Below are 546622 nucleotides of genomic sequence, written 5' to 3' on the forward strand. Positions count from 1 at the left end.
CACACACAAGCTCCCTCTCTCTCAAAATAAAAAGGCCTCCTGGGTGGTTCAGTCAGTTAAGTGTCCAGCTCCAGTCATGATCTCATGGTTTGTGAGATCGATCCCCGCATTGAACTGTGCACGGACAGTAAGGAGCCTGCTTGGAATTCTTTTTCCTCTTCCCCGCACATGCACATACTCTCTCTCAAATAAATTAAAAAAAAAAAAAAAAAAAAGAATGTTTAGCTTTGTGGCTTTTACTGCCAGGAGTGGAGTCTTGCAGTCTTCCATGAGTCAGATATTTTGACTATGATCTGCTGACTTTTAGGTTAAGGGTCAACCTAAAACCAAAATGGCGTTACTTTGGTCACCTTGCCTCCCAAGCCTTCCCTCTTGCCTCCCAGTGACTTGAAGACAGCTCTAGTTTTAGGACACTGGTAACCATGCTTCTCAGAGGACATCATGATACCCTCTTGAGTAATTTTGCCCTTCGGCGACTCCTGGGAACGATACTCCCCTCTAGGAGGGGATCTCTGCGGCGGAGGTATTTGCTGTGGCCTCCTCTCTGGACCGCTGGTGGCAGGAACCGCTTGTATAAATGTGTTTGCACCAGTGCACAGGCTGTTGTCCCAGAGGAGAGACAGAAGTAGCCCCTAAACAGAAATTAGCTAAAAAGTCTTTTAGTTTAATTAAATCACATGGTTTGGCCAACAGGCCCAGAGGTTTTTAGAGAAATAGCGTATTCCACGAGAGAAACAACAGCAACGGAGAAACATTTCTAACTTTGCCTCCAGTAATTTAGCCAGAGTGGGGTTTTTTTTGTTTGTTTGTTTATAACTTGGGCCATGTCTCCCCCGGGGAGGAAGGCCCATCCCAGTGAGGACAGCCAGAAACCCACAGCCCTGCAGTGCTGGGGGCTATATACTATGCACCCCTCTTCCTCTCACTAGCTCCGAGACTCAGGCCATGCCTGGGACCACAATTATTACCCATCTGGAGAGCCTCTGGGTGACTGCCAAAGCCCTTTGATTCAAGCCTTTGGGCTCTGATGGCAGGTTATAGTTCTGCCAAGTTGTGTGACCCTGAGCAATACAGTTAACCTCTCTGAGCCTCAGTCTCCTCACCTGTAAAATGGCAGTAAAAACAGGAATTGGTAATTCCTGTTAGTAAAGCTGAGGTTTGCTTTTAGGCTTTGCACTGACGCCATAATAGCCCCACAGACCCTTATTAACAGTGGGGTAGAATGGGAACCACATATGAAGGCTCTTGCTACCTGAAGAAAAATTTAAGTTATTTGCAGAGTATTCTGAGAAAAACCGAAGTCTGCCTCAGAACCCAGGTTAATTGCTTAGGCATGACTCTTCAGTTTGGCCCCGCAGCCATGTGTGCCCCACTCTGGAGGCAATGTGTGAAGGGCCAGGGTTTCCCCAGGTGCCTGCAATGTGGCTGAGGCACGAGCGACCCCACGTGGACTCAAGTCCCGTGTAGATCAGTATATAAATTATGAGGTTAGGTTGCTTGTTTATGCATGTATAATTAGAAACCGGGTGCAGTAGGTGGAATAATGCCCCCCCCCAACCAAGATGTCCATGTCCTAATCCCTGGAACTTGTGAACTTTGCAGATATAATTAAGAGCTCAAGTCAGGAAGAGGATCCTGGATTATCCAGCTGGGCCCAGTATCCCAGGGATCCTTATGAGAGGGAGGCAGGCAGGTGAGTCAGAGATGTGGCCACAGGTTAGAGAGCCGCTGGGCCACGGAGCCAAGGAACGCCTGCAGCCTCTGGAAGCTGGCAAAGACCAGGAAACCAGGTCTCCCCTGGAGCCTCTGGAAGGAACGCCACGCTGCCTGCTGAGACGGGAGACTCTGACCTCCAGAAACGTAAGAGAACATGTTTGCGTTGTCTTCAGCCGCCCTATTTGTGGCAGGTTGCTCCTGCAGTGACAGGAAACTAATAGACGAGGTCAGTTCAGAAAAAGGAAGGAAGTATGGTCTAGAGCAGTGTTTCAAATTGAGGGTCAGAGCCCATCAATGGCTGTAAAAATCAATTTAGTAGGTCACGACTGGCATTTGAAAAATTGAACCCAGAGAAAATATTTTGCGTGTGTCACGATACCTAGGTTTCAGATATACGTGGGGACGTGTACTAGGTCACAGTATATGTATCGCTGTGGGTCGTGATCAGAAAAAATTCGAGGGGCACCTGGGTGGCTCAGTCGGTTAAGTTTCCGACTCTTAATTTCGGGTTCAGGGCATGATCTCACGGTTCGTGTGTTTGAGCCCCACGTCGGGCTCTGTGCTGACTGTGTGGAACCTGCTAGGGATTGTCTCTCTCCCCCTCTCTCTGTCCTTCCCCCACTTGCACATGTTCTCTCTCTCTCTCAAAAAATAAACTAAAAAAAAAAGTTTGAAAGGCACCACTATAATGTCCGTCCCCTCAGGGTCCCAGGAAGGGTGCTGTAGCCACACCTTTGCTGCACTACGGTGAGAGTCCTGGACCAGGCACCAGCACAAGCAGTCAATAGGCATTAACTACTCATAGCAACCCTGTAGGGTTGGAACTGGTATAGCCACATTGTATTTATTTATTTTTAATGTTTACTTGTTTATTTTGAGAGAGTGTGAGTGGGGGGAGGAGCAGAGAGAATCCCAAGAATCTCTGCTCAAAGCATGGAGTCCAACGTGGGGCTCAGTGTCACAGCCGTGGGATCGTGACGTGAGCCAAAATCGAGAGTTGGACGCTTAACCCACTGAGCCACCCAGGTGCCCCTATGGAACATTGAAAGGTGACAAAGCCAGGCCAGAGAGGGTTGTGACGGCCCACATCGGAACACCGGCAAGCTGGCCAGAGCCCTGGTGGTAACCACTAAGCACGCCCCCCTGCTGGGCTTGGGCCGGGAGTGCAGATGCCTAGTGACCAAGCTCAGGGGCGGGGTCAGGTCACTGAAAGTGACGGGAGGGGACCTTTCCGACTTGTACCTTGTGGGGTTTTGTTGGAGTTTCCAGCTGAACTGATACAAAACCACGTGACTTGGCAGGGGGTGTTCAACAGGTGCTGCCCCCATCGGGGTCCTGGCACGTGGAATGCTAAGCGTGTTCTGGGCCTCTGCGTGGTGGACATCTGTCCTCCTAGGCTGAGAAAGAAGACACAAGGGTTTCTCCGGTTCCTCCTCATGGGGATCGGGTGGCAGTCCTTTGATCTCAGGGACAGAGACCTGTGGTCCCCAATTGGGGGTGGGCACATGCTAAGATTAGGAGCTCAGACTGGGTGCTTCTGGGACAGGTCTTCCTCCCTGGTCTCCCCGCTGCCTGGGCCAGCCCACCACTTCCGGAGTCCAGACGCCTGGAGCTTGGCTGCCCTCTTGTGACCAGGAGGCAGTAAGGAGGTGGAACAGAAAGCCGGAAAGAACCTCGATGACCTGGGGATGACTGCCTTCCTCCAAGCTGCATTTCTTGGAAACCTGAGAAGGAGTGCAGCGTCTTCACCCCAGGGTCCCGGGGGACGGGGCACGCAGTTTCCAGCAAGAAAAAAGCTCTGTGAGGTGTTCCTAGAACTCCGAGTGAAGCCTTCCGCCCCAGGTCCCCCTCGCTCAGGAGAACCTCACTTAAGGCTTGAACAATTTTGATCCCAGAAGGGAGCGGTTTCACATAACTGCTTCCATGGCTTCCCAGTGTGTGGTGTGGTCGGGTCTTCCCACAGTGGCTGCAGGCCTGTGAGGGGGTTGCAGCACTTATCACGATGTCAGCCTCTTCACAGATTCAGAGACTGAGGCACAGCAAGAAGCAGCATTTACCTGAAACTCCATTTTCTAATGCCACTTGTTGGCGTTAACAAGTTAACTTGTTGCAATCATTAACTCCTGCAATTTTGAGACAGCGAATGCACGCGGGAGGGGCAGAGAGGGAGAGAATCCCAAGCAGGCTCCTCACCGTCAGCGCAGAGCCCGAACTCCTGAGCCGTGAGATCACACCCTGAACAAATCCCCGAGCTGGACGTTTAAACGACTGTGCCACCCAGGCGCCCCGGTTTCTGCTCCCACTAAGTTGACAAGCTCAGTTTACACAGGAGGAGAGAGTCCTCAGGTGTTCACATTTGTCAGGATGCTTTCAGCAACCGGTAACAAAGTCTCGATGGAAACCAGCTTAAATAGTAAAATTGATTCCTTGGCTCACCTGTCCGAAACCTCTGGAAGCAGGTTGGGCTCAAGCTGACCAGTCAGAGGCTGACCATCTCTCTGGGATTTTCTCCACCTGAGCTCTACCTATGTCGTCATCTTCCCTTGCGGCTGCTCCACTTTCAGGTTCAGGCTCACGCGGCTCACCCGGAAGGGCCTTCCTTTCCCTCCTCCATACTCCAAAGCTGCGGGCCTTGCTTTGCCCCTGACAGTCTTAGGTCATGAGCTCAGGACAGGGGACAGCCGGAGCCCGACCGGGTTAGAGCACTCAGGCGGGTGACGGAGATGGGGGTCAGCCCCACCTGGGGTCGTTCCCTGGGCATCTAGAAGCCAGGGATGGAACAGATGTTGCCTCGGTGCTCTTAAGCTGCTCTTGTCCCCACAAGAAGGGGGTGCCGCTACAGACCATCTGAAACTTTTTATCTGTGCAGACCGAAGCCATCTCTGGGATTGGCCACAGCCAGACGGGAGGGCTGGTAACAGCCCCTCGGTGTCTCCTCAGAGCCGGGGGCTGCGGGTCCTACAAACCTCTGGAGTTTGCTGAGCTCCACGCGCTCACGGCAGGAAGTGCTCCGTGTTTGGATCCATGGAGTCCTCCCAACGGCCCGGCAGAGGGCAGAGTTCGGTGTACAGGAGCTGGGAGTCCAGTGGAGAGCGGACACCCCTGATGGGGAGAGGGCTGTGGACACAGTGGCCTAAGAGACACGTCCTGCAGGACAAACCGGAGTTGGCCAGGTGGGGACAGGGCGGGAAAAACGTTCTAGGCGGAAAGAACGGCATGCGTTAAAGCCCCCAGACCTCCGGGGACCCGGAAGACCCCGCACCCCATCTGCCGCCCGCCGCCTGCCTGGCACTGGGAGAGAGGGCCCCGAGGGAGGGGCCTGACCGACTGCGAGGGCGCAACAAGGTTTTCACCGGGGTCTCCCGCATCTGCGCAGCCACCGGGCCACATCTGCACCGATGAGGCAGAGGCTAGGGATGGAAAAACCCCTGGGGACCCCTTGGCCCCAAACCCAAATTCAGGTGGCTGCGAGGCCACCAGGTAACTTAGGGGCGAGAGGAGGGCTGCAGCGGACTCCAAGGGCAAGAACTCCGCTGAGGGACCCAGCTGGGCCAGCCACAGTCTCTGCGAGAGGCCGACCCGCACCCCCGCCCGGGGGCGCATTTTGCCGAGAGCGCGGGGAGGGCCTCGCTTCCGACTACACCCGCTTCCGGGCTTGCACTTTTTGCGCCCTGTGGGCATCGGCTCACAGAGGAAGGATGGAGAGGACGCTCTCGCGGCGGTGGGGACGTGCGCTCCCCGCCCAGCTCCCGGCTTCCCGCCCTGCTGCTGCTCGGGCTGTGCGCCTCTCTCCGAGCCTCAGTTTCCCCACGCATAAAGTAGTGAGGGGCGGTCGCGGACGATTTCAGGGCGCCCCGGCTCGGTGCGGCCCCCACCCCGGATGGGTGGGCGGGGCCTGGGATCTCTCGGCCGCCACCCTGGTCGCCGCCCCCGTCCCCGCGGGGCTGAGGCCGGGAGGCCCCGCCCCCCGCCCACGAGGAAGTGGCTGCGGCGCGGCGCGGGGCCCAGAGCCGGTTCGGCGCGTCGACTGCCCAGAGTCCGCGGCCGGGGCGCCCCGAGGTGAGCGGGCTGGGGGCCGTCGGGAGGGGAGAGGGCGCTCGGAGGAGAGGGGACGGGGAGTTGCACGCGGGTGGGGAGGGTTACGGGGCGACCGCAGGTGTGGGGGCGCGGGGAGGGGGCCTCTCCAGGTGTGTGGGGTCGCCTGGAGATGAGGGGACCAGCGGATGGTGTTCTCCTCCGGGTGAGGGAAATGCAGGGCTCCCTGCCCCTGGCGCCCTCGGGGCGGCCCCGGCCCCCCGTTCCTCCTGCTCCCCCTTCCCCCTGCCCCGGCCGCCCCTCCCTGACTCTGCCCCGAGGTCGGTGTCCCCCGTTATTTCGGGCCGCGAGGGCCCCACGCCCAGTCACTTCCCCTCCATCCTCCAGCCTTCCGGGTTGCTCCGGCCGGGAAATGAGCTGGCGCCCCCGCCCACCTTGTCCCTCCCTCCCTCCCCGCCCTCCCCCCCCCGGGCCACCTCCCCGGCCCCCAGCCCGCCCCCGGCCCCTGGGGCCGGGTCCGCGATCCGTACGGGGAGGGGGTCCCGAATGCGGGACCGAGCGGCCCCTCCTTCGCCGGCGGCGGGGAGGGCAGACAGGCCGTCCAGGGCGGTGACTGTAACACTGTGAAGACTGGCAGGAAGCCCCGGAGCCTGCCGAGCACGGGACGGAGCCGGAGGCGCTCCCCGGGGTTCTTCCAGGCTGGCCCCAGACTCCCCGCGCGGCGCAGGCAATGCCGCCCAGTGGTTAAGCGCGCGCATCCCCCGTGAGGCCTCAGGGACCCGGGTGAGGGTGCCAGATTCCTTCCCTGGCCCATGCATGATCTCAGCAAGCCGCCTAACTTCTCTGGGCCGCAACCTTCCCCATCTGTAAAATGGGGGCCTTTCAAGTTGTGAGGCTTACATGGGATAACGTGTAGAAGGCACTTGGCAATGTGCCAGGCATACACAGGGTGAGGATTCTCTTATTTATTGTTGCCACTGCCAGGATAAGGCCTGCCCACACTTATCAGTGTCCAGATGATGCCAACCTCCGAGATTTGGGGTCAGAATCCCAAACTGACGTTGAGGAGCTGTGTGGCTTCGAGCAAATCGTGGCTTTTGTCTGAGTCTGTTTCCTCCTGTACAAAATGAAGGTTTAAAAAAACAAACATCAAAATAACTTCTTAGGCTTGTTTTAGGAAGTAAAAGAGAATGTACGTCAAAGTCTTGGGTAAATACTGGGCACTTAAAGATGCCAGGAAAGTTAGTTTACGTGTGTCTTTGTGCGTAATCCACATAGGTCTTTTCAAATAGTTAAATGGTATCCTAACATGTTAGTGTCACAAGTCGTTCCATATTTGTAGTCTTTGGGTTTTTCCACCCCTTGCACCATTCTAAAGGGGGTTATTATGGACATGTTTGCTTTAAAAAAAAAAAAAAAAAAAAGCCAGTGGCTATTTGCTTAGCACCAAAATGAATTTATGCCAGCGAAGTGTTATTTTTCAGTTCCTGTTCCTGTTCTTTGTTCCTACAGTTGCTGCCCCTCAGAAAGGTTGAACAATTTAGCAACAAATGAGCATTTCTCCACAACCCTGCCCACATTGAGTTTTATGTGTTTTTGGATTTTGTTTCTGTTTGGGTTGTTTCATCAAGATTTATGGTGCCTTTCTATGATTGTTTTCATTTATGCTTCTTGATTTTTGCCTGGTTTGTAAGACTTCAGGAGCAGAGTTGGGGAGGAGAGGCCGGCTGGTCTGTTTGGGGTGGCAAGGGCTGTTCCATACACAACAGGAAGCTGAGTAACTGCTTAGCACGTGTGCAAAATGGCTTGCTCGCGGCTCCCTGGAGCGTCTGAGCTGGGTGGGGACTTCCCTGAGTGCCTGTAGGGCCAAGATCCTGCTCCAAGACAGCTCCTGCCTGGTTTAGCCTCGAATGCGGCTGAACCATTCTCTGGATTCAGAGAAGCTGAAGCAGTAAGAAACCTACTGCCAACGCCTTGTTCAGCCCCAGGCTTTTCTGATACAGAGGTGAAGGAAGTATAAACTGAGAGTATCCATGGAGAGAGTCAGAATTTGACCCCAGCACTGTAGTAAGGAAGGCAGCCTGGCCCAAGGCTTTACCTGCCTTGCTTTGCTTTGGAGAGGAGCTGAGTTCTTCCCACATCCTCAGAGAGGACCTTCTTGATTTCAGGTTTCCAAGCTTTCTTGATTGTTGGCCCTAATCAGGAAAAAAAACCTGAGCACGTACTCCCCGGTAATACTTATAAATTGCATACATATGTCATTGAAATAATGAAGCATATTCATTCCTTATAACCTATCTCCTGAAGAAAAGGATGGGATTCATTCAGTCACATTCAAGAGATATTTATTGAGCACCTACTATGTGCCAGGCACTCTAACTGATGCTGGATACATCGGTGAACAAACACATACCCCGCCCCTATGGAGCTTACGTCCCTACCCCAGTGCGTCTCTGGAACCCCGTGCAGGGAGACCCACACCCTACTTTGGAGACCCAACTCCCCGCTCCCAGTCCTCACCCCTCTTCCCTGTGCTCTCCCACCCCTAGCCCTGGGGGATCTCCGGTCCATTCATACTGCGCATTCACGGTGTGCTGGAAGGACACGGGGGAAGTGCTTTTGGGAACACTGAGATCCTGGTTTCAGGCTGGCAGAGGGGAGCCAGCCGGGGGAGACTCAGGGTCTGGCCCACACTCCCCCAGCTTCTGTTTCTGGGTTAATCAGAGCCAGAGTCCTGCACACGGACCTCTGGGCTCCTTCCTCTCTCTGTCCCCAACAGTTAAATGGGCCCATGGTGCCGGCTCACAGGGCTGCAGTGACAAGTGGGTGGGTGTTCCGGAGACCATGGCCCCAGCCTGCCTTGGTCTCTACCAGGAGCCACTGCTGAAGCACCACCTTGTCCACCCACTTGGGCCAAGTAGCCCTAGTTGCATTTTCCTCAGGGTGGCTGGCTGGGAGTGAGTGCCCCCCTCCCCCAACCCCTGTGGAGGTTTTCCTGGGAGTAATGCAGCCCAAGCTCCCCGCGGCAGGGTGGCCTGGTGTGAAGGCTGCTTCGCTGCTTCTGACCACAGGGAACAATCCAGTGATTCTCCTCTAGGAGGATACAGCCCCCAAGGCCACAGTGGCCAGATACCTACTCCCCCCTCTGGATGGCCACTTCCTCATTTGAAACGTGGGGGTTGGGAGTCATTGCTGAGATCCTGCTGGCTTTAGTTGCTTTGCAGAAGTTACGAAAAAGTGATGAAAAGAAGAAAATGCACCTTCTCTGCCATCCCCTTCCCTACCCTCTACCCCCTTTAAGGTGTTGATTCAGTGTACTACGAGTATTTCTGAATGAATTCATGCTAAAGTGTGATTGGCTGATAGATGTGGTCTGAACCTCCTGCCCCTGCCTGTCCCACTGTGCCTGTAGCCATCTTTATCAGCCCCTTCCTCTCCCACTTGAGAACCTTTGGGTCTCAGGAAACAACGGTCAGGGCTCCCCAGGTCCTCTTGGCTGCGTTATTCACTAGTTATGGAAGCTGCTGTCTCAGCAGACCCAGCCTCTCCATCTTCACAGCCTGGGACTCTGGAGCACCTCGCTAGATGGGCTTTCTACAGCCTGGCCCATGTGTCTAGCCACTCTTAGCAAGACCCTGCAAGGAGTGGAGACCCCCAGCCACACAGTCTGGGACAGCTGGAGCTGGGAAGTTGTGTTCTGCTAATGAGGTGCAGGCTCAAGTCTAGGACCCAGAGACCACCCCCACCCCCCCAGGGCTGTAGCCACAGGGCTTCCTCCTGGGCCACCGGACGGTGGGGGGGGGGGGGGGGGCGGGCTGAAGGGGTAGGGGGTGGTTGGCCTCACCTGGAGTTCCGAGGCCACGAGAGCCCAGCTGGGGTGTGGAAGTGGGCCTCTGCCTGATCTCGGCCCCACTGGTGACTGTGGGAAATGGGGGTGGGCAGATGAGCACAGTATAGTGTTCCGGTAGGCCTGGAGCTCCCACTTCTTAGTCTTGTCATCTGTGGTGTGGACAGCGATGAAGTGCCCCAGCCAAGCTGGATGCCAGAGCTGACCCAGCCCCGAGGCTCCGGAAGTGCCAGGGGAAATCCCCATCAGGCCTGCTGACCCGAGCTGGGGGCCCCCCCAAAGAGCCACTTCCGGGGCCTTTGCCTTCCACAAAGAGGCTTTATAAGGAGAGGCTGGGGAAGTAGCCATGGTGGGAGCATTGTGCTTGTGTGTGTGTGTGTGTGTGTGTGTCTGGACACGTGTGAGCACATGGATGCAGTGTGCGTGTGCGTGTGTGTGTGTGTGTGTGTGTGCAGGGCTGAGCACGCATGAGCGTGTGTGGCTGGAGCGGCTGCAGGTGTGTCCGCTCTCTCCGCAGTGCTGACTGGGGACCCGCCTGGTGCCCCACTCCAGGCATGTCCCTGCCCTGTACATGCCTGTGTGTCTGTGTGATCTGGGCTGCCCCAGAACCTTCCAGAGTTTCCTGCAATAAATGAAAACAGGTGTTGCATCTGGGCTGGGCAAGAGTTGCTGGGGGGTCAGGAAGCCGGGCCCGGCAGGATGCGTGGTGCCACCTCGGGCCAGCTGGTCACTGAGCCCCGGATTTCTCAGCTGGACGGTGGGCTACATGCAGCTCGTCCTTCTCCTGTGCCTGAGCCCGAGCTCAGTGCTGTGCCTTCCAGCAGGGCCTCCTGGCCTGCCACCTGGGTAAGCTCCGCCCGAACAGGTGGCCCATCTTGTGAGGGGCCGGCTGGGTCCCCGCTAGGTTCCTGGTTTTCAGGGCTCAGGCCCAGAGCTGGGGAGAAGCCTTTCTTCAGCCCAGTCCCTGGGACACAAGAGCTGCCGGTCTGGTGGGGGAGGCAGCCAAGTTCCTGGTAACACCAGACACCTGTGTGACTGGGCAGGTAGCTTCTGCTTGTTGGACTTCGGCCTCTACATCTGTTATCTGGGGCTGTGGCATCTGAGCACAAAAGTCGAGAGCGCCTGGGGTCCGGAAGGGATATGAAGTAGGTGAAGGGGACCAACCGTAAAACTCACCTTGCTGAGTGCCGAGTGATTCACAGAATGGTTGGGTCACTATATTTTACACCTGAAACTAACATTGTGTGTTAATTATACTGGTATTAAAAAAAAAAAATACCTGGACTGTTTAGAGCTGGCAAGTAAGGAGCATTCAGGAAATGTTGGGTGGTAGTGTTTAAAAAAAAATTTTTTTTTACTGTTTATTTATTTTGAGAGAGAGCGCATGCAAGCAGGGGAGGGGCAGAGAGAGAATCCCAAGCAGGCTCCATGCTGTCAGTGCAGAGCCTGATGTGGGGCTTGAACCCACGAGCCATGAGATCATGACCTGAGCTGAAATTCAAGAGCTGGACACTTAATCAATTGAGCCGGCCAGGCACCCATTTTTTAATTAAAAAAATTTTTTTAATGTTTATTTATTTTTGAGAGACAGACTGAGAGCGCGAGTAGGTGAGGGGCAGAGAGAGAGGGAGACACAGAATCTGAAGCAGGCTCCAGGCTCCAAACTGCCAGCACAGAGCCCAACACAGGGCTCGAACTCATGGTTGTGAGATCATGACCTGAGCCGAAGTCAGATGCTTAACTGACTGAGGCATCCAGGTGCCCCGTTTTAATTTTTTAAATAAAGAACTTACTCTTCTGGACACTAGTGAGAGTAAACAATCGTGTTCCTCACATACTTACCGAGCACCTATTACGTGCCAAGCAAAACAGGGAAAGAATTGTGAACAAGACAAGTGGAAAATGTCTGTCCCCATCAAGCTCGTTCCGTCCCAGCTGGGACAGAGAACGGGTGAAGGGAGTGAGTCCAGTGTAACGAATGTTCCACGAGGATTCTTTGTGGAGAAAGTTCAGTCTGGAAGAGGGAGTGCTGAGGTAGGGGAAGGTGGTCGCGGTTTCAAATCAGCAGTCAGAGAGGGCCTCGCCAGAAGGTGGTGTTGGGATGCAGACTTAAACAGGGCAGCGATGAGGGCTCCCCACGCAGGCCCCCAGGGATGGAGCTTAGGAGGTGGAGGGAACCGCCAGTGCAAAGGCCTGAGGCCCGGTGTGCCCCAGGATCAGCCGCGGGTCTAGCAGGGGAGACAGACCCCTAGTGGGTGGACCATGGCTGGGTGTTACTACACGGGAGCTGCCATTTTCATGAATACCTGCTATGGCATATCATCTTATTTTACCCTCTTAACACCTCCGGGGGCAGGATTCCTGTTCCCATTTTGCAGATGTGGACATTGAGGTTCAGAGAGGGTGAGCAGGGCTTTGCCAAATGGAACAGGGGTGGGCAGAGCTGTGCGGGAAGGGGTGGGGGCAAAAGGACTGCCTGTGTGTACCCCACCCGGCCGCAGGCTCAGCAGGCTCCTCTGAAGCTCAGCGGCAGGCCTGGGGGGGGGGGGGGAGGGGGGGGAAGGCCCTATCAAGGTGGGAGGTGCCATCAGTGCTGGGCCCAGTTCTGGGGGTGTACCCAGCTGCCCTCTGTACCTGCCTTCATCCCCACAGCCCAGCCACCCACTCCGGGCCGTCCCGCCCCACCCCTCCTCCCCTTGAAAGGATTTCTGGGTGAGAAAGGGCAGACCTGCCTCCACCTCCCCCCCCCCCCCCCCCCCCCATCTCCTGAAAGCCAAGCTCTGGGTGTGGAAGGCCTGCTGTGTGCTGGGCACCACCTGCCTTGTGTCCCCACCCCATCCTTCCGGGGGGGTGGGGGGGCACTCTACCTGTGAGGAAACCCAGGTGCAGGTGGTGAGCACCGACAAGGCACAGGTCAACATACCGTACCCACGGGAAGGAAGTGGCATTGGAAGGCCAGCCCCTGCTGCCTGCCCACGGTGTCGGCTGGGAGCCCGGTCTGGGATCAGACACAGGGCTGACTTGGGGTCCCTTCCTCTCGGGCACAGGAGCTGAGCAGTCATGGCTTACCACAGCTTCCTCGTGGAGCCCATCAGCTGTCATGCCTGGAACAAGGACCGCACCCGTGAGTACCCGCTGCCTGTGGGCTGGCAGAGGAGGGGCGGGAGCCCCCTAGTCTGTGGGCTCTGGGGGCTGGCTGTTCCCCTCCTCATCTCTGGTCCTGAGTGTGTAAAAGGGGATGAATGAGCTCGGGGCGGGGGCGGGGACGGGCAGCAGGCAAGTGGGCACCGCGGGGTGGAGGTGACAGCACAGCCCCTCACCTGCTGCAGGTGCCGCTCGGGCTCCCAGGCTGGGGGTGAGAGGTGAAGACAGCCCGCAGTGGCAGGTAGTGACATGAGCAGTGAAGAAAAACATGCAGGAGGGGAAAGCATGGGAGGCAGAGGCGCTGGTTTAGAAAAGCTGGCCGGGAGGAAGGGACATGTGCACAGAGACACAGAGGAGGCGGGGGAGCCAGCCATGCCGAGGCCCTGAGGTAGGAGAGCCTGGCATCGTCAGGAGCAGCAAGGAGCCCAGGGCTGGAGCTGGGGAGCAGAGGGCAGTAGCAGGGGGAAGGGAGAATTCCCAGAGGTCACGAGACCGCTGTGGGGGTGCCTGGGGGTAGCGGGTACAGGTGAAGGGTGGCTAGTCCCCAGGGAGGGGTCACAAGGTGTTTCAGGGAACCCCCTGCCAAGGCAGTGAAGAGCGAGGTATTGCCCAGATGGCCTGCGAAGGGTGTTCCTGGTAGAAGGGAGTCATGAGGGAATGGGTGGGGGGGGGGGGAACTTGGGCACGCATGCCTCCTCACTCCCCTCCCCTCCCCTCCCGCAGAGATTGCCATCTGCCCCAACAACCACGAGGTACACATCTATGAGAAGAGCGGGGCCAAGTGGGTCAAGGTGCACGAGCTCAAGGAGCACAATGGACAGGTGACAGGTGCGTCAGACCGACTGGGATCACTCTCCTGGAAGGAAGCAGGGGGATGGGGCAGGGCCAGCCAGGGCCATCCTCCCAATCAGTGTGTTAGGTAGGCTAGTTTGGGTTGCAAGCAACACAACTCTGATTCAAACTGGCTTAAGTTAAAAGGGATCATGTTGCCCCTTATTACTGAAAAACTCAGAGAGGTTTCTGGGCTTCAGGAAAGGTTTGATCCAGCAGCTCAGCTCAGAGTCACCAAGGACCCGTTTCTCTTCTGTCTCTTGGCTTTCTGGCATGTTTGGAGATATTTTGGAGAGCTGTAACACTCTCAAGAAGTTCTGGTAGTATCCCTTGGAGCAGCTTTCTTCCAGATTGTGTCCCTTAATCCCCTCCTCCACCAGCGCTGTAGAGCCACCTCTGCTGGAGGACTTCAGCCGCGTTTCCTCCCTGCCCCACAGGCATCGACTGGGCCCCCGAGAGTAACCGGATTGTGACCTGTGGCACAGACCGCAACGCCTATGTGTGGACGCTGAAGGGCCGCACGTGGAAGCCCACGCTGGTCATCCTGCGGATCAACCGGGCTGCTCGTTGTGTGCGCTGGGCCCCCAACGAGAACAAGTTCGCTGTGGGGAGTGGTTCACGTGTCATCTCCATCTGCTATTTTGAGCAGGAAAATGACTGGTGGGTGCCTGGGAGGGTTGGGAGTGGGTTGGGAGGAACCCTGAGGGCTGCAGACTAAAAGGTGGTGGGGCTGGTGTCCCAGGAAGCACTGGATGGTGTGCCAGGTCACTGTTCATGTGACCCTGGCAGAGTAGAGCCTCGTAGGCGAGGGGCACTTCCACAGCCGTCCCGTTGATGGGGGCACAGACCACACCACGACTGCTCGGTGGGCCTTGCGGAAAGTCCTGCATGCATGCTGGCACGGACTCCCCGACAGCCCCCTGGACTGGACATCTGTTGTCCCCACTTTACCAATGAGCAAAGGAAGGCCCTGAGGTGGTCACTTGCCCAGGATGTCCAGCCTGTCATGTTCCAGGGCCGCGTTGTAGTATCTTCCCCTAGGTCCCTGAGGGCAGAGGAGAAGCTGGAGTCTGGGACACCTGAGATCACATTGCACCCTGGCCAGCTGGCTGCTGTGACTCCTCACTGAGCCTGCCCCCCGGGTTGTCATGCAGTTTATTATTATTTTTAACGTTTATTTTTGAGAGAGAGAGGGACACAGCACAAGTCGGGGCGGGGCAGAGAGAGGGAGGCACAGAATCTGAAGCGGGCTCCAGGCTCTGAGCTGTCAGCATGCAGCCCGTTGTAGGGCTCGAACCCATGGGCCTTGAGATCGTGACCTGAGCTGAAGTTGGACGCTTAAGCGACTGAGCCACGCAGGTCCCCTGGGTTGTCATGGGGTTTAAAGGAAACCCGGGATAGAGGGCCCACCCTGGAGGCCACTTGGCACATCACTGGCCTGATCTGGGCCCTGGCAGGCTGGTGGGCTGGCAGCACCCAGGCCCCTCCCTCCTGGGACCTTGTCAGGGGGGTTGGGGGTAGAGGGTCTGTGGAGCCCCATGGGAACGTGGAGTCCCTGGGGCACAGAGGCCATGCGTGCTGAGCTCGCCCGTCCCGACCCCCTTCGATCCATCTGTCCAGGTGGGTGTGCAAGCACATCAAGAAGCCCATCCGCTCCACGGTCCTCAGCCTGGACTGGCACCCCAACAACGTGCTCCTGGCCGCAGGCTCCTGTGACTTCAAGTGCCGGTGAGCGGGCAGGGTCTGGATGTCAGCACAGGAACTAGGAGTGGAGGGTGGAGGGAGCCCTGCACCCCGTGACCCAGACCAGCTCTGCTGGCAGGCAGGCTCACCCGGGGCCTCAGCCCGGCATCTGAGAGGTTTTGCTTTTCGAGAAGGGTCGTCGCTGGGCCCCGTCTCCAGCCCTTGTAGAGTCTTGGCAGGATGCATCCCTTGCTGCCTCTCCGTGTCAGCAAGGAGTCTTTCCTGGGCCCTCCTCTTCGGCTTCGTTAGAGTCCCCCTCCCTCGGTTTCCTTGTCTTCCATCTGGAGGACAACGAGCAGCTTAGACAAACCCATGCCCCGTTATCTCGGGCCTGGAATGGAGCCTCTGGTTGCTCCTGGCGGTTTTTCACTTCTGGGCCCAGCGCCCCCGAGTCTCCCGAGGCCTCTGGCTCCCAGCTCCAGGCAGATGGCCTGGGCGCCTGGGAAACAAGGCTGCAGCAGGCACCGGAGGCCCCTTTGGAGGCCCCCGACACGCACAGAACGTCCTGATGAGGCTCCGTTGGTGGGTGGGGAGCTGGTTTGCTGGCACCTTGACCTGTCAGGCGGACCCCTGTGTTGGCCCTGGGAAAGCAGGGCAGGGAGGAGGGGCATCCACAGGGCTGGCTGTGAAGTGTAGGGGCCAGCGTGATGGGGACCAGGACACCCCCTGGGGACCGTGTCAGCCATGCGTGGTCAGTCCTCAGATGAGGGCCCAAGGGCCCTGGGAGTTACAGGACGCAAAGCCGGGACTCACTCCCTTGCACAGGAGGGCACTGAGGCCAGACTCGTCCAAGCGTGAAGATGTGGGGCGTGAAAAGCTGGCTGTGGTATCCACCAGCCTCTAGCTGGGCACTGACCTCAGCAGGCCACTTTGGGACAGGGAGTCCCTGGTCAGTCCCTCCCGGACCCCCGGTCTCCTGAGTTTTTTTTCTTTTGGTCTCTCCTGGCAGGATCTTCTCAGCCTACATCAAGGAGGTAGAGGAGCGTCCAGCACCCACCCCGTGGGGCTCCAAGATGCCATTTGGGGAGCTCATGTTTGAGTCCAGCAGTAGCTGTGGCTGGGTGCATGGCGTCTGCTTTTCAGCCAGTGGCAGCCGCGTGGCCTGGGTCAGCCACGACAGCACTGTGTGCCTGGCCGATGCCGACAAGAAAATGGCGTGAGTACAGGCCAGGGGAGTGGGGGGCAATGGAGGCACAGAGCAGGTGGGGACGGAGTGGCTGACCTGTCTCTCTCTCTCTCTCTCTCTCTCAGCGTGGCAACTCTGGCCTCTGAAACGCTGCCGCTGCTGGCCCTGACCTTCATCACTGAGAACAGTCTGGTGGCAGCGGTGAGGCAGGGAGGGGAGCGGTGCTAGTTAGAAAAGGTCTCCCAGAGATGGCCAGGCAGCCCTCCACTGCCCACCCCCCACCCCCAACCTTCTTTCCCTCCTTCCTTACTCCCACCCAGCTCTAGCCAGCCGTCAATCTGTGGTCAGAATGGGTCGGTTACACCGCAGTAACAGCACCCCAGTTGCTATGACGTAACACAGTGTGGGCGTTGTGAGGGGCCCTGCTCTGTGCAGGTGGACGCTTTGTCTCCAAAACACTCCCCCCCCCCCCCCCCAACCTTGGAGGAAGAATAAGGAAGTGGAGAATCACGCCCTGGACCCTGAGGTTTCTGCTTACATCTCATGGGCCAGTGGAAATTACAGGGTCACACCTAACTCAGTGGCGGCCACATGGTCCAGCCACACATCCAGAAGCGCACTGCTCCTTCCTTCTGTCCACCTATCCGTCAAGTCCCCTTTCAGCCCTCAGCAAATATACTCCGGTCCCGGGGCGGGGGATTGGGCCTGCTTTGCCTAACATAAGCGCCCAGCTGTGGGGTGTCTCCCAAAGTGGGTGTGACCGCTTGGGCAGAAAGTCCCTAGGTTTCCAGGGGTGTCCCAGACAAGCTTTCTCAACTGTCCATTGGCCTTGTTGGGGGAGAGGCCACCCCTAGATGCTTGCCCCCACCATCCGTCCCTGTCCTGTACCTGGGGTCCGTCCAGCCGGCTGTGTGTCTGAGCTGGCACTGGCTTCCCGCTAGCTCCACCAGAGGCCCCCGCCGCCCAGCCCCTGTCGGTGTCATGTCTTGCCTCCAGCCTTGGATCCCCGTGCTTAGATTGGGGGCACCGTGCCAACCCTCAGCCAGCGCTCCAATGGCACCCTCACGACTGTTGCAGGGCCACGACTGTTTCCCGGTGCTGTTTACCTACGACAGCGCCACGGGGACGCTAAGCTTCGGTGGGCGGCTGGATGTGCCCAAGCAAAGCTCGCAGCGTGGCTTGACGGCCCGCGAGCGCTTCCAGAACCTGGACAAGAAGGCGAGCTCAGAGGGCGGTGCAGCCGCAGGCTCGGGCCTGGACTCGCTGCACAAGAACAGTGTGAGGTGAGGGTGGGGCCGACCTGGACTCTCCTCCCAGCAGGGTCAAGGTGAGGGCCCTGATTTAGGGAGCAGGGCGACCTGTCGGTTGCACAAAACTAGCATCAGGTGGGGACACAGCAGTCAGCGTGCCCCTCGCTTTTAGAACGTGGCTGTGTGGGGACCGTTGTAGAAGCTCTGGGATGGCCAGAGTGTGACCAGCCCCGAGGCTGTGCCTCCTTGAGGAATGAGGGGAGCGAGAGACAGTCCACAGCTCCCAAATCCTGCCAGCCACAGGTGTCCACTCCACAGCAAACCAGAGAGAAGTGTGGCTGCTTAAACCCTCCAGTAGCCACCAGGTCCGGTGTCCTTTTCAGACTAAACTCATGTCCCCTTTCAGGGCTTGTCAGAACTAGCCCTGCATATCTTCCCAGCCCTGCGTTTTGGTTTTTCCCCATCCAGTTACAGTCCTGCCACGCTGCACACTCCCCACACACGTGTGACGCAGGCCCTGCCCAGGCCTTTGCACATCCCGTTCCACTCGCCTAGGCTTCCCTCGGCTCTATGAACACGGCTGCTCCTCCTCAAAGCAGACTCATGAACCCCGTTCTCTGTGACCCCTCACAGCCCACCCCCGGGGCTCTCTGCAAGCCGCTGCCCCAGAAGGGTGGGAGCTCCTGGAGGGCAGGCAGGCTGGAGTCCAGTGTGGCCACAGGCTGGGACCCATCAAGCCCTCGTCTTCTTTGCAGCCAGATCTCAGTGCTCACCGGAGGAAAGGCCAAGTGCTCCCAGTTCTGCACCACGGGCATGGATGGCGGCATGAGCATCTGGGACGTGAAGGTGAGGCCTGTCCCACCGTGCCCCTTCCTCCCCCTCCCCACTGGAGAGCCCCCTTCATTCTTACAGAAGGGCACTCCTTTGGGATGAAGGGTGATGAGGGATACCCTCTCCAGCACCTCCCTTTAGGGCTGGGACAGGGGAGGGTAAGGTCCCTGCGGGTGGGGTGTGGCAGGACCACTGAGAACTAGCCTGTCCTGCTTATCTCCTTCCAGAGCTTGGAATCAGCCTTGAAGGACCTCAAGATCAAATGACCTGTGAGAAATATGTTGCCCTCATCTCAACTGCTGGGGGGAGGGGGTCAGGGAGGCTAAGGGTTGCTTTGCTGAACGTTTCTAGGGTACCAGTTTGGGTCCCCATGGGGACTGCTCCATCCAGAGGGGAGGGACGGGATGGGAAGCTTTTCTTACCTATTGAAGGAACACGTGCCTTTTTCTTAAAGAAATGCTTTCATTTAGTGTGAAAAATGTTCCCAAAGCACGGTGCTGGTCATGAACTGCTTCAAAAACATGGAGGGAATAAAAAAGCAATCACAGACCTGGTCTCTGTGTCTGGGAGAAGTTCATTTTCACAAGGGCTCAGGTAGCTTATTTTTCCTTGTCAGCAAAATTGATCTTTAAACCCAAGGGCCTTCCCCTAAATGGTTCCTTTCCCTGCAGTCCAGCCAGGGGGCTGCCAGAAGCAGGTGTCCGTCCCATCATTCAGTAGCCTGATTCCCAGACCAGCGGTTGCACATTTTAGCTGGTTCTGGGCTTTAACGGGAAAGTATTTCTCTACTCGATGCTGGCAGTTGATTTTTGATACATGCACATGATTTCCTGAGACAGTTTTTCCCCCATTCCTGTTTCAGAGCGCCTATTTAACGTGTGCTTCTTAGTGTCCTATTCATGGTTTTTTCTTAGTCTAGTTGGGTAACATGATTTACATCAACAGATCAGAACTGTGAACTCCCCCTTACATTTGCATAAAAATGGTACCTCAAGATGCCTTCTCTCAAACTGTTCTAGGCCCGTCCCTCAGGAGAGCCGCCTCAGTCGCAAGAGGCCCACAGATCCTTTTTTAAATCACAATGAGATGGGCCACACAACTCCTCTTATTGTCTATGAAATGCAGTGCCAAGGTCCACCCAGCCAGTACCAGCCCTCTGCAAAGTGAGCTTCTGGTCCTGACTCAACTGTTGTCAGGCCCCGGAAGGCTAGGGAGATATTCGCATACCTTTTTCTACAGCTCAGCTCGGGGCTGGAAACATGGCCCCAGGGTATCAGTGTTGTTCTGAGACCCCGAGGAACAGGCCCCCCCCTTACTCTTAGAGAAAGATGAACGGCAAACAGGCTCTTGTTCGGCCACCGAGGCCTCAAGCAGAGGCTTCACAGTGTCAACCGTCTGCCCTCATTACAGACAAGTCTTGGCTTAAAGCTGACAGGCTCGGGGTGCCTGGGTGGCTCAGTTAAGCGTCAGACTCTTCATTTCTGACAGCGTAGAGCGTGCTAGTGATTCTTTTTCTTCCTCTCTCTCTCTGCCCCACCCCTGCTCAAGTGCTCTTTCTCACAAAACAAACACTAAAAAAAAAACCCTGATAAGCTCAGTCATTTGCTTCTACCAAGAAGGAAAAGGCATTATGACACTGTAGGGTAGGACTGGCTCCTCAAAAGGTGGTCAAGGCTCCTGTGGCAGGTGGGAAGTCCCATCAGGGAAGGAGGGGATCTGGACCCTGTTCTGTGATGTGCACATCACCAGTGGACACCAGGACCACTGGCCGGGCTTGCTGGGCCTTCTTCTGTGCTCTGTGCCATGTCCTACTGGATGCTGAGGACAGTGGAGGAGACAAGAAGCTCATAGTCTGGTGGAGGAGGTAGATGATGACAACCCAGTGTTTTTTGTAGGGGGAGAAGGTGGCAGAGAAAGAAAAGGAAGGGTTGGGGCTGAGGGAAGTTTCCAGGCAAGTAATAACATGCAAGGGCTGGGGGCAAGGGTTTGACCCTTCTAGGAGTCAGAGGACTGATAGGGCGCAGGATAGGGATGAGATGGGTGGGTAAGGCTGGGAAGGTCCCCAGAGACCAGCTTCTGGAGGCCCCTCACATCCTGGGGAATCAGGCCACTAGAACTGGGCAGAGATCTGAGGTTGCTGCTGTTGTGTGGGTGTGAGATGATGTGGGAACAGCACAGGCCCTGAGGACCAAGAGGATGCAGGGGAGGAGGGACAGGGAGCAGCTGGGGTGACCTGGGTGAGTGGTGGAGGACACAACTGGGAGAATCCTAACACCCAAGAGTCACTGTGTCCCCACCTTGGGAGGAGGGCTTTGTTATTCCCATTTTAAGAGCATACTGAATGCCAGAGAAAGAAGTTACCTCTTCAAGGTCTCAAGGGCAGGAGGCAGCAGAGCCAGGATCCAAGCTCAGGTTTGACTTCCAAGCCTTGAGGGGCGTCTGCTGAAATGTACTCGATGTGTGTCCAGATCTCTAGCTGAACCAGGAAGGAAATGCCTCAAGCCAGAACTCTTGCCAGCATGTCACCCAGGTATGTAGCTGAGATCTATACAACCTCTCATGGGCCTGCAGCCACCAGGGAAGTCCTCGCCTCCGGTCTCATACCAGGTCCAACAAGACAACAGTCCTGGGCACACCGGGAGCCTTGCTGGCCAAGCACGGCCTCTTCATGCCGGCCCCTCCTGCAAATCAGCTTCCAGCACGTTAGAAGATACTTCCTTACCACCCCACGTGGCTCCAGTTCTGCTGGCTGGTGGCCCCTGGAGGCAACGACCGTGCACTATCTGTGCACCTTGCCAAACAGCCACCACCTTCTTGTACCTTCCTCCATCTTGTCAGAAAACCTCATTTGCATGGGACAGACCGAACCTGAGAACCTGAGATACGGCAGGACCTCCAGGTAGGGGGAGGTCTTCTCGCAGGTCCCAGGGGCAGAGGGATTTTCTGCAGGCCAGGGTGAGCTGTAGACACTGGCGGCTGTGGTGTCCCTGCCGGGGGCTCCTGGGTCTGTTGACCTCTAGCAAGGTCAAGCCCAGGGGGGCATGGTAGGAGTCCCTGGAAGTCAGGGGCCTGATTCTATCTCTGCCCATTAAATCCCTCTTTCTGACCTCAGGCCAAACCCCTGCTTGGCACAAGTTACTGACCTCTCAGGATCGTACACAAAGGACACTGCTGTTCACAAGGCAGAGCGCCCCTCATGAAGGGGTGCAGGAGAAGGGACAGGCACAGTGGCCAATTCTGCAGGCAGCTCATGTGACCACGAAGTCTGTTTCCCTGCTGCCATCTCCACCACCCGGGGTGGTAAAGACAGGATGAGGTGATGCCTGGCAGTCACGTGGGTGCTGGGACACTTCCTTCCAGCACTCAAATCCTGAGACTGTTACCAGCAGGGGCACCTAGAGGGCAGGGCGGGGAGGCGCGGAGCTGCTGTCGGCCTGCTGAGGGCAGCGGACGGCACCCTGGCCACTCCAACTTAAGGTCCGCCATGGTCAGGTAAAGGGAGGGGAGGAGCTGGCTCTGTCCTGAGGTCTCTCCTAGCTCGGAGGCCCAGGGACAAGTCCCCACACAATGCTGGATGCCGCCTGAACCTTGCAGGGCAGACTGGCCTGACAGCAACACCATGCCCTGTTGGGTGAAAAGGGCCCAAGCACGGGGGCCCAAAAATGGATCACAGAACAAACGTTACGATAATGTCAAGTTTAATCTGCCAAATATACAAGTTGGACTTGTGGAGCATGTTCTGCCTGGGTGCTGCACAGTAAACAGAGGTTTCTTGAAATGATCAATGGGCAAGGTTAAGAATGGGCCCTGGCTCTGGCCAGAAGGGTGGGAATGGGGTGGGGAAGAGCGAAGGGGACTGGCTGGGGACAAGCCATGACCCTCAGGGATCCAGGGACACGGGCTCCTGGACGACAGCCCCTCTGAGCGAGCACCCAGGCAACACAGACTGGGGCTGGTTGTTGCAAACTCAGCAGCAGCTGCCCCTCTGCACAACCAGCCCCTACTGTGCAATCTACGGGATAAACGGAAGCTCTTCTTACCCCACCTCCCAGGCTCCCCCAACAAGAGGTCTGAATTCTAAAAACAGCAAAGACATTCCAATGGTTACATATGAAATGCTGTCCCGCATCTTTCTGTCTCAAAGATGGCAGCTGCCCCTTCCCCCAGCACCCTCCCACCATCCCCCCCCCAAACGATTTCTGTGCCAAGATGAAAAGGAGGCCCCAGGCCAGGGTGGGGGCTCCTTGCCGTGAGGGGCTGCTGCAGCGGCGCCAGGGCAGGGCGGGCGAGACGCGGCAGAGGTCCTGGCAGAGCGGCCCAGGTCCCCGGTGCCTCCTCCCACAGGCCGTGCTACTTATTCAGGGACAGCGACTGCACTCGCTTTCCCGACAAGGTCGCGTCGTCTTTTGCTGAGGGCAGGAAGGGAACAGTTGGTGTTAACACAAGACCCCCTCCCTGCGCACACCCCCACGCACCCCAGAAGCACTGCCCTGGAGGGCCGAGGGACCTCAGAACACATTCTGGCAACAGACTCAGCTGGCAGAGGGGGAACAGACCAGGAAGGATTCCCGCAGGAGCCACTGTCCAGACATTCTCGCCAAGTTTGGGTGGCTGCCCCCGACACAGGGCCCCCAACACTCAAGCTACCGGCAAAGAGAAACTTCTTACCCCACCCAGAGGCAGAACCCCGTAATTACAGCCTCTTCTGTGGGGGCCGAAACCTCCAGTCAGCAACACCTGAAGTTCCTCCCCTGCCTGGGCTTTGTGAAGCAAGAGCAGGGAGCTGGGACAGCAGGCTACCTCCAGTGTGGTGACAACCCTGGGGCAACTTATTTCCTGATCTAGGCCTCAGTTTCCCCATGATCTGGTGAGGAGGCAGGACAGCATGCTGGTCCCTAAGGGCTCTTGTGGCCCCACATGAGACCAGGTCCTGAGTCAAATGCTCCTGTAAACCAGACCAACTCCCCACAGCTATCCTGGCCTAGGAAAAGGCTCCACCTCTGACCCCATTGGGAGGGAGGGCATGAGGGAAGAGGGACAGTTGGGCCAGATTTCACCTGGGTCTGGACCGTGAAGTCTGGTCCAGCCCAGCCCTGCCGCACCCTCTCAAGCCCCTCAGATGGACGGTGGTTCTCCGAGGTAGCTTTCCCAGCCACACAAGGCACTGGATAATTCAGTGGAACCTTCCAGCCTTGAAGGTCTGCCCTAGGTACATCCCTGCGGCTTCCCTCAGATGCTGTAGACAGTGCTCTGCTTAGATCCAAACCCTCATCTGACTTCCAGCTGCTGCTGAGCCCTCCCAACACCCCAGAAGGTTGGGGCAGAAATGCCCACCTCCACTGATGAGAAAGTAAGTGCATTTACACACAGGCTGGCCCTCCACCCAACAACCCAACCCCATCCCATTTCACAAGGACACTGAAGCACAGGGTTTAGCAGCTTTCCCAGAAACCGTCAGGCAGTCACACCGGCAGCTCAGGACTTACCTTTCCTCTCCTCTTCTTTCTTCCTGGCAGCCTCTTCCCGCTGTTTCCGAATGATTGCCAGCCGGGCAAGGTCAGCTTTGGCTTGCTCTGTCTTCCCAGCTAAATGCATTTTCATGTAACGCTCTTTTGCTTTCTGCTTCTCGATTTCTTCTCTGTTTGGATAAAATGGTGTCATAAGGGACATCTTCCCCACTATTATCAGCCGAGCTAGATGTGGGAGCCAGAATAAAAGCCAAGTACTTGGGCCCGGAGCCCAAGTGGAAGAGGGTGCCCTTGCTCTGTGTGCCCCCTCCCTGATGGACACTCACCAAACAAACAAAGGGACAGGCCTGGACTTCTCAGCGGGCTGGAGGAAGTTCAAGCAGTGTACCAGCTTCCCCAGACACGTAACATAGGATGGAGGTGAACTCAGCACACAGTGAACAATGTCTGCATTGGCCGGCGGGGGGATGCTGACTAGGGTCTGGTGTCCCCGGTAAGAAAGGGGGAGCAAAACCAGTGGACTGTGTATCAAGAGATGAGCAAGAGGAGGAAGACACTGGGAACCACATTCTACGAGGGGTAGAGAAGGGAGTGGCCACAGATGGGAACCACACCCACCCAATCTCAGGTCCACAGGACATGGCACATTCTCAATTAGAGCAGCTCAGATGTGTAAGAGGCTGCCTTCAAAGCGGTGAGCCCCCACCAAGGAGGGTGTGGGCCTAAGAGCTCTACTCCCACAGGACAAAGGTGTCAGTCACCAACCCACTAGGTAGAGAGGTGATGGTCCTTAGCTCCTCCCTCTCATTAAGTCTTCCCTCTGAGATCCTCCTCCCAGGCCTGAGATTCTGGAGTGAAGCGTGCACTTTCCACTGAGATATTAGATTGTCCCACTTATACCAGAATCCTGGACGAGCCAAGTATTGGAGGAGGGGACAGGGAAGCCCTAACAGGAGCATGGGAAAGGGACTTGGCCTCCCAGAGGCCCTGACAGCACACCGCGCTGGGTGATAAGAAACAAGGCATGGGGCCTGGCCAGAGGGGAGGAGGGCCAGCCACCAAAAGTCAGCTGAGCAGACGTTTCGCCCAGGAGACTGTCAGTAAGACACGTGCAATAGAGAGGAGACTGGAACACCTGTCAGCCCAGCAGATCCTACCCTGGGAGGCAGGTGCAGGGTCAGGAGCCTCTGAGCTAGCAGCAGAGATCCAAACCAGGGTTGGGGGGTGGGGAGGGGGGTTCCCTAGAGGCATCTGGAACAATGAGCAAGACTACCAGAAGCTCTGCAAGGTCCTCTGGGTGAAGGCTCGGGGCCAGGCAGGATGCCGGCCTTCATGGCTTTCACTCTGCAGCCTCAAAGGGTGGGGGTAACAACAGGATCCTCTTCTTACTGGTGAGAAGGAAGCTACTGGAGGAGTAGAATCCTTAGCAGCCTCTCATCACACCCCGAACTTGTGAGCCTTTTCATAAAACCCTCAGCCGTCATGAGGTTAGCACAGGAAGGCGGATTTAAATCTTAGCAGCCCAGGAAGGGAAAAACAAAACAAAACAGGACAGCTTTCCCTAGTGGCCTTCAACCTCTTATAAGGTCCCTGCTGTCAGCTGGTGGCCACTGAAAGTCCAGGCACTACCTGTCAAGGAATGGCCATGTGCAGGGCACTTCAGCACTCAACTGAGACCCTCATATAATCGCAAAGAGAAGGCTGTCTGCAGCTCCGTTTCCACCTGGGACTTAGGGAGCACTGGGGCAGCCAGCAGACCTCTCTGTACTGTGCTCTCTGCACTGTGAACCTCTGGGTTCTCCCAACCCCCACGGCAATGACATCAAAGAATGCAGGCCAAGAATGGTCAGACTGGGCTGGGTAAGGAACTGTCCCCAGAGTGGGGTGCTGTGGAGGAAGAGACTGTACCATAACCCTCCATTTCCTTGGGCATTACTTCAAGTGTGACGCTCAGGTCTAAAACTGTTGTTCTATTTTCCCTGTTGTGTTCCTACTGGTGAAAAATTATTTGTTTAGTGTTTCTGGAAAAGCTTCTATAGAGCCTTTGAGGAATGAGATAAACAAAAAAAACCAGATACCGTAGCTAGAGCCCTCACCCAGTCCCTGGGAACCCCAGGGCCCAGGAGGCAAGGGTAGGGGAACTGGGTGCCTCAGCCACTCCTCCCACCCCGCCATGAAGGTCAGCCCCCTGCCCACGTGCCCAGGTCACAAGGCCCAGTAGCAGAGGTTACCGTTCTCTCCTTGAAAGCTCCTTGGGCCCATCCAGGTCCAGTTGTGTGACCTTTTTGGTTGTCTGTGCCACCCTGTTAGGGTTCTCAATGTCGATGAGCCCTTCCACGCCTTTGCGCTTTTGCTAAGGTAAGACAAGAAGCCGGCTGTTGGAAAAGTCCGTCCAGCAGAGCCCCTGAGGGCCATGCCCACCATCTCCCAACAGCCCCCCTGGGCAGGGACAAACTTCTGCTCCACCCCCAGACAACATGATGCTCGGCCCAAGCCTCACAGTGGGAACAGCACCTTGGGGTGTCTTCACCAGCCCAGGAGGTACAAGGACAGCAAGTGCACGTGACTGGAGCCCAACCTATGCCAAGTCCCAGCAACCGGAGGTTATTGTCTCAGATTCACAGGTGACAGAACAGAGGCACAGGACTGAACAACTTGCCTAAGGCCAACCAGGAAGCAGACCGATGAGCTGAGAACCCAAGCCCAACTCACAAGCTCTCAACACAGAGCACTACGCCCCTACTTCAGGCTCAGCCTCTGGAAGCTCATGTCTGACTGCAACAACCACTGCTGGGTCCCCAGGGCAGGCCACACTAAGGATGTTCTCAGGACCAATTCCAATTCCTACCCATCTCAGCTCATGGGAGGGAAATGTGACATGAGAAGGAGCCATGGGATCGCAGTCTACGGGTTTAGGGAGCCTGCACCTCCCACCTCCCCTGGGAGATGTTCAACAGGAGCACAAGTCCCCAGTATAGCAGGCTGGGCCCAAGTCTCAGGTGCTGTTGACCACAGCTTTTTCTCTTTAAGTGACCAGGGAAACGGGTTCCAAATACCAGCCAATCTGACGCAGAGCTCCAGACGACAACATCCATTTGAGCTACCTGTGAACACGTCCACTTGTATGTTCATGTCACAAGCGAATGTGCCTAAATGGAACTCGAGACTCACCCCTCGCCTACCCTGCTCCTTTGACCATCCTTATGCCATAGCCTCATGCCTCCTTCCCTCAGTCCCTGGACCCACCCTTCAGCAAACCCAAAAACACAGCGTGAACCTGCCCCCTCTCCCCCATTGGCCCAGCCACAATTTCTTGTCTGGTGACCTGCTGCCATTTCCCCGCTTACATCCTCTACAATTTACTCTTTGCAGAGAAGCCACAACCACCTTTTAAAAGCAAATCTGGTCATCACTCTCCGCCACTTCAAGGCCTCCACCAGCTGCCCACTACCCGCAACAGTGAAACTCAAACCCTTCAACTGCCACTCGGGAGATGCCCTGGCCAACCTCTCCTCCCGCATCCCTAGCCACTCTACCCCTTACCCACCTAGGCACATGCCCACCAGCCTCCTGCTGTCCTGTCCGACCCCGGAGCCCCTGCACTTGCCAATCCGGCCACCCTGACGGCTCTGCACGTTGGTTTTTTCACACACCGGGCTCCAGCCTGTTTTTCAGATCTCAGTTTAAAAGTCACCCTCCACACACTGCTTCAAGTACCCATGATCAGTCCATCTTACTCATAATACTTGCTGCTACTTGAAATCATAACATTTGTTCACATCCTCATTGTCTGTACCTTGCTATTAAAACATAACCCCTTAAGATTGAAGACTCTGTCTGCATCCACCATTGGGAATGGTGACCAACAAGCACTTAATAGATGTTTGTTGAATGAATGAGTCCAAGTCCCAGGCCTCCACCAAACTCAGCACCTGGTAATCATCTTCTTCATCTTCACTCTCATCTGAGTCTAGGGATTTCTTCTCCTTTTTGGGGTCCCCCGCAGCCCCATCTCCACCTTCTTCTCCTTGTTCCTCTTCTTCCTGTTTCAGAAATGGACAACCTGCAAAATCAAAAATGCACAAACCCCCTAGACTGTGAACCCTGCTCCCACCACCTCCAGACTGTGGACCCCGAGGAATTAAACCCCCACAAGGCTGGGACCAAGTATGACAGGGGTCCTACTCTGTAACCCCGGCCCCTGGTAGGAGACCTGGGTCAGAGGCAGCCTATATATTTGGCTCCACAGCCTGGAAGCCATTCCCACACTCCAGCCTGGGTGAGAAGTTCATCTCCCAGGGTCAGAAGGACTCGGCTGTGGGGCAGGGAACCTCAGTCCCGCTCAGCCCCCCTCCTGCTTCCCCAGCTGCCACATGCAGCTGCCAAACTGCACTGTTTTCCTGGGCAAGTCCTCCCGTGTTCCACTCCCACGGTGGAAATGGAGGGCCAGTCACTCGAGCCTGCCCCTGCAGATGCCCTGCTGCGCTGACTTCCCGGGACAACGCTCAACATGCCACTTCCCTCCACCTTTCTTGCTTCCCCACCAAAAACATTCCTAACAAAGCCAGTACATCCTTCCCCCTACCACTTGCCCACATACTCTCCAAGGTCCCACTTAGCTGGCAGCTCCTCCATCCAGCCCTCTGCCTCCTCCCCCATTCAAATGCAGCCCCTCCCTTCTAGGGGCTCCCAGGCCCTTCACAGCGGTGTCACCCATCCAGCCTGACTGTGCTCTTTTCGGCCCTTATTCAGGCAAGGATCTAATGGTGTGGTCAGGGATGTGGACATTGACGAGGATAGAAATATTCCACTTCCTGACAGTAGGCTGGAAAAAACACTGCAGGAACAGAGTGGAGGGAACTGCTAAGCTTGGACCAGAGGGGGCAGGGTGAAGAGCATCAGTGAGAATCATAGAGGAGATGACTCTGAGCAAGGTCTGGAGGAACGAAGGGTGCTCTGCCTGCTGGGGGTGAGGGGAGGCAGGGCACTATGTTGTGCTGGGTGTGGCATGGCTACAGCAGACAGATGGGGAGTGCGGGGAGTTTGAGCTATGGATGGGCAGGGCCTGGCAAAATGACAGCTCCCAGAAAGCAGGACACAGGACCAAGAAGAGACACCCACTAAGGCGACCATCGCTAAAAGAACAAAGTTCTAATTGATTCAATCAGAAGATACCTCTCCTCTTCACTGTCGCTGGTTGTTCAGGGACACCCGCCTGCTGCCCGTGCCCCGCCCCCCCCCGCCCCCCCCCCCCCACCTCAGGTGCTGGCTTCTGCCTAGGAATTGGTGGTCCCTGCCTGGCCTCTCTGGATGACAAAGAGGCAGGGCACTGCCCTGGGCCACTGGAGTGGCTGGCACAGGCACGTACTCACCCTGGCCTTCTGCTTCTCAGCCTGGAGCTGCGCGTCGATCTCCTCAGGGCTTGTGTACTGCCGTGCCCGGCCTTTGTGGCCTCCCTTTCTCCCTGCACGAGGATCGGCAGTTTAGGAGGTGGGAGGTAATCAGCTTCCCTGATTGCCCTGAGCCCCAAAGGGCTGCCTCCTGCTTGAGGTGCTGTCATCAGAGGCTGAAGAGACCTCCCCTACCCCTCACCAAGCACCACCCAAACCTATTCTCCTCCCTTCACATATCCAAAGGGACAAAAGAGGCAACATGCGACCACCTGACGCCGCACCAAACTACGTGCTAGACATAGGTTCCTACAGGTAAGACCTGAGAGGAGGATGTGGGAGAGGGCACGCTGCATGTAATAACTGGCTAAATCCCATGGTGCCTTAGAATCCAAACTCAGGTCAAAATGCAGTAAGAACATTTAACACTACAGTCCTTTTTACTTGCAAAAGTTCTGGCACAACCATGGACCCTCTTGAGCCAGGACAATGGACTGACCCCTGCTCTGCTGGTTCTGGAGGATGCTGAGGTAGTTGTGGCCTGAATCTAGCCCCACCTTTGAGCCCATATGTGGAGAATCATGGCTGATCCCATTCTAAAGACAAGACACTAAAGATTGAAACCGAATGATGAAGAGCACGAATGCTGGAGTCGGACCCTCAGGCTCAAATCTCAGCTCTACCACTTACAAGCTTTGGGAGGGTACCTGACCTCTCAGGCTCAGTGTCTTCAGCTGTGTCCCTACCTCCTGGAGTTGTCATGGGAATGAATTTGTTAACACATGTAAAACTGTTGGAACAGTGCCTGAGATCGGATTAAGCACTACAAAAACGTATGCTATGTTTGCTAATTTTCTAATAAGGTATTTTGGCAGGAGATGAAAAACAAAGCCACTGACCACATTAGTGATTCCCTATAAAAGTCAGGGAATATGGGACACCTGGGTGGCTCAGTCGGTTAAGCGTCCAACTCGGTTTCGGCTCAGGTCGTGATCTCATGGGTTGTGGGCTCAAGCCCCACGTTGGGCTCTGTGCTGACATGGCAGAGCCTGCCTGGGATTCTCTCTTTCCCTCTGTCCCTTCCCCTATTGTGCTATTTCAAAATAAATAAACATTAAAAAAAAAAAAAAAAAGGTCAGGGGATGTAATGAAACACTTTTTGTTCACCTGAGCATTATACTATAAGGAAAAAACCCTAAACCTATTGGAAACTTTCTTGCATGCGGAGTAAGAAACATAGCTGGCAAAGTTAAAGTTGAAAATAAAGCTGACTCCCTTCTAACAGTTAAAAGTGTGATTAGCAATTAAAGTTCATCTAAGAGTATCAGTCTGAGCCTCTTGAGCTAGGACAATAGACTGACCCCTGCCCTGCTGGTCCTGGAAGACACTGGGGTGGTTGTGGCCTCAATCCATCCCCACCTCTTCTGGAAGCTTCGGCCCAGCTGATTTCTAGTGAGTCTGAGTGCAGAGAATCTGTAATTAGACAGCCACAGCTTCTCTGGACTCAAGAGACAGTAGCAGAGACACCAACCTCCTCTTACTTCCTAGACAGCAGCTGCAAAGCCATAATTGGGCTGCTACAGATCACACCACCCATTTTTAATGACTACCTGGGTTCCCGGGGGGTGTCTCAGTCTACGCTCATCCAAGTCCTATTGTGAGAGATCAAGCTTGCCAGTTAAAAAAAAAAAACAAAACCCAACAAGCTTTCCAGGCCTCTCAATATTCCAGGCAGTAATAACAACTCAAAACTGGCTACTAAACGCTGTCATTCCGCACACTTGGCTAGGGGATATGGACCTTAGTTCAGACTACAATAACTTTTACCAGCATGCCTTTGAAAATGCTTTACAGTTACTAATGGAAACAAGAGTTCATCCTTTTCTCTTGGTTAATTTTATACTTAAAAAAAAAAAAAAAGTCTTGTTTTCTTTTGCTTTTCAAGCAAATAAACCCAAGCAAAATAGGTAAATCTTATCTGCTCATAAAGCTTTCCACAAGCCAAAGGCCAAGTCATTTAACCAAGAATTCATATTTGGGATTCTGTAACCTCCAACTTTGACTCAAACTATCTATGAAGTAGGACACTTAGAACCAGAATTCTGGAACCAGAAGGGTTCAGATGGCACCCTCATTTTGCACAACAGGAGGCTGTGCAAAATGGAAGACACCTGGCTCTTCCTACCAGGCTAAATCAACAGAGAGGTAGGTTTAAATGGATTCGATTCTGTAAGCCCCAATATCTCTGCAAGTAGAGAGTCAGGAAGTCATTTAGGTTTGAAAAAGCTCCAAGTAGATTTCCTGTGGGCTAAAGCATCTTAACCAACATGACACTTGAGCTACCACTATTAACCGAACATCTGTTCTGGGCCAGAAGTTAGCCAGGCACTTTGGGTGCTCCATTATTTTATGACTTCTATCTCCAGCTCTCCAAGCTAAGGGTTATCAGCCAGGTGTTCCAGATGACAAAAATGGGCAGGAATTAAACAATTTGTTTCAGGCCACAGAGTTGGGCAGTGACACAGCTAGACTTGAAATCAAGAACTACGGACTCTCAGGAGAAAGAGAAAGGACTGTCTACGATGCACTGGGAAGCCACGCATCTTCTACCCTCTTGGCCAAGAAATTGACGAAACCGTATAAATAATGCTTAGCGAGCGCTTGACTGCCTGGAGCTGTGCTGCGCACTCCACGTGGATCACCTGGTGGTGTAAGCCTCACATCACTACTATGAGGTAGGTACAATCAAAAGCCCCTTGCAAATGAGAAAACTGAGACACAGGGAGGTTAAGCGACTGGCTCAGAGACACACATAGAGCCGCTGCCGAATAGGGACATTCAAAGCCAGTCAGCCAGCCTCGAGAGCATCAAGTTAGGTCTCATTAGGCAGGCCTCACTCGCCCGGAGCTCGAGAGGCCCCACGTTTTACGCGCAAGGCAGACGGGCTCGGCACAGGCGCGGGACGCGGTGACTCAGTCCCCGCGAGCCTGGAAGAGGGAGTAAACTCCAGGTCCCTCAGGCCAAGAGAAGCGCGCCCCAGATCAGGCCTTCGGCGTCGGCGAGGAGCCGGAGCCTTGGGTCTCCTCAGACCCCCGAAGGAGTGGCTCGTAGCCACTCCGGTCCTCAGTTTCTCCATCGGAACAATTGGGCGCCGAGGCCCAGGCCTGGCCCTCAGCCGGCGCGGACGTCCTCCCTCGGCGCCGCACTCCGAGACACCCGCGGGCAGAATGAACAGCGGGAGCCGGACTTGGGCAGCCCCTCGAGGCCCGCAGGCCACGCGCGCTTGGCCCTCACCTCCTTTAGGCATCGCGGATCCGGCGGCTGCGGCAGCGGCGGCGGCGCCTCGAACTGACACCGGAACCGGAAATATCTCGGGCTCAACTTCTTCCGTCCGGCCCAGTACCCTCAGCGCGCCGCCGCCGCCGCCGCCGCCGTCTCCTCGAGGACCGGGGACTTCTAGGAGGCCGGAGCACGAAGACTGTCCCGCGAGCCGCCTGAGTCCAGGCTCGCCCGCGCGCTGCCCAGGCAACAGCGCCCCCAGTCCCTCAGCCCCTGGGGAGACGCGTGAGCCTGCCGGTCTCCCCCCGGGAAGTGACGGCAAAAGGCAACAGCGGGCTGGAATTTGTACAGGCGGAGCTGCAGACACCTAAAATGACGCAATCTCAGCGCGAGAAAGGGAGGGGATCCGCGAGGACCTCATCCTGGAGAGATTACCTGGGAAGCGGAAGCCGTCGATAAAGAGGCGGCTGACGGCGACGGTGGTTCAGGTGAGTGCTTTCCCTGTGTTCTCTAGTACCTTGGTGACCGCTAAGGCCAGGAATCGGAGGTTTGCACTGGCCCAGAGGCGGTGGGAGCGGTTGGCTTGGGACGGGTGCGGGGTTCTGGAGCGGGAGGTCAGAGTGAGTTCCCGAGAAGAGTCGGCGCCTGGTTCGTTCTGCCCAGGGAATGGGTTTAGGGGTTCTCTTGCTTCTAGGTTCCCACTCCTCCCACTGTTTTCTCTCCCGAAAATGTTTTCTGTCTAAATGCTGTTTGTTCTTGTAAGCTCGGCCCAGATGTCCTCTCAATGAGCCTTTTGTACAGTCGCGACTGTAATGTTTTTCCTCCCTAGCTCCGAATGCCTTTCCATGCTCTTCTTACGAGCGCTACCACCTCTTATACCACCCGACACCCCTTGATCTAGTTGCTTCCTACCAGTTTTCTATTGTGGGTTGTCCTCTGACCTCCACATGAGCCAGGGCTCTCGAATTTCCCTGGGTCATAGCAAATTGGTGTCCCGTATCTTTGTTCTTCCAGCCGGGCGCGCTTGGGCAGGGTCCAGATTCTGACCATCTCTAGCTTCAGAGCAGGGAAGATACGTCCAAAGACCACTGATTTGGAAGTCAGGAGCCCCCCCCCCCCCCCCCCCCGCCATCCGAATCATACTTTGCCAGTTTTCATCTGTGTGACTCTGACTTTACCTGCAGAAGTTTCATTTCTCATCGGTAAGGTTGTTAGTGGAGGATTAAGGAAAGGAGGCTGGGTGTGTGTGGGGGGGGGGGGGGTGGGTGGGGAGTGGACATTGTAAACTGTCAGGCACCCCACAGAAGGGAGGGACTGATGAGTTTGGGGGATAGGAGTCTGCTATGCTGCACAGTAGGAGGTAATTAACCTGAATTTGCTTTGCCACCTAGAAATGCCTTGTGACTTGAAAAATGTGGTTGTTTAGATTTGGACTGGCTAATTGTGTGGACTTTATATAACTTGCCTCTATGTAATACTTTGTTGGGTTTGAAGATTCTTTGGGGGTGCCTGGATGGCTCAGCTGGTAGAGTATATGGCTCAGGTCATGATCCCAGGGTCATGGGATGGAGCCTGTGTTGGGCTCCGTGCTGAGCTCCTACTTAAGATTCTTTCTCCTTCTCTTCCCTGTTTGTGTGCTCTCTCTCTTAAAAAACAAACAAATGAACAAAAACTCCTTGGCAATCAAGCTAATTCACTGCTCTCGTTTTACAGATAAGACTGAAGACCAGAAAGGGAATGTGACCTCCCCCAAAGTTACAGTAATTGGTAGAGCTGGACAAGAACTTGAGTTTGTAACTGAAGAGATCAGAGATCTTTCTGTTACACTCTTGGGAAGCAGACCCTGAGGTACTGTGACTTGACAGCATCTTTTTCCCTTTTAAACGCTCATTCCCTTGTCTCTCCCAACCATAGTCCTTCCCACACTATGTTGTAATTGCCTTGTCACTTTCTATCTCCTTGCTAGAATGTCACCTTCTCAACTATAGAAATTGTGTCTTACTCTTTGTTCTGTGTTCCCAATATCCAGTACAGGGCCAGGCTCATAGGTGATGTTAATGATAACACCAAAAAGTCTATTAAACACATTTAATGTAGGCATGTTGCATATAACTACAGTTAAATCTTCACAATGGTCCTATAGGTAGATTATATTATCCCCACTTTACAGATGAAGAAACAGAGTAAGGGAAGTGAATGTGCACCAAAATGGTGGCTAGTGAAGGCCTTTGGGGATCTCAGGTTCAGAAACCAATCCATTTAATTTTCCTCCCCCAGATCTTTGCAAATTATCTTGTGGGAAACATGCCTAAAGTCAAAAGAAGCCGGAAAGCTCCCCCAGATGGTTGGGAGTTGATCGAGCCGACACTGGATGAATTAGATCAAAAGATGAGAGAAGGTGAGTGGGGGAGTTCGCGACTGGGTGAGGTGTGTCTAAGGGTCACAGGCTTAGATGACCCCCCAGGGGCCAGGCATAAATGCAAGTATCAGTGGGAAGAGACAGGCAGCGCCACTATGGCCTCCTGACACTGACGTGTTTTGTTTGCTTATTAACTCAGCAATGTTCTATGTCCTGGAAAATAGGATGGCACCAATGAAAAGGTCCTCAAAGCCATTTTGGGGCCAACTAGATATGAAAGCTTTAGAGACTAAAGATCGAATAGCAGACCTATAATTAGTTACTATTTTGGTTAGGTACATATTTAGAATTTTACAAAATATGTTTACTTGGAAAATCCTGTCCTTTTTCATTTTCACATTTTCTGAAACAGTTTTATTATTTTTCTTAATAAAAATATTGGGTCTTTGACACTGGTTTCATCATCACTTTGTTTCTGCATTATACACTAGTTTTTTACAATGTACGTTCCCAAAAAATGTCGATGATCCTGAACTTTGTGAATCGTGTAGTATGGTTTTAGAAAATTTATCCGAAGCCATGAGCCTTATATCTTATATGATCACAGTGTAACTACTTACTGAATTGCTTTTTAAAGCGGTCCTTTCTTTAAAGCTTTTTGGTAACTAACCCTTGTTTATGAGGTCATACCTCCAGCAATAATTATTAAATCATTGTTAAGTCACGTTGCCTTTTTTCCCCAAAACTGATTGTATCAGATAACTTCTGTTAAATACCTAGAACTTCCAGTAATCAAGGTCATTTTTGGCTGAGAGATTTCTTCCCCAAACCAATCTCTATTCAAAATAAAGGAACCTGGAGAGCGCTATAATAGAAAAGATTTTGTGAGTCCTTGAAAATTGTCTCCAAAAGAAATATTCTCTTCCATTTTTGTTTAATCATATAGGCCATCAGCATTTCTTTGCTTACCCATTTTTTGATAAACTCACAGGTGTAAGACCTGTTTCATGTTGTCCTTCCTTCCATTATGAAGAAAACAGTGGATGGCAGGTGGCACCATACTTGGCTTTAGTGTTGGGAACAATAGGAAACTCTGAGGATGTGGCAGACTGGACAGGGGCAGGAGCTGCTATTCACCCGAAGCCCATTTTACCTTGGGATCCAGGCTAAGTTTTGCCAAATTTTCTGGCGGGGGGGGGGGGGGGTTCCCCAAGAGAAGCCAGAAATCCAGCTGTTTTATGTGAACTGGTTTTTTTTTCTCCAGGTTTATTTTGAAAGAGCGAGAATGAGCGGGGGGCAGAGAGAGAATCCCAAGCAGGCTGTGTGTGAGAGCACAGAGCCTGATGCAGGGCTCGATCTCCTAAATCGTGAGATCATGACCTGAGCCAAGACCAAGAGTCAGATGCTTGACCAGCTGAGCCACCCAGGTGCCCCCATGTGAACTCTTCTAATTTAAAACTCAAACTTAAAAAACCAAGATTCCGATTCTTGATTTTGGCTCAGGTCACGCTCCCAGGGTCATGGGATTGAGCCCCACGTTGGGTTCCATGCTATATGGAGCCTGCTTAAGATTCTCTCTCCCCTGCTCACACTTTAGCAACAACAGCAACAAAACCCGCAGGTATTTGTGAAAGGAGCCAAACAAAGCCTGCCTTCAGGCTGGCTGGGGCTGCTGGTTTCTCGTTTGTAGCCTCTAGCACAACTTTTGCCTGTGGTATCTGTGGCCACACTCCTAGACATGGGGGACCCTTGTGTGGCTTTTGGCACAGAGGAGCCCAAAGCCAGTGGCATTACCAGGCCTGTCCTGATCTGAGGGCCACTTACAGGACAACTCACACTTACTGAAGCAGATGGAGAGTTCCCGTTTTCTCTTGTAGTTTGTCCCCAGTGTTTGCTAGCTTGACTCTTGACCCTGCCTGGCTCTTTGTGTGTCTGTTAGGTCATACTCAAGTTTTTGTACAGCTGCTGTGGCCCTGGAGGTCCCCAAAGAGCCTGATTATAGCAACTGAGGGGCAGAGATGGGGGAAACTGTGTGGCAGGGGAGTTTGGTGGGTAACTCAGAAATAAAGGCACTATTTCTGTGGACTATAACCAGGACTTGTAAATAACTGCTTTTATAAGGACTTTAAACTAGTTGAAAATAAGCATAAACACTTGCATAATGAACCCTCAGCTAGATTTTTAAACAATAACATTTTAAAAGAATTGTTGCCAAGGTTTTGAAGTTAACGGGCAGTTGCTTTTGAAGTTTTTGGCATTAGCAAAGTGGCAAAAAGCTACATCTGGTTTGCGCCACGATGCCCCTACCCCCGGCCTTTCTTCCTGCCCTATCCTCCTAGGGGCAGGACTCTGCATCAGCCACCAGAAACGGCGTTCCACTTTGTGTGTGGACCTGTACAAAACAACATCCAAGAATGTGCACGTGGTTTTGGGAAAATGGGTCCAAACGGGACTTTAAAAATGGGAGCGCTGCTATGATTAAAAGACTGAAAAATGACCAAAGCTCAGGGAGGGAGGCTCGGCTTCCAGCTGCAGCCTAGGCAGCAGCGTGCCCTTCCCTCAGTGGCTAATCCGGATGCATGGCTTTCCACACTCTGCCCAGGCGACCACATCTTCTCCAGCCGTGACTCAAAACTAGACTCTATATACCAGCTGCCTATGGAGTGGCCCCATTTGGACATCTCAAACTTAACCATGTCCAGAACTGAACCAGAGCTGCTTCCGTTCTGAGGCCACAACCACGGACCCATCCTGGACTCTTCTCATTCTTTCTTCCTATCCAAGCATCTAAGACATCCAGATTCCTAAGAAGGGTGACAGGATGGAGGGAATGTTGTGAGACAGATCAACAAAGTACAACGTCTGGATGTTGTTTGGACCTTAATTCAAACACATGCGTTGTCAGCAGGTGTTTTTGAGGCAATGAGTGAAAACTGAACTGAGTATGGTTGCTAATAAGGAGGAATGGTTGGTTTTGTTGTGTGGGATATTAGCATTGTGGATCCTTTTTTAAAAGTCTTTAACATGTTAGAGATACATAGATATTTATGAATGTGACATTTGATGGTTTGAGATCACTTTAAAATACTTCAGTCTCCCACCCCCAGAAGTGGGGAGAACCAGATAAAATAAAAATAGAAATGTTTGAAGCTGTGTCATAGGTCTTGGGGGTCCAATATGCTGTTTTGTGTACATTTTAAATTATCCATAGTGCAATGTTAGAAAATCCACAAGTCTAAATTTTGATTCCTTTTAAATTCCACCACATGGTCCAAGCTACTCTCACCTGGATTACTTTGGTAGCTTCCTACTTCTCTCCCTACAGTCTTTTCTACAGAGCAGCCAGAGTGAGGGCTTCAAATTGTTAAGTCAGATCACAGTCTGCTCAGGACCCTCCAGTGGTTCACTTCCCCATCAGAGCAAAACCAAAGTCCTGAGACACCTGGGTGGTTCAGTCGGTTAAACATCCAACTTTAGCTCAGGTCATGATCTTGCAGTTCGTGGGTTCCAGACCCACATCGGGCTCTGTGCTGACAGCTCAGAGCCTGGAGCCTGCTTTGGATTCTGTGTCTCCTTCTCTCTCTCTCTCTCTCTCTCTCTCTCTCTCTCTCTGCTCCTCCCCCACTTGCACTCTGTCTCAGTCTCTCAAAAATAAACAAAGTCCTTGTGTGGCCTTCCAGGTCAAACACTGTCTCACTGCAGCCCCCTCCTTAGTTCCATCCCCTGTCTCTCTCCCTTATCCCCTGCCCACAACTGCCGTTCCTGGATCCCTAAGTAGTCCTGCCTCAGGGCCTTTGCATTGCTGTTTGCCTTATAAGCATGTTTGCCCCTCCCCTTTTTTTATTTAAAACTATTTTTTGATGTTTGTGAGAGAGAGTGAGTGAGCATGAGTGGGGGAGGAGCAGAGAGGGAGACAGAGGATCCAAAGCAGGCTCCACACTATGAGCACAGAGCCTGACATGGGGCTTGAACCCATGAACCATGAGATCAAAACCTGAGCTGAAATCAAGAGTTGGCTGCTTAACTGACTGAGCCACCCAATGTCCCACTCCCTTCCCCCTTTTAAATTGGGATCTAATTGATATAAAACATGCATGTTTTATATCATGCACATGATTTTAAATCATGCACATGCACATGATTTGATACGTGTATATGAAATGATTAACACAATGTGACATCTAGGCCTTACAAACGCACCATACAGTATTATAAACTATAGTCCCCATGCTATGCCTTACATCTCCAGGACCTGTCTTCTAACTGGAAGCTTGTACCTGTGATCCCCTTCACCAATTTTGCCCAGTCCACAGCCCACCCCTTGTTTCTTAAGGTCTGTGATCAGATGTCCCTCTTGTGCCTTCTTTGATCACATGTATAAAGTGGCAGTCCCCCCTCTCCCCACTTGCCATCCCCTCTGTGTTCTCTCTGGCCTCTACCACTTACCACCAGGTGCTGATCTGCTTCCCTCCTCGGAACGGGGCTCCAGACCTGCTCTGTCTGCCCCACTGCCTTGTCTTCAGCACTCGATCAGGGCCTCAGCTGCAGCAGGCACACAGTGCGCACTGCTCAGGCCTCAACACCTGCCTTTTGCTTGGATCACAGAATCCTGTTCGTGGAGCTGAGTTCTACATCCTAAGTCATAGAATGTCCCCAAAGTTGGAGAAATGGAGGCACATTTTTCTTGACCACTCCTCCCCTTTCTCCATTCTCTAAAAACTGAGTCAAGGTGATAAAGATCAACTTGGAGCTGCTAAGAGACAGAATTGCCACTTCAATCATGTTTAAATCATGTGGCTCATTTTTTATCTTTTTTAAAATAACAGCTCTATTGAGACAAAAGTCATATTCTGTAAAACTTGCCCTTTTGAAGTGTTAAGGGTGTTCAGTATATTCAGAGTCAAGCAACCATTACCCCTCCAAAAGAAACCCTGCACCCTTCAGTAGTGCCTCCCCCGCCCCCCAGTCTGAGGCAACCACTAACCTACTTTGTGTCGCTGCAGATAGTCATCCAGTAGGTGGGCTTTGGGGAGGAGGTTTTTTTTCACTTGGCTTCATGTTTTCAGGGTTCATCCGTGTTGTAGTAAGTCCATACTTAATTTCTTTTTACGGCCGAATGATATTCTGTCCTGTGGGTGGGTTATGTTTGGTGTATCCATTCATCAGTTGGTTGAGGCTGGGTTGTTTCTACTTTTGGCTATTGTGAATAATGCCGCCTAAACATTCATAGAGGAGTTTCGTGTGCATGTGTTTTCAGTTCTTTTGGGAATATATCTAGCAAGAGAACTGCTAGGGCACTTGGTAACTGTTTAACTCATGGAGGAAGTGCCAGACTTTTCCAGAGAGGCTAGGCTGCACCATGTTACATTTCTACCAGCAGCATATGATCCAATTTTTCCACATCAACACCTGTTACTGTCACTTTGATGACAGCAAACCTAGAGGGTATGAAGTAGGATTTATTCTTTATCCCTAGTTATTTAAAAAACAAAACAAAACATTGTGACCTGTGATTGAACGCTGCCTGCCACAACAAAACAAACACACCCCTTTTTCTCCCCAGCTGAAACAGAACCTCATGAGGGAAAGAGGAAAGTGGAATCTCTGTGGCCCATCTTCAGGATCCACCACCAGAAAACCCGCTATATTTTTGACCTCTTTTATAAGCGGAAAGCCATAAGCAGAGGTAATTAGCTAAATTCTCTTGGCCTGGACAACTTGAGTGGCTTTCACATTTATTTAATGGTTCTTATTCTTACAGCCTTAGCAAATGTCATTTGTCTTATCACTAAAAAAGGCGGGGAGGGACCACTGTTGGCGAAATAGTCTTTTTAAGGAAGAGTGGTGATGGGTTGGGGCAGCTGTGTTACACCGTGGTCTGATGCCCTTTCCCCATTTTTTGGACAGAACTATATGAATACTGTATTAAAGAAGGCTACGCAGACAAAAACCTGATCGCAAAATGGAAAAAGCAGGGGTATGAGAATTTATGCTGCCTGCGGTGCATTCAGACACGGGACACCAATTTTGGGACGAATTGCATTTGCCGGGTCCCCAAAAGCAAGCTGGAAGTGGTAAGTGAGGTCTCCGCCCCTGTAACATCTGATGATCAAGTCGGAGGTTCCTTTTTCAGTTCAGAAGTGTGTCCTGGGTGACGCCAGGGGATTTTACACTGTTTTGTTGGGCTGGAATGTAGTCCTTATTGCTGGATGGCCTGCTGGCCATTCCCAAGAGAGGGAATCGCTCTCTCAGGGAACCCACACCCGGCAGTTTGGCAGCAATGGCGTGTTAGGTCTGGGGGGGTCAGTCTCAACTCCACCCTTGGGCAAGTTACTGAAGTCGTTCCTCATGTATGACCTGGGGGTGGGAAGGCTGAGTCAGGGAAGCACAGGCCAGTAAGCAGACATTCCTGTCCTTCCCCTCTGGGGCTCACTCTTCGGGTACCCTTTTTTCCAGGCCTCCTTTTCCTCAGAATTACACTGTATTTCTTCTGTCAGAACCTTGTTCTCTGGGGAGTTCTGGAATGATGCTGGGTGTGCAGTAGCTGAGCTTACAGCATCAGCCTCTCTGAACTGGAGCTAGAGAAGGAGGCAGACAGTTACTGTGATGTTAGCCTTAGTGGCCTTTGAGTGCAGCACCCTTGGCTGCTCGTTGTGGGCCAAGCCGGGTGGTCAGACTGGACTGCCTGCCTCCCAGTTGGCCACCTGTCACACAGGTGCCTCATCACAGGGTCCCTCTATGCTGCACACTAGTTACAGTTTACAGAGCTTTGACTCCAGGCACGGGGCTTTAGCTCAGCAGGTAGCTCTGTCTCTCTGAATCATGTGGAAGGCCAAAGGGCAGGGGGCATCGAAGAGGGCTGCCTCCCCAAGGGAAGAATCTGGGTGTGAATTTTCTGGTAGGGGCAGGGAGAGGTGGTGAAGTGGCAGAAGCCTCCCCTCTGAGAGCCCCAGGATTCTGTGGTGGCATTGGGTCTGGGGTGCTGCCCCAGCCCTGCGGCCAGGATAGAGCCTGCTTTAGCTTTAGTTGGGTTTCACCTTCTGATCTTGTTTGCTTAGGTAAGGGTCTTGCTCCTCCAAAACAGGAAAAAGGAAAATCAAGACAAATCACTGCTCTAGGGCCTTCTGTTGGGCAAGCCCCCAGCCAGACATTGGGGCCCACCTGGTCCAGGGGATAGGACTCTTCGGCTGCCATACAGATTCAGGTGTACGTCCTCTTTCCCGGTGCCCCCACTAGAAAGTTCCCCAGCCCAGAGGCCCCTGGCACTGAGCCCCAAGTAGTACACAGACCCAACTTCCAGCGCATTGAAGGGTGTGTCATGCTCACTTCATAGAATAACAAGAATTGCTCACAGGTTTTTTTTTTTTTCCTTTTGTGGTGGGGGCATAAGCATGTACATAGAATTTGCATATATTAAGTGCACAGAAGTGTAGCTTCAGGGTCCACAGTAGCTGTTTCCATCCATCATGGAGGGCTTTCTGAAGAGTGTCCTGCAGACACTCTGAAGAGTGTCACGGTAGATCATGAATGTCCCACCACCTTCTTGGTGGGAGGATTGCCGCACGTGGGCGAAGTGCGGTGTCTCAGCTGTCCTCTGTTGCAGGGCCGGATCATCGAGTGCACGCACTGCGGCTGTCGGGGCTGCTCTGGCTGAGGCCCTCAGGCCCCGACCTCTCTTCACCCTGAACCTTGGACTTCGCAGGTTTCTGCCTGTCCCATCACGCCTTCTCCTGGGAGCAGCTCTTCTCGCAGAGCGGTGCTCCAGGCCCGAGTGGGAGCATGGTCTCTACATGTTAAGGCTTTGGTGTTTATCAGCTGTGATTTGTAGAAATAAAACTTAAACCTTTTGGGCCCTGCATTTGTTCTTTCAGAGAGCCAGCCATCTGTAGAACCCAGTGGGTGAGCACCAGACCCCAGTGACCCGTCACCCTTGGGACTCAATCCTGACTCCACCTTGTAGGTGCTGTGTGACTCTGAGCCAGTTCACTTTCCCCATCGGTGATACGGGGGCAAGGATGACCTGAGAGGGCGTGCCAAGGTCAGCCGGTTTGCTCTTGGACCTGCCGTGGACTCGTCAGGCCCTGGGCCCAGTGTGTCCTCGTACCAATGCCTGCAGAATGCTGCAGCGCTTCCTCTGGGCCCGACCATTCCCTTGCGCTGGAGGCCACTGGAACACGTTTGTGGGTCAGCTATGGAAAGCATCCCGGGGCTCCCATGGAGCCCTGTAAACACCACGCACTCTGTTCCAGCTCTGCCGGAAGTCCCCGGGGCCTCCCTTCACCTGCCTCCAAGGCCTCTGTCCACGTCAGCCTCAGTGGTGGCGTCTTGGTTCCCCTTGGGCTTGGTCCGGAACTTCTGCCACGGGTGGGGGGTTTCCTCTGCTGGCATCACTTTCAGCCACTGCTTGTAATAAGCTCGGAAGCCATCAATCTTCTCCAAGTAGGTGTTTTTCTCTTTGTACTACAAATGGAAACGCATGGGGTTCAGAGGAGCCATTAGTCATTGCAGGCTACCTGTAGCTAATCCCAAGCCATGGCAGCTGGCTCAGGCCTCAGGGAAGCTGTTCTTGCTCCTAGGTGGTTAAAGGGAGAGGGCAGAAGAGTTGTTTGGTCCCTGAGCAGCTTATGTAGAGAGACAAAGCTGCTGTGGGGTAGACCAGACTTCCTCTGCTAACACTCCTTCGAAATACGAGCTGCCGTGCCACACCAGGGACGTCACCCCAGCCCCCCAAGCTAGAATCCCCGGGTGCTAACTCTGCCTCCACAGCCTGAGTGCCTCTCTCCGTTCTCAGCACTGCTGTAGTGGTCTCTGGAGAGGCAGGCAGGAAAGGAGCAAACAGCATGAACCTGGCAGATCCCAAAGGAAAGCCGGCAGAGGAATATCTACAAAAAACCCAAAAAATTTCCAAGTTGAAGACTGTTACCACATGATGACAAACAGTCTGATTTAAAAGATTCAACCATTCTAAATTTGTATGTGTCTCATACAGCCTAAAAGTACATAAAATAAAAACCTGACCATCTCAAATGGAAATACATCACCGTCGTAAGGGAATGCAAATGTGATCTGAATCCAATATGCTTTGGGCCTGTGGTAGTCCGGTGACTTGACTGAACCTGAGAAGACGCCCCGAGGGCCCTACACCACGGAGTAAAGAGACAGATCCACGAACTAGAAGATATTGCAACATGGAGCCAACAAAAGATTAGCATCCAAAATAACATAACTCGGAAGAACCAATGAGAAGACTTAACCAACTGTCCAAATACTCCCTGCTGTGCCCTCTGCCAGGCACGCTCTCTACTGCCATCTCATGAATTCTTACTGGGCCTTCAAAATGGCATTCCAGCATTGCACCTGCACGGCTGTCCTTGACCCCATGCCTTGCTGTGTCCCTGCCGACTCCCTACCCCCTGGGATTGTGCTCCCTCCTCCAGGCCACAGCTGCTCTGGAGCCACTCAACACAGAGTCTGGCTCCGTAGACCTAAAATCTGAGCCCCCTACCCCCACCCTGCCCCCGAGCCTGCTCTCTTCAGAACAACAGGGAAAGAAGTGGCCAGTACAAAGCAGATTCTTTCACTCCTGCTGCTGTCCCATTCACTTGGGCACTGGGCAATGGGCAGGCCCCGGGGAGCCAGCAGAGCCAGGCAGTCTCCAGCTCCAGGGGCTTATGGTTTTGCACAGGTGAAAGTCACGTGCACGTGTAATGACAGGTTGTGAAGCATGGCAAAAAGGAACAGTGCTGTACGTGATGGGAAGGGACAGCAGTAGTGGGACAGCTCTGAAAAAGAGGCATTCAAACTGAGGCCCACAGGATGAAGAGCCAGTTGTGGGAAAAACGGGGAGCCTATCAAGGCAGAGGGAATACAAAAACCCCAAGGCAGGAAAGAGGCCAGTAGGACTGACCGTGAATACAGGGAAGAGTAGCCTAAGATGAAATGAGCCACAGGGATGGAGACTCACGGGCTGTGTTTTGAAGAATTTGGAATTTCTCCTAAGGGAAGCCACTGACAGTTTAAAGCAACGGAATTCCACCGCTGAAAGGCCGGCCCTAGGGGTGAGGGGAGAGGCAGGGGTGGTTAAAGAGAAGACAGGTGAGTTGGAACTTGGTGCACACACCCGATCAAAGCTGGGTGGGTACTGGGCTGCAAACTCCAGTTGGCGGATGACCACCTCATTCACCGGGACTCTGTTCTGCCTCATGTCCTTCAGGATGTCAATGAGATAGGTGTAGTCCAGCCTCTTGAGGGCGGCGTTGATGAGGGTGCTGTAGATGTGGGTGTTGGGGGTCATCTGGGATTTCTGGAACATCACAGACATACAATCAGCAAGGAGATGGCCACTGTTGGGACAAAGCAGCCTACCGTGCGTGTCAGGCTAGGGGGCTTACCTTGCCGTTCAGGCCTGCTCTGCAGACCAGCAACCAGGGCAAGAAGGGCAGAACCCTGTGGCAACGATGGGCTGTCCTTCCTGCTCCAGGAGGAAAGCGTGTGCCCCACATGGCAGGCCCAGCCCACCCAGCTGAGGATCCTACCCTCTCAGCCCTGAAGAACTTGCTCAGAAATCAGTGGACTCGGGCAGTAAACCATGTGCAGACCACCTCTTCGGCTCTTGGCTGTAGGTTTACCGCAACCCCTGCCCCCAAAGTTCTGATAGATCCCTGCTCCGGTCATACCTTCCGTCCCTCCAGAACCGGGCCTAGTCTCTCCCCACAACCTCCCTCAATCTCTCCCACCACAGCCACCTTGAAGACTGTCATACCCTATGCTTTCAATGCCGGCTCCTGCAGCAACTTGACCAGGGTCCACTTTCTCTCACATTGGGCCAATGACCATTATACACTTGAAGCTAGAGCATCCCCATTCCCCACCCCCATGCACACTGTTTATGCTGTCTGGGTGCAGAGGCCTGGGGGTTCAGGAGGGCCCAGGCCCTCTCTTCCCAAGTACCGCCCCACCCTGAATTCTCAGCACCTGGCCTGGCCAGGACCCACTCACCTTCATGTCTGCGAGTAGTCGCAGGCCGTCCCCCGGCCTGTGGCACCCAATGGCCAGGTTGCAGAACGTCTGCAGGTTGGGAAGGATCCCCCTCTTTGCCAGGAGTGGCAGCAGAGCCTGTGGGGACAGACATGGCACTTCTGTAAGCTGTAACCCACCGGGCCCGGCCAGAGCCTTCCCTGGTTGAAGCCCCGGTGGGGTGCTGTAGGCCTCGGGGGCACAGCAATGCTCGGGGGCCTCGCAGCCCCCTCTGCAGCCACGCTAGATGCTGCTCTCAGCCCAGCTCCCCAGAGTTCAGCTGCTCTGCAAGGACTACCCTGCCTTCTCCCCAAACATGAATGGGAACATGAATCCCTTCACATTCCTATCTCTGTTCCACTGTCGGTCATCCATCCTGGCCTTCGGCCTTCAGTGTCTAAGGCGGGAGACAGCGCCAACAACAGCATGGGAAGTAACGGCCGAGGCTGCCCGGGCCAGGGGCTGCGGAAGAAGATGGCCTCACAGCCTGCCTGGCTCAGGGAGGGGTTCTGTCATGTTTACCTTGTCTAGAAGGTGTGCTCTGCACTGAGGGCCTGAAGGCAGAGGCTGTGTCTCTTCACAGGACACAAGAGCCCACAGGAGCCCAGGTCAGTGCTCTGACAAAAGAGACGTGACAAAGACACATGGACAAAATCCCACGAGGACTCCCGTGTCCCCATCTGTGAAATGGGGAAGCCTTGTACCAGCACAGCCTTGTGGTGCAGCCAGTGAAGAGAGGAAAGGATGGGAAGCTTGTAGAACAGCATTTAACACAGAGGGCTAAATCAGTGTGTGTGTGTCAGGGGTTGTGGCTGAAGGGTGGGCACACTTGGGAGCCACCAGCCTCTTAGGCCACGAATCCCATGTGCCCCTCAGCAGTGTGAGGATGTTTGATGTCTGCCTCCACCCACCTGGGAGCTCCTCAACGGGGATGGGGAGAGTGGCTGGCTGGTTCACCGTTCGACTGTCAGCTTTGCCCAAGCCCAGGCTCAGGCCCAGGCCCAGGCCCAGAACAGAGGCCCCAGACAGTCTGGCCACCTACTGCAGGAACGGATGACACACCCTGCAGGGGAGCCAGGTCCTGCAGTCAGAAGGTCAGAGGAGGGAAGGGAAAGGAGGGACCGCAGCCTTGAACCTGGTGCCTGCCTCTGAGCCCCTCACCTTCGCCCCCTCCAGATCTCCAAGCTTGCTCTTCTTCCTCATCAGCGTGTTGAAGAACGTCACATCAGCCTCCACCTGGTGCATGTCCAGGACGGTCAGCAGTGAGGACTCCGCGGGACTCCCGGGCTCCACGACCTCAGCAAGCAGTGTGAGGGTTTTGATGTTGGGTCGGAGCCCGTGCTCTGCCATCTTGCCCAGGAAGCCCTCCAGGCCCCCCATCAAGGCTAGCCGGTCAGCCGGGGTGGTGACAGTCCCAAAGGAGACCACAGCTGGGGAGACTGCTCCCAAGGTCAGGAGGTTGGTCTCCGGCCCCCGGGGAGAAGGCTCTGGGGCCAAAGAAGTGAGGGCCACCATGTGGTCAGGCTCTGTCTTGGTTTCCACCTCGGGCTGGGCCTTGCTGGGGCCTCTGGCTTCCTGAGGCTCCAGAGGGCCCTCAAGCACCTGAGAAGGTTCCAGAAACAGCTGCCTCTCCAGGGCCTCCACGTCCAGCCTGACTGACATGCCGTCGCCCCCCCGGGCCTGGGCTCTCCTCCTTGCCCGAAACCCACCTGCAAGGGGCTGGAGCAAGACTGTCTCCTCCCTGGGCCTCAGGAGCAGTGCCGAGGCCACCTCCGGGTCCCCCAGGCCGCAGTCTCGAGCTGCCCCCAGGAGCAGGTTGTAGCCATGCTGGCTTGGCTGCAGCCCCAGACTCAGCATCTGCCTCCACACCTACCGGGGAGAGACAAGCTTGGCCCTGTGCTCCTTCTCAGAAAAGCCCTCGGCAGAGCCGGCACAGGGAGTCAACAACCATTCGGTAAATGCAAAGGGCACAGGAAGGAGCTGGACAGTATCTAATCCAACGCCAGGTTCTAGACAACTGAGAATCCTGAGAATCTGAGGACTCTCTGGAGGACCCCTGTCCTCCCTCTAGTTTACCCCAAAACTGTTCTCACAATTTCATCTCTCTGTCCTCTCCCAAGGCCCCTGTACTGGGAACAGACTTTGCCCTGGGTCTCTGCCTGCCTTCTCTGTACTCCTCTGGGGAGGGACGATCAGAGAGGCTAGGTTCCGGAAGAGTCTAGAATGACTTAAGAACTGGATTTAGTGGTACTTCCTGGGTGCTCACTGTGTGCCCTGCCCCGTGCAGCTGCAGCCTTCTCACACTTCCTGGAGAGCAGGCACAGTGGAAGGGGACTCAACCAGGAAGAGTGCCTCACAAGCTGGCAGCCCTGTTTCCTCTTGAGATCACTTTTATCCCACAGCACAGTGCCTTGCACACTCAAGTGTGTTTTCCACAGAGGACTGCCCTGATCACGTCTGGGTCAGTCTGACACCGAAACCACGCCATTGCTAAGATGCCATGAGATGCCACACAGGGCTCACTGGTCTCACTGCCTTTGTGGGCTCAAAAGAAGGCCACCTTCAGTGGGATGAGAGCTCATATCCAACTTCCTATCCTTGTCAGGGTAAGTGTGCAGACAAGGTAAGGGCTGGTCAGGCCCAGGTGGGTGCAGCTTGCAAGACATCTGCTGCCCATCAGACAGGGATTTAAGAAGGGCAAGGGTCTCAGCAGGTACCCCCATGGGAAACGCTGACAGAACTGAGGTTTAGTGGGGGCTTGGGCTCTTAAGAGTCAGACGGACGTGGGTTCAAATCCCAGCTCTACTTCGTAGCTCTGGGACCTTAAGCAAGTTTCTTAACCTCTGTGAGCCTCAGTTTCTTTGTCTGTAAAACGGGGCTATTGGTGCCTAGCTTGAGCAGTTTAATAGGTGCAAAACACAAACCAGCTATTAGCTTTACAAACTCCCTCTAACTAGAACAGATCTAGAACAAGGAAAGGGAGGAACAAGATCTTGGCTGATTTTCACTATAAAGCTACTGCTTCCAGGGAGTCTGCAGAGGGAAGGCGAGCTTTTGGTCAGGGCTGTCCCAGGTCACTGGGGCTCACACTGCATGTGGATCAGTCACCTGGGGATCTTGTTGAAATGCTGATCTAGATGCAGTAGGCCCAGGTGGGGCTGAGACCCTACTTCTCTGGCAAACTCCCAGGTGAAGCTAAGCTGCCAGTCTGTGGGCCCTGCCTTAAGTGGGAGGGCTCTAGGTGAGCTCTGGGTCCTCCCCACCTGTAAGAAGCCATGAAAGCAGCTGTGGTACCATTCCTAATACCACCACCCCACTTCATTAGGGGGGGTTCTCTCGGGGGACCTGAGGTGGAATCAGAGCAGTGTGTCTCAACTTCGATGTCCATGAGAATCTCTCAGGATTAAATGCAGACCCCTGGGTCCCACCTGCAGAGATGCTAAGTGGGGGCCTGAGGGGGGTGGGCTGAACAAGCACTCTGGGTAAGTGTGCTATGGGCATTCAGAGACCGTGAGCATAGCCAATCTGAGCTAGCTGCACAGAAGGCCACTCGGTAGAGTGGGAGAGGACTGGCTATGCCCTCACTTGGGGGTCACCCATGCCGCGTCTGAGGGCCTCCTCTCCCTGCCATCTGTAAAACGGTGGGAAGCCATGTGCTTTGCAGAGGCCAAAATGCCACAAATATAAAAACACCCAGCACAGGGCCGTCACAGCCGCTCAAATGCACGCATCATCATCTGCACCTGACACAGGTGCACAGCGGGAGAGGTAGGAAGGCAGAGCTGGGAGGGACAGACCTGCAGGGCATATCGAAAACCCGTCTTCTTGTCCTGGATGCAGCCCATGAGCAGCAAGCTAAAGGTCCTCTCGGTGACTGCATGCCCTTTCTGGACAATTTCCTGGGGGAGGGAACAGAGGTTACACTGAGAACCTGTGGCAGAGCCCAGTGCTGGGCCCGACGGGGCTGACTCAGGGCAGACACTCCGAGCGCACCCCAGGCTGTGCATCCTGAAGAGGTGGGACCTGAATCTGGCTCTAGAGTGGCTCAGAACAAGCTCCTGAGCACAGCCATCCAGCTGCTGCCTGCACTCCGTCCTCCTCTCCTTCTAGGCTGCTCTTCCTGGCCAACGCAATCACTTTTGTGCAGCTCCTTGGCAAAGACCATCCCTGCAGCCACTTCTAGCCCCTGTGCTTGAGGCACTGGAACTGCACAGAACTGGCTTTAGGTCCCAGCTTCGCCATAGGCCAGCTGTGAGCGTGGGAAAGGCATTAAGCTCCCTGGCCTCAGCTTCCTCATCTGTAGAGTGGGGTCACAGGTAGGACGTGCCTTAGAGGACTTTTGGAACAACCCTACCAAAAGGTGCGGGGCCTGCACATGGTACGCGCTCATGGTGCTGGCCTCTCCCGGGCCTGTCGGGGTTGGCCAGACTTCTTGAAATTTCTTCCACCACTCAGCACCTCAGAGTCTCCTTAAGCCTGTCTTCCTCTGTCCCTCTTGTGAGCATGGGTGTTCCCACCCTTCCGGTCTGCTGCCGCTCTCCCGTCTCCCCCTCAGTCACCAACTCTTCCATCTCAGTGAGCTTCTAGTTTATGCTCCCTCTTCCTGGACAATCACTGCTCTTTCTGAACTGGGCCTTCTCCCCCATCAGCCAGAGTGACCTGCATAAAATACCAATGCCATCTCTGGACAGGTCAGAGGCCTATCAGCCACACCGCCCTCTTCTGGAAGCTTCAGGCACCAGCCTCTCACACAGCACCCTTTAGAGGGATTTGTCACTCAGGGAGGTCTCCAGACTTGAGACCCCATGATCCTGCCTCTCCCACAGGCCAGGCGGGCTCAAGGCAGCCAACCCAGGGACTGGTCAAAGGCTGTCCCGCACCACATGGTACTTAGACACTCCATCGGGTCCTGGCTCCTGCAGTGCGCAGGTGGGACCTCACTGGAGTAGTGAGGAAAAGCGTCGGTCAGCCATGGGAAGAGTGAGACAGAACTTAAAAGTAGAGAGCAGGCCGGCCCTGAGGGAAGACAACGCTGCCAAGGGTGTGTCCAGTTCTCCTGAGGTTTGGTCGTAGGCACCTAGAGCCTTCCCTGCTTCCCATGAGCCTTTGTCTGGGTATTAACTCATGTTTATCTCCCTTCACAACCTGAGAATGCAGAACCACCACCCTGCTCTCGGTCCTCCGTGCTTAAACCTTCACTGTCTCCTTCTCCAGACTGGAGATAAAAACCCTGCAGCTGGGGAATAAAAGAGGCTGCAGGCCAAAGCCCTGAGGCATTCAGGCCCCTGCTCAGCACTCCCATGAGCCCACTCACCTGCTCCCCTCAAACCTGGCACACTGACCTGCCAGACTCCGCCCTCCCAGAAACCAGGATTTTTCTTCCCACTGCTCTCTCTAGGCAGGAGGCCTGCCCTGCTGGGCGTTGACTTGCCCTCAGCGCTATGAAGCCCCGCCCTCCTCTGCCGCACCACCGAGTCCCGCACAGGGAGACACAGCACACAGCGGCACACACAACCTGCCTGCACAGGGGAGGGGCCTCTTTATGTGTCCCACGAGGCCTCTGAGTCGTGAAGCCACGCCTGACCCCTGCACGAGGGACGCAGCCACAACCTCACACCTGCCACGTGAGACTGGCCCCAAGCGGGGGATGAGGAAGGAAGAGGCACCCTCACCTTGAACACATCGAGGCACATCCTGAGGTCTGCGCACATGGCGGCCATCTTCAGCAGTGCATGGTATGTTTTCAAGTTGAGCTGGAAGTTTCTGGCCTGGAGCTGCTGCCGGAGCTTCAGGGCACTCTGCAGAGCAGAGTCCTTCCAGGGGGACTCAGCGCAGACGTTGAACAGGGCCGTATATGTGGCATCTGAGGGCTCCAGGTCCCGTTTTTTCATCTGCATTGATGGGAAGAAACTTGGAAGTGGCTCTGGGGTCAGCTGGACACACAGGTGACAAGCTGCCCTGAGAGGAAGCTAGACAGGACTCTGTTCCTCCATTAAACAGGCCCCCAGCAGGGCCTGTGCTAAGGTGGAGCTGAGCAATATGCCAGGGCCTACTTCTCCAAAACCCTGACTCAGCCAGAGGGACTCTGAAAGCTAACCCTGCACTCCAGATGCACCAAAGTCACCCTCCCCATGGCCATCAGCCCACTCTGGGCCTGAGATGCTTTTAGCAGGATCCTCCAGATGCTCCCACCCACTGGCCGACGAGGTCACATTGACTGTGAAGATCCATGGTGTGGATGTGGTCTGGGGAAAGGTAGGAGGGAACAATCAAACCCCTGCTCCCACATTTCCTAACTGAGTGGTCACGGGCAAGCTAGCTCCTCACTGGAAAAATGGGGGTGATACCATCATCTTGAAAGGCTGTTGCAAGGGCCAGGTAGGAGAGTGGCCCCCACACTAGCAGCACATCTCAGGATCCCCCACCCTGCAGAGTCACACACCCAGGAGTGAGGTTGACGCTGTGCTTATGAAGCCCTCCAGGTGACTGAGCAAGCTCGAGTTTGAGAAGCTCCTGGTAAAGCCAAGTGCTATTTCCCAGACAAAGGCCACCTGACCGAGGGCAGGTGACAAGCTGCTTGCAGAGGAGTGTGAAGAAACTTCTTTTTAGAGTCAGGCCGTTTGGGGCTCAAATCCCAGCTCCAGTGCTCTCAAGCAGGGTAACTCTGGACACAGCACTTTATCTCCCAGGGCCTCCGTTTCCTCCTCTGAAAAATGAGGATGGTGATCCTGACTTTGAGGACGGATGATGCGCGCTCTGTGTGGACTCACATATACAACAGACATGTATGAGGACTTCCTACAAGCCAGGCACTGGCCACCAGTGGTTACCAGGACAGACACAGCTTGTATTCATTGAGCTCACGCTCTAGACAGGAAGAATCATACCAGACAAATAAGTAACCAACAACAGTAGTAACAGCTGCGAAGGACACCCACAGAAAAATGGAAAAGGAAAACCAGTACAGGTGGGGAGACCTGGCAAACACTACTTTCACCAAGTGACCAAGAAGGTAATGTCATTTGTGATAGGTCCCGTGACACGAAGTGAAGAGGGCCCTTCACCTCTGTGATATTCTTTCCCCAAGCCCATAACCCCAACCTCATCACAAGAAAGTACAAATCGATCAAAAAACTAAAAATTGAACTACCCTACGACCCAGCAATTGCACTACTAGGTATTTATCCAAGGGATACAGGTGTGCTGTTTCGAAGGAACACATGCACCCCGATGTTTATAGCAGCACTATCAACAATAGCCAAAGGATGGGAAGAGCCCAAATATCCATTGATGGATGAATGAATAAGATGTGGCATATATATCCAATGGAGTATTATTCGGCAATCAAAGAGAATGAAATCTTGCCATTTGCAACTACATGGATGGAACTGGAGGGTATTATGCTAAGTGAAATTAGTCAGAGAAAGACAAATACCACATGACTTCACTCGTGTGAGGACGTTAAGAGACAAAACAGATGAACATAGGGGAAGGGAAACAAAAGTAATATAAAAACAGGGAGGGGGACAAAACAGAAGAGACTCATAAATATGGAGAACTGAGAGTTACTGGAGGGGTTGTGGGAGGGGGGATGGGCTAAATGGGTAAGGGGCATTAAGGAATCTACTCCTGAAATCATTGTTGCACTATATGCTAACTAATTTGGATGCAAATTTTAAAAAATAAAAAATAAAATTTAAATTAAAAAAAAAAGTACAAATTGAGAGACATTCTATAAAATCCTTGACCAGCACTCCCTAAATCTGTCAATGTCACAAGGGGGGAAAAAAAAAGGAAACTCAAAAAAAATAATAATAATCACAAAATGGAGAAGCCAGTATGAGAACCCAGACTGGATACAGGAATAGAAAGAGGATATCAATGGAAAAAGCGGTGAGATCCAAGTAAAGTCTGGAGTTTGGTTAACAGTAATGTGCCAGTGGTGGTTTCTTAGTTTTGACAAATGTACCTTCACTATGTAAGATGTTAATATGGGGATTAGCTAGGTGAGAAGTATTTGGGAACACATATCTTTGTAGCTTTTTTATAAATCTAAACTTATTCCAAAATAAAAAGTTTATTGGGGAAAAAAAGCAGCAAATTGATAGAGAATAAAAAGAATGAACTGATCTTCTCTGAGGTGACATGTGCCAATTCCCTTAAGGATCCCCCAAGTGTAAGGAAGTGCCCGCTACTGGACTGTTTACCAAGAACCACAATAAACACTCTCTGGCCCCACCTGCTCCTCACTTACCACCTGAATGCTCTTTGCTGGCTAGCTGATCATGTCTTTCTACACCATGGTATTTAATTAGGTTTTTTAGAGGACATGTTACTTTATCATTTGTAACCACAACTCTTCCCCCTTGCTTCCAACCAGGGATGATCAGACCTACAGTAAGAGCATCCCAAATGACCAGCCGAGGGCTGCCAACAAGTCCTGCTGGGAGAAAGGATGCTCCCAGCTTCTGGCTCCAAGAGAGGATGGGGTCTCTTATACTGGAGTCTACTATCCTCTTTGGCAAAGCTCTCTCCTGACTCACAAAAGAAACAGCTTCCTGGCTCTGTGAGTGATAAATACAACACAAGAAGTGGATGAATATAAAGTAAAATCATCTTCCAAGAGAAGTAAAAGCCCTTTTTTTCTGAAAGAAGGGTGTGCATGTGCATAGAGCGTGGAGGGTAAGGAGGAGAAACAAACTGGGGGTGGGTAGCAGTGGAAAAGGAAGAGGTCGGGTGGTGCCTGCCCTGGTCGGAGGACTTACAAATTCATGTAATCTTCCAAGACCACCTCCAATTTACAGATGATGAAACAGAGGCTGGGAAAGTTAAACGGTCTGACCAGGGTAATGCACCAGCAGGTGACATCTCATGATATGCACCCAGCTCCTTTTGACTCTAAAGCCCATGCTCTTTGGAGCATTACCCCTCTGGCCCCGTGCCCCAGCCCCCACTCACATCATTGTAGAGCCTGAAGGCCTTCTTCAGGTATCCGGCTCGCCCACAGCCCCCGATCAGCACCGTGTAGTTGCATTCGAGGGGCTGGAGTCGCTCCTCCTTCAGCATCTGCCTCTCAAACAGCTCCAGGGCCTCTGCCAGCTGGTGGGGGGGGGTGGGGGGAGGGGGTGGGGGGAGGGACATGGGAGGGGGCTCAGGTCAGCCTCAGAGACCCTCAGCAAAAGGGAAGGAGACTGAGACTGAGGGACCCTCCCAGGCGTGCCCGGGAGCCACACATCCGCCCTGGGCCTCTGCCACCAGCTTCTTGGTTCCTGTGCTCTGCAAGGGAGCTTCCTGGTGGCCAGGAAGAAAAGCCCCCTAAACTCCCACCACCTACAAAAGCTCTCAGTCCCCATGCCATGCCTGCCTTCCTTTTGATTTCGGCTCAGGCCGTGATCTCGCAGTAAGTGAGATCGAACCCCACGTCAGGCTCTGTACTGACAGCGCGGAGCCTGCTTGGGATTCTCCCTTTCCCTTTCTCTCTCTGCCCCTCCTTTGCTCACACTCTCTCTCTCTCTCTCAAGATAAATAAACGTTAAGGGGCGCCTGGGTGGCGCAGTCGGTTGAGCGTCCGACTTCAGCCAGGTCACGATCTCGCGGTCCGTGAGTTCGAGCCCCGCGTCGGGCTCTGGGCTGATGGCTCAGAGCCTGGAGCCTGTTTCCGATTCTGTGTCTCCCTCTCTCTCTGCCCCTCCCCCGTTCATGCTCTGTCTCTCTCTGTCCCAAAAATAAATAAAAAACGTTGAAAAAAAAAAAAAAGATAAATAAACGTTAAATAAAAAAGAAAAGAAAGAAAAGTTCAAACGCACACAAAAGTAAAGAGAATAGAACTACAATGATGATGAATGTTCAGCCAATCTTGTTTCACCATACCCTGTTCCCGCCCCTTCCAAACTGAATTTTTTAAAGCAAATTCCAGACATTGCATCATTTCACTCCCCAGATCTTCAACACACACCTCTAAGAGATTTTTAAACATAAATGCAATGTCTTTATCTATACTTAATAAGATGAACATCAATGTCATTGAACACATTGAGAGTCCTGGAAAGAAAAATAACAATCTTCTTTCTGCTTTAATAGGATGGCTCTGTGCTGCAAGCAGATGTGGGAGAAAGAGGTGGTGTGAGCAGCAGGGAGCCCAGTGACAAGGGTTTTGATGGCTGAGGGGCTGAGGTTAAGGCTAGGGGTAGCCCTGAGGGAAGTGTTAGGACTGGAAACATCTTGAACCTGGAGCTGGTGAGAGAAAGAGAAGAGTTGGGGATGGCCTGAAGGCATCTGGCCTGAGAAGCATCGCCATTTAGTGAGATGAAGACAGTGCAGGGAAAACAAGGCTGTGAACAAAACCTTCAGATGAATGTGGGTAAGTGTAAGGGAGATGGTGAGGTAGCTGGATATGCAGATTGGGAAGGATGGGCTGAGGATACCAACATGAGAACTGTAACAAGGAGGGGGACCCTGACAGCAAGGGGGTTGGTGGGTCACCTAGTGCAGCACCCAGGGTGAGTGAGGACAGAGAAGAGCCCTGAGCATCCAAATATTTAGAGATAGGGAAGGTAAGGTGGCCCCTCAAGAATACTGAACTACCAAGAAGTAGACCCAGGAGCAGCAGAATCCAAAGGTTCCCTCACCTTTCCTTCTTTGATCAGGTGTTTGCACTGGAAGAAGTACCAGTAAGGGGTGTTTTTCCGGCCCCGCCATGGCTTTGGCTCCAGGTCCCTCTCCTCATCTTCGTCAACACTCTGTTCCCTGAGCCGTAGGTTATACAACTGGGCTGTCGATTTTTGGAACATTCTCCTTGAGGAATATTTGTTGGAGAGGGTCCCAAAGCTCTCTTCCTCTTCCTCCTGAGTGGCCATGGGGCCAGGCTGGCTCAGGTCAGAGCTGACGCTGCTCCTGTTCTTCTGGTTCCCCTGGCCAAGGGGCAGTTGAGAGGGGGAGCTGCTGCAGGCTTGTGTCAGCCCCGCAGCCCTCAGCCATTTAGGCCCCTCCCTGCCTCCTGCCCATTTGGCTCTGAGAGGGTCAAGGTGCCGAAGGGCATACAGTCCCACTGGGCGAGGGCCGGAGAAGAGCCGGGCGAATCTCACAAGGTCCATCTCTGGCTTTTCCCCTCTAGGGCCTGGCAAGGTCAGAAAAAGAATGAAGTCTAACTGGTCTTGTAGTCACAAAAGGCAGAAAGAGGACACAGAAGTGAGTACAAGCACAAGCTCTGAGATTAGAAAGCCCAGGTTCAGATTTCAGTTTTGCCAAACCATCATCCACGAGTCTCCCAGCACTGGCTGCTCTGGTCTCAGTCTCCTCCCCCGTAAACTGGGGTCAACTACAGCACTGTAGCAATGATCAAATGAGGCTTCGGATACATGGCCTGCAGCATGGTGCTGGCATAGTAAACACCCGACAGACATAAGCTATTGATATTATCAAGCCATGATTTAAGAGATTGGGGACTGAAGTTAGAGCTGAGTTTGAGTCCTGTGGGACTAGGCCCATTACTTGACCTTCCTGTGCCTAGATATCATCAGCTGCAAGATGCAGATAATCCGAGGTGCCTAGGTGGCTCAGTCAGTTAAGCGTCCAACTTTAGCTCAGGTCATGATCTCACGGTTCGTGAGTTCAAACCCGGCATCTGCTCTGTGCTGACAGCTTGGAGCCTGGAGGCTGCTTAGGATTCTCTGTCTCCCTCTCTCTGCCCTCCCCCACTCACACTCTCTCTCTCATAAATAAATAAACATTAAAAAAATAAAAAAAATTTAAAAAGTGAGGATAATCCTACTGACCTCACCACGAGGGTAAAGATTAAATGAGGTATTTTTAGCACATTTCATTTAATAGAAATTTTAGAAATCGTAGCTATTATAATGTATTATTAGGAAAAATTTGTCAGCATTCTGGGCCTCTGCACAGGGAAGTTAATTCAAACGTGTCTTTCCTGCAAAATCTGTGGGTAAATGGACTAGAGGTGTGTTGTCCAATATAGTGGCCACTGGCCACACGTGGCTACTGAACACTTAAAACATGCCTAGTCTGAATGAAGATGTGCTTTAAGTACAAATTACACACCAGATTTCAAAGACTGTGTCCAAAAAAAAAAAGAAGGTAAAATATATACACGATAATCTTTTGACATGACATTTTGAAATAATTTTGGACATACTGGGATAAAGAAAATTAACATGAGTTTCCCAATTTTTAAACTTTATAATAACACGAGTACTTGAAAATTTTAAATCACGTATGTGCTCGCACTGTATTTCTATTGGACAGCTAGACATCCTGGTCTGCATACTTGAAACTCTTTAATAAAGAAAAAACACCAGAATAGCCAGCCTGAAAATATTTTAGGATCTAGTTATATTAGAAGGTCACAGTTGGTAAGACTGCAGAAGTGACTGCAGATTGAACGGATTAGTAACTGAGGCTCAGGAAGGGGAGCAACTGGCTGGGGGGTCCTGCCGCAGTACAGTGGAATATCGAGGTAAGACCGGCCAGCTGCGGAACTGGGCTGACTTCCAACCCAGGTCCGAGTAAGATATTGGACAGACTCTTTTGACCACCACCCTAGTGACATTAGCACAAAGGGCCTCTTCCACGTTGGATGAGGCCTGCAACTCTAACAGAAATATAACGCGAGCACATACATAATTTAAAATTTTCAGGTAGCCATATTAAATAAAGTGCTTATATGCATTAAATGAAACACATAGCACTGCAAGAAAAAAAAAACCCAATAATATCAAAATAGGTATCAAAACGTTTTGAAAACACACTCATGCTACATTAGTTTATATGCTGCTTTTGCAACACACTGAATACCAAGATTCTGTCAACCTGTCAAAGCAGTGATGGGCGTAAATGATAGCTTGTAAATAGTTGCAGATACTCTATGTCCAACCATCATTTACCCTCCTCCCCACTGGAAATCACGACTTAGTTTAGGGCACTGCTAACGTTACTCCGTCTCGGAAGGAAATGCTCATTTCACACAGAGAAAATTAAAGGTGTAATTTTCTTCCTCCCCAAGTTCATTAACCTGCCCAAGCTAATAACCCCTGATTTAGTGACGCGCTGCCGCTGGCCACTCTGGGGGATCCGCCCCTCGGCAGACGCTCCCAGGGGCCCTTTGGCCAGCCCGACCACTCCACACCGGCCTTTAGAGCCTCGGTCGTCTCACTAGATGTCCCCCACTCCGACCCCGGCGGTGACACTCGCGGCCCCTGTCCTGTCCCGGCCCAAGTACTGGGCTCCAGGAAAGGTCAAATGGGCTCCCACTCGAAAAGTCTGGCCCAGAGAACGCAGCCCGGACTTCCAGCCCCGCGTCACCCCCAGTGCGGCCCCGCGTCACCCCGCCGCGTCGCCCCCACTCGCGTGCCCGCCTCACAGCGCCGCGCACCAGGCCCTCCTTCCCGGCCACCTTCCCGTAGGCACGCGTCTCCGCCGACTTCGCGCAGGCTCAGTCCGCTACGCGAACTCCCCACCCGGTGCGCGCGGATGCAAGTTATCCGGTGCAGCGAGGAGAGGCAGGAGATCGGCGGGCAGCTAGTCGGGCCTGGCGGAGCGGCCCGTACTCCGCGCTCTATTGGCCGGGTCTGGACAGGCGAAAGGCCGGCGCGGGCTCCGGGAGCTCCCGGCATCCCTCGGGAGGCGGCGGCGGCGGCGAGGCGAGGCGAGACGAGGCGGAGGACCGTGAGCGGTGGGGCCGGTGGCGGGTAGAAGTGTGAGGGCGGCGAGGGACCTCAGGGGTAGTCGGGCCGGTGTGGCCGCCGCCGCCGCCATGCAGGAAATCATCGCCAGCGTGGACCACATCAAGTTTGACTTGGAGATCGCAGTGGAGCAGCAGCTCGGGGCACAGCCGCTGCCCTTCCCCGGCATGGACAGTGAGCGCGGGGCCGGGGCTGCGGGCAAGGGGCGCGACCGACTCTGCCCCGGGACCCCTCTCCCTCGGTCCCGGGGCCTGCTCCCCATCGGGCCTGGGACTCCTTTCCTCCCCATTCTGGGACCCCCTTCAGGCTCGGGAGTCCCCCTTTCTTGGATCTTTGATCCCCTGGGGCTGTCCCAATACAACCTTCAGGAGGGCAGAACCATGTCTGGCTGTTCAAATAATTCTTCAATGAAAGCGAACGTCCTGGATTGGAAATTACTTCGCTCCCCCGACTAAAGGAAAATAATTAGATATCCACCTTTTTCACTTGCTCCCCACTTTGAGCACCCTCTTCTTGCTTTCATCAGTACTGGGCGGTTGGAGGAGTCTTGCTGGAGGAAGGACCACCTGTCCCTCTTTGTAGGAGATTCCCAATTAGACACTCAAGCTCCATTCTTCTGAGACTTGCCCCCTGGGAGCCTATCCCTCACTTTTTCTCTGGACCCCAACTCTGGGTCATTCATCACAGCTGGGCAGCTGCCTGAGCTCCCTTCCTTCTCCACCTTCAGATGGTAGCTCCTGGCTCCGCCACCCCCCAACTTAGGTGGATGTCTCGCACTTTATTTTTATTTATTTATTTTCTAAAGTAGGCTCCACGCCCAGCACGGAGCCTGATGCCGGGCTTGAACTCACAATCTTGAGATCAAGACCTGAGCTGAGATCAAGACTTGGACACTTAACTGACCGAGCCACCCAAGTGGTGCTCCCATGTCTAGCACTTTTTTTAAAAAACCCAGCAGTTTTCTTGTTTCCTTTCTGGACACACTTGGAATCTGATGTTGTAACATTAAAGCCTAGAGGTCATTGCGTTCAATCCACAGATGGGGCAACTGAGGCCTGGGAGGGGGAAGGGATTTGTGGAAGACCACTTGGTCTACGGCCATTCAGTACCTAGTAAAACCAGGTGAGCTCTCCAGTGTTCTTGACTGGTTCGGTCTGCGGTTCCCTATGTTGTGTTTTATGACTGCCAGAGATCCATGTTCTCCTACCAGTCCGTGGCCTGGAAGAGCCCCCTGTAGCCTCATTCCCCTCAAGTGGCCACACTTCTCATGCACAGTCTTAGCCCTCTGGACCATCCCATGTCCAAACTGGGGGTAATTAACTTCTGTGATCTTATGCCCTAACCTTTCCACAGCCACTTGAAAGCATCTTGCTTATAGGAGGTTCTCAGAATAACTGGTCCCAGCATATGTGTCTCATGTTGCAGGGAATGGCTAAAATGAGCAGCTTTTTTCTGGCTTGGTCTGGCTTTGCATTTTTTTGCCAGAACGTTTCCTGTACCCTTTGTGGTTAAAGGCAAGGAGGGTCCCCTCCCTGTGTTTTCAGCTGTCCCTAGTCACACCTCACTTTGTTTGATGTCTCTGTTTTCCTTTCTGCAGAGTCAGGGGCTGCTGTCTGCGAATTCTTTTTGAAAGCTGCCTGTGGCAAAGGTAAGAAATCACTGGCTCCCCGACATTCCTCCTGAGGTGCTTTCCACCACCCAGCCTTCAAGCAGACTTATAGGCTGTCAGGTCTGGTTTGCTGCAGACTAACAGTGTCCCTAGATGAAATCACTGTGCTTTGGATAGGCTAGGAACACTATGGGGTATTTTGCCTGAAATTTTTTTTTTTTTTTCAACGTTTTTTATTTATTTTTGGGACAGAGAGAGACAGAGCATGAACGGGGGAGGGGCAGAGAGAGAGGGAGACACAGAATCGGGAACAGGCTCCAGGCTCCGAGCCATCAGCCCAGAGCCCGACGCGGGGCTCGAACTCACGGACCGCGAGATCATGACCTGGCTGAAGTCGGACGCTTAACCGGCTGCGCCACCCAGGCGCCCCAATTTTGCCTGAAATTTAAAACACAGGATGGACCCTCACTCTGAGTCTGCCTTCTCACCTCACTTTCCCTGTGGCCACGAGCTGACCTGTGACATGGGCAGAAGGTGTATTGAGGTGTTTAGGCACTTTTTCAAGATTACAGAGTTAGTGAGTGGCTGAGCCAGTGTCTGAACCCAAGCCTTTCTGATTCTACAGTCTGCACAAGCTCACTGTCCTCTGTATCCTCTCATGAAAAACCCCTACAATAGTCTGTCCTGTGGAGCTTTGTTCATACTAACCGGGCTCCAACAGAGGCTGCTGGAGCCAGACCATCCATTGATTCATAAGGAGACAGATTGCAGGTGAGACCTTACATGCCATGTATAGGTCTGGGCATTTTTCTTCCTGTAGGCAAATTTATTTGGAAACTAATTTTTTTTTTAATGTTTATTTATTTTTGAGACAGAGAGAGACAGAGTGTCTGACTTCGGCTCAGGGCGTGATCTCGCAGTCCATGGGTTCAAGCCCCGCGTCGGGCTCTGTGCTGACAGCTCAGAGCCTGGAGCCTGCTTTGGATTCTGTGTCTCCCTCTCTCTCTGCCCCTCCCCCATTCATGCTCTGTCTCTCTCTGTCTCAAAAATAAATAAACATTAAAAAAATTTTTTTTAAAGAAAAAAAGAACAGTTTCCAAAAAATAATAGTAATAAAAATAAATGAAATGATATGAGTTTCCAAAAAAAAAAATAATAATAATGAAATGAAATAAAAATAAATACGAGTTTCCAAGGGCGCAGCTCTGTCCCATCTGGGTGGCTGGTCGCTCAGTTCCTGCCACAGAAGGCCAGTTTGTATACAGAGCATTTCTTTAATTCTGAAGTTGATTTTCTTTCCTAATTCTTGGAGGCTAAGTGGGCATTTATAACTAGAAGTGGAGCCCACTTGGGGTCCAGGCTTCTGCTGGTATCCTCTTTACCTTCTGTTTCTTAGAGCCGTGTTTCCCAAACCCCGATCTTTTTTTTTTTTTTAACTACCCCTACAATTTTTGTTATGTCTGTGTATCACTAAAGCGATCCTTTAATTAACAAATAAGCTTATTTCCCCACCACCCTAAGGCTTATTAAGTTTCCATCTTACTGCAGCCAATTAAGCCGACTGTGCTCTTTTCCCATGGGGCCCGGTGTGGTGTGCCTGCAAACAGCAGCCTCCTTGGTGGTCTATACAGCCTGTTGATTGTATGGGTTGCCCTAAGGGACCTTGGATACAGCTTTTTCTGGTGGACATTGAAGTTTGGCCTCACGCTTTCTCCAGTCTAGGCTCCAGACAGGCATGCAGGGTGCCTTTGGAAAGCCCCAGGGCACAGTGGCCGGGGTCCACATTGGCCAAGTCATCATGTCCATCCGTACCAAGTTGCAGAACAAAGAGCATGTGATTGAGGCCCTACGCAAGGCCAAGTTCAAGTTCCCTGGCCACCAGAAGATACACATTTCCAAGAAGTGGGGCTTTACTAAGTTTAATGCAGACGAATTTGAAGACATGGTGGCAGAAAAGCAGCTCATCCCAGATGGCTATGGGGTCAAATACATCCCTAATCGTGGCCCCTTGGACAAATGGTGGGCTCTGCACTCATGAGAATCTCAGCACTACCCCTCCCTATTTATGCCCACCAATAAATCCTGCTTCCTATCTTAAAAAAAAAAAAAGTTTCCATCTTACAGTAATATCTGTGAAAGCATGGTTTGATGTTTTAGTTAGGTTTTTCCAAAACACATAGAAAATATAGAATTAAAACTTAGACGTGTGCCCATGTACTGCCTTCTGCCAGGGGCAACCACCACCTCCCAGGACATGTTGCTCCCAGATACTGCAGGGAAATGTGGGGTGAAGGCGCCGCCCTCCTCACAGTGCGCTGTCTTTCTCGGCAGGGGGCATGTGCCCATTCCGCCACATCAGTGGCGAGAAGACGGTTGTGTGTAAGCACTGGCTGCGGGGGCTGTGCAAGAAGGGGGACCAGTGCGAGTTCCTGCACGAGTACGACATGACCAAGATGCCTGAGTGCTACTTCTACTCCAAGTTCGGTAAGCAGATGGCCCGGCCCCTCTCTGTACTCGGACATCCAGGCTCAGGAGCTCTGGAGAGGCACCCAGAACGGACACCCAGAGGGGATAAACAGCTGCTCAGGTGCCCATGGTGTCTGCTAACTCCCATCTTTACAGCTTCACATGAGAGCCTCACGCGGTGCCTGCCGACCTCAGCTGGCCCTCTAGTTTCAAGTTCTTTGGAAGATGAGGCAACTGAGGGTCCCATGGTGGGTGCAGCTGGCAGGAGGCCTTGTTTCTGCTCACGTTGACCTTTTCCCTCATATCGGCTGTTGCTTCCAGACTGGCGACTCCTTGCCCCCCAGGTCTGAGCTGGTTCCTTCTGTCTGGGAGTGCGATCCCAGGTATTCCTTTGACTGTCCTAAACAGGGGGCTGTCTTGTGGTGGCCAAGAGCTCCACTCCTCACCTTGAGGTTGCCTTGCTCGCTGTATAGAGAACATGTGCCCTTGGCTGTCCTGAGGACTGCATGGAGAAGCGGGGGCAGAGGGGGCTGCTCAGCAGAGCCCTTATGCTCCCTGATGGAACTAGAATCCACCGCTCTCTGCTGTGGGCGGAGGTTGCCCAGGAAGGAGCCCTGTTGGTCAGGATGAGGATGAGCTCTGGTCCTGGGACCGCTGGCCTTGTGCAGGGGCTCAGCGGGGGGCTGGAAGCCTGCTATACTTTGCGGTGGGCTGGGGGTGCTGGGGAGCACTGGACATGCAGCACGCTTTCAAAGCACTGTCATTAGGAGACATTAATTATTCCAGCAGCCCAACAGGCATGCCCTGCTGGTTTATTATGATAGTTGTGGCTTTTTTTGTAGAGGTAGCATAAGCTATGAAGTCAATGCACAGATAGTCAGAAGTAGGACCCAGGCTTCCCAGCCGCACCCCCCCCGCCCCCCACTGCCACCACCAAACCAGCTCTGGAACCAGCACTGGAAGGGGGGTGTCCCCTTTTCATGGAAGCCATCTCCCATCTGGATCCAAAGGCAGGAGACAGCCCTCCTGGAAGACTCTTAAGAGCACCCCTGAAGGCTGACCTGGGTTCCTTCATTCCTGCCGGGCCTGGCAACCTCCCCACTGCCTCTGATGCTCCCCTGCCTGCCCTTTCCCCACAGAGCTCACCCCGGTGCACATGTACCATGCAGCTTCTGTTACCTGTGACACAAGTGAGGGTCCTCTTTCAGCACTGGAGTGTCGGTAGTAAACAGGAGAGACCCATTTCTCGTCCCGCGGTGCTTTTGTTCTGGTGGCCCAGGGACAGAGGCAGCTGACAGCAGTGAGACAAAGTTAAGATGATATGCATGGGGCACCTGGGTGGCTCAGTCGGTTAAGCATCAGGCTTCAGCTCAGGTCATGATCTCATCGTTAGTGAGTTTGAGCTCCACATCGGGCTCTGTGCTGCCAGCTCAGAGCCTGGAACCTGCTTCACATTCTGTGTCTCCCTCTCTCTCTGCCCCTCCCCTGCTTGCACTCTGTTTCTCTCTGTCTCTCAGCAATAAATAAATATTAAAAAAAAAAAAAAATTAAAAAATAAAAGAAAATGATATGCAAGGGGCGCCTGGTGGCTCAGTCAGTTGAGTGTCCGACTTCAGCTCAGGTCGTGATCTCATGGTCCATGAGTTCGAGCCCTGCATCAGGCTGTGTGTTGATAGCTCTGAGCCTGGAGCCTACTTCTGATTCTGTGTCTCCCTCTCTGCCCCTCCCCCACTCACACTCTGTCTCTCTCACTCTTAAGAATGAATAAACGTTAAAAAAAAAAAGAAAAGAAAATGACATGCAATAAACACTCTAAAGGAAATAAACAGCAATGGGACCACATGAGGACCATATTTTCCTTTAGGCTAAGTGGTCAAGGAAGGTCTTTCTCAGGAGGGGAGACCTGAGCTGGGATCTGAAGGCTAAGAAGGGGCCGGTCACGTGGGGCGGGGGGCAATGTGGCTGGGGGTGGAGGAGCCTGGGGAGGAGTGGGCTAGACCACATAGAGGCTTGCGGGTCTGGAAAGGGATTTGCGTGTTCTCTGGCCACCAGTGATCAGATTGTCCTTCCGTGTGTCACATGGATCGGGGAGGGCAAGTGCGGAGGGGGTGGATCCCATAGTTGGGTGAACGATGCCAGCTGGGCCAGTTGCTCCTAAGAGGAGGTGTCATCATAAAGGCTTTATCACATTCTGCCACAGGACTTCAGCCTTGAGTTCCCAAATCTTCCCTGTTTGTTCTGAAAGGTGGAATCCTCAGACCTTTCGCCTGTCCCGGCTAGTAGATGTGAAGGGCTCATCAGGGTAGAGACCAATTATTTCCTGCTCTCAGTTGGTGCCTTTGCATATTTGGGCCCCTGCCCAGTGTCCAGGATACCCCCTTTGGGTAAGAGAGCCATGAGGTGGGTCTGGGTCTGGCTCTCCCGGAGCTGCCCCAGGTGGACGCACGTCTGGCTTTCCCTGCAGGGGAGTGCAGCAACAAGGAGTGCCCCTTCCTGCACATCGACCCTGAGTCCAAGATCAAGGACTGCCCTTGGTACGACCGTGGCTTCTGCAAGCATGGTAGGTGTCAGGGTGGCTGGGCCCCCAGCAAGACGCTGGTTCTTGCTTCCTGTCCCCACATGACCCTCTACCTGTCCCAGCAAAATCTGGTGTTAGGCATCTGGGGCTAGTGAGGCTTTTTTACACCCTCAGCTCGCCCGAGCCTCCCAAAGCTCCTGTGTGGACTGCACTCTCACCTAGATTTTCGGTAAGGAAACTATCGGTTTAGAGGTTGTGTGCCCTGCCTGCTGTCCCTTTTGAATGGATATGAGACAGAGCCAGCATCTAAAGCCCTGCTCTTGCTCTCTGCACCCCAGGCAGTGGTGTAGGCAGGTTCTGACTGGCACAGGGGCACGAGGCCATCCCTCGAAGAGGGGAGTCTGAGTGACCCAGACGCTTGGCTCCACAGGTCCCCTGTGCAGGCACCGGCACACACGGAGAGTCATCTGTGTGAATTACCTCGTGGGATTCTGCCCAGAGGGGCCCTCCTGTAAATTCATGCAGTGAGTAGCCAGACCCTGTTCCCCTACCCCACTCCTGCCCCAGGCCCTGCTGCCCTCTAGATCTTTCCTGGGTCCAGCTGGGCTTTGATCATTAGGTGGTGTCCCCACAGGACCTGGGGCAGGGGTCACTGCTGCTCCCTGAGCTCAGAGGTGGCTCTGCCTAGCCCAACACTTAACCTTTCCTGGGTCATAGATCTGATGAAAGCTGGGCTGCGTGCATGAGAAAAGCTCATGCCTTGTAAGGCACCTCTGGTTAAGAACCTGAGCCCTAAAGGAAGGAGACTGCAGTTTGGGGGCCTCTGTGGAGTCAGAGCTTGGGATTCCACATATACTACTTTGTATAACTCTCAAGTGTGTGTGAGAGAGGATGACCCCATTTCGCGCGTGGGAACACTGAGGCTCAGAGCTTAGCCACTGGCCTCGGTCACATGGTGGTAGGGTTGGCACTGGTCTGAGGCAGGTCCGTAGCCTCTAAAGCGGGGTTCACCTTGCCCAGCAGGGCTCAGAGCTCCTCTCCTGGGCCTTAGTGCACATCTGTCACTTTGGGTGGTTGTGGAGTCGGACTTCTCCCTGGGGTGGCGCTGGGACCGCAGAGTAGTGTCGTTCCCCTCCACCCCCCACCCTGGGCTGCTTCTGTCCACACCACGGACACCTGCACAGAAGCATGGTATCCTGGTCACTGCCACCCAGTGGGCAGGTGGCAGGTGCTGCAGACTTGGCGCCACTTTCTGGATGAGAGCCAGGAGCCTGCAGGGGGCCCAGGGATTCCTGCTTGCGGGGCAGCCGGGTGTGTTCCTCGGGATTGTGTCTTGTCGGAGGTGGTCTGGCACCTGAGTTAGAAGTGGATGTGGGGGCGGTGGGGGGTGGTCCCATGAACAAAAAGCCCTCCGGAGGCAGCAGCACTTTGTGAAGGTCCCGAAGCTAGATGTGGGCAGAGCTGCCCAGACAAGTCAGTTCTTTTCACCCCTGTCCCCTGAGGCTTCAGGGGCGGAGCTGAGAGCTGGCGCCCTCCCCATGTCTGGGTGAGTTGCTCTGTGCTTGGGCAGAGGCTGCCTGTGATCTCCTGGGAATACCTCCTGGCATGGCCCCTCTCTCATCCCCTCTTCTCCTCTTCTCCTTCTCATCCCCTCTGGCTGCGGGGTGACCAGCCCTCGATTTGAACTGCCGATGGGAACCACCGAGCAGCCCCCACTGCCACAGCAGACGCAGCCTCCGACAAAGGTACTGTGCCCCTGCCCCTCCCTGGCCCCGTAGTGCTGCCGGCCCCCGCACTGCCTGCCCTGGTGCACGGTCCGCCACAGCCCCGGCTGGTGATGTGTGAGAAGGCAGTGAGGAGGTGGGACAGGAGGGGAGTCACCCTGAGTTCCAGCAGAAAATTCAGGGAGCAGAATGGTTTGCATCTCCCTCTAGAGGTGGAGGGCTCTCTGCTATGTCTGCTAGAGCCGAATGCCCACTTGGCTTCTCGCCCCTTCTTGCCTGGCGAGTGCCTCAGTGGCGTCTCACCCCCCACCCCCGCTCCCAGGGGCCAGAGCGGAGGGCAGCGTGAGCGCCGTGGGTCTGCTGCTCTTGCTTCTGGTTCCAGCCCTTCCTGTTTCAAACAGGGAAACAAACTAGAGGGAGGGCCTCGTCTGAGGTCCCGCAGCTGGGCAGGAGCAGCTGGGGAGCAGAACTGAGGCTGACTGGTTCTCCTGCCAGTACCCTTAGCGCTCTGAGTGGAGGTTCCCAGCAGGACAGGCTTGGAACAGAGCTGAAGGACCAGCTGGCTTCACTTTTCTAGACAAGGGGGTCCCACAACCCAGCAATGGGCTGATCCCCTCAAGCATGAGGAGAGGGAGAGATGCCATAGACAAGTGGGAATCTGCAGCAGCACCCCCCGAAACCAAGGACACCCGGGAGTCAAGGGTTGGGGGCCCAGAAGAAGGGCTGGCCAGGTGCACTAAGCAGGGTCTCAACAGGCTGAGTAAACCCGCCTACTGATCTTGAATTCTTACCTATTACCTGGCTGGACTCTGACCCCATTGCCAAAGCCCTGCTCATCCTTCATTGCTACAGGCTGAGCAGCTGGTAGGGGGCATGCCCCCCCCGCCCCTGGCCCCACTGCACTGACCCCCACCCTCAGGAGGCTGTGGGACGACTCAGAACTCCTCGCAAAGCTAGGAACTGGGTGTGGGTACAGCCTTGACAACCTGGGGCTTTCTAGCTCAGTGCTCCTGTATTTGCGGAGGCCGGGCCGGGACCCCTCTTGGTTAGGAGGTGGCCTAGCTATCCGGCCCGAGCCCCGAGCCCCCCATCCCCCTTGCTCACATGACTCCCTAGTGGAGGGCCCTCTCAGCCCCTAGACCGCAGGTCAGCACGTCAGCCTCCAACTGTTTTTCTGTGACTGTTGCTCGCCGTGTAGGCTGCTAAACATCTGGCTGAACCAAGCGTTCATCCTGACCTGAAGCTAGAACCTCAGAAACAAAAGTAAGGCCTGCTCATGCCCTCGCCCTGCTGCCCCAGAGACCTCCTTGTCTCTTTGGTGTTTTGTTTTCTACTTTTATTTTTCGTTTTTGTGTGTCTGCATGGTGTTTTTCGGGCAGCGGCTCCTGCCATCATCACCAGATGTTTCTTTTCTGGCTGCTCTCCTGAGCAGGGCCACCGCGGAAGCCCTTCTTCCTGCTGGTCATGCGGGAGCAGTCCCGCCCTCTTTTTTCCTGTCCCCATTGGTAGTCTGCGTGCACGTGTTTTCCGCAGTAAAACCGTGTTGTGTAACTCTTTCCAGCAAAGTAACAATCCGCCATTACAAAGGTCGTCCTCCTTGATCCAGTTAACGAGTCAGAACTCTTCTCCCAATCAGCAGAGAGCCCCGCAGGTCATCGGGGTCATGCAGAGTCAAAACAGCAGCGCAGGCAACCGGGGACCCCGGCCGCTGGAGCAGGTCACCTGTTACAAGGTGAGTCCTGGGGCTGGGGGATGGGGCAGGGTCTTCACAGTCAGGGGCTGTTCCCTCATTCCCCAGACAGTTAATTTTGAAAATTGAAAACATCTATGTTTTTGCTGACCATAAAAGTGACAATGGGCTACTCTGGTGGGCTAGAGACCATGCTGCTTCCTTCCACGATACACCAGGGCCAACAGAACGATCACACATGCTGTTGAATGCAAGGACAGAGTTTGAAGGAAAGGGAGGGGAATCTTCCAGAGGCCAGTAACAAAATGGAAGCATGGGTTAAGGGAAGGGAGCCCTGAAGCTTCTGGATGTCCTCACATCCCACAAGGGCACATACCCAAATGAGAGAGACAGCTTTACCACCCAGGAAAAAAACAGATTAGAATCCCCCTGAACAGAGTGGGACGCTCAGGGGAAGGGTAAACTTTTAAAAGTCCTGCTAGAAAACTTGTGTTGTTCTTGGCTCTGGATGTAAAGGGGGGAGAAAAGTGCCTTGAGACTTCATAGTCACCAACGGACCCTTCGTGAGTTTGGGGCTGTATGCACACCCTTGGTGAAGGCTATACAGACTTGAATTTTCTAATCGGAAACAGCCCCAAATGTGGGCCCCTGGAATCTGGCTCTATGAGGAATTTATTCTCAGCCCAACCACACAGAATTCCCACAGCTAAAGTTCCGAAGAATGAGTTCATAATCAAAAATCACAAAACCTAGAAGGAAGCAAACCCCACCGAGGGAAGTCAGCAGAAACAACTGATAGTAGAACTAGGCTTACAAAAACTTCAGATTTCAGTATTTTACAAAATACAGAATTAGTACACGCTTTCTGTAAAAACATTTAGAGGACAGAGATGTTTCAGGTACACAGTGTTCTCTCTATTCCCACCTTTCCTAAAACAGCCACTTGACTTAGTGTGCTGTGTTGTCACGATTTTTGGTTTTGGTGTTCCTTCAGGCCCCATGGGGGACCCCACTTAGAGAACGGCTGTGCCAAACTTACATAAGCACAATGAAAGTACGTTTTAATGTACGTAGGGCTCTAGTGTGTATAACTTTCTATAGTCTCTTTTTCTTAATACTATGTTGTGGATTGAACTATGTCAATATATGTGAATGTAATCTGTTTCACTGGCTGTGTAATATAACCGCAATTTACTTTCCCAGTTCTCTGTGGATAGCAGTTTATAGTTTTTGTTACTAAAAACCATGGTGGATCTGACACTTAGACCTCTATGAGCTCTAGTCTGATAGCAGCATCCATACCTACAAGTAGAAGGTCTGAGTCAAGGGGCGTACGCTTAGCTTAAATTGTTCCTAGAACTTTCTCTCAAGAAAGGCTGAGCCACTTCCCACAGCCATCACTCACTCACTCACTGAGCACCTGCCCTGGGCCAGCTCTACTAAGAGAACCAAGACTGTTATTGCTGTTTCCCAGGAGGGGTTTGTGTTCTGCAAGGAGGGGAAGGCAGGTACCCCCAAGCACCCCCAGGTGCTTTAACTAAAGTTAAATGTGCATTTGGGTTCACGGAATGCCTCAGAGATTTGAGCCTGAGCCCTCCCAGGTGAGGAGAGAACAGAACACTTTTGACCAGTCATCCGTCAAGTATGAGGAAACAGAGGCATTGTAGCTGTTCTCTGGACACCCCCCGCCCCACCCTGCCCCAGGACTCTGCAGCGAGTCCTTTGAAGCCAGCTCTCCCAAGTCCTGGAACTTACAAAGGTGTAGCCAGAACCCAACAACCTCTTCTCACATCAGGCCCTTCATAGTTGATATTCAAGACACCTTGTAGGAATCCTGGGTTCTCCAGGGCCAGCTGTGGAAGCTGACAGACATGCCAGGTGCTGTGAGCAGGGTCCCAGTGAGTCCTTCCCTCTGGTGATCTCACCAGAGGGTCAGCCGGCAGCTCCACAGGCCACTCATCCAAAGTCACACATACATATCAGACAGCCTGGGTAAACGCAGGCACTGTGGGGTCAGGGGGATAGAGCAGACGAGAGATCTGGGCATTCCAGGGTGAGGAAGCTGGGGTTGGGAAGGCACTGGGTGCATTAGTGCAGGGTGAGTGCTCCTGTCTCCTGACCCTTGTCCCGTTCTTCTGCCATTCACTACCTTTTAATTCCTTTCTTTTTGGGGAGTGAAAAGAATGAAGAGAAGCTAAGGCAGGGCCTGGAAAATCAGAGCTGGGACAGGTCAGAGTCAGTGCTAGATTTTTCAAGTGATTTTCTGGGTCTGTTCACCCAAGTCTAACCATTGTCCCATCTCTCTGATCCTGTAACCAAAACTTGCCCCGGGAGGGGGGGGGGTAGCTTAAGCAAGGGTGCAAGAGGCAGGCAGGAAAACTGGGTGCAGCCCGCCCTCCGTGTCCATGCCAATGACTCCCCGAGTTGGGGAAGGAGCCTTGTGGCTTCTCTCACCTTGTTGCCTCCCGTCTTCAGACAGTGCCTCAGAAAGGTAAGTGACTGGCTAGCCTTCCAGAGGGGCTTGGTCCCCAGACAGGTGGGGGAGCTCAATTCCCATGGGATTCTCCTCATCCTGCCACCCACGACAGACCTTCCATGGATAGGTCCCATGTTTGACGGGGGCCCAGCCTGCAGAAACCCCCGCTGTGTGCTCTCAGGTCACCCTCTGGCTGTGCAGCCCCCTTCCATCTGCCGAGTTCCTGGAGTTTCTGCAGCTTCTGTGATACCTTTGGAGTTTCTTCGTTGTGTCTGAATGAAAGTCTGGATGACTGAGAATTTTGGAGTCCCCATACCGAACCTGGTATTTGGCAGGTGCTACCTTACCTGAAAATTGCATTTGAAAACGGTGTTGTTTTTTTTGTCTCCTCCCTCCCTCCCTGCTGTTCCCAGTGTGGCGAGAAAGGACACTACGCCAACAGATGCACCAAAGGCCACTTGGCCTTTCTCAGTGGACAGTGACAGCAGCTGGAGCCAGCTCAGAGCAGCCCAAGGGTCCCCACTCTCGGGGACCACCCTGGGCCATCCTTGGGAGCGTGCACTTAACTGTTTAACGCCAGTGTTGGTGCAACTCTGGCTGGAGCAGGCAGGCAAGCATGCCAGGGTTCATCATTATGAGGGGCTACGTCTGACAGTTTCCCTATTGTTTGCTGTAAACTTTTTTAAAAGGGGACAAGTGCTCCAGTTTGGTCAAGTCGGCATCATGTCTGTCTAGGCATCGACACCTGTCTGCAATTCCCTGCACACCGCCCTCTGGGGAGGGGAGGAAGCGGTGGGGAAGGGCTCCTGCCAGTCTGTAGGGAAGGCAGCCCTTCCCCTCGAGACCTCATTAAACACCAGTTCTTGGTGACCCCAGGGGCTGTTGGATCATTTTAAAGCTGGTCATGCCTGCTTCCTCCACATCCTGCTGAATTCAGAAGCTGTGCCTGTCCGTGTGACTTGAATGAGGCGGCCCCTTGGGGCAAACTTAAGTGCACTCCTTCTTTCTACAACTGGGCCCTGCTCCAAGGTGGCAGTGGTTGAGAGGAAGGGCACAGGGCTCTCAAGTGTGAGGGGCTTTTTGTTCTGGGCTCATTTCCTTGGAGCGCCTCCTTATCAGTGGCATGGCTGAAGGTATGCCTTAAGCTGGAGCTGCAGACCACCCAGTAAATCGATGACACAGTCTATCTGTGCACCTACCTCCTGCCCCTGAACCTGGAAATGTGAGACTGTCACCTGCAGCCTGCTGGGCAAGTGGGCCTGTTCAAGTTCAGTTACAAGAACCATTTTTATGAGATCGATTAAAGCTTGTTTTTTAAGCTGCGTCTGGTTACTTCAGGGACCCACACCAAGGAGAGGACTCTTGCTCCTGGCTGCGCTCAATGCCTGGCACAAAGCTTCCATACCAGAGCTTGCTTGTCCCCTTTCAACAAACATGAACCTGCTGGAAGGAAGGGCCTCTGTACTGGCAGCTGGTGAAGTCTGGAAGCTCAGCCTCTGGAACAGCCACATAGTAGGTCTCCTTCATTTCAGATGCTGGATGATACTTGCTTATTCAAATTTGGATCTTCTAGGAGATAATTAGCTGCAGCATCTCACCCCTTAGACTCCATGCCGTATATGTGCTTACCACACACCTCTCAAGAGGCCAGTTCTGGCCCTCATATCACTTTACTGAAGACCTTTTTTTTTTTTTTTTTGAATGTTTATTATTTTTGAGGGGAGTAGAAGGGGGAGACAGGATCTGAAACAAGCTCTGTGCTGACAGCAGAGCGCCTGATGCAGGCCTTGAACTCACAAACTGTGAGGTTATAACCTGAGCTGAAGTCATATGCTTAACCAACTGACCCACCCAGGCACCCCTACTGAAGACCTTTGATGAAGGGTAAGGATGAAGGTGCTGGAAATGGGCAGCTGTGAGCTTCTGTCAGGGCCTGTGTTTTCCCTCGCTCCCCTGAGTCATCCCACTGAACTTCCTACAGGTTCTGTGGCCTGAGAAATGCAGAAAGGTTGGGGAGGGGAAGGCATTCTTAAGAACTCCGGGCACCAGTTCCGTAGATGTAAAACCATCAGCCGACAAGAGGCCAGAAGTATGCAACATTCAAGGCAAAGAGCAGGGAAACCCCTCTGGGCACTTGACAGGCTTAACTAGATGACACCCCCACCTACGGTAAGCTGGGATGAGACCCCAAAGCAGTGGTAGGAAGCCCCCCGTGGATTCAAAGCGCTGGGCATTCCACAAGAACCCCAGCTCTTAGAGGGCAGGGAAATGGCTCAACCAGGGAAGCAGTCTGAGTATCAGTCATCTTTTATTGGACATTAATTCTGAATTAGGATATGAAAGGATTCAAAGGTCACGATCAGGAATGCCGAATGTGCCTCCATACTGGGCCCTCTTCAGTGGTACTTGCGTAGCCGCTCATGTTCTGAAGTTAGAAAGGCAAGGTGGTAAGTTTCAGGTAAGGTATAGTGAGAGCACAAGACGACAGGAGGGCTTGCGGCTAAATTCACATAAAAGCGTCCTGAGAACTTTCGGGAGACAACCCAGAACCTGCCTGCCAGCATCTGGGCAGAATCCACAGACCTGGAGGTACAAAGGCATCTTGAGCTCATCTGCTGCCTGGCCAGCCTCTTCCTTCCCAAAAGGAACACGCACTCAAAAGTCCCCAAGATTCTGGCCTTCAGAGCTAGCATCACCTGGATTTCACAGACTGGCAAGGGGCCAGACACTGTAAGAAACCGCCCATGAAACCCAGTCCGTGGCTGCCATTGGAGCTGTTTGGGCATCTCCCACCACAGGAGATCCTCTCTGGTCTTAGAACCAGGAAAAGCCACCCTCTTCCAGAGCACTGAACAGACCCTGGATTGTGCCACTCAACCTGTTTCTCTCTTCGCGCTGGCTTGCTGGGAAGATGAAGCTCCGCGGAGCCCTGTAGTACCTTAGAGAACGCTTCCCAAGTGTTACTTTTATCCCAGCTTCATGTCACTTTTTCCTGTATTTTCTCTTTGCCACAACTTTCTCACTTAAAATAACATCCTACATTCTATATTCTAACAAGTCCCCCCAATCTTTCAATTGTCAGTACAATGATGTACTTGTAAACCTGACCGCAAACCAATACCACCCTGATGAGAGAAACCCCACTGAAGGGAAGGCAATCTGAGAGACACTCACTGAGTTCCTTGTAACACCGACAATAGTTGAAAAGCACGTAAGCTGCCAGCACCATAGAAATTCCAGCAACGCTCCCTTTCTTCACATTGACATACTTGTTGTAATACCGGTAGTAACCTGCAAACAGGAGAGGAGGGCACTTTTTGCTTTGCTGTGAATGAGGCACACACTGCAAAATGGAGGCTGGCTTAAATTCAGGGATCCAGTCCTGCTGTGGCTCTTGAAGCCACAACCCCCCTAAGTTCACCGGCTGATAAAGGGAAGAGCACAAGTGCCCCATGGGTTTTGCCCCAGGAGCCCAGGACAAGACCCCACTAGGCAGGCCCACCTTGATTCTGCCCCTGTGCTCTCTGGCTCAGCCTGTTAGCCTTTGATCCTACCCCACCCTCACCTCCAGCCCTATGCGATCTTCTTACCCTAATTCTGACCCAAAATCCAACCCCAGTAAGGGCCACTTAGCTGTGGCCAGCTGGGTCAGCCTATCAGGGAAGAAGAAGGCTTTGTGCGATCATCTCTTTCCTAGGTACCCCCACCAGTGAGGAAAGTTTCTGCCCTCTTGGCTCATGGGTTAGTTGACAAAAAAGAATGAAGTGATCCTAGAAGGCCCTAGTTTACAACTGTGAGGGAAGCTGTGAAGGAGCAGTACAGGGAGCTGTGGGCATGAACAGGCCACATTCACTCAGGCTGAGGAGTCAGGGACTGTCGTAAACTAAGTATGGGGAAAAGGCAGAGTATTCTAATCTGGGTTCAGGAAAGGCCTCAGGGCAGAAGGAAACCTGGCACACAAGAGCCAGCTACAGGGTGGCCAGAACTGGAAAGAAAAGTGGAAGGAAGGTTTCCCCACCACACACACACCCAGCAAGCTGGAGACCACACAGGTCCCCGTGGGGTGATGTGGGTGTCTAATTCTTGGAATGAGGACACTGGTTCCACAGGACTGATTCTGATCATGCACAGCCCGGAAGCATAGATGATTTCAAACATTCGTCCTGGAAGTTTGTTGCCTGGCAGAGATACGAGCATTACATTACAGACTGATGGCTACCATGCTTCAAACTCAATTTCCTCTTTAAGGAAAATCTTATGATGTAAAAATGCTCACAGACATATTTAAGACAAAGGCAGTGGTACTGATTCCAAGCAGCAGAAAACATTTTCTTGGCTGAAATCTCTTAGAGCCAGACTCTGATAGGACCAGTCATGGAGATCCAGGGGCTAACCTCTCCATAACTTATCAGGCTGAGCTCAGGGCAAAAAGAGACCTGGGTATTTGCTTTTGTTTACACATGTCCATAGGCTCTGACCTCTTTGAAATGCGCCAGCAATGCCTCTAGGGGTGAAATCTCGCATCAGTATCCAGCCTGGCAGCTCTCCTAGCTTCACATCCATGAGCTTCTTCTCTTTCACTGGTACTAAAAAGGAAGAGTAGAAAGACACACTAAAAAATCTCCAGTGAGACAAACAGCATCCTTCTATGTCACTTATTTCAACCATTCAATAAGATCACTACAGAGAGGTTGCACACAGGTAATATTATGAGTAAATATATTATATACCGTATTCATTTTAAGTCAGAGTCTGTATAAAGCGACAGCTGTATTAATGAACAAAATTCTGAAGAACAGTAACTATGTAAAAACAACCTAAGGACCATGAGGAAGAAAGTAAAGTGGAGGACCAAAAAACTGTTGCAAAACTAATATTTACATGTATCAGCTCACTGAATCTTCACAGCAGGTGGCTGATGCCTTTATTTTATAAGGGGTAGGAGAGACTGGCTCAGAGAAATTGGGTCAATTGGCCAAGGTCACACGGCACGCAGGGAGCGGAGGCAGGGCTCAACCTCAGGTCGTCAAGACAATCTGATTTCTACTTCAAGCAACCGACCTGGGACCACAGATGTCAAATGACTTAATACAAACCACTCCAAATCATCCACTGGGCCCCAGAAAATATTCCAATGAGAGTCTGGGGACAGAGATGAGGAAGGGCTCCTGGTTGAGGCCATACTGTACTCATCTCAGCATAAGAGTAAAATAGGAGGGGGACCAGGGAAGACCACAGTGGGGGAGAACTGGGAATGTTCAGATGCTCATAAGAAGGCAATGGTCCGGGGTGCCTGGGTGGCTCAGTTGGTTAAGAGTCCGACTTCGGCTCAGGTCATGATCTCGTGTTTCATGAGTTTGAGCTCTGCGTCAGGCTCTGTGCTGACAGCTCAGAGCCTGGAGCCTGCCTCTGATTCTGTGTCTCCCTCTCTCTGTCCCTCCCCTGCTTATGCTCTCTCTCTTTCTCAAAGAATAAATAAATATTAAAAATAATTTTTTTTAAATAAGGGAATGGTCTCCCTTTCCATCCTCCCCATAGAGATCAACTGTAAAAAGCTGCTGAGCAGGTATCCTCTTCAGGGTAAGGAGTCAAAGACTACTGTCCTTTCTTAAAGATGACCGACCAGAGAAGGAGCCAGATTAAATCACTCAAAGGTTTCTTCTCCATTTTGGGGATCCAAGGAAAGACTAAAGTTCCTTCAGGAGTCCACTAAGGGGAATCCCACAGATCTCAATATCTCCCAACATTTAACAAGGGCAAGGATTGTTGGGTCATAAACAGAAATACAAGGCTTAATGGCAGCTTCTAACTTGCTATAGGTCATCTGGAGAAGCAGACATTTGGCCCAGATGGACCAGATTGAGTGTTTGTCAATAAGCCACAGGTGACAAGTGGAGGCACAAGCCTATGACTTGCATACATAGCTTTAGAGTCATGGTTTAGACTGCCTGTCCCAAACAAACTGGCCCCAACCTTCCATCTAGACTCATCCAACAAATATGGAGCACCTACTGTATGTCAGGCAGCATGCTATGCACTGTGGGTACAGCACTGACTGCAGACAAGAGCCTTGCTCTCAGGAGCCAACATTCTATCGCCAGACAACCATTTCATCCATTCACCATACTTCAGACCCTTTCTGCTTATTCACCCGAGGGCTTTGGTATGTGCAGTGCTCCCAAGCCACCACATGGCTATCTCAACTTAAACGCTATGTCCTAAAAGGCCTCCTTCCCCCCTCCTTATCTCAAGCACTAGCACTATCCTCCCATATAACCTCCGAGCTCCAGTTTCCTTGTCTATTAAATGGCTATTCCAAGCACTGAATGAGAATCTATGTAAAAGCATTTGGGGTGCCTGGGTTGCTCAGTCAATTAAGCATCTACTTCAGCTCAGGTCATGATCTCACAGTTCGTGAGTTCGAGTCCCACATTGGGTGAGCTCATGCCCCACTTCAGGTGAGTCTTACTTTCTCTCTCTCTGCCCCTTACTTGCACCCTCTCTCTTAAAAAAAAAAAAAAAAAAAAAAAAAAAAAAAAAAAAAACCATTTTGAACAGTACTCAGAACTGTCAACTGTTAATATTATTGTTGGAATGTCATTAAGATCTACACTAGGGGCGCATGGGTGGCTCAGTTGGTTAAGTGACCAACTTGGGCTCAGGTCATGATCTCGCAGTTTGTGAGTTTGAGCCCCATGTCAGGCTCTGAACTGACAGCTCAGAACCTGGAGCCCATTTCAGATTCTGTGTCTACCTCTCTCTGCCCCTCCCCTGCGGACTCTGTCTCTCTTTCCTTCAAAAATAAACATTCCAAAAAAATTAAAAAAAAAAAAAAAAAAGATCTACACTAAGGTGAAACAAACAAAAGACAAAGGTAGAGAAAGAAATGGCATACAAACCAAACTTTAATACATTTTTGGGTTTGTTTTTTTTTTTAATGCTTATTTTTGAGAAATAGGGAGGAGGGGCAGGAGAGATGGGGGACAGAGGATCCAAAGCAGGCTCCGCGCTGACAGCAAAGAGCCTGATGTGGGGCTCAAACCACAAACCGTGAGATCATGACCTGAGCTGAAGTCAGACTGAACCGAATGATCAACTCAGGCACCCCAAACTTTAGTACATTTTAAGCATAAAGAACTTCAGGGATTAATCACACCCTTTAGTTCTGTGCAGAGAACTGATTAGTTTGGCAGTATTTTTGAAATATGAGACAGTCTCAAATGAACCAAATCTCTGCTGGAGAGTTTAGTGTCTATGATGTTAACCCAACAGCAAACAATAATGTCATTCGAGAATAATTACCTTTTTCTGTCACCCTGTCCAAGCTATTCCTAGGTAAGTTTAATAGTATACATCTTACATGCCACATCTGTCTTCACTTGGATCAGGAGGCTTTATTTAGTTCAAGGATAACTATATCACATTTCTTCTTAACATACTCCATACCTTTGCGACAGTCTCAAAGCCTTCTTGCATGCAGTGAGGAATACAAACAAGTCATTCTAAAACCAACTGGCTTTAAATATGAATACATGGTGGGGAGTGCATGAGAAAGGTATAGATGGAACTGGAATGGCAGAATGTTGCTAACTGTTGACACTAGGTAATGAGTATAAAGCATTCATTACATTATTGTTTCCTTTGTATTTGAATTCTTCCATAATAAAGTTTAAAAATGCTTTTAAGGGGTGCCTGGATGGCTCAGCTGGTTGGTTAAGTGTCCAACTCTTGGTTTCGGCTTAGATCATGTTCTCACCGTCATGGGACTGAGCCCCGTGTGGAGTGCTGCACTGAACATGGAGCCTGCTTGGGATTCTCTCCCTTCCTCCCCCTCTGCCCCTCCCCATGGTCTCCCTCAAGAAAAAAAAAAAAATTATTTAAAAATAAAATTATAAAAAATACATTAAAAATATACATGATTTTAATAATAGGACCACGTTGGGGGAGATGTGCAAAAGAAACACTTTTTCCATTAAAGTTTTTTGTTGGGGCACCTGGGTGCCTCAGTCAGTTAAATGTGCAACTTTGGCTCCGGTCATGATTTCTCGGTTGAGTTCGAGCCCCGCGTCGGGCTCTGTGCCGACAGCTCAGAGCCTGGAGCCTGCTTCCGATTCTGTGTCTCCCTCTCTCTCTGCCCCTTCCCCACTCACGTTCTCTCTCTTAAAAATAAATAAACATTAAAAAATTGAAAAAACAAAAAAAAAAGCTTGTTTTTTGGTTTGGTTTTGTTTTTGTTTTTTTGAGAGAGAGTGAGTGCATGCTGGAGAGGGGCAGAGACAGAGGGAGAGAGAATTCCAAGTGTCAGTACAGAGCCCAATAAAAGGCTCAATCTCAGGAACCATGAGATCATGACCTAAGCCAAAACCAAGGGTCAGATATTTAACGGACTGAGCCACCCAGGCCCCCCAAGAAACACCGTATTTTAACGTGAAAACATACTCACATCGTGACCACATTCAGGGGCTGGCATGGTGCCTTGGCACATCACAGGAGAAAAGGCCAACAATTTAAAATTTATTTTTCTATATATTTAGACATATAAAGTGTTTCCTTAACAAAAACTAAACATTTATAAGCATGGGGGCGGGGGGGGATCACATTAGGCTTAAGGAAAGCCAAACACAGCACCATCACAAAACTCCAGGAAATGAACAGATTCATCAGAGATGCATCTATACTTTTTCCAAGAATTTCTCTTAATGGAAGACAAAGACCTCAGTCTTTAGGCAGTCATACTGGAACCCTCCCCCAACACTTCTGCAGTGCCGCACATCCCTCTGCACTCTACCAGTGGTGCAGTGATGAACAGAGTAGACTCAGGGGTCAAGTATTCTGGGTTTAGTGGCTCTTCACTACTGTGTGCCCTTGGACCAGTTACTGCCCTCTGTGCCTCAGTTTCGTCCTTTGTAAGATAAGGTTAAGAATAGCATTCACCATAAGAAACTCTTAAAAACTGAGAACAAACTGAGGGTTGATGGGGGGTGGGAGGGAGGGAAGGGTGGGTGATGGGTATTGAGGAGGGCACCTTCTGGGATGAGCACTGGGTGTTGTATGGAAACCAATTTGACAATAAATTTCATATATTGAAGAAAAAAAAAAAGAATAGCATTCACCTTGGTACTTGGCTCTAGGTACTATGTAAATAGATTTTTTTTAATGTTCATTTATTTTTGAGAGAGAATGAGAGGGGTAGAGAGAAAGAATTCTAAGCAGGCTCTGTCCTGTCAGTGCAGAGCCCAACGCAAGGCTCCAACTGTGAGATCATGACCTGAGCCATAATCAAGGGTCGGATGCTTTAACAGACTGAGCCACCCAGGTGCCCCTAGGTACTAAGTAAATGGAAATTATCTTTCTGCCTATGGGCTATGTGAAGGTGGAAACAACACCACACACAGTTCGTGGTCATGGCAGACTTACAGTGAAGGTTGACAAAGGGGTACATGTTTTTGGGAAGGTAGGTGGCTACCTGGCCTGACTTTATGACTTCAAAGAAGCATACTGTCCACCTACATGAAGAGGCATGAAAATGCTAAGTATCTTCTGAATGCTAAATCCAGCTCCAGGGGTTGGCCAGAGAGTAAAAATTTTAAGCCAGATAGAGCCTCTGTAACACAGTTGCTGGATATTTTGCTTTGTTTTGTTTTGTTTTTATAAACCATTCTTGGGGTGCCTGGGTGACTCAGTCGGTTAAGTGTCCAACTCTTGATTTTGGCTCTGGTCATGATCTCACGGTTCTTGAGTTCGAAACCCACATTGGGTTCTGTGCTGACAGTGCAGAGCCTGCTTGGGATTCTCTCTCTCCCTCACTCTCAAAAAACAAATAAATAAACTAAACACACACACACACACACACACAAGACATCATTCTTAGTCCACAGGCCATACAAAAACAGACCACAGGAAATCTAGCCCATTGGCCACAGTTTGCTGACCCAATTTCATCTATGCTGTTAATTCATATTTTCATCACTTTGTTAATAAACTAGTGGCTTTATGCTCTGGTGACAGATACCATCTAAATGATCATCAGTACTTAGGAGACTTGGGCTTCAATTCCTTCACCTGTCGTATTGTTGGATGGACCAGAAGTGACATGACCCCGTTCAGTGGTCACAGAGTGAAAGCTGAGATGACTAGCACTGGGCCAGGCAGTGTTTCAAGGACCTTACATGTACTAAGTTGTTTAGTCCTTAGTCCACAGTGCTCATCACTCCACTCTACTTAAACAAGATGCCAAGTCTCAATGCTTCCTTTTCACATGTCATCCTGTTTTAAACAACACAACCACTGTTGATATTCTCATGCCTGTTTCTACAGATGGGAAAAACAGCATCATTCTCATCTGATCCCCTCTTCATTTCTCCATGCTGATATTAAGAATATAGAAACTGGGTAAGACACACATGGGTTCATCAACTCTGTTTCAGGCAGGCCACACCACATCTCTGACCATTATTTTCACCTTTAAAATTGGGGCACCTGGGTGGCTCGGTCAGCTGAGCGGGGAATTCTTGATTTCAGCTCAGGTCATGATCGCTGTTTGTGGATGGAGCCCCAAGACCGGCCCTGTGCTGTCAGCACAGATCCTGCTTGGGATTCTCTCTCTCCCTCTCTTTCTTCTCCTCCCCCGTTCACGTGCGCTCTCTAAATAAACATATCTTTAATACAATGGGATCAACCTTCCAGACAGAGACTTACTGACAAGGCTACTGTGAGGATCTAGGGTTAAAAAATGGTTTCCATACAAAAAAAACAAAACAAAACAAAACAAAAAGTGAGTCAGTACGTTGAGTGTAGATTTATACACACGTCGCTGAAAAGCTTGCAGGTCATAAGGCCACACTTGCAATTAAAGCTCAGTTTACCACGAGGCCCCAGACACCTAGGTTTGCATCCTAGCTCAGCCCTCTCACTAGTTGTGACCTTGAACAAGCCACTTCACCTCTCTAAGCCTACTCAACGCACATTCAACATATATGCATGCGTCCAACCTTACGTGGCGTCACGCACCATCCTGGATGTTAGCTCTCCGGGAGCTTAATTTGAGCTTCAGCTTTGGGAAGAAGGGCAGAAGCGCGTAGGATTCAAATGCAAAGCGCCTGGGTGACGGCGGGGACAACTATAGCGATACTTCTGCGAGGGGGTGGGGTGGGAGCCGGAGGTGGTGCATTCCCAAATTTGCAAACGCGTCGCCCGGCTGCCCTCACCCTCCCCGCTGCAGCCGGGAGACATGGGCCCTTGGGCAGGCGGGCGGCGCGGCTGAGTGAGGGAAGAAGGGTCGAATGGGGCAGGACCCTGAGCAAAGGGTCCGGTGCGCCTCCGGTGAGGCCGCAGAGAAGGCCCTGAATGAAGGGCAGGCGGCTCCGCAGCCCCCTCCCCTCCCAGTGCGGCTCTGAGCCCCGGACCCCGGACCCCGGATCCTGCCCTCAATCTTGTAACCTTAACCGGGTACAGGTACTCACCGGGCGACGCCATCTTGGAGTCCTGGGTGTCCGCTGTACCGGGCCGCGCGAGGACTGCTGGGTAGGGAGCACGCGCCCTCGCGGGAGCGTGGAGCAAAGGTTCATGGGAAGCAGGTCGCGGCTGGTGCGGGGCTAGAGCTGCAAGTGCGCCATAGGGGGAAGGGCAAAGTCCCTGGAGGGCAAAGTCCGGGTATTCCGTCGTCGTAGAAAGCGGGGAATGGGGTAGGGAGGTAGGTGGGTGGGGGACGGGGTGGTGGTGGTGGTAGGGCTCAGCCTGGGCTTCCCATCATAGGAGGGAGGAGGCTGGAAGGGAGCCAGAAATGGGAAGTAAGGAGAAAAGAGCGCCCTGGCTTTCTTACTTTGTCGCCTTAAAATTGTTGTGGGAATTTACAGGGGCATATGAAGACCTTTCCTCCCCCAACTGTGTTGGATGGGAGATAAGCTGGGACTCTCACAGAATTCCTAGTTACCAGAAAAGCTGGTGTCCAGGCTTGGGCTCCATGTAGGTTTGATGCAAGCATAGCTTTATGTGTCCCAGCTCTGGGCTGGGCTCTGAAGACAGAAAAAAGCAAGACCTAGGGTTACACATCTCCAGCCCTTCTTTCTGCCACTTCTTTTCCATGCACAATGATGTCTCACCACCATCTTGGTTGTTTTTGTTTTGTTTTGTTTTGTTTTTTTCTGGAAAGGCCACGATAACCATTACTGGTTAAGAAATTCTGACTTGGGCAAGATGCTTCAATTCCCTTAATCTCTCTTCCTTCTCTAAAGTAGGGGTGTACTTGGAGCAGCACTGGCAGGGGAGCTTCCTGCCTTTGTACACATGGGATTGCACAATTTTCCTCCCTATTCAAGAAAGAGCCCAAGTATGAAAAACAGAAGGATTTGTGGAAATATATACATACATACATACATACATACATACATACATACATACATAGGATTTGTGATTATGTGAAAACAATGAGAAATAAAACCTGGGGTCACCACGCACAGATTTCCCCAAGACCCATGATTTCTAACCCTTAGCCATTGATCTTCAGAAGAAAACAGGGACAAGGAAGGGGTGAACCCCAGGATCCTGCTGTCCCTGGAGCATCATGTAAACCTCCTGGACTAGAGGCTCAATGCCAGGATCTGCACCCTGGGCAAGAGGGCTGTAATTAATTATTTTCCTAGGTCCATCAAGAAAATGGACTCCTCAGGGTACCTGGGCTCAGTTAGTTAAGCATTTGACTCTCGATTTCGGCTCAGGTCACGATCTCATGGTTGGTGAGTTTGAGTTCTGCATCGGGCTCTGTGCTGTCCCGTGTGCTCTCTCAAAAATTAAAAAAAAAAAAAAGGGAAAAGAAAATGGACTCCTCCCTGGGGCAGAGATCCATTTTCTTGACATTTGTCTCCTTATAGTTTAATTCATTTGGAATACCTTTTCTTTCCTTCCTCCTCTGAGAACAAAAACAAAAAACAAACAAACAAACAAAAAACCCAGTGCTCTCTGAGGAGCCTTTGAATGGCATGTTCTTGTGTTGCCAGAAAATTTCTCCTTAAGTCCTGACAAGTTCAATAAGTTGTCACCAGCAGTGTGTGGGGGTGTGGGAGTAGGAGTCATCATACCCATTAAAATTTGTTCTAAAAGGATTTGCATTTCTGGGGGTGACATTGGGATTTGGTTTCCAGAGGGGATAGGGCAACTGTTAGACAAAAAGTTGTGGCCATTGCAGTTTTGGTGACCTTGAGAGACGTTTCCTTTCACCACAGATATACCAGGGAGAACCACCCTGTAACAGGGAGCTCCTTACAAGTTAACAAAGGCTATTGTGATAATTGTCTCATTCAACATGGTGCTGGGGGATAGGGTTCATTACCTTCACTTATCAAACAAGATTCCTTCTGATTCTTTTCTTATTGGCAAGTACATCATGGTAGCATCAATCAGTTGTCAGCTTATTTTCCTGCTTCTTCCACTATAAAAATTGAGCTCCTTAAATTAAAGCTTTGTTTCTGAACTCAAAGCGTGGCTGTCTCATTCAAGATGTTCAATAGGTGTTAAATTATTGTGAGATCAGAGAGGAAAATGAGCAAAACAATAAATGAAAAAACCACAGAGACAGCAATCGAAGAAGTCACTATGCTATACATTAGAAGTACAAGGAGCATGTCAGCATGCCATCTCAGTGCACCAAAGGTGAATAAGGCCCCAAGTGCATTTCTAGTATAATAAGAAAAGGGGCTTTAAAAATCACAGAGTGGGAGGGGCTCCTGGATGGCTCAGTCGGTGAGTGTTGGACCTCAGCTCAGGTCATGATCTCGCGGTCTGTAAGTTCGAGCCCCGCGTTGGGCTCTGTGCTGACAGCTCAGAGCCTGGAGCCTGCTTCGGATTCTGTGTCTCTCTCTTTCTGCCCCTCCCCCCGCTCATGCTCTGTCTCTCTCTGTCAAAAATAAATAAACATTAAAAAAAATTTTTTTTTAAATCACAGAGTGGGAGAGAAGCAAAGTTCTAATGGCAAGGAGGCACGAGGGGGTAGCGCAGAGAGGATACACCTGGTGCAAAGTTAGCTACCAGTAGTGAAATGAGAGGAGTTGAAGAGTGAACAAAGAAATCCTGGAGGATCTGGTATATATGCAAGTAAAGAGAAATAGAACAGGAGGATTGCAACAGGGGAGAGAGCAGGTTAAAAGAAACAATAGAACACAGAAAACAATAAATGAGAAGTTAATTTCAAAAGGCACAAAGCTTAGGGAGCCTGGGTGGCTGTCATTAAGCATCTAACTTTGGCTCAGGTCATGATCTCATGATCTCTTGGTGAGTTTGAGCCCTGCTTCAGGTGAAAAACACGAGCCCCGCTTCAGGTGAGCCCCGCTTCTCTCTCTCCTTCTCTGCTCCTTGTGGGATTTTTTTCTGCCCCTTGCTCACTGGCACCCTTTCTCTAAATAATAATAATAATAATAATAATAATAATAATAATAATAGCACAAAGATTAGAAATAAAGTTTATACCATAAATCATGAAGACAAAATGAGAGATGAGGGAAAATAAAAATAAATGAAACTATAAAAGGCGGTTGAGGGGCACCTGGGTGGCTCAGTGGTTAAATGTCCGACTTCGGCTCAGGTCATGATATCGCGGTTTGTGAGTTCAAGGCCCATGTCGGGCTCTGTGCTGACGGCTCAGAGCCTGGAGCCTGCTTCAATTCTGTGTTTCCTCCTCTCTCTGCCCCTCCCATGCTCATGCTCATGCTCTGTCCCTCAAAAATAAATGTTAAAAAAAATAAAAATAAAATAAAAGGCAGTTGAAAAAATTAAAAATGGGTATCAACAAAAATATAGCACATTATGAAGAGAATTCATAATTCACTGCTGTAGAAAACACAAAGAACTGAAAAGCAAGAAAAAATGGTACAAAATGCCAAATTAAATTATGAAGGGATCAATGAAAGGGAAATGGGGAGGAAGGTGTGAATGTGTGTTAAAATGGAGAAATACACAGTCTTAGGAAGATTGCAATATAATAAAAAACAGAAGGGACTGTCTTTGAGTGGTTCTAACAGATAACCACAGACTGGGAAATTTAAACAACAGAAATTCGTTTCTCATAGTTCTGGAGACTGGAAGTTCAAGATCAGGTGCCTGCAGATTCACCTCTTGGTAAGGGCTCTCTTCCTGGTTTGCAGATGGCTGCCTTCTCATTATATCCTCATGTAGCAGAGAGCCTCCTTCTTGTGTGTCTTATAAGGGCGCTAATCCTGTCCAGAGGGCTACACCCTCATGATTTAATTACCTCCCAAAGACCCCTCCTCCTAAATACCATCGCATTGGGGATTAAGGTTTCAACAAATGAATTTTTAGAAGACACAAACATGTAGTCCATAACAGGAATCTAAAGAAGTGATGTAAACAGAATTAAATGGTGATTTTCCTGAAGAATCTGTCCCTGCCACTTTCAGCATGTGGGCAGAGTGGACTTACCTAAGCTAAGTTTGCTGACCACAGCATGCTGGTGATTGGAATTGACAGACTGTCTGGGGCAGGGGTGTGTGTGGTGGTGGTGGGTGGGGGATGACTGTATTTAAGACTACAGGGACCTGGTGAACTAATCTCATTTTATCCTGAAATGTGATTGTCACGTCACCCACAAGGGCCCTGACACTTCCCAGGATGGGCACGAGCCCAAGTGTTTAGCATTCCCTTTCTTTTTCTTTCTCCTCCTTTTGCAGACCCAGAACCTCTGACCACAGTGCTCATTGGGGCTCTGATTTTTATTGTTGTTCAAAGGTTCAACCTACATTTTCATCTCTGGTTTGTGCCACATGCGGTAAGGACTTGTCAGGATTCAGTCTCCTCAAGGTCTGCCCAGCCCCTGCCCACCCGACCCCTCTGTTCTCTGGATTGGGGAGAGGTCTGCATCTTTTTTCAAAAGCTGCAAAAGCCTTGCTATGAGGAATACCTGGCATCTGTTCCTTCTGACGCTCATTTTCACTCATGTGTTCTGCAAACAGATCTTACTGCTGACAACGCTTTCATACAGTCACTTCAATTTCCCTTGTCAGCCAGAGTTTTCCAAGCTGTCTGAGATTGCCCATAACACTGGGGTCATTGTCTCACAATGTCCTTTGTTCTGGTGATGTGCTCTCCAACAGGATTGGAAGTTGGGTATTTCCTTCTGAAGCCAATGGGGCTCAGCCTGGTGTTTCCTTACTTTTTATTTTCTTTCTTTTTAATGTTTTTTTTTTTTTTTATTTTACTTTTTGAGAGACAGAGTTGGGGCGGGGGGGCGGTATGGGGAGGGATACAGAGAGAGAGGGAGACACAGAATCCAAAGCAGGCTCCAGGCTCTGAGCCGTCAGCACAGAGCCGGAGGCTGGTTTGGAACCCACCAACACTGAGATCATGACCTGAGCGGAAGTCGGACAACGTAAGTTCAACCGACCGACTGAGCCACCCAGACGCCCCTTCCTACTTTTTCTTTGGCTTCCTCAAGGGTAGAAGTAGATACGGTGAGAAGTGGGAACCTGAGTCTATGCCTGAGAATCAGGGGAGGAGCAGCGGGTCAGAATGGTCACCTCTGTAGAGTCAGCTTTAAAGGGCTCCAGGAAGGAAGGGACCAGCAGAAGGACAAAAGCTGGAGGGCCTCCACTGGGCGCCAAGACTGTGTCCAGTACAGGTCCTGGCGACCGGGGCTTTTATCCCCACCCCTCCACCAGAAGGGCCGATTTGCCCTTCCGGACTCTCCCGCGCTCCACCGGAATTCTCCATCTTTCCAGGCCTAATACCGGCGCTCCTCCTCCCCACCTCCCCCCCCCCCCCCCCGGAAGGCAATGCGGGCACCATTGCGCCCTGGGGACACTGGAGGGGCCTCTCCATCCTGCCTCCGCCAGCCAGTGCACTGGCCTTCACCTTCCTTGGTCCTGGCGGTTTTCGTGCAGTGTCTCTAGTGGACCCTTCAAGATTTCAAGCCCGAGGAAGCCTGGCTGGCTCAGTCGGAGGAGTGTGCTACTCTTGATCTCCCGGGTCGTGAGTTAGAACCCTACGGTGGGTGTAGATATTACAAACAAATAACCTTTAAAAAATTATTTTTTCAAGACGAGCCAGGTGCGGAGGCGACGTGGGGGCCTCCATCCTCAACAATGGGCGATTGGGGCCCACAGATGACCGTCTGCTCCCTTCTCCGCCCCGCCTCTGGGGAAAGGGAGATCGGTAGGCCGCTACGCCTTGGGAGCGGCCTCTACCTCCTAGACTTCTGGGCGCCAGCGTCTGGGTTGAGAAGGGAAGTCGATGCGCAAAGTGGGAAGGGGGCTCCCAGACAGTCATTTCGATGTGGCGAACACCCGTGTTCAGGGCCGTATCACTCTCCCCCAGGCGGCGGTGGGCAGCTAACTTCTCTCTTACCCTCCCCTTCCCTGCGCCCAGGCCTCCCCGCCTCCCCAGAGCAGAAGCCTGCGCTCCGCAGGTGGAAGCGCGCCCGGGGTCAGGCTCTGGCCTCACCCCCGGCGGCGTCCGGCCCAACCCCCTGCTCCTCCCAGCCTCTCTCCACTCTGGGCGCCTCCAGCCGGAAAGCGTGGGGGCATGGGGAGGGAGGCTAGGTAGAGTCCTGCAGGCGGATCGTGTGGACCCCTTCTTTTTTTTTTTTTTTTTTTGCATCTAAACGGTTTCGTACTCCTTGAACCTTCTCTCCAAAGTTCATTTCAGGTTTTCTTTTTTTTTTTTTTTTTTTTTTTTTAATTTTTTTTTTTCAACGTTTTTTATTTATTTTTGGGACAGAGAGAGACAGAGCATGAACAGGGGAGGGGCAGAGAGAGAGGGAGACACAGAATCGGAAACAGGCTCCAGGCTCCGAGCCATCAGCCCAGAGCCTGACGCGGGGCTCGAACTCACGGACCGCGAGATCGTGACCTGGCTGAAGTCGGACGCTTAACCTACTGCGCCACCCAGGCGCCCCATTTCAGGTTTTCTTTAGGGTGCTTGCGGACCATGGACGGTGTCTGGGGAGTATAACTGAGCCTTAAACGGTGTTCACCTCCAAGTTGGACTGCTGGTCCCAAGCAACCGGAGTCGGGGATGACCCTGACCTTGCGTCTGGTTCTGTAACTCCCACCTTCCCGGGGTGGGCTTTCCTTGATGGGATCTGAACTCCCACCAGTGGCGCAGGGACCCAATGCTGGGCGGGTGGTCCTTGATACTCTGCCGCTAAATTCCCCGGAGGAAATCTCCTTCCCTTTCACTGAGGTGATTGCCTTGAACTCAGTGGGTGCCACGTAGGGTCCCAGGGTCTGATCCGAGATCGCATCTGCGAGGGGAGAGCCCGGGACAGAGCGCTTGGCTTCTGGAGAGGCTCTGGAGCGGCTGGCGCGCGTGAATTGGAGAGCAGGGGCTGGCGAGCGGCGGAGACCGCTGTCGGGGGAGGCTCACCCGCAGGAGGGAGGGAGCGATCGGTGGCACCTGCATCCCCTCCTTTCCCCTCCCCCCATGCCCGCCACCTGGCACGCGTGGGGGATCAGGCACCGCAGACATCCGGAGCCTGGAAGGCCACAGAGAGAGGCCGGAGGGGAGCGCCGTGATGACCCCTCCCTCGGGTGGAGGGCCTAGGGGCACAAGCAATGATTTTCAGGTTATGAACGGGGCGGGGGTGGGGTGCAGTTTATTCCAGAGATAACTTGTATTCCCCATGACAGGATCAGCTGCAAGTGCGTTCCCGTGCAGACACTACTGATACATTTTCAGAACTGAGCGACCATGAAGGAAGACGAACCATGAGGTGAGAACTACGTCTTGACCTCAAAGCTCTGTGCTTTTCGTCGTGGGAAGTCTCAGGATTGTTCCTGACAGTTACACTTAAGAGCTCATTACAGATCATTGGGCCGAATTGGCACTGAGCCGCTATGTGGGAAATTGATGAAAATTTACATCTATAAAAGAGTGGACCATTTCACAATATATACATATATCAAATCATTCTATTGTTTACCTGAAACGAATACAGTGTTATATGTCAATAAAAAATAGTACATGTGCAGCGGGCGCCTAGCCTCTGACTCTTTTTTTTATTTTTTCACATTTATTTCTGAGAGACAGAGAGAGACAGAGCACGAGCAGGGGAGGGGCAGAGAGAGAGGGAGACACAGAATGTGGAGCAGGCTCCAGCTCTGATCTGTCAGCACAGAGCCCGATATGGGGCTCAAACCCACGAGAACCGTGAGATCACGACCTGAGCTGAAGTCAGACGCTTAACCGACTGAGCCACCCAGGAGCCCCTAGCCTCTGACTCTTGATCTCAGCTCAGATCTTGATCTCAGGTTCCCGAGTTCAAGCCCTGCCTTGGCCTCCATGCTGGGTGTGGAGCCTACTTAAAATAAAATAAAGCTTTAAAAAATCAATACATATGCAGGAAAAAAAAAAAAAGAGTGAACTACCTGTTCTGCCATACTACTTGAACAAATACCTCCACTCTATTTTTTCAATGTTTGTTTATTTTTGAGAGAGAGAGAGACAGAGTGTGAGTAGGGGAGGGGCAGAGAGAGAGGGAGACACAGAATCTGAACCAGGCTACAGGCTCTGAGCTGTCAGCACAAAGCCCAACCCAGGGTTCAACACCAGGCTGGACTCCGGGCTCGAACCCATGAAATCATGACTAGAGCTGAAGTCAGCTGCTCAACAGACTGAGCCACCCAGGCGCCCCCAATACCTCCATTCTAAAACAAGGACTCCTTGGGGCACCTGGGTAGCTCAGTTGGTAAAGCCTCTGACTTTTGCTTTCAGCTGAGGTCATGGTCTCAAGATTGGTGAGATAGAGCCCATGGAGCCTCTTGGGATTCTCTCTCTCTCCCTCTCTGCCCCTCTCCTATTCACACACACTCTCTCAAAATAAATGAATAAACTTAAAAAAAATAAAAATAAAACAAGGCCTCCTCTTAGAGACAATCCCCATGGATGTAATGGAGGGGTTTGGAGTTTTCACTCCCAAGAGTGACCCAGGATAAATGACCCATCCAAGTTGTGAGGGGAACTTGTTCACCCTAGACTCTTCTAACTGGGCAATGACGGAAAAGTTGGAACTGTTCTTGCCGCTTCCTTAGATGAATCACTTTGGGCAATTTGCTTATCTTCTGTTTCTCCATTTCCTCTCCAGAGAAGTGGGACTCATAATAACAATGTCTACCACAGGGAGTATGTAAGAAGAGTAACAATATACTTAGAAGGGGCAGGAGGCTTATAGCAAGCATTCTCCTTAAATGTTATATGTTACAATTATCTTAATTCTTTCATTTATCTTTTCACTGAGATCTATTTGATATCCTGCGAGGGCATTTGGTGTTAGAGGTCTTCTTGGGGGAATAGAAATCCACACACCCAGTTTGGAGCTGTGGGAGAATTCCTCATTTCAGACATGGAAATGATCAAGTCCTTGTCCTGGCCGTACTCAGTTTACTGTTGTTACTTCAAATTATTTTTAAAGATTTTATTTTAAAGTAATCTCTACATCCCAGGTGGGGCTTGAACTTACAAGCCCAGTAGAGTCACATGCTCTACTGACAGAGCCACCCAGGCACCCCGACTGTTCTTTTACTTTAAAGTGGACTCTCATTAGGGGCGCCTTAACTGAGTGGCTCAGTTAAGCATTTGACTTCTGCTCAGGTCACAATCTCACGGTTCGTTTGCCCCAGCCCCACGTAGGGCTCTGTGGTGGCAGCTCAGAGCCTGGAGCCTGCTTCAGATTCGGTGTCTCCCTCTCTCTCTGTGCCTCCCCGACTCACACTCTCTCTCTCAAAAATAAACATTAAAAAAGTAATAAAATGGACTCTCATTGAAAGGACATATATCTATAGATGCTTTACATCTCATAAGTCCCTATCTTCAATTTAAAACTGGAATCATTTGCTGTATTTGAAAAATTAAACCCATTTTTGAAACAACAAAAAGATACTTTTCGTCTTGTTGCAAATTTTAGTGACTCGGTCCAAGCTCTGAGAAATGCTGGCAGAGTGAAGTCTGGTTCTTCTGTCGCTGCAGCAAATTCACTGCAGCATGTACAATGGAAGCTTTACTGTGTGTACTCTCTTATAAATGGCATAGGACCTTCTAAATTTCCTCCAGGGGGTCTGGATATGTGGTAAAAAGTAAGGCCCATGTAGAAAGGCAGCCTAGAACCAGAGACCTCAAGTCTTCAGTTTAAAATGTCCCCAACATGGCACAAAAACAGACACTCAGATCAATGGAACAGAATAGAGAATCAGAAATGGACCCACAAACATATGGCAAACTAATCTTTGACAAAGCAGGAAAGAATATCCAGTGGAATAAAGACAGTCTCTTCAACAAGTGGTGCTGGGAAAACTGGACAGCGACATGCAGAAGAATGAACCTGGACCACTTTCTTACACCAGACACAAAAATAAACTCAAAATGGATGAAAGACCTAAATGTAAGACAGGAAGCCATCAAAATCCTCGAGGAGAAAGCAGGCAAAAATTTCTTTGATCTTGGCCACAGCAAATTCTTACTCAATAAGTCACCAGAGGCAAGGGAAACAAAAGCAAAGATGAACTACTGGGACCTCATCAAAATAAAAACCTTCTGCACAGTGAAGGAAACCATCAGCAAAACTAAAAGCAACAGACAGAATGGGAGAAGATACTTGCAAATGACATATCAGATAAAGGGTTAGTATCCTAAATCTATAAAGAACTTATCAAACTTAGCACCCAAAAAAACAAATAATCCAGTGAAGAAATGGGCAAAAGACATGAATAGACACTTCTCCAAAGAAGACATCCAGATGGCCAACTGACACATGAAAAAATGCTCCATGTCACTTATCATCAGGGAAAATACAAATCAAGACCACAATAGGATACACCTTACACCTGTCAGAATGGCTAACATGAACAACTCAGGCAACAACAGATGTTGGTGAGGATGCGGGGAGAGAGTATCTCTTTTGCACTGCTGGTGGGAATGCAAACTGGTGCAGTCACTCTGGAGAACAGTATGGAGGTTCCTCAAAAAATTAAAAATCTACAACTACCCTACGACCCAGCAATTGCACTACTAGGTATTTATCCAAGGGATACAGGTATGCTGTTTCCAAGGGGCACATGCACCCCAGTATTTATAGCAGCACTATAAACAATAGCCAAAGGATGGAAAGAGCCCAAATGTCCATTGATGGATGACTGGATAAAGAAGATGTGATATATATATATATATATATATATATATATATATATATATATATATATGCAATGGAGTATTACTCGGCAATCAAAAAGAATGAAATCTTGCCATTTGCAACTACATGGATGGAACTAGAGGGTATTATGCTAAGCAAAATTAGCCAGAGAAAGACAAAATCATATGACTTCACTCATATGAGGACTTTGAGACACAAAACAGATGAACCTAAGGGAAAGGAAGAAAAAATAATATAAAAACAGGAAGGGGACAAAGCATAAAAGACTCTTAAATATGGAGAACAAACAGAGGGTTACTGGAGGGGTTGCGGGAGGGAGGATGGGCTAAATGGGTAAGGGGCATTAAGGAATCTACTCCTAAAATCATCGTTGCACTATATGCTAACTAACTGGGATGTAAAAAAATAAAAATAAATTAAAAAAATAAAATGTCCCCAACAGAGCTAGTCTGACAGGTTGTCTGTGACCCACGAATGAGGAAGTACCTAAACTACTGTTTGTTCCCAGCTCAAAATCATCATTCTGGTCTGGGCGTCCTAAAACGCAGAAGTGGAAGGTTTCCAGGTACACCGGCAAGGATATGGCGAGATCAGTCTTGGTATTTCACTCAGAGAGCCTTTATGATGCCCAAGTCGGGGACACCCGGCTGTCACATGCCTCCTGCGTCCACAATCTCCCTGATGCCGGCTCCTCTCCATTCACTCAGCGCAATCAATGAACGCTGCGCTGCTACGGAAACGTATTACCCGTGGTCACGCCCCACATCCCAACCGCAAAGCATCACTCTCCCCTCCTCGACCCCTGGGTCTTTTGTGTCAGCAGTGCTCAACCTACTTATTGTAGTGTTCCCCCCGCCCCCGTGTCTAATAAGACTTCTACAATGAATATGTGGGCTTTTTTTTTTTTTTTTTTTTTTTTTAAGCAAAAGAGAAAAAGAAACTTCTAAGTGCCCTCTTTGAGAAACGGAAGTAGTCTCGCTCCTTAGGTGTGACCGGAGCGCAAATCCTCCTGTTGCTCCGCCTGCTGAAGGACTTGGAGAGAAGAGACCCGCGCCCCTGGCTCCGCTCTTGCCTTCCCTGGGAGCTGCGATTGGCATTTCCACAGGCAACGCTCCCTAAAAGCCCTGGGGAGGTGGCTTTCCCGAATCACGAGTATCCTCCCAGCCCTCAGCTCCTCCTTTGCTTCATTTACATTTTGCTTTGAACAGCCCCGTTGTAAAAGGGACAGAGAGCTCATAGCCAGTCCCAAGTCAAAATAAAAGCAGTGTAAAAAAAAAAAAAAAAAAAAAAATACCGGACGCTGCACCTGACAACTGCTGAAATGCATGCTGTCCTAAAGGACAAAAACCCGGGCAGCTTTCACGACCTCGTGGCGCAACGGTAGCGCGTCTGACTCCAGATCAGAAGGTTGCGTGTTCAAATCACGTCGGGGTCACAGCTGTGGCTTTTCTGTTTGGCCACCCGAAACAATACCGAAAGCGTCTGTCTGCTACCTCCCAACCTTGGGCTTTCTCCTTTTCTTTAGTCCAAAGGGACTTGTTGGGAACAACTCAGCAATGGACAGGCACTTAAACTGAAGGGCAAGGATGACCTGGAAGGGAAAACCCCCCACAGGAGCAGACATATAGGTCGTTGTGTCCCTATCCTTATCGGGACTATGCTTCAGAGAAGACATTAAAACAGGGCAGACTTTCCTAATGAATTCACTCTGGTGTAAAAGTAGTTTTGCTGGGTCGCTAGCCAGGCATGGCACAATCTCTCTGGTTGCTTTTGTGTCATTTTGAAGAAGATGTCGGTTTTCCAGTTCTCCCACCCTCCCCCACCCCCCACAAGCTCACACACACATACAGTTTTCATGGTTTGAGCTTCCTGTCGAAAGTCTCTGAACATTGTGGTTAAAGAGAAAATACTGTGAGGTTGGTTCAAAATGTATTATGTTGAGGATGCTGTTCTTGAACTTTCTGAGAGTGGAAATTGCCCTGGCATTTACCACCTTTTAATTCAGGATTCATTAAAAATCGTCCTTCCAGTAGAGATTTGAAACTATCAGGTTTCAGATACAAACCAGTTGCCATGACCTGAGAGCAAGGAGAAACCCAGCAGAACGAGAGATCGAGGTGGACGTATCATGATTAAGCTTTCATTACACCAGCCTCACTTCCCCTTTCAGTTTAAAAGTCTGTCCTTTGCTGAGCTTTAAAAAAATGTTCTAGGTATTTTTTTTCCTCTTTCTTTCTTTGGTAATCTCCAAACCCAACGTGGGTCTTGAACTCAAGACCCTGAGATCAAGAGTCTCTCACTCTACTGAATGAGCCAGGCAGCACTCTAGGTACTGCTTCTAAAGTTGTGAATGCCTGATGAAATCTTGGAATCGACAGCATAGCACTTGCTTTGAAGCTAAAGTGATGTGAACACGCAACCTTCTGAGCCAGTGAGATGCGTTACCGTGGTGCTGGCACCAGATCCTCTTCGTGTATTTAACACCTGGTAATTTCCTCAGTTCTCAGTTGCAGGGGTTAATATTTGCTATCCATGCACCAGAAAGTTTGGGCTTCTCTGGGCTTCTGGTCCTTTCGTTATGGAGATATACAAAGCAAGATGAAAAGGTCCGTAAAGTAGAGGTAAACAGGAGGGGAGGGCGCCTCAGAGAATTCTTGCCTTCACCGTTCAGAAACAGCCTCCGCTCCCTGGAGGTTTGAAGGTACCGCTATCCATCCCCCACAGTGCTGCTGGGCCCGCCTCTTCTGAAGAACTTCAGGTTCTAGCATCCCCTAGAACAAATTTTATTCAGAAGGAATGTGAAGTGAACTGGGGAGAGTTCTTTTGACACAGGAGCGTCCTCAGAAGCGGCAGGCGCTAGGTGAAATTCTACCCACCCAGGGAAAGCGGGTGGGAGCAAATGGAAGGAAATTCACATGAAGGTCAATCATCTTCCTGGGATCTCAGATTGGGAGCATTCTGGGTTCTTAGCTGGAGCCAAGTCCTACTCAGAGGACACAGAAGTGGCGCGGGGACCTGACCTGTCATCCCTGTCCCTCCCTACATTCCCATTCCTGGAAGGGACCTGCAGAACTGACTCCCCAAGTCATATGCCTAAAAACAGTCAACCTTGACCATCCCTCCTTTCCCTAAGTTCAAATGCCTGGACCTGACCTACACCTTCCCCCTCACCCCGCCCCCATCATCCCTTGCCTTCTGTAAAGAGAAACTTAGGCACTGCTGTGGGTGAGTTTCTTTGCTTCTGAAGGTTTCCCCCTCTTTACAGTGACTCAGAGCAGTTTTCCTAATTCATTTCCCAAACATTTGCATAATCATAATAGCATAATCCACACACAAAATGTTCCAGGATATTCAAGCACTGTTGTAGGAGCTGGGGACAGGCCAGAGAACAAAACAGACCAGACTTTCAGGGAAGTACCATTCTCTTTGTATGTCTGACAAGATTTGTACACGTGACAGAAACGACCCAAGAGGGAGGCAAACACCAAGGTGACCACGTGGTGGGGATAGGGACTCTCTTCCAGCTGTTAACACAGAGCGTTCTTGAACTGCACCTTTGAGCAAGACTATGTGGTTGGTTTGTTCTGTTTTAAAAAGAAGGCAATTGCTACCTTTTTCTTTTAAAGAGTAAAATATGTTTACTTGTTTTTTTAATTTATTTTGAGAGAGAGAGAGAGCATGAGTGGGGGAGGGAGCAGAGAGAGGGAGAATCCCTAAGCAGAGAGCCTGACTTGGGCTTGAACCCATGAACTGTGAGATCATGAACTGAGCCAAAATCAAGAGTTGGATGCTTAACTGAGTCACCCAGGTGCCCCAACAACTGAGTACTTAACTATTATTGCACCCTTGTCTCTGAAAGACTAATAGCACCCTACTAAGAAGGCAGAAGAGATATGTTAAATAATGTCACAGAAATCATGGCCTTGGTTGGCACCCAGTTGGGGGAAGAAAACAGTCAGCTGGGGAAAATTTGAACACAACAAACAAAAAGAGTAAATGGGAGAACTGTTGACAAAAATCACCAACCAACTCAAACGTCATGTGGGAGAAGACACTAAGCTCAAACTCAGTCCCCAGGGTACAGTAGGTACAAGCAGGCTCTGTGCTGTCAGTGCAGAGCCCAACAAGGGGCTCTGTCTCGTCAATCATGAGCCAAAATCAAGAGTCGGACACTTAACCGACTGAGTCACCCAGGCGCCCCTTTAATGATATATTCTTTTCTTATACTCACATAAAAAAGGAGAGTAAAATGATGAAGGCATTGCTAGACTCTTCACCTTCAGAATTCTGTTTTTCTGAATCGTTTTCCCACTCAATGTTGTCTGTGCCCATGTTTTCCCATGGTATTTTTCTGGCTACTCTTACCAAGCGTATTGGTAATATGGCATCTCTTAAGTACTCTTAAGTATGCTCCACTGTTGTCTCTGGGATTTTCTTCCATGCTGTTGATATCCATGATGTGGTGACTACTCACCAGTGACACCTGACCAACAATTGTAAGACACTTCTGGATATCAGAGATATGAAAATGTAAAAGAAACCTGCATGTATTAGAATCAGGGGAAACAGTAAAATCTACTTTTTATGAAAAAACTGTGACAACCACTCCTGGATCATTTCTGTGTATATTGTGTGTTCCTTGTCTGTGGTTTTTAGATTCAAGCTGAGAAGTGCCTTCAGTCAGAGTGTATTCACTGTCTTTGTAAGGCTTTATGAACAGTGGTAGTATCATGAGTATCTGCACATCACACTGCAGAAAGATGTCCTGTTAATTTAATCATCTTTATTAAAATTTTGCAGTTAAGCTTTTATTTGTATTTTGTATTTTAAGCTTAAAGGACCTAAAACTGCCTGTTATGATTATGTTGGGGAACATGCTGATGGGAAAATTATTTTCCCTCATTATTTAAAACAAAACAAGATAGGTGTGCCTGGGTGGCTCAGTCGGTTGAATGGGTTGGTCTGACTTTTGACTTTGTCTCAAGTCAGGATCTTACAGTTTGTGGTATTGAACCCCAGTTTGGGCTCCATGCTGACAGCATAGAGCCTTCTTGGGATTCTCTCTCTCCCTGTGTCTCTGCCCCTACCCTGCTCTCTCTCTCAAAATAAATAAACTTAAAAAATAAAACAAAACAAGATAAACAAGCATACATTCATTTGAAAAGTATTGCCCTAAAAGTGCTCAGAAGGCATCTCTGAAGGTATGAGCTAGGTTATGCTATAGAATCAAACAACCTGAAAATTCTCAGTGACAACGAGCAGGGTGTCTTTCCTACTCATGCTGGGTGTCCATGTCTGCACTCCACAACCCAGGCTGATGGAACAGTCTTATATGAGATATTCTAAGTCTCATGGCAGAGGGAAAAGAAATGGCAGACTAGAATCTGACTCTTAAACAGAAAAGGATGGCTCTCTCTCTCAAGGGAAGGTTATTGCAAGTCACAGATCCAAGCCTGAATTCAACTGGGCAGGAAAGTATGGTCCTCTTGCAAGGAGGGGCAGCAAAGATTTTGAACAATAATGTAATAACTCTAGGCGTGGTTAAGATACACCTAAGGAAAGACACCCTTGATGTAATCGGTGCCTCCTTCCACTTCCCAAATGTATATTTTTTAAAATTTTAAACGTTTATTCATTTTTAAGACACAGAGAGAGCAGAGCGTCAGCAGTGGAGGGGCAAAGAGAGAGGGAGACAGAGTCCAAAGCAGGCTCCAGGCTCTGAGCTGTCAGCACAGAGCCCGACGTAGGGCTAGAACTCACTGACCGAGAGATCATGACCTGAGCCAAAGTCGTACACTCAATGGACTGAGCCACCCAGGCGCCCCATTCCCAAATATTTTAGATACTCCATGACTTTGGGATTGAGTACAGGGAAGTTTTATTAGTCAGAATTCTCCTGTGAAACAGGACCCATAGGAAATATATAGATAAAATGTGATTTATGATTAGGGATTGGCTCCTGCAATTGTGGGGCTGAAGTCCCATCTGCAAGCTAGAGATCCAGGAAAGCTGGTAATAGGTTCTAGTCCACGCCTAGAACCAGGGGAGTTAATGGTGTAAATTCCAGTCCAAGTCAGAAGACCCAACAACCAGGGGTGCTAATGTCCAAGGGCAGAAGATGGATGTCTCAGCTCCAGCAGAGAGAGCAAATATGTCCTTCCTCTGTCCTTTTATTCTATTCAGACCCTTGATGGATTGGATGATGCCCACTAGCATTTATGAGAACATCTTTACCAATTCAAATGCATTATAATCTCTTCCAGACACATCCTCACTGACACACCAAGAAATGTTTTACCAACTGTCTTGTCACCCCCTAGTCTTAAAGTAGACGCATAAAATTAACCCAAAGTTGCATTTATTCCTACCTGAAAACCTGTCATTGTTCTGTGAAATAAATGGTGGTGAACTCATTGACTAAGAGAGAGGGCTTGGTCATGAAGTAGAGTTTAGTAAAGCAGTATTTGGAATGGCTGCTCAGAATGGAGTCAGAAGGGGAGACAACCACTTATAAAAGGAGATAGCTATGGATAAACAAAGGGCTGCTAAATTATGCTAGGACCTAGCTGAAGCTGGGATTCATAATCGTGGAATGACATCTTCTCAGCACTCAACTTTGTTGACAAGGATCTGTGCTTGACACTGGGACAGTGATGCACAAAATATGCATCGTCTCTGTCTTCATGGAGCTTACAGTCAAGTAAGGAAGGTATACATTAAAAATGTAGCAGAAAAAAATAAATGTATAATTACACATTGTGGCAAGTCTACAAAGAGAATGAACAAGGTTCTGTGAGAAAATCAATTTGAATTAAGGGGAAGGAGTTCAGGGAAAGCTTCCCTGAAGTGACCTTTGAACTGAAATCTGAAGGATGGTAGAGAGAGATTCTAAATAAAGGGAATGTGTAAAGGACAGCAAAGAATTTGGGATGTGTGAGTTACTAAAAAGCCTATGTAATAGAGGAGTTTCGAGAATGAAAGGAAGATAGTAGCAGGTAATTCGGGATTGGCACAGCCAGATTATACAGGGTTTTATAAATTGTGCTAAGGAGTTTGTCTTATTCCAGAGCAGAGGGAAGTCACTGAAGGGTTCTGAGGAAAGCGACATAAACAGATTTAATTCTCTTCTCTTCTTTTCTTAAATTTAGAGAGAGAGCAGGGGAGAGGCAGAGAGAAGGAGAGACTGAGAATCCCAAACAGGCCCTACACGATCAGCGCGGAGCCTGATGCGGACTGGAACCCATGAACTGCAAGATCATGACCTGAGCTGAAACCGAGTCAGACCCTTAACCAACTGAGCCACCCAGGCGCCCCCCAGATTTAATTCTTTTTATTTTTTTATTTTTTTTTATTTTTGAGACAGAGAGAGAGACAGAGCACGAGCAGGGGAGGGGCAGAAAGAGAGAGGGAGACACGGAATCCAAAGCAGGCTCCAGGCTCCGAGCCGTCAGCACACAGCCTGACACTGGGCTTGAACTCACAAACCGTGAGATCATTACCTAAGCAGAAGTCAGACACTTAACCGACTGAGCCACCCAGGCGCCCCTCCCCAGATTTAATTTTTAAACGTTCATTTTGGCTGTCTTGAATAGAATGGATTGAGAAAGGCACGATTAGATGTGGAGGAACTATTCAGGTGGCTGGTAATTTGGACTGCAAGGACACTTGTGATACAACTGGTTTCTCCTGGTGAAGAACTGGAACTACAGCCTCGAGCCTTTATAAACAGAGAAAAAGAAGTATCTTTCCTCTGGTTGCTCTTTGACTTCCATCCAGTACCAATGTTCATAAACTCCAGGTCGGCACAATCCCCACTTCAAAGCCCAACCTCCCTACTTGCCTTTTTCTCACATCTAACTTTTCCTTGTGAATTCCTTCCTATTCATGTTTATTTTATATCAACCAGGACAATGGCTTCTCACCCCTGCCTGTGGTTTTTACTTATCAGAATACTTTCAACGAAATCACTAGCAGTGAGTTTGCAGACTCGGGGCTTTATTGTAAGAACGAGAAATACTAGGGAAAAAGACTGTGTAACAGGTGTATCCCCACACCACCACCAATTAATAATCCAACACTGAAAATACTTGGAGCTTTTAAACGACAGATTCTCACTGTATTCAGAAAGGAGACCTATCAGATGGGGAAATATCTGCATTTTAAGGTGGACACTGAAGGCCTGCAGTTCTCTCCCCTCGCTCTCCAGAGCCCCCCTCCCTCCCGATGTCCCCCGAGCCCTCTGGGAAGTGGAGTCCTTCCGCCGGGACCCCCGACCTGGCGCGGTCGCCTCCAAGTGCGCAGATGCGACTCCAGACGGAGCCTCAGGCTCGAGCCTTTTGTTCCCCCACAGCTCCGTGTGTCCGGAAAGCGACTCCGTCCTCCCCTCCGTCTTTCCCAGAGCGCAGCCCGGCGGGGACCCGCCTTGTGGCCGGAGCCGAGTGGGCAGCGCGTCCAGGGGTAAGAGAAAGCTGGACCCTGAGGCGCGGGCATCGGCGACCCGCCGGTCCGTGCGCGCGGCTGCAGTGCCTCCCGCAGCAGCCCGGGCCAGGCTCTCAGGTTCCGGCCCGGCGCATAAAGGGCCGGACCCTGCCCTTGTCCTATGCCCGCTCCCCGGTGCTGTGCGTAACCCTCCCGCTTCTCTCCGGCTGGGAGGCAAGCCGGGTCTGAGGCTTTAGTTCTGAGCTAGGAGGCGTCCGGGAAGCGCGGTTGCCCCTAAGCCCTCTGGGAAGTGGAGTCCGGGAGCGTGGAGGGGGCATGGCCGAGCGGGGGACGGTGGGAGCGCGACTGCTCCCGCCGTTTTGGGCCTTAAATCTTGCCACTGCACTAAGAGCCTTAACCTGAACTCCTGGGACAGAAAGAAAAAAAAGTGGGGTCTGTGTCTTACTCATTCCCCAAAGGACGCAGCCTTTGGCTACAAGCCAAGAGTATGCTTCCAAGGGGAAGGATTAAGCCTGCGGTTAAACGGGCACAAACCGCAAGTTCCGTGCCCTTTACAAAGATTGGTCAGGCTCAAGTCCCAAACCACGCATTTCAAGTGCAAGCAGGATACAGTTAATAAATTATTTCTGGTGGGAGTATCAAGATGTGGCAGCCATTCAACAGGATGTGCTGCAGGTGTCTTTTTTGCAAATTCTGTTGAATTTTGTGTCAGCTTGTCCCCTTAGGCTGTACCGACTCGTTTTGTTCTTCCTGGTCATTCAGCCTGGTTTAAAGTTGAGTTTTTCTTCCTTGACATGAGGGAACCCACGTTGTCTGCCAGTTACTGTCTGTCAGTTATTACTGTCAGTTATTACTGAAGTCTTTTGTTTTCGCTCTGACCATGCAAGGGAATCCTGGCCTGTACATTTTCAGGGTCTTTTAAAAAGGTTAGGAATCAGCTGTATACAGGCCCCATCTATCAACTGCCTGTCTCTATGAATAGTAAGGATGAATGAACTGTGGGAGTCCTGCTTGTATAGTTACCTGATGCTATAATCACAGGCTGTTTTATGGCCAGTTGTGTGCTTTAGGGTCTCCTGGGGTGTTTCTGCACAGTCTGGAGCCAGGTGTGAGGCTCACAGTTCACTGCACTCACTGATTCTCTCTTGGTTTTGCCCTGGTTTGGCATATAGTGACTGATATCAGTACTCTAGAGAATGCTCTTCTAGCTGTGGAGACTAATTTAGCCTAAATAATAAAGGTTACAAGCAAAGAAGAATTACTTCTGAGGCCCTAAGACTTAAACATATAGGAATAAGCCTCCTAGGAATAGAGATAGAGAGGAAGATGCTCCAGGGAGCAGGAACCAACTCCAGAGGATGGCAAGCCTAACTTCAAAATCTCTCTCCAGAACTTCAGAGTAGAGTTGAATGATTTTCACAAAGAAGCAGATTATGTATTGTTGGAAAGTCCATGTTTATCTCATCTGAAACAGCGAATAAAGGAGAAATCATAGCAATAACAGGACAAAAAAAGAGAATCTAATCATGGATTATCTGACCATTGAAGCTGAGGAAGAAGGTAAGAATTACAGAAATAAACATGAAGTTTGAAAGTGGGGACAAGTGGAAAAACACCTTTGATGAGAATTAAAAGGTTAGATGCCCCTGCATGAAAGGAAATGGAAGCAGACATGTCCCCAAGTAGAGAAACTCAGTAAGCTACCAGTTTTGGAAATCACTAAGCAGGCTCCTTGTGACACATTCTCCAGTCCCATTTTCCTCTTCCAGCACTCCTGTGCCCATCCACATTCCCTCTGCAGCCATGGAAGAGAGAATATTCCATTTTCCACCCCCTGTTAGGCTATTATAAAAGGTTGATGTATTGTGGGTCTATAAGCTTAGCTTTTTGGGCAAGAGACTTTCACTTTATCGTCTTATTGTACCCTCATCCCACCTTTTTGAGTGAAGTCAAGTGGGCCCTGTGCATACAATTTACCTGGCTTGTGATAACTTTTGTCCTAATGAATTTGGAAGTGGGGAAATAGAGCTTACCTCCTTCATAGCTTTTTCTTCTCCCTCTAGTCCTTCCAGCCATTACTACCGAGGATGCTTCTCTGCCCCAAAAACAGAACACGGAAGAAATGGAACCCACTGTTGAGCTCCTTCCTGTTGAGTTCCAGGCAAGTCTTTGATTTCCTCATATGAAATCTTAGCTTGGAGTTCACAGTGTGTCATTTGCTTTTTTCATCTTGCTTTGGAGGTCCACGGCAATCCCAACTAGAGAACTGAACCAAAGTAATTTTTCTTTGAAGACTTGAAGGTCTGGGGAGAGCTCAGGCTTGAGCACTGATTTTGGTAGTAGTCTGTGTGAACAGTATTTTAAATCACAAAACTAAGGGAATAGAAAAGAGATGAGATTTTATGACTGAGCTCTCCAACACTGTGAGATCAAGGAGATGAAGAGGAACCAGCAAAGGATACTGAGAAGATGTGGCCAGTGTGGCCAGTGAGGTAGGAAGTCAGAAGTTTGGCATCCTGGTAAACAATTGGAGAAAGTGTTTAAAAGGAGCAGGGAGTGATCAGCTTTTAAATGCTGCTGCTAAGTCAAGTAAGATGAGGCCTGAGAATTGACCATTGGATTTAAAAATATGAAGATCACTGGTCACTGCCAAGAACAATGTCATGGAGTTGTAGGAATGAAAGCCTGATTGGAAAGGGTTCAGAAGAGAATAGGAGAGAAGTTGGAAGCAGGGATGACTGACAGCCATTTTGGAGAGTTTTACACTAAAGCAGAGGACAGAAATAGAGTGATAGCGGGAAGCAGTAGCAAGACCAAAGAGGGTTTTTATTTTTTATTTTTTTAAGATGGGAGAAATAACAGGTTGCTTATAGCTTATAACAACTGAGCTCTGGGGAACTCTAACATTTAGAGCCACTTTTCAAACATAGCTTCATTTATTTTAAACAAGAAATCATGTGAGTTAGGAGTGATGTTTATTTCACAGTAAAACTGAGGCTCACAGCGGCTCCTGGCTGGCTCAGTCAGTGGAGCATGCGATTCTTAATCTCAGGGATGTAAGTTTGAGACCCACGTTGAGTGTAGAAATTACTTAAACATAAAATCTTGTGGGGGTGCCTGGGTGGCTCGGTTGGGTGGCCGCTTTTGGCTCAGGTCATGATCTCATGCTTTGTGGGTTCGAACCCCACGTCAGGCTCTGTGCTGACAGCTCAGAGCTTGGAGCTTCCTTTGGATTCTGTGTCTCCCTCTCTCTGCCCCTCCCCTGCTCACACTCTGTCTCAAAAATAAATAAACGTTAAAAAAATTTTTTTTAGGGGCCTCTGGGTGGCTCAGTAGGTTAAGCGTCCAACTTCGGCTCAGATCATGAAATCATGGTTCGTGAATTCGAGCCCTATGTTGGGCTCCGTGCTGACAGCTCAGAGCCTGGAGCCTGATTGGGATTTTGTGTCTCCCTGTCTCTCTGCCCCTCCCCCACTCATGCTCTGTCTCTCAAAAATAAATAAAAAACATAAAAAAATTATTTTTAAATCAGTAAATCCAAAATACATACATACATACATACATACATAAATAAAAAGTAAATTTCAGGTGCCTGGGTGGCCCAGTTGGTTAAGTATCCGACTCTTGATTTTGGCTCAGGTCATGATCTCACAGTTCCTGAGACTGAGCCCTTTGCTGGGCTCTGTGCTGACAGCATGAAGCTTACTTAGGATTCTCTCTCTCCCCCTCTCTCTGCCCCTTCCCCATTCATGTGCATAAGCTCTTTCTCTCAAAATCAGTAAATAAACTTAAAAAACATAAAATCAGTAAATCTACTCATTCAGAACAACTGCAATTACTAAAAGATAACTAGATAAATCTAAAAGTCATGACCCTAGTACAGAGAAGGAAGAACAGCATGACTGTCTGTATACATTCAGGATATCAAGCAGAAGTTCTATAAAATCTCAGAATATTTCAGGAATCAGTATAAATTACATATCTGAGACTTACCCCATCTACAACAACTAAGTGCAATTAGTAATTGACATTTGGTTGTCATTCAGTGGTTAAATTTTTTTTATTTTTATTTATTTATTTTTCTTTTTTGACAGAGAGAGAGACAGAACACGAGCAGGGGAGGGGCAGAGAGAGAGGGAGACACAGAATCCAAAGCAGGTTCCAGGCTCTGAGCTGTCAGCACAAAGCCCGACGCGGGGGCTCAAACCCATGGACCGTGAGATCATGACCTGAGCTAAAGTCCGACGCTCAACTGACTGAGCCACCCAGACAACCCCCAGTGGTTAATTTATATTAGATTTATTTAGTAAAATATGTGAGAGACAGAAAAATATAGGAAAGAGGATAGCTTTGCTATCAAATCACTATGTTGTACACCTGAAACTAATATACTTTATGTCAACTATACTTGAATTTAAAGAAAGAGTATATGGGGTGCCTGGGTGGCTCAGTTGATTGAGCGTCTGACTCTTTTAAAATTTTTTTTTTTTGTTGTTAACGTTTATTTATTTTTGAGACAGAGACAGAGCATGAACGGGGGAGGGTCAGACAGAGAGGGAGACACAGAATCGGAAGCAGGCTCCAGGCTCTGAGCCATCAGCCCAGAGCCAGACGCGGGGCTCGAACTTACGGACCGTGAGATCGTGACCTGAGCTGAAGTCGGACGCTTAACCGACTGAGCCACCCAGGTGCCCCGAGCGTCTGACTCTTGATTTCACCTCAGGTCATGATCCCAGGGTCAGGGGATTGAGCCCCACATCAGGCTCTGCTCTGAGCATGGAGCCTCCCTAAGATTCTTTCCCTCTGCCCCTCTCTCCTACTCATGCTCTTCTTTCTAAAGTAAAGTAAAATAAAATGAAATGAAATGAAATGAAATAAAATATGTTGTTCCGTTAAAAAAAAAAAAAAGAACCAAAAGAGTATAGCTTTGGAGCCAGACTGTCTGGGTCCAGATGTCATATCTGATCCTCACATCTGTAAATACTGTTAATAATAGTACTTATCTCATGAAGTTATCATTACAAGAGGTAGTTCAAAGTGCTCAGCACATAGAAAATATAAGTGTTAGCTGTTATTATTTTCCCTAATACAGACTAATACATAGAAATCTTAGACTGTTCCATTAAAATAAAGGTTTAACCGTCATACTAAAAAATACTGTCTCTTATAGATTGTTCTCCTCCCCAAGTTCTATAAGAATATGCTTGTTCTTGGGGCGCTTGGGTGGCTCAGTCAGTTGAGCGTCTGACTTCGGCTCAGGTCATGCTCTCACGGTCCATGGGTTCAAGCCCCACATTGGGCTCTGTGCTGACAGCTCAGAGCCTGGAGCCTGCTTCCGATTCTGTGTCTCCTTCTCTCTCTACCCTCCCCCACTTGTGCTCTGTCTCTCTCTATCAAAAATAAATAAACATAAAAAAAATTAAAGAATATGCTTGTTCTTCCAGGAATTGGTGACAGTCAAGGATGAGGAAATGGACTTCAGTCATGTGGAGGAAGAAGAGCTGAATTCTGCCCAAAGGTACATGGGCATTGATATGAAAGTGGAGAATTGTGGGAGCCTGGTATTTTGGGGTAAGGAAATTATTTTGTAATGCAAACTGCTTACTGGGACATAAACTTCCTCTATAACTCATGGCATCTAAAATGCCATAGTTTTGCTTAAAATCCAGAAAGCCCTGATCTCCTAGGAGATCCCTGGTCACTCTGGGCTCAGAATTGGGCTTTTTTTTTCTCTTTTGGCAAGTAAAAGTTTACATTTCTGGTATTGAAAAAAGATAGCTTTATTACATTTTATAAATCTTAAAAATTATAGTAACCAAAACAGAGTGGTACTGGTATAGATGTAAATCGATAGAACAGAATAGATAGTCCAGAAATAGACCTGCACATATGTGGTCAATTTTTTTTTTTTGCAATCATTCATTTTATCTTTTTTTTTTTTTTTTAAGGAATAGAATTTAGTGTCTCTTATGTTTTGTCTCCCTTTCTGTTTTTTATCTTAATTTTCACTTCCTTTTCCCTGTGTTCATCTGTTTTGTTTCTTGAATTCCACATGAGTGAAATCATGTATTTGTCTTTCTCTGACTTATTTTACCTAGCATAATATACTCTATTTCCATCCGTGTTGTTGCAAATGGCAAGATTTCATTCTTTTTGGTTGCCAAGTAATATTCCATTGTATATATATACCACATCTTCTTTATCCATTCGTCATTTGATGGACATTTGGGCTCTTCCCATAATTTTGCTATTGTCAATAGTGTCGCTATAAACATTGGGGTGCATGTGCTCCTTCAAATCAGCATTTTTGTATCCTTTGGATAAACACCTAATAGTGTAATTGCTGGGTTATAGGGTGTTCTATTTTTAATTTTTTGAGGAACCTCCAAACTTTTCCAGAGTGGCTGCACCACGAACTGCAAGATTATGACCTGAGCCGAAGTCAGACGCTTAACCAACTGAACTACCCAGGCACCCCATATAGTTGGATTTAAATCTTACATATAGCTACTTGTCTGCTATTTGTTCCATCTATTCCTTATTCATTTTTCTTTCTTTTTTTTTTTTTTTTTTAATTTTTTTTTTCAACGTTTTTTATTTTTATTTTTGGGACAGAGAGAGACAGAGCATGAACAGGGGAGGGGCAGAGAGAGAGGGAGACACAGAATCGGAAACAGGCCCCAGGCTCCGAGCCATCAGCCCAGAGCCTGACGCGGGGCTCGAACTCACGGACCGCGAGATCGTGACCCGGCTGAAGTCGGACGCTTAACCGACTACGCCACCCAGGCGCCCCTCATTTTTCTTTCTTTTTCACTTTTTTGGTTGCATATTTTTTTTTACTCTATTTTATATCCACAATTAGCTTACCATTAAACCTTATTTAAAGTTCTTTTAATGGTTGTCCTAGAGTTCCCAAATGCTTCTTTAATTAATCACAGTTATCTATTTTTAAAATTTATTTATTTTGAGAGAGAGAGAGAGCAGAGGAGGGGCAGAGAGAGAGAGAGAATCCCAGGCAGGCTCTGTGCTGTCAGCGCAGAGCCCAATGCAGGGCTCGAATTCACAAACCATGAGATCATGACCTGAGCCAAAACCAAGAGTTGGACGCTTAACCAACTGAGCCATGCAGGTACCCCAGTCACAGTATATTTTTATTATTTTTTAATTTCTCTTATTTTTTTTAATTTTTAAAATGTTTATTATTTTTGAGAGAGAGAGAGAGACAGAGAGCAAGCAGGGAAGGGGCAGACAGAATCGGAAGCAGGCTCCAGGCTCTGAGCTGTCAGCATAGAGCCCGATACAGGGCTCAAACTCATAGACCACAAGATCATGACCTGAGCTGTAGTCGGCAGCCCAACTGACTGAGCCACCGAGGCACCCCAATCACAGTATATTTTTAAAGAGTAATATACCAGGGGCACCTGGGGGGCTCAGTCGGTTAAGCGTCCCACTTCAATTCAGGTCATGATCTCACAGTTCCTGAGTTTGAGCCCCACACCGAACTCTCTACTGTCAGCACAGAGCCTGCTTCAGATCCTCTGTCTCCCTCTCTTTCTGCACCTCCCCTGCCAAAAATAAGTAAACATTTATTAGAAAGAAAAAGAATATTATACCACATCATGTCTGGTATAAGAACCTTACTTCTGGAGACTTCTAATTCCTCTCTCCCATCTTTTGTATAATTGTTCTCGTGCATTTTACCTTTACATACACTATAAAATCACAATATATTGCTACCATTTTTGTTTGACAGTCAATTATCTCTTAGAGTAATTAAAAATAAGAAAAAAAGTGGGGGTGGACCCTGGGTGGCTCAGTTGGTTAAGCTTCTGACTTCGGCTGAGGTCATGATCTCAAAGTTCATGGGTTTCAGCCCAGTGTCGGCTCTGGGCTAAAAGCTAAGAGCCTAGAGCCTGCTTCAGATTCTATGTTTCTCTCTCTCTCTGCCCCTCCCCTGCTCATGCTCTGTCTCTCTCAAATAAACATAAAAAATTTTTTTAGTAAGAAAAAAATTAATTTTGTATCTATTTTCATTTATGCCATTGTCAACACTATTCACTTTTTATATTGATCAGGGGTTGGCAAACTCTCTCTATAAAGGACCAGATGGTAAACATTCTCTGCTTTGTGGGCCATATACTCTTTGGCAATTAGTTAACTTTGCCATTGTAGCATGAAGGCAGCCATAAACAATATGTAAACAAGTGAGAGTGGCCAGATTTGGTCTGTGGTGGGTCAGTTTGGCCCATTGATACAAGTTTTTGACTTGTATCAATCACCTTCTGCCTATAAGAGCATTTCTTTCTTTCTTTGTTAATCCAAGTTAGTTAACATATAGTGTAATAATGATTTCAGGAATAGAATTTAGTGGCTCATCACTTACATATAATACCCAGTGCTCATCCCAAAAAGTGCCCTCCTTAATGCCTATCACCCATTTAGCCCATCTCCTCACTCACCTCCCCTCCAGCAACCCTCAGTTTATTCTCTGTATTTAAGCATCTCTTATGGTTTGCTTCCCTGTTTTTATCTTATTTTTGCTTCTTTTCCCCTATGTTGATCTGTTGTGTTTCTTAAATTCCACATATGAGTGAAATCATATGATATTTGTCTTTCTCTGACTTATTTCTAGGGGACTGGAGGGAACTATTTAAAAAGTCAAAAGTGTTGTTTCTGGGTGATTATTATAAATGATTTTTTTTGTCTTGTACTTTTTCAAAACTGTCTAATCTCAACCTGTGTTTTCATCTTTCCACCCTTCTCTAGATGTTTTATATTAACATTTATTCTCATCCCACCTGCTTATATCCTCCTTTCTGGTTAGTCTGCTCAGTTTTCCACTCTCTTAAGTACAGCATCCTCATTGTCCTTTTATTGTGCCTTATATTACTCATTCTCCCATCTCTGTTATTTTCTGACACTTCCTCTGCCACTGCCAGGAAGTGCTTTCTGAAAACATTCTAATAAACATGTTTAATAAGCATCATTTTTGGGGTTGCCTAGGTGGCTCAGTTGGTTGAGCATCTGATTCTTGGTTTCAGCTCAGGTCATGATCTCACGGTTGTGGGATCAAGCCTCACGCTGGGCTCTGCGCTGACAGCAAGGAGCTGTCTCTCCCTCTCTGCCCCTCTCTCTGGATCTTTCTTTCTCTAAAAATAAATAAACACTTTTTCAAAAGCATCATTTTTGTTTTATTTTCTTCTTGCTAACTCAGCAGTTTTCTTTCTCTCATCACAGAGAAAACAAAAATACGTGTACTTTTTATTTATTTCAGATTCCGAATCTATACCTGAAACTAAAGAATCTTTTTCAAAGCAAGAACTTTATGAAGAAGTGTCCTCCGAAAGAGAGCTGATAATAGAAAGACTTAAAAAGGTTGAGGCCTGGGACTCCAGATTGATAGAAGCCTGGCAATGTGAAGGCACATTAGAAAGGCAGCAAGGAAACCAGAAGGAAAATTTAAGGGAAGCCATAATTAAACACAACAAAACCACTGTGGAGGATTGTAATGAAATTGGGGAAAGTTCAAACCCAATCAAACATCGAAATATTTACTCAGTGAAAAAGCCTTGGAAGTGCAATGAATGTGGGAAGTTCTTCAGTTACTACTCAGCCTTTATCCTACATCAGAGAATTCATACTGGAGAGAAGCCTTATGCATGTACTGAGTGTGGAAAGGCCTTCAGTCGGAGCTCATCACTTATTCAGCATCAGAGAATTCACACGGGAGAAAAACCTTACGAGTGTAACAAATGTGGGAAAGCCTTCAGTCATCGGTCAGCCCTCATTCAGCATCATATCATTCACACTGGAGAAAAGCCCTATGAGTGCAATGAATGTGGGAAAGCCTTCAACCAAAGCACATATCTTATTCAACACCACAGAATCCATACTGGAGAGAAACCCTATAAATGCAAGGAATGTGGGAAAGCTTTCAATGATACTTCATCCCTAATTAAACATCAAAGAGTTCATACTGGAGAAAAACCTTATGGATGTAAAGAATGTGGGAAAGCCTTTAGTGACAGGTCGGGCCTCACTCAACATCGGAGAACTCATACAGGGGAAAAGCCATATGAATGCAGTGAATGTGGGAAAGCTTTCAGCTACTGTTCAGCTCTTATTCAACATCAAGGAACCCATACTGGGGAGAAACCTTACAAATGTAACGAATGTGGGAAAGCCTTCAGTGATCGCTCAGCTCTCATAAGACACCAAAGAATTCATACTGGGGAGAAACCTTACAAATGTAAAGAATGTGAGAAAGCCTTCAGCCAGAGCTCATCTCTTACAAAGCATCTGAGAACTCATACTGGAGAGAAACCATATAAATGCAGTGGTTGTGACAAAGCCTTCAGTCAGAGTTCATCTCTTATTCAACATCAGAAAACCCATACAGGAGAAAAACACTACAGATGTAAGAAATGTGAGAAAACCTTCAGTGTGCATTCAGCCTTTTATCAACATAAAGAAATTCATGATGAATAGAATGCAGTAAATTCATGAAATAGTTATGTATTCTTGGGGCACCCAGCTGGCTCAATAAGGCTGGCTCAATGCAATTCTGGATATTGGGGTCATGAGTTCGAGTCCCATGTTGGGCAGAGTTTACTTAAAAAAAGAAAAAAGAGGGGCACCTGGGTGGCTCAGTTGGTTAAGCATCCGACTTCAGCTCAGGTCATGATCTTGCACTCCATGAGATTAAGCCCTACATCAGCTCAGAGCCTAGAGCTTGCTTCAGATTCTGTGTCTCCCTCTCTCTCTGCCCCTTTCCTGCTGGCACTCTTTCTCTCTTAAAAGTAAACATTAAAAAAAGAAAAAGAATTATGTATTCTCTACTGATCATGTAGACCTGTGTTCTAAATATTACAGGGTACTACAAAAATGTATGAGGCTGCATCATGCAAAAAATAGCTCTCTTCCTTGAAATGGTATTAGGTATGGGAAGAGGACAAGAGGTATAGTAACAGAACCCAAGAAGCTGAAGAGTGGAGAATTCCTAGGGGAGCACAGAAGGAGAAGTTCTGGTTAAGTCAGAGAAAAGAGATTAAGGAGCTAAGCATCTAATATCAGTAGAAAAACTAATCCAAGCAGCAGACTTAACAGTACTTGAGGCTGATGGCTCTCTAAATAGTAGTTTCAACCTGAAGCCAAGTGTGGAGGATCAGGATCCCAAAGAGGAAAATCACCAGGATGTTTCTCTAGGAAAAAAAAGAGGAAGAAAAATATCTAAGCCTAGGAAATCCTCCTTTTCTCTGTCCCTGCACTCCACTTGTTCACTTGAACATTTGCAAACATTTACACCATTGCTTATTAATCCTGGGTGTACACTGAAATCATCTGAAAAATACCTGGGTCTCAGTCCTAGAGATTCTGATTAAATTTGGCCTGGGGTGTAGCCTGGGCATCAGGAATTTAAAAACTCCTCAGGTAGTTCCAATATGCAGCCAAGATTAAGAACCACTGATCTAGGCTCTTAGTGCACAAGGATCAAGTCAATAAGGAAGGATAATAACAACCCACGTTCATTCTCGGGAGCTCTCTGTGTCCTTGTTTCTGCCTTTTCTTTCTCTTGCCAATGATATAATGTCATCTTTTCTTTTACCTGACATTGGATCCTTTTGTTTGGTCCTTTTCTGTTTTCTCTGACTTTGTGTAAATTGAGCTGCCTGATCCTAACTTCTGCTCTGGCCCCTTACCCTTGCTAAATGTGCTCTTTTAAGCCTGCTTAAAGCTTTCTCAACCTCTTCTGCCCACAAGGATCATATATTGTGCTTGCTACCCATGGGCCGATGGTGGCAAATATTAACCATAAGAAACAAGAGGAGAACCTAAAGACCAAAATCAGGAGTGGAGACAGGGTGACTGGAAGGGAACTTCAAAGGGTTAAACTTTTGACTCCAACTGTATAGTTTGTATCTTAGAATTTCCTGAAACTATAATAAAATTTGTGTGCACGAATTAATACTGAACTTCAAGGGATGTAGGTGGAAGGAAAGGTCAATAAAAAGTGTTTCTACATTTAGTATGACAAACAGTAGTAATGCTAAAGAGATTACGAGAAATTACAGATGATACTGTAATCCCTAAAGAATACCCATTAAATAATAATGCAAGTAGAGGAATTAAATCACATATTTAAAAATGTTTAACCCTAGGGGTGCCTGCTGGCTTAGTCAGGGAGCATGCGACTCTTGGGGTTGTGAGTTTGAGTCCTACACTGGGTGTAGAGATTACCTAAATAAATAAAACTTAAAATGTTTAACCCAGAAGAAGGCAGGAAAGGAGGAAGAGAGACACAGAACAAATTGTAAACAGGCAGCAAACTGGGAGACCTAAGTTCAACCATATCAGCAATTGCATTAAACATAAAAGAAACACTCCAAATAAAACTGACAGGTTGTCAGACTGAATAAAGAATGACCCAACTATATCTAAAAGAGGAACACTTTAAATACAGAAACACAGGTGAACATTCAAGAGATAAAGATACACAATGAAAACACTAATCATAAGAAAGCTGGATATGTTAATATCCCATATAATAGAATTCAAGAAGGTATCATCATAAACAGGACATTTTATAATGATAAAATGGTCAATTCATCAAGGTTGGTAAATCTTATAATGTGTAACTATGTTACAGATGTGGCGTGTTAATATTATAAATAAGATCATTTTAAGTTTACTAATATAATATGTGCCTAATATCAGGGCTTCCAAAATCACAAAGTAAAAACTGACAGAACTAAATTTTAAGAAAGAACAATCCACAATTTTATAATTGGAAATTATAACACTCCATTCTCAGCAGCTGATAGAATATCTAGACAACAAACATTAAAGATTTAGAAGAGCTGAACAATATGTCTATATTGTCTACCGTCTTGAATTGAATGGCATATATGCTTTATAGAACACACAAGGAACATGCAGCAACTTCAGAGTGCACATTCCCTTCAAGTGCACATGAAATGTTCAAGTTAGATTGTACATTGGGCCTTAGAGCAAGGCTCAGTAAATTTAAAGGACTTAGAATATTCTCTACTACATTTGATGAAAGTAGAGATCAATAAAAATAAGAGGAGGGGTGGGGCGCCTGGGTGGCTCAGTCAGTTAAGTATTCGACTTCACCTCAGGTCATGATCTCACGGTCTGTGAGTTCGAGCCCCGCGTCGGGTTCTGTGCTGACAGCTCGGAGCCTGGAGCCTGCTTCGGATTCTGTGTGTGTCTCTCTCTCTGCCCCTCCCCTGCTCCTGCTCTGTCTCTCTCTGTCTCAAAAATAAATTTAAAAAAATGAGCAACAACAAAAAAATAGGAGGGGTGCCTGGGTGGCTCAGTGGGTTAAGCATCCAACTTTGGCTCAGGTCATGATCTCACAGTTTGTGGGTTCGAGCCCTGCATCGGGCTCTGTGCTGACAGCTCAGAGCCTGGAGCCTGCTTTGGATTCTGTGTCTCCTTCTCTCTCTTCCCCTCCCCAACCTGTGCTCTGTCTCTCTCTGTCTTTCAAAAATAAATAAATGTTACCAAAAAAAAAAAAAGGTTGAGGGGCATCCGGGTGGCTCAGTCAGTTAAGCCTCTGACTCTTGATCTCAGCTCAGGTCATAATCTCACTGTTTGTGAGTTCCAGCCCCGCATCGCATTCTGCATTGATTGCGCAGAGCCTGCTTGGGATTCTGTCTCCCCTTCTCTCTAACCCTTGCCCGCTTGTGCTCTCCCTCTCTCAAATAATAAACTTAAAAAAAAAAAAAAAAAAAGGTTGAAAGTCCATCATCTCAGTTTCCACTGAAAGACTAAAAGTGGAAGCAAATTTAAACACAAAGTAAAAGAAAATAGGGGCGCCTGGGTGGCGCAGTCGGTTAAGCGTCCGACTTCAACCAGGTCACGATCTCGCGGTCCGTGAGTTCGAGCCCCGTGTCAGGCTCTGGGCTGATGGCTCAGAGCCTGGAGCCTGTTTCCGATTCTGTGTCTCCCTCTCTCTCTGTCCCTCCCCCGTTCATGCTCTGTCTCTCTCTGTCCCAAAAATAAATAAAAAACATTAAAAAAAAAAACTTAAAAAAAAAAAAAAAGAAAATATATGATAAAGAGAAGAAATTTTAAAGTACAAAGCAGATACACAATAAAATCAACAAAGGCAAAGGTTGGTACTTTGTGTATGGCTACTTTTACAAACAACAGAAAACTGGGAGAGTACACAAGAAAATTATATGTAGCCATTGGAGGGAGTGAAGTGAATGGAGCAGGGGTAGAGTGCCACCCTCTACTGTATTTTGTTTTGATTTTTGAGTCACTCAAAAAATTTTAGTATCCATCTAGTACTATTCTAAGCCATATTGGATCCTGAAGCAAAAAGAAACATATATGCCCCTATATACACTTATCAAAATATCTTCCCGTGATTTGAATCAGATTGGAAAAGTTAATAAAAGCTCCATAATTAAGAAAAAATGACTATAGAGGCACCTGGCTGGCTCAGTCAGTAGAGCATGTGATTCTTGATCTTGGGGTTGTGAGTTTGTGCCCCTTGCTGGGCATCAAGTTTACTTAAAAAATAAAAATATAGATAGATAGATAGATAGATAGATAGATAGATAGATAAAAATGACCAAAAAAATGACAACCTGTACAGAGTGGGATGTGATGGCTTCATGGTCCAGGAACCATGAGCTGATTAGAAATAACTTCCAAATTCACAATAATCCTGGATTATAAAACAAGCAAACAACAATTTGTCTTATCTAAAAGTCTGATATTTTGTTTTTCATGGACTTTTTTGCATTAATTTTGATTTAGAAAATATTGCATTAAAACATTATTTCTCTTGATTACTGAGTTTTTTGGTGCCTCTTAAACTTTGCATCCAAGGTGATTCCTTCATTTGCCTCACCCTGATCCCTGCCCTGAACATATTAGATGGGATCATCTGGAGCTGGAGAGCTGGCATGGAGGAGATTCAGTGATTTTCATCACGCCCAAAGAAAGCAAAGACTCTTTGTGGACATATTTCTTTAAAGACTCATGGGGCACTTGGGTGGCTCAGTAGAATGGGTGTCTGACTTCGTCTCAGGTCATGATCTCACAGCTGGTGAGTTCGAGCCCCGAGTTGGGCTCTCTGCTGTCAGCGCAGAGCCCTCTTTGATTCCTGTCTCCCCCTCTCTCTCTGCTCCTCCCCAACTCATGCTTTCTGTCTCAAAAATAAACAAAAACATTTTTAAAAAAACCTCATTAAAAGACTGTAAAGATATGAGTAGATTTTAGGAAATTCTAAAACTTGATTTGTATTTTTGTTGTTGTTGTTGTTGTTGTTTACTAAGAATCACAGCTTGGTGTTACTGGGCAATTTGGGTTTTCTTCTTTGTGACTGAGGAAATCAACAGAGACATCCATCGGTTACCCAATCTCACTCTAGGATTTTCCATCTGGAGGTCTGGAAGCTTCATCTCAGGGGCCCTTCAGGGAACCACATGCCTCCTGACAGGGTCCAAAAACCCAATATCCAACTACAGTTGCTGAGCTCACGCTCCTATCCCTGCTCCACCTGGGGACCTCAGTTGGCGCTGTCCATACATACCCATGGCAAGATTGCTGGAACTATACAGATTAACTCAGGTGAGTGATTAAAAAGCTCATTTTCATTTTATCACCCTTTACCCACCAATCTGAACAACCTCCTTGCAGTTTCAACCCAAAGTCACAGTGCAGTCCCCCTCAAAATGTAAAGGAGCACACAGGCATTCCTCCTCATTCAGCAAACATTTTCCCGTGACCCTGTTTCCTCATCAGTACAATGAGGAAAACAATAGCACCTACTTCACAGAGTTGTTATGTGGATGCTGTAAATTAATTCATGTAAAGCGCATGAGATAGTCCCTGAAACACAGGGAAATCCTCAATAAATGCAAGATATTACCTATTAGTTTTGGTCATTATATAAACTTTTAATAAAAATACATGAGGGGCAGGGCACCTAGGTGGCTCAGTCGGTTAAGTGTCCGACTCTTGATTTCGGCTTTGGTCATGATCCCAGGGTTGTGGGATGGAGCCGTGCGTTGAGCTCCACACTGAGTATGGAGCCTGCTTGAGATTCTCTCTCTCTCTCTCTCTCTCTCTCTCTCTCTCTCTCTCTCTCCCCTCCTCTTCCCCCACTTGCGCTCTCCCTCAAGAAAAAAAAATAAAAATACATGAATGATTTTAAGGGATTCTCAACCATTGCTGAAGAAATAAAATGCATCATTCAGATAACCAGAAAAGTGGCTGGTGATAACTTTGTTCACAGTTTCAAGGAAGAAATGAAAAGTTTTGAGACTCATGGGAATTAACTGAGAGCCATGGGAAAACACCAAAACGAAGTTCAAGGAAATAATTAAACTGTTCTACAAGAGAACAAGATATTGATGAACAGAAGATGTTCAAGCTAGCTAGAGCCTAGAATCTTCATGTATTTGCTGAAAAGAGCTGAGTAGTAAATAACTTAAATGATTTGAGTATAGTCCCCCTCGAGAATGATATACTGTACATTACTGCATATATTTTACATATATACATATTTGCTGTGTACAAGTGTTCATGCAAAATCACATATTTTGGATAAGGTAAAGGATTTTACAGGAATACTTGTGAAGTCATTTGATTCATCTCACCATCTAAATTCAGAACCTATCCTCCACCTAAGGTGTATTTTCACAGTAAATAGAATATTTGGGAAATAATAAGATAACTGGTTTGACTGGATTTTGACAGAAAAGGCATGATTCATACTGAGAGGATCCTGGACATTAGGATAAGAAATAGGGACTTTAGAGGCACCGGGGTGGTTCAGTCGGTTGAGCGTCCGACTTCAGCTCAGGTCATGATCTCACAGTTCATGAGTTCAAGCCCTGCATTGGGCTTTGTGCTGACAGCTGGGAGCCTGGAACCTGCTTCAGATTCTGAGTTTCCCTCTCTCTCTACCCCTCTCCTGCTCATGCTCTGTCTCTCTCAAAAATAAACATTAAAAAAAATAGGGACTTTATTTGGGGGGCTTGGTTATCTAATGAGTTTTTTTCTTTTTCCTAAGCACAGAGATGACAATGGTGAAATATTATATGGTAGAACACCAGTTGCCCAGAATTTCTGGGGATGTAGCTGTTCCAAATTTATAAAATCATAATCATAATAATTGTTTCGGCTTCAACATCACGTGCACCTACCCTCACTGGTTTAGATCTTGTGAGAAACTACAACAGCCCTGGAAATGCCCTCCCTCTGCACTCCTGATTATGACCACCGCTTTCCTCTTAGGCAGGTCTATGGGAGGAAGGGATACAATCTGAGGGATGTGGAACCACATCAGCTACATGTCTGATCGTCAAGGGGCAAAGGCATTGCTATAGCGCAATAGAAACAATGGGGAAATCTATCGATTCCAATCATGTAGTTTGAATCAAGAGATGACTTTTAATGCAAAGCTGTGTTAGCTGCTCTGAAGCTATTTTAGTCATTTCATAAATGCTCTGGTTTTTTCTTAAACTGTAATTTCTCTGTAAATTGGTTAGTCCATCCCTGGACTATCAAGAATACAAAATAAGATTTATTTACTTTATTATTTTCTTTTTAGATTTGTTTATTTTGGTTTTACTTTATTTTAGAGAGTGCTAGCAGGGGAGAGGGGCAGCAGGAGAGGGAGAGAGAGATAATGGGAGAGAGAAAGAGAGAGAGAGAGAGAGAGACAAAGAGAATCTCAAGCAGGCTCCATGCCCAGCACAGAGCCTGAGGAGGGTTTCGATCCCTTGACTCTGGGACCATGACCTGAGCTGAAATCAAGAGTTGGACACTCAACTGACTGAGCTACCCAGGCGCCCCTAGATTTGTTTACTTTAAATGTGTATTTAAATTAAATACAGAAAGTAGCCAAACAAAAGAACCGTCTGTTCCTTAGTATCAGGGATACGTTTGCCTTTAATGTTGGGAATTAAACTCTAAGAGGTCTGCTCTAGTTGAACCTAGATTACATTGCCTCCTCTGCCCAGGAGTTTAGGGAGAAATTATTTCCAAGGGCTGAGAATTGCCCCACCTTTATTTAGAAAGTAAATAAACTGGAGAGAACAATTTACATGTATGTTACGATTTGGTATAGAAACATCATCATACATGTCAAAACTTTAAATGTAAGGATAGGTTTCAGTATTCCTTCTATACGCTTCTGTCAGGATTCGCTTCTGATTTATGAAAAAGATGTGTTCACTTTCTGGGTCAGTTATGTACCCACTGGAGTCTGTCTCAGTAATGAGACTCCTTTTCTGCAGAGGACACTAGTGACCAATCCTGGGCCCAGGGAATGACCCTACTTTAAATGGATCTGAGTGGGCATTGTGACTCAAGATGATGATTTGGGAATCCAGGGTAGCTCTCTGTTGATCACTGAGCTGGACAAAGTGGGAGCCTATAAGAAATTCCTAATTATCACTCCCACCTCCAAGTCCTGGGAGAACATAGAATACAACAAGGAACTGCTCAGGGTATTGACCTCAAAGGTCATTGTGATGTTTCTTAACAACATGAGGTTTCCCCACATCTATGAGAGACTCCCAGTGAGTGATATAAGGGGGAAGATATGAATTAGAAGCAACGTCCAGGAAAATGAAGTTAACTTGTCCCAGATTATCGGCATCTTTAGATCCAAAATCATAATCCCAGGCTTCTCAGAATCCCTAATCAAATGCATCCTCTCAGGTACAAAGAGAACATGTTCATAAAGACATTTTTTTAAAGTTTATTTATTTGTTTAAGTAATCTCCACGCCCAATGTGGAGCTTGAACTCATGACCCTGAGATGAAGAATTGCAACATAAAACATCTTGGAAAGAGGATTTTGGATCTAAGTGGCCTGGTCAAGACTAATTAGCATGGACACCGGAGAGGTCAAATTTGGCACACAAACGGAGCATCTACAAAACAGTTCATGAGTGCGTTGGTGCAGACTTACAGTACCTAACACTGCTGTCTATAACATTGCCCATATTCTTTAAGACCTGAGTTCTTGGGGTAATGGAAGTAGGCCCTCTAAAAATGGGGCATGTGCAAAGGACAGAGCCGTCTAACTCTGGCGAGTGAGAAACTAAACAATCAGGCTTCAAAGAGATTACTCAATATTAGGAGACAGTATCTGTTCTTTCCAGCATACTCATTGGCTGCTCTTATCCCCTGGTTTGCAAGAGTGTGATGATGGGATTGTAATAGCAAAATTAACCTGAATTCTCATGATGGTAGCAAGTAAGCCAGTTCCCTCTTCTGGTCCGTCAAATTCAACAATATACTACTCCTGGAAGGACAGGAGTCAGTAAATAGTCTTCCCTGCTATGCACTGGCTTGATGGTGCCCGAGGTGAAAGGGGGTGAAACTAGGGGAATAATTCCATCATCCAGGACCAAGAGTTCCTCTTATTATGTGGAAATAGACATGATTCAGCTTTCAGTCTCCCCACAGAGTAGAGAACAGCCTAACGGTACATGAAATAGCTTAGACTTTTCCTTTTGCGAGTGTGGGCTTTTGGAAAATTGCTCTTTCTGTGATGTTAGTCCAGGTCCTCCAAGAAGCAGATGCCAAGATGTGATGAAACATGCAAGATTTTATCAGGAGACACGCCTGTGAGAAAGGAAATAAGGTGGGAGTTTTTAAAGCTGGCGAGAGCCCAAGATGCAAGACTACCCCATGGGAAGGAGAGGGGAATGGTCAGTGGAAGCATGATGCTGCCCTGCAGTTTAAGGAAAATTCAGCAAAGTCCTCGGGGAATCTCGAGCCAATGTCAGCTGAAGAAGAGTCCCATACCTTCAAGGGATGGTCTGCTAAAGGGTCCACACACACTCAGTGCCAGGGAGCAGCGCCTGGGAGGCATGTGTTGAGGCAGTTAGGACCTCAGCCAATTGTTCCCTGTAGCAAAGGTTCACAAGGCATGTCCTCATGGCCACTACATGAGGCATAAGAGAATGTTCCCATGGACACTTAAAAGTGTCAATTTGTAAAAATATGATGACCGAGTGTGTGGAAAAATACATAGGACAGGGGCTCCTGGCTGGTTCAGTCGGTGGAGCATCTGACTCTTGATCCCAGGGTCGCGAGTTCAAGCACCACAATGGGCATGGAGCCTACTTAAAAAAAAAAAAAAAAAGATACATAGCACAAATGACTATCAATCTAGGTAAGGCCATAGCCTCTAGTCCATACTGGATTTTCATTGCTAAGAAAACTTCATGGTAGGGGCGCCTGGGTGGCTCAGTCGGTTGAGCGGCTGACTTTGGCTCAGGTCATGATCTCTCCATCCATGAGTTCAAGCCCCGCGTCGGGCTCTGTGCTGACAGCTGAGAGCCTGGAGCCTGTTTCAGATTCTGTGTCTCCCTCTCTCTGACCCTCCCCTGTTCATGCTCTGTCTCTCCCTGTCTCAACAATAAATAAAACGTTAAAAAAAATTAAAAAAAAAGAAATTAAAAAAAGAAAGCTTCATGGTATAGAATTATTGACCTGTCTCATGCAGTTCTATTGGATATTCCTCAAATAATGTATTTTCCTTAATAACACACTTTAACTTGGCAGACTGTGTTTTGGATCCAGACATGTCTTCAGTGTGGGTGATTTCATACATTAAAGAGAAAATAATGGGGCGCCTGGCTGGCACAGTTAGTTAAGCATCCGAGTCTTGATCTCGGCTGAGGTCATGGTCTCACCGTTTGTGAGTTCGAGCTCCTCATCGGGCTCTGCACTGATATTGCACAGTCTGCTTGGGATTCTGTCTCTACTTCTCTCTGACCCTCCCCCACTTGTGCTCTCTCTCTCTCTCTGTCAAAATAAATAAACTTTTTTTTTTTTTTTTTTAATTTTTTTTTTTTCAACATTTTTTATTTATTTTTGGGACAGAGAGAGACAGAGCATGAACGGGGGAGGGGCAGAGAGAGAGGGAGACACAGAATCGGAAACAGGCTCCAGGCTCCGAGCCATCAGCCCAGAGCCTGACGCGGGGCTCGAACTCACGGACCGCGAGATCGTGACCTGGCTGAAGTCGGACGCTTAACCGACTGCGCCACCCAGGCGCCCCTAAAATAAATAAACTTTAAAAAAAGTTTCTTAAAAAAAGAGAGAGAAAATAGATAAAGTAGAATCTCTGTTTATCCCAGTTAAGCTCCATTTTTGCCCTCTAATTCCAGGAAAGATTGAGAGTCCTGGGGCTATGAATGGTGAGAAGGAGGAACATAGTTGTTGTTGTTTTTTTTTAAGTGTACTTATTTATTTGCCCTCACCCTACTTTCAATGCCAGTCACAAGTAGTAGGTCCCCAGGTTACCCACAACTTCTGTCCAATTTGGCTACAAACTAGAAGTTCCCACAACTTCCTCCTCTGGTTTGTTTAGTTTGTTAGAACAGCTCACAGAATTCAGGGAAGCACTCCTTACATTTACCAGTTTATTAAAAAAATATGATAGGGGCACCTGGGTAGCTCAGTTGGTTGAGTGTCTGACATCAGCTCAGGTCATGATCTCGTGGTTCTTGAGTTTGAGCCTCATACCGGGCTTGCTGCCATTAGCGTGGAGCCCACTTCCGATCCTCTGTCCCCCTCTCTCAGCCCTTCCCCTACTGGCACTCTCTCTCTCAAAAGTAAATAAAACATTTAAACATATATACGATAAAGGATACAGATAAATAGCCAGACGAAGAGGTAGATACACAGGGTGAGGTCTGGGAGGGTCCAGAGCACAGAAGCTTCTGTCCCCATGGAGTTGGGATATGTCACAATGCTGCTGGTGTGGATGTATTCACCAATTTGGAAGCTCCCAAATCCATACTATTGGGGTTTTATGGGGGCTTCCTCACACAGGTATGATCAATTATTAACTCCATTTCTAGGCCCTCTGCCCTCTCTGGAGAAGTGAGGGGCAGGACTGAAAATTCCAAGTTTCTCATCATGGCCTTGGTCTTCCTGGTGACCGTGGCCCATCCAGAAGGCACCTAAGAACCCACCCAGAGTCACCTCAGTAGATCAAAAGATGCTCCCAGTGGTTTTACCATTAGGAATTTATAGGGGTTTAAAAAAAACTTTTTTTTTAGGTTTATTTTGAGAGAGACAGAGTGTGCGAGCAGGGGAGGGGCAGAGACAGAGGGAGAGAGAGAATCCCACCCAGGCTCTATGCTGTCAGTGTAGAGCCCAACGTGGGGCTTGAATCCATGAACCATGAGATCATGACCTGAGCCAAAATCAAGAGTCACATGTTTAACCGACTGAACCACCCAGGGCCCCCAGGAATCTACAAGGGTTTTAAAAGTCCTGTGTCAGGGATGAGGTCAAAAACAAATATTAGAATAAGAGATGCTCCTGATGCTATTATCACTCAGGGAATTACAGGGGCTTTACAGTGCCAGGAACTGGCGGACACAGACTGATGTATTTTCTGTCACCTCATACCAGGAGGGTCCAGTCTGAGGGATGGGAGAGAGTCTGGATGAGGCTTTTGTCAAAGTTGCACATAATGAAATGAGATTCTTTCAGATTTCACAAGAGAAATAACATAATGTATATGCCAGCATAGACAGGAAGTGGCTGGCAGGAACCACATAAGGGAGTCAGAACCCCAGAGAACTTGGTTTAAAGCTAGACACAGTGTGTTCTGCCTAGTCCTAGAGATGAATAAGAATGGAAGCAAAAGGCAGAAACAGGGACACAAGTCCTACCAACACAAGAGACAGGCAGGAAAACGGAGGTCCCAAGGCTCATCCAAGGACCTAATGGAGGAGGAGAACTAGGATATAAACATCCCTAAGTTAATTTACAATGTTAGCATGATACCAGTATAAGTAGTTTTTTTCCCCTCCAGCTGTATTTATGAATTCTAGAACTCATGTAAAAAAATAAATAAGCAGGGTCACCTGGGTGGCTCAGTTGGTTAAGCATCCTACTCTTGATTTTGGCTCAGGTCATGATCTCAGGCTCAAGTCATGATCTCAAGGATCATGAGTTTGATCCCGCATCAGGATCTGCTCTGTCAGTGTGGAGCCTCCTTGGGATTCTCTCTCCCTCTCTCTGCCCCTCCCCCGCTTGCATGTGTTCATATGCTCTCTCTCAAAATAAATAAATAAACTTAAAAAAAAAAGAAGTATAAGGGGAGAACAATGAGGAGGGGAAGGATGAGGAGGGTGTGGAGAGGAAGAAGAAGAAACCAAAATCATAGTGAATTCATTTTTAATTTGGGAATAGAGAAATATTTCTAATTATGTCACAAAATCCAAAATACAACGTCTATACACCAAGAGGAAAATATTCACGTACAATCATAGTTCAGTCACAAAATTCAAATGAAACTGTAAGAAGAAATGCAGTGGAATAAATTTAAAGACTGAATTGGCTTTATTGAATGATTCATGAATCAGGTAGCATCCCATCCAGCCCTAGAATGGAACTCCAGAGGGCTACAGAAGGAAAGGTTTGTGTTTTTATTTATTTTACTTTTTTTAACATTTATTTATTTTTGAGAGACAGAGAGAAAGCAGGGGAGGGTCAGAGAGATAAGGAGACAGAGAATCCAAAGCAGACTCCAGGCTCTGAGCTGTCAGCACAGAGCCCGACGCAGGGCTCAAACTCATGGACCGCAAGATCATGACCTGAGTTGAAGTGAGGCACTTAACTGACTGAGCCACCCAGAAGCCCCCAGCAGGAAAGGTTTTTTAAAAAGGCAGAGAGAGTGTACAACAAGGAAGTCATAGATAGAAAAATAAATCATCTGGCAAGGTAACCTTCCTTTGGGGGACAGTAGAGCCATTAGGAGCATTGCCTCAGTGGTGCTGACCAAAAAATTCCGGACTGACCAGTTAGGATTACATACCTAGGGAAGGTCGAAACTGTAATCATGTCAGGTATTAAATCTTGGCATGGTGTCATGGGTTTGAGATAGGGAAACTGAAGGACTCCATAGAAATATGGTTTTTTGCTCCTTTTTCTGCTTCTATTCTTATTAGGACCTGTGCCCCCACCCCACTCTACACATGACTAAGAATGTCCTCCTTGGATTTTTAAAATTTTATTTATTTATGTCTTTCTTTCTTTCTTTCTTTCTTTCTTTCTTTCTTTCTTTCTTTCTTTCTTTCTTTCTTTCTTTCTTTCTTTCTTTCTTTCTTTATTTATGAGGGGGTGGGGCAAGGGGCAGAGAGAGGGAGAGAGAGAATCCCAAGCAGGCTCTGCGCTGTTAGCGCACAGCCAGGACTCAGGGCTCGATCCTGCCAACCGTGAGATCATGACCTGAGCTGAAATCAAGTCAGACGTTCAACCCACCGAGCCACCCAGGTGCCCCTAGATTGTCCTCCTTGTAAGAGACAAGGAATTAATGAATTTATTTAACATCTAAGCAAAGATCAGGTGAGAATGACCAGAGGAAGCCATTGTAGTGGCTGCTTTTAGGCAAATGGGCTTGAGTGATGGGGTGTGGAAAGGGCCCACAGTGATTCCCTGGCTGAATAGAGACAGGCCCACTGGGTGACCCAAAATATCCATAGGCCCTAACTGACCAATGGGTTACTTACAACCAGGCACAGTTACCAAAAACGGGAAAATTCCATATATCGCCATAACTCCTCACCTTCCTGCTTTAAAAACAGCCCCCACCCACTGCCTCATGGCAGACATAACCTGCCTGCTGCTCCCTTGCGGTGTATTCCATAAACTTCTATTGTCTTTGTTCTGCCTCAGGTGAATTCTTTCACCACCTGCACCATTGGCTTCCACCTGATCTTCGCCCCACATTTGGAGGTCCCCATCTGACCAGATAGATACCTCATTTAGACACCACAGCCATCCTACGCACATTCTGGACCATGGCACTAGACATCTTAATGCCAAGGCCCCTTTGTTCCAAGGAATAACACCTGGGCCCTTGTCTTTGCTCTAACCAGTTCCTGGATACCTGAGGGGACACGTGCACCAGATCCCTGTCCTCAGTAAAAATCCCAGACCCCAAACAAAGACGAGACTCCCTCCTTTTCTTTCTGAGTAGCCCGGACACTATCTATATCTGCACTCTCTCTACACCTTCTATAAACTCTGCTCTCACTTCCTGCTGGCTCATGCTCGATTTCCATCCTACACGCAGCCAGGTCCTGTGGGACCCCCTCTGGGTCCATAGACCCAGCCCGTGGGCATCAGGTTTAACTCAAGTGATTCCATTTGGGGCCTGTTGCTTCTTTTTAATAATTTAAATACTGAAAATTTTAAGCACATGTGAAGGAAAATAAATGCATGTTAAAACTATACAGAGTTTCCTCTTCTGGCCATGATGTAGTTAGTAAGAGTGGACTTACTGAATTCATGTAAAAAACTATAAAACTAGAGAGAACAGGAGCACCTACCTGGGTGGCTCAGTCGGTTGAGTGTCCAACTTTGGCTCAGGTCATAGTCTGATGGTTCATGAGTTCAAGCCCCATGTTGGGCTCTGTGCTGACTGCATTGGGATTCTCTGTCCCCCTGCTTGGGATTCTCTGTCCCCCTCTCTTTCCACCCCTCCCCCACTCATGCGTGCTCTCTCTCTCTCAAAAATAAATAAACATTAAAAAAAAAACTAGACAACATATGAAAAATTTTTTCAGACCGGAGACAACAGGCAGTACAGACCTGTGATCCTTGCGAAAAAGGCACCTTTTATGACAGTGCAGGGGAGGAAGAGTCCATACAGACCATAGCAGGTTCTCTAAGATGAGGAGACAGACATTTGAGTTCAAGGAGGCAGAGGCAGCTGGGTTTGGGTGGCAGAATCCTAGGAAGCCAGAAGCTACACAGAGAAAATCTCTAGAAATTTCCATAAAGCGTCCTCTTGAGTCTGTTCTTAATAGAATCAATGCCAGGCAAAGAACGAACAGGAAACAGTAAGCTGAATAGTTCTCCGCGTTCACACAGAGCTGGGAGATGTTCACGTTGAAATCTGAGGACTCTGACCTGAGGCATTCAGCAGAACTCCTAGAAGTACAGTAACTAGCCTTAGGGGACATCAAGATTTGCTCAAACTTTCAGGCCAAAGTCACACTCTTTTGGGGGTGACTCATCTTTACAAAGCTTCAAAACAAACCTTGAAAGAGTCAAGCTGATCAGAAAATAATTTGAACTGTCTTAAAGGAAAAAAATATATTTTTATTCTTGTAAAATATATATAACATTTAAATTTTTAATCACTTTTAAAAATAAAATTTTTTTTCCATTTTAAAATTTATTTTATATATATAGAGAGAGAGTGAGAGCAGGGGAGAAGGGCAGAGGGAGAGAGAGAATCCCAAGCAGGCTCCACGTTCAGCACAGAGCCTGATGCAGGGCTTGATCCCACGGTCCTGGGCTCATGACCTGAGCTGAAATCAAGAGTCAGGCACTCAACTGACTCAGCCACTCAGGTGCCCCTAGCTTTTCAATCATTTTTAAGTGGCATTAAGTACATTCACATTGTCTGCAACTATCACCACTGTCCTTCTTCCCAAGCTGAAACTCTGTCCCCATTAAACATCAACTCTCCATTTCCCCCTCCCCTCAGCCCTTCTACTATCTGTCTCTATGAGTTTGACTACTCTAGGTACTTCACAAAAGTGGAATCATACAATGTTTGTCCTTGCGTGTCAGGCCTTTTTAACTTAGCATAATGTCCTCAAGGTTTTCCCATGTTGTAGCATTTGTCAGCATTTTCTTCCTATTTAAGGCTGAAAAATATTCCATTGTATGGATACACCACAATTTGCTTATCCACTCCTCTGCCCAGGAAACTTGGCTTGCTTCTGCCTTTTGGCTGTTGTGAATAAAGCTATTATGAACATGGGTATACAAATATCTGTTTGAACCACTGATTTAATTTCTTTAGGGTATTTACAGAAGATGGATTTCTGTATCATATGGTTCCAATGGTTTTAAAGGAAAACAACAGGGGTGCTGGGTGGCTCAGTCAGTTAGGCATCCAACTTCGTCTCAGGTCATGATATCATGGTTCGTGGGTTCAAGCCCCACATCGGGCTCTGTGCTGACAGCTTGGAGCCTGGAGCCTGCTTTGGATTCTGTGTCTCCCTCTCTCTCTGCCCCGCCCTGGCTCATGCTCTGTCTCTCCCTCTCTCAAAAATAAATAAACATTTTTTTTTTAAAAAAGGAAAACAAACTCTGACACTCAGTGTAAAATTTATAATGTCTAGCATCCAATAAAAAATTAATAGGTATGTAAAGAAGCAGGAAAATGTAATCCAAAACCAGGAAAATAATCAGTCAATAGAAAGAGATCCAGAAATGACAGACATTATGGAGTTGGGAGACAAGGACTTTAAAATAATTATGAATATGCTCAAAGACTTAAAAGAACATAAATGTAATAACAGAAAAATACAAGGTAATAAAAAGAAAAAAACTTCTAGAGATAAAAACAACAACAATATGTGCAAGGATCAGTGAGCTTAAAGAATAGCAATAGAAACTACTGCTTGTAAGACCTACAGTTAGTAATCTCGTCACTGTAGTAGTGTCTGTCTCAAGCACTGGGACATTGAAAATTCTTCTGTTCCTTTCCCAGTATTTTAGTATAGTTCTTTGGCCTCCTGATCCATGTAGCTTCAGCTGTCAGTAAATATCCTGAGAGGGGAAACTACTCCTGAATTTGAGTCTTCCAAGTCTCCAATGTCCTTCCTTTAGCACAGCATAATTTTTCAAAAGCTCAACTGGTTTTTCCTGTATGAGATCAGCTGCCCTTTGCCTGGACCAAGCCTTAAATACTTTGAATAATGTTTTAATGTGTAATGTTTGAAATAAACAGTGCCTGGCACATTATAAGCCCTCAACGAATATTAACTGAATGAATGAATTTCATTGTATTTCCTGATTCTCTTGTCTCTTGGAAGTTCAAACTGCTACAACACTGAGTCAATGAATATGTGTTCATCTAAAGATGTTTAGAATACTGAAGGTTTTTCTCCCTAATGCTTTAGGAACATTTACTGTGGCCAGGCATTGTTATAAGCACCTTACATATATTAACTCACTCAATACAGTAGAGAACAAGCAGAAAGTGGCCCCCCCTTTATCTGTATTTCCCCCTTACCTGTGGGGAGATACGTTCTAAGACCCTCAGGTGATGCCTGAAAGGTGTGGATGGTACCAAACCTTATATATACTGTGTTTTTTCCTATACATACATATCTATGATAAAGCTTCACTTGTAAATTAGGTATGGTAAGAGATTAACAACAATAAAATAGGGCAATTAGAATAAGTAATAAGAGTCATGTGAATGTGGTCTCTCTAAAAATATCTCATTGTACTGTACTCACCCTTCTTCTTGTGATGATGTGAGATGATAAAATGCTTCTATGATGAGGTAAAGTGAGGGGTATTATGTAGGCATTGTGAGGTAGCGTTAGGCTACTATCCACCTTCTCAGGATATGTCAGAAGGATCGTCTGTTTCTGGACCATGATTGACTCAGGGAGCTGAAAATGAGGAGAACAAAACAGAGGATAAGGGGGTACTACTACTCAGAACAACCCTATAAAATTCATGGTACTAATCTCTTCATTTTACATGCATGGAAAGTAACATACAGAGGAGTTATCTAATTTGTCCCTGGTCAAACAACTCGTATGATACTGGTAAAACAAACACCCTGTCCCTCTCTCTCTCTCTCTCCCCCCCCTCTCTCTAATGTTTTGGCCCATGAAAATCAAGACTTAAAGGCAGGATTTCACACAGTACCTCAAAGAGTGTTTTTTTTTAAACTGTTAATTTATTTTTCTTTACTAAACATAGAATCCTATCAAAGATTAGTCCTACTATCAATTACAACTAATTGCCACTGTTAACTAGTCCTATGTTGCTTTGTTTAAATAGCATTCATGTAACAGAAAAGTAAATTCTGAATAACATAATTTCAGATAAATACCTATCTTCATATTTTTATGTGACAGCAATAACACAGATATGTATAATAATTCATTATTCAACATACTATGTTATTCATCTGGTAGGACTGTGTCCAGGGTTGGCTCTCTAAAAAGGTGGTCACTCTAGTGGTGCCTGGGTGGCTCAGACGATTTCGCGACCGACTTTGTCTCAGGTCATGATCTCACGGTCTGTGGGTTCAAGCCCTGTGTTGGGCTCTGTGCTGACAGCTCGGAGCCAGCTTTGGATTCTGTGTTTCCCTCTTTCTCTGCTCCTCCCCTGCTCGCGCTCTGCCAAAAATAAATAAATATTTTTTTAAAAAACAAATTAAAAGGTGGTCACTCTACATTACACTCACAAGGGGAGCTTTTTAAAAATACACAATTTGAGGGCGCCTCAAAGGCTCAGTTAAGCCTGGGACTCTTGATTTCAGCTCGGGTCATGGTCTCACAGTTTATGGAGCCTGGCATCTGGCTCTGCACTGACAGCATTAAGCCTGCTTGGGATTCTCTCTCCTTCTCTCTCTGCCCTTCCCCCCCCTCAAAATAAATGTATAAAACATTTTTTAAAAACCCACGCAATTGCACAAGGGCCCATCTTAACGCATTCTGCTTCAACTGGTGTGGGAGGGGAAGGTCTCGCCGTTAGAGTTTTCAAAGCCTCCGAGTGATTCTTGATAGAGATTCCGAACTGCTTGGCTGGGCGGGAACCGGCCGGGCGGGGCTTGAAAGTCACGTGCCCCAACCGGGACCCTCTGCGGCAGTTGATTGGCTTCGACCAGGGGTGCGTGAGACGGAGGCCCCTTCTCTATTAAACGGACCAGAGAGTTGCGAAGCCTCCGAGCTTCCTAGAAGGTACGCTGGCCGAGAAGCTGAGCTCCCCGCGCAGGAATAAGGGTCGGCGAGTGGCGCGGGTTTCTTCCGCATTCGCGCCCTCAGGTAGGGGGTTAGCGGAGGGGCGGCGACCTGTCACGGGTCCTGCCCCGAACCTGGAGAGGGAAGCCCGGCCATGGGGACCGCCGCAGGTGGACACTGAGGTCTTCCTGGAGGAGATGGCACCGCGGAGGGTCGGAAGCAGGTCTAGGAGGAGAGGAGCTCGTGTGATGGGACGGGTGGGTGCGGCGGCAGAGCCACGGTGTCCCCGCAACGGAAGGTGACAGGGCTCGAGAGACAGTCCTCACCCCCCGCCTTCGGGGCAGGTCGCAGGGACTTAAGGGAGCGTCTTCCTGAAGATGTCAACTTGTGAATATTTTCCGTGGCGTCGGGTCTTCAACATTAAGGAGGAACAAGTCCGATGAATGAACGGCTGGTTAATAGTGTGGTTCGGTTCGGTTTGGTTTGGTTAGGTTATAGACGAAAAGGAGAAGTGATCGAACGTTTCCAGAGTTCACATTGTTGCGAAGTGGCGTTTTAGATTCTGACTTCCAATGCACGGTAGACGGGATAGTTAGGTAATGAGAGGGTTGAGGTCCCTTCCCCAGTCTTGAAGCCATCGATCAGGACGTTTCTTTGGAGCGCCTCCATGCTTAAAAGGCAGAGCAGAGGATCTTCCAAGCAGTGTTTTTAGGGTACGTGAATGGTGCGAGGGATGTTCTTAAAAACGCACTTAGAGAAAGCAGCGTTCACCAGTGGCCAGAGAAGCACAAAAAACAAAACAAAACAAAACAATGAAAAAATCACCTGGATCCCAGTAACTATTGTTACTACTGTAACAATTGTGGAGGGCCACAATTTGGATGTACCCTAGGCCAACCACCCATGGCTGTGGAATCAAAACTTGAACTGCCCTAATTTCCCCAAAGTGCAGACTCTCCTGCAGAACTTAAGCTTTCTTCATGTCATGGTGACTTGTAGCTTCCTAGCGCATCAGCTGCAGACCAGTCAACTTGTACAGTGCTTCTATTCTAAAATAGGGTTGTAAGTTTCTAGTAAACGATAGAAAACAAAGCTACCTCCTCATCTCCTGTGTAGGGGGCAGAAAAATAACTGTCTTTCTCAGTTCTTAGCTGAGACTCCTGCAATAAAAGATTAAGAAACAGACAAGTCTATTTACATGTATACTTCATGTATGTGTGGGAAATACCCACGGAAAAATGAGTAACTCCTGGGGTGGCTTAGAATTCAGGCCTAAATACCATCTTTTTTTTTTTTTTTTTTAAAGTTTATTTATTTTTGAGAGAGAGAGGGAGACAGAGAATCCCAAGTAGGCTCCTCACTGTCAGTGCAGAGCTGGACACGGGGCTCGAACTCACTAAACCATGAGATCATGACCTGAGCCGAAATCGAGTCTGACGCTTAACTGACGGAGCCACCCAGGCACCCCTAAATACTATCTTAATAGGGAAAGGGGAGAGAGGATGTAGGCCTCTTAGAGGAGAGTAAATGCTTTTTAGGAAAGATGAACGGGCCCGTAGAAGAATAGACAGAAGGTTCAATAGTTTATGACAAAGTTTGTCTGGGTGTTGTGTCAACGTCTAGTCTCCTCTCCTGTGACACAAGTCTGTCTTCCCTGGTTGGTGAAACTCCCTGGGAGGGGAATTTATGACACTTGAGTTCTTTTTGGAGGATCTATCTTTAGGCATACGCAGGGGGTTCAGAGAAGGCCTTTCTCTGCGTTTGCCTCTTTTCAAGTGCCTGAAGCTTGAAATAATCTTGGGGCAGCATCTTCTCTCCCCTTCATGTGCTTTCTGAACTGAGCAGTGGCTGCCAAGAGCTCTCAGCTTCTTCACGCTTTCGGCTTAGAAGTCTCCTTGTTTGTTTCTCCCTCAAGAAAATATTCATATCAAGTAAAGCTCTCTGAATATCCTTTTGACAGTGATTACCTCTGTGTATATAAAATGTAGCCTGAAATCTCCAACTGCCCTAACATCATTTTATACTCTCTGAGCTGATTCTGTGTGAGATGCAGAAATAAATGAAGACCGCCCTCCCCACCCACCCCCCAAAATGCGAATGAGCAAAGGCTCTTCATTCAGAGCCTGCCACAGCAAGGGAGGGAGCCACTGTCACGTGTTTAGCAGAGACTCAAGGCAGGCAGGGGAAAGTGGGGTGAAAAAGGGGGAAGTTTGGATGTACCCACTTTGGAGGCTATTGGCTTGGGAAAGCTGGAGGTGGGTTAAGTAAGTAGAAATGGAACATCCTATGTGGTTGGGGGTTGGCTTTCTCTGTTGGTCCTAAATTGGAAGAAGGAAGTAAAAATTCAGGATAATCTGGCAGTTATTGACCAAATCTGGATGTGGGGCTGATTGCTACACTGGCTGTGGTTTGGGTTCTGGGCTGGTTGCTACAGGTGGTGAGCCAGAGTTCTGTTTTTGTCTATGGTCGTGTCCCTTTGTGTATTTAGTCTTTCAGTGAGAACGTATTCTACAGAACATACTCTAGGGAGAAGGGGAGGGCGGGGCCCTTGGATAAAGCTTTGGAAATTGAGCTAACTTCAGAAATTCCTGAAAAGACTCTCCTAGCAGCTCCTTTCATGTTATCACCCATTTCGACACCAAACACCGCGACTGGGTATTAGCTGAGGTTTGTTGGCCTCGTTGGACTTCCCTGTCCCAGGGCTGCCTGGTGAGAGAGCTTTAAGTTCTGGCCATACTCATGATCGTTTTTCTCCTTCAGTCTAGACTGATGGCTGCAATCCTGCCCCATCTCCAAGACCAGGATGTGGAAGCTGTATTCGTGACAGCTGGGTGGAAGGTGAGCTGGGCGGCTCCTCCCCTTCCTTAGGATACTCCCTGTGGCCCTGCAATGGCCTTGACTCCTTTGTTCACGTTGAGCCATCTTTATTAATTTGGGGACTTTTCTTTCTTGGAAGGTATGATGTAAAGAGCTTGAACTGTGGGCTCAGGTTCAAGTCCAGGCTTTGTTTTAGTTGTGTTACCTTCAGCAAGTCACATAAGCTCTCTGGGCCTCAGTTTACTTATCTGTAAATGGGACGATGATAGTTCTTATCACAAGGAGTTGTGAGTATTAAGTGAGACACTTATGAAAATAAGTAAGTAATACTTACCATAGTATCTGGTTATATTTTAAGCACTCTGCAAGCTTTAGCTACTGTTACCATAGTCATTGATTGTTTCTGTCAGTGAGGGATACGTGTACCTACTGTGTACCAGATACTATCCTTTGTGCTGGGAGATAAACTCTACCTGAAGGAGTTTAAAGTCTTTATGGAAAAGTAGATATGTAAACAGATTCTTGTAATATGGGGATAAATTCTGATCTGCCCGTGTTAAAGGGAACAAGAGCAGCTTAGTTACTGAATTTGTAACATTACGGAGGATGATTATGAAAAGTTGAGTTTAGGGGCATCTGGGTGGCTCAGTCAGTTAAGTGTCCAACTCTTGATTTGGGCTCAGATCATGATCTCATGGTTCCTGAGATCAAGCCCTGTGTCAGGCTCTGCGCTGACAGCTCAGAGCCTGGAGCCTGTTTCCCATTCTGGGAAAATCTCTCAGAGTCTCCCTCTCTCTCTGCCCTTCCCCTGCTCATGGTCTATCTGTCAAAAATAAACATTAAAAAAATTTTTTTTTTAAGCTGAGTTTAGGGGCACCTGGGTGGCTCAGTCAGTTAAGCATCTGGCTCTTGATTTCAGCTCAGGTCATGATCTTATGGTTTGTGAGATCGAGCCCTGCGTCAGTCAGGCTCTGTGCTGTCCGTGCTGGACATTCTCTCTCTCTCTCTCTCTCTCTCTCTCTCTCTCTCTCTCTCTCTCTGCCCCTCCCCTGCTGTCACTGTCTCTCTCTCAAAACAAACATTAAAAAAAAAGTGTTGAGTTTAAAGTTAAGGAGACAATTTAGGATGCCATTGCAACAATTTTGAAAGGACAGTGGGACAAGGAGGGAACAAGGAGTCTGTAGCGCTCTTCTGGCTTCATGGCCAGTGCGCCCTGACTGCCAGAGAGTCTGCGGCGCTCTTCTGTTCCTCCGCTCCTTTGCACAGCCCGTTCTCTCCTTCACAGGCAAACTCACATATTTGCATTTTAAGACTGAACTAAAAACTCTTCTCCGTGAAACCCTCCCTGACTTCCTACATTAGCATCACTCTGCCCTGCCATCCCAGGTGGGCGGACATAGGGAGCAGTTGCAGAGGCTTGATGAGGCTTAAACCGGATGGTGGCTTATGGAGTGACAGGAAGTGAGTGTGTAGTTTTCTTCTGGAAGCTGGTCCGGTAAGGGAAGGAGAGAGAACCAAAACCAGAGGAGAAGGAAAGCAGGGAACATCTTCTTAAAGATAGGCGAGACTTTGGCATTTTTGGTGGCGAAGGGGAAGGAGTTAGCGGAGAAGTAAGTGTTTAAGAAAAACATTCCTGTGTCTCTCTGCTTTCTCCTTTCATGCTTTCACTTCACTTCTGACATCAGACATGCTGGTGCTTTCCCGCACACATCGGGCACTTCCTTGACACCAGCCAGGTGCCCTGCAGTTTAGCTCAGTTTTGATGCTCTCTTCAAGGGTTAGCATCAGATGCCACAGGTTAAGGGCTCAGTCCCACAGGACTGCCCCTCCCCCACTTCCGACACCAGCCAATTGCAAGTCCAGGTTGTCACCTGTGCCTTGAGTGACTGACTATGTATTTGGAGGTTCCCATGACTTCCCTCCTTGGGTTCGATTAATTTGCTAGCGTGACTCAGAGAACTCAGGAAAACCATTTACTTACTAGATTACTGGTTTATTACAGGCTGTAACTCGCGAACAGCCACACAGAGGTGCGTAGGGCAAGGTGTGGGGAAGGGGCACAGAGCTTCCGTGCTGAGTGTGCAGCACTCCCAGCACCAACTCAGGCTCGACAGCCCCGAAGCTCTCTGAACCCCATTCTCCTGGGTTTTTATGGAGACTCATTGTGTGGACTCGATTGATTACGTCATTGGTCTTTGTGACTGATTGGATTTCCAGCCCCTCTCCCTCCTCTGAATTGGGGTGGAGGGTTCAAACCCTCTAGTCACCTGGTTGGTTCCCCCTGGCAACCAGCCTCCCAGACTTGGGGCCTTTCCAAAGCTCACCTCTTTAACATTAACTCAGCTGTGGTCAAAGGAATTTGTTGTAAGGTGACATGCCTTTGTGGCTCTGGAGCTATTTCAGAAACCAAGGGCAAAAGACCAACTATTAAGAGATGCTCCTTTGCTCTTATCCCTTAAGAATTCCAGTGGTTTTAGGAGCTCTGTGCCAGAAATGATGAAGATTAAATCTATATTTCTTATTATAAGTCATGGTATGGTAGGGGAGAAGAGGGTAAGGATATAGAAAAGGCAGAGTGCTGTCATTGGATTAAGACCCTGGGGGAGACACGAGGGAATGGAAGCAGAGGTGGAGGCAGAGGGGCAGCAGTTCCTAGAAGAGCCTCTTCTGCTGAGGTGGGGAGGGGGAGGAGTGAGAACACAGGTAATGCCTGGTGGGAGTGTGAGAGGGGTTAGGGAGCCTGTGCCCTGTGGGCTCTTTCCTGGGATATAATGGGCAATGCCTTCCCGAAGGGAGTAGTGGGGGTGAGTCACATGTCCTCCTAGCCCCCTCCGAGTACCTCCCACTGGATAGTTACCATGTTGACTTCCATCTTTCCCCACTGGACAGTTCACTCCCTGAGCAGGGACAAAGGCTGCTACAGAGTCAGACAGATTGTGCATGTAGCAACCCCCCATTCACACAGCTGTGATGTGAACTATGTTCTGCAGGACTGAACAGTGCACAGCCTGAACAGCTATATCCTGTGGCCTCAGTAGGAACCTTTATTGCTGGCCTACAGCTTGAAGGCTAGCAACTTACTGGTGCCCAATAAATGTTTCTTGAAAGAAAGAGAGTGGTAAAGGTATAGAAAACCCTGAGAAGGAACACGAGAGAGCAAGAGTTTAGGGCAACATTAAAGGCCTGACTCTCAAACTGAGTGTATAGAGATAACTTGGTGGGAGATGAAGCCATTTTATTCCTACCTGTTAGCCTTCATGTAGAGCAGAGAATGTCAGCTGAGGAGACTTGCAGGGCAGCTGTGGTAAAAGGAGGGACATTTGGGATGGGTAGTGAGTGGGAACTTGAAACCATAGTCCTGGAAATCAGGCTTGGTAGGGAGGAAAGAAGGGTCATGCAATTTGGGCGATTCTGGTGTCTGTTTCCTGAGGGTGTGGGGGCGAGTATTTCCTTTTCCTGCACCCTTTTCATGCACAGATTGCCTCTGATGCTACTCAGTTTGTCCTAATAGAGGGGAGTGTGGTGGGCAGACACTAGGCCTCTGCTCCAAGAGCTCCTGTGGTGGGAGGCACCTTCTGTTCTCAGCCCACATGAGTTGAACATAGTTGCAAATGGAAACTTCTACAAAACTTCTACCCCATAGTACATTGTACCAACGGTCTCTGTTTGCCCCCCTCTGATATATGTTCCACCCTCCCCCACTTTGGTCTGGGCCCTGGGAGGCTGACCTTCACACACCATCGATGGGTTCTCTTGCCCTCTGGCTTCCAGCTGGCTTTTGGCAATGGGATGGAAGGGGTCAGGGGACCAGAAACCTGGAAGAAAGTGGTGTCGGGTTTTATTCCCACAGCCCCGTGCATGTTGGGCTGTGGGATGAGAGTGGCCGCAGAGCTCCAGTCTTCTAACAACTTTCTGGATTCCAGTAACCCCTCTCCTTCTGTCTTCTCCTTCAGACATATGGGTGATTGTTCCCCATGAGAGCCAGCCTGGCATGCTTCTGCATGCCTTGTTGGCTTCCATGAAGCCTGTCCCTTCCTTTGCAAATTGTCTGCATGCCAACCTATCCTCAGCGACCTCATTTGAATGTGCCATCTCTTTCCCAAGGGAATCTGGGACAGAAATATATTATTTGTTAAAGGTGCTGGTATATGGAGCAGGGTCAGCAAACTGACCTGGACCCGGTAGTCAAGTTTCACTGGAACACAGCTCTGCCCATTCACTTACCTGTTGTCTCTGGCTGCTTTTGTGTGACAGCAGCAGAGCTGAATAATTGTAGCAGAGACCAAATCACCTGAAAGCCTAAAATGTTAACCATCTGGCCTTCTGCAGAATAAGTTTGTCAGGGTGTCTGGGTGGCTCAGTCCGGTTAGGCGTCCGACCCTTGATTTTGGCTCAGGTCAGGATCTCATGGTTTGTGAGGTTGAGCCCCGCATGGGGCTCCACACTGACAGCATAGGGCCTGCTTGGGATTCTCTCTCTCTGCCCCTCCCCCACTCACAAATGCACGTTTTCTCTCTCTCTCAAACTAAATAAACTTTAAAAAAGAAAAAGTTTGTCTACTCTATAGTATAGAGGAAAGAATGAGCTTGGCCAAGTTACTTTACCTCCTCAAGCCTCACCTGTAGAATAATGATAGTTCACAAAGTCGTTTTAAGAACTGAGGTTGGGGGCACCTGGGTGGCTCAGTTGGTGAAGTGTCCAACTCTTGATTTCAGCTCAGGGCATGATCTCACGGTTCATGAGTTCAAGCCCCGTGTCAGGCTCTGTGCTGACAGTATGGAGCTTGCTTGGGATCCCCTCTGTCTCTCTCTTTCTCTCTCCCTTTCTTGCTCACTCTCTCTCAAAAAGAAATGAACTTAAAAAAAAAAAAGAATTGAGGCTATAATTAGTCTCTGTTTTCAGGAGTCGCTGTCATTTGAGGATGTGGCTGTGTACTTCACTAGAGAAGAGTGGGACAAACTTGACTGGGCTCAGAAGGACCTCTACAGAGACGTGATGCTGGAGAATTACAGGAACACGATCTTGCTGGGTAATGAATGACTTGGCTTGAAGATTTGGCTCCGAGTGTCTACACAAGTGCTCAGCCCCTTATTTGCAATTCTAAAATCAGAAAAGCTTTGCAAACTAGAAGTTTTTTCATAACTCATCTGGCTGTAAGACCCAACCTGAAGTGTTCAGGTGGTAAAACCTGATCTCTTCTACTGGAAGCTGTGTATCATCCTTCTTTTTCCCATGTGGTCATCATATCTATATATTTAGCGTACCAGAAATATCAGCATGTTTGATTAAGGGTACAGCTCTAGGGGCGCCTGGGTGGCGCAGTCGGTTAAGCGTCCGACTTCAGCCAGGTCACGATCTCACGGTCCGTGAGTTCGAGCCCCGCGTCAGGCTCTGGGCTGATGGCTCAGAGCCTGGAGCCTGTTTCCGTTCTGTGTCTCCCTCTCTCTCTGTCCCTCCCCCGTTCATGCTCTGTCTCTCTCTGTCCCAAAAATAAATAAAAGTTGAAAAAAAAATTTAAAAAAAAAAAAAAAAGGGTACAGCTCCAACCCCTGTGGGGGGTGGTACATAATAGAAAACATACACACCAAGTCACCTTCCTAAAATCTGGAAAAATTCTGACCTGAAACGCAGCTGGCCTCGACAATGTTTTCAAATAAGGGATTGTGGACAATGAATAGTTGCCTTTTGTTTTAGAGGTCAGAGACGCTTAATCCACTCCCCACCCCATCCGCATCTTCCTTATCTGTAAGACCCATAGGAGCTGAACGGTTTATGGCTGATTTGGATTCCAAAGGTTAGCTTCTTTTTCTCTCGAAAAGTCTTTTTCTTTCTTCCCTCTGGAAATGGGTTCCTTCTTTGTTTGCAGCATCACTGGGTGTCTAGGAAATGATTCCTAACGGACTTCATTTCTGAACCTCCACTGCTTCCCCACTCACGGACCCTGCCTTTGGCTTATTGCAATGCAGAATCTCCTCCCATGGGCGTTTTCTCAACAAATCACTTTCTTTCTGGGGTCCAGCTTTGACGCCCACACTGACACTCTCTCTACAGTCTTGACCACCTCCTGCGGGATTGTCTGCCCACCTCTGGAGTTTTTGATGTTTATTTTCCTTGTAGAAGCATTTACAAGAGCAGACTTGAATACACACAAGGTACAGGAACGGGAGAACATTCAGGGGTAACACTGTTCATATTTTGGAATGTTTCCATCCAGTTTTTCTCTCTCTCTCCTTTTAAAAAATGTAGCTGAACAGAAGTGCCTGAGTGGCTCAGTCGGTTAAGCATCCAACTCTTGGTTTCAGCTCAGGTCATGATCTCACAGTTTGTGAGTTCGAGCCCTGCGTCGTGCTTTGTGCTGACAGCATGGAGCCTGCTTGAGATTCGCTCTCTCTCCCTCTCTCTGCCTCTCCACTACTCGCACTGTGTCTCTGTCACTCTCAAAATAAATAAATAAGCTTTAAAAAATGTGGCTGAACATATTCTGTGTATAATTTTGTAATTCCTTTAAATCTTAACTAATGTTAAGCTTCAACATTTTCCCTATGTTATTAAAAGCCCCCATAAATACAGTAAATGATCATAATGTAATTCTGTTGTATGATCTGTAATGTTTAATCATTTTCCCATTTGGGGATATTTAGTTTGGCTTGTTGTTGTTGTTGTTGACTTGTTTATGGATTTATCATCTACTATACTTAATGTTCTAATGGATGTTTGTGACCATAAATCCTTATATGAATTTCTGACTGTTCCCAAGATCCAGAATATTGGTGTTAAAGGGTATGGGCTCTTAGTCTCTCTGATTATTGAATGGCCTTTCAGTAACAAAGTAGGAAATAAAAATCATCTGCAGGCCTACTGCCCAGAAATTACCCCTGTTAACATGTTGGTTTACTTTTTCCTAGTCTTTTCATATATATTAATACTTAATGTACATATACCCACACATATAGTTTTTAAAAACAAAATTTGGGTCATACTTCATGAGTTTTGCATTCTCCTTTAAGATATATAGGGAACATTTTCCTATTTTAATATTCTTTGAACACATGGATTTTTAGGATCTAATACTTTCGCCTTCACTGAATTCACGTTACACTGTAGCTGTTCCCATACTGATGTCTACTTTATTTCCAGTTTTGCATGGGTACAACTGTACTGAACATCTCTGGCACATTAATCTTGTCCTGATTGTTCCTTAGGCTGTATCTCTACGATTACCAAATCTAAGGGTGTGAATATTGTTGAGAATTTACTGAATCTTTCAGTAAAGATTGTTGGAGTTTCAGAAAGATTGTGCCAAATTCTCTTCTCACCAGCCCTTTTGATTGTTGCTCTTATCTGTTTGCCACTGTAGACTCAAGGGGGTTAAGGTGAGCGCTGGGACCTCTCTCTGTAACTCACTAACCACCTCCCATTTACTTCCCCATGAGTAGGATTTCAGTTTCCCAAACCTGAGGTGATCTGCCTGCTGGAGCAGTGGGAAGAGCCATGGACCCTGGATCTACCAAGAACTGGGACTAGGAAGGCTTCCAGTAGTGCTTGCCCAGGTGGGTGAGGAGAGGACCCAGTCCAAGTGGAAAAATCAGGAAGGGGCAGGAAAGCACCTTAGTGAAGCCCCTCGTGTGCCCCCCAGATCCTGAGCCACATGTTCAACATCCATCATCCCACTTATTCATCCCTGCTGCCCTCTGAAGGTAGTACGTAAGTGTGGCCATTAGACCCATTTTCCAGATGAAGAATCAAAGATTCAGATGTCACACAGATTGATTTATAGTTTTATTTATTTTTTTTTTTATTTTTGGGACAGAGAGAGACAGAGCATGAACGGGGGAGGGGCAGAGAGAGAGGGAGACACAGAATCGGAAACAGGCTCCAGGCTCCGAGCCGTCAGCCCAGAGCCTGACGCGGGGCTCGAACTCACGGACCGCGAGATCGTGACCTGGCTGAAGTCGGCCGCTTAACCGACTGCGCCACCCAGGCGCCCCAATATAGTTTTAAAAACTATATCAATCTGTCACACAGATTGATAGTTGAGGTTCGATTTCAAGCCTGCAAAGCTCATGCTCGTTCTACTGCGGTAGAGTGTTTCTCTGAACTCTTTTTCCAAATCAGATACTTCTTTCTTCTATGCTCGTTACTTATCCTTCCCCTCTGTTTTCCTCTCATTCCTTTGCCTTCATCCTGTTTGTCATATTCCCACGGTGTTTCTCAACATACCTACTTTTTCCTACTTACTATGTCCCGATTGCTGCTTCTACCTTTTTTTTCACATTCCTGTGTTCCAGAGTTTCTCAGCCTCTGCTCTATTGACATTTGGGGCTAGATAATTCTTTTTTTTTTTTTTTTTTAGTTTTTAAAAATGTTTATTTGAGAGAGAGAGAGAGAGAGAGCGTGACTGAGGGAGGGGCAGAGAGGGAGGGAGGCACAGAATCCGAAGCAGGCATCAGGCTCCGAGCTGTCAACACAGAGCCCGATGTGGGGCTTGAACCCACAGACCACGAGATCATGACCTGAACCGAAGTCAGACACTTAACCAACTGAGCCACCCAGGCGCCCCAGGCTGGATAATTCTTTGTTGTGGAGGAGCTGTCCTGTGCGTTGTCAGGTGTTGAGCCATATTAGCCTCTACCCATTAGGTTTTAGTAGCACCATCCCAGTTGGGACAACCAGAAATGTCTCCAGACATTGTCCAGTGCCCCCCAGGAGGCAAAATCACCTCTGATCAAGAACCTCTACTCTATTCCATTGGCCTTTGTACCTACTTCCCTCTGGTTCCTTTCCTCTTGTGTCTTATGCTCTCCGTTTTTAAAGAGTTGTTTCTCTCAGAATTATTTAAAAAATACTAACCTAGAAAGTATAAGATGTCACCTCTCCTATATTTATGTGACTTCACTGAGTACCGAGAGTTTTATTTTTCCAATAGTAGTGATGTATTTACTCAGTTCTCACTTCTCTGACACACACTTGTGCATTTTTCAGTCGTTCAGTTGATTTTGAGAACTCTTTCTGGTGTCAAAGCCGAGAGTCCTGTGGAAATCAAAATTTGGGCCTCTTTAGCAGGACAATATAACTAAGCAAGCACTTCATTTCACTTGAGTGTCTTCCACACACACAGGTGGCTTCTTTTTTTTTCCTTCTGTGATGTGGGGGGCAGGTCATTTCTATGTTTTCTTTTTATCTGGTTAGGTTCTGAAGCCAGATGGAAGATGAAAAAGCCAACTCCAGGGCAGAAGATCTTTAAAGACTTAGAGTCGTGTAAGACATCTGCAATAAAGCAGCAAACAGCCAAGGGACCTTCAGAAAAGTTACGTAAATGTAACGAATTGGTGGACATTTACAGACTTGCCTTTCCCACTATTGGTGATGAATGCAGTAAGAACTTCCTTCAAAACCTTCACCTTATTCAAGATCAGAATGCTCAAACAGGGAGGAGGCGTGGCCAGTGTGATGAGTATGGAAAGCCTTTCAGTCAGAGATCACTGTTTTTGCACCATAAGCAAATCCCTCCAAACGCAAAATCTTACAAATGCAGTGAATGTGGGAGAGTCTTCAGACGTCAGGCAAATTTTGTTCGACATCATAGAATTCACACATCAGAGGACCCCTTTGAATGCGACATATGTGGGCAAGCCTTCAAACAGAAGTCCACTCTTGCTGTCCATAAACAGTGTCACCTGCAGAAAAAGCCATATAAATGTCATGACTGTGGAAAATGTTTCCGTCAGATGGCATATCTTATTGAACATAAGCGGATCCATACCAAAGAAAAACCCTATAAATGTAGTGAGTGTGAAAGAACGTTTAGTCAGAATTCAACCCTTATTCGACATCAGCTAATCCATAGTGGAGAAAAACCCCATAAATGTGTCGAGTGTGGAAAAGCCTTTGGTCGTCATTCGACTCTTATGAGCCATCAACAGATTCACACTAAACAGAACACTCATAAATGCAGTGAATGCGGGGAATGCTTCAGTCGGAATGTAGACCTCATTCAGCATCAAAGAACCCATACCAAGGAGGAATTCTTTGAATGTAGAGAATGTGGAAAAACTTTTAGTTTTAAGGCAAATCTTCATCGCCATGAGGTCATTCATACTGGAGAGAGACCTTACAGATGTGACAAATGTGGAAAATCTTTTATCTGGCGCACAAGTTTTATTAAGCATCAGGGTACTCACAGAGAACAGGTATCTGTGTGATACTAACTAGAAAAAGACCATTTAAAGACCAGAACTGGGATACCTGGCTGGCTGTTGGTGGAGCCTATAACTCTTGATCTCAGGGTTGTGAGTTTGAGTCCCACGTTGGGTGTGGAGATTACTTAAAATCTTTAAAAAAATAAAATAAATAAAGACCAGAACTTACCACTAGTGTAGTTATGCGTAATTACATTGTTTTAAGAAAATTACTAACCGGAACTGAAATGGTTTTGCTTTGGGGACCCTCTTTCTGCAGCTAACCTTCTTGCTCTAGTTAAGAATTACTTAATAGAGGGGCGCCTGGGTGGCTCCGTTGGTTGAGTGACCGACTTTGGCTCAGGTCAGGATCTCACAGTTTGTGAGTTTGAGCTTGGGCTCTGTGCTGACAGCTTGGAGCCTGGAGCTGCTTCAGATTCTGTGTCTCCCTCTCTCTCTGCCCCTCCCCCACTCATGCTCTGTCTTTCTCTGTCTCAGAAATAAATAAATAAGCATTAAAAAAAATATTTGAAAAGAATTACTTCATAGAACATGTAATAGGCTGTTATGTACAGTCTCCCTTGAGTCCCTCCTCCGACCATACTTTCATTCCCTCAAGTCAAGGCAGAAGGGAGGCATAAGAACTATGTGGTTCCCTAGGCTGGAGACCATTTGATGATTATGAACGATTGAAGAATGCTCTTATTTCTCAATAAAACCGGAGAAAAAAAAGTTTTTAATTTAAAAAAAATGGGTGTTGGGGCACCTGGGTGGCTCAGTCGGTTAAGCGTCCGACTTCAGCTCAGGTCACGATCTCACACTCCGTGAGCTCAAGCCCCGCGTCGGGCTCTGGGCTGACGGCTCAGAGCCTGGAGCCTGCTTCCGATTCTGTGTCTCCCTCTCTCTCTGCCCCTCCCCCGTTCATGCTCTGTCTCAAAAATAAATAAACGTTAAAAAAAAAAATTAAAAAAAAAATGGGTGTAAAAAATACCTTTCTTGGTCTCATATGGAAAAATTACCTGATATTACATTGACTTTTTAAAAATAAAGTAAGGGCTACTCACCTAAGAATTACTAAAATGTATCCGTAAACTAAAATTAGTGTGCCACTAGATTCTACTGAGAGTTCTAAGTCAAGTGTAAACAGAAGCTGTTGGTGCCCCTGCCCCCTGCTTACTCCTTCTGCTGGCCTTCATCTGACTTGCACTGTGTGTCTCTTGGTCTGCAGGCTTTTTTTTAAACCACGAAAAGGCCACTGCTCTGTAGGGTAACTAGCACATTTTGAGAGCAGGCCTTGACTAAAGCTTGATGGGAATTTGACAAATATGATATTCTCCCCTGGGGTGGAATAACTCTGAAGCATGTGTTTTACACAGTTTTCAGTTTTCCCAGGGGAGGATTATGCATTCATTTACCTTGGAAGCTCCTTATCAGCTGTCTTCCCCAGCTATAGTCCTTGGGGAGCCATACCCTTTCTCCAGTTATTCCAAGCACATCCTTATGTTCAGGTTATGTAAGTTGAGCTGACCTTACAACTCTTCCCTACAGCTCACCAAGACAAGAACCCCATTTGAAATTCTAGTATCCTAAACAGCATCCTAGGTCTGCATTACAACTTGCTGCTATTTAGACCCTTTCCTATAAATCCCGTCTAGTTTCTTCTTGATTTTATCTTCTTGCTCCTCCCAATTCCATGACTTCTTACCCAACATATAAAAACAAAGATCACTGAGAAAGGAAGTGGCACCTCAGAAAATTAAGGAATGTTAAGCCTTGCAGGAGGAAAATAATGAAAAGGGATAGATTGTATATTGGGTTCAAAAAGCAGTCATTTTGTAGTGGTCAGCATGAATTGGCTAGAAGAACCTACACAAAATTAAGAAGTTGAGACTTCTGACTGAGGGGGAAATAAGCCAGTGAGAGATAAGACCACTTAAAACAACTTTGGGAGATGGGGACCTATGTAAAAGCGCTTCCCTCCACTGCTAAGTGGAAGCCATATAAATCAATACATACATACATACATACATACATACATACATACATAGTGATTAGATACATAGGGGCACCTGGCTGGCTCAGTTGGTGGAGCATGCAACTCTTGATCTCGGGGTTTAAGTTTAAGCCCCACGTTGGATGTAGAGATTACTTAAAAATCTTTAAAGCAAATGTCCTGATGGCAGCTCTCAGTTGTATGGATGAGAACTGAACTGGAGGTAAGTAATCTGGTGTGGGGAGACTGTTACAGGCAGGACACTTGGCTATATGAAGACCTAGATGCATGCCGTAAAGGTTATTCTTGGGCTGTGGCCAACGGCTAAGACATATAGTCTGGCAAGTGGACCTTGGACAATTAAAAATAAAGTGGGGAGCCCAATTATGATAAGCCCTTTGCTTCCCAGAATAATCCAGGGTGGTTCTGAAGGTAACATTCTAGGCGGACCATCTGAAATGAAAGTGTGGATATGTGAGCATCCAAGATAAGTGGCCATGGAAGCTCCCAAGCCATGCTGTCAAATCATCCCACATTCCATTGTGACGCCTGCTGGGGCACCAATGGTTGTCAGAGAGTGTTTAGAACCTGCCAAGTTAGCACAGTGGGAAGTGGGCTCATCCCACTGCACATGCCTGGTAGATTGCCCTGCCCCACGTCCCTTCCTGGAACCGTAGATGCCTCACAACCTCTGGTCCCTCACTCTCTGGTGGGGTTAGTGAGAGGGCCCAGCCATGTGCTGCTGTGGTTCCCACCCTGAGCCCCAGGAACTTCCCTTTTAACTCTATGCCACTGCCAGAGTCCTCCGAGTCCCAAGCAGGGCACAGGACCATGCAGAACAGAACTTGGAAATGTTTCAAAGACATGCTAAAGCAATAGATTTAAATGACCATATCACTCTCTCTTCTAGCTCCAGTCAGGAATTCTAACACTTTGTTAACAAATATCTGGACTTCCCATTTTGTAGGACAGGAGATGCTATGTAGGTGCTATGGGAGAATGTGAAGAATGGAAAGATTGTTGCCCTCTGTTATGGACTGAATTGTGTCCCCAAATTCATACGTTGAAGTCCTAACCCCTGGTGTGACTGTATTTGGAAACAGGGCCTTTAAAGAGGTAATTGAGGTTAAATGAGGTGCTAAGTGTGGGGCGTTTAGTGATAAGACTGGTGTCCTTTTAAGAGGAAGAGATACTAGAGGCCTCTCCATCCACTGCACAGAGGAAAGGCCATGTGAGGACATAGTGAGAAGGAAGCTGTCTACATTAGGAAGGGGCATCAACAGAAACCAACCCTGAGGGCACCTTAACCTTGGATGTCCTGCCTCTAGAACTGTGTGAAAATAAATGTGTTATTTAAGCCACCTAGTCTGTGGTCTTTTGTTTTGGCACGAGAGCTAATCCACTCACCCTTTATAATCTAGGGATCAGAGATGGCGTATTCACGTTAATTTACTGGCTATAATAGTTTGCATGGTAAGTGACAAAGCCTACAGATAATGGTAGTTTAGTAAAGGAAATATTTTGGGGTAGGATAATTGAGAAGTGACATTTTAAAATTGCTTTACAAGAGTCGACTTTTCCGTTGTTAATCTGGTGGGCTAGGGTCTGGGAAAAGGGATCTGGGATTAAAAGAATCTTGAACAAAGGCATGCATATATGTGGAAATATATGGAAAATTCAAGTAGTATGTAAACAACAGTCAATGTGTCGAGAGGGTAGAAGAAGGGAAGAACGGAGGGAAAGCTAAAAGTACAGAGAGGACAGTCAGCTCTAAGTCTGTGGTGTTCCTGGGGTGCCTGGGTGGCTCAGTCAGTTAAGCACTGGACTCTTGAATTTGGCTCAGGTCATGATCCCAAAGTTGTGGGCTCGAGCCCCATGTTGGGCTCCATGCTTAAGATTTTTCTCTCCCTCTCCCTCTGCCCCTTCCCTACTTACACACCTTCCCTCTCTCTCTCTCAAAAAAAAAAAAAAAAAAAAAAAGTCTGTGGCGTTCCTCCAGTAAAAAGAACACTGGAATCAGGCTATCACTACTACTCTATTGCTTACTAGCTCTGTGACCCTGGGCAAATAACCTTGATAGGCTTGGGGAGAACAACACCAGGGTGATACAGCTCATGGCCCGCCTAAACAGACACCATGTCCACGCCCTCATTCTCAGCCCCAGTGCTAGATACGAAATCTCATTCATAAGTGACATTCTCCACATGACACACCAGACCCTGAACACACCCAGGCCAGCCCTCTCACCATCCCTCCTGCCTGGCCATGCACTACTATTCCACCACGTCCAGGATCAAGCAAGGGAGTTCTGAGAAGCAAATGACTTAGTTTTGGGTTTTGTACATTTAGGAAAAAAAAAAAAACCAAAAACTAAGATGCGGTAAGGTGACAAGCCTCGAGTAGAAGACTCATAAAGGAATGTAATTTGGTACTTGCTTTGGGGGAATGTGTATTAGCTCACACACTGATCAAGAAATTCTACTTTTGGGAATCTAGGCTTAGATTCTGAAGAACAATCAAGGGGGCGCCTGGGTGGCCCAGTCAGTTAGGCGTCCAACACTTGATTTTGGATCAGGTCCTGATCCCAGATCCTAGCATCATGGTATCAAGCCCCCGTGTAAGGTTCCACGCTCAGCATGGAGCCTGCTTAAGATTCTCTCTCTCTGGGAATGCAAACTGGTGCAGCCACTCTGTATACAGTGTGGAGGTTCCTCAAAAAGCTAAAAATAGAACTACCCTACGACCCAGCAATTGCACTACTAGGTATTTATCCAAGGGATACAGGTGTGCTGTTTCGAAGGAACACATGCACCCCGATGTTTATAGCAGCACTATCAACAATAGCCAAAGGATGGAAAGAGCCCAAATGTCCATTGATGGATGAATGGATAAAGAAGATGTGGTCTATATATACAAAGGAGTATTACTCAGCAATCAAAAAAGAATGAAATCTTGCCATTTGCAACTATGTGGCTGGAACTGGAGGGTATTGTGCTAAGTGAAATTAGAGAAAGATAAAAATTATATGACTTTACTCATATGAGGACCTTAAGAGACAAAACAGATGAGCACAAAGGAAGGGAAGCAAAAATAATAAAAACAGGGAGGGGGACAAAAACATAAGAGACTTAAATATGGGGAACAAACAGAGGGTTACTGGAGGGGTTGTGGGAGGGAGGATGGGCTAAATGGGTAAGGGGCATTAAAGAATCTACTCCTGAAATCATTGTTGCGCTATATGCTAACTAACTTGGATGTAAATTTAAAAAAATTAGAAAAAAAAAAAAAGAAAATGAAAAGTAATAGCCCCTTCCTAACCATTCCCAGATATCTCACTGAAGAACTCAATATGCTCTGAAAATAATTATTTTTCAAATGGGAGTCTTTCTAAATAGAAAAGACTGGAAATAATTAGTTTAGTGGATATAATGCTTGGACTGACGGTTACCTGTTTGAGCCACACATTTGTTGTCATCAGTTGATTCTTTTCATCCTAGGAAAATGACAATTAGAAAGATGTAAATTCAAATTAAGTGAAGTTTTTGAGATTTTTTTTTTTTTTGTCAGAAAGACCTCCCTGAGTCTTACATTTGAGGTGTTCAAAGTGTAAAGGATTCTCAACTTAAAAACAGTTAAATGGCATGGGATACTAAAATATTATGCATATTTTGCGTAAAATAAAAAATAATAATTAAAGCAACAACAAAAAAAGATTCTCTCTCCCTCTGCTCCTCTCCCCCATTGGACTATCCCTCTGTAAAAAAAAAATAAAAATAAGTAAATAAATTGATTAATTAAAAAAAATAAAGAACAATCCAAATTATGTTAAAATTACACTGATATTCACTACAGCATTGCTTGCAACAACAAAAAGGAGTAATGGCTGAAATGACTAGTAAAAGGAAAATGGGACACAATTGTCAAATCTACTCAATGGATAATGATGCAGCCATTAAGCATAAAGGTTATGAAAACCATGTAAAACCCTTAAGACATAATATTAAAAAGATGTAAAATATAAACACTATGGTTTTCATTACATGAGAAGCATGCAGAGAAAAAAAAAACAGAAGGAAATACAACAAAATGCCTATAACAGGTGATCAGGGTTGTAGGATTATGGGTAATTTCTTTTCCTGTTATTTTTCCAAATATCCAATAGTATGCTTATATTCCCTCGATTTAAAAAAAAAAAAAAAAAAAAAAACCAGCGGGGAGGTGTCTGGGTGGCTCAGTCAGTTAAGCACCTGACTTTGGCTTGGGTCATGAACTCATAGTTCGTGGGTTTGAGTCCCGCATTGGGCTCTGTGCTGACAGCTCAGAGCCTGCAGCCTGCTTTGGATTCTGTGTCCCCCTCTCTGCCACTCCCTGGCTCATGCTCTCTCTCTCTCCCTCTCAAAAATAAACATTACAATAAAACAAACAAACAAAAAACCACAGGGGCACCTGGCTGGTTCAGTCAATAGAGCATGTGACTTTTGATCTCAGGCTTGTGAGTTTGAGCCCCATGTTGGGTGTAGAGATGACTTAAATAAATAAAACTTAAAAAATAAAATAAAAATAAAAAATAAATTAAAAAACACACAAAAACCCCCAACCAGGTTAAAAAAAAAAAAACTTACATGCAATACATGTTTGTGTGTAGAAAGATAAGATAGGCTCAGGCTTAGTTTCATTCCTACAGTTTAACCCAACAAGGGCAAAAAAGCAAACCCCATAGCCTTCCCTCACCAGGCACAGGGGTGGAAAGACGGCGCTGGGAAGTTAAATAATGATCGTTTTAACCCCCTTTCTGAGCTAGTGTTTCTTATCTTGAGGCATGTGCATGCGCCACTGGCCCTCCACCACTACTACTGGGCAGAGGGGAGGAGGGGCAGGGAGAAGTGGCAAGCCATGGTGGGGTGGGAGCCCGTCACTGATGTAAAGGAAAAAACTCACGTTACTGGACAAGCAGTCAGATCACCCAAGTTCTAAAGCATCAACTGTGAGCCTCCACTTCCTTTCTACCTGGGAATGACAAGGTAGCTTACCTTGTCCACCTTACCTCAGTAGGATTGCTTGGAAGTCTATGGATGCATTTTATGGATGATAGAGTATTACATGTCAGTGAATACCCATTAACAAAACAAGCAAGAGCTGAAGGAGCTTCTTTCTGCCTTTGGTGTCCTCTTCTGGAACACCCCCAAGGATGCACTCCACACCACTTCCTTATGTCCCATACGTTAGGAAGCCTTGACAGGGGTGGCTCAGTTGGTTAAGCATCTGATCTTCGGCTCAGGTCATGATCTTGCAGTTCACAAGTTCGAGCCCTGCTTCTGGCTCTGTGCTGACAGTTCAGAACCTGGAGCCTTCTTCGGATTCTGTGTCTCCCTCTCTCTCTGCCCCTCTCCCTCTCCGTCTCTCTCTCTTTCTTATAAATATAAAGAAAAGAAAGAAAGAAAGAAAGAAAGAAAGAAAGAAAGAAAGAAAGAAAGAAAGAAAGAAAGAAAGAAAGGAAGGAAGGAAGGAAGGAAGGAAGGAAGGAAGGAAGGAAGGAAGGAAGGAAGGAAGGAAGGAAGAAAGGAAGAAAAGAAAGAAAAAAGAAAGAAGCCTTGACAGAAAAAACATGTTTTAGGTTATTTGATATCACAAGAGCCTCCCTCCCTCTCCCCTACACAAAACTTACCAAAAGGTTTAATGAGGACTTTCATCAAAAACCAAAAGTTCTCAAATAAAGTGCCCTTAATTTAATAAGCTTAGAAAAGGATACAATGATGGGAATTTGTAGGTGTATTTGGGTGGGGTTTCCCTTTGCCTCTCTTTTGAAAAGAAATCAACAAGACTTATAAAATGGAACCCCTAGAATGGGGAAGAAAGAGAAACTCTGCAAAGTTCATTTTTAAAAAAGCAAAAAATATAGAGTGTGTCTTGTATGTACCAAACTTTACACGGTGTTTTGGATCATCATGTATTTGAAATCCTGTCCACCATCAAAGCAGAAAGACAATTCTTTTTTTTTTTTTTTTTTTTTTTTTTAATTTTTTTTTCAACGTTTTTTATTTATTTTTGGTACAGAGAGAGACAGAGCATGAACGGGGGAGGTGCAGAGAGAGGGAGACACAGAATCAGAAACAGGCTCCAGGCTCCGAGCCATCAGCCCAGAGCCTGACGCGGGGCTCAAACTCGCGGACCGCGAGATCGTGACCTGGCTGAAGTCGGACGCTTAACCGACTGCGCCACCCAGGCGCCCCCAGAAAGACAATTCTAAGTGACACAAATATTTCTCAGGGCAGTGAGTGGAGTGGGCAAGATTTGGTCTGAAAGCAGAGGTAAGAAAAGAGAAGAGACCAGGACAGAACTGTTACAAGTGAGCCCTTGATGTTGTCGGGAGGCCCTTCCATGGGACCCCCTCATCCTTTGGAAGGGCTCCCCGCTTACACATTCCTGCTTCACAGTGATGTTCAGAGTAGGTACTAAGACCTACTGACTGATCTATCTTGGGTGTGATGCCCGTGGAAATACGATCCACAAATGACTGACATACTCCAAATGCCAAAGAATGTCGTTTCTGGACAACAGAAAACACACACACACACACACACACACACCAAAACAGCCCAAGCAGCAGCCATGTCAAAACGGTGGGACTTTATTTCTATGGATCCTTTGGTGTCGGATAAGGTGTGGACTCTGTCTAAAGCTTTCCCCGCATTCAAGACATTTGTAAGGTTTTTCTCCAGTGTGAGTCCTCTGGTGCGTAATGAGGGTTGCACTCTGGCTGAAGCATTTCCCACACACAGAACACCCGTACGGCTTCTCCCCAGTGTGGATCCTCTGGTGTTTAGAGAGGTCTGAGCACCGTTTGAAGCTCTTCTCGCACTCCTCACACGCGTAGGGTCTCTCCCCTTTGTGAATTCTCTGATGTCTAAAACGGTTGGAAATACGGCAGGTCTCCCCGCATTCGTGACACTCGAAGTGGTTCTCTCCTATGTGGATCCTCTGGTGCCGGGTGAGATGGGAGCTCTGCCGGAAGCTGTCCCCACACTTAGGGCAGGTGTAGGGCTTTTCGCCCGTGTGTGTCCTCTGGTGTTTGATCAGGGCAGCGCTCTGACTGAAGCGCTTCCCGCACTCCTGGCATTGGTAGGGTTTCTCCCCCGTGTGGATTCTCTGGTGTTTAAAAAGATCAGAACGCTGTTTGAAACTCTTCTCACAGTTCCCGCATTTATATGGCCTTTCTTCACGGAACTGTCGCTGGGTCTTAAAGAGGTCTGCACTGTGGAGCTGTTCCTCGCTGTCAAAGGAGCGGGGAGGTTTCACTGTGTGATGCTTTACCGGCTCTGAACTCTGTGTACAACTGTCCCCCAGGTCATTGTGGTCGACGGGCCTCCCTGTGGCCTGCACGTGCTGACAAAGAACAGAGTTTGAACTTCTGGCCCTGTTCCCAAGTTGGTCATGTCTGAAGTCTCCCTCCTCCGTGGGACCATTCTTGAGATCTGCGGTGCTGGGGAGTCCTTCCTCTTCAGGAGAATTTTCCAGTTTCAATGATGAGGGATTTCTTGACTGCTTTTCTACCCCTATCTCACCAGTATCACTACATCCAGGGGGAGCCTTCCTGTGGGACCCTTCTTGTATCTGCCCCTGAGGCTCTACTTCTAAAATTTCTTGTTTTGGAATAAAGTCTTTGTTCTCGTTTCTGGTTTCCAAACCTGAAACATTCAAAAATAAAAAGGAGGCAAACCGTAAGAGACTCTTTTTATATATATAATTTATTGTCAGATTGGTTTCCATACAACACCCAGTGCTCATCCCAACAGGTGCCCTCCTCCATGCCCATCACCCACTTTCCCCTCCCCCCCACCCCCATCAATCGTCAGTTTGTTCTCAGTATTTAAGAGTCTTCTATGGTTTGCCTCCTTCCCTCTCTGTAATTTTTTCCCCCTTCCCCTCCCCCCTAGTCTTCTGTTAAGTTTCTCAGGATCCACATATGAGTGAAAACATGAGAGTATCTGTCCTTCTCTGCCTGACTTATTTCACTTAGCATAACACTCTCCAGTTCCAGCCATGTTGCTACAAATGGCCAGATTTCATTCTTTCTTGTTGCCAAGTAGTATTCCATTGTATATATAAACCACATCTTCTTTATCCATTCGTCAGTTGATGGACATTTAGACTCTTTCCATAATTTGGCTATTGTTGAAAGTGCTGCTATAAACATTGGAGTATCAGTGCCCTTATGCATCAGCACCCCTGTATCCCTTGGGTAAATTCCTAGCAGTGCTATTGCTGGGTCATAGGGTAGATCTATTTTTAATTTTTTGAGGAACCTCCACACTGTTTTCCAGAGCGGCTGCACCAGTTTGCATTCCCACCAACAGTGCAAGAGGGTTCCCGTTTCTCCACATGTTCAAAGAGACTCTTAAATAGATAGCAAACTGAAGGTAGCTGGAGGGGAGGTGGGTGGGGGGATGGGCTAAATGGGGGATGGGCATTAAGGAGGGCACTTGTTATGATGAGCACTGGGTGTCATATGTAAGGGATGAATCACTAAATTCGACTCCTGAAACCGTTATTACGCTATATGTTAAAGAACTTGGATTTAAATACAATTAAAAAAAAAAAGAAAGAAAAAAGGGTGACATTTCATGCTGGTGCAAGAGTAAAATAAGCAAGTGCCTGCAAAAAAATAAGCACCCTCCCAAACCTTTTTAACATTCTCAATGAACCACTCCTCAAGATAAATGATTTTATTTTTTTTTATTTTTTTTAATATATTTTTTAACATTTATTTATTCTTGAGACAGAGAGAGACAGAGCATGAATGGGGGAGGGGCAGAGAGAGAGGGAGACACAGAATAGGAAGCAGGCTCCAGGCTCTGAGCCATCAGTCCAGAGCTGACGCGGGGCTCGAACTCACGGACCACGAGATCGTGACCTGAGCCGAAGTCGGACGCTCAACCGACTGAGCCACCCAGGCGCCCCTGATTTTATTTTTTTTAATTGTAATGTTTATTTATTTTTGAGAGAGGGAGAAAAACAGAGCGAGAGCAGGGAGGGGCAGAGAGAGAGGGAGACACAGAATCTGAAACAGGCTCCAGGCTCTGAGCTGTCCGCAGAAAGCCTGACGTGGGGCTCGAACTCACAGACCGCGAGATCATGACCTGAGCCGAAGCCAGACCCTTAACCAACTGAGCCACCCAGGAGCCCTTCAAGTTAAATGATTTTAATTAACCTGCCAAATGTACTCATATTTACCTGTACAAACCCCATTCTTTCCTTTTACACTTGTGCCTATACTCACACACCCATCTCTTTCCCCCTGCCCCACTCCACCGTTGCAGAAGACACAATATCAGGAAGGGGTGTCAAGAAGGGCACGACAGCCTGTACCCCATGAATGGAGGATGGTTTAACAAGAGAAATTGTATTCATGTGATAGGTTATAGTAACAGACACACCCCATGCCTCCAATGTCTGGAAGTGGGGTCTGGGTGGGAGACAAATCTAGGACTGACTACAAGTCTTTATATAAAGGAGCAGTTAAGCCACCAGATTCCACCCCAAATCCAGAATTTTTGCAGTTTACTCCCCAGGGAGACTGAACCACATAAATTCTGGACTGGGGACACCAGGTACAGCTGAGAACAGGGGACAGGGACCACTTTCACATCAGGAGAATCAAGTGAAAACAGACACACAATTGGTAGAACCTCAGTGCTGTTCTCTGCTCACGTCCCAAACCATGAGCTCCAAGAAAGGGCGGGGATTTTTGTGACAGGGGATTCATAGGTTTTGTTCCCTAATGCGTCCCCAGCACTTAGAATAGCACCTGGCTGGGGTGCCTGGGTGGCTCAGTCAGTTAAGCGTCTGACTTCAGCTCAGGTCATGATCTCTCAGTTCGTGAGTTTGAGCCCTGCATCGGGTTCTGTGCTGTCAGCAGAAAGCCTTCTTCAGATCCTCTGTCCTCCCCTCTCCTTACCCTTCCCCCACTCATGTTCTCCCTCTCTCAAAAATGAATAAACATTAAAAGAAAAAAAAGAACAGCATCTGGCTTATTGCAGACACTCAATAAAAATATTTGTTGAATAAATCTCTCTATGGTAAAATTTGCAAGCCCAGGCCTGACATATGGAAATTCCCCCAAACAGCACCTGATAGCCAAGGCAATCCTGAGAAAGAACAAAGCCAGAGGTATCACAATACCAGTTTCAAGATATACTACAGGGATGCCTGGCAGGCTCAGTTGGTGGAGCATGCAACTCTTAATCTTGGGGCTATTAAGTTCAAGTCCCACACTGGGTGCAAAGATCACTTAAAAATAAAATTTTAAAAAGAAAAAAAGATATACTACAAATCTGTAGTAATCAAAATAGTATGGTACAGGAATAAAAATAGACACAGATCAATGTAACAGAATAGACAGCCCAGAAATAAGCCCACAGTTATATGGTCAATCAATGACAAAGGAGGCAAGAATATACAATGGGGAAAATACAGTCTTTTCAATAAACTATATTGGAAAAATTGGATAGCTACATGTAAAAGAATGAAACCACATCACTTTCTAACACCATACACAAAAATAAACTGAAAATGGATTAGAAACCTAAATGTGAGACCCGAAACCATAAAACTAGAAGAGAGCATAGGCAGTAATTTCTCTGACGTCAGCTATTTTCTACATATGTCTCCTAAGGCAAAAGAAACAAAAGCAAAAATAAGATATTGGGACTACATCAAAATAAAAAAAACTTTTGCAGGGGGCATGTGGCTGGCTCAGTTGGCGGAGCGTGTGACTCTTGATCTCAGGGTTGTGGGTTCGAGCCCCATGATGGGTGTAGAGTCTAGCTAAAAATAAAATCTTTCGTTTTTAATTAAAAAAATATTTGAAATGTTTTATTTATTTTTGAGAGAGACAGAGACAGAGTGCGAGCAGGGGAGGGGCAAATAGAGAGGGAGACACAGAATCTGAAGCAGGCTCCAGGCTCTGAGCTGGCTCTCGAGATCATAACCTGAGCTGAAGTTGGACGCTTAACCAATTGAGCCACCCAGGCACCCCAAAAATAAAATCTTAAAAAAAAAAAAAAGCTTCTGCATAGCAAAGGAAACCATTAACAACACAAAAAGACAACCTACTTAATAAAAGAAGATATTTGCAAATGATATATCTGATAAGGGATTAATATTCAAAATATATAAAGAACTTATACAACTCAACACCAAAATAAACAATCCAATTTAAAAACAGAGGACCTAGAGGCACCTGGGTAGCTCAGTCGGTTAAGTATCCAACTTCGGCTCAGGTCATGATCTCACAGTTCATGGGTTCGAGCCCCACATCGGGCTCTATGCAGACAGCTCACAGCTTGGAGCCTGTTTCAGATTCTGTGTCTCCCTCTCTCTGACCCTCCCCTGTTCATGCTGTCTCTCTCTGTCTCAAAAATAAGTAAACGTTAAAAAAAAATTAAAAAAACAAAAACAAATGGAAAGTGAAAAGTTACCAACATTTCAGGAAAACCTCGAATATAAGTGCTGAGGAAACATGCAATGTGTAAAACAGAAAATCTAATGATCTACAGTTAACATTCTCAGGTAAATAAGAGAAGATATTGCATCCAGGAAACAAGGAGGCTATAAGAAAAGGAATATTTAAAGAACAAGAAGGGGCGCCTGGGTGGCGCAGTCAGTTAAGCGTCCGACTTCAGCCAGGTCACGATCTCGCGGTCCGTGAGTTCGAGCCCCGCGTCAGGCTCTGGGCTGATGGCTCGGAGCCTGGAGCCTGTTTCCGATTCTGTGTCTCCCCTCTCTCTCTGACCCTCCCTCGTTCATGCTCTGTCTCTCTCTGTCCCAAAAATAAATAAAAAACGTTAAAAAAAAATAAATAAAAAATAAAGAACAAGAAAAGGCTCCTGAAAATATTAATGAGAGCAGAAATATTTCAGTATTAACAGCTGGAAAACAAAGCTAAGCAGATCTCCCAGAATGTGAAACAAAAGATAAAGAAATGAGAACGGGCAGAGAAGAACCTGATGCGATCAGTCCATGAGTTCCAATATCCAATGAACAGAAATCCCAGAAAGAAAACAGGAAAAAAATAATGAGATAAAAATAGATAGATCAAAAGACAGACAGATAAAACAATACCATAAAAAATTTCTTGGGCACCTGGGTGGCTCAGTCAATTAAGCGTCTGACTCCGGCTCAGGTCGTGATCTCGAAGTTTGTGGGTTCAAGCCCAGGGCTGGGCTTTGTGCTGACAGCTCAGAGCCTGGAGCCTGCTTCGGATTCTGTGTCTCCCTCTCTCTCTGTCCCTCCTCCACCCATGCTCTGTCTCTCTCACTCTCAAAAATCAATAAACATTAAAAAAAAATTTTTTTTTTAATTTCTCGGAATTCAAAGTGTGGGTGTCTATGTTACAAGGACCCACCTACTACTCAACAATGAATGCAAAAAACCAAAAACAAAAACCAAAAAACAAAGCCTCCTTCACACTAAGCTGCACCCATTCTGAAACTTCATACTAGCAGGAATAAAGAAGAGAGTCTAAAGGCTTTCGAACAAACATCACACACCAAGGATAAAATATCACAATGGCATCCAATTTCTCAGTAGCAACATGGCAAGCTAACTAGAAAATTCAGTCTTCAAAATTCAATGGTAAAATCATTTCTAATGGGGAATCCGGCCATCCCATGATCTGGATGTAGGAGAGGAATAGAGACATTTTCAGACATTTTCAGGCAAACTTTCAAAAAATTAAGCTCCCAAGAATATGTTCTCTGGAAGATACTGGAAGATGTTCTCCATCAAATCGAAGGGGGTAAACCTAGGAAGAGAATGGTGTGGGGTCCAGGAAAGAGAAAAGGAATTCCAGAGTGATAGTCAAAGAAGGTTCTTAGGACGATAGCCGTGTGGCAGGCCTGGAGGGAAGCCCATTCACACTGGAGCAGAAGTTTCTGGAGGCTTCCTCCAAGCGGACTATGAAACTGATTGCATACCTGATACATTTGAACATACAGTTTTACATTTCTAACAGGGAGACTGTGGGTAGACTGGTGTTCAATAGGTAGAAAAGCAGCACATGCAAAATGAGGCATTATTAATTCCAGAGAAAATTAGAAGTTGTAAAATAAAAGACATATACTCATACAGGTTACAGGTAGTATTTACATGGGTAGGATATTGAAATATTGTACCAATATGTAAAAGAACTGATTTAACTATAATGAGAGAATTACAGACTGTTAAATGTGTGCATGGTCCTGTGTCCCTCAGGAGATAGTCAAGAGGTAATACCTGAAATCGGGGGAAAATTAGCAGAATAAGCATCCTATTTAGAAACATGAAAATAAATACCAGTGAAAAACACAAAAAAGATATTAAAGTTGCCTCTGCAAAGATGGAATCAAGATTGAGAAGGGCCTTGTATTTTCCAAAGATTGGAAAAACACAAACCATAAAGTAAAAGATCAAAAAACCTGACTATAGTGGACACTTGAACAAGGGTTTGACCTGTGAAGGCCCAGTCATGTGCAGAATTTTTTGGTAAAGTTGGTCCAGCACTGTAAAAGTATTTTCCCTTCCTTACAATTTTCTTAATAACATTTTCTTTTTTCTAGCTTACTTTATTATTTAAAAAAAAAATTTTTTTTTTAACGTTTTATTTTATTTTTGAGACAGAGAGAGACAGAGCATGAACGGGGGAGGGTCAGAGAGAGAGGGAGACACAGAATCTGAAACAGGCTCCAGGCTCTGAGCGATCAGCACAGAGCCTGATGCGGGGCTTGAACCCACGGACCGCGAGATCATGACCTGAGCTGAAGTCGGACGCTTAACCAACTGAGCCACTCAGGCGCCCCTTTTCTAGCTTACTTTATAGTAAAATAACAAAGAGTTAATACAGAAAATATAAAGAACTGCCACAAAGCAATAAAAAAAATGGAGAAAAGGAAGGGAGATAGGATACAGACAATTCACAGAATGCCTCCCCGACCCAAAAAAAAAAACAAAAAAAAAAACAAACCTGAAAAGATTTAACCCAGAACCAATCAGGGAAATGTAAGTTAAGACAACAAGATACTATTCATTCATTAACCCAACTAGTATTTATTGAGTACCTGCCAAGCACTATCTGTTCCAACTGCTTGGGATATATTAGAACCAAACAAAAACCCCTCCCCTTGTGGAGTTTACATTCTAGAAGAGGTGGTCAGACAATAGATAAACAGAAAGTAAATTCTACAGGACGTCAGAGGGTGATGAATGCTGTGGATCAAGTTGAGGAAGGTAAGGGATGGGACGGTAGTGTGGGAGGAGGGGACAGTGGAAAGGCAAACTGCACTATTGAACATGATAGTCAGGTCAGGCCTCTCTGAAAAGTGAGATCTGAGCACAGACTGGAGACAAGTCAAGGAGTTTGCTTAGTGGAGATCTGAAGGAAGAATGTTCCAGGAAGAGGGGCGCTCGGGTGGCTCAGTTGGTTAAACGTCCAACTCTTGGTTTCAGCTCAGGTCATGATCTCACAGTTCGTGGGTTCAAGCCCCACATCGAGCTCTGCACTGACCGTGTGGAGCCCACTTTGGGTCCTCTGTAGCCCTCTCTCTCTGCTCCTTTCCCTCTCACACTGTCTCTCTCTCTCAAAAATAAATAAATATATAAAATAAAGAATATTCCAGGTGGAAGGATCAAATAGAGCGAAGAACAGGAGGCGGGATGCCTGCCATGGTCAAAGAACAGTGAGGTCAGTGGGGCTGAAGCACAATGAGCGAGGGGCAGCGTAGGAGAGGGGTGTGCAGGGTGACGGGGCCTTGTCACATTAGGCAACACAGGCTTATCCTTTGCATGAAATAGAGAGCCACTGCAGGTTCTGAGCAGAGGCGTGACGTAACATTTTAAAAGGAACACGTGAGCTACCGTGTTGCGACATCACGCCATCAGCCAGGCACCAAATGTCAGTAAGGATGTAGAGAAGGAAGAATTCTCATGTATTTCTGGTAGGAGTACAAACTGGTTGGACTCCTTCCTTCTGAACAGTAAGACGGGCAAACACGCCTAAGTCTATTCTCTATAGTTCCTATATATGAACACAGAAGGATTCAAGTATGTTCGAGGCAATGCTATTTGTAACAGTGAAAAACTAGAAGACTTGATGTCCACTGATGGAGGACAGTAGATAAATGAATTTTGGACAAGTCATACAATGAAAGATATAAGTGTTAAAATGAGTGGACTAGAGCTACATGTGCCAACATAGATAAATCCCAAAAATGTAATGGGGAAAAAAAAGAAAGGCAAGGTGCAAAAGAATCATACAGCAATATAATTTATACAGCATCAAAACATTTAAAAATACTATATATGTTTACAAGTGTATGTATTTATGTTCATATACAGTTTATATACACATTTTTGCATATAGAAAGTGCACACATAATGTGCACATGTAGCTACGTGTACATGTAGAAAATATAAAACATGCATGGAAATAAGTACCACAATCAGGATACTGGTTACCTCTGAAGAAAGAGTGAGGGGAACAGCTTCAGGGAGGGTATCCAGAGTTTCATCTACAGTTGTTACATTTTTTTCTCAGCGGGGGCGGGGGGAGAATGAAGCCATTAGGGCCAAATATTAAAATATGATAAACCTGGGTGGTAGATATAAGGTGCCTGTTATATTTTTTGTATTTTTCTATATGCATTTTATTTAAAATGAACCAAAATAAAAAGCTGAATCTCTCACCTAACAATACAGAACAGCAAGGTCCCAGTGGGGTCACAAAAGAGACTCCATGGCTCTCAACATGGGTGTGTGACTGGCTCAGAGACAGATCACACACAGCTAGAAACAAAGCCAGCACTTACTTGGCGAGACCAGTGAGACTGAGGTCCTATGATCCTCCTGTGCGCTCTCCCAGCAGAACTCCCTCGGAGCTGGGTCCAGAGGCTCCCACTCCTCACAGTTTAGAGACACAGCCACATTCTCAATCTTCACCAACTCCTGAAACAACACAAGACCTCCACTCAGCACCTGCTGTCCCAGGACAGCATAAGTGACTGTTAATCTCAGGATGAGGCCAGACTCCGGAGGAGTCTGCAAACCCTGAGCAGGAAGCCCTGGGAATCAAGTAATCACCATGGCTGTCGAGTCTGTTCCAGTGAGTGTTGTACTAACTGGAGTTTCGGAGTAACAAAGACAGAGGCTGAAATTCTCTTGCAATCCTGAAAAGCCTTTCTTTCCGTGGACTATCCACACTAATTTGGGGTAAGAGCAAAATCTTCATTTGAGTTATATCACTGTGATTTATCAAAATGGAAATCGGATACAGATTAAAAATGTACAGGTAACCAGAAAGTGCCAAATTCCAGTGCTGCCTGTGAGATACGGTTACCTCATTGGTGAAATGGACATAAATTTAAGAAGATGAAGGTACCTCCCTGACAGCAGATGCTCAGTAAAATCTACTTTCCCTTCCCTTGAACATTGCACAGTAAGATAATTATCTGGCAAGACGACATTTTGAGATAACTTATTTAAATGCAAGTTGACCATTCACAGAAGGTAAAGCCACAGTTCTTAGAAAGGGAAGGTTCTAACATTGGTGTGCGAACATGTTTGTCTAGTTGATGGGTCACAAATTGACTTCAAGGATCTCTCACTAAATGACAGGAAAGGGAAATACATTTAAAATTTTTCTGTATGTTAAAAATCTGGCTAGGGAGACTGACCCTCCCAGGGCTAGCCAATTCTTAGAGCAAAGGGCTCAGCCAAGACTGCTTATCTCAAGCAATACCTCCTCTACCTGGCATATACACTCCAGGATGCCACATTACTCTGCCTTAATCATCCTAGGGCCAGGTTTCAGGGCAACTAGGGACCAGCCCTATAGGTTAGAGCATGCTGAAATTATCCAGACCAACCAATCTTAAACAGATCCCCCTGCCCTGTGTGTTTCCTTGGGAAACCTCAGTAGAGGCGCTGGCCTAAACCTTCCCCTTGCTCCAGTCTTCTGCCTCCTGACCACCCCTGGTGTCCTTCCCAGGAAGTCCTGAGTGTTGTGCTGTGCCTCCTATTTCTAAATCTGAGTATAATAACATTTGTTTTTTAACTGAGTCTCTCCTCTGCTTCCTGGTAAAGGAAAAAAAAAAAAAATCACACTTCTGTGCCTCTTCTACTGTCAATACTCTGAATACTTTCACTACAATACGTCTTCACTTCTGACACCACATATAGGGGTTTTCCACACATCAAATAATTCTGTGATACCAGCTAGGTGTCTTCAAGTGTAACTCAATTCTGACACTATCTACCTGGATACAGTCAGATCCCACAGGTGAAGGGCTTGGTCCCACAAGACCACTCACCCCTCCCAACTTTGGAAGCCAACCTCAAGTAGTAGGTCTCCAGGTTACCCACAATTTCTGTCCGACTTGGCCACAAATCAAAGGTTCCCATGACCTCCCCCTACCAATTAAATTCTTTGCTTGAACAGCTCACAGTACTGATGGAAACACTTAGGTTTACCAGTTTATTACAAAAAGATATGATAAAGGATACAGTAAACAGCAAAATGGAGAGACACACAATGAGGTCTGGGAGGGTCCTGAGTACAGGAGCTTGTCCCATAGAGTTGGAGTTTGCCACTTTCCAGGTATATGGATGTGTTCACCAATTGGAAGCTGTCTGAATCTCACACTATTGGGATTTTTATGGAGGTTTCATCACACAGGCATGATTAGTTACCTCCATTACAGCCCCACTCCACTCTCCCAGGTACCATTATCAATTGTAGGAGGGGGTCGCCAAACTGTTAAAAAGCAAAAAGGGAACCTCACATTCAAAGTGCTCAGTTATTGGGGTGCCTGGGTGGCGCAGTCGGTTAAGCGTCCGACTTCAGCCAGGTCACGATCTCGCGGTCCGTGAGTTTGAGCCCCGCGTCAGGCTCTGGGCTGATGGCTCGGAGCCTGGAGCCTGTTTCCGATTCTGTGTCTCCCTCTCTCTCTGCCCCTCCCCCGTTCATGCTCTGTCTCTCTCTGTCCCAAAAATAAATAAAAAACGTTGAAAAAAAAATTCAAAGTGCTCAGTTATTGCTAAGTAGTTAACGACATGAAGCCACTTTCCATCCTGACACCTTTCTTCCGCAAACAATCTAGTTACACAAGAGGCGGTCTTACAATGGGTAAACAATACTCCCACGTTGGTTTTGTGCTCAGAAGTCTATTAACTCAAAGATCATTTCCTGGATAGATTTATTTGTCACTACAGAAAGAAAGTTTCATGTACACCCTGAAGCTCAAAAATGTAGCAAGGAAAAAAGGCCTGAAACTCTTAGCATCCCGTGTACCTCTATTCCTCACACCCCTACCACCAGAACACTTTCACTCTTCACCTGGGGTGAGGCCCCATCAAGCGCTCTCTGAAAAGCGCGCACCACGGCCGCAGCTTTCTCCCCGCTCTGCGGGCAGTGCTTCCGCACCCAGGCCTGGAGCTCCTGGGGCAGGATGCTCAGGAACTGCTCCAGCACCAGCAGCTCCAGGATCTGCTCCTTCGTATGCATCTCAGGCCTCAGCCACCGGCGACAAAGTTCCCTGAGCCGGCTTAGCGCCTCTTCGGGTCCAGTCACCTCCTGGTAACGGAACCGCCTAAACTGCTGCCGCGACTTTTCGGAATCCTGACAGTCCGCGGGCAGGTCCGACTCCCGACCTCCGGGTGAGTCTTCCTCCACTTTCACTATCAAAAGTCCATCACGCAGAGATGGCGCGGCGACCCTAGACTTCTCAGCTGCCATCCAGGCTCCTGCCTCGGCGTCACTGACTTGACTCGCGGTCAAGCTCGAACTCATCTTTCTCCAGCACGTGCTGACTTTTCCGGAGTTCTGCCTTCAAGTGATAAGACAGCAAACCCTGCAAAAAGCCACGGAACTCATCGGACCTTCCCAGAGCGGCGGGTCCCCACTGTCCCGTCTCAAGCGGGGGCCTATCCGGCCCGGCCCCCTCCGGTACTCCTCCTACCCGCAGTCAGTCCAACCACGACCCACGGCGCCAGGTGACCAAAACTACGAATAAAACCTTGCCGGAAGTGCGTCACCGACTCCCTGCGGTCCCCACCCCTCCCGGGCATTTCCGGAGCCTCTCTAGGCGCCCAGGAGGAGTGAGACCCATCTCGGTGGTTTGCCGTCGTGCCCCTTCCAGAGACGCTCTGGTGCGTGTGTACCGTTCTGATGGAGCTTATAGTCGTTCAGCTTAACAGAACTAAATGACACTCTTATTTTACAACTTGAATGTCATTTTTTAAACACATCGTCTGTGAAAAAAGTTTTGTAACTTTAGTTGTAGGAAAAAGGTCCAACTATACGATGAGTGGTAAACAGTCATCTATCAATGTATTTATGCAAGAAAGGTTTGTAGAGTTACCTGCAACATGCCAAGGCATCGTGCTCGACTCCATAGGTATTAAACTGAGTAGGAATAGTCTCTATCCTCAAGCTCCTAAAAGAGTTAGACACTTAAATCCTTACAGGACAGGGTGGTGAATGTAATACTTTGGCATGTAGGCACAGTACATTTGTATGACCCAGAGGTAGACATAATCAGCCATGGCTGATGGGGAGGGTATAGTGAAAGATTTCCCCAGGAGATTAAAACTTAAAATGTCCATGTGAGCTGAAGAAATGTTCTAATTAAAAAATAGTTTAGATAGGGGTGCCTTGGTGGCTCAGTCCTCGGACTCTTGATTTGGCTCAGGTCATGACCTTGTGGTTCATGGGTTGGAACCCTGAGTCAGGCTTATGCTGATGGTGTGGAGTCTGTTTGGGATTCTCTCTTTCTCTCTGTCCCTCCTCACACACTCGCTCTCTCTCTCTCAAAATAAATAAACTTAAAAAAAGTTTTAAAAAAAGTTGTAGATAAGTTTATAGGCAACAAATCCCCAATAGATTAAAGAAATCCCAATAAATCCCTCTGACATTAAGCTTTCCTATGTGCAGCTCCCTTGCTATGTCTCACACTCAGGCATCGAAGTTGCCAAGGATTTTGTCCTCTTCGAAGCTCAACCCTTCTGTTCTATCATTTACTCGCTCTCTCTCACTTTTGAATATCAGTATGGACACTGCTGCCACCTTCTCCCTCTTCTTTCCTATGCTTCTCTGGTTTTGATTATATCTGTGTTTGGCATCATATTGACTATATAAATAAAACACTTTCTAAAGAACTTGGAGGTAAAAAAAAAAAGGCAAAATTAAAAAAAAATGTTTAGTATTTATTTTTGAGAGAGACAGAGCCTGAGCGGGGGTGGGGGCAGAGAGAGAGGGAGACACAGAAACCCAAGCAGGCTCCAGGCTCTGAGCTGCCATCACAGAGCCCTATGCGGGGCTCAAACTCATGAACTGTGAGATCATGACCTGAGCTGAAGTCAGACGCTTAACCCACTGAGCCACCCAGGCACCCCAGAACAGGGCAGAATTTTAAAGAAAGAGAAAAGCCAAAAGGGCAAACTCTCCATAGTTCCTAAGAAAAAGTACTTTTCCCTGAGGAAGAAAAGGAGGGAGGTGATGGGCACAGTCTATGTATGTACACCCATTTCTTCCTCACAGTTCCAGGGTCTTTGTGTTGTTTTCTTTTCATTAATATTTTTTAAATGTAAGAATATGAGATATCAAAAAAGGAACATAATGAGGAGAAATGAAGATGGAGATAATTGTTTGAATTTGAGGCAGAAGAAATAGAAGGCAGCTTGCTCCCTGCCTTGAGTTCAAACAATACAAATTAGTTTCCTTTTATTATTGCTACAAGGACAAAGACCAAAGAAAACAGCTGGTGTATAGAGTTGTAGAGAATTATTCATTGTAAACAGACTAATCAAGGGCTCTTACTGTAGACTGAGTTATGGAATGCAGAAACAGCTTTACAGCCTTGTTGAAAAGAGCTTGTTCTCATGAATGGAATTTCCTATAAGGAGTTTCACCCATAATCTGCATCATAAAACACGTTAATGTTCAGGGGTGCCTGGGTGGCTCAGTTGGTTAAGCATCAGACTCTTGATTTTAGCTCAGGTCATAATGTCACCATTTGGGGAGCCTGCTTGAGATTTTCATTCTCTCCCTCTCTCTGTCACTTCCCTGCACGCTCAAAAAAAGTTAATGTTCATTTCTAATGCAACTTCACCCTCTTCCTTAGTCATAAAAAATTTCCATGAAGCATTTATATCAGAAATTGGGTAGCATGATGACTTAATTTTCACCTCATCCAAGAAAAGTTTTCTTTCTTTCCTTCCTTCCTTTCCCTCTTTCTTTCTTTCTTTCTTTCTTTCTTTCTTTCTTTCTTTCTTTCTTTCTTCCTTCCTTCCTTCCTTCCTTCCTTCCTTCCTTCCTTCCTTCCTTTCTTTCTTTATCTCTTCTTTTCCTTTTTTTATCTTTTCTGCTATGGCACCAAGTCACACACCAACAGGTGACAGGGTTACATGAGGCCTTGTTTCTCCAAGCATGGAGACAGCACTGGCACTGGCACTTCTGGGAAGCTTGTTAGAAATGCAGAATTTCAAGCCTTGCTCCAGACCTACTGAATCAGAATCTGTATTTTGGAAAGATACACAGGTAATTTGTGTACACACGAATTAAAAAGCAGCAATCAGATGAACCATTCTGACCAGTACAAAATTTATTTCTTTTACTTTTTATTTGGCAGGAGGAGAGGGGCAGAGGGAATAGAGAGAGAATCTGAAGCAGACTCTGCACTGAGCATGACCCCATGACCCTGGGATCATGACCTGAGCTGATATCAAGAGTCAGAAGTTCGGGCCACCTGGGTGGCTCAGTCAGTTAAGTGGCTGACTTTGGCTCAGGTCATGATCTCGCGGTCCATGGGATCTAGCCCCACATCAGGCTCTGCACTGACAGCTCAGAACCTGGAGGCTGCTTCAGATTCTGTGTCTCCCTCTTTCTCTGCCTCTCTCCCACTCATGCTCTGTCTCTCTAGCTCTCAAAAATAACTAAACATAAAAAAAAATATTTTTAAAGAGTCAGAAGCTCAACTGAATGAGCCACTTAGGCGCCCCTGACCAGTACAGAATTTAAATACTGTGTATAAATAGATTATCTGTGTCCTTATAAGGACACATAAACATTTTGTGTGAGATGACAATGTGAAGCAGAGTTGTATCTTAGGGGAAACTGTGGAAGGAATGAGGGTCTACCACAAGCATCTTGCCTCCAAGCATTTGAAACTAAGCTTGAATTCAGTCTGCAATAGGAGTAAATGACAAATTGGAATTTTGGTCATTTTTTAAACTTCATTAAAAAATATTTTATGATGATATTTGACCGTGGGACTCTATTATGTGACTATAACTTTTAAAAAATCTCTATACCCAACATGGGGCTCAAACTCACAACCCTGAGATTGAGTCACACACTCTACCGACTAAGCCAACCAGCCGTCCCTACGTGACTGTAAACTCTTAATTATAGTATGTTTGAAAATATAAATACCAAAGACTTATTTAAGTATCATGGGAATAGCTGAATCTCTGGACCCCATGTACTAAGAAAAGTCGGAAGCAGAAAATAATCTAGCATTTAATAGTGGAAAATTTTTTCTAGTGTTTTTTTTTCTTGCTTCAAGAAACAGAATATATAATAAAAATACAGTAATCATGTTTTACATGTTTCATATTCATTTATATTTCAACAATGTTCAGAAAATAAATCATACAATTGAAATGAGAAATACTGTACATTAGTTTAACATTTACATTAAATCATCTGCATTATTTATTTAACAAGTGAGGAATTATACAAGTTATATGTTATAAGTAAATTCATTTAAAAATTCATTTATTTAGGGGCGCCTGGGTGGCTCAGTCAGTTAAGCGTCCGACTTCAGCTCAGGTCACGATCTCATGGTCCATGAGTTCGAGCCCCGCGTTGGGCTCTGTGCTGACTGCTCAGAGCCTGGAGCCTGTTTCAGATTCTGTGCTCCCTCTCTCTCTGACCCTCCCCTGTTCATGCTCTGTCTCTCTCTGTCTCAAAAATAAATAAACGTTAAAAAAATTTTTTTTTTAATTCATTTATTTAAACGAATACAATTAATATCCTGCTTTATGAATGCAAAGTCTCACTCAAGGTCAGAATTCCATGACATCTCTATGGACTAAAGTTTAAATTATAAACTAATGATTTATTCAAAAGTTGTGCACAAGCATAGGGAGTCAACCCCTACTTTTGGTCTAACAGCTAAGTGGTTGTACTAGTCTGTTTGTGATTTGTTTTGGTTAGACATTAACAGGGTGTGAAAGAGGTGAAGGCAGATTTTTCAGGATTAATCTTCATGACAAATCCACTCCTGGAGAAACAACTTCACTATTCTCAAGGCTCAGGTTTGTCATTCTAATCATTTGGAGCAATATATAACAATTTAATGACATAACTGGTCCCATGTTTTTATCTGAAGGCACACACTGTGTACAAGTCACTTATTCATCTCTATGGGAATGTTATCATATCAATCTGGCAGGAAGTCAGAAGTTCTTTTCCAGTATTGCAGGGCAAGGCTTCCACTAGGGTCAGGCGGCCAAGGATAGGCAAGGGAATTAAGGACAGAATGCAAATCCCTAAGTACAGACAAACCTAGCTTCAGAAAATATCCACTTATATAATTAATTATGGAATCTATAAGTAAATAGCAAGTACTATGAGGGCAATACAAGCATTAAATTTTTTTAATGTTTATTTTTGAGAGAGAGAGAGAGAGAGAGAGAGAGAGAGAGAGAAAGACACAGAGCATAAAGTGGGGGAGAGGCAAAGAGAGAGGGAGACACAGAATCCAAAGCAGACTCCAGGCTCCAAGCTGTCAGCCCAGAGCCCAATGTGGGACTTGAACTCACAAACCTGAGTTTGTGACCTGGGCTCATGACCTGAGCCCAAGTCCTACACTTAACCCACGGAGCCACCCAGGTGCCCCAATACAAGCATTTTTCCCAATAAGGTTGTCTGCTCACCAGCTGATTACCAGTCAAGTTCTACCAACTCCTGCCTCTGGGTTGTGTGACTATGGGCTCTAATCATGATACACTGCCTCACCTTTAAAAAATAATTGAGAAAAGGAAAATAGTGCAAGGATAAATAAGATGGGGCCAGGGATAAAATGAGATTACAAGTTGTCTACTGTAAGTTCCTATGTATTGGCAAAATGTAGCTCACAATTTGGCTCTGAAAAGCCTCAGCAGCCAATGCAAGAGGAAAACAAGATCAGTTACATGATACGCAGTGTAACTTGGGTAAAATCAAACTATTAATAGTAGCTTAGGAGAAATCCAGCTATTCTTGATACTAAGTGGGAAGAGAAATTTCCCATGAGTACCCTAGGAAAGGGCTATGTGACATAGTGGATGGTATTTTAAGATCTCTATAATAAATAAAATTAATGGATTTAAATTCCTTTTAATGTCAGCTGATGGCTGGTACCAAAGCACAATTCAAAAGAGCCAATTCTTTAAGAAACAAAACAGATGAACATAGGGGAAAGGGAAAAAAAGAGAGAGAGGGAGGCAAACCATAAGAGACTCTTGACTCTAGAGAACAAAGGAAGGGTTGCTGAAGGGGAGGTGGGTGGGGGATGGGCTAAATGGGTAATGGGTATTAAGGAGGGCACTGGTGATGAGCACTGGGTGCTGCGTCTAAGTGATGAATCACTAAGTTCTACTCCTGAAACTAACATTACACTATATGTTAACTAACTAAATTTTAAGTAAAAATTTGAAATATTAAAAATAGCTAATTCTAGGGGCGCCTGGGTGGCTCAGTCGGTTAAGTGTCCGACTTCAGCTCAGGTCATGATCTCGCACTCCGTGAGTTCAAGCCCCGCATCGGGCTCTGTGCTGACAGCTCAGAGCCTGCAGCCTGTTTTGGATTCTGTGTCTCCCTCTCTCTCTCTGACCCTCCCCTGTCCACGCTCTGACTCTCTCTGTCTCAAAAATAAATAAATGTCGTGGCGCCTGGGTGGCGCAGTCGGTTAAGTGGCCGACTTCAGCCAGGTCACGATCTCGCGGTCCGTGAGTTCGAGCCCCGCGTCGGGCTCTGTGCTGACAGCTCGGAGCCTGGAGCCTGTTTCCGATTCTGTGTCTCCCTCTCTCTCTGCCCCTCCCCCGTTCATGCTCTGTCTCTCTCTGTCCCAAAAATAAATAAAAAACGTTGAAAAAAATTAAAAAAAAAAATAAATGTTAAAAAAAATTAAAGAAAAAAAAGAGCAAAAAAAAATAGCTAATTCTATGAAGGAAGAAAAGAATATATAGTTTAAGTATTCAGCTCTCTGAAGGTCTAGTTTAATATAAAGACAAAATTCAAAGTGCCTAAAGCAGCACTTTCTAGACCTTTTACTGTGCCATGCAGGGTGATCGTTACGTGAAAAGTCCATTTCCAGTACTAACTGGATCATCACCCTTTTCTCTCTTCTTCATAGTATCTTATTGTGGTATATGGCAAAAATGGCCAAAAAAGTAAAACAAAACGTATAGGAATAGACTTTGCAGTTTCTCCCTTCTAGAAGTGGAGTCTATTTCCCCACCCTTTGGATTTGGACTGCTCTTGTGGCTTGCTTTGACCAACAGAAGTGACACCATGTGAGTTTCAAGCCTGGATATCAAGAACTTTTGCAACTTCTGGTTTCTTGCTTTTGTAACCTGCCACCACCAAGTGAGGAAGTATGAGCTAAGCTGCTGGGTGATGGGAAACGTGTGGCCTAAATGCCTCCTAGCACTCCAAGTGAAAATCATTTAATCCCCAGAAGAACTGCTTAGCTCACACTGGCAGCTGAACACAGACAAAAAGGAGCCCAGCAGAAAAGCCAGCCAGGTAAGTCTGGACCAAATCATCAGCCCACAGAGTCATAAGCAAAATAAGTGGTTCCTTTTTTAGGTCGCTAAGTTTGGGGTTGTTTGTTACACAACAAAAACTAACAGACAAACTTTTAAAAGCCAGTGCAACCCAATTCACAATATTAACAACAACAACAACAAAAAAAGATAAAACACTTAAGAATAAACATAACAAACTATGTGCAAAATCATGAAGAAAACTTTAAAACACTCCAAAAGGATCCACAATTAGGCTTTTTTCCACAAATGGAAAAACATACCATGTTCTTGGATAGGAAAACCAACTTTATAAGAATGTCAATTCTCCCTGGGGTACCTGGGTGGCTCAGTTGGTTAAGTGCCTGACTCTTGATTTTGGCTCAGGTCATGATTTCATGGTTCGTGAGATGGAGCCCCTTATAGGGCTCTGTGCTGAAAACACGGAGCCTACTTGGAATTCTCTCTCTTCCTCTCTCTCTGCCCCTCTCCTGCTTGTGCTCACACACTTGCTGTCTCTAAAAAATACATAAATAATTTTTTTAAAAAAGGGAAAAAAAGGAACGTCAACTTTCCCTAAGTGAATACATATTAAAAATGATCCCAATACAGATTTATTTCTGGAACTAGGAAAATTGAATCTATAGTTAATTTGGAAAAGAACTAAAGAAGCAAAAATACTTTGAAGAAGAAACACAGCAGGGGGCATTCTCTGTAAGAAATAGTAAAACCAATTATTAATGCTCAATAAATTGACACCGCATATTATCACATGCATTGACAAATAGACCAATGCGACAGAATAGAAAATCTAGAAAGAGACCACAAAACATGAGGATTTGGTATATGATAAAGGCAGCATCACAGATCAATGGGAGGTAAAGATAGCCTTTTTCATAAATGTTGAGACAACTGGGTAATGGCTTGGAAAAAGATGAAGTTAGATCTTTACTTCACACCATACACCATAATTCTGAACGGACCAAAAGGCTCGATGTTCAAGAGTACTCAATGTAAACGTAAAAAGTGAAACCATACAAATACTACAATCCACCAAACATACCACAGGGTCAATTTAAGCCTGATACAAAAACGAGAGATTATTAAGAAGGGCATCCTCTGGCTAGAGAAGCCCTGCATGGACGACTCCCCTTCTTCACAGGAATGAGGCGCTTCCGACGTCACTCTTCCAGCCGAGAGAGCAACCTGCTCCGCTACAACCCTCCTTCTGGGCAGAGGAGCTCAAGGAAACGCCTCCCTGCCCTCCCGCACTCTGATAAGCCCTGGAGACCGAGGCTGCAAAGAGATCCGCGGCCCTATTGGCTAGCGGGCGTGGCCCGCGCGGGGCTTCTGGGAGTTGTAGGCTCCTGGGACTCCCGGGTCTGACGTCGGAGACAGGCCCTGTGAGCTCTCCGCGGTGGTGAAGAGGTGGGTGTGTCTGGAGACCGGGTGTGGGCAGAGGCGAGGAATCAGGTGAAGAAAACGAAGGACTTAAAATTAAAGAGAAATTAGGGTTGTGGGCTCTCAGGAAGGGACGAACCTACTTCGAAGTAGGGCGCAGGGCGTTGGGGGTGGGGGAGCGCAAGTTCCACGGCCAATCAGACATTAGCAACTGTTGTCGTAGCAACCACTCTGGACAGCTAAGGCCCGGTCCCTGGCCCAGACTCCCAAGCAAAGGGGAGGAGCCCGGGCTGTTTAAATGGCTTTAGGCACAGGTGGGGAGCAGCTGGCTCCGTTTCCTCCCCGGCTCTAGCGACGCTGAACCTGCGGTTGGGTGGGCGGGGAACGGCCCCGTCCGGGGAGGTGCCCCAACTCCCCGCCGATTGGCCCACAGCCGCTCCGGGGCGGGGCCTGGGGCGGGCAGCTCCCGCCTGCTGCGAGGCGAGGACCTCCGGGATTCCTAGAGAGGACTCGGAAGTGCTCTCGGCGGTGGGATTGATGGCTCGACCCCGTTGGACAGGGAACGCTTGGACTTGCTTACTTCCGGCGAGGAAGTGTTGCGAAGTGTAGGCTTCGGTTTTCTCTCCGTTTGTAGGAAGAAACCTATCTTCCCAACCTGCTGCGAGAGCTTGGTCTTCCAGGAGAGCTCCCTGGGACTGGTGCCTTGAGGGAAGAGAATGGGTTTTGTATCCAGAAGGGTATCCTGTATCTAACCTTGACCGGCCCGTTTTCCGTCTTTGGGGTCAGGGGCGATTCAGAGGAATACAGGTCCCAATCTGTACTTGTAACTCAGCTTCTCTTCGGAACCAATGAAGTCTCCTGTTGGTCCGTCATGCTCTTGTGGCATGAAGGACAGGACCAGTTTTGACCGTTGTAATATTTTTTGACCCGTGTTGTAAGTTTGGCTTGTAGTCAAAAGGAAAGACTGCGTCTGGACAACTTAGTAGTAAGTCTTGTCCTGTTATTTATATGAAATTTAATGCTCTTCACCATTAAAATTGTATTTGGTTAGACCTGATGTCAGAGTTTTGTTGCTCTTTACGTTTTAAAAAAATGTTTACTTGTTTATTTTGAGAGAGAGCGAGTGCATGAGCAGAGGAGGGCCAGAGAGAGAGGGAGAGAGAGAATCCCAAGCAGGCTCCACTCAGCTCGGAGCCAGTCGTCAGGCTCCATCTCACAACTGTGAGATCATGACCTGAACTGGAATCAAGATTTGACACCTAACCGCTGAGCCACCTGGGGGCCCCTCTTATTTAAACTTTTTTAACTTTGGAAATGTTCTGTATTAGTAGTAATTTTATGGGTGGAATGACAGCTATCTTGTGTATATTTTATTTTATTTAAAATTTTTTAAACGTTTATTTATTTTTGAGACAGAGAGCGTGAACAGGGGAGGGGCAGAGAGAGAGGGAGACACAGAATCTGAAACAGGCTCCAGGCTCTGAGCTGTCAGCACAGAGTCCGACGCGGGGCTTGAACTCACGGACCGTGAGATCATGACCTGAGCCGAAGTCTGACGCTTAACCGACTGAGTCACCCAGGCCCCCCATATCTTGTCTATATTTTAAAGTAAATTACTCTGTTGAGTGGTCATCTTTAGTAGAGATGATCTCTTTGTCATCTCTTTGCTAATAATGCTTTCTAATGTATCAGTAGGTTGCACACTAATGGAACTGCCCTTCAGAAGATTTTAAAGAGCAGAAACCAGATTTGATCTGTGTGACACAGCTAACCTGGAGAGACATCCCTCTGAGTTGGAATGATAATGACAGAGTCTGGGGAAGTTATAGACTTAGACCCTCCCGCTGAGACTTCACAGGAGCAAGAAGACCTTCTAATAGTGAAGGTGGAAGAAGAAGACTGTACCTGGATGCAAGAGTACAACCCTCCAGTGTTTGAGACTTTTTACCAGCGCTTCAGGCACTTCCAGTACCATGAGGCATCAGGCCCCCGGGAGGCCCTGAGCCAGCTCCGGGTGCTGTGCTGCGAGTGGCTGAGGCCCGAGCTGCACACCAAGGAGCAGATCCTGGAGCTTCTGGTGCTGGAGCAGTTCCTGACCATCCTACCGGAAGAGTTCCAGACCTGGGTGAGAGAACATCACCCGGAAAGTGGAGAAGAGGCCGTGGCTGTGGTAGAAAATATACAGAGAGAGCTAGAGGAACGCAGACAACAGGTGAGTGGAAGAGGAGACATTAGAGCAATGAGGAAGGAGAGGAAGAGAGTTAAGTTGCTGCTGAGCAGGGGTGAGATTCTTAGCGCTCTGGTGCTTCATTCATATTCTTTTGTTCTCCTGGGATTAGGTACACTGTGGAGATTTCCTGCCACTCCAGCAAAGAGAAGCAGTATCCAGTGTGTTAACCTGGAGAAGACAGTCTGCGATTTAACTTATTTTTAAAATTACTGTATTTATCTTTTGATTGACATGATACAAAATTCAAAAGGTGCATAAGTTTGTTATGAAAAGTAAGTTTCCTCCCGCCTCTCCTTCTCTGGGTGCCTAGTTCTCTTCAGAGGCAACCACTGTCACCTGATACCTGTATATCCTTACAGAGATCTACTTTCTTCTGTATGTATAAGTGGACGTGTGGATAATATGCTTTAAAAAGCCACAGATGTGGTTTAAATCACTGTGTACTTCTGCCTCTTGCTATTTGTTTATATCTTGGTTTGTTCCATGTTGGTGCAAACAGACCTGCCTCACTCCCGGAGACTGCTTATATTCCATCGTGTGGATGGATGTACCATAATCAAACTCCTGGTGAAGGCCATTTAAGTCATTCCTTTAGATTGTTTCTGAACGTAAATTTTGCTACAATGACGTCCTTTATGTTCATCCTTAACTGTAGAATAATAAATGCTTAGAAGTCAGATTGTTGGCTCAGAGACGATGTGCATTTGTAATTTTGACAGCTGTTGAGAAGTTGCCCTTCAGAGAGGTTATACCAGTTTTTATTCCCAGCTGCAGGGTGTGAGAGAAATTTTTTGCTCACAGCCTGATCACATGATGTTGCCCAACTTTTTGTCATCACCAGTCTGAAAGATGCAACATTCTACTTCTGTTAAATTTTAATATGCATTTCTCATATTATGAGTGAGTTTGACCACAGAATATGTATGTGTATATATACATATATATGTTTATTAATTTTTTAAAGTTTATTCATTTTTGAGAGAGAGAGCCCAAGCAGGGGAGGGGCAGAGAGAGAGAGGGGGGCAAAGAATCCGAAGCAGGTTCCAAGCTCTGAGCTGTCAGCACAGAGCCTGATGTGGGGCTTGAACTCGAGAGCCATGAGATCGTGACCTGAGCCAACGTCGGTCACTTAACTGACTGAACCGCCCAGGAGCCCCAACCACAGTATATATTTTAAAGGGTTACATGTGTACCCTTGTTTTTCCTTCTTGAAAATTAAGCTCTACAACAAATGTAGGGTTTGAATATGAACTTACAATGCCCAGTTCAAGAGTCACATGTTCCCCAACTGAGCCAGCCAGGTGCCCTGTGTGTGTACCCTTTTTTGTGATTTATCTGTTTACATTATTTGCCTATTTGAAAAAGTAAGCACTGTGTCTGTCATCTGAGGTGCAAGTTTATTTCTCCACCTTGTTTATCTTTGCTTATGGAGACTTTTGCAGGTTTTTTTTATTTTTATGTGCTCTGTTTATATCTTTTAATTTATGGTTTCTGGGTTTTGTGCCACACTTAGAAAGGCCTTCTTCACTACAACATCATAAGAAAATTTTCTAGTAGTCTCTTCTCAAGTCAAAAAAAATTTTTTTTGGTGCATGGTGTTTGGTATGGTTACAACTCTTTTCTCCCAGATGTCTGTCCAGTTGCCCTAGCAACTTGTAGAGAAATCCCTTTTTTCCTCACTCTAATTAAAATGCTGTCTTTATTACATACCAGATTTCTGTATGCATTTGGGTCTACTCACGGCCCTTTTTTTTTTTTTTAATGTTTATTTATTTTTGAGAGAGAGAGAGCATGAGCGTGTGTGGGCACGTGTGAACAGGAGAGAGGCAGAGAGAGAAGAATGCAGAGAATCCCAAGCAGGCTCCATGCTGTCAACGCAAAGCCCTGTGCAGGGCTTGAACCCATGAACCATGAGATCACAACCTGAGCCAAAATCAAGAGTCAGATGCTTAACCGACTGAGCCACCCAGGCGCCCCTGAATTTACTTATGTTCTTTTAATTGTTTTGTTGATCTTATTATCTGTTCAGCTATCAGTATTTTAATTACTTGAGCTCTGTAAAGGGTTTTGATATGTGGTAGGGCTACTCTTCCTTCTTCCAAATATTTTCAATATTTTCTTTTTTCCTTATAAGCTTTAGAATTACTAATGTAGTTTTCACCACTCCAAAAATCCTGTTGGGTTTTTTTTTTGTTGTTGGGGTTGCAGTAAATCCTATGTTAATTTAGGGAAAATCAATATCTTTATTTAAATTTTTTTCTTACATTTTTGTTTTACATTTATTTATTTTTGAGAGACAGAAACAGAGTGTGACCAGGGGAGGGGTAGAGAGAGAGGGAGACACAGAATCCGAAGCAGGCTCCTAGCTGTCAGCACAGAGCCCGATGTGGGGCTCGAACCCATGAACCATGAGATCATGACCTGAGCTGAAGTTGGACGTTTAACCGACTGAGCCACCCAGGCACCCCTAAAATATTTTTTTTTTTTTTTAATTTTTTTTTTCAACGTTTTTTAATTTATTTTTGGGACAGAGAGAGACAGAGCATGAACGGGGGAGGGGCAGAGAGAGAGGGAGACACAGAATCGGAAACAGGCTCCAGGCTCCGAGCCATCAGCCCAGAGCCCGACGCGGGGCTCGAACTCACGGACCGCGAGATCGTGACCTGGCTGAAGTCGGACGCTTAACCGACTGCGCCACCCAGGCGCCCCTAAAATATTTTTTTAATATTTATTTATTTTGAAAGTGAGAGAGAGAGAGGGAGCATACGTGGGAAGGGGCACAGAGAGAGAGAGGGAGACACAGAATCTGAAGCAAGCTCCAGGCTCTGCGCTGTTAGCACAGAGCCCGACGTGGGGCTCGAACCCACGAACCGTGAGACCCAAACCCGCGAATGGTGAGACCATGACCTGAGTGGAAGTCGGACACTTAACTGAAGGAGCCACCCAGGTGCCCCTAGGGAGAATCAATACCTTTATGTTGTTACCTCTTCTTGTCTTTTCTTACTCATTTAACTTGAGCCTCTACCTTCTTGTTGCTAGGGTCACACTCTCTTAAGTTTTAATTTTGTTGTTGTTGTTGTTGTTGTTGTTGTTATTGTTGTTAGAACAAAGAAACAGAATCATGAGATCTTAGGTCACAAGAGTTTGAAGCTAATTAAATTTCCATCATTCTTTTTTTTTTTTTTTTTTTTTTTTCAACATTTTTTATTTATTTTTGGGACAGAGAGAGACAGAGCATGAACGGGGGAGGGGCAGAGAGAGAGGGAGACACAGAATCGGAAACAGGCTCCAGGCTCCGAGCCATCAGCCCAGAGCCTGACGCGGGGCTCAAACTCACGGACCGCGAGATCGTCCGTGGCTGGCTGAAGTCGGACGCTTAACTGACTGCGCCACCCAGGCGCCCCAAAATTTCCATCATTCTTTAGAGCCACTGTGCTTCGGTGTAAGGTCTCAATCTCATTACTCTTTATCTCTGGGTAAAGGGTACGTTAACATTCCAGGACATTCTCAAGCTCTTCAAGTGGTTCAGCTCACTCCATGACGCGAGTGGGAAGCAGAGGGAATTGCTCCTGACTCTCAGCCAGACCCTTGGCTATACCGAATGTCCTCCAGATGGGAATGTCTGAATCTTTCTGTTGCTTCTGTCAGGACAGAAAGTAAAAGTTCATGGTGACATCTAGTTGCTTCTTTTTTAAGCCTAATTTGGGATATTAATAAAGAAACTTTGCCCTGCTTTTTTATAGTAATAAATACTCAAAAGTACACTTAAAAACAAGAAGTATTTTTTAAGTAGAAGATTTGCAGCAGATATGTGCATTTACCTCTAATTGTGATATACAGCCCATCTTTGGAAGGACACAGAAAAAAAAAATTCTTATTGGTATCAGGGATTTGAGGCCCATAGAGGGGATTTTCTTAAGGACTTCCATGGCTTGCTTTGTTTGCCTTTCTCTTTGTCTGCTGTCTGTGTCCCCAACATTGTTCCTCAACTTTATCTCCAGGAAGTCACTGTCTCTGGCAGGCCCTTTTCCCAGGCTTTAAACTTTACCCTTCTCCTTGGTTTCTGTGTCCCAGTCTCAGGGGACCTGAAGGGCTGCTTTGCTTCTTTGGTGCTGACGTGCCCTTTGACATGCTTGGCATCATCTTAACTCTTATTCTGAGCGGCTCCACAAGGACACACACACTTCCATGCAGAGTGATCTTTGCCACAACTGTTTTGCAGCCGCCTCTTAATGTAACTCCCGTACCACATTTTGCCAGTGCCAAGAGGGTTAAAATTTAAAGTGCTTTGAAACCTAAGGGAGGGGGAGAGAGGGGTGGCAATTCTGTCTCAATGCAGGATCTTATTACCTGCTAGGATGCTGCTGAGTTAGTAACTTCCAGAAAAGACGGATTGTGGAGACGGATTTTGGCAGAGGAACTGCGTGTCCCCTAGGGTCGAGCAAGAGCCCAGAACAGAAACAGGGAGTACTTACTTAGCATGCTGGACAGGAACCAGCTCTTGTCTTAGTGTTGGTCTGTCTTGAACCTGGTCTGCTAAGGAACTGAGTGTGGCTTCTTGAGCTCTATATTGACCTTGACAACTTGACTTCTCACTTCTCTCCCCTCTTCAGTAAACTTGACCTACCCTGGCCTTCTTACGGTTCCTTGACCACATCACAGACCTCTCTTCTACTTGAGAGTCTTTGCTTATGTTGTTCTCTTTGCCCAGAGCACTTCTTACTTTTCCCCTGGCAGGCTTCTTTTGCCCTGGAGCTGTTTACTTCAGTGACACTTCGTCGGACAAGCCTTCCTTGTCCACCTTCTCTAAAGTAGGTTCTCATCTGTTATGTATTAGGGCACTACTTTCTTTTCCTTTCTAACACGTAATAGTTTGCATTCATGCATTTATTTGTGCATTGATATGTTTAATGGAAGTCATCTTTGGAAAGAAACTGTATTTGTTAAGCCACTGTTGTGGCTTAAGCCATCAGTGTCTGGCTCGTTGTAAATGCACATTGTATATTTGGCAAAGGAGTGAATGGAAGAATAGTGTGAATTTACTGGATTCTTTCTTAGCCTTCTCTACAGTGTGCTGATTGGTGTGATTGTGCTTGTCAGATCGTGGTGTGTCCTGAAGTGCTTCCTCAGAAGATGATACCACCTGGAGTTGTTCAGGAGTCCCCCAGCCACCAGCTCCTGTCTGTGGACCCCCCATCCGAACAGGAGCCACAGAAGCCTCATCTTCTGGAGGAAAATGGTGAGGACCTACGATTCAGTGGAACAGATGGGGCTAGAGAGCGGGCATCCTGGTCTTATGGGTAAGCGGTATCTGTATGAGCGAGACTTTGGGCGGGTGGCCTTTCTGCATCTGGCAGCACTGTGAGGTTGGGAAGGGCTGGGGACCCAGAATTGAGTCCCTGGCATGCAGAGAGAGGTGAGCTTGCAGGACGGCTAGGATGCGGTTCTGTTTGAAAGCCGTAATGCAGATGACGACAGTTCTAAGTACAGGCACTGTCAAAAGATCTACAGAAGTCTTTTACAAAAGTGTCATACTTGTTTTACAGCAGTTTTCCAACTCTGCACACGTTTTGTTATCTCACTGCTTATGTAAGAACAGCTCTCCAGTTTCTAATTGCATCCATTCATTTCTGGCTGCTCATTCACCCACCTTGAAGTCTTCAAGCAGTTGCTTACCGTGACCTGTAGAGCGTTTGTTCTCTCCTTCTCTCTCTCCTTCCCTCCCCCACTCTCAATTTTATCAACTTGTATTAAACATGTGAAGAAAGAAAAGTGAACTGCCGAGTATCTTATTTATGGTATGTGTCCACAGGTCTATAACCCTAACCAAACCCTTGCTATGAGATATATTTTAGGATTCACAAATTTTCCGATTTAGTAAGGGAATATGACTTATATACCGTACATTACAGTACCAGCGGGATTTGAGGTGGGACTCCACAGTCATGCACATTAGTATTTCGCCAGTGAAATGTATATGTATTTACAGTAAGGGGATTAAATCAAGACTTTAAATAGCTTCACATCAGTTCTGGTCAGGTTTTTCTGTCAAATTAGTTCAGTGTCTACCTTACTGAAAGGAAGGCTTTTGGTATTTGGAGCTTTGGGATTTCAGAATTGTGGAGAAAAGTGTCATGAACCTGTATTTCCAGGTTTGGCCCCCGGCTTTCTTCTCAGCTCCCTCTAGTGGTCAGGCCTTTCACTTTACATGCTCCAGGGCCCTGACCTTTTCTGGCTTTTCTTTCACTGTGGGAGTCATGACAGAAGCAGCAGCAGCAGGAACCACTTACATTAGTGTTTACTACGTGTCCGCAAGTATTCCAACTGCTTTACCTTTGGGAACTCATTAAACCCTCTGTTTACCAGAAAAAGTAGTCTTCACCATTTACCATCTGGGGCCAATGGATCCTTTTTATTATATATACATACACATACACGCCTATATACATACGCTTACATACATACGTATATATGTCATTTTACAGATCATTTACAGAAGAACCAAAGGCTGATAAAAAATAATTTTAAGGAACTTTTAATGAGAACTAAACCTTTTTATATCAAGTACATTTTGGTAATAGAAACATAAAAAAATGAAAGAACACTGTCACACAATACTATCCCTTTAGCGAAATGAATACTGTCGCTTTAGCAAAGTGGGATGGTCCAGGGTCTTGTTGCAAAATCTTGGCCTGATGAAGTCCTTCCTGTTGAATAATTCGCTGGATGAGAATGTCATATTTCCTTTTCAAAATCTAGTGTTTATCGTTGATTCTTATGTTTGAGAAAAGTTACCTCTGATAGTATTTGTAGACTCCTTCGAAGATTTCCCCTCTGGGTTCAGTTTCGTCATTATTGTGTAGCATGTACTTCTCTGTTCTTCATATTGTCTTCTTACTTCATCTATTAAAAGTGCAATGTTATCTGCTGCATATTTTCTTCTCTTTGCTGATATGGGTGGAAAATGAAAAATTCTGAATTTTCAGTCATCCTCAGTGAGAGCTAAAAACAGGCATCAAAGTCTTATACCTTCTTGATGATGATGCAAAGCCCTGGGCAGTGAATTTAATACTTGGAGAATAGTGAAGAATGATGATTTATTTCACTATTACATCATCCTAAGTATTTCTTTTATTCTCCTCTATTTTCTCATTATTTTAGTTTTTTTGCTATCATTGGGAATAATTAATGAGTAATATTTAGTAAACATGTGGTAATTCATAGGATGATGAATTAGAAAAATGTTTTATGATACAAGGAAAATAAGATCACTCAGATCTCAAAATCTACCCTAAATGTGTAGAAGAGTCCAATGGATCCATATAGAAATTACAAGACAGAATGAAGTTTATTCTATTTTTTTTAATGTTTATTTATTTTTGGGAGAGAAAGACACAGAACATGAACAGAGGAAGGGCAGAGAGAGAGGGAGAGGCAGAATCTGAAGCAGGCTCCAGGCTCTGAGCTGTCAGCACAGAGTCCTATGTGGGGCTCGAACCCATGAACTGCAAGATCATGACTTGAGTTGAAGTCGGAAGCTTAACCAACTGAGCCACCCAGGCGCCCCAGGTTTATTCTCTTTTTTAATAATACTAAGATAAATTTTCATTTTGTTCTTTAGTAGACCTCTAAAGAAATAAGTCATGTAATTCTAGTCTTTAAAAATAGTTAAAACTGTTCAAAAAAGAAACCCCCAATCCCAAATTGTGTCTAATACACCTAGTTGGCATACCAAGGGTTAATGCTTGCACTAACCCAGTGGAATAGCTACGACTGTTATACTCATGTTAGAAATGAAACAGCTGAAGCCTAGAAAGGTGAGGTAATTCTTTCAAGGTCACAAAGCTGTTAAGTGGCAGAGCTGGGGTTCTAACCCCAGCAGTCAGCTCCAAATTTATACTTGTACCTTTCTGAGCTGGGCTGCCCTTGCCTTTCCACGAGTCCCTCCCAGGTGCAGACTCCTGTCCTCCGAAAATACTGTTCTCTTCCTTCTACTGGCAGCGTCTCATCACACCTTCTGTTCTAGGAGCTGCTTCTCTCCTCTGCCCTGTTAGCTAGACCCAGTGTCTTTTTTTTTTTGGCCAGTGTCTGCCTTCTGACAAAATTGCTATGTTTGTTTTGTGTTTGTTTTGGTTTTTGATTTTTACACACTGGATTCCTTATGCCTTTGAGAGCACCAAGGGCTGGTTTCCAGGCCCTGGGACTAAGTTGAGCTTGAGAGGGGCAAAGTCATTTGCTTAAAAGCTAAAGAAACAGAAGCTTTCATAGAAACTTCATAAAATCGGTGTAGTTGTTTGGAATGTAATTATTATAAGTATTCCAATTGTAATACTTAAAATCAAAATTGCTGTTTGAGTATAGACTACATTCATCCCTTTCTTCAAGTCTTACTTTGACTCTTTAGCCACACTTCTGGTTTCAGATGCCATCTTGGTTTCTGGCTTTCGTCTCTTAACCATTATGTCCTTTTTGTGTCATTGCCTATTACTTCCTAGTTCTTGGACAGAAGCAAGCTACATAAGCACATACATCTTTGGGACCAGGGAAACCATAGCAATGTCCAAACTGTCAGGCTGAAGGTTTATACTAGGTGAGTCTGTCCAAATCAGGGCATACATAGACAATGAGATCGTATGCACCATGAATCTTGGACAAAGAACAAGCAGAGGTGACAGCAGGGGGTCAGAAGGTCACCACCATCTAGAGATCAAATCCTCCAGGCATTGCACATGCAGTTCACTCTGCCTGGAAAGCACCCTCAACACCCTAACCATTCCCCGCCCCCCCCCCCCCCCCCCGCCCCCGCTACTTCCCAGAGTCACTTCTGTGGAAAGGCTTTCCTGATGCTCCCACCTCCCACTCTCCACTCCGTAGGTGCCCTGCCTCTGTGCTTCTATAGGAACTTGGGTGAATTTCAAGTATAACACTTTTACCCTGAGCAGGAAGTAAGTAAGGTTTATGTGTCTGCATTCCCCACTAGACAGTGAAGTTTTTGGAAGGCAAGAATTGTTTTCTGCCTATTCTTATAACACATGACTTAGTGCACACTAAATGGCTATCAATCGACCATGGTAACTTCTTGAAGGAAGAGAATGTGGGCTAAGGCCTTGCTGATGAAAGCGTGGCCCAGGAAGCAGCGCCAGCATCACCTGGCTTTGTTAAAAGCGTAGAATATGGGGGCCATTCCAGAACTTTTGAGCCATATCTGCCCTGTACCAAGACCTCCAGGTGATTTTGTTTGCACATTAAAATTTGAGAAGCCCTGGGCTCTCACTAGTGTTTCAGCTTCACGAAGATGTGGGACAGGTTATTCTTTGAGATGACCAGATTTGACCTTGGCAGAGCAGATTGAATCCCTTATAGGTGAACGGCACAGTCTGAGGTCACCAGCAGGGATTAGCCTGACCAGAGCAGGGAGTCTAGTTTTTTTGGGGGAAGGGTCAGTGTCGTTAGGTGTGGGAGGAGCCACAATGTAGAGGGTCTTGAGAGCCAAGTAGAAACATTTGGCCTTGCTGCAGCAGGGCCCCATTGTGGATTCTTGAGCAAAAGTGGAACATGCTGGCAATTGGAACTGGGCAAAGATATTCTGACACCTCTTTTTCTCCCCCCTCAGCCCTACCTGCTCTCCAAGTTCCTCCCCTTCCCCTGAAGGACAGCCAGGAGCTGACAGCCTCACTTCTCTCAGCTGGGTCCCAGGTGAGCCGGCGTCCCAGTGCCCGCAGTGAGGACCCGTGTCTGTTCTTGGACGAGGAGCTGCCCTAATCCTGACTCTTTATCAGGAGTTCTGTCTCTCACTACATACTGGGCCCATCTTGGGTTCCTACTTGAATGTCTCTTCCTGTTCCACCCCGTGTGCCCCTCTCCTCTTTGAAGCACAGTCCCTCCTCTGTTTTTTCCCTTCATGCTCCCACTTCTTCCCCTCACGCCAAATTTGCACATAGGGAATGGGAATTTAGTGGAGATCTCATGTTTCAGAAGTTGGTGAAAATTGAAGATGTGGCTGATGTGGCTGTATCCTTCATCCTGGAGGAATGGGGACATTTGGACCAGTCTCAGAAGTCACTCTATAGGGATGACAGGAAGGAGAATTATGGGAGTATTCCTTCCATGGGTAAGAATTATTTCATCTGCATGGATTAGGACATCTTCATTTTGTTACAAAGAGTATTTCTGGCACATCATATAAAAGCATGTATGTTTTAATTACTATGACTTTGTTTATTTATTTATTTTTTTCTGTGAAAGAGTAAATCAGTGTTCCTGGTTTTTTGTTTTTTGTTTTTTCTTATTCAGCTTATTCTGATTATTTCCATCTTAATTAGGGTATGATTGAAGTCTGATGATACTTAGGGGATAGTATTTAGAATCCAGCAAATGTTCTCTTTTTAGTGCTTTAAAATAAAAAAGCTCAATACTAACAGGTTTTGCGTTTTAACAGATTTGTAGTAGTCATTGTACTCTATTCCTTGACAAATTGAATAATTCTAACTGAATACTTCTCACTTGCAAAAACATCTCAGACTTTGCTGAATGGCCATTTATTAGGGTATATTTGACCCTTGAACAACATGGGGTTAGGCCCACCCCCCATGCAGTTGAAAGTCTGAATGTAACTTCTGACTCCCCCAAAACTTAACTACTCAGAGCCTGTTGCTGACCTGAAGCCTTACTGCATAGTTTATGTATCATATACCATGTTTACTTATGTGAAAGTGAGCCAGAGAAAAGAAAATGTTATTAAAATCATAAGGAAGAAGAAACACATTCAGAGTCTGTTTTTATCAAGAGGAATCCACGTATAAGTAGACCTGCACGGTTCAAACGTGTGTTGTTCAAGGCTCTTCTGTAGGTATTACAGTGACTTTTCTCCAAGGCACAGGTGGCTAGTTGTTCACTCCATCACCATTCTCAGATCACTGGTGCCCATTTCATGATGTTCACCTTGGCATCTACATTTTATGTGTCCCATCCCTGCTTGAATTTGTGTCCCAAATGAGATTTTGAACCTGTTTCTAAATGACGATCCTGGAAACTGATACTCATTTATGCTGCCTAGAGCAATTATAAAAGTCTCAGCACTGTGGCAAGCATTTTGAAACTAACGGCTTTTCTGCTTTCGAATGAATTCTTTTAGAAGAACCACTATATATCAAGCACTCTAGTAGACTTTAGATGAAAGACATATATAATGCCAAATTTCCTTTTTTTTTAAAAAAAAAAGTTTATTATTTATTTAAGTCATCTTTACACCCAGCGTGGGGCTCACACCCATGACCCTGAGATCAAGAGTCACACCATCCTCTGAGCCAGCCGGGTGCTCCATATAATGCCAAGTTTCTTTTGAAAAGCATTATACCAGTTTATGTTGTCGTAAGGGTTTTAGTTCACTTACAGGTTTTTATTTAAAAAGTAAAATTGGGGTGCCCGGGTGGCTCAGTTAGGTAGGCGTCTCCTTTCGGCTCCGGTCATGATCTCATGGTTTGTGGGTTCGAGCCCCACATCAGGCTCTCTGCTGTCCACACAGAGCCTGCTTCAGACCTTCTGTCTCCCCCCACAATCCTTCCCTGCGCCTCCCCTGCTCACATGCATGTTCTCTCTCTCTCTCAAAAATAAAAACTTTTTAAAAAATAAGCAAAATTGACTTCTGCTCTTTTAAATTTTACATTTCTTCTAATACTAGTGATATATATTTGTATTTCTTTGACTTATTTGTACTGGCCCTTTGTGGCTTTATCTGTTCACATCTTGGTGGCGGTTTTCATCTCAAGGAATTATTTATGCGGCACATATATTACATGTAATGCAAATACTTTTTCAGTCTCTTTTTAAATTAAATGCCTCACTTGTCTAATTTCAGTCTGGTAGTATCATTTTATCTTTTTCAGTTACTTTGCAGGCATTTAATGGCTTTTAGGATTTCAGAACTTGGTACAGTTATTTTTTTAAAAAATATTTTCAATGTATGTTTATTTTTGAAGGCAAGAGAGAGACAGAGCGTGAGTGGGGGGAGAGGTAAAGAGAGAGGGAGACACAGAATCTGAAGCAGGCTGTAGGCTCTGAGCTGTCCGTACAGAGCCTGACGCGGGGCTTGAATTCACGAGCCGTGAGATCATGACCTGAGCTGAAGTTGGACGCCCAACCAACTGAGCCACCCAGGCGCCCCTATGCAGTTCTTTTTTATACCATTCTCCAAGCAATTTTAAATTTGTACTTTCTGATTTTTTTAAAAATCTATTTGTTCATTACAACATATTTATAACTCTAGTATCTTCTTCTACATTAAGAACATGTTTGATGATTTCTGCCCCCTTAATAACATCTCTGAGAAGGCTGCATTAGATTATTTTCACACCAGTGTGTTCCTGATACCCTTGAGAAGGTCAAGGGTTTTTTTTGCTTAATTTTTCAACGTTTATTATTTTTGAGAGACAGAGACAGAGCATGAGCAGAGGAGGGGCAGAGAGAGAGAAAGGGAGACAAAAAATGTGAATCAGGCTCCAGGCTCTGAGCTGTCAGCACGGAGCCCAATGTGGGGCTTGAACTCATGGACTGTGAGATCATGACCTGAGCTGAAGTCGGTTGCTTAACTGACTGAGCCACCTAGGCACCCAGAGAAGGTCAAGGTTTTCAAAGTATCCATCAGATCCAGAAATGAGATTTAAAAAAATAGATGTATCTTGGAGACAGCCATTTTAAGGAGTATCAGGACATTGGGGAACAAAAGACAGTTTCTTTGTAGGTTGCAAAGGAATGTGAGAAAGCTATCATAAACTTCCGAAAACATTGTGAAGGAAATGGGAAAGAGGGCTGATCAGTGCAAGAGTACAGGCTTAGATGGATACATTAGTTTTATATGTTTTCTTTGTCAATGGCAGATTTTTTTAATGTTTATTTTTTAATGTTTATTTATTTTTGAGAGAGAGAGACACACAGAGTACAAGTGGGGGAAGGGCAGAGAGAGAGGGAGACAGAATCCGAAGTAGGCTCCAGGCTCCAAGTGATCAGTACAGAGCCCGATGTGGGGCTTGAACCCACGAACCGTGAGATCATGACCTGAGCCAAAGTTGGACGCTTAACTGACTGAGCCACCCAGGTGCCCCTTTAATGTTTATTTTTGAGAGAGAGTATACAAGTGGGGGAGGGGCAAAGAGAGAGGGGGACTGAGGATCCGAAGGGGGCTTTGCACTGACAGCAGTGAGCCCAGCAGGAGGCTCAAACTCACAAACCATGAGATCACGACCTGAGCCAAAGTTGGACATTCAGCCGACTGAGCCACCTAGGTGCCCCTCAATGGAAAAGTTTTAAGCATACTTAAATGCAACTGGAAAAGAACTAGGGAGGAGTGAGTTTGAAACATTGAGACAAGAAAGAACAGATCATTGATGAGGGCAGTCCCTGGAAAACAGGATGGCATGAGGAGGTCCAAGATCCAGAAGGAAGGCTTGGCGTTGGCCAGGGAGAGAGAGACACCTCTTCTACCAAGAGGCGATGGGAGGATGACAGAGGAAGGCTGCCAGCAAGTTTTTGATTGCGGCTGTAGGATGTTCAAGGAGCTCTGGAGTGGATAGCTTTGACTCTGAAATAGGAGACAGTCACCTGTTGAGAATGAGCAGGTGATGGAGGAAGTGGTGAAGTAGAGGTTCGTGTGCAGTGGAGAACTTTGGTTTGGAAAAGGGTGTATATGCACATACTAAAACATTCTGCAATAGTATGAATGGGTATAAGGTGAAAAGTGAGTCACCTACTCCAATCCTCAATCTTTTGGTTTCCCTCAAAGAGGCAATGACTGTTGCCAGTTTCTGGATTGTATCTCTAAACATAGTCTGTGTATATGTGAGTTTTTGCAAAAATGATAGCATACCATACACACTACTTTTTAAGTAACAGTGATATATCTTGGGGGCCACGGTGGAGAGATATTTTGATGTAGCTGAAGAGAAAAATGATCAGGGAAAGGAGCCATCCTTAGGAATGTAGAATGCCAGACAGGGCACTGGTAAGGTTGAAGAATCTGTAAAGCACCAAATCTGCCTGATTGGGTGTTTTTGTCTACACCCCACCCCCCACCATTGCATTACTTACCAGCTGGGCATAGCACTGAGCGAGGAGCACAGTTCTCTGTCAAATGCAGAAATAAATCAGGAGAATCAACAGAAAGCTTATCATGTATGTGGAGAAGAAATGGGGAAAGAGGAAAAAAGCAAATCTAAACCCATTTCTGTACCAACCCGTATAATCGCCTTCTCTGGAAAAGGGCAGTTAATAGTACCAAAGAGGTGTGTTGGGCTAGTCTGATTTGTTTTTCAAATTTGCCACTGGAAAAAGAAAGCCATGAGCTTTTTTGACTTGTTGGAAGGGAGAGAATTCTAATAATACAGTTAGCCTAAGCAGATGTGAATAAAAGAAAAAGTATTACTGGGATGATGGAGATTACCTGCCTATTTAAGTGGGCAGGAAAAAAACGTGTCAAAGGTCTGGTTTTGTGATAGAATTTGTTTTGATTATATGTTTGAATCTACTATTAATGTTTTTTTTTAGGAAGAGAATTAAGTAAAAGGAGTTATAAGAAATTAAAATCAAAATTTTCTTTATGGTATAAGAATTACAACTTCTCACTGTGTCAAAAAAGGATAGTGATAGTATCTACCTCAAAAGGTCATTGTAAGGATTAAGTGCCATAAAATTGTAAAGCACTTAAAGGCACAGTGCCTGGTCCACAGTATGCATTCAGCAAATATTAGCTCTTATTACCATCATTCTGTAATATTTGAAAACAACTTTTCTGTTTATAAAAAAAAAATCTTATTAGAAAGCTCTTAATAGGCTATGATTTCTCTCTCTCTCTCTCTCTAGCATATAAAAAAATATTCCCTGTTTTTTAATGATGGAAGATTTGTCTGTGCAAAGCATATTAAATGTCAGTGCTTCAAGTGAAGTGTAGGTTGCTGATCCAGTTGCCCAGGGACATGATTGCCATGTGTTCAGCATCTGTACTCACTAATGACTAATGGATGTTAAGCTAGCTTTTGACAGTAGTAAATTCTTCTCTGGGTATAGAAAGAATATCTTTTTTCCTTTATATTAATTCATACCAAACAGATTCTTTGGGGATTAAAAAAGCTGGAAATATCTTTCTTCTCCAGGCTATGAAGAAACAGGAAGAGGAAGGTGAATTTTGGGTTTGCTGCATAACCCAATAATCACATTTTATTAGGAATATTTATTTATTGGGGCGCCTGGGTGGCTCAGTCGGTTAAGCGTCCGACTTTGGCTTAGGTTATGATCTCATGGCTTGTGAGTTTGAGCCCTGCGTCGGGCTCTGTGGTGACAGCTCAGAGCCTGGAGCCTCCTTCTGATTCTGTGTCTCCGTCTCTCTTTCTGCCCCTCTCCCACTCACGGGCTCTCTCTCAAAAATAAACATAAAAAATGTTTATGTATGTATGTATGTATGTATGTATTTATTTATTTATTTATTCTTGAGAGAGAGAGAGACAGGGTGTGAGCAGGGGAGGAGCATAGAGAGAGGGAGACACAGAATCTGAAGCAAGCTCCAGGCTCTGAGCTGTCAGGACAGAGCCTGATGTGGGGCTCGAACTCAAGAACTGCGAGATCATGACCTGAGCCGAAGTTGGACACTCAACCAACTGAGCCACCCAGGCGCCCCTAAAAAAAATTTTTTTAAAGGAATATTTATTTATTTCTAAGTTTATTTATTTATTTATTTTAAGAGAGAGAGTGTGAGTGGGGGAGGAGCAGAGAGGGAGAAAGAGAATCCTAAGCAGGCTTTGTGCTCTCAGCATGGAACCCGACACAGGGCTCGATCTCACGACCCTGGGATCATGACCTGAGCCGAATTCAAGAATCGGATATTAACTGACTGAGCCACCCAGGCACCCCTTATTAGGAATATTTAATACTGCACAGATATGCACAAACAGGTACTGTAAATACCACACCAAGAGGATATCACCTTCATTAAATAGAATGACTGATCTCCCAGTCATCTGTTTGATGCAACTCTTCGTCCCCCAGCCTGTTTCCTCTTGAGGAATCTTCATCCCATCTCTGTGGCATAAGGCCGCCTTTACCAAGTCATGCATTGCTAGCATGTGTTGTTTTCGTGATTACCTGTATCTCTCATTTTCTTTCTTCCAGTATGGGAAATAGCTAATTTTTCCATTTTCCTTCTATCATTTCAGATTATGAGTCTAGGAATGACAACGTGGAACTCATGGTAAAGCAGATTTCTGATGATGCTGAAGCCCACTGGGTGACGTCAGCAAGCACTGAAAGAAATGTTCCCCAGAGTCAAGGGTTTGGAGAAGTTAGTGACCTTCACGGCATGGTAGAAAGGTGGCAGGTAAACCCCGCTGTGGGGAAATCAAGGCAGAACTCTTCCCAGAAAAGAGATCTTGGTGCCATCACAGATGCTAACCGTAAGCAAAATACAAGCACAAGTGGCGAGAGAGGTCACAAATGTAACGATTGTGGTAAATTTTTCCTTCAAGCCTCAAACTTCATTCAACATCGGCGAATCCACACTGGAGAAAAACCGTTTAAGTGTGGTGAATGTGGGAAAAGCTACAATCAGCGTGTGCACCTGACACAGCATCAGCGTGTCCACACTGGCGAGAAACCGTACAAGTGTCAGGTGTGTGGAAAAGCCTTCCGCGTGAGCTCGCACCTTGTCCAGCATCACAGTGTGCACAGTGGGGAGAGACCCTACGGATGTACCGAATGTGGGAAAAACTTTGGCCGGCACTCCCATCTGATTGAGCACCTGAAGCGCCACTTCAGAGAGAAATCCCAAAGATGTATGTAATCAGCACTTGGTGTTTGGAGAATAAATGCAGGCAAAAATGGTTTTCTTAGCTTAGAGCAGCAGGACAGACGGGTTGTGTACTGGGGACAGTAGCTAAGGGGCAGAGATCATAGTCCATTTTGTTACGATTTATGTTGTAACTCATTGTCCAATTAGTAGGCAAAATTCTATGTCCTCTCCACCGTCCCCACAACTTCCCTCTTCCCAGAGGTACCTGCTTTCAGCTCTCTTGCCTGTTTCTTAATTCTGTATTTGTAAAAATACGGCTGTTGCCTGACTCACCAATTTTATTTTTGTTTTTAATTTTTTAAAAACATTTATTTACTATTGAGAGAGAGACACAGAGCATGAGCATGGGAGGGACAGAGAGAAGGGAGACACAGAATCCGAAGCAGGCTCCAGGCTCTGAGCTGTCAGCACAGAGCCCGATGTGGGGCTTGAACTCACAAACCACGCGATCATGACCTGAGCCGAAGTTGGGCACTTAACCGACTGGGCCACTCAGGTGCCCCGACTCACCAATTTTAAATGTTATCTCTTTCCTTTCTGTTGTAGTAAATGAGGGTTTTGGCTCTCTTGCATGCTTCCTTCCCTCTTTCCCTTTTTCCCAATTTAGACTATTTTACTTATTTTAAAACAATAAAGTAATCCTAGGATAGGAAGTTTGGAGGAAAAAAAGCAGGAGGAAAAAAAATCACTCATAATCCCACCATCCTAACTAATATAACTGGTATTCTCTAGCATGTTTCCTTCTATTTTTTCATAAGCTTATCTTTTTTAATTTTTTTAATGTTTTTATTTATTTTTGAGAGAGAGACAGAGCACAAGTGGGGAGGGGCAGAGAGAGAGGGAGACACAGAATTTGAAGCAGGCTCCAGGCTCTGAGCTGTCAGCACAGAGCCCGACACGGGGCTTGTACTCACGAATTGTGAAATCATTACCTGAGCTGAAGTCGGACACTTAACTGACTGAGCTACCTAGACACCCCTCATAAGCTTATTTTTATGTAGGTGTACTTGTAGAGTACAGTTAAATATTAGACACACATTGTTCCGTGTGGCTCAGCCCTCGTTTGTTATTTCTTTTTTTTTTTTTTTTTTTTTTGAGAGAGAGAGAGAGAACACATGTGCATGTGCATGCATGTACCAGCACGGTAGGGAGAAAGAGAATCCTAAGCAGGCTGCGTGCTGTCAGCGCAGAGCCTGATGTAGGGCTCGATTCCATGAACTGTGAGATTATGACCCAAACTAAAGTCAAGAGTTGGACGTTTAACCAACTGAACCACCCAGGTGCCCCACCTGTTTGTTATTTCTGACAAGCTGCCGCTCTGTGGGCACATCAACACTTAATTGTTCCTCAGTTGAATTTTTTTTTTTTTCAACGTTTTTTTAAATTTATTTTTGGGACAGAGAGAGACGGAGCATGAACGGGGGAGGGGCAGAGAGAGAGGGAGACACAGAATCGGAAACAGGCTCCAGGCTCCGAGCCATCAGCCCAGAGCCTGACGCGGGGCTCGAACTCACTGACCGCGAGATCGTGACCTGGCTGAAGTCGGACGCTTAACCGACTGTGCCACCCAGGCGCCCCCCTCAGTTGAATTTTTAATTTTTTCTCTTTTGTCCTGATAACTGTACCTGTGCCTTTTTTTTTTTTTTAATTTTTTTTTAACATTTATTTATTTTTGAGACAGAGACAGAGCATGCATGGGGGAGGGGCAGAGAGAGAGGGAGACACAGAATCGGAAACAGGTTCCAGGCTCTGAGCCGTCAGCACAGAGCCCGACGCGGGGCTTGAACTCACAAACCTCGAGGTCATGACCTGAGCCGAAGTTGGCTGCTTAACCGACCGAGCCACCCAGGTGCCCCACCTGTGCCTTTTTTAAATATTTAAGATTATTTCCTTATACTAGATGCCCAGAAGTGGGATTAGTGGATGAAAGGCCAAAAACATTTTTATGGGTCTTGATAAATATTGCCAAATTGCTTTTTCAAATAGTGACCCCTATGAGAGTGTCAGTTTTACTAAATTTCTCCCAGGGTTATCAGAAAAAGAAGTTTTTTGTTTTTTTTTTTTTTTTTAACAAAAACACAAATTGAGTAAGCAAAAGAGAAGTCTTTGCTGTTTTCATTTTCATTAATTTGGTTATCAGTAAGGTTGAACAGTTTTTCCTGTTTACTTATTATTTTTTTTTTTGTTAACTATTCAAGTGACATTAAACTTACATAAGGATGAGATCACTGTCACCTATGCTGTGAACGTAAAGGCTCCTCTTAATGTTTTTCACATAACTCTTAAAACTGTCTTATAAGTATTTATTTTTAAAATCTGCCTTTGGGGTGCCTGGGTGGCTCAGTCAGTTAGGTGTCTGACTCTTGATCTCAGCTCAGGTCTTGATCTCAGGGTCGGGAGTCCAAGCCCTGCATTGGGCTCTGCGCTGGGTGTGAAACCTACCTAAAAAAAAAAAAGTAATAATAATAAATGAGTGAATGAATGAATGAAAGAATTCTGCTTCTGATGTCCCCAAGCCCGGCTACCTGTCATTCACATTAACAGTCACCACCACCTTTTCCATCATGTAGTAGAAGTTTATGAAGTTCACAATGTCTTTAAAGTTGAGTTGACCTTAGCTATCTCCTCGGCCGGTTCTATCCCTTCTGCTTGGTGGATTCCTCATTGGGGGAATCCATCCAGTAGCACTCCAGACCTGGAAAGCATTTATTTTAAAATAGTCTCCTTTCAGGGTGCGTGGGTGCCTCGGTTGAGCGTCCAACTTTAACTCAGGTCATGGTCTCATGGTTTGTGAGTTCAGCCCCACATTGGGTTTTCTGCTATCAGCATGGTGCCCACTTCGGATCCTCTGTCCCCATCTCTCTACACCTTCCCTGCTTGTGCGGTCTCTCTCTCCCTGTCAAAAATAAATATAAACACTAAAATACAATAATAGAGTCTCTTTCCTTTTGTATCTTCTCTGCAGTTGTTCTTATGACTAATTTCCTATTAACACTCCCTACCCCTGCCCCCAGCATTTTTTTTTTTTAACGTTTATTTATTTTTGAGACAGAGAGAGACAGAGCATGAACGGGGGAGGGTCAGAGAGTGGGAGACACAGAATCTGAAACAGGCTCCAGGCTCCGAGCTGTCAGCACAGAGCCCGAGGCAGGGGCTCGAAGTGGGCCGCTTAACCGACTGAGCCACCCAGGTGCCCCTCCCCCAGCATTTTTTTTTTTAAATATATATATATTTTTTAACGTTTTATTTATTTTTGAGACAGAGAGAGACAGAGCATGAACGGGGGAGGGGCAGAGAGAGAGGGAGACACAGAATCGGAAGCAGGCTCCAGGCTCTGAGCCATCAGCCCAGAGCCCGACGCGGGGCTCGAACTCACGGACTGCGAGATCGTGACCTGAGCCGAAGTCGGACGCCCAACCGACTGAGCCACCCAGGCGCCCCTCCCCCAGCATTTTTTGATCAAAAGAGGATATTTTGCGTGCTCATTCAGCCATAATTATGGAGAGCCTGTAGTGCTGGTCTCGGTTGGGGTGGGGGGAGTGGGGTCGGGCAGGAGCGGACAAGAAAGGCAGTGAGCATTCATAGGTTCAAGCTGTGGGGGAGGGGGAAACTGCAGATGTAGTGACAGCTAAGGGCGAAGAGAGTGGAGATTGATGTCTCACCTACCCTCTTGACAGTAGTTTTTCCTGACTCGCTTCTCTTTTGCCCTGGCTCCTAATCAGGTGTTCTTTCCAATTCTATATCCCCCTCATAATCCTTTGCTCCCCATTCCTCCAGTTTTTGTCTGCTTGCTCCATCCAGCTGTGTTTTGTTCTGTCTAATTCTGTCTGCCTGACCCATGTTTGCATTTCAGAACGCCTCTGTCTCCTTCCTGTATAGACAAAGTGTGGTACTCACGTTAGCGATAGCCTAGCCTCGGCCATCCTCACCACCCTGCTTAGTGAGCCCCTTCATCTCCTTCTTTTCAATGGACAAATACCAAAGGTTCTTTTCACTCCCGCTGGCTCAGGCATATACATGTATCCCCCTTTGTCACTGCCCTTCCATCGTGGTTTCACCTGATTATCCTCTTTTTCCTGGCAGCGTGTCCTTCTTCTGTAAAAGAACTGGTGCCATCTGCATTTCCTCTTTATTCTTTCAGGCAGTGACAAAAGAAGTAAGAATACAAAATTGAATGTTAAGAAGAAAATTTCAGAATTTTCAGAAGCAGACGTGGAGCTATCAGGAAGAATCCAAAGGAATGCTTCTCAAGTGCAAGATTTTGGAGAAGGCCATGAACATGCAGGCAAGTTGGATAGAAAGCAGGGAGTTCCCATGAAAGAGATACTAGGACAGCCTTCTTCAAAGAGGATAAATTTCAGCGAAGTCACATATGTGCACAAAAAATCATCCACAGGAGAGAGACCACATAAATGTAATGAATGTGGAAAAAGCTTCATTCAGAGCGCACATCTGATTCAACATCAGCGAATACACACGGGGGAGAAGCCATTTAGGTGCGACGAATGTGGGAAAAGCTACAATCAGCGTGTGCATCTGACTCAGCATCAGCGGGTCCACACTGGTGAGAAACCCTACACCTGTCATTTATGTGGGAAAGCATTTAGAGTGAGGTCTCATCTTGTTCAGCATCAGAGTGTGCACAGTGGGGAGAGACCCTTTAAGTGTAATGAGTGCGGCAAGGGCTTTGGGAGGCGGTCACACCTTGCTGGGCATCTGAGACTCCACTCTAGAGAGAAATCCCATCAGTGCCATGAATGTGGAGAAATCTTTTTTCAGTATGTTAGCCTCATTGAACATCAGGTGCTCCACATGGGTCAGACAAATGAAAAAAATGGCATTTGTGAGGAAGCATACAGTTGGAACTTGACAGTGATTGAAGATAAGAAGATTGAGTTACAAGAGCAGCCTTATAAGTGTGATATCTGTGGCAAAGCCTATAGTTATAGTTCAGACCTTATTCAGCATTACCGAACTCACACTGCAGAGAAAACCTATAAATGTGATATATGTAGAGACAACGTTGGCCAGTGTTCCCACATAAAACATCAAAAAACCTACTCCAACGTGAAATCCCATCAATGTCATGAATGTGGCAGAGCCTTCACTCTGAAGTCCCATCTTAATCAGCATCAGAGAATCCATACTGGTGAGAAACCCTTTCAGTGTAAAGAGTGCGGAATGAGTTTCGGTTGGAGTTGCAGCCTCTTTAAACATCTGAGAAGTCATGAGAGGACAAATCCCATAAATACCTTAAGTGTCTAGATGTTTCTGGTGTAGAACAGCTCCTACTCAAGTTTAGGAACGCCTTCCTAAGGGAAACCCTACTTCTATATTGAATGTAATAACAACAACTTCAAGCATTTTCTCCAGCATAACCGTCAAACCTACCGATATGTTGAAATCCTTCAGTTAGAACTTAGGGACGCTGGAGAATCCACAATAAATAGATATGTTTGCTTTCCCCATCCAGAAATGCTTTTGTTAGCAGCTTCATGCTTAAGGATCTAGACAAGAGAGCACCCATGGATAATGGTGGATGAAGGAAAGCCTTGAGATGACACTCATTCTTCTGTTGAATCTCAGAACGTTGACACTGAGAAAAGCCTCGTGAATGCAGTAGAAATAAGCTTTATTTGTAGTTTCTGCCTTGTTTGACAGCTTCTTCAGGGAAGAGCACAGTGAAGGGAAGAGAGAACTCTAAAGCATGTTAGCTGTTCTGGTACCTCAGCAACGAACCTTTTCTAGAAATGATTATCCCAGCCACTAGAATGCTCCAGCCATTGTTCTCATCTTGAGTATTAAAGCCTTTGAAAAGAAATCGACTTAAGGTATTTATATTCTGGCAAAATTGGGGTTCAGAGGCTGGATGGTATGTGTTCCTGTTGCATTATTTAGTCTCAGACTTCTCCATGAAACCTCTACCTTGTTTTTGTTTTGATTCTACTAGTGTCAGTTGGCTAGGAGTTAAGTGTGTAAATTCAGGAGAGAAACTGTGTTGGTTGGTCACATCTTGAGGAGAAGGGAGAGGGACCTTAGGGGAATAGAGAAGAGAAGACAGGCCAAACTGTGGGCTGGTTTTTATTCTGTTACCCACAAGAAAGAGGGCAGCTGTATCCAGGGAAGGAATTGGACCAAGCTGAATTAAGAATCTTGGGTGCAAGCAGTATGTGTAGCAATTCCCAGTTGCCCTGGAGATAGACCTGCAGAAGATAACAGTGTGCAGAATACATGTCAGTTTGAGTTGCAGTTGGGTTGGAAAGTAAACAGTAAGTAGGAGAAGAAAGGTACATGGTCTGGTTAGCCCTGCCTTGTGGGAAGGTCTAGGGGAAAGAAGATGACATGGGATAAGTTAATTTGAGCCTCTTTGCTAGAGACAGGAAGAGAGTGTGCCTCTGGGCACTGCTTCTCCTGACTGCTGGGCTTACAAGAAACACCCAGTAGATCCTGTTGACTGTGTATGTTGTACGCTGGTGCCCTGCCCAGATCCCCTTACCAAATTGGCCTGCCTGTCCCCCAATTACTCTGAGTTTTAGCTACTGGGTGTTCACCACTCTCCTCCTTCTCCAGACACTCTGGAGAATTGTCCTCAGATGACGGGAGCTGCCTTGCTGGAGTTATCTGCCCTCCACACCCCCTAGTCAGTGGCATTAATATGGGGTCCAAAAGGCTGATTCACTAGGTCTCAGTGGGGGATGGGAGAACCCGTGGTTCAGTTTATGCTCCAGAACCCTCCCTTTGTGGGTCAGGCCAGACTTTATCTGAGACTACATCCATGTGTGAGTATCACAGGGCCTCATTAGTAGCATTTAAGGAGTCCCCTGCAAACAGAATCACACCTGAAGGTCCAGGTGTAAGACTTAATTGAGAATGAAAACTGCAGTGAAGATTATCGTTAATGTTTATTGAGGATTTACCATGTTCTAAACATCATGTGCTTTACGTGGATCATCTTGAATCCTCATATTAATGAGGTGGTTTTACTTAGCACCCTCATTTTACAGTTGGGAAAAACTGAAGTTTCGAATAGTTCATTCAGTTGCCCAAAGTCATGCAGCCAGTATGTGGCAGAACTAGCATTTGAACCCAGCCAGACCACTTTGCCTCCAAAAGCTAAGCTCGTAAGCACTAACCTGTATTAGGGCTCACATTATTAAACATCAAACATTACAAAGTGGCGAAACTCTGTTTTTGTTACCTGTGTGAAAAACTTTTGATCCAAGATAATGATAAAATCATAAAGTTAAAGAACCTTGAAAAATTGTGCTGGGTCCCATGCGGTCATCAAACCCAACCTCCCACCTGATGGAGGAAGCCCCAGTTTTCTGGCACGTGTATGTAATAGATGCTTAATAACTGTTAAACTGCAGGAGACATTGGCCTGGCAATTGGTTATCCAGTTTCTGCATGAAACCCTTTCAGTATTAGGGAGTTCATTGCCTCCTAAGGCAGGCTCTTACATTTTAAAACTACTCTGCTCACCAAAAATGTCTTTCTCAGCTGAAACTATATTGATCTATAGTCTTACAGCTTTCTCTCATTGCTCCTAGTTGCAAAAAAAAACCCCAAAAAACAAAACAAAACAAAACACCCAAAAAACACAAAAAAACAAAACAAAAAATTTAAGACCTTATGATTTGAATGTTTAAAAAGTTTTTTGCTGTTAGTCACCACATCCATCACAGCCTTCTCTTCCAAACCTCCAAACTCCTAAACAAAGTATTAGAGTTATACATTTTATTTCCTTAAGTTTGGACAATTTAGAGCAAGATTTGTTTACTTGAGGTGCTACTTCCTTGTCCTTTTTAACATTAAAATATTGGAAAGGACTAAGGCAAAAAAGGAACAGAATAGAATCTGTGTTCCAATTACATCAGTAAATGGGTGCTTGGAGCATGTTGGTTGAATTGTATAGAAGTGTTTGCTACGGTGCTGGGGCCAGAGTCGAAGCCTATGATTGATTCTATAAAAAATTTGTGTTGTTTTTACAAAAGTACCAGAACCATCTGAGTGAGTGCAACTAGGCCCCAGTCATTAGCTTGAGGTACTTTCCCTGCAGAAGGAGCTTGTGACCTGCACCTTACACCCAAGAGGCTAGATGCCCCATCGGTTTCCTATTTCTTTCTCATTGGCAAGGAAATGCTTCTAAACCTTAGTCTTTTCCCCACCCTGAGGAGGAAGCTAAATTCCCCTAGATATGTAGAGGGCTCAGGGAGTCACCAAGACCACCGAGACCTCCACGAATCAGGGGGAGTGGGAGGGTGGGACTGTGAGGCACTTCCAGTGGGCTTCCGGGATGTGTAGGGGTCCTGAAGGCCTGGTGTTCTGCTCAGGCTCTCGGAGCTCTGGTCTTCAGGTAGCAAAGGGGTCACGAGATGGCCCCAGCAGGATATGGAGAGAAGCGCCTCTTCCCCTGCCCCCACCCAGCCCAGCTTTGTGCTTTGACAAACCTAAACGATGGGATCTTCCAGGAAAGGCATTGGAAACAAAACATAAGACCTTAGCATTTTTCTGCCCTTGTACAGAATCCTAGAAAGACTTCACCAGTAAGTGCAGTTCTGGTGGCTTGGACCTAAGGAGAAAGATCATATCCTACAGAAGGTCCAGAAGAAGGAAACTACACAAACTGGGGGGGACCACAGATCTGAATCTATCAGCTCACATGTAGTAGAACTAAAGAGATACTAGGGGTGCCTGGGTGGCTCAGTCGGCTGAGCGTCCGACTTCTGCTCAAGTCATGATCTCACAGTTCATGAGTTTGAGTCCCGCGTGGAGCTTTGTGCTGGCAGCTCAGAGCCTGGAGCCTGCTTCGGATTCTGTGTCTCCCTCTCTCTGCTCTGCTCTCCCCTGCTCACACTCTGTCTCTCTTTCAAAAATAAATAAAGATTAAAAAAATTAAAAGAACTAAGAGATACTATTCAAAATCAGAATGATACAGGGAGAAAAACTAAGGGTAATAAAGAAGTACCTACAGAGGTACAGAAGATATAGCACATAAAAAATTATGTTTTGGAATTGATGTCAAGGACAGTTTTACCTCTTTACTTCTGTCTCTTGGTACCTCTGAGCATAATAAATCATGAGTTTGGTGCAGTATAGCAACTGTTCTATCCTTGGTGGGAAATAATACAAGTACAGTATGTATCACTGATTGTAAGTGTGACCAGGAGAAAATAGGACCGCATTAGCACAAACCAGTCACCGTCTAGATAAATTTTCAGCTTAATCCATTGGGGTTAAAATCTTGTTTCTAAAAGAAACACAAAAGTTACATTTGTTGTACATCTGAGGATGTGCTTCTTTCTGTGCTCAGTACCTTGGGAGGTATGCTGGTATACTCCAGCTGAGGTGACAAAATGCTGCAGACTGGGTGGCTTAAACAGAAATTTATTTTCTCACACTTCTGGAGGCTGGAAACTAGAGATCAGGGTGACAGCAGAGTTGGTCTACGGAGCCCTCTCTCTCCTTGGCTTGCTGACAGCTGTCTTCTTGCTGTGTCCTCATACAGCCTCTCCTTTGTGTGCGTGCACTCCTGGTAGCCCTTCCTCCTCTCACAGGGACATCAGTCCTATGGATGAGGGCCAACCCTATGACCTCATTTAACTTTAATTACTCCCTTGAAGGCCTCTTCTCCAATGCAGTACAGTCCTCATCTGACAGATGAAGACGTGGAGGCACAGAGATATTTGACCGTGACTTGTTATCTCTGAAATGGAGCCTGGAGCCCGGGGTCTCCTAAATCCTAGCATAGATAGTGCTCTACACTACAGTGAGAGAAAAGGTCTGCTTCTGATGTTTTCATAGCTTTCTAATTATCTTTCTGGCAGCAAGTTATGTGAACTTCACTCCCCATTTCAACATCTTCCTAGATAAATATGGGTGACTGGGATGTGGAAACTTGTTTTCCCAAAGTGGTCAATGCAATTCCAAATTGTCCCTGGTTAAATGGTGCTGGTGAGATACATGTATCAGTTATATCATCATGAGGAGACACAAAGGAAGCAGGTATTTGATCCAGAAGCGGCAGGATTTTAGATAGACTCCTCCTAACCTGCCACGGCCCACAAGGATGGTGCTGCTGTAAACTTGTATCTTGGAATTTGGCCAAAGGCCACTTGTCACTAATCAAAAGCCAGAGACCTTGATTGTAGGCAGGAGAAACCACACAAAGCAATCCTTACGGACAAAGAGAGAAGACTTGGGTCTCTCCTGTCCCTTACTCAATTTGGATTCTATCACAAGGCCACCCTGCTGCCAGACTTTACCACCAACCCCTAAAACTCACCCTATACTGAAGTGGGCGAACTCACGGTTTAAGCTGTTCTCAGTGTAACTCACTGAAATTTTGCATGACTACCTGTTGATTACTTTGCAGTTTTCAAATCTATCAGACACTTGTTGCTTCTCTCTGCTTCCTTTTTACACAATAGCTTGAAACCTTGTTAGTTTTTTAACTGTTGGTGGTACCCTGTCACCTGGTTTTGCTGTAGTGATGTCCCTGAGTTTTGTTTTGCTGTCCTAGTTTTTAAGGAGGGATTTGGGAAAGTCAAAAACTATGCCCCATCACGGTCTTCTCTCTTGTGTCCCTTTGAAAGCAAGCGATACTTTCACCAAAATATCCTGACAGAGCGCCGTACATATGTATCTCATTGGCTAGAATTATAACACATGGCCACGCTTTAAAAAAAAAAAAACAAGGGGCGCCTGGGTGGCGCAGTCGGTTAAGCGTCCGACTTCAGCCAGGTCACGATCTCGCGGTCTGTGAGTTCGAGCCCCGCGTCAGGCTCTGGGCTGATGGCTCGGAGCCTGGAGCCTGTTTCCGATTCTGTGTCTCCCTCTCTCTCTGCCCCTCCCCGTTCATGCTCTGTCTCTCTCTGTCCCAAAAATAAATAAAAAACGTTGAAAAAAAAATTAAAAAAAAAAAAAAGTTTGAGAATGGTGTTAAACTACGATTAGTATCAAAGAGTCACTTCCTGGAATTAGAGCAAAAAAGGAAGAGCACATAAGCACAGAGAGATGGAGAAACTGAACCTGAATGGGGCTCTGCCTGAAAGGAAGAAGCAAGGCAGCAGTGGTGGACAGGGGCACAGATCTGAGTAGAAGACTATGTACTAAGAGGGTTCTCAAAACTTACAGTAATCCCCAGAAAAACATTTCATATCATTATTCTGGATACACAGTCACATAACCCCTGTAACAGAAACAAGTTTCATGAAATGATACTACATAGAAAATGAAATGTAAATTCCAAATATAATTTTATTAATAAATACCATCTACCAAAGAAACCCTTAAAAAGTACAAAAAACACATTTCATAGCACTTTTCATTAAGTGCATCTCATCACACTTAATGCGATGGGTGTGCTTGCCTGTTCATAAGTTCATTCCAGTCAGGAACACATGAAGATAGGGCTACACGCATGTCAGGTGCACTGTTGAGCCTGTTTCTTTTCTTTGTTTTTAATCGTGTCAAGATGGAAAATCCTAATTCACACAAATAGGTAGTTGTGAATGGTAATAGCAGCAATATGCTCTTTCTACTTAGCAGTGGAAATTCATCTTTAATTTTAATCCAGAATGCTGATAGACTTAATGTCTTATAATAATTCCTCAGTGTGAAGGATGAACTGAGCTGCAATAATTCATTCTCTTCTTCAGGCACCAAGTTTAACTCAATGATTGATTCTGGGGTTTGAAATACAAAGGGATCTTTCATCCAAATATTTTCCTTTATTGATTCAAATTTCTCTTCTGGGAAGTAATGATGAAAGGTTTGAGACAAAGAAGTGAGATGCATCAATATCTCTGATTTTATTTCTTTTAAGCAGTCTTCATTAATAACGTTCTCTTCAATATGCTGCAACAGTGTTGGGAACATATAGTAGCTAGGGCGATTGCTTTTAAGTCTTGCTTGCCACAACAATAATGTCTTCTGGAATCCTAGAATACATTCAAGATACTGAAATATATCATTGTTCTTCCCCGGTACTTTCAAATGTAATTCATTAAGAATGCCAAAAATATCACTCAAATATGCCAATTTTGTTACCCATAGGTCATCTTCAAGAATATTTGCCAAATGAGATTGCTTTTCAATGAGAAAAATGTAAATCTCATTCCTGAGTTCATATACTCTGCTCAATACTTTTCCTTGAGACAGCCAACGAACTTCTGTATGAAACAGTAAGTGGGTATGGTTAACTCCAATCTCTGAACAAAATATTTCAAGAAGTCGGCTGTTTAAGGATCTTCCTTTAATAAAATTAACAATTTTCACTGCGTTTTTCAATACATCCATTAGACCTGGTGGAATTCCTTTGGACACCAAAGCTTCTTGATGAATAAAACAATGATTCCAAAGAGCCTTGTTATGTGTTACTTCTAACAATTTTTCAATAACCCTGCTATGTTTCCCAGTCATATTTGCTGCTCCATCACTTGAAATTCCTTTACAATTTTTCCAGTTCAATTTATATTGACCAACAATGCACTTTTCTAATTCGGTAAATAAATCTAATCCCGTTATAAGTGAATTTAAACTTAAACAACACAACAGGTCCTCTATAAAGTCATCTTGCCACACATACCTGACATAAATCAAGAGTGTTGGGCAATTTGCAATATCCATGCTCTCGTCAAGTTGGATTGCAAAATCTATACCAGACTGTAGCCGTGTAATAAGCATTGCCTCTAAATGTTTTGCAATTGTACAGATTCGACGAGATATCGTATTATCACTAAGAGGTATAGTTCTTAATTTATCAGCTGATTTATCATCAAAAATTGTACGTACCATATCCATACATGCTGGAAGAATAATTTTTTCAGCAGCCGTGTGAGCCATTTTCTCTTTTGCCACTCGATAGGCAACCAAATATGATGATAATAAGGCTCTCTCATTCATGGTTGTGGACCGACTAATAAATTGTGGGGATAATTCTATGCTATTTCTTCCCCTTTGAAAATGGCCTTCCTCATCTACATCTTCCGCCTCCACTTTCACTATCACTATGCCTTCCACCTCCTGGGTGGCCTGTGGAGACAAATCTGCGGTATCCCTTGATTCAGCAGTCATTGTTCAGGTTCGAAGAACTGGCTCACTTGATCCAAATAAGGTCCTAGATGTTTTATGAGGTCAGTTTTTGCTATCCTGCTGAGCAGAAAAAATTTAAAATAGCAGTATGAAAAAGTAACATTGTATTGCCATGCTGCTAACATCTCATCCAAGTAGCATGAAGACAATTCACTAAATCCAATGGCATGCCACGGTAGATGCCGAATAACTGCCATTCATGTTAGCTGTGTGGGCAGATTCAGTACATCACATTATTTTATGTATACAGCCCATTTAATACCCACGGGAACCTTACGAAAGATACCAGTACCCCTATTTTAAGAAGCTGAGAAAGATTAATGTGCTAACAACACAGTGAAGTAGATTCAATACTCAAACCCAAGTCTGAAGCCCAGGGTCCTGTGCTGCCACACTGCCACCTAGTCACTATAAAAAAAGCTATCTGGGGGCGACTGGGTGGCTCAGTCAGTTAAGCGTCCGACTTCGGCTCAGGTCATGATTTCATGGTTCGTGGGTTTGAGCCCCGTTTTGGGCTCTGTGCTGACAGCTCAGAGCCTGGAGTCTGTTTTGGATTCTGTGCCTCCCTCTCTCTCTGCTCCTCCCCTATTTGTGCTCTGTCTCTCTCAAAAATAATCATTAAAAAACATTTTTTTAAAAAAAAGCAATCTGGTCACTCTTAAAGTGACCATCCAAGTATGGTGGACAGGATTACCCACTGGGGCACAGAGGAAAAAAAAAAATTAAAACATGTATTTATATTTTAAAAATACTGAAACCCATTGAGCCTTTCCTGATAGCCCCATTTTTTGGTCCCCATCTCATAGCACTTACATTGTTAGCACTTGTGTTGCTGTTCTTATCTTCACCTTCCAACTATTAAATTTTCTTTCCTCATTTCTCTCCATTTTTAGTGATAGAGCTGAAAATTCCATCTGTCTCTGCCATTTAAAGATGAGGGAAAAGGCACCTTGGTCTTTGCCATCTGGGTCAAAGTTCTAAAAGCAGGGACGGGGGGAAGCACACGTTCCTAGACATGTTCCCTCCTGGTGGAAGTATGAATCAAAATGAAGTGAAACTCCAAGAAGTGAAACTCAAAGATAGAGGGCTGAGGTCAGGAACAGAGTCACTCCTCCCTTGAACAGACCTGCATGGAGTGGTAGTGCTCATATTCTGGGCAGAGCAACAGAAAGACTGGGTTTTATTTTACATTTCTTGAATGATCCCAGCACCTAGTCCTCTTTCGACTTTAGACTCACTGAATTGTCTCCATTTCTAGTTTGATAGATGTAATTTTTTGATAGCTTTTACCCTGAAATTTAATTTGTAATGCTTTCATGCCTTATCTCACCTAAACTGCCCCTCAAGAGTAGACTTGTCTTTTGCTGTCATCGTTGCCCTTCAGTCACTTTATGTAGTTCCTTGCAACCCGTAGACATTTAAAATATATGTTTGAATACAATGTCAATTTTGTGTTCGTTTGTAGAAAGTTCAACAAATTCATTTTAGGCCTGGTATTTCAACACTTGGAAGGGCATGCCATTTATAAATTAAGAGACTGTGAAGTTATTTGTAAAACATCTGAGTAAGAATGGGAGGAATATTATAACAGTACAACCTTAAGGTACATAAATAAATTATGCGTCTATGGGTAAGTTACTTATATATCCCCCAGCAAACAGTAAGGTTTCATTGATCTGCTTTCCACGTATTCTCCACAACTTGGGTTGACTGCATAGGATCTCTTCAACACTGATCTCTAAGTGTTTCCTTTGGTCCTCTGACACCTTCTCCAATAATGTAAGTATCTTTCTGGTGGCAGTGTGGGAAATGGAGATGGGGCATTAGGTTTGGCCCAGCTGGATTTTTCAGTTAAATTCATTTATCAATGAATTTACAAGTTGGAAGGGCCCTTTGAGATAATTTAGTTAATTTTACGTAGGAAAAAATGAATGAACCCCACTTGGTGGGGTTTTATTCAAAATCATCCTAATCGGTGTCAGACACAGCACTGGAAATGGCCTTCTAGTAGCCCAAAACATTTTCCACTGCATCCTCACGACCCCCTTCATTACTCACCACTTCAAGTCAAGCACAATTACCTCCCACAACTGAAAAATCCACCTGATGTCTAAGATCATACATTTAGGGGCGCCTGGGTGGCGCAGTCGGTTAAGCGTCCGACTTCAGCCAGGTCACGATCTCGCGGTCCGTGAGTTCGAGCCCCGCGTCAGGCTCTGGGCTGATGGCTCGGAGCCTGGAGCCTGTTTCCGATTCTGTGTCTCCCTCTCTCTCTGCCCCTCCCCCGTTCATGCTCTGTCTCTGTCTGTCCAAAAATAAATAAAAAACGTTGAAAAAAAAATTAAAAAAAAAATAAAATAAAATCATACATTTAAAATTCATAAAGTTCAGGGGAGCCTGGGTGACTCAGTTCAGTGTCCGACTCTTGGGTTTCCGCTCAGGTCATTTTACCCTTCCTCAGTTTGGGACCCACATTTGGGCTCTGCGCTGTCAGTGCGTGGGCACTGTCAGTGCAGAGCCTGCTTGGGATTCTCGCTCCTCCTCTGTGCCCTCCCCTCCTCTGTGCCCTCCCCCACTGGTGCTGTCTCCATCTCTCTCAAAATAAATACACTATAAAAAAATTAATAAAGCTCAGAAACTGCAAGGGAAAAGAGTGAGGTGTGTGTAATCTTTCCTACTGCATCCAAATAACTTTACTCACTAGGTTTCAAACACTAATTACCACCATTAATGGTGGTGGGCTTGGAGGTGAGCTCAAGTGATCTGCACACATTTACGAAGCTTAACAAATTGGTAAAAACCCGCGGTGCTTGATAGCTTCCAGTCTTCCTCATTTTATATTCAGGATGTCTAGGAATGAGGGTGGGGGTGGGGAAGCCCTCACCAGAAGGAATGCAAATACGGACAACTGGGGAAACAGAAATTGGCCTCGGATCCTGTCTTCCACTATCCCCTGGGGTGAAAACCAAGGAAAGAAGGCCCAGGAAGAGCCCTCAGCGGACTGCCTCTTCCCGGTCCCAGAGGCATCTCAACCTAGCCCGGAAAACAAAACGCATGCCTTTTCCGCTTGGATCCAGAGCTGTCTCTGCAGAGAGAGACGGCGCTCCCTACGGACGAGTCGGAACACAGGGCAGGGACATGGACCCTCCACCCCGTCGGGGGGCGGTGATGGCGAGAGGAGTCGCGGAACACAGCTGTACATATCCACCTCTGTCCCCACCCGTCCACCCTGGCCGGACCCACGTCTCACCGTGAACCCCGGAGACGTCTGGGGGTGCTGGGGCAGAAAAGGGAGGTGACTCTTGCGGGGAGGTGGCGAAGGGCGGCGCACTTGGACCCACACCCTCTGCTCGTCACAACCTTGATTGTGCGCACATCTGTGAGTCCCACAGAAGCCGGAAGTGCGTCAACACCTCTTTCAGAAGAGGGGTCCTCTCTAGGAACGCGGGAGGACTGTGGCCTTGTTCCCCACTGACGGCATTGTCCGGCTTTGGGGATCTCTCCCCTTAGCTCAGCTTTTCGCAGCCTGGTGAAGGGGGCTTAAGTTTCCTTTGCTACCATTCTTCTCAGATACTTATGTTTCTCCTTTTTCTTACTGATGGCAATAATCCTAAGAATTCTAGTTATTAAACCATACGACTACTTAGTGATTTTGTGTGTCAGAGGAACTGAAACAAAAATGTAGAAAGAAATAGCAAAGTGAAGTCAAGAATGAATGGTTTCACAAAACCAAAGTCGTTGCTTCTCTGGAGACCGTGATTACGTACTGTCATTTGAATGGGTAGTAGTTTCAAAAATTTCATCTATGGGCAATAGACATTCTTTCCAGTACTAGACAGTTAAGATTCTGAGCTTGGCTAAAACTACCAGGGAGTTTTCGGCGTAATAATAATGGAATTGCTACAGTTCATCGAATTTTTTAAATTAAAATTTTTAAATGTTTATTTATTTTGAAAGACAGAGAAAGTGCACACGTGCGAGCAGGGGAGGGGCAGAGAGGAAGACAGAATTCCAAGCAGACTCTGCACTACCAGTGCTGAGCCAAACACGGGGCTGGAACTCACCAACCATGAGATCATGACCTAAGCCGAAATCGAGTCCAGATGCTTAACTACCTGAAGTCACCCAGGAATCCCCAGTAAGTCGAATTTTGCTGTCAAAATGTTATCACAATAATTATGGCTTTTACCATTACTTTAAGAGTAGATCAAGATACCTCACCTTTTATAAAACTGTAACTGAGACCTTGAAAGACTGACACACTCTAAATTCCAAGACAAGTCTGAGCACAACGGAAGACCCACAAAAGGAAGAGCCACATGCTACAGAGGGTACCAATGACTAGGTGATACTCTGAGTAACCTTCCAAGCCCTAAATAATATCCCATTCTCTTTGATCTTGCTGATATTGTCAGTTTTCTTTCTACTTCCCCATGACTCTTCAATAAACCACTCGAGTAAATCTTTGCTCCTTCATCACTGACTGGCTCACTAAACTACGGTCCTCCTTAAAGACCTCTTGGTCCTAGAACTTCTACATACTTCCTCAAGTCTCCTTCCAGTGTTCCAAGTTGTCTCTAAGAGCCATTACATGGTTATACATTGTTTTTCTTCTTTGTCTAAACCCTGCCCTCTCCCCTTTGCCCCCAAGCCCCATTCCTACACTAAAGTACTTACAGGGTTCAGGAAGATAGGCTATTGAATGCAGACAGCTGGGTATGTTTTTGTATTTATGTAGTGTGTGTGGCAGGGACTGTGGGGGCCTTTATAATTACTCCATTCATTGCCTACTGATCTACTGGCACAAGGAACTCAAAGTCGCCTGGCTTCCAGTTCACTGGAACATTTAATATATCTTCTAGAAATGTTCTTCCTGAGAATCAGAACCATAACCCAGAAGACTCTAGGTTTGAAGATAGGAAGCACAAATTCCACCAGTGAGTTACTGAATATTATGGTAATAGGGGCCACTTCTGTTTCAACCTGTTGGTTTCTATACCCAAGTAGTCTTTCTAGTGGAGACACAACACCATATATGTTATTGGTTCAATGCATATCATTGCATATACTGTATCCTGGAGGACAGCTCCCCAATTTTCCAAGGTGTAATTTAGCTGTGTCTTCAACATGCCATTCCATAGTTCTATCAGGCTAGCTGCTTCTGGGTGATGAGTAAGAACCATGAATTCTGTGATTACAAGTTCATTGTCAGACCTCCTTGACTATAAACTGGATTCCTTGATTTAAGGTAGGTCTAATGGATAAGGCATTCTACAAACCCTCAGATGATGGTGCCTATGGAGACAAAGCAGTCTGGGAAGACAAACCCATATTTAGAACATGTATCAGTTCTACTGTAATATTTTACTTCTTTTGTATCTATTCATGCCTACTGTAATGGTGGACATATGGGAAAAATTAATAAAGTGCTTGACCCTTGGGAACCCTAGTAATAGGGGCGCCTGGGTGGCTTATTTGGTTAAGTGTCTGACTTCGGCCCAGGTCATGATCTCACAGTCCGTGGGTTAGAACCCCACATCAAGCTCTGTGCTGACAGCTCGGAGACTGAAGCCTGCTTTGGATTCTGTGTTTCCCTTTCCCTCTGACCCTCCCCCACTCATGCTCTGTCTCTCTCTCTCTCTCTCTCTCTCTCTCTCTTTCAAAAAAAAAAATAAACATTAACAAAAAAGTAACATAGTGTAAGATAAAAATTACAAATTTTGTAAGTTGGTTAATTGTTGCCACCTCTGTCATCTGAAGAACTGCTGAAAGAAAATTTTGCTTAAAAGCAAAATAATAGTCTTAAAAAAATTTTTTTTTAAGTTTGAGAGAGAGCATGAGCAGGGAAGGGGCAGAGAGGGAGAGAATCCCAAGCAGGCTCTGTACTGTCAGTGCAGAGCCTGACATGAGGTCAAACTCACAAATCTTGAGATCATGACCTTAGCCAAAACCAAGAGTTGGACGCTTAACTGACTGAGTCACCCAGGCACCCTGCAAAATAATAGTCTTACCACTCTTTGTTAGGGATTGATGCCTACGGGAGAGAAATGGACTTCTAAGAGAGTGCCTCTTATTGTCCTCTTACTGGAGCAAACTGCCTGAGTCAGCTAAAACTCAAGACACAAATGCACCACTGCCATAATTTGCTAATAAGGTACAACTTGTGGAGAAATGGCAACTCAGGAAAGAACTCCAAACTTATAGCTATCCTAGAATATTAGAAGAGATGTTAATGAAAAGGAGAAATAATGTGTCATCTATTTTCCCAAGGACCTCAACAGGAACAACAGGTATCACTAGGGAGTATATTTCTGTTCAACGCAAGAAGTTTCTAACTTGCTGTACAGCAAGCAATTGACTAAGCAGTGCATCTTCTGTGATGCTGACTCCCTTGCACCGGATACCGTAGACTAGAGAGATTGTGTCACAGTAGAAAGTTGCATTAGATCAATGACACTCAAAAAGGAAAGAAAGGGTAAGCAGATCAGAACATCCCAGAGACTGATGTAATTTGAAAAAGCATATACGATGCCACACTTTTTTGTGTGTGGATTTTCTTATATTTAATTTGAAATGTCAAATATCACTACAGGATAATACTTGATTTGTAATCTTAAAGAAGTAATATCTGAAGACCCTTGCGAATCCCCTTTTTTATTCTTTAAGAGCCTTGCCAGGGGCACCTGGGTAACTCAATCGGTTAAGTATCAGACTCCTGCTTTCAGCTCAGGTCATGATCTCAGGGTTCATGAGATGGAGCCGTGAGATGATGAGCTCTGACCACGTGGAGCCTGCTTGCAATTCTCTCTCCCTTTCTCTCTAAATAAATATTTTTTAAAAAAGAAGAAAACTAAGAGCCTTGCCAGTCCCTAGCAGATCCAGTTCCACCATAAGACATCACATTCTGTAAGGATCCAGAAGGTCACAATGCCCTCGGTACTTCTGTTCTAGCGCCTGGCCTGCCTGTCCGTGGGCTCCGCGCTTTACTTATCCCAGTTTCGGCATAGTCCAGTCTCTCCCCCCGCCCCCCCCCCCCCAAGGAACGCACCTCTCTTCCAGTCTCAATTTTTCTAAGAAACTCCCAACTTCCTCAATGCCCTGTCCCTCTGCCCAAAACATTAATAGACTCCGATCCCACGGTTTTCTGTGGTCCTCATACGACCCAAGAGCCTTCCATTCTCGCTTTAATCAGTGTATTTCGTACCCCTGTACTAGTTCCCCACCTACTGACTTACAGAAGCGGGACCATTACGTCTGCCCCTCCACTCCCGGAACACGCACGACGTGAGCGGGCCACTACCCCGCGAGGACGCTTTCCCAAACCCGGGGCTGTCCTGGTCATTACTGGTACAATGGCTACAGACGTTGCCGGCGGGGTCAGCACAGACGAAGGTCAGGGCCAGAGAAGTAAAACGAAGAGCCCCGCACTCGCACGTCCCTGGTACTTACTCCACATCCGGGGCTCTCATCCGGGGCCCTCACCCAGGGGGCCCTCATTCGGGGCCCACCTTCCGCCCACGGCCACGGGACTCCGCCTCCGGAAGTGCCACTGAGAAGCGCCGGCCTCCAAGCGGTCTAGAGCGACCCCGGAAAGCCCAGGGCTGCCCCTAGAGCGAGGGTGTCCGCGACGGGACGGCCGCTCGGCCTGCCCCTCCTTTCGGGTGAGTTCCCGGTAGCAGTCCCGGGGTCGCGGCTAGGTTAGGCTCCCGGGGAGGAGGAGGAAGCGCCCGGGAACTCGGTCGACGGCGGTTCCCGTCCCCAGAGCGCTCCAGGGCGGGCGGGCGAGGGCCTGTTTTCCTTCAGTCAGGGTTCGCCCTGACGCCCAGCGAACCGATGGCCCCGCCGCCAGGACCCGGTGACTCTGCCCTGGTGTGAGCTGGGTTTCTGTGGCCCGCCCTCGCCCTTTTGGGATCGCGTCTTCTCCTGACAGGGAAGCGAGAGGAGGGCAGCGCCGGGCGAGGCCTTCTGAGGACTGGGCGCGAGGGCCCTTTCTGAGGGTTGTGGAAGCGGGACGGAAGCCTGTCGCGTCCTTGGCTTTGAAGGACGCCGGCCAAACCTGTTTGAAAACCGCAGCTCTTCCCAGGGTTACTGTCGGGCCAGTGGGAAGCGGTCTGCCCACCTAGTCTGTTGGCGAAGGGTCTGACCCCCTGAGTGGAATTTTGTTATTAGTCAAGCCCGTTTAGTAATTCAAAGTGCGCTGACCGAGCGTTTACCAAATAATTTCTCAGGGGTCTGCTGAAAAAATAATAAATAATCATAACTGGCATACTTTTCTAGGTACAAACTTGAGCCTTGAAAGAAGTTTGCGTATTTCAAATATTTTAAACTTTCCACAGAACTCTATTAAGTTGTACTTTCTTGTTTGTTTGTTTGTTTTTTTCTTGAAATATCACAAATTCTGAATTGGTGGAGAGTTTAAATAAACCATACTTGGACCATATGGTTTGGTTCATAGCTATTTGAAACGGAAATTTTTCCATTTTTTTCTTTCTGTTGTTTTGTTTAGGTGGGTAAATCATTTGTAGCTGTTTTTGTGGAGTATCTACAGCATGTCAGATACTTTGCTCAGTCCGGAGGATGTAAAATAATGGGCCGTCTTAACTTGTTACAATAATTTTTCCCAATCTCACCCAGCAGTGATGATCGTTGTCCTCCAGAACAGGGATGGAGGAAATACCAGCCCAGGAAGCAGCAGGATCAGCAATTGTCCAGTTTCAGTCTTTGGGGAGCCAGTCTGAGGGTCTGTCCCCAGAGCCTCAGTTCGCGCAGGACACCGACATGGAACAGGAACTCAACGGGGGTAAGGCAGAGAGAGCCCTTCAGTCCAGTTGAATGGGAGTTGCAGTGGGGCTCCCGGGCCTGGTGCTTAGGAGGCCAAGAACTTCGATAAGAAGATGGCCCCCAGGGTGTCTGGAAGGGAAGGACAGATGTGACTCAGTTCAGTCCTGGTCTTGGGCTCTTATATTAAGGACAGCCTCTCTTTCTTTAATAGGCAGAGTGGTGGCATTCACTCTGCTTTAGCTATTTTTCATTCGTCCAACCTTTTACTTGATCCCAGATTCATTTCTAGGATAATGCTGCTTTTGCTGCATCTCACAATCCTCGCCTCCTCGCTTTTACTTCCTCTTAGGTTTAGGGCCCCTCTCTCCCCCTGTTCCTTTCACTTAGTTTCTTCCTTCCTTGATGACTTTGCGAGCTTTGCCACCTGCCATTCTGTTGCAGCTGCAGTGTTTGTGACTAAGCTGATTTTGGCCAAAAAAACCCAACCATTTAATTCCTTGGTTGAGCACAATGCGTGTACACACATCACATATTGACTCCACAGTAACATCTTTATGTAAAATCGTATAGATAGGTTGATATGTCTGGTACTTTTTTTTGTTTTGTAAGAACCTTCTCTGAGATTACATGTGGCCAGCTGCAGTGCCTGAAATAACTTACGTGTCAGCAACTCACACTGCGAGTGCCACGGCGTGTAGAGTGTTGTGGAAAGGATGGTGAGGAAACAGGTGACCATTCTTTATTCTTGGGAGCCTTACATGCTGGTCGTAGAGACAGTGCCAGTTCACATAAAGGCTTAATGGAATTTACAGAACAGGGTCTGGGAAAGCGTCAGAAGCTGACTAAATAACCTCTGCCCTGGACAAGTCACTGCAAGTCTTTATGCTTTGCTTTGCCCATCTGCAAAACAGGTATAGTGCTTACCCTTCTGTTAGAGGAATGTCCTGTCATGAGAGTAAAGCGAGATATCAGATTTCTTAAGAAAATCCTGTATCAGGTCTAAATGTGGGTAAGGAGGGCATTCCAGTGCTGAGAAGGAGCAGAGTAGATGCACTCAGTACCTGATAAATGTTGATTGGTGTTACTAGAATGTTGATGTACAGAAGGGTCCCACTGACTCCCTCTTCTGTCAGGGAGCCCTGGGGAAGGGCTGCTCTCACTCTTGGCTCCTTTCTCCTCCCTCAGCTCCACCTGTTCCCCAGGTGCCTGCTCTTCCCCATGAGGGAAGCCCAGGAGACCAGGCAGCCACGCTCCTGCCAGCCAGGTACCAGGTGAGCTGAGGAACCCTCTGCTTTTCCTCAGGGACTGTTGCTACTGATCGAGTGTGGCCCTTCCCTCAACCCATCCGTAAACCCTGCCTGAATTTTTTTTTTCAATAGCAGACCCCAATTTGGAAATTGATCCTCTTCAGAGACCTGGACTTCACACAAACCACCTTCCCATCTCCCCACCACCACCAGTAAACACTGTTCCTTCTCTATCCCTGGTGCTGTGATGGGCGTTTATTAGATATTAAAGGTTATGGAACTTATTCCCTAGATTCTAGTCTCTTCTCCCTCCTCCCCAGCTTTGCTACACAGTGGACACCCTCTTTGTGTCATCTCCTTCATTTTCTGGCCATGATGCTCTAGTGGCCTCATTCCCCAGCGCAGCCAGGCTGTATTATTTCAGGAGTTTGTGACATTCGAGGATGTGGCTGTGCACCTTACTCGAGAGGAATGGGGATGCCTGGACCCTGTTCAGAGGAATCTCTACAGAGAAGTGATGTTAGAGAATTATGGGAACGTGGTCTCAGTGGGTAAGGACTTTCTTATTATTCAGTTTACCTTTTAGGATTTCTTTACTTCCTTGGTTTCTGAGGAGGTGTGAGGTCTCTGAGAACGTAGAGTGTGGCTCAGATTCCAGGTCTTAGAACCTCTGAATCCTCCATCTTCAAGGTCATCTCCTCTGGGAGTGGGTTTTCCTTGGGGGTTTCAAGATGAGACGTTTTATTCCTTATTTGTAATTAATGATTGCTGCTTTTGTGGGACATCTGTTCCCTGTTAGAAAAGGGAAACTTGCTTGTGCTTGGCTTAAGTTCTTGACTTCCCTATCTTTTCTTTTTTTATGAGAGAGAGCCTAGAGCCTCCCAATCCACAACCACTTTCTTTCTTGGTAATTCATTGTCTCTGTATCTGAAAGCTTTCCATTTTCTTTGGAAAAAGAAATGCTTTTTTTTAAGATAGGCTAAAATCCTTGTTGGATAATCCCTCACCTCTTAACATTCCTAGATTCACCTCTAAGCAGGCAGAGTTGGAGAGATTTCATTTAAAGACCTGACTCACTGTGAGTCTATTTCAGTGAGTCATCCAGATGGTAGTTCTAAGTAACCTCACCCTGGGCAGAAGTATCAGCTTTAAACTGAGTCTCTCCTGGGTCATTTGGATGGTACAGTAGGCTGCTGGGCTTAGGCAACCTGTAGGGCTATTGGCAGCCCACTTGATTTGAACATCCCCCCTTTCCTCCTTTTTTGCCTGTCTCTGCTGCTTTTTTTTTTTTTTAATGTATGAGTATATTTAATCACACTCTTCTTTTCTCTCTCTCTCTTTCCCCCTCTCTTTCCTCCTCTCTTCCCCCCCCCCCCCTTTTTTGGCTTTGCCTATGCTGGTGCCATCCAGGGTGTTCCTTTGTCTCCTTGATTACACTCAGGATTAAAGAAGTCTTGTTATCTGTGGGGAGGCAGTCTGCCCACTGGAAGGTTTTTAGTGTGTTTCCCATTCCTGGCTCTTTGATCTTTGTAGGCATACTTCTCCGCCTTCCTACCACCCGGATTCATAGTGTGAATTCCTGCCCGGCCCTGAGTCATACCCAGGCAAGTGCTTTCTCTGGAGAAACACTTGCAGTTCTTTCAGCAGGAATCTCCAAGAGATGGCCCAGGTATCGGCTTCCCATCGATATTGCTCGGCCCCGCTCGGAAACTCCTTTTCCACGATTGTAAGATATTAACACTTGATCGATGCTCTCAGGATGCCATCACTATGTAAAATTGCAGCTCCTCAGATGACCTTTGTTAAATTTCTGAAGGGCCGAGGAGGCCCTCCGTTGCAGCCAGATGCATTTTGAACCTGAGTTATGAGTTCATTCGTAAGCCACAGTTGGTGGTCCTCTATTTGTGTTCTGTGAAACCACAAAGTTCAACTCCAGCTCTTCAGTTATGATCTTTTCATGTTATTTTAGAATGTGGGACATATGCTGTGCACTGTTCTTTTCTGAGTGAACGTGACCCTGCCATTTCTGTTGCCTAATTTTCCTGCAACCCCTGGCCTTTCCTCATATTTAACACTCTAGTCTTCTCCTTTATGTCCCTGTGGCCCCTTCCAAGGCCCTGCCTTTGTCTCCTTTACTCTTTGTGGTGCTATACAGATTGACGCATTTATATGACTTTTCCGGATCAAGTTTTCCTTAGCTCTGTCCTTCACGGATGGGAGATGGGAGGGCAAAAGAATTGAATTTCCTTATTTCAGGGTATTAAACTGAATGTATATTTAACAATTTTGTAAACTGTAAAGTGATATGTAATTGTAAACTACTGTTAATTTTATCTAATAATTACATAATTTCCAACAGTTAACCTGTCTACTTTTTGGAGTAAAAAAAAAAAAACTTCTTAGCACTTTAATCAGCCTAATAGCACAGCATGCTGTTGGACTGAATTTTTTTCTCTGTCATCTCTGCACATATACAGGACGTGAATGCACACTCACACCTAATGGGTACAGATGCACACAAGAAGCCCTCCTATTCAACTTGCTTTGGTGACCAAGTCAGCAGCATCTTTTTAGTAATTTTTAAAAATTTTTTTAAATCTTTTTTTTTTGAGAGACAGTGCAAGCAGGGGAGGAACAGAGAGAGAGGGAGACACAGAATCTGAAGCAGGCTCCAGGCTCCGAGCTGTCAGCACAGAGCCTGACGCGAGGTTTGAACCCACGAACCGTGAGATCATGACCGGAGCTGAAGTCGGCCACTTAACTGATTGAGCCACCCAGGTGCCCCAGTAATTATTTTTTACAAAAATTAGGAGATGCTTTTCATTTTTGTGGGCTCGGCAAACTTCACCTGAAGTTTAAGATTTTACACTTAATTAGCTTAATGTTTGGTGTTGTAGAATAAGGACATTATAATTCAGTCCCTGACTTAGCAACCCCACTATCAAGTTCTTTTTCCCATGGCAGTAGCTCAGAGTTGTATTTGCAGCAGACATCAAAACTTTGTTCCTTTTGGATAAGTGCTTCTACTATAAAGTAGTAAATATACAAAGTATGAACAGCTGAGCTATAAAAAAGTAAGTAAAAAATCAGACTTTTCATTACCAAATCTAAAAAGAAGCATATTCTATTGACAACGAGTGGATTACTGGCTTGAGGGTCACCAAAGGGGAGTCATTTGTGACTTAGTTCAGGAGACCAGGAAAGTGGTCTGGATTCCATTTCACACAGAGGCAGTGTGGGCAGGTGCCTTTTTAGATAACATCATTGGAAACATGCTTATCAAAATTCTGGTTGTTGATAAGTTGATAAATCAGCAAGTGTTTGACACATACCTTTTACTTTTTGAAGTTGATGTCATGAGGACAAAAATGATTTTGTATAGAATGTCTTTTACTGCCAGTCTATTTACTATTTATTGAGGAGTCAACGTGTTACGAGGTACTGTACATATCTCATTTAATTCACCATAACCCTGTGAAGTAGTTATTATTCTATTTTATACGTGAGGAAACTGAGGCTCAGAAAAGTCAAGTGATCCGCTCAAGGTCACAGCTAGGCTTAGGACTCAGATCTGATTCTGACACTTAGGCTCTTTTTCACTATTTTACCCCTTAGAACAGTTAGTCCAACCGTATATAGAGTGCTTTTGTGTGTGTGTGTGTGTGTGTGTGTATGTTTAATGTTTATTTATTTATATTGAGAGGTAGAGAGAGAGAGAGCGCCCGAGCTGGGGAGGGGCAAAGAGAGGGAGAGAGAGAATCCCAAGCAGGTTCTGCACTGATAGTGCAGAGCCCGATGCAGGGCTCGAACTCACAAACTGTGAGATCTTGACCTGAGCCGAAATCAAGAGTTGGATGCGTAACTGCCTGAGCCACCCAGGCGCCCCTATAGTGTTTTTTATATTCTTATGGCTCTAATACTCTGATGACAATTAGAAGTAGCCATGAAAAATTGGACAGAAGTGCATAAGGCTGTACAGTTTGGGAACAGAAAGAGCATGCATTCAAAAGAAAACTGTGTTAGGGGTACATTCCACTAAAATAGGTATCTATGCAAGAATAATACTGCTAAGGAGAGATTTTATTTGTGTATTTATTAAGGACCAAGAAGAAAGGCATAAAGCTTCCATGTGGCAAAAATCTTAGCATAACTGGTTCAGGCAACAAACCAAATAATGAGGTAAATTTTAAATGTTATTTATCCAAGGTTCTGTTTAAATTCCAGTTAGTTAACATATAGTGTAGTACTGGATTCAGTTAAATGTTATTTTTAAAGACCAAATTAAGTTAAAAATAAATCTAATTGGAGAACTGTAAAGGTTTAAATAGAATTAATTAAAAGGCTTTAATAAAGTAATTTTAGATAGGAAAAATTTAAAGTAAATGCATATTTTGAAAGCCTAGAGTTTTGACTTTAAAATTTAGGAAAAAGCATTCAGATCAATGACAAGAAAACCTGCCTTCATGCTTCCTGTGGCCTTTAAAATGGTAGATTTGGAAGGAATGTAAATTGTGAAATCAGACTTGGATTTATCTTCCCAACTGTGATATACTGAACAAATTATTTAAACTGATAATGATTATCTTCATCTATAAAACATGAAAAATAACGTATGCCTTTCTGGGTTTGTGCCAGGGATTAAATTAGATTAAATTACATGTGTAAGTACCTGGCTAATAGTTACTTACATGCTTTTTTGGAAAGGACTGCAAGTGATATGAGATATAGACCAGATTTTTATATATTTTTTTATTTAACGTTTATTTATTATTGAGAGACAGAGAGAGACAGAGCATGAGCAGGGGAGGGGCAGAGAGAGGAGGAGACACAGAATCCGAAGCAGGCTCCAGGCTCTGAGCAGTCAGCACAGAGCCCAACGCGGGCTCAAACTCATAAACCGTGAGATCATGATCTGAGCCGAAGTCAGATGCTTAACCGACTGAGCCATCCAGGTGCCCCATAGACCAGATTTTTAAATACAAACAAATTTCAGGAGCGTGTTTGAATTATTTCTTGATAGGGGAATTTCCTCAAATTGAATATTGCTTATACTGTTGCCAAGGAGTTAGGATTTTTATTATAAGGAGAGTTTTATTTCTTTTTTTTTTTTTTTTTTTTTTTTTAAATTTTTTTTTTAACGTTTATTTATTTTTTGAGACAGAGAGAGACAGAGCATGAACAGGGGAGGGGCAGAGAGAGGGAGACACAGAATCTGAAACAGGCTCCAGGCTCTGAGCTGTCAGCACAGAGCCTGACGCGGGGCTCGAACTCACGGACCGTGAGATCATGACCTGAGCCGAAGTCGGACGCTTAACCGACCAAGCCACCCAGGCGCCCCGAGTTTTATTTCTTTGACATTGTGATCTTTTTTAGTTTCCTTTTAATTGGAACATCCACGACTCCAAATCTGTCGGATCTTGGCTCTCCATGTATTATTCTAATAACTTTCTCTGTTATTTTTATTGTTTTCACCCTTTACTCCATCGTCAATGTGTTGGTCCTCTGTTCTCTTTCTGTACGAATTTTGGAGGAAGGATTTCATTCATAGTCATTATTTTTTTACTAGTAGATTATGTAAAAGCCAGGCTCTGAAATAAGACTGGCTTTGAGCCCTAGCTTCACCTGTCATTGTGACCTTGGGCAAGTTACTTAACCTCTCAGTCTTCATTTTTTTATTTGGGAAATGGGTATGACAATAGTTTCTACTTTGTAAAGTTAGGATGAGTATTAAGTTAGTGAAAATTTGTAAAGTTCTTCGTGTGGTACTTTGCACCTACGAAATGAGCAGTAAACCTTAGCTTAATATTTTAATGATGCTGATGATACAGGTGACTTTAAGTCTATTTCAAACCCTGTTCTCTCATCTAAACTGTGGTCTTGTATTTCTAATTGCCCAGCAGGCATTTTCTTTTATACCTGACTGCATTACATTGGACACAGTCTAAAATCAAATCCTTCTGGGGTCCCTGGGTGGCTCAGTCAGTTAAGTATCTGACTTTGGCTGAGGTCGTGATCTCACGGTTTGTGAGTTAAAGCCCATCATTGGGCTGTCTGCTGTCAGTGCAGAACCCTCTTCAGATCTTCTGCCCACTTCCCCACCCCTCCCCCATTCATGCTCATGCTCTCTCTCAAAAATAAATAAACATTAAAAAAAAGTTAGGGGCGCCTGGGTGGCGCAGTCGGTTAAGCGTCCGACTTCAGCCAGGTCACGATCTCGCGCTCCGTGAGTTCGAGCCCCGCGTCAGGCTCTGGGCTGATGGCTCGGAGCCTGGAGCCTGTTTCCGATTCTGTGTCTCCCTCTCTCTCTGCCCCTCCCCTGTTCATGCTCCGTCTCTCTCTGTCCCCAAAATAAATAAAAAACGTTGAAAAAAAAAAATTAAAAAAAAAAAAAAAGTTAAAAAATCAGGGACGCCTGGGTGGCTCAGTTGGTTAAGCATCCGACTTCGGCTCAGGTCATGATCTCAGGTTCGTGCGTTTGAGCCCTGTGTCGGGCTCTGTGCTGACAGCTCAGAGCCTGGACTGTGGTTTGGATTGTGTGTCTCCCTCTCTCTCTGCCCCTCCCCTGCTCACACTCTGTCTCTCTCTCTCAAAAATAAATAAACATTAAACAAAAATTTTTTTTAATAAATAAAATCAAACCCTTTTTCCACATTGTTGTGTGTAGGTGACGTAGGTGTATAGAGTAAATAACCAAAATTTGCTTCAGTTATCAAATACTTAGAAACACCTTAGTTAATACTGAGTTAAAGTTGCAAATTATGTTGTCAGAATTCTGAGCAAAATATTTGCTGCTTCATGCCACACTAACTTTTTAATTTGAAAAATTATTTCATTTGGTATGGAGGACCTTAACTAAATAAGCATCCAAAAGGGGAATAGACTATTAATGCTCAGCAGGAATTCAGAAACATAGTAAAGCCTTTCTTGTATCCGTTCTCATCTGCCTGCTCATAGGCTCTCACATGGAATCTCAAGAGGACAGCTGTTGGTTTGTAATATTTTCCAGGCCCAGTGCCCTTTTAGAAACACTGGTTACCTGTTACATGTTAACACTAGGACACAAAATTGGCATTCAATAAGTAGCTTTTAAGTAAATGAGCCAAAAGAAGTGCAAGATAGAAGATATATTGTCGCTGCTAATGAGAGTTTATAAATAAAGTAGGGATGATAATTCCTGAAACCAATTAAATAAAAGTCCATAAACTACATTTTATAGTGACATGTCAGGATAAGAGAACAATAACAAATTGTGTAGATATTCAGTAAGTGGAGAGGAAGGCTTTTGGATTTGAGGGGCTTGAGCTAGACCACCTCGTATGTGTGCCACAAGAAGCTTTCTGGGCTGAACATGTATAAAAACTGCCCCTTTAGTACTATAATAGTTCTGCCCCTCAGGATCAGACTGCTTCTTGCTTTTACTTTGAAAGAGATTAGATCCTAGCAATTCATTATATAAGCCAGAAGAAGACTGTTTTTATGTGGAAGTGCACTTTTATTGCACTTTCTTCTTTAATATCACATTATAGTTAGTTTGTATCTGTCTCTAGGTACTTTGCTTATAGAAGACACCCCATAGATGTTTGTCGAATAAACAAGAGTGTAAGCTCCTAATGGATAAGAATGTGTTATTTTTTTGTTTCCTCATGTGCCCTGAAGCAAATTGAGATTGGTTCTTAGAGCATTTATTCAGTCTTCACTGATTCTGTTGCTGCAGTTTAGCACACCACACAATAGGTGCTTGAGTATTCACTTTCTTCCAGTCCCGCAGTTATATTTTGATGACTTCCCTTTTGACCAGGTCTCATATTTGTAGACCAGGTCTAATACAAAGGTTGATCTGTAGGCAACAGCTAAAGAGTGAAAATGATCACTTCTGTGAAAACACATAAACACCCTTGCACAGATTCCCTTGTCTGAGTACTATTTAAATGAAAACCTCTCCCAAAGTCATCAACTTGCCCTGTAATACACCCATTTCTGGAGCACCAATAGGAGATCCTTGTAGAGGATCTTTGCCCTTCTCACTCTCCAGGCCTTCCCTACTGTCTTGTGAGAATTTACTTTCTCTCCATTAGCCATTAGTTAAGAGAAAAAGTGGCTGGTGTAGTATCTGGGGATAAATTGCCACATCCCATTTCCTTCTCTATGAGCAGGATTTCCATTTCCCAAGCCTGATGGGATCTCCCAGCTGGAACAAGATCTACAGGTCTTTGATCTGGAAACTAAGAATAGAGAAGTCTTAAGAGATGACTGCTCAGGTGAGTAAGGTAGAATCAATCAGATGGAATTAGTAGGGAAATAAGAGTCCAGTTGTGGAGCCGAGTTGTAGCCGCTTTGGCAATCAGAATGAAGAGCTCGGCCTGTATACCAGATGGAGAGAGCTCCTTCCTTTTCCCTTCAGTTTTGATGACTTCTTTGCATTTATTTTATCCCTTGTCATCCACAAGTTGTACTGAGTCCCTACTCAAGTTGCTTATCTATAATTCTTTTTGAACTATTTCCCTGCTATCTCCTTTGAAACACCTTAATTGACTACCTTCTTGCTCTGCTGAAAACCCTGTTTGCACCATACCCTGAACAATTTGGATACTACATCACTGCTCTTAGTCATGCCCTTATATCTGCTGTTGAGATTCTGTACGAGTACTTCTGAGTAAATAAACTTCTCTCATTTTAGTAGATTTTAGATTAGTTTTCTCATCTCTGAGGGTTTTTTGTTGTTGTTGTTGTTTGTTTGTTTTCCCCTAAGCATAGGGTACAGATTACATTTGCATTTTCTATTTATATATTGAATCAGATGGAGAGACCAGAGAAGAGAACAAGCTGTTGATTCCTAAGCAGGAAATTTTGGAAGAAGTACATTCATACAAAGTGAGAGTAGGAAGACTCAAAAAGGATATTGCCCAAGTTCCTGGGACTAGAGAAATGTCTAAACCTGAGGACAGATTAGAAAGGCTTCAGGAAATCCTAAGGAAATTTCTCTTCCTGGAGAGAGAGTTTAGGCAAATAACAATCAGCAAGAAAACCTTCACCAGTGAGAACAATGAATGTAATGAACCTGAAAAAAGCTTCAGTCTGGACTCTACCCTTGATACAGATCAGAGAGTTCTTAGAATACAGAATATTGATGACATTGATAAGTATGATATGGGCGTAAACCAGAATTCAGCTGCTGGTAAACATGAACAAATAAATCTAATACAGGATGTTCAGAGTAGTGAATATAAGGAAAGCTTAATGGATCTCTCCCACCTTAGTAAATGTGAGAGCATTTCTGCCACTGAGAAATCCTATAAATGTGATACATGTGAGAAAGTCTTCCATCAGAGCTCTGCCCTTTCTAGACATCAGAGAATTCATACCAGAGAGAAACCCTACAAATGTAAAGAATGTGAAAAATCTTTCAGTCAGAGTTCAAGTCTTAGTCGACATAAAAGAATACACACTAGGGAAAAGCCCTATAAATGTGAACCATCTGATAAATCCTGTGAAGCATCTGATAAATCCTGTAGTCAGAGCTCGGACATAACTCCACATAAGAGGATTCACACTAGAGCAAAATCTTATAAATGTAGTAATTGTGAAAGGGTCTTCAGTCGTAGTATACATCTTACTCAACATCAGAAAATTCACAGAGAGATGCCCTGTAAGTGTACTATATGTGGCAGTGACTTCTATAATACCTCCTACCTTGTTGAACATCAGAAAGTCCACTGTGAAGAGAAAGCCTATGAATACAATGATTGTGGGTTGACCTTTGTTAAACATCAAGGAAGTCATCTCAGAGAAAAGCCCTATACGTGTAATGAATGTGGAAAAGACTTCAGATTGAGTTCCCATCTTATTCAGCATCAAAGAATTCACACAGGAGAGAAACCACACAAATGTAATGAATGTGGAAAAGCTTTCAGTCAAACTTCATGCCTTATTCAGCATCACAAAATTCATGGGAAAGAGAAATCCTATGAATGTAATGATTATGAGGAAAGTTTCAATCATAGCTCAGATCTTGTTCTTCAACAAGAAGTCCTCTCTAGAGAAAAGGCCTTTGATTGTGATGCATGGGAAAAGAACCTCAGTCAGAGAGCACACCTTGTTCAACATCCAAGAATTCATACCAAAGAGAAACCTTATGAATGTGATGAACGTGGGAAGACCTTCAGTCAAATTCAGGCCTCCTTCAATATCTGAGAGTTCATACCAGGGAGAAATCATATATTTGGTGAAGCCTTCAGTCACAGCTCAACCTTTATTCATCATCAGAGAATCCACACCAGACAGAAACCGTCTGAATGTGATGAATGTAGGAAAACTTCATCAACATCTGCAAACCCATACCAATGAGAAAACCTACCAATATATTGAGTGTGGTAAATGCTTCATGCTGTTTTCATACCTTAGTCACCATTGGAGAATTCATACTGGAATAAAATTCTGCCACTGTAATGAATGTGAAATAGCCTTCAAAGAAACTACCTTGTTCAGCATCAAATTCATTCCATGCAGAAAGCCTATGAATGTAATAAACATATGCACATGGGAAGATTCAGTCATATTCCACCCCTCATTCAACATCATTCCATACCCAGGAGAAGCCATTTGAGTGTAGTAAATATGACAAATCTTTCAGTGAGAGTTCAAGTTTTTGTTGTTTTTTTTTTATCCTTAGAAAGTCCAGACTAGAATCTAATCTAATGCAAATGGAAAAATTTACCATATTTCAGGCTTTACTCCACATCAAAATACTGGAGTGAAAATTTTATATAAAATTGTTAATATATAGCCCTGATCTTTTTCATTGCAGAAGAATATAGTCTGAGAAGTGACTTGGTGAATGCAGTGCTGTTTCCTCATGGCAGTCTTTTATTTAATAGGTGGTGTACGTAGGTATATAAACTTTATTTATGGAACTCATTTAAGCTATTTTTAAAAATATGGCCTATAAATAATTTTAGTTTTCCTCAAATTGGTTCCTGTTATAGCTTCTCTAAGATATTGTTAATACACCAATGTACAAACATACTAACTTCTGGAAAGTAGCTCGTTTAGCTTTTTCTGCTGTCCTCAGCCCAAGATTTTTTCAAAACAGACTCTTAGGTCTGCTGTTTCCTGAGCATCCTACTTCCTATTCCTTTCCAGCCACAACACTTGGATTCCTGTTGATTTCTCCATTCTCTTAGCACCTTCAAATGATGGTTTTCTAGTGTTAAGCTTTTCACCAGCAGGTATACCGTCCCTACTTGATGTTGCTGTCTTCTTTCCTAAAGTTGAAGCATCTTCCTTTAAAAAGAATTGGATTTCCACGTCCTGTCCATCCAAGAGTTTGAAGGATTCTATCTCCCATGTATTTGGGGCAGGCAGCTAATAAATACTTTCAAATGACACCCACATTCTTAGCTGCCTTGTCTGCATCCACGGCCCTCTAATAAGAGATGATAAGAACATCAGGGAGCCAACAACACGCCTGGTGGTCTAGCTGCATTCATTCAGCGCCTAATCTGCATGGTGAAGTTTAGAACTATCTTAAATACTTCTGTTGAAGGCCAGCAAAATGCTCAGGTCTGCTTTTGATAGAGCAAAATATAAAGAACATATACAAAAAAGTCTGAGAACTTCATAAGGGAATGCAACTTTTCAAAAAAGATATTGCTGTTCTTAGGTAATATCTCTAGAGAGAGTATTTCAAGAGAGTGTCAGGTCTGTTCCTGGTAAAATTTTAATTACTACGCTTGCTTCTTTATCTGTTTGAATTTTTGCCCCCCAGTCTCCCTCATCAATGCAAGACGGTATTTGAAATCACAGATGTCGGATGTCCAGAGTTCAGGGTCACTGTTAACACTTTGCCAAGAATTCATGATTCTTTAGGTGATGTCAAAGCATTTTATTATATTTTGTTATATGTTTCCATCTTAAGCTTCATAACATTTTGTGAATTAGACAAGTGTTATTTAACATTCTTTTTGTCATTCCAGCAAGTGAGGCCTTTGTGATTCAGATGTTACAATATTCACTAGAGATCCTCAACAAATATATAAAAATCTATTGCTTATTCTATTAGCCTCTTATGGCTAACCTCTAGGATAGTTCTACGACTATATTTTGCCGCTTAGCCATCAGCAAGCATAGGATCTTACAGGGCAAAGTAGAGAACTAAATGAATTGATTTAAATGTAAAAGCAAATGAAAATGCATGTTACTTTCCTTGTCTATGAATGTGTATCCCTTTATGTACAGAGACCAGTGGTCACTTCTGTTAATTATGAAACAGATTAATCCCTAAATAGCAGAATATGTAAAAAATCACATGTATGCAATTGGTTTAGGAATGTGCTTTTGTACTTCCACTTGAATAAAGGTGTGTTTGATACTCAGAATCTGTTTCAAAAAATATCTAAAGGCCTCAGCCAGAAGCATTTGAAAATCTTGGAGTCACCTTCCCGGCTGCAACTCACTTCCTTCCAGAAACCTGCTTCACAACAAGACTGGATCACTCTCCTTCATACTGATACAAAGCTTGCTCTTCCACAGACTTCTGGAACAAAGTCTGAATGTTTAGGGTCTTAAAGGTTTTTCGATTGGGATGTTGTTGGCACATAAATAGATTGAGGTTTCAGAGAGCTAGGCAGAATAAGTAAAATGCTTAAAAAATGAGAAACCAAAATAATCCTCAAGGAGAATTAACTTGTCTCTTTAAGCTTGCAATATTTAATCAGTCCAGTATGAGTTTGTGTTCTTATTCTTTTAATCTTGAAGACTGGGGAAGGAAGAGACAAAATCTAATAGTTAAGGTACATCTAATTTTATCTGTCTTCCATCTGTCCACCAACCTACATGTATGTGTATGTGCATTCATATTCCAACTTAACTGTCACAAGAACTCTGCAAGGGAACTAGCTCTGTATTCCAGAGGAACTGAGGTATAGAGAGGTTGAAGAACCTGCTAGGGTCAGTCAGCAAGTTAATGGCTCAAAGGCCTGACTCCCAAGCTTCCCATCATCATGATGTTGGTATTAGACATCCCAGAACCTGGAGAAGTTTTCTTTGGTAGCTTTCCATTCCCTGTTACATCCTCAGTGATTGACTATTATCAGTTTGCAGTTGATCCTGAATGCTCCCAGAGCTGTCTGGGATACTAGGAGACAGTACCTTTGGGGAGCTAGTCAGAGACCCTGCTCCCTGAAACAGGCTTAGATAGTTTTGTCAATGACAGGCCACAGGTCAGAGCTCCCAAATTCTTACCTCCTGTCAAGGTACCTCCACGCCCATTACTAGATTTATATTTACACTTCTCAGTGCCCAGAATATGCTTTTTATCCTGCTAACTGGAATTTGCTGATTGATGGACTTGTATTCTTAGGTTTACTATCACTTCTGGTTAAATTATAGCAGTGGAGTAAAGTGGGTAATGGGAAAATCAAGTTTGATTCCTAGGTTTTTGGCTTGAGCAAAAGAGTGAATAGAGGTAGACTAGACAGATGGAGACCACTGGAAGAGGAAGGAGCAAGGGGAGGATTTCAGGCACAAGAGAGCATGTTGTAAGGGTTTCAGATGAAGGAGTATGGCATCTTTGAGGTAATTAAGCTCTCTGGAGTAATGTCTCACCCTAGGAAGTGGGATGTAGGCAACTGAGGAAATTTAAGAATGAAGTTCCAAAGAGGTCCCTGAGGTATCATAACTGCAAAGCACAATGGGATTCCCACATCTGAAAATGTAATCTCAACGATTCTTTTCATTCATTCAGTAATACTATTGCCAGGTGCTAGGATATTCAGTAGTAGTAGCCTGTGGGTACAGTTAACATACAGGAATCAAACCATTAAGCAATGAAGACTAAAGCAGATTAGTTACCAAAGCAATGGCTTTGGAATTAGACTTACCTATGTACTTTGCTGTTTACTAGCTGTGTGACTTTGGAAATTTTACTTAGCCTCCCTAGTTCCCTCGCCTGTACAATGGTTAACAGTAGCATGAAAATTAAATAAGATAATGTAAAAGGTACTGGTCATCTATTAAGTGCCAAAAAGTTACTATAAACACCAATATAAAAACCAGTGAACATATAAGTGTTTGGCATAAAATCGAAAAAAGGGAACTAAGGAGCAAGCAGTTAGCAGTGCAGGACTAGCATTTTCCATGGGAGTACCCTGGATTTGGAGAGCTTAAATATGAACTTGAGAGACCATCAGGAATCCTAGACTGGTAGGAATTGCCTCCCCTTAGGCACTCCTTACTGGAGTCATCAAACTGTGACATCTGTCTCTTTTTGCTAACATTTGTATCCTAATGGTATTACATCTTACACTCCCTTCAAAAATTCAAGTGCATGGAGGAATGAGTGTTTAATCCCAGACCGGAAGGATGATTTCAAGCAGATGGTGCACTGTACAAGTCAAAGAAATACTGGAATTTTTCATTTTGCTGATGGATCTCATTCACTCTTCACTTTTAGAAAATGGTTAACCTCTTATATTTGTATTCCATCCATGTTTATAAATTTACAACTTGGGCATAATGACAGTGTCTGTCTTTCTTTCCTGCACTTGCTCATTTACAAATCTCCACTCCATCTAACCATTGTCCTTCCTGGGCGCAGTTTGGACGCTTTGGTTTGAACGGGCCAGGTTTCTAAATGCTGCCTTTACTTGCTTACAGTCTGCAGTTTCTGGCACTAAAATTACAAAAAGTACAAACTTCATGGGATTGTCGTGAAGATTAATGAGATAAGGTCAGTTTAAGTACTCCATAGCTGGTAACTGCTATTTCGGAGTTTAGCAGGAAACTCCCCTTATCATGAACAAATTTCCCTAACATCTTTACTGTTTCAACACGTCAAATATGCCCCTGGCAAACTCCGGGCACTGTAAGCTCTTTGAATCTTGACCCTATTTCTAAGGCTTTTCTTCCTCTTTTAGCCCATTGGTACTGATATGTCCTGCTTACTTATACACTCGAGGCGCAATTGGGAGGCGCTGGGAGTAGTGAAGGGGGAACACTGGCCAAGTTGAAGCCACAAAAGGAAAGGACTGGCTGGACTGCGGGCATAGATATGAAATTCGGGCCCCGCAGGGTCCCCGATTTGTGATTTGGAAGAAAGAGAGAGAGGTGAAGATGGGTGGTAAAACGGCAAGGGTCAAGGGAGGAGGCAAATGGTGTGCACACGGGACAGTGGCGATGAGAAGGAAACCAATTTAGACCCTAGGTCCACTTGGGCAATGAAAGGACATTGCCCATCCTCTCTCAATCCCTCCTTGGAGAAAGACGAACGCCAAAGGAGGCCCCATCTTCACACCGCTCCCCAGTCCGGCTCCCCAGCGGCCCTGGAGAACCCACGATCGAGAGGAGACCTCCGAGCTGCCTAGACGGGACCCGGAAGTGCGCGCCGGGGAGCCCGAGTTTCCAGTCCTGCCCCGGGGGCCGAGGTGGCCGTCGTTGCGGAGCGGCTGCGCCAGTGAGTGTCGGGGCTACGGGCCGGGGCTCCGGGTCTGCGCCGTGGCTGGGGGAAGCTCGGACTGCGGCGGGGGGCTCGGGCCGAAGGGATGCCCGTGGTGCGGGGTTGGGGCCGCAGGCCTGGCCGCGCCCCCGCGCCAGGGCCCAGCCGGCCTGGGGAGAGTGAATTGGGAGCCTCTCCCGGGAAACCTGCCGTTTTCCCTGCATCTGCCCTCTTCTCCCTCCCTTTTCTGAAGTGACTGCCCGTCCGTTGTGTCGCGCTCTGAAGACATTTTAGGGGAAGTCTTGGCCTTGGAGCAGCACCGGGGATTGGACCCAGCCCATGGAGAAGCTGCCTGAGCAGATGTCCCCGGAGTCCCTGTGCCCATCCTCCGAGCAGGAGCCTCGAAAGAGCAAGGGTGAGGAGCTGACCTAGCTGGCTTTCTTTGTCTAAACTTAGTCCTTCCGACCCGCGGCCTCAGATCAGATGGACACGATTGTCCTGTGAAAAACTACTGTTTTTTTTTTTTTTTTTTTTTTTTTTTTTAACCAGAGGCCCTATTACCTGTAAATAAAGCCTGTAACCAACGTTTTCTCTCTGTGTGGAGCAGATCTGCCGCAGCAGCACTATCCTAGCATAAGTCTTGGAGGATCTGTCATTCCAGCACCTGCTAACTTGCTTGGCCTTTGGAGAAGCTCACTAAATGTGTGAATAAAGAAATGAATGAACCCAGCCAAGTATGTCCCATACTGCAAATAACCAGTTAAGGAGCGGGCTCCTCCACTCATTCTACCCAAGCTCTCCTTCATCGTTAAGGAAAATACATTTACCACCCGAGGTATAAACTCCAAGAGGGTGCCTTTCCTGTGGAGTACAGTAAATAAGACAGCCACTTGCTGATGGAAAATGAGGTTAAGCTATAGGTATTAACATTTTTATTTCAATCTGCTATCCCCTCATTATCTGGTGTATGTCTGGCTATTAAAAAAATGGATATGGATTATTTAATTGGGAGACATAGGCTTAGATAATCCACATCAGGGGCTCTGAGATGGCTTATGTTTGGGGAGATTTTCTTATACAGATTTATGTGTAAAAACTATGTTTTCGGGCTAATTTTTAATTTGGCAAGTATTTATTGAGCTTTTATTGTGAGGTGTTGAGACTAAGTTGAAAGAAAGCCCAATCCCTACTCACCCACAAACTTAGAGTTGAGTTAGAATAGTTAACTGAAAGGCTGTGGGTTAGTAAACAAGGTAGAAGTTCACAAGGGAGATCCCTGGGAACTGGGTATTGGCCCAGGAAACCTTAGAAAGTCACAGGTTTGGCCTGGAAAGAATTTAAAGTTCAAGGAATCAAATTTTAGATGAGAGGGGATAGACACCACAGGCTCCCTGTTGTTAGTCTTTCTAAAAGGCCAAGTGCCTGTACTCACCTTATTAAAATACTCATTTACTCCTGTTAGTTCACAGCGCCCACTGCATCCAGTCCATACTCCATAACTTGGCATTCAAGGCCCTCTGCAGGGTGGCCTCAACTCAACTTGAGAGTCTTTCCTTAGTGTTCCCCAAAATAAACCGAGCAAGACTGGTGTGTCTACACAAGGTAATGCTGAAGACACTTTGCACTATCTACTGTTGTGCCTCTGTGTCTTTTTCTTAATGCATTGCTGTCCACTACATTCTCTGCCTATCCAAACACCACTCATCCCAGCGTCCCATGCAAGACAGCCTCCTCCATGAAGTTTCTGAAATAAACAGTTGTAAGTGACATTTACATGAAAACCTGCAGGACTTGGTGGCTGATTGAGCATTAGGGGGAAACTGGGTATAATTGCCTTTGTTCCCTTCACTGTCATACCTCTTAAAAAAAAATCTTCATGAGTTGCTATTATCTTTGGAATGCAGGGTACTGGTTACACCCAGGTTGCCAGTGGCTTACCTATAATGAATCCATTGGACACATTTTTTTCAGCTTTAATTTTTTGACCCCGTAGTATTGTCTGTTGATGTGATCATTCTTCCTCACCTCTTGTTCTTTGGTTTCAGAAGCATCATTTTCTTCTTGTTTTCCTCTTGCCTTCTCCGGGCCTTTCCCACTCCTGTTTCTCCATCTGTTTTTAAATGTTGATTTTCCCTAAGACTGTTCTCAGCCCTCTTTTTTCACTCCTGTGCGTGATCCTGTCCCCTTCCAGGACTTTACTTAACCGCTATTTGCTGCTCTTGCTGCCACCTGGCTCCTGAATACTAGATGTTCATGGGTGTACCTCAGAGCACACTGTTTTCTGCCAGTCCCCACCTCCCTTCCCTCCAATAACAACCTTAGTTAATTTTAGTAACTGATTTTCCCAAGCTAGAAAACTTGGGAGTCATACTCTACTATTCTCCTTCCCTCCATATTCAGTCAGCCACCACATCCTGTCAGTTTTTCTTCAAAAAGTGCCTGATTCAGTTGCCTGTCACTGCCATTTCCTCATTTTAGTCCCGTCCTGTTTTTCTTGGATTGTTGATACATCACTATGCTATTGGTCATGCCCCCCACTCTAGGCTCTCCTCCATACTGCTGCCAGAAGAATTTCCCTGGGAACAAATTTGATCATGTTAGTCTTTGCCTATAAAATAAAGTGCAAAGCCCTGGGTGTGGCTTATATGCCTCTTCATAGGTGGCTCTACTCTATTTTTTCACTACATCTCCTGTTTCCTGCCCACATGGAGCATACATTTCAGTCATATTGAATTTTTTTTCACTATTCCTTAAACTTAGTGTTCCCTTTTATGTTGCTGAGCCTTAGCATATACTATTACTTGTTTCTGGAATACTCTTTACCTTGTAGATCCTGATCATAGTCAAGATCCCGCTCCAGGTCATTCTTTGAGGATGCCATCTCCAATCACCTAGGTAGGGGTTGTCCTTCCTAATTCTGCTTTGAGGCAGCATTACAATCCTTCTACCAGTATCCTGCACATAGTGGGTGGTCTATATGTTTTTGATTGGTTAAATCAAACAGGAAGTGTATTCATTTCCTAGGGTTGCCATAACAAATTACCACAACTGCATGGCTTAATACAGCAGAACTATATTCTCACCATTTTGTAAGCTAGAAGTCCAAGAGGGCCTGTCTACCTCTGAAGGTTCTAGAGAGGAATCTGTCTTTGACTGATCCTAGCTTCTGGTGGTCCCCAGCAATTCTTGGGGCTCCTTGGCTTATGGCTGTATCATTGAATCTCTGTCTCTGTTGTCACATGACCTTCTTTTCTGTGTTTCCATATCTGAATCTTCCTCTTCTTTCTCTTATAAAGATATCAGTCATTGGATTTAGCCCCAACCCCCCAATCCATTATGACCTCATCTGAACTCTGCAAAGACTCTGCTTCCAAATAAGGTCACATTCTGAGATTCCAGGTAGACATGAAGGGGGGGGGGGCATTATTTGACACAGTACAGTATTACTCATTTCTCCTGCTGTTAGAAGTGACTATACTTGAGATCACACAGCTTTGTAGTTAAACTACTTGAAGAACTGCATAGATTTCCCCCTTTCCTCTAAATTAAAAGCAGATCAGCCAAGAAACTTTCTTTTAAACCTTTGTCCACAGGGACACATTTGATTTGCTTATTTCAAAGGGCGACTGCTCTCTTCCTGGGCTTCTCTAGCTCTGTCTCAGACTGGCCACTGTCTGTTGAGGCGTTCTAGGGGGCCCTGCTGTCTACCAGAGTTTGGATCCAAGTTTTTGATATTTTTTCTTTTTTTTTTTAATTTTTAAAATGTTTATTATTTTTTTAATATTTATTTTAGAGAGAGAGAGACAGACAGACCGTGAGTGGGGGATGGGCAGAGAGAGAGGGAGACACAGAATCCAAAGCAGACTCAGGCTCTGAGCTGTCAGCACAGAGCCTGATGCGGGGCTCGAACCCATGAAACGCGAGATCATGACCTGAGCCGAAGTCAGACGCCTAACTGACTGAGCCACCCAGGCGCCCCTAATGTTTGTTTATTTTTGAGTGATGGAGAGAGAATGAGCAGGGGAGAGGCAGAGAGAGAGGGAGACACAGAATCTGAAGCAGGCTCCAGGCTCTGAGCTGTCAGCACAGGGCCCATTGTAGGGCTTGAACCCACAAGCTGTGAGATCATGACCTGAGCCTAATTCAGATGTTCAACTGACTGAGCCACCCAGGCACCCCCTTCTTTTCTTTAAAAAGAATTTTGTTTTAAATTTTATTTTAGAGAGTGCAAGCAGGGGAGAGGGGCAGAGAGAGAGAGAGAATGGGAATCTTAAGCAGTCTCCACGTTCAGTGCAGAACTCAATTTGATGTGGGGCTTGATCTCACGACCCTGGGATCATGACCTAAGCCAAAATCGAGAGTCAGATGTCTGACTGCGCCAGCCAGGTGCCCCGATATTTTTTCTAAAAGTGGCTCTGATCTATGAAGAGATCTACCTCTCTGAATTTTATTTGAGCCTCAGTCCTGGAGACTTTTTATAAATGGTCTTTTTGGAACCGTCAGTGATTTATAGATTCTTCTCTTGATGGAGGGGAACTTCCTTTTAATGAATTGCCGGGAAATAATCAGGAGCATTTTGAAGCACCTAATGTGCACAGGACTCTTTTCATAGTAGTGGGCTTGGAGAAAAAGAAATGGAAGACATCTTTTATTCTGAGGTGCTTTGAATATAAATTCACACACACACACACACACACACACACACACACACACACACATACACACAGATAAAAATACTTCTGAGGAGAGGCCCAAAGACTGTGGTTAAATATCATGAAAGAGGTAGGAACTGAATGCTTTAGAGATTCAAAGGAGAGATCACTTCCAGCTAGGGTTAGAGCCGGGTTAGGTTTCAGGAAGGAGGCTGCCTTTGAGCTGGGTCTTGAAGGTCTAGGATTTTGATAGGTGACATTAGAATGGAGGCTGTTCCAGGTGGAGGAGAAGGATGTGTGTGGGGATATACATGTTCAGGAAATAGTTCACATTAATTGGAGTATAGAGAAGACGTGATAGGGGATGAGTCTGTAAGTCAGAGTGGAGTAAGATTGTGGGAGAAGAATGCCAGGCCCAAGAGCTTAGTTTGGTCAGCAGATGTTGAAGTATATGTTAGCTTTTCTTAACAGGAGGCTAGCTGGTGAGCATTGCATATGAAGGAAGAGAATCTGACTTGTTGAGTGTGGTATGGGAGGTGAGAGTTGCTTAGGATCTGACTTTAGGACGTGAATAGTGATAACAGGAAGGTAGAGACAAAAATCAAGAAGTGATAACAGGAAGGTAGGGACAAAAATCAAGAAGTGTGCTGTAGGTAGAAGCAATAGTACTTGTTTACCGAGTGGATGTGAGGGCAGAGAAAGGAGTCACTGATCATTGTCAGTGCTGAAATGCTAAAGCTACAGGAGAGTTGCAAGAATATTATACCAAATATTCAAACTCCAGAAGGAGGAACAGATTTGAGACCTATTGATCTCAAGAGACTGGTATGAGAGCCACATGGAAATGTGTCTTTAGATTATTGGAGGTGCCGTAGCCTGTTACAGATATTCCCCATTTCAGGAGATGGGAACACAATCCCTTCAGCTACTTAACCCAGAGAGAAACAGCTTCTCTCATATTCATATCCAGCAGTCAGTACTCCTGTCCACACAACTATCAACGTTTTCCAGAATCCAAGTAATTCTTACTACCTTCTCCACCACAGTCTTGGTCCAGGGTGCCATCATTTTTCACCTGAACTATTGCAGCAGCCTCGTGGCTGGTTGTCCTGCCTCTGCCATTGCTTTCCTACAGTCTATCCAAAATAGCAGCCGGTGTGATCCTGTTAAAATGCCAGGTCTTGTCTTCCTCTGGTCAAAAGCCTCCTGTGGCTCCCCATCTCACTCGGCGAAAGAACACCTCTTCCAGTAGCCTATAGGGTCCTATGTTCTCTGACTCCCTTCTAATGTCTGTGACCTCATTTCTTACTACCCCTCCCCCTGCTCATTGCATTCCCATCACATTGCCTCCTTGAACACCCAGGGCCTTTGCACTTGTTATTTCTTCTATGTGCAATGCTCTTTCTCAGATACCCTTATCTCCTTCAAGTCTTTGCTTCAGTGTCATTTTCTTAGTCCTTCTTTGACCATGGTATGTAAAATTGGAACCCTTCTGCCCACTCCCTCCCCCTGGCACTCTACTCCTCTTTCTTGCTTTCTCTATGGTACGTGTATCTTCTTCCTCTAAGAGTATGTAATTTATAAGGTTTCTTGTCCAGCTCCCTTACTAAAATGAAATATCTTAGAAGGCAGAGTTTTTGCCTATTTGCCCACTGGTGTATCTCAGCACTTGGAACTGTACCTGGGATATTGTTGGTGCTCAGTAAGATGGATGTGAATGAGTGAAGTGTCACAGGACTCATAAAGAGGAGAAGTATTGAAGAATTCTACAAGGATCACTTTCAGCCAATGAAGAAGGTGCTATTGAATGGAGCCTGAGAGCTGTAGGATTTGCATTCTTGACTATGTCGGGCAGGCTGTCAGATCCTCTGTCTGTCGGCCCAAATAAAAGGCTCATCCTCTAGCATGCCTAAGCCTTCACATGTTGTTGGAGACAACAAAGCGATTGGTTCAACAAAAAGAAAAGATTTGGTGTAGGGGAGAGGATCAGAACAAGGCTGGAAAGACAGAGGCCAGGTCAGGGAGATACAGAAGAAACCCTCATTTGGCCTCAAGACCAAATGGAGGCATGCCCAGGCTATTGCTCTTTGACTTTTGATGAGCTGGTGAAGACTTTATTAGCTTCTCTGTCTGATGTCTCACCTTGTTAATGATCCCAGTTTTGAAGGGCTTCTGGGTTTAGATGCTCCTAGGCCTGTGGGACAAATCTGGAAGACTTAGAAGGTTCTAGAGTTAAGCTGTCCAGTAGGGTAGCACCAGCTACAATGGGCTAACTACATTGAAATTAATTAAATACAATTAAAAGTTCAGCTCCTCAGTTGCACTAGCCACATTTCAAGTGCTCAGTAGCCATCTGTGACTACTGGCTACTGTATTGGACAGTGCAGATGTGGAACAGTTACATAACCACAGTAAGTTCTGTTGGATTGTGCAGTGAATGACTTGAATTTACAGTACCAGTTCATTTTGGTATCTTGCGAAAAAGAATTGGCCTGCCTACCTATTTGTTTGGGCTTGACTGATGCCTTTGTCACTTTTTTTTTTTTCAAAGTACCTAACTTTTTAGACCTAGTCTCTGTGTTTGTAATTTGTGTCACTTACAAGGTAAACAGTTAAACACATGTGCAAATGGATATAAAAACATTAGGGGCGCCTGGGTGGCGCAGTCGGTTAAGCGTCCGACTTCAGCCAGGTCACGATCTCGCGGTCCGTGAGTTCGAGCCCCGCGTCAGGCTCTGGGCTTATGGCTCAGAGCCTGGAGCCTGTTTCCGATTCTGTGTCTCCCTCTCTCTGACCCTCCCCCGTTCATGCTCTGTCTCTCTCTGTCTCAAAAAAAAAAATAAACATTAAAAAAAAAAAAAAAAAAATTAAAAAAAAAAAAAAAAAAAAAAAAAAAAAAACATTAACCCAGTAGTCCATTCACACCTGTTAGAATGGCTATCATTTAAACGACAAGAAGTAACAAGTGTTGGTGAGGATGTGGAGAAAAGGAATTCTTATACACTGTTGGTGAGGATGTAAATTGATGAACTACCAATAGAACTACCATATGATCCAGCAATTCACTTCTGTGTGTTTATCTGAGGGAAACAAAAGCACAAATCTCAAAAAGATATCTGCACCCCCCATGTTCATTACAGCGTTATGTACAACAGCCAAGACTTGGAAACGGCCTAAGTGTCCATTGATGGATGAGTGGATAAAGCACATATGGTATACATACAAATATACATGTGTATACACAGTGGAATATTGTTCAGCCATGAAAAGGAAATCTGTCATTTTTGGAAACATGGATGGACCTTGAGGATATTATGCTAAGTGAAATAAATCAGAGAAAGACAGATACTGTATGATCTCACTTATATATGACATCCAAAAAAACAAACAAAAAAACCCCCACCCCAACTCTTAGACACAGAAAACAAACTGGTGATTGCCAGATGTTGGGGGTGGGCCTGGGGGAATTGGATGAAGGGTGTCAAAAAGTAGAAACTTCCAGTTACAAGGTAAATAAATCCTGAGGATGTAATGTACAACATGGCAACTATAGTTGATAATGCTGAAGAGTATGTTTGAAAGTTGCTGTGAGAGAGGACCTTAAAAGTTCTTATTACAAGAAGAAAATTTTTACAAATACAATATCTAAATTGAACATACAGAGGATGAGAGCATATCTGGATGTGGAGAACAAGTGATAAGACATCACAGATAATTATTAAATTCCTTCAATAAAATGACTATTACCAAATAAAATCAGAGCTGTTTATATTCTAGGCTTTCCCTGCTGATGGAAATGCTGCATTGGATATTCCTCAGCACTCCCTTCTTTCAGAAAGATCCCTGTTGGTAGAGGGCCTGCTTTCTTTAATACCACTGCGAACAAAACAAAACAAAAACAAAAACTTCTCTAGCTTCAGTGAGCCTTATTTCATAAGTATTTCTTGAGAGGAGGAATGTATTAAACAGGCAATGTTTTTCTATCATGTCTCCTTTAAATGCAGTTAGGGTGCAGGGTTTTTTTTTGTATGTTCTGTTAGAGTTGAAATCGACTTGGAAAGATTTCTACTCCATGCTTCATATTTTAAACAACTCTTCCTCTTCTCCCCTCTCCTTTATGAAATCTTCCCAATTTGCAGTATTTTTTAAAGATGCACATAAGTAGGTCTGAGTGTGTCTGTCCATGAGTGAGCATCTGTGTATAGAGAGATGCTCTGGTGAAGAAGGTGTTGGCATTTGATGATGTGAAGATAGTCTTCCCTGTTACCTCAGAGACAATCACGAGGCCAGGGTACCATGTAGATAGAACCTCTGGGGTAGGATACTCCTCTTTAATTGATTTGTTTAGTCCCTTCCCCTCCCCACACAGAGACCCCAGAATCTCCCTTCTAATGTTCTGAGATACTTCTACCCCCAAACACCGCTTTCCTTTCTGCTAATCCCAGTACGTCTGTCTGGTTAGCTACTTCGTATATAAGCCCTAATTTTAGTTTCCCACTGCTTTCTCCAGTTCTGCACAACTTGTATCCATCTTTTCTCTGTACTGCAGGGCCATTTTTCATACTTTTTGTTGAACCAAATCCTTCTTGAATACTCTGACCATCCTGTTTCCCACCAGGAATTTTTCTTATTACATTTTACCTTTTTTATATTTTCTGTCAGATGGTGAGACCTGGACTGAGGATCAATTAATTATAAAGCAGAAAAGTCTTGAAGTAGGGCTACACTACCTGAAGGAGATGAATGTGAACAAAACAAACACGAGGGGCTCTATGAATGCAGATGAAACTTCTGTAACGTCATAAACTCTATCCAACAGCCACAGATTCTTAATTGAAGAGACATCCCAAATGTGTAGTATTTGTGGAAAGTTATTTAGGCGAAACTCATACCTTATTCAGCATGAAAGAATCCACACACAAGGGAAGACTTTTGAGTGTCATGAATGTGGAAAAACTTTTGGCCATAGTTCAAACCTTATCCAGCATCAAAGAGTGCATGCTGAAGAAAAACCCTATGAATGCAGTAACTGTGGGAAAGCCTTCTGGTGCAGTTCACACCTTATCCAGCATCAGATAACTCATACAGGAGAAATGCCTTATATGTGTAATGAATGTGGAAAAGCTTTTGTTCAGAGCTCAAGTCTTACTTGACACCGGAGAATCCACATGAGGGAGAAACCCTATGTGTGTAGTGAGTGTGGGAAGGCCTTCAGCCAGAGCTCAAATCTAATAGAACATCAGTGAGTTCACACCAAAGAGAGACCATATGAATGCAATGACTGGGAAAGCTTACAGTTGTAACTTGCACCTCATTAAACACCACAGAGTCCACCAGGGGAGGCTCCTAATGATTGCAGCAAGTGTGGGAAATCTTTTAGTAGGAGTTCACTTCTTATTAAACACCATAGAATTCACATTGGAGAGAAACCCAATGAATGTAGTGAATGTGGGAAGGCCTTCAGTCAGAACTCTCACCTTATTCAGCACCAGAAAACTCACAGTGGAGTAAAAGCTTCTGAATGTAAGGAGTGTGGGAAAACCTTCACGTACACTTCATGCCTTTCTGATCATCTGGGAATCCATATAAGAGAGAAACTGTGAATGAAATGAAGTTGGTAGATAGAGCCTTTGGTCAGAGTTCAGCTCTGATTGAATGCCAGAGAGCCCGCATGGGGAGGAAACCCTTTGGGTTTCATGAGGGTGTACAGCCTCCAGTCCTGGCTCAACTCTTATTAAGATGTGAAAATCCAGATAGTGGATAGATCTCATGGATGTGTTCAACACACGAAAACCTTTAGACAGAGTTTCCACCTTATTCAGCATCATTAGGTTCACCTTGGAGGAAAGTGTGTCAGAGAGGGGTGTGAAAGGAACCTAATGCAGCACTACCAAGGTGATGGCTAAGTGGAACCTTCAGTTAGTGCTGCTGTTTATTTGATGTTTAGGATCTGCATCACAGGGAGATGCTGTGGTTTGCTTTTCAGATCTTCCCAGTTGTCTTCTGAAAATGGAATGAGTCAGATCCACTCCAGGGAAGAAAGAATCAAGGAATTCTGGATTCAGACTCATAGATCAGGAAAGCAGCAAGGTGACCTTTGAACCCAGTAGCTCTCCTTCTAGCTCATCTATTCTGTTGTAACTCTTGATGGAAGTGACCCTTGGGTCTTGGACCAGCATTTCGCTCCTCAGTGTCCTGCAGATTATTGAATCTCTTGTTTTATATGACCTAAATGCACTTAATAAACAGGCAAATTTTCTAGGCCAAATAACTTCACTATGACATGTCACGGGCTTTGTTATATGTCAGCTTGGGTAGGTTGAAATGCACTTGCCAGACTTCCCTTTCCTGTAATTTTTGGTTCTTGAGGGCTAGAGAGGGAGATTCTTGGGAGACTGGGAGGGCAGAAAAAAAGCAGCAGTTATTTTGTAACTCACCCATGTCATTGCTAGTCAGCAGCTGGGCCTGCAAAGGGTCCACCTTCCCCTGGATCCTCCTTTGCCTTCCCTAGGTTGTGTGTGTGTGTGTGTGTGTGTGTGTTTGTGTCCTCGTGGTTTTACCCCTCTGATTGAATCCTAGTCATACTCAAGGTCACTGTTCTTGTGACAAGTACACATTTATTTTAAGTTTAGGTGGAGAGAAATGGGTAACTTCTGGCTGTTTTTGAAACAAAACTTCAATAATAATTTTCAAGATTTCCTTTGAGAAAAAGCCACAGTTCAAACTCCTTTGTAACAAAAATTACATCGTAACCTGAGGCAGAGCTTCACTACTGGGTAATTGTTGAGGAAAAAATTGAATAGTGTGATACATAATAGATCATTTTTGTAAGGATTTTTTTATTTTGGGGTGCCTGGATGGCTCAGTTGGTTGAGCATCTGACTTCAGCTCAGGTCATGATCTCATGGTTTGGGAGTTTCAGCCCTGCATTGGGTTCTCTGCTGTCAGTGCAGAGCCTGCTTCGGATCCTCTGTCTCCCCTCTCTCCTCTCTGTCTCTGCCCCTCCCCTACTCATGTGTGTGCTAGCGCTTGCTCTCTCTCAAAAATGAATAGGATTTTTATTTTTAAGAAATCTCTGCACCCAAACATGGGACTTCAATTCATGACCCTGAGATCAAGAGTCACATGCTTCACCAGCTGTGCCAGCCAGGTGCTCCCATAATGGATACAATTAAAAAAAACACACAAAAACTTTTGAGTACTCATTACCATGAATATTTTTATCACTGAAATAAATCCCAAAAATATCTCTACTGGGTAGTACATTGTTAGATTTATTCTAGGTATCTGAGAAAAAGACCTACTTTGTTGTAAATGCTTATTTTTTATCACAAAAAAAAAAGATTGTTTTACCCCTAGTTAGTCTGGATTAATGATTATTTAAAATATCAAGTGAAAATTATACTTACATTGTAGACTCTTAAAATTGAAACTTGCGTGTCCTGCAGCTTCCATGCCTGGTCTCGTGCTGTGCACACAGTAGGTATTGAGTGGGTGGCTGTGGAATGAATCTGTTTACTGGACACCAAAGTCTTGTTGTTTGTCTCAGCTCTTCTATCTACACTCCTCTACCTTCCTCTCTGTATAATCTGGAGGTGATTATTAGCACTAACTAAGGGTCACCTTGCCATCTAGATGTCCCGAGTATGGACTTGCACTCTGTGAGGCCTGGTCTAACCTCTGAGCTGGTGTGCCCTCTTACTCTACTCGGCATGTGACCCTTCTCGAGTCCCTCCCCACTCCTTTCACCACAGAATGGGCCCTTTCCTTCTGTGGGGTCTTGAGAAGCTTCAGGGATGAGGCAGGGCTTGATGAGTTGGGTTTGAAGGCTGGGCAGGATTTTTTTTTAAGGGTATTTATCCATTTTGAGAGAAAGAGAGAGAGAAAGCACATGTCGGGAGGGCAGAGAGTGCATGAGAGAGGGAATCTCAAGCAGGCTCCACATTGTCAGTACAGAGCCCAACGCAGGCTTGAACTCATGAAAGGTAGGATCATGACCAGAGCCAAGATCAAGAGTTGGACGCTTAACTGACTGAGGTGCCCCACAGACTGGGCAGGATTCTGACTGGCAGAGAAGAATAGCAGGGAGGGGCATCTCAGGACAAAGTCATTGTGCAGGGTCATGGGCCAGGCTCCAAGGGTGGAGGTGTCCGTGGGGACCAGGAAAGGAGAGCAAAGAGTTTGTCTAGCCGTATCAAAGGCACTAAAGTAGTGGGGGAGCGGCTCCTGGCTGGCTCAGTCAGTGGAGCATGCAACTCTTGATCTCAGAGTTGTTAAATTCAAGCCCCACGTAGGGTGTAGAGATTACTTAAAAAAAAAAAAAAAAAGATGTAGGAAAAAAACCCACTAAAGCGGGGCTCTGGTTCTTTGGGCACAAATATTACTAGTGGCCAGAAAACTGACTAAGCTGTTAGACCTCAGGTGAACACGAGGGCAGCCGCTCATCCAGGTTGGCCAGGCTTTTCTCAGTCTTAGTATTGGAAGTCTCACATCTGAGAAAATGCTCAGTCCTGTGCGAACCAGGATGACTGATCACCTGAAGCCATAGTAACCCCTCATCCTTGCCCATTCATGGCTCCTACCTGCAACAGGACATAATAGAGCGGGAATTCTTAACTTAGAATACTGTATCACCTGGGGGGCTTTCAAAGTACCTCAGTCCCAATCTCAGAGATTTTATGGAATTGAGTATGACCTGGATATTGGGATTTTGCAAGTTACCAGCGAATTCTAATGTGCATTCAAGGTTGGGAACCTATATATGCAATAGGGGACAACAATGCTTCACAGGTGCTGAAAGACACAAAAAGATCACATAGGATCTGTGGCGTAGTCACTGAGGGCTAGCAAGAGGGCTGGACTGGGAGTGTGGAGCACATCAGGAGCCTATGTGAAAGGAGAGAGAAGGTGTCCCAGGTGAAGGAGCCGTGGGGCCCTGGCATTGGGAATGGAGCCAGCTAGTGGGTGGATTCCCTAAGTGCAGTAAACCAGGTCTGGGGGCTGGAGAGCAGAGGCCTGCTCACTTCCCAGTTCTGTTAACTGGTAAAACTACAGTTTGGGTTTTCCCTTGGGAACTCTGGCCCAAGGAAGCACAGAGTCTGGGGGAAGTCAGAGCTCCAGCTCATGGGGACTCCACCCCATTTTCCAGCAGACAGTTATTCTTGCTTGTCCTCTACCCTGAACCTGGGAAAATATGAAAATGCTTCCAGAGGAGGCTATAACCTAAGCCTGTGCACACATTCTAAAATCTCCAGTCCTGGAGGGGGCTGGCCTGGTAGTCCTTAGCCATGCTGTGGGCGCAGCCTTGGGCTCCCCTGAATGAGAGGTTCTTCCTGTGCTCTGTTAGAGGATGGAATCTGGGAAAGGGAAGATAGTAAGAGGAAGAGGAATTTTGGCATTGGCGCCCAAATATGGCTGCTTTAATTTACCAGAGGCCTCTCATGGCCCTTAGGATGTAACTCTACAAGACCCTTCACGTCTCTGCTCTGCCTATTGACGTCTTCAGTTCTCTGGGGGCCGCTCCTTCCAGTCATTTTGAAATTTGTTGGGTCCTTGAACACAGTATTTTTTCAAATGTAGGTCAAAGCAACTAGTGGGTCATAAAATTAATTTATTGGAGTGAGTTGCAACCAGCACTGAGGGTAAAAGAAAAAAGTAAGCATGACTGGACTGGGATAGAAAGCATTTGTGTGCATTGCACGTAGCTAAGGGAAGTGAGATTTTTCCATGTGCACATGTACACATATGTGCCATGTATAGTAGTTCTTGCTGAAGAGCAGGTGAAAATCTTTGCACAATGCAATCCCCTTTTGGGGATAAGATTCCATGTAGATCCTGCCTCCTTGCAGGTCTTCCCTTGGGCTGAATTGTCCTCTGCTATCCCTGTAGTGTGCTATCCATCCTTTGTGTACTGAGCACATTTTTTTAAAAAGTTATTTATTCAGGTACCGGTCTCTGTGCTAGATGGCAAGTTCTGCGAGGGCAAGGACTGTACACACAGAACATTGAACGTCGTATCTGTCATTAGAGAAAGCACTTTGATGCTGCGTGGCTGAGTACTTTAGGTTACTGCTGTGGATATGTTCTTAGCCAAGTTTCTTTTTATTTTTTCCAGTTTTTTTATCTGAGAGATTTCAATATATGGAAAAGTTGAAAAATGGTATAAATGAACACGCTATATATCCTCTATGTAGATAAGTAATTATTATCACTTGTCCATACCTACTTTCTATCCATATAATTTTTTTTCTGAATTATTTGAGAGCACGCATGGACATAACCTTCACCCCTAAGTAGCATGGCATGCTTCTCCTACAAGTAAGGTTAGTCTCCTACATAATCGCATCACTTTTAACATGCTTAAGAAAAAGAATTTAATTTCCTAATAACATCTAAAATGCAGTCTATATTCAGACTTTCCCCAGTTGTCCCAAGAATGTGTTTTATAGCAATTTTATTTCTAATCAGAAAAAAAAAAAAAACACCCAGGGTCACATTGCATTTGGCTTTATGTCTCTTTAGTTTCTTTTAATCTAGAATAGTTCCTCTGCTTTTGTTTGTTCATTTGTTTGTGACAATGACTTTTGGAGGAGTCCAGAACAGTTATCCTTTAGAATTTTTCACAGAATTGGTTCCTGTTGTCCTGTGGTGGTATTTAACTTCCCTCCACCCCCCTGTATTTCCTCTAAACTGGAATGAGGTTTAGAGGCTTGATTAAACATTTTTGGCAAGAAAACCTCATAGGTCATGTCTCCATACTGTAATGCCCCCGTAGGCAACCGACGTCGTATTATCCCACCCTAAGTCGTGCCGTTTATTCACCTGTTTCAGGTAGTGACTGCCAGATCTCTGCTACGTAAACGTATGTTTTCCTTTTGCAACTAGTAATTTGTAAGGACGATAAACTCTAGCACCATGCAAATAATGTATTCCCCTACAGCCTAATGTTTTTAGCAACTATCCATGATCTTCTGGGCAAGTTCTTAACCCGAGACTTTATTCATTTTCGGTATGAGGATAATAATCCCTGTCATTTGGGTTTACTGTGTAATGAGATTCAAAAGTATAACATAACAGTGCACGTGAAAATGCTGCCCTGGTCTGCCATGATTTCTCCCTTCTTCTGAAGACACCATTCCTCTTCCTTTAAGAAAGTTTTTATGTTGATCCAGATATGTAATCCACATTGCTGACTTCTCAGTGACCCTGTCTGCCTGGCCACTGTGAAGCACAGTTGACTTATCTTCTCTGGCCAGAGTGGAATGAGCATGTGACTTGAGCTAATCAGAATGCTTACTTGGGAAATTTTGAAACAAGGAGAGGGTGAGAATAGGGTGAGGAAAACCTTCTTTTCCTCCAGGATGACTAAATGTGAAGACTGGAGTCTGGAAGTGAATTGTTTCCCCTGCCACCTGGAGAATGAAAACCTATCTATCGGGTGGAGGAGATCAGAGTTATCTGTCTGAGATGAGGGCAGAAGGTTGTGGGAAGGGGGAGGGTCTTCCTGGCCTAGCTCTGGTCCTGCCAGCTGGACCTCTGCCCCGAGCCAGCTAAGCCTGTGGAGGCTGTCTCCGGTGAACATTTACAAATTGGGTTCTGAAACTTTGAGAGATACAATCCTGAGCAGTATAGGGGCCTGTCACATGCCTCTCACGTGATAGGTGACTGGGTGAATTAGTGGCCAATCCCATCTTGGTTTTGAATATGTCAGGGCCAGAGGAGAGGTGAGCAGGTGCCAGACATGATACTGGCTTTTAAACATCTTAGAGTTACAAATGCATTTCCTTGGTGAAAGCAGACTCAAAGTGGGGCGGAGTGGGGGTTGTGTGTGGTGCTGCTGGTGGTTTATCCAGCTCTAAGTGTGGCCACCCCCTACCTGTCTCCCAAAGCCGGAAGTTAGTCCTGCCCTCTCTGAAGAGTCTTCCCCCAGGTTGAAACCAGCCGCCAGGGTGAGAAGTGTAGCCAGCCTTCTTAGGGGAGGGCAGAGAAGGGGAGAGGGATGGAGGGGCCGGGAGGCCTGAGGGTGATCAGGCCCATGCACAGGACAAAGGCTTGGGAGGCTGCAGGAGTGGGGTGATCAGGGATGAGGGTCTTGGAGAAGGGGAATGAACTGGCAGGCTCCTGAGGAGTCAGGGGGGCTTGTCATTGGACGGGTCATTGGACCCTTTTAGCCCTCCAACAAGAGGAGTTACTATTATTATTCCCACTTCACAGACGAGAAAACTGACACCCAAGAAGAAGTAAATTACCCAAGGACACCCTGCTGGTAATGGCAGAGCTGGAATTCGAATTCAGATCTGCCCGGCTCGAGATCACTTCCACCCCGTTTGGCGCACGGGTGCGCGAGGTCCGTTCTGCAAACAGCTCCGGAGGTCAGGTACCCCGGGCCGAGGGCCAGGTGAGTGGACAGGTGAGGCTGCAGGGCCGATGAGCCCCCACGCTCCGCCCCAGGACCCCGCGGGCTCCGTGGGCTCTGTCAGGAGAGGGCGCATTCTTGCTCCCGCCTCCGGGCCAACGGAAGCTCTGGACAGAGGGACAAGCTTTGGGCCAAAGGGTTGGATGAGGGGCTGGCCTAGAGGGAAGCCCTGCCCTAGAGACCCGGAAACCCCCCCCCCCCCCCCCCCCGAAGGTGCCCCAGGAGGGAGGAGAGACCACCCGGGAGGGAGCGGCAAGGTGGGCCCAAGGATTGGGGGCGTGGAGAGGGCCCCCAACACCCCTCCCACTGCCGCCTTCAGGCCACCCCCCAGGCTTTTGCGACCCACTGCGGTGGCGGGGCTGGGGGGATGATCAGAGGTGGCAGGGGTGGGGGGATGATCAGATCTGGGTCCATCGTTGTTTCCGGAAAATGTCACTGTGGCTTTGGGGCAAGGGAAGGGCCCAGGAGGCTTTTCAGCAGGAAGGAACCTCAGACCAAACCCGGATCAATTTGCTGCCTAAGTTGCCACTAATGACTGGTGGGAAAAGGGAGGGAGTGAGGCACCCTGTGACCCTGACAGGTACCCCCACCATTCCAACCCAGATGTACTTTATGTTACCCACCTCATTCATTCCCTAGCGCGGGTCCCAGCTGACCCCGGGGTTGCACGGCCTGGAGGGGGGGGGGGGGGAGCGGGGACAGGGGTGCATTCTGGCTGCTGCAGGGTAGCTCAGAACTGTCCCAGAGGGAGCCCAGAGTGAGAAGCCTCCGCACAAGCCCTGGTTCCCAGATGCCAGTCCTCCAGGCTCCACGTAGCTAGCAGCTCTTTTACTTTCCAGTGTCACAGATCCTTTTTAAAAAAATAGTTAAGGGGCGCCTGGGTGGCGCAGTCGGTTAAGCGTCCGACTTCAGCCAGGTCACGATCTCGCGGTCCGTGAGTTCGAGCCCCGCGTCAGGCTCTGGGCTGATGGCTCGGAGCCTGGAGCCTGTTTCCGCTTCTGTGCCTCCCTCTCTCTCTGCCCCTCCCCCGTTCATGCTCTGTCTCTCTCTGTCCCAAAAATAAAAAAAAAAATAAAAAAAAAAAAATAGTTAAAACACTCTGTGTAATAGTAGCTGACAGTTGTTTTTGTTTTATTTTGAATGTTTTTGGCAAAATAAAAAGTTGGCAGTTCTTTTTTTTTATTTTTTTATTTTTATTTTATTTTATTTTTTTATGTTTTATTTATTTTTTTATTTTTTAATATATGAAATTTACTGTCAAATTGGTTTCCATACAACACCCAGTGCTCATCCCAAAAGGTGCCCTCCTCAATACCCATCACCCACCCTGCCCTCCCTCCCTCCCCCCATCAACCCTCAGTTTGTTCTCAGTTTTTAACAGTCTCTTATGCTTTGGCTCTCTCCCACTCTAACCTCTTTTTTTTTTTTTTTTTCCTTCCCCTCCCCCATGGATTTCTGTTACGTTTCTCAGGATCCACATAAGAGTGAAAACATATGGTATCTGTCTTTCTCTGTATGGCTTATTTCACTTAGCATCACACTCTCCAGTTCCATCCACGTTGCTACAAAAGAAAAGTTGGCAGTTCTAAATCGCGCCCCCCCCCTCCCCTTCACTCTCCCTTTCTCACACATGCAAATGAGCTTACCTAGTAGGAAGAATTCACTGGCCACTAAACTCCAAACTAAACTGCTGGCCTGGTCAGCTGAGGTGGGAGAGGCAGCCATGTGGGATTCTGGTCCTTGCCCCAGGGCTGGCTGACTGTGGGATTCTGGACCAGTGGTGGGTCTTTCTCTCCTGCTCTGTTTCAACACTACAAAAGGATGTACAAATCCCCTGTCATATTAACAGGTCTATGGTCCTTCGAGTCTGGCCTAGATCAATGCACCCCACAAGTTGTATATCTGTGGGGCGCAGTCATCCAGGCCCAGTGCTAAGAGCTGTTCCGAAGGTCCTTCTCACTGGTGAGCAGCCGGACAGGGGGGAAGATAGGACTGGGGTATGCCTGGCCCTGAAGTAAGCCAGGCAGGGGAGAGGAAAGCATTGCACCTTGTGACGTGTTTTTGTGTCTCTCACCCCGTAGTTACCAAGAGCCTGCAAGTTCCTGTCTGTTTTCATCCCTGAATCACCCCCATTGGCCTAAGCTGGTCATGGGGCGTCCAGTAAGTGTGGAGGGAATGGATAGTGGCTGATGGCTGGGAGGGCTGTGTGTAGTGGCCAGGACCAGGCTGAGCTTCACAGGAGAGTTGGGCTTTGAGGAGGAAAGTGGGGAAGGAGGCTGGAGGAGTTGGGGATGGCTCTGGTATTCCAGGAGTGGAGGGAGACCTGTGGGCATGGGGCAGGAACAGTGTGGGTGTGGGGACTTTCAGAGAGGAAGCCTGGGAGGACAAGGAAGGCGGATGAGATGGGGACATGGAGACAGGGAGAGGCCGGCACACGCTCCATGCCAGCATGTGGTGATGGAGAATGGCTGAAATGGGGAAAACACGAAGGGCGGTTTTAGACAAATTGAGGTTGCGGGGGGGGGGGGGGGCAGGGGGCAGGCAGGACACAGACCATTGAAAGACAATGTCCAGTGTCCTCCGTCCCACCCAGAGCAGGGGGGGTCAAGATGTAGCTATGACTTATACCGGACAGTTTTAGAGCTGGGACTGCTCTCCGGGCCAACCGACTCCCATCATTTGAGAGCAAAGGAGACTGGGGCCCTGAAGTTCAAGTGACTCATCAGTGAGGCCTGGAGGGTGGAGGGAGCGTCTAAAGGGGAGCTTTGGAGAGAGGGAAGGATGAAGTTGTTCAGGTGGGAACAAGAAAAAGTAGTGACAGGAAGGAGGTGAAAGCACATTGGGATGTTTCCAAACCACTCTGCCAGCACTCAAAGAGCACTCTGTGTACCTGGTTATACGCAGCGTGTTTGGGTAGGAGGTGCAGGAGGGCACCCGCACTCCACCCTCTGCCATTAGGCTGGTCCTATTTGTGGTGATCAGCAGGTCCCACAGCCTTAGAGACTCTTCTTGCCCTGGCTGCAGTTTGGGGGGTCTGCATTGGAGCCTTTCCAGGTGTGGGGCCTGAGCATGGATGTTCACACAGAATGAGGACTGGAGAGAGCAACCCCTCACACTAAGGGCTTTGCACCTCAGACCCCAACCTTATTATCTCTCTCATCATCATTCTGAAATCCCCAAAGCTCTTAACTGTTAGCTGCCTGCCAAGCTTAGTGGAGAGGGTCTTTGTAGGTGGGTGGTAGTTAACAGAACTGAGCAGTGAGAACTTTAGGGTTGGAAGGGTTCGGGGATGGCCCATTCCAACATCCTCGTTTTATTGAGGTGGAAATTAGGGCTCAGAGAAGGGACCCTGCTTACCCAAGATCACCCAGTGACTTAGCGGCAAAAAAAAATGTTTTATGCATTTTTTTAGGTCTGCTGAAGAAGTCTGTGAGGCTGTAAAGTTTATCCAGGCAAGGAAATCAACATTTCCCGAGCCTCACATATGTGCTACCGTTTGTGCAGGCATCATCTCCTTCCCTGTGTTCCACTTGAGAAGCCTTCACTTTTCCCTTGAACAGGTGATACTGACTTTGGAGGACAAGGACATGAAGGGGTTCACGTGGGCCATAGCCCCAGCTTTGACCTCCCTGGGCTACCTGCTTATACTGCTGGTCTCCATCTTTCCCTTCTGGGTGCGGCTTGTAAACGAGGAGTCCCATGAAGTGTTTTTCAGTGGCCTGTTTGAGAACTGCTTCCATATCAAATGCTGGAAGCCTCGACCCTTATCAGGTAAGGAGGGATGGAGGTGGGGATGGGGCAGAGGGAGATGGGGCCAGTGTGGGCACTTTGGGTGACAGAGAGGACAGAATTTAATAAGCCCCTAAGGGCATTTTCTGAGTCTCTACTTTTGGGGTTAGAGGAAAGTAGTGGCCAGGAGAAGGTTGATAATATCAGGTTGACCACCAGGGTCAGGAGCAAATGTGTCAGCAACAAAGTTTATTTGCGGGGTAGGGCTGGCTCCATCTAGGATGGAGGGGCGGGGGTCCTGCCCTACTCTGTGAGGCTGGATTTCAGCCTCACTTGTCAAACACCTGTCCGACTGTGGGTGGCTGCTCTACAGAGAATGTGCTCAGGCCTGAGGACCACATTTCGAAGGGAATGCACAGAAATACGAGCTCAGTGGACTGTGGATGCACTCGAGGCTGTGTTTTTATAGGGGCTTGAGAGGGTCAGGGGGATGTCTGTCTTGGAAAGGAGGTGAATCTGGGGGATATAGGGGTTCTCTCCTGATAACAGAAGAGGAGAAGCCTCTTTGGGGGAAGATGGGCCACACTGTGTGAGCTCCTTGACCTGGAGTTGCTCAGCCTCGGTACTACTGACACTTTGGCTGGAAAATCTTTGTTGCGGGGCTCTCCTGTTGTTTGCAGGACAGTTAGTAGCACCCCTGCCCTATACGGCCCACTTGATGCCAGTAGCACCCCGTACCCTCAGTTGTGACAACCAACTTACCTCTTAGCATTGCCAAATATCCCCGGGATGAGGAGGTGCAAACCTGCCTTCAGTTGAAAACCATTGGTTTAGCCCAAGAGTAGATTCTAGAAGTTTAGTGATACCTTTGTCTTGGGAGTTTAGTGATACGTTTGTCTTTTTGTCCCACCCCCAGCTGTCCATCTCTGCGTGCTTAGAGGACTATAAAAACTCATATTAACGGCAGCTCTTTCTGCCCATGGGTCCTGTCCCCATGCTTTAATAAAATCATCTTTTTTTGCACCAACCCCCCCAAACAAAGAAACCCTAAAAACCTCATTTTAACATGGGTCTGAATCATGCCAATAATAGGGGAATAAATCACCCTGTCATCAAGTCCCTTGCTCTGCTATTTTGGATCTATTTCATGACTTGTGTTAACTGGGATAATTAAATAAGCATTCCCCACAGAGTTCAGAACATCTCAACCTCACAGGTTCTGATTTGCACCAGCCACTTATTTCAGTGTGACCAGTATTGATGGAGTTCTTCACATTTCCACATGCAACTTGTATCATTTATGTTGCTTACTAAAATGGCTGTTTGTCCATCTAATTTTTTTTTCCCCATACACTTCCATGTCACGGGGAACAAAATGTTTGAACCAGAGCATTCATTGTTGGGGGCAAAGCGGAGGGGTCAGAGCTGGGGTCCCAGGCCATGCTGTGGGACTGAGGGTGGTAAGCTGGTGGGGGGGCTTCTCTTTGCAGGCTCTGCGGGGCTCTGTCCCTTGTCACGGGTCAGGTGTCCAGCTGCAGCCCAGCCTCCCCTCCCCCACAGTGTACATCATTCTCGGCCGCGTTTTCCTGCTGTCCGCGGTTGTCCTGTCTTTCCTCACCACCTTCATCCTGGTGTCCTTTGCATCTCAGCTGTTTCCGAGGACCCGGAAGCACAATTTGGTGTCAGCCTTCATCAGCTTCCTCACAGGTGTGGAACAGGCAGGCAAGCCTTGTTGTCAGGCAGGCCTCAGCCTTGGGAAGGGGCTGGGGAGGGGCCCAAAGGCAGGGAGATGGTTGGTCTCTGTGGTGTCAGGAGAGAGAATTTTTAGGGACCCTCTCACCTGTGGCCTTCTCTAAGGCAGCCTTCCCCCCCACCCCAGATCACAGTCCCTCTCTCTGAGGCTGCACAGCACCCTGTACTTCCAGCTAGCTCCACCCTCACTATGTTGGCTTGGGGTCATTTTTCTGGGGGTCTTTTTACCATAATCTCTATCCCAGTGACTGTCATAGAATCTGACACAGAATGATAATACACAAGTGAAATATGTGAGTGAAATATAAGTGTTTGTTGGATGAATGGATGGAAGACACCATCTCTGCCCTTTGGAACCTTTTGACTTTAAAAGGCTGGCCAAGGCCCTACCCTGGGAGGCTCCCATCACATGGAGGAGGTGGAACGCTCACAGTGGGAAAATCAGGTTGAATTGCACCCAAAGCATCACACCCAGAGGGCCCCGTCTGGAGTCAGCCAATGGCACAGGCACAGAGGGTACCCGGGAAAGGGATTTCTGGTTATGGGGCCTCTGGGAGGTGAGGCACATGGGCTTTGAAATGTGTTGGGAAGGAGGGCAAGACAGGCATGTGGGGTAGAGGTTATTGACTCTGAGAGGGCACAGGTGTGGGCTGGAGAAAGGAGCCTCCATGTAGGAACCATACAGGCTGTAAGCCATGTGACTCTGATTAAGAGCAAAGGTGGGAACCATGTGAGGAGATCAAGAGTGCTTCCCTATGACCCTGCAGGGGCCAGTGCCTTCCTGGCCTTGTTGCTGCATGCCCTGGAGATCCAGAATCTGAGGATGAAGCCCAGCCCCCCCAAGTTCTCGGTGCAGTGGCCTTACTACGTTCTGGGCTTTGCCATCCTTCTGTTCATAGTGGCTGGTGAGTGTCCTGGGGCTGGTGCCCTTCTCCCTGCCCTCTGTCTGGATTCAGAAGCCATGGACACTCTAGAGCAACACTGTCCAAAACTGTGGTCACTAGCTACTTGTGGCCATTTCATTACTTAAAATGAAATAAATAGAAATTCAGTTTCTCGGCCATGCTAGCCACATTTCAGATGTTCAGTAACCACATTATTATGTGTCTAGTGGCTGCCATATTGAATGGTGCAGATGCAGATATTTCCATCGTTGCAGAAAGTTCTACTCAACAGCACTGCTCTAGAGCCTCAGCCCTATATCCCATCTTCCTCCTCTTTGACTTTGGAACCAACCTCCAGATCTCATATTCTTACAGTGTCCTGGCTCCTAAGGGTTTCTATGCATATCTCTATCTCTATCTCGGAATCTACAATCTTATTCACCTCAGTCTCGCTTCACTCTCTTATTTTATATACCATCACCGTTTAAGTCTCAATCCTATTTAATTTTGTCCTTTTTCCTAATCTTCTTCCTACTATATTAATCTGACCCATGACATAATCTGTGTTAACTTGATTTTATTATACACTGAATATATAAAAACATTTATAATATATAAGAGGTAATTAAAAATAAACTGTGCACCCATTTCCACCATATAGTTTAAGAACTAGCCATATTTTCATGGAATCCATTGTTTGTAAGTTACACCTTTATTTTATTTACCACTGAAAGAGAAAAAAGGATGCTAGGAATAATTCTAAGGTGGTATAACTTGTAAGGCACATCCTTATTTCAGAGATGTTAAGTGAAGAAAATTGACTTGTCTTCATTAATGAAATATGTTAGAATATTAAGAATCTTTGAAGTCCTGCCCCCTCAACCATGTGGCTCTTCCTAATCTTGTCCTCCTCTCTCCCCTCGGGAACCAATTATTCTGCAATTTATGATAATCATATTACTACACACATATATATCCTTAATATATTACTTAGTCTTACATGTTTTAAAACTTTGTATAATCATACTATATTTATTCCTCTGGAACTTGTTATGTTTGATCAACATTGTAACCTCCATGGTAATATGAGGAACTCTTAAGGTTCATTCATTTTTACCATCTTAAGTATTTAATTGTATAACTAAGCTTGCCTGTAGAGGGAATATGGTATTTCTCTGTGGGAGAATTTTAAGCTCACGACTCAGTTTCTTAAATGACTATAGGACTATTCAGGTATTTTATTTCCTTTTGAGTTAGTTTCAGTAATTTATATATGTCTATAAGCTTATACATTTTGTTTAAAATTTGAAATTTATTGGCATAAGTTTATTCAAAATGTTTTCTTTTTTAACTCTTTATTTTGTGATGCACCTGTAGTGATGTGCTTCTTTTTTCATACCTAATTTTCTCTTTTTTCATTGCCAATTTTGTCAGAGGTTTACCATATTTTTAGTCTTTTCAAAGAACCAGGTTTAAGCTTTCTTGAACCTTCATATTTTATGTTTGTTTTCTTTTTTTTTTTTTTTCTTTTTTTTTTTAAAAAATTTTTTTTTCAACGTTTTTTATTTATTTTTGGGACAGAGAGAGACAGAGCATGAACGGGGGAGGGGCAGAGAGAGAGGGAGACACAGAATCGGAAACAGGCTCCAGGCTCCGAGCCATCAGCCCAGAGCCCGACGCGGGGCTCGAACTCACGGACCGCGAGATCGTGACCTGGCTGAAGTCGGACGCTTAACCGACTGCGCCACCCAGGCGCCCCTTTATGTTTGTTTTCTATTGAATTAATTTTTACTTCTTATTTTGAACTTCCTTCCCTACTTCTTTTTTGCATTTATTCTGCTATTCCGTTTCCAGCTTCTTAAATCACAATCTAAACTCATGGCTTACTTCTTCTTTTCTAAGTAGACAATTAAAGCTCTAATTTCCCTGTAAGAATTGCTTTATTTGAATCTCCCATTTTCATATGTAATATTTTATGTTATTGTTCTATTTCAAACATTTTCCAGTTCCCCTTATGATATTTTGGATCCATGAAGTATTTTAAAATATACTTTTAAATTTCTAAGCATATAATTTTTTACTGTGTCTTGTGTTAATGATTTTAACTTAATTTCAGTTTGATGAGAGATCATGGTCTGTATAATCCTAATGTGTTCAGATTTATTGAGACATGTTTTATAGTCTAGTTTGAGGTCCACTTTCATGTTTTATGTTGAATACAACTTTTCACTTATAAACATTAGATCAAGCTTGTTTATTATATTGTTCAAATCTTGATTTAGAATTGTTCTGTTTTACTGGTGAATTGAACTTTTATTTAATCATTATGCCATGATCTTTTTTATTTCTAGAAATCCCTTTTGTTAAAGTCTGTTTTATCTGATATTACTCTAGCTATTTCTACATTCTTTAGGTTAGTATTTGCCTGTTATGTATCTTTTTGATCTTTTACTTATATGTAACACATAGCTTATGATTGTATTTTTTCATCTAGTCTTACAATCTTTGTTTTTTTAAATGTTTATTTTTGAGAGAGAGAGAGAATGAGAATGAGAATACAAGCGGGGGAGGGGCAGAGAGAAGGGGAGACACAGAAGCCGAAGCAGGCTCCAGGCTCTGAGCTCTCAGTACAGAGCCTGACTCAGGGCTCAATCTCACGAACTGTGAGATGATGACCTGAGCCAAAGTCGGGCACTTAATCCACTGAGCCACCTAGGCTCCCCCTACGCTCTTTGTCTTTTAACTGGAGCATTTATTATTGACTGACATTTATTATGACTACTGATACGTTGATCCTTTTTTTTTTTTGAAGTTTATTTTATTTATTTTGAGAGAGAGAGAGAGAGTGAGAGTGGGAGAGGGGCAGAGAGAGAGGAAGACAGAGAATCCCAAGCAGGCTCCACACTGCCAGTGCAGATCCCAACGTGGGGCTCGATCTCAAGAACTGTGAGATTATGACCTCAGCCAATATCAAGAGTCGGACACCTGATTGACTGAGCCACCCAGGTGCCCCATATTTGTATTTTTTCTACCACCTTACCTCTTGCTTTCAATTTTTTCTGCTCCCCAGTCCCACCTCTCTTGCCTTGCTTCTAATTGATTGACTTTTATCTATACATTTCTCATTATATCCTCCCCCTCTTTAGTTTGGAAGTTATGGAATCTATTTGTATTCTTGTAGTAGTTACTCTTGACATTTTAATACGTTTACTTAACAAAGTTGGAAGTTCATCAACACATTTATTTTCTTCATAAGTAATACAAGGTACTTCCCTCCTAATTTATATGCTATTTTGCACAATGTTTTAGTTTCTTCTGTTTTCTTTTTAGTTCTATATATTTGACAGTATTGTTACTTTATGCATTTAATATTTATTTGTTTAAATTTACCCACATATTTATCAGTTTAGATGCTCATCAAACCTCAGACCTTCTGTCTAAGGACCCTCTGTCCTTCTGCCTGAAATACATCCTTTAAAATGTGTTTTAGTGAGGTTCAGTTAGAGATACACTTTCTCTCATATTTTGTTTGTATGAAATTATCTTCCTTTCATTTTTGTTCACTAAAATTAATTTTGCCATACTTACATTTTTTTAGATAGTATTTTTTTAAGTTTATTTATTTTGAGAGAGAGAGAGAGAATATCCCACTCTCAAACTCACGAACTGCGAAATCATGACCTGAGCCCAATCAAGATGCTTAACCAACTGAGCCACCCAGGCGGCCTGCTGTACTTACATTTTTAAGTTGACAGTATTCTCACAGCATTCAAGATATTCTGTTATTACTTTACCACTTCCATTGTTGTTGTTAAGCTGACTCTGTAAAAATATCATTCTTTTGGGACACTTGGGTGGCTCAGTCGGTTGAGTGTCAGACTTTGGCTCAGGTCATGATCTCGAGGTTCGTGAGTTCGAGCCCCGCATCAGGCTGTCTGCTGTCAGTGCAGAGTATGCTCGGATCCTGTGTCTCCCTCTCTCTCTGCCCTTCCCCCACTCTCTCGCATGCTCTCTCTCTCTCTCTGTCAAAAATAAATAAACATTTAAACAATATATCATTAAAAAAAATTTTTAATGTTTGTTTATTTTTGAGAGAGAGAGAGAGAGAGAGAGAGAGCACAAGTTGGGGAGGGGCAGAGAGAGAGGAAGACACAGAATTTGAAGCGGGCTCCAGGCCCCACACCGTTAGCACAGAGCCCAGCGTGGGGCTCGAACTCATGAACTGTGAGATCATGACCTGAGCCGAAGTCAGAGGCTCAACTGACTGAGCCACCCAGGCACCCCTATATCATTCTTTTTGAGGCACTCTTTGTTTTCTGTAAGGCTTTCTTGGGCATTTTGCAGAGTGTAGATATTTGTGTTATGATTTGTGGTGTGAACTGAGTCTGAGGAGTAATGTCTTTCAGAATTTCTCAAATATTTTTATCTTCTTTCTATATTCTTTCTCTCTTTTCCAGGAAGACGTATGTTAGACTTTGTTACTGTATCCTGTGTGTGTGTCTCTCTCTCTTGCTTTCCATTTCTTTGCTTTTTTTTCCCCCCTTCTATCTCTTTGTCTTTCTGGGCTGTATTCTGAATAACTTATATAGATGTATCTTCAATTTAATCCATTCACTTTTTAGCTGTGTCTGATCTGCTATTTAACTTATCCATTAATTATTTTAGTCAATCTGTTTTTATAACCAGAAGTTATATTTTTCCTTAATTCTTGTTATTTTTATACTCTTTTCTCTACTTATATTTTTAATCTATTCTATAAATATATTTTTATTATACATGTTAAACATACTTTACATTCTGTGTCTTATAAGTTTAACAACTGAAATACAAGTCTCTGTCTGTTGGCTGCTGTTTTTGCAGGCTTTTGCTTATGGCATCTTATTTCTTGGTACAGTTGTGATTTTTGACTGTGAATTATTTTCCTTGAAAAAAAATATTTTTTGGTGGAAATCCTTTGAAGCCTGTATATAAAGTATTTTATCAAAAAGGGATCTGCATTTGTTTCTGCTTGGTGCTTATATGCACAACTAGCCTAGAATCACATAGGTATTGTGTAGTTGCAGATCCATATAACAGCTAGCCTCTGTTTATGAGTTCTTAGTCAATCTTGGTAACTTCAAAGTTCTAGCTTTGTAGACCCTTGTTAGATTCATCTTGAGTAGGCCCTGGGCTTTTCCTCTCATTTTCTGTGTCCCAAAAGGCCCGCAGAATGGAAACTCAGGGTCACCGGAGTTGAGTGTATGTCTCCAAGGTGAAGGCTAATTGTGTGCTTGCTTAACTCTCTAGGTTCCTGTTTTCACTAGGGTTTTGTTTCTAAGAATGCCTTACTCTGATGCCAGTTCGCTGATATATTTACAAATTAGTTTTTGAAGAAAAATCTTATTTAGAATTTTTGTCATTTTTAGTGGGAGGGTATGTAGTCTGCTATATTGCTGAAAATAGAAGTTGTCCTTTATCTGAGTCTTAACCTTAATACAGCATTTACTGTTCACTCAAGATACCTCTATTTGTTTTATGACATCAATTCTCTTCTTCCATTTTACTTTACTGAGGGTCTTGAGTTGCATCAAAAAGCCTGGGCTTTATGTTTGACCTTCCTCTCTTAAACCTCTTTTTCTTGCCTATTAATAGTTAGACAGTTGCTAAGATGCCTTCCAACACTGGCTGTGGTTCTGTGAGTTTATCCATCTATTTGTATGCCTTGTCTTGTGATGGGTCCTGTTTTCCCATCTATCTCTGTAATTCTCTACATCGGAGGGGAGAACTAGGGAAGGTGGGTGCAGACCAGAAGGGGTCACACATTAAAGGAGGGAGTGCCTGACCTCTAGGGCACGGAGAGCTCAACTCAACTCTGACCTGAACTTTCGCTGTCACCCAGGTGCCATCTGCCTCTTTCAAGAAGCAGCCTGCCTTCGCTGCCGTTTGTTGCCCAATTCCCAGAGTATCCAGGAGACCCAAGGGGTCATACACCTGGAGAATATGGAGAGTCTGGGAGGAGACCTGAGCTCAATACAAAAGGAGACACTGCTGAAGGAAGAAACAATTATCTAGTCCAGGAGAGCGTCCTCACTCACTGTGTGAGTGCGTGTGTGGAGGCGTAAGTGGCAACCAGTTTCTGCTGCTTTTGGTGAGCTTCCTGAGTGTCAGATCCATGTTCCACTTCCCCACACTCACAGTGATTCTGTCTTGCTTGTATTTGCAATTCTTTAAAACATTTTTTTGAATTTTTCTGAGTTTCCTGAGTGGTTTTTTTTTGGGGGGGGGGTGGGGAGGCAAGTGTTTTCAATAAAAGGACTACTGTCTTTTAATCCATACCAGCTTGGAGGACAGGAAGGGAGGAAGGAATATTACAAAATGGTCAAGTGAAGTCAGCTTTTGTAAAACAAAAACAAAACAACAAAAGCAAAAACAACAGAAGGTGTTTGAGTTAGTGACATTAATAAGAAAAAAGTGATGTCCCCAGACAAAGATGGGACTCAGTGCAGGAAACTTCCTAAGTCTGTGTTAGAGGGAAGGGCTGGGAGTGGTTAAAGGGTGAACGCTTCTCAGGATTGAGCTCCCAGATCTGGAAGTCTGAGCCTAATGGGTCTGTGCTCTGGAGGAAGCACAGGCAAGTTAGCCAACCAATGTATGGGTGTTGCCTCCTCTCACTAGAGCCTGAGACCTCCTGAGGGCATCTCTAACGTGTCCCCTTTATGGTCCTCCTGGTGCTTACAGAATGGGGAGCTCTTAGCTCCCTGGTGTAGCTGGTAAGTACAAATGCCTTAGGACAATGAAGGGGATAGAACAGTGATCCAAGTCCTCTGCTGGCTTCATACCCATTTTTCATCTGAACAGTACCAATCAGCAACGCCTTCCCACTTTGCTCTCTAAAGAACACAGATATGGGAAAAGCTCTTGCAACTTAAGCAGTGCAACTTCAGAAACAAGTATGGGGAGCCGTGTATCTGGAGGGGCATGTGGTGGGCAAGGCTAGAGTCAAGTGGGCTTTGCTGTGACTGTTAGCCAGTGGCCATTAAAGGTGGACCTTGTGCCATGCACCACAGGGGCTAGTTCCTGTTCTCCAGAGGCTCACACCCCAGCAGAGAAGCCAAGACATACACACCAGAAAAATAGCCACTTAATGTTTTAGATTGTTTTTAGTTTCTTACCACATTTCTCTCCAAAAGGTATCTTGAGAGTTTCTTGCAGGGATATGGTGACAGCCTAGTTCTAGTCTGCCCACTTTTCCTCCTAGAAAACAACCCAAAAACCCATACAGGAACTATAATTATCAGTGAAACTAGGAACAGAGAAAACTTACAAACTCTAAAATATGTAATTGCAGCCCAAAGCACTAAGCCAGCAGAACCAGTATGGGAAGCTACAGCTGGGAGACCAGCATGGTGAGCAAGGGGGAGTGGGTCAGAGAATACACAGAGGCCCTAGTGGTGGCAAGCTAAAAAAGCCACTAGCAAATATGAACCTTCAGATTTCTGAGAAGGACCCACCTTGAGAGGAAATGGCTATGAATAGGATAGGGAAGCAACAGGGTGGGGCACATGTGCGGGGTGGGCAGAGAAGGCACAGAAAGTGCCTGGGAGTCTATCAAAGGAAATTTTTAAGGAAGCACCACTATTTATTTATTTATTTATTTATTTATTTATTTATTATTTATTTTTAACCTTTATTTATTATTGAGAGACTGCGAGACACAGAGAGTGAGCAGGGGAGGGGCAGAGACAGGGGTAGACACAGAATCTGAAGCAGTCTCCAGGCTCTGAGCTGTCAGCACCGAGCCTGACGCGTGGCTCAAACTCACAAACCATGAGATCATGATCTGAGCTGAAGTCAGAGGCTTAACTAACTGAGCCACCCAGGCACCCCAGGAAGCACCGCTTTTTAAAAAGAGAGACCACCTGGGAAGGTGGATGACAGTGTCTCTTGGTAGTGTTGGAGAATGGAAGGAAGGAAAGAGAGTGTAGTATGATCCCTCTGAACCAAGTTAGGATGTAAGAATCCGAGGAATCTTGGCTACATAGGGAACTATATATTAAAGAAAGCATCCTTCCATGTAGCAGTGGAAGAATCCTCACACTGAGAAGTGGGGAACACTCTGCTTCTCTGAGTCCCCTTCCACAGGGTACTCCTGCAAATAGCTGGCCCAGGAAAATCAAACTCATTCAAATAAAAGAGTGAAACAGCAACATCAATACAAAGGTATTATTATTTAAAAAAAAAAAAGCACAAAGAAGGGGCACCTGGGTGGCTCAGTTGGGTAAGCATCCGACTTCAACTGTGATCTCACAGTTGGTGGGTTTGAGCCCTGTGTCGGGCTCTGTGCTGACAGCTCAGAGCCTGGAGCCTGCTTTGGATTCTGTGTCTCCCTTTCTCTCTGCCCCTCTCCTCCTCTCTCTCTCTCAAAAATAAATAAACATTAAAAAAAAATTTTTTAAAGCAGAGAAGTAAAAGTCTGGATATGAAGAAAACTCACCAGAAGTGTTGCCACAAAGTAGAGGAAAATTATAACACAATATTCCGAGATAAATGTAAACATTTAATGAAACAATTGCAGCTAGGGGGAATCAGAATTATAGGAACTCAGAGAAGAACATTCTGAGAACACAAGGTGAGAGACAGATAACAAGGGAATATGAGAGGAGAATGGAGAGAATTCAAGAAAGAACTGGAAAAGGGAAGGAAGACTAACTTAGAAGAAGCACCAGAGAGAGGAGATACTAGAACAGTAAGAGGCGTAAAGCATAAGGGTAGTAACAGTGAAGAAAATGAAATAAAGAAATGAAAAGGTTTAGCGAGAATGTGGAAGCAATGAAAGACAGATAAAGGAGATCCAAGATATGTAAAATTGGAGTCCCTGAGGAAAAACTGAAATAAAGGGACAAAACAAATATTTAAAATGAAAATTCAAGAAAATGTTTCTGAAGTAGATTTCCTTTCTATTGAAAAGTAGTTGGGGCGCCTGGGTGGCGCAGTCGGTTAAGCGTCCGACTTCAGCCAGGTCACGATCTCGCGGTCCGTGAGTTCGAGCCCCGCATCAGGCTCTGGGCCGATGGCTCGGAGCCTGGAGCCTGTTTCCGATTCTGTGTCTCCCTCTCTCTCTGCCCCTCCCCCGTTCATGCTCTGTCTCTCTCTGTCCCAAAAAAAAAAAAAAAAAAAAAAAAAAAAACGTTGAAAAGTAGTAACAGTTACCTGGGACAACTGATACAAAATGATCAATTCCTTCCATGATGGCGCTGTGCTTTGTTGTTTTGTTTTTTATTGAAATACACAGTTTTTCTGGAACAAAGTGCGGCCCCATCACGGAAGACCTGGAGAGTTTTTACTTCCTTTACCCACAAACACTGGCATATGATACAAAATGTGCAAAAATGTGAATCAGAGAAAAAAATAACCAATAACCAATAGAAGCAGATGCCATGATTATCCAAACATTGGGGTTAGTGGACACAAACTTTAAAATAGCTATTATTAATAAGTTAAAGAAATTAGAAGGAGAAAAAGCACAGAATTTTCAAAAAACAGAGAAAACTACCGAGATGCCATTTCTCCCTATGAGATTTGCAAAAGTCAAAATTTTGAGACAACACATTGTTTTGGCTATGCTGTGGGGATAATGGGCACTGGCACATGATGTGGGTGGAATGACAAAAATGGCATGATCCCAGCTGAGGGGAATCTTGCAATGTCTGCAAAGCTATGGAAGCATTACTGATGTGATTTGAAGTTTGGGTTTGAGAGCGAATGGCCAGGAAAGAATTCTTGAAACTTTTTGGTGCAAATTATTTTATTATAGCACAGAGACAGGACCCAGGGGCAGAAAGAGCTGCACTGAGATTGTGAGGAGTGGCTGATTATATACTTTTTAATTAGTGGGGGTTAGGGATAGTTTAACTCTTTAAGGAATTTGGAAGCAAGGCTTTTGGGACCTTGAGGGGCTAGCTGCTGTTAAGATAAGGTTATTCTTGGGGCAGTTGGATGGCTCAGTTGGTTGAACATCTGTCTCTTGATAGGGGTTCAGGTTGTGATCTCAAGGTTGTGGGACTGAGCCCTGCAACACTCAGCATGGAGCCTGTTTGGGATTCTCTCTCTGCCCCTCCTCCCCCTGCCCCCCACCTGCTCTCATGCACAAGTGCTCTCTCTCTCTCTCTCTCTCTGTCTCTAAGTAAATAAATAAATAAACATGAAAAAAAGATATGGTTACTCTTAGTCTTAAAAAAAATTTTTTTTTAACGTTTATTTATTTTTGAGACAATGTGAGAGAGTGCAAGCAGCAGAGGGGCAGACAGAGGGAGACACAGAATCTGAAGCAGACTCCAGGCTGTGAGCTGTCAGCCCAGAACCCAATGGCGGGGCTGGAATTCAAGAACGGTGAGATCATGACCTGAGCCGAAGTCAGACGCTTAACCAACTGAGCCACTCAGGCACCCTGGTTGCTTACTCTTAGTCTTTAATAAGACATAAACATTAAGGCATTAAGGCAGCCATGAGTTCCTTGAGGAAGGTCACATTCTACGTGTCTCTGGTATCTTATCTGAGCTTCAAGCTGTAAGGAAATTTAATTTCGGCTACTTTCTCTTGCCTTTGTTCTCCTCATCAATTAGTGCTTTAACAATCTCAATTTCATGATTTATCTAACAGATAATACCTGTACACACACTTAAAACTGACATTGGTCCAGGGTTATTAATTGCTGCATATTAATTGCAATATCGAATGAGCAACTCAAATGTCCATTACTAGGGGACATGTTAAATTCTGTTACATCCACACTAGCTTTAAAAAAATGAGGATGTCTATGTATAGACATGGAACATTTTCTAGGAAATATTACATGATAAAAAACAAGGCATCTAATGTAGTTCCTTTTGTGTAAGAAAGGGGGAGACGATAGGGAAAAATATACCAATATTAGTATTTGCGAACTAATAAATCTTTAGACATGGGGGTAGATTAGGGAATGGGCTGGGAGGAGTGGGCAGAGGTAGGAGCAATAATTCTGTGTAACTTATATGATTTTGACTCTCAAATCATGTAAACGTTTTACCTATTCAAAAATTCATATTAAGTCTTAAAGGATAAGTGGGGTAATATAAGTAAAATATCCCAAACTGTCCATACCAGCACTTTGAACCCCTTAACCTTCATTTCTATAGTTAATGCAAAACATCCCTCACATTGGCCATTTTGTCTTGCTAAAGATAGGCCAGATTTAATTCTACCCATTTTTTTTTTTAATTAAAGAACTGGAGAGATGAAGTATTTACTCCAATGCCAGGCCTGACACCCCAGGTCCTCTGATGTTCATTCGGTACAGGTTTTTATTTTTTTATTTTTTAAATGTTCATTTCTGAGAGAGAGAGAGAGAGAGAGAGAGAGAGAGAGAGAGAAAGAGAGAGAGAGAGAAAGAGAGAGAGAGAGAGAGAGAGAGAGAGAGAGAGAGAGAGGGGCAGAGAGGGGGACAGAGGATCCAAAGCAGGCTCTGCGCTGACAGTGGTGAGCCCCATGTGGGGCTCCAACTGAAGGGACCCTGAGATCATTGATGAGGTTTTACGGGGTGTTGGTGGAGTTTGTGGGGTCCAGAGCCGATGGCCAAGGAAGAATTCTTGAGACGTCTTTGGTGCAAAAAAGGTGATTTTATTAAAGCACACGACAGGACCGGTGGGTAGAGGAGCTGCCCTGGGACCATGAGGAGAGACTGGTTATATATTACGGTGTTGGGGGAGGTAAAGTCCAGCGGAAGTTTCCAATGAGATTTTCATATGCTAAAGAAGACTCCCAGGACACTGTGGCCCAGGTATTGTCAATCTAAGGTTGTTTTTCCCTCTAGCAAAACATTAGCATTAAGATAGTAGGGAGTTCCTGGAGAAACATTTTACTCTGCCAGCCTCAAGTATTTGTAATGGGCTGCAGGTTATAAGGAAATTTAATTTTATCTGCCATTTCCTTTTGCCTTTGTTTCCCACATCAATCATGACCTGAGCTGAAGTCAGAGGCTTGACTGACTGAACCACCCAGGCACCCAGTACAGGTTTTTAAATGTTTTATTTATTTATTTATTTATTTATTTATTTATTTATTTTTATTGAAATTTTTTTCAAGTTTATCTTAAAGTTTATTTATTTATTTAGAGTGCTCTCAGAACAGGGGCAGAGAGAGAATCCCAAGGAAGCTCAGCACTGTCAGTGCAGAGCCCAATATGGGGTTCAAACTTACGAACCATGAAATTATGACCTGAGCGGAAGCTGGACACTTAACTGATTGAGCCACGCAGGTACCCCTAAATGTTTGATTTTTAAGTAAATTCTACTGCCTCTTCTGTTTCCTTTCTGTGGTAATGACCTCCCCCCCCCCCACACACACACACCCTGCCCCACCATTTCTGTAGTTCACACCCTCATTTCTTTGGTCTTTTGTCAGATAATTTCCTTCTTCTCTGCCTCTGCCCCTCTCTCTTTCTCCCTTCCTTCTTCTCTTTCCCCTTCTTTTCTCTCAGGCCCTCACAACGCTCTCAATTCATTCAGTACCATGTTCATTGCTAGGAAAAAATGCCTTCACTTGTTATGATGAGCACTGGGTAGCGTATGTAAGTGATGAATCACTAAATTCGATGCCTGAAACCAATATTACACTATGCATTAGCTCACTAGAATTTAAATAAAAAATTGAAGAAAAGAAAGAAAGAAAAAATGCCATCATATTTACTCACCATCCCTGAAATCGGTCTTCTGTTTGACAATGCCATTTCCCTAGCAATCCCTTGGTTATATTCTGATCTCTCGGCCAGGAACATGAGGTTGGTTTCCTTTGTAGTTTTCAGACTAATGTTCTTAATTTTTCTTCAAAAATCTTCTGTTTAGATCATGGAAAAGAAAGGCCAGTGATGTAGATAAAAGCTCTTTCAAATATAAAAGATAATTATAAAACTGCAGTTATGAAAACAATTTGGCAGGTCCTGACACAGGATACAGATAGATTACAGAATAGGAGTGCGAACATAGAGACTTTATATAGGAAAAGACAGATCCTTCAATAAATGGTGTTGAGGAAAACTTCCTAGCCATTTGGAGTATGGAAGGCAAAAAACAGAAGATTTTAAAAACAGGATGAAAGAATTTGAAATATAAAACATATAATCTTTTGCAATGCATGAAGTTCATTAAGAAAGACAAATAGGAGGGGTGCCTGGATGGCTCAGTCTATTAAGCATATGACTCTTGATCTCTGCTCAGGTCATGATCTCAAGGTTCCTGAGTTCGAGCTAAGCCTGGGGCTCTCTGCATTGTCAGTACAGAGCCTGCTTGGGATGCCTCTGCTCCTCCTCTGCTCACGCACATGTGCATGCGTGCTTTCTCTCAGAATACATGAATAAATTAAAAAAAATTTTTTTTAAATAAGAAAACTGGGAAAATATTTGTAAGACATTTGAAAAAGGGCTAGGTTTCTTAATGTGCAAGAACCACATACATCAATAAGAAAGAGATAAATAACCTAACAAAAATAGAGGGAAGGATAAAAATAGCCAGTTCACAGGAAAAGAAATACAAGTAACTAATGTAGGCAGAAATAATGATTGACTTCCCTTATAATTAAGAAGTGAAAATAAAAATCGGGGCACCATTTATTTCCCTTATCAGATTGGCAAAGATGGAAAGGTTTGATAACATCCATTGTTGATGAGATTGTAGGGAAACGAACCTTATTCCCCATCATCATTGGGAATGGAAATTGGTGCAGTCTGTAAGGTAGGGTAATTCATTTGGCAACAGCCAACAAAATTCCACATGCATATAACTTTTAGACTCAGCAATTTCATGTATGGAAATTCATCCTAAGATTCATTTGCAAAAAGTGAAAGAGGAATGACATAACAATGTTCATTCTAGATTTCTGGTCAAACCTAATGCTGGAAAAAACCTAAATGTCCACCAAGAGTCTTCAGAAGTCATGGCAAATCCATGCAATGAAACACTATGCAGCTGGTAAAAAGAGCTGAGTAGATCAATATATGTAGATAAGGAAAAATAAGTTATTTAGTGAATAAAAGCAAAGTGCAGAACAGAATATAGCATGGTTCTATTTATGGAACACAAAAAGGAAAGCATTTTATGCTTAGTTTGGCTATAACATTTCTGGAAAAGTTCCTGAAACCTGCCTCATGGCCTCATCCTTGCCTCTGAGTCTTCAGTTTCTCCTTGTTGTTCTTGTTGGTTTCCATCCCTCCTTTCTGCTCAGCTTGTACTCATGGTCACTCAATGCAAACATCTCCCATCAGAACCCCCATCCTCTCATATGACAAATCCCAACATTACATTAATCCACCTGTTTGTTTTAAGCAAATTTGCCCCAGATGGCGCAAACAATTGTGTGGATTGATTCTGTCACTTGTTTTGTTTTTACCTTCACTTGGGTGTGCAGTGTTACTTGACAATCTTTCCCTTCACCTTCCAATTTTTTCTTACATCATTCCTCACAATAGATCATTGTCCCTTGCATTCTCAGCAGGTAATATCACCGAGGAAAGAGGCCAAGAATGAACTCCTTAGACACCTCTCTAGAGTAATTTTAAAACCATCTACTTCAGGGGTCAGCAAACTACAGGCTTTGTGTCATCTAGCACTGGCTGTCAGCTAAACATAGTTTTGACATTTTTACAGGATTGTAAAGATGAAGAATATGTGAAAATGTGTCCAGTAAAGCCTAGGGTAGTCACTTTCTGGTCTTTCATAGAAAAAGTTTGCTAAGCCCCAACCTAGACCATCACCCATGTTTCTTTTCTTCCCAATTAGCAGGAGCCCCTTTCTCCTCTCCACAGTTGCCCTGGAAACCTGTGATCTTATCCAATCTCCCCCTGCCTCTACCAGAATGCTCTCTTCCCTGTATCTTCTCCATGGCAAGCTGAAGAAATGTTTTTGATATCACTAGGAATAGCTCAATTTTCCCAGACAGATTGAGCCAATCAGGCAGTTTCATTTGGCCCTGAGTGGCGAGGTTGTCTCCTATCTCTCAGAAGTGAGTGCATGTTAGTGGATGGAGGCTATCTGAAACTATTTCCAAGGTGGACTGAAAATGTAATTTGTAGTATAAAAGAATCTGAGATCCTGTGAGCTCAGTTGGACTTGGCCCTGTATGTGGTATAAGGTGTGGACCCAATATTATCTCTTTCCAGATGACCAGCCTGTTGTCTGCTTTTTAAATGTCCATTTTTTTTAAGTTTATTTATTTATTTTGAGAGAGAGAGAGAGAGAGAGAGAGAGAGAGAGAGAGAGAGAACCCCAAGCAGGCTCCACACTGTCAGTGCAGAGCCCCATGTGGGACTGGGGCTTGATCTCACAAACCGTGAGATCATGACCTGAGTTAAAATCAAGAGCTGGCGCTCAAACAACTGAGCCACCCAGGTGTCCCTAAATGTCCATTCTTATCCATATATATGGCCTTTATAATTTACTGAATTATTCCATCTTCTCTCTCGTCCTCCATATCCAATCAATCCTCAAACCTTGGCAATTTTACTTCCGCAATAAGTTTCCTATCTAATCACTCCTTGCAAGCTCTAGTCACCAACTGCCCCAGGTCTGCATCATCCTCTTTTTCCTGGACTGACTTACTCAGCCTCGTTTTACCCAACAGTCGGTCCTCTCATTTTCCACTTCCTTCCTTTCTTGCTCAGTCTTTCTCCAAGGGTTCTCAGCAGCATCTTTCTAAAATCTGTCCCTTCCCGCCTTTAAACCTTTACACGGCTTCCCGTTGCCTTTAAACTGTTCTCTGAAACACCTAGTTTAACCACCTGCACTAGTGGCTAAGATGGTGTGGGAATGCCGGCAATCCCTCCACACTCGCTGGGCTCGTCGTGCTCCCTCTGCTGGGGACACTCACCTCACTTTTTGGTCCACCCTTCAAAACTGAGCTGAGTTGCCGGCTCCTCTGGCCAACTCCCTCCTCCCAACTACTCTCGGGTCGAGGCCCCTCTTCTGGGAACCTATAATATTCACTGCTTCCCTCCGTCTCCCTCTGCCCCTGCGACAAAGTACGCGAATATGCACGTGGTGACCGACGGGACTACAAAGCCCCTTGAGGGAGGCTTCGTGTCCGGTGGTATGTCTGGAGGGTCCTCCTCACCGAGAAAAAGCAGGTGCAATGGCACGGAGGCTCCTAAAGGCCTGACTGCTGCGAGCCTCCTAGGGACGAGTCAGTCCGGGCGCGCGTTCAGGCACAGCCCCAGAGGACCAGCAACCACCGAGACGCACGGACCTCCGAGAGCCCTAGAGAGGAAGCGGAAAGGGCTCTTCCCTCACGCACCTGTCTGACAGCGTCCGCGGCCCACATCCGGTCTCTGAGGGCTCTGGTCGGGTCGTCGTGGCTGAGGGGCTGAGGGTGAGAGCCGTTCTGGGGCGTCGCAGGGCTTCGCGGGGCGGCGGATGCGGCGGGTGTGGGGGCCGGCTTTCGGTGCGGCTGCGGGTCGCGGAGGCGTTGGCGGAGGCGGCGGGGCTGACACAGCGGGCGGCGCGTTTCCCCGGAGCTGCCTCCCGCGGCACCGGGGCCCGGCGGGCGCGACGCGGGGGTTCAGGTGGGAGCGACGTTGGTCCCGCCGGGCCTAGGTTACCTCAGCGCGGGGGCGTCCACGAACTCGAGACCTTGAACCGACGCGGATCTCTCTGAAAATCGAAAGTAGTCATTTTAGAGCGAGACGTGGGAAACTCACATAAAGAATGACTTCTTTTCAAGCCTTCTTTCTCTTCGTGAAGTACCAGGGATGAAAGATGAATGAAGGCCTTTCTTGCCTTTAGAGAATTTGGTCGTCGGGGACACGTCGGTTAACATTTGTGCTGTAGTGCGGTAATGCGATAGGGGTGTGAAGAAATGCAGTAGCTAGAAAGTCGTGAAAGAGAAATCCCAATAGATGCAGCAAAATGAAAAATGAATCGACTGAAAACGTAAAGTAGGTTTAGGAAGGATGTAGAAGTACACAAACACACAATAGAATATTAAGTAGAAGCTTCGGAGGAACCTCCTGCCAGTTGCTTATTCTCTGTTGCATTAAGAGTGGTCTTTCCCTCTAAAAATGGAGCCCCTTCCCCACTTTGGACTCCCAGCCTACATACCCCTCACCCCCAACCCAAGCCCATCATGAAATTAAATAGTACTCATTCTCTAGTCTGGTATAAGCCTCTTCTTCTTCTTCTTCTTCTTCTTCTTTTAAATTTTTATTCATTTTTGAGAGAGAGCTTAAGTGGGGGAGGGGCAGAGAGAAGGGGACAGAGGATCCCAAGCAGGCTCTGTGCTGACAGCAGCCTCCAGCTCATGAGCCATGGGATCAGGACATGAGCTGAAGTCAGACGCTCCACCCACTGAGCCACCCAGGCGCCCAAACCTTTTTCATGAGTAGTTGAACCTACGTTAACCTTTCTCTCATTTTGACTTCCTGTGTTTCTCATCTGTACCGTATCTTTTGGGAGGCAGACTTCGGCCAGCCGTCTAACCTCTTACATCTTCAGTGTCGTCTTTGAAAAGGGGAGTAATACTCCCTATACATAATTGTATGTGTGTGTTCACAGGCTTTCTAAATGGTAAAGCCTATACAAGTTAAAAGTCTTTTTGTTAATTATAATGACATATATGTCACTCTGTTGTTTTCAACATGTGACACATGGTCACATCCAAGCCACCAGTAAGTCTTTTGGCTTCACCTCCAAAATATGTCTCGACTCTTTCTGCATCTTTGCCACCATCTTGATCATCTCCTGCTTGGACCACTGTTAAGTGCTGCTTCCCTTCTTTTTCTCTCTAACCTATTCTCTGTTGACATACGCCAGGCAAAATGACCTTTTACGCCAGGCAATGTAAAAACATATAGCTCCCTGCTAAAATAAGAAGATTAAGCCATAATTCTTAGTGTGGCCCATTTCCTGGATAATCTGGTTCTGCCTGCCTCTGTCACTTCTTCTCCTGCGACTCTGTCCCTCACTTACCTTTGCCAAAGCTTCACTCCCATTGCCTTATTCTCAGACATGTGGAGTAATTTCTGACCTCAAGTTTGGTGCCTGGAAAAATCTCTGAATGACTGGCTTATGCTCATCGGTGGGTCTCAGCCTAAGTGTCCTCTCTTCAGAAGAGCCTTCTTTAAGTTATTCATCCCCCATTAACAGACCATCCTACACATTTCCTTTCTAGAAGTTATCTCCATTTAATTTTAACTTATTTGCTTGTATTTGTTTTTTTTCTGTCTGTTGCACTAGTATATGAATTTCAAAGGGCAGGTGCCTTGTTTGTCTTGTTCTGTATTATATTTCTAGTTTCTGCAGGCCTGGCACATATATTGGTTGAACGTGTTAATTCTTACAGTGTTGGAAGAGTAGGCCCTGGTGACTCATCTAATTATAACCTATTTTATATTTTCTGATTTTAGTGTTATCTCCCTAATGAGATCCTACAATGTTTGTGGGTATAAAGTAAACTCTTTACATTTTTCTTCACATACTAGGTGGTTAGCAAATACTTACTGAATTGAATTGGCATGATTTTCAGGATATATGTTTAGTCTTTTGTTCTGCTTCACAGAAACTAATGCTCTCCAGCAGAATATCCATTGATGTAGACAAAGAACTGTGATGGACTGACCTTTCCTTGTCTCACTTATGCTGCCATTATTGTTTGTCTGGTCTTCTCAATAGTCCCTCAGTCTTCTGGGAGGAGTGTGAAGATGCTAAAGGAGCGTCCAGGGATGGCAGAAGACCCCCAGCAACAGATGGGTGTTCCTGTGGTAAAGCTGGAGAAAGAGTTGCCATGGGCCAGGGGAAGGGAGGACCCTAGTCCTGAGACTTTTCGTCTGAGGTTTCGGCAGTTCCGCTACCAGGAGGCAGCTGGTCCTCAGGAAGCCCTCAGGGAACTCCAGGAACTCTGTCGCCAGTGGCTGAGGCCTGAGCTGCATACCAAGGAGCAGATCATGGAGCTGCTGGTGCTGGAGCAGTTCCTGACCATCCTGCCACGGGAGTTCTATGCCTGGATTCGGGAGCATGGCTTGGAGAGTGGCAAGGCTCTTGTGGCCATGGTGGAGGACTTCACAGAGAGAACGTTGGAGGCCAAGGCGGTGGGTGAGAAGGGGGTATCTGGGTCTTGTTTTGTCGGTATGGGAAGGGGACATTTAAAGAATTGAAAGGTTTGAAGAAGCAGTGGGAGTAGATGAGGTGTACAGTCTCCTTCATCTGCTCCCAGACTCCCTGAGGTACTTTTTGGAGGGCAGTGGAGTTTTCGGCATGAGAAGCCATTCCCAAGGAAGATGCAGGGCCTGTAGAAGAGCTGTTAGCTTCCTTTCTGGTCATCAGGACAAAGGCCTGGCCATATTTCCTTTGTGAGCCCCAGGCCCAAAGAAGGTAGTCATGACCAATTTGAAGATCCCTCATAGACTCCTTCTCTTTGGGCAGAGATGCATGTGGAAAGTGGGGAATTCCAATTGGGTGAATATTATTATTAAGAAGCATTGTCTCAACAGTGCTGTTTCGATATCTGGGACGTTGGCTCAAGTGGCTCACGTTAGTGGTTCTGTGGTGGTGTTCTGGTGACACCAAGTAACTGCATCTCAGATGCTTCCTTGGGACTCTGGCCACATGTTTGTCATTCTGTGGTATAGTCACCTTATTGTTGGCTGGGAAAGAAAAGAGTAGGACTGAACATTACTGTTTTGCTTGCAAGTAATCATCTTTCTTCAGTTTATTCTTCCTTTTCCTACTGCAGTTATTCGTGACTTCCTCTGTAATCCTAAGAATTATTTTTTTATTCCCAATTCAGGAGCTTAAAAGTAGACCAAGAAGGGCCTGTTTTTGTGAGTGTATCACAGTGTGAGTTGTCCTGATTTTCCTCGCTGTTTATAGAGCAAGTTTTTCTCACTAGCTAATACACTGCTGAATCAAGGCTTTGTTTTTTTACTTTCAGCATTTATAATTGGGGGATTTCCTAGTAGGGAGCATTTTGGGCTAAAGTTGTCAACCAAGCAATATTTAGTCTCTCTGTGATATTATTCCTGGTGGAATTTGGTCAGTATTGAGGCAGGCAGGAGGGACCCTTGTAAAAGGGCAGGGACACATAACAGTTGCTCGGAGCCTGATAAAGAGAGGTTAACCTCTTTTTCACCTTCTCACTGATGTCCTGGGGAAGAGCTGAGCCGGCTTTGTCCTCCTCTTGCAGTTGGAATGGTCCTTTTCTTTGTTCTCTTTTTAGGTTTTAATTCAACTCCCTCACCCAGGCCTCATTCTAATAGGTGTTGGGGACTGTTCTTAGGTTCCATGCCTCGTGCAGGGAGAACGGGAGGAGACAGCACTTTGCAGAGGCCCTTGGGAACCAGGTGTTCACCTGGGGCCAGTGGAGGTCAAGCCTGAGTGGGGGATGCCCCATGGGGAAGGAATTCAAGGCCTAGACCAAGGCACTGAGGAGCAACTCAGTCAAGACCCTGGAGCTGGGACACAAGCCTTCCAGGAGCAGGGTAAGATGCGAACAGTAAAGAAGTAAGGATGCAGAAAACTGTGCTTTGTGACCCTCCTTTACAAGCCCAGCAGTTGATAAATAAGTTATCTGTGAGCTGTAATTAGGAGTTTTCCTGATTACTTCCTTGACTTTAGTAGGAAACAGATGAAGTGAAATTGTTTTCTATACCTTGACTCTCTGATTTTTGCAGGGGATATCTGGGATTGTGCTCTTTTACCATTTCTTCTCTTCTTTCCCTCACATCCCTTCTAGAAACCTCCTGGAAATATGCAGGTGACATATAGGGGGATTTTTTAAGGGGGCAGACAAACCATATCCCTAAAAGTAATGTATGACTTCATTGTGTTACTGAATCTCAAAGAGGGTTATTCCCAGAGTGTGACCAGAGAACATGAATAGCCTTCAAGGGCCAGGGTACATTGGGTTGAGACCATCTGCCCAGTTGAGAAGAGGGTAGGTCTGTGTGGAGTCTCCTTAAGGTTTCTGGGTTCTGTGTGTCAGGCAGTGGACACCTTTGAACAAGCTAACTACAAGACAGCACTAATCTTTCTCATGCTTTTTTTCCCCCTTTGCTTAGCTCTGCCAGTTCTTCAGGCTGGTTCTGGCCTCCCTCCAGTGAACACCAGAGACCAAGAGATGGCAGCTGGGTTCCTTTCAGCTGGACCCCAGGTGAGCTGTACTTTTGCCTTTCTGACGTTGCTTTGAATGAGATTCCCCAAAGTTTCCCTGCACAACAAAGCGCCGCCCACAAGTTGAATTATTGTACCTTTCTTGTTCTGATGGATATGATAGCTTTTTTTTCTCCACTTTGTCATCCTGATTTGTTGAGTTGAGCCTTATGCCTTAGGGCCCAGGCATGAGGCTCAATTCAGTTGATTTTATTGCTCTGTGACTTTTTTTTTTAATTGACTCTGTATTACTTTTTACTGAGGAGGAAGACATTCTTGATAGAAACCCCATAAGCCTGATCTAGGCAGTGGTGGTCGATCAGGAAATCAATACCCTTTGTAGATCATCTTTATGGATACTTTTGCTGCTGCTTTTCCTTGGGATCCTCTCCTCCTCCCGCGTCAGCAGGAATGTAGCTGACTCAGGGTTGGAGACTCCCTGGAACACTGAGCAGAATGTTCCCTCTGGCCTCTACCCCGACTACACCAAGATGTGGCCTTGTTTGACTTCTTTGCCTGCCACAAATGGGGGTAATGAGCACAGTTGGGGCACTCTTGTCATGTCTACTCTGTGTTGAATGTTACCAGGGAGGTGGGAGATTCCCAGTGTGGCACCTTTTTGAAGGGGACAGTGAGTGTTTTGTTTTTTATTTTGAGAGAGAGAGAGAGAGCAGGGAAGGGGCAGAGAGAGAGGGAGAGATTGAGAATCCTAAGCAGGGTTCTGCATTCAGTGTGGAGTCCAGCGCAGGGCTCGATGTGGGGCTCGAACACATGAATCATGAGATCATGACCTGAGCTGCAATCAAGAGTTGGATGCTTAACCAACTGAGCCACCCAGGTGTCCCAGAGACAGTGAGTTTTAAAGTGAAGAGTCCTTATAGAAGGAAGGTAGAAGGAAAGGGGTCGTTTGCCAGAAAAAAATGATGACTCAAATCTGGTCTAGCTAAAGCACTGTTTGGGCAAGTTTTATGCCTGTACCATTTCCTGTTCCTGTTTCCCTAGCATGTGTTTTGGAGGAGATGAAGGATGATAGCATGTTTTAATTTTTCCAGACCCTCTCTTTTGCCATAATAGTTCTTCATGGTGTTGTGGATGATAGTGAATTTATTTTATTTTATTACTATTTTTTTAAATGTTTATTTTAGAGAGAGACAGAGAATGTGCGTGTGCACAAGCAGGGGAGGGACAGAGAGAGAGGGAGACACAGAATCTGAAGCAGGCTTTGCACTGTCAGCTCAGAGCCTGATGTGGGACTCAAACCCACAACTGTGAGATCATGATCTGAACTGAAGTCAGTTGCTTAACTTACTGAGCCACCCAGGCGCCCAATACTGAATTTATCTTAATACAGTATTGTTCTTAAGACAAGGCCTGCCCAAATATTTACTTCCCTTTGAGGGAAGATCAGTTTTAGATGAAGGGATAAATAACTCTGGGTCTTGATCAAGCTTGAGGATTGAGTGGAGGCAATTGAAAAGCGGGAATTAGGTGTTGTGGTTGTTAGGGTACAACCTAGGTGTCTGCAGCAGAGACTCGGAAATATAGTAGCTCAGACAAGTCCATTATTTCCCTGTCATTAAACTATCAAGAGGTAGGGACTTGTGCTCCCAAGACCATCTAGGGGTCTGGTTCCTTCTGCCTTCTTGCTCTGTTCTTCCCTAGAGTATTATCCCTGTGTTTGCTTCCGCTTTTAGACTCTTCCTACTTTGGGATTATTTCTTTATCCATAGCACTCTTCTGTTGTTTCAGGGGTTGGGACCATTTAAAGATATGACTCTGGCCTTCCCTGAGGAGGAATGGAGACATGTGACCCCAGCCCAGATAGACTGTTTTGGGGAATATGTGGAACCCCAGGACTGTGGGGTCTCACCTCCAGGTAAGACTGTTTCCATCCCAAAGGTAAGAAACTGAGGAGTTGTGAAAGTTACAGGTTGGAGTTCTTGCCCTTGCCCCAGATTTCAGAACCTGGTGCTACCAACAAAAGAAGGCAAGTAAATGGGTCCAAGGAAAGAGTGTGGACCCAGGGTTTAAGGAGCCGGGCATGTGCTTTCTTGTTGGGAGAGGAACCAGCGAGGGGGCAAGAAAACACAAGGTAGTTGTACTGGCTGTGATGAGACAGGTTGGTCATTAGGATTCCTGGAGCACCTATTCTGTCTCTGACTGAAGAGTACCCACGCAGGCTTGAAAGCAAAAGACGATCTTGTGTCTCGTTCCCTCAGCAGGGATTTATTGAGTGTCGCTCAGGCACTGGCTCTAACTTTGCAGCTTTGTGTTGGGGCAGGACTAACGGTAGGGAAGCCTTTGGAGCACCAGGCGTGTGTACAGAGAATGCCCAGCTGCTTGATGTGGGCCCCTGTCACAGAGCAAGCAGAGCCTGGGCTGGGTCTGTCTCAGGTGGTGGCCAGGTTTTACCTGGGGTTGGAGCTGGAAGGGTGAGACCATGATGCATATGGAAAGTGCTCACAGGAGGAGGAGCAGCAAGAGAAGGAGGAAGAGTGAGCCTGGTGAAGTACAGGGAGAGGCCCTGGCGGGGAAGCCGGGGAGGACACTGCAGGGGCTGGAGACTGCCGGAGTGGTGGTATCTCTGCAGGTTGGAGAGGGAGAGGAAAAGAAACGTGAGTGGGAACAACCCTTTCCTCTGTTCCCTCTGCTTTTCTTTTCATAACTTTTTGAGTATGTGCTGACTGCTCATCTGTCCTGACTCCACCCCATCTGGCATTTTTCCATCTTGAAATATGTTGAGGGATAAATGAGAGTATCACTGTACTGCCTTTAGTGCATGAGAGAACTGGTCCTGGCTCCACCACTTACTGTGACCTTTCTGGGCTTCCGTTTCTTCAGTCGCAAAATGGGGACATTCACAGAGCTTTCATGGCGTCGTGAGGATTAAGTGAGATGATAAATCTTAGCATTTGGTGAATATGATAGTGTTAGATACTTTTATTAGCTATACAAATATTATTCCTTTATGAGTCAGTTAACATTCATTTATTCACCCAAAAATATTTATTTGGTATTGTGGCCAGTACTCTGCCAGTCACTATGAAGAGTTAAAGTCCCTTGCCTTTGCAATCTTAGCAGTTCATATGAAGAGTCCAAATGCACGGAATAATGATCAGTATGGAGTAGTGTAAGGGGCCCTAGAGGAGGGGCTCAGGAGACCTGGGTCCAGGACAGGGTTGTCACACCATGGCAGTGATGTGAGTGGCCAAAGGATGCCAACATGTGTTACAAAGAGATGTAAGACTTCTTTTTTTATTAAAAACAATTATTAAAAAATGTTTATTTGTTTTTGAGAGAGAGAGACAGAGACAGAGTGGGAGTGGGGGGAGGGGCAGAGAGAAAGGGAGACACAGAATTCGAAGCAGGCTCCAGGCTCTGAGCTGTCAGTACAGAGCCCGACATGGGGCTTGAACCTATGAACTGTGAGATCATGACCAGAGCAGAAGTTGGACGCTTAATCGACTAAGCCATCCAGGCGTTCTGAGATATAAGACTTCTGTAGATGGTAGAGGATGTGGAAACCTTCAGACATAACCATGCGGTTCAGGACCTCTTGCAACACAGCTGAGATGGTGGGGATACCAATATTCTAGTGCCTTGATGCCCCCAGGGACCCTCTGCTGGTGATGCTGCTGTGTGTTGGAATGATTCTGCCCTCTTATTCCAGAGGATTTTTATACCTGCCCCGCCCCCTGTCCCTGCCATCTGACTGTTCTAGAGACTCTGGTTGTATTCTTGTGCTGTTCTCACTGTTTCAAACAACCCAGGCACTTCCATAAGCATTTATGCGGAGTCTGGGTGGGCCAAGGTCCATTTCGCACGCATACTGTCTACTGGCTGTCTCAACCTTCAGGTCTTCCTGTGATTTATTCCCATGTACTTGTGGCTCCTGCATTGATAGCTGTTTTGGATTAGGCCTGAGAAACTAGAATTCTATGATACATAATACCTAGCACATACTCACATCTCCCCAGGGTCCAGCTAAGACTCGTGCATTGCATTTAGTGTCAGTTTTACTATTCGTAACACCTGAAAACTGGAAATTACCCAAATGAATATCAGTCAAGTTCATAAATAGATTACAATATATTCTGACAGTGTCATACCAATGAAAAAGAACATAGTGTAATTATAGCTACATTCCATAATATGGGTGAATCTTACAAGGATAATAATGAGCGGAAGCATCCAGAAACAGTATTTGAATCCACTACACAAAGCTCAAGACCAGGTAAAAGTACTTTATGCTGATAAAAGTTTGAATAGCATGTTAGCCAGGGGGCGGCAGAATATAGTCACTGGAGGGGCTGGGAGAGGGCTTTCTGGATACTGGTAGTTTCTTGAACTGGATGCTTTTTATATAGTTGTGTTCATTATGAAAATTCTTTGAATTCTACAGTTATGTTTTGTGCATCTTTACTTTCATGGAAAGTTTGTAGAAGAATCTGTCAGAGTGACAGGTGTGTCCTTCATATTTGTTTAGATTAGGCATGTGATGTTTTTCTTTTTGTGTTTTAACGGCCTTACCTGAAAGGACCCTTTCTGTGCCTAAGTGCTGCTTGTCATTTTTGTCTCTTTCTCTCTCCTTTTTTTTTTTTTTTTTTTTAAGATTTTATTTTTAAGTAATTTCTATACCCAATGTGGGGCTTGAGCTCACAGCCCTGAGATCAAGAGTCACATGCTATATTGACTGAGCCAGGTACCCCTCCTCTCTTTTTTTCTGTCTTGGCTCTTTTGCTTCCTAGGGCCTTCCCTTTTGTTCACCTTCCCTTCAGCCTGTTCTGTAAACAATTGTTCTGTTAATTTAGAGAGAGTGAAACAGGGATCAGAGAAAGAACTAGGAGGGTTGAGGCATTTCAGCAGCATTCACGTGCATTTCAGTCTGGTAGAAGTCAGTGACAGACCGGATTCATTCATTCGTCCAGTAGTTAGTAAGCCTGTGACAGTCTCCCAGGAGACCCAGATTAATAAAATCTGGTTAGGTGGAGGGAGGAACGGGGGCAGGGACCATGTGCTGAGCAAGTGTATGGAGGCTATGGAGAACTCCCAAGTAGCCCACCTGGAATAAGCTGGAATAAGTTTATAATCTCTAGGGCAGGGAGAACACCTTGAGGAATGTAAAATGTCATTTTCAACAAGGTCGTGTATAAATAAGTGCACAATAAACAAAGTGCTAATTCAGTATAAATGTGAAGAGACATAGCTAAGAGAGTAAGCAGGGAATGTTTCTTCAAGGAAATCATTGAGTTAGATTTAGAAGGAAATACAAGTCTGAGTTAGAAAATTAACTGAGAGCACATTAAGATTTGGCAGACTATTCTGTAAAAAGATATGGAGAGTTTTAGCTCAGGTTGCTACAATAGAATATTATAGGCCAGTGGCTTAAAACAACAAACATTTATTTCTCCGAGTTCTGGAGGCTGAGAAGTTCAAGATCAAGGTTCCTGTAGATTCAGTGTCTGGAGAGCGCCCTCCTCCTGGCTTGCACCTGGCTGCCACCTCACTGTCTTCACATGGCAGACAGAGTGAGATTGTGGGATTGAGGGATCTATCCTGTGTCTTTGCCTCTCCCATCATGAGGGATCATGCTCACATGATTTCTGTGCTAAGAGCTCTGGTTTCCCTTCCTCTTTTTATAAGGACACTGATCCCATCATGGGGGCTCCACCCTAATGACTGTACCTTATAACTTCCTGAACAGCCCGTCTCCTGATATCATCACGTTGGAGCTTAGGTTTTCAACCTATGAATTTGGGGAAGACACAAACATTCAGTCAGTAACAAAGTGGGAAAAGGTAAAGTGAAGTCTGGTTTTAGAGTCCATGAAAGAAAACTGTATTGAGGTTATTGGTCAAAGGGAAAAAGAAAGAACTGTTAATGGGACATCTTTAGAAGCCAAGTTCTAACATAGAACTTTACTTTCATAACTGCTACAGAATTAGCTTGTATCTCCTTTGTCCTGTAGGCATTGGGAGCAAGGAAAAGGAGTCTAAAACCCAGCAGGCAGACCTCAAGGGGTCGCTTGCTCGGGTGACGGCAGAGAGGTTTGGGGAAGCCACGCTCCAGAGCCCTGAGCTTGGAAGAACCTGTGAGCAGGAGCCCAGTAGCTCTGTGGGAAACATGCCAGGGCCGCCTCCTCCTCAGCATGGTGTCATACCCCTGCCCGATGACCTCAAGACCCACAGCTCCTTTTGGAAGCCTTTTCAGTGCCCCGAGTGTGGAAAAGGCTTCAGTCGGAGCTCAAATCTTGTCAGACACCAGCGAACCCATGAAGAAGAGAAATCCTATGGGTGTGTCGAGTGTGGGAAGGGGTTCACCTTGAGAGAGTACCTCATGAAGCACCAGAGAACCCACCTGGGAAAGAGACCCTATGTGTGCAGTGAGTGCTGGAAAACGTTCAGTCAGAGGCACCACCTCGAGGTCCACCAGAGGAGTCACACAGGGGAGAAGCCTTACAAGTGTGGTGACTGCTGGAAAAGCTTTAGCCGGAGGCAGCATCTGCAGGTGCATCGGAGAACTCACACAGGGGAGAAGCCCTACACTTGTGAGTGCGGCAAGAGCTTCAGCAGGAACGCAAACCTGGCTGTGCACCGGCGAGCCCACACCGGGGAGAAGCCGTATGGGTGCCAGGTGTGTGGGAAGCGGTTCAGTAAAGGGGAGCGATTGGTCAGACACCAGAGGATCCACACTGGGGAGAAGCCCTACCACTGTCCAGCCTGCGGGAGGAGCTTCAACCAGAGGTCCATCCTCAATCGTCATCAGAAAACTCAGCATCGCCAGGAGACCCTGGCACAGTAAGGATGCACCTTTTTTACGAAAGGAAGGTGCTGGAAGGTGTAGGACCTTTCAGGATCGCCAAGTGGAGGGAGATCCCATTGGAGGATGCATTCGTCTTTCCTCACTGAAGGGCTTTGAGGAGGGAGTGGTAGAGTGATAGGGTGCAGAAAGGCACTTTGACCCATTTTCTTTACATTTGTTGTCAAACAGAAGCAAGGCAATGCCTGATTTATTTTGAGTTTCCAGAGAGCACAGCTCCTCACGTCTCTTATTCAAGTGGTGCAAACTGTTTTTTACTGTCTTTTGGGAAATTATATCCTGAACTTCAGTTCAGGTTGAAGTTTTTCTCCTTCATTGGGATGTCATGTACGCCTCTCGAGCAAGTCTGACAAAGTTTTGTCCCATGTTGGCAAGTTACACCTCATTGTGATGAGGGCTGTATCGACCTGCAAAATCATTAGTTCAGACTCTGCCTCTCTTCTTTTCCATTTAACAAGTATTTATTGAACAGCTACTGTGTCTGGTGCTGGGAGCACAGTGGTGAATGAGGCACATGAGATGTGAGCCTCCTGGAACTGGTGATTTAGCAGTGGAAACACACAGAACCATTAATAGCTCCAGACATTCTAAGTTATGTTTGTGGTACGTGCTGTTTGAGAGGGTAGTCTTCTTCTGGTGCTCACTCGTTCTGCCCTGCCACTCAGGTGCTGGATCTTCCCCTCCCTAGTTAGGATCTCTCAGGCAGCCTTGTTTATTTTACTTTATTTTTACCCCCTTTGTCTCTGTAACAGCATACCCTCATTTGTATAGTTTCCCCATTATTCCTTGTACTGTAACAACTATCCACCCATCTAGTAGGAAATTAATATTTTGCTATTGATTACCGAATAAACATGAAAGTATTTTAAAAAGTGTTCAGTTCTATATAAAGATCTAATTAAATAAATCTGAAAGATGAACTATTATTAATGCACTGTATTTGATGGTATTTTACAGCATATAAGATGCTTTTTTTTTCTATTTTCACTTTATCATTCCACATGTATTTATTGAGGCCCAACAGTGTGCCAGGAACTCTTAGGTGCTTGCCATATATCAGTAAATAAAATGGGAAAAGTCCCTGACCTCGTGGAGCCTACGTTTTAGTGAATATATTTGATCTTCAGAACCTCCTAAGGTGGAACCCATGGGTACTCCCATAAACTCTCTGGACCCGGGATCTGAGCCTTTGTCCTTGGTTCTTGTCAGTGTCTTGCCTTGAAATGCATTCGCCACCTACCTCTTGCTACCGGATAATCTCTGTCAATACATCTAGATCCTTGTCATCTGAGAGGCTCTCAGTTGCCAACTAGGACTGATGAGGTAGTAGCAATGTGTTTTACATAAGTGCCGATTCAAGCAAAATAGAGATGTTTGTAGGCATTTAAAAATACTTAATGAGAAGATACAGTATTTGTACTGTTTACACTTTCTTATTTTGCCATCACTAAAAGGTTTCCTTTCTGTTTAAAATTCTGTTTAAAATATCTGTGTAATGAGCATGGACTACAATGCAGTGTTGTTGTAGTGCTATGCTTTCAAATGCTGGAGGCTGGGTGAGTTTGTCTTTTGTTGACATGGTACTATATAAGATGTGATTTGTTTTGTGGTGCCTTTTAATATTAGATTCTTTTACTCTAAGGTTTTTTTCTCCCCATTTTTTATTTTTTAAAAAAAAAATTTTTTTTTCAACGTTTTTTATTTATTTTTGGGACAGAGAGAGACAGAGCATGAATGGGGGAGGGGCAGAGAGAGAGGGAGACACAGAATCGGAAGCAGGCTCCAGGCTCCGAGCCATCAGCCCAGAGCCTGACGCGGGGCTCGAACTCACGGACCGCGAGATCGTGACCTGGCTGAAGTCGGACGCTTAACCGACTGCGCCACCCAGGCGCCCCCTCCCCATTTTTTATTGTAAATCAGATAAATGATGACTTCAACACAGTTGTATTACTCAGTCTACTTTGAAACACATTATTTTATCACATATTTCTTAGATAACTATGGTAGATAGCCATGATGTTTAATTTTGATTTAGCAGATGATTTCCTGGCCTCTCCACTGTCTCCATGAGCCTCTAGTAGCCAGGCCATAAATGAATCTGAGATGTCATCCACTATCTGAGACACTAGGCTGTTTCTCCTTAGCAGTGTTGTGATCCAGATGCAGAATCAGCTCTTTTTTCCCCACTTCCCAGACAAGCTTGGCAAAGCTTGTAGCCAGCTAGCAGCCAAACCCAGGGAAAGGCTTTTCATGAGTCTCTGGCTTCTGGTCTGTAGGACCTGGGGGCTGACCTGGCTTGAGCTTGGCCTTCTCTAGGAGGTCCATATTCCAAAGCTAGGTGAGGAGTGTTGGGCCACTACAGGCTGGGAGTTGCTCATCAGTGGTCTTTCTGTTTACCTGAATTAAATGGTTAGATTCTTTTTGATAATATGCTTAGCCAAATAGGACTGTGGGTTTTCAGCCAGTTGGAATCTCTTCAGAGAAACTCAGGTAGGAGCCAGGCCTTGCTTTTTTTCTTGGGCGCCTGTATCTGCTTTGAGACCAAAGTTTATGGATGATGCCTCAAACAGCCTCAAAAAATTTTTTCCATGGAATTTTAGTAGCATGTATTTTTGTTATGTATTCAAATGTTAAATATTTTTCTGTATTTTTCTATTTAGAGATTTTTTTTTATAATAGAAAATTTCAGACATATATAATGAATCCCTATGTATTCATTATTTGGCTTTACCCATTGTAAACTCCTAGCCGATCTTGTTTTATTTCTATACCCTTTCCCTGTCTTCCTACCCTACTGAAGTATTTCAAAACAGCTCCCAAATACTGTCTATAAATATTTCAGTGTGTACCTCTGAAAGGTAAGAACTCCTTGAGGGACGCCTGGGTGGCTCAGTCAGTTAAGTGTCCAACTCTTGATTTTGGCTCAGGTCATGACCCCACAATTCGTGAGATCAAGCCCCGTGTTGAGCTCTGTGTTGACAGCGTAGGGCCTGCTTGGGACTCTCTCTTTTCCTCTTTCTCTGTCTCTCTCTGCTCTTTCCCTGCTCGCACTTGCTCTCTCAAAATAAACTCTTTGCAAAAGAAAACCCACAATACTATTATCATACCAATAAAAATAATTTCATAATTTGCAATTGTTTTCTTAAAAAGCACATACTTTTAAAAAGTTTATTTGAATTAGGATCTAAATAAGATGCATAAATTGTAATTGGTTGCTTTGTCTTCTAAGTCTTACAATGTATAATTCCTATTCTTTTTTCTCTTGAAATTCATGGAAGCAACTGCATTTATTTATCCTGTAGAATTTCTTGTCTTTGAATTTTGCTGTTTGCATACCCATGGCGTTATTTAATATGTTTTTTTGCCCTCTATATTAACCAAAAACTTAAAGGAGTAACCAAATTCATTTCTTGTATTTTGCCAAGAACACATTATAGATGATGGCATGTCTGGTTGTTTCTCTCTGATGTTAGGATCCTAGATGTATTTATTTCATAAATTCTATAAATGATTCATTTATTAGCTGGAATGCTTCTGTCAGAAATTTTTCCTCATTAACCATTAGGTTTCTTAGATAGAGTTCATACAGGAAAGGAAATGCTTGATTCGTCCTTTTGCCTGTTTTCACAATAATGATCTGGTTGCTTTGTTTTCTGTAATTGTGATAGGTATTTTTTCAATCAGAATACATTCATGGATTTTGGATTTACAGCCAGTCCACTGTACTTCTTGATGCTCAGATCATTTCACTTTTGGTCATTGGGAGCCTTTTCAACTTGCCTCCTGATTCCTTTTGACATAACTCTAATCATCTTTGATAGCTTCTTTATTTTCTGATAGGACAGGATGTTGCAAACTCCTCTTGTACATTTCCTGCTCCCTTTGAGAGTGAAGAGAAGTGCTATTAATTATGCCAGGACAATATTGCAAAGTGGGACTCCAGGACAGAGCGGGATATTTGGTCACCTTATATACAGCCCTCATTGTGTGTGATTGGGTGTCTGTGGTTTCTTCACCCAACTATAATGTTGGGCACTTTCAGGGCTGGCAGGTAGTGTGTCCCATGCTGCTGTGATAATGAAGAGTGCCACTCCAAGGGGTATGACCTTTGTAAGAGAAACCCCTTTTTATACCTTGGGTGGTGACTTTCTGCCCAAGGTCTGTCCTGGGGAGCTATTGCATTAAACATTTACTTTTCAAAATGTATGCCATGAATGTTATCAGCAGCCTGATTAACTATATTTCAGTACTTTCAGGTCCTCTTTTATTCCAGCCTAGGGGCAATTTGAAGAGCACTTGTTTCTTAAAAAGTAAGTTGGTTTCAAGTTCATCATGCAACACAGGCTGACTTTATCTACTTCTGAGGTGAGGAAAGTAACTATCAGGAACATGTTTCTCTAGAGTCTACTTGCCCTTTTATTTTTTTATTTGTATTCTATTTTTAATTTTTTTTAAAGTTTATTTGTTTTGAGAGAGAGAGTGTACATGAACGAGCATGTGAGTGGGGGAGTGGCAGAGAGGGGGAGTGAGAGAATCCCAACCAGGCTCCACACTGGCATTACAGGGCTGATATGAAATTCAAGATCATGACCTGAACTAAAATCAAGAGTTGGATGCTTAACTGACTGAGCCATCCAGGAGACCTGCTACTTGTTCTTTTACAATTTAGCCAGTTTCTCAGCCTCTGCACTACTAATATTTTGTGCCAGGTAGTTCTTTGTTTTGGAGGCTGTCCTGGCTGTTTTGTGCATCAACCTACTACATGCTAGTAACACTCCCCAGTCATAACAACTAAGGAGGTTTCCAGACATTTCCAAATGTCCCCTGGGTGGCAAAATTGACCCTTGCTGAGAATCACTGCTTGTAACATTCAGGATAATTGCTGTTGCGAATGAGATGTTTTGTTTTTTTCTAATTTAAATTTTAGTTAGCCAACATAGAATGCAATATTGATTTCAGGAGTAGAATTTATTGATTCATCACTTAGAGCATGCAGTGCTCATTACAACTGCTCTTCTTAAGTACCCATCATTCATCTAGCCCATCTCCCCCCGCATTAACCCTCAGTTTGTTCTCTATCTTGTTAAGTAGTTGGTTTAGTGAAAGAAAGGACTGGCATTTCAAGGACTAGAGCTATTTCCTGCTAAGCTTAATACCCCAGCCTAACTTTCTAGAGAACAAAGTTTTACTAGAGATCACTGGGATTAAATGTATTGCCATGTAGAGCCAAGAGCTATTGAGATAGAATCTCAGGATAGAGGCGTGGAAACTCTAAAACCTAGGTGGTTTCTATGCAGGCAACCTGGCTTATTGCTTTGGGTTCTTTTCAGGCAAGCACCTGCCACAGAGCCTCAATATCACAGAGAACTTTTGCTTGGGGCCTAGATTCGCCTTTCCCAGTAAATGCATGTGTGTAGTGGGGGCCACTTAAACTCAATGCAGCCAATGCCAGCCTTTTTTCCTTCATAATAAGGTCCTCAAGGCACACAGTAGACAGTAAATATTTCAATGAAAGTTCTGGATTTCTGCCTTTTTTAGTAGCTAGAATGGTCATAAGAGTGCCTGAGGAAGAAACATGACATCGCATTGCCCCTAGTGGCCCTTCTGATATGGCTGACATCTCTAGCTGTTGTGCTACCAACTGCAGTCACATCGAATTCACTTAGAAATGCCATAAGCCAAAGAAATTCACTGGGGCTTCCTACAATTTTGTATTCCTATCTTATTTTTTCCCTTTTATCTCAGTTTCTGAAGGACACATTTCTAAAGATTTATCATGTCCAACCTATCCCCAGTATTGACACATTTCAATAAAAAATTTCAGTAAAAATTTGTTCACGACGGAGGGCGGGCAACGTTCTCCCTTGTGTTTGTTGCTGGGAATCTGAACTGCTAAGAGTGAGGATGGAGAGGGTTGGGTAAGGCAGGTGTTGTCCCTTGATAAACAGAGGGACTTGGGAGGAGCAATTCCAGTTTCCTGGAAAGGTGAATGGGCTCCAGTAGAATGGCTGCCATTGCTGCCACATGCTGTAGCCATAGCTCTGTCATTTGAGTGGCCAGAGACCAGGAAATGGCCGTACTCCCAAGAGCTCACCTCATATGTTTTCCCTTCCTTAGTAAAAACCATAATCTCTGGAAAAGGTAGTAGATTAACCTTTAGATAGATTGGAAACAAAGAGGTGGCACAAGTCTATACCTTGTGACTCCCACCTCTGGGAGCTATTTGAGTATTATATTATCTCTGTGTCTGTGAAACAGTTGAGGACAATCTGATCTACATCACCTAGAGATTTCATTGACTCTTGCAAAAGCTCAGCCTGTTGTATGAACAGGAAAAGTAGAATGAACAATAAGTGGTTTCTCATCAAGAGCCAGTCTTCTTACTAGGTTTCTCCAGTCTTTAAGGGTTCCTGCTGCCTGAACTGAGGTGCTAATGGAAGGACTGGAAAGTAAGAGATGGAAAAAATCCCAGCAGTTAAAACAGTGTGGAACTCATTCGTAAATAGACCAATGGAATAGCAGGAAAGGTTGAGAAATAGCCCTGGCTCTGTACTGAAGAGGTTAATTTTTTTAAAAGTCACATTGGTATAATTGGATAGCTATTTGGAGAAAGATAGAAATAGACCCACTTCTCACATCATATCCAAGAGTGAACTCCAGATGTATCAGGGATGTAACTAAAAAATGAAACTACCCAAGTACCAGAAGACACTGTGGATGAATTCCTCTAAAACATGGGTTCAGGGAAAAGACTTTAAAACTATGGCTTAAAATCCAGATGCACTACAAGAAAAGATTGGTGATGGGGCGCCTGGGTGGCGCAGTCGGTTAAGCGTCCGACTTCAGCCAGGTCACGATCTTGCGGTCTGTGAGTTCGAGCCCCGCGTCGGGCTCTGGGCTGATGGCTCGGAGCCTGGAGCCTGTTTCCGATTCTGTGTCTCCCTCTTTCTCTGCCCCTCCCCCGTTCATGCTCTGTCTCTCTCTGTCCCAAAAATAAATTAAAAAAAAAAAAAAAAACAAAAAACGTTGAAGAAAAGATTGGTGCATTCCTACATAAAAATTTTGAGAATTTCTGAATGGCAAAAACCATAAGCAAAGACAAATGACAAGTTGGGAGAAAATAGTTGCAACATAACACAAAGTTCCAGTATTTCTAGTATATGAAGAACTTTGTAAAAAAAAATGAGTTAACCCCCAAACAAAACAACCCCACTGAAAAATTGATAAACTAGAGATCACAAAAAAAGATACCGAAATGGTTATTAATGATATAAAAAGATGTTCACCTTCGCTCAAAATAAACTCCAATTAAAACTGCACTGAGAGATTTCTTTTCCATCACATTGGCCAAAATTCCAAAGCTTGACAATACACACTATTGATGAGTTTGTGGGGAAACAAACAGGAATTCTTACCCATTGCTAGCAGAATGCACAATAGTGCAGCCTCATGTGGAGGAGAATTTAGTAATAGCTAACAAAATTATGGATGAATTTACTGTAAAGATATCCCTCTAACAATATGAAAATACACATGCACAACATTATTCATTACAGCATTCTTACTGCAAAAAATACTGGAAGCTGCATAAATATCCAAGATAGGTGATTGAAAAAATTATGACACATCCACACAGTGTAGTATTGTGCAAATTTTAAAAACATTATCATGGGGCACCTAGGTCGCTCAGTCGGTTAAGCATCTGATTCTTGGTGTCGGCTCAGGTTATGATCTCATAGTTTGTGAGTTCAAGCTCCACATTGGGCTCTGCGCTGGCAGCATGGAGCCTCTCTTTCTCTCTCTCTCTGCCCCTCCTCCACTCCCACTGTCTCTGTCTCTCTCAAAATGAATAAATACACTTTAAAAAAGTAAAAAACATTGGGTCAGTTTTCACAATTGGAATATGAGTCTGGCTTAGGTAGAATCATATCAATGTTAAATGTACTAATGTTGATAATTGTGTTGTGGTTATGTAAGAGAATATCCCTGTTCTTAGGAAATACACACTGAAAAATTTAAGGATAAAGGACCATTGTGTATATGTGAGGAGGGGGAGGAAGGAGGAAGAAGAGGGAAGAAAAGAAACAAGGTAAAAATGTTAAGGATAAGTTAATCCAGGTAAAGGGATATATGGATACGTTGTACTATTGTCATTGTAATTTTTATGTAATTATTGAAAATTCTTGAAATTATTTTATTATAAAAATTTCAAGTGTTAAAAAAAAGAAGAACTAACATCATTTACTTCTTCTGACCGTGGGAGGAAAAGGGTCCCACGTACTTGTCCGATGATAATGGCCCTAAAGTGGGAGCAAGAGGGTGGCACAGCATATAGCTCACAAGATACACCAATTTAATCATACCTCATCTTGCTCAAGAGCTGCAGATTCATTCCCACATTTTTTTCACTGTGCATGGTGGGCCAAGCCTCCTTCATGCAGTGAATGAAGCTGGTGTGGCAGCTTTCTTTTCGGTGTCTTCATCCATATTCTTGATTTTGTGTAGGTGTACTCACAAAATACTTTCCATTCAGCCTTTAGACTGGTCATTTGCTTCAGGCCTTGTGACCTCTACAGGTGCTTTCAGCCACATTATACCTCCTGCTGCAAATTAGGGATCATCCCCAAACCTGCTGGCTTTAGCCCATTGCTTCAGGGAGCATCTTTGGTCATTAATGCACGGTCTGGTTGATACATATGTACAGGTATCCCTGTGGGCATTCAATCTCACAGTGTTTTGGAATTATTTCATAATTTGTAATTTACTTGGTGCTTATGACAGACCTCTACAACAGTACAAAACTGATGGTCAAATAAATGAAATCTGGAGGGTTAACTGGTTTGAACAGCAATGAGTTAAAAGGGAAGAGTAAGCCTCATTGTAGAATTGTTGAATATGAAATAACAGAAGGGTTGTTAGATGTTGGGGACTGGTCTTTAGAAGGCAGGTCAGGGTTGAAAGCCCAGTTTTTTGGTGTGTTTTGTTTTGTTTTTTAGAGTCAGTGGGTATGCCAGAAATTAGGCTTTCTGGGTGCCTATCAGACACCCCTAGTATGTGATAGAGTTTACCTACCATCCAGTGACCCTGGGTATACATCTGGAAGCTCCCCCAATGCCAAGCCCTAGCAAACTTTGCAGGACCTCAGCTCCAGCCCACATCTAGTATCTTTACGCACGTTAGATCAGCAAGAGCTGTTATGCCTAGAGACCCATAACGTTCCAGTGTCCTCACTGGTCCCTGACTGCTCTGTCACCCCCTACTCCAAATGTGACCCTGATGCCTCTCTGGTAAATCCTACCTGGCTCTGATCATACCTCTACATTGAAGTACTTTATACTTCAGGAAACTCAGGGAAGGGGAGTAGTGGGACATGTAACTGGATTGTGTGGGGTTGGACTTTAGAAGATCATTTTCTCATAGAATAATGGCATCTGACTCAAAAGATCCAGTGTAGCAGATCTAGAAGTTAGTGATCCAGCTCCACTGTCTAAGAACTTTCCCTTGGTTTCCACGCTGCTGCAGAGGATACTGCTGCCTCTGGGTGGTAGTCAACACTCAGTAAATCCAGCTATGTCAGCTTGCTCGGGTGTATTCACATCCTTGCTAGTGGTGGAGTTAGCAAGTCTTTGTCATACTTTGTGCTCAAGGTGAAAACTGTCCTTAGGATGGTCCAGATAGAGGTTTCGTTCTTTATGCTGTTAATTAAAAAAGGAGGCCATTAATTTGACTGAGGTAGTTCTAATGCCTTGGCAGCCTACATAAGCAACCCAAAACCTAAGTCTGTAAATGCCTCAAGGTTAAGAAATCAAAACATAAGGACAAACAGTCACAAACAGCCAACTGGGCTTTCTCATACAAGACAAATGTAAGCTCTAGCCAATCAAATGGTTTCCTTGCTTTGCTTCCTATCTTTTTACATGTCTTGCTACTACCTCCTGTGGATAGAGTGCTGCTAACCACTTCTGGTTTGATACTGCCTGATGGGACTCAGTTTTTGCTCAAACTTAACAATTTAAAAACGCTTCAGGTTATCTTTTAACAGTGCTTTTCAACAGAGATTCTCAAATTATTATCTGAAGACCACTTGACATCAAAATCACCTGGGGAACTTTTTTTTTTTTTTTTAACATTTATTCATTTTTGAGAGAGAGAGATACAGAGCATGAGTGGGGAAGGGGCAGAATGAGAGGGAGACATAGAATCAGAAGCAGGCTCCAGGCCCTGAGCTGTCAGCACAGAGCCTGACATGGGGCTCGAACTCACAGACTGCAAGATCATGAGCTGAAGTCGGACATTTAACTGACTGAACCACCCAGGTGCCCCTTGGGAAACTTTTAAAAACTGTATTTGTGGATGGAGTAGTGGTCCAAAGGGACCTAAGAATCTTCATTTTACCCAACTCCTCAGATGATAATAATGCACATAAATTTTAAGAATGGTAGCTCCATTGAGTAGAACAGTGTAGCTTCACCAGAGCGCTCATTCAAACATTGGAACAGATCCTGAAGTTTACTCCCACCAGCCCAGAGCAAGTATGAGATGGCTCTAGGAAGGAACAGCAACGCATGACCTTCCATAGCAAAATGTTACTGTACTCCTCTCAGGTTGTAGCCATAACACACAAATTTCTTCAACAATACAGGACAGTTACATCCTGATCTCCCACTAGCAAAGTACTTTGTGAACTAACAGAACCAAATCTGTAAGTTGTTCTGAGATCTGTGTTGGTAAAAGATCTTTAACAGTATTCTTTTAAGTAAACTCTTTGTTCTGTATAACTATAGAGGAGGATTCAGAGTGCATTGAGGGTATTGATGGCGAGACCACTGAAATGATACAGGAGAGTTTGAGAAAGAGCACAGCTTCTGTGACTGAGAATCAGTCCTCATCCAGAAGTCGAGTTCAATAGTAGACTGGATTCTAGATCAGATCTCTGTTCAAGAAAAAAAAAAAAAGCCTTCCCTTTTGTTTTGTTTTTTTGAATGATGTGTTGTTTCCTCTTATTTTACCTTGACTTCTTAGTAAAATATCTTAAGATGTAATCCTTTTGTGCCTGACTAAAGTAAAGTGATGTCTTGATTTGTTGAAGGAAAAAGAAGATAAGGGGGAGGAAGATAAGGGAGGGGAAGACTAAGTGCAGGGCCATTTGTAGATTCGGCTGTCACTTTGTTGGAAGAAGCCTTCACAAAGGACACATGTCCTTTATTATGTAGAGGTAGCAAAAATAATTCTCCTTATCTTTCTCATTCCACTGGATCTTTTCTCAGTATTTTATTTTATTATTATTTTTTTTTAATTTACTTTCCAGTGTAGTTTCAGGTGTACAATTTAGTGATTCAACTATTCCATACAAAAATACAAAATGTTTCACAAATTTGCATGTTATCCTTGTGCAGAGGCCATGCTAATCTTCTCTGTATGGTCCCAATTTTAGTATAAGTGCTGTCAAAGTGAGCACTCTTTTCAGTTTTAATATCTATTTCCTTACCACCCTTCCATCCAAACTGTTCCAAACCTACTTTGTTTACATGGAGCTGACTCTAGGTGTCATCTAAGGGGAGATCCATTCCTATACTGTAATTTCTATAGACCATATCATGGTCAGAATAGCTCCATTCATACAGAACACACTGACATCTCAATATTGGATCTTTATTCAATATGTATTATATTACTGCATTTCATTTTCCTTTCCTAAGTTAGTAAGTGTAGTAGCAAAAACGAAAAAAAAGTAGTAGACTAACCTCAAGCTAGGGGCACCTGGGTGGCTCATGTGGTTAAGTGTCTGACTTTGGCTCAGGTCATGATCTCACCATTTGTGGATATGAGCCCTGTGTCAGGCTCTGTGCTGACAGCTCAGAGCCTGGAGCCTGCTTCTGATTCTGTGACTCCCTCTCTCTCTGCCCCTCCCTGGCTCAGCTTGTGCTCTGTCTCTCTCTGTCTCTAAAACATAAATAAACATTAAAAAATTTTTTTAGAATAGCCTCGGGCTACAGACAGATAGAAAGACATGCAACTTTTCACCGAAGACGTTTAATAGAGATTTCAAGGTTTGTTTGTTTGTTTTTATCTCTTAGTTTGAGTGTGGAGAAAATAGAACACTTGTACACTGTTGGTGGGAATATAAAAAGCAAAAGTGCTTCGTAAGACAGTATGGCGTCTCCTCAAAAAATTAAAACTCGAGTTACCATATGATGTAGCAATTCCACTTCTGGGTGTAGACTCCAAAGAATTAAAAACAGGGACTGCCATGTTCATAGCAGTGTTATTCACCATAGTCAAAAGGTGGAGGCAACCCAAGTGTCCATCAATGGATGAATGGATAAGCAAAATGTGGTCTTTCCATAGAATGGATTATTCAGCGTTAAAAAGGGAGGACATTCTGACATGCTACAGCATGGATGAACCTTGAAGGCATTGTGCTAAGTGAAATAAAAGGACAAGTGCTGTATGATTCCATTTATTTTTTTTTTTTTTCAACTTTTTTTTTTTATTTTTTTATTTTTTTATTTTTGGGACAGAGAGAGACAGAGCATGAACGGGGGAGGGTCAAAGAGAGAGGGAGACACAGAATCGGAAACAGGCTCCAGGCTCCGAGCCATCAGCCCAGAGCCTGACGCGGGGCTCGAACTCACGGACCGCGAGATCGTGACCTGGCTGAAGTCGGAAGCTTAACCGACTGCGCCACCCAGGCGCCCCTGTATGATTCCATTTATATGAAGTACCTAGAGTAGTCAAATTCAGAAAGACAGAAAGTAGAGGAGTGGTTGCCAGGGTCTGGGAGCAGAAGGAATGGGGAGTTGGTGTTTAATGGGTGGAGAGTTTCAGTTTTGCAAAGTGAGGAGTTCTGTGGAGGGATGATGGTGTGGCTGCACAACAGTGTGAATGTACTGTATGCCACTGAACTGAGCACTTTAAGATGATAAATTTACGTTATATGTATTTTACCACTAAAAAAAAAAGACAGAAATGTGCATTGGCTTTATCAACTTAAAGAATCATTGGTGGTATTGGTAAGAGCAGTTTCAGTGGCATGGTGGGGTGGAGGGAAGCGAGATTCCAGGGTGTTTTGAATTCTCCCTTGAGTTCTAACTCACAGATACTGCTACCCACTTTGAAGATCAAATAGGCATCTCAAACTTATCACAAAACCAACCGCTTGGTTTTCTCTCCACCATCCAAACCTCTCTCTCTCTCTCTTTTTTTTTTTTTCCCTCATCTTAGTGGATAGACCTTGCATTCCCTCAGTTGCTCAGGCCAAAAAGCCTACAACACTCTCTCATACCCCGAATCCACACCGTCAACAAATTCTGCTGGTTCTCCGTTCAACCTACACACAGTCTGGCAACTTAATATTACCTCCAGCATGTTCAGGTCTGAGCCACCATCTCTCTTGGACTACTTTAACAGCCTTCTGATTAATTTGCATGCTTCTATTCTTTCTTCTTGATAGTCTCTTCACCATATAAGAACCAGACAATCTTTAGAAAATATAAATAAGATTATCTCACTTCTCTGTTCAGAACTTTCCAAAGGCTTCCCTTCTCAGAATAAAAGCCTGAGTTAACTGTTACTTAACTAACAGTTCTTCCTGGAGCACATTGACCAACATGCCAGGAATGCTCCCTCTTAGGGGCTATGCTTTTGTTCTCTTTGCCTGGAACCCATTTTCTCAAGACCTTTTGCAACTTTATATCTCTTCTTCATGTGAGTTTCTGTTTGTTTTATTTATTTATTTATTTATTTATTTATTTATTTATTTATTTATTTATTTTTTAATATATGAAATTTACTGTCAAATTTGTTTCCATACAACACCCAGTGCTCATCCCAAAAGGTGCCCTCCTCAATACCCATCACCCATCCTCCCCTCCCTCCCATCCCCCATCAGCCCTCAGTTTGTTCTCAGTTTTTAACAGTTTCTTATGCTTTGGCTCTCTCCCACTCTAACCTCTCTCTTTTTTTTTTCCTTCCCCTCCCCCATGGGTTTCTGTTAAGTTTCTCAGGATCCACATAAGAGTGAAACCATATGGTATCTGTCTTTCCCTGTATGGCTTATTTCACTTAGCATCACACTCTCCAGTTCCATCCACGTTGCTACAAAAGGCCATATTTCATTCTTTCTCATTGCCAAGTAGTACTCCATTGTGTATATAAACCACAATTTCTTTATCCATTCATCAGTTGATGGACATTGAGGCTCTTTCCATAATTTGGCTATTGTTGAGAGTGCTGCTGTAAACATTGGGGTACAAGTGCCCCTATGCATCAGTACTCCTGTATCCCTTGGATAAATTCCTAGCAGTGCTATTGCTGGGTCATAGGGTAGGTCTATTTTTTTTTTTTTTTTTTTTTTTTTTAATTTTAACGTTTGTTTTTGAGACTCTAGAGAGAGCACAAGCAGGGGAGGGCAGAGAGAGAGGGAGACACAGAATCCAAAGCAGGATCCAGGCTCTGAGCTGTCAGCACAGAGCCTGACACGGGGCTCAAACTCATGGACTGCAAGATCATGACCTGACCCAAAGTAAGATGCTTAACTGAGTCATCCAGGTGCCTCAAAACCCACAAAATTTGAATAAAGCCATCCCCCAGTGAATTCGGATATAAAGTTTGCTTTAAATACTTCTTTGGGGAAGACAATACCACGCTGCTACTCAATTAAAAGAAACATTTGTACAGTCTTGATGTCTTTTATTTTTTTTACATTTATCACGCCATGAATTCATAGGGAATGGGTTCCAACAGCTCAGGCTCCTTTCCATTGGTTCTCACAAAGTGTGCTTCTCTGGGTGGGGCAGGCTGGCACTTCAGTTGAACCCAAGTACCTTTCTCCTTGGCTTCCTTCTTTTTCTGATCATTTTCCTTTACGCGCTTCAGGAAGCTGTCTCGGCTCTTTGAGTGCTTAATGTGCTCGATACGTACATTAATTCTCTTAGCAAGAATCTTGCCCTTAACTTGTTTGTTGACAACAATGCCAACAGCATGCTGGGTAACATTGTAGACTCTTCCAGTTTTGCCGTGGTAACATTTGTGGGGCATTCCTTTTTGAACAGTGCCCATTCCCTTGATGTCCACAATATCACCTTTCTTGTAGATTCGCATGTATGTTGCCAAAGGAACAACTCCATGTTTTCTAAAAGGCCTAGAGAACATATAGCGAGTACCTCTCCTCTTTCCCTTTGTGTTGGTCATTTTGGCGAATTACTGGAAGATGGCGGTTCCGGCCGAAAGGAAGGCAGGGTAGGTCTATTTTTAATTTTCTGAGGAACCTCCACACTGCTTTCCAGAGCAGCTGCACCAATTTGCATTCCCACCAACAGTGCAAGAGGGTTCCCGTTTCTCCACTTCCTCTCCAGCATCTATAGTCTCCTGATTTGTTCATTTTGGCCACTCTGACTGGCGTGAGGTGATATCTGAGTGTGGTTTTGATTTGTATTTCCCTGATAAGGAGCGACGTTGAACATCTTTTCATGTGCCTGTTGGCCATCCGGATGTCTTCTTTAGAGAAGTGTCTATTCATGTTTTCTGCCCATTTCTTCACTGGGTTATTTGTTTTTCGGGTGTGGAGTTTGGTGAGCTCTTTATAGATTTTGGATACTAGCCCTTTGTCCGATATGTCATTTGCAAATATCTTTTCCCATTCCGTTGGTTGCCTTTTAGTTTTGTTGGTTGTTTCCTTTGCTGTGCAGAAGCTTTTTATCTTCATAAGGTCCCAGTAATTCACTTTTGCTTTTAATTCCCTTGCCTTTGGGGATGTGTCGAGTAAGAGATTGCGACGGCTGAGGTCAGAGAGGTCTTTTCCTGCTTTCTCCTCTAAGGTTTTGCTGGTTTCCTGTCTCACATTCAGGTCCTTCATCCATTTTGAGTTTATTTTTGTGAATGGTGTGAGAAAGTGGTCTAGTTTCAACCTTCTGCATGTTGCTGTCCAGTTCTCCCAGCACCATTTGTTAAAGAGACTGTCTCTTTTCCATTGGATGTTCTTTCCTGCTTTGTCAAAGATGAGTTGTCCATACGTTTGTGGGTCTAGTTCTGGGGTTTCTATTCTATTCCATTGGTCTATGTGTGCCGTTATTTTTTAAAGATTGCTTTAACTAACATTTATTGACTATCTATTAGTTATCACAGGTTATTTTATATACAAGAACTTGTTTAACCTCTATAGTAGCCCTGGTTAGATAGGCATTATTTATTTTTTATTGTTTTATTACTTCTTTTAAGTAGGGTCCATGCCCAGTGTGGAGCTTGAACTCACCGCCCTGAGATTAAGGGTCACATGCTCCACCAACTGAGCCATCCAGGCACCCCGGTGATTGCTGTTATTTTAAGCCACTAAATTTGGGTGTTTTTTTTTCTCAGCAATGGACACTTGAAGCACAGACCCTACCACAATTATACTCCGTATCAGTTGCTAGTTCCTGACCTGAATATGTTTTTCTTTTTCTTTATAGCACTTAGCACTTACAGCTTTCTGACATGTGCATATTTGTTTTTTTTGTTTTTTTTTTCCTGTTCTCCTCCCATGCCCTGGAACATTAGCTGCATGAAGGTAGAAACTTTCTTTTGTTTGCTGATATATCAGTACCTATAATATTACCTGGTGCAGAATTGTCATTGGAGCTCAAATTGTATTTGTTAAGTGGATGTAGCTATGGCCCTCTGGTGTGGAAAAGGCATCCACTGTGAACAGGAAGGTATCGGGGTGAAAGGGTTATATAGGACTTGGAAAATGCTGTAAAGGAGATATTTATTATTCTCATTATTCTTTTTTTTAAGTTTATTTTCAGAGAGAGAAAGAGAGAGAGAGAGAGAGAGAGAGAGCGAGAGAGAGAGAGAGAGAGAGAGAGAGAGAGCACAAGCTGGGGAGGGGCAGGGAGAGAAGGAGAGAAGGAATCCCAAGCAGGTTCTGCGCTGTCAATATAGAGCCCCACTTGGGGCTTGAACTCACGAACTGTAAGATCAGGACCTGAGCTGAAATCAAAGTTGGATGCTTAGCCAACTGAGCCTTCTAGGCACCCCTATTCTCATTCTTTTTTTTTTTTTTTGTCTTCAAGCTTTTATTTAAGGGCAATTATCTACAATGAACTTCAGATCTTATTAAAAGCAGCCATGTCCATGGACTGCACATGTCCTCAAAAGCAGTGATCCACTCCTCCAGCATATCTGTTCCAACTTTATCATCTTCCACTACACACTGTATTTGAAGTTTTTTGATTCCATACCCCAGTGGAACTAGTTTAGAAGAGCCCCAAACCAAGCCGTCTGCTCAGTTGCATATCTGTCTCATCGTCCCAAGGTTTCACGTCTAGTAAGATGGAAGACTTGGCAACAAGTGCAGGTTTTTTGGCTTTCTTTGACTCATATTGTGCAAGGCGTTCCTCTCTTAGCCGCTTTGCTTCTTCACTTTCTTCCTCCTCCTCAGAACCAAAGAGATCAATGTCATCATCATCTTTACTATCTGTAGCTCCACTTCCTGTGATGCATTCCACATTAGCAGGGCCATACTTGCCCAAAGCTTTCTTCACTCCTGGAAGACTGGTCTTTTCCTTTTCGTAAGACTTGATGTGATTATACCAACATAGGACATGATACAAGTTGGCAGGTGGAGGGCCGGAGACTACTTCAAATACTGCCACGTCTGCTTGTGATGGCACATACCCCTCGATGTAGCTCTTGTCTGCCAGGTAGTCGTTGAGCACCTGGAGGCCAGTGGGGGTTTCAGGTCTCCAAAACCCATGGCGTGAGTTGATCCCAGAACGGGGCTGCAGTGGAGGAAAAGACGAGCATGGGGAGTGAGCGCCTTGTGCTAAGAGGGAAAAGGGTCTCATTATTCTTGAAGATACTTCCACTTTACTACTGGTGGTACTTAATAATGCTATTTAAAAAAATTTGGATACTAGAACTATTTTTTCTTTTCTTCTTGAATACCTTATTATTAATTTTAAAATATAATTTATTGTCAAGTTAGCTAACACAGTGTATACACTGTGCTCTTGGCTTCGGGAGTAGATTCCCATGATTCATCGCTTACATACAACACGCAGTGCTTATCCCAACAAGTACCCTCCTCAATGCCTATCACCCATTTTCTCCTTTCCCCCAGGCCCCCATCGACCCTCAGTTTGTTCTCTGTATTTGAGTCTCTTATGGTTTGCCTCCCTCTCTGTTTGAAACTATTTTTTCCCCTTCCCTTCCCCCATGGTCTTCTGTTAAGTTTCTCAAATTCACATGTGAGTGAAAACATATGATATCTGTCTTTCTCTGACTGACTTATTTCACTTAGCATAATACTCTCCAGTTCCATCCATGTTGTTGCAAATGGCAAGATTTCATTCTTTCTCATTGCCAAGTAGTATTCCATTGTATATATAAACCGTATCTTTATCCATTCATCAGTTGATGGATATTTGGGCTCTTTCCATAATTTGGCTATTGATAGCGCTGCTATAAATATTGGGGTACATGTGCCCCTATGAATCAGCACTTTTGTCTCCTTTGGATAAATTCCTGGTAGTGCTATTGCTAGGTCTTGGGGTAGTTCTATTTTTAGTTTTTGGGGAACCTCCACACTGTTTTCCAGCAACTGCACCAGCTTGCATTCCCACCAACAGTGCAAGAGGGTTCCTGTTTCTCCACATCTGCGCCAGCATCTGTTGTTTCCTGAGTTGTTAATTTTAGCCACTCTGACGGTGTGAGGTGGTATCTCACTGTGGTTTTAATTTGTATTTCCCTGATGATGAGTGATGTTGAGCATTTTTTCATGTGTCAGTTGGCCATCTGGATGTCTTCTTTGGAAAAGTGTCTGTTCATGTCTTCTACCTATTTCTTCACTGGATTATTTGTTTTTTGGGTGCTGAGTTTGGTAAGTTCTTTATAGATTTTGGATACTAACCTTTTATCTGATAGGTCATTTGCAAATATCTTCTCCCATTCAGTCAGTTGCCTTTTAGTTTTGTTGATTGTTTCTGTTGCAGTGCAGAAGCTTTTTATCTTGATGATGTACCAATAGTTCATTTTTGCTTTTAATTCTCTTGCCTTTAGAGATATGTTGAGCAAGAAATTGATGTGGCTGAGGTCAAAGGGTTGTTGCCTGTTTTCTCCTCTAGGGTTTTGATGGTTTCCTGTCTAACATTTAGGTCTTTCATTCACCTTGAGTTTATTTTTGTGTATGACATAAGAATTTAACACTTTATTTTTTAAATAGAAATTAACAGTCTGATAAGTTCACAGAATTAGGTTTATGCTGCCAAGACTGTAAAGGTGGCTGGGCTTCTGAACTTTTTATAGTTGACCTCTGTGTAGGATGAGGAAGAGAACATCCTTTTCCACTTGCCCCTCAGCAAGTGGTCTCTGGGCCAGGAATAGAGCCAGTCTGCAAAGGTGTTTGCTATGAGAGAAGGATTATCTCATCCTGTGCCCTTCCTTGGAAGAGAGGCCTCTGAGCCAGAAAGCCTTCTCACAGCCCACCAGTGAGCAAGGTCAGTTGAAGGTCTTTCATATTTATTCAGCGCTGCCCCTCTTTTTTTTTTTCTTGTTCACTTTTTTTTTTAACCTTGGGTCCAAACCATTGTATTATTCACCATTGTAGCAAAACCATATTAAAGGAAGACTTCCCCTCCATGTTGACATCGGCTTTTCTTCACATTATTTTTATAGGTTTGAGGTGAGATTTTCTTGCTGTTATTGTGCTTTTATGGTCAGAGACCCAAGAAAGCCTAAGTCCTTTCCTGCCAAATCATTACAACTCTTGAAGGTTCCCAAGGAAACACTATGCTCAAAGGACAATAGCAAACTTTGAGCCAGAGTACCACTTTGTGGGTGTCTGAGTTACACTCAGTAACCTCCATCGTGGACTCAGTGATCAAAAGTGAGCTGGAAAATAGTATGGGCCTACCCGCTTCCTACTCTCAGCCCCAAATCTGAATTGAGGATCGTGTGCTCGGGCATGGTGTGGAGAGAGAGAGAGGGGTGACTGGGCTTCAAGTGGGGATTCCAGGCAGACCACAAATAGAAGAGGACTAACCAGGGGCCAGGCTAGAAGGAGGGGACTTCATTCCTGGATGCTAACCCTCTAGGGTATACTGCCCTTTATAAAATATGCACCAGTGAACTCCTTAGGCTCTGACCTCCCAGATTGGTAGCTCTTTTACCTTGAAAGGGGAGAGGAAGATATAAAACATATTGGTTAAGACTAAATCATGGGGAGAAAGGATGTAAATGTTTTTTTCCCCAGCGTTTGCCACCATTGTCATGGTCATCATTAGCATCTATTAGCAGCATACTTTTATTGAGTCATTATTTAAAAAACTTTTTTAAATGTCTTATTTATTCTTAAGAGAGAGAGAGAGAGAGACAGAGCAGGAGCAGGTGAGTGGCAGAGCGAGAGAGGGACACAGAATCTGAAGCAGGCTCCAGGCTCTGAGCTGTCTGCACAGAGCCCGACGTGGGGCTTGAACTCATAGACTGCGAGATCATGACCTCAGCCGAAGTCGGACACTTAACCAACTAAGCCACCCAGGTGCCCCGAGTCATTATTTTAAACCAGGCACTTGATAAAGTCTTCTGAGGATGAGTTTCTTAAGATGAATAGGAGCTTTTATAAAATTTAAAAATGACCCAACCATCCTGTTTGGAGTGGAGTTGTGGTGAACACGAATCATGCAAAGCCAGATATGAAAGGGTTGAACAGCATTACAATTATATGGTGTTCCAGGAGACAGAAAATTCTCTCAGCTGGGGAGACTTGAGGTGGCTTCATGAAGGGTATGGTATTTTATCTGAGCCTGAAGGACACCTGGAAATTTGATAGAAATGGGCAAGTTGACTCTACTGGAACAGCAAAAGTAGAGACTAAAAAACACAGTGTGTTTGGTAGAATGGTGAATTTCAGATGGACTGGAGTCAAATGGCCAGTAACTACGGGGCCAGGACCAGAAGTCAGTGGTTAGGACTTTCTGTGTAATGCTCTATCAAGTTCTACCATACCCCTTGCAGCCTGTCTAGGTGTTCAGCTGAGATATCACTGTAAGCATCCCTAATGCGAGTATACAGAGCTATGGAACCCTACCCAGCAGCATCCAAGGCCAAGAGTGGGATGGCTTTGAGGACAATCAAGTCTGTCCCCAGAGCTAGATTCAACCCACAATGTGGGGATGATGGTTGAGGAAGTGGGGGTACAGCAGAAGAGTTTAGAAATTGGGATGCATGAAGGTTAAGGATTTGAGGAACAGAGGGTGCATGGGAGCTCTGAGAGGGCATCCCTTTGGCACAGGCTATCAGCACAGGCCACAGATTCTTTTTTCACATGGACTTCTCTGGAAGGTCTTCAGACAAAGCTAATTTGCATCTGTTTATGTGGTTCTGTCTTTAGGGGAGAGGTTATGCCCCTCACCATGTTTGGGCAGTTTGAGCAAAGCCCAAGAAGGAACTTGCAAATTACTTATGGAGAAATGAGAGGACTTCCTGGCCATGGTGACCCAGGACAATTAAGTCTATGTTTCTCTAGCTTTCTATATGTGGAGCCTGTCTCTAATTCATCCCCTTCCCAGCACAAAGGCCCTAAGAGGGGTCTTTACTGTCACAGCCCACAGGATAAAGCCTTTATACTGAACAGTTTTCTTGTGGCTCCCTTCATGTCCTTGTTTCTCAGGCAGTAAATGAAGGGGTTCAGCATGGGTGTGACCACCATATACATCACTGAAGCCAGTGAATCCTTGTCAGTTGAATGGGATGATGAGGGAGTCAAGTAGACCCCCGTGATAGTCCCATAGAAGAGGGTGACTACAGCGAGATGAGAACCACAGGTAGAAAAGGCCTTTTGTTTGCCCTGGGTAGATGGGACCTTAAGCACAGCAGACACAATGTGGGTGTAGGACACAAGAATGGCAAGGAAAGGAATTAGGACAATCAAACCCCCCACCAGCAGAATCATGAGCTGGTTGAGCTGTGTATTGGAACAGGATAGCTGGAGCAGGGGAATGAGGTCACAAAAGAAGTAAGGGATGACGTTGCTGGCACAGAACTCCAGCCGAGCCATGAGGACAGTATGTAGCAGGGAGTGGAGGTTGGCAATGAGCCAGGAGCTCCCCAGCATCAGGGCACAGATTTGCAGACTCATCATGGTGGAATAGTGAAGGGGGTGGCAGATGGCCACATAACGGTCATAAGCCATTGCCATCAGGAGAAAGTTGTCCATGTTGGCAAGCAAAATGCAGAAGTAGATCTGGGTTAGGCAGCCACAATAAGAAATGGACTGAGTCTGCATCTGGATGTTCACAAGCATCTTAGGGACTGTGGAGGAGATGAAGCAGAAATCCACAAGGGAAAGGTTGCTGAGGAAGAAGTACATGGGTGTGTGGAGGTAGGAGTCTGAACCAATGGCCAGGATGATGAGCAAGTTCCCTGCTGCCCCGACCAGGTACATGACAAGGAATAGCCCAAAGATCAGATCTTGCCTTTCGGGCTGGGTGGAGAGCCCTAGGAGGATGAACTCAGAGGCACTCGTGTAGTTTTCTTCCTCCATGGTTGCCTGGTCCTGCTGGGAGATCAGATCAGGCACAGGCTATATGGAGCAGGGGGTGGCATCTGTGCCTCCCTTTTTTCCTCATACAACTCCTCAGCTCACATCTGGCCAACTCACATCTCTGTTCATTTGGTACAAACTCCAAAGAAAGCTCTCCGCCTACCATAGGAAAAGCTTCAACCAGGGAGTCTTATGGTCCCAACAGATCCCAAAGTCAGGGTTTTAATTATTCACTAGCAAAATGCTGCTGATCTGGAATGGTGCAAAGCCCCATCTGCCATCCCTCAAAAGAGAATCCTTGTGACATATGGCCAGGTACTCAGTGGTGCCCCCCAAATTTCTGTCATACTCATTTTTTGATCTGAGCAACTAATGTTACCTCACTATTAAATAAAGAACTATAGGGGTTCTTTGGGTTCTTTGGGTGGCTCGGTCGGTTAAGCATCTGACTTCAGCTCAGGTCATGATCATGTAGCTCGTGGGTTCGAGCCACACATCGGGCTCTGTGCTGACAGCTCAGATCCTGGGGCCTGTTTCAGTTTTTCTGTCTCCCTCTCTCTATGCCCCTCCCCTACTCCTGCTCTGTCTCTCAAAAATAAACATTTATTATTTTTTTAAATTAAATTTTATTTTTTTAGTGTTTATTTCTGAGACAGAGACAGAGCATGAATGGGGGAGGAAGAGAGAGAGAGGGAGACACAGAATCTGAAGCAGGCTCCCGGCTCTGAGCTGTCAGCACAGAGCCCGACACGGGGCTCGAACTCCCAGACTGTGAGATTGTGACCTGAGCCGAAGTCAGTCACTCAACCGACTGAGCCACCCAGGTGCCCCTCAAAAATAAACATTTAAAAATTAAAAAAGAACTATAAAAACACAGTTTCTTCTTATTCCCAATAAGGTTGCCACCTGAAGGCCCTTCCTCTACAGAATTCTGGAACCACAATGATGGATATATAGAACCAGAGGGTATTATTTGTACATACCTTCCTTCCCCTCAAATACTTTGTCTCCCTTTGTTCCTCCAGTCAAATATAGCCTGGGGCTTAGGGTGCCCTGGCTGATTTGTCACCGGCTCTGGGTCACCTTGGTCCTGGTGATGATGTGGATGGAGTACATCAGGTCAAACCTGGACTAAAGAGCCTGCTGACTGGGACAGCTCAGCCAGCCCTTTTGTCTGGGCTTATCCAGGAAGGGACTTGCTCTGGTGAGTGAGAGTTGCCCCTGCGGATAACAAAGAGAAACTTCTACAAGTGTGACATTGCCCAAAGGAATAAAGTTGATGGAAAGGAAACAGAAGGACCCCACTAAACAGTGTGAGCTCAGTTGAAGTTTCATTAGATATAATATTAATTATTTCCCACTGCTTCACAAGACATAGTTGGGATTTACGGTCCTATGAGAACGTAAATCACAAAAAGGGAGAGAGGATACTTGAGTCGGTGTCTTGACTGGGGATGGGGGAAGAGCTGATGAGGGAAATCAGTCTGGAAAAGCTTGGGGGTAGTGTTGTGGTCCACTGGGGGAACTGGGTAGGGAGTGACAGGGGGAAGCTGTCTTGGGAGGTTGCTTTCATCCATGCCTCCACTTTGCTGAGGCAGAGCCTGCTAGGAGCAAAGGAACTTACCAGTGCAGCTGAGGAGGGTAAAGGAGGGATGGAGATTTTGGTCTGCTGCAGATCTCAGTTGAGTTCTTGGCCTGTGTTGAGAGAGCTGTTCCTTAGTGTGGAAGCTAAATGTCCTCCTTCAATTTCACTGCTTTGATTTTCTCCAAAAGACCAAAAAAGCACTACCAGGTGAACTTAGACTTGGGGCATTTGGGTCAGGGCCTCCTGGAATGGCCAGCACTGGGGCAGGAGAAGAGATATGTTGAGCAGCTTGGTGGGGCAGGGGCATGGTGGGGAGAATCATCTGTACTGGGTGTACTGGGAGAAATCTCCTCTGAGACTGGGACCATCAGTGTGTGTAGTGGCAAAAGCTCTATCCCTTCCTTGTCTAATACTCCTTTCAAACCAGAGTGGCACCATCCTATTTTCCTTCCAAGCCTCCACTTCCCCAGAGATGTGGGAGAAAAAAAAAATTCTTGTTACAACTTCCCACTTGTTAGGAAGGTACTCTTCCCAAGTGCTCCTATTTGAAGAAAACTGAAGTTAAGAGAGTCTAACTTAAAATGAAAAGGGTTTTTCTCCTAGCTTCTGAATCATTCCTGTCAGCATGCAGACATCACCCAGTTTTAAAAATCCACTCTTGACCCACATTCCCTCCATCCTTGGGGCTATCAGGTTACCTTTCTACTCCCCCTTTCCACAAAAGTCCTCAAACTGTGGCCAGGATACATTCCCCATTCCCTTCTTCCCATTCACTCATGAAGCCCCCTTCTCAGGCTTCCCCACAATCCATAAAACATCCTTGGTCAAGGCCACCATTGCCACATCTAAGGTTGGTTCTCAGGCTCCATCTTACTGAACGAAAAAGCCATAGTTGGCATGGTTGGTCACTCCCACCGTCTGGAAGTATGCTCTCCACTGGGTTTCAAAGCACAGTTTTGTTGTGGCACCTCTCCTGCCTCACTGGTTTCTTGCTTAATGTCCTTCTCATCCTTCTGACCTGCACCAATTGGGATGTGCCATTGACTCTCAAGCCCCATCTCTTCTCTGTACACTCATGCCTGAAGTGGTCTCAGTAGTCCCAAAGCTTCAAATGCCATCCAAATTTCTATTTCCAGTTTGGGATTTTCCCCCTTGAACTTCAAACCTAGGTATGTCTAACTGCCTACTCCTCATGTCCATTTAGGTGTCCAATAGGCATCTCAGATTGTCCAAAACCGTGCCGCTGATCTTCCCTTCTTCCAGCCCACTGCCACCTCGTTCATCCTCATCTTACTATTTTAATTGCTCAAGCCAAAACCTCAGCACCACCTCTCACTCTTCTTTTGTTTTACTGTCCTTATCCAGTGTGTTGGCAAATTCTGTCATCTCTAACTTTGAAATATATCCAGAATGGTACTTTTTCTCTCTGTTCCCTGCTACTTTCCTAGCCCAAACAATCATTATTTCCATCCAGATTATTAAAATAGTTTCTTAGCTGGGTTCTGTTTCTATCCTTACCCTACCCTCGACATTGTTTCTACAAGGCCACCAGAGGGAAAATTAATAAATATGAGTCAGATTGTTATTTCTCTGTTCAAAATCCTCCAATGGCTCCCATCTCACTTGGGACAAAACCCACAGTTGTTGCCAAATCCTCAGGGCTATGCATGACCCAGACCTTTGCCCTTCCCCTGATCTCACCTCCTTCTGTTGCCCCCTCACTTTCCATAGGCTGGCCACCAGGGTCTTCTCACCCAACCTGAACATGTCAAACATGTCCCTACCTCAGGGCCCTTGTACTTGTTATACAACTGCCTGGAATTCTCTTCCCTCAGTCCTTTACTTCATTCCAATTTCTGCTCAAATGTGATCTCTGCTCAGGGTTCCCGCAACCACCTATCTAAAATAGTGCCCCTTTCTGTCTTCCCCCTTGTTTTGCTTTGTTTTTATTCTCAGGATCATTTATTGTGTGTCTGTCTATCTATCTATCTATCTATCTATCTATCTATCTATCTATCTATCATCCATCTATCATTCTGTTTCTCTAGTATATAAGCCAATGAGGGCAGGAACTTTATTTTTATGTATTATTGTATCCCCAGTTTCTAGAACCATGCCTGGACTAAAGGAGACACTCAGTTGTTTTTATGCAGTTGTTGAATGAAGGGATAACTGTTCTTAATGTTCCCCTTTGTGACCATATGTCCTTGAGATTGGGTGAGACCTTAAATATAGTCCTCATTCACCTGATATCAACCTCCTGTCTCTCAGACGTCACTCATATTAACTTATCACCTGTATTGTTTCCTTAATACTGTTATTTAACTCACTAATTTTGTTAAGTGGAATTCATTTATTAAAAATGAAAATTTGCACTCCATGATACAGAAGAAAACAATATCACTTGCTGAATTTTAGCTAGATGCTATTACCTGTAGAGAGTTCTGAGTCTGAAACCCACCTTTTCTTGGTTAAAAAAGGAGAATGTAAAGTCCTAGGGAGGAGTTAAAGAAATGGCACTTGAGTATTTCTCAGAGAGGTAGTCTGAAGGGTTGAGGGAGAACTCAAAAAGGAATCAATTTCTCACCATGTGATTTGATACTATTTGTCTCCATCTTTGTAAGCCACTGAATGCCAAACCCTCAGACCCCTGTAGATACAGGCTCCACACTGCAGGACACACTGCCCTGCATACCTAGACTCATACATCTATTCACTTAGGTCACTCATCCATACATACCTAGACTCATACATCTATTCACTGAGGTCTGGTCCTTGGGCAGCCAGCACACAGAATGGCCTGAATCTCTCTCTGGTGACCACAGCAGCTCTGGGGTTTGTGTTGGCTTCAATACCAGACCTGTTTTGTGAGAGCCCAAGGGGTGGAGAAAGTGCTTGTCTTTGACTTTGGAGTCCTCATGTTTAATTTTATCCAGTGATTGAACCATAGTGAACTTTGCTTAAATAATTTAGAAGGGGAAACAAGTTAAAATACAGTTAATAAAACTAAAAACAAATGATGCAGAAAAAGAATTTAAGCAGAAGTCTTTTAATTGATTCTTTGAAAAAGAATTGATTAAAAAAAGAATTGATAATGTCAATTTTGACAAACAAATGAGAATGAAAATTAGAATGAAGCCATGTTAATTGCTAGTGCAAAAGATTTACATTTAGGTCCTCCTGGGTGACTCAGTTGATTATGCCCCACATTGGGCTCCATGCTGACAGCATGGAGCCTGCTTGGGATTCTCTCTCTCACTTTCTCTCTACCTGTCCCCCACTTGTACCCTTTCCCTGTCAAAAAAATAAGTAAATAGACATTAAAAAAAAAAAGAAAAAGGTTCATATTTAAGTGGACTATTATTTTCAATTAGAGGCTAACATACCTTATCAAATAAAGTAGATGGCTACCTACATATATACAGTAGCCCCAAAGATGTAAAAAGAATTAGAGAGCATGCATATAACAAGAACAGAGAAAGGAATACAAAGTTATTAAATAGTTTCTAGGACCTTCTGACTCCGATGAAGAAAATGTGCTTTCTTTTTCTTTTTTTTTATTTTTGAGAGAGAGAGAGAGAATGGGGGAAAGGGGAAGAGGGAGGGAGGGAAGGGGAGGAGAGAGAGAGAGAGAGAGAGAGAGAGAGAGAGAGAGAGAGAGAGAGAGAAAGAGAATATGAATGAATATCTTAAGCAGGCTCCATGCTCAGTGCAGTGCCTGACATGGTGGCTCTTATCTCTCGACTGTGAGATCATCATGCCTGAGCTGAAACCAAGAATCAGATGCTTAGCCAGTTGAGCCACTCAGGCACCCTGACAAATGGTGTATTTAAAAATAAGAGCTGGGTCTCCTGGGTGGCTCAGTTGCTTAAGCGTCTGACTTCAGCTCAGGTCATGATCTCGCAGTTCATGAGTTCAAGCCCCGCATCAGGCTCTGTGCTGACAGCTCAGAGCCTGGAACCTGCTTCAGATTCTGTGTCTCCCTCTCTCTGCCTCTTCTCCACTCACACTCTGTCTGTCTGTCTCTAAAGTAAATAAACATTAAAATAAAATAGAATAAAAATGAGTCAACATTATGTTCATTGAAGACTTACACTTTTTCCTTCAAAAGAACAAAATGTGGATGTTCTCTGTTTTCATTCCTTATTTAATATTTAGCTAAAAATGCTGGCAATGGCTATCAGAAAAGAAAAAAAAAACATACCTTTTTTTTCCAAAATATCTAATAGCTAAACTATTAAAAGAAATGAAGTCAGTGATGAAAATAAAGTTAGCTGAACAAAGTTGCAGAGTATAATGTCACACAAAAATTGGTAAATTGCTTACTGACATAGCAATAATAAATAAACACCAAAAAAAAAAAGATGAAAAGGTGATTTCATTCCCACCAATGATGAATTTGAATATTTGGATTTTAATTCATTTTGGGAAATGAAATATTTATTCAAAGAAAATTATAATGGATAAAGTAAAGGAACATAAAGAAGGAAATTGAAGAAGACACAAAGAAATGGAAAAATATTCCATGCTCATGGATTGGAAGAATAAATATTGTTAAAATGTCAGTACTGTGCAAAGCAATCTATACATTCAGTACAATCCCAATCAAAATTATACTGGCATTCTTCTCGAAGCTAGAACAAGCAATCCTAAAATTTGTATGGAACCACAAAAGACCCCAAATAGCCAAAGTAATGTTGAAAAAGAAAACCAAAGCAGGAGGCATCACAATCCCAGACTTTAGCCTCTACTACAAACCTGTAATCATCAAGACGGTATGGTATTGGTACAAAAACAGACACATAGATCAATGGCATAGAATAGAGAAGACAGAATTGGACCCATAAATGTATGGCCAACTAATCTTTGACAAAGCAGGAAAGAATATCCACTGGAAAAAAGGCAGTCTCTTTAACAGATGGTGCTGGGAGAACTGGACAGCAACATGCAGAAGAATGAAACTAGACCACTTTCTTACACCATACACAAAAATAAACTCAAGATGGATGAAAGACCTAAATGTGAGACAGGAAACCATCAAAACCCTAGAGGAGAAAAAAAGAAACAACCTCTCTGACCTCAGCTGCAGCAATTTCTTGCTTGACACATCTCCAAAGGCAAGGGAATTAAAAGCAAAAATGAACTATTGGGACCACATCAAGATAAAAAGCTTTTGCACCGCAAAGGAAACAGTCAACAAAACTAAAAGGCAACTGACTGAATGGGAGAAGATATTTGCACATGACATATCCAGGGTTAGTATCCAAAATCTATAAAGAACTTACCAAACTCAACACCTGAAAAAAAAAAAAAAAACAGTGAAGAAGTGGGCAGAAGACATGAATAGACACTTTTCCAGAGAAGACATCCGGATGGCCAACAGGCACATGAAAAGACGCTCAATGTCATCAACATCAGGGAAATACAAATCAAAACCACATTGAGATACTATCTCACACCGTCAGAGTGGCTAAAATTAACAACTAAGGAAACAACAGATGCTGGCGCAGATGTGGAGAAACGAGAACCCTCTTGCACTGTTGGCGGAAATGCAAACTGGTGCAGCTGCTCTGGAAAACAGTATGGAGGTTCCCCCAAAATTTTAAAATAGAACTACCCTATGACCTAGCAATAACACTACTAGGAATTTATCCAAAAGAGACAGGAGTGTTCATTCACAGGGGCACATATACCCCAATGTTTATAGCAGAGCTTTCAACAATAGCCAAATTATGGAAAGAGTGTAAATGTCCAACTGATGAATGGATAAGGAAGATGTGGTTTATATATACAATGGAGTACTACTTGGCAATGAGAAAAAAGTGAAATCACACCACTTGCAGCAATGTGGATGGAACTGGAGAGTATTAAGCTAAGTGAAATAAGTCAGTCAGAGAAAGACAGATATCATATGTTTTCACTCATATGTGGAACTTGAGAAACTTAACAGAAGACCATGGGGGAAGGGAAGGGGAAAAGATAGTTACAGAGAGGGAGAGAGGCAAACCATAGGAGACTATTAAATACAGAGAACAAACTGAGGGTTGATGGGGCAAGTTGGGGAGAGGGGAAATTCGGTGATGAGCATTGAGGAGAGCACTTGTTGGGATGAGCACTGGGTGTTGTATGTAAGCGATGAATCACGGGAATCTACCCCCAAAACCAAGAGCACACTGTACACACTGTATGTTAGCCAATTTGACAATAAATTATGTTAAAAAAATTAAAATAAATAATTTTTTGAGCCACTCTAAAAAAAAGAGAAACATACGAAATAGAAATCTATTCTAATTGAAAGGTTTTAATTAATTTGGTTGATCATGCTTCTAAGTAAGTATATAGATATGTTATTAATAATGAATTAATATATACTCTATAGCAGGCACTGTACCAAGTGCTTAAACATTAGTTTTTAATTTTTAACCCAAAGTCTATAGCTTTGCAACTGTGATGTCAATGCAAGAAAATATCAGACAGGTATTAAAAGTGAAAAAAAATGTGTCAATTGCTGGATATTTGTTTATGACATAGACCTTAAAAGCAGAACATAAGATAGCATGTACATGCAGACAACATTTATGTACATCTACCAACAAAAATAAGATATTAATTTGGAGGGTGATGGGAATAGTTTGAGGTTTAATTTCTGTTTTTTCCCTGCTAAATTGCTTACATTAAAGATGATGTGAGAATTAGGCCATTGTAGGCAGTCACTTGCTCTGCTTCTGAGATTGTCTTGGTGCCAGCAAACATTTTCAGATGTCTCTGCCAAGGATAAGCATTAGAAGGGGTTGGATAGTTGGGAATGAGAGTGGGGTTGAGATAGGTTGTCCAGGAATCTAATTCTATTTGATTTTCGGAAGTCTGTACTCTACTTTGTTGTCTGTAAAGTTATGGGCTTGGATCCTTGCATGGTTTCCAAGGTTCCTACAGGTCTCTGATTCTACTTGTCTTTGAGAAGTGGAGGAGTAGTAGTCTTTAGGCTTACATATTTTGGGGCATTGAGAGAGGAGTGTCTTCTCCCATTGTCACTGACCTGTTCAGTTGGTCTGATTTCTGCTAAGCCCACCCAAGGAAGCCACCTCCTCCTGAGTTACTTCTCGCTAAAGAGGGACAGACGGCTCACAGCAGCCTAGAGCTGGAGACCCAAGCCTGGGCCCCATTAGAAGTAAGATGAACAAGCATGTGGGTGGAAAGTGAATTGAGCAAGGAGGCTGAGAGCAGGGCTTATTCCCTGATTCTTGGGCCAAGGAGAGATGTATGGGGCTCATACCTGGATTATTTGTAGGGCTGCTCTTGGCCTCTTTGGGAGCAATACTCAGTGGGCATTGTTAAAAAACAAATGTTCAATAATTACCTTGGGTTTGGCTGGGCCCAGTTCTCCTGGATTCCAGACACAGCATCTCCTTAGGGTTTTTATACTGGAAAATTATTACTTCCAATGGTTTAATTTGTTACTTTTGTCTACAGGAAAAGTTTTAACATTTTTCTTACTTTTTATCATGAGTCCAGGGAATTTTTCTTGTTTATTCAATAAGATCAGAACTTAATGTTCATGTTGATAGTCACTTAAAAAAATTATGATGAAATGCACATAACATCAAATTTACCATCTTAACCATTTTTTAAAAAGACTTTATTTTTATTCTGTGTCTCCCTCTCTGCCCCACCCCTGCTCATGCTCTGTCCTTCTCTTTCTCTCAAAAATAAATAAACATTAAAATACTTTGTTTTTTAAAAATAATCTATACACCCAAACTGGGGCTCAAACTTACAACCCTGAGATCAAGAGTCGCATCCTTTGGGGCGCCTGGGTGGCGCAGTCGGTTAAGCGTCCGACTTCAGCCAGGTCACGATCTCGCGGTCCGTGAGTTCGAGCCCCGCGTCAGGCTCTGGGCTGATGGCTCGGAGCCTGGAGCCTGTTTCCGATTCCGTGTCTCCCTCTCTCTCTGCCCCTCCCCCGTTCATGCTCTGTCTCTCTCTGTCCCAAAAATAAATTAAAAAACGATGAAAAAAAATTAAAAAAAAAAAAAAGAGTCGCATCCTTTATGGGGCACCTGGGTGGTTCAGTTGGTTGAGCATCTGACTCTGGATTTTGGCTGAGGTCATGATCCCAGGGTTATAAGATCAAGCCTCATACCAGGCTCTGTGCTGAGTGTGGAGATTCTCTGCTTGGGATTCTCTTTGGCCCTCTCCCTCTGCCCCTCCCCCACTCACATGTGTGTGTGCGCTTTCTCTCTTTCTCTCTCTCAAAAAAAAAAAAAAAAGTATCACATACTCTACTGGCTGAGCCAGCTGGGTGCCCCCATCTTAACCATTTTTTTCATGTGCATTTCAGTAGTGTTAAGTAAATTCATATTGTGTGTAACTAATCTCCAGAATTCTTTTCATCTTCTCAAGCTGAAACCCTGTACCCATTAAATAATTCCCCATTCTTCCCTTTCTCAGCCCCCTGGCAACCACCACAGTACTTTCTGTCTCTGTGAATTTGCCTACTCTAGGTACCTCATATAAGTAGAATCATATAGAATTGATCCTTTTGTGACTGGCTTATTTTACTTAGTATAATCTCCTTAAGGTCCATCAATGTTGCAGCATGTGTCAGGATTTTCTTCCTTTTTAAGGTGGAATAATGTTCCATTGTATACATATAGCCCATTGTCTTTCTTTATCTGTTGATGGACACTTGGTTTGCTTCTGTGTTTTGGCGATTGTGAACAGTACTGCCATGAACATGGGTGTACAAATATCTCCTTGAGATACTGCTTTCAGTTCTTTTGGGTATATACCCAGAAATAGAATTTCTGGATCATGCAGTAGTTTGATTCTTAATTTTTTGAGGAATCTTCATACTGTTTTTCCATAGCAGATGCACCATTTTACATTCCCAACAGTGTACAAAGTTTCCGTTTTCTTCATATTCTCATCAACACTTATTTTCTGTCCCACCCCCACTTATTAAAGTTTATTAGGAACAAATAAATGAATCTGCAGAGGAAACATCAGTAAACATAAAATACATGTGCAACATTGAGGGAATCACAGATAACAGTGTTAGCAAGTATATGTGAGTATGGGAGGGGTGCTGTAACTTGGATACTTTTACACATGAACTTATGGTCAAGAGACTAAAACTTGGGGCGCCTGGGTGGCGCAGTCGGTTAAGCGTCCGACTTCAGCCAGGTCACGATCTCGCGGTCCGTGAGTTCGAGCCCCGCGTCAGGCTCTGGGCTGATGGCTCGGAGCCTGGAGCCTGTTTCTGATTCTGTGTCTCCCTCTCTCTTCCCCTCCCCCGTTCAACTCTGTCTCTCTCTGTCCCAAAAATAAATTAAAAACGTTGAAAAAAAAAAAAGTTAAAAAAAAAAAAAAAAAGAGAGACTAAAACTTGTCAGAGGGAACTCAGGCATCAGCACAAGTTTAAATGGCATGAATTTAGTGGTGGTAGGTCTAAGGAGAGATGTGATACCATATTCCTGAGATTTCTCCCTAATTATGATTTTTGGTTTTTGTTTGTTTCTTCCCTCTGTGCATGAATAATTTTATTTTTAATTTCTATCCCAGAGGTGTAGAACATGAATGTATAAACACCTCCTCAGGGAAGATAGTTTATTCTAAGGTAGAATTGCTTCTGTCTCCTAAGGACCTTTCCTTATTTATTTTTTAATTTTTTAGGGAAATTGCATATTTTTTATTAACAGTCAGATACACATGATTGTTTATACGTTTATTCCTTTACTTTTTGTATTAAATATAATTTATTGTCAAATTGGTTTCTATACAACACCCAGTGCTCATCACAACAGGTGTCCTCCTCAATGCCCATCACCCACTTTCCCCTTTCCCCCACCCCCTATCAACCCTCAGTTTGTTCTCAGTATTTAAGATTCTTTTATGGTTTGCCTCCTTCCCTGTCTGTAACTTTTTTTCCCTCTTCCCCTCCCCCATGGACTTCTGTTAAGTTTCTCAAGATCCACATATGAGTGAAAACATATGATATCTGTCTTTCTCTGACTGACTTATTTCACTTAGCATAACACTCTCCAGTTCCATCCACGTTGCTACAAATGGCCAGATTTCATTCTTTCTCATTGCCAAGTAGTATTCCATTGTATATATAAACCACATCTTCTTTATCCATTCGTCAGTTGATGGACATTTAGGCTCTTTCCATAATTTGGCTGTTGTTGAAAGTGCTGCTATAAACATTGAAGTACCAGTGCCCCTGTGCATTAGCACTCCTGTATCCCTTGGGTAAATTCCTCGCAGTGCTATTGCTGGGTCATAGGGTAGATCTATTTTTAATTTTTTGAGGAACCTCCACACTGTCTTCCAGAGTGGCTGAACCAGTTTGCATTTCCACCAGCAGTGCAAGAGGGTTCCCATTTCTCCACTTCCTCGCCAGCATCTATAGTTTCCTTATTCGTTCACTTTAGCCACTCTGACTGGCATGACGTGGTATTTCAGTGTGGTTTTGATTTGTATTTCCCTAATGAGGAGTGATGTTGAGCATCTTTTCATGTGCCTGTTGGCCATGTGGATGTCTTCTTTAGAAAAGTGTCTATTCATGTTTTCTGCCCATTTCTTCACTGGATTATTTGTTTTTCAGGTGTGGAGTTTGGTGAGTTCTTTATATATTTTGGATACTAGCCCTTTGTCCTATATGTCATTTGCAAATATCTTTTCCCATTCCATCGGTTGCCTTTTAGTTTTGTTGATTATTTCCTTTGCGGTGCAGAAGCTTTTTATCTTGATGTGGTCCCAATAGTTCATTTTTGCTTTTAATTCCCTTGCCTTTGGAGATGTGTCAAGCAAGAAATTGCTGCAGCTGAGGTCAGAGAGGTTGTTTCCTTTTTTCTCCTCTAGGGTTTTGCTGGTTTCCTGTCTCACATTTAGGTCTTTCATCCATCTTGAGTTTATTTTTGTGTATGGTGTAAGAAAGTGGTCTAGTTTCATTCTTCTGCATGTTGCTGTCCAGTTCTCCCAGCACCATCTGTTAAAGAGACTGCCTTTTTTCCAGTGGATATTCTTTCCTGCTTTGTCAAAGATTAGTTGGCCATACATTTGTGGGTCCAATTCTGTCTTCTCTATTCTGTTCCATTAGTCTATGTGTCTGTTTTTGTACCAATACCATACCGTCTTGATGATTACAGGTTTGTAGTAGAGGCTAAAGTCTGGGATTATGATGCCTCCTGCTTTGGTTTTCTTTTTCGACATTACTTTGGCTATTTGGGGTCTTTTGTGGTTCCATACAAATTTTAGGATTGCTTGTTCTTGCTTCGAGAAGAATGCTGGTGCAATTTTGATTGGGATTGCATTGAATGTGTAGATTGCTTGGGTAGTATTGACATTTTATTTATTTATTTTAATGTTTTTAAAATGTATTTTGAGAGAGAGAGAGCAGAGGAGAGTCAGAGAGAGAGGGAGTGAGAACCCAAGCAGGCTCCACCCTGTCAGTGTAGAGCCTGACGTGGGGCTTGAACTCATGACCATGAGATCATGACCTGAGCTGAAACCAGGAGTCAGATACTTAACCAACTGAGCCACCCAGGCGCCCCAGTATTGACATTTTAACAATATTTATTCTTCCAATCCATGAGCATGGAATATTTTCTCATTTCTTTGTGCCTTCTTCAATTTCCTTCATAAGCTTTCTATAGTTTTCAGCATACAGATCTTTTACATCTTTTACATAAATCTAGGTTTATTCCTAGGTATCTTATGATTCTTGGTGCAATTGTGAATGGGATAAGTTTCTTTATTTCTCTTTCTGTTGCTTCATTATTGTTGTATAAAAATGCAGCTGATTTCTGTACATTGATTTTGTATCCTGCGACTTTGCTGAATTCATATATCAGTTCTAGCAGACTTTTGGTGGAACCTATTGGGTTTTCCATGTAGAGTGTCATGTCATGTGTAAAAAGTGAAAGCTTGACTTCATCTTTGCCAATTTTGATGCCTTTAATTTCCTTTTGTTGTCTGATTGCTGATGCTAGAACTTCCAACCCTATGTTAAACGACAGTAATGAGAGTGGACATGCCTGTCGTGTTCCTGATCTCAGGGGGAAAGCTCTCAGTTTTTCCCCATTGGGGATGATATCAGCTGTGGGCTTTTCATAAATGGCTTTTATGATGTTTAATTAAGTATGTTCCTTCTATCCCGACTTCTTGAGGGCTTTTATTAAGAAAAGATGCTGGGGGCGCCTGGGTGGCGCAGTCGGTTAAGTGTCTGACTTCAGCCAGGTCACGATCTCACGGTCCGTGAGTTCGAGCCCCGCATCAGGCTCTGGGCTGATGGCTCAGAGCCTGGAGCCTGTTTCCGATTCTGTGTCTCCCTCTCTCTCTGTCCCTCCCCCGTTCATGCTCTGTCTCTCTCTGTCCCAAAAATAAATAAACGTTGAAAAAAAAATTTTTTTACAAAAAAGAAAAGATGCTGTATTTTGTCAAATGCTTTTTCTGCATCTATTAATAGGATCATATGGTTATTATCTTTTCTTTTATTAATGTGAGGTATCACATTGATTGATTTGCAAATATTGAACCAGCCCAGCAGCCCAGGAATGAATCCCACTTGATCATGGTGAATAATTCTTTTTATATGCTGTCTAATTCGATTTGCTAGTATCTTGTTGATAATTTTTGCATCCATATTTATCAGGGATATTGGCCTGTAGTTCTCTTCTTTTTACTGGGTCTCTGTCTGGTTTGGGAATCAAAGTAATGCTGGCTTCATAGAATGAGTCTGGAAGTTTTCCTTCCCTTTCTAGTTTTTGGAATAGCTTGAGAAGGATAGGTATTACCTCTACTTTAAATGTCTGGTAGAATTCCCCAGGGAAGTCACCTGGTCCTGGACTCTTATTTGTTTGGAGATTTTTGATAACTGATTCAATTTCTTCACTAGTTATGTCTGTTCAAATTTTCTATTTCTTCTTGTTTGAGTTTTGGAAGTGTGTGGGTGCTTAGGAATTTATCCGTTTCTTCCAGGTTGTGCAGTTTGTTGGCATATAATTTTTCATAGTATTCCTTCATAATTGCTTGTATTTCTGAGGGATTGGTTGTAATAATTCCATTTTCATTCATGATTTTATCTATTTGGGTCCTCTCTCTTTTCTTTTTGAGAAGCCTGGCTAGAGTTTATCAATTTTGTTTATTTTTTAAAAAAACCAACTCTTGGTTTCATTGATCTGCTCTACACTTTTTTTGATTCTATATTGTTTATTTCTGCTCTGATCTTTATTGTTTCTCTTCTTCTGCTGTGTTTGGGGTGTCTTTGCTGTTCTGCTTCTATTTCCTTTAGGTGTGCTGTTAGATTTTGTATTTGGGATTTTTCTTGTTTCTTGAGATAGGCCTGGATTGCAATGTATTTCCCTCTCAGGACTGCCTTCACTGCATCCCAAAGCATTTGGATTGTTGTATTTTAATTTTCATTTGTTTTCATATATTTTTAAATTTCTTCTCTAATTGTCTGGTTGACCTGTTCATTCTTTAGTAGGATGCTCTTCAACTTCCTTGCTTTTGGAGGTCTTCTAGACTTTTTCCTGTGGTTGATTTCAAGCTTCATAGCATTGTGGTCTGAAAGTGTGCATGGTATGATCTCAGTTCTTTTATACTTATGAAGGGGCTGTTTTGTTACCCAGTACGTGATCTATCTTGGAGAATGTTCCATGTGCACTCAAGAAGAAAGTATATTTTCTTGCTTTGGGATGCAGAGTTCTAAATATATCTGTCAAGTCCATCTGATCCAATGTATCATTCAGGGCCCTTGTTTCTTTATTGACCATGTGTCTAGATGATCTATCCATTGTTTTAAGTGGAGCATTAAAGTCCCCTGCAATTACCACGTTCTTATCAATAAGGTTGCTTATGTTTGTGATTAATTGTTTTATATATTTGGGGGCTCCTGTATTCAGTGCATAGACATTTATAATTGTTAGCTCTTCCTGATGGATAGACCCTGTAATTATTATATAATGGCCTTCTTCATCTCTTGTTACAGCCTTTAAAGTCTAGTTTGTCTGGGGCGCCTGGGTGGCGCAGTCGGTTAAGCGTCCGACTTCAGCCAGGTCACGATCTCGCGCTCCGTGAGTTCGAGCCCCGCGTCGGGCTCTGGGCTGATGGCTCGGAGCCTGGAGCCTGTTTCCGATTCTGTGTCTCCCTCTCTCTCTGCCCCTCCCCCGTTCATGCTCTGTCTCTCTCTGTCCCAAAAAAAAAAAAATGTTGAAAAAAAATAAAGTCTAGTTTGTCTGATACAAGTATGGCTACTCCAGCTTTCTTTTGACTTCCAGTAGCATGATAGTTCTCCATCCCCTCACTTTCAATCTGAAGGTGTCCTCAGGTCTAAAATGAGTCTCTTGTAGACAGAAAATAGATGGGTCTTGTTTTTTTTAATTTAATTTAATTTAATTTTTTTTAAATTTTATTTTTTATTTTTTCAAAATTTACATCGAAATTAGTTAGCATATAGTACCACAGTGATTTCAGGAGTAGATTCCTTGATGCCCTTACCCATTTAGCCCATCCCCCCACCCACAACCCCTCCAGTAACCCTCAGTTTGTTCTCCATATTTATGCATCTCTTCTGTTTTGTCCCCCTCCCTGTTTTTATATTATTTTTGTTTCCCTTCCCTTAGGTTCATCTGTTTTGTCTATTAAAGTCCTCATATGAGTGAAGTCATATGATTTTTGTCTTTCTGTGACTGACTGATTTCACTTAGCATAATACCCTCCAGTTCCATCCACGTAGTTGCAAATGGCAAGATTTCATTCTTTTTGATTGCCGGGTAGTACTCCATTGTATAGATATACCACATTTTCTTTATCCATTCATCCATCGATGGACATTTGGGCTCTTTCAATACTTTGGCTATTGTTGATAGTGCTGCTATAAACATGGGGGTGCACGTGTCCCTTCAAAACAACACACCTGTATCCTGTGGATAAATGCCTAGAAGTGCAATTGCTGGGTTGTAGGGTAGTTCCATTTTTAGTTTTTTGAGAAACCTCCATACTGTTTTCCAGAGTGGCTGCACCAGCTTGCATTCCCACCAACAATGCAAAAGAGATCCTCTTTCTCTGCATCCTCATCAATATCTGTTGTTGCCTGAGTTGTTAATGTTAGCCATTCTGACAGGTGTAAGGTGGTATCTCATTGTGGTTTTGATTTGATGGGTCTTGTTTTTTTAATCCATTCTGACATTCTATGTCTTTTGTTTGGAGCATTTAGTCTTTTTACATTCAGTGTTATTATTGAAAGATATGGGTTTAGAGTCATTGTGGTATCTGTAGGTTTCATGCTTGTAGTATTATTGTCTCTGGTACTTTGTGATCCTTGTAACATTTCACTTATAGAGTCCCCCTTAGGATCTCTTATAGGGCTGGTTTAGTGGTGATGAATTCATTCAGGTTTTGTTTGTTTGGGAAAACTTTTATCTTTCCTTCTATTCTGAATGACAGACTTTCTGGGTAAAGGATTCTTGGCTGCATATTTTCCTTGTCCATCACATTGAAGATTTTCTGCCATTCCTTTCTGGCCTGCCAAGTTTCAGTAGATAGGTCTGCTCCTACCCTTATGTGTCTACCTTTGTATGTTAAGGCCCGTTTATCCCTAGCTGCTTTCAGAATTCTCTCTTTATCCTTGTATTTTGCCAGTTTCAATATGATATGTCATGCAGAAGATCAATTCAAGTTACGTTTGAAGGGAGTTAGTTCTCTGTGCCTCTTGGATTTCAATGCCTGTTTCCTTCCCCAGATCAGAGAAGTTCTAAGCTATGATTTATTCAAGTACACCTTCAGCTCCTTTCTCTCTCTCTTCTTCTTCTGGAATTCCTATGATACTGATATTGTTCTGTTTGATCACATCACTTAGTTCTCTAATTCTCTCCTTGTACTCCTGGATTTTTTTTTTTATCTCTCTTCTTCTCAGCTTCCTCTTTTTCCATAATTTTATCTTCTGATTCACCTATTCTCCCCTCTGCCTCTTCAATCTGTACTGTGGCCACCTCCAGTTTATTTTGCACCTCACTTATAGCATTTTTTAATTCATCATGACTATTTTTTAGTCCCTTGATCTCTGTAGCAATAGATTCTCTGCTTGTCCTCTATGCTTTTTTCAATCCCAGCAATTAATTTTATGACTATCATTTTAAATTCTTGTTCAATTATATTGCTTAAATCAGTTTTGATCAATTCTTTAGCTGTCTCTACTTCCTGGAATTTCTTTTGAGGAGAATTCCTCCGTTTCATCATTTTGGTTAGTTTTCTGTCCCTTATGCATTTTAAAAGCTTGCTGTGTGCTCTCACCTGCAAGCACTTCTGTATTAAAGGAGGGCCATACACTGTCCAGGGCCTGGCCCTTCAGGAGGTGTTTTTCTGGAGATTGTTACTTGCTCTCTGTTGTTGTGACTTTGGTTATTTTATTACCCTACTCATAGTGATATTTTGGACCCTCCACCAGGTGCTCTTTGATTTGTTCCTTGGAGTAGCCCTGTAAAGGAAAACAGATAGACAAACAGGAGACAAAAACACACAAACACACAAACAGGTAACACAAACAAGCAAATAAACAAAAAGAAAAAAACTAAAGACTCAAAACCAAACCCCCCAAAAAACCGACTGTGAGTAAAGAAGGGGGGTGGAGTCAGTGCTGATGGAAGAGCACATACAAAGAGAGAAATGATAGGAGCGGGGAGGGGGGAGGGGAGAAAAAATAAACGTTGACTAGGCAGAGAGAGTAAAAGTCTTAAACCAGAGAGAGAGAAAGGAAAATAAAGAAGGAGGTGGGGAAAACAAAACGAAGATAAAGTTACCCAGAGAAACTATATGGCTTGATTATTCTGGAGAGAGAGAAAGGAGTGTAAAGAAGGAGGTGTAGAACATGTGTCAAGACAACGGATTAAATATGTCTGTTTAGATAAACCAATAACCAGAGTAACCAGCCTAGGGGCAGGAAGAGATAAGGAGGAGAAATGGGAGGGGGGGGAATCTATCTATCATCTATCTATCTATCTATCTATCTATCCATCCATCCATCCAGAATTGACCTAGAGTTAATCCAAGCAATGCTGAATTGCTTGTCAGGATGAGTTGTCTGCAGGGTCTGTGCCCCTCTGCTCTGGTGGACATGCAGTTACCCAGTGCAAAGGGGCATGGTTTTGTGTAGTCTGGGCCCACCTCCACTATGGGACCTGGGAGTGATCCCTGAGGCCCCTCCTTGGTGGTGGTGGTGGTGGTGGTGGTGGTGGGGAATGGTGATCCCCCAGTCTCTTCTCCATGGAGCCGGACCTGGTGGACTCCATTTGAGTTGGCCTCACTGTGCCGCGGGCATAGACAGGGCAGTCCTTCTCACTCTGCCAACTCCCTTGACCCTGTGCTTGGCTAGGATTCAAAGTCCCGCTCTGTGCGCTCTGGCACTGGGGAAGTGCCTCTCAGTGTGGCCAGATATGTGGTCTCGGCTGGCTTTGGCTATGTGGCTGCACTTCAGGGGGGACCGCTTTCTACTGTGTACTGAGCCGCCACCCTCGCAGATGCAGGCAGACACAGGCAGGCTTTGTCTTTTCCCAGAACACTCCAGGGAGGGGACCACTTTCTTCTACTGTAGACTACGCTTCCTACCTCACTGTGAGCCCCCCGGGGTGGCACACACAGGCAGGCTTTGTCTTCTCCCACAGTACACCAGGGAGACAGCAGCCTTTTCCTACTGCAGACCACACCCTCAGCCCAGTTACTGAGCCCGGGAGTGGTGGACACAGGCAGGCTTTGTACTATCACACAGCCCTCCAGGGAGGGAACCACTTTCTCCAACTGTGGACTGAGCCCCTGACCTACCACCACACCCAGTCCTTGATTCCCCTCCTCCCCAGGTGCAGGAACAGGGAGGCGGCCCCAGTCCAAGGAAAGCCCCACAGTTAGAGATCGTATCCCTCTCAGTCTCAGTCCGAGGTATTTCTCCTGTCCAGATATGGTCCTATACTTCCCTAGCTGCTCTTTCTCTTCCCTTTGTCTCTCCGCAGAAGGGGGTCCCTCCCCTCCATGCCCACACAGGCTTTTTTTAATCTCCCCCAGTTCACAGTCACCCACCTTTTTTCCCAGCTTTCCCATTTTCTTCCTGGTAGATTCAGTCTCTTTTCCTCCCAGGTTCTGGTGTTCAAAGTTCTTTGGCTTCTGCATTTCTTTGTTTGAAAGAAGCGAAGTATGGATCCCCCTCCTTCTCTGCCCTGTTGGCCCCCTTTTTTAAAAAAAAATTTTAATGTTCATTTATTTTTGAGAAAGAGAGAGAGAGAGACAGAACATGAGTGGGGGAGGGACAGAGAGAGAGGGAGACAGAATCTGAAGCAGGCTCCAGGCTCTGAAGCTGTCAGCACAGAGCCTGGCATGGGGCTCAAACTCACAAACTGTGAGATCATGACCTGAGCCAAAGTCAGATGCTTAACCAACTGAGCCACCCAGGTGCCCCTCCTGAGGGCCTTCTTAACCAGGATAATTAAAACTTTTGTAATTATTTTATTGTTTTTTAAGTTTTTCTTTTTAATTTTTTTTTCAACGTTTTTTATTTATTTTTGGGACAGAGAGAGACAGAGCATGAACGGGGGAGGGGCAGAGAGAGAGGGAGACACAGAATCGGAAACAGGCTCCAGGCTCCGAGCCATCAGCCCAGAGCCTGACGCGGGGCTCGAACTCACGGACCGCGAGATCGTGACCTGGCTGAAGTCGGACGCCCAACCGACTGCGCCACCCAGGCGCCCCTTGTTTTTTAAGTTTTTAATGTTTATTTATTATTTTTGAGAGAGAGAGAGACAGAGTGCAAATGGGAAAGGGGAAGAGACAGAGGGAGACACAGAATCTGAAGCAGCTTCCAGGCTCTGAGCTGTCAGCACAAACCCCTATGGGGGTCTTGAACTCAGGGTCGGTGAGATCATGACATGAGCTGAAGTTGGATGCTTAACCGACTGAACCACCCAGGTGTCCCAAAACTTTTGTCATTATTTTATGCAAGTGGGAGAGAGGTAGAGCGGATACTGTATTCATATATATATATGAGTATATATAATACATATATAATAGACATTAAATATATACAATATATAATATATATTTGTATTAAATATATATTTATTTTATTATTATATATTAAGATATATTTAATAATAGCCATCCTAATGGATATGAATTGGTATTTCATTGTGGTTTTGACTTCTATTTCCTGAATGATTAATGCTTTGAGAAATTGTACATGTGCTTGTTGGCCATTTGTATATCTTTGGAGAAATGTCTATTCACACCCTTTGCTTTTTTTTATTTTAAAGAGTTGGGGACAGAGGGAGAGAGAGAGAGAATCCTAAGCAGGCTCCATGCCCAGTACAGAGCCCAACATGGGCCTTAGTCCCACAACCCTGGGATCATGACCTGAGCTGAAATCAAGTTAAACCCTCAACTGACTGAGCCACTGAGGAACCCCCTCTTTGCCAGTTTTTTAACAAGGTCTTTAAAAATTATTATTAAGTTGTAGGAGTTCTTTATATGTTCTGGATATTAAGCCCTTATCAGTTATATGATAATCAGTTATATGATATAAAGATATTTTCTCCTATTCCATAAGTTGCTTTTCACTCTGTTCATTGTGTCCTTTGATAGACAAAAGTTTTAAATTTTGATACTTATATTATCTATTTTTTATTTTGTTTCATTTGCTTTTGGTGTCAATTGCAAGATATTACTACCAAATCCAATGTCATGAAGGTTTTACCTTATGTTTTCTTCTAAAAGTTTTATAGTTTTAGCTCTTACATTTAGGCCTCTGATTCATTTTCAGTGAATTTTTATGTATAGTAAAGGTGAGGATCCAATTTTGTTTTTTGTATGTGAATATTCCATTTTCCCAGCACCATTTGTTAAAAAGAGTATTTTTCTCCATTTAGTGGTCTTGGCACCCTTCTCAAAAATCATTTGATCATATATATGAGGGTTTATTTCAGGGTTCTCTATTCTGTTCCATTGGTCTTCTTCATACCAGTACCACACTGTTTTGATTACTCTAGCTTTGAAATCAAGAAATGTGAGACCTTTAATTTTGTTCTTCTTTTTCAAGATTGTTTTGTCCATTCAGGGTGTCTTGGGATTCCACGTAAGTTTTAGGATAGATTTTTCTATTTCTGAGAAAAAAATGCCATTTAGAATTTGATAGAAATTGCGTTAAATCTATAGATTGCTTTGAGTATTATTGATATCTTAACAATAAGTTTTCCAATCCATGAATATGTGGTGTCATTCTACTTATGTGTGTCTTTAATTTCTTCTAGCAACTTTTTGTGGTTTTCAGTGTATAAATCTTTTGCTTCCTTGGTTAGGTTTATTCGTAAGTGTTTTGTTCTTTTTGATGCTATTGTAAATAAAATTGTTTTCTTAATTTTCTTTTTGGAATATTTATCGTTAATGTGTAGAAACATAGCTGATTTTTATATGTTGATTTTGTATCCTTCAATTTTGCTGAAATTTTTTACTGGTTCTAATATTTTGTGTTTGTTATCTTTAGGGTGTCCACATATATGATCTTTTTTCTGTGAACAGAGGTAGTTTTATTTCTTCTTTTCCAATTTGGATGCCTTTTATTTTTCTTGCCTAATTGCTCTGGCTAGGACTTCTAGTATAAAGATGAATAGAAGTTGTGAAAGTGGACATCCTTACCTTGTTCCAGATCTTAGTGTTAAGTATAATGTTAGCTGTGTGCTTGTCATATATAGCTTTTACTCTGTTGAGGTACATTCTTTCTGTATCTAATTTGTTGAGAGTTTTTATCATGAAAGGATATTGAATTTTGTCAGATGCTTTTTCTGCATCCATTTAGATAATCAAGTGATTACTGTCCCCTTCATTCTGTTAATGTTATGTATCACATTGATTGCAATCCCAGGGATTAAAGCTTTGTATCTCTGAGATTAAATTCCACTTGATCATGTCATAGCATCCTTTCAGTGTGCTCTTGAATTTAGTTTGCTAGTATTTTTTTGAGGGGAGAGGGGCAGAGGGAGAGGGAGAGAGAGAATCCCAAGCAGGCTCCACGCCCAGTGTGGAGCCCAGTGTGGGGCTTGATCTCATGATTGTGAAATCATGACCTGAGCCAAAATCAAGAGTTGGATGCTTAACCAACTGAGCCACCCAGGCGCCCTGGTTTGCTAGTATTTTATTGAGAATTTTGTATCTGTGTTCATCATTTCTTTTCTTGTAGTGTCTGGCTTTGATGCTGGAGTAATACTGGCCTTGTAAAATGAGTTTTGAAGTGTTCTTTCCTCTTCATTTTTTGGGAAAGTTTGAGGAGGATTGGCATTAATTTCTTCTTAAATGTTTGGTAGAGTTCACCAGTGAAGCCATCTGGTCCTGGACTTTTCTTTGCTGAGTTATTTTTGATTATTGGTTCAATCTCCTTACTAGTTATAGGCCTATTCAGATTTTCTATTTCTTTATGATTCAGTCTTGGTAGACTGTATATTTGCTGGAATTTATTCATTTCTTCTAGGTTACCCAATTTGTTGGTGTATAAATGTTCATAGTAGTCTTTTATGAACATTTGCATTTCTGTGATATCAATTGTGATATCTCTTCCTTCATTTATGATTTTGTTTTTTTGAGACTTTTTTCTCTTAGCCTTGGTAAAGATTTATCAATTGTGTTTATCTTTTGTAAAAACCAGCTCTTCGTTGATTTTTTCTTTTGTCCTTTTAGTCTCTATTTCATTTATTTTTGCTTTGACCTTGTTATTTCCTTCATTCTGTCCACTTTGGGCTTAGTTTGTTTTTTTCCTACTTCCTTGAAGGTATAAAGTTAGGTTATTTGTGATGTTCTTCATGTAGACAATTGCTATAAACTTCCCTCTTATTAATGCTTTTGAAGCATCCCATAAGTTTTGTTATGTTGTGTTTCCATTTATATTTGTCCTAAGATCTTTTTTTGATTTCCCTTATTATTTCGTCTTTGACCCATTGATTGTTTAGGAATGTGTCATTTAATTTCCATATATATGTGAATTTTCCAAGTTTCCTTCTATTATTGATTTCTACTTTCATATTATTATGGTTGTAAAAGATGCTTGATATTACTTCAGTATTCTTAGATTGGTTTAGTTTTGTTTTGTGGTCTGACATATGATCTATTCTAGAGAATGTTGTGTGTGCACTTGAAAAGAATGTTTATTGTGCTGCTGTTGAATGGAATGTTCTGTATCTGTCTGTTTGGTCATTTGGCCTAAAGTCTAATTCATGTCTAATATTTCCTTATTGATTTTCTGCTTGGATGACCTATCCATTGTTGCAAGTGAGGTACTGAAGTCCCCTGCTATTATTTTTGTTGTTTATGCTTTCATATTTGTTAGTATTTGCTTAATATATTTAGGTATTCTGATGTTGGGTATATGTGTAATTATAGTTTTATATCTTCTTGATGAATTGACCCTTTTTCATTATATAATGACCTTTTTTGTTTATTATTACTTCATTCATTCATTCATTCATTCATTTATAAGCTCCGCACCCAGTGTGGAGCCCAACCTGGGGTCTGAACTCACGACCCTGATGTCAAGACCTGAGCTGAGATCGAGTCAGATGCTTCACCAATTGATCCATCCAGGCACCCCTATTATTACCATTTTTGACTTAGTCTGTTTCATGCAAAGATAGCTACCTTTGCTATTTCTGGTTCCATTTGCATGGAATATTTTTTCCCATTCCTTTACTTTGAGCCTATGAACGTCCTTAAAGCTGAAAGCAGTCTCTTGTAGGCACCATATTTTGGGCCTTATTTTGGAGTGGGGGGCGGTGTTTTATTTTTTATTCCATTCAATCTGTATTTTGATTGGAAAACATAATCCACTTAAAGTAATTATTAATAGGTAAAGACTTAGTACTGTCATTTTGTTGTTTGTTTTCTGGGTGTTTCATAGATCCTTTGTTCCTTTCTTCCTCTCTTGCTGCTTCCTTCCTTTGTGATTTGATGATTTTCTATAGTGGTGTGTTTTAATTTCTTTTTCTTTCTCTTTCTTGTATTTACTATAGGTTTTTGCTTTGTAGTTACCATGAGGCTTACATAAAACATCTTATAGTTATAAGGGTCTATTTTAAGCTGCTAACAACTTAACTTCTATTGCATACAAAAACTACTCTTTTACTCCTCTTTTCCCCATATTTTGTTTTTATATCACAATTTCCATATTTTTATATTGTGTATTGATCAACAAATTATTGTAGCTATACTTCTTTTTAATACTTTTGTCTTTTAACCTTTATGTTAGAGTGAAGTGAGTTTCACACACTATTCCAGTACTACTGTATTCTGAATTTGATTGTATACTTTCCTTTAACAGTGAGTTTAAACCTTCATATGTTTTCTTGTTACTAATTAACATCTTTTCACTTCATCTTCAGCTAAAGAACTCTCTTTAGCATTCTTCTAAGGCAGGTCTAGTGGCGATGAGCTCCCTCAACTTTTATTTATTTGAGAAAGTGTTTATATTTTCTTCTTTCCTTAGGACAGCTTTGCCAGGTGAGATATCCTTGGTTGACAATTAAAAAGCACTGTATATTATTCCACTCTCTTTTGGTCTACAAGATTTCTGCTGAGAAAGCCACTGATAGCCCTCTGGAGGTTCCCTTGTATGAGATGAGCTTCTTTTCCCTTGCTGCTTTCAAAATTATTTGTCTTTTATTTTTGGCAGTTTTATTATATTGTGTCTCAGTGAAGTCCTCTGGATTGAATCTATTAGGGACCTATGAGCTTCATGTATCTGGATATCTCTATTTCCCCCTAGATTTGGGAAGTTTTCAGCTGTTTGCCCTTCCTTCCTTCCTTCCTTCCTTCCTTCCTTCCTTCCTTCCTTCCTTCCTTCCTTCCTTCCTTCCTGCCTTCCTTCCATGTTGTACTGTTTTTTTTTTTAAGTTTATTTTTGAGAGAGAGAGAGTGAGCAGAGGAGGGGCAAAAAGAAAGGGAAAGAGAGAATCTCCCAAGCAGGCTTTGTGCTGTCAGCGCTGAATCTGACGTGGAGCTTGAGTGAGATCATGACCTGAGCTGAAATCAAGAGCCAGATACTTAATCAGCTGAGCCACCCAGGTGCCCCTCAGCTGTTATATCTTTAAATAAGCTTTCTGCCCTTTGACTCTCTTGTCTTCGGGGACTCCCATAATGTGAATGTTGTTTTGCATAGTGGTGTCTCATACTTTCTATAGGCTTTCCTCACTCTTTTCCATTCTTTTTCCTTTTTTCTCATCTGGCTGGATAATTACAAATGGTCTGTTTTTGAGTTCACAGATTCTTTCTTCTGCTTGGTCATGTCTGCTGTTGATACTCTCTCCTTTTCAGTTTCCATTTAGTCATTGTATTCTTTATCTTGAGGATTTCCATTTGTTTTTTTCTTTAAAATAATTTGTCTCTGTTGAACTTTTCATTTTATTCATGTGCTCTCTTCTAGGTTTTGTTGAGTTGTCTACCTGTGTTCTCTTGTAGCATGCAAGGAATTATTTTGAATTCTTTGGCAATTCATAGATATCAATTTCTTTGTGGTCAATTACTGGAAAATTATTGTGTTCCTTTTTGTTTGTTTCTCATAGCCTTGCATCGATGTTTGTGCATTTGATGGAGCAGTCACCTCTTCCAGATTTTACAGACTGGGTTTGATAGAGAATACTTTCACCTGTGGGTGGATGCGAGGGTGCTTGCTGGGCAGCATGTGGCAGTTCCAGCCCCATAGAAGGCCCAGCAGCATTGTCTTTGTGCAGCTCCATTAGCTGAGGCCCTTAGTGGTCAAGGATGTAAATGTCTGCAGTAATTATTGGGGTATTCAACCACTTGGATCCTCCTAATCTCTTTTTCTCTTACAGGGGTTATTATGGCTGGGAGGATCCTTCTTGGCACTGTATCCAACTTGTGAGTGCCCCTGAAGTAGTGGTGAGATTGGTGTGGATGACCATGTGGCTACCATGTAACAGGGACTGGAATGCATGAAGGCAGTGGCTCCAGGTTTAGGGACATTAGATAGTCCACATTGGTGATGGCTCTGTTGCTCAGTTGCTGGCACTTGCAGAGGAGCAACAGACCCGGAGTCTGGAGTCAGGTGCTCACAGAACAACAGCAACTGTGGAGTCCGGGGCACTGGCTAGCCCACAATGGCAATGGCTCTGTTGTATGAGATGTGAGTACATACCAAGTGGCCACAGACGCAGGGTCTAGAACATGGATGTGTGTGGAGCAATAATGGCTCTGGAGTCTGGGGTGCTGGCTGGCCCACAGCAGTGATGGCTCTGGGGCCTGAGACATGGGTGCATATGGAATAGCTATGGATCTGTAGATTTGAGTGAGAGCACACACAGAGTGGCTATGGAATCCGGGTCTGAAGTGTGGGTACAGGCAGAGTAGCCATGACTCTGGAGTCTGGGACATGAATGAGGTTAAAGGAGACTGGCAACCCTGGTCCTGGGGTGGTATAACAGCAGCTGGGTGATGTGCGGCAGCATCTCCCTGTTTTGGTGAGGGGGAGTTCTTCAGTTGCAATGGCTGTTAGTTACCATGTGTCAAGTTTCCTGTGTCCCTTGCAAAGCAGGTCACTGGGGTCTGTGCTAGTGAGCACTATGGGATTCTCCACTAAGAAAGCTGTAGGGAGTCTGCAGTTTTTGAATTAAAGTCTATTTTCTGATATTAGGATAGCCATGCCTATTCTCTTCTGGTTATCTTTTTTTTTTTCTTAAGTTTGTTTATTTTTGACAGAGACAGAGTGGGAGCATGAGCTGGGGAGGGGCAGAGAGAGAGGGTGACACAGAATCCGAAGTGGGCTCCAGGCTCCAAGCTGTCAGAGCCCAACGTGGGCCTCGAACTCACAAACCGTGAGATCATGACCCGGGCCGAAGTTGACACTTAACTGACTGAGCCACCCAGGCGCCCCTGGTTATCATTTTTTTTTAAATTTTTTTTTTTAACGTTTATTTATTTTTGAGACAGAGAGAGACAGAGCATGAACAGGGGAGGGTCAGAGAGAGAGGGAGACACAGAATCTGAAACAGGCTCCAGGCTCTGAGCTGTCAGCACAGAGCCCAACGCGGGGCTCGAACTCACGGAGTGCAAGATCATGACCTGAGCCAAAGTCGGCTGCTCAACTGACTGAGCCACCCAGGCGCCCCTGGTTATCATTTTTAATGGAATATCTTTTCCCATCCTTTAACTTTCAACCTATGGATGCAATTGGATCTAAAGTAAAGTTGGTAGAGCATGTGACTCTTGATCTTGGGGTCATGTGTTTGAACGCCACGTCGGGTGTAGAGATTATTTTATTTTATTTTATTTTATTTTATTCTATTTTATTTTATTTTATTTTTATTTTTTTTAATATATGGAATTTATTGTCAAATTGGTTTCCATACAACACCCAGTGCTCATCCCAAAAGGTGCCCTCCTCAATACCTATCACCCACCCTCCCCTCCCTCCCACCCCCCATCAACCCTCAGTTTGTTCTCAGTTTTTAACAGTCTCTTATGCTTTGGCTCTCTCCCACTCTAACCTCTCTCTCTCTTTTTTTTTTTTTCCTTCCCCTCCCCCATGGGTTTCTGTCAAGTTTCTCAGGATCCACATAAGAGTGAAGCCATATGGTATCTGTCTTTCTCTGTATGGCTTATTTCACTTAGCATCACACTCTCCAGTTCCATCCACGTTGCTACAAAAGGCCATATTTCATTTTTTCTCATTGCCACGTAGTATTCCATTGTGTATATAAACCACAATTTCTTTATCCATTCATCAGTTGATGGACATTTAGGCTCTTTCCATAATTTGGCTATTGTTGAGAGTGCTGCTGTAAACATTGGGGTACAAGGGCCCCTATGCATCAGTACTCCTGTATCCCTTGGATAAATTCCTAGCAGTGCTATTGCCGGGTCATAGGGTAGGACTAGTTTTAATTTTCTGAGGAACCTCCACACTGCTTTCCAGAGTGGCTGCACCAATTTGCATTCCCACCAACAGTGCAAGAGGGTTCCCGTTTCTCCACTTCCTCTCCAGCATCTATAGTCTCCTGATTTGTTCATTTTGGCCACTCTGACTGGCGTGAGGTGATATCTGAGTGTGGTTTTGATTTGTATTTCCCTGATAAGGAGCGACGTTGAACATCTTTTCATGTGCCTGTTGGCCATCCGGATGTCTTCTTTAGAGAAGTGTCTATTCATGTTTTCTGCCCATTTCTTCACTGGGTTATTTGTTTTTCGGGTGTGGAGTTTGGTGAGCTCTTTATAGATTTTGGATACTAGCCCTTTGTCCGATATGTCATTTGCAAATATCTTTTCCCATTCCGTTGGTTGCCTTTTAGTTTTGTTGGTTGTTTCCTTTGCTGTGCAGAAGCTTTTTATCTTCATAAGGTCCCAGTAATTCACTTTTGCTTTTAATTCCCTTGCCTTTGGGGATGTGTCGAGTAAGAGATTGCGACGGCTGAGGTCAGAGAGGTCTTTTCCTGCTTTCTCCTCTAAGGTTTTGCTGGTTTCCTGTCTCACATTCAGGTCCTTTATCCATTTTGAGTTTATTTTTGTGAATGGTGTGAGAAAGTGGTCTAGTTTCAACCTTCTGCATGTTGCTGTCCAGTTCTCCCAGCACCATTTGTTAAAGAGACTGTCTTTTTTCATTGGATGTTCTTTCCTGCTTTGTCAAAGATGAGTTGTCCATATGTTTGTGGGTCTAGTTCTGGGGTTTCTATTCTATTCCATTGGTCTATGTGTCTGTTTTTGTGCCAGAGATTATTTTAAAAAACAAATAAGCTTAAAAAAAAATAAAGTGAATCTCTTACAGACACAATATAGTTGGATTCTATTTCTAACCATCTGTCTTTTAATAGGGTAGTTTATATTTAAAGTAATTACTGATAGGGAAGGACTTGCTATTATCATTTTGATATTTTTGCTGTATGTCATATAGCCTTTTTTCCCTCATTTTCTCCCTTATTACCTCCCTTTGTGTTTGGTTGGCTTTTTTCAAAAAATAATTTTTTAGTGTTATTTATTTTAGAGAGAGAAAGAGAGAGAGAGAGAGAGAGAGAGAGAGAGAGAGAGCAGGGGAGGGGCAGAGAGAGAGGAAGACACAGAATCTGAAGCAGGCTCTAGGATCTGAGCTGTCGGCTCAGAACCTGGTGCGGGGCTCGAACTCACAAATTGTGAGATCATGACCTGAGCTGAAGTTTGATACTTAACCAACTGAGCCACCCAGGTGCCCCTGGTTGGCTTTTTATAGTGACATGTTTTGACTCCTTTCTCACTTGCTATTGCATATATTCTATAGATATTTTCTTTGTGGTTGCCCTGTGGATTACATAAAATATCCTAAAGTTACAACAATCTATTTTAAACTTAACTTCAATTGCATAAAAAGAACTCCACTCCTTTACAGCTCTGCAACACCCTCCCCCCATTTTATGTTATTGATTTCGTAAATTACATCTTTATATATTGTGTACCCATTAATGTAGATTTATAGTTGTTTTTGATGCTTTTGTCTTTTAAACCCTGTAATGCAGTAAAAGGTGGAGTTACAAACCAAAATTACAATAATACATGTTTTTATGTTTGTTCATATATTTATCTTTACTGGAGAACTATATAGTTTGTATGTTTTTTGAGTTACTGTGTAGCAATAGGAAAGAAAGAAAGAAAGAAAGAAAGAAAGAAAGAAAGAAAGAAAGAAAGAAAGAAAGAAAGAAAGAAAGAAAAAGAAAGAAAGAAAGAACAAACAGAACTCATTTCTACCAGCCTATCAGAGTACTAAGGGAACTTTAGACAGTTTTGGTCTCCTTCTTGAGAAGTATTTGAAAACTTCTGGCTTCTGTCATTGCTAAAGTAACTTTACAAGCATTGGGGTTTATTGATTAAAACCCTCCAAACCCCCAGTAATTTAATGGATGTGAATCTGTTATGTTTTAGTCAGCCTCCATAAGACTTTGGTGAATACAATTTGTGGGCATGCACATAACAACCTTAGATTCTTCTTTAATGTATATATTCCAAGAGAATTGAAACTGTATGAGAAATCTTTGAGTGGCAGGCACTAGGGCAGTTTTATAATAGTGTGTTTCTGGGGTGAGTTGAAGTTCATATTCTCAACCTGCCTGAACTAGTCTGATTATAATCTGAACTTCCTAAGGTTTAAATGCCAAGTTGGGGTCATTGCTTAATATTCAACAAGGATTAAGACAGCAAAGCATTGCTGTAGGAAAACATCAGATATGTGAGGCAATTGGTGACTTGATTTGAGTTGCAGCATATTCTATCTGGCTATTGACCTCAGCCACCACACCTGCCTTCTATCTGTCTTCTGTGTCTGCATCCTTGGAAGTTTAGAACTTAGCTCATAGAACCTTAGTACCTGGGCAATGAGAACCTACAGTACAACCTCCTTATGCGATGGACAAGGAGTTGAGTGTGGAAGGGGCTTGCCCATGGCCAAATGAGTGAATGACAGATTGAAGCGAGACTCTCAGATCCAGACTCCTATGACTTCTCCCCAACAACACCGTTCCCTTCATTTTCCTTCATTTCCTCCATAATATCATGTCTGGTCTGATGTGGCTGTTCCCTGCTTTCCACTCTCTGACTTCTCCAGTGACTCTGTTTGTAGGTCACTCTGTGACTCAGAGACCCTCTGTGGCCTTTGACTACATTCTTGGAAGGAATGCTAAGCTGCAGTTTACAAAGCTGTTCTGGGTGAAGCTGACGGGAGGCCTGGGCCTTGTCCACCTGGCATTGTTGTCTTCTGGTATCTCTTTTCCATCTCCATAGGTAGCCCCTGCTTGAAAAGAGCTGTTCCAGTAGGTCACACATGACCCTTTGGCTGATCTTGGAGTTCTCATTCAAGCTGCTGCCTAGTTCCTTCCCCTGCATCTTTCATACTTTAGATATGTCCTGTTCCAACCCAGCAATTCTGTGTATTGTCTCCCTGTGGGGACTTTGCCTTCCAGGAATATGCTGGAATTCATGGAGAGACTTGCAAGCCCTTGGGAGTGGCTTGTAGAAGGCTCTGGAACAGGAGGTAAGGGCAGCATTAGCAATCAGCAGGCAAGGAAGGAATGGCTGAGCATAAAAAGGCTCTCACTGTCATCCATGGATTTGCAATATCTTCCTAAGCTCTCTGGCCAGGCATGGTGCTTGATGATGGAAAAATAAAAATAATTATACTTCTGTCAATGTTTCCAGCCCATTGGCTATTAATTTCATTCTTCTGAGATCTTTGGGGGTATATGCTCTAGGCAAAAAGCAGAAAGGAGAAGAAAAACTAACATTCAGTCATGTGTATTGGAGTAGATGTTTTTGGTGAGCCACACATATCCCTGAAGACAGTTTCCATGTTTCCTGTGCCTTAGGGACTGAGGATGCCCTCATGTACTTGGCTCGCTAAGGGACAGGCAGAAAGTGCTAGGCGTTAATGCCCAAAGCAGCACTCCTTCACAAATAAGAGGTGGGAAGACATCCTAGCTTCCCTTACCCTCAACATAGTTCTGAGGCACATTCTGCATAGTCAGCAAAAGGTCCCCTGGGGGATTGAACTCCACTTTTCTACAACATGACCTGCTTGTGTATACCAATTCGCATCCTTACCTTCCTTGAGTCACTTCTCCACCCTTTCAGAGTACTTCCTGGGATCACCCCCCAAATTAACTATTTACATCCAAATATCTAATTCAGGGTCTACCTCTAGAGAAAATTCAAACTAAGAGCCCTCTTATGTTCCAGAGATTTTACATGCATTATCTCATTTCCTTTTTTATAAGCCATGAAATATGCATCAAATCTTTTTTGGAGATGCTGAGGTTCAGAGAGGTTGAACAGATTCCTCGGGATCACATAGCCAGTATCAGTAAATCATGATTTGAAACTATGTCTGTGTGACTTCTAAGCCTGTTCCATTTCTGCCATTCCATGCTGCTTCAGGGGAAAGCCTGAGTGAGGGTCAGCAGATCTAAGCTCCAGGTTCAGTTCTTTCTCCACATCAACATGTGACCCTTGGGCAGACCCCTTAGTTGTTCTTGGTCCAAATCTCATTTGCATTCTTACCTCAAGGCTTTTGTGTGGGATGGTCTTCCTCTCATTTATCTCTAAGTTAGGGGTCCTGAAGACCACATTCAAGTACAGTGATTTGCTAGAAGGACTCACAGAACTCAGTAAAGCTTTTATACTCATGGTTATGGTTTTCTCCAGGAAAGGGATACAGATTAAAAGCAGCAAAGATAAAGTGAAATAAGTCAGGCAGAGAAAGACAGATAACATATGTTTTCACTCATATGTGGATCCTGAGAAACTTAACAGAAGATCATGGGGGAGGGGAAAGGGGAAAAAAAAGTTACAGAGAGGGAAGGAGGCAAACCGTAAGAGACTCTTAAATACTTAGAACAAACTGAGGGTTGATGGGGGGTGGGGATAGGGGAAAGTGGGTGATGGGCATTGAGGAGGACACCTGTTGTGATGAGCACTGGGTGTTGTATGGAAACCAATTTGATAATAAATTATATTAAAAAAATAAAATAAAATCAGCAAAGATAAAAAGCACATAAGACCCAAACTTTTAGTTGTCCCCTCCCAATGGAGTTGTACAGACAGCCCTGAATCTTCCTAGCGATCATGCATGACAGCATGTATGATGTGTTGCCAACAAGCGAAGCTCCCCTGAGCTTGCTGCCCAGGGTTTCTATTGAGGGTTGGTCATGTAAGTGTGGATTGCTTATGTGACTGACCTTAGTTATTCTGTTTCCAGCACCTCCAAAGGTCAAACTGATACAGCATGGCCCAAGACCTCTACCATAATTCACATTGTTGGCATAAACTATCTGGTATGGCCCAGATTGCCTAGGTATACAAAGACTCTCATATTAGGCAGCATATTCTTTTTTTTTTAACATATGAAATTTATTGTCAAATTGGTTTCCATACAACACCCTGTGTTCATCCCAAAAGATGCCCTCTTCAATGCCCATCACCTCCCCTCCCCTCCCTCCTACCCCCCATCAACCCTCAGTTTGTTCTCAGTTTTTAAGAGTCTCTTATACTTTGGCTCTCTCCCACTCTAACCTCTCTCTCTTTTTTTTTCCTTCCCTTCCCCCATGGGTTTCTGTTAAGTTCTCAGGATCCACATAAGAGTGAAAACATCTGGTATCTGTCTTTCTCTGTATGGCTTATTTCACCTAGCATCACACTCTCCAGTTCCATCCACGTTGCTACAAAGGTAGGCAGCATATTCTAAGGGCTTAAAAGTTTTCCCTTGAGCTGGTCAGGATCCTTTCTTTGGAATGTGTAGGGTTTGGACAACTTGGGCCTGCTGAGTTAACCTTTTACTGTATGTTCTTGTAGCTTTTTCTTGTTGTTTAAGACTCAAACATGATTTCCTCAGAGAGGCTTTTGCCAACCAGCCACCAATCACTTCCTGTGATTTTGCTTTTATTTTCATCATTGATCTTATAAATATAATCATTGATCTTATATTTTCTTGTTTATCATCTCCCTCTTCCTTATAGAATGCAAATTATTCAAGAGTAGGGACTTTGTTGATCATGTTGTATCTCACATGCCAAGAACAGAGAATGGCAAACAATGAGCATTTAATAAACACTTTTTGACAAATAAAGGAATCTGGACAATGGACTGATTTATAATATTTTTTCTAGCTTTAAACCACCATTAATCAAGTGAATTGATTTATGTTTTTCTAATAGGATTTTGAATTCTTATAAGGAAAGACTTTTTCCTATGATTAGGCTACCTGAAAGTTCCTAGGTCTGCGTTAGGCAAGAAAAGATGCCTGAGGAATGCTTGTTCATGTATGGCTTCTTCCTTCCTTGAATTCCTTATGCTGTCCCAGGACTTTTTCTTCCCCTGCCTTCCCTCTTCTTCCCCTGTTTTGATACTATGATTTGTGAATCATGCCACTTACCTCACCTTGGTTTTTCCCATTTTCTGGAGCTCTTTTGTAATGAGCTGGCACTTCCTGAGATGACAAGCATGCCTCTCTTTTAGGAACTATGGCTGTCTGATGACCTTACTCTGGCAGGAAGTTCAGAAGATGTCCACTGAAATGAGCCTTGAGGTTTTTTTGTTTTTTGTTTTTTGGCTACAGCAGGCTAGGGATGATGCTAGTATTAGTGCCCTTAGGGCTGCCATAGCAAATTACCATAAGTTGTTGGCTTAAAATGACATAAATTTTACTTGAGTGGCAAGGTCAATAGGGGATGGATCATTACTGGTGAAATCCAAATGTGGCCATCATCCCCTTTGCCAGTAATTGGTATAGGAGTGAATGTATGATGCAGTTCTATCCAATGAGACAAAGAGAAATCTTCTAGGAACTTCTGGGAAACATTTTCCTCCATGATAAGAGAGAAGTGTGTGAAGAGAGAATTCCTTTTACCTCCACCTTCCTTTCCTATGTTTTCCCATATTTATGTGAAGATGTGATGCTCAGAGCTGCCATTTTGCAACCATGAGGGGAGGTACTCTGAGGATGACAGAGTTGAAAGATTAAGGGAGTTTTGTCTTGAATGACCCCATTGCACCAATCCCGACACTACCTACTTCCAGAATCCTTTTTATGGGAGATAATTAAGTGTCTTTGTTACTATTATTTGTCTATTACTTGAAGCCAGACACATCCTTTCCAATATAATTGATATTCTGTGTCTCTTCACATTCCCACATATCCTTGAAATGAACTACCATTACCTAGGGTCACCTAAGCATATCTCTATTCTTTGCAATTTGAAAGAAACTAACTACAACCTATCTTTCTCTTTGTGTGCTGAGACCATGCATGAAGAATATTCAAGTCCTCTCATATATTGAAAGGGAGAGGCTATGTGTGGCCACATCTACTGATCTTGCCTGCCAACTTCTATTCTCCTTTCTTTGGAGGGGGAGAATAAAAGGGGGAGCACCCCTTCCCTACTCCAAGTTCATTTGTTATCAATAGATTGACTCATTCTTCTGCTCTGGGGTTGGGCAGGCCAATCAGAGTCAGAGTGACTGGCTTAGGAGTGAGCATGTGCCTGATTCAGACCAATGAGAGTATATTCCTCCCCCTTTTTGGATTACTAAACTATGAGAATGTGAGCTTGGAATTGCTGCTGGCCACCTTGCACTGTCAGGGGGAAACTGTTGGGGAGTGAAGCCAACATGGTTACTAGAGTCAGAGAATTTCTTTTTCCATTTATGCCCATTTATATTGGGTTTTTATTATTTATGAAAGAAAGAGGCCTCTCTTGACAAGTAATGTCTTATTTTTCCCTTGTCTGTCTCCTAGGAACCCCCATTCTTTCTCCCTACTAGATTATGTTAGTGTTTCAGGTTGAGGAAAATATATTACATGAAAAGGGTTTGCAGTCTTGGCCCAGCATTTCACCCTTTGGTTTGTTGAGGATAATATTGTCTCTGGCCACCCAGCTACCCCTTCTTTTCCGTATAAAGGATACTTGGGCTAAGACAGCTTAAACCTGGCCCTTTGCAAATCACAGTGAGCAAGCAGGAGAGTCTACAATAGGAATACGATGCAAGTCACATAGGCATTTAAAATTTTCTGGTAACCGTATAAAAAAATGTAAAAGGGAAGAGGTGAAATTGATTTTAATAGTATATATTATTTACTGCAATATATCCCAAAGACTATCATTTTCAACATGTGATCAATATAAAAATTTATAATTAAATGTGTAACTTTTTTAATACTAAATCTTCAAAATCCAGTAAATTCATATAATTCTTTATAGCAAATCTCAGTCCAGAGCTCAATAACCCAGTGCTTACCATATTGGACAGCATAGGCCTAAGTTTATCTGGGGAAGGAAAAGAAGCTTGAAAGAGGGTCAAGAATTGAGAGAGGAAAAGTAATGGTCAGGGGGTCAACAGGCCCCCAGACTTAATTTCAAGAGTTTTTTGTACAACAGTTGATACCAAGTTGAAAAAGAGCCTTGCATTCAGATTTTTGCTGTCATGAGGAACATCTTCATGCAGATGACAGTGTAGTTCAGAGCACTTGCCCTGATCAATGGCCTGGGTTTGAAATGCACTCTAACATAGATCAGCTGTGTAATGTGGGGCAGGCAGTTCTTTTGCTATGGGGGGAGGGGAAAGTCCCAAGGAGGGTCACATTAGTTTCAGGCACAGTGGTTCTGTTTTTGTATGCTCCACTCTTTTCACCCCTATTAAGTTATTCTCCTATGGGAATGAGGGGTGCCACATCAGCAGAAAAATGGTTCCATTTCCTGCAGAGATACAAAACTTTGGGGACAGCTGAACAGCTACCTCATTCGGAGTGAAAGGAGGAAATGCCCTCACAGGAAAATTGGTGATGCTGGGCATCAGTCACTCTCAGAAGCACTATATTCTGCGAAAGGAGCTTGGAGCCATCTAGAGTATCTTGCATTATGTTCCACAGCATTCCAGAATTTTGATGTATTCAACCAGTATCTGTTGAACTTCTGCTGTGTGCCAGGCATTATTTTGGTGTTGAGGATATGAGGGTGAACGACAGTCAAGGTTCCTGCTCTCCTCATGGGGTCACATCCCAGTGGGGAGAGAGACATCCAGTAAGAAGGTAGATATAGCAATTAGATGTTGCTTAAGTGCCAAGAAGGAAACAAAGGTGGCACCGTGGTGTCAAGATTGCAGCTGGGGAATCTGATTAGCCTGGAGGGTCAGGGAGGGCCTCTCTGAGGAGATGATATTTTAATTTGAAACATGATGAATTAGGCCCTATGAATGGGCAGAAGAAGAGTATTTCAGCTGGCAGAAACAAGGAGTACAAAGGCCCCGAGGCAGGAAAGGGCTTGGCTTCATCTGACAATGACAAGACCCGTGTGGCTGGAGGGCAGAGAGTGAGGTAGGTAGTGAAAGGAGACATGGCTGGAAGGGTGGGCAGGAACTTCAGAGACCAATGGCAGGCATCTGATTTCTGTTAAGTGCATGGGGAACCCACCAGAGGGTCTTTGTGGGGAGTGAGACAAGGTGCTTTCCCTGTGGTGGCAGCGTGGAGGCTGGCTGGGAGGGGCAGAGTGGGAGTGGGGGGCTAGGTATTCACGAGAAAGATGATGGCAGCATTGCCAGGACAACGGCAGTGGTGGTGGGTAGGAGATGCATTCTGTGGGAGAAATGGACAGTCCTTGAGGATGGATGGAGGTGGGGGAGGGAGAGAAAGAGATCAAGGAGTTCTGGCTTGAGGATTTTGCCATCACTCACACTGGTTTTCCTTCCAGCCTGATCCATACATTCCTGCTGTGCTTTGAGAGACTTAGATCTGACCTCTTTGGATGCCCTAGGAGCTCTCTATGAGAGGTAGTAAAATCCCAGAAAAGCTGTACTAGAGGCCAGATGTGGGAACTGGATTGTCCACTTCATGCTTGAATGTGTTTATTTAGCAGCTTCTCAGGCTTGTTTGGGCAACCTGAGCTCTTTGAGGTCAGTTTTAGTGATTTCCTCCCCCTTTCTGTCATCCTCCAAGATGATATTGGGGGTTGGAACTTATGGGAATTGTAAGTTGGGCCTCAGACTCATGTTTTGCTCAGGGCCTTGAAGATCTCTGTGATCAGGGGTGAGGTTTGTCTGGCTCCACCCTATGGCTTCACCCTAGAGGGAGGGTCATCCAGGATGAAGGGAAGGTAAGCTATTGACACCCCTCATTTAGGCGTCTAGGCATGGGAGGAGGCTGCTATCCAGGGTGAGCTCAGGGCTGTACAGGAATATCTCAAGTAAGCAGAGCATGGTTTGCAGAAACCATAGCTTCCTTACTTGCCCCCAGCCACCATGCTCCAAGTATGGTGACAGGGGCCCAGATGTACCCCTGTGAGAGAATGGATCTGTATTAATTTTGCTGGACTGTTGTAACAAAGTACCACAGACTGGGGAGCTTCAAAAACAAATTGTCTCACAGTTCTGAAGACTGGAAGTCCAAGATCAAGGGGTCAGCAAGATTGGTTCCTTCTGTGCCTCTCTCCGTCACTTGCAGATGACCATCTTCTTGTGTTTTTACATGGTCTCCCCTCTGTGGATGTCTGTGTCCTGATCTCTTATAAGGGCACCAGTCATGTTAGATTAGGGTCCATGCTAGTGACTGCATTTAATATTCTTTGCCTTCCTAAAAACCACGTCTCCAACTGCAGTTATGTTTTGAATTGCTAGGAATTAGGCCTTCAACATACAGATTTGGAGGGGTCACAATTCAGTCTATACTAGGATCTGTGGAGAGAGCCTGAGGGCCTGCACATGGCTGTCACAGGAGGGCTAGGGGACCTGTAGCAGTGAATGTGCACTCTCATCAAAGCTGGGTGGATGGTGGTGCTGGGTCCTGGGTGCCAGTGAGAAGGGCCTAGGTCAGCAGGGGCAACTCCCAGTCCTGATAGAACCTTGGACACAGCTTCAGATCATCAAGAACCCTCTGTAGAACCAGGGCAGGGCGCAGGTGTCACCTGTAAGTCCCAGGGCAGAGAAAGGTTCTGAGGCCCACTTTCCCAGCCCAGAAGACATACCCCCAAACATCCTGAGCTCAGTCTGGGAGGAGGAGAGAAAGGGCAGTGGGGAGGGACCATGATCTCATTTGAAAAGTTAAAAAGCTGTATTTTCTTTGAGCATCTGTGCATTTTCAACAGCACTGTGTCTCTCATATCTGCAAATGGTACCATAACACAGTTGATTGATTAACAAAGATGAAAGAATTAGAGAGCTGGAAATAGTGTCACTGTTGGAGTCTAAGGCTTTAATAGATTTCTCATTTAATCCTCCTAACAGCCCTCTGAGGAAACTGAAGCACAGAGAAGTTAATGATGCCCGTGGTGAGAGAGTAGAAAAGGCAGAGCCTTCCAGACCTGTCGCCTCACTCATTATGCTGACCTATTTCCAGACAAGCTTATTAGTCTCACTGCTGGGCTGGAGGCCCCAGGCCCCAAAAGGCAGGGATAACTTTGAGGATAGTGTTGGCCCCACTGCTGTTCTCTCAGGGCTCACACACTGCTGAGCACAGAGCTGGACTTCAGTAAAATATCTTGTGGCCATTTGGGGAACACATATTGGAAACAGCACATGGACTCTACCCAGTACCTCTCATTGTTTTGTTATTTGGGGATTTCCCAACACCTGCTATGAGGAGGTTCATCTGAACCTCACACATGCCTAGAAGGTCAGCAGGAAGCATATTTTTCTGACTTTTGTTCAGATCCACAAACATTTCCTAGGCACCACTCTGGATCAGGCAAGAGATGCCCCTGGTGGGGAAAAGTCAGACCCATGAACAAAATGATTCAGAGAGGCAGGAGGTCATCCCCAGTGCTTTGGGAGCATAGAGAAGGTACGCTTGTTCCCAAAGGGGGTTGGGAGGAGCTGATACAGGATGTGAGACTTTTATTTCTTTACTTAAATGTTTCATTCATTTTTGGGAGAGAGAGCACAAGCAGGGCAGGGGCAGAGAGAAAGGGGGACAGAAGATCTGAAGTGGGTTCTGTACTGACAGCAGCAAGCCCAATGTGGGGTTCAAACTCATAAACTGTGAGATCATGACCTGAGCTGAATCTGGATGCTCAACCAACTGAGCCATCCAGACGCCCCAAAGTGAGGCTTTTAAAAATCAAATGTATAGATGTACATGCTTTAAAAAGTTGAACAGGTCTACAAGGTTTATAGCAAAACTAGCAGTGCCTTGCTCCACCTGCTCTCCACTCCAATTTTTCCCTCCAGAGTCCACTTTCAACCAGGTTAGTGATTTCTTCTGGTGATGATTGCCATGTCGTTAAATGACATGCTCATACTGCTACTTCTTGATTACTTGGAAGCTGAGAGTTCAGGTTGCTAATTTCCTCCTGTTTCATACCCATTTCCCACCTTCCTAAAACAGGGATGGGGACTTGATTCCTATTCACTGCCGCATCAGTATGATTTAAGTACTTGTTTTTCACAGTTGAGCCACATACATGTCTACGCTCCTGTTGTGGTTCTTAATGACTCTTAATTTTACTTGGAATCAATCATTCCTTTTTGTAAAATTTGATTTTTCTATGTCCCATCATCCATTTTCCACCAGAAGTGTCACTCCCTCTGCGTGGTCAAGCCCTCCTGAGGCTCTCTCCTTGCTTTGTTCTAGTCTGCTTGCTCCCTGCAACTTCTGCAAATCCATCATCCTGGGCATTCTGTGCTGAATTACCTGTTCCCATGGCTTCTCTTTCTTGGTTTTCTCCCTCATTTTGGCAGGGGCCATCTCCTTGTAGCTTTCAGAGGAATGATGAAGACTAATACAACTTTTTTTTTTTTTTTTTTAAAGAATGTGTGTGTCTGAATATATGTCCTATTCTCATGCTTGATTAATGGTTTGGATATAGAATTCTAGGTAGGCTATAACTTTCTCTCTGAATTTGAAGACTTTTTTTTTCCTCCTCACCCCTGATCACTTGCCCTTGAAGACACAGGGTGTTGCTTCTGGTGTTGCTTTGAGAAGTTTAATGCCCTTCTGATGTCTGAGCCTTTGTATGTCACCTGTTTCTTGTACCCCCTCACCTCTATCCCATTTCTGGAAGCTTGGGGGATCTTCTTTTTGTCCCTAGTGTTCTGAAAGTTCATGACAGTGTGACCTCACGGATATGCTTTCATCCATTATTCTAGGCAAGAGCTGTCCAAGAGAACTTTGTACAGTGATGTCCTATATCTGTGTCATCCAATATGGTTGTCTCCAGCAGCATGAGGCTATTGAGCACTTGAAATGTGGCTGGTGTGACTGAGGAACTGTATGTCTGATTTTATCTAATTTTAATACATTTATATTAAAATATAGCCACATGTGGTTAGGGGCTACCATATTGGACTGTATTGACCTTTCAATCTCATTAGACTCTTTGCCCTTCAGTTCTGGGGAGTTGTCTTGAATTATTTCTTTCATTTTTTTCTGTTCTCTGCTCTGAAACCTCTGTTTGTTTGATAATAGAACTTGTGTAGTGATTCTTTAGTTTTCTTATATTTTCTCTCTCATTTTGAATCTCTTTGTCTTTTCTTTCCAAGTGAATTCCCTAAATTTACCTTCCTACCTTTCTACAGAATATTATATCTTCTATTATACTTTTTATTTCCAAACGTTCTTTTTTACTTTCTGCTTTGATTTCATGGGAGCACAGCTTTCAGGCTACTGTGGCTATTTTCCCAAACTCCTTTCCTTCCCTGCATTGTTTCTGTTCCTTTGAGCTCCTTTCCCTGATTGTTTTGGTCTTTGCCTTGAATGTCAGCCTGTCCTTTCCTGTCATGCTCATATATGGGAATGTCTGGGATTTGTCATTGTTAGGCTTGGAGACTCCCTAAATATCAGGATCAGTAGATCCTAAGGGCTGTTACATTTCCCAAGAAGGAGTTCTCTGGTCTTCTGTGCAGGAAGTAGAAGTGTGCTGTGATTGCTGGGTGGCAGAGGGTGATCAGAATCTTCTGGTTCCTCTTGCTTTCAGTCCTGTAGTCTGTTCTCCTCTCTGCCAGGAGTCCCAAGTCCAGAGTATTTCAGTGTGTGCAGAGAATAGTCCCTTGGTCTTCTGCAGGATAGACTAGATAGCTGCTGTAACAAAGCACCACAAACAACAGAATTGTATTCTCTCACAGCTTGGGAGGTTGAAAGTCTGAGCTCAAAGTGTGGGTGGGGTTGTTTCCTCCTGGGAGTCTGCTCCATGCCCCCTCCTGGTTTCTGGTGGTTGTTGGCAGTCCTGGGGGTTCCTGGGCTTGTGGTGGAGCATCCCTCCAATCTCTGCCTCCATCTTCACACAGTTGCCTTCCCTCTGTGTGTCTCTTTGTCTCTTCTTATAAGGATACCTGTCATTGCATTAGAGCCCACTCTGCTCCATTGTGACCTCCTCTTAACTAATTATACCTGCAAAGACCCTACTTCCAGAGAACACCACATTCTAAGTTTGCTGGTAGACAGTGACATTCCAGGGGAGCACTATCTAATGCTGTACAGCATGAAACCTGGACTCTTTGTTATATAGACTTTAAACAATCCTCTTCAGCCTCGTTCATACCTCCTGATTTCAGAGGTACCTGGTGCTTCAGTTCCTGAGTCTTTCTGGTTTTGCCTGCTTCAGGTCTCCCCAGTGCTGCAGGCTTCAGCTTTGTCTGTTGTGTCAAGTGAGTGACCTTTCATGGCAGACATGCAGTGATCATGGCATAGACTGTGGGACCAGACACCCTGGGCATACATCCTACCTCTGTGGCCTGTGTAACCTTGCCCAAGTGAGTTAACCTTTCTGTGCCTGTAAAAGGTGATTGATGGTAAGAGTACCTACTACATATGGTTTTTCGGAAGACTAAGGAGAGTGCTTAGAAAGATATCTGGTGCAAAGAGCTCATGGTGACTCTTGACTATGTGTACTTGCTAAGTTCAAGCCTTTGGTGGCTCTTGTCTCCTGTGAGATTATCTTTTTCCTTGTGAATTTGTGTCTTTTACAAAAACTTTTTACTGAATTTTACTGGGGCTTCTGGAGGCTTCAGAGATGAATGCTGTGTTCAACCCACCATGTTTAAGCTCTGGGAGGAATCTTAAAGAAGTGGAGGCATTCTAGAATAAAGCAGTTGGAGCAGCATGAGCAAAGGCACAGAGGCATGGAGGAAGCACAGGGTATGCAGATACCTGATGCAAAGACTACGGTGTGACATGTGGAGTCTGAAGAGAGGTGCTGGGAACGCAGCTGGGGCAGTTACCTCTCACACGGACTAGGCGCAGGCGGCACTCAACTGCAGGGGGTGTCAAATTTGGGAGCCCTGATTAGATGTGCAAAGCTTGCTTTCTGCAAGGAGATCAGCAGGAGGCTGTAGTTATTGTCAGGGTCAGAGATGAGGGTCTGACTAGGGCAGGGGAATGGGAAAATACTGCTAATAATTTCTTCCCCAATTTTTGTAATGACAGTTTTCAAATGTAGAAAATTTGGACAGAAAGATGGAAAAAATTGTAAACACTTGTGTCCCCACCACCTGGATAGAATAATTAGCATTTTGTTTTATTTGCATTATTATCTGTCAGTCTATTTGTCTGGCCAACCATCAGTGCATTGTTACTTTTTGACACATTTTGGTGTAAGTTGCAAAATGAGGACACTTCACCCCTGAACACTGCAGCATGGGTGTCATTAACTAACTGGACCCTGGTGTGTAGATAAAATTAATCTATAATCCTATCTTTATTTAAAATTTTGAGGGGCGCCTGGGTGGCGCAGTCGGTTAAGCGTCCGACTTCAGCCAGGTCACGATCTCGCGGTCCGTGAGTTCGAGCCCCGCGTCAGGCTCTGGGCTGATGGCTCGGAGCCTGGAGCCTGTTTCCGATTCTGTGTCTCCCTCTCTCTGCCCCTCCCCCGTTCATGCTCTGTCTCTCTCTGTCCCAAAAATAAATAAAAAATGTTGAAAAAAAAAAATAAAATTTTGATATTTTGTCCCTCATTGATTTTTTTGCATTAATAATGATTTAAAAAATTTTTTTAATTTTATTTTTTATTTTTTAAGATTTTCATCCAAATTAGCATATAGTGAAACAATGATTTCAGCAGTAGATTCCTTAGTGCCCCTTACCCATTTAGTCCAACCCCTCCCCTCCAGTAACCCTCAGTTTGTTCTCCATATTTATGAGTCTCTTCTGTTTTGTCCCCCTCCCTGTTTTTATATTATTTTTGTTTCCCTGCCCTTATGTTCATCTGTTTTGTCTCTTAAAGTTCTCATATGAGTGAAGTCATATGACATTTGTCTTTCTCTGACTGACTGATTTCACTTAGCATAATACCGTCCAGTTCCATCCACGTAGTTGCAAATGGCAAGATTTCATTCTTTTTGATTGCCGAGTAATACTCCTTTGTATATATAGACCACATTTTCTTTATCCATTCATCCATAGATGGACATTTGGGCTTTTTCCATACTTTGGCTATTGTTGACAGTGCTGCTATAAACATGGGGGTGCATGTGTCCCTTTGAAACAGCACACCTGTATCCCGTGGATAAATGCCTAGTAGTGCAGTTGCTGGGTCATAGGGTAGTTCTAGTTTTAGTTTTTTGAGGAACCTTCATACTGTTTTCCAGAGTGGCTGCACAGCTTGCATTCCCACCAACAATGCAAAACAGATCCTCTTTCTCTGCATCCTCCTCAACATCTGTTGTTGCCCGAGTTGTTAATGTTAGCCATTCTGACAGGTGTAAAGTGGTATCTCATTGATTTGTATTTCCCTGATGATGAGTGATGTGGAGCATTTTTTCATGTGTCGGTTGGCCACCTGGATGTCTTCTTTGGAGAAGTGTCTATTCATGTCTTTTGCCCATTTCTTCACTGGATTATTTGTTTTTTGGGTGTTGAGTTTGATAAGTTCTTTATAGATTTTGGATACTAACCCTTTATCTGATAAGTCATTTGCAAATATCTTCTCCCATTCTGTCAGTTGCTTTTAGTTTTGCTGATTGTTTCCTTCACTGTGCAGAAGGTTTTTATTTTGATGAGGTCCCAGTAGTTCATTTTTGCTTTTGTTTCCCTTGCCTCCAAAGACATGTTGAGTAAGAAGTTGCTGCTGGTTTTTTAAAATTTAAATTTAGTTAACATACAGTACAATATTGGTTTCAGGAGTAAAATTCAGTGATTCATCACTTACATACAACACCCAGTGCTCATCCCAACAAGTGCCCTCCTTAGTACCAATCACCTATCTAGCCCATCCCCCACCCACTTCCCCTCCATCAACCCATAGTTTGTTCTCTACCATTAAGAATCTCTAAGGATGTCTGGGTGGCTCAGTCAGTTAAATGTCAGACTTCAGCTCAGGTCATGATCTCATGGTTCATGGATTCGAGCCTCGTGTCAGGTTCTGTGCTGACAGCTTGAAGCCTGGAGCCTGCTTTGTATTCTGTGTCTCCCTCTCTCGCTGCCCTCCCCTACTTGTGCTCTGTCTCTCTCTCTCAAAAATAAATGAACACTAAAAAAAAAGAGTGTCTTATGCTTTGTTTCCCTCTCTCCCCCCTTCCCCACTTTCTAAATGTTTATCTGTTTTGTTTCTTAAATTCCACATATGAGTGAAATCATATGGTATTGCCTTTCTCTGACTGACTTATTTCGCTTAGCATAATACATTCTAGCTCCATCCATGCCTTTGCAAATGACAAGATTTCATTATTTTTGATGGCTGAGTAATATTCTTTTGTGTGTGTGTGTGTGTGTGTGTGTGTGTGTGTGTGTGTGTGTGTGTATACACTACATCTTATTTATCCATTCATCAGTCAATAGACATTTGGGTTCTCTCCATAGTTTGGCTATTGTTGATAATGCTGCTATAAACACTGGAGTGCATATATCTCTTCAAATCTGTATTTTTGTATCCTTTGGGCAAATACCTAATAGTGCAATTTCTGGATCAGAGGGTAGTTCTATTTTTAGTTTTTTAAAATTTTATTTAAATCCAAGTTAGTCAGCATATGGTGCAATAATGGTTTCAGAAGTAGAATTTAGTGATTCATCACTTACCTACAACACCCAGTGCTCAGCCCAACAAGTGCCCTCCTTAGTGTCTGTTACCCATTTAGCCCATCCCCCTACCCACCTTCCCTCCAGCAACCCTTAGTTTGTTCTATGTATTTAAGAGTGTCTTATGGTTTGCCTCCCTCTCTGTTTTCATCTTATTTTTCCTTCCCTTCCCCTATGCTCATCTGTTGTGTTTCTGAAATTCCACATATGAGTGAGATCATATGGTATTTGCCTTTCTCTGACTGACTTATTTAGCTCAGCATAATACATTCTAGTTTTCTAGTTCCATCCACGTTGTTACAAATGGTAAGATTTCATTCTTTTAGATTGCTGAGCAATATTCTATCATATATATATGTATACACACACACATACATACACACACACATATACACATACATACATGCACCCCATCTTCTTTATTCATCGATGGACATTTGGGATCTTTCCATAATTTGGCTGTTGTTGATAGTGCTGCTATAAACAATGGGGTGCATGTACCCCTTCAAATCAGCATTTTTTATATTTATCATTTGGATAAATACCTAGTAGTGCAATTGCTGCATTGTAGGGTAGCTCTATTTTTAGTTTTTTGAAGAAACTCCATACCGTTCTCTAGAATGGTTGCACCAGTTTGCATTCCCACCAACGGTACAAGAGGGTTCCCCTTTCTCCACATCCTCACCAACAACTGTTGTTTCTTGTGCTGTTAATTTCAGCAATTCTGACAGCTGTGAGGTGGCAATCTCATTGTGGTTTTGATTTGTATTTCCCTGATGATGAGTGATGTTGAGAATATTTTCTTTTCTTTTTTTTTAAATTAACATTTATTTATTTTGGGGGGGGGAGAGAGAGAGAGAGAGAGAGAGAGAGAGAGAGAGAGAGAGAGAGAGACAAAGTGCAAGTGACGGAGAGGCAGAGAGAGGGAGACACAGAATCCAAAGCAGGCTCCAGGCTCTGAGCTGTCAGCACAGAGCCTGATGTGGGGCTTGAACTCATGAACTGTGACATCATGACCTGAGCTGAAGTCGGACGCTTAACTGACTGAGCCACCCAGATGCCCCTCTTTTCTTTTTTTTAAAGTTTATTTATTTTTTGAAAGACAGAGAGAGAGAGCAGGGAAGGGGCAGAGGGAGAGTATGAGAGAGAACCCCAAGCAGGCTCTGTGCTGTCAGCACAGAGCCCGATGTGGGGCTTGATCTTATGAACTGTGAGATCATGACCTGAGCCCAAATCAAGAGTCGAACGCTTAACCAACTGAGCCACCCAGGCACCCCAGAGCATCTTTTCATGTGGCTATTAGCCAACTGGATGTCTTCTTTGGAAAATGTTTATTTCTGTCTTCACTCATTTCTTAACTGGGCCCTTTGTTTTTTGGGTGTTGAGTTTGATAAGTTCTTTATAGATTTTGGATATTAACCCTTTATCAGATCTGTCATTTGCAAATATCTTCTCCCATTCTGTAGACTGCATTTTAGTTTTGTTGATTGTTACCTTTGCCGTGCAGAAGTGTTTTATCTTAATGAGGTCCCAATAGTTGATGTTTGCTCTTGTTTCCCTTACCTTTGGCAGCGTGTCTAGTAAGAAGTTGCTGTGGCTGAGGCCAAAGAGGTTGCTGCCTGTGTTCTCCAGAATTTTGATGGTTTCCTGTTTCACATTTAAGTCCTTCATGCCTTTTGAATTTATTTTTGTGTGTGATGAAAGAAAATGTTCTAGTTTCATTCTTTTGCATGTTGCTGTCCAGTTTAACCAACTCTATTTGTTGAAGAGCCTGTCTTTTTTCCATTGGATATTCTTTCCTGCTTTATTAAAGATTAGTTGGCCATATAGTTGTGGGTCCATTTCTGGGTTCTCTATTCTGTTGCATTGATCTATGTATCTGTTTCTGTACCAGTACCATGTAGTTCTGATGACTACAACTTTGTAATATAGCTTGAAATTTGGAAACGTGATGCCTCCAGTTCTGTTCTTCTTTTACAGAATTGCTTTGGCTATTTGGAGTCTTTTGTAGTTCCATACAATTTTAGGATTGTTTGTTCTAGCTCTGCAAAAAATGCTCGTGGTACTTTGCATTAATATTTATTTTTAAAAACATTGTGTTAGAATATAATCTGATTGCATTAGAACATTTATCTGCTAAGATTTTTGGCAATTTGGGGGATGGAATGCCTTACTCTCCTCACCCTGGTCACAGCCCTGCCTAGAAGTCCCAACTGAATTTTATAAACACACTGTATGGGGAGAGAATGAGCTCTCCCTACTCCTGTTTTTGGTTTCTTTGGAATTTACCTCTTCTTGGCCTAGTATGCATTACCTTTAGGATAACTGTTTAAAGATAAAATCTTCCCAGACTAGAAGAAAGAGGATGAGAGAGATCTCAACCAAATAGGGCTTTAGATCCTATGGGGGTGGGGAAAAGTGGGTTGTGGTGGTCCTGCTCCTGGCGCTGTGTTTACATAACTGGACAGACACTGCAGACTCCTAGTAGAACCCTGGAAATGAAGTCTCTAAACATTTATGACCTCAGTGGCTCCTCACAGACCAGGCAGTAAAAAGAGCCATTTAAACATAATTGATAAGAAGGAATAATGTAAACAGTTCATATCCAGTAAACTCCCAACTTTCTAATTATTTTGGCCATTAAAACTTGAACTCACATTTCTTCCTCTTGCTCAAAGAAAATACATTACCCAATCTGGGGTTACTCTATAACTCTTGTCCTCTCTCAGCCACGAGTTGAACTGTTTATGAGTTTATACTGAGTCAACATTTGTAGAGGACCTGTGAGGGTCAGGTATCTGGTTGGCCAAGGTCACATGTTCTCTTAGTTCAAAGCCACTTTGAACCAGACTTGCAGATCTAGGCCCCAAGTCCCTGCAGGTCATGCCCTGGGCCTGGTCTGGTCCTCCTTTTGGAAGGGACATAATTATTAACAGGTTAGTTAGGTAACTGAGGCTGAGGGTGTTTAAATAACTCACACAGGGCCTGAGTATCAGTCAATTCTGTGGATCCCTGTTTGCTGACTGTTTACACAATAGGGAGCATGGATATCCCTGGAGTCTACCGAAAGTTCAGGGCCCACCTAGGCCAGGTTCCCTATTACACCCTTCCTTGTCCCTCTCTATCTCTAGCATGTTCTCTCAGAATCTTTTTTTATTTAAATTCCAATTAGTTAACATACAGTGTAATATCAGTTTCAGATGTACGATTTAGTGATTCACACTTAAATATATCATGACAAATGCCCTTTTTAATCTCCATCACATATTTAACCCATTCCCTGCACTCACCTCCCCTCTGGTAACCATCAGTTTCTTCTCTATAGTTAAGAGTCTGTTTTATGGTTTGACTCTCTCTTTTTTCCCCCTATGATCATTTGTTTAGTTTCTTAAATTCCGCATATGAATGAAATCATCTATTTGTCTTTCTCTGACTTATTTCACTTAGCATAATGCTCTCTAGCTCATTGCAAATGGTAAGATTTCATTCTTTTTTGTGGCCAAATAATATTCCAATTTGTGTGTGTGTGTGTGTGTGTGTACCACCTCCTCTTCTTTACCCATTCATCAATCGATGGTTGATGGACATTTGGGTTCTTTCCATAATTTCTCTGTTGTAGATAATGCTGCTATAAACATAGGGGTGCACATATCCCTTTGAGTTAGTATTTTTGTATTCTTAAAAAAAATTTATTTTAATGTTTATTTTTGAAAGACAGAGTATGAGCAGGGAAGGGGCAGAGAGAGAGGGAGACACAGAAACCAAAGCAGGCTCCAGGCTCTGAGCTGTCAGCACAGAACCTGACATGGGGCTTTAACTCATGATCCCCGAGATCATGACCTGAGCTGAGGTTGGATGCTCGACTGACTGAGGCACCCAGGTGCCCCAGTACTTTTGTATTCTTTAGGTAATTGCTGGACCATAGGATAGTTCTAATTTTAACTTTATGAGGAAACTCCATACTGTTTTTCTTTTTTTTTCCAATATATGAAATTTATTGACTAATTGGTTTCCATACAACACCCAGTGCTCATCCCAAATGGTACCCTCCTCAACACCCAAGTGACTGCACCAGTTTGTGTTCCCACTGACATACGAGAGGGTTCCCCTTTCAGGGCATCTGCGTGGCTCACTAGGATGAATGTCCAACTCTTGATTTCGGCTTAGGTCATGATATCACATTTGTGGGATAGAGCCTCATGTTGGGCTCTGTGATGACATTGTGGAGCCTGCTTGGAATTCTCCCTCTGCCTTTTTCTCTGCCCCTCCCCTGCTTGTGCTCCCTCCCCCAGTCTCAAAATAAATAAATATATTTTTAAAAAAACATTCCCCATCCTCCATTCTCCACATCCTTGCCAACACCTTTTGTTTTTTGTGTTGTTAATTTAGACATTCTAACAGATGTGAGGTATCTCATTGTAGTTTTGATTTGTATTTCCCTGATGATGAGTGATATTGAACATCTTTTTATATGTCTGTTAGCCATCTGTATGTCTTCTTTGGAAAGTGTCTATTCATGTGTTCTGCCCATTTTTAATTGGATTATTTGTTTTGGGGACATGGCATTTTACAAGTTCTTTATATATTTTGGATGCTATTTTCTCTCATATTCTTAACCATTTTGGTTGCACAAAGTTGAGATCCCAGAAATTTTACACTTGATTAAACACTAGTGTGGTAGAGCCCCTCCTTAAGGAATGTGGTGAAAACCTCAAGACATGGGAGGGCAACCTGGCTATGTGTGCATATGTGACTCTGTCACATAGACCGCCCAATCAGGCTGTATGTCTGTATGTTACCATTTATGGGAGACAAAGACATAGAAATTGTGTAAAAGACTACACCCTACCGTGCTCGGGGCTCAGTTTTTCGGGTATGATCCCACTGAGCCTGTGCTGGCAGGAAGAACTTTGCTTCCTGGAAAGAAAAGCCTCAGTGTCACAATTTTTGGTCCTGTTACACTAGGATAGCTATAAAAATAAAAAAGGGGAGTGCCGGGGTGGCTCAGTCAGTTGAGCATCCAACTCTTGGTTTCACCTCAGGTCATGATCTCATGGTTTGTGGGATGGAGCACCATGTGGGTCTCTGTGCTGAGCATGGAACCTGCTTGGGATTCTCTCTCTCCCTCTCCCCCTTTCCCTTGCTCTCTCTCTCTCTCTAAAATTAAAAAAAAAGTTAAGAAAAATAAAAAAATAAAAAAGGAAAATAGCAAGTATTGGTGAGGTTGTGGACAAAATGAACCCTCATACATCATTGGTGGGAACATAAGATGGTGTAGCCACTGTGGAATACAGTTTGGCAGTTCCTCAGAAAGTTAAACATAGAACTACTATATGACCCACCAATTCTACTCCTAGTTAAAAACCTAAGAAAATTGACAAGTTTCTCAAAGAAACACATCTACCTGTATGTTCATAGCAGCACTATTCACAAGAGCCAAAAGGTGGAAACAATGGAAATTAATGGATGAATGTGATGCAGGCTGGTTGGCTCGGTGGTTTCTGCACAGGACCAGCCAAGAGGGTCCTTGGCTTTGCTCAGGATGGAAATCAAACTTCAAGCCAAGAGGAAGTGAGAGCAGAGTTTATAAAAGACATAGAGTGTAGTTACAGACAGAGTGGCCTAGAGACTCAGAAAGGAAAGAAGAGTGAGGCTCCTCTTTGCTTGGGGTCTGGGGTTTTATTGAGTATGGTGGTCTGATGCTGGAATCTTCTTAGTAATCCAGAAACAAAGATGGGTGTCCTCCATAACTCACTGATACCCTGGAGCCAGGATTTTTGGTGAGTCACTGGTCTTGGAAAACATTTATAATAACCCCATCCAGTCACTCCTTAGATATTATCTGTTGTGCTGGAAGACTCCAAGGAAATCATTAACTTCATGACCTTTACAAGGAGGACATTATCTGTTCTATAAGGCAGGCGTATGTAAGGTGGGGTCTAGATCCTAGCAGGAACAGAAGCAGGAAAAGGAGCCAAAAAGCAGTTTTTCATGGGGTCCTGTTAGTTTCCTGGTTTCAAATAGGTAAACAAATTGTGGTATATATGGTGAGAAATTGACATGATGAGTCATTTGAAAGTGGAGCTGAAGCAGGCACTGTAGAGAAACTGCCTAACCAGCATAGTTTGAACTGGGCCAAAACCTCTGGACCAGGAAAAATGGCAGTTTTTTTTTTAACTTTATTTTTTATTTTTTAAGATTTACATCCAAATTAGTTAGCATATAGTGCAACAATGATTTCAGGAGTAGATTCCTTAATGCTCCTTACCCATTTAGCTGATCCCCTCCCCACAATCCTTCCAGTAACCCTCAGTTTGTTCTCCATATTTATGAGTCTCTTCTGTTTTGTCCCCCTCCCTGTTTTTATGTTATTTTTGTTTCCCTGCACTTATGTTCATCTGTTTTGTCTCTTAAAGTCCTCATATGAGTAAAGTCATATGGTTTTTGTCTTTCTCTGACTAATTTCACTTAGCATAATACCCTCCAGTTCCATTCACGTAGTTGCAAATGGCAAGATTTCATTCTTTTTGATTGCCAAGTAATACTCCTTTGTATATATAGACCACATTTTCTTTATCCATTCATCCACTGATGGACATTTGGGCTCTTTCCATACTTTGGCTACTGTTGACAGTGCTGCTATAAATATGGGGGTGCATGTGTCCCTTCGAAACAGCACACCTGTATCCCGTGGATAAATGCCTACTAGTGCAGTTGCTGGGTCGTAGGGTAGTTCTATTTTTAGTTTTTTGAGGAACCCCCATACTGTTTTCCAGAGTAGCTGCACCAGCTTGCATTCCCACCAACAATGCAAAAGAGATCCTCTTTCTCCGCATCCTCCTCAACATCTGTTGTTGCCTGAGTTGTTAATGTTAGCTATTCTGACAGGTGTAAAGTGGAATCTCATTGTGGTTTTGATTTGTATTTCCCTGATGATGAGTGATGTGGAGCATTTTTTCATGTGTCGGTTGGCCATCTGGATGTCTTCTTTGGAGAAGTATCTATTCGTGTCTTTTGCCCATTTCTTCACTGGATTATTTGTTTTTTGGGTGTTGAGTTTGATAAGTTCTTTATAGATTTTGGATACTAACCCTTTATCTGATATGTCATTTGCAAATATCTTCTCCCATTCTGTCAGTTGCTTTTAGTTTTGCTGATTGTTTCCTTCACTGTGCAGAAGCTTTTTATTTTGATGAGGTCCCAGTAGTTCATTTTTGCTTTTGTTTCCCTTGCCTCCGAAGATGTGTTGAGTAAGAAGTTGCTGTGGCCAAGGTCAAAGAGGTTTTTGCCTGCTTTCTCCTGGAGGATTTTGATGGCATCCTGTCTTACATTTAGGTCTTCCACCCATTTTGAATTTATTATTGTGTATGATGTAAGAAAGTAGTCCAGGTTCATTCTTCTTCATGTTGCTCTCCAGTTTTCCTAGCACCACTTACTGAAGAGACTCTCTTTATTCCATTGGATATTCTTTCCTGCTTTGTCAGAGATGACTTGGCCATATGTTTGTGGGTCCATTTCTGGGTTCTCTATTCTGTACCATTGATCTGAGTGTCTGTTCTTGTGGTAGTACCATACTGTCTTGATGACTACAGCTTTGTAGTACAGCTTGAAGTCTGGATTGTGATAAAATGCCAGCTGTTTTAAGCAATTGCTTAAGAAGTCAAAGGGATTGCAAGACTGATAGTTATGAACTTTCTGAAGATAAAACCATCAGTCAGTCAATATATAACTCAAAGTATCCTAGCTTGTAAAACCCCCTAGAAAACTTTTTTTCCCCTTCAGCTCATAAAATTGACCCCTTCTCTTTTCTCATAAAACCCCCTTGCTTTCATCTTAAAGTGGGACTATGTTTGGGTTTCTACCTGAATCTGCTCTCCCTAAATTGCAGTTATCTTATCTCAAATAATCCCTGGTTTGCCTTTCACTGTGACTTGTTATTTTTAGGTTGGCAGTGTATATCACAGGATGTTATTCAGCCATGAAAGGGATGAAGTACTGATACGTGCCTGAGCAGGAAGGAGTCTCGAAAACATTGTCCTCAGTAAAAGAAGTGCTCAAAAGAAACAGGACCCAATGGAGTCACTCATGTTAAACCCCACCAAGACTTAATACCAAATCCAATTGTAGTTTCTGGCTCTCCCAGGAGTGAAATTTTACACCAGTCGGTCTGGAATTTCCTGATCAGCACTGGTGAGGCCATCTGCCTGATAAAACTTCCTGCCTTCCCTTAAGGGAAGGTAACTTTGCCTAAAATAATACACTATTTTTTTAATGTTTATTTTTGAGAGAGAGAGAGCAAGAGAGAGTGAGTGCACAAGCCGGGAAGGGGCAGAGAGAGAGGGAGACACAGAATTCTTAGCAGGCTCCAGGTTCTGAGCTGTCAGCACAAAGCCTGATGTGGGTCTTGAACCCACGAATCGTGAGATCATGACCTGAGCCAAAGTTGGAAGCTCAATTGACTGAGCCACCCAGGCGCCCCTAAAATAACACACTCTTAACTTCCTGTCCCACATCCTTCTGTCTGAAAAATCCTTCCATTTCATATAGCTCCTGGAAGTTCACTTCTGTTTATTAAATGGGATGCTGCTGATTTGTGAATTGTTGAATAAAGCCAATTAGATCTTTAAATTTAAGTTAATAGGGGCCACATATTACATGACTCCATTTGTATGAAACCTTTAGTGTGGGCAAATCCGTAAAGACAGAATGTAGATCCATGGTTGCCAGAGGTGAGGAAAGGAGAAAGTGGGAGAATCTGCTTAATGGGCACAGGATTTTATTTTGGAGTAATAGAAATGCTTTCAGAACTAGATAGAGGTAGTTGTTGTACAGCATTGTGAATGTACTGTTAAAAAAATGAAATTCAACTGAGTAAATTTGAAAATCTCATTGGCTTTATTAACCAATTCATGAATCTTCAGACAACATCCTATCTAGCAAATAGAGAGATTCTTTGAGGAGTTGTACAACATGGAAGATTTTTATAGGCAGGAGGTGGGCAAGGAAGTTATTAGCAAAAGAAAAGTTTGTTTCAGCAAGGTCATCCAACCTAGGGGAAAGGGCAGGGTCTTATTAGGTAGATTATCTCATCTTCCTCTGGGGATTCTAGAGGGGCCCATGTGACAGATTACCTCACTGGTGCTGACCAGAAGATTCCTGACTGACTGGTTAAGACAACGTTGCTTGGAGAGGTTGAAATTGCATTTAAGATACATATTAAGCCCTGGTTTGGTGTCTTGGCCTAGCATAAATGACTCCATCTTGGGCTTGTGGTTTTTCCCTTAAGCAGTACTAGTGACACTGAATTGTTCACTTTAAAATGGTTAATTTTACATTATATGACTTCTACTTCAACAAATGTTTTGAAACCAAGAAATTACCCTAAGTGTAAGAAAGGTCACTGTGGTACCTGCCAAGCCCAGTGGCTTTTTCCTGAGGTCCTGCCTAGTCTCCAGCCCCCTGCTGACCAGAGTAGGCCTTAGCCCTGGCCCTGAAAGCAAAGAATGCTTACCTGGGGCTGTGGTGTGATTAATTCCTTATTAGCAGCCATAAAGGTCAGTTTGATTTAGACACTGTACCTTGCAACCAAGAAATGACAAACATACTCAGCAATGATAATGATGGTAAGCTGGCCATTATAAAAGCCTGAAATGCCCTCTCTCTTCTTTCTCTGACCAAATACTTCTCTGTCCCTGGTACAACATGTGCCACCTCCTCTGGGAACCCACTCCCTTCCTGCCCACCCCCTACTCCCGCCCCTGCCCCACATCCCACTTGTCTCTGCCTTCCCCAAGCTCCTGATGCCTTCTTTTGGAAGTGTCTGACTACAGTGGAGTACCCCACCTAGGGCCTTTGCGTAAGTGCCCTTTGTAATAGTCTTGTTCACACTTTGCCCCCATGGTGTGTCATAGCACTAGGTAGAGTGAAGACTGATTCAGACTGATAGAGAGGTCTCCATGGCCCTGAGAATAACCACATGACCAACCAAAATTGGCTGGAGCTTGAGAGTAGGGTGCACTTGGTGAGGCAGGGTGTCTGGAAAAAATCAGTGGGCTTGGCAGCTACTCGTGTATCTTTTGGAATTCCTTGGAACAACAGGCAAAAATGTTTGATGAGTGTTTATTTTCTAGGGAGATACGTCATTACTTTCATCTGATTATCAGAGAAGCCTGTGTTCTAACGAAAGATCAAGAACTCCAGCTTGTAAACCTAGATGATCTTGGCCAAAGGATTGGCCCTCTCCTCTGGTCCTCTCCTTTCCCCTCTGCCCATTGCTAGTCAGTTCAGGAAGTTTTACAAGGCAGAAAAATATTTAATTTTTTCAGTAATTTTTGAACTGTTTACCATGGGATCCCCAGTCTGGGTTCTTGACAAAAACAAGTACTGATGTTTTTCCCATTTGCAGCAAAAAGTTAATTGATGAGATTTTCTTTATTTAAAAACAGTTACTATTTTTGAAAAGGCTGTATGTGCATAAAGTAAAACATTAAAGTGGTATAAGAGGAAAGTGCTTTTATACTATGAAGAGTGATATTTTCTGTAGGTTTTTTGGGAGATACTTTAATCATGTTAAGAAAGTTCCCTATTAGTACTTTAAAACTTTTTTTATATTATAAATGGGAGTTGAGTATTATCAAATACTTTTTCTAAAACTATTTTGATGATAAGACTTTTCTTATTTAATTTGTTAATGTGGAAACTGATATTTCTATTTTTCTCTATTAGCCACCCTTGAGTTCCAGGGTCAAATCCAACTTGGTCACAGTGTATTAAGTTTGCTGGCCAAGGGTCAGGCCAGTTAGGAGATCAACTATTGGGAGCAACTGATAGATGACCCATGAGCTGGACCCAGGCAATTGGAGGCTACTCACCCTCTCCTCTGTCCTTGGAATGTGTATTTTTCTGTTTTCCCCATTCCCAGAAATAGTCCCAAAGACACAGCCTTGACATAGTGATGTGGTACTGAGTCTATCTGGACCATACACATGACTGAACCCATCATAGCTGAGCATGGGTTTTTGAGGCAGATCAAAGAGTATTAGTTCCCACAGAGGTCTGGTTTCCAAGTAAAATAAAAAAAGCTTTGTGTTTAGGTGAAACTTTGTGTTAGGTAAGGCTTTGTGTTTATTAGCTTTATCAGGCATCAAGAGCATTAAGTTTTATCAAGCATCTAGAATTAGCAGATGACATGAATCTTTCCTTGTTTGCACATATTCTATGTACCTCTCTGCTGGGGAACATAGAAAGGGACATCCCACCCAACAATATTCTTAGTACCATCTTGACTAGCATCTGTTTTTCCTATTGAGATGAGGCAGAGTCCTGTGACCTGGAAGACAGAGAAGGCAGGTGCTTTCCATGGATCTCCATGGATTAGGAACAGAATTATAACCAATTTGTTGTGGATCTCATTATTTCCCGTAGTGACCCTTATTAGGGAAGGGCAAACGTTGATTATCAGTACGGTAGAGTGCAGAAGACTTTTCAGTCTCTATGTTCGCTTATTTACAATATATTCTTGTGATCAATAACTGTTGGGAAGCTAATTGCAGTCACTGAGTCTCAGTATCTATGAATGCAAACTGGAGATAATAGCATGACCCTTTGGAATGATGCCCAGTGAAGGCACCAAAAGGGAGAAGAAATATTTCAGAATTCCTGGGACTTTCTCTTCTACTTTTCCTGAGGATCATCTTCCAGCTCCCCATGTCTGTCCTGTGTTGGTATTCCAGCTTGGAGCCACTTCTTTCTTAATTACCTTTTTGTAGGGCTCCATTGTCTCAGAGAATCCAGAGGTATGCCATGCAGTCAATCCATGGTTTCTCAGGACACGCAGACAAAGAACATGGGTCAGATTGATGTTAATGAGCCAGTGTAATTTCTAGATGCCCTGTTATCGATTTCTCCCATTAGGTATCTAGCATGGTCACTAACGATCCTCCCAGAAAGGATATACTGGAAGCCCAGTAATTTAACCTCTACCAACTCAACTCCATCAACCTTTCTGAATGCCCCCTGAGCATATAGCGCTTTGTTGGAGACTAAGGACATAATTTTTATGACTATTTTGACTGTGCCTGTGAGAAACTTTCTATCTGTAAGGCAAATAGGGGTGGAGACCAATGAGAGGGGTGGAGAGGACAGAGAACAAGAAAAGAACTTGGGCTCATAAGACAGAAATTTCCCAGAGAAGGAAGTGGTTATATCCGTTCAAGGAGATTGGTGAGGAAAAACCCCAAAATAGGGGCTTCTGTCACAGCTGGATTTGAGGAGGAGTAAGATCCTTCTAGGATACACAGGGACATTTCTAGGCAGAGGAAACTACATGAGTAAACATGAGTAGACCCAGGTTGTTTGAAGGATTTCAAGTATTTTGGAGTGCAGGCAGCCATGAGGACAAGGACAGGTTAGAGACTTAAGAACAGTGACTTTACCTGAGTTTCTCAAACCTTTGAGATTACTGATAACACTGAGTTGTTTATTAATTTCCCGCAGAATATGAACTCAAAGGTCAAACTGGGAGTGTCCATGATGCTTTGCCAACACTTCGTGGGTGGGGAGGCACCTTCAGGTGGAGCACAGGTAGCTGTTATACCAGCTGGGGCTCCAGTCCCACCCCCTCTTCAGTATATACATTCCAGCCTCACTTGAATCACTGCTGGTGGGAAGGAAAGCTCCACACGCACAGGCCAGCAAAGACTGGCTCACACTGCTGAAAGAGAGTAGAGGAGATTCACAGAGGGAAAGTGGCCATGGACCTGATCCCAAGCTTTTCCACAGAAACCTGGCTTCTCCTGGCTACCAGCCTGGTGCTTCTCTATCTGTGAGTAACTGTTCAGGCTCATCGCCTCTGGAACCTTGCTAATCAGCAACCTCTACCCCTTTTTCTTGTATGTTCTGTGGATGAAGAGTTAACAAAAGGAAGTTCCTGAAGTGTTGGGTGCTTCAAACAAGCTAGAAACACATAAGGGGTTATTATTGATGTCCCTCAGATCTGCGGAAGGAGTACCCCCATGCCCCAACTCCAATTTCTGTAGTTTGAGAGATATTATTTGCTCCTGGCGATGATCTTCTGATTCAGCCCCTGTTGGGACCTAGACCCATCACGCAGAATTCACCAGAGACAGATTAAAATCAATAGGCCCCTGTGCTCAGGGTCCTCATCCCCATCTCAAGATCTGGGGATTCTGGAGGCAGAGGACTGACTTGGGTCTTGTCTCATTATATTCACCTTCCTGCTCTGTGTCCGCTAAGGACGCATGTAAAAGGATTGGGCCTGTGTCTCTCAGGTGGCTCCTGCTCCCCTCCCTCTTACCACCAAGCATCGTGTACACAAGTGCACCCAGACTTCCAGGGTGGCTGGACATGCCTCACCTTCCTCTTCAGAGTGGACTCTTCCCTCTTTTCTGTGCCCCTCTCCTGGCCACTCCCCGACCTTGTAATATGCAGAACTCCTTACCCTAAATGAGTACCTTTAGAGCTGAAGAGACTTGGCAGAAATCTTGAAATTTTATTCATTTCAGGTTTTCCTTCTAGTGTCTGGGAAGTTTAGCATCAGTATAGAGATTTCTTCCTCCTTCAATATGAAATCTGCCAGCAGGCTGCAAAGACATAGCCCTGAAAGCAAATTTGGATATTAAATATGTTTTTTCTCTCTATGTTACAGTACAGGAGGAAAATAAAAATCATTAGCAGAGGAATTCCTTTCAGTGGTGGGTTTCCCAGTATCCTGGAACAGGTTGGGAAAGGACTTAGTTTCCAACTTCAGTCCCCCTTCTCTGCAGCTCAAGAGAACCAGAATGTCTGACAACAGAGACTTACGTGGAGCTGAAAGCATCCCACTTTTCTATGAGGCCAGTTGAGGCTGGGACACAGTTTTAATTGTACAGAAATAAGAACACTGGTTGCTCCAGGCCTCTATAAAGATAGATTCAAGTAGGATCAGACCCCAGGAGCCCCTGAGTGGCCCCACTGGTTGAGTGTCCAACTATGATTTGCGCTCAGGTCATGATCCCATGGTCATGGGATAGAGTCCTGCATTGGGCTCTGTACCGAGTGTAAGATTCTCTCTCTTTCTCTCCCTCTCTTCCTTGCTCATGCTTTCTCTCTCTCTCAAAAAGAAAAACACAAAACAAAAAAGGACCCCAGACCCCAAATAGCAACAGGGACTACAAGGAAGGAAAAGAAGAAAGGTCTCTGAGCAAACTGTTAAGAACATTTTGATATAGACTCTCAGTAACCCTCTGTTACTGAGTGGATATAATTAAGCAAACTCTCATCATTGGAGCAGAAAGAATTTTTTCTCTTCCTTCCTAGAATGACAATCTCTAAAATCATGGAAGAGTCATTTACTAAATAGGCATGAATGAATTTCCTGGAAGAATTCAGCATGAACTTTTCAGGAGATCTCAAGTATGGAAACATTTTTCAAGTGTTCAGTCTAGGATTGGGACTGTTAAATTTTCAGCTGCTCTTAGCTAATCATCATCATTATTATTACTGTTTGGGGTCTACAGTGGAGAAGGGAAAGGAGATGATGAATGAATGTAACAATTGCCATTGGAATTGACGTTATTATTTCTTCCCTATGTGTTACCTCCTCTCTTACCTGTTCTGGTTCTGCATCAGTGATGGGCCAGTCCCTGCACCTCTTCCACCATCCCTGTGACCAGGCTTTCTCTTTAACTTTATAGATATGGGACCCACACACATGGACTTTTTAAGAAGCTGGGAATTCCTGGGCCAAAACCTCTGCCTTTTTTGGGAACTGCTCTGGGGTACCGTCAGGTGGGTGTTGTTTGAGCTCCCAGCTCCCTCTTTTGCTTCTTATGGTTGCAAATTCCAGCTTAGTTCCATATTAAAAATACTCCTCAGCAGGAAGTTCTTAGGTTTCAGCAGGAAGTTCTTAGGTTTCAGACTTTCCAGAAATGGTGTCATAGTCTCCACCCAGCATATGGCCAGGTGCACCCCAGGGCTCTCTCTTGTCTGTTCTTAGGAGCCTCAGGTTTCCCCTGCACTGGCAGTCCAGATCTCTGGCTGATGCAGCACAGGACTTGCTGTTCCAACTTGGAGCATCATGAAGAGTTCTTTGGCAGGTGCAGGTTCCCATGAAGGCATAATTGTACTTGTTGTTAGTTGAAAAGTGTCAAGGGGTTCCCTGGTGGCAGCTCATTAGGCTCTGTATGCTAGAGTCAGACTTTCCTGTTCAAAGCATGAACTCTGAGTAGCCTTTTGGTTTTCCTGGATGGCTCTGGAACTTCAGTTTATGGGCAGCTCCAGATTCACCTTTGGGGAGTTTGCACATACTTGAATTCTCCTAAGAATTGCCAACCCTCTGCAGTTATTTTAATGACTCTAACGCATCATTTGCTAATGGTGACAGCTTTTGGGATTTGAGTAGTTGAACCAGAACTTTCTGTTTTACTTCTCTGCCTTCAAAGGAGATACCCTATGGGTGAGTCTGAGCAGGGAGGGGGTCTAACTGAGGCAAGACGTTGCTTGTCTATTGACTTCAGATTTTAACCTCCAAATGAATTGTGTGTGTGTGTGTGTGTGTGTGTGTGTGTTTTATTTTTCACACAAAGGTAGAACCACTCATACAAAATCACTAGAAAAGAGTTGTTTTGACAAAACTATTAAAGATTTAAAGTAACTGAATGGAATGTACTAGCAGACACACAGACTGAATGTTGAGGAGCCATATGGTTAATCCAGCTCTGATGCCTCATCCCAGGCCTGGCTCCTGAACAGAAGGTAGAAGCTCATGTCCAGAAGACAAGTAGGCAGAGTCTATATTACACACTGCTCTCTGCCTCAGAGTTCCTTTCCCACAGACCTGAGGCTTGTTCCTCAGATTCCACTTCTCCTGGCCTTTAGTGCCCAGTTATCATTAAGAACTTCCTGGCCTTTTTCCTCTCTGAAAAAGCAATAATCTCCTTTCCACTTTTCCCAGATCAACTCCTTAGTACATGAACCCACATTTTGGACCCTGTTTTGCATAGTTAAAACATCAAAATTACTGCTGAAACAGAGAGACAGGAAGTTTTGTTGTTTCCTGATTTTGAAGTGACATAAGTGAAAACTCAGAGCAAGTGTTTTAATTTGCACCATCTTTTGTGGATTGGTGGCACCGTCCCCTCTTTTCTGTGTGAGAACTGGAAGTGAGTCCACTTTGTCATTCCTCCATTCATCTCTCACTTTCTCACTCAACAAACACGTGTTAGACTTCATGTAGATCTGCTAGACTGAAAGAGGGCACAGGTGTCTTAATTTCCTAAATCTTCTGGAAATCTAGTAAGGCTCATGAGATCAATGAACAAGGGGCCATGCTGACCTTCCCTCAGCTTCCATTTCCTCACATGTCCCTGAAGGTAATAATTCACATGGTTATGACATTTAGAGACACCCATGCACAAGCCAAACATGTCAGAAAGACAGGTTACAGGGTCTTCATAGATGGGCTAAGATGTTCAGTATCTACAGTACTAGCAGACAACTCAAGAGAGACTTGAACTTCTCCATTTCATATCTGCTGTTTTCTCCTTTCCCATAAGATGCCTGTGAATAAGAGCTTCCCTCTATCTGCCAATGAGAGGTAGTAAGCCACATTTCATGCGATCTGAGTTGTTTTTGTGTCCTTTAGAGGTAGGGCTCAGTACATTTAATTTGTTTTAATATGTTTTGTTTCTCCTTGCAGGGTTTTTGTGAATTTGATGAGAAATGTTTTAGAACGTATGGAAGAATGTGGGGGTGAGTAATCTGGAAACTTCCAGTGGATAGGCTTGTTATGATGAGGCCCTCACAGTGTAGACAGTCTCAGTCGAGAGCCCCTTGGGATGAAGCCCTCTAATTAAAACGCCTGAAACCTCCCCTTCCCAGGATTGCATGTGTGACAAGGTGGACAAGTCCAAATATGAATCGGGTCTGGAGAGCTGCAGGGTATCCTTTATATTTTGGATTAATATGTGCTTTTGATAGAAGGGCTTTTGTAAACAGAATGGAAAACCATTTCTTCTCAGCTCTTTTCTTACTCTGTCTGCAAGTGTGTAGTTTGTTTTGTTTTGCATTTTAGTACTAAGCCAAGACTTTCCAATAGAACTATAGTCAAGTATTTCTTTTTCCAATTCTATAGACTGGAAGAGATGTAGGAAATTTCTAAAGCACAGTATTTCCCTGGTGGGCTGATGGACTTGGGATTTTGTAGTATGGCCTCGGCGGCTTGCAGTGGATGCTCCCAATGAGGTTGGCTAGAGGTTTGCTGAAGCAGTGTGAGAGGTATAGTGTGGTGCTGGGCTGCTCACAGCCAGTGTTGTACCTCTTTATCTTCTCTGGTCAAGTCCTCAGAATCCATAGGGCTCTGCTGAGTTGGTGTGGCCCATAAGCAACATGAAGGAATAGAGAGAACACAGATCTCTGGATTGCCACTGGTTTATCTCCAGTGTCCCTCCTACATTCAGTACTGGTCAGCTCTGGCTAGAGTCAGTAAATGGTTCTCATGCTTGGCTATGGATAAGGACCACCTAGGAGGGCTTGCTAAAAATGCATATTCTTGGTTTCCATCCTCCATTAACACAGAATTTGGAGGATGTGGGGTGGGGTGCAAGAATCCGAATTTAACTGGTAGTAGAAGTGAGATCATGAAAAGAGAGGGTAACTCCAAACCACTGTCCCTTGTCCACGCTTGTCTTGTTTTAACAAACAAAATGTAGGAATCACCCAAGAAAGATGATCAGGTTGATGGGAGAGCTGACCTAAGTGCCACTTCAGTAACTACTATCACTGCTTCAACACTAAATATACTTGATTTGCACTGGAACCTTCTGAGTTTTAGAATACTTTTTGCAGATGGGGAGCATTTAGTGCAGTGGTTCTCCTCCATTTTTATATCTGATCACAAAGCATTTGAAGTTCCTCTGTGACATCAAAGGAAGAATAGGGGACTTATGGAAAATCTTCCATTTTGTTCTAACAAATGCAAATGATTTGTAGTAGAAAACACGACGCCAGAGAATGCTGTAATTAAGTGTAATCTAAACCTCATGCCAGTGGCTGGTTCCCATTAATGGGTCATATGGACAGTCAGGAGGTCAGGATCACATATAAGGAGTCAGCTTTGTGTGATACATGTGTCACAAGTGGACTTGCCCTGCTACTAAGGGTTGTCACCTATATGGAGCCCAAGGGATTCACACTTGGGACCCACCTATAAATATAAATATAAGTAATAAAGGAAAATATATCTAAAATGAATTTACATGTTGCTTGTGTTTCTTTATCCTCTTTGTTTTTTTGTTTCAAATTTTTCTGAGTTAATGCTACCAAGGATTTCTCTTTAATATTTAAATAATATTTCCTTTAAAATGTAACTAGGAAGCATATTTTAGAAAATAGAGCAAAGAAGTAATTCATAATTTTGCCATCCCTTTTTGAGCATTCCAAGTCTCTTCATTTGCAGACATATCTTACATATTTGTGATCATTGTGTCTACAATTTTCATCTAATATTGTGTCATTTCATGTGTTCATTTCATGTATTGATATATCTTCAAAATGATAATTATTAGTGACTGAGTGGGTGGATTCTCCTTCATTATTTTTTCGTTCTTAGATAATTTACTTGCCCCCAGTTATTTACTAACCTAACTTCTTCTTTGATAATATATATAAAATATTTGAAATGTTTGAAGTACTTCTAAAATATTTGAAATATTTTTACCATACAAAAAATTATAGAGAATAGTCCCAGAAATACCCATGTAAACACATGGACTTAATAAAGGTTCTAATGTTATTTCTGACTGTGGAATGGATTAGGTAACATCAGGTTAAAAGTCTGGACTTCCAAGAGTGGCTGCCACTGCAGAAACTGGCACGTTAAATTTAATCAGCTGTTTCCCCAACATAGGTTTTATGATGGGCGACAGCCAGTGTTGGCGATCACAGATCCGGACATGATCAAAACAGTACTAGTGAAAGAATGCTATTCTGTCTTCACAAACCGGCGGGTAGGCATGGATTTATTTTAAATTTACATAGTCATTTATAAAGCTTTTATTTCAAAATAATAATGGATTTACTGGAAATTGTCCCAGGAGGTGTCATGTCATGTGGCCTTCAAGCTGTTTTCTCTAAGATAATATCTTGCTTAACTATATAGGACAGTATCAAAGCAGAATTTGTCATTGGTTCTAGCCACAGAGCTTATTCAGATTCCAGCAGTTTTGTGTTTACCCATTTGTGTGTGTGTGTGTGTGTGTGTGTGTGTGTGTGTGTGTGTTGCTGTCTGAACATTTATCTTACTTGTAGATTAGTGTATCTACCACCACAATCACGTTACAGAGCTGTTCCATCACCAAAAATCTCCCTCTTACTATTCTTTTGTAGGCACGGTGTGTAGCTTGTCTATTCATTGTATCAGGGTCTTCAGCAGAGCAAACATTATTTTTTATTTTCATAAGGCCAGTTTATTCATTTTTTCCTTTTATGGGTTATGACTTTGGCATCAAGTTTGAAAACTCTTCACCTAGCCCTAAGTTGCAAAGATTTTCTCCAAGTATTTAGTTTTATGTTTTACATATAAGTATGTAGTTTTGTATAGTTTTGTGTTTTACATTTAAGTCTGTGATCTGTTTTGTGTTAATTTTAGTGTTAACTGTGAGGTGTGAAATTTAGGTCAAAGATCTTTGTTTTTGGCCCATGAATGTCTAATGGCTCCAGCACCAGTGTGAAAAGGCTGTACTTCCTCCACTGAATTGCTTTTGTACCAATATCAAAATTCAGTGGTGCCTCTGTGTGTGTGTGTGTGTGTGTGTGTGTGTGTGTGTGTGTTTCTCATTCCCAGTTCTGTTCTTTGATCCTTGTATCTATCCCTGCACCGGTGCCAGGCTATCTTGATTACTGTAGCCATATAGTACCTCTAAACATATGTCCAGTGATTCCTCCCATTTTATTTTTGTTAGAATTGTGTTAGTTATTCCAGTGCCTTTGCCTTACAGTACAAATTTATAACCAGCTTATCTATGTTTATATAATATTTTCCAAGGCTTTGTAAGACATGATTTAATCCTATCAATCAATTTGTGGAAAATCTGTATCTTTACCTCGTCGTGTCTCTCAATGTATGAACACAGTATGTGTTTATTTAGGTTTTCTCTTATTCTTTTCACCAACATTTTGCCCTCTGCATAGAGATCTCATACACGTTTTGTTAAATGTGCACCTAAAGTATTTTGCCTTCTTTGAGTGTTTATAATTGTTGTTGTGTTTTTAATGGGTTTTGACATATTCTTGTTATTATATAGAAATGTGATTGGTTTTTGTGTTGATTTTGTTTCCTACAACCTAGCTTAGTTCATTTATTTGATGCAGTGGTCTTTTTTTCCTAAAGTTTATTTATTTTGAGAGAGATAGAGAGAATCCCAAGCAGGCTCTGCAATCTCAGCCCAGAGCCCAATGTGGGGCTCCAGTTCATGAACTGTGAGATCATGACCTGAGCCAAAATCCAGATCTGGACACTTAACCAACTGAACTACCCAGGTACCTTGAGGGCTCTTTTTTTTATATTCCTCAATATTTTCTACATTGACAATTATGTCACTTGAAATAAGGACACTCTGATGTTTATTTTTCCAATCTGTATGCCTTTTATTTTGTTTTGTCTTATTGCATTAGCTAGGATTTCTACTACAATGTTGAATAAGAGTGGTGAGAGTGAGCATTTTTGCCTTGTTCCTGATGTTAGGAGGAAATATTCAGTCTTTTGCCACCTAAAAATTCAGATATATATATTTACAATGAAACTGTATATGTTTGTGATGTTTTGATTTATGTATTATTATGAAATGAGTATGACAAGTGAATTAATGTAACCATCACCACCCAGAGTTATTTTGTGTGTGTGTTAAGAACATGTAAGATGTATTTTTTTTAAGCAAATTTCAGGTATACAGTACAATGTTAATAATTATAATCACCATGCAGTATATTCAGTCTCTAGAACTTAGTCATCTTATAACCAAAAGTTTACATTGTTTGATTAGTATCTGTCCCTTGCCCTCTGACCCAGCCTCTGATAATTATCACCTACCCACTATACTGAGCTTGACTTTATTTTTCTAAATTCCACTTATAAGTGGGATCATGAGATACCTGTCCTTCTATGTCTAGTTTTGTTCCCTTAGTATCTTGCCCATGCTGTCCAGATTCGTCCATCCTGTTGGAAATGGCAGGATTTCCTTCCTTTTTAAGGCTAAGTAGTATTCCATTTTCTTTATCCATTCATCTGTCCATTTACACTTAAAGTAATTTTTTTTTTTTACTTAAAGTAATTATTGATAGGTTAGGATTTACTGTTGTCATTTCAGCAGTCCAGATGTTTCATAGATCATTGTTCCTTTCTCCTGTCTTCCTTTGCGATTTTATGTTGCTTTTTTTTTTTACTAGTGTTATGCTTCTATTTTTCCTCTTTATCTTTTCTGTATCTACTCTAGGTTTTTGCTTACAAAAAACATCTACTCTAGGAGGCCTACATAAAACATCTTATAGATACAGCAGTCTATTTTAAGCTAATATGAACTGAACTTTGTTCACATTAAAAACTCAATGTTTTTACTCCTCCACCACCAATTTTATGTTTTTGATGTCACAATTTACATATTTTTATATTGTGTATTTAACAAATTAACAAATTATTATTTTAATTATTTGTCTTTTAACCTTTCACTAGAGTTATAAGTGATTTGGCTATCACCAGTACAATATCACTGTGTTCTGAATTTGACTATATATTTACATTTACCAGTGAGGTTTTAGACTTTCATGTGATTTCATGTTACTAGTAAGTGTCCTTTTTTTTTCAGCTTGAAGAACTCCCTTTAGTCTTTCTTATGATGCAGATTTAGTGGTGATGAATTCTTTCCACTTTTGATTCTCTGGAAATATCCTTATCTCTCATTTCTTTTTTTTAAGTTTATTTTAATTTATTTTGAGAGAGAGAGAGAGTAAGCAGGAGAGGGGCAGAGAGGGGTAGAGAGAGAATCTGAAGCAGGCTCCATGCTAACAGTGCAAAGCCTGATGCTAGGCTCGATCGCACTAATCGTGAGATTGTGACCTGAGCCAAAATCAAGACACTTAACCAACAGATCCACCCAGGCACCCCAAATTCTCTCTCTTCAGAAGGTCTTCTTTTCTGGGTAAGTATTCTTGGTTGGTATTTTTTTTCAACACTTTGAATAAATCACCCACTAACTTCTGGCTCTCAAGATTTCTGCTGAGGAATCAGCTGATAGCCTCATGGATGTCCCCTTGTATGTGATGAGCTCCGTTTCTCCTGATCCTTTCAAGATTTTTTTAGTTTTTAATATCTGACAGTTTTATTATAATGTGCCTTGGTGAAGTCTATTTTGGATTCAATCTTATAGGGGACTTTTATGCTTCATGTCTTAAGATCTCCATATATTTCCCCGGGTTTGGGAAGTTTTCAGCCATTGTTTCTTTAAAAAAAATTTTTTTTTAAACATTTATTCATTTTTGAGAGACAGAGAGAGACAGCACGAGCAGGGAAGGGGCAGAGAGAGTGAGACACAGAATCTAAAGGAGGCTCTAGACTCTGAGCTGTCAGCACAGAGCCCAACGCAGGGCTTGAACCCACGAACTGCGAGACCATGACCTGAGAGAAGTTGGATGCTCAACCGACCGAGCAATCCAGGTGCCCCTAGCCATTGTTTAAGTAAGCATTCTTCCCACTTTTTCCTTCTACCACTGAGTCTTCCATATGTGAATATTGTTTCACTTGATGGTGTCCTATAAGTCCTGTAGGCTTTTTTTCTCCAGTTATTTTCTTTTTTTAAAAAATTTTTTTTCAACGTTTTTTATTTATTTTTGGGACAGAGAGAGACAGAGCATGAACGGGGGAGGGGCAGAGAGAGAGGGAGACACAGAATCGGAAACAGGCTCCAGGCTCCGAGCCATCAGCCCAGAGCCTGACGCGGGGCTCGAACTCACGGACCGCGAGATCGTGACCTGGCTGAAGTCGGACGCTTAACCGACTGCGCCACCCAGGCGCCCCTCTCCAGTTATTTTCTTATCTTCTTCTTCTTCTTCTTTTTTTTTTTACCCTGCTCTGACTGGATAATTTAAACTAATCCAGGAGGTCATGGTTGATTAGGCAACTGGTGGCCATGTTAGCCACTGCATGTCATTGGCAGCAAGAGCAGTGGAGGGTTCTTTGTGGCTGCACAGCTGTTGGGGTCTTCAGTAGCACCACCAGATCCAGTGCCAGGAGATTGGAGCAAGCAGAATGTTGGCCAGAATTGGAGCTATGCATATGCTCATCTATGGAAGCTGAGAGCAGGCACATGCTCAAAACTGGGCTGGGACCACTGGTGGGGACCATGGCCAACTGTGGGTACAGAGGTAGCTTTGAGTGCCTGGGCTGTCTTTGGGCACTCAGGTGGCTTCAGGGGCTAGCTACTTGTTCATGCACAGCAGTCGGGGCTCATGACTGGAGTTCACACAGGCTGTGTAGTTTTACAGCTTCAGGGTTTAGCTCTGGTCTCAAGTGGTAGTGCATTCCAGTGACAGGAGTCAGGCCTGGCTCAGACACCTGAGAAACAGCTGGGGCCTGGGCTGCTTTGTACATATGCCCAGTCACAGAGGCCAGGGCTGGCTGCTGGTGCAGATTCCAGGCTCAGGGTGTTGGTGGTGACACTGGCTGAGGCAACTCAAGTGAGGGAAGATGGGGCAGAGCAGGACTCAGGGAGCTGGAACATACCAATGTGAAAACCTGTAGGACTCTCAGAAGCAAAATCTTTTGAAGGTGCACAGTGCTGTGCCAGCTGCTTGTTCCTTAGCAGCTAAGGTTTGCAGGGTCTTCTGCAGAGCAGGACACAGAGAACCATGGTTATTCATGCCACTTAGCTGATACTGGTAGTCCTGCCCTTTTTTGTTCCTAACTGTCTCTAGATGTGTCAGCTGTGTCAGTCTCCGGGAAGTTTGAAACCAAAGTGGGTCTCTTGTGCCATGCCCTGAAAGACTGGCGCCAGTGATCCCTTACCCTTCTGTCCGCTACCCAGCAGGGACCCCTCTCAATCTGAGGAGTGTCTTCCTGGTGCTGAGCAGTGCTGGCCTGGGGCCTGGGGTGATGCAGGCAGAATGAAGCTATTCTCCCTACTCTTCCTGTGCAGTTATTCTCAGGAGTTTTGCTCTATGGTGAGGTTGAAGCTTCTTAAATGGACTCCAAAGCTCTTAGGCCTATTTTTGTTTGTGGATAGCTGTCTAATTCTTGTTCTTTGTGGGGTGACAGAGGCTGGCATGACCCATTCCATCATCTTGGTGATGTCATATCAGTCTAACATCATTGAGGTGATGTTAGCTGTGGGGTTTTTTAGATGCTCTTTATTAAGTTGAGGAAGATTTCCTCTGTCCCTAGTTTGTGAGTTTTAAATGTGACTGGGTATTGGAGATATCTATATTAAAACAAAATATAGTTTTGGAAGATGGAAGAAAGATTTGAGCTGTTCGGCTTGATAGACCAGTCCCTACTGAGAAATAGAATTCTCTCACTCTTTTTCCTTCTGTCCCTTTAGGGAAATACAGGGGGAATAGTTTTCCATGTACCTGCATTATTTCTTCAGAATATCAGATAGATTCCTAATCTTTTTTTTTAAGTTTATTTACTTATTTTGAGAAAGAGAGAGAGAGAGAGAGAGAAAGTGAGAGAGCTTGAGCGAGCGTGGGCGAGGGGCAGAGAGATGGAGAGAGAATCTCAAGCAGACTCTGTGCTGACAGCAAGTATCCTGACATGGCACTTGATCCCACAAACTGTGAGATCATGACCTGGACCAAAATCAAGAGTCAGATGCTTAACTGACTGAGCCACTCAGACACCCCAGATTCCTAATATTTTTACTGTTAACTATATCTTTTTTTTTTTTTTTAAATCACCATATCAAGACATCTGTTTTTGAGTTGCTCCTGCTACAGATATATGTGAAGACAGAACTTGTCTGAGACAGCATACAGTTTGCCAGGGCTCTCTGGCTATCTCTACCAATCCATTTCTACTCTGCACAGTTTAGGAGAAGCACTAGTGTTAATCTTGTGTATGCCCCTGGAGGAGTAGTTTCCCTACCAGATTTCCCCAACTGCATTTACTTCAAAAAGAAGATTGGAATAGAAGATTGGAAAGAAGTCTGGAAAGCATATCAGGTGGCTGGACGTCTCCTTCAGCCTTGCAGGAAGCTAGGCATTTGGGATAAATATTTATTGAGCATCTGGCATAGGGCCTGCTACTAATTAGATAGGCAATAAATATTTGTTGAATAATTTCTGCCCGCTTAACAAATTTTCCACATCCCTTGAGAGACCTTCAAAACTTATATAAGGCAAAATGTCTTTTGCTTTGACTCTAGTCTTTTGGTCCAGTGGGATTTATGAAAAGTGCCATCTCTCTGTCTGAAGATGAACAATGGAAGAGAATACGAACAGTGCTGTCTCCAACCTTCACCAGTGGAAAACTCAAGGAGGTAAGAAAGGGAGGACTTTCAATTAGGAAGTTAAGGAATGCACCTGGGCACAGATAGAAACTAAGACCATAGTCCATCTCTTAGGGGTAGTCTGCTGAATTTGGGCTTTTTAAAAGGGGTATTTTATTCTCATGTCCTAGAAGAGACATGATAAGATATGTTATTTAAAAAAATGACTGCTTAAAAAACACGACAAAAAACATTGTTCCATGTTTGTGAAAGCCATATCATTCTAGGACTTGATTTTCTGATTTAACTTCAGGCAGTATTGTATTTGTGTGTAGATGTTCCCCATCGTTGGCCAGTATGGAGATGTGTTGGTGAGGAACCTGAGGAAGGAGGCAGAGAAAGGCAAGCCCGTCACCTTGAAAGAGTAAGTAGAGCTGCACCTGCTGGGCTTCTGGCTCTGTCATGACACTTTCCAGCTGCTGCCACAGAGCCAAACTCCCACTGTTGAGTTAGTGCAGCGAACAAACAGAAGTAGGCTTGTGGTGCTACAAGTCCAGTGGGCCACCCAAGAAGAGGTAGCAGCCCTCAAAAGGCAGGGCGGTCAGGAGAGAGAGGGTCTTCTTTTGTGTACGTGAGGCGGGATTAAGTTATCTGCTTGATTGTCCCCTTGGATACTCTGGAAGACAAAAATAACATTGTTTGAAAAGAAGAAACATAAGTTGATGAATCATTGTATGTAGAGAGTATGGAATGGTGGGAGGAGAAGGCACTTTGTACATATTGGTGGGCAGTGGGTGGGACAGGGAAGTTATCGTGTGGAACTTAGAACAACTTAAAGCCCTTCCTGATTTTGTTGAGGATATTAGCAAAACATTAAATATTAACTTTATGACCACTTGTCCTTCCTTCAATAACAAAGGAGAGAAGGCCCTGCACATGTTAGGGTAACTATATATATATATATATATATATATATATATATATATATATAGTTACTATACTATACTATATATATATATATATATATATATATAGTTACTATACTATATATATATAATATATATATAGTTACTATACTATATATATATATAGTTACTGTACTATATATATATAATATATATATAGTTACTATACTATATATATAATATATATATATAGTTACTATACTATATATATAATATATATATAGTTACTATACTATATATATATAATATATATATAGTTACTATACTATATATATAATATATATATAGTTACTATACTATATATATATAATATATATATAGTTACTATACTATATATATATATATAATATATATATATAGTTACTATACTATATATATATTATATATATATAGTTACTATACTATATATATATAATATATATATAGTTACTATACTATATATATATAATATATATATAGTTACTATACTATATATATATAATATATATATAGTTACTATACTATATATATATATAATATATATATAGTTACTATACTATATATATATATATAATATATATATAGTTACTATACTATATATATATATAATATATATATAGTTACTATACTATATATATATATAGTTACTATACTATATATATATATAATATATATATAGTTACTATACTATATATATAATATATATATAGTTACTATACTATATATATAATATATATATAGTTACTATACTATATATATATTATATATATAGTTACTATACTATATATATATAATATATATATAGTTACTATACTATATATATATAATATATATATAGTTACTATACTATATATATATATAATATATATATAGTTACTATACTATATATATATAATATATATATATAGTTACTATACTATATATATATATAGTTACTATACTATATATATATATATAATATATATATAGTTACTATACTATATATATATATAATATATATATAGTTACTATACTATATATATATATAGTTACTATACTATATATATATACTATATATATAGTTACTATACTCTATATATATATACTATATATATAGTTACTATACTATATATATATACTATATATATAGTTACTATACTATATATATATATAATATATATATATATATATATATTTTTTTTTTGCCTAAACTGTGATATTTTTAAATTATGCAGGATGACCAGATGTACACTGGCACTGCCCTAGGAAAACTAGTGGAATATGATCACTTATCTATGACATCCCATAAATCAATATTGGAGTGATCTGGTATATATTTTTTGACCAGGAACATTCTTAGTTCTTATATTTTCCAGATATGTGTGTGTCCTCAGGGAAAGCTCTGATCACTGGAGTTGAGGAAGAGAGGGTCTTTCAGGAGCCTTAGCAGGGGTGTAGAGAAGAAGGGATGACATTCCTGGCAGCACAGATTGTGGTGTTGTTCTGTAATGTGCTGAAGAAGAATCAGCTCTGAGCATAGATACTGTGGTGAGAGAAGGTCCAGATCAGTTTCACCCTTCTTGACTCCCCTAGGAAGGGTTAATATTCCACCATTTACTCTGCCCAGACACAGTGCTAATCCGGCTTCTATTGTCCATGCTCGAAACACACTACTGTAATTTGCCTGACTCTGGGTTGGAGCTCAAGACTGAGCTCATGGAGCTAAGAGGTGTGTCTGACTTGCCATAGTATCACCATCTTAGCACAGGGCCAGCTGCATCATTGACACCTCATGACCACTTCATGAGTGAGAGTGATCATATATAGACTCTTTAGATGATCCAGCAGGTGGTTCTGAAAGTGTGGCTCTTGTCTTGCCTGGGCATCAGAATCTACATGTACTTCCTCCTGTCTGTGTTGGATAAGGATGGTAAAGAGTTGCTGATTTTACGTATCCATGCCTTTCTTTCTCTACTCAGCATCTTGGGGGCCTACAGCATGGATGTGATTACTAGCACATCGTTTGGAGTGAACATTGATTCCCTCAACAACCCACGAGATCCCTTTGTGGAAAATACCAAGAAGCTCTTAAAATTTTCGTTTCTGGATCCATTTTTCTTCTCATTATGTACGTACACTACTATTTTTGCTTTTTCTCTTCCCTTTTTTCTTTCCTTCTTCTCCTCCTTCATCCCTCATGTTCTCCCTTCCTACCATTCTACAACAATTTTATTGATATACAACTTCATTTAAAATATAATTCAATTGTTTTTATGGCTTGAGTTTCGTTGATAAAGGAATAGATAAAGAAAATGTGGTATGTATATTCAACAGCATCTTATTGAACCATAAAATGAAGGGAAATTCTGTACTGGACAACGTGGATGAATCCTGAAGGCTTTACGATAAGTGAAAAGAGTCAAAGATAAATACTGTATGATCTTAATACATGTAGAATCAAAAAACAACAACCAAGAACCAAAATCATACAAAGATGAGATCAGATTTGTGGTTACTAGAGGTAGGGGTGAAGGGGTAGGAATTGAATGAAGGTGATCAAAGGTACAAACATTCAGTTATAAGGGAGATAAGTACTTGACTGGTAATTTACAACATGATAACTATAGTTAACACTGCTGTATGATGTATTTGTAAATTGCTAAGAGAGTTGATTCTAGAAGTTCTCATCATAATGGAAAAATTTTTGGTTTTTTTAACTATATGAGATGATGGTTGTCAGCTAATTGCATTGTGATCATTTCTTTATATGTTTGTCAAGGAATTACGCAGTACACCTTAACTTATACAGTAGCTTAGATCTATTATAACTCAATGAAACTGAAAAAAATCGTTTTGGAACATTCAAAGATTCATGCAGCTTTTACTGCAGTCAGTGGTTAGAATATCATCCACTCAAATCCTGTAGTTTTTTAGTATCACATCCCACTTTCCTTAACCCTACACCACCATGAATCTACTTTCTATCTTAATTGATTTGCCTTTTCTGGACTCTATGCAGATAGAATAATAGAATATGTGAATTTTGTGGCTGGCTTCTTTCATTAGTATAATGTTTTCAAAGTTTATTCTTGTTATAGTGTGCATAATTACTTCCTTTTTATGGCAGAATAATATTCCATTGTATGGACATACTGCATTTTGTTTTTCCTCCCATCATTTGATGGACATTTGGGATGTTTACAACTCTTGGGTATTGTGAATAGTGCTGCTGTGAATATTCGTATAAGTTTTTGTTTAGATACCTGTTTTGAACCTTTTTTTTTTAGTTACTCAGGGGTGGAATTGCTAAGGTATGTAGTAACTTGTTATATGCTAAGGTATAATAAGTGTGTTTAACTTAATAAGGAACTGCCAAACTGTTTTCCACAATAGCTACACCATTTACATTCCCACCAGAAGGTATGAAGGTTCCAGTTTCTGACCATCCTTGCCAACATGTGGTTTACACTTGTCTACTGTTTTGATGATGGTCACCTTAATGGGTGTGAAAGGGTATCTTATTGTGGTTTTGTTTTGCACTTCTCTAATGGCTAGTGAGGTTGAATAACTTTTTATATGCTTATTGGCTGTTTCGTAACTTCTTTAGATAAATGTGTATTCAAATTTTTGCGCATTTATAGTTCAGTTTTTTGTCTTTTTGTTATTGAGTTATAAGAATTCTCTGTATCTTTTAGATACAAATTCCTTATCTGATATATGATTTGCAAATTTGTCTCTCATTTTGTAGGTGTTTTTTAACTTTCTTCAAAGTATTTTTCTGTAAGCATAAAATGTTTAATTTTGATGATGTACAGTTTATGTATTTTTCCTTTTATTTCTCTGCTTTTGGTGTCATATCTTAGAATTCCCTGGGAAATCTGAGAGCATGAAGATTAATCCCTTGATTTTCTTCTAAGAGTTATAAAGTTTTAGCTTTTAGGTTTGGGTCTTTGATCCATTTTGAATTTCTTTTATATGTGGTATAAGTTAGGAGTCCTACTTCTTCTTTTTTTTTTTTTTTTGGCATGTGACCATCCTCTCTTGTCCCAGCACCATTTATTGAGAAGACTTTTTTTTCTCCACTGAGTGGTCTTGGAAACTTTGTCAAAATCAGTTGACCATAAACACATGGGTATAATTTTGGACTCTAAATTCAATTCCATCGACCTTTATGTCTGTCCTTATGCCTGTACCACATTGCCTTGATCATTATGGCTTCATGGTAAGTTTTGAAACTGGAAGTCTGACTTCTACAACTTTATTCTTTTTTTTTTTTTGAGATTGTTTTGGTTATTCTGGGTCCCTTACAATTCCATATAAAATTTAAGTTTAGCATGTCATTTTCTACAAAGAAGCTAGCTAGGACTCTAATAGGGAATGCATTCATCTGCATTTGAGGAGTATTGCCGTCTTGACAATATTAAGTTCTAATCCATGATCATTGGATGTTTTTCTATTTACATAGATCTTCTTTAATTTATTTCAATTAATATTTGTGGTTTTCAGAGTATAGTTTTGCTCTTCTTTTGTTAAATCTATTCCTAAGTATTCTGTTCTTCTCAATGTTGTTGTAAATGGAGTTATATTCATAATTTTGGTTTTAGATTTTTTATTGCAGTGTATTGAAACATAATTGACTTTGTATGTTGATCTTGTATCCTGAAACCCTGCTGAACTGGTTTACTAGGTCCAATAGATTTTAATTCATTCCTTCAGATTTTCTATGTACAGTGCCATGTTATCTGATAATAAAGATGCTTTTACTTCTTTATTCCCTCAATGAATAGAGTTTCTTTATTTTTGTTTGTTTGTTTTGCCTACCTTTTCTGTCTAGAACTTCTAGTACATTGTTGAATAGAAGTGGCAATAGAGACAGCCTTGTTTTGTTTAATCTTAGGGGAAAGTGTTCAGTCTATTTCTATTAAGTATGGTGTTAACTGTGAGTTTTTGTAGATGCCCTTTATCAGATTGAGAATATTCGTTCCCTAGTTTGTTGAGTGTTTTTGTTGCAAAAAGGTATTGGACAAAAGTATTGTCAAATACTTTTTCTGCATGTATTGAGATGGCCGTATGGTTTTTTAGAAAAATTGTTATTGTTATGCTGTATTATATAACTTTGCATTGCTGGATAAGCTCCTCCTGGTTATGGTGTATCCTTCTTTTGATAATGTTGCTGGATTCAGTTTGCTAGTATTTTGGTGAGGATGTGTGCATCCATGTCATGAGATATGTTGGTCTGTGTTTTCTTGTTCTTTGCTATCTTTGTCTGGTTTTAGTATCAGGGTAATACTGGCCTCATAGAATGAGTTTGGAAGTGTATCTACCTCTTCTATATTTTGGAAGAATTTGTGCAAAATTGGTGTTGATTCTACTTTAAATATTTGCTAGAACTCACCTGTGAAATCATCTGGAGCTCAGCTTCTTTTTGTGGGTAGTTTCTTCACTACCAGCTCAATCTTTTTGTCTTTCAGATTGCCTAATTTTTTTTTAAATTTTTTTCAACGTTTTTTATTTATTTTTTGAGACAGAGAGAGACAGAGCATGAACGGGGGAGGGGCAGAGAGAGAGGGAGACACAGAATCGGAAACAGGCTCCAGGCTCCAAGCCATCAGCCCAGAGCCTGACGCGGGGCTCGAACTCACGGACCGCGAGATCGTGACCTGGCTGAAGTCGGACGCTTAACCGACTGCGCCACCCAGGCGCCCCCAGATTGCCTAATTTTTTAATGTCACTTTCTTTTTTTTAATTAAAAAAATGTTTATTTTTGAGACAGAGAGAGACAGAGCATGAGCAGGGGAGGGGCAGAGAGAGAGGGAGACCCAGAATCTGAAGCAGGCTCCAGGCTCTGAGCTGTCAGTACAGAATCTGACATGGAGCTCACGGACTGTGAGATCATGACCTGAGCCAAAGTCAGACGCTTAAACGACTGAGCCACCCAGGCGCCCCAGTGTCAATTTCTAGTTTGTGTTTTGCTAGGAATTTTTTCATTTCATCTAAGTTTTCTAAGTTATTGGCATACAGTTGTCCATGGGATTCCTTTTTAGTCTTTTTTATTTCTGTAATGTCAGTAGTAATCTCTCCTTTCATTTCTGATGATAGTAATTTGAATCTTCTCTCCTTTTTGTTTTGTCAGTCTAGCTAAATGAATGACCAAGCATTCTTAGAATGAATCAGCTTTGTTTCATTCATTTTTATGTTGTTTTTATTCCCTAGTTTGTAAGTTTCTTTTTTTTTTTTAACGTTTATTTATTTTTGAGACAGAGAGAGACAGAGCATGAACAGGGAGGGGTAGAGAGAGAGGGAGACACAGAATCCAAAACAGGCTCCAGGCTCTGAGCTGTCAGCACAGAGCCTGATGCAGGGCTCGAACTCATGGACCGTGAGATCATGACCTGAGCCGAAGTCGGACGCTTAAGCGACAGAGCCACCCAGGGGCCCCATCTAGTTCGTAAGTTTCTGCTCTTGTCTCTATTGTTTGCTTCCTTCGGCTTGCTTTGGGTTTAGTTTCCTCTTGTTTTTTCAGCATGTGTTTGACAGAAAGCTGGGTCCTTGATTTGAGATCTTTGTTCCTTTTAAATGTAGACATTTAAAGCAATAAAATTCTTCCTTGTCTGGCACAAAAACAGACACATAGACCAGTGGAATAGAATAGAAACCCCAGAACTAGACCCACAAACGTATGGCCAACTAATCTTTGACAAAGCAGGAAAGAATATCCAATGGAAAAAAGACAGTCTCTTTAACAAATGGTGCTGGGAGAACTGGACAGCAACACGCAGAAGACTGAAACTAGACCACTTTCTCACACCATTCACAAAAATAAACTCAAAATGGATAAAGGACCTGAATGTGAGACAGGAAACCATCAAAACCCTAGAGGAGAAAGCAGGAAAAGACCTCTCTGACCTCAGCCGCAGCAATTTCTTACTTGACACATCCCCAAAGGCAAGGGAATTAAAAGCAAAAATGAACTATTGGGACCTTATGAAGATAAAAAGCTTCTGCACAGCAAAGGAAACAACCAACAAAACTAAAAGGCAACCAATGGAATGGGCAAAGATATTTGCAAATGACATATCGGACAAAGGGCTAGTATCCAAAATCTATAAAGAGCTCACCAAACTCCACACCCGAAAAACAAATAACCCAGTGAAGAAATGGGCAGAAAACATGAATAGACACTTCTCTAAAGAAGACATCCGGGGGGTGCCTGGGTGGCGCAGTCGGTTAAGCATCCGACTTCAGCCAGGTCACGATCTTGCGGTCCGTGAGTTCGAGCCCCGCGTCGGGCTCTGGGCTGATGGCTCGGAGCCTGGAGCCTGTTTCCGATTCTGTGTCTCCCTCTCTCTCTGCCCCTCCCCCGTTCATGCTCTGTCTCTCTCTGTCCCAAAAATAAATAAAAAACATTGAAAAAAAAATTAAAAAAAGAAGACATCCGGATGGCCAACAAACACATGGAAAGATGCTCAACATCGCTCCTCATCAGGGAAATACAAATCAAAACCACACTCAGATATCACCTCACGCCAGTCAGAGTGGCCAAAATGAACAAATCAGGAGACTATAGATGCTGGAGAGGATGTGGGGAAACGGGAACCCTCTTGCACTGTTGGTGGGAATGCAAATTGGTGCAGCCACTCTGGAAAACAGTGTGGAGGTTCCTCAAAAAATTAAAAATAGACATACCCTATGACCCAGCAGTAGCACTGCTAGGAATTTACCCAAGGGATACAGGAGTACTGATGCATAGGGGCCCTTGTACCCCAATGTTTATAGCAGCACTCTCAACAATAGCCAAATTATGGAAAGAGCCTCAATGTCCATCAACTGATGAATGGATAAAGAAATTGTGGTTTATATACACAATGGAGTACTACGTGGCAATGAGAAAGAATGAAATATGGCCCTTTGTAGCAACATGGACGGAACTGGAGAGTGTGATGCTAAGTGAAATAAGCCATACAGAGAAAGACAGATACCATATGTTTTCACTCTTATGTGGGTCCCGAGAAACTTAACAGAAACCCATGGGGGAGGGGAAGGAAAAAAAAAAGAGGTTAGAGTGGAAGAGAGCCAAAGCATAAGAGACTCTTAAAAACTGAAAACAAACTGAGGGTTGGTGGGGGGTGGGAGGGAGGGGAGGGAGGGTGATGGGTATTGAGGAGGGCAGCTTTTGGGATGAGCACTGGGTGTTGTATGGAAACCAATTTGACAATAAATTTCATATATTGAAAAAAAAAGAGAGATACTCTAAAAAAAATAAAAAAATAAAAAATTCTTCCTGGTCACTGCTTTTGCTACATCCCGTGAGTTTTGGTATGTCATGTGTTCATTTGTATGAGTTTCCACGTGATTCCCAATTACCCTTTGATTGCTTTTTTGAACCATTGTTTATATAGGAGTGGAATGTTTAATTACCACATATTTGTGAGTTTCCCAGTATTCTTTGTGCTCTTGATTTCTAACTATATTCCTTTGTGTTTGAAGGGCATCCTGTGTATTATTTGCATCCTGACGACAATTTCTTTTTTTTTTTTTTAAATTTTTTTTTTCAACGTTTTTTATTTATTTTTGGGACAGAGAGAGACAGAGCATGAACGGGGGAGGGGCAGAGAGAGAGGGAGACACAGAATCGGAAACAGGCTCCAGGCTCCGAGCCATCAGCCCAGAGCCTGACGCGGGGCTCGAACTCACGGACCGCGAGATCGTGACCTGGCTGAAGTCGGACGCTCAACCGACTGCGCCACCCAGGCGCCCCCTGACGACAATTTCTTACAAAGCATGATTTTTTGCCTTTTAAAAAATGTTTATTTTGAGAAAGAGAGAGGGAGAGTGTGAGCAGGGGGAGGGGCAAAGAGAGAGGAGAGAAAGAATCACAAGCAGGCTACATGCTGTCAGCACAGAGGCTGATGTAGGGCTCGATCTCACAAACCTCGAGATTATGAGCTGAGCAGAAATCAAGAGTGGGTCTCTTAACCAACTGAGTCACCCAGGTGCCCCTTAAATAGCATGATTAATTAGAGTAGCATATTATGATCTGATTTATCCAAAGAGACTCTACTCCAAAAATAAAAGCTAAGATATCCGGGAATGCAATTCTGTTGCTTTGGTCACTGCAAAGAGGTGGAAGCGGACACTGATCTCACTGCTGTAGTGGTGACCCCTATGTGTGACTTGCCCTGGCTCAGCCGTTGTTTTAAAATTTCCAGTAAAGGTCATAAAGTTAATGACTCCTCGTGTCTTTTACTCCTCTGATTGGAAGAGCAAATTATAATTGTCCCAGGTAAATTTTGCATTTTCACTGTGCATTGTTCTTTTTCCTTACAGTACTCTTCCCATTCCTTACCCCAGTTTTTGAACTATTAAATATCTGGCTGTTTCCAAAAAATGTCATTAATTTTTTCACAAAATCTGTAAAAAGGATGAAGGAAAGTCGCCTCAAAGATAAACAAAAGGTAAATCCAGTGGTGGTTACATGTGGGTGTTCGCTTTTGATCTTTTATTGGGTTGTGTACATCTCATGTGTACACTTCTTTTTTTTTAATTTAAATTCAAGTTCGTTAACATACAGTGTAGTCTTGGCTTCAGGAGTAAAACCCCATGATTCATCTCTTATGGTAGACAGAGAACTGTGGAGTTTAGAGCAGGAGAGTTCTAACATTTCAGGGAGAATGAAGAAGGTGGAGGTTAGGGAAGGAGAGAAGAAAATGAGTCAGGGAATATTTAAAATTTAATAATAAGCATGGCAACTGGTATGTCACTGCACAAAATTTGGTGAGAGAAAAACTACCACTTTCCTTCATTAAATTGTGAAAGGGTAAAAAGTATTATGTAAAATCATTTTCCTGGTAGTATAATTTCTAAGATCTTATATGGACAAATAATCCTTTCAATTCCAAGCCTCTTATTTTACACCTTCTCCAATGGAAGATCCTATCAAGTACAGGGTGAAGTATAGTCTTTGTTAAACTTGAGGCTGCCATTTTCTGGAGTGGGCAGGAGTCTTCATTGGACACTCAGGCTGCAGGCCGGCTAAGCCAGTTTTGCCTTCATGAGGCTTGGTGGCCAGAAAAGAATGTGTGCTGGGTACTCCAAGATGTCAGTGAAGATTGTGCAGAGTTCTGAGAGGGTGGGGCACTGGAAGATGCTGACACAGAAGCTCTCCATGGAGTTTGCAGAGGTCAGGGGATTGATCTATGTGACCATTCAATAAGAATTAAGGCCATTGGTGCCTGGGTGGTTCAGTCGGTTAAGTGTCCGATTTCGGCTCAGGTCATGATCTCGCAGTTTGTGAGTTTGAGCCCCACATTGGGCTCTGTGCTGACAGCTCAGAGCCTGGAGCCTGCCTCAGCCTGGAGCCTGTGTCTCCTTCTCTCTCTGCCCCTCCCCCACTTGTGCTCTGTCTCTATCAAAAATAAATAAATGTAAAAAAAAAAAAATTAAGGCCAGAGTTAAAAAGGACTGGCATCAGGGACTTTCTCCTGAGCAAGCAGGCATGACAGGAGAGGGAGCAGGCAATTCTTTGTCCAGGAAGCTGTGGTCAAAAGCCAGAAAAGCTGAAGGCAAGAACCAAAAAGCAGTGGGACACAATAGCTGGATTCCTTTCAGGGAAGCATCCTGTTCTCCAAGTTTGTAGCTGGATGTTTTTGTTTAGTGATGACTCTGAGAAAACTAGTGAGACCTTTGTGCATAAAGGGGCCATATTCTTAGGAAAGAAGTTAAGTCCTGCACCCCTGACTTAATTCTGACTTCACAAGTGACTTTTTTGTCATTGCAATTTCTCTTTCTGCTTTCAGCACCGAGTGGATTTGCTTCAGCTGATGATTAACTCCCAGAATTCCAAAGAAACGGATACCCATAAAGGTAAGCAAGGAGAGCTTCAGAGGGCCAGCAATGGGGTGGATCAGAGACATGGGGTGGTTCTGAGATGTGGAGGAAGGTTTCCAATGGATGGAATTTCTTCAAATTGGAGAATGACACATGCTCAGATACAAATGGTAGCCAGGAACACTTTCCAGAAGCCCTCAGATCATTGAAGAGCAATGATAGACAAAGTAGTCAGTAGTCTGCCACAGGGGAGCTTGTTTCCAATGTGAATCCTCTGGCCTACTCCAGACCCACTGAATCAGAACCTCTGTCTGGAAATTCATATCAAGGCTTCATCACACCAGGAATCACATGGCCCCATTGTTGGTGACCTTCACTTGGGACACCTGGTTAAAGTTGTGTTCACTGGCTTAATCTATGGTAAAGTTTTTTTTTTTAATATTTATTTATTTTTGGAGAGTACAAGTAGGGGAGAGACAGAGAAAGGGGGACAGAAGATCTCAAGCAGGATCCATGCTGACAGTCTGACAGTGTAGAGCCTGACATGGGCCTCGAACCCACAAACCGTGAGTTCATGACCTGAGCTGAAGTCGGACACTCAACTGACTGAGCCACCCAGGTGCCCCAATCTACTGTAAACTTTTATTTTTCCCTTTGTAATTAATAAGCAACTGGTGCAGGATGCCTTTGCAGTTGTATAAGTACTGCATTTCTCTTTAGACATTCACCTACTACTTTTATCATCCATGAATGGTATTTGGCTAAAACCATTATTACTATGGTGGTTGCAAAATGATGAATTTCTAATTCTACCATTTCTTCCACATTTTGAGGAAAGTCCATTGTTAGGGTGAGATTTCCATTCTCTCTCATTAATTAATTTATTTGTATATGTCAGTATGATCTCTTTTATTACTATCTTAGTCCCTGATATCATTCTTTAGTTATATCTTCAATTCTCTCAGATTTGCCCTCTGGAAACACTTTCAAGTGGGCTCCTTTCCCTTTTCTTTTTTCTTTCTTCTTTTTTAATATTTTTAATACACTTTTATCACAGTTTTAGGTTCACTAAAATTGAGTGAAAGACACAGATTTCTCATATTCCCTCTGCCCTACTTACAGACAGCACTCCCCATTATCAAAATCCCTCACCATGTGGTACATTTGTTACAATAATTTTACCTACATTGACACATTATTACCATTCAAAAATTCATAATTTACATTACAGTTCACTCTTGGTGTTGTCCATTCTGTGGGTTTTGACACACACGTGTGTGTGTGTGTGTGTGTGTGTGTGTGTGTGTGTGTGTGTGTGTGTATAATATATATAATATATATTATATATATACACACACACATATATCCACCATTACAGTAAATAGAGTATTCTTAATGTTTTTTTTTTTTTTTTTTTTTTTTTTTTTTTTTTTGGGACAGAGAGAGACAGAGCATGAACGGGGGAGGGGCAGAGAGAGAGGGAGACACAGAATCGGAAACAGGCTCCAGGCTCCGAGCCATCAGCCCAGAGCCTGACGCGGGGCTCGAACTCACGGACCGCGAGATCGTGACCTGGCTGAAGTCGGACGCTTAACCGACTGCGCCACCCAGGCGCCCCTAGTATTCTTTATCCCTTTCCCATATTATTTTTTTGAGCATTTCCTAGCATTCTGGTGTGAGACATTCCAGGCTTCTCTTCTGTTTCCTCTGATGAGCCTTGGAATCAGCCATTTCTCCAAGAATCTCTGTTTTCTTTTAGCGAGAATGGTATTTAGAAATCAAAATCTGGGCTCTAGGAGTGTTCATTGTTACTAGGGTTTCTTTGCTTCTATTTTCTCTCAGTAGACCAAATAAAAACATCAAATATATTCATATAGGAGTGATAAACATAAATATTTCTATATCCACAGCCAATGATTATGCTGTGTCTAAAAGAAAAAGGGAGCCTTGGTTTATAGTTGTATCTATGACTGAAATAGTCCCATCATAGTTAATTTCAGGATATCTATGGTTTGACAACCATCTCACAGAATTTTTGAGTATTTAACAGTTGATTCTAGAGAAAAAGGAAGGATCACACTACTAAAATATATCTATACTGTGTCCATATCCTATCCTATCCTATCCTATCCTATCCTATCCTATCCTATCCTATCCTATCCTGTTTTATGGTATTCTATTCTATCTATCTAGTTCTACTTTCTGTGATGATGGAAATATTCTACATACTCCTGGTTCAGTATAGAACCACTATGCACAGGTGGTTATTGAGCATTTGACATGTGGCTAGTGTCACTAAAGAACTGAATCTTATATTGTATTTAATCTAGTTAATTAAAATGTAAGTATAAATAGCCACATTGGGTAAGTATCTACCACAGCTCTAAAGATTATCATGGGGTTCATAATAATCAAAGGAAAGAATATGATAGTTGAATTTATCCACAGCAGCATCACAGAAGGTATGACTTGGAAATCAGAACTCTGTAGACCTTTTTTACACTCATTTTGTATTGTTCTTAGTTGTGAATTATGTGTTTGTGGCAGGTACCATGCTAATTTCAGTGCTCTAAGTATCTAATGGTCCTAATTCAGTTCTAATCAAAGTGATTAAAGCTTGACTATACTGAGTTCCTTCCAGGAGAAAATAAAAAGTTGGGTTATGATTCAGAGTGGGACCATTCTCTAAGGAAGGTGACATTCAGGCCATGATTGAATAAGCATTGCTAATTCCACTCACTATATTCCTTTTTTTAAATATAATTTTATTGTCAAGTTGGTTTCCATACAACACCCAGTGCTCATTCCAACAAGTGCCCCCTTTAATGCCCATCACCCACTTTCCCCTCTCCCCCACCCCCATCAGCTCTCAGTTTGTTCTCTGTATTTAAGAGTCTTTTATGGTTTGCCTCCCTCCCTGTCTGTTTGTAACTTTTTCCCTCCCTTCCCTTCCCCCATGGTCTTAAATTTCTCAAGTTCCACATATGAGTGAAAACATATGGTATCTGTCCTTCTCTGACTGACTTATTTCACTTAGCATAACACCCTTCAGTTCCATTCATGTTGCTGCAAATGGCCATATTTCATTCTTTCTCATTTCCAAGTAGTATTCCATTGTATATATAAACCACATCTTTTTTATCCATCCATCAGTTGATGGACATTTAGGTTCTTTCCATAATTTGGCTATTGTTGAAAGTGCTGCTATAAACATTGGGGTACAAGGGCCCCTATGCATCAGTACTCCTGTATCCCTTGGGTAAATTCCTAGCAGTGCTATTGCTGGGTCATAGGATAGTTCTATTTTTAATTTTTTGAGGAACCTCCACACTGTTTTCCAGAGTGGCTGCACCAACATTCTTCTCAAAGCTAGAACAAACAATCCTAAAATTTGTATGGAAACACTTAATGTATTCTGTTTGTCTATATATCATGCTGGCCAATGTCCTTCTATTGATCATTGTTTCTCTGCTGTTTTAATGTGGTTGATTAGACTAGCATCAGACACAACTCTTCTAGCTTTTTGTCTGTGTTATAGTTTCTGTACATATCTGAGATCATCCATTGGAAGAGTTGTGCCCCAGGTCTTCTATTAGCTGAGACTGCTCAAGGGTATAATCCATGCTTCTCAAACTAGATTGTGCACACAAATCACCACATCTCATGAAGCTCATATTTTGATTCGATAGCTCTAGGTGAAGTTTGAGATTCTGCATTTTTAATAAGCTCCCAGATGTTGCTGATCCATGAACCACACATTGAGGACCAAGAGTTTATCTGTAGCCCAACATTATTTTCTTCTTTCCTGGAAGTATGTTTAGATGAAAGATCATTTAATTTTCCTGACAATTAAGCCTTAGCATTAATTAAACTGTCAAAAAATTTAAGCTGTATTTTAGCTGAAAGAATTTACATTTTCCTGGGGGAGAGCACCATCCCATATTATTTAGGCCTGGCATACTCTTAGGATTTTCTAACGGACAGACTGATAACACAGTGTATGTTAGACAGAAATGCCATCTCCTGAAATTACCCACCTGTGGTGGTGGGGAGGGTGGCATAACCAGAAACAGATGGCTAAGAATAGTATAGACTTTGGGAATAACCAGATCAAGACAACTTTTGCCTCTTTCTCACTGTGGAAGATTGAAATCAGAGTGAAACCACTCTGAGTTTGATTCCAAATTGCTTTTATATTTTTCTCCTGAGGGATTTAGGAGTTTCAAATAGATTTCTCATTATCTAAACTATGATGTTTTACTTACCTGCTTTAACTAAAATGTCTCTCTTCTCCTTTTAGCTCTGTCTGATCTGGAGCTCGTGGCCCAATCTGTTATCTTTATTTTTGCTGGCTACGAGCCCACCAGCACTTCTCTTTCCTTCCTTGTGTATGAATTGGCCACTCATCCTGATGTCCAGCAGAAACTGCAGGAGGAGATTGATGCAACTTTCCCTAACAAGGTGAGTGGTTCATACTGGCCAAGGGGGTCAGGATATGCTCGCTTATGCCTCAGTAACATATTAACTCTCAAATCTAGTGGGTTTTCATAACAAAGGTTTACTTGTAACTCATATTTGCATGTCCAGCATGGGTATTAGTGGAGGATGAGTCTCTGCTCCATATAGTTACTTGGGGACACAGAGCAAAGAGGCTCCACTTATACCTGCATTACCTGGACCTTGGGGGCTTCATGTTGGCTGGGGAACAAGGAGATAGAGTGTTGCTCACTTGCTTTTCAGATGTTTGGCCCCAAACTCACATGCATCTCCTTAGTTCACAGCCCATTTTCAAAGTGGTTTCCCCTAAATTCACATAGGCTGGGAAATATGGGGGTCTACATGGATTTTGGATAAGTAGTGAGTGTCTCTACCATCCACCCTCTGAAGGGTCAACTCTAAACATCTCTATGTAACAAGGCAGGAAGCTGAGCTACAGAGAGACAACATGACTTTCTTACACTATCACATAGCTAGTGTGAAGAAGCCAGGCTATGAGCCAGGGTGCCTGGATCCTGGTTGAACTCTTAACTTCTCCAATGTTGGCTCTTAAATACAATACCAAGCAATAGGCACATATTGCCCATGCTGTCTCAGATCTCTTCCAAAACTGGAATTCCTGTTTATGAAGACACCTGGCCTCTGGGGCTGGAGCGGTTTATTTGACAAACAGTGAAACCCCAAAGGGACAACTAGCAGACCCTTCCCACAACAGGAGGTGGGGCTGAGAGTAAGGTTCTGATCCCCTTAACAACTTTCCCTAGAACTGAAATTGTGTGCTGCAGGTGGAAGGATTTTAAGCCCTACTTAGGGGATTGACCCAGCAGTCAGCCCTAGTCATTACTATTGCATACACATGGTAGGGGGCGATTGAGCAGGTCATGGGATATGGTAGACATTAAGATGTTCATATGCCATTTACTAAAATACATGCTTCTCAGGGGTTCCTAACAATTCAGTAATAGTGCATAGACTGAGCTGAACATTGATTCCAAATCTCAATTCATCAAAATTTGTTTCTTTCCTTCTAGGCACCTCCCACTTATGATGCTCTTGTGCAGATGGAGTATCTTGACATGGTGTTGAATGAAACCCTCAGATTATACCCAATCGCTGGTAGACTTGAGAGGGTCTGTAAGAGAGATGTGGAAATCAGTGGTGTGTTCATTCCCAAAGGGACAGTGGTGATGGTGCCAACCTTTACTCTTCACCGGGACCTGGATCTCTGGCCAGAGCCTGAGGAGTTCCATCCTGAAAGGTAGAGGGAACCCTCGAAAAGGGAACACACCCTTATATGGGAAGATATTCTGATATTTCTTTGTATAGAGAACAAATATATGGTTGTACAGTTATTTATTTGCACATCTTTTTATTTGTAGGAGTATTTTTCTAATTACAAAATAATTGTCAAAATTTTACAAACTGCATTAAATGTGTCGTTTGCTTTGGGTAGTATACACATTTTAGCAATGTTTGTTCTTCCAACCCATGAGCATGAAATGCTTTTCCATTTATTACATCCTCTTCAATATCTCTCATAAATCTTTTATAGTTTTTAGAGTACAGAGCTTTTACCTCTTAGATTTATTCCTAGGTATTTTATTATTTTTGGTGCAATTGTAAATAGGATCAATGACTTGATTTCTTTTTCTGATGCCTCGTTATTAGTGCATAGAAATGCAACAGATTTCTGCGCTTTGATTTTATATCCTGAGACTTTGGTGAATTCATGTATTAGTTATAGCAATATTTTGGTGGAGTCCTTTGTGTTTTCTACATAGAGTATTATGTCATCTGTGGTAGTGAAAGTTTGACTTCTTCATTGCTGATTTGGATGATATTTATTTACTTATTTATTTGGTCTGATTTGCTGTGGCTAAGACTTTCAGTGCTATGTTAAATAGTAATGGTGAGAGTGGGCATCCTTGTCTTGTTCCTGAACATAGGTGAAAGGCTCTCAGCTTCTCCCCATATTAGCTGTGGGTCTTTCGTACATGGTCTTTCTTTTAAAAATTTTTTTTAACCTTTATTTATTTTTTTTGAGACCAAGGGAGACAGAGCATGAATGGGGGAGGGTCAGAGAGAGAGGGAGACACAGCATCCGAAACAGGCTCCAGGCTCCGAGCTGTCGGCATAGAGCCTGACGCGGGCTCAAACTCACAGACTATGAGATGCTCAACCGACTCAGCCACCCAGGCGTCCCTGTACATGGTCTTTTTTTTTTTTTTTTTTTAATTTTTTTTAACGTTTATTTATTTTTGAGACAGAGAGAGACACAGCATGAACGGGGGAGGGGCAGAGAGAGAGGGAGACACAGAATCGGAAGCAGGCTCCAGGCTCTGAGCCATCAGCCCAGAGCCTGACGCGGGGCTCGAACTCGCAGACCGCGAGATCGTGACCTGAGCTGAAGTCGGACGCTTAACCGACTGAGCCACCCAGGCGCCCCATGGTCTTTATGATGTTGCAGTATGTGCCATCTGTCTCTACTTTGTTGAGGGTTTTTATAAGAATAAATGCTGTATTTTGCCAAATGCTTTCTTTTCATCTGTTGACAGGCTCATATGGTTCTTATCTTTCTTTTATTGATGTAGTGTATCATGTTGATTGATTTGCAAATATTGAACCACCCCTGCAGCCCAGGAGTAAATCCCATTTGATCATGGTGCATAATTATTTTAATGTACTGTTGAATTCTATTTGCTGGTATCTTGTTGAGATTTTTTTTCTTTTTTTAATTTAATTTTTATTTTTTAAAATTTACATCCAAATTAGTTAGCATATAGTGAAACAATGATTTCAGGAGTAGATTCCTTAATGCCCCTTATCATTTAGCCCATCCCCCTCCCACAACCCCTCCAGTAACCCTCAGTATGTTTTCCATATTTATGAGTCTCTTCTGTTTTGTCCCCCTCCCTGTTTTTATGTTATTTTTGTTTCCCTGCCCTTATGTTCATCTGTTTTGTTTCTTAAAGTCCTCATATGAGTGAAGTCATATGATATTTGTCTTTCTCTGACTGACTGATTTCACTTAGCATGATACCCTCCAGTTCCATCCACGTAGTTGCAAATGGCAAGATTTCATTCTTTTTGATTGCTGAGTAATACTCCATTGTGTATATATACCACATCTTTATCCATTCATCCATCAGTGGACATTTGTGCTCCTTCCATACTTTGGCTATTGTTGATAGTGCTGCTCTCCCATTCTGTCGGTTGCCTTTTAGTTTTGCTGATTGTTTCCTTCACTGTGCAGAAGCTTTTTATTTTGATGAGGTCCCAGTAGTTCATTTTTGCCTTTGTTTCCCTTGCCTCCGGAGACGTGTTGAATAAGAAGTTGCTGTGGCCAGGATCAAAGAGGTTTTTGCCTGCTTTCTCCTTGAGGATTTTGATGGCTTCCTGTCTTACATTTAGGTCTTTCATCCATTTTCAGTTTATTTTTGTGTATGGTGTAAGAAAGTGGTCCAGGTTCTTTCTTCTGCATGTCGCTGTCCACTTTTCCCAGCACCACTTGTTGAAGATACTTTATTCCATAGGATATTCTTTCCTGCTTTGTCAAAGATTAGTTGGCCATACGTTTGTGGGTCCATTTCTGGGTTCTCTATTCCATTTATCTGAGTGTCTGTTCTTGTGCCAGTACCATACTGTCTTAATGATTACAGCTTTGTAGTATAGCTTGAAGTCTGGGATTGTGATGCCTCCCGCTTTGGTTTTCTTTTTCAAGATTGCTTTGGCTATTCGGGGTATTTTCTTGTTCCATACACATTTTAGGATTATTTGTTCTAGCTCTGTGAAGAATGCTGGTGTTATTTTGATAGTGATTGCATTGAATATGTAGAGTGCTTTGGGTAGTGTCATTTTAACAATATTTGTTCTTCCTATCCAGGAGCATGGAATATTTTTCCATTTTTTTGTGTCTTCTTCAATTTCTTTCATAAGCTTTCTATACTTTTCAGTGTATAGATTCTTCACCTCTTTGGTTAGATTTATTCCTAGGTGTTTTATGGTTTTTGGTGCAACTGTAAATGGGATCAATTCCTTGATTTCTCTTTCTGTTGCTTCATTGTTGGTGTATAGGAATGCAACCGATTTCTGTGCGTTGATGTTATGTCCTGCAATTTTGTTGAATTCATGAATCAATTCTAGTGGTTTTTTGGTGGAATCTTTTGGGTTTTCCATATAGAGTATCATGTCATCTGCGAAGAGTGAAAATTTGACCACCTGGCCGATTTGGATGCCTTTTATTTCTTTGTGTTGTCTGATTGCAGAGGCTAAGACTTCCAATACTATGTTGAATAACAGTGGCAAAGGTGGACATCCCTGTCTTGCTCCTGACCTTGGGGGGAAAGCTCTCAGTTTTTCCCCATTGAGGATGATATTAATGTTGGGTCATTCATATATGGCTTTTATGATCTCGAGGTATACTCCTTCTGTCTCTACTTTCTTGAAGGTTTTTATCAAGAGAGGATGCTGTATTTTGTTAAATGTTTTTGCTGCATCTGTTCAGAAGATCATATGGTTCTTGTCCTTTTTTTATTGATGTGATAAATCACGTTAATTGTTTTGTGGATATTGAACCAGCCCTGCATCCCAGGTATAAATCCCACTTGTCATGGTGAATAATTTTTTAAATATATTGTTGGATCCGGTTGGCTAATATCTTGTTGAGGATTTTTGCATCCATGTTCATCAGGGAAATTGGTTTATAGTTCTCCTTTTTAGTGGGGTCTCTGTCTGGTTTTGGAATCAAGGTAATTCTGGCTTCATAGAAAGAGTTTGAAAGTTTTCCTTCCATTTCTATTTTTTGGAACAGCTTCAAGAGAATAGGTAACTCTTCCTTAAATGTTTGGTAGAATTCCCCTGGAAAGCCATCTGGCCCTGGACTCTTGTTTTTTTGGGAGATTTTTGATTACTAATTCAATTTTTACTGGTTATGGGTCTGTTCAAATTTTCTGTTAATTCCTGTTTGAGTTTTGGTAGTGTATATGTTTCTAGGAATTTGTCCATTTCTTCCAGATTGCTCATTTTATTGGCATAAAACTTCTCATAATATTCTCTTATTATTGTTTTTATTTCTGCTGTGTTGGTTGTGATCTCTCCTCTTTCATTCTTCATTTTATTTATTTGGGTCCTTTCCTTGTCTTTTTGATCAAACTGGGTAGTGGTTTATCAATTTTGATAATTCTTTCAAAGAACCAGCTTCTGGTTTCATTGATCTGTTCTACTGTTTTTTGTTTTTTGTTTTGGTTTTGATAGCATTAATTTCTCTAATTTCTCTAATCTTTATTATTTCCTGTCTTCTGCTGGTTTTGGGTTTTATTTGCTGTTCTTTTTCCAGCTCCTTAGGGCGTAAGGTTAGGTTGTGTATCTAGATTTTTCTTCCTTCTTTAGGAAGGCCTGGATTGCTATACAGTTTCCTTTTATGACTGCCTTTGTTGCGTCCCAGAGGTTTTGGGCTGTGGTGTTATCATTTTCATTGGCTTCTATGTACTTTTTAATTTCCTCTTTAACTTCTTGGTTAGCCCATTCATTCTTTTCAAAAAATTTTTTTTATTATATGAAATTTATTGTCAAATTAGTTTCCATACAACACCCAGTGCTCATCCCAAAAGGTGCCCTCTTCAATGCCCATCACCTAGCCTCCCCTCCCTCCCACCCCCGCCATCAACCCTCAGTTTGTTTTCAGTTTTTAAGAGTCCCTTATGCTTTGGCTCTCTCTCCCACTCTAACCTCTTTTTTTTCTTTTTTTCTTCCCCTCCCCCATGGGTTTCTGTTAAGTTTCTCGGGACCCACATAAGAGTGAAAACATATGGTATCTGTCTTTCTCTGTATGGCTTATTTCACCTAGCATCACACTCTCCAGTTCCATCCACGTTGCTACAAAGGGCCATACTTCGTTCTTTCTCATTGCCCTGTACTACCCCATTGTGTATATAAACCACAATTTCTTTATCCATTCATCAATTGATGGACATTTAGGCTCTTTCCATAATTTGGCTATTGTTGAGAGTGCTGCTATAAACATTGGGGTACAAGGGCCCCTATGCATCAGTACTCCTGTATCCCTTGGGTAAATTCCTAGCAGTGCTATTGCTGGGTCATAGGGTATGTCTATTTTTAATTTTTTGAGGAACCTCCACACTGTTTTCCAGAGTGGCTGCACCAATTTGCATTCCCACCAACAGTGCAAGAGGGTTCCCGTTTCTCCACATCCTCTCCAGCGTCTATAGTCTCCTGATTTGTTCATTTTGGCCACTCTGACTGGCGTGAGGTGATATCTGAGTGTGGTTTTGATTTGTATTTCCCTGATGAGGAGCGATGTTGAGCATCTTTTCATGTGCCTGTTGGCCATCCGGATGTCTTCTTTAGAGAAATATCTATTCATGTTTTCTGCCCATTTCTTCACTGGGTTATTTGTTTTTCGGGTGTGGAGTTTGGTGAGCTCTTTATAGATTTTGGATACTAGCCCTTTGTCCAGTATGTCATTTGCAAATATCTTTCCCATTCTGTTGGTTGCCTTTAAGTTTTGTTGGTTGTTTCCTTTGCTGTGCAGAAGCTTTTTATCTTCATAAGGTCCCAGTAGTTCATTTTTTGCTTTTAATTCCCTTGCCTTTGGGGATGTGTCGAGTAAGAGATTGCTACGGCTGAGGTCAGAGAGGTCTTTTCCTGCTTTCTCCTCTAGGGTTTTGCTGGTTTCCTGTCTCACATTCAGGTCCTTTATCCATTTTGAGTTTATTTTTGTGAATGGTGTGAGAAAGTGGTCTAGTTTCAGTCTTCTGCATGTTGCTGTCCAGTTCTCCCAGCACCATTTGTTAAAGAGACTGTCTCTTTTCCATTGGATGTTCTTTCCTGCTTTGTCAAAGATGAGTTGTCCATACGTTTGTGGGTCTAGTTCTGGGGTTTCTATTCTATTCCATTGGTCTATGTGTCTGTTTTTGTGCCAATACCATGCTGTCTTGATGATGACAGCTTTGGAGTAGAGGCTAAAGTCTGGGATTGTGATGCCTCCTGCTTTGGTCTTCTTCTTCAAAATTACTTTGGCTCTTCGGGGCCTTTTGTGGTTCCATATGAATTTTAGGATTGCTTGTTCTAGCTTCGAGAAGAATGCTGGTGCAATTTTGATTGGGGTTGCATTGAATATGTAGATAGCTTTGGGTAGTATTGACATTTTGACAATATTTATTCTTCCAATCCATGAGCAGGGAATGTCTTTCCATTTCTTTATATCTTCTTCAATTACCTTCATAAGATTTCTATAGTTTTCAGCATACAGATCTTTTACATCTTTGGTTAGATTTATTCCTAGGTATTTTGTGTTTCTTGGTGCAATTGTGAATGGGATCAGTTTCTTTATTTGTCTTTCTGTTGCTTCATTGCTAGTGTATAAGAATGCAACTGATTTCTGTACATTGATTTTGTATCCTGCAACTTTGCTGAATTCATGTATCAGTTCTAGCAGACTTTTGGTGGAGTCTATCGGATTTTCCATGTATAGTATCATGTCATCTGCAAAAAGCGAAAGCTTGACTTTATCTTTGCCAATTTTGATGCCTTTCATTTCCTTTTGTTGTCTGATTGCTGATGCTAGCACTTCCAACCCTATGTTAAACAACAGCGGTGAGAGTGGGCATCCCTGTCGTGTTCCTGATCTCAGGGGAAAAAGCTCTCAGTTTTTCCCCATTGAGGATGATGTTAGCTGTGGGCTTTTCATAAATGGCTTTTATGATGTGTAAGTATGTTCCTTCTATCCCGACTTTCTCAAGGGTTTTTATTAAGAAAGGGTGCTGAATTTTGTAATAGGCCTTTTCTGCATTGATTGACAGGATCATATGGTTCTTATCTTTTCTCTTATTAATGCGATGTATCACATTGATTGATTTGCGAATGTTGAACCAGCCCTGCATCCCAGGAATGAATCCCACTTGATCATGGTGAATAATTCTTTTTATATGCCGTTGAATTCGATTTGCTAGTGTCTTATTGAGAATTTTTGCATCCATATTCATCAGGGATATTGGCCTGTAGTTCTCTTTTTTTACTGTGTCTCTGTCTGGTTTAGGAATCAATGTAATGCCGGCTTCATAGAATGAGTCAGGAAGTTTTCCTTCCCTTTCTATTTCTTGGAATAGCTTGAGAAGGATAGGTATTATTTCTGCTTTAACGTCTGGTAGAACTCCCCTGGGAAGCCATCTGGTCCTGGACTCTTATTTGTTGGGAGATTTTTGATAACCGATTCGATTTCTTCGCTGGTTATGGGTCTGTTCAAGATTTCTATTTCCTCCTGAATGAGTTTTGGAAGAGTGTGGGTGTTTAGAAATTTGTCCATTTCTTCCAGGTTGTCGAATTTGTTGGCATATAATTTTTCATAGTATTCCCTGATAATTGTTTGTATCTCTGAGGGATTGGTTGTAATAGTTCCATTTTCATTCATGATTTTATCTATTTGGGTCATCTCCCTTTTCTTTTTGAGAAGCCTGGCTAGAGGTTTGTCAATTTTGTTTATTTTTTCAAAAAACCAACTCTTGGTTTCGTTGATCTGCTCTACAGTTTTTTTAGATTCTATATTGTTTATTTCTCCTCTGATCTTTATTATTTCTCTTCTTCTGCTGGCTTTAGGCTGCCTTTGCTGTTCTGCTTCTATTTCCTTTAGGTGTGCTGTTAGATTTTGTTTTTGGGATTTTTCTTGTTTCTTGAGATAGTCCTGGATTGCAATGTATTTTCCTCTGAGGACTGCTTTCGCTGCATCCCAAAGCATTTGGATTGTTTTATTTTCATTTTCGTTTGTTTCCATATATTTTTTGTTTCTTCTCTAATTGCCTGGTTGACCCACCCATTCTTTAGTAGGGTGTTCTTTAACCTCCATGCTTTTGGAGGTTTTCCAGACTTTTTCCTGTGGTTGATTTCAAGCTTCATAGCATTGTGGTCTGAAAGTATGCATGGTATGATTTCAATTCTTGTATACTTATGAAGGGCTGTTTTGTGACCCAGTATATGATCTATCTTGGAATATGTTCCATGTGCACTCGAGAAGAAAGTATATTCTGTTGCTTTGGGATGCAGAGTTCTAAATATATCTGTCAAGTCCATCTGATCCAATGTATCATTCAGGGCCCTTGTTTCTTTATTGACCATGTGTCTAGATGATCTATCCATTTTTGTAAGTGGAGTGTTAAAGTCCCCTGCAATTACCACATTCTTATCAATAAGTTTGCTTATGTTTATGAGTAATTGTTTTATATATTTGGGGGCTCCCGTATTCGGCACATAGACATTTATAATTGTTAGCTCTTCCTGATGGATAAACCCTGTAATATATAATGCCCTTCTTCATCTCTTGTTACAGCCTTTAATTTAAAGTCTAGTTTGTCTGATATAAGTATGGCTACTCCAGCTTTCTTTTGGCTTCCAGTAGCATGATAAATAGTTCTCCATCCCCTCACTCTCAATCTAAAGGTGTCCTCAGGCCTGAAATGAGTCTCTTGTAGACAGCAAATAGATGGGTCTTGTTTTTTTTACCCATTCTGATACCCTATGTCTTTTGGTTGGCGCATTTAGTCCATTTACATTCAGTGTTATTATAGAAAGATATGGGTTTAGAGTCATTGTGATGTCTGTATGTTTTATGCTTGTAGCGATGTCTCTGGTACTTTGTTCACAGGATTCCCCTTAGGATCTCTTGTAGGGCTGGTTTAGTGGTGATGAATTCCTTCAGTTTTTGTTTGTTTGGGAACACCTTTATCTCTCCTTCTATTCTAAATGACAGACTTGCTGGCAAAAGAATTCTCGGCTGCATAATTTTTCTGTTCATCACATTGAAGATCTCCTGCCAATCCTTTCTGGCCTGCCAAGTTTCAGAAGAGAGATCGGTCACTAGTCTTATTGGTCTCCCTTTATAAGTTAGAGCCTGTTTATCCCTCGCTGCTTTCAGAATTTTCTCTTTATCCTCGTATTTTGCCAGTTTCACTATGATATGTCGTGCAGAAGATCGATTCAAGTTATGTCTGAAGGGAGTTCTCTGTGCCTCTTGGATTTCAATGCCTTTTTCCTTCCCCAGATCAGGCACGTTCTCAGCTATTATTTCTTCAAGTACACCTTCAGCACCTTTCCCTCTCGCTTCCTCCTCTGGGATACCAATTATGCGTATATTATTTCTCTTTAGTGCATCACTTAGTTCTCTAAATTTCCCCTCATACTCCTGGATTTTTTTATCTCTTATTTTCTCAGCTTCTTCTTTTTCCATAATTTTATCTTCTAGTTCACCTATTCTCTCCTCTGCCTCTTCAATCCGAGCCATGGTCGTCTCCATTTTATTTTGCAGCTCGTTTAGAGTTTTTTAGCTCCTCCTGGCTGTTCTTGAGTCCCTTGATCTCTGTAGCAAGAGATTCTCTGCTGTCCTTTATACTGTTTTCAATCACAGCGATTAATTATATGACTATTATTCTAAATTCACTTTCTGTTATATTGTTTAAATCATTTTTGATCAGTTTGTTAGCTGTCGTTATTTCCTGGAGGTTTTTTTGAGGGGAATTCTTCCGTTTCGTCATTTTGGATAGTCCCTGGAGTGGTGTGGAACTGTGGGGCACTTCCCCTGTGCTGTCTTGAATAACTTGCGTTGTTGTGTGGGGCCGCAGTCAGACCTGATGTCTGTCCCCAGCCCACTGCTGGGGCCACAGTCAGACTGGTGTGTACCTTCTCTTCCCCTCTCCTAGGGGTGGGATTCACTGTGGGGTGGCGTGGCCCATCTGGGCTACTTGCACACTGCCAGGCTTGTGGTGCTGGGGATCTGGCGTATTAGCTGGGGTGGATCAGCAAGGTGCACAGGGGCAGGAGGGGCAGGCTCAGCTCGCTTATCCTTTGGTGTTCTGCTTCGGGAGGAGCCCTGCGGCACCGGGAGGGAGTCAGACCGGCCACAGGAGGGATGGATCCACAGAAGCACAGCATTGGGTGTTTGCACGGTGCAAGCAAGTTCCCTGACAGGAACTTGTTCCCTTTGGGATTTTGGCTGGGGATGGGTGAGGGAGATGGCGCTGGCGAGTGCCTTTTTTCCCCACCAAGCTGAGCTCTGTTGTCCAGGGCTCAACAACTTTCCCTCCCATTGTCCTCCAGCCCTCCCACTCTCTGAGCAGAGCTGTTAACTTATAACCTTCCAGATGTTAAGTCTCACTTGCTGTCCGAACACACTCCGTCCAGCCCCTCTGCTTTTGCAAGCAAGACTCAGGGGCTCTGCTTAGCCGGTGGGCTGCCCTCTGCCCCAGCTCCCCCCACCAGTCCATGTAGCGTGCACCGCCTCTCCGCCCTTCCTACCCTCTTCCATGGACCTCTCATCTATGCTTGGCTCTGGAGAATCCGTTCTGCTAGTCTTCTGGCGATCATTTAGGCAGGTGTGAGTGCAATGTAAGTGACCCCCAGGACCCCCAGGACTAAGTGACCCCCAGGACCCCCAGCTCAGCGTCCTCTACGCCGCCATCTTCCCAGAAGCGTCTCTCAGCCCATTCATTTTTTAGTAGGATGTTCTTCAGTCTCCAAGTATTTGTTACCTTTCCAATTTTTTCTTGTGGTTGATTTTGAGTATCATAGCATTTCTGTCTGGAAATATGCACGGTATGATCTCGATCTTTTTGTACTTACTTAGGGCTGATTTTTGTCCCAGTAAATGGTCTATTCTGGAGAACATTCCATGTGCACTGGAGAAGAATGTATATTATGCTGCCTTAGGGCGAAATGTTCTGAATATATATGTTAAGTCTACCTGGTCCAGTGTGTCATCCAAAGCCATATTTTCCTTGTTGATTTTTTGATTAGATTATCTGTCCATTGCTGTGATTGGGGTGTTGAAGTCTCCTACTATTATGGTGTTACTATTGATTGGTTTCTTTATGTTTGTGATTAATTGATTTATAGATTTGGGTGCTTTCACATTTGGCACATAAATGTTTACAATTGTTAGGTCTTCTTGGTGGATAGACCTCTTGATTATGATATAATGCCCTTCTGCATCTCTTGATACAGTCTTTATTTTAAAGTCGAGATTGTCTAATATAAGTATGGCTTCTCCAGCTTTCTTTTGTTGACCATTAGCATGATAGGTGGTTGTCCACCCCCTTATTTTCAATCTGAAGGTGTCTTTAGGTCTAAAGTAGGTCTCTTGTAAACAGCATATAGATGGATCTTGTTTTCTTATCCATTTTGTTACCCTATGTCTTTTGATTGGAGCATTGAGTCCTTTGAAGTTTAGAGTGAGTACTGAAAGATATGAATTTATTGCCATTATGATGCTTGTATAGTTGGAATTTCTGGTGGTGGTCTCTGTTCCTTTATAATCTTTGTTGCTTGCTTGCTTGCTTGCTTTCTCTTTCTCTTTTCATCTTTTCTCCCCTCAGAGGGTCCCCCTTAAAATTTTTTGCAGGGCTGGGTTAGTGGTCACAAACTCCTTTAAGTTTTGTTTGTCTGGGAAACTTTTTATCTCTCCTTTTATTTTGAATGACAGCCTTGCTGGATAAAGAATTCTTGGCTGCATGTTTTTCTGATTCAGCACATTGAATATATCTTGCCCCTCCTTTCTGGCCTGCCAGGTTTCTGTGGATAGGTCTGCCGCAAACCTGATCTGTCTTCCCTTGTTGGTTAAGGACTTTTTTTTCCTTGCTGCTTTCATGATTCTCTCCTTGCCTGAGTATTGTGTGAATTTGACTATGATATGCCTTGTTTATGGTCGGTTTTTGTTGAATCTAATGGAGTCCTCTGTGCTTCCTGGATTTTGATGTCTGTGTCTTTCCCCAGGTTAGGAAAGTTTTCCGCTATGATTTGCTCGCATAACCCTTCTACCCCTTTTACCTCTCTTCCTCTTCTGGGACCCCTATGATTCTGATGTTGTTAGTTTTTAATGAGTCACTGATTTCTCTAATTCTTAAATAGTGCTCTTTTGCCTTTATTTCCCTCTTCTTTTCTGTTTCATTATTCTCCATAAGTTTGTCCTCTATATCACTGATTCTCTGTTCTACCTCATCCATCCTTGCCACCGTGGCATCCATTCAAAATTGCAGCTCAGTTATAGCATTTTTTACTTCATCCTGACTAGTTTTTACTTCTTTTATCTCTGCAGAAAGGGATTCTAATCTATTTTCAACTCCAGCTAGTATTCCTATTATTGTTATTCTAAATTCTGGTTCAGACATTTTGCTTGTATCTGTGTTGGTTAAATCCCTGGCTGTCATTTCTTCATGCGCTTTCTTTTGGGGTGAATTCCTTCATTTCATCATTTTGAAGGGAGAAAAGGAATTAATGAGGCAGAAAAATTAAAATTAAAAAAATTAAAAAAAATTAAAATTAAAAAAGTAAACACACATACACACAAATTGAATAAATGATGCTAGATCCTAGGTGTGTTTTGGTCTGGGTGTTTAAAGTGTTTGATAGATTAGAGAAAAAAGGGGGGGATCATTTGAGAATTTGAAAAAATGAATACACTGAAGTAGACTAAAATGAAATGATGGGAGTAAAATAGACTTTGAAAAAATTTACACAGAGAGAGACAGGTGGAAGATGGCAGTGTAGGAGGACACTGGGCTCACCTCGTCTGGCTGATGACTTAGATTCCACCCACATCTGCCTAAATAGCCCAGAAAACTGCCAGAAGACTAGAAGAACAGACTCTCTGGAGCCAAGCGTAGACTAGAGGCCCAGAGAAGAGGGTAGGAAGAGCAGAGAGGTGGTGCATGCTACACGGATTGGCAGAAGGGAGCCGGGGTGGTGGAGGGGCAGGCTGCCCGGCAAGGCAGAGCCCCCAAAGTCTGGCTTGCAAAAGTGCAGGGACTGGACTGTATCAGTTCTGACAGCCAGTGGGACTTAACATCTGGAATATTAAAAGCCAACAGCTCTGCTCTTGGAGAGCAGGGAGGGCGAGAGGACTCAGGGAGGGAGAGTTTTTGAGCCCTGGAGGACAGAGTTCAGCTCAGTGGGGGAACAAAGGCACTGGCAAGTGCCATTTCCCTCTCCCGACCCCCAGCTGAAATTCCAAAGGGAACCAGTTCCCGTCACTGAACTTGCTTGCACCGCACAAATGCCCAATGCTGTGCTTCTGTGGATCCATCTCTCTGATGGGTCTGCCTCCCTCCCGGTGCTGCAGGGCCCCTCCTGAAAGGGACCACCAATGGCAAAGCAAGCTAAGCCTGCCCCTCCAGCCCCTGTGCACCTTGCTGATCCACCCCAGCTAACACGCCCTTGGCGAGATCCCATCGAAGCAGCACCACAAGCTTGGCAGTGTACAAGCAGCCCAGACAGGCGCCATACCTCTCCACAGTGAGTCTTGCCCCTGGAAAAGGGGAAGATAAGGTACACACCAGTCTGACTGTGGCCCCAGCGGTGAGCTGGGGCAGATATCAGGTCTGACTGTGGCCCCGCCCACCAACACAAGTTTCTCCAGAGAGCATAGGGGAAGTGCCCTGAAGTTTGAAGCTACTGCAGGGACTGCCCAAAATGACGAAACAGATGAATTATCCTCAAAAAAAACCCCCAAAAACTCCAGGAATTAGTGACAGCTAATGAATTGATCAAAACCGATTTAAGCAATATAATGGAATAAGAATTTAGAATAGTAGTCATAAAATTAATCGCTGGGCTTGAAAAAAGCATAGAGGACAGTCGAGAATCTAGCTACAGAGATCAAGGGACTAAGAAATAGTCATGAGGAACTAACAAATGCTATAAATGAGGTGCAAAATAAAATGGAGGTGGCCAGGGACCGCTGGGTGGTTCAGTTGCTTAAGTGTCCAACTTCGGCTCAGGTCATGATCTCACGGTTTGTGGGTTTGAGCCCCACATCAGGCTCTGTGCTGACAGCTCAGAGCCTGGAGCCTGCCTCAGATTCTATGTCTGTCTCTCTCTGCCCCTCCCCTGCTCATCTCTATCTCTCTCTGTCTCTCAAAAATAAAATAAACGTTAAAAAAAATGGAGGCAGCCATAGCACGAATTGAAGAGGCAGAGGAGAGAATAGGTGAATTAGAAGATAAAATTATGGAAAAAGAGGAAGCTGAGAAAAAGAAAAAAATCCAGGAGTATGAGGGGAAAATTAGAGAACTAAGTGATGCAGTCAGACGGAACCATTTCCGTATCATAGGTATTCCAGAAGAAGAAGAAGAGAGAGAAGGGCCTGAAGGTGTACTTGAAGAAATAATAGCTGAGAACTTCCCTGATCTGGGGAAGGAAAAAGGCATTGAAATCCAAGAGGCACAGAGAACTCCCTTCAGATGTAACTTGAATCGATCTTCTGCATGACATATCATAGTGAAACTGGAAAAATGAAGGATAAAGAGAAAATTCTGAAAGCAGCTAGGGATAAACGTGCTCTAACATATAAAGGGAGACCAATAAGACTAGTGACTGATCTCTCTTCTGAAACTTGGCAGGCCAGAAAGGAATGGCAGGAAATCTTCAATGTGATGAACAGAAAAAAATATGCAGCTGAGAATCCTTTAGCCAGCAAGTCTGTAATTCAGAATAGAAGGAGAGATAAAGGTCTTCCCAAACAAACAAAAACTGAAGGAATTCGTCACCACTAAACCAGCCCTACAAGAGATCCTAAGGGGGATCCTGTGAGACAAAGTACCAGAGACATCACTACAAGCACGAAACCTACAGACATCACAATGACTCTAAACCCATATCTTTCTATAATAACACTGAATGTAAATGGACTAAATGTGCCAACCAAAAGACATAGGGTATCAGAATGGATAAAAAAACAAGACCCATCTATTTGCTGTCTACAAGAGACTCATTTTAGATCTGAGGACACTTTTAGATTGAGAGTGAGGGGGATGGAGAACTATTTATCATGCTACTGGAAGCCAAAAGAAAGCTGGAGTAGCCATACTTATATCAGACAAACTAGACTTTAAATTAAAGGCTGTAACAAGAGGCGAAGAAGGGCATTATATAATAATTACAGGGTCTATCCATCAGGAAGAGCTAACAATTATAAATGTCTATGCACCGTATATAGGAGCCCCCAAATATATAAAACAATTACTCACAAACATAAGCAAACTTATTGACAAGAATGTGGTAATTGCAGGGGACTTTAACACTCCACTTACAGAAATGGATAGATCATCTAGACACACGGTCAATAAAGAAACAAGGGCCCTGAATGATACATTGGATCAGATGGACTTGACAGATATATTTAGAACTCTGCATCCCAAAGCAACAGAATATACTTTCTTCTCGAGTGCACATGGAACATTCTCCAAGATAGATCACATACTGGGTCACAAAACAGCCCTTCATAAGTATACAAGAATTGAAATCATACCATGCATACTTTCAGACCACAATGCTATGAAGCTTGAAGTCAACCACAGGAAAAAGTCTGGAAAACCTCCAAAAGCATGGAGGTTAAAGAACACCCTACTAAAGAATGAGTGGGTCAACCAGGCAATTAGAGGAGAAATTAAAAAATATATGGACACAAACGAAAATGAAAATACAACAATCCAAACGCTTTGGGATGCAACGAAGGCAGTCCTGAGAGGAAAATACATTGCAATCCAGGCCTATCTCAAGAAACAAGAAAAATCCCAAAAACAAAATCTAACAGCACACCTAAAGGAAATAGAAGCAGAGCAGCAAAGGCAGCCTAAACCCAGCAGAAGAAGAGAAATAATAAAGATCAGAGGAGAAATAAACAATATAGAATCTAAAAAAACTGTAGAGCAGATCAACGAAACCAAGAGTTGGTTTTTTGAAAAAATAAACAAAATTGACAAACCTCTAGCCAGGCTTCTCAAAAAGAAAAGGGAGATGACCCAAATAGATAAAATCGTGAATGAAAATGGAATTGCAACCAATTCCTCAGAAACACAAGCAATTATCAGGGAATACTGTGAAAAATTATATGCCAACAAACTGGACAACCTGGGAGAAATGGACAAATTCCTAAACACCCACACACTTCCAAAACTCAAACAGGAAGAAATAGAAAACTTCAACAGACCCATATTCAGCAAAGAAATTGAATCAGTCATCAGAAATCTCCCAACAAATAAGAGTCCAGGACCAGATGGCTTCCCAGGGGAATTCTACCAGACATTCAAAGCAGAGATAATACCTATGCTCCTCAAGCTGTTCCAAAAAATAGAAACGGAAGGAAAACTTCCAGACTCATTCCATGAAGCCAGCATTACTTTGACTCTCCCCCAAAATTAAAGAAAATTAAAGAAAAATAGTTTTAATAGAAACTGAAAGTAAATATGAAGTTTTTCTCCTTCTGTATTCAATAAAAAGAAAAGAAACGAGAAAAAAGAAAAAAAAGGAAATCATTTGAAGATTTGAAAAAATGAATATACTGAAGTAGACTAAAATAAAATGATGGAAGTAAAATAGAATTTGAAAAAATTTACACAAAAGTAAAAATATAGTAAAAAATTAAAGAAAAATATATTTAATAAAAATTGAAAATAAAAATGAATATTTTCTCTTTCTGTATTCAAGAAAAAGCTAAAAGGAGAAAAAAAAACGAAAATTGAATAGATGGATCTGCCAACAGATTGAAGCAGGACTGAAATTACTTTGCTTTCCCCTAGAAGTCAGACTATGAAGCGGTTTATAGTCCATAAACTAAGCAGGTGGTGAGACTTATGTTCTTGAAGAGCAAGGTTGGCCCAGTTGGGTGGGGCTCAGTGTAACAGCTCCGTTCTCCACTAGATGGCACTGCTAGCCCACTGGGGTGGGGTGTTGTGGTGGTCATAGGTGCCTATGCGCAATTGTGGGGGCGGTGAAAATGGCACCGCCTCGCTACCCAGTCTCTAGCATCGGAACTCTCTTCTCCCTGATCAGCAATCGCGAACCCATCCTCTGTCTTCAGCTTTCGTCCACTTCCTGGTTTTTCACTGTCTGTGACCAAGTCCCAGGCAGTACCTCTCTCTCGAGTTTTATCTCAGATGTGGCTGTTTTCCCTGGCCCCTTACTTCTGAGGGACTGGGGCTTTGCCCCATTCCGCCCCTCTGTGGGAGGGTCTCACCAAGCAATGGCCTAATGTCGGCTGCACCCAGGAACACTTGCTGGACACTGCTGCTGCTGGTGCTCTGAGACTGCGGCCAGGTGCCAGCCCTCCCTAGAAAAGTTCATGAGATAGCGTAGCAGCAGCATCTCAGGGATTATGGAAAATCACAACACACATCTGGCACCAGGCTTCACCCTTAACAACCTTATTCCAGCACCAGCAAATGTGGCCGTTCTCTGGGGTCTGCTGGGACCAAGTGGCTTCAACGGTCTCTACCAAATGTCCTTCCAGCAGTGGAACTGCTTTTCCCTGTGTGGCCCAAGAACCTTCTGGACCCCACTCTGCTCCTGGGGATTCGCCCTTCCCACCAGAGCACCGCCAGTTATCAAGCTATGGAGTTGCAGACTCTGCACTCCCCTTGTTTACAGTCTTAATGGAATTTAAGCCCTCTCCTTTCTCCTTTAGTCCCTGCAGCTGTTTCCAATTTTCCACTTCTCTCCAGCTGCTTTTGGGGAGGGGTGCTTTTCCCGTTTTCTCCCCCCTGTTTCCGTCCTCTCTCTGCCCACAACAGCGTCTCCCTGCCCACCATAGCTTCTCGCTCCCCAAGTTCACCTCTCCGCACTGTGTACCTGCTGAATTCTGTGGTTCAGGTTGTGCAGATTGTTGTGTTGATCCCCCAATCAGTTTTCTAGGTGTGCAGTATGGTCTAGTGTTGGTCTGGCTGTGTTTCATGGACGTGAAACACAGAAAATACTTCCATGCTGTTCTGCCATCTTGGCTCCTCCTCTCTTGTTGAGAATTTTTGCATTCAGGTTCATTAGGAATATTGGCCTGTGATTCCCCTTTTTTGGTGGGAACTTTGTCTGGTTTTGGAATCAAGGAAATGCTGGCTTCAGAGAATGAGTTGGGGAGTTTTCTTTCCATTTCTATTTTTTTGGTACAGTTTGAGAAGAATAAGTATTAACTCTTTTTTCAATGTCAGGTAGAATTCTCCTGGGAAGCCATCTGGCCCAGGACTTTTGTTTGCTGGGAGATTTTTGATTACTGATTCAATTTCTTTGCTGGTTATAGGTCTGTTCAAATTTTCTATTTCTTCCTGTTTGAGGTTTGGTAGTGTGTGAGTTTCTAGGAATTCATCCATTTCTTCCAGATTGTCCAGTTTGTTGGCCTATAATTTTTCATAGTATTCTCTTATAAGTGTTTGTGCTTCTGTGGTGTTGTGATCTCTCCTCTTTAATTCATGATTTTATTTATTTGAATCCTTTCTCTTTTATTTTTGATAAGTTTGGCTAAGGGTTATCAATTTTTAATGCAACCCCTATCAAAATAACACTAACATTCTTCACAGAGCTAGAACAAACAAACCTAAAATTTGTATGGAATAAGAAAAGACCCCAAATAGCCAAAGCAATTCTGAAAAAGGAAAACAAAACTGAAGGCATCGTGATTCTAGATTTCTAGCTATATTACAAAGCTGTAGTCATCAAGAAAGTAAGGTACTAGCACAAAAACAGAAACATAGATCAATGGAACACAATAGAAAACCCAGAAATGGACACACATTTATATGGTCAACTAATCTTTGACAAAGCAGGAAAGAATATCTAGTGGAAAAAAGTCGCTTAAACAAAAGGTGTTGGGAAAAGTGGATGACAACATGTAGAAGAATAAATCTGGACTGCTTTCTTTTTTTTAAAGTTTGTTTCTTTGTTTGAGAGGGAGAGAGAGAGAGAGTGCATGAATAGGGGTCAGGAGACAGAGAGAGGGAGACAGAGAATCTGAAGCAGGCTCCATGCTGTCAGCTCAACTGGGGCTTGAACCCATGCATCATGAGATCATGACCTGAACTGAAGTAAGACATTTAACCAAGTCACCCAGTTCCCCCTGAATTACTTTATTACACTGTATACAAAAATAAATTCAAAATAGATGAAAGACCTAAATGTGAAACAGGAAACCATCAAAGTCCTAGAGGAGAGCACAGCCAGAAACCTCTTTGACCTTGACTGGAGCAACTTCTTACTAGACACATCACCAAAGGCAAGGAAAACAAAAGCAAAAATGAACTACTGGGACCTCATCAAGATAAAAAGCTTCTGCACAGTGAAGGAAGAAATGAACAAAACTAAAAGGCAACCAACAGAATGGGAGAAGATATTTGCAAATGACATATATGATAAAGGGGTAGTATCCAAAATTTATAAGAAACATCAACACCAAAAAAAAAAAACAAAAAAAAAAAAAACCCAAACAACCCAGTTAAGAAATGGGCATAAGACATGAATAGACACTTTTCCAAAGAAGACATCCAGATGGTTAACAGACACATGAAAAGATGCTCGATATCACCCATCATCAGGGAACTACAAATCAAAATTACAATGAGATACCACCTCAAAACATGTCAGAATGGCTAAAATTAACAACACAAGAAGCAACAGGTGTTGGCAAGGATGCAGAGATAGGGAATCTTGCACTGCTGGTAGGAATGCAAACTGGTGCAACCACTCTGGGGAACAGTATAGAGGTCCTCAAAAAACTTAAAGTAGAGCTGCCCTATGATACAGCAATTGTATTATAGTATTTGCCCAAAGGATACTAAAATACAGATTCGAAGGGGTACATACACCCCAGTGTTTATAGTAGCATTATCAACAATATCCAAACTATGGAGAAAGCACAAATGTCCACTGACTGATGAATGGGTAAAGAAGATGTGTGTGTGTGTGTGTGTGTGTGTGTGTGTGTGTGTGTGTGTCTGCGTGTGCGCGTGCGCACACACACACACACACACACACAATGGAAAATTATTCAGCCATCAAAAGGAATGAAATCTTGCCACTTGCAATGATGTGGATGGAGCTAGAACATATTATGCTAAGCAAAATAAGTCAGAGAAAGACAAATAACATATGATTTCAGTCATATGTAAAATTTAAGAAACAGAAAAGATGAACATAGGGGAAGGGCAGGGAAAAAGAGAAGAGAGGGTAAAAGAAACCACAAGGGACTTAAAAAAATTTTTTTAGGTTATTTGTTTTTTTAAATTTATTTAAAATTTTTTTTTAACATTTATTTATTTTTGAGACAGGGAGAGACAGAGCATGAACAGTGAGGGGCAGAGAGAGGGAGACACAGAATCTGAAACAGGCTCCAGGCTCTGAGCTGTCAGCACAGAGCCTGATGCGGGGCTCGAACTCACGGACCGCAAGATCATGACCTGAGCTGAAGTCAGCCACTTAACCGACTGAGCCACCCAGGCGCCCCTAAATTTATTTTTTTAATTTACATCCAAGTTAGTTAACATATAGTCAACAATGATTTCAGGAGTAGATTCCTTAATACCTCTTACCCATTTAGCCGATCACCCCTCCCTCAACCCTCCAGCAACCCTCTGTTTGTCCTCCATATTTAAAGGTCCCTTATGTTTTTGTCCCCCTCCCTGTTTTTATATTATTTTTTTCCCTTCCTGCATGTTCATCTGTTTTGTCTCTTAAAGTCCTCATATGAGTGAAGTCATATGATATTTGTCTTTCTCTGACTAATTTTGCTTAGCATAATACCCTCTAGTTCCATCCATCTAGTTGCAAATGGCAAGATTTCATTCTTTTTGATTTCCGAGTAATACTCCATTGTATATATATATACCATATCTTCTTTATCCATTCATCCATCGATGGACATTTGGGCTCTTTCCATACTTTGGCTATTGTTAATAGCACTGCTGTAAACATTAGGGTGCATGTGCCTCTTTGAAACAGCATACCTGTATCCCTTGGATAAATACCTAGTAGTACAATTGCTGGGTCATAGGGAAGTTCTATTTTAATTTTTTGAGGAGGCTCCATACTGTTTTCCAGAGTGGCTGCACCAGTTTGCATTCCCACCAGCAGTGCAAAAGAGATCCTCTCTCTCCACATCCTTGCCAACATCTGTTGTTGTCTGAGTTGTTAATGTTAGCCATTCTGACAGGTGTGGTGTGGTATCTTATTGTGGTTTTGATGTGTATTTCCCTAATGATGAGTGGTGTTGAGCATTTTTTCATGTGCCAGTTGGCCATCTGGATGTCTTCTTTGAACCAAGACCATGAATAGCCAAAGCAATCTTGAAAAAGAAAACCAAAGCAGGAGGCATCACAATTCTGGACTTCAAGCTGTATTACAAAACTGTAATCATCAAGACAGTATGGTACTGGCACAAAACAGACACTCAGATCAATGGAACAAACTAGAGAACCCAGAAATGGACCCACAAACATATGGCCAACTAATCTTTGACAAAGCAGGAAAGAATATGCAATGGAGTAAAGACAGTCTCTTCACCAAGCAGTGCTGGCACAACTGGACAGCAGCATGCAGAAGAATGAACCTGGACCACTTTCTTACACCTTACACAAAAATACACTCAAAATGGATGAAAAACTAAATCAAGACAGGAAGCCATCAAAATCCTTGAGGAGAAAGCAGGCAAAAACCTCTTTGACCTTGGCCACAGCAACTTCTTGCTCAACACGTCTCCGGAGGCAAGGGAAACAAAAGCTAAAACGAACTATTGGTACCTCATCAAAATAAAATGTTTTTTAAATATTTATTTTTTATAGAGAGGGGAGGGAGGGAGGGAGGGATGGAGGGAGGGAGGGAGGAGAGAGAGAGAGAGAGAGAGAGAGAGAGAGAGAGAGAGAGAGAGAGAGAGAGAGATAACAAGCAGGGAAGGGGCAGAGAGAGAGAGGGAGGCACAGAATCCAAAGCAAGCTCCAGACTCTGAGCTGTCAGCACAGAACCCAATGCAGGGCTCGTACCCATGAACCCTGAGATCATGACCTGAGCCAACTGACTGAGCTACCCAGGCACTCTACCACAAGAGACTCTTAAAGATAGAGAATAAACTGAGAGTTGATGGAGGGAGGTGGGTGGGAGTTGGTCTGGATAGGTGATGATGAGTAATAAGAGGGCACTTGTAATGAGCATTGGGTTTTGTATATAAGTTACAAATCACTGAATTCTACTCCTGAAACTAATATTGCACTGTATTTTAACAAAAATTTAAATTTAGAAAGTTCATAAAAATTTTACAAACTGTAGTTGAGAAGAAAGAATATAACATCATTGTCAGTCCCAATATGTCAAGATTATTAATAATGTATGTCCTTATGGACACTTTTCTATGCATATATAGATTACTAAAAGGGTGGCATTCTATGTTTTTGAGCTACTTAATGTAACAGTAAACTATAAGCAACATATTGTATTTGTGTTTGTGATTATATGCATATATCATAATCATCTCATTCAAGGAAATGGGACTTTTTTCCCTTAACGTTTTTCTGTCCACTCTAGCTCTCTGAATTCTCCCCCTATGTCCTCACATTCCATGTTTGTAAACCTTGGCCACCGTTTCTGCTACCTGTAGAGCTGAGAGGCTTGGAGCTTAGAGTCCTCATTCCTGGCAAGAGGAGCAACCTCATGAGGATGGGGGCGCACACAGATCCTGTGCTGTCTGTGGCTGCAGTCCTGTGCTATCTCCCACCTGTCTTGGTATCTGGGGTTCATCCAAAGCAAAGTCATCTGCTCTCTAGCCATCTGAGACATCCTCCTTGGAGGAGGGGCCTTGAGCTTTCTCTCTGGGAATCCAGAGCAGAGTTTGGCTTTGGGCACAGCTTGAATTCTGCAAAGAGTTGGTACTTTCCTGTTTATTGTATTGGTGAGAAAAAATTGGAGTGAACTTTGTAGGGATCCAGACTTTTAGCCCCTGACTCTAAGCTCCCTGATGGCTGAGCCCATGTCTTGTTGCATGGTGTCCCTAGTGCTAGCATTGTGTCTACACTTAGTACTTGCTGAAAGAAGTCAGAATTGACCAAGTCACCTGTTTTCTGGACCAGAAGACCTGGTGGTTCCCACAAGCTCAGCAGTCCCTGCTCCTGTAGCTTCTCAAACAGAAACCAGAGACTCCTGGTACTTCTCTGTGATTCACTCAGTCATGATATGAAGTGCTTACCTATGTGTGTCAGGGACTGTGCCAGACAGTGCCAAATCCACATATTAAAAATGTCTATTATGGAGAATTTTTGGCACATGCACAAGCATATTCTATAGACACAGTTCTATGAAATACTTTCAATACATCTATATGTGCCCATCACCTGCCCAACAACCACTAACCCATATCAGCTGCCCCAACCACATGCCATTACAATTCCTCATGTTATGCCGTATTACTTCAAGGCACATCATCTGTAAATATTCCAGAATGTTCTCCATAATATAAGGACTTCATTCATTTAAAAAATATATTTATTTATTTATTTGAGAGAGAGAGAAGAGCAAGCACAAGCGGGGGAGGGGCAGAGGGAGATGGAGAGAGAGAGAGACAGAATCCCAAGCAGCCTCTGCGATGTCAGTGCAGAGCCCAAGGTGGGACTGGAATTCACAAACCGTGAGATCATGAGCTGAGCCGAAATCAAGAGTTGGATGTTTAACCAACTGAGCCACTCAGCTACCCCAATAATATAAGGACTTTAAAAAAAAATACTACTGACAATGTCATTATCACTTTCCCCAAATCCACATTTTCCTTTAATATAATCAAATATTGAGGAATCAGTTTTGAATAAAACATAGGACTAACCTTCAGGAACTTTTAGACTCATGAGACAGGTGACCAAGAATTCAGTGATTATACTGATTATACACATTAGTGAATATGATTAAAGTGGAGCAGCATCGTGTGCTCATGCAAATCTTCTTACCAGCTGGCCTGTCTTAGTGGTTGGGGGATTCAAGGTGGGAGGAGAGGGAAGAGAAGGGAAAAATAACAATCTAAATCATGGGAGGCATTTCTCCTGCTTCCTTCTCTTATGAGCACATGACCAACATAAGTCAGTGGAGGCAGGAACCTACCTTTCCTTCAGTCAGTCTCATTGCCTGCTTGCCTTTCAGACTGTGAACACCTCCCCATGCTGACTGTAATTCTAGTGTTTAAGATAACTCTTCCCTTCAACAACATTCATCTCATCTCAACAAGACTGACTGTTCCCACAGGGTAGGGGAATGCAGAGGATATGTAGCTTACAGTTGTCACCGCAGAATAAGCATGGCAGGATTTCAGTGACCAGCCCCCCAAGAGTGTCCTGTGTAGTCCTGGTTGAGAACCCCACACATGTGGCTCTTGTGGTTTTTATGTTTCACTAACTTGTTTCCAACTCTATTTGTGGAACCAGGTTCAGCAAGAAGAACAAGGACAGCATAAATCCTTATATATACCTGCCTTTTGGAACTGGACCCCGAAACTGCATTGGCATGAGGTTTGCGATCATGAACATGAAACTTGCCCTTGTCACACTCCTTCAGAACTTCTCCTTCAAACCTTGTGAAGAAACACAGGTCAGAGAACTTTCCACACAAAGAATGTTTTACTTTTTTTTTAAACTAAGAGATATGGTTTGTGTGTGTGTGTGTGTGTGTGTGTGTGTGTGTGTGTGTGTGTGTGTGTTTGTATGGGCTCATTTATCCTTATAATTTGTTCCATTGGCCAGAGAATCTATTTGGAGTCATCTGTGACCTTTAAGGGTCCTTCAGCTCTGAGTGCCACATGTGTGGTTTATTAGCACCCAATAATAAGGGACATCTAGTCAGGTCAACTATCATGACTGATTATGCACAGACTTTTGAACTTGACAATGTTTTAAATTTATTTCAAATCCCCTGAAAGGAAGGGAACATATTATGCATAGTCATGATGTGCAGTTATTAATGCAACATGACTTTCGAATGATGCTATTCTCTACCACAACTTACAGATGCTTTCATAACCATGGTTCTCAACCCCTACTGGTACATTGGAGTCAGTGGGTTCAGGCCATCTCAGAAATTCTTACATAATTCACCCAGAGTGTGGCTTTAAACGTGTCCCCATTGATTGTCATGTGCAAGCAAGGTTGAGAATCACTGGTGTGAAGCATGTCTGTCAGACGTGAGGGACTCCCATGGTCCAGACCATTGTGGTTATTTGGCCCCACCTTCCATGAGCCCTTCTCCAGTCAAAGCTGTGTTCCCTTTCTATTGAAATCTGCTATCATGAATGGATATTTCCACTGGGAGAGATGAGAGGATGTTTAGCATTGAGGATGGCAATACAATAAAATGTGTAATGTCCACTCAGGATGACTTTGCAAGCTTCAACATATACAAAATTAACTGTATCACTTTTTAAGTGGTATGCCATAATGACTAAGAAACTGTTGTAAATTGTAAACACTCATCCTTTTAACCTAAAATTTAAATTAAAAAAGAACACAAACCAACATGAGATTGTGTCCAGCCTGGTACAGAGTAGACACTCAATAGATATCCTTTTGAATGAATGATGGATGAATGTTTCCACACTCCAGTCTTGACAGCTTACAGAGTAAGTTTAAAGAATATGAGAATATGAATTTAAATGTAGTATTTATATGTTTAAACTCTTACTCTCCTTCATGTATCTTGCCTGCTTTGCTTCTGTTGTCAACAGAACTTCATTTTGGTTTTCACATGCTTTTGTAACTGTTGCAGATCCCCCTGAAATTAAATGCTCAAGGTATTATTCAACCAGAAAAACCCATTGTTCTCAAGGTTGAGCTGAGAGATGGGAGTGTGAGTAGAGCCTGACTTTCCCTAAGAACTTCCCCTTTGTTCTTCAAGAACCTGTATCCCAGAACACCAGAGACTTCATTTTACTTTGTGAGTACAACCCAGAAATGAAGATGGGCTTCACATACTGCTTGTGATGGATGACGAGGGATTCCAAGGTTTCCTGGTATCTGCATGGAGCATTATATGTTGTGGAATGTGAGGAAGGTGACTAATAAGTGCCAGACACGTAGACTCAGCCTATCCGGTCCCAGTTAGTACCATCTATTCCCCTGAGAACTGATCGATAATAAAAATTTCTCACCAGTTATATTAAAAAACTTTAATGAAACAATAATTTTTGTGGTGACCATAATAGTGACATTCATATCACACATCTTATTTTGAATATTATACATTAACTATTACACTGAGTGTGTCAATCAACATCTCTTTACCAACGTATTAACTGATGTCTTCCTGCACATTAAGGGGGAATCCATAGAACTGATGAGTGAGGGTCAATGACTGGATGTTTTTGACCATCACAGTCACTAGGTGGGTGGGGCTTGCTCAGAAGTCCAACATGTTATGTTAAGGTAGGTGAGAGTCAATACACTGTTACTTTGCCCACTTCTCAGAAAGTTTAATTCTTCTGGGTTTGGAGCACATATTTTTTTTTATAACACTCAATTGAGGCAGTTTTTATTACTGGTTTTTTTTTTTTTTTTTTTTTTTTTTTTAATATATGAAATTTACTGTCAAATTGGTTTCCATACAACACCCAGTGCTCATCCCAAAAGGTGCCCTCCTCAATACCCATCACCCACCCTGCCCTCCCTCCCACCCCCCATCAACCCTCAGTTTGTTCTCAGTTTTTAACAGTCTCTTATGCTTTGGCTCTCTCCCACTCTAACCTCTTTTTTTTTTTTTTCCCTTCCCCTCCCCCATGGGTTTCTGTTACGTTTCTCAGGATCCACATAAGAGTGAAACCATATGGTATCTGTCTTTCTCTGTATGGCTTATTTCACTTAGCATCACACTCTCCAGTTCCATCCACGTTGCTACAAAAGGCCATATTTCATTTTTTCTCATTGCCACGTAATATTCCATTGTGTATATAAACCACAATTTCTTTATCCATTCATCAGTTGATGGACATTTAGGCTCTTTCCATAATTTGGCTATTGTTGAGAGTGCTGCTATAAACATTGGGGTACAAGTGCCCCTATGCATCAGTACTCCTGTATCCCTTGGATAAATTCCTAGCAGTGCTATTGCTGGGTCATAGGGTAGGTCTATTTTTAATTTTCTGAGGAACCTCCACACTGCTTTCCAGAGCGGCTGCACCAATTTGCATTCCCACCAACAGTGCAAGAGGGTTCCCATTTCTCCACATCCTCTCCAGCATCTATAGTCTCCTGATTTCTTCATTTTGGCCACTCTGACTGGCGTGAGGTGGTATCTGAGTGTGGTTTTGATTTGTATTTCCCTGATGAGGAGCGACGTTGAACATCTTTTCATGTGCCTGTTGGCCATCCGGATGTCTTCTTTAGAGAAGTGTCTATTCATGTTTTCTGCCCATTTCTTCACTGGGTTATTTGTTTTTCGGGTGTGGAGTTTGATGAGCTCTTTATAGATTTTGGATACTAGCCCTTTGTCCGATGTGTCATTTGCAAATATCTTTTCCCATTCCGTTGGTTGCCTTTTAGTTTTGTTGGTTGTTTCCTTTGCTGTGCAGAAGCTTTTTATCTTCATAAGGTCCCAGTAATTCACTTTTGCTTTTAATTCCCTTGCCTTTGGGGATGTGCCGAGTAAGAGATTGCTACGGCTGAGGTCAGAGAGGTCTTTTCCTGCTTTCTTCTCTAAGGTTTTGATGGTTTCCTGTCTCACATTCAGGTCCTTTATCCATTTTGAGTTTATTTTTGTGAATGGTGTGAGAAAGTGGTCTAGTTTCAACCTTCTGCATGTTGCTGTCCAGTTCTCCCAGCACCATTTGTTAAAGAGACTGTCTTTTTTCCATTGGATGTTCTTTCCTGCTTTGTCAAAAATGAGTTGGCCATACGTTTGTGGGTCTAGTTCTGGGGTTTCTATTCGATTCCATTGGTCTATGTGTCTGTTTTTATGCCAATACCATGCTGTCTTGATGATGACAGCTTTGTAGTAGAGGCTAAAGTCTGGGATTGTGATGCCTCCTGCTTTGGTCTTCTTCTTCAAAATTACTTTGGCTATTCGGGGCCTTTTGTGGTTCCATATGAATTTTAGGATGGCTTGTTCTAGTTTCAAGAAGAATGCTGGTGCAATTTTGATTGGGATTGCATTGAATGTGTAGATAGCTTTGGGTAGTATTGACATTTTGACAATATTTATTCTTCCAATCCATGAGCAGGGAATGTCTTTCCATTTCTTTATATCTTCTTCAATTACCTGCATAAGCTTTCTATAGTTTTCAGCATACAGATCTTTTACATCTTTGGTTAGATTTATTCCTAGGTATTTTATGCTTCTTGGTGCAATTGTGAATGGGATTAGTTTCTTTATTTGTCTTTCTGTGGCTTCATTGTTAGTGTATAAGAATGCAACTGATTTCTGTACATTGATTTTGTATCCTGCAACTTTGCTGAATTCATGTATCAGTTCTAGCAGACTTTTGGTGGAGTCTATCGGATTTTCCATGTATAATATCATGTCATCTGCAAAAAGCGAAAGCTTGACTTCATCTTTGCCAATTTGGATGCCTTTGATTTCCTTTTGTTGTCTGATTGCTGATGCTAGAACTTCCAGCACTATATTAAACAACAGCGGTGAGAGTGGGCATCCCTGTCGTGTTCCTGATCTCAGGGAAAAAGCTCTCAGTTTTTCCCCATTGAGGATGATGTTAGCTGTGGGCTTTTCATAAATGGCTTTTATGATCTTTAAGTATGTTCCTTCTATCCCGACTTTCTCAAGGGTTTTTATTAAGAAAGGGTGCTGGATTTTGTCAAAGGCCTTTTCTGCATCGATTGACAGGATCATATGGTTCTTCTCTTTTTTTTTGTTAATGTGATGTATCACGTTGATCGATTTGCGAATGTTGAACCAGCCCTGCATCCCAGGAATGAATCCCACTTGATCATGGTGAATAATCCTTTTTATATGCTGTTGAATTCGATTTGCTAGTATCTTATTGAGAATTTTTGCATCCATATTCATCAGGGATATTGGCCTGTAGTTCTCTTTTTTTACTGGGTCTCTGTCTGGTTTAGGAATCAAAGTAATACTGGCTTCATAGAATGAGTCTGGAAGTTTTCCTTCCCTTTCTATTTCTTGGAATAGCTTGAGAAGGATAGGTATTATCTCTGCTTTAAATGTCTGGTAGAACTCCCCTGGGAAGCCATCTGGTCCTGGACTCTTATTTGTTGGGAGATTTTTGATAACCGATTCAATTTCTTCGCTGGTTATGGGTCTGTTCAAGCTTTCTATTTCCTCCTGATTGAGTTTTGGAAGAGTGTGGGTGTTTAGGAATTTGTCCATTTCTTCAAGGTTGTCCAATTTGTTGGCATATAATTTTTCATAGTATTCCCTGATAATTGTTTGTATCTCTGAGGGATTGGTTGTAATATTTCCATTTTCATTCATGATTTTATCTATTTGGGTCATCTCCCTTTTCTTTTTGAGAAGCCTGGCTAGAGGTTTGTCAATTTTGTTTATTTTTTCAAAAAACCAACTCTTGGTTTCGTTGATCTGCTCTACAGTTTTTTTAGATTCTATATTATTTATTTCTGCTCTGATCTTTATGATTTCTCTTCTTCTGCTGGGTTTAGGCTGCCTTTGCTGTTCTGCTTCTATTTCCTTTAGGTGTGCTGTTAGATTTTGTATTTGGGATTTTTCTTGTTTCTTGAGATAGGCCTGGATTGCAATGTATTTTCCTCTCAGGACTGCCTTCGCTGCATCCCAAAGCGTTTGGATTGTTGTATTTTCATTTTCGTTTGTTTCCATATATTTTTTAATTTCTTCTCTAATTGCCTGGTTGACCCACTCATTCGTTAGTAGGGTGTTCTTTAACCTCCATGCTTTTGGAGGTTTTCCAGACTTTTTCCTGTGTTTGATTTCAAGCTTCATAGCATTGTGGTCTGAAAGTATGCATGGTATAATTTCAATTCTTGTAAACTTATGAAGGGCTGTTTTGTGACCCAGTATATGATCTATCTTGGAGAATGTTCCATGTGCACTCGAGAAGAAAGTATATTCTGTTGCTTTGGGATGCAGAGTTCTAAATATATCTGTCAAGTCCATCTGATCCAATGTATCATTCAGGGCCCTTGTTTCTTTATTGACTGTGTGTCTAGATGATCTATCCATTTCTGTAAGTGGGGTGTTAAAGTCCCCTGCAATGACCACATTCTTATCAATAAGGTTGCTTATGTTTATGAGTAACTGTTTTATATATCTGGGGGCTCCGGTATTTGGCGCATAGACATTTATAATTGTTAGCTCTTCCTGATGGATAGACCCTGTAATTATTATATAATGCCCTTCTTCATCTCTTGTTACAGCCTTTAATTTAAAGTCTAGTTTGTCTGATATAAGTATGGCTACTCCAGCTTTCTTTTGGCTTCCAGTAGCATGATAAATAGTTCTCCATCCCCTCACTCTCAATCTAAAGGTGTCCTCAGATCTCAAATGAGTCTCTTGTAGACAGCAAATAGATGGGTCTTGTTTTTTTATCCATTCTGATACCCTATGTCTTTTGGTTGGTGCATTTAATCCATTTACATTCAGTGTTATTATAGAAAGATACGGGTTTAGAGTCATTGTGATGTCTGTATGTTTTATGCTTGTAGTGATGTCTCTGGTACTTTGTCTCACAGGATCCCCCTTAGGATCTCTTGTAGGGCTGGTTTCGTGGTGACAAATTCCTTCAGTTTTTGTTTGTTTGGGAAGACCTTTATCTCTCCTTCTATTCTAAATGACAGACTTGCTGGATAAAGGATTCTCGGCTGCATATTTTTTCTGTTTAGCACACTGAAGATATCGTGCCAAGCCTTTCTGGCCTGCCAAGTTTCAAAGGAGAGATCAGTCACGAGTCTTATAGGTCTCCCTTTATATGTGAGGGCACGTTTATCCCTTGCTGCTTTCAGAATTTTCTCTTTATCCTTGTATTTTGCCAGTTTCACTATGATATGTCGTGCAGAAGATCGATTCAAGTTACGTCTGAAGGGAGTTCTCTGTGCCTCTTGGATTTCAATGCCTTTTTCCTTCCCCAGTTCAGGGAAGTTCTCAGCTATAATTTCTTCAAGTACCCCTTCAGCACCTTTCCCTCTCTCTTCCTCCTCTGGGATACCAATTATGCGTATATTATTTCTTTTTAGTGTATCACTTAGTTCTCTAATTTTCCCCTCATACTCCTGGATTTTTTTATCTCTCTTTCTTTCAGCTTCCTCTTTCTCCATAACTTTATCTTCTAGTTCACCTATTCTCTCCTCTGCCTCTTCAATCCGAGCCGTCGTGGTTTCCATTTTGTTTTGCATTTCGTTTAAAGCGTTTTTCAGCTCCTCGTGACTGTGCCTTAGTCCCTTGATCTCTGTAGCAAGAGATTCTCTGCTGTCCTGTATACTGTTTTCAAGCCCAGCGATTAATTTTATGACTATTATTCTAAATTCACTTTCTGTTATATTATTTAAATCCTTTTTGATCAGTTCATTAGCTGTTGTTATTTCCTGGAGATTCTTCTGAGGGGAATTCTTCCGTTTGGTCATTTTGGATAGTCCCTGGAGCGGTGAGGACCTGCAGGGCACTTCCCCCGTGCTGTGGTGTATAACTGGAGTTGGTGGGCGGGGCCGCAGTCCGACCTGATGTCTGCCCCCAGCCCACCGCTGGGGCCACAGTCAGACTGGTGTGTGCCTTCTCTTCCCCTCTCCTAGGGGCGGGATTCACTGTGGGGTGGTGTGGCCCGTTTGGTCTACTTGCACACTGCCAGGCTTGTGGTGCTGGGGAGCTGGCGTATTAGCTGGGGTGGTTAGGCAAGGTGCACGGGGGCGGGAGGGGCAAGCTTAGCTCGCTTCTCCTTAGGTGATCCACTTCAGGAGGCGCCCTGTGGCAGCGGGAGGGAGTCAGATCCACTGCCGGAGGTTTGGCTCCGCAGAAGCACAGAGTTGGGTGTTTGCGCGGAGCGAGCAAGTTCCCTGGCAGGAACTGGTTCTCTTTGGGATTTTGGCTGGGGGATGGGCGGGGGAGATGGTGCTGGCGAGCGCCTTTGTTCCCCGCCAAGCTGAGCTCTGCCGTCCGGGGGCTCAGCAGCTCTCCCTCCCTTTGTCCTCCAGCCTTCCTGCTTTCTGAGCAGAGCTGTTAACTTCTGACCTCCCAGACGCTAAGTCGAGCTTGCTGTCGGAACACAGTCCGTCCGGCCCCTCCGCTTTTGCCAGCCCGACTCGGGGGCTCTGCTTGGCCGGCGAGCCGCCCCTCCGCCCCGGCTCCCTCCCGCCAGTCCGTGGAGCGCGCACCGCCTCGCCGCCCTTCCTACCCTCTTCCGTGGGCCTCTCGTCTGCGCTTGGCTCCGGAGACTCCGTTCTGCTAATCCTCTGGCGGTTTTCTGGGTTATTTAGGCAGGTATAGGTGGAATCTAAGTGATCAGCAGGACGCGCGGTGAGCCCAGCGTCCTCCTACGCCGCCATCTTCCGGAACTCCCCCTTATTACTGGTTTTGATATAATGTTTTCATCTCATCTGCCCTGGTGTTCTGCCAGACAGAGAACATGCTTTTTCTTTGTGACCTAACCTCAGCCCCCTACTGTACTAATACAATGAACATCAAGTAAGAGATGGTTGATTGGTCAGTGGATTGGGCAGAAAAGCTAAAAGCATTTGTCTAATTCAGTTGGTATGAGAAGGTGCACAGGATTATTCCTTTTTCCCCCATTTACTCCCTTCCCTTTCTTTCCTTTCTCCTCTCTTCTCTTCCGTTGCCTTCCCTTCCTGGATAATTTAGTTTTAAATTAATAGGTGGTACACAGCCAGGTGGGCAGCCCTACCTTGGGACTCCAGGGCAGAAAAAGAAGTCACAATAACTCAAAGACAGAGACAGAGTAGGGAGGGGAGTATGTCCACATATGGAAGCAGACTGGCATGAATGTGGGAGCCCAAGCTTAGTGAGAAGAGTGTCCACACAGAGGGGCTGGTCTTGTGAGAGCCACCACATCCTACATATGGATGGGCAACACAAGTAGTATGAGGAGGGGATGTTAAGTGATGTTAAGTGATGGAGTGGGGATTAGTTACATAAAGGGGAACTGATAAAAGTAAATATATTAGGGATAAATGGAAGCCAGGTTTATCACTGTTGGAGAAGGGAGTCACTGATGGAAAGGGAGAAAACAGGAATGAGATTATGTATTCAGAGATTAGAACTGAGTATATCAGTGAAAAAATCCTGCTTTTCTAGAGAGGTAGATGATAGGTAGATTGACTTAAAGATAAATAGATGTGTGTGTGTGTAGGTGAAAACACATATCCCCTACCTTTCTCCACAGACAGTTCTTAGAAACAGTGACATTGTAAAGGCAATGAGCACAGCTTGTGCTCAAAACTTGGCTTATTAACATCATTTTCCACTGAAAGCAACTAGGGCTTTTCAGAGAAATGGCTGATCCGGGCTGGTGGAGCACATGATGAGCCTGGAGCATCTTGTCCTGAACAGTGATGGGGACACATCCAAAGGACACAGCCCAAGAAGTTTTATGGGCCCATCAGGCATGATTTGGGCATCATGATAACTAAGGACAGGAAGCGATTATGACCCATTGAATAAAACAGGAAAACACAATTACCCACAGGTATAATAAATACAGGATTGATTATAATTGATGAGGACAATGACACAGTTTCAAATTACTACCACTCAAACACACATGAGCTGCCAGAGGAAAGAGCAGCTCACACAGAGAGACCTGGCAAATGAATGAGTGTCATCGGGGAAAGGAGGAAGTGACGACGTGTCACTTAATAGGACTTGGTGAAAAGAACTGAGCATCACCTCTGGGGTATTCTTGCTGAGGAGGAAAACCTGAAAGAAATCCTGAAAAAAAGCCAGACAAACCTGACAGAGGAATACCTACTCCTAATCTGTACCTTGTGTGTAATCTTCAACAAAACCAAGGTCATGAAAGTGATTAAAAAAGAAGAAATAAGCCCAGAGTGGAGTCACCTGCCTGCAAATTCCACCTCACAGCAAACCAAGACTAATGACACTTTTCAACCTATCCCAGGAAGGTGACCTTTTACCAGTCTGGCTGAAATTTCCTGATGAGTCATCTGCAAGATAGAAACCCTGCAGGTCCTTCCCTCAGAGAAGGGGTCCTGGCCTGAAACCATTGCTTTTCCTTCTGAGTACTTCCTGCCCCACCCTTCTTCCTCTAAAACCCTGCATCTTGTACACCTCCTGGGAGCATCTGTCTCCCTGTCAGGTGGGATGCTGCCAATTCATGAATTGCTTAATAAAGCCAATAAGATCTTCAACTTGACTTGCTGGAATTTTGTTTTTCAATAAAAGTCAGAGACACACTAAGGAAGTGTTCCAGACTGAACTACAGAAACCAAAGAGGAGTGACATGGAAACTCCAGTGAGTGGATTGGGTCCTTCAGCTGTAAAGGACATTGTGGGGACAATTGGGGGAATTGAGGGCTATGATGAATACATGGCAGTAATGTGTTAGTGTCCATGCCCTGACTTTGATGGAAAATGTCTTGTAGGAATTACAGATTATGAAATATCAGGTCAGCATTTACTCTGAGATTGATCAGGAACATAGTTCTTGGAACAGACTCTTCTGGAAGCTTGTGATTGTTCTTGGGAGAAGTGGTTCAGAACAACTGTGGATCTACACGGCTCTCCCCTTCCCTTGCCTTCGTCTGACTTGTATTATTTAATACAAGGAGGCAGCACCACACAGTGATTGAGAGACGGGGATCTCTGAAACTGGAATTCCTGAGTTTTGAATCCCAGCTCATCAGGACTGAGTCTTGATGAATCAATGGCTTTGGGTAAATGAGGAAAAGGTGCCACTTTTACATAGCTGGGCCCTTAGGGCTTGGGCTGCCTTTCAGCACCTGTATGTCCCTCAGCGAATACTACTGTGCACAAATTAGTTCAGGTTTAGTCATTGTCTCAGGCTGGGTTCCCTAAAAGCAGAGCCTGAGATGGGGGCTCTGAAGCAAATGTTTTACTCAGGGAGTGATCTTGGGGGAAAGGATTGAGGGGAGTGGGGTAGAGCAGGAGGAAAAGCTGGGTGAGTGTGGTCTTGGGGGAGCCTGATCTCATGATGAGCCCTGGGGCAGGAATTGTATTATAGAGTGGATGTCACTTTGAGACAGGAGATGGCATCTTGTACCCCATTGGTTGGTATTGGACTGGGGCACTAATTCCCAGGTGAAATGGCTTCAGTTTGGTCAAGAGCGAGTCCCTGAGAATGGGACAACTGTGAGCTAATAAGAGCCAGTACTCTCAGCCTTTGGGGAATGAGTATGCTGCTCAGTGACAGAATTTGGCACCTTCCTCCTCTAAAGACACTTACACGTGGTGCTTTGAACTAATTACTTAACACCTTACTGCCTTGGTACTTAGAGCCTCAGATTCTGTAAAATAGGAGAATAATGCCAGTGCCTATCTGAAGTGATGATGGAATCAGATGATGTGTGTGTGTGAGGTACTTAGGACACAGACCAGGGAGCACGCAGCGAGCATGTAATCAATGTCAGCTATTACCTTCATGGCTGTATTATCTTCAGTCCTCAGGAGGCCATGTCAATTTTGACATTTGGGCTCCAGCCTTGTCAACTCCAGCTTCCATCTGCCATTTTAGAAAGTAATCACATACATCATTCAGAGAGCTTTAACTATGAAGTTAGTGGTGTATCAGCAGATGCTGTTCAGGAGTTTTCCAAAGAGCAATAGCAATATCCCCATTCTAGAAGTGCCTTTGTCATGTGAAAATTAGTCATGTGACCCCCACTGAAATGGAGTGGGGAGGTTTGGCAGGGGGCACTGTCACACCCTACCACTCAGACCCAATAGGAAGAGACAGACTTGACCTTGCACTACTTTACTATCCCAGCTGCAGGAAGAAGGGCTTTCCTTGTCACAACAACCCAGAACCCCTTCTCCCCAGCAAGAGCTCTGCCAGTGAGAAGCCACCACACTTCAAACTCCAAGGTTATTCCGTGAATTTTAGTTTATAACCCCCTTCCCAGCCTCCCCCTTTCTCCTGGAAAAAAATAAACAAACAAATAACCTCCCCTTAAAAAAAACCCATCACTCCCTTTGTTCTTTAGACTTGGCTACCTATAGTTTTGCTGAAGCTTGTTTGTCCTGGATTGCAATTCTCTTTTTTTCCTGAATAACTCCCTTTTGGTTGGTAAAACAACTGGCAGCATTGGGGCACCTGGGTGGCTCAGTTGGTTGAACATCCGATTTCAGCTCAGGTCATGATCTTGTGGTTTGTGAGTTTGAGCCCAGCGTCAGGCTCTGTGCTGACAGCTCAGAGCCTGGAGCCTGCTTCAGATTCTGCATCTCCCTCTCACTTCCCTTCCCCTGCTCATGCTCTGTCCCTCAACAATAAATAAACATTAACAAAAAATTTAAAACAACAACAACTGGCAGCATGTATGTATGTGTGTGTGTGTGTGTGTATATATATATATATATATATATATATATATATATATATATATATATATTTTAAGAGAGAGAGAGTGTGAGCAGGGAAGTGGCAGAGAGAGAGAGAGAGAGAGAGAGAGAGAATCCCAAGCAGGCTCCATGCTATAAGCACAGAGCCTGACTCTGGGCTTAAACCCACAATCTATGAGATGATGACCTGAGCCGAAAGCAAGAGTTGGATGCTTAACCAATTGAGACACGCAGGTTCCCCTAGCAGTTTTTATTTCTAAGGCTAAGAGTCATCATACCTAAGGGTGGATGGTCTCGGGGGCAGGGATGCACTGCAGTGACAGGTGACAGGAGGGAAACCTTCCCACTGCATTCATATGGGCTCTCTCCAGCCCTCTCTTAATATTGCTTTTCTGGTACCAGAGTTCCGTCCAGTTAGTCTGGTCTTTTCCAGGCTATGCAGTGTCCAATATGCATGAAAAGCTAGGATGAGATGTGCTTATCTCTTTTTTTAAAAAAATATTTTTAGGGAAAGAGAGAGCATTGTCTTTTTATGGACCCACCACACAACTGCCCCCATTCTGTGGGCACATTGGTGCTTTGGTGGGCTTTCCCTCAAACTCAGTTTACTGTTATCTTTATTTTTGTGGAGTTATGTCTCTGTTTCTCACATAAGAATGTAAGTGATAGAATATGCTAGGTCTTAATGTCTTGTAGTTTTGGTGAATTGACTTACCTTCATTTGACTTCAGGTGAAGTGCCAGAAGCACGCACTGCTCTTAAAGTCAGCTGCTCCAGGTATCAATGTTGTCATGGCCATGGCCACATTATCCAAACTTTGATCCTACCTTTTCCAGTGACTTGCAAATGGTTTACATCATTAAGCCTCATGACCCTGGTACTAATGATTAATTGGACTATTTACAGAGTAATGTGACCTCTGCACTCTCCATGTTACTAAAATTTGAAGGAAGTTCTTCAAAAAGGAGATTATGCCATCACTCTTGCATTCCTTCAAAATCACCATGCCAACCATAGCCCTCTTAAGCCCAAGAATATAGAAACGAAGAAGTTGTGGCTCCTACACAAGAGGATCTAATAAATTACTTGGAGACACAGAAACATAATTACTGTACATCCAGTGTGCCCCAGGTCCCCTGCTCCATCCCATGAGAGGAGAATGGATCAGTATTAATTTGCTGGGATCCATAACAAAGTACCACAGACTGAAGAGCTTCATCTACAGAAGTTTATTCTCTCACAATACTGGAGGCCAGGAGTACAATCAAGTGGTTGGCAAGGTTGGTTCCATCTGTGGCCTCTCTCCGTGGCTTGCAGATGACCATCTTCTCCATGTTTTCACATCGTCTTCCCTTTGTGGATGTTTGTGTCCTGATCTCCTCTTAGAAGGACACCTGTCATGTTAGATTAGGGTCCATGTTAATGACCACATTTAACATCTTTTTCTTCATAAAGACCACACTTCCAACTGCAATCATGTTTTGAATTGCTGGCAGTTAGTACTTAAACTTACAGATTTGGAAGGGACACAATTCAGCCTATACCAGGATCTGTGTAGAAACCCTATGGGCCTGCACATGACTATCACAGGAGAGCTAGGGGACCTGCAGCAGTGAATGTGAACTCTCATCAAAGCTGGGTGGAGGGTGGGGCTGGATCCTGCATGCCAGTGAGAAGGGCCTAGGTCATCAGGGGCAACTCCCAGGCCTGATCGGAGCATGGACACAGCTTCAGACCATCAAGGACCCTCTGTAGAACCAGGACAGGGATCAGGTATCACCTGTAAGGCCTAGGGTAGAGAGAGGATCTGAGGCCCACTTTTCTAGCCCAGAAGTCACACCCCCAAACATTCTGAGCTCATTCTGGGAGGAGCAGAGAAAGGACAATGGGGGACAGGATCAGAAGACTGAACTCAGAAAACTTGTTACCCAAGTGACCAAGAAGTGGTTTTATGAAGAAATTCTCCCTCCCCAATCTCACCCCAAAAAGGGTCTCATGGGGATGATGATGTCATCTATGAAAAGTTAAAAAGCTACATTGTCTTCAAGCATCTGTGTATTTTCAAAAGCACTGTATCTCTCATGTCTGCAATTGGAACCATAACACTGTTGACCAATTAAGAAAGATAAAAGAGGGGTGCCTGAGTGGCTCAGTCGGTTAAGCCTCCGACTTCAGCTCAGGTCACGATCTCACAGTCCGTGAGTTCTAGCCCCACGTCGGGCTCTGGGCTGATGGCTCAGAGCCTGGAGCCTGCTTCCGATTCTGTGTCTCCCTCTCTCTCTGTCCCTCCCCCGTTCATGCTCTGTCTCTCTCTGTCTCAAAAACAAATAAACGTTAAAAAAAAATTAAAAAAAAAAGAAAGATAAAAGAATCAGAGAACTGGAAAGAGTCTCACCGTTCAAATCCAAGGCTTTAATTTTACAGATTTCTCATTTAATCCTCCTAACAGCCCCTTGAGGAAACTGAGTCTCAGAGGGATTAATGACTTCCTCAAGGTGAGAGAGTAGAAAAGGTGGCGTGTGGCTTCATTCACTATGCTGTGCTGCTTCCAGATGAACTTATTAATCCCAGACCCACAAAAGGCAGGGATGAGATGGACCTCCCAGACCCACAAAAGGCAGGGATGGTTTGAGGCTATTGTTGGCCCCACTGCTGTCCTCTCAGGGCCTACACACTGCCGAGCACACCATAGGTCTTCAGTAAAATATCTTGAGTCTGTTTGGGAAACACATATTGGAAATAGCACGTGGACTCCACCAGTACCTCTCATCATCCTGTCATTTGGGAATTTCCCAGCATCAGCTATCAGGAGGTACATCTGAACCTCAAGCATGTATAGAAGGTCAGCAGGAAGGTTCTTGTTTCGGATTTTGTTCAGATCCACAAACATTTCCTAGGCACTGCTCTGGATCAGGTCCAAATGTGCCCTGTTGGTGGGGAAAAGTCAGACCCTTGAATAGATAGATTCAGTATGGTGGAAGGTCAGCCTCAGTTCTTTGAGAGCACAGAGAAGGAGCACTTGTCCCCAAAAATGGTTGGGAGGAGCTGATACCTGATTGGGGCTTCTAAAAACTTATTTTACTAAAAAAATCAAATGTATAGATGTACATTCTTTAAAAAGTTGAACAGTGCTAATGGTAGTTTTAACAAAACCAGTGGCATCTTTTTCCACCTGATATCTTTCTTGGTTTTCTCCCTCATTTCTGTAGAGGCCATCTCCTTGTAGCTTTCAGAAGAATAATGAAGAGGAGTTAATTTTTGTTAAAGAATGTGCATTTCTGAATATATCTCTGCTCTACCCTCATGCTTGATGGATGATTTGAGCATAGAATTGCTTGATGGATGATTTGAGCTAGAAGTTTCTCCATGAACTTGTAGACATAGGGACTTGTCTCTACTATTGCTGTTGAGAAGATTCTGCCCTTCTGGTTTCTGATTCCTTGTACTTGACCTGGGTCTTGCTCCCCTGACTCTTTCTGCAAGCATTTGGGATTTTCTTTTTCTCCCTGGTGTCTGAAAGTTCATGACAATGTGCCTTCATGAATCTGCTGTCATCCATTATTCTAGGCAGAGCTGTCCAAGAGACCTTTCTGCAATGATGCAAATGTTCTGTATCTGTGTTGTCCAATATGGTTGTCTCCAGCCACATGGGGGTATTGTGCACTTGAAATGTGGCTGGAGTGGTGAGGAATTGCATTTCTGATTTTTTCTGTTTTTAAATAAATTTATATTGAAATCTAACCACATTGTGTTCAAGGGCTATAGCGGGTGGTGCAGTGCATTGGACTTTCAATCTGGAGACTTTTGCTCTTCAGTTCTGGGAAATTTTCTTGAATTATTTCATTGTATGTAGTCTCTGTTCTAAAATCCCTATTGGCCAGATGATAGAACTCATGGTATTACTCTCTAATTTTCCTGTATTTTCCCTCCCATTTTTTGGAGTGAATTAGTTACATAAAACTAACCTGGTGAACATGTGTTTATTTAAAGTAAGATATTTTATCCTTTATTGATCTCTTTGGATTAATATTATTTTTTAAAATATTATGTTTGAATACAGTTTAAAATTTATATGATTAGTGAGATTTTGGGCAATTTGTGCTCAAGTGGAATGCCTCACTCAAATTGCTCTGGTCATAGTTCTGCCTGGAAATCCAAACTGAATTTTATAAAAATACTGTGTTGCTAAGGAGGGAATGAGCTCTCCTTACTCCTTTTGTTTAGTTCTTTTTGGGGGTTAGCTTTTATTGACCTACAAGGCACTCTACTTAGGGAACTGTTTAGAGACAAATTCTGCCCACTAGGAGAAAGAGGATGAGAGGAATCTCATCCCAGTTGGGCTTTAGGTCCTATAAGGGTGAGAAAATACGAGGTGTGGTGGTTCTGCTCCAACCCCTGTGTTTACGCAACTGGACAGGCACTGTAGGCTCAATGAAGTCCAGGAAATTAAGTCTCTAAACATTAACATTCTCAGTAGCTCCTCACAGGCAAGGAAGTAAAAAGAGCCATTTAAACATAATCAGTAAGAAGGAAAAAAGTAAACAGTCCACATCCACCAAACACCCAACCTTTTAAGTATGTTCTAATTAAAACTTGAAGTCAAGTGTCCTACTCTTGCTAAAAGAAAATATGTTACATTATTTAGAGTTATTTTATAACTCTTGTCCTCTCTCACCCTTGGACTAAACTATTTTAAGGATTCATGTGGAGTGACCGTTTCTAAAAGGCCTGCAGAGGGTCTGGTATCTGGCTTAGCAAAGTCACCATATATACCAAATACTATTACTTTATTGCAGGTATCTTGATTTTAGCTCAATGTTTGTGTGGTTATTGGTTTAGTCTCTCTCCCTGTTAGAGTGTTGGGTTCATATAGTCTATATAGTCTTGGCCCAGGGACCGAATGCAGCAAGTGTAGAGCCCACCCAACATCTAATGACAATGGGAGAGGTGCTCACCTCCTCCAATGCCAGGATGTTCACAACCTGTCACTTTCTCACCACTCCCACACAAACTGTAGGGCCCAGACACCCACACTTAAATACCACATGGTTACCTGGAATTGGCAAGATCAAGTTTGGCCTTACTGAGAAGAATGGGAGTTTTCCCAGTTAGAAACAGACACTTAAACTTTCCTTCATTTTTGCACACTTGAGACTATGATCTGTGAAATTTGAATGTGATGCACAGATCATTCTAGGGCAACACTGCTTCCCCTACTGTGAGCACTTCTCTTGGCCTGTGGAAGTCAGGCCATGCTTCCCCAAGGAGATGTCATGTGAGCTAACAATACAAAGGGATGAGAATATTAGACAGCTGGGCTCCCTGCATCCCTGAGTCCTGACAACTTATTCACCTACACTGATATCTGAGCCTAAGTCTTCCCTAAATATTATTCAATTCAATTTTGACCAGTAGCTAAGGAGACTAAGGAAGCTGATAAATCCTTCACTGTTAAGGAGGATGCATAGTTATTCTTACTTGACTGTACCATAATTATCTTAGTTTCTCTGTCTTCAACTTGCATGATATCTGAGTCTGAGATCTGTTTTTACCACATGCATTTGGAACCGAGTTTGGAAAGTTCATGATGAGCGTATTAGTATAGGAAGGAGTAGATGAGAGCCATGGAGTCTATGGGGTGTTCTTCTGACACACAGTGTCTTCTTTCATACAAACTCTGAGGATGCTTCAAACTCTGAGGATGTGAGTCTTGTCATGGCAGGTGTTCCTTTGTGGAGAAGAATGGGGCACAAAGCTCATGCTTCTATTTTTCTCCCTTGCAGACAAATCCATCTGCATTGGTTCAGTGCTGGCTGCATTGTAGTCCCCAGCAATGACAAGCCTATCACTTTTGGGATAGATTTCAACCAGCTGCAGCAGACTCTGAGGTGAAGAGGGTAGGCGGATGCTCATTTTAAGCTTAGTTATGAAATAATCATAGCTGAGCATGGGGTTTGGAGAAGGATAAAAGTCTATTAGTTCCCACAGAGGCTTGGTTTCCAAGTACAATAAAAAAGGCTTTGTGTTTAGTTGAGAGCATTAAGTTGTCAAGAATTATCAAATGACAGGAATCGTTCCTTGATTCTGTGTACCTCTCTGCTGGGGAACAATACTCTTAGTACCATCTTGGCTAGCATCTGTATTCCCTGCTAAGATGAAGCAGAGTCCTTTGTTCTGGAATTATGAGGGAGCTGCTGTGCAGGTAGCCAAGGATATAGGGACAGAAATTTAACCAGTTCACTGTTGCAGACTTGGGTCTATTTCCCAAGTAGGGACCCTTATCAGGGAAGGGCAAACGTTGAATATCAGTATTGCTGAGCACAGTCTCCCTTTATGTTCACTTATTTACAATATGTTTTTGTGATCAATGGCTGTTGGAAATACAATTGCAGTCACTGAATCTCAGTCTAACATCTGTAAACAGGGAAATAGCATGGCCCTATGGAATGGTGCCCAGTGAAGGCACCAAAAGGGGGCAGAAATATTTCAGAATCCATGGGACTTTCTCTTCTACTTTTCCTGGGGATCATCTTCCAGCTTCCCATGTCTGTCCTGTGTTGGTATTCCAGCTTGGAGCCATTTATTTCTTAAATGGAGCAGGACCCCATTGTCCCAGAGATTCCAGAGGTATGCCATGCAATCCATGGTTTCTCAGGACATGCAGACACAGAACATGAGTCAGAGTGATGAAAATGAGCTGATATAATTTCCAGAGGCTATGTCCTCATATCTCTCCCAGCAGGTAAGTGGCAAGGTCATCAGTGATCTTCCCACAGGGATATTAGGAAGCCCAGTAATTTCACTTCTACCAACTCAAGTCCACCAACCTTTCTGGATCCCCCCCTGAGCATATATACTTTTATGGAGACTAGGGACATAATGTTGGTAAGTACCCAGACTGTGCCTTTGAGAAGCTCTCTCTCTGTAAGGTAAATGGATGTAGAGACCAATGATAGGGATGGAGGGTACAGAGAACAAGAATAGAACTGGGGCTCATGGGACAGAAATTTCCCAGGGCAGGAGGTTGGTGAGGACAGACTCAAACAGAGGAGATTCTGTTAGAGCTGGGTTTGAAGGATGAGTAGGATCCTTCTAGGCGGCTCAGGGACATTTTTAGGCAGAGGAAACTACATGGGTTTGAGTAGACCCAGCTTGTGTGAAGGGTTTCAAGTGTTTAAGGGTACAGACAGTCATGGTGACAAGGGCAACTTAGAGATTTAAGGACAATGGTTTTACATGAACTTCTGTAACCGTTGGGATTACTGATAACACTGATTGAGTTGTTTATTGATTTCCCACAAAATATTGGCTCAAGGGAGGTCAAACTGGCAATGTCCATGATGCTTTGCCAACACTCATGGGTGTAGAGCACCTACAGGTGGAACACCAGTGGCCCTTGTACTGTCAGTAGCTCCAGCCCTACCCCCTCTTCACTATATATATTCCAGCCTCACTGAATCACCGCTGGTGGGAAGGAAAGCTCCACATGCACAGGCCAGCACAGACTGGAGCACACTGCTGAAAGAGAGTAGAGGAGATTGGCAGAGGGAAGGTGGCCATGGACCTGCTCCCAAGCTTTTCCATAGAAACCTGGCTTCTCCTGGCTACCAGCCTGGTGCTCCTCTATCTGTGAGTAACTGTTCAGGCTCATCACCTCTGGAACATTGCTAATCAGCAACCTCTACCCCTTTTTCTTGTCTGTTCTGTGGATGAAGAGTTAACAAAAGGAAGTTCCTGAAGTGTTGGGTGCTTCAAACAAGCTAGAAACACATAAGGGGTTATTATTGACCTCACCCAGATCTGCAAAAGTAGTACCCCCATGCCACAACTCCAATTTCTGTAGCTAGGAGGGCTGAGAGACATTATTTTCTCCTGGGATGATCTTCTGTTTCACTACCAGTTGGGACGTAAACTGTCGCGACCGGCGCGACAAACACTGAGGTCAGGGTCCTGAGGGTAGGGGAATGTAAGAAAAAAAGAGAAGAGAAAGTTTGGGAACAGGAGGGTCCCCTGGGCTGATGGCCCAAGTGACGGCTTTATTGTTGCTGTACACAATCTTTTTTTTTTTTTCAATGTTTTTTATTTATTTTTGGGACAGAGAGAGACAGAGCATGAACGGGGGAGGGGCAGAGAGAGAGGGAGACACAGAATCGGAAACAGGCTCCAGGCTCCGAGCCATCAGCCCAGAGCCTGACGCGGGGCTCGAACTCACGGACCGCGAGATCGTGACCTGGCTGAAGTCGGACGCTTAACCGACTGCGCCACCCAGGCGCCCCCACAATCTTTTATAATATAAGACTCTTATGGATCAGGTCGTTCTAAGAATAATCAGGTTTCACATGATCACTGCCAGCCAAAACATTTAGTTCTGTGTACCTTGTGAACTTTCTGAACGGGTCACAAGACCTTGTTGATAGATTGCTAGCAAAACACAATTCCCATGTTTGTTTCTATCTGACTCGGGGTAGAAAAAGGGAGGTAGCATTACTGCCATCACCTGCAGACCACAGGCTTCAAGAACTTTCTCAGCCTTGACAAGGCTTTCGTATGCCCTTGAAAGTGGGGGAATGGGAGGGGGAACCACCGGGTTGGCTAAGTCAACAGGGAACATTGCTTGACCCAGTCTCAGCCTGGCACCGGGGCCCGGCCCCCCACAGTAAACCTATCAAGCAAAATTCACCTGAGGAAGATTAAGATCAACAGACCCCTGTGCCGTGGAGTCCTCACCCCATTCCAAGATCTGGGGATTCTGGAGGCAGAGGGAGTAGCTTGGGTCTTGTCTCATTATCTTCACCTTCCTGGTCTTTGTCTGCTGCAGGACATGTGTAAAAGGATTGGGCCTGTGTCTCTCAAGTGGCTCCTGCTCCCCTCCCTCCCACCACCAAGCATCATGTACACAAATCACTGGTACACTCAGACTTCCAGGGGCTGGATGTGCCTCACCTTCCTCTTCAGAATGGACTCTTCCCTCTTTTCTGTGCCCCTCTCCTGACCACTCCCCGACCTTGTAATATGCAGAACTCCTTACCCTAAATGAGTACCTTTAGAGCTGAAGAGACTTGGCAGAAATCTTGAAATTCTATTCATTTCAGGTTTTCCTTCTAGTGTCTGGGAAGTTTAGCATCAGTATAGAAATTTCTTCCTCCCTCAATATGAAATCTGCCAGCAGGCTGCAAAGACATAGCCCTGAAAGCAAATTTGGATATTAAATATGTTTTTTCCCTCTATGTTACAGTACAGGAGGAAAATAAAAATCATTAGCAGAGGAATTCCTTTCAGTGGTGGGTTTCCCAGTATCCTGAAGCAGGTTGGGAAAGGACTTAGTTTCCAGTTGTGGGTAGGAATGGTCCCCTCTATGTCACATTTGACCTCTATCTCAATTTCGCTTTCTTTAAGAATAGAAAGGCATGAGGATGTGAACATAGGACATATAAGCCTGATTTTCATTTTCTGAGAGAAAGGTTAGGAATGCTGGGTGTGACAACATGTTCTGTCCCAATGACATTTAAATGTAATTGATGTGGTTTAATTTCATTCTTTTTAATACTAGGGTTTTTACTGAGATAAGACTATTTCCAGCTTGTTCTTTCTGAAGTCTAAAAGGAGGGAGTTCGAGCCCCGCGTCAGGCTCTGGGCTGATGGCTCGGAGTCTGGAGCCTGTTTCCGATTCTGTGTCTCCCTCTCTCTCTGCCCCTCCCCTGTTCATGCTCTGTCTCTCTCTGTCCCAAAAATAAATAAAAAATGTTGAAAAAAAAAATTTTTAAAGGAGGCTGTTAGTTTAGCCTTTGTGATTATAATGGTGCATAAATAACTTCAGCCTTCTAGAGTCATGTTGGGAATATGAATTTAGTGTACACATGCATACTTCTATGATATAGGTTGTGTATATGTTTACAAATGCCCAGCAGGTTATTTTAACCTCTCATCACAGGTGAGTAGTAAGACAGCCTGTGCTGATGTGAGAGGCATCCAGGGCTCAGAATGGAGTGGGAGAGTATTCCTCCCTCATAGCAGACCTTCCAGAGATACTCCTTGGTTCTGGTCCCACAGGAGGTCATCACAGGACCACAGGATTAGCATCTCATCTGCTTGGGGCCAGGGAACAGGGATACCATGTGAGTCATACTGTGTCTGGTCTATCTGGCAGTGGGGCTGTCACTGGTCTTTGCCACCAGGCAAACAGTATGTTATACTTAAAAGACACTGGTGTAGTCAAGAGTCAGTAGCTGTAGACAGGGCCCTCTGTCTGTCAGTGCAATGTAAAGGCACTAAAAATGAGTCACTTTACTGTTAGCCTCTTCATTTGTACCAACAGCAGCATTACTCTACCAAAAAGAGAGAAGCTGGAATGAATCAGAAAAATTCATCTAGCTCCACCTCTGCATTGTATTGGAGCCCTGTGAGTTTAGACCAGATCTTGCCTTGTGACCAGTGTTGCTGACACATTCACTCAATTGTTTGGCCTCACTTGGGAGTTGAATTAGCATGTTGATGGTCCAGAAGCCAGAATTGATTTTTTAAAAAATTTTTTAACGTTTATTTATTTTGGAGACAAGAGAGACAGAGCACAAGTGGAGGAGGGGCAGAGAAAGCCAGAGACAGGATCTGAAGCAGGCTGCAGGCTCTGAGCTGTCAGCACAGAGCCCGATGCGGGCCTCAAACCCACAACCATGAGATCATGACCTGAGCCAAAGTCAGACACTCAACCAACTGAGCCACCCAGGTGCTCCCAGAATTGATTTTTTTGTGTTGGTGATGGCCACCCGTACTTCTGACATCTGGTGCACAAGTGTCAAAGTGTTCTAGAGGAAGGATCTAAATATCCAGCTGGGTCGGGTTGAGGTGTCTCTGCTGGGTCCCTCAAACATGTCCTTTCCTGCAATTTGGGGGGTTTATTTAATCACGTAATATTAGAAATGCTGGATGTGCACAAAATACTTGGTACCTGTAGTGTCTAAAATGCCAGCTTAGAAGAGGAGATGAGGAATATCTCTGGAACGTTTTGTCCTTATTCATTTTATGTTGCATAACACATATTCTGCTATGAACTGGAGGTATGTGAACTCTGTAAGGCTCCCTATCTGTTAGCTGAAAGCACTTGCAGGGTATGTAACCATTTCTACTTAGCATCCTTTCCTACCACTTTCTTAATTTGCCTCTATGGGGTTAGCCCTGTAGGCCTAGTGAGTTTATGGTTAAAACGGTGTTGGCAGCCTCTCCTTCCTCCACTCTGCTATTTCTCAGCAACACCTAACAGTAAGGCTTGCAAGGATCCAGAACCCCCAGTTGTGGGATTCCACAGGAAACTCCTGAAGGATGAATTGCAGGCAGTCCTGTATTAGGGAGCACCACCTGTAATGGACTTTTGAGATAGTTGATGCACAGAGTCAGTAAACTTAGTGACCATCTTGAAAAATTGAGCAGGCCTTGCAGTGTGCTGAACAGATGAGTATCTCAGGTCAGAGGACCAGATTCCACAGGGGGAAGAATAGCCTGGGGATGGATTGTTTACTTACTGATCCTTTAATATGGTATTCATTTGGGCACATATGGGTCAATCCCCCTTCTCTGTAGCTGAAGAGAACCAGAATGCCTGACAACAGAGACTTGGGTGGACCTGATGGGATCTCACTTTTTAGTGAGGCCAGTTGAGCCTTTGACACAGTTTTCATTGTACAGAAATAAGAACACTGTGGTTGCTCAAGACTTCTGTGAAGATAGACTTAAGAAGGGCCTGATCCAGGGGCGCCTGGGTGGCTAAGTTAGTTGAGCGTCTGACTTTGGCTCAGGTTATGATCTCACTGCTTGTGTGTCCAAGCCCCTGTGTCGAGCTCTGTGCTGATAGCTCAGAGCCTGGAGCCTGCTTCAGATTCTGTCTCCATCTCTCTGCCCCTCCCCTGCTCATGCTCTGTCTCTCTCTCTCTCTCTCTCTCTCAAATATAAAATAAAACGTTTAAAAAAACGTTTATGAAACATTAAAAAAAAAAATTTAAAAAGAAGGACCTGATCCAAAACACCAACAGGGACTACAATGAAGGAAAAGCAGAAAGGTCTCTCTGAGGAAACTGCTAAGAACATTTTATTGGTAGACTCTCAGTAACCGTCTGGTATTGAGTGGATATATTTAGTAAAATATCATCATTCATCAGAGCAGGAAAAACATTTTCTCTTTCTCATTCTTTGGAGAGTGACAAGCTCCAAAGTCATGGCAGTGTCACTTACTAAATAGGCATGAGTGAATTTTCTGGAAGAATTCAGCATGAACCTTGTAGGAGCTCTCAATATGGAAGCATTTATCAAATGTTCAGTCTAAGATTTGGGATGGTGAAGTTTCCAGCTGCTTTTAGCTAATCATCATCATTCTTTGTGGGTCTCACAGTGGAGATGGGAAAGGAGATGATGAGTGAATGTAATTATTGCTGTTTGGATTGCTGTTACTATTTCTTGACTACATGTTACCTCCTCTCTTACCTGTTCTAGTTGTATCAGTGACTGGCCAGTTTCCACACCTATTTCACCATTGCTTTCTCTTTCACTTTACAGATATGGGACCTACACACATGGACTTTTTAAGAAGCTCGGAATTCCTGGGCCAAAACCTCTGCCTTTTGTGGGAACTGCTCTGGGGTACCGTCAGGTGGGTGCTGTTTGAGCTCCCAGCTCCCTCTTTTGCTTCTTATGTTTGCAAATCCCAGCTTAGTTCCATATTAAAAATGCTCCTCCTCAGCAGGAAGTTCTTAGGTTTCAGACTTTCCAGAAATGGTGTCATAGTCTCCACCCAGCCTCCTCTTTTGCTTACTATGGTTGCAAATCCCAGCTTAGTTCCATAGTAAACATGATCCTCCTCAGGAGGAAGTCTTGGGTTTCAAACTCTCCAGAAATGGTATTACAGGCCCTACCCAGCACATGGCCAGGTATAGCTCAGGGCTCTCTTGTCTGCTGTTAGGAGCCTCAGGTTTTCCCTCAGTTGGCAGTCCAGCTCTCTGGCCACTTCAGCCCAGGACTTTTTGTTCCAGCTTGTGAGCATCATAAAGAGGCTTTTCTTTCTGGCAGGTACAGATTCCCAGGAAGGCATAATGGTACTTGGTATTAGGAGAAAAGCATCAAGTGGGTCCCTGGTACTGGCTCATTAAGCTCTGTATGCTAAAGTCAGACTTTTCTGTTCATAGCATGAGCTCTTTGTAGCCTCCTTGTTTTCCTGGATGTCTCTGGAACTTCAGTTTATTAGGCAACCCAAGATTCACTTTTGGGTAATTTGCACATAATTGAATTATCTCAAGAGCTGGCCAAAACCCACCCCACCCCTATAGTTGTTTCCATGGCTCTAACTCACCCTTTGCCACCTGTGACATCTTTTGACATTTGAGAGGTTGAACTAGAGCTCTTGGCTTTACCTCTGTATCTTCAAAGAAGGCATCCTATGGGTGACTTCAGCAGGGGGGAGTATAACTGAGGCAGTATATTGCTTATCTATTGTTTTCAGACTATAATTCTAAATGAGTTGTGTATGTGTGTATGTTATTTTTCACACAAAGTTAGAACCACTCATACAAAATCACTAGAAAAGAGATGCTTTGACAAAACTATTAAAGACTTAATGTACCTGAATAGAATGTACCAGCAGACACACAGACTGAATTTTGGTAGAGCCACTGTGTCTAATCCAGCTCTGATGCCTCACCCAAGGCCTGGCTCCTGAACAGAAGGTAGGAGCTCATGTCTTGAAGGCCAGCAGGCAGAGTCTATATTACAGGCTGCTCTCTGCCTTGGAGTTCCTTTCCTGCAGATCTGAGACTTATTCCTCAGATCCTACCTCTCCTGGCTCTCAGTGTCCAGTTATTGTTAAGAACTTACTGGACTTTTTCCTTTCCAACAGAGCAGTAATCTTCTTTCCACTTTTCCAGATTAACTCCTTAGTACATGCATCCCAAGACGCACATTTCTGGAACCTTCCTTTGTAAAGTGAAAACATCAAATATCACAGCTGAAACATAGAGACAGGAAATTTTGTTGTTTTCTTTTTTTGAAGTGACATGAGTGAAAGCTCAGAGCAAGTGTTATAATTTGCACCATCCTTTGTGGAGGGGTGACATCATCCCCTCTTTTCCATGTGAGAACTGGACAACTGGAAGCGAGTCCACTTTGTCATTCATCTACTCATCTCTCACTTTCTCAACAAAAGTCTTACACTTTGTAAGTCTGCCAAACTGAAAGAGGGCACAGGAGTCTTAATTTCCTAAATCTACTGAAAATCTAGTAGGGCTCATGAGATCAATGAATAGAGTGGTAACTGAGGGTTGTTCAGGCCATGCTGACTTTCCCTCAGCTTCTGTTTTCTCATGATGCCCTGAAGTTAATAATTCAGATGGTTATGAGATTTAGAGACAACTCATGCACAAGCCAAACATGTCAGAAAGGCAAGGGTTACATAGTCTTCACAGACAAGTAAGATGTTCAGTATGAGCAGTATTAGTCAGTTCAAGGACTTGAAATTCTCCGTTTCATGTCTCTGTTTTCTCTCCTTTCCCGTAAGATGCGTGTGAATAAGAGCTTCCCTCTATCTGCCAGTGAGAAGTAGTAAGCCACATTTCACATGATCTGGGTCCTTTTTGTGCCCATTAGAGGTAAGGCTTAGTACATTTAGATTAATAATACATTTTCTTTCTTCTTGCAGGGCTTTTGTGAATTTGACAAGAAATGTTTTAAAACATATGGAAGAATGTGGGGGTGAGTATTCTGGAAATTTCCAGTGATAGGCTTTTTATGATGAGGCCCTCATGGTGTGGACAGTTTCAGTCGAGAGCCCCTTGGGATGAAGCCCTATAGTTAAAGCTCCTGAAACCTCCCCTTCCCAGGAATGCATGTGTCACCAGGTGTACAGGTCCAAATATGAATCTGGTCAGGAGAGCTGCAGGGTATCCTTTATAGTTTGGATTAATATGTGTTTTTGGTAGAAGGGCTGTTGTAAACAGAATGGAAAACTATTTCTGCTCAGCTCTTTCTTACTCTGTCTGAAAGTATGTAGTTTGTTTTGTTTTGTATTTTAGTACTAAGCCAAGACTTTCCAATAAAACTATAGTCAAGTATTTCTTTTTCCAATTCTATAGACTGGAAGAGTTGTAGGAAATTTCCAGAGCACAGTGTTTCCCTGGTGGGCTGATGGACTTGGGATTTTGTAGTATGGCCTCGGCGGCTTGCAGTGGATGTTCCCAATGAGGTTGGCTAGAGGTTTGCTGAAGCAGTGTGAGAGGTATAGTGTGGTGCTGGGATGCTCACAGCCAGTGTTGTACCTCTTTATCTTCTCTGGTCAAGTCCTCAGAATCCATAGTGCTCTGCTGAGTTGGTGTGGCCCATAAGCAACATGGCAGAATAGAAAGAACACAGATCTCTGGATTGCCACTGGTTTATCTCCAGTGTCCCTCCTACGTTCAGTACTGGTCAGCTCTGGCTAGAGTCAGTGTTACATTGTGGGCCCCAGTTCTGTATTTAGTAAATGGTTCTCATGCTTGGCTATGGATAAAGACCACCTATGAGGGCTTGTTAAAAATGCAGATTCTTGGTTTGCATCCTCCATTAACACAGAATTTGGAGGATGTGGGGTGAGGTGCAAGAATCCAAATTTAACTGGTAGTAGAAGTCGTATTAGGGCTGTGAGATCATGAAAAGAGAGGGTAACTTTAAACCACTGTCCCTTGTCCATGCTTGTGTTTTTTAACAAACAGGATAAGACGTGGGAAATCACCCAAGAAAGATAATCAGATTGATGGGAGAGCCAATCTAAGTGCCACTTCAGTAACAACTATTACTGCTTCAACACGAAGTATACTCGACTCACACTGAAACCTTCTGAGTTTTAGAATACTTTTTGCAGATGGGGAGCATTTAGTGCAGTGGTTCTCCTCCATTTCTATATCTGATCACAAAGCATTTGAAGTTCCTTTGTAACATCAGAGGAAGAATAGGGGACTTATGGAAAATCTTCCATTTTGTTCTAACAAATGCAAATGATTTGTAGTAGAAAACACAATGCCAGAGGATGCTGTAATTAAGCATAATCTAAACCTCATGCCAGTGGCTGGTTCCCATTAACTGGTCATATGGACAGTCAGGAGGTCAGGGTTAATTGGGATGGATCACATATAAGGAGTCAGCTTTGTGTGATACATGTGTCACAGTGGACTTGCCCTGCTACCAAGGGTTGTCACCTATATGGAGCCCAAGGGACTCACACTTGGGACCCACCTATAAGAAGAAATATAAGTAATAAAGGTAAATATACCTAACGTGATTTTTACTCTCTATTATTACTCTGTAACATTAAAGTGAATGTTTCTCTGTATTACTTTATTCTCTTTGTGTTTTTTGTTCAAAATTTTCTCAGTCAATGCTACCAAGAATATGTCTTTAATATTTAAATAATACTTCCTTTAAAATGTAACCAGAAATCATATTTTAGAGAATAGGGCAAAGAAGTGATTCATAATTTTGCCATCACTTTTTGAGTATTTCATGTCTTTATTTGCAGGCACATCTTACATGTTTGTGATCACTGTGCCTACAATTTTCATCTAATATTGTATTATGTGCATTTCATGTGTTTGATATATCTTCAAAATTATAATTATTAGTGACTGAGTGGGTAGAGTCTCTTTCATTATTTTTTTGTTCTTAGATAATTTACTTGCCTTCAGTTATTTATTAACCTTTTTTTGATAATATATAAAATTTTCAAAATGTTTGAAGTACTTCTAAAATATTTGAAATATTTTTAACATGCAAAAATTATGGAGAATAGTCCCAGAAACAGCCATGTACACACATAGACTTAATAAATTTTCCATTGTTATTTCTGACCAAGGTCTCAGAGAATGGATTAGGTAACATCAGGTTAAAAGTCTGGACTTCCAAGAGTGGCTGCCACTGCAGAAACTGGCACGTTAAATTTAATCAGCTCTGTTTTCCCGACATAGGTTTTATGATGGGCGGCAGCCAGTGTTGGCGATCACAGATCCAGACATGATCAAAACAGTACTAGTGAAAGAATGCTATTCTGTCTTCACAAACCGGCGGGTAGGCATGGATTTATTTTAAATTTACATAGTTATTTATAAAGCTTTTATTTCAAAATAATAATGGATTTACTGGAAATTGTCCCGGGAGGTGTCATGTCATGTGGCCTTCAAGCTGTTTTCTCTAAGATAATATCTTGCTTAACTATATAGGACAGTATCAAAGCAGAATTTGTCATTGGTTCTAGCCACAGAGCTTATTCAGATTCCAGCAGTTTTATGTTTACCCATTTATGTGTGTGTGTGTGTGTGTGTGTGTGTGTGTGTGTGTGTGTGTGTTGCTGTCTGAACATTTATCTTACTTGTAGGTTAGTGTATCTATCACCACAATCACGTTACAGAGCTGTTCCATCACCAAAAGTCTCCCTCTTACTATTCTTTTGTAGGCATGGTGTGTAGCTTTTCTTTTTGTTGTATCAGGGTGTTCAGCAGAGCAAACATTGTTTTTTATTTTCTTAAGACCAGTTTATTCATTTTTTCCTTTTATGGGTTATGACTTTGGCATCAAGTTTGAAAACTCTTCACCTAGGCCTAAGTCCCAAGGATTTTCTACAAGCATTTAGTTTTATATTTTACATTTAAGTCTGTGATCTGTTTTGTGTTAATTTTAATTTTTTTTAACGTTTATTTTATTTTTGAGACAGAGAGAGACAGAGCATGAATGGGGGAGGGGCAGAGAGAGAGGGAGACACAGAAATCGGAAGCAGGCTCTAGGCTCTGAGCCATCGGCCCAGAGCCCGACGCGGGGCTCGAACTCACGGACTGTGAGACCGTGACCTGAGCTGAAGTCGGATGCTTAACCGACTGAGCCACCCAGTCGCCCCTGTTTTGTGTTAATTTTAGTGTTAATCGTGAGATGTGAAGTTTAGGTCAAAGATCTTTGTTTTTGGCCCTTGACTGTCTGTCTAATGACTCCAGAACTAGTGTGAAAAGGCTGTACTTCCTCCACTGAATTGCTTTTGTACCAATATCAAAATTCAGTGGTGCCTCTGTGTGTGTGTGTGTGTGTGTGCGTGTGTGTGTGTGTGTCTCATTCTCTGTTCTGTTCATTGATCTCTGTATCTATTCCTGCACTGGTCCCAGGCTATCTTGATTACTGTAGCCATATAGTACCTCTAAACATATGTCCAGTGATTCCTCACATTTTATTTTTGTTAGAATTGTGTTAGATTTCCAGCTGCTTTGTCTTTCCATACAAATTTAGAACTTATCTATGTGTACATAATAGCAGAGACTTCGTAAGATGTGCCTCAAACCCATAGATACATCTGGGAGAAATTTGTGTCTTTACTAAGTCATGTCTCTCAATTCATGAACACACTATATGTTTATTTAGGTTTTCTTTGATTTTTTTCACCAATGTGTAGCTCTTAGCACAGGAAAAACATACATGTTTTATAAAAATGTATACCTAAAGTATCTCACCTTCTTTGAGTGCTTAAAATTATTATTGTGTTTTTAATAGGTTTTGACATGTTCTTGTTAGTATACAGAAATGTGGTTGGTTTTTGTGTTGATCTCATTTCCTACAACCTAGCTTAGTTCATTTATTAGATGCAGAGCTGTTCTTTTTTATATTCCTCAAGATTTTCTACATTGACATTATGTCACTTGAAATAGGGACACTCCTATTTTTATCTTTCTATTCTGAATGTCTTTTATTTCTTTGTGTTGCTTATTGCACTAGCTAGGTTTTCTAGTACAATGTTGAATAAAAGTGGTTAGAGTGGGTATTCGTGTCTTGTTCCTGATGCTGGGGGAAGCATTAGGAACTAGTAAGTGTCTTTTTTTTTTTTTTTTTTTTTTTGGCTTAAAGAACTCCCTTTAGCAGGCTTAGTGGTTATGAATTATTTCCACTTTTGATTGTCTGGAAATGTTTTATCTCTCGTTTCTGAAGGTCTTTTTTTCTGGGTAAAGTATTCTTGAATAAATCACCCACTCTCTTCTGGCTTTCTTTTTTTTTTTTTTTTTAATGTTTTTTATTTATTTTGGGGACAGACAGAGACAGAGCATGAACGGGGGAGGGGCAGAGAGGGAGGGAGACACAGAATCGGAAACAGGCTCCAGGCTCCGAGCCATCAGCCCAGAGCCTGACGCGGGGCTCGAACTCACGGACCGCGAGATCGTGACCTGGCTGAAGTCGGACGCTTAACCGACTGCGCCACCCAGGCGCCCCTCTTCTGGCTTTCAAGACTTCTGCTGAGGAATCACCTGATAGACTCAGGGGTGTCCTCCTTGTATATGATGAGCTCCTTTTCTCTTACTCCTTTCAAGATTTTTCTTTGTCTTTCATTTTTGACAATTATATTATAATGTGTCTTGGTGAAGTCTTTTTTGGATTCAATCTTACTGGGGACTTTTAAGCTCATGTCCCAAGATTTCCATATATTTCCCTAGGTTTGGGAACTTTTCAGCCATTGTTTCTTTAAGTAAGCAGTCTTCCCACTTTTTCTTTCTCCTACTGGGTCTCCTGTATATGAATATTATTTCATTTGATGGTACCCTATAAGTCCTGTTGGCATTTTTTTTCCAGCCCTTTTCATTTTTTTCCCCAGTATGACTGGATAATTGAAAATAATCCATGAGAGCATGATGGGTTCAGGCAGTTGGGGGCCACAACATCAGCAACTGCATGATCCTTGGCAAGAGTAATGGAAGGTTCTTGTGGCAACAGTGGGTGTTGGGATCTTCAGTAGCACCACCAGATCCAGCACCAGGGGACAAGCAGAATGGTGGCCAGAACTGGTGCTATGTACACAGTCATTGGAGGGGGTGCTGAAAGCAGGCACATGCCCAAAACAGGGTTGGAGCCACCAGTGGGGTCCATCACCAACTTTGAGCACACAGGTGGTTTCAGGGGCTAGCCACTGGTGTGTGCATGACAGTGAGAGCTTGTGACTAGAGTCCATGCTGGCCGTGTATATGTGTATAGCTTCAGGATTTAGCTGTGGACCCTTGTGGTAGAGTAGTCCAGTGACAGGAGTCAGGACTGGCCTCAGGCACCTCAGTCATTCATCATTGAGGTGTTGTTAGCTGTAGGGTTATTAGATACTCTTTATGAAGTTGAGGAAGATGTCGTCTATTCCTAGTTTGTAAGTTTTTAATATGAATGGGTGGTAGAGATATCTGTATTAAAACAAAATACAGTTTTGGAAGATGGAAGAAAGATTCGAGTTTGTTGGCTGATAGGTCAGTCCCAAACTGAGAAAGAATTATCTCTCTCTTTTTCCTTCTGTCCCTTTGGGGAAATACAGGGGGAATAGATATCCACATAACTGCATCATTTCTTCAGAATAGCAAATAGATTCATAACCTTTTTAGTGTTAATTATGGTATTTTTTTAATCACCATAACAAGACATCTGTTTTGTGAGTTGCTCCTTCTGCAGACATATGCAAAGACAGAACTGGTCTGAGGCAACATGCAGCTTGCCAGAGCTATCTGGCTATATCTACCAATCCAATTATACTCTGCATAGGGTAGGACTAGGGGTTAATACTGTGTATTATCCTGGAGGAGTATTCCCTACCAGATTTCCCCAAACACATTTACACTAAAAAGGATATTGGGATATAAAGGATGGAAAGCACATCAAGTGGCTGGATGTGTTTTTCAGCTTCTCAGATGGGTAGGCATTTGGTGTAAATATCTGTTGAACATCTGACATAGGGCCTGCTACTCCGTAGATAATCACTAAATAATTGTTGAATAATTTCTATCCATTTGACAAATTTTCCACAACCTGAGACCTTCAAAACTTATATAAGGCAAAATGTCTTTTGCTTTGACGCTAGACTCTTGGTCCAGTGGGATTTATGAAAAGTGCCATTTCTCTGTCTGAGGATGAACAATGGAAGAGAATACGAACAGTGTTGTCTCCAACCTTCACCAGTGGGAAGCTCAAGGAGGTAAGAAAGGGAGGGTTTTCAATTAGAAAGTTAAGGAATACATCCGTGGGCAGGTAGGAAATAAGATTACAGTCCATTTCTTAGGGGTAGTTTGCTGAATTTGGGCTTCCTAAAAATGGTCTTTTAGCTTCATGTCCTGGAAGAGACATGATAAGATTTGTTATTAGATGTCCCTATTGCTTCATGCTTATGAAAGCTGTGTAATTTTAGGTCTTCATTCTTGGATTTAAATCAGGTGGTGTTGGGGCGCCTGGGTGGCGCAGTCGGTTAAGCGTCCGACTTCAGCCAGGTCACGATCTCGCGGTCCATGAGTTCGAGCCCCGCGTCAGGCTCTGGGCTGACGGCTCGGAGCCTGGAGCCTGCTTCCGATTCTGTGTCTCCCTCTCTCTCTCTGCCCCTCCCCCGTTCATGCTCTGTCTCTCTCTGTCCCAAAAATAAATTAAAAAACGTTGAAAAAAAAATTTTAATCAGGTGGTGTTGTATTTGTGTGTAGATGTTCCCCATCGTTGGCCAGTATGGAGATGTGTTGGTGAGGAACCTGAGGAAGGAGGCAGAGAAAGGCAAGCCCGTCACCTTGAAAGAGTAAGTAGAGCTGCACCTGCTGGGCTTCTGGCTCTGTCCTGACACTTTCCAGCTGCTGCCACAGAGCCAAACTCCCACTGTTGAGTTAGTGCAGCGAACAAACAGAAGTAGGCTTGTGGTGCTACAAGTCCAGTGGGCCACCCAAGAAGAGGTAGCACCCCTCAAAAGGCAGGGCGGTCAGGAGAGAGAGGGTCTCTTTTGTGTACGTGAGGCGGGATTAAGTTATCTGCTTGATTGTCCCCTTGAATATTCTAGAAGACAAAAATACATCGTTTCAAAAGAAGAAACATAATTTATCAAATCGTTGAGTGTAGAGGGTATGGAATGGTGGGAGGGGAAGGCACTTTGTACATATTGGTGGGCATTGAGTGGGGCAGGGAAGTTATTGTGTGGAACTTAGAATGACTTAAACCCCTTCCTGATTTTGTTAAGGATATTAGTAAAAAAAATATTAACTTTATGACCACTTGTCCATCTTTCAACCTTAGCAGAGAGAAAGCCCTGCTCATGGGATAAGGAGGGTGACTATACAATCTAAACTGTGATATTTTTTTAAATTATACACGATGAACAGATGTACATAGGAACTGTTCTAGAAAAACTGGTGGCATATGATCACTTAGCTATAGCAACCCACAAATAAATTTTGTAGTGATTTACTATATATTTTTTTAACTAGGAACATTATTAGGTCTTACATTTTCCAGATATGAGTGTGTCCTGAGGGAAAGCTCTGATCACTGGAATTGAGGAAGAAGAGTCTTTCAGGAGTCTTAGCAGGAGTGTAGAGAAGAAGGGATAACATTCCTTTCAGCACATAACATGTTGTTGCTGTTCACTAATGTGCTTAAGAGGAATCAGCTCTGAGCATAGATACTGTGGTGAGAGAAGGTCCAGATCAATTTTACCTTTCTTGACTCTTCTAGGAAAGGTTAATTATTCCACTGTTTGTCTTGCTCAGACACAGTGTTTATCTACCTTCTATTGCCTATACTGCAAACACACTACTGTAATTTATTTGACTTTGGGTCTCTGTTCCTTCAGGACAGAGCTCCTTGAGTTCAGACGTGTGTCTAACTTGCCATAGTGTCCCCATCACCCCTAGCACAAGGCCAGCAGTATCACTAGCATGATGCCTCTGCCGAATTCCTCATGAATACCTCATGAATGAGTGTGATGGCATATAGACTCTTCAGATTATCCAGAAGGTGGTTCTGAAAGTGTGGCTCTTATGTGGCCTGGGCATCAGAATCTAACGCTGCATGTATTGGATAGGGATAGTAAAGAGTTTCTGATTTTAATTATCCATGTCTTTCTTTCCCTACTCAGCATCTTTGGGGCCTACAGCATGGATGTGATTACTGGTACCTCCTTTGGAGTGAACATTGATTCCCTCAACAACCCACAAGATCCCTTTGTGGAAAATACGAAGAATCTCTTAAAATTTTCCTTCCTTGATCCACTTTTCTTCTCAAATAGTATGTAGATTACTATTTTTCTCCTCCCTTCCTTTTCTCCTTTTCTTTCTTCCTCCCTCACTTCCTCCCTTCCTACCTTTCTACAACAATTTTATTGAGCTATAACTTCACATAACATATAGGTCCTCTTTTAGAATGTACAATTCATAATTTGGCTATTGAGATAGTGCTGCTATAAACATTGGGGTGCATGTGCCCTTTCAAATCAGCATTTTTGTATCCTTTGGATAAATACCTAGTCAGGCAATTGTAGGGTCATAGGGTAGTTTTATTTTTAAATTTTTGAGGAACCTCCATACTGTTCTCCAGAGTGACTGAACCAGTTTGCATCCCCACCAGCAATGCAAAAGAGATCCTCTCTCTGCATTCTCGCCAACATCTGTTGTTGCCTGAGTTGTTCATGTTAGCCATTCTGACAGGTTTGAGGTCATATCTCATTGTGGTTTTGATGTGTATTTCCCTGATGACAAGTGATGTTGAGCATTTTTTCATGTGTTGGTTGGTCATCTGGATGTCTTCTTTGGAGAAGTGTCTATTCATGTCTTTTCCCCATTTCTTCACTGGGTTATTTGTTTTTTGGGTGTTGACTTTGATAAGTTCTTTATAGATTTTGGATACTAACCCTTTATCTGATATGTCATTTGCAAATATCTTCTCCCATTACGTTGGTTGCCTTTTAGGTTTGCTGACTGTTTCATTTGCTGTGCAGAAGCTTTTTATTTTGATAAGGTCCCAATAGTTCATTTTTGCTTTTGTTTCCCTTGCCTCCGGAGACGTGTTGAGTAAGAAGTTGCTGCAGCCAAGGTCAAAGAAGTTTTTGCCTGCTTTCTCCTCAGTGATTTTGATGACTTCCTGTCTTACATTGAGGTCTTTCACCCATTTTGAGTTTATTTTTTGTGTATGGTGTAAGAAAGTGGTTCAGGTTCATTCTTCTGCATGTCACTGTCCAGTTTTCCCAGCACCACTTGCTAAAGAGACTGTCTTTATTCCATTGGATATTCTTTCCTGCTTTGTCAAAGATTAGTTGGCCATACGTTTGTGGGTCCATTTCTGGAGTTTCTATTCTGTTCCATTGATCTGAGTGTTTTTGTGCCAGTACCATACTGTCTTGATGATTATACCTTTGTAATACAGCTTGAAGTCTGGGATTGTGATGCCTCCTGCTTTAGTTTTCTTTTTCAAGCTTGCTTTGGATATTTGGAGTCTTTTCTGGTTCCATACAAATTTTAGGATTGTTTTTTTTTTAGTTTTGTGAAGAATCCTCGTGTCATTTTGATAGGGATTGCATTGAATATGTAGATTGCTTTGGGAAGTATTGACATTTTAACAATATTTGTTCTTCCTATCCAGGAGCATGGAATATTTTTCCACTTTTTTGTGTCTTCTTCAATTTCTTTCATAAGCTTTCTATAGTTTTCAGTGTGTGATTTTTCATCTTTTTTGCTTAGGTTTATTCTTAGGTATTTTATGGTTTTTGGTGCAATTATAAATGGGATCAATTCCTTGATTTCTCTTTCTGTTGCTTCATTGTTGGTGTATAGGAATGCAACCGATTTCTGTGCATTGATCTTATATTGTACAACTTTGATGAATTTATGGATCAGTTCTAGCAGGGTTTTGGTGAAGCCTTTTGGGTTTTAGAGTATCACGTCATCTGCAAAGAGTGTATGTTTGACTTTCTCCTGGATGCTTTGGGTGCCTTTATTTCTTTGTGTAGTCTTACTGCTGAGGTTAAGACTTCCAATACTATGTTGAATAACAATGACGAGAGTGGACATCCCTGTATTGTTCCTGACCTTAGGGGGAGAGCTCTCAGTTTTTCCCCATTGAGGATGATATTAGAGGTGGGACTTTCATATATGGTTTTTATGATCTCCAGGTACGATCCTTCTATCCCTACTTTCTTCCGGGTTTTTATCAAGAAAGGATGCTGTAATTTGTCAAATGCTTTCTCTGAATCTTTTGGGAGTATCATGTGGTTCTTGTCCTTTCTTTTATTGGTGTGATGAGTCACATTGATTGTTTTGCAGATTTTGAACCAGCCCTGCATCCCAGGTATAAATCCCACTTGGTCATGGTGAATAAGTCTGTTAATGTATTGTTGGATCCAGTTGGCTAGTATCATCTTGAGGATTTTTTTGCATCCATATTCATCAGGGAAATTGGTGTATAGTTCTCCTTTTTAGTGGGGTCTCTGTGTGGTTTTGGAATCAAGGTAATGCTGGCTTCATAGAAAGATTTTGGAAGTTTTCCTTCTATTTTTTTGAAAAGTTTCAAGAGAATAGGTGTTAACTCTTCCTTAAATGTTTGGTAGAATTCCCCTGGAAAGCCATCTATCCCTGGACTCTTGTTTTCTGGGAGATTTTTGATTACTAATTCTATTTCTTTACTGGCTATGGGTCTGTTCAAATTTTCTGTTTCTTCCTGTTTCAGTTTTGATAGTTACATGTTTCTAGGAATTTGTCCATTTCTTCCAGGTTGCCCATTTTATTGGAGTATAATTGCTGATAATATTGTCTTATTGTTTTTATTTCTGCTGTGTTGGTTGTGATCTCTTCTCTTTCATTCTTGATTTTATTTATTTGGGACCTTTACTTTTTCTTTTTGATCAAACTGTCTAGGGGTTTATCAATGTTGTTAATTCTTTCAAAGAACCAGCTTCTGGTTTAATTGATCTCTTCTACTGTTTTCTTTTGTTTTGTTTTGATAGCATTGATTTCTGCTCTATACTTTATTATTTCCTGTCTTCTGCTGGTTTGGGGTTTTATTTGCTGTTCTTTTTCCAGCTCTTTAAGGTGTAAGGTTAGGTTGTGTATCTGAGACCTTTATTACTTCTTTAGGAAGGCCTAGGTTGCTATATACTTTCCTCTTATGACCACCTTTGCTGCATCCCAGAGGTTTGGGGCTGTGGTGTTATCATTTTCATTGGCTTCCATGTACTTTTTAATTTCCTTTTTATCTTCTTGGTTAGCCCATTCATTTTTTAGTAGGATGTTCTTTAGTCTCCAAATATTTTTTACCTTTTCAAAATTTCTTGTGGTTGATTTTGAGTTTCATAGCATTGTGGTCTGAAAATATGCATGGCATGATCTCGATTTTTTTTTTTTTGTACTTACTTAGGGCTGATTTGTGTCCAGTATATGGTCTCTTGTGGAGAACATTCCATGTGCACTGGAGAAGAATGTGTATTCTGCTGCTTTTGGATGAAATGTTCTGAATATATCTATTAAGTCCATCTATTCCACTGTGTCATTCAAAGCCACACTGTGTCATTTTTCCTTGTTGATGTTCTGTTTTGATGATCTGTCCATTGTTGTAACTGGGGTGTTGAAGTCCCCTACTATTATGGTATTATTATCAATGAGTTTCTTTATGTTTCTGATTAATTAGTTATATATTTGGGTGCTTTCACGTTTGGAGCATACATGTTTACAATTGTTAGGTCTTCTTGGTGGATAGACCCCTTAATTATGATATAATGCCCTTCTTCATCTCTTGCTACAGTCTTTATTTTAAAGTCTAGATTGTCTGGTGTAAGTATGGCTACTCAGGTTTTCTTTTGTCAACCATTAGCATGATAGTTGGTTCTCCACCCCTTGCTTTCAATATGAACGTAACTTTAGGTCTAAAGTAGGTCTCTTGTAAATAGCATATAGATGGGTCTTGTTTTCTTATACATTCTGTTACCCTTTGTCTTCTGATTGGAGCATTGAGTCCACTGATGTTTAGAGTGAGTACTGAAAGATATGAATTTATTGCCATTATGATGCTTGTAGAGTTGGAGTTTCTGGTGGTGTTCTCTGGTCCTTTCTAATCTTTGTTGCTTTTGGTATTTATATATATATAAATTTTGGTATTTTGGTATTTATATATATATAAATTTTGGTATTTTGGTATTATATATATATTTTCATATTTCATTTCATTTATATATATATATATATATAAATAAATTTTGTATTTTGGTTATATATATATATATATATATATATATATATATATATATTTTTTTTTTTTTTTTCATCTTTTCTCCCCTCTGAGAGTCCCCCTTAAAATTTCTTGCAGGGCTGGGTTAGTGGTCACAAACTCCCTTAAGTTTTGTTTGTCTGGGAACCTTTTAATCTCTCCTTATATTTTGAATGACAGCCTTGCTGGAGAGAGAATTATTGGCTGCATATTTTTATGATTTAAAACATTGAATATATCCTGTCACTCCTTTCTGGCCTGCCGAGTTTCTGTGGTTAGGTCTGCTGCAAACCTGATCTTTCTTCCCTTGTAGGTTAGGGACTTTTTTTCCCCTGCTGCTTTCATGATTCTTTCCTTGACTGAGTATTTTGTGAATTTGACTATGATATGCCTTGTTGATGGTCGGTTTTTCTTGAATTTAAGGGAGTCCTCTGTGCTTCCTGGATTTTGATGTTTGTGTCTTTCCCCAGGTTAGGAAAGTTTTCTGCTATGATTTGCTCACATAATCCTTCTACCCCTTTTTCTCTCTCTTCATCTTCTGGGACCCCTATTTTTCTGATGTTGTTCCTTTTTAATGGGTCACTGATTTCTCTAATTCTTAAAACATGCTCTTTTGCCTTAGTTTTCCTCTTTTTTTCTGCTTCATTATTGTCCATAAGTTTGTCTTCTATATCGCTTATTCGCTGCTCTGCCTCATCCATCCTTGCTGCTGTGGCATCCATTCAAAATTGCAGCTCAGTTATAGCATTTTGTATTTCATCCTGACTAGCTTTTACGTCTTTTATGTCCTCAGAAAGGGATTCTAATCTATTTTCGACCCCAGCTCTTATTCTTATTATCATGATTCTAAATTCTGGTTCAGACATCTTGCTTGTATCTGTGTTATTAAGTCCCTGGCTGTCATTTATTCCTGCCCTTGTTTTGGGGTGAATTCCTTCATTTTTTCATTTTGAAGGAAGAGAAGGAATCAATAAGGTAAAGAAAATTAAAATTAAAAAATTAAAACAACAAACACAAAAATACCAAATAAAGAATGCTAGATTTTACGTGTGTTTTGTTCTGGGTTCGAAATGAGCTTGATCAGATATAAAAGGAAAAAGAAAAAAAAGGAAAAGTTTTGAAAATTTGAAAAAATGAATACACTAAAATAGAATAAAATGAAATGATGTAGGTAAAATAGAATTTGAAAAATTTACAAAAAAGTAAAAAAAAATAGAAAAAATTAAAGAAAAGTATTTTTAGGAAAAATTGAAAATAAAAATAAATTTTTTCTCTTTTTGTATTCAAGGAAAAGAAAAGAAATGAAAAAGAAAAAAAAGGAAAATTGAATGGATAGAACAGCGAACAGACTGAAATACGATTGAAATTACATGGTTTTCCCATTGAAGTCAAACTATGAAGCACTTTATAATCTGTAAACTAAGTAGGCAGAGAGACGTAATGTTCCTGAAGAGTGAGGTTGGCCCAGTGGATGAGGCTTAGTATAATGTCTCTGTTCTCCACTAGATGGTGCTGCTTAGCTTATTGGGGTGGATATTTGTGGCGCATGTAGGTGTGTATGTGCATGCACAGGAGGTGGGGAAAATGGCATCACCCAGCTACCCAGTCTCTGGTATCGGAACTCTGTTTCCTTGATCAGCAATTACACACCCATCCTTTGTCTCTGGCTCCTGTCCACTCCCTGCTGTTATACTGTCCAAGACCAAGCCCTCAGGTTGCCAGGCAGCACCTTCCTCCTGAGTTTTATCCCAGATGCAGCTCTTTTTCCCAACCCCTCGCTTCTGAGGGACTGCAGCTTTGACCTGTTCTGACCCTCTGCACAAAGGTCTCACTGAGCAATGGCCTGGTCCGGCCACACCCAGGAACATTCATGGGCCCATGCTGCTGCCAATGCCTGGAGACTGCAGCTGGGTGCCAGCCCTCTCCAGAAGAAGTTAACATGATTGTGTAGAAGCAGCATTTCAGGGATTATGGAAAATCACAATACATATCTGGCACCAGGCTTCCCCCTTAACTTCCTTGTTCTAGTACCAGCAAATGTGGTTGTTCTCCCAGTCTGCTGTGATGTTTGCCCGTGGGGTGGCCACACAACCTCTACCAAATGTCCTCCCAGCAGTGAACCGCCTCTCCCAATGTGTCCCAAGGACCCCTGGTCTTCACTCTGCTCCTGGGGATTCGCCCTTCCTACCAGAGCACTTCCAGGTGTCAAGCTGTGGAGTTTCAGATTCTGCAGTCTCCCTGTTGATAGAGTCTTAATGGAATTTAAACCCTCTCCCTTCTTCTTTCTCCCTTTTAGTTCAGTCCCTGTGGCTGTTTCCACTTTTCCACTCTCTCTCCTGCTGCTTTTGGAGGGGGAGTGCTTTTCCCATACTCTCCCTCTGTCTCTGTCCTCTCAAAACAGCTCCGTGTCCTCTATGACTTCTCTCTCCCCCAGTTCACCTCTCCACGCTGCATATCTGCTGAGTTCTGTGGCTCAGGTTGTGCAGATTGTTGTGTTAATCCTCAAATCAGTTTTCTAGGTTTGCAGGATGGTTTAGTGTTGTCTGGCTGTATTTTATGGACACAAGATGCAAAAAACACCTTCCATGCTGTTATGCCATCTTCTAGATCTTGGTTCTTTTTAATGTAGACATTTATAGTGATACATTTCTTCCTGGTCACTGCTTTTGCTATATCCAAGAGTTGGTATTTCATGTCTTTATTTTTATCAGTCTCCAAGTAATCCTTTTTTTTTAATTAAAAAAATTAATGTTTATTTATTTATTTTTGAGAGACATAGAGACAGAATGCAAGTGGGGGAGGGGCAGAGACAGAGGGAGACACAGAATCCAAAGCAGGTTCCAGGCTTTGAGCTGTCAGCACAGAGCCTGATGCTGGTTCGAACTCATTAACTATGATATCATGACCTGAACTAAAGCCAACACTTAAACTGCTGAGCCATCCAGGCACCCCCTCCAAGTAATTCTTAATTGCCTTTTTGATTTCTTCTTTGAACCATTGGTTATATAAGAGTGTAATGTTTAATTTCCACATATTTTATTTGTGGGTTTCCCAATGTTGTTTATGTTCTCAATTTCTAATTTTATTTCATTGTGGTTGAAGGGCATACTGTGTATTATTTGCATCCTGACAACAGTTTCTTAAACATCATGATTAATTATGAGACTGACGCGCTGCCTACTGCACTAAGGAGGCAGGTACATCATGATTAATTAAAGTAGCATATTATGGTCTGGTTTATACAAAGAGGTTCTAGTCTAAAAATAAAAGCTAAGATATCCAGGGATGTAATTCTGTTGCTTTGGTCACTCCAAACCTGTGGAAGTAGACACTGATCTCACTGCTGTAGTGGTGGTCCTCATGTGTGACTTGCCCTGGCTCAGCCATTGGTTTGAAATTTCCAATAAAGGCCATAAGGGAATGACTCCTGGTTTCAATGACTCCTGGTGTCTTTTACTCCTCTGATTAGAAGAGCAAATTATAATTGCTCCAGGTAAATTTTGCATTTTCACTGTGCTTTCCATTGTTCTTTTTCCTTACAGTACTCTTCCCATTCCTTACCCCAGTTTTTGAACTATTAAATATCTGGCTGTTTCCAAAAAAAGTTACTGATTTTTTCACAAAATCTGTAAAAAGGATGAAGGAAAGTCGCCTCAAAGATAAACAAAAGGTAAATCCAGTGGTGGTTACATGTGGATGTTCACTTTTGATCTTTTATTGAGTTGTGTACATCTCATGTGTGTACTTCTATGTATGTTTTTATGGTAGGTAGAGCACTGTAGGGTTTAGAGCAGGAGAGTTCTGACATTTTAGAATTAAAAAGGTGGAAGTTAAGGAAGGAGATAAGAAAATGAGTCAGAGAAAGAATGTTTAAAATTTAATAATGAGCATGGCAACTAGTATGTCACTGCACAAAATTTGGTGAGAGAAAAACTACCACTTCGCTTCAATAAATTGTTGAAGCATAAAAATTACTGTGTAAAAATAATTTTCTGTATTGTAATTTTTCCAGATCTTACATTGGCAAAGAATGCCTTCAATTCTAAGCCTCTTGTTTTACACATTCTCTAGTGGAATGTCCTGTTAGGCACTTCGTGGAGTATAGTCTGTGTTAAACTTGAGCTTGCCATTGTCTGGAGTGGGCAGGAGTCTTCTCTGGGCACTAAGGCTGCAAGATGCCTAAGCCAGTTTTGCCTCATGAGGTCTGGTGGCCAGAAAAGAATGTGTGCTGCACAGGGAGACAGGGCTGGGTACCCCAGGATGTCACTGAAGATTGTGCAGAGTTCTGAGAGGGTGGGGCACTGAAAGATGCTGACACACAGCTTCTCATTGATACTGCAGGGGCCAGGGGATTGATCTTTGTGACCATTCATTAAGAATTAAGGCCAGAGTTAAAAAGGACTGGAATTGTGGACTTTCTCTTGAGCAAGCAGGCATGGCAAGAGAGGGAGCAGGCAATTCTTTGGCCAAGAAGCTGTAGTCAAAAGCCAGAAAAGCTGAAGGCAGAAAAGCAGTGAGACACAGTAGCTGGATTCCTGTCAGGGAAGCATCCTGTTCTCCAAGTTTGTACCTGGATGTTTTTGTTTAGTGATGACTCTGACAAAACTGGTGAGACCTTTGTGCATAAAGGGGCCATATTCTCAGGAAAGAAGTTAAGTCCTGAACCCCTGACTTAATTCTGACTTCACAAGTGACTTTTTGTCATTGAAACTTCTCTTTCTGCTTCCAGCACCGAGTGGATTTGCTCCAGCTGATGATTAACTCCCAGAATTCCAAAGAAACAGACACCCATAAAGGTAAGCAAGGAGAGTTTCAGAGAACCAGTGATGGGAGACTCAGAGGCAGGGGTGGTTCTGAGATGTGCAGGAAGGTTTTTAGCTCTGCAAATTGAAGAGCAACACATGTTTAGATAGAAACGGAGCAGAAGCACTGTTTTCAGAAGCCCACAGCCTCAGGTTTGTTCAGAGCCTGTTGGCAATGATAGACTAAGCAGTCAGTTGTCTGCCACAGGGGAGCTTGTTTCCAATGTGAATCCTGTGGCTTACTCCAGACCCACTGAATCAGAACCTCTGTCTGGAAATTCACATCAGGCTTCATCACACCAGGAGGCACATGGCCCCATTGTTGGTGACCTTCACTTGGGACACCTGGTTAAAGTTGTGTTCACTGGCATAATATACTTGTAAAGTTTTATTTTTCCCTTCATAATTAATAAATAACTGGTGCAGGAAGCCTTTGCAACTGTGTAAATACTGTGGGTTTTTTTTTTTCAAAGTTTAACTTATTACCTATCTTGTCCATGGATGGCATTTGACTGAAACCATTAATACCATGATGGTTTCAGGATGGTGAATTTCTAAATACATCCTTTCTTCTATATTTATGAGTTAATGTTCCATTGTTAGGGAGCTATTAATCTCTCATGAATTAATTTATTTATATATGTCAGTATGATCTCATATATAACTAAATCTCTTACATCATTTTTATTTAGATCCTCAATTCTCTCACATTTGTCATCTGGAAGGCCTTTCAAGTGGGCTTCTGTGTATTATTTTTATTCTTTCTTCTTTTTAAGGCTCTCAATAGAGTTTATTGTTTATAGCAGTTTTAGGTTCACTAAAATTGAGTGAAAAACACAGAGATTTCCCATATTCCTGTGCTCTACCTACAGACAGCATCCCACATTATCAAAATCCCTCACAATGTGGTGTGTGTGTATATATTATTTATTGTGTGTATGTATTTATTACAATCAATGTCCCTACAATGACACATTATTGCCACCCCAAATCCTTGGCTTACATTACAGTTCACCCTTGGTGTTGTCCATTCTATAGGTTTTAACAAATGTATAATGATGTCTATTCACCTTTACAGTATTCTGTATCCTTTTCCCATATCATTTTCTGAGAATTTCCTTGCATTCTGGTGTGAGACATTCCAGGTTTATCTTTTGTTTCCCCTGATGAGTGTTGGAATCAGCCATTTCTCCATGAATCTGTTTCCTATTAGTGAGAAATGGTATTTAACAATACAAATCTGGGATCTAGGAGTGTTCATTGCTACTAGGGTTTCTTTGCTTCTATTTTCTCTCAGAAGACCAAGATAAGAACATGAAATATATTTATACAGGAGTGTTAAATGTAAGTATGTCTATATCTATCCATAACCATTGATGTAATTATGTTCTATATATCTGAAAGAAAAAAGGAGTCTTGATTTGTAGTTGTTTCTATGACAGAAATATTCCCATTGTGTTTAATTTCAAGCTATCTCTGGTTTGACAAAAATCTCACAAAATTCTTGAATATTTAGCCATAGATTTTGGAGAAAAAGGATGGTTTATTCCATCATACCACAAAAAAAAATATATCCTATATCTATATCTACCATCTATCATCTATCTAATATATATATGTGTGTGTGTGTATATATATATATATGTATATATATATGTGTGTATATATACATATACGTATATGTATATATACGTGTGTATATATACATATATGTATATGTATATATACACATATATGTACATGTATATGTATGTGTATATATATATGTATATATATGTGTGTGTGTATATATATATGTATACATATATATATATATATATATATATATATATATATATATATATATACCTACTCTATTATGTCTGTCTATCTATCTAGTCCTACTGCTTTCTGTGATGAAGGAAATATTCTATATATTCCCAGTTCAGTACAGAACTACTATACACATGTGGTTATTGAGAACTTGACATGTGGCTAGAGTCACTGAAGAACTGAATTTTATATTGTATTTAGTTAATTAAGATTTAAGTATAAATAGTCACATCTGGCAAGTAGCTACTGTATTTGAAAGCACAACTCTAAACTTTGATTATCATGGGGTTCATGGTAATTGAGGGGAAGAATTTGATAGTTGAATTTATCCACAGTAGCATCATAGAAAGTATGACTGGGAAATCAGAACTCTGTAGACCTTTCTTATACTCGTTTTGTATTGCTCTTAGTTGTGAGTTATCTATTTGTGGCAGGTACCATGTTAATTTCAGTGCTCTAAGTATCTAATGGTCTTAACACAGTGCTGATCAAAGAAATTAAAGCCTGACCATGCTGAGTTTCTGCCAGGAGAAAATAAAAAGGGAGGCCAACATATATTCAGAGTGGGACCATTTTCTCAGGAAGGTTACAATCAGGCCATGAGTGAATAAGCATTGCTAATTCCACTTACTGGATTCTGTTTATATTTCATGCTAGCCATTGTCCTTCTGTCGATCATTGTTTCTCTTGCTGTTTTAATGTGGTTGATTAGGCTAGCATCAGACACTACCCTTCTAGCTTTTTGTCTGTGTTGTAGTTTCTGTATATATCTGAGATCATCCGCTTGAAGAATGTACCCCAGGTCTTCTATTAGCTGAGACCTCTCAAAGTTGTAATCCAGGCTTCTCAAACTAGGTTGTGTGCAAAACTTCCCACGTCTTGTGAAGCTCAAATGTTGATTTGACAGTTCTAGGGTGAGGTTTGAGATTCTATATTTATAATAAGCTCCCAGATGTTGCAACTGCTGCTGGTCCATGGACCACACTTTGAGTAGCAAGTTTATCTGTACCCCAACATTGTTCTCTTAAGTCTTCACTAGTATGTTAAGATGAAAGATCATTTAATTTTCCTGACTAGCCTTAGCATTGCAAACTCTCCCAAAAAAATTTACGCTGTATTTTAGCTGGAAGAATTTAAATTTTCATGGGGAACAGTGCTATCTCATGTTACTTATGGCTGAAGTACTTTTATGATTCTCCAGGGAACAAACTGATAGCACTGTGTACATTAGACAGAAATGTCATCTTATGAAACTACCCACCTGTGGTGGTGGGGAGGGTGGCATAACCAGAAACAGAAGGCTAAGAATAGTATATACCTTGGGAATAAACAGATCAAGATAACTTATGGCTCTTTCTGGCTCTGGAAGATAGGCATTAGAGTGGAAACCCTTCAGAGTTTGATTCCAAATTGCTTTTATATTTTACTCCTGAGGGATTTGAGAGTTTCAGATGGATTTCTCATAATCTACTATGATGTTTTACATTTGCCTGGTGTCGCTAAAATGCATTTCCTCTCCTTTTAGCTCTGTCTGATCTAGAGCTTGTGGCCCAATCTATTATGTTTATTTTTGCTGGCTATGAGACCACAAGCACTTCTCTTTCCTTCCTTGTGTATGAATTGGCCACTCACCCTGATGTCCAGCAGAAACTGCAGGAGGAGATTGATGCGACTTTCCCCGATAAGGTGAGCGGGTCATACCTGCAAAGGGAATAAGGATGGGCTTGGATATGCCTCAGTAACAGATTAGCCCTCTGATCTAGTGGGTTTTCATAGCAAAGGTTCACTTCTAACTCACATTCCCATATCCAACATAGGTCTTAGTAGAGGATGGGAGTGAGTCTCTGCTCCATATAGGTACTTGGGAATACAGGGCATCGAGGCTCCACTTTTAATACCTGTATTAGTTGGAACTTCATGTTGGCTGTGGAACAAGAACTAGAGTTGTATACCTGCTTTTCAAATGTTTGGCCCTGAACTGACATACATCTCCTCAGTTCACAGTCCATTTGCAAGTTGTTTCCCATAGGTTCACATAGGCTGGGAAATATGGGGGTCTACACGGATATTGGATAAGTAGTGAGTGTCTCTACTACACGCCCTAAGAAGTGTCATCTCAAATTATCTCCATGCCACAAGGCAGGAAACTTAGCTATGGAGAGACAATATAACTTTCTTACACTATCACTAGTATTAAAGAAGCCAGGCTAGGAGCCAGGGTGCCTGGGTCCTGATTGAACTCTAAATCTCTCCAATGTTGGCTCTTAAATATAACACCAAGAGATAGGTACATATTGCCCATGCTGTCTCAGATCTCTTCCCAAACTGGAATTCCCTGTTTATGAAGAGACCTGGCCTCTGGGGCTGGAGTGGCTTACTTGGTGAATAGTGAAATCCTGAAGGGACAACTAGAAGACCCTTATAGTGGCAGAGAATGGGGTTGAGAGTAGTGTTCTTATCCCCGTTACAATGGCCCCTACAACTGAAGTTGTTTGTCAACAATTGGTAGCATCCAATCCTACCTACCTCTTGCCATTTTGGGTTGAAAGGAACTGGTGTCTCCCCAAATTATTTATGGTTTTTATATAATATAGTGTCTCTCTCCACATATTGTATATATATTTGAAGAACTAGGAAGCAGGATATTTCCAGTAGAAAAGTTTATGTGGCTAGGGTATTTTTTTATGTTGCATGTTCTCCTTCCTTGGTACAGATGTGTCACCTTATTTTGAAAGAAACAGTGACTTCAACATTTTTCACTTAAGAGTAAGGGTCATCATATATCAGTCACCTTTGTTCACATGAGGAAAAAAACCACACATAGCTATGGGAAGGATTTCCTGTTTAGGAACAAGTCCTGTTTAGGGGAATGTCCCAATGTTCTCCCCTAGTCATTACTGTTGTATACATATCAGGGGCCATTGAGCAGGTCAAAGGACATGGTAGACATTGAAATGCTCATAAATAGTCTTTACCAAAATACATGTTTCTTAGGGATTCCTAACAGTTCAGTAGTATTGCATAGACTGAGTTGAATGTTGATTCCAAATCTCAATTTATCAAAATCTGTTTCTTTCCTTCTAGGCACCTCCCACTTATGATGCCCTTGTACAGATGGAGTATCTTGACATGGTGTTGAATGAAGCTCTCAGATTATATCCAATCGTTGGTAGACTTGAGAGGGTCTGTAAGAGAGATGTGGAAATCAGTGGTGTGTTCATTCCCAAAGGGGCAGTGGTGATGGTGCCAACCTTTACTCTTCACCGGGACCTGGATCTCTGGCCAGAGCCTCAGGAATTCTGTCCTGAAAGGTATGGGGAACCCTGAAAAAGAGATCCCACCCTCATATAGGAAGATATTCTGATATTTCTTTGTATAGATAACAAATATCTGATTGTTCAGTTGTTTATTTCTATATCTTTTTATATTTAGAAGTATTTTTCTAACTATAAAATGATTATTGTTGTCAAAATTTTACAGATTGTAGTTGAGAGAAAAAGAAACTTAATGTTATCATCAGTACAATATGTCAAGATTATTAATAATTATATGTTACATCTTTGTGGACATTTTCCATGCATATATAGATTACTTAAAGTTAGAATGGCATTATATTTTTTGACTACTTAATGTAACAGTAAACTATAATCAGCAAATTCTATGTGATTTGTGTTTATGATTATATGCATATATCAAAATTTATTTAACCAATATCTTATTTAAGAAAATGGGACTCTTTTTTCTTTAAGTTTTTCTGTCCTCTCTAGCTCTATAAATTTACTCCCCACATCCTTACATTCCATGTTTATAAACCTTGGCCACCATTTCCACTAGCCCTACTGGGAAAGGAGAGTCTGTGGAGCTGAGAGTCCTCATCCCTGGCAAGAGGAGCAACCTCATGAGGATGGGGGCGTACACAAATCCTGTGATTTCTCTGGCTGCAGTCCTGTGCCAGCTCCCACCTCTCTTGGTATCTGGGGTTAGTCCAAAGCAAAGTCATCTGCTCTATAGCCATCTGAGACATCCTTCTTGAAGGGTCTTGAACTTTCTCTCTGGGAATCCAGAGCAGAGTCTGGCTTTGGGCACAGCTTGAATTCTGTAAAGAGCTGCTGCTTTCCTGTTTATTGTATTGGTGAGAAAAAATTTGGAGTACATTTGTAGGGATCTAGACTTTTAGCTCTGACTCTAAGCTCCCTGATGGCAGGGTCCTTGTCTTGTTGCATGGTGTTCTAGTGCTAGCATTGTGTCTATACATACTACTTGCTGAAAGAAGTCAGAATCGACCAAGTTGTCTGTTTTCTGGACCAAGAGACCTGGTGGTTCCCACAAGCTCAGAAGTCCCCAGTGCTGTATTTTCTGAAACAGAAAACAGAGACTCCTGGTTCTTCTCTGTGATTCATTCAGCAATGAGAGGAAGTACTTACCTCTGTGTGTCAAGGACTATGCCAGGCAGCACCAAGTCCACATATTAAAAATGTCTATTATGGAGAATTTTTGACACACGCACAAGCATATTTTGTAGATGCATGTCTATGAAATACTCTTAATGCATTTATGTGTGCCCATCATCTGTCCAACACCACTAACCTGTATCAGCTGCTCCATCCACAGGCCATAACAATTCCTCATCTTATGCCCATATCTCTGTAAGACACACCACCTCATTCCAGAACGTTGTCCATTTTTTAAAAAATGCTTGTTTATTTTTGAGAAAGAGAGAAGGAAGGGGGCATAGGGAGAGAAAGAGAGAATCCCAAGCAAGTCTGCACGGTCAGCAGAAAACCTGATGTGGGGCTCGAACTCATGAACCCTGAGATCATAACTTGAGCCAAAATCAAGAGTTGAACGGTTAACTGACTGAGCCCCAAATATTTTGTCCACATTTTGAACACTTTTAAAAAATATCTACTGATGATGTCATTATCACTTTCCGCAAATCTATATTTTTCCTTAATAGGAAGCCTCATGTAACAGACAGAGAAGAATTCAGTGATTACACTCTCTGTCAGTGTGATTATAGTGAGCAGCAGCGTGTGCTCATGTAAATCTTCTGACAGGCTGTTCTGTCGAAGTGGCTGGGGGGGATCCTAGTGGGGAGGGGAGGGAAGAGAAGAGAAAAATCACAATGTAAATCACAGGAGACATTTCTTCTGCTTCCTTCTTGAGCATTTGACCACAGTAAGTCAATGGAGGTAGGAATCTACCTTTTCTTCAGTCAGGCTCATTTCCTGCTTGCCTTTCAGAGTGTGAACATCTCCCCACCCTGACTGTAATTCTAGTGTTTAAGATAACCCTTCCTTTTAACAACATTCATCTCATCTCCTCAATAAGACTGACCACTCCCACAGGGTAAGGGGAATGCAGAGAATCTGTAGCTTACAGTTGTCACCGCAGAATAAGCATGGCAGGATTTCAGTGACCAGTCCCCAAGAGTGTCCTGTGTAGTCCTGGTTGAGAACCCCACACATGTCGCTCTTGTGGTTTTTATGTTTCACTAACTTGTTTCCAACTTGATTTGTGGAACCAGGTTCAACAAGAAGAACAAGGATAGTATAAATCCTTATATATACCTGCCTTTTGGAACTGGACCCCGAAACTGCATTGGCATGAGGTTCGCGATTATGAACATGAAACTTGCCCTTGTCAGAGTCCTGCAGAACTTCTCCTTCAAGCCTTGTAAAGAAACACAGGTCAGACAGAGAACTTTCTGCATAAAGAATGTTTTACTGGTTTTTTTTTTAAACTAAGAGATACAGAAAGGATGTATGTGCGTGAACACCCATACACGTGTGTGTGTGTGTGTGTGTGTGTGTGTGTGTGTGTGTGTGTGTGTGTGTAGGCTCCTTTGTCCTTAATTTGTTCTGTTGGTCATCTCTATTTGGATTCATCTGTGACTTTTAAGTTTCCTTCAGCTCTGAGTGCCACGTCTATGGGTTATTAACACTCAAACATAAGGGCCATCTAGAGTCAGTGCAGTTAGTGTGATATGATTATGCACAGACCTTTGAACTTGAGCAATGTGGTTTTTTTGCGCTATTTTATTTTTTATTATTATTTATTTTAAAATTTACATCCAAGTTAGTTACCATATAGTGCAATGATTTCAGGAGTAGACTCCAGTGATTTACCCTTTATGTACATGCCCCCCCCCAGTGCTTATCCCAACAAGTGTCTTCCTTAATGCCCCTTACCCATTTAGCCCATCCCCCCACCCACAACCCCTCCAGGAATTCTCAGTTTGTTCTCTATATTTAAGAATCTCTCATGTTTTGTCCCCTTCCCTGTTTTTATATTATTTTTGCTTCCCTTCCCTTATGTTAATCTGTTCTGTATCTTAAATTCCACATATGAATGAAGTCACATGATATTTGCCTTTCTGTGACTAATTTTGCTTAGCATAATGCCCAGAACTTGAGCAATGTTTTATTTATTTATTTATTTTTATTTTTTGGTGAATAAATCTTTATTTTTTTTCTTTTTTTTTTTAAATATATGAAATTTATTGTCAGATTGGTTTCCATACAACACCCAGTGCTCATCCCAAAAGGTGCCCTCCTCAATACCCATCACCCACCCTCCCCTCCCTCCCACCCCCCATCAACCCTCAGTTTGTTCTCAGGTTTTAAGAGTCTCTTATGCTTTGGCTCTCTCCCACTCTAACCTCTTTTTTTTTTTTCCTTCCCCTCCCCCATGGGTTTCTGTTAAGTTTCTCAGGACCCACATAAGAGTGAAAACATATGGTATCTGTCTTTCTCTGTATGGCTTATTTCACTTAGCATCACACTCTCCAGTTCCATCCACGTTGCTACAAAGGGCCATATTTCATTCTTTCTCGTTGCCACGTAGTATTCCATTGTGTATATAAACCACAATTTCTTTATCCATTCATCAGTTGATGGACATTTAGGCTCTTTCCACAATTTGGCTATTGTTGAGAGTGCTGCTATAAACATTGGGGTACAAGGGCCCCTATGCATCAGTACTCCTGTATCCCTTGGGTAAATTCCTAGCAGTGCTATTGCTGGGTCATAGGGTAGGTCTATTTTTAATTTTCTGAGGAACCTCCACACTGTTTTCCAGAGTGGCTGCACCAATTTGCATTCCCACCAACAGTGCAAGAGGGTTCCCGTTTCTCCACTTCCTCTCCAGCATCTGTTGTCTCCTGATTTGTTCATTTTGGCCACTCTGACTGGCGTGAGGTGATATCTGAGTGTGGTTTTGATTTGTATTTCCCTGATGAGGAGTGACATTGAGCATCTTTTCATGTGCCTGTTGGCCATCCGGATGTCTTCTTTAGAGAAGTGTCTATTCATGTTTTATGCCCATTTCTTCACTGGGTTATTTGTTTTTCAGGTGTGGAGTTTGGTGAGCTCTTTATAGATTTTGGATACTAGCCCTTTGTCCGATATGTCATTTGCAAATATCTTTTCCCATTCCGTTGGTTGCCTTTTAGTTTTGTTGGTTGTTTCCTTTGCTGTGCAGAAGCTTTTTATCTTCATAAGGTCCCAGTAGTTCATTTTTGCTTTTAATTCCCTTGCCTTTGGGGATGTGTCAAGTAAGAAATTGCGACGGCTGAGGTCAGAGAGGTCTTTTCCTGCTTTCTCCTCTAGGGTTTTGCTGGTTTCCTGTCTCACATTCAGGTCCTTTATCCATTTTGAGTTTGTTTTTGTGAATGGTGTAAGAAAGTGGTCTAGTTTCAGTCTTCTGCATGTTGCTGTCCAGTTCTCCCAGCACCATTTGTTAAAGAGACTGTCTCTTTTCCATTGGATATTCTTTCCTGCTTTGTCAAAGATGAGTTGGTCATACGTTTGTGGGTCTAGTTCTGGGGTTTCTATTCTATTCCATTGGTCTATGTGTCTGTTTTTGTGCCAATACCATGCTGTCTTGATGATTACAGCTTTGTAGTAGAGGCTAAAGTCTGGGATTGTGATGCCTCCTGCTTTGGTCTTCTTCTTCAAAATTACTTTAGCTATTCGGGGCCTTTTGTGGTTTCATATGAATTTTAGGATTGCTTGCTCTAGTTTCGAGAAGAATGCTGGTGCAATTTTGATTGGGATTGCATTGAATGTGTAGATAGCTTTGGGTAGAGTTGACATTTTAACAATATTTATTCTTCCAATCCATGAGCAGGGAATGTCTTTCCATTTCTTTATATCTTCTTCAATTACCTGCATAAGCTTTCTATAGTTTTCAGCATACAGATCTTTTACATCTTTGGTTAGATTTATTCCTAGGTATTTTATGCTTCTTGGTGCAATTGTGAATGGGATCAGTTTCTTTATTTGTCTTCTGTTGCTTCATTGTTAGTGTATAATAATGCAACTGATTTCTGTACATTGATTTTGTATCCTGCAACTTTGCTGAATTCATGTATCAGTTCTAGCAGACTTTTGGTGGAGTCTATCGGATTTTCCATGTATAATATCATGTCATCTGCAAAAAGTGAAAGCTTGACTTCATATTTGCCAATTTTGATGCCTTTCATTTCCTTTTGTTGTCTGATTGCTGATGTTAGCACTTCCAACACTATGTTAAACAACAGCAGTGAGAGTGGACATCCCTGTCGTGTTCCTGATCTCAGGGAAAAATTGAGCAATGTTTTAAACTTCTTTCAAGTCCACTGAAAGGAAGGGAACATGTAGTGCACAGTAATGATGTGCAGTGATGAACACAACATGACTTTTGAATGATGCTGTTCTCTACCACAACTTACAGATGCTCTCATAACTGTGGTTCACAACCCCTCCTTGTACATTGCAATCAGTAGGTTCTTTTCACAATCCTGATGCGCAGGCCAAATCAGAAACTCTAACATAATTCACCCAGAGTGGGCTTTAAAAGTACCCTCAATTAGTATCCAAAATCTATAAAGAGCTCACCAAACTCCACACCTGAAAAACAAATAACCCAGTGAAGAAATGGGCAGAAAACATGAATAGACACTTCTCTAAAGAAGACATCCGGATGGCCAACAGGCACATGAAAAGATGCTCAATGTCACTCCTCATCAGGGAAATACAAATCAAAACCACACTCAGATATCACCTGACGCCAGTCAGAGTGGCCAAAATGAACAAATCAGGAGACAACAGATGCTGGAGAGGATGTGGAGAAACGGGAACCCTCTTGCACTGTTGGTGGGAATGCAAATTGGTGCAGCCACTCTGGAAAACAGTGTGGAGGTTCCTCAGAAAATTAAAAATAGACCTACCCTATGACCCAGCAATAGCACTGCTAGGAATTTACCCAAGGGATACAGGAGTACTGATGCATAGGGGCCCTTGTACCCCAATGTTTATAGCAGCACTCTCAACAATAGCCAAATTGTGGAAAGAGCCTAAATGTCCATCAACTGATGAATGGATAAAGAAATTGTGGTTTATATACACAATGGAATACTACGTGGCAACGAGAAAGAATGAAATATGGCCCTTTGTAGCAACATGGATGGAACTGGAGAGTGTGATGCTAAGTGAAATAAGCCATACAGAGAAAGACAGATACCATATGTTTTCACTCTTATGTGGGTCCTGAGAAACTTAACAGAAACCCATGGGGGAGGGGAAGGAAAAAAAAAAAGAGGTTAGAGTGGGAGAGAGCCAAAGCATAAGAGACTCTTAAAACCTGAGAACAAACTGAGGGTTGATGGGGGGTGGGAGGGAGGGGAGGGTGGGTGATGGGTATTGAGGAGGGCACCTTTTGGGATGAGCACTGGGTGTTGTATGGAAACCAATTTGACAATAAATTTCATATATTGAAAAAAATAAAAAAAATAAAAGTGCCCTCATTGCTTCTCATGTGCAAGTGAGGTTGAGAATCAATGGTGGGAAGCAAGTCTGCCAGATGTGAAGGACTCCCATGGTCCAGACCATCCTGGCTACTTGGCACCACATTCCATGAGCCCTGCCCCAGTCAAGCTTTGCTCCATTTATAGGCAATGGGGCCATCATGAATGTATATTCCTACTGGGAGAAGCAATAGGATATTTAGCATTGAGGATGGCCATACAATAAAATGTGTAATATCCATTCAAGATGGTCTTGCAAACTCAACATACACAAAATTAACTGTATCACTTTTCAAATGGTTGCCATAATGGCTAAGAACCTGTTTTAAGTTTTAAATGCTCATCCTTTTACTTAAAATTTAAATCAAAAAAGAATACAAAACAACATGAGTTTGTGTCCAGCCTGGTACAGAGTAGACACTCAATAGATATTCTTTTGAGTGAATGATGGATGAATGTTTCCATACTCTGGTCTTGACAGCTTACAAAGTTTAAGGAATATGAGATATATTAATATAAAAGTAGTATTTGTATGTTTAAACTCTTACTCTCCTTCATGTATCTTGCCTGCTTTGCTTCTATTGTCAGTAGGGCTTCATTTGTTGGTTTTCATATGATTTTTAACTTTTGCAGATCCCACCGAAATTAAACGCTCTAAGTATTATTCAACCAGAAAAACCCATTGTTCTCAAGGTTGAGCTGAGAGATGGGAGTGTGAATCGAGCTTGACTTTCCCTAAGGACTTCCCCTTTGTTCTTCAAGTACCTGTGTCCCAGAATACCAGAGGCCTCCATTTACTTTGTGAGTACAACCCAGAAATGAAGATGGGCTTCATGAAGTGCCTGTGTTGGATGACTAGGGATTCCATAGCTTTCTCAGTCTCTGTGTGGAGCATTATATCTTGTGGAGAGTAAAGGAGGTGACTAATAAGTGCCAGACATGTAGACTCAGCCTATCTGGCTCCCATAGACCACCCCCAGTTATACCATCTACTTCCCTAAGCACTGATCAAGAATAAAAATTTCTCAACAATTTTATCAACAAACTTACATGAAACAAGAATTTTTGTAGTAGTTGTTGTAGTGACATATCACATGTCTCATTTTCAATATTCTATATTAAGTATGACACTGATCATGTCAATAAACATCTCTTTACAAAAGTATTAACTGATACCTTCTTGCACATACAGAGGGAATTGTACAACTGATGCGTGAGAGCCAGTGACTGAATGTTTTTCACCATCACAATCACTGAGTGGGTGGGATTGTTTAGTACTCCAACATAATATGTTAAGATAGGTGAGAGTTGATCGATCCACTCTGACTTTACCCACTGCTCATAAAGTGTATTGAAAGTATATTCATAATTTGGTTGTACTGTTTTTAGAGCACATGTTTTTTATAGCATTCAATTGAGGTAGTTAGTATTATTATTAGTTGTATTTTAATGTTTTTATCTCATCTGCCCTGATGTTCTGTTAGACAGGGAACATATTTTCTCTTCATGTTCCAGCCTCAGTTCTCAAATGTCCTGACACAATGAACATTGAACAAGAGGTGGTTGATTGGTTAGTTGATTGGACAGAAAAGCTAAAAGTATTTGTCCATTTCAGTTGGTATCAGAAACTACACAGGATTCTGCTTTTCCTTCCCTCCACACCCCACCCTTCTTTCCCTTCTCCACTCTCTTTTTTTTTTTAAGTTCATTTATTTATATTGAGAGAGAGGGAACGTATGTACAGGGGAGGGAGGGAGGGAGGGAGGGAGGGAGAGAGAGAGAGAGAGAGAGAGAGAGAGAGAGAATCCCAATCAGGCTCCAAGCTGTCAGTTCAAAGCCTGACATGGGGATTGATCTCACAAACCATGAGATCATGACCTGAGCCAAAATCAGGAGCTGGATGCTTAACTGACTGAGCCACCCAGTAGTCCCTCCCTCCTCTCTCTTCTCTTCCATTGCCTGTCCTTCCTGGATAACTCAGTCCTAAAGCCAATAGGTGAAGAACAGCCAGATTGGCAGCCACACATTGGGCATCAGGGACAGAGAATGGAGGCACAGTGACTCCAAGACAGAGACAGAATAGCATAGGGAGGGTGTCCACATGAAGAAGCAGCCTGCCATGAGTGTGGAAGCCCAAGCTCAGTGAGAAGGGTGTCCACACAGAGGGATAGCCTAGTCCAAAGCCAGAGCCTAAATATGGTGTGGACAACCCAAGTAATATGAGGGGGGTATCCGTGAGTGTTAGGTATGGAATGGCTATTAGTTACATAAAGGGGAATTGATTAAGGGAGTAAATATATTAAGGATAAATAGAAGCCAGGTTTCTTACTGTTGGAGAAGAGAGTCACTGATGGAAAGGGAGAAAACCAGAATGAGATTATGTATTCAGAGATTGGAACTGAATGTATCAGTGAAAAATCCTGCTTTTCTAGAGAGATAGATGATAAGTAGATTGATATAAATAGATGTGTGTGCCTGTATGAAAACACATATCCCCTACCTGTCTGACAGACAGTTCTTAGAAACAGTAACACTGTTAGAGCATTGAACACAGTTTGTGCCCAGATCTTGGCTTATAAGCATAATTTTCCACTGAAAAGACTAGGGTTTTTCAGAGAAATGGCCAATTCCAGGCTGGGGGAGCACATGATGAGCCTGGAGCATCTTGTCCTGCCCAGTGATTGGGACATGTCCACAAGATAAGGAGCCAGCCTGAGGGGCTTCACCGACCAGTCAGGCACAATTTAGACATCAGGAAAACTAACAATAGGAAGGGATCAAGACCCATTGAATAAAATAGGAAGACACGAGTACCCACAGGTGTAATAAATACAGGATTGATTACAATTGATGAGGACACTGATGTGGTTTCAAAGTACTAACGCTCAAACACCCATGAGTTGCCAGAAGGAAAGAGCAGGTCACAGAGCAGAGACCTTGTGAATGAGTGAGCATTATCAGGAACAGGAAGAAGTGATGACAGGTCACATGATAAGATGTATTAAGAAGAACTCGGTGTCACCTCTGGGATATTCTTTTTTTTTTTTTAATTTTTTTTCAACGTTTTTTAATTTATTTTTGGGACAGAGAGAGACAGAGCATGAACGGGGGAGGGGCAGAGAGAGAGGGAGACACAGAATCGGAAACAGGCTCCAGGCTCCGAGCCATCAGCCCAGAGCCCGATGCGGGGCTCGAACTCACGGACCGCGAGATCGTGACCTGGCTGAAGTCGGACGCTTAACCGACTGCGCCACCCAGGCGCCCCACCTCTGGGATATTCTTGCCAAAGAGACAAACCTGAAAGAAATCCTGAAAAAAGTCAGACAAACCCAAATAGGAATATCTACTCCTAATCTGTACCTGGTGTGCAATCTTCAACAAAGTCAAGGTCATGAAAGTGATTTAGAAGAAGAAAAGAAGAAGAAGAAGGAGGAGGAGGGGGAAGAGGAGGAGGAGAAGGAGGAGGAGGAGGAGAAACAAGCCCATATTGGAGTCACTTGCCTGCCAACCCCAGCTCACAGTAAACCAAGACTAATAAGAGTTCAACCTATCCTAGGAAGGTGACCTTTTAACAGTCTGGCTGAAATTTCCAGACAGGCACTAGTGAGTCATATGCAAGATAGAAATCTGTGGGTCCTTCCCCCAGAGAAGGGGTCCTGTCCTGAAACAATTTTCCTTTCAAGCACTTCCTGCCCCACCCTCCTTCCTCTAAAACCCTGCATCTTGTACACCTCCTGGGAGCATCTGTCTGCCTGTCAGGTGGATGCTACCAATTAATGAATTGCTTAATAAAACCAATGAGTTCTTCACCTTGACTAGCTGGAATTTTGCTTTCAAAAAAAGCCAGAGACACACTAAGGAAGTGTTCCAGACTGAACTACAGAGACTAAAGAGGGGTGACATGGAAAATCAATGCATGGGTTAGGTCCTTTGCTATGAAGGACATTATGGGAACAGTGGGGGAATTAAGGGTTCTAACAGTTACATGGCAGTAATGTGTCAGTGTCCATGCCCTGACTTTGATGGAGAATTTTTTGTAGGAATTACAGTAGATTATGAAATATCACTTCAGCATTTACTCTGAGATTGGTCAGGAACATAGTTCTTGAAACAGACTCTTCTAGAAGCTTGTGCTTGTTTTTAAGAACAGAGGGTCACAAAAACACCTTGGGCTACACAGCTCTCCCCCTCCCTTGCCTTAGTCTCACTTGTACACTTATTTAGTACAGGAGGCAGCATCACACAGTAATTGGGAGATGGGAAGCTTTGAAGCTGGAGCCTCTGGGGTTTGAATCCCAGCTCAGTCAGTTTGAGTCTTGACCAATCTATGGCTTTGGGTAAATGAGAAAAAGGTGCCTCTTTGCATAACTGGGCCCACAGGGCTTTGGCCTTCCACCTCTAAAGACACTCGTATGTGGGACCTTGAACTAATTACTTAACACCTTACTGCCTTGGTACTTAGTGCCTCAGAGTCTATAAAACAGGGGGGTAATGCCAGTGCCTATCTGAAGTGATGATGGAATCAGATGATGTGTGTGTGAGGTACTTAGGGCACAGACCAGGGAGCACGCAGCGAGCATGTAATCAATGTCAGCTATTACCTTCATGGCTGTATTATCTTCAGTCCTTACGAGGCCATGTCAATTTTGACATTTGGGCTCCAGCCTTGTCAACTCCAGCTTCCATCTGCCATTTTAGAAAGTAATCACAAACATCATTCAGAGAGCTTTAACTATGAAGTTAGTGGTGTATCAGCAGATGCTGTTCAGGAGTTTTCCAAAGAGCAATAGCAATAGGTATGTGTGTGTGTGTGTGTGTGTGTGTGTATGTGTCTGTGTGAATACATATGTAGTGTGTCTATACATATATAAAGAGTCAGGGTCCCAGCAGTTGTTCCCTGGGAGGCTGAAGATTACTGCTGGCATTAGGCTGTGCTGATTGAGGTGCAGACTCTCCTGGATTCATTAGCCATCTCTGCCACCTAAAGTTTGGAGGATCTAGTTATTCAATGCTGGGGAGACTCAGTTTCCCCACCTGTGATGCAGTGATGCATCTACCGTGGGGTTTTTGTAATGATCAAAGATGTTAATGCAGATGATGCTCTGACATGATACCAGACATGAGGTGAGCCACCTACAGTGCTGGCCAAGGTCACTGAGATTCATACTTGCTGTGCAGGCTCTTGTCAGCTGGAGAAGCGATGGAAATCACCCAGTTTAACACAAATCTATTTGCTGAAGAGCCAGCTTGCTGAATGACTCAGTCACTAGATTCCTGAAGATACTGAGTTTCAGTTCTTCCTCTACCCCTAAGCCTATGATATGAAGAAGAGGGTTTTCCTGTAAACACACTTCACTAATTTATATCAGGACTTATGCTGTGCCATGACACCTGCCCATCTCCTGCATTGTCCTTTATTTGCCCCTCCCCCCACTGCCCCGATTCTGCGGGCACATCGGTGCTGTGGTGGCTTTCCCATAAGCCCACACTAGTGTTCTCTCTATTTTTATTGAACTATGTCTCTGTCTCTGACAGAGAAATGAGAGTGATGGAATATGTGAGGTCTAATATCTTGCTTTTTGGCAAATTGACTTATCTTGAATTAAGAGCAAGAAGGAAGCACTGGACTAAAAGCCAGCTCCTCCAGGTGTCAATGTTGTCATGGCTGTGGCCACATTGGCTAAAGCTTGACCCTTCCTTTTCCAGTGACTTGAAAGGGGTTTACATCATTAAGCCTCATGACCCTTTGTGTTATGCCACAACAACTGGTGCTCATGATTAATTAATTGGTCTATTTACAGAGTAATATGAACTTTGCACTCTCCACCTTACTGAAATTTGAAGGTGTTTCTTCAAAAAGATTATTCCATAATTCTTGTGTTGCTTCAAAATTACACCAGCTATAGCCCTCTTAGCCTCCAAAAATATAGAAATAAGGAAGTTATGGCTCCCTTTCAGGAGGATCTCATAATTGCATTGGACATAGAGACAGAAACATAATTACTGTATAATCAGTGTGCCCCAGATTCCTTGTTCAAGCCCAATGAGATTGGATCAGTATTAATTTGCTGGGCTGTTGCAACAAAATACCACAGACTGGGGAGCTTCAACAACAGAAATTTATTCTTCCACAATTCTGGAGGCTGGGAATACAAGATCAAGGGGTCAGCAAGGTTGGTTCCTTCTGCAGCCTCTCTCCATGGATTGCAGATGGTCAACTTCTCCCTGTGTCTTCACATTGTCTTCCCTCTATGGATGTCTGTGTCCTGACTTCCTCTTCTTATAAGGGCACCAGTCATGTTGGATCAAGGCCCATGCTGGTGACCTCATTTAACATTCTTTTCCTTTTTAAAGACATTTCCAACTATGGTCATGTTTTTAATTGCTAGCAGTTACCACTTCAACATACAGAGTTGGAGAGGATACAATTCAGCCTATACCAGGATCTGTGGACAGCCTGTGGGCCTACAGGTGCCTGTCACAGGAGGGCTAGGGGCTGAAAGCAGTGAACATACACTCTCATTAAAGCTGGGTTGAGGGTGGGGCTGGGTCCTAGGTGTCAGTGAGAAGGGCCCAGGTCATCAGGGGCAACTCCCAGGCCTGATAGAAGCATGGACACAGCTGCAGACCATCAAGGACCCTCTGTAGAACCAGGGCAGGGAGCAGGTGTCACCGGTAAGTCCCAGGCAGAGAGAGGGTTTGAGGCCTACTTTCCCAGTCCAGAAGTCACACCCCCAAACATCCTGAGCACATTCTGGGAGGAGCAGAGAAAGGGCTATGGGAAGCAGGGTCAGAAGACTGAACTCAGAAAACTTGTTACTCAAGTGACCAAGAAGTTGTTTTATGGTGGCAAGAAATTCTCCCTCCCCAATCTTACTCCAGGAAGGGTCTCACGGTGTTGATGCTGTCATCTCTGAAAAATTAAAAAGTTACATTTTCTTTGAGCATTGTGTATTTTCAAAAGCACTGTGTCTCTCATATCTGCAGTTGGAACCATAACACAATTTATTGATTAACAAAGATGAAATGGAAAGACTGTCACTGTTGGAGTTCAAGGCTTTAGTTTTACAGATTTCTCATTAATCTTCCTAACATCCCTCTGAGTAAACTGACGCACAGAGAGGTTAATGACTTCCTCAAGATGAGAGGGTGGAAAAGGTGGAACCCTATGACCTGTGGCCTCACTCCTTATGCTGTGCTGCATCCAGACAAGCTCATTAGTCTCACTGATAAGATGGAACCCCCAGCCCACAAAAGGCAAAGATGACTGTGAGGATAATGTTGGCCCCATTGCCTTCCTCTCAGGGCCTACACACTGCTGAGCACACAGTAGGCCTTCAGTAAAATATCTTGAGGCTGTTTGGGAAACACGTATTGGAAATAGCACATGGACTCCACCAGTACCTCTCTTTTTTTTTTTTTTTTTTTTTGGCATTTGGGGATTTCCCAACACCTGCTATTAGGAGGTTCGTCTGAACCTCAAACATGCCTAGAAGGTCAGCAGGAAGGACTGGTCCTGGCTTTTCTTTAGATACACAAACATTTCCTAGATACTGCTCTGGATCAGTCCAAGATGTGCCCTATTGGTGGGGAAAAGTTAGACCCTTGAGTAGACAGATTTAATGTGGCAGAAGGTCAGTCTCAGTGCTTTAATTCAAGAGAAGGAGCACTTGTCCCCAGTGGTGGTTGGGAGGAGCTGATACTTAATGGAGGCTTCTAAAAATTTATCTTATTCAAAACTCAAATTTATAGATGTACATGCTTTAAAAAGTTGAACAGTACTATGGTAGTTTTAACAAAACTGGTTTTCTCAGCCTGATCTTTCTTGGTTTTCTCCCTCATTTCTGTAGAGACCATCTCCTTGTAGCCTTTAGAAGAATGATGAAGAGTGAAATTTTTTTAAGAATGCCATGTCTGAATATATCTCTGCTCTACCCTCATGCTTGATGGATGATTTGAGCATAGAATTCTAGGTGGGCTAGATGTTTCTCCATGAACTTGCAGACATAGAGACTTGTCTGTACTATCACTGCTGAGAAGATTCCTGCCCTTCTGGTTTCTGATTCATTGTATGTAACCTATGTCTTGCTCCTCTCACTCTTTCTGCAAGAATTTGGGGTTTTCTTTTTGTCCTTGGTGTACAGAAATGTTATGATGGTGTGCCTTCATGGATCTGCTGTCATCCATTATTCTAAGCAGAGTTGTCCAAGAGACCATTCTGCAATGATGCAAATGTTCTGTATCCGTGTTGTCCAATATGGTTGCCTCCAGTAACATGGGGGTATTGTGCACTGGAAATTTGGCCAGTGTGGCTGAGGAACTGTATTTCTGATTTTATCTTTTTTATTAAATTTATACTGAAATCTAACTCACCACATTGTGTTCAAAGGCTGTAGTGAGTGGTGCAGTGCATTGGACTTTCAATCTGGAAACTTTTGCTCTTCAGTTGTGGGAAATTTTCTTGAATTATTTCATTGTATGTATTCTCTGTTCTGAAACCTCTATTGGTCAGATGGTAGAATTCCTGACATTATTCTCTGGTTTTCTTATTTTTTTCTCTCCCATTTTTTGGGGTCAATTACTTACACAAAATTAACCTAGTGAAAAAAAAGGAGGGAGCACTTGGGTGGCTCAGTTTAGCGTCCAACTTCAGCTCAGTTTTCATGATCTCTGTTTGTGGGTTCAAGCCCTGCATCAGGCTCTGTGCTGACAGCTCAGAGCCTGGAACCTGCTTTGGATTCTGTGTCTCCCTCTCTCTGCCCCTCCCCTGATCGCACTGTCTCTCTCTCTCAAAAATAAATAAACATTAAAAAAAATTAACCTAGTGAACATGTCTTTATTTTAAATTATGTTATTTTATCCTTTATTGATTTCTTTGCATTAATATTGATTTTATGTTTTTATTTCACTTATTTAAATTCTAGTTAGTTAACATATAGTATAGTAATGGTGTCAGGAGTAGAATTTAGTGATTCATCACTTACATATAACACCCAGTGCTCATCACAACAAGTGCCCTCCTTAATGCCACTCAGCCTTTTAGCCCATCCCCTCTGCACTTCCCCTCCAGCAACTCTGTTTGTTCTCTGTATTTAAGAGTATCTTCTGGTTTGCCTCCCTCTCTGTTTTTATCTTATTTTTCCTTCCCTTACTCTATGTTCATGTTTTGATTCCTAATTCCACCTATGAGTGAAATCATATATTTGTCTTTATCTGACTGACTTATTTCACGTAGCATAATACACTCTAGTTACATGCACATTTTGCAATTGACAAGATTTCATTCTTCGTGATCACCAAGTAATATTCTATTGTGTATATATATACCACCTCTTGATTATCCATCCACCAGTGGATGGGTACTTGGGCTTTTTCCATAATTTGGCTATTCTTTGTTTTTGTTTTTTCTTTCTTTTTTAAATTATATATTTTTAAATTTACATCCAAATTGGTTACCATATAGTACAACAATGATTTCAGGAGTAGATTCCTTAGTGCCCCTTACCCATTTAGCCCATCCCTCCTCACACTCTACAGTAACCCTATGTTTGTTCTCCATATTTATGAGTTTCTTATCCTTTGTCCCCCTTCCTGTTTTTATATTATTTTTGTTTCCCTGCTCTTATGTTCATCTGTTTTGTCTCTTAAAGTTCTCATATGAGTGAAGTCATATGACATTTGTCTTTCTCTGACTGACTAATTTCATTTAGCATAATACCCTCCTGTTCCATCCACGTAGTTGCAAATGGCAAGATTTCATTCATTTTTATTGCCGAGTAATACTCCATTGTATATATAGACCACATCTTCTTTATCCATTCATCCATCAATGGACATTTGGGCTCTTTCCATACTTTGGCTATTGTTGATAGTGCTGCTATAAACTATGGGGTGTATGTGTCCCTTCAAAACAGCACACCTGTATCCCTTGGATAAATGTCTAGTGTGCAATTACTGGGTCGTAGGGTGGTTCTATTTTAATTTTTTGTGGAACCTCCATACTGTTATCCAGAGTGGCTGAACCAGCTTGCATTCCCACCAACAATGCAAGAGATCCTCTGCTCTGCATCCTCATCAACATCTGTTTTTGCCTGAGTTGTTAATGTTAGCCATTCTGACAGGTGTGAGGTGGTATCTCATTGTGGTCTTGATTTGTATTTCCCTGATGATGAGTGATGTGGAGCATTTTTTCATGTGTCTGTTGGCCATCTGGATGTCTTCTTTGGAGAAGTGTCTATTCATGTCTTTTGCCCATTTCTTCACTGGATTATTTGTTTAAAGGGTGTTGAGATTGATAAGCTCTTTATAGATTTTGGATACTAACCCTTTATCTGATATATCATTCGCAAATATCTACTCCCATTCCATTGGTTGCCTTTTAGTTTTGCCGATTGTTTCCTTCACCATATAAAAACTTTTTATTTTGATGAAGTCCCAATAGTTCATTTTTGCTTTTGTTTCCCTTGCTTCCGGAGACGTGTTGAGTAAGAAGTTGCTGCAGCCAAGGTCAAAGAAGTTTTTGCCTGCTTTCTCATCGAGGATTTTGATGGCTTCCTGTCTTACATTTAGGTCTTTCACCCATTTTGAGTTTATTTTTTGTGTATGGTGTAAGAAAGTGGTTCAGGTTCATTCTTCTGCATGTCACTGTCCAGTTTTCCCAGCACCACTTGCTAAAGAGACTGTCTTTATTCCATTGGATATTCTTTCCTGCTTTGTCAAAGATTAGTTGGCCATATGTTTGTGGGTCCATTTCTGGAGTTTCTATTCTGTTCCATTGATCTGGGTGTCTGTTTTTGTGCCAGTACCATACTGTCCTGATGATTATAGCTTTGTAATACAGCTTGAAGTCTGGGATTGTGATGCCTCCTGCTTTGGTTTTCTTTTTCAAGATTGCTTTGGCTATTTGGGGTCTTTTCTGGTTCCATACAAATTTTAGGATTTTTTTTTTTAGCTCTGTAAAGAATCCTGGTGTCATTTTGATAGGGATTGCGTTGAATATGTAGATTGCTTTGGGTAGTATTGACATTTTAACAATATTTGTTCTTCCTATCCAGGAGCATGGAATATTTTTCCACTTTTTTGTGTCTTCTTCAATTTCTTTCATAAGCTTTCTATAGTTTTCAGTGTGTGATTTTTCATCTTTTTTTGCTTAGGTTTATTCTTAGGTATTTTATGGTTTTTGGTGCAATTATAAATGAGATCAATTCCTTGATTTCTCTTTCTGTTGCTTCATTGTTGGTGTATAGGAATGCAACTGATTTCTGTGCATTGATCTTATGTTGTACAACTTTTCTGAATTTATGGATCAGTTCTAGCAGGGTTTTGGTGAAGCCTTTTGGGTTTTAGAGTATCACGTCATCTGCATTGGTTTTAGAGTGTATGTTTGACTTTCTCCTGGATGCTTTGGGTGCCTTTATTTCTTTGTGTAGTCTTACTGCTTGAGGCTAAGACTTCCAACACTATGTTGAATAACAATGGCGAGAGTGGACATCCCTCTATTGTTCCTGACCTTAGGGGGAGAGCTCTCAGTTTTTCCCCATTGAGGATGATATTAGAGGTGGGACTTTCATATATGGCTTTTATGATCTCCAGGTACGATCCTTCTATTCCTACTTTCTTGCGGGTTTTTAACAAGAAAGGATGCTGGATTTTGTGAAATGCTTTCTCTGCATCTTTTGAGAGGATCATGTGGTTCTTGTCCTTTTTTTAAATTGATGTGATGAATCACATTGATTGTTTTGCAGATTTTGAACCAGCCCTGCATCCCAGGTATAAATCCCACTTGGTCATGGTGAATAAGTCTGTTAAAGTATTGTTGGATCCAGTTGGCTAGTATCATCTTGAGGATTTTTTTGCATCCATATTCATCAGGGAAATTGGTCTATAGTTCTCCCTTTTAGTGGGGGCTCTGTGTGGTTTTGGAATCAAGGTAATGCTGGCTTCATAGAAAGATTTTGGAAGTTTTCCTTCCATTTCTATTTTTTGGAACAGCTTCAAGAGACTAGGTGTTAACTCTTCCTTAAATGTTTGGTAGAATTCCCCTGGAAAGCCATCTATCCCTGGACTCTTGTTTTTTGGGAGAATTTTGGCTACTAATTCTATTTCTTTACTGGTTATGGGTCTGTTCAAATTTTCTATTTCTTCCTGTTTCAGTTTTGGTAGTGTATATGTTTCTAGGAATTTGTTTGTTTCTTCCAGATTGCCCATTTTATTGGCATATAATTGCTCATAATATTCTCTTATTATTGTTCTTATTTCTGCTGTGTTGGTTGTGATCTCTCCTCTTTCATTCTTGATTTTATTTATTTGGGTCCTTTCCTTGTCTTTTTGATCAATCTGGCTAGTGGTTTATCGATTTTGTTAATTCTTTCAAAGAACCAGCTTCTGGTTTCATTGATCTGTTCTGGTTTGTTTGTTTGTTTGTTTGTTTGCTTGTTTGTTTTGGTTTTGATAGCATTAGTTTCTGCTCTAGTCTTTATTATTTCCTGTCTTCTGCTAGTTTTGGGTTTTATTTGCTGTTCTTTTTCCAGCTCTTTAAGGTGTAAGGTTAGGTTGTGTATCTGAGACCTTTCTTACTTCTTTAGGAAGGCCTGGATTGCTATATACTTTCCTCTTATGACCACCTTTGCTGCATCCCAGAGGTTTGGGGCTGTGGTGTTATCATTTTCATTGGCTTCCATGTACTTTTTAATTTCCTTTTTAACTTCTTGGTTAGCCCATTCATTTTTTAGTAGGATGTTCTTTAGTCTCCAAATATTTTTTACCTTTTCAAAATTTCTTGTGGTTGATTTTGAGTTTCATAGCATTGTGGTCTGAAAATATGCATGGCATGATCTCGATTTTTTTGTACTTGTTGAGAGATGATTTGTGTCCCAGTATGTGATCTCTTGTGGAGAATGTTCCATGTGCACTGGAGTAGAATGTGTATTCTGTTGCTTTTGGATGAAATGTTCTGAATATATCCGTTAAGTCCATCTGGTCCAGTGTGTCATTCAAAGCCACTGTTTCCTTGTTGATTTTCTGTTTTGATGATCTGTCCATTGTTGTAACTGGGGTGTTGAAGTCCCCTACTATTATGGTATTATTATCAGTGATTTCTTTACGTTTCTGATTAATTGATCTATATATTTGGGTGCTTTCACGTTTGGAGCATACATATTTACAATTGTTAGGTCTTCTTGGTGGATAGACCCCTTAATTATGATATAATGTCCTTCTTCATCTCTCATTACAGTCTTTATTTTAAAGTCTAGATTGTCTGATGTAAGTATGGCTACTCCAACTTTCTTTTGGCTAGCATTAGCACGATAGATCGTTCTCCATCCCTTACTTTCTTTTATTTGTTTGTTTGTTTGTTTGTTTATCTAATATAATTTATTGTCAAATTGGCTTCCATACAACACCCAGTGCTCATCCCAACAAGTGTCCTCCTCAATGCCCATTCCCTTACTTTCTCTCTGAAGGTGTTTTTAGGTCTAAAGTGAGTCTCTTGTAAACAGCATATAGATGGATATTGTTTTCTTTTACATTCTGGTACCCTGGTACCTTGATTGGAGCATTGAGTCCATTGACATTTATAATGAGTACTAAAAGATATGAGTTTATCTCCATTATGTTGCCTGTAGAGTTGGAGTTTCTGGTGGTGTTCTCTGGTCCTTCCTAGTCTTTCTTGCTTTTGGTCTTTTTTTTTCCATCTCTTCTCCCCTCAGAGAGTCCCCCTTAAAATTTTTTGCAGGGCTGGGTTAGTGGTCCTTTAAGATTTGTTTGTCTGGGAAACTTTTTATCTCTCCTTCTATTTTGAATGACAGCCTTGCTGGAGAGAGAATTATTGGCTGCATATTTTTCCAATTTAGCACATTGAATATATCCTGCCACTCCTTTCTGGCCTGCCAAGTTTCTGTGGTTAGGTCTGCTGCAAACCTGATCTGTCTTCCCTTGTGGGTTAAGGACTTTTTTTTTCCCTTGCTGCTTTCATGATTCTTTCCTTGCCTGAGTATTGTGTGAATTTGACTATGATATGCCTTGTTGATGGTCAGTTTTTGTTGAATCTAGGGGAAGTCCTCTGTGCTTCCTGGATTTTGATGTCTGTGTATTTCCCCAGGTTATGAAAATTTTCTGCCATGATTTGCTCACATAACTCTTCTCCTTTTTCTCTCTCTTCATCTTCTGGGACCCCTATGATTCTGATGTTGTTCCTTTTTAATGAGTCACTGATTTCCCTAATTCTTAAAACATGCTCTTTTGCCTTAGTTTACCTGTTCTTTTCCTGCCTCATAATTCCCCATAAATTTGTCCTCTATATCGCTGACTCACTGCTCTTCTTCATCCATCTTTTCCACTAGGGCATCCATTCGAGATTGCAGCTCTGTTATAGCATTTTTTATTTCACCCTATCTTTTATGTCTTTTCTCTCCAAAGAAAGGGATTCTAATCTAGTTTCAACACCAGTTAGTTTTCTTATTATCGTGAGTCTAAATTCTGGTTCAGGCATCTTGTTGTATCTGTGTTGCATAACTTTGGCTGTCATTTCTTCCTGTTCTTTCTTTTGGAGTGAATTCCTTCACATTGTGATTTTAAAGGAAGAAAAGGAATTAATAAGGTAAAAAACAAAGTTAAAAAATTAAAAACAACACAAAAAAATCAAATGATGCTATGTCCTAGGTGTGTTTTTGTCTGGTGTTGGAAGGAGGTTGAGAGATTAGAGAAAAAGGGGAAAGCTAATAAAAGAAAAAAAGGAAAACATTTGAAAATTTGAAAAAATGAGTACACTAAAATAGAATAAAATGAAATGATGGAAGCAAAATAGAATTTACAAAATTTACAAAAAAGTAAAAAATATAGTAGAAAAAATTAAAGGAAATTATTTTTAATAAAAATGGGAAAAAATTTTCTCTTTCTGTATTCAAGAATGAAAGAAAAGAAAAAAATTGAATAGATGGACCAGTGAACAGACTGAAATACATTTGAAATTACATGGTTTTCGACTTGAAGTCAAACTATGAAGCACTTTATAATCTGTAAACTAAGCAGGCAAAGAGACTTGTAGTTTTCCTGAAGAGCGAGGTTGGCCCAGTGGGTGGGGCTTAGTGTAACATCTCTGTTCTTCACTAGATGGAGCTGCTTAGCTTACTGGGGTGGATTGTTGTGGCACACGTAGGTGTGTATGTGCATGCACAGGAAGGGTGAAAATGGCGTCACCCAGCTACCCAGTCTCTAGTATCAGAACTCTGTTCTCCCCAATCAGCAATCACACACCCATCCTTTGTCTCCAGCTTCCATCCACTCCATGCTGTTATACTGTCTGTGACCAAGCCATCAGGTTGCCAGGCATCACCTCCCTCCTAAGTTTTATCCCAGATGCGTCTGTGTTTCCCAACTCCTCATTTCTGAGGGACTGTGGCTTTAACCTGTTTTGACCCTCTGGGGGTGGGTCTCACTGAGCAATGGTTGGGTGCCAGCCTGCCCCAGAAAAAGTGCACGCGATCATGTAACAGGACTGTTTCGGGGATTATGGTAAATCACAACACACATCTGGCACCAGGCTTCCCCCTTAACTTCCTTGTCGCAGCACTAGCAAATGTGGTTGTTCTCCAGGGTCCACTGGGACCTTTGCTGGTGGCCACACAGCCTCTACCAGTTGTCCTCCCAGCAGGGAACCACCTCTCACCGTGTGGCCCAAAGACACTTCGGAACCTTCTTTCTGCTCCCAGGATTCGCCCTTTCCACCAGAGCACCACCAGGTATCAATCTGTGGAGTTTCAGACTCTGTGCTCTCCCTGTTTATAGAGTCTTAATGGAATTTAAACCTCTTCTTTCTCCTTTCTCCCTTTTTTGTTCAGTCCCTTGCATACTTTCTTTTCTCTCCATTTGCTTTCAGGAACGGTATGTGTGTGGATGCTTTCCTGTACTCTCCCCACTGGCTCTGTCCTCTCTGCAAGCAAAAACAGCTCCCTGCCCTCCACAGCTTCTCTCTTCCCCAGCTCACCTCTTTGTACCACATACCTGCCAAGTTCTGTGGTTCACGTTGTGCAGATTGTTGTGTTAATCCTCAAGTCAGTTTTCTAGGTGTGCAAGATGGTTTAGTGTTGATCTGGCTGCATTTCAGAGCTGAGAGATGCAAAAAAAATTTCCATGCTGTTGCACTGTCTTGGCTCCTCCCAGAGTTTAGCTTTTATTGACCTATCATGCACTCTACTTAGGGAACTGTTTAGAGACAAATTATGCCCACTAGGAGAAAGAAGACAAAAGGGATCCATCCTAGCGGAGCTTTACATCCTGCAAGGGTAGAGAAAAGTGAGGTGTGGTAGTCTTGTTCCCCGCTCTGTATTTACACAGCTGAAAGATACTACAGACTCCAATTAGAATCCAGGAAATGAAGTCTCTAAACATTTATGTTCTCAGACTCCTCACAGACCAAGTGATAAAAAGAGCCATTTAAACATAATAGGTAGGAAGATGGTGGTGTAGGAGGGTGCTGGGCTCACCGCGTCCTACTGATTGCCTAGATTCCACCCACATCTGCCTAATTTACCCCTGATAACCACCAGAAGACTAGCAGAACAAACTCTCCGGAGCCAAGTGTAGACGAGAGGCCCACAGAAGAGGGTAGGAAGGGTGGAGAGGCAGTGTGTGCTACATGGACTGGCGGGAGGGAGTCAGGGCGGTGGAGGGGCAGCCAGCCCACCTGGCAAGGCAGAGCCCCCGAGTCTGGCTTGCAAAAGCAGAGGGGCTGGATGGAGTGTGTTCTGACAGCCAGTGGGACTTAACATCTGGAATGTTATAAGTCAACAACTCTGCTCAGAGAGCGGGAGGGGAAGTTGTTGAGCCCCAGAGGACAGAGCTCAGCTTGGTGGGGAACAAAGGTGCTGGGAAGCGCCATCTCCCTCGCCCATCCCCCAGCCAAAATCCTAAAGGGAACCAATTCCCGTCACGGAACTTGCTTGCACTGTGCAAACACGCAAAACTGTGCTTCTGTGGATCCATCCCTCCCATGGGTCTGCCTCCCACCCGGTGCCACAGGGCCCCTCCCAAAGCGGACCACCAAAGGCAAAGTGAGCTGAGCCTGCCCCTCCTGCCCCTGTGCACCTTGCGGATCCACCCCTGCTAATACACCAGATCCCATCGAAGCAGTACCACAAGACTGGCAGTGTGCAAGTAGCCCAGACAGAGGCCATACCACTCCACAGTGAGTCCTGCCACTGGAGAGGGGACGATAAGGTACACACCAGTCTGACTGTGGCCCTAGTGGTGGGCTGGGGCAGTCATCAGGTCTGACTGGGGCCCCACCCACCAACACAAGTTACTCCAGACAGCACAGAGGAAGAGCCCTGCAGTTCCCCACCACTCCAGGGACTATCCAAAATGATGAAACCGAAGAATTCTCCTCAAAAGAAACTCCAGGAAGTAGCGACATCTAACAAACCAAACAAAAACGATTTAAGCAATATAGCAGAAAATGAATTTAAAATAATAGTCATAAAATTAACCGCTGGCCTTGAAAAAAGTATAGAGGACAGCAGAGAATATATTACTACAGAGATCAAGGGACTAAGAAATAGTCAGGAGGAGCTAAAAAATGGGATAAACGAGCTGCAAAATAAAATGGAGGTGACCACAGCTCTGATTGAAGAGGCAGAGGAGAGAATAGGTGAATTAGAAGACAAAATTATGGAAAAAGAGGAAGCTGAGAAAAAGAGAAAAAAATCGAGGAGTATGAGGGGAGAATTAGAGAACTAAGTGATGTAATCAAACAGAATCATATCCGTATCATTGGTATTCCAGAAGAAGAAGATGAGAGAGAGAAAAGGGCTGAAGGTGTACTTGAACAAATCATAGCTGATAACTTCCCGGATCTGGGGAATGAAAAAGGCATTGAAATCCAAGAGGTACAGAGAACTCCCTTCAGGTGTAACTTGAATCAATCTTCTGCATGACATATCATAGTGAAACCGGCAAAATACTAGGATAAAGAGAAAATTCTGAAAGCAGCGAGGGATAAACAGGCTCTAAATGTAGACACATAAGAGTACTGGCAGAACTATCTACTGAAACTTGGAAGGCCAGAAAGGATTGGTGGGAAATCTTCAATGTGATGAACAGAAAAAAAATATGCAGCCGAGAATCCTTTATCCAGCAAGTCTGTCATTTAGAATAGAAGAAGAGATAAAGGTCTTCCCAAACAAACAAAAACTGAAGGAATTCGTCACCACTAAACCAGCCCTACAAAAGATCCTAAGGGGGATCCTGTGAGACAAAGTACCAGAGACATCACTACTAGCACGAAACCTACAGACATCACAATGACTCTAAACCCATATCTTTCTATAATAACACTGAATGTAAATGGACTGAATGCTCCAAACAAAAGACATAGGGTATCAGAATGGATAAAAAAACAAGACCCATCTATTTGTTGTCTACAAGAGACTCATTTTAGGCCTGAGGACACCTTCAGATTGAAAGTGAGAGGATGGAGAACTACCTATCATGCTACTGGAAGTCAAAAGAAAGCTGGAGTAGCCATACTTATATCAGACAAACTAGACTTTAAATTAAAGGTTATAACAAGAGATGAAGAAGGGAATTAAATAATAATTACAGGGTCTATCCATCAGGAAGAGCTAACAATTATAAATGTCTATGTGCCAAATATGGGCGCCCCCAAATATATAAAACAATTAACCACAAACATAAGCAACCTTATTGATAAGAATGTGGTAATTGCAGGGGACTTTAATACTCCACTCACAGCAATGGATAGATCATCTAGACACAGGATCAATAAAGAAACAAGGGCCCTGAATGATACATTGGATCAGATGGACTTGACAGATGTATTTAGAACTCTGCATCCCAAAGCAACAGAATATACTTTCTTCTCGAGTGCACATGGAACATTCTCCAAGATAGATCACATACTGGGTCACAAAACAGCCCTTCATAAGTACACAAAAATTGAGATCATACCATGCACACTTTCAGACCACAATGCTATGAAGCTTGAAATCAACCACAGGAAAAAGTCTGGAAAACCTCCCAAAGCATGGAGGTTAAAGAACACCCTACTAAAGAATGAATGGGTCAACCAAGCAATTAGAGAAGAAATTTTAAAATATATGGAAACAAACGAAAATGAAAATACAACAATCCAAACGCTTTGGGATGCAGTGAAGGCAGTCCTGAGAGGGAAATACATTGCAATCCAGGCCTATCTCAAGAAACAAGAAAAATCCCAAATACAAAATCTAACAGCACACCTAAAGGAAATAGAAGCAGACCAGCAAAGATACCCCAAACCCAGCAGAAAAAGAGAAATAATAAAGATCAGAGCAGAAATAAACAATATAGAATCTAAAAAAACTGTAGAGCAGATCAACGAAACCAAGAGTTGGTTTTTTGAAAAAATAAACAAAATTGACAAACCTCTAGCCAGGCTTCTCAAAAAGAAAAGGGAGATGACCCAAATAGATAAAATCATGAATGAAAATGGAATTATTACAAGAAATCCCTCAGAAATACAAGCAATTATCAGGGAATACTATGAAAAATTATACACCAACAAACTGGACAACCTGGAAGAAATGGACAAATTCCTAAGCACCCACATGCTTCCAAAACTCAAACAGGAAGAAATAGAAAGCTTGAAAAGACCCATAACCAGCGAAGAAATTGAATCAGTTATCAAAAATATCCCAACAAATAAGAGTCCAGGACCAGATGGCTTCCCAGGGGAATTCTACCAGACATTTAACGCAGAGATAATACCTATCCTTCTCAAGCTATTCCAAAAAATAGAAAGGGAAGGAAAACTTCCAGACTCATTCTATGAAGCCAGCATTACTTTGATTCCTAAACCAGACAGAGAACCAGTAAAAAAAAAAAAAAAGAGAGAGAGAACTGCAGGCCAATATCCCTGATGAATATGGAGGCAAAAATTCTCAATAAGATACCAGCAAATCGAATTCAACAGCATATAAAAAGAATTATTCACCATGATCAAGTGGGATTCAATCCTGGGCTGCAGGGGTGGTTCAACATTCACAAATCAATGTGATACATCACATTAATAAAAGAAAAGATAAGAACAATATGATCCTGTGAATTGATGCAGAAAAAGCATTTGACAAAATTTAGCATCCTTTCTTAATAAAAACCCTCGAGAAAGTCAGGATAGAAGGAACATACTTAAACATCATAAAAGCCATTTATTGGGGTGCCTGGGTGGCTCAGTCGGTTAAGCAGCCGACTTTGGCTCAGGTCATGATCTCGCGGTCCGTGAGTTCAAGCCCCGCGTCGGGCTCCGTGCTGACAGCTCAGAGCCTGGAGCCTGTTTCAGATTCTGTATCTCCCTCTCTCTGACCCTCCCCTGTTCATGCTTTGTCTCTCTCTGTCTCAAAAATAAATAAACGTTAAAAAAAATTAAAAAAAAAGCCATTTATGAAAAGCCCACAGCTAATATCATCCTCAATGGGGAAAAACTGAGAGCTTTCCCCCTGAGATCAGGAACACGACAGGGATGTCCACTCTCACCGCTGTTGTTTAACATAGGGTTGGAAGTTCTAGCATCAGCAATCAGACAACAAAAGGAAATGAAAGGCATCAAAATTGGCAAAGATGAAGTCAAGCTTTTACTTTTTGCAGGTGACATGATATTATAAATGGAAAACCCAACAGACTCCACCAAAAGTCTGCTAGAACTGATACATGAATTCAGCAAAGTTGCAGGATACAAAATTAATGTACAGAAATCAGTTGCATTCTTATACACTAATAATGAAGCAACAGAAAGACAAATAAAGAAACTGATCCCATTCACAACTGCACCAAGAAGCATAAAATACCTAGGAATAAACCGGACCAAAGATGTAAAATATCTGTGTGCTTAAAACTATAAAAAGCTTATGAAGGAAATTGAAGAAGATATAAAGAAATGGAAAAATATTCCGTGCTCATGGATTGGAAGAATAAATATTGTCAAAATGTCAATACTACCCATGCTATTTACACGTTCAATGCAATCCCAATCAAAATTGCACCAGCATTCTTCTCGAAGCTAGAACACGCAATCCTAAAATTCATATGGAATCACAAAAGGCCCCGAATGGCTAAAGTAATTTTGAAGAAGAAGACCAAAGCAGGAGGCATCACAATCCCAGACTTTAGCCTCTATTACAAAGCTGTCATCATCAAGACAGCATGGTATTGGCACAAAAACAGACACATAGACCAATGGAATAGAATAGAAACCCCAGAACTAGACCCACAAACGTATGGACAACTCATCTTTGACAAAGCAGGAAAGAACATCCAATGGAAAAGAGACAGTCTCTTTAACAAATGGTGCTGGGAGAACTGGACAGCAACATGCAGAAGGTTGAAACTAGACCACTTTCTTACACCATTCACAAAAACAAACTCAAAATGGATAAAGGACCTGAATGTGAGACAGGAAACCATCAAAACCCTAGAGGAGAAAGCAGGAAAAGACCTCTCTGACCTCAGCCGTCGCAATTTCTTACTTGACACATCCCCAAAGGCAAGGGAATTAAAAGCAAAAATGAACTACTGGGACCTTATGAAAATAAAAACCTTCTGCACAGCAAAGGAAACAGTCAACAAAAGTAAAAGGCAACCAACGGAATGGGAAAAGATATTTGCAAATGACATATCAGACAAAAGGCTAGTATCCAAAATCTATAAAGAGCTGACCAAACTCCACACCTGAAAATCAAATAATCCAGTGAAGAAATGGGCAGAAAACGTGAATAGACACTTCTCTAAAGAAGACATCCGGATGGCCAACAGGCACATGAAAAGATGCTCAACATCGCTCCTCATCAGGGAAATACAAGTCAAAACCACACTCAGATATCACCTCATGCCAGTCAGATGGCCAAAATGAACAAACCAGGAGATTATAGATGCTGGTGAGGGTGTGGAGAAACAGGAACCCTCTTGCACTGTTGGTGGGAATGCAAACTGGTGCAGCCGCTCTGGATAACAGTGTGGAGGTTCCTCAAAAAATTAAAAATAGATTTACCATATGACCCAGCAATAGCACTGCTAGGAATTTACCCAAGGGATACAGAAGTGCTGATGCATAGGGGTACTTGTACCCCAATGGTTATAGCAGCACTTTCAACAATAGCCAAATTATGGTAAGAGCCTAAATGTCCATTTAGTGATGAATGGATAAAGAAATTGTGGTTTATTCACACAATGGAATACTACATGGCAATGAGAAATAATGAAATATGGCCTTTTGTAGCAATGTGGATGGAACTGTAGAGTGTTTTGCTAAGTGAAATAAGTCAGGCAGAGAAGGACAGATACTGTATGTCTTCACTCTTATGTGGATCCTGAGAAACTTAACAGAAGTCCATGGGGGAGAGGAAGAAAAAAAAAAGAGGTTAGATAGGGAGGGAGCCAAAGAATAAGAGACTCTTAAAAACTGAGAACAAACTGATGGTTGATGGGAGGTGGGAAGGAGGGGAGGGTGGGTGATGGGTATTGAGGAGGGCATCTTTTGGGATGAGCACTGGGTGTTGTATGGAAACCAATTTGACAATACATTTCATATTTAAAAAAATAATAATAATAATAAATAAAAAATAAAATAAATTAAATGTCTTAAATGAGGAAGCACATTTTAGAAAATAGGGCAAAGAAATGATTCATAATCCTACCATCACTTTTTGAACATTCTAAGAATTTTTCAGTTGCAGCTACATCTTACATATCTGTGATCAGCGTGTCTACAATTTTCATCTAATATTCTATCATATGCCTTTCATGTGTTTGATATTTCTTTAAAATTATAATTCTTTATGTCTGAGTGGGTGGACTCTCCCTCATAATCTTTTTGTTCGTAGATAATTTACTTGCCTTCATTATTTACTAGCCTAACTTTCTTTTTGATAATACATAAAAATTATTTGTAATGTCTAAAACACATCAAAAATATTTGAAATATTCTAAACGTACAAAGAATTATGGAGGATGGTAGGGGAAATACCCGGATACACATTCCCTAGAGTTAACAAATGTTCTAATGTTATTTCGAATCATGATGTCAGAGTTTGGATTATGTAACACATCAGGATAAAAGTCTGGACTTCCAGGAGGGGCTGCAGCTATAGAACCTGGCATATTAAGTAATCAGTCTTTTTCTGCCACAGGTTTTATGATGGGTGACCGCCGATATTGGCTATCACAGATCCGGACATAATCGAAACAGTACTAGTGAAAGAATGTTATTCTGTCTTCACAAACCGGCGGGTAGGTAGCAGTTTATTTTTAAAGCACTTATTTATTTGCAAAATTTTCATTTTGAAATAATTATAGATTCACTGGAAGTTGTCACAGGAAATCCTATGTCATGTAGCCTTCAAACTATTTCCCCCAAGGAACGTCCTGAAGAACTACAGTACAGTTTCTAAGCACATATTGCCATTGGTTCTAGCTACAGAGCTTATTCACATTTCAGCAGTTTTGTTTACCCCTGAAATGTATGTGTGTGTGTGTGTGTGTGTGTGTGTGTGTGTGTGTGTGTGTTGCTGTCTGAACATTTATCTTACATGTAGATTAGTGTATCCACCACCACAATCACGTTACAGAACTGTTCCATCACCAAAAGTCTCCCTCTTGCTATTCTTTGTAGGCACAGTGTGTAGCTTGTCTATTCGTTGTATCACGGTCATCAGCAGACCAAACATGTTTTTATTTTGATAAAGCCAATTTATCCTTTTTTCCTTTTATGAGTTATGACTTTGGCATCAGGTTTGAAAACTCTTCACCTATAGAGAAAGAGAAGACCAAGTGAAGAAAAATGAAAGAAAGAGAATGGGTAAAGCTCTCCTCTTTGAAATTAACAATTTACAATTTCTTTTAAATTTCTTAATTAAAATGGGTATCTATATACAGATGCTTCTTACTTTGTAAACATATTAGTTTCTTATCAATAAAGTGTTTGTTAGGCCTATTTGTTTTTAAGTTCAAGTCCAGAATATATTTGTGTGAACTAGGTTAGTAAGTGAGTTCTTCAAAGGTTTGCATTTTTGCACATTCCATCCCAATGATGTCTCTCTTGTTAGGGATATTTTTACAGAATCGTTTACTGGTATACATTTTGTTATTAACAGTAGTAATCTGCATACTGTTATCATATTTGAATCCATAATACCAGATAAAAGTTATACTTGTGATGAAAATTTTATCAATGGTATTTTACCTGATTAGCCTTTAATTTTTCAAACTCCTATATTTCTCCTGAATTAAAAGTAGGTTTTTTCATTTAAAAAAAAAAAAAAGAAAGAAAACTCTTCACCTAGTCCTAAGTCCCAAGGATTTTCTCCAAGTATTTAATTTTATGTTTTACATTTACATGTATAGTTTTATGTAGTTTTATGTTTTATATATATAATGTAAATCTTACATAATTTTATGTTTTACATATAATTCTATTACCCATTTTGGTTTGATTTTTTGGTGTTAATTGTAAGATGTAAAGTTCAGGTCAAAGCTCTTTCTTTTTGGTTTTGTTTGTTTTTGACTTATAGATATCTGTTTGCTCCAGCACCACTTGAGAAAAGACTGTAGTTCCTCCATTTAATTGCTTTTGCATTGATTATCATTAAATCATCAAAAATCAGTTTGGCCTATGTGTGTGTGTGTGTGTGTGTGTGTGTGTCTATTTCTCATTCTCTGTTCTGTTCATTGATCTCTGTAACTATCCCTCCACTGGTGTCAGGCTATCTTGATTATTGTAGCCATATAGTACTCCTGGACATCATGTCCAGTGATTCCTCCCATCTTATTTATTTATTTTTTAAGGATTGCATTTTTAAGTAATTTCTACATCCAACATGGGGCTCAAACTCACAACCTTGAGATCAAGAGATGCATACTCCACTGACTGAACCCAGTCAGGCACCCTAAGTTTTATTATTATTATTATTATTATTATTATTATTATTATTATAAATGTTTATTTATTTTTGAGATAGAGTGAGAGATAGTGCAAGCAGGGGGGGGGTGGGCACAGACAGAGGGAGACACAGAATCCGAAGCAGGCTCCAGGCTCTGAGTGGTCAGCACAGAGCCCGATGCGGGGCTCGAACTCACAAACTGTGAGATCATGACCTGAGCTGAAGTCCGATGCTTAACTGACTGAGACACTCAGGCGCCCAGGTTTATAATTTTTTTAGAACTACTTTAGGGATTCTAACTCCTTTGCCTTTCCATACAAATTTAGAATCAGCTTATCTATGTTTACAAAAAATTTTCTGAGATTTTGATAAGAATTAATTTAAACCTATAGATCAATTTGTAGAAAATCTATATCTTTACGATATCATATCTCTCAATGCGTGAATGCAGTATTTGTTTATTTAGGTATTCTTTGATTCTTTTCACCAATGTGTAGCTCTCAGCACAAGAAAAATATACATGTTTTGTTAAATATACATCTAAAGTATTTCATCTTCTTTGAGTGATTATAATTATTTTGTATTTTTAATGTGTTTTGACATATTCCTATAATTGTATAGAAATGTGGTTGATTTTTGGGTGTTGATCTTGTTTCCTACAACCTAGCTTGGCCCATTTATTAGATGCAGAAGTGTTCTTTTTTATATTCCTCAAGATTTTCTTTAAAACATTTTTTTGACGTTTATTTATTTTTGAGAGAGAGAGACACACACACACAGAGCACAAGCAAGGGAGGGGCAGAGAGAGGAGACACAGAATCTGAAGCAGGCTCCAGGCTCTGAGCTGCCAGCACAGAGCCCGATGTGGGATTTGAACTCATGAACTACAAGATCATGACCTGAGCTGAAGTCGGACACTTAACCAACTGAGATATCCTGGTGCCCCAAGTTTTTCTACATTGACGATACATCACCTGAAACAGGGACATTCCTATTTTTATCTTTCCAGCCTGTATGCCTTTTATTTCTTTGTTTTGTTTTATTGCACTAGCTAGGATTTCTACTACAATGTTAAATAAGAGTGGTGAGAGTGAACATTTTTGCCTTGTTCCTGATGTTAGGAGGAAATATTCAGTCTTTCACCATTTAAAAATTTAGATATATATTTTTACAACAAAAACTGTACATATTTAAGTGTGGTATTTTACTTTATATATATATATATATATATATATATATATATATATATATATATATTTTTTTTTTTTTTTTTTGAAGTGATTATGGCAAATAAATTAACATATCTGTCACCATCCAGAGTTGCTTTGTGTGTGTGTGTGTGTGTGTGTGTGTGTGTGTGTGTGGTAAGAACATGTAAGAACTACTTTTTAAGCCAATTTCAAGTATATAGTACAGCAGTAATAATTATGATCACCGTGCAGTATATTTGGTCTCCATCTTTTAACTGAAAGTTTGTGCCATTTGATTAAAATCTGCCCTTTACCCTCCTCCCCAGCCTCTGATAACTACCATTCTACCTTCTGTTATTGAGCTTGACTTTATTTTTCTAGATTCCACTTATAAGTGAGATCATGCTATACCTGTCCTTCTGTGTCTGGCTTAGTTCTCTTATCATCTTGTCCATGTTGTCCAGGTCCACCCATGCTGTTGGAAATGGCAAGATTTCCTTCCTTTTTAAGGCTTAGTAATATTCCATTTTCTTTGTCCATTCATCACTCCATTTACATTTAAAGTAATTTTTAACAGGTTAGGATTTACTATTGTCATTTCAGTAATTCAGGTGTTTCATAGATGAATTATTCTTTCTTCCTGTCTTCCTCTGTGATTTCATGGTATTTTTTTTATAGTGGTATGCTTTGAATTTTTTCTCTTTATTTTTTCTGTATCTACTCTAGGTTTTTGCTTTGTAGTTACCAGGAAGCTTACATAAAACATCTTAGAAGGGCGCCCAGGTGGCTCAGTCGGTTAAGTGTCTGACTCTTGATTTCAGCTCAGGTCAAGATCTCACAGTTTATGAGACAGAGCCCCACATTGGGCTCCATGCTAACAGTGCAGAGCCTGCTTGGAATTCTCTGTCTTCCTCTCTCTCTGTCCCACCCTCACTCACATGTATACTATTTCTCTCTCAAAATAAATAAATAAATTTTAAAAATAACCAGATTTAAGACAAACAAACAAATCTTATTGATATAGCATAGTCCCTTGATCTCTGTAGCAATAGATTCTCTGCTGTCCTCTATGTTTTTTTCAAGCCCAGTGATTAATTTTATGACTATTATTCTAAATTGTTGTTCCATTATGTTGCTTAAATCGTTTTTCATCAATTCATTACCTGTCGCTACTTCCTGGAGTTCCTTTTGGGGGGGATTCTTCCGTTTCATCATTTTGGGTGATCCCGGTGATAGCTCCAAACTGCAGGGCACTTCCCCTGTGCTGTCTGGAGTAACTTGTGTTGGTGGGCGGGGCCACAGTCAGACCCGATGTCTGCCCCCAACCCACCACTGGGGCCACAGTCAGACTGGTGTGTACCTTATCTTCCCCTCTCCCAGTGGCAGGACTCACTATGGAGTGGTGTGGCCCCTGTCTAGGCTGCTTGCACACTGCCAGGCTTGTGGTGCTGCTTCGATGGGATCTTGCCAAGGGCATGTTAGCTGGGGTGATCCGCAAGATGCACAGTGGCAGGAGGGGCAGGCTTAGCTTGCTTTGCCATTGGTGGTCCCCTGCAGGAGGGGCTCTGCAGCACCAGGAGGGAGGCAGGCCCGTCAGAGGGATGGATCCACAGAAGCACAGCATTGGGCATTTGTGCGGTGCAAGCAAGTTCAGTGATGGGAACTAGTTCCTTTGGAATTTTGACTGGGGAATGGGAGAGGGAAATGGCGCTTGCCAGTGCCTTTGTTTCCCCGCCAAGCTGAGCTCTGTCTTCGGGGCTCAACAATTCTCCCTCCTGGTGTCCTCTCACCCTCCCCACTCTCTGAGGGCAGAGCTGTTGACTTTTGGCATTCCAGATGTTAAGTCCCACTGGCCCCAGAACTCACAGAGTCTGGCCCCTCTGTTTTTGCAAGCCAGACTTCGGGGGCTCTGTGTTGCTGGGCAGGATGCCCACCACAGCACGGGCTCCCTCCCACCAGTCCGTGTAGCACACACAGCCTCTCCGCCCTTCCTACTCTCTTCTGTGGGCCTCTCATCTACACTTGGCACCAGAGAGTCTGTTCTGCTAGTCTTCTGGTGGTTTTCTAGGTTATTTAGGCAGATGTGGGTGGAATCTAAGTGATCAGCAGGACGAGGTGAGCCCAGCGTCCTCCTACGCCGCCATCTTCCATGATCTCTCCAGCCATTCATCATTGAGATGAGGTTAGGTGTAGAGTTTTTCAATGCTCATTATTATTGAGGATGGTGTCCTCTGTTCCTAGTTTGTGAGTTTTTAATATGAATGGGTGTTAGAGATATCTGTATAAACAAAATACAGTTTTGGAAGATGAAAGAAAGATTCAAGCTCGTTGGCTTGATAGGCCAGTCCCAAACTTAGAAACAGAATTCTCTCTCTTTTTCCTTCTGACCTTTTGGGGAAAGTTCAGGGGAAAGGAGTTTCATGTAACTGCATCATTTCCTCAGAAATGGCAAATAGATTCCTAATCTTTTTAGTGGTAACTACTATTTTTTTAAATGACCTTATGAAGACATCTGTTTGTGATTTTTCTCTTGCTGTAGATATATGTAAGACAGAACTGGTCTGAGGCAACATGCAGCTTGCCAGGGCTATCTGTCTATCTTCTACCAATCCAATTCTATTCTGCATAGATTAGGAGAATGAACTAGGTGTTAATCCTGTGTATTCCCCTGGAGGGGTAGTTTCCCTGCCAAATTTTCCCGTTCCATATTTAGTTAAAAAGGAGATTGGAATATAAAGGGTGGAGAGCACATCAGGTGGCTGGATGTGTCCTTCAGCTTCACAGGAAACTAGGCATTTGAGATGAATATCTATTGAGTATCTGACATTAGGCTTGCTGCTAAGTAGAGAGTCGCTAAATATTTGGTGAGTAATTTATGCCTATTTAACAAATTTTCTAATGTGCGGAGATACCCAAAACTTATGTAGGGAAAAATGTGTTTTGCTTTGACTCTAATCTTTTGGTCCATTGGGACTTATGAAAAATGCCATTAGTATGTCTGAGGATGAACAATGGAAAAGAATACGAACAGTGCTGTCTCCAGCCTTCAGCAGTGGAAAGCTCAAGGAGGTAAGAAAAGAACTTTCATTTAGGAAGTTAAAGAATTCACCTGGGAACAGATAGAAACTAAGATCATAGTCCATCTCTTAAGGACTATCTCAGTCTGCTAAATTTGGGTTTCCCAAAAATGGTCTTTTAGCTTCATGTCCTGGAAGAGACATGTAAAATTTGTTATTAGATGTCCCTACTGCTTCATGCTTATGAAAGCTGTGTAATTTTAGGTCTTCATTCTTGGATTTAAATCAGGTGGTGTTGGGGCACCTGGGTGGCGCAGTCGGTTAAGCGTCCGACTTCAGCCAGGTCACGATCTCACGGTCCGTGAGTTCGAGCCCCGCGTCGGGCTCTGGGCTGATGGCTCGGAGCCTGGAGCCTGTTTCCGATTCTGTGTCTCCCTCTCTCTCTCTGCCCCTCCCCCGTTCATGCTCTGTCTCTCTCTGTCCCAAAAATAAATTAAAAAACGTTGAAAAAAAAAATTTAAATCAGGTGGTGCTGGGAAAACTAGTGGCGTGTGATCACTTAGCTATGGCAACCTATAAATCAATTTTGGAGTGATTTAATATGTATTTTTCAACAAGTTCTTACATTTTCCAAATATGAGTGTGTCCTTAGGGCAAGCTCAGATTGCTAGAGTTGAGGAAGAGAGGGTCTTTCAGGAGCCTTAGCAGGGGGTAGAGAAGAAGGGATAACATTCCTGGCAGCACAGAATATGGTGTTGCTCTTCTGTAAAGTGCTGAAGAGGAATCAGCTCTGAGCATAGATACTGTAGTAAGAGAGGGTCCAGATCAGTTTCACATTTCTTGACTCCTCTAGGAAGGAAGGTTTAATTATTCCACCATTTACTCTGCCCAGACACAGTGCTTATCTGGCTTCTATTGTCCATGCTCAAAACACACTACTGTAATTTGTCTGACTTTAGGTCTCTATCCCTCCATGACTGAGCTCATGGAGCTCAGAGGTGTGTCTAACTTGCCATAGTGTCACCATCACCCTTAGCACAGGACCAACTGCATCACTGACACTTCATGAGCACTTCATGAGTAGAGTGATTGTATATAGACTCTTCAGATGATCCAGCAGGTGGTTCTGAAAGTGTGGCTCTTCTCTGGACATCAGAATATACATGTACTTCTTGCTGCATGTGTCAGATGAGAATGATAAAGAGGTGCTGATTTTACATACCCATGTCTTTCATCTGTACTCAGTATTTTGGGAGCCTACAGCATGGATGTAATTACTAGCACATCGTTTGGAGTGAATATTGATTACCTCAACAACCCACAAGATCTCTTTGTGGAAAATGCCAAGAAGCTCTTAAAATTTGAATTCCTTGATCCATTTTTATTATCCTTAAGTACGTGCACTATTGTTTTTTTCTTTTTCCCCCTCTCTTACTTTTTCTTCCCTTCATTCCTTCCTCCATCACCTCTTCCCTTCCTACCTTTTTATAATTTTATTGAAACATGACTTCACATAACTTATAAGTCCCCCTTTAAAGTGTACAATTCAATTTTTATGGCCTCATTGTTCACTGACCATGGAATGAATAAAGAAAATATGGTATGTATATTCGATGGAATCTTATTGAGCCACAGAAATGGAAGGAAATCTTGTTTTTAGACAACATGGATGGATCCTGAAGGCATTACTGTAAGTGAAAAGAGTCAGCTAGAGAAAGACAAATACCGAATGAGCTCAATTAAGTGTGTGTGTGTGTGTGTGTGTGTGTGTGTGTGTGTGTGTGTGTGTATATATATATATATAGAGAGAGAGAGAGAGAGAGAGAGAGCAACAACAACCAAGAACCAGTCAAGGAGATCAGATTTGTAGTTACCAGAGGTAGGGGTGAGGGGGTAGGAATTGAATGAAAGTGAGCAAAGGTATAAACTTTCACTTACAAGGTAGATAAGTACTGGGCTGATAATATACTACATAATGACTATAGCTAACACTGCTGTATGGTTTACAAATAAGCTGTATGCATACAAATATGTATGCAGTATTTGTAAATTGCTAAGAAAGTAGGTTCTGGAAGTTCTCATCATAACAGAAAAAAAAATTTTTGTAACTATATGAGAAAATGGATGGATGTTACTAACCTTACTGTGGTAACCATCTCTTTATATATGTACGTCAAGTAATTATGCAGTATACCTCAACTTACATAGTACCATTATGTTTATTATAACTCAATGAACTGAAAAATGGTTTAGGTGCTTTCAAAGATTTGTGCAAATTTTACTGCAGTCCATGGTTAGAATATCATCCACTCAGAAATCCTGTAGTATTTTAATATCACATCCCACAATTCTTTTTTTTTTTCCAACGTTTTTTATTTATTTTTGGGACAGAGAGAGACAGAGCATGAACGGGGGAGGGGCAGAGAGAGAGGGAGACACAGAATCGGAAACAGGCTCCAGGCTCCGAGCCATCAGCCCAGAGCCCGAGGCGGGGCTCGAACTCACGGACCGCGAGATCGTGACCCGGCTGAAGTCGGACGCTTAACCGACTGCGCCATCCAGGTGCCCCACATCCCACAATTCTTAACCCTAAGAGACCACTAACCTACTTTCTGTTTTAATAGATTTGCCTCTTCTGGACACTTCATACAGAGAGTTATATAATATGTGATCTTCTGGCTGGCTTTTATTAGCATAATGTTTTCAAGGTTCATCCTTGTTGTATCATACATCATTACTTCTTTTCTCTTTTTAATTTTATTTTAGAGAGAGAGACAGAGAGAACGCATGCCTGGGGGAGAGGAGAGAGGAAGGGAGAGACTTTTAAGGAGGGAGCACAGATCCTGACTCAGGGCTCGATCCTGCGTCCCTGGGATCATGACCCAAGCTGAAATCAAGAGTCAGATGTTTAACTGACTGAGCTACCAGGAGTCCCACTTTCTTTCTTTTTATGGCAGAATAAGATTCCATTGTATGGGCATACTGTATTTTGTTTATCCTTCCATCACTTGATGGACATTTGGGATGTTTACAACTCCTGGGTATTGTGAATAGTGCTGCTGTAAACATTCATATAAGTTTTTGTTTAAATACCTGTTTTGAACCTTTTTTTAATTACTCAGGGGTGAATTGTTAAGGTATGTAGTAACTTGCTATATGCTAAGGTAAAATAAGTGTGTTTAACTTAATAAGGAACTGCCAAACTGTTTTCCACAATAGCTACACCATTTACATTCTCACCAGAAGGTATGAAGGTTCTAGTTTCTGACCATCCTTGCCAACATGTGGTTTACACTTGTCTACTGTTTTGATAATGGTCACCTTAATGGGTGTGAAAGAGTATCTTATTGTGGTTTTGTTTTGCACTTCTCTAATGGCTAGTGAGGTTGAGTAACTTTTTATATGCTTGTTGGCTATTTTGTAACTTCTTTAGATAAATGTGTATTCAAGTTTTTGCCCATTTATAGCTCAGTTGTTCATCTTTTGTTTTTGAGTTGTAAGAATTCTCTGTATCTTCTAAATAAAAGTCCCTTATCAAATATATGATTTGCAAATTTATCTCTCAAACTGTAGTTGTCTTTTCACTTTCTTCACAGTATTTTCCTGTAGCACAAAATGTTTAATTTTGATGATGTACAGTTTATGTATTTTTCCTTTTATTTCTGTGTTTTTGGTGTCATATCTTAGAATTTACTGTGAAAGCTCAGATCATGAAGGTATATCCCTTGGTTTTCTTCTAAGGGTTATAAAGTTTTTGCTTTTAGGTTTAGATCTTTGATCCATTTTGAATTTCCTTTTATATGTGGTATGAGGTAAGAGTCCGACTTCTTTTCTTTTTTTTTTTTTTTTTGCATGTGGCCATCCTCTCTTGTCCCAGCACCATTTATTGAAAGACAATTTTTCTCTATTGAGTGATCTTGGAAACCTTGTCAAAATCAATTGACCATAAACACATGGGTATAATTTTGGACTCTAAATTCAATTCCATTGAACTTTATGTCTGTGCTTATGCCTGTACCACATTGCCTTGATCATTATGGTTCATGATAAGTTTTGAAATTGGAAGCCTGAATTCTACAACTTTATTCTTTTTTTTTTCAAGATTGTTTCAACTGTTCTGGGTCCCTACAATTCCATAGGAATTTTAAATTCAGTATGTCATTTTTTTTTACAAAGAAGACAGCTAGGATTCTGATATGGAATGCATTCATCTGTAAATCAACTTGAGGAGTATTGCCATCTTGGCACTATTAAGTTCTAATCCATGATCTTTGGATCTTTTCCCACTTAAATCTTTATTTCAGCAATATTTGTGGTTTTCAGAGTATAAGTTTTGCACTTCTTTTGTTAAACCTATCCCTAAGTATTTTGCCCTTCTTGATGTTATTGTAAATGGAGTAAAATTCCTAATTTCATTTTTGGATTTTTTTTGCAGTGTATAGAAATATATAGATTTTTGTATATTGATCTGGTATCCTGAAACCCTGCTAAACCAGTGTATTTTTTAAGTTATTGATTGATTGATTTGTTTGTTTGTTTGTTTGTTTGTTTGTTTGTTTTGAGAGAGACAGGGACAGCATGAGTTGAGGAGAGGGAAAGAGAGAGGGAGAGAGAAATCCCAAGGAGGCTCCACGCTGTCAGCGCAGAGCCTGATGCAGGGCTTGAACTCATGGACCATGAGGTCATGACCTGAGCCAAAACCAAGGGTCGGAAACTTAACTGACTGAGCCACCCAGACATCCCTAAACCGGTGTATTAATTCCAATAGCTTTTAATGCATTCTTTCAGATTTTCTATGTATGACATCATGTTATGTCTTTTTAATTTAAATCAAGTTAGTTAACATATAGTGTAGTATTGGTTTCAGGAGTAGAATCTAGTGACCCATGACTTACATATAACACCCAGTGCTTATCCCAACAAAGGCCCTCCTAAACCCAATCACCCATTAGACCCATGTCACCACCACCCCCCCACCCCCCGTCCAGAAAACCCCAGTTTGTTCTCTGATTTTAAAAGTCTCTTATGGTTTGCCTCCCTTTCTGCTTTTATCTTATTTTTCCTTCCCTTCCCCTATGTTCATCTGTTGTGTTTCTTAAATTCCACCTAGGAGTGAAATCATATATTTGTCTTTCTCTGACTGACTTATTTCACTTAGCCTAATACACTCCAGTGATATGCAGAAGAATGAATTTGGACCATTTTCTTACACTATACACAAAAATAAATTCAAAATGGATGAAAGACTTAAATGTAAGACAGGAAACCATCAAGATCCTGGAGGAGAAAACCAGCAGCAACCTCTTTGACCTCAGCCATGGCAACTTCTCATTAGACATGTCTCTGAAAGCAAAGGAAACGAAAGCAAAAATGAACTATTGGGACTTCATCAAGATAAAAAGCTTCTGCACTGTGAAGGAAATAATCAGCAAAACTAAAAGGCAACCAATGGAATAGGAGAAAATATTTGTAAATGACATACCGGATAAATGGGTTAGTATCCAAAATCTATGAAGAACTTTTCAGACTCAACACCCCAAAGGCAAATAATCCAGTGAAGAAATGATCAGAAGACATGAATAGACACTTTTCTGAGGAAGACATCCAGATGGCTAACAGACACATGAAAAGATGCTTAACATCACTCATTATCAGGAAGATACAAATCCAAACCACAATGAGATATCATCTCACATCTCTCAGAATGGCTAAAATTAACACCTCAGGAAACAACAGGTGTTGGCAAAGATGTGGAAAAAGGGGAACCCTCTTGCACTGTTGGGAATGAAAACTGGTACAGCCACTCTGGAGAACAGTATGGAGGTTCCTCAAAAAGTTAAAAATAGAACTACCTTCTGACCCAGCATTTGCACTACTAGGTATTTATCCAAAGAATACAAAAATGCTGACACAGGGGTACAGGCAACCCAATGTTTATAGCAATGCTATCAAAAATAGCCAAATCATGGAATCATGGAAAGAGCCCAAATGCCCATTAACTGATGAATGGATAAAGAAGAGGTAGTACACACACACACACACACACACACACACACACACACACACACACGAATATTATTCAGTGATCAAAAAGAATGAAATCCTGCTTTTTGCAACAATGTGGATGTAACAACATCATTTTATCTTTTTTAAATGTTTACTTACTTTGAGAGAGAGGGTGAGAGTGTGAGCATGGGGAGGGGCAGAGACAAAGGAGAGAGATAATTGCAAGCAGTTTCCATGTTGTCAGCTCAGAGCCCGACGTGGGGCTCAAACCCACAAACTGTGAGATCATGACCTGAGCTGAAATCACAAGTCAGACGCTTAACCGACTGAGCCATCTGGGTGCCCCAACAACATCATGTTATCTAATAATAAAGATGCTTTTACTTCTTTATTTCCTCTATGAACAGTTTTGTTTCTGTTCGTTTGTTGTTTGTTTTGCCTATCTTTCCTGGCTAGAACTTCTAGTACAGTGCTGAATAGAAGAGGCAATAGAAACATCTTTATTTTGTTTAATATTAGGGGAAAGTGTCCCAACTATATCTGTTAAGTATGGTGTTAGCTATGAGCTTTTCATAGGTGCCCTTTATCAGGTTAAGGATATTCCTTTACTATTTCTAGTTTGTTGAGTGTTTTTATTGCTAAATGGTGTTGCATTTTTGTCAAATTCTTTTTCTGCATGTATTGAGATGACCGTGTAGTTTTTAAAAAAGGTTTTGCGGGGCACCTAGGTGGCTCAGTCAGTTAAGTGTCCAACTTTGGCTCAGGTCATGATCTCACAGTTGGGGAGTTCGAGCCCTGCATTGGGCTCTGTGCTGACAGCTCAGAGCCTGGAGCCTGCTTCGGATTCTGTGTCTCCCTCTCTCTCTGTCCCTCCCCTGCTTGTGCTCTGTCTCTCTGTCTCTGTCTCTGTCTCTGTCTGTCTCTCTCTCAGAAGTAAATAAACACTTAAAAATTTTTTTAAATGTTTTGTTGTTATACTGTATTATGTAACCTTGCATAACCTCTTAGTTATAGTGTATCCTTCTTTTGGTATGTTGCTGGGTCCAGGTTGCTAATATTTCGATGAGGATATGTGTATCCATGTCATAAGATATGCTGGTTTGTAGTTTTCTTCCTCTGTGATATCTTTCTCTGGTTTTAGTATCAGAGTAATACTGGCCTCATAGAATGAGTTTGGAAATGTTCCTACCTCTTCCGTTTTTTGAAGAATTTGTGCAAAATTGGTGTTGATTCTACTTTAAATATTTGCTAGAACTCACCTGGAGCTGAGATTCATTTTGTGCATAGTTTATTCACTACCAGTTCAATCTTTTTATTTTTCTTTCAGGTTGCCTGTTTTTTTTATTTGTCACTTTCTAGTTTGTGTTTTTCTAGAAATTTTTTCATTTCATCTGAGTCATCTAATTATTGGCATACAGTTGTTCATGGTATTCCTTTTTAGTCCTTTTTATTTTTGTAATTTCTGCAGTAATCTCTCTCTCATTTATGATAATAGTAATTTGAATCTTCTCTCCTTTTTGCTCACCTGTCTAGCTAAGTGTCTTTGAAATAATGAGCTTTGGTTTCATTGATTTTTCTATTGTTTTTTTATTCTCCATTTCATAAGTTTCTGCTCTTGTCTCTATTAAGTGCTTTATTCTACTTGCTTTGGGTTTAGTTTGCTCTTGTTTTGGGGGCATGTTTATGATAGAAAGTTGAATCATTGATTTGAGATCTTGGTTCCTTTTTTTTTTTTTACATTTTATTTATTTATTTTTTTTTAATTTTTTTTCAACGTTTTTAATTTATTTTTGGGACAGAGAGAGACAGAGCATGAACGGGGGAGGGGCAGAGAGAGAGGGAGACACAGAATCGGAAACAGGCTCCAGGCTCCAAGCCATCAGCCCAGAGCCTGACGCGGGGCTCGAACTCACGGACCGCGAGATCGTGACCTGGCTGAAGTCAGACGCTTAACCGACTGCGCCACCCAGGCTCCCCATACATTTTTTTTTATTTTTAAGTAATCACTATACCCAACATGGGGTTCAAACTCACAGCCCCAAGGTCAAGTGTTGCAAGCTCTACCAACTGAGCCAGTCTGGCACCCTGAGATATTGGTTGTTTTTATTTATTGCTTTTTGTTTTTTATGGGTTTTTTTGGTTTTTTTTTTTAATATATGAAATTTATTGTCAAATTGGTTTCCATACAACACCCAGTGCTCATCCCAAAAGGTGCCCTCCTCAATACCCATCACCCACCCTCCCCTCCCTCCCACCCCCCATCAACCCTCAGTTTGTTCTCAGTTTTTAACAGTCTCTTATGCTTTGGCTCTCTCCCACTCTAACCTCTTTTTTTTTTTCCTTCCCCTCCCCCATGGGTTTCTGTTAAGTTTCTCAGGATCCACATAAGAGTGAAACCATATGGTGTCTGTCTTTCTCTGTATGGCTTATTTCACTTAGCATCACACTCTCCAGTTCCATCCACGTTGCTACGAAATTGTGGTTTATATACACAATGAAATGCTACGTGGCAATGAGAAAGAATGAAATATGGCCTTTTGTAGCAATGTGGAGATATTGGTTGTTTTTAAATGCAGTCATATATAATAGTAAACTTCTTCCTGGTCACTGCTATTGCTACATCACATGAGTTTTGGTATATCATGTCTTCATTTTTGTAATCTCCAAGTAATTCCTTAGTGCCCTTTTGATTTCTTCTATGACCCACTGGCTATATAGTAGTGTAATGTTTAAGGTCCACATATTTGTGGGTTTACCAATGTTGTTTGCATTCTCAATTTATAATTTTATTCCATTGTGATTGAACTGAATGCTATGTATTATTTGCAACATGACAACACTTGCTTAAAAAGCATGATTAAAGTATCATATTATAGTTTGTTTGTCCAGAGACTCCGGTCCAAAAATAAAAATCTCACAGATCCAAGAATGCCATCCTGTTCCTCTAGTTACCCAGAGATAAGGAAGAGGGCACTGATCTCACTGCTGTAGTGGTGGTTCCTGTGTGTGATTTGTCCTGGCTCAGCGATTGGCTTGAGGTCATAGAGGGAATGACTCCTGGTTTCAATGACTCCTGGTGTCTTTTACTCTTCTGATTGAAGGGAAAGTTATAATTATTCCAGGTAAATTTTGCATTTTCACTGTGCTTTCCATTGTTCTTTTTTCTTACAGTACTCTTCCCATTCCTTACCCCAATTTTTGAACTATTAAATATCTGGCTATGTCCAAAAAGGGTTACTGATTTTTTCACAAAATCTGTAAAAAAGATGAAGGAAAGTCGCCTCAAAAATAAACAAAAGGTAAATCCAGTGGTGGTTACACGCGGGTGTTCGCTTTTGATTTTTTATTGAGTTGTGTACAACTCACGTGTGCACTTCTATGTATGTTTTATGGTAGGTAGAGAACCGTAGGGTTTAGAACAGGAGAGTTCTAACATTTTAGAAAGAATGAAAAAGGTGGAGATTAAGGAAAGAGATAAGAAAATGAGTCACAGAAAGAATTTTTATTTTTTTTAAATACAATTTATTGTCAAATTGGTTTCCATACAACACCCAGTGCTCATCCCAACAGGTGCCCTCCTCCATGCCCATCACCGACTTTCCCCTCTCCCCCATCCCCCATCAACCCTCAGTTTGTTCTCATTCCTTAAGAGTCTCTTATGGTTTCCCTCCTTCCCTGTCTGTAACTTTTCCCCCTTCCCCTCCCCCATGGTCTTCTGTTAAGTTTCTCAAGATCCATATATAAGTGAAAGCATATGGTATCTGTCTTTCTCTGCCTGACTTATTTCATTTAGCATAATACCCTCCAGTTCCATCAAAAGTTGCTGCAAATTGCCAAGAGAAAGAATGTTTAAAATTTAATAATAAGCATGGCAATTAGTGTGTCAGTGCATAAAATTTGGTGAGAGAAAAACTACCATTTCCCTTCAACTATTTGTCAAAGGGTAAAAATTACTGTGTAAAATCATTTTCCTCATAGTAAATTTCCCAGATCTTATGCTGCAAAGAATCCCTTCAATTCCAAGCCTCTTATTTTAGACATTCTTCAGTGGAAGGTACCATCAGCCACCTACCTGGTGGAGTATAGTCTCTGTTAAAATTGAGCTTGTCATTGTCTGGAGTGGGCCGGAGTCTTCTCTGGGCACTGAGGCTATAAGCTGGCTAAGTCAGCTCTGCCTTCATGAGGCCTGGTGGCTCACACAAGGATGTGTGTACAATAGGGAGACAGGGCTGGGTACCCCAGGATGTCACTGAAGATTGTGCAGAGTTTTGGGAGGGTGAGACATTGGAAGATGCTGACACAGTAGCTCCCCCTGGACTCTGCAGAGGTCAGAGGATTGGTCTATGTGGCCAAACATTAAAATAAGGCTGATTTAAAAAGGACTGGCATCAAAGACTTTCTCCTGAGCAAGCAGGAATGAGAGGAGAGGGAGCAGACAATTCTTTGGCCAGGAAGCTGTGTTCAAAAGCCAGAGAAGCTGAGGATCAGAGGGAGCAAGAACCAAGAAGCAGTGGGACACAATGGCTGCATTCCTGTCAGGGAAACATCTTGCTCTCGTAGATTTGTAGCTGAAAGTTTTGTTTTGTTTTGTTTTGTTTTGTTTTGTTTTGTTTTGAGAGAGAGAGAGAGCGCGAGTGGGGGACAGGTGAAGGGAAAGGAAGAGAGTAGGCTCCACACTCGGGGTGGGGGAGCCTGAGGACCCTGAGATTATGACCTGAACTGAGATCAAGAGTCAGCCCTTTAACTGACTGAGCCACCCAGGCACCCCAGTAGCTGAATGTTTTTGTTCACTGATGACTCAGACAACACAGGTCAGACTTCTGGAAGTAAAGAGGCCATATTTTCGAGAAAGAGGTTAAGTGCTGCACCTCTGATTTATTTCTGACTTCCCAAGTAACTTTTTGTCATTGAAACTTCTCTTTCTGCTTCCAGCACCAAGTAGATTTGCTTCAGCTGATGATTAACTCCCAGAATTCCAAAAAAAAAAAAAAAAAAAAGACACCCATAAAGGTAAGCAAGGAGAGAGTCAGAAGGCGAGTGATGAGGTGACTCAGAGGCAAGGGGTGGCTCTGAGATGTGCAGGAAGGTTTTTACCAGATTTAATTTCTGCAAATCAAAGAATGACACATGTTCAGTTACAAACAGTAGCAGAAGCACTTTCCAGAAATACGCAGACACAACTTTGTTCAAAGTTTAAAGGGTAACCATAGACAAGAAAGTCAGTTCTCTGTAGATCACCTAATTCAGAACCTTTGGGGAGCTTGTTTCCAATGTCAATCCTCTGGCTTAATCAAGACCCACTGAATTTGAACCTCAATCTGGAAATTCACATCAAGACTCCATCACACAGGAGACACATGGCCCCAGAGTTGGTGACCTTAACTTGGAACACTTGGTTAAGGTTGTGTTCACTGGCTTAATATACTGTAAAGTTTTTATTTTATTTTATTTTATTTTATTTTATTTTATTTTATTTCACGTTTATTTATTTTTGAGAGAGAGAGAGAGACAGAGACAGAGTGTAAGTGAGGGAGGGGCAGAGAGCGAAGGAGACACAGAATCTGAAACAGTCTCCAGAGTCTGAGCTGTCACACAAAGCCTGACGTGGGGCTTAAACTCACGATCTGTGAGATCATGACCTAAGCCAGTCAGCTGCCCAACCAACTGAGCCACCCAGGCACCCCTGTAAAGTTTTATTTTTTATTTTTTGTAATTAATAAGTAACTTGTTCAGGATGCCTTTCTGACTGTGTAAATACTGTGATTCTCTTCAAATTTTCACATACTGCTTTTATTGTCCATGGATGATATTTGACTGAAACCATCATTACCATGATGGTTCTAGAATGGTGACTTTCTAATTCCATCATTTCTTCTATGTTTATGAGTTAATGTTTCATTGTTAATAAGCTTTTCATTCTCTCTCAATTAATTTATTTATATATGTCAGTATGATCTCATGTATTACTAATTTAGTCTCCTACGTCATTTTTTATTTAGCTCCTCAGTTCTCTCAGATTTGTCCTCTGGAAGACTTTTCAAGTCATCTCCTGTGTATTCTTTTTTTTCTTTCTTCTTTTTTTTTAAGTTTTTAATAGACTTTATTTTTTATAGCAGTTTTAGGTTCACTGCAAAATTGAGTGAAAGGCACACAGCTTTCCCATATTTCCCCCTGCTGCCACCTACAGACAGCATCCCCCATTAACAAAATCCCTTACTATGTGGCACATTTGTTACAATCAATGTCCCTACAGTTACCCATTATTAGTACCCAAAATCCATAGTTTCCATTATAGTTCACTCTTGGTGTTGTGCATTCTATGGATTTTAAAATACATATAATGATGTCTATCCACGATTACAGTACATGGGGTATTCTGTATCCTTTTCCCATATCTTTTTTTGAGCATTCTGATGTGAGACATTCCAGGTTCTTTTCTGTTTCCCCTGATGGAGCCCTGGAATCAGCCATTTCTTCAAGAAGCCCTGTTTCCTTTTAGTGAGAATAGTATTTAGAAACCAAAATCTGGGATCTAGGAGTGCTCCTTGCCACTATATTTATTTGCTTCTATTTCCTCCCAGTGGACCAATATAAGAACATCAAATGTATTTACACAGGACTGATAAACATAATCATTTCCATATCTATCCATAACCAGTAATGTAATGATGGTCTCTGTGTCTGAAAGAAAAAATAGCCTTCAGGGAATTTGTTTCTATGACAGAAATATTCCCATCATGGTTAATTTCAGGCTATCTATGGTTTGACAACCATCTCATAAAACTCTTGAATATTTAATAGTTGATTCTAGCGAATAAGGATGGGATTATGCCATTACACCACTAAAATATATCTCTACCTATATATACATCTCCTTCTATCCGTTTATCTCTTTCATTCTACCACTTTCTGTGATGAAGAAAATATTCTATATATACCTATTTCAATACAGAACCACTAAACACAAGTGGTTAAATGAGCCCTTGACATGTGACTACTGTCACTGAAGAACTAAGTCTGTTATTTAATTTAATTACTTAAAATTTAAATGTGAATAGGCACATCTGGCAAGTGGTTACCGTACTAGACAGCAGAACTATAAAATTTGATTATCATGGAGTTCATGGCAATCAGGGGAAAGAGTCTGATAGTTGAGTTTATCCACAGAAGTATCACGGAAAGTAAGTCTAGGAAATCAGAACTCTGTATACCTTTCTTACACTCATTTTTTATTATTTTGAATTGTAAATTACATGTCTGTGGCAGATGCCATGTTAACTTCAGTGCTCTAAATATCTAAAGGTCCTACTACAGTTCTGATCAAATAGATTAGAGCCTAACCATGCTTAGTTTCTGCCAGGAGATATCCAAAGGAAGGCCAACTTGTATTCAGGGTGGGACCATTCACTAAGGAAGGTGACATTCAGGCCATGTTTGAATAAGCACTGCTAATTCCACTCACTGATTCTGTTTGTCTATATTTCAGGCTGGCCAATGTCCTTCTATTGATCATTTTTTCTCCTACTGTTTTTGTTTTAAATTTTTTATTTATTTTTGAGAGAGAGACAGAGACAGGGTGTGAGTGGGGGAGGGGCAGAGAGAGAGAGGGAGACACAGAATCCAAAGCAGGTTCCAGGCTCTGAGCTGTCAGCACAAAGCTTGATGTGGGGCTTGAACTCGCATGTGAGATCATTACCTGAGCCAAAGACAAATGCTTAACTAACAGAGCTGCCCAGACATCCCCCTCTTAATGTTTTAATGTAGTTGGTTAGACTAGGATCAGACACCACTCTTTTAGCTTTTTGTCTGTGTTGTAGTTTCTGTACATATCTGAGATCATCCATTGGAAGAGTTGTGCCCCAGATCTATTAGCTGAGACCTCCGGAAGGTATAATCTGGGCCTCTCAAGCTAGGTTGTGCACACAAATCCTCACATCTCATGAAACTCAGATTTTGATTTGATACTTCTAGGGTGAGGTTTGAGATTCTGCATTTCTAATAAGCTCCCAGATGCAGTAGATGCTGCTGGTCCATGGGCCACACTTTGAATAGCAAGAGTTTATCTGTAGCCCAATATTGTTCTCTTAAGTTCATGCAATGTTCCCACATAAGTTTCCTTATGTTTAGGTGAAAGATCATTTAATTTTCCTGACAATTAAGCCTTAGCATTGTAAACTCTCTCTCTCAAAAAAAAAAAAAAGGCTGTATTTTAGGTAGAAGAGTGTAATTTTTTCCTGGGGAAGAATGCTACTTATTGGTAAATATTTTAAGACATTACGAGGATACGCTAAACACAGTGTGCATTGGACAGAAATGCCATTTCTGAATGAAATTACCCACATCTGTTGGTGGGGGGGTGGCATAAGCAGGAACCGTTGGCCAAGAATAGTATAGGTCTTGGGAATTACCAGATCAAGACAACCTTTGCCTCTTTCTGACTCTGTAAGATAGACATCAGAGTACAAACCTCTCCCAGTTTGATTCCCAGTTGCTTTTACAATTTTATCCCTGAGGGATTTGGGCATTTCAAATGGATTTCTCATCATCTAAACTGTGATGTTTTCCATTCACCAGCTTTGGCTAAAATGTCTTTGCTCTCCTTTTAGCTCTGTCTGATCTTGAACTAGTAGCTCAATCTGTTATCTTTATTTTTGCTGGCTATGAGACTACCAGTACTTTCCTCTCCTTCCTTGTGTATGAATTGGCTACTCACCCTGATGTCCAGCAGAAACTGCAGGAGATTGATGTGACTTTCCCCAACAAGGTGAGTGGGTCACTCCTTTAGAGGGAGTCAGGGTAAGGTCAGTTATGCCTCAGTGACAGGTTAGTCCTCAAATCTAGTGGGTTTTGATAACAAAGCTTTATTTCTAACTCACATTCATACATCCAACATGGGTGTTAGTGGAGGATGGGAGTCTTTGCTCAGGGATACAGGATAAAGAGGCTCTACTTTCTTATCCCTGCATTATCTGGATCTTGGGGAACAAGAACTAGAGTGTTGTTCATTTGCTTTTCAAAGTGGTTTCTCCTAAGTTCATGTAGGATGGGAAATATGGGGATCTATGTGGATATTGGATGAAGTGTCATCTCTAATTATCTCAATGTAACAAGACAGGAAACTGGGCTACAAAGAACAACATAATTTTCTTTTTTTATAAATTTTGTAAATGTTTGTTTATTTTTGAGAGAGACAGAGCATGAGCCAGGAATAGATAGAGGGAGACACAGAATCTGAAGCTAGCTCCAGGCTCTGAGCTGTTAGCACAGAGCCTGATGTGGGGCTCGAACTGTGAACCATGAGATCATGACCTGAGCTGAAGTCAGACACTTAACCAACTGAGCCACCCAGTTGCCCAGAAAAACAACATAATTTTCTTACACTATCACATAACTAGTGGTGAAGAAGCTAAGCTAGGAGCCAGGGACCCTGGATCCTGATCAACCTTTAACCTCTAGTGTTGGCTCTTAAATATAACAGCAAGCAAGCAATGACATATACTGACCACATTGTTTTCAGATCTCTGCCCAAAGTTGAATTCCCTGCTTATGAAGAGACCTGGCCTCTGGGGTAGAGTGACTTATTTTGTGTGCATTGAAACCCCAACATGACAACTATGAGATCCTTCCAGCAACTGTGGCTGAGACTAGGGTTCTGATCCCCTTTACAACTTTCCCTAGAACTGAAATTGTGTGCCCACAATTGGTAGGATCCAATCCTACCCTTCTCTTGCCATATTTGGGTTGAAAGAAACTAGTGTCTCTCCAAATTATTTATAGTTTTTACATAATATGGTGTTTTTCTCCAAATATTATATATATAACTGAAGATCTAGGAAGCAGGATATTTCAACTAAAAGAGTTTATGTGGATAGGGGATATTCTCTGTTACATGTTCTCCTTTCTTGGTACAGATGTGTGGCCCCTGTTTTAAAAAGAAACAATGCAGTCAACATATTTCACTTAAGAGTAAGGGTTATAGGGGCACCTGGGTAGCTCAGTTGGTTAAGTATCTGACTCCTGATTTTGGCTCAGGTCATGATCCCACAGCTGTGGGATTGAGCACCACAGTGGGCTCTGTGCTGACAACATGGAGCCTGCTTGGAATTCTCTCTCTCCCTCTTTCTCTCTCCCTCACTCTCTCTTTCTCTCTCTCAAAATAAATAAACATTTTTTTAAAAAGAATAAGGGTTGGGGCGACTTGATGGCTCAGTTAATTGCGTGTCTGGCTTTGGCTCAGGTCATGATCTCCCATTTTCTGAGTTTGAGCCCTGCATTGGGTTCTGGGCTGACAGCTCAGAGCCTGGAGTCTGCTTCAGATTCTATGTCTCCCCCTCTCTCTGTCCCTCCCATGCTCATGCTCTGTCTCTATCTGTCCCTCGATAATAAATAGACATTAAAAAATTTTTTTAAAACAGTAAGGGTCACAGAATATTAGTGATTACTGTTCATATGAGGAAGAAAAACCACTACATGAGAGTGGGAATGATTTCAGGCCCTACTTAGGTTATTATCCCATTGGTTTTCCCTAGTCATTACTATTGCACACATATCAGTGGGCCGTTGAACAGACCAAAAGACATGGTAGATACTAAAATGTTCATAAATGCCCTTTACCAAAACAAATGATTCGTAAGTGTTTCTAACACTTCAGTAGTACTGCGTACACTGAGTTGAACATTGTTCCCAAATCTCAATTTATCAAAGTATGTTTCTTTCTTCCAGGAACGTCCCAGTTACGATGCCCTTGTACAGATGGAGTATCTTGACATGGTGTTGAATGAAGCTCTCAGATTATACCCAGTCACTGGTAGCCTTGAGAGGGTCTGTAAGAAAGATGTGGAAATCAATGGCGTGTTCATTCCCCAAGGGACAGCGGTGATGGTGCCAACCTTTATTCTTCACCAAGACCTGGGTCTCTGGCCAGAGCCTGAGGAGTTCCATCCTGAAAGGTAGAGGGATCCCTGGAAAAGGGAACCCACCCTTCTACTGGAGGATATTCCACTATTGCATAGTATAGATGACAAATATGTGATTGTACAATTATTTATTTATTACAGTATGTCAAAATTTTACATACTGTAGACTAGATAAAAGAATATTAAAGTCGTCCTCAGTACCAATATGTCAGGATTATTAATAATGGTATGTAATGTCCTTGTGGACATTTATCTAGGCATATATAGATTACTAAAATTAGGATGGCATTATATATTTTTTAAACAACTTACCTAATGTAACAGTAAACTAATAACTTACTGTATTTGTGTTTATCTGATTACATGAATATGCCATAATTTACTTACCACTATGTTATTGAAGGAAATAGAACTTTTTTTATCCTTTAAGTTTTTCCTGTCCTCTCTACCTCTCTGGATATACCCCCACCATATGGCCCCATGTTTGTAAACCTTGGCTGGCATTTCCACCAGCCCTAGTGGGAGAGCAGAGGCTGTGGAGCTGAGAATCATCTCCCTGGCAGGAGGAGAAACCTCATGAAATGGGGGCACACACAGGTCCTGTGCTGTCTGTGGCTGCAGTCCTGTGCCATCTCCCACCTCTCTTGGTATCTGGGGTTAGTCCAAAGCAAAATCATCTGCTCTCTAGCCATCTGAGACATCCTCCTTGGAGAGGTCTTGAGTTTTCTCTCTGGGAATCCAGAGCAGAGTCTGACTTTGGGCACAGCTTGAATTCTGCAAAGAGTGGTGTTTTCCTGTTTATTGTATTGGTGAGAAAAAATTGGAGTGAACTTTGTAGGGATCCAGACTTTTAGTCCTGATTCTAAGCTCCCTGATGGCAGGGCCCTTGTCTTGTTGCATGGTGCCCCTAGTGCTAGCATCGTGCCTGCATATAGTACTTGCTAAAAGAAGTCAGAATTGACCAAGTCACCTGTTTTCTGGACCAGAAGACCTGGTGGTTCCCACAAGCTCAGCAGTCCCTGCTCCTGTAGCTTCTCAGACAGAAACCAGAGACTCCTGGTACTTCTCTGTGATTCACTCAGTCATGACATGAAGTACTTACCTATGTGTGTCAGGGACTGTGCCAGACAGTGCCAAATCCATATATTAAAAATGTCTATTATGGAGAATTTTTGACACATACAAGCATATCCTATAGACACAAGTCTGTGAAATACTTTTAATGCATCTATATGTGTCCATCGTCTGTTCAACAACCACTAACCCATATCAGCTGCCCCATCCACACACCATTACAAAACCTTGCCTGATTCCCATATTACTTTAAGGCACATCATCTGTAATCATTCCAGAATATTCTCCATAACCTAAGGACTTTATAAAATTAGCTACTGACAATGTCATTATCACTTTCCACATATCTGCATTTTTTCTTATACAAATATTGAGGGATGCATTTTGAAGAAAATATAAGTCTAAATTTCAGGATAGCCTGATGGAACAGACAAGAATTCAGTGATTATACTGGTGATACACATCAGTGAGTATGATTACAGTGGAGCAGAATTGTGTGCCCATGTAAATCTTCTGACAGGCTCTTCTGGGGAAGTTCTTGGGGGTATACAAGCAGGGAGGGGAGGGAAAAGAAGAGAAAAATCACAGTGTAAATCATGGGAGACATTTCTCCTGCTTCCTTCTTGAGCATTTGGCCACTGTAAGTCAGTGGAGGTAGGAACCTACCTTTCCTTCAGTCAAGCCCATTTCCTCCTTGTCTTTCAGACTGTGAACATCTCCCCCCACCCCCCACCTGTAATTCTAGTGTTTAAGATAACTCTTTCTTTTAACAACATTCATCTCATCACCTCAACAAGTCTGACCACTCCCACAGGGTAAGGGGAAGGCAGAGGATCTGTAGCTTACAGTTTTCACTGCAGAATAAGCCAGGCAAGATTTCAGTGACCAGCCCCCAAGAATGTCTTGTGCAGTCCTGTTGAGAACCCCACACATGTGGCTCTTGTGTTTTTTATGTTTCACCAATATTTTTACAACTTCTTTTATGGAACCAGGTTCAGCAGGAGGAACAAGGACAGCATAAATCCTTATGTATACCTGCCTTTTGGAACTGGACCCCGAAACTGCATTGGCATGAGGTTTGCAATCATGAACATGAAACTTGCTGTAGTCAGAGTCCTGCAGAACTTCTCCTTCAAGCCTTGTAAAGAAACACAGGTCAGACAGAGAACTTTCTGCATAAAGAATGTGGTTTTTTTAGATGAAAAGATACAGAATAGATGTGTGTGTGTGTGTGTGTGTGTGTGTGTGTGTGTGTGTGAGAGAGAGAGAGAGAGAGAGAGAGAGAGAGAGAGAGAGAGAGAGAATGGGCTCATTTATCCTTAATAACTTGTTCTATTGGCCAGAGATCTATTTGGAGCCATCTGTGAACTTTTAAGTTTCCTTCAGCTCTGACTGCAATGTCTGTAAATTATGAAAACCCAATTACAAGTGTCATTAGAGTCAGTGCAGTTAGCGTGACATGATTATGCAGACCTTTGAACTTGAGCAATGTTTTTTTCTTTCAAGTCCACTGAAAAGAAAGGAACGTATTATGCACAGTCGTGATTTGCAGTGATTACCACAACGTGACTTTTGAATGATGCTGTTCTTTACCACAACATACAGATAGTCTCATGATCATGGTTCTCAACCCCTGCTTGTACAGTGGAATCTGTGAGTTCTGTAAAAATCCTGATGCTCAAGTCATCTCATAAATTCTAGTATAGTATGTAAACCAATTTGACAATAAATTATATTTTAAAAAAAGAAATTCTAATATAATTCACCCACAGTGTGGCTTAAACATGCACCCATTGATTCTCAAGTGAAAGCAAGGTTGAGAATCACTGGTGTGAAGCATGTCTGCCAGATGTGAAGGACTCCCATAGTCCAGGACATCCTGACTACTTGGCTCCACCTTCTGCGAGCACTGCTCCAGTCAAATTGTGCTTTCTTTCCATCCCAATCTGCCATCATGAATGGACGTTTCCACTGGGAGAGGTGACAATGTTTAGCCATGAGGGTGGCCATACAATAAAATGTGTAATACCCACTCAGGGTGACTTTGCATATACAAAATTCACTTCAACATATACAAAATTAACTCTGTATCATTTTTCAAATGGTTGCCATAATGGCTAAGAATCTGTTCTCAATTTTAAAGACTCATCCTTTTTACTTAAAATTTCAATCAAAAAAGGACACAAACCAACATGAGTTTGTGTCCAGCCTGGTATAGAGAAGAGAAGGCACTCAATAGATAGTCTGTTCAATGAGTGACGGGTGAATGTTTCCACAGTGCAGTCTTGAAAGATTACAGAGTAAGTTTAAAGAATCAGAGATATATGATGCTAAAAGTAATATTTATATCTTTGTAGTGCATTATTGTCCTTCATGTATCTTGCCTGCTTTGCTTCTTTTGTTTGTCAGGGCTTCATTCCTGGTTCTCATATACTTGTTTAACCGTTACAGATCCCCCTGAAATTAAGTGCTCAAGAGTTTATTCTACCAGAAAAAACCATTATTCTCAAGGTTGAGCCAAGAGATGGGAGTGTGAGTAGAGACTGACTTTCCCTAAGGACTTCCCCCTTTGTTCTTCAAGAAGCTGTGTCCCAGAATACCAAAGACTTCAATTTACTTTGTGAGTAAAACCCAGAAATAAAGGTGGGTTTCATGGACCACCCATGACGGATGACTAGAGATTCTGTAGCTTTCTCAGTGTCTGTGTGGAGCATTATATCTTGTGGAGAGTAAAGGAGGTGACTAATAAGTACCAGACATGTAGACTCAGCCTATCTGGTTCCCATAGACCATCCTCTGTTATACCATCTACTCCCCTGAGCACTGTTCAAGAATAAAAATTTCTCAACAATTTTATCAACAAACTTTCATGAAACAAGAATTTTTGTGGTGACTGTAGTAGTGACATTTATATCACACATCTTATTTTGAATATTACACATTAACTACTACACTGTGTCAATCAACATCTCTTTACAAAACTATTAACTGATAGGGGGCGCCTGGGTGGCTCAGTCGGTTGAGCGTCCAACTTCAGCTCAGGTCATGATCTCACACTCTGTGAGTTCGAGCCCCACTCGGGCTCTGTGCTGACAGCTCAGAGCCTGGAGCTCGCTTCAGATTCTGTGCCTCCCCCTCTCTCTGACCCTCCCCTGCTCATGCCCTGTCTCTGTCTCTCTCAAAAATAAATAAAAACAGGGGCGCCTGGGTGGCGCAGTCGGTTAAGCTTCCGACTTCAGCCAGGTCACGATCTCGCGGTCCGTGAGTTCGAGCCCCGCCTCGGGCTCTGGGCTGATGGCTCGGAGCCTGGAGCCTGTTTCCGATTCTGTGTCTCCCTCTCTCTCTGCCCCTCCCCCGTTCATGCTCTGTCTCTCTCTGTCCCAAAAAATAAATGAAAAACGTTGAAAAAAAATTTAAAAAAAAAATAAAATAAAATAAATAAATAAATAAATAAATAAATAAATAAATAAATAAATAAAAAGATATAAAAAATTTTTAAGTATTAACTGATGCTTCCTGCACATTAAGGTGGAATCTGTAGAACTGATGAGTGAGGGACAGTGACTGCATGTTTTTGACCATCATAGTCACTGGGTGGGTGGGGTTTGTTCAGAATTCCAACATGATATGTTAAGATAGGTGAGAGTCAATCCACTGTGAATTTGCCCACCGTTCAGAAAGTATATTCATAATTTAATTCTACTGGTTTTGGGGCACATGTTTTTTATAACCCTCGACTGAGGCAGTTAGTATTATATTATTAGTTTTGATATAATGTTTTCATCTCATCTGCCCTGCTGTTTTGGTAGTTAGGGAACGTGCTTTCTCTTTGTGTTCCATCCTCAGCTTTCTACTATCCTGACACAGTGGACATTGAATAAGAGATGGTTGATTGGTCAGTAGCTTGGTAAGAAGAGCTAAAAGCATTTGTCAATTTCAAGTTGGTATCAGAAGCTGAACAGGATATATCATTTTTCTCCTCTCTGATCCCTACCCCTTCTTTTCCTTCTCCTCTCTTCTCTTCCATTGCTTTTTCTCCTGGGATAACTCAGTTCTGGCAACACAGCCAGATTTGCAGCCTCACATTGGGGTTCAGTAGCAGAGAATGGAGGCACAGTGACTCTAAAGTAGAGACAGAGTAGTGTGGGAAGGGTGTCCACATGGAGGAGCAGCCTGGCAAGGGTGTGGGAGCCCAAGCTGAGTGAGAGAGCTGTGCACACAGAGGGGTGATCTGGCAAGATCCAGAGCCTAAATATTATCTGGTAAGAGCCAAGTCATATGAGGAGGGCATCCATGAGTGTTAAGGGGTGGTGTTGGGATTAGTTACATAAAGGAGGATTGATCAAATAATAAATATAATAAGAATAATGGAAGCCAGGTTTCACACTGTCAGGATGGGACTCACTGACTTGGAAATGGAGAAAGCCAAATGAAACCTATGTATTCAGAGATTGAATCTGATTGTCAATGTAAAGTCATGCTTTTCTATAGATAAATGATAGATTGATAGAAGGAGATAGAAATGTGTGTGTGTGTGTGCGCACGTGCACACATGTGCATGTGCAAAGACACATATCCCCTACCTCTCTCCACAGACAGCTCTTAGAAACAGTGACACTGTAAGACCAATTAGCACATCTTATGCCCAGAACTTGGCCTATAAACATCATTTTCCACTGAAAGGACCTAGGGCTTTTCAGAGAAAAGGCTGATTCCAACCTGGGGGAGCACATGATGAGCCTGGAACATCTTGTCCTGCACAGAGATTGGGCCATGTCCACAAAACAAGGAGCCAGCCTGAGGGGCTTCACCGACCCATCAGGCATGGTTTGGACATCAGGAAAGCTAATGATAAGAAGGGATTAAGACCCACTGAATAAAACAGGAAAACACGAGTACCCACAGGTGTAATAAATACAGGATTGATTACAATTGATGAGGACACCGACACGGTTTCAAAGTACTACCACTCAAATACTCATGAGTTGCCAGGAAGAGAGAACAGTTCACAGAGCAGAGACCTGGCAGATGAATGAGCATCATCAGGAACAGGAGTAAGTGATGGTGTATCACCCAGTAGGACTCAGCCAAAAGAATCAAGCATCACCTCTGGGATATTCTTGCCAAGGAGGCAAACCTGAAAGAAATCGTGAAAAAAGACAAACCCAAACTGAGGAATATCTACTCCTAATCTGTAACTGGTGTGAAATCTTCAACAAAGTCAAGGTCATGAAAGTTATTTAAAAAAAGAAAAAACAAGTCCAGATTGGAGTCACTTGCCCACCAATCCCACTTCAGAGCAAACCAAGACTAATGATGCTTTCAACCTATCCCAGAAAGGTGATCTTTTGAAAGTCTGGCTGAAATTTCCTGACGGGCACTAGTGAGTCATCTTCAGGATAGAAACCCTGTGGGTTCTTCCCCCAGAGAAGGTGTCCTGGCCTGAAACAATCATTGCTTTTCCTTCTAAGCACTTCCTGCCCCACCCTTCTTCCTCTAAAACCCTGCATCTTGTACACCGCCTGGGATCATCTGTCTCCCTGTCAGATGGGATGCTCCCAATTCATGAATTGCTTAATAAAGCCAATGAGATCTTCAACTTGACTTGCTGAAATTTTGTTTTCCAACAAAAGTCAGAGACAGACTAAGGAAGTGTTCCAGACTGAACTAAAGAGACTAAAGAGTGGTGGCATGGAAAATCAGTGTGTGGATAGGGTCCTTCAGCTATAAAGGACATTGTGGGACAGTTGGGGGAATTGAGGGCCCTGATGGATACATGGCAGTAATGTGTTAGCGTCCATGCCCTGACTTTGATGGAGAATGTCTTCTTAGGTATTACAGGGGATTATGAAATATCAGGTCAGCATTTACTCTGATATGGGTCAGGAATGTAGTTCTTGGAACAGACTCTTCTGGAAGCTTGTGATTATTTTCAGGAGAAGTGGATCGCAAAAGGAGCTTGGGCCTACACAGCTCTTCCCCTCCCTTGCCTTAGGCTCGCTTGTATGATTTAATACAAGAGGTATCACCACAGTGATTGAGAGATAGGGAGCTATGAAGCTGAGATCCTGAGGTTCGAATCCCAGCTTAGTCCAGGACTGAGTCTAGACTGACTGGTGGCTTTGGGTAAATGAGTAAAAGATGCCCCCTTTGCACGGCTGCTCTCATAGTGCTTGGGCTGCATTTTGGAACCTGTATGTCCTTCAGCTGAATGCTACTGTTCACAATTAGCTCAGGCTTGATCATTTCCTCAGGTTGGGTTCCCTCAAAGCAGAGCATGAGATGGGGGTTCTGGAGGAAATGGTTTGCTCAGGGAGAGGATTGACAGGAGCTGGGTAGAGCAGGAATAAAAGCTGAGTAAAGTTGTGGTCTTGGGGGATCCTGATCTCATGAGGAGCCTTAGAACCAGAATTGTATTACAGAGTGGATGTCACTTTGAGGCAGGGGGATGGCATCTTGTACCCCATCGGTGGGTCATGGACTGGCATCCCAACCCCAAGAGGCACAAACTCCCAGGTGAAATGGCTTCAGTTTGGACAAGGGTGATTCTTTTGAGAATAGAGCAATGGTAAGAGCCAGTATTCCCAGCAACTGGGGAATGCGTATGCTGCCCAGTGACAGGAATCTAGTACCTTCCTCCTCTATAGACACTTATACCTGGTGCCTTGAACTAATTACTTAACACCTTACTGCCTTGGTACTTTGTGCCTCAGAGTCTGTAAAATAAGGGGTAATGCCAATGCTTATCTGAAGCGATGGTGGAATCAGATGATGCAGGGCACAGTCCATGGGGCATGCAGTGAGCAATAATCAATGTCAGCTATTACCTTCATAGCTGTATTATCCTCAGTCCTCAGGAGGACATGTCAGTTTTTGATGTTTGGGCTCCAGCCTTGTCAACTCCATCTTCAATATGCCATTTTAGAAAGTAATCACATATATTCTTCACAGAGCTTTAACTATGAAGATAGTGGTGTGTCGGCTCTTGTTGCTTAGGAATTTTCCACAGAACAGTACCAACATCCCCATTCTAGAAGTGCCTTTGTCATGTGAATTGACCCCCACTGAAATAGAGTAGGGAGGTTTGCAGGAGATGCTCTCATGCCCTACCACTCAGACCCAACAGGAAGAGATGGACTGACCTCACAGGGACTTGATCTTTCACTACTTTACTATCCCAGCTGCAGGAAGAAGGGCTTTCCTTGTCACAGCTCAGCACCCCTTCTCCCCAACAAAAGCTCTGCCAATGAGAAGCCATAACACTTCAAAATCCCAGGTTATTTCATGGACTTTAGTTTATAACCCCCTTCCAACCCTCCCCTTTTCTTCTGAAAAAGGTGTACCTCCCCTTCATTCTTCGAACTTGGCCCAGGTTTTGCTACAGCCTTTTTGTCCTGGATTGCAATTCTCTTTTTTACTTAATAACTCTCTTGTGTCTGGTAAAACAACTGGTAGTTTTCATTTTAAAGGCTAAGAGTCATCACAACTAAGTGTGGATAGTCTTGGGGGCAGGGCTGCACTGCAATGACAGAAGGAAAACCCTCCCACTGCATTCATGTGAACTCTCTCCAGCCCTCTCTTAAGATTGCTTTTCTGGTGCTAGAGTTATGACCAGTCTTTCTAGTCACCTCCAGGTTGTTCAGTGTCCAGGATGCTTGAAAAGCTAGAATGAGACATATTTATCTCTTCAGGGGTCAAAGATAGGCAGGAACCAAGAAATGTGGAGTAAACATTAGCTAATTCAGGAATTTGCTTCCTATCTTGTGACAGATTGGTTTTTGTGGAATAGGTGAGTATCCAGGGGGCTGGAAGTCCCTGTTGAGTGTGTGAACTTCATATTCACTCCTTTAGGCCAAGAATTGCCCTCTCCCAGGTATTTTGTTTGAAGATGTAAATACATTTTTGTAAGTGTAGTATTGTAAGTCTGTATGTAAGTATATAGGATTCTATCATCTATTTACCTGTTATATCTCTTTATTATCTATCCATATTTACCTACTTATTTGCCATCTGTATCTATCTATCATAACATATCTATCTATCTATCTATCTATCTATCTACTATCTATCTATCTACCTACCTACCATCTGTGAATGTATCTATAAAGATAGAAATGTCTGAGGAGCCCCGGACATTCCAGCCCCCAGATGTTTGAGTCTCTCCAACCCAGACATATGAATAGAGCCTTCAGGATGATCCCAGCCCCAGCCTCTCTGCAACCACATGAGATCCCAAGCAAGAGCTGCCCAACTGTGCCTAGTCAACTCCATATTCATGGGCAAAATAAAAGATTGTCCATCCTTTGAAGTGACCTGTAACCACATCCAATCGTTGAAATATCCCTCCTTTACTTCAGTGGAATCAGATGAATAGGATCCTTAAACAGATGACAATTGCAGGGAACTGAAGGAAACCATCACTTTCAGTTCCTGTGACTCACGGAGGCAGCAGTGAGGTTGTGGGTGAGCTCAGAGAAAGGAATTCTGATGCCTAATCAGGGGTGGTCCTTGAAGTCCCATGGATCAGAAAAAAGGGAGGAAGGGAAAGTACTGACTTTATTGAGCCCCTGTCACATGCTGGGCCTCCTGGACATCAAGGCTTTGTGCCCCAGAATGCCTCTCAGTAGGGCAACATTGTGGCTGCAAGGGATAGCCAGCTTTGAAGAGTTCACCAATATCTCCCTCCTACTGGTGTGTAGTCTTCACCCCATGAAGGGCCAGCCTATGAAGCAAGGCAAGGAGGATATTGTGGGCCTGACTGGTATGTGTCTTCTGCAGCTGAGTCATAAGAGACAAAGATTCTCCTACCTTAACCTTCTTGGTCACTAGCTCTGGGGAGTGCCAGCTGCTAGGACAACCAAGCGGCCATGTGGCATGCACCTAGGACCTCTGGCCACAATTGATGCTAACCTATCAGGCCCATGAGTGAGCTACCTTTGATGTAGGATATCCAGCTCAGTCCAGTGTGCAGATGACGGCAGCCCCAGCCAACAGCGTGGCTGCAGCCTCATGAGAGACTCAGGTTGGAAACACTGAGCTAGTCACTTCTGAATTCCTCACCCACAGATTCTGAGATAACGAGATCATCATTTTATGTCACTATGTTTTAGGGTAATTTGTTACAGAGCAGAAACTAATACAGAGGATGAGGCACTAGAACATCTTGGATGACCATAGCAGAGAACTCTGAAGACTGTCCAGGGGCATCACTGCCATCTGGGCTTGTTGGGCAGGAAAGGAGGTGGTGGTGGTGGTGGTAGTGGTATGTGTGTGTATCCAGATGCGTGTGTGTGTGTGTGTGTGTATGAGGGTGTGTGTGTGTGTGTGTGTGTATACTGGTATATGTACAGGTGTGTATGTGAGTATAGGTATGGAGTATGTGTACACATATTAAAGGGGCAAGATCCCAGCAATTGGTCTATGAGAGGCTGATAATTACTGCTACCAGTGGGCTGTGCTGGTTGTGGGGCAGACTCTCCCTGGATTCATTAGCCAGTTCTGTCACCTAAAAGTTGGGACATCTAGTTATTCAATGCTTGGGAGCCTCAATTTCCCCATGTGTGACGCAGGGATACACCTACCGTGGGGTTTTTGTGAGGTTTAAGGATATTAAAGTTTATGATGCTCTGACGTGATACTAGGCACCAGACAAGTCACTGACAGCGCTGGCCATGGTCACTGAGATTCATACTTGTTGATCAGATTGTTTTTGGCTGCAGAAGAGGTGGAAGTTGGCCAGTTTAGCATGGATCAATTTGCTGAAGAGCCAATTTACTGAATGACTCAGTCGCTGGATTCCTGAAGATACTTTCTGAGGTTTCAGTTCTTCCCAACTCCCAAACTCTGTGATATGAAGAAGTGGGTTTTCCTGTATACACACTCTACTATTTTTATATCAGGACTTAGGTCCTTTCATGACACCTGCCCATTCCCTGCTTTGTCCTTTCCTTGCCCCACTCAGTGCCTCCATTCTTGGGCACTTTGGTGCTTTGGTATGATTTCCCTTGAGTCCACTTTATGTTCTCTCTATTTTTGCGTAGTTATGTCTCTGTCTCTGACAGAGAAATGAGAGTGATGGAATGTGCTGGGTCTAATGTGTTGCAATTATGGCAAATTGACTTATCTTGAATTAAGAGCAATAAGGAAGCACTAGCTTAAAGCCAGCTCCTCCAGGTGTCAATGTTGTCATGGCTGCAGCCACATTGGCTAAAGCTTGGCCCTCCCTTTTCCAGTGACTCTCAAAGGGCTTGCTTGCATCATTAAGCCTCATGACCCTTTTTGTTATGCCACAAGAACTGGTATTAATGATTAATTAATTGGTCTATTTACAGAGAAATTTGACCTTTGCACCATCTTACTGAAATTTGAAGATGCATTTTCAAAAAGGAGATTATTCCATCATTCTTGTACTGCTTCAAATCACCACACCAACTATAGCTCTCTTAGCACCCTAGAATATAGAAATGATAAGGTTATGGCTTCTATCCAAGAGGATCTCCTAATTGAATTGGATGGAGAGACAGAAACATAATTACTATACAATCAGTGTGCCCCACATCCCCTGCTCCAGCCCATGAGAGAAGAACAGATCAATATTAATTTGCTGGGATCCATAACAAAGTACCACAGACTAAGAAGCTTCAACAACAATAATTTATTCTCTCACAATTCTGGAGGCCAGAAGTCCAAAATCAAGGAGTCAGCAAGGTTGGTTCCCTCAGAGGCCTCCCTCCATGGCTTGTAGATAGTCAACTTCTTCTTGTGTATTCACATAGTCTTCCCTCTGTGCATGTCTGTGTCCTGATCTCCTCTTCTTAGAAGGGCACCAGTCATGTTGGATTAGGGCCCATGCTAGTGACTTCATCTAACATTCTTTTCCTTCTTAAAAGCAACATCTCCAACTGTGGTCATGTTTTGAATTGCTGGCAGTTAGCACATCAGCATGCAGATTTGGAGGGGACACAATTCAGCCTGTACCAGGATCTATGGAGAGACTCCATGGACCTGCACATACCTGTCACAGGAGGGCTAGGGGACCTGAACTCATCAACACTGGGTGGAGGGTGGAACTGGATCTTGGGTGCCAGTGAGAAGGACCCAGGTCATCAGGGGCAACTCCCAGTCCTGATAAAAGCATGGACACTACCACAGACCATCAAGGACCCTCTGTAGAACCAAGGCAGGGAGCAGGTGTCACCTGTAAGGCCCACAGCAGAGAGGGGGTCTGAGGCCCACTTTTCCAGTTCAGAAGTCACACTGCCAACATTCTGAGCTCATTCTGGGAGGAGCAACGGGTTATGAAGGGTATGATGAAAAAGACTGACGTCAGAAAAGCACATTACCCAAGTAAGACCAAGAAGTTGTTTTATGGTAACAAGAAAGTTTCCCTCCCCATTCTCATCCCAGGAAGGGTCTCATGGGAATGATGATGTCATCTGTGAAAAGTTGAAAAGTCACATTTTCTTGGAGCATCTATACATTTTAAAAAGCACTGTCTTTCATGTCTGCATTTGGAACCATAACACAGTTGATTGATTAACAAAGATGAAATGGAAGAATCAGAGAGCTGGAAAGAGTGTCACTGTTGGTGTCCAAGGCTTTAATTTTACAGATTTCTCATTAATCCTTCGAATAGCTCTAAGAGGAAACTGAGGAACAGGGAGGTTAATGACTTCCTCAAGGTGAGAGAGTAGAGAATGTGGAGACCTCCGACTTGTGGCCTCATTCACTATGCTGTGCTGCTTCCAGACAAGCTCATTAGTCCCACTGATGAGATGGAGCCCACAGGCCCACAAAGGGCAGGGATGGCTTTGAGGATGACGTTGGCTCCACTGCTGTATTCTCAGGGCCTACACACTGATGGGCACACAGTAGGCCTTCAGTAAAATATCTTGTGGCTGTTTCAGAAACACATATTGGAAACAACACATGGACTCCAACCAGTACCTCTCATTGTTTTGTCATTTGGGGATTTCCCAACACCTGCTATCCAGAGGTTCATCTGAACTTCAAATATGCCTAGAAGGTCAGCAGGAAGGTTCTTGTCCTGGCCTTTGTTTAGATCCACAAACATTTCCTAGGTACTGCTCTGGATCAGGTCCAAATGTGTCCTGTTGGTGGGGAAAAGTGAGAATCTTGATCATAGATCTTCTTTCATCCATTATTCTAGGCAGAGCTGTCCAAGAAACCTTTCTGTAATGATGCAAATGTTCTGTATCTATGTTGTCCAATATAGTTGCCTCCAGCCACATAAGGGTATGGTGCTCTTGAAATGTGGGGAGTGTGGCTGAGGATCTGCATTTCTGATTTTATTGATTTTTAATAAATTTATATTTAAATGCAACTTGCCACATGTGTCCAAGGATGGTGTACTTCACAGTGCATTGTATTGGCCTTTCATTTTGAAGACTGTTGCTCTTCATTTCTGAGAAATTTTCCTGAACCATTTCTTTCATTTTTTCTATTGTTTGGAAACCCCTATTGATTAGATGATGGAACTCTTGGGTTTATTTTCTAGTTTCCTTATTTTTCCCCTCCCATTTTTTAGAGTGAATTACTTACATAAAGCTAACCTAACATGTCTTTATTTAAAACTTTGTGGGGCACAGAGTGGCTCAATCAGTTAAGCGTCCAACTTCGGCTCAGGTCATGATCTCATGGTTCATGAGTTCGAGCCCCACATCGGGCTCTGTGCTGACAGCTCAGAGCCTGGAGTCTGCTTCAGATTCTGTGTCTCCCTCTCTCTCTGCCCCTCCCCCAGTCATGGTCTGTCTTTCAAATGAATAAACGTTAAAAAAATAAAATTTTGATGTACATTCCTTATTGATTTCTTTACATTAGTATTGATTTCTTTAAAAATATTATTTTCCAATAAAGTGTGTAATTTGTATGATTACTGAGACTGTTGGCAATTTTGATCTCATGTGGAATGCCTCACTCTTTGCTCTTGTCCCGGCTCTGCCCAGAAGTCCCAACTGAATTTTATAAAAACACTGTGTTGGTAAGGAGGGAATGAACTCTCCTTACTTCTTTGTTTTTGTTTTTTGGAGGTTTAACTTTTATTGATATACAAGGCACTCTGCTTAGGTAACTGTTTAGAGACAAATTCTGTGAACTAGGAGGAAGACAAGAAAGTTCTCATCCTGATGGATCTTTAGATGGTACAGGAGTGTGGAAAATTTGTGGTGGTCTTGCTCCCCGACCTGTGTTTACACAGCTGGACAGATACTGCAGGCTCAAATTAGAACCCAGGAATTGAAGTCTTTAACATTTATGACCTCAGTGGCTTCTCACACATTTGCACATAATTGATAAGAAGGAAAAGAATAAACAGTCCACATCCACCAAACTGCCAACCTTTTAATTATGTTTCACCTAAAACTTGAAATCAAGTCTCCTCCTCTTGCTAAAAGAAAACACATTGCATAATTGATGTTACTCTATAACTCTTGTCCTCTCTGAGCCTCGAGTTAAACTATTTTAAGAGTTCATATGGAGTGAAAATTTCTAAAGGGCTTGCCAAAGGCCAGATATCTGGCTCAGCAAAGTTACCAGATATATCAAATACCATTACTTTATAGCAGGTGTCTTGATTTATAGCTCAATATTTGTTTGGTTACTGGTTTAGTGTCTCTCTCCCCGTTGGAGTGTCAGGTTCATAAGGCAAGGATTTTGACTATTTTCTATTTAGGCTTGACTCAGGAACTGAATAAATCTGATGTAGAGCTCACCCAACATCTAATGACAATGGGAGAGGTGACCACCTCCTCCAAAGCCAGGATGTCCAAGACCTGTCACTTTTCTCACCACTCCCACACCAGCCATTGGGCTACCAAAACTTAGATACCACCTGGTTACCTGGAGTGTCAATATCAAGTTTGGCCTCACTAAGAATAATGGGAACCTGACACTTAGGAACAGAACTTAACCTTTCTTTCCTTTTTGCACACTTGACATTGAGACTCATGAGATTTGAATGTGATGCACAAATCATTCCAGAGCAACCTCCCACAGCCCCACATAGTGAGCAGTTCACTTGGCCAGTGAAAATCAGGCCCAGCTTTTTGTTGTTGTTGTTGTTGTTGTTGTTGTTGTTGTTGTTTTGCATTTTTGGAAAGTTCTTTTTATTACTGGAATAACATCAATTTTCTATCTTTTCTGACTTTCTTGTAGAAAACCTCTGTAATTTAAATATTACATAATAAGGCTGGAGGGGCCGAGATGGTGGAACAGCATGGAAAGTTTTTTTTTAAGTCTCTCATCTCTGAAATGCAGCTAGATCAACACTAAACCATCTTGCACACCTAGAGGATTAACACAAAAATCTGCACAGCCTGAAACACAGAACTCAGCAGGTACACAGTGCAGAGAGGTGAACAGGGGAAAAAGAAGCTGTGGAGGGCAAGGAGCTGTTTTTGCTGGTGGAGAGAGGATGAAGATGGGGGGAGAGTATGGGAAAGCATTTCCCCCACACAACGAAAGCAGCTGGAGAGAAAAGAAAGAGTATGCAAGGGACTGAACATAAAAGGGAGAAAGCAAAAGGAGAGGTTTAAATTCCATTAAAACTCTAAAAACAGGGGGAGCACAGAGTCTGAAACTCCACAGATTGATACCTGGCGGTGATCTGGTGAGAAGGGTGAATCCAAGGAGGAGAGAGCAAGGTCCAAGTGGTCCTCGTGCCACACGGGAAGAGGTGGTTCCCCTTCTGAGAAGCTGTGGAGCCACCCCACAGGCAAAGGTCCCTGCAGACCCTGGAGAACAATCACATTCATTGGTGCTGGAACAAGGAAGTTAAGGGGGAAGCCTGGCTCCAGATGTATGTTGTAATTTACCATACTCCCTGAAAATCGGCTGTTACATGATTGTGTGAACTTTTTCTAGGGCGGGCTGAAACCCAGCCACTGTCTCTAGGCAGCAGCAGCAGTACAGTCTCACGAATGTTACTGGGGGCAAACTGACACCTGGCCATTGCTTGGTGAGACCTTTCCCCAGAGGGTCAGAACAGATCAAAGCCCTCAGAAGTGAGGGGTTGGAAAACACAGTCGCATCTGAGATAAAACTCAGGAGGGAAGTGCTACCTGGCAAACTGATGGCTTGGTCGTGGCTAGTGTAAAAGCAGGGAGTGGACTGAAGCCAGAGACAAAGGAGGGGTATGCAATTGCTGGTTGGGAGAGCACAGAGTTCTGATACTAGAGACTGGGTAACTGGGTGACGCCATTTTTACCCCTACCATGCAGGCACATACACTCCTACATGCACCATAACAATCCACCCCAGTAAGCTAAGCATCACCATCTAGTGGAGAATGGAGCCATTACACTAAACCCTACCCAACTGGGCCAACCTCGCTCTTCAGGAACACTACAAATCTCTCTGCCTGTTTAGTTTACAGATTATAAAGTGCTTCATAGTTTGACTTTAAGGGGAAAACTATGTAATTTCAATTGTATTTCAGTCCGTTCACTGGCCCATCTATTCAATTTTTTATTTTTCTTTTATTTTCTTATTCTTGAGTACAGAAAGAGAAAATTTTTATTTTTGTTCATTTTTATTAAAAGTGTTTTTAAAATTTTTTCTACTATATTTTTTAACTTTTTGGAAAATTTTCATATTCTATTTTACTTCCATCATTTCATTTTACTCTATTTCATTGTATTCATTTTTTCAAATTTTCAAACATTTTCCTTTTTTTTCTTTTCTTATCTTTCCCTTTTTAACCTAATCTATCAAGCTCCTTTCAGCAACCAGACCAAAACACACCTAGAATCTAGCATCCTTTATTTGATTTTTTGTGTTGTTTTTAATTTTTTAATTTTAATTCTTTTACCTTATTAATTCCTTTTCTTCCTTCAAAATGGCAAAATGAAAGATTTCACCCCAAAAGAAAGAACAGGAAGAAATAACAGCAGGGACTTAATCAACAAAGATCCAAGCAAGATATCTGAACCAGAATTTAGAATCACATTAATAAGAATACTAGCTGGGGTTGGGGCACCTGGGTGGCTCAGTCAGTTAAGTGTCTGACTTCGGTTCAGGTCATAATCTCACAGTTCGTGGGCTCAACCCCATGTCAGACTCCGCACTAACAGCTCTGAGGCTGGAGCCTGCTTCAGATTCTGTCTCCCTCTCTCTCTGACTCTCCCATACTCATGCTCTATCTCTCTCTGTCTCTCAAAAATGAATAAACGTTAAAAAATGTTTTTAATAAAGGACTCTTCTATTAAAAAAAAAAGAATACTAGCTGGGGTGGAAAATAGATTAGAATCTCTTCTGCAGAGATAAAAGAAGTAAAAGCTAGTCAGGATGAAATAAAAAATGTAACGGAGCTGCAATCTTGAATGGATGCCACGGCGGCAAAGATGGATGAAGCAGAGCAGCGAATCAGCGATATAGAGGACAAACTTATGGAGAACAATGAGGCAGAAAAAAAGAGGGAAACTAAAGCAAAAGAGCACGATTTAAAAATTAAAGAAACCAGTGACTCATTAAAGAGGAATAACATCAGAATCATAGGGGTCCCATAAGATGAAGAGAGAGAAAAAGGGGTAGAAGGTTTATGTGAGCAAATCCTTGTGGAAAACTTTCATAACCTGGGGAAAGACACAGACATCAAAATCCAGGAAGCACAGAGGACTCCCCTTAGATTCAACAACTGACCATCAACAAGGCATATCATAGTCAAATTCACAAAATACTCAGGCAAGAGAGGAATATGAAAGCAGCAAGAGAAAAAAGAAAAGTCCTTAACCTACAAGGGAAGACAGATCAGGTTCACAGCAGAACTATCCACAGAAACTTGGCAGGCCAGAAAGGAGTGGCAGCATATATTCATATGTGGCACCATATGAATATACTAAATTGGAAAAATATGCAGCCAAGAATTCTCTATCCAGCAAGATTGTCATTCAAAATAGAAGAAGTAAAAAGTTTCTCAAACAAACAAAACTTAAAGGAGTTTGTGACCACTAACCCAGCCCTGCAAGACATTTTAAGGGGGACTCTCGGGGGTGGGGGTGGGGAGACAAAACAAAACACAGAGACCAAAAGTGAAAAAGGCTAGAAAGGACCAGAGAACACCACCTAGAATCTCCAACTTCATAGCCAACATAATGACAATAAATTCATATCTTTCAGTAGTCACTCCAAATGTCAATGTATTAAAGGCTCCAATCAAAAGACATAGGGTAACAGAATGGATAACAAAACAAGAGTCTCTATATGCTGTCAACAAGATACCCATTTTCAACCTAAAGACACCTTCAGATTGAAAGTATAGGGATGGAGATACATCTATCATGCTAACACTCACCAAAAGAAAGCCTGAGTAGCCATACTTACATCAGACAATGTTACAATAACATCTTTTACATTTAACATCTTTAAATACATTTATTTTACATTTAACATCTTTAAAATAAAGATTGTAACAAGAGATGAAGAAAGGCATTATATCATAATTTAGGGGTCTATCCACCAAGAAGATCTAACAAGTGTAAACATTTATGCTCCAAATGTGAAAACACCCAAATATATAACTCAATTAATCACAAATACAAAGAAACACATTGATAATACTATAATAGTAGGGGACTTCAACACTCAACTTACAGCAATGGACAGATCATTAAAACAGAAAATCAACAAGGAAAAAATGACTTTGAATGACACACTAGACCGGATGGACTTAACAGATATATTCAGAACATTTCATCCTAAAGCAGCAGAATACACACTATTCTCCAGTGCACATGGAACGTTCTCCACAATAGGTCACATGATGGGACACAAAGCAGCCTTCAACAAGTACAAAATGATGGAGATTTTACCATGCGTATTTTCAGACCACAACACTATGAAACTCGAAATCAACCACCAGAAAAAATGTGGAAAAATAACAAATACTTGGAGACTAAAGAACATGCTACGAAAGAATGAATGGGCTAACCAAGAAGTTAAAAAGGAAATTAAAAAGTACATGAAAGCCAATGAAAATGATAACACTGCTGCCCAAAACCTCTGGGATTCAGCAAAGGTATATAGGAAAGTATAGCAAAGGTAAAAGGAAAGTATATAGCAATCCAGGCCTTCCTAAAGAAGGAAGAAAGGTCTCAGATACACAACCTGACCTTACACCTTAAACAGTTGGAAAAAGAACAGCAAATAAAACCCCAAACCAGCAGAAGAATGGAAATAATAAAGATTAGAGCAGAAATCAGTGCTATCGAAACCAAAACAAAAAACAAAACAGAACAAGAAAAAAAAAAAAAACTACTAGAACAGATCAATGAAACCAGAAGCTTGTTCTTTGAAAGAATTAACAAAATTGATAAACTGCTACCAGTTTGATCAAAAAGAAAAAGAAAAGGACCCAAATAAATAAAATCAAGAATGAAAGATGAGAGATCACAACCAGCACAGCAGAAATACAAACAATAATATTATGAACAATTATACACCAATAAAATGGTCAACCTGGAAGAAATGGAAAAATTCCTAGAAACATATAAACTACCAAAACTAAAACAGGAGGAAATAGAAAATTTGAACAGACCCATAACCAGTAAATAAATCAAACTAGTGAGAGGGAAGATGGAGGCGTAGGAGGACGCTGGGCTCACCACGTCCTGCTGATCACTTAGATTCCACCTACACCGGCCTAAATAACCCAGAAACCCACCAGAAGGCTAGCAGAAAGGAGTCTCCGGAGCCAAGCACAGACAAGAGGCCCATGGAAGAGGGTAGGAAGGGCGGCGAGGCCGTGTGCACTACACAGAAAGGCTGGAGGGAGCCGGGGTGGAGGGGCGGCCTGCCAGCCAAGCAGAGCCCCCGAGTCTGGCTCGCAAAAGCAGAGGGGCCAGACAGAGTGTGTTCAGACAGCAAGCGGGACTTAACATCTGGGAGGTTATAAGTTAACAGCTCTGCTCGGAGAGTGGGAAGGCTGGAGGACAACGGGAGGGAGAGTTGCTGAGCCCCAGGACAACAGAGCTCAGTTTGGAGGGGAACAAAGGCGCTCGCCAGTGCCATCTCCCTCGCCCATCCCCCAGCCAAAATCCCAAAGGGAATCAGTTCCTGCCAGGGAACTTGTTTGCACCGCGCAAACACCCAATGCTGTGCTTCTGCGGAGCCACCCCTCCGGCGGCGGGTCTGACTCCCTCCCGCTGCCACAGGGCCCCTCCTGAAGAGGATCACCAAAGGAGAAGCGAGCTAAGCCTGCCCCTCCCACCCCCCCGTGCACCTTGCCTATCCACCCCAGCTAATACGCCAGATCCCCAGCACCACAAGCCTGGCAGTGTGCAAGTAGCCCAGATGGGCCACGCCACCCCACAGTGAATCCTGCCCCTAGGAGAGGGGAAGAGAAGGTACACACCAGTCTGACTGTGGCCCCAGCAGTGGCAGGGGCAGACATCAGGTCTGACTGTGGCCCTGCCCACCAACTCCAGTTATTCAAGACAGCACAGGGGAAGTGCCCTGCAGGTCCTCACCACTCCAGGGACTATCCAAAATGACCAAACGGAAGAATTCCCCTCAAAAGAATCTCCAGGAAATAACAACAGCTAATGAACTGATCAAAAAGGATTTAAACAATATAACAGAAAGTGAATTTAGAATAATAGTCATAAAATTAATCACTGGGCTTGAAAACAGTATAGAGGACAGCGGAGAATCTATTGCTACAGAGATCAAGGGACTAAGGAACAGTCAGGAGGAGCTAAAAAAAACTCTATAAACTAGCTGCAAACTAAAATGGAGATGACCACGGCTCAGATTGAAGAGGCAGAGGAGAGAATAGGTGAACTAGAAGATAAAATTATGGAAAAAGAGGAAGCTGAGAAAAAGAGATAAAAAAATCCAGGAGTATGAGGAGAAAATTAGAGAACTAAGTGATGCACTAAAGAGAAATAATATACGCATAATTGGTATTCCAGAGGAGGAAGAGAGAGGGAAAGGGGCTGAAGGTGTACTTAAAGAAGTAATAGCTCAGAACTTCGCTGAACTGGGGAAGGAAAAAGGCATTGAAATCCAAGAGGCACAGAGAACTCCCTTCAGACGTAACTTGAATTGATCTTCTGCACGACATATCATAGTGAAACTGGCAAAATACAAGGATAAAGAGAAAATTCTGAAAGCAGCGAGGGATAAACGTGCCCTAACATATAAAGGGAGACCTATAAGACTCGTGACTGATCTCTCTTCTGAAACTTGGCAGGCCAGAAAGGAATGGCAGGAGATCTTCAATGTGATGAACAGAAAAAAAAAAAATATGCAGCCGAGAATCCTTTATCCAGCAAGTCTGTCATTTAGAATAGAAGGAGAGATAAAGGTCTTCCCAAACAAACAAAAACTGAAGGAATTTGTCACCACTAAACCAGCCCTACAAAAGATCCTAAGGGGGATCCTGTGAGACAAAGTACCAGAGACATCACTACAAGCATGAAACCTACAGACATCACAATGACTCTAAACCCATATCTTTCTATAATAACATTGAATGTAAATGGACTGAATGTGCCAACCAAAAGACATAGGGTATCAGAATGGATAAAAAAACAAGACCCATCTATTTGCTGTCTACAAGAGACTCATTTTAGATCTGAGGACACTTTTAGATTGAGAGTGAGGGGGATGGAGAACTATTTATCATGCTACTGGAAGCCAAAAGAAAGCTGGAGTAGCCATACTTATATCAGACAAACTAGACTTTAAATTAAAGGCTGTAACAAGAGGCGAAGAAGGGCATTATATAATAATTACAGGGTCTATCCATCAGGAAGAGCTAACAATTATAAATGTATATGCGCCGTATATAGGAGCCCCCAAATATATAAAACAATTACTCACAAACATAAGCAACCTTATTGATAAGAATGTGGTAATTGCAGGGGACTTTAACACTCCACTTACAGAAATGGATAGATCATCTAGACACACGGTTAATAAAGAAACAAGGGCCCTGAATGATACATTAGATCAGATGGACTTGACAGATATATTTAGAACTCTGCATCCCAAAGCAACAGAATATACTTTCTTCTCGAGTGCACATGGAACATTCTCCAAGATAGATCATATACTGTGTCACAAAACAGCCCTTCATAAGTATACAAGAATTGAAATCATACCATGCATACTTTCAGACCACAATGCTATGAAGCTTGAAGTCAACCACAGGAAAAAGTCTGGAAAACCTCCAAAAGCATGGAGGTTAAAGAACACCTTACTAAAGAATGAGTGGGTCAACCAGGCAATTAGAGAAGACATTAAGAAATATATGGAAACAAACGAAAATGAAAATACAACAATCCAAACTCTTTGGGATGCAGTGAAGGCAGTCCTGAGAGGAAAATACATCGCAATCCAGGCCTATCTCAAGAAACAAGAAAAATCCCAAATACAAAATCTAACAACACACCTAAAGGAAATAGAAGCAGAACAGCAAAGGCAGCCTAAACCCAGCAGAAGAAGAGAAATAATAAAGACCAGAGCAGAAATAAACAATATAGAATCTAAAAAAATGGTAGAGCAGATCAACGAAACCAAGAGTTGGTTTTTTGAAAAAAATAAACAAAATTGATAAACCTCTAGCCAGGCTTCTCAAAAAGAAAAGGGAGATGACCCAAATAGATAAAATCATGAATGAAAATGGAATTATTACAACCAATCCCTCAGAAATACAAGCAATTATCAGGGAATACTATGAAAAATTATATGCCAACAAACTGGACAACCTGGAAGAAATGGACAAATTCCTAAACACCCACACACTTCCAAAACTCAATCAGGAGGAAATAGAAAGCTTGAACAGACCCATAACCAGCGAAGAAATTGAATCAGTTATCAAAAATCTCCCAAAAAATAAGAGTCCAGGACCAGATGGCTTCCCAGGGGAGTTCTACCAGACGTTTAAAGCAGAGATAATACCTATCCTTCTCAAACTATTCCAAAACATAGAAAGGGAAGGAAAAATTCCAGACTCATTCTATGAAGCCAGTATTACTTTGATTCCTAAACCAGACAGAGGCCCAGTAAAAAAAGAGAACTACAGGCCAATATCCCTGATGAATATGGAGGCAAAAATTCTCAATAAGATACTAGCAAATCGAATTCAACAGCATATAAAAAGAATTATTCACCATGATCAAGTGGGATTCATTCCTGGGATGCAGGGCTGGTTCAACATTCGCAAATCAATCAACGTGATACATCACATTAATAAAGGAAAAGATAAGAACCATATGATCCTGTCAATCAATGCAGAAAAGGCATTTGACAAAATTCAGCACCCTTTCTTAATAAAAACCCTTGAGAAAGTCGGGATAGAAGGAACATACTTACACATCATAAAAGCCATTTATGAAAAGCCCACAGCTAACATCATCCTCAATGGGGAAAAACTGAGAGCTTTTTCCCTGAGATCAGGAACACGACAGGGATGCCCACTCTCACCGCTGTTGTTTAACATAGTGCTGGAAGTTCTAGCATCAGCAATCAGACAACAAAAGGAAATCAAAGGCACCAAAATTGGCAAAGATGAAGTCAAGCTTTCGCTTTTTGCAGATGACATGACACTATACATGGAAAATCCAATAGACTCCACCAAAAGTCTGCTAGAACTGATACATGAATTCAGCAAAGTTGCAGGATACAAAATCAACGTACAGAAATCAGTTCCATTCTTATACACTAGCAATGAAACAACAGAAAGACAAATAAAGAAACTGATCCCATTCACAATTGCACCAAGAAGCATAAAATACCTAAGGATAAATCTAACCAAAGATGTAAAAGATCTGTATGCTGAAAACTATAGAAAGCTTATGCAGGTAATTGAAGAAGATATAAAGAAATGGAAAAACATTCCGTGTTCATGGATTGGAAGAATAAATATTGTCAAAATGTCAATACTACCCAAAGCTATCTACACATTCAATGCAATCCCAATCAAAATTGCACCAGCATTCTTCTCGAAGCCAGAACAAGCAATCCTAAAATTCATATGGAACCACAAAAGGCCCCGAATAGCCAAAGTAATTTTGAAGAAGAAGACCAAAGCAGGAGGCATCACAATCCCAGACTTTAGCCTCTACTACAAAGCTGTCATCATCAAGACAGCATGGTATTGGCACAAAAACAGACACATAGACCAATGGAATAGAATAGAAACCCCAGAACTAGACCCACAAACGTATGACCAACTCATCTTTGACAAAGCAGGAAAGAACATCCAATGGAAAAAAGACAGTCTCTTTAACAAATGGTGCTGGGAGAACTGGACAGCAACATGCAGAAGGTTGAAACTAGACCACTTTCTCACACCATTCACAAAAATAAACTCAAAATGGATAAAGGACCTGAATGTGAGACAGGAAACCATCAAAACCCTAGAGGAGAAAGCAGGAAAAGACCTCTCTGACCTCAGCCGTCGCAATCTCTTACTCGACACATCCCCAAAGGCAAGGGAATTAAAAGCAAAAATGAACTACTGGGACCTTATGAAGATAAAAAGCTTCTGCACAGCAAAGGAAACAACCAACCAAACTAGAAGGAAACCAACGGAATGGGAAAAGATATTTGCAAGTGACATATTGGACAAAGGGCTAGTATCCAAAATCTATAAAGAGCTCACCAAACTCCACAAATAACCCAGTGAATAAATGGGCAGAAAACATGAATAGACACTTCTCTAAAGACATCCGGATGGCCAACAGACACATGAAAAGATGCTCAACGTCGCTCCTCATCAGGGAAATACAAATCAAAACCACACTCAGATATCACCTCACGCCAGTCAGAGTGGCCAAAATGAACAAATCAGGAGACTATAGATGCTGGCGAGGATGTGGAGAAATGGGAACCTCTTGCACTGTTGGTGGGAATGCAAACTGGTGCAGCCACCCTAGAAAACAGTGTTGAGGTTCCTCAAAAAATTAAAAATAGATTTCCCCTATGACCCAGCAGTATCACCGCTAGGAATTTACCCAAGGGATACAGGAGTACTGATGCATAGGGGCACTTGTACCCCAATACTTATAGCAGCACTCTCAACAATAGCCAAATTATGGAAAGAGCCTAAATGTCCATCAACTGATGATGGATAAAGAAATTGTGGTTTATATACACAATGAGGTACTACAGGGCAATGAGAAAGAACGAAATATGGCCCTTTGTAGCAACGTGGATGGAACTGGAGAGTGTGATGCTAAGTGAAATAAGCCATACAGAGAAAGACAGATACCATATGTTTTCACTTTTATGTGGATCCTGAGAAACTTAACAGAAACCCATGGGGGAGGGGAAGGGAAAAAAAAAAGAGGTTAGAGTGGGAGAGAGCCAAACCATAAGAGACTGTTCAAAACTGAGAACAAACTGAGGGTTGATGGGGGGTGGGAGGGAGGGGAGGGTGGGTGATGGGTATTGAGGAGGGCACCTTTTGGGATGAGCACTGAGTGTTGTATGGAAACCAATTTGACAATAAATTTCATATATTGAAAAAAAAGAGAAAAAAAAGAAATCAAACTGGTAATCAAAACTCTCCCCAAAAACAGAGTCCAGGGCCAAATGGCTTTCTATGGGAATTCTACCAAACATTTATTTATTTATTTTTAACTTGTTTTATTTTTTATTTTTTAAATTTACATCCAAATTGGTTAGCATATAGTGCAACAATGATTTCAGGAGTAGATTCCTTAGTGTCCCTTACCCATTTAGCCCATCCCCCCTCCCACACCCCCTCCAGTAACCCTCAGTTTGTTCTCCATATT

The 546622-nt window shown here is 43.6% G+C and overlaps 19 protein-coding genes, 5 long non-coding RNA genes, 3 other non-coding genes and 1 pseudogene across 69 annotated transcripts; 16 read left to right on the forward strand and 12 right to left on the reverse strand.

The window, feature by feature from the left end:
- Nucleotides 1-3766: 3766 nt before the first annotated feature.
- Nucleotides 3767-5587, reverse strand: LOC131501107 (uncharacterized). Its single transcript, XR_009256636.1, has 2 exons — nt 5406-5587; nt 3767-4914 (listed from the first exon to the last, which is right to left on the reverse strand). It is a non-coding gene; the product is annotated as an uncharacterized LOC131501107 (long non-coding RNA).
- On the forward strand, nt 4847-19077 carry ARPC1B (actin related protein 2/3 complex subunit 1B). 2 transcript variants are annotated; one of them, XM_058710817.1, is made up of 10 exons: nt 4847-4889; nt 12646-12722; nt 13466-13570; nt 14011-14233; nt 15194-15301; nt 16266-16472; nt 16568-16643; nt 17520-17725; nt 18448-18538; nt 18751-19077. In XM_058710817.1, the coding sequence occupies exons 2-10, from the start codon at nt 12659-12661 to the stop codon at nt 18787-18789; spliced, it is 1119 nt and encodes a 372-aa protein (XP_058566800.1). In that variant the 5' UTR covers nt 4847-4889; nt 12646-12658; the 3' UTR covers nt 18790-19077. The 2 variants fall into 2 exon arrangements, with proteins under 2 accessions (XP_058566800.1, XP_058566799.1); XM_058710816.1 differs by lacking the exon at nt 4847-4889 and adding an exon at nt 5633-5775.
- A 3127-nt stretch (nt 19078-22204) lies between these two features.
- On the reverse strand, nt 22205-32811 carry PDAP1 (PDGFA associated protein 1). The gene is made up of 6 exons (XM_058710822.1): nt 32676-32811; nt 29364-29455; nt 27924-28034; nt 26223-26344; nt 24010-24161; nt 22205-22932 (listed from the first exon to the last, which is right to left on the reverse strand). The coding sequence occupies exons 1-6, from the start codon at nt 32686-32688 to the stop codon at nt 22874-22876; spliced, it is 549 nt and encodes a 182-aa protein (XP_058566805.1). The 5' UTR covers nt 32689-32811; the 3' UTR covers nt 22205-22873.
- An 11-nt stretch (nt 32812-32822) lies between these two features.
- Nucleotides 32823-42871, forward strand: BUD31 (BUD31 homolog). Its single transcript, XM_058710831.1, has 6 exons — nt 32823-33148; nt 34374-34508; nt 34938-35058; nt 40583-40705; nt 40927-41093; nt 42623-42871. The coding sequence occupies exons 3-6, from the start codon at nt 34965-34967 to the stop codon at nt 42671-42673; spliced, it is 435 nt and encodes a 144-aa protein (XP_058566814.1). The 5' UTR covers nt 32823-33148; nt 34374-34508; nt 34938-34964; the 3' UTR covers nt 42674-42871.
- PTCD1 (pentatricopeptide repeat domain 1) lies at nt 42324-59558 on the reverse strand. 4 transcript variants are annotated; one of them, XM_058710805.1, is made up of 9 exons: nt 59444-59558; nt 56664-57151; nt 54994-55134; nt 51708-51926; nt 49833-49934; nt 47197-47904; nt 46018-46134; nt 45140-45322; nt 42324-43479 (listed from the first exon to the last, which is right to left on the reverse strand). In XM_058710805.1, exons 2-9 carry the CDS (start codon nt 57126-57128, stop codon nt 43297-43299), a joined length of 2118 nt encoding a protein of 705 aa, XP_058566788.1. In that variant the 5' UTR covers nt 57129-57151; nt 59444-59558; the 3' UTR covers nt 42324-43296. The 4 variants fall into 4 exon arrangements, with proteins under 4 accessions (XP_058566788.1, XP_058566785.1, XP_058566786.1 ...); XM_058710802.1 differs by having other exon boundaries at nt 59423-59555; XM_058710803.1 differs by having other exon boundaries at nt 59411-59552.
- An 80-nt stretch (nt 59559-59638) lies between these two features.
- Nucleotides 59639-73533, forward strand: CPSF4 (cleavage and polyadenylation specific factor 4). 3 transcript variants are annotated; one of them, XM_058710819.1, is made up of 8 exons: nt 59639-59906; nt 61330-61380; nt 63673-63825; nt 66272-66367; nt 66756-66849; nt 67998-68070; nt 69686-69781; nt 72629-73533. In XM_058710819.1, the coding sequence occupies exons 1-8, from the start codon at nt 59804-59806 to the stop codon at nt 72695-72697; spliced, it is 735 nt and encodes a 244-aa protein (XP_058566802.1). In that variant the 5' UTR covers nt 59639-59803; the 3' UTR covers nt 72698-73533. The 3 variants fall into 3 exon arrangements, with proteins under 3 accessions (XP_058566802.1, XP_058566801.1, XP_058566803.1); XM_058710818.1 differs by having other exon boundaries at nt 59640-59906; nt 69611-69781; XM_058710820.1 differs by having other exon boundaries at nt 59641-59906; nt 69689-69781.
- On the forward strand, nt 62884-63016 carry LOC131501760 (small nucleolar RNA SNORA70). The gene has a single exon (XR_009256887.1). It is a non-coding gene; the product is annotated as a small nucleolar RNA SNORA70 (small nucleolar RNA).
- On the forward strand, nt 62905-63581 carry LOC131501102 (large ribosomal subunit protein uL16-like). Its single transcript, XM_058710832.1, has one exon. The coding sequence runs from the start codon at nt 63077-63079 to the stop codon at nt 63377-63379; it is 303 nt and encodes a 100-aa protein (XP_058566815.1). The 5' UTR covers nt 62905-63076; the 3' UTR covers nt 63380-63581.
- Nucleotides 73534-74504: 971 nt separating the features above from the next.
- Nucleotides 74505-132461, reverse strand: ATP5MF (ATP synthase membrane subunit f). 8 transcript variants are annotated; one of them, XM_058710829.1, is made up of 9 exons: nt 132278-132461; nt 131768-131990; nt 131094-131252; nt 84148-84229; nt 83678-83815; nt 80659-80690; nt 76694-76801; nt 76245-76393; nt 75405-75506 (listed from the first exon to the last, which is right to left on the reverse strand). In XM_058710829.1, the coding sequence occupies exons 6-9, from the start codon at nt 80669-80671 to the stop codon at nt 75471-75473; spliced, it is 306 nt and encodes a 101-aa protein (XP_058566812.1). In that variant the 5' UTR covers nt 80672-80690; nt 83678-83815; nt 84148-84229; nt 131094-131252; nt 131768-131990; nt 132278-132461; the 3' UTR covers nt 75405-75470. The 8 variants fall into 8 exon arrangements, with proteins under 8 accessions (XP_058566810.1, XP_058566813.1, XP_058566812.1 ...); XM_058710828.1 differs by lacking the exon at nt 80659-80690 and having other exon boundaries at nt 132278-132459; XM_058710823.1 differs by lacking the exon at nt 80659-80690 and having other exon boundaries at nt 83678-83849; nt 132278-132459.
- Nucleotides 88887-91193, forward strand: LOC131501104 (uncharacterized). Its single transcript, XR_009256633.1, has 2 exons — nt 88887-89207; nt 90848-91193. It is a non-coding gene; the product is annotated as an uncharacterized LOC131501104 (long non-coding RNA).
- Nucleotides 95726-95797, forward strand: TRNAW-CCA (transfer RNA tryptophan (anticodon CCA)). The gene has a single exon. It is a non-coding gene; the product is annotated as a tRNA-Trp (tRNA).
- Nucleotides 102597-114398, forward strand: LOC131501092 (zinc finger protein 501-like). Of its 2 annotated transcripts, XM_058710808.1 has the most exons (5): nt 102597-102819; nt 104192-104361; nt 104865-104962; nt 108246-108372; nt 112076-114398. In XM_058710808.1, the coding sequence occupies exons 2-5, from the start codon at nt 104328-104330 to the stop codon at nt 113287-113289; spliced, it is 1473 nt and encodes a 490-aa protein (XP_058566791.1). In that variant the 5' UTR covers nt 102597-102819; nt 104192-104327; the 3' UTR covers nt 113290-114398. The 2 variants fall into 2 exon arrangements, with proteins under 2 accessions (XP_058566791.1, XP_058566792.1); XM_058710809.1 differs by lacking the exon at nt 104192-104361.
- ZNF789 (zinc finger protein 789) lies at nt 132438-146271 on the forward strand. 5 transcript variants are annotated; one of them, XM_058710812.1, is made up of 5 exons: nt 132438-132554; nt 135315-135392; nt 140274-140400; nt 142808-142921; nt 144561-146271. In XM_058710812.1, exons 2-5 carry the CDS (start codon nt 135324-135326, stop codon nt 145571-145573), a joined length of 1323 nt encoding a protein of 440 aa, XP_058566795.1. In that variant the 5' UTR covers nt 132438-132554; nt 135315-135323; the 3' UTR covers nt 145574-146271. The 5 variants fall into 5 exon arrangements, with proteins under 5 accessions (XP_058566795.1, XP_058566794.1, XP_058566797.1 ...); XM_058710811.1 differs by having other exon boundaries at nt 132488-132638; nt 144561-146270; XM_058710814.1 differs by lacking the exon at nt 132438-132554 and adding an exon at nt 132641-132777.
- On the reverse strand, nt 144912-153021 carry LOC131501106 (uncharacterized). The gene is made up of 3 exons (XR_009256635.1): nt 152587-153021; nt 150991-151035; nt 144912-145048 (listed from the first exon to the last, which is right to left on the reverse strand). It is a non-coding gene; the product is annotated as an uncharacterized LOC131501106 (long non-coding RNA).
- A 1128-nt stretch (nt 153022-154149) lies between these two features.
- Nucleotides 154150-166582, reverse strand: ZNF394 (zinc finger protein 394). 2 transcript variants are annotated; one of them, XM_058710475.1, is made up of 3 exons: nt 165907-166580; nt 163382-163517; nt 154150-155227 (listed from the first exon to the last, which is right to left on the reverse strand). In XM_058710475.1, the coding sequence occupies exons 1-3, from the start codon at nt 166357-166359 to the stop codon at nt 154155-154157; spliced, it is 1662 nt and encodes a 553-aa protein (XP_058566458.1). In that variant the 5' UTR covers nt 166360-166580; the 3' UTR covers nt 154150-154154. The 2 variants fall into 2 exon arrangements, with proteins under 2 accessions (XP_058566458.1, XP_058566459.1); XM_058710476.1 differs by lacking the exon at nt 163382-163517 and having other exon boundaries at nt 155043-155227; nt 165907-166582.
- Nucleotides 166583-174712: 8130 nt separating this feature from the next.
- Nucleotides 174713-200999, forward strand: ZKSCAN5 (zinc finger with KRAB and SCAN domains 5). 8 transcript variants are annotated; one of them, XM_058710461.1, is made up of 7 exons: nt 174713-174788; nt 176457-176973; nt 182092-182230; nt 186605-186687; nt 186967-187102; nt 193191-193805; nt 197964-200999. In XM_058710461.1, the coding sequence occupies exons 2-7, from the start codon at nt 176560-176562 to the stop codon at nt 199085-199087; spliced, it is 2511 nt and encodes an 836-aa protein (XP_058566444.1). In that variant the 5' UTR covers nt 174713-174788; nt 176457-176559; the 3' UTR covers nt 199088-200999. The 8 variants fall into 8 exon arrangements, with proteins under 8 accessions (XP_058566444.1, XP_058566445.1, XP_058566442.1 ...); XM_058710462.1 differs by having other exon boundaries at nt 174735-174788; nt 176454-176973; XM_058710459.1 differs by lacking the exon at nt 174713-174788 and adding an exon at nt 175211-175746 and having other exon boundaries at nt 176454-176973.
- Nucleotides 201000-214359: 13360 nt separating this feature from the next.
- Nucleotides 214360-227395, forward strand: ZNF655 (zinc finger protein 655). 7 transcript variants are annotated; one of them, XM_058710468.1, is made up of 6 exons: nt 214360-214578; nt 215552-215717; nt 216884-216969; nt 217370-217496; nt 225099-225203; nt 225743-227395. In XM_058710468.1, the coding sequence occupies exons 2-6, from the start codon at nt 215582-215584 to the stop codon at nt 227134-227136; spliced, it is 1848 nt and encodes a 615-aa protein (XP_058566451.1). In that variant the 5' UTR covers nt 214360-214578; nt 215552-215581; the 3' UTR covers nt 227137-227395. The 7 variants fall into 7 exon arrangements, with proteins under 7 accessions (XP_058566451.1, XP_058566450.1, XP_058566456.1 ...); XM_058710467.1 differs by having other exon boundaries at nt 215555-215717; XM_058710469.1 differs by lacking the exon at nt 214360-214578 and adding an exon at nt 214593-214788 and having other exon boundaries at nt 215555-215717.
- Nucleotides 227396-228736: 1341 nt separating this feature from the next.
- TMEM225B (transmembrane protein 225B) lies at nt 228737-262035 on the forward strand. 5 transcript variants are annotated; one of them, XM_058710490.1, is made up of 10 exons: nt 228737-232393; nt 232629-232790; nt 249241-249424; nt 251292-251404; nt 251524-251602; nt 253003-253213; nt 254662-254878; nt 255297-255439; nt 255691-255828; nt 261686-262035. In XM_058710490.1, exons 5-10 carry the CDS (start codon nt 251591-251593, stop codon nt 261856-261858), a joined length of 894 nt encoding a protein of 297 aa, XP_058566473.1. In that variant the 5' UTR covers nt 228737-232393; nt 232629-232790; nt 249241-249424; nt 251292-251404; nt 251524-251590; the 3' UTR covers nt 261859-262035. The 5 variants fall into 5 exon arrangements, with proteins under 5 accessions (XP_058566473.1, XP_058566472.1, XP_058566475.1 ...); XM_058710489.1 differs by lacking the exon at nt 251292-251404; XM_058710492.1 differs by lacking the exon at nt 251292-251404 and having other exon boundaries at nt 255297-255430.
- LOC131500914 (uncharacterized) lies at nt 234333-235710 on the reverse strand. The gene is made up of 2 exons (XR_009256529.1): nt 235459-235710; nt 234333-234951 (listed from the first exon to the last, which is right to left on the reverse strand). It is a non-coding gene; the product is annotated as an uncharacterized LOC131500914 (long non-coding RNA).
- LOC131500912 (uncharacterized) lies at nt 256501-272226 on the reverse strand. Of its 2 annotated transcripts, none has more exons than XR_009256527.1 (4): nt 272104-272226; nt 268514-268656; nt 262959-263040; nt 256501-256743 (listed from the first exon to the last, which is right to left on the reverse strand). It is a non-coding gene; the product is annotated as an uncharacterized LOC131500912 (long non-coding RNA). The 2 variants fall into 2 exon arrangements; XR_009256526.1 differs by lacking the exon at nt 272104-272226 and adding an exon at nt 271924-272061.
- On the forward strand, nt 272068-365068 carry ZSCAN25 (zinc finger and SCAN domain containing 25). 5 transcript variants are annotated; one of them, XM_058710478.1, is made up of 6 exons: nt 272068-272178; nt 274476-274891; nt 276079-276280; nt 276860-276951; nt 278700-278826; nt 282919-284699. In XM_058710478.1, the coding sequence occupies exons 2-6, from the start codon at nt 274505-274507 to the stop codon at nt 283749-283751; spliced, it is 1641 nt and encodes a 546-aa protein (XP_058566461.1). In that variant the 5' UTR covers nt 272068-272178; nt 274476-274504; the 3' UTR covers nt 283752-284699. The 5 variants fall into 5 exon arrangements, with proteins under 5 accessions (XP_058566461.1, XP_058566463.1, XP_058566464.1 ...); XM_058710480.1 differs by lacking the exons at nt 272068-272178; nt 282919-284699 and adding exons at nt 272324-272640; nt 364848-365068; XM_058710481.1 differs by lacking the exons at nt 272068-272178; nt 282919-284699 and adding exons at nt 272324-272640; nt 294554-294697.
- On the reverse strand, nt 295121-295227 carry LOC131501743 (U6 spliceosomal RNA). The gene has a single exon (XR_009256874.1). It is a non-coding gene; the product is annotated as a U6 spliceosomal RNA (small nuclear RNA).
- LOC131500910 (large ribosomal subunit protein eL21-like) lies at nt 298183-299009 on the reverse strand. The gene has a single exon (XM_058710504.1). It carries the CDS (start codon nt 298959-298961, stop codon nt 298479-298481), a length of 483 nt encoding a protein of 160 aa, XP_058566487.1. The 5' UTR covers nt 298962-299009; the 3' UTR covers nt 298183-298478.
- LOC131500908 (elongation factor 1-beta-like) lies at nt 300854-301503 on the reverse strand (annotated as a pseudogene).
- On the reverse strand, nt 305344-306288 carry LOC131500904 (putative olfactory receptor 1F12P). The gene has a single exon (XM_058710488.1). The coding sequence runs from the start codon at nt 306286-306288 to the stop codon at nt 305344-305346; it is 945 nt and encodes a 314-aa protein (XP_058566471.1).
- On the forward strand, nt 364996-421030 carry LOC131500901 (cytochrome P450 3A12). Its single transcript, XM_058710485.1, has 13 exons — nt 364996-365175; nt 367046-367139; nt 369049-369101; nt 371257-371356; nt 377762-377875; nt 378160-378248; nt 380727-380875; nt 388075-388202; nt 389544-389610; nt 393875-394035; nt 395103-395329; nt 419283-419445; nt 420616-421030. The coding sequence occupies exons 1-13, from the start codon at nt 365105-365107 to the stop codon at nt 420709-420711; spliced, it is 1512 nt and encodes a 503-aa protein (XP_058566468.1). The 5' UTR covers nt 364996-365104; the 3' UTR covers nt 420712-421030.
- Nucleotides 421031-438771: 17741 nt separating this feature from the next.
- LOC131500900 (cytochrome P450 3A12-like) lies at nt 438772-475900 on the forward strand. 2 transcript variants are annotated; one of them, XM_058710482.1, is made up of 13 exons: nt 438773-438960; nt 443875-443968; nt 446006-446058; nt 448302-448401; nt 452195-452308; nt 452802-452890; nt 454220-454368; nt 461877-462004; nt 463064-463130; nt 466474-466634; nt 468033-468259; nt 470476-470638; nt 475369-475900. In XM_058710482.1, exons 1-13 carry the CDS (start codon nt 438890-438892, stop codon nt 475462-475464), a joined length of 1512 nt encoding a protein of 503 aa, XP_058566465.1. In that variant the 5' UTR covers nt 438773-438889; the 3' UTR covers nt 475465-475900. The 2 variants fall into 2 exon arrangements, with proteins under 2 accessions (XP_058566466.1, XP_058566465.1); XM_058710483.1 differs by lacking the exon at nt 470476-470638 and having other exon boundaries at nt 438772-438960.
- A 27912-nt stretch (nt 475901-503812) lies between these two features.
- On the forward strand, nt 503813-524857 carry LOC131500909 (cytochrome P450 3A12-like). Its single transcript, XM_058710503.1, has 9 exons — nt 503813-503970; nt 504917-504937; nt 505114-505262; nt 513046-513173; nt 514807-514871; nt 518479-518638; nt 520597-520823; nt 522857-523019; nt 524316-524857. The coding sequence occupies exons 1-9, from the start codon at nt 503828-503830 to the stop codon at nt 524409-524411; spliced, it is 1152 nt and encodes a 383-aa protein (XP_058566486.1). The 5' UTR covers nt 503813-503827; the 3' UTR covers nt 524412-524857.
- Nucleotides 524858-546622: the final 21765 nt, after the last annotated feature.

This window comes from Neofelis nebulosa, chromosome 18, assembly GCF_028018385.1.
Source record: "Neofelis nebulosa isolate mNeoNeb1 chromosome 18, mNeoNeb1.pri, whole genome shotgun sequence".
In the NCBI taxonomy this organism is placed as follows: domain Eukaryota; kingdom Metazoa; phylum Chordata; class Mammalia; order Carnivora; family Felidae; genus Neofelis; species Neofelis nebulosa.

Coding starts and splice junctions, on each gene's coding strand:
- ATP5MF (XM_058710825.1), bottom strand. CDS start 84,198: ATGCTTGCATCAAACCTACATGGAGCCCAAGCCTGGACACCAGCTTTT. Junction 83,850..84,147: donor CCTGGACACCAGCTTTTCTG/GTAACTAGGAAT, acceptor TTTGCCCTCCAG/GGACTTTGCCCTTCCCCCTA. Junction 76,802..83,677: donor CTCCAAGATGGCGTCGCCCG/GTGAGTACCTGT, acceptor CTTCCTTTTTAG/TACCAGTGAAAGAGAAGAAG.
- ZNF394 (XM_058710475.1), bottom strand. CDS start 166,359: ATGAGTTCGAGCTTGACCGCGAGTCAAGTCAGTGACGCCGAGGCAGGA. Junction 163,518..165,906: donor TTGATGGGGCCTCACCCCAG/GTGAAGAGTGAA, acceptor GTGTTGTTTCAG/GAGTTGGTGAAGATTGAGAA. Junction 155,228..163,381: donor AGTCTCACTGGTCTCGCCAA/GTAAGTGCTGGC, acceptor TGAATGTTTCAG/GTTTGGAAACCAGAAACGAG.
- LOC131501092 (XM_058710808.1), top strand. CDS start 104,328: ATGGATTATCTGACCATTGAAGCTGAGGAAGAAG. Junction 104,362..104,864: donor CATTGAAGCTGAGGAAGAAG/GTAAGAATTACA, acceptor TTCTCCCTCTAG/TCCTTCCAGCCATTACTACC. Junction 104,963..108,245: donor TCCTTCCTGTTGAGTTCCAG/GCAAGTCTTTGA, acceptor TTGTTCTTCCAG/GAATTGGTGACAGTCAAGGA.
- LOC131501102 (XM_058710832.1), top strand. CDS start 63,077: ATGCAGGGTGCCTTTGGAAAGCCCCAGGGCACAGTGGCCGGGGTCCAC.
- TMEM225B (XM_058710490.1), top strand. Junction 254,879..255,296: donor CTTCATCAGCTTCCTCACAG/GTGTGGAACAGG, acceptor TGACTTTAAAAG/GCTGGCCAAGGCCCTACCCT. Junction 255,829..261,685: donor CCTTCTGTTCATAGTGGCTG/GTGAGTGTCCTG, acceptor GCTGTCACCCAG/GTGCCATCTGCCTCTTTCAA.
- BUD31 (XM_058710831.1), top strand. CDS start 34,965: ATGCCTAAAGTCAAAAGAAGCCGGAAAGCTCCCCCAGATGGTTGGGAG. Junction 35,059..40,582: donor AGATCAAAAGATGAGAGAAG/GTGAGTGGGGGA, acceptor TTTTCTCCCCAG/CTGAAACAGAACCTCATGAG. Junction 40,706..40,926: donor GCGGAAAGCCATAAGCAGAG/GTAATTAGCTAA, acceptor TTTTTTGGACAG/AACTATATGAATACTGTATT.
- PDAP1 (XM_058710822.1), bottom strand. Junction 28,035..29,363: donor CTGAGAAGCAGAAGGCCAGG/GTGAGTACGTGC, acceptor TTTCTGAAACAG/GAAGAAGAGGAACAAGGAGA. Junction 24,162..26,222: donor GAGCTTTCAAGGAGAGAACG/GTAACCTCTGCT, acceptor TTATCCAAACAG/AGAAGAAATCGAGAAGCAGA.
- LOC131500901 (XM_058710485.1), top strand. CDS start 365,105: ATGGACCTGATCCCAAGCTTTTCCACAGAAACCTGGCTTCTCCTGGCT. Junction 389,611..393,874: donor AGAAACGGATACCCATAAAG/GTAAGCAAGGAG, acceptor TTCTCCTTTTAG/CTCTGTCTGATCTGGAGCTC. Junction 419,446..420,615: donor AACCTTGTGAAGAAACACAG/GTCAGAGAACTT, acceptor TAACTGTTGCAG/ATCCCCCTGAAATTAAATGC.
- ZKSCAN5 (XM_058710461.1), top strand. CDS start 176,560: ATGATAATGACAGAGTCTGGGGAAGTTATAGACTTAGACCCTCCCGCT. Junction 182,231..186,604: donor TCATCTTCTGGAGGAAAATG/GTGAGGACCTAC, acceptor CTCCCCCCTCAG/CCCTACCTGCTCTCCAAGTT. Junction 187,103..193,190: donor TGGGAGTATTCCTTCCATGG/GTAAGAATTATT, acceptor CTATCATTTCAG/ATTATGAGTCTAGGAATGAC.
- ARPC1B (XM_058710817.1), top strand. CDS start 12,659: ATGGCTTACCACAGCTTCCTCGTGGAGCCCATCAGCTGTCATGCCTGG. Junction 14,234..15,193: donor TTTGAGCAGGAAAATGACTG/GTGGGTGCCTGG, acceptor CCATCTGTCCAG/GTGGGTGTGCAAGCACATCA. Junction 16,644..17,519: donor AGAACAGTCTGGTGGCAGCG/GTGAGGCAGGGA, acceptor CGACTGTTGCAG/GGCCACGACTGTTTCCCGGT.
- LOC131500910 (XM_058710504.1), bottom strand. CDS start 298,961: ATGACCAACACAAAGGGAAAGAGGAGAGGTACTCGCTATATGTTCTCT.
- ZNF655 (XM_058710468.1), top strand. CDS start 215,582: ATGGAGGAAATACCAGCCCAGGAAGCAGCAGGATCAGCAATTGTCCAG. Junction 215,718..216,883: donor GGAACAGGAACTCAACGGGG/GTAAGGCAGAGA, acceptor CTCCTCCCTCAG/CTCCACCTGTTCCCCAGGTG. Junction 217,497..225,098: donor TGGGAACGTGGTCTCAGTGG/GTAAGGACTTTC, acceptor CTCTATGAGCAG/GATTTCCATTTCCCAAGCCT.
- PTCD1 (XM_058710805.1), bottom strand. CDS start 57,128: ATGGACCTTGTGAGATTCGCCCGGCTCTTCTCCGGCCCTCGCCCAGTG. Junction 55,135..56,663: donor ACCTGATCAAAGAAGGAAAG/GTGAGGGAACCT, acceptor CCCCCCCACCAG/CTGGCAGAGGCCCTGGAGCT. Junction 47,905..49,832: donor GTTTTCGATATGCCCTGCAG/GTCTGTCCCTCC, acceptor TCTCCCCGGTAG/GTGTGGAGGCAGATGCTGAG.
- ZSCAN25 (XM_058710478.1), top strand. CDS start 274,505: ATGCTAAAGGAGCGTCCAGGGATGGCAGAAGACCCCCAGCAACAGATG. Junction 276,281..276,859: donor ACAAGCCTTCCAGGAGCAGG/GTAAGATGCGAA, acceptor CCCTTTGCTTAG/CTCTGCCAGTTCTTCAGGCT. Junction 278,827..282,918: donor CTGTGGGGTCTCACCTCCAG/GTAAGACTGTTT, acceptor TTTGTCCTGTAG/GCATTGGGAGCAAGGAAAAG.
- ZNF789 (XM_058710810.1), top strand. CDS start 132,752: ATGGCACCGCGGAGGGTCGGAAGCAGGTCTAGGAGGAGAGGAGCTCGT. Junction 140,401..142,807: donor CAGGAACACGATCTTGCTGG/GTAATGAATGAC, acceptor CCCCATGAGTAG/GATTTCAGTTTCCCAAACCT. Junction 142,922..144,560: donor TTCCAGTAGTGCTTGCCCAG/GTGGGTGAGGAG, acceptor TTATCTGGTTAG/GTTCTGAAGCCAGATGGAAG.
- LOC131500900 (XM_058710482.1), top strand. CDS start 438,890: ATGGACCTGCTCCCAAGCTTTTCCATAGAAACCTGGCTTCTCCTGGCT. Junction 462,005..463,063: donor GCCTCAAAGATAAACAAAAG/GTAAATCCAGTG, acceptor TTCTGCTTCCAG/CACCGAGTGGATTTGCTCCA. Junction 466,635..468,032: donor ATGCGACTTTCCCCGATAAG/GTGAGCGGGTCA, acceptor CTTTCCTTCTAG/GCACCTCCCACTTATGATGC.
- LOC131500904 (XM_058710488.1), bottom strand. CDS start 306,288: ATGGAGGAAGAAAACTACACGAGTGCCTCTGAGTTCATCCTCCTAGGG.
- CPSF4 (XM_058710818.1), top strand. CDS start 59,804: ATGCAGGAAATCATCGCCAGCGTGGACCACATCAAGTTTGACTTGGAG. Junction 66,850..67,997: donor CCCTCCTGTAAATTCATGCA/GTGAGTAGCCAG, acceptor CGGGGTGACCAG/CCCTCGATTTGAACTGCCGA. Junction 69,782..72,628: donor AGCAGGTCACCTGTTACAAG/GTGAGTCCTGGG, acceptor TGCTGTTCCCAG/TGTGGCGAGAAAGGACACTA.
- LOC131500909 (XM_058710503.1), top strand. CDS start 503,828: ATGAAAAATGCCATTAGTATGTCTGAGGATGAACAATGGAAAAGAATA. Junction 504,938..505,113: donor GCATCACTGACACTTCATGA/GCACTTCATGAG, acceptor ATCTGTACTCAG/TATTTTGGGAGCCTACAGCA. Junction 518,639..520,596: donor ATGTGACTTTCCCCAACAAG/GTGAGTGGGTCA, acceptor TCTTTCTTCCAG/GAACGTCCCAGTTACGATGC.